This window comes from Heloderma suspectum, chromosome 6 (genome assembly GCF_057233095.1).
Source record: "Heloderma suspectum isolate Gila_16-S chromosome 6, 16-S_ref, whole genome shotgun sequence".
In the NCBI taxonomy this organism is placed as follows: domain Eukaryota; kingdom Metazoa; phylum Chordata; class Lepidosauria; order Squamata; family Helodermatidae; genus Heloderma; species Heloderma suspectum.
The window spans coordinates 125,878,763-126,362,102 of NC_139463.1; the positions used below are offsets into that span (position 1 = coordinate 125,878,763).

Here is a 483,340-nt window from a genome sequence, read left to right on the forward strand (position 1 = left end):
TACATCACTGGCCTGACACGTGGCAGGATATACCCTGGGCCTGCTGCTGGGGGGATGATCTGGTTGGGGGTGGTGGTCAACAACCCCGTTGTCATGGTCAGATCATTTCCTTGTGAAGTTTGGTTTGGTGGTAGCAGGTCCTCCCTGCAGGGGTGGGGGACCGATTACGATGGTCCACCCCCAGAGGTTTATGGAAGCTGACGGATTCCCGAATGCTCTGGGGGATTTTCCGGCTGACAGGGCTGGCGGTTTGGTCGAGTCCTTGGCCTCACTATGGAATGGTGAGATTGGAAAAGCCATTGATACAATCGCTCCCAAGCACCCACTCCAGTGCTATGAAACCCGTAATTCACCTTGGTTTACAGAAGATCTACAGGCAATGAAACAGGCCAGACGACAGCTGGAGTGCAGGTGTCTGCTGCCTTGAAAGAGGCCGTAGTGCGCCCTCTCCTGAAGAAGACAATATATTGCTCAAAGTCGGGGCAGCTGGCAGGCAGTCAGAACGGAAGGCTGAGCGGAGCAAAGCTTGTCAAACTCCCCACCCCCTTCCCAAAGCCGGAATCCTCCAACATCCCTACGTATCCCTGCTTGAATAAAAGCTGTAGGAGAACAGGAGAGAGGGAGCCAATGTAGCCTCCCTTGGTAGGAAGTTCCAAAGCCTCGGAGCAGCCTCCGAGCCCCGCTTACTTCCCCAACACACATGCCTCCGATGGCAGCAGGGCTGAGAAAAGCCTCCACCACGCCCACCCCCAAGATCTTAAACCCCAGGTAGGCTCATCTGGGAGAAGCTGTACTTCCAGGTAGTCTTCTTGTTAGCAGAGAGGGTGGAACCACTGCGAAATACTTCACTGGGCACCATCCCACGAGGCGTCTATCGTGCACTTGTGGTATCCCTGCCATGCTCGATGTCTCCAATATATGCTCAAGGACTGGCGCTGTTAAAAAGTACTGTGCAAGGGCCCTGTAAATGTCCACTTCCCCTCTCATCAGGATGGCTTTCCGTAGTAATTTAGCAGCCTGATAAAGCACCTTCCGATTTGAATTTATGTTGGAACTTACTTCTGCTTGTGAAAGCACAGCATCATTAACTGATTTCAGAGAAATATGCTGTAATTGCTTCTTGGAGACAGGGTTGCTGAATACTATGTCCATGTCAAAAAGTTCATTTTCAGTAAGTGTTTTCAGGGATTCTCTCGGTATCATGTCTTCCTCTGTAATACCTTTTGAGTAACAGGTTTCCTGTAGTGTCTCTCAGCATCTGCCATTGTGACAACCTCACCTTCCAAAAGGGCCTCTAATAAAAGTCCATAAATTCTTCCTGACTTGCACATTATGGCACATCAGGTGATGTTTCAGGTTTTTCTGCACTTCACAAACCACTGTATACATTTTTCGCATAGCACTCTTTGTGATATACTATGTCACATGCATGAACATCTTTTTGATCAATGTTAATGCCATCTAGTGGCTATTTAATAGTGCATAGACAAATTTGCACAGTAGGGAAAATCCAGGATATTTAATTATGTCTGGATCTTTTTAACATGGAACCACCAGCAAATACCACTGAACGTGCCCTAGAGGTGGATGACATTGTGAAAAGGGCCTGCAAACTTCTGTGAGTGACACACCACGAGCGCATGATAAAAGTTTCATGTGATGGCGCCCAGTTAAGTATTTAAATATCCCAGATTTTCCCTACTGTGTAAATTCGCCATTGCGCTATTAAACAGCCACTAGATAGCACTGTTTCTTTGAGAACTTATGGAGCATGGAAAATTGAAACCTTCCCCTCTGGTCACCATCTGGGAGCCTGAACACAGAAAGGCTCCACAACGAAGAAAGCCTGGTAGGACTGCAGTTTTTTTCTTTAATGTAGAGAAGCCCAGGGTCTTACAATCCACCAGCTGAGCCAGGGGGCAATCCATCCTTTTGCACACCTTTGAAGGGACCAAGAAATGGGCCCGCCCAAGCAGCTGCAGGGTGGTAAGGGCCAGGCTGAGGAGAGGGTTTGGCCTTCTCGGCCTCTCTCTCTCTCTCTCCCCCTCTCCCTGCCCCTCCCCAGTGAGGGGACTCTGTGCATGCTCAGAGGCTCCCTCAGCACTCTCTTGTTTAGAGAGGCATTTTGATGGCAGGAAAGAGGGAGCAGAGAGGTGACTCCCCCTCCCCCAGTGGCTCAAAGTCTTGTTGGCTCTCCCACAGTGCCCTCAGTCCATGCTCAGAGGCTCCCTTTTTCTCCTTCCAAGTCTGAGGGAGGGGCTTCCCCAGCTTCCAAAAACTGCAGCCCCTCTTCCTCCTCCTCCCCCCCCACCCCAAAGGTGGGTCTTTTGAATGCAGGGGGGCAGCTTGCTTCCTGCCTGCCTGCTCCTCAGGGGCACTACCTTTCCCGCCTCCCAAGAGCTCCATTTGCAAGCCGGTACTGCTTTGCCCAGGATTCATGGCTCTGCAACGAAGGAAAAGGCCAGGGCAGCTGCATGCAATTTGCAGAACAGTCATGGGGTGGGGCTTAGGGGGCAGGGAGGAAAGGAGAGCAGTGACATTGGGGTTGGAAAGCTCTGTCTTGTTCAGGCAGCAGTGATCCTGTGTCCACGTGCCTCTGAGAAAGTGCTTCTCAAAGGGGTGGGGGGCTTTGCCCAAGCTGCCTGAAATTTGGCAACGGGTGGGGCAGATAATCAACTGCCCATGAATTGCATGTGGTTTGGATGGAAAGCATGGAAGCTGCAGGTAGCAGAAATTTGCATCTTCTCCCCCACGCAACTCGAAAATATAACTCAGAGAAGATCCTACTAACATAGGCATGCGAAATTAGTACCATTCATGCCTCAGTCACTCAAGCAAGAACACTCGAGAACAAGAATTTCTCTACACTTTATTAGTGCACGCTTGACAACTGGTAGCCAAATACATGAACCCGCTTCAGGGTGTTTGAGGCAATATGGGGCTATGTGGAAGCTCAATCTTTGGCAATGTGGCATTCGCACATCAAAATCATCACTTGAGTTACAATCAGCAAGGGATAAATGCATATATGAGACAGTATCTAAAAGTGCTTAGCTTTGTGTCGGACAAGCATTGCGCAGTGAATACAATTAAGAATTTCCAGAGGGGTAGCAGTTGCAGCCAAAAACAAGAAAACATTCTTATGACTCCACTGAAGTCCAGTGTAATAAATGTGTTCAGATTTAAGGTGCTACAAGACTGTTTTTACTTAAGAATCTGTCTCTTGCAACTGTAACCCATCTGGGAATGGACATTTTGCTCTTCATTCTACAGATCTGGGTAAAAAGCCCCATTTTGTGTCTATTCTCTGCTGGTAGCTGATCATAGTTTGGATTTTATTTGGACATACTGCCCTGAATACCTTGAACTGCCTCAGCACATGCAACTGGAACAATCGCATATTTCGCCTCTGCTTCCCTTCCCCCCATGTCAAATTTGGGAAGTGCCATGTGCAGATAGCTCAATAGCAATACCTATCCTGTTCATATTCATAGCATCACGGATGCAATGAATATGAACTTGAGCACGCTCCGGGAGAGAGCGCAGGACAGGAAGGCCTGGCGTGCTATGGTCCATGGGGTCACGAAGAGTCGGACACGACTGAACGACTGAACAACAATCCTGTCCCAAGGGCTCAGGATGGGTTGTAACCCATGTTAACTCCACTTAGAGTAGAGCCATTGAAATGAATGGGACTCAAGAGTAACAACAGATACAACCCACTGTCCTAATCATTCTACCTATCTTTGGCCATGAAGTCAACAGGAATAAACATGTTCTGCAGTATTCCCTGGAAAATGCACAGGCTGTTTGGCAGAGCCGTAGGAAAGAGTGGGTTATATCAAAGCAAAAACGTTAAAAATCCCACCTTGGGGTGAGAGGTTAAGCCATCCAGTGTAAGGTAAAATCTCTTATTAGAGTATATTGGTTCCAGATATTATGTATTTATTCATTACATTTCTATACTGCCCAGCAGCGGAGGCTCTCTGGCCAGTTCACAATTAAAAACCATGAAAACGCACACACAAAAATAAGATTTTACAAAGTAAGACGTAAAACCAAGCAAAAGCCAACAGCAGCTACAACCCAGGGAAAGCCTGGGTGAAAAGATGCATGTTTAGGAGGCGCTTGAAAGATGCCACTTTCTCCCTCCCGCACTGTGCGGGGGAAGGTTTCCCAGAGGGCAGGTGCCGCTACAGACCAGCAAGGGCTGTTCTGATTATCTTAAAGGTCGTCTTCTGCCAGGTATCCTGGTCCCAAGTCTAGGGCTTTGTGCAACAGCATAACCTTGTGCGTGGCTTGGTAGCCAATAGGCAGCCAGCGCAGACCTCCTAACATTGGTGTTACGCAGGCATAGCTGGGTGTCCCAGTGAGCGCCCTGGCTGCTGCATTCTGCGCCAGCTGCAGCTTCCGAACCAGGCACGAGGGCAGCCCCACACAGAGTGCATTGCAGTAGTCTATTCATGAGGTTACCACGATACTGGGCAAGGTGTACCAGGTCAACCCAGGAAGGCCTTAACTTGGATCCCAAGTGGTTTCGCCATCAGTTTGCACAGACTGCCTCAAGTGATTTTGCACTTGCAGCCAGAATTGTACTTGTAAGGCACTGTAAATCGCACACTATAAATTGCAGCGATGAACAAACGGACTTGTTCCAAAGGAGAAATGGTTGGTCCTTTTACCTATGGGCTCCTCTGATAACTTACTGGAATAACTGCTGTAAGCTTGTATTACTACACAGTATTTCTTTTGAAGTAATAGGTTGAATCCAAACTTATTCCTATTTAGAATAGACCCATTAAAATGATAACCAAATTAAGTCCCACTGATTTCAATGAGTCTACTCCCAAATATGACTAAGCCTGGATTCTCCCCTATATTAGTGTCTTAGTTTTAACTGAGGGTATCATTTCATTTATACACCATATTTTAATGTAACGTTCCAAACCACAAACCCGGGGGGGGGGGGGGGAGAGAGAATCCCTGTCAACTTTTTTTTTTCCTTTTCTCTTAAAATAAAGCTATAAAAAGCATTGTTTAAAATTTTAGCTTTTTCTCACAAAATGGTTTCTATGATCTATGTAAACCAATCTACAATATTAGTAAACTATAATTCCAGTGTATACCGCATTTTCTTTTCCTAAATAACGCTGACTGTAGAGGCTGTTTCCACACCCAAATATTTATTTATTTACAATATTTGCATACCACTCCATATCTAGAACAGATTTCAGAGCCATGAACGCAAGAAATAAAACAATAAAAGGATAAAAAGATTAAAACACCAGAATAAAATTGTACTATTTTAAAAAACAGAATACCAATAAACCTGTGACTGGTCAATTAAGGAATGCCTCCTGGAACAGTGCTGTTTTCAGGAGGCACCGGAAACAGCAGGGTGTTGGTGCCTGCCTGACCCCCCGGGGGCAGGGAATTCCAAAGGAAGGGGGCCACCACACTGAAGGCTCTTCTCACCTGATGAACTCCAATCAGGCCATAGGTCCATGTGGAACCACCAGGAGTAAGTCCTCCAATGACCTCAGTGACCAGGCAGGTTGGTAAAGAGAAAAAAACTCTTTTGTGTACCACAATACTGATGGTTTGTGTTTAAAACTTTTCTTCTTCCTTTATTTTCCCAAAATCCAAAAGGTATTTGGTACCCTAAGGCACCCTTTCCCAACCTTGTTGGCTGGGATTCTGGGATTTGTAATCAAACACATCTGGAGGGCATGAGGCTGGGGGAAAGATGATGATCTATCTCTAATACTGGGTACTTCATACATTAAAATTGAATATAGAAAACAGTACAATTATATGTGCTAGTTATACATAATGTATTCTAAACTTACTACTTAAAGAACATAAGAATGGAAAAGAAAATGGTTGTGTAGATTTCAACTTTCCCCCCAAATTTCCATTTTTATCTGGAGAAACAGGTTGGGGGAGGATCCTTTTGGAAATTGTATTTCTCTTCCCACGTTAGGCAATTTGTTGTGCCAATGCCTAACGTCCTGTTAGTGATTAATCTTTGCATCCCATTCCAAATGCACAAACTTGGCTCCGAGCAGCTATTTCATGTCTGGGACCTGAAGGACAGAAGGGGCATTCTGTTTAGGAGAATTCAGAATGCTCTTCTTTAATTGATCTGTAGGCCGCTCTCTGGAAGCCTGTCTCAAGGGTGGGATATACATGCTTAAAACGAGTAATGAATAATTTGGCAGAAGCAAGCTCGACTTGTAAGACACACAAGCAAGACAAAAAGTTGGGCTTTCTCCACGGACATTTATTGAACTTTTTTTTTCCTCTTCCAAATGTATTTTTTTCACAGCATAGTCACATCAAATTCTGTCCATACTGGGTCCCACCCCTCCTGCATAACCCAGGTCTGCTGAGGAAGAGGGAGAAGGAAAAGGAGGCAGGAGATGCAAAGCAGAAGAGCCTTCGTCACCCCCTAATCTATCAGATCTGCTTTCAGGGAACACAGGCCTGTCCTTCTGGGGCAAACCCTGCCGTTTTAAACATCTTTATTTCCTTCTTTCCTGGACTAGAGGAACTGTGTCCAACAGCTGGAGAGCAGCAGTGACACCTGCTGTCCAGCTAGAGAATTGCAGCCCCTTCTCTCCCCACCCCACGACACACACCCTTCTCCACCATACATGGAAGACGATGTGTCAAGTCCCTCCACTGACACCATAGCTACTTGTTACTCAAGATGCTACCTCAAGCTTCCCCACCCCACCCCACTGCCACCACCACAATCAGCAGCACCCCCACCTTGATCCTCTTCCCCAGCAGTTCACAATCCAAAGTACCAAACAAAGAGTGCATCCATGTTCTTGGCAAGGGGACGGAAGAGCGGTAGCCATCTAATCTCCTGGCTCGCTTGTCCCTCCGTAGCGGGAGCTAGGACGTCATCAGGCTTCCGGCCTCCTCCCCACTCCAGCCCCGAGTACTGGCCCCAACACCCGTTTTTGCCAATGAGACACCCTACGCCAAGTTTTCCCTCCAAATTGGCAAGGGCGCCCCACCCTTCCTTGTCACGACGCCAACGAAAGATCACTCCCCTCCTTGTTCCTCTTGCAATTCCTTGGCCTCAGAGAGCAATCGGTACATGGAGAGTTGATAGGGAGAATCCGTTTCCCCTCCTTGGGAGAAGGGGGGAGAGGAGAGATGGGGGGAAGATGTACCAAAAAATTAAAAAAAGTCACACCAACATTATAAACAGGCCAAGAAAGATGGCAGTTTGTGCTAAACAGGGACTTGGAGAGAGGTCACTCGCCACGATATCACAATTACGTTTGCAAAGCTGAACTGGTTGATCTTGGACAACGATGGAGAAGTGGGGACAGAGAGGAGGGTTCCCCCCTCCCCCCAAACAGCCAGTATTCATACTGGTCTCCCCCTCTACTCAGTTTCCCCATCCACAAAGACACAAACCTCCCTTCCCCTTATCTGCAGTTCCATTCAGAAGTTAGAGAGAGGGCATCCACAGGCGTCACTATTTCAATATATGGCAACGACACAAGGATATAATGTGCCGACCTTAATTTAATTCCCAGGACTGGGGGATGAGATCTTTTTTAGCCCTGTGGATTGAACAGCAATTAAAACACAATTTTAAAACCCTCCCTCACCCAATTTCTGTATTACTTTACATCAAATCCACTAAAGTTAACCATAATTGCAACACAACCTCCCTGTCACTTCTGAAAGGAACTGAAGCCTCAATCCCCCTCTGCTGTCACTCCGACACACATTCACACACACGGCAGTGATTGCAAGAAGAGAAGGTACTGGGAGTTATTCTAGGAAGTGTAGGCAACGGCCCCTCCTCTCATCCTTCAATAACCTTGCCTCCTTTATGAAAGAGGTGTGGAATGTACATATTATTACCTTGTCATTTATTTTTTAAAAAAACAAGAGGCAGATTCCATACAGGGTATTTATGGCAGGAAGTCAGCTGCCTCTCCCTTGTTCAGGGGATGAGGCAAGGTGAGGCAAGGAGTGGGCTGTTGCAGGATTTTCATACAGCGCTGCCCATCCGCCCGCCCCGCCCCAATCTGAGGGGTTATAAGGTGTAGTGTTGATTACTTTCAAGACACAGCACACAGCACAACTCCAGGAATGTTACAGAAGATCACAAAGGGTGAAGATTTTTTTCCTCCCGCAGGAGGAAGGGGCAGTGATAAAGGTAGTGGGCAAAGAAATTTGTAACACCCAACACTATAGTCCAGTCAGTGTCACATCAGTCACGGGCAGCAAGGATCCTGCCCGGATTCCAGGAAGGTGCGTGCTCAATCCACCCCACTCCCTGCGAGGCGTCATGACATTTCGGAGTTATGGAGAAGAAGAATAAAAGGGATTTACAATTCAAGACAGGGCACTGTTCACCATTAGTATCCAGATGACAATTTGGAAAGGGTGGAGGTGTTTAAGAGCCAACCTAATTGGGAGAAGGGGAAAGGAACTTGTGATCGTGGGGAATTATTGGTCCTCAAAGGTTTATTTAAAAATCAAGACACTGAAAAAACACTGTCAGAGAGAGAGAGAGAGAGAGAGAGAGAAGTTAAGGGTTGGCAGGAGTAAGGAAGATTCCATGACACATGGAAAATCTAGTAATAAATCTACAAACAGACAAAATATAATATTATATTATATATATATATATATGTATAAATAACAAATCAGGCTATTTACAAGACACCCACACGCAATGCACACCCACACACACACACACAGGAGGGGAATTGGGGGGAGAGGGCATAAGGGGTGTATGGAGGGGGAGGTGGGGCTGGAAGATATGGCTGAGATCTAGAGGAGGGAGGGGAATGCTTCACCCCTCACACCTCTCCCGGCCGCTGCTCCTGGATGGGAAATGGCTCCGTAAATTCTACTAGGTGCTGAAGTAAACTGCAATCCAAGGTTGGGGGGTTGGAGGAGGGGGGAAGAGAGAAAAACAAAAAGATTATTAATCATCTCAGAGGGATTCAACCCCCCCCCCCCCCTTGAGGTGCAACATCAATTCAAAGCAACAATTATGACAAGTGCCTGCCCGAGGAAACGGGTCCACAGTTGCCGAGGAAACGCAGTCTGTTCCCCAACTCTCCCTGGGGGATGGCAAATGCTTCCCCATCAGCTTCCCAGGGTGCATCTTGACTTATCATGCCTCGCGGAACAGTGGCATTGGCTATGGGGGGTTGCAGAGCCTTGAACCAGAAAGGACTTTTGACAGCACGATCCTATGAATGGCCACTCAGAAGTCCTACTGAGCTCAATGGGATGAACTCTCAGGTTGGGTGTGTATTGAACTTTAGGACCGCAGGTCTAATCGGGCCCACTTGGGGGCCAAATTCAGTCCTCCAGGGTTCCCCAGAAGGCCATGCCCCCTTCCCCTGGCCCCACACCTTTCCCCCAACCACCAATAATTTGGTGGTTTCCCAGCTTTTGTGCAATTTATTCCCATTCAAAAAGGCTGACATTCCTCTCCAAAGGCTTAGTTCCGGGCACAAAGAGCTTTGAGCTGAAATATGCTGGGGGGGGGGGGGGGGGTATTTTGGCCCTGCCCACTTTTGCCTTCAGTCCCACCCATCACTGGAAAGCAGCCCCCAAGAGCTTAAACAGAATTGGCCCTCAAGCTGAAAGAGGTTCAACACCCCTGGTGTATAGTACAGGATTCCAGCTTGAATGGACCTGAAGGCCGTCTAAAGAAAGGCCCTGCTGGATCATACCAAGGGCCCCACCCAGTCCAGAATCTGGATTCCTACACTAGCCAGCAGAACGTCTCTGAGGAAAACAAGTCTTCCCCAGCTGCTACCACCCCCAAAGTAGTCTGATCCCAGGAATTCATCAACAGGCACACAAATACGCACACAGTCCACACACAAACCCTTCTACAGATCGTAACATCATCTCTTCCAGATGTATGGGGCACGCCCACAAGGATGAACAAAATGTCCTTGCCCCGAAGGAACACAGCGGCTGCGCTGCTAAGGGGCTGGGCAAAGTGTGTGTGCCGCCTCCCCCCAGTGGAAACCTTTCCAGGGTTAAGCCTAACCACCTAATCTCAGCATTTGCAGCTGTTCCTTGTCCCAAGGGAGCTGCTAATGGCCACAGTGACTGGGAATGATGGGGCTTGCAGTCCTACACATCTGGAGGGCACCAAGTTGGGGAAGGGTGGTCTATAGAAAACCCTAGATGCAACAATTTGCGGCCATGGGGATTTTAAAATGGAAAGGTAGAATATCAATGTTTTAAAGTAAGTAAATTTGCCACGACTGTGTAGCTGGGTCTGCAGCAGAAATGGGACTTGAACCCAGATTGAGCCCAGCCAAGGATAGGGCAGGGCAGGGCAGACAGCCTCCCCACCCCCATGCGCCTCACTACAACAGAGGGAACTCACCAATGATAACGATCAAGATAATGGCGCATATCACCCCCAGAATTATCATCATCTGCAATTAAAGGAAAGAAAGGGTGGGGGGAAACAGCGAGAGCATGAACTCAGGAAGACAACGGCGAGGTGTGACTAGTCTCTGGGAACAAGCAAGGATAGGATGGACTGAATACCAGATAAAACATGTGTGAGAGAGATACCTGCACCTTAGCCCTGCTCAGAAGCTATGCCCTGGTCAACTGAAACCAGTTCCTCACCCTGTTTCCCTTTCCCAGTTTCATGCATGTGGGCCCAGCAATGAGGCATCTGCACTCTGCACATGCTCAGAGGCCCTCCCCTCACTATTCAGCTTATGTTTCCCAAGGATAAGCTTGAGTTCCAGGTCTGAGCATTTCTCAACCTCTCATCCCAATTAAACCCCAGGTGACCATTTTGACAAGGCAGGGAGGTAATGGGATGCAAGGACTTTTAACGGCACATTAAAAGGATGCTGTTTCCCCAGTTAAGTGTTAAATGTGTGTGTGGGGGGGGGGGTCCCCCTATTTTACGTTACCTTTAGATTCTTCCACCAGTACTTGCGTTTGAGCTTGGCTGCACTGGTTTCAAACTGGGATGCTCCGGCCTGCAGGGCGTCGGCGCGGTCGTCCAGCTCTGAGAGTTTCTGGTCCCTCTCAAGCACTTTGTCCACATTCACTCGCATGATATCCACTACCTGAGCAGGGAGGAGGAAGAGAAGCAGAGAAAAGGGCTCTACACAGGGGCCCACAAGTGCAGTTGCCAGTGGTGACGTAACGCTGACTTCGGGCCCCCATCTCCTGCCCCTAGCTCCCCACGCACCAGAGAACTCCGCAGCGGGGACCCCTGTACCAGTAGAGAATCCAACCTCAGTCTAACCCCAAGCACTGGAGAAAGGCTGAAAGTGTGGCAAAGGGAATTCCCACCCTGCCCCCCACCCCAGGTTTTTGCTTAACTGGCTTTTAACTTTAACAACTTCTCCCTAATCCCGCTGCTGTCATTTCTGATTTTGTTGCACTTGTTTAAAACAGCTTATGCCAGTACTGTTTCATACTCTCATATTGTAAGCCGTCTTGAAGATATATGTTGAAAAGGGTGGGGGGGGGTGGAGAGTTTATTAATGAAGAGAGACCGGCATAGTTTCTGACCTCCTCCGAAGTCTGTGCAAAATGAGGGACCTATCTTGACCCTCTTCCAAGCTGCCAGAGAAATCGGGAATGGGCATGTTCAGCAGTGACTGCCAATAATGGATGGATAATATATGCAGCCAAATTGTGCAATATAACCAAGTAGCCACAAAATACATACTAGCGTATGAATTGTACAGTACTTTTAACATGCAAAGTGTCTTTATTATGTTTGCTTGTACACAAGCCCTACAGGGTAGGCCATTATTATTCCCAGGGAAACCTTCACTCAGCCCTGAAGCTCACTGGGTAACTTTAGTCACATCACTGTCCCTCCAAGGCGCAAGGCCTCAACTTTATCTTTGCTCCTCTCTCTTCTTTCTTGCCTGTATTCAACCCACTCTCAAGTCTTCCCATGTCCCCTTTTGTAACACTGCAAGCATACAGTCCTTTCCTTCTGTCCCCTGGGCAAAAAGGTTCACACCCTGCCATCTCTCGCCTTGATTACTGTAACTGTGTCCTGTCCAATTTTTCATTGCTTCTCCTCATTCCCTTCATAATTTAACATTCTACTACCAAAATTCTCTACCTCTCTTCCCACTCCTTAGATCACCCTCATGGCTTCCTGCCCGCTCCCAGAATCATCACACACTCCTCATAGAATCAAAGAATAGTAGGGTTGGAAGGGGTCTACAAGACCATTGAGTCCAACCCCCTGCTCACAGCAGGAATCCAAGTCAGAGCATCCCTGACAGATGGCTGTCCAGCCTCATCTTGAATGCCTCCAGTGTGGGAGAGCTCCCTAGGTCGTTGGTTCCATTGTCATCTTGCTCTGACAGTCAGGAAGTTTTTCCTGATGTTCAGCCGGAATCTGGCTTCCTGTCACTTGAGCCCACGATTCCGTGTCCTGAACTCTGGGATGGTGGAGAAGAGATCCTGGCCTTCCTCTCTGTGACAACCTTTCAAGGACTTGAAGAGTGCTATCATATCTCCCCCCAGTCTTCTCTTCTCAAGGCTAAACATGCCCAGTTCTTTCAGTCTCTCCTCACAGGGCTTTGTTTCCAGTCCCTGATCATCCCTGTTGCCCTCCTCTGAACCCTCTCCAGCTTGTCTGCATCCTTCTTAAAGTGTGGTGCCCAGAACTGGACACAGTACTCCAGATGAGGCCTAACCAGTGCTGAGTAGAGGGGAACTAGTACTTCCCGAGATTTGGAAGCCATGCTTCTATGAATGCAACCCAAAAGAGCATTGGCCTTTTTTGCAGCCACATCACATTGTAGGCTCATATTCAGCTTGTGATTGACAACAATGCCAAGATCCTTCTCGCTTGTAGTGTTGTTGAGCCACGTATCCCCCATCTTGTAACTGTGCATTTGGTTTCTTTTTCCTAGGTGCAGAACTTGGCATTTATCCCTATTAAATTTCATTCTGTTATTTCCTGCCCAGAGCTCCAGTCTGTCAAGATCACTTTGAATTTTGTTTCTGTCTTCCAAAGTATTAGGTATCCCACCCAATTTTGTGTCATCTGCAAATCTGATCAGCATTCCCTGCACCTCCTCCTCCACGTCATTCATAAAAATGTTGAAGAGCACTGGGCCCGGTGGTTCCCCGCTCGTTACCTCTCCCCAGTTTGAGAAGATCCCATTGATAAGAACTCTTTGAGTCCGATTCTGTAGCCCACTGTGGATCCACCGGATCACTTGTTCATCTAGCCCACTTTGGGCTAGTTTGCTCATCAGGATATCATAGGGCGTTTTGTCAAACACTTTGCTGAAGTTGAGGTATATTATGTACATAGCATTCCCACAGTCCACAAGGGAGGTTACCTGATCAAAAAATGAGATCAGATTCGTCCGGCAGGATTTGTTCTTGACAAATCCATCTTGGCTTCGAGTAATCACTGTGCTGTTTTCAAGGTGCTGACAGATAGATTGCTTTATTACCTGCTCCAGAATTTTCCCAGGGATTGATAGACATTGATTGACTGACTGGTCTGTAGTTACCAGGTTCCTCCTTTTTACCCTTTTTTGAAGATAGGGACAACATTAGCCCTCCTCCAGTCATCTGGCACTTCACCCGTCCTCCATGATTTCTCAAAGAGAATAGACAGCGGTTCTGAGAATTCTTCTGCCAGTTCTTTTATTACTCTAGGATGCAGTTCATCTGGCCCTGGAGGTTTGAACTCATTCAAAGTAATTAGGTGTTCCTTGACCATATGCCTATCGATCTCAAGCTGCAATCCTGCCCCTTCAGCCTGGACTTCGCCTTTGCCAGGGGGCTAATAGACCCTCTTTTGGGAGAAGACTGAGCCAAAGTAGGAATTGAGCACCTCTGCCTTTTCTTTGTCATCTGTTATCATTTTGCCATCCTTATTTAACAGCTGAACCACCATTTCTTTCCTCAGTCTTTTACTATGCACGTAGCTGAAGAAAGCCTTTTTGTTGCTTTTAGCATCCCTCACTAACCTCAGCTCGTTCTCAGCTTTAGCCTTCCTGATGCCATCCCTGCAATTCTGTGCTACCTGCCTGTACTCTTCCATTGTTGCTTGGCCTTCCTTCCACTTCCCATATGTGTCCTTTTTTGTTTTCAGGTCATCTCTAAGCTTTTTGTGAAGCCACATTGGGTTCTTCTGTTGTCTTCCACCTTTTCTTCTTGTTGGAATTATTTGTAATTGTGCCTTGAGAATTTCCTTTTTTCAAAGCTCCCACCCATCTTGGACTCCTTTTCTCGTTAAGAGTCGCTTGCCATGGGACCTTCCTGATCATTGTTCTGAGTTTATTAAAATCAGCTTTCCTCAAATCCAGGGTACAGGTTTGGCTACACTCGGCTTTTGCTTCCTTTAGAACCAAGAACTCAAGTATAACATGGTTGCTTTCCCCCAGAGTTCCTGTAACTGCTACTTGATCCACCAAGTCATCTCTCTTGGTAAGGATCAAGTAAAGGATAGCCGATCCTCTAGTTCCTTCCTCTACTTTCTGTAGGAGGAAGTTAACTGCCAAGCAAGTCAGGAATTTCTTGGAGAAGCCATGTTTTGCAGAATTTGTCTCCCAACAAATATCGGGGAAATTGAAGTTCCCCATTACTACATCATGCTTCCTTAAAACATTGGCTATTTGCTTTTCCAAAGTTTCATCCTCGTCTTCTCCATGGTTGGGTGGCTGGTAGTAGACGCTGACCACCAGGTTCCTTTTATTCTTTGCTCCATTTCTTTTAACCCAGATGCTCTCGATGGGGCTACCAAGCTCATCCTCCTGTATTTCTGTGCAGAGATATGTATTTTTAACATATAGTGCAACCCCACCTCCCTTTCTGTTCCTCCTGTTCTTTTTGAACAAGTTATACCCTTCAATTGCTGTATACCAGTCATGACAGTCATCCCACCAAGTCTCAGTTATACCTATCAAGTCATAATTTACCTCTTGTATTAAGAGTTCAAGTTTGTTCTGTTTGTTTCCCATGCTCTGGGCATTAGTATATAGACATCGAAGACCATGTGCTTCGTGGTCTGGCTTTCTTCCTACATGTTTGTGAAGACTGTTATTGGGCGCTATTAGAACTGTTCTCTCCGTTGCAGTGCATCAGCCTTTGTCCATTGTTACCCCGAACTTTATGTCTCCCTCCCACGTAGGATTCAGTTTAAAGCCCTCCTGAAGAAGTTCTTCATGCTGTGGCCAAACACATCCTCCCCAGCCTTTGTGAGGTGCAACCCATCCCTTGCCAACAGCCCATCTTCCAGGAAGTATAGCCCGTGGTCCCAGAATCCAAATCTCTCTCGTCGGCACCACCTTTGTAGCCAGTCATTCACCCAGAGTATTTTTCTTTCCTTTTCTATCCCTCTTCTAACTACTGGAAGGATGGATGAGAAAATACTCTGGGCCCCAAAGTGCTTGAGTTTCCTTCCCAAAGCTTCAAAGTCTGACGTGATTTCTTCGTAGCTCTGCTTGGTGGTATCATTTGTTCCCACATGGATGAGAAGAAAGGGATCCCTGTCAGTGGGCTTTATGGGTGCAGGCAACCCTTCAGTCATGTCTCTAATCCATCCTCCCGGGAGACAGCACACCTGGCGAGTCCACGGATCTTCGCTACATACTTGGGCTTCAATCCCACATGGCAACAAGTCTCCCACTACCACTATTCTTCTCTTCCTGTTGTTGTAGGCCTTGGTTTCATCGCCTCTGCTTGGCTGACCTTCAGCTTCTTGCTTGCTCTCATGCAGGTTCCCCTGTAATTCTTCCTCTGCAGGCTGTCCTCCAGTCTCATCCTCAAGTACCTGCAAACGGTTCCCTAGTTCCACTGCCTCTACTGGTGCCAAGTGGTGTCTAGTTCTTCTTCTCCTAACTGTCACCCTTTTCCAAGGAGTATCCTCTACTTCATTTTTCCTCACCTCAGCAGTTTCCTCTTCTGCCTCAGCTTGCTGTTGCTCTTCTAACTCCTGTACTTCGCTTTGCTGCTGTAGTTCCACCATTCTGTCCAAGAACTCTTCGTGTTCTCTTATTCCCCGGAGGGTAGAACTTGCCTTCAAAATCCTCCATGGCCTTCCGTGCCCCACCAAGCCCCGCCACCACCTCTTTGCTCTTCATCCTGGATACATCCTTGCCTGTGATCTTTACTCTTCCAGTTCCACCACCCAAAAGCCCCATGTATCTTCAAAAGATGGCCTTTTCTCCCTTGCTGCTCCTTACGCCTTGAATTGCCTCTCAGAAGACCTCCATGAGGCTCTCTCCTTTCAAATCCCTACGCCCAACACACACCTCTTGGGCATAAGCCCTTAGCCCTCACCTTGCATGAATGGCTGGTCATGCAGAAGATGAGGCAGCCTTGTTCTGTTCCTCCAGAAGGCAGGATTAAAACCAAGGGGTGGAAATTACAGGGAAGCGGATTCCAGCTACACATTAGGAAAACTTCCTAAAGGCAAGAACTGCTTGACCGGGGAACAGATGGCCTCAGAAGGTGGTAGGTTTTCCTTTGCTGGACGGATTTAAGCAGAGGCTGGATGACCATCAGTGGGGGATCCTACAGCTGAAGACCTCTGCCTTGCAGATCCTGCACTGAGCGGGGGACGACTAGATGACCTCAAAGACTCTTTCCCACTCTAAGATTCTATGGTTCTATGTATAACCGAGACAAGAAGAGAGAGGGCAGGGAGAGAGAGGATATTTATCCCATGTTTTTGCACCCCACATCATTGGAAAGTTCCTGGGAGACCATCTTACAACCCACCCACCCAGAAAGGGGAGAAGGGTTTTCACCCCCAAATGCCCCAGTTGTACACGGGTAATTGCATACACCACTTCTCACCTCATCGACTTGGGCCTGTGTTTGCTGGAGCCGTCTGTTGCTGGTGAGGTTGGGTGGTGGGGGAGGAGGTCCGCCCCCCTCTCCTCCAGCAGGGGGGGCAGTGGCAGGAGCCGGAGCCGACCTGAAAGCAAGAGAGAAAAGCAGGATTATTACCCCCGCCTTCTTCTTCTACTACTACTTCTTCTTAAAACAGTTTCCCCACATTATGTTTTACAGCTTTTTCAAAACAACCTGCATGCCAAAGAAAAACGCAGCACGACAGTAAAGAACCCATTAAGCTTCCATTATTCGGTCTAATCAAGCACAACCGCCAGATGGTGAAAACAACCTCAGGCACAGGTGGGACAGGGGAGCGTGGGGATTCGGCACATGATCATGCCTCATTTTGTCCTTACAACAATGCTGCGAGGCAAGTTTGTTGGAGGGGAAAGAGAGCAGGGGAGTCGTATCCACCCAAGGAACCTCACGGCTCGGTGGAGATTTCAGCCTCCCCCCACTCCCCCAATCTCTCTCTCAACTCAGCCAACACACTGCACAGAACTGGCAGTGGGTGTAAGGAGAAAGAAAACAGACACCCAGCCCCAAAGCTATCTATCACCGAAACTGCAGGCATGTCAAATGTATTTCTTTATTGTGAACAGAGCAGGCCTCCACAATCTGGTGCCCTCTAGACATGTTGGACTGCAACATGCTGGCTGGGGATGATGGGAGTTGCAGTCCAACACATCTGGGGAAGGTTGGAATGCAGTGTTGAATTTGATCCAGGAAGACCTGAGTTCAAATCCCTTGTCAGCCACAAGCTACCTTGGCCTAGTCATTATAAGCTACCTCACAGGGTTGTTGGGAGAGTAAAATGGGATAAACCTCCATGAAATAAAGCGTTGGATAATAACGGAACAAGCAAGGCTGTAACAGTTAGCCAAATGATTTAGATTTAAACTATTTATTTATTCAATTTCTATCCCACTTTTCCACCAAAAATGGTATTCAAGGTGGCTAAGAGTAATAAAATACTGATTAAAAACCAAATCTTAATTAAAATACAACATAAAAACAAATCAATTAAAAATGCAATAAAAGAAACAAACAGCACCCAACCCATTAAAAACCCTTTAGCAGCAGACCAGCTTATAAGCCAAAGGCCTGCCTGAATAACAAGATCTTTGCCTGTCAGTGGAAGGACAGTAAGGAGAGAGACAGCCTCACTTCCCTTGGCAGGCAGTTCCAGACCCTGGGAGCAGCCAGCAAAAACAGCCTCTCCCCAATCCCCCCAAAACATGCCTCTGACAGCGGTGGGACTGAGAAGGTATTGTAAAAGGTTCCCCTGACTGAGTTGTCCCTGACAATTCTCTTTTCAAATTACTTTTAAATGTAAGAACTTACAAAAACTGCAGGAGGTCTCTTAGAAGAGGCTTTCCTCCCCATCTCTGAAATGCAGGTGGGAACACCTTTTGCAAAGATGGCTCCTGCTACCACACAACAGACGCTCTCACTCGACTTTTAAGGACAATGAAAGCCTCAAGAAGGCTGCTTTAAATCTGCCGCAAGGGCCCCACTCTCTGCAGCTGCATTCTCTGACAAGTAAGCCCGACAAGCGCTGCCTTCTCCAGGGTGGTGCTGTGGCTCTGGAATACAAAGTCCTTCCCCTGGAGATTCATCAGGGCTCCCTTCTTTGTTTTCAGTTTCTGACTAAAAGAGAGCATTCTTATTCTGACAGGCTTTTGAAACGTATGATACTGCTGGTTGAAACTGATGTAATTTGATTGCTGCTGTGTATTATACTGATACGAGTTTCTGGTTTTTGAATTGCATTGTATTTTCTAACCGACTTAAGCCACTCTTGGTGCCCTATGAGCAGAAAAGCAGGTTAATATTAAAATATTATTATCGGCGTGTACTTAAGTTCCCAAAAGAAGGCCATCTTCAAATATAACAACTGTGTTCTGTCCGTTAGTACACTGACAGCCTGAAAGAAAAAGAAAGCCAATGCTTTTGACATGCAGAAGTTCATAACTGCCACAGGAAACTAGGAAAGCATCCTGATTTATACACAGTGTTGCTGTTGTCTTCTCCTTAGCCATTGAAGTACGTTATTCCTTCATTCAGGTTACTGCATCTGCCAGGCTCCATGGTTACCTTTCCAACCAACATGGTGGCCGTATTACTGGTAAAGCACAGGAGTGGCCATGGCTCAGTGGTAGAGCCCCTTCTTTGCATACAGAAAGTCCCTGGTTCGATCCCTGGCATCTCCAGTAGGGCTGGGAAGACTCCTGCCTGAAACCCTGGAGAGCCGCTGCTGCCAGTCAGTGTCGACAATACCAGGCTAGATGGACCAAGGCTCTGACTCAGCATAAGGCAGCTTCCTCTGTTCCTAGGAGGGTCGTTCCAAGCAAGCCAGAGCATGGAGGCTTCCGGTGCGACTAACAAAAGCAGAGTTATACTTAATTTGCAACACACACGCATACAGCGAACACCAGATTCAGCTTCTCTTGGTATGGAATTTAGTTTACATTGCTACAGAAATGTTAAAATCAGTCCCAAGGTTTGGTCTGATGCAGCCACCTCGCTAAGCCACGCTGGATCTATCCAGTGCCCAAGTGAGAAATGCACCCGAAAGGCTTCCACCATGGAGGAAAGGATGCAAATGGAATAAATGAATACTTTAAGCACAGGGCATTTACAATCCCATCCATAGCTTCCCAGTACCCGTCACTAAGATACCTTTCCTATCCGCAGCTGCATCCTGCCAATTTTATTTAAAAGTAACAAAACCTGAACAAGTGTTGTGCTTAGAATAAAATATACTTTGTGGGTTAACTGCAACCTCCCTCCAAAAGAAACGCAACTCTCCTTACATGAGTTATTTTTAAGAGTCAAATTTGATTTCTCTCTTTTTTGTTTTAAGGGCCAAACGTGAGAGGCCCAGCCGTCGTTCAGGCCGAGCTGGGTGTAGGGGGCTGTGCCATAAATACTCCAGTGGGGTAAAATAGGGGGCTGAGTAATTAGAGGGGGGATTAAGAGCAAGGGCTCTATATTTAATCCATGGCAAGGGAGACCGGGACAGCATCACACAAACCAAGATTAGCCCCAAAATTCCAAGGAACAAACTTTGCACATTTCAGATGGCTTTACAGGGTGCAACGAAGCAGCTCTAGCCAGCTGAGATGGACAGAATTCCAGGATCCTACAACCCACAGGATCCGAATTTTCAACCTAGAACTGAGCTATTATGCACATTGGTCTTGTCTGCAGATTACAAATGCTTAAATGTTCTATGTGTGAGAGTGAGAGACAGATTTAGGAAGAAAACTCCAGAGGTACACCCACCCAGTCCAAGGTTAAATGGACTGGCAAAACAGGCCAGGGTTAAGCAAAACATTTCAAATTACTAAATTGCAGCATCCATTTCCTAGGTGCCCAGAACTTTCCAGGGCTGGGCTGTCGAATCTTGGTTTGCACCAACTGATTCTCCTTTACTACCAAAAAGGGGAGAGAGAGAAAGAGAGGAAGAAGCAAGCAATAGAAGATGGATGGATTCAATGTTCAGAAACGAGACTAGGAAGTCACTCCGCCAAAGGCCACATCCCCAATAGCCTCCTATTTTCAGACAGTGACATCACCCACTGCCCTGATGGGACCATCACGCTCTACAGGGAGGGAGGTCAAGTGACTCCAAGCAAAGTGCGGGGATCATCTGTCAGAAAGAAAAAACGCTACAGAAACAGGACAAGCTTCAGAGGACAGCACAGAATGAACAAATCACCAGATTTTTATTTTTAAAGAGGAAAGTCCAGGCCAATGGAGACCACAGATTGTGGTTCGGAAGTTAAGAAAAAGGTGGAAACGGATCACAGCCTCCCTCGGGAAGGAGCAATTCCAGTCGGCAATGGAGGCGATTGTTCTTTCCTGAGCCTTCGTTTCCCTACCCCTGAGCGTGTGCTGAAACGTTTTCAAACGTATTACCCTGAGGGAAAGAAACATGGTTGTTGTTTTTAAGGGAATTCTTGAGATTCAATCAAAAGCCACCTGCCACATCTGTAATATCATTATAACATAATTAATGCTAGGCTTGGACAACGTTATCACCACTGTGCAAAAAGGAGAGGGACTCGGAAGGTGTATTGGACCACAGAAATCCTGAGCCTAACTCTGTGAAGGTCAGCTTCTAAAGCAGGAGTGCAGAACTTCTTTCAGCACAAGGGCTGGATTCCACCTCAGAGAAGCTGGGGGGGCACATTCCAGTGACGGGCGGGGCAAAAAGAGGCATGGCCAAAATGCAAAATAAGAATACCAGCATGCTGCAGCTTAAAGCTGTTCCTGCCAGTAACTACGCCTTAGGGGAGGCATTTCAACCTCTTAGAATGGAGGAAAAAACAGTGCAACACCCAGGAGCCAGGACACCAACAAATGATCGGCAACTGGGGGAAATGGGGCGGGCCAAGGGAAGAGGGTGTGCCCATCTGGGAAACACCAGAGAGCTGGGTTGGGATGCCAGGCGGACCAGAGGTTCTGCAACCCTGTTGTAAGGCTTCATTCCCATTAAGAGGGTAGACTCGTAGCCACTTGGCACTGTAAATGGAGCTCACGTGATGGAATTCTCCTCCATTCCTCCCGCCCACCCACAATACCCTACGGATGGAGATCTAGCATGTCAAGCTGATCACACTGGAATACTTCTTCCTGACCTGCTCTATGACCAGGGAATTTATTTTTCCTACGCAGAAGCATTCAACCATGTGAGCCCCTGCCCCCACCCCGAATGGGAAAAAGGCCCATGAGTCTGACATTCAGAAAGGGGAGAAAGGTATGTTCTTCGTAAACTCAGTTATTCTTATTGTTTAAACCAGCTTTCCCCAACCTGGTGCCCTTGAGATGCATTGGACTACAACTCCCATTATCCCCCAGCCAGCATTGGGAGTTGTAGTCCAACACATCTGGAGGGCACCAGGGTGGGGAAAGCTGGTTTTAAATTAAGCTGCAATGAAGAGGCAGGACTTTCAACAAATACAGAAACTGGCTTAATAACATCTTCACGATACAAGAACTAGGGAATGCACCATGAACCAAACCAGATGCAAACCGAGTTTCCTGCAGGACATTCTGATGAAGTTGCCGGGTACCAACTGGGTGACCTCTGACCAGGAGAACATCTTGTACTTCTGGAAGCACAAAAACGAATGACAGGATAGCACGACGCCTGCAACTTTGAGAAAAATGCCCTTTGAGAAAACTGGCCAATACACAAAAGAAAAAATAACCAGTGGAATTTTAGCAGATCTTCTCAATTCGATGCAGCCACCTCCCTCCCTCTATGGATAAGGCAGAAATGTCGCAGAAACACCTATCACAAAGGCAGGCTATTCCGTATCTCCCTAGGAGCTTGTTTGAACAAGTATCTCAAAAAATAAGGGCTTGGATTCAGACTTAAGCATGCCTAGAGTAGACCCACTGAAATCAATGGGGCAGGTCCGCCATGACTACCTCAATTCCCATTGATTCCAATGGCTCTATTCTAAGAATGACTAAGTCTGGATGCAACCCATTTGTGTAAGATGTTGCCACCGAACTAGACATGACTGTGCAAATTTTTACACTGATGCATTGTGAGCAGACTGCGTAACACCAACCGGTACAAAAAGCTCAGAATCTGACCAGTCGCAGCCTAAAGTTGGGAAGGAGGGTAGCACTTGCTAACGAGTCCAGGGAGTGGGAGGTGCTTTCCATGTTAGCATGCAAATCTGGCTTGCTTTCTTGGGCTCAAGTTACCAGTCCTCACAATCAAGAAGAAAACACAGGAAGCAGAGCTGGATAGCTCAAAATCCACCAGCATCCATCTCTTGCAAAAGCAGTTATCTTGAAGGTTGTCACAATCACCAGAGACCACCATGGCTTATTATCCACAGCTGGTTGCAACGCCCGTGGGCTACAACTTGCCAATCCATGCCCCCACTGCTTCTCACGTCATCCAAACTCTGTTTCAGTGGCTTATGGGAGTGGTTAATAAACCATGGGTTCTGGGTGGTTTGTTAACCACCCCAAGCCACCCTTGCCAGGTTCGGATGATAGAAGAAGCCGTGCCTGGCAAGGGTAATTCTGGAAATCAGCTGGCACGCTCAGGGTGGTTAACAAGCCTGTGATTGTGCGAACCAGGCCAGGGGGTTATATCCAGTATTAGTCCTACTTAGAGTAGACCCGCCGAAACAAATGGGACTTAAGTCCAAATCAGTTCACCTGGTCTACTCTAAGTAGGACTAACACCGGATATAATCCTACCTCTACATTTTGGAAATGGATGAAGCATTCCACACATTTAAGTTTTAAATGTAATTGGAAAAAAGCCCCTAAAACTTCACATCCTAAAGAGCCATGAGACAATGCACATCTCCTACTGGTCTCTTTGCATTCCAGTCATTATTTTATGGGGTACAAGAAGACCAAATGTGTTCCCCTCACCACCTAGCTCAGGCACAGAATGAGAAGAGGAGCCATGGCTCGGTGGCAGATCCCCTGCTCTGCATCCAGACGTTCCCAGGTTCGATCCCCAGCAGTATCTCCAGTTAAAAAGGATCAGGTAGCAGGTTATGGGGAAGAATCCTGCCCTGCTGGGCTAGATGGAAAATAGTCTGACCTGATAAGAAGGCACAAGACACAAAGAGATCCTCAGCAGCCACTTTGCCAAGCAATGTGTTCTAACAGGCGTGGCACTGGCAAGATCCTCTAAAAAAAAAAAAAGACTGGTGATCAAGGAATTCATTCCCCAACAGAGAAATTCATACTGACTTAATCAAAACTACCTGATGTAAACATCAGCTAAGTAACAGGCTGATTCTGTCAAGGCTGGGGGTGATGGGCATGTTGGCAGGGGAGGATAAGAGTTGTAGTAGAGCACATCTGAAGGGCACAGGTTGGGGAAGGCTGCACTAGCAAATTCAGTAAAGATGGGAATGGGGGTTTAAGGATGGCAAGCTAAGAGTAATCCAGAGCTGTAAATAAAGGCTCTCCTAGGGCAAACAATAATCTCCTGCAGGCGAGCAAGTTTATCTATGAGCTATTAACTCTTCTGGAGGTTTATCTGCAAGGCTGAAGTGATTAGCTTTCCAAACACGACATCACACCACTAAGAGTATGATTTGTGTCATCTTCTAACTATCCTTTTGTTTAAAATGCAACAAGGTCACATAAGGGAGTGGGAGACGGAAAAGACAATGAGGCTGGTGCTCTGCTTGTTTACCAGTTGCTTAGAACAATGGGCTTTGTTTGTTCCACATTTTGCTGGGCCTGGCCTTCCTTTTCTTCTTTTTGATCACGTAATCTGCTGATGTTCCATTCTGTTTAAGGCACATTCTTGGGGCCTTGGGAACTGCCACTGATGATTGCCACCAGGTAAGCAAGCAGGGAAGAATCACTGAAATTTGGGCCTCCCCACCTTAGGCAACCAATGACACAGGAAAGGCAGTAAACATTCTTGTGGCCTCCTCACTTTTGTCAGGCTTCTTTTGTAAGGCTGTTAAGGGGTGGGGGGTTGGCGCATGAAGAAAGAGAATAACCCTGCAATCTATACTCCGTACTTTACATCTCCTAGAACACAGCACCCTGCTCCTAAACCGCCCATTGCCAGAAGAACCCAAAGACTGATTCAACCAAATTGGGTTGGTAGAAGGAATCCTCCTCTTTAATTTAACCTCTAAAGGAGACACCCAGGATAATTCACAAGACTACTCCTTCTAAGATTTGGAAAGACCCCTGAAGGGGTGTGTGTGTGTGTGTGTTGTTTTTTAAAACCCTGATATTAGTTCTGGTGCAAGAGCAAAGCAGCCATTTTAGTCCTAAAATATATTTTAGAGAAGTAGCCAGGAGGCTCATTGTATCCCCCACCTCTTTTAAAGGAGAGAAATACAATCAAAGCAAAGGTAGAGGGCTATGAACACTTGAGTGGGAGGGAGACAAGGAAAGAATTATTGATGCATACCATGTCCAGCGCAGTGAGTAGTCCAAGGGAGGACCACAGCTTCAGAAAAGGGGCAGGGAGTAAAATCAGCAAAGAAAGCAACAGAAAGCACATTTTGGAAGGAGCAAATATTAAATCCTGCATTTTAGTTGTGTTCTCTTCCTCTGACTATGTACAGGAGAGGGAGCAGATGTGGAGCAGCAAGGGATGGAAATATGGTGATTTAATTGCTGGGGATGGGCACCTGTGTGCCCCCAAAATTGTTATATAGATTTTCAGCAGATGCCATTTGCCTTTAGTGCTTAAACATGTGGTGAAGGTAACTGATTTCATTTATATGTGAATTTTATATCTTCAAGTCCACATGCTAGACCAGCCTTCCCCAACCTGGCTCCCTCCAGATGTGTTGGACTACAACTCCCAGCACCCCCAGCCATCATGCCCAAGGGCTGTGCAGGTTGGGAATGACAGAAGTTGTAGTTCAACACACCCAGAGGGTGGCAGGTTGGAAGGTTGGTCTGGACATACAATGTTATTAAGCAATCATTTAGTTAAGAATGCAAGTCAGGTCAGTAGTAAGCTTAACCAAAACAAAACAAAGCAAAACTCTGTGGATCATTACTGTTTAAGCAATGGACACTGGTGGATTTTTATGGATAAAATATCACTACACATCTTGTGTATCAGCTTTATTAACACTCATATGAAAAATCATGCAGAGTCAAACATGACCGTGAAATAAATTATACAAGTTTATAATTGTTATACTTGCTGATTTCAGCCCGTCCCCATCTTCACTACAAAATTATCATAATTTAGCAGCCATTTTCTGTTTTCTGTGCCTGAGGTCACAATATTCTCTGCAATGGGGGGGGGGGGGATGGCACACATAAGCGACTTCTCCTCAAGGCACCAGAGACAGCTGGATTCTTAGATTGCTCCACCCCAAGACTAGCCAACCTTCACAAGCAAAATCCCAACTTCAGGAGCAAAATACCAATTCTCCCACTGATCTCCTTTTACATCTTTCACCCTTAAAATAACTCTAAGAAAGCTAACACCACTGAGCACATGCAGAATGCATGCCGCTTGTCACCAAGCATAGCACAGCATCCCTGCAGTTCAGGGGGGGGCAAAGCCAGCACCCCACTCTCGCTTTCTCCTTCTCAGCAATGTAGCCAACAAAACCTTTCCAATGTAGCCTCTCTGAGTACACATCCACCTGTGTGCTATTTTTCCCCATTCACATCTTAAAACGGGGTAGGCAGTCTGGCGCTCTCCAAGTGTTTCGGACTACAACTCCCATCAGCCCCATCCAGCATATCCAATGGCCAGGGATTTGGGGAATTATAATCCAAAGCACCTGGAGAGCAATGGATTGCCTATCCCTGTCTTTAAAGGATTTGCCACCCAATTCAACCCCCAGTATTTCTCAGCCATACAAGCCACAGTAGCCCCCAAACGGTGCTCACTCCATTCCATGTTGCTTCACATATGCAGGTCCAAAATCCTGTTTTTCAATCCCTCTGTACCCTGTTCTCCCTCAGCGACCTGCCTATCTGTTTTTTCTCTGTTACCCACATAACCTCCCAGTCCACAACCCCAGTCCCAAACCCTTCCCCATCACAACACCTTTTCCCACCCTCCTTAATTCCAACTTATACGTGTGTGTTTTTCCTACAGAAGCTCCAAAAAGTATACCGCAAAATGGAAGGGGTGGGGAGGAAATCTCTATAACCATTTTTATTTTTTTTTTTGGTGGCACACAAGGGGTGTCATCACACAAGCACCAGCCATGGTAGCTTAGGTATGGAAAAAAACAGGGTGCATTCCACCATCACCCCCCCCCCAAGGGAGCTACAAAAGGTTGAATGGACATCAAGACAAGTGTCACTGCTTGAAGAAAAAAAGGGAGTATTTTTAGCATCATCCATCTGCCTGCCTGCGTTTGCAAAATCTAAAAATACTGAAAGGGGTAAACGGGGGAGGGGTGCATCTGCCTTAAAGATGCCCCCAGATTCATCCAAATCTTCTCATTTCAGACACAGCAGGGTTGTTTCTAATTCCTACTAAAGAAAAAGAAAAACCGGGAGGGGGTGCTTTCAAAGCACCTCTGTTGCTTTAGTCAGTTTCAACTGTCAGAACATTTGACATTCATAGGCGGAGGGGTGACATTTCACCCCCCCCCCAATACACCCACTTCCACCTGTACACACAGTAGGGTGGGGAAGATTCTGACCCCAAGAAAATGTTTCTATCCTTGGTCTTTTGGTACTGGTTTCTTACACAGGTACTGGAATCAGTTAATCGCCCACAGGTATTTTCATGGAGGGGAGCCCCCCCCCCCCCGCAAAGGGAAGGGAATTTGGGGGTGGGGGGGGCAGAGATGCTGACACTCCCATACAAAAAAGAATTATTATTAGATTGCACATTTTCAAATGTATTCATTGCTAGCTTTACTGACCGAAGCTGATTTTCTCTTAAAACAAACGAAGAAGAGACCATATCGCCCTCCTTCGAAGCTGGAAGCCCCCCCCCCCCCATGATTGGGGAGTGTGGATCCTCACATACACACAGGGGGGATCACACAGGATGACCTCATTTATTCCTGGCAACGTTAAGGAACGCGGAACATCGCAAGCCGCTTGCTTCTCTCCCTGTTTGCTTCGCCAGCGGGTGGCGGCCCTCAATTTTCTGGGCGGGGGGAGGAAGCGGCGGGAGAAGAGACGCAGCGTGACACCTGAGGGGGACGACCGGATGCTTGCAGATTTGCCTGCACGGATTTATGTGATTCGGCCAGAAAATGGCGATGGGGTGCGGGGGAGTTTAAGGGAATGCCCCCGCCGCCTCGTTTTTCAGGGCGGAGGACGGAGCCGAGGGCTCGCCGCCTCCCGTCGATCTCCTCCAGCCGCCTCCCGTCCTTGCCCCGATCCGCCACCCCCCGCCCCGAACGAGATCGCCTTAGGCTGATGTGTGGGTGGGGGGGAAGTGAAGCATGAAGGAAAAGGAAAAGACACACAGAAGTAAAGGATAAACTGCGCGGTGGGGGTGGGGGGGAAGAGCGGAAAAAGGCAAATGCGTTGGCCATTTCGCCGCCCTCGCTAAGCCTAAATCTGTTTTGGCAAAACCGGGCACCCACGCCCCTCGCCTCCCTCGCGCAGACGGGGCGCGGAGAGCCCAACCCCATATGCACGAGAACTAATGCAACCCGGGGGTCATTGCACGCTATCGATCTCCTTGCAATAAGCCTCCCTTCCTACTCCCCCACCCCCCCCCAAAAAAACCCCAAACCGCTGCCGGCTCCATTGCGTGGGTGGCTAAGCCCTTCTCCCCGCAAGGCAGCCCTAAGGTCTCGCATGCACCCGTCTTCCTGCACCCGGAGGACCGTTGCACGCCGCCCGGCGCTTTGCAGCGAGCGCTACTTACATCTCGGGGGGTGGGGATGCTGTCTGAGGCGGAAGGGGACTGGCGGTCGGCGCTGCTGCAGCTGCTGCCGGGCTCGCGCTCGCAGAACGGTGCGGCTCCCTTCGGCTGAGGCGCGAAGATGGCGGCCGCGCAGCTCGCATCCGGGCACTTGGGAAAGGGAGCGGGGCTAGGCAGGAGGAGGAGGGAAGGGCGGGGCCGCGGCTGGGGAAAGAGGCTCCTGCGGCCGCCATGTTGGCTTGCCTCTCCCCCCGCCTGTCATGGCTCCAGGTGACTTTTCATGAGGAGCAGGCAGGGAGAAAAAAACTAGAGAACCCAGCAGGGAAGGCGGGGGGGAGAGTGTGCAATACACAGGAAAAAAGAACCCACACAAAACACATGATGTATGTAGCTGTGGGTAGCCTCTGAACCTGAGGTAAAATAGTTCTCTGCCCTGCGTCTCTCCTCTTCCTCCGTGACCGAGCCTAATCCCCCCTCCAAAGCCTTCTGAACGAGTGGCGCCTATAAACTAGCCATCCTTTGATAGCTCCTTTAATAAGGATTGAACCCAGCCATGGCCTCTTACTGGTTGTCAGCCATGACAGAATTTCTATGTGCGGAGACCTGAGTACCAAATACTGAGGATAAGCCGGAGAAAAGGCAGAGCTGCTGCTGCTGCCTTCACATTCTTGTGAGGCTTTCCAGAAACATCTGGCTGGCCAATGAGGGAAACAAGATGGTGGCATCGATTGGTCCTTGCTCTGAACTAGCTTGGCTCTTCTTTAAAAGGATGACAGATTCTATGATAGCTAAATAGAACCTCCATCTCCAGAGGCACTATACCTCCAAATTGATTGATCAGTCAATTGATGGATTGATTAATCCTCTTATCAATTGAGGAGCGAGAACCCTAGATGTGGCCTGAAGCAGTACAGCCAAGTTTACCACCTCAGTAATAACTAACCAACATGGGCATGGGACTTTCTCCTGCTTTTATTTTATAGCTGACAAGTTGGAAGTGATATTTCACTGTTTAATAGTGGCCGTTTCACACAAGACCTCATGCCTCCCTCAGCATACTGTAAAGTTCCTGAAAGTTTTGAATATCTACCTATAATTTTGTGTGGCCTAAAGTTCTTTTTGTATCTCTACCTCTTTCTACCCAAACAGGACTTGGAGCTTCTACTGGTCAACTTGCCGGCTGTTAATGCCCTGTGAGATCATTTTTCTCCAGCTATGTTCTTGGCATCCCTACTTCCCATCTCCTAATGTGGCCTTTATTCCTCGATTTTTTACTTATTTGCAACTTGTGGTCCTCCAGATGTTTTGACCTACAACTCCCAGCAGCCTTAGCCAGCATAGCCAATGGTGAAGGATGATGGGAGTTATACACCAAAATATCTGGAGAACAACAAAGTGCCCACCCTTGATCACAAGGAAACACTTGCATTAGCTATGCTGGCCGTTTGGGCACATGGCTGGGCAATATACCGCACTGGTTCTACAGCCTCTGTTCCTCACAGTCAGGACAAAAACATCTGTGGGATTCTGGCCCCATGGTCTAAGGACATATTAAGGCCACAATCCTCTGCATTCATATTAGTCAGAAAAAGTCCTATAACTCATAGCATCCCTCAGCCAGCCATGCTGGTTGGGGAATGCTGGGAGTTATAAGACTTTTTCTGTCTAAACATATGTAGGATTGTGGCTTTAAATGGCTTAAAAACATAGAAAGCTCTCTAGGATCAGAGACAAGGTCTTTCTCATTCAACATCCTCTTTCTTGCAGAAGGGCCAGCCAGGTGTTTCTGGGAAAGGCACCTGCAGGACTTCAAGGCAATTGTCTTCCCCACTACATGACCCCTACCCACTAAATTACAAGTACACTGCTCTCGAGCATGGAGTCTCCTGTATTAATTGACCCCAGCAACTGGAGGTATAGTGCCTCTGCAGATGGAGGTTGTTTAGCTATCATAGAAGCTACCTTAAGACAATTTACTACTTCCAAGACCAGCTGTGTGATTTATGTCATCCAATACCCCTGTAATAAATTCTATGTCAGCTCTCAAAATACATATAGGACATATTTGTAATATTAGGAACAAAATGCAGGGCACCTCCTTGGTTAGTCATTGTTTAGACAATGTCTAAATGTAAAAGACATCAGGTTTGAGATACTACAGAAACTCCCCACAGATAAATGAAAAAAACCAACCCTGCTAAAGGAGGAACTAGAGTGGATTTAAAGCAGAAAACATTGACTCCTGCAGGCCTAAACAAAAACCTGGATTTTCTTCCCTAAGTACAGTTTTCTAGGCACTCTCTAAGAGTGTGGTGCACATTCAGAAACGAAAGACCTTGAATTTAATCAGTGTAATTATGAGTACATCTGAGATGAGTTAAGAGAATGTATATAAAGTGCTGTTTGCTAATCATGTCACTAGTCACAGGATTTAATCTTGGAGACAAAAAAATTCAGAGATCTCTGCAGGCTACATTTAAAAATGTTAAGTACACATAGGCACAGTTGCAGTTATATATACGATGTTTATTAAGAAATTTAAACATATTTTGTATCTAAATGTAAACTAATGTGTTGTATTGCCCACTTTTTAAATACAGCCCCTGAAGAATGCCCAGAAATTCATGGTACAGTGCTGAAACACATTAGGGTTACTCTGAGGAATAAAACATCATCTTTTACATCCTGGGCCTTTATCTCTCCTTTTCACCCTGTAACTAGCTTGGATACCCATAATGGTGGTATATAATTTAGTAAAACAAATTCAGTCCTGCAAGCCCATACATGAAATGGTACAGCACCGACAGACTGAAATGGTTTCCCCACCTACTTCTTAAAACATAGTATAGCTTTCAAGCTACAGTTTGATGGAGGGGGGGCTCCTTTAAGCTATTCTCATGCTTTTTGAGAAGTGCTGAACACCCACCCACCCCCAGCAGGAGCTGGGGCCTTCCCCTTCCCCCCTAAGTGGGAGGGGGTGCAGAACTGGTATCAAGGGTGATCCAGCACCTGCTGAGGGCCCACACCCCAGCAAGGCCCCAGTAACACGGCCCCTCCTCTTCCCCATTGCAACCTGCTTCTTCCTGTGCCTCTCGCTCTGGCCCAGACAACGCTGGTGGAGAGAAAGAGGAGCAGTAGACGCCACTGCCTCCTTGATCACTGGCTCCCTGCCTGTCAAGCAAGCAAGTGGTGCCAATGATGAGGAAGAGGATGAGAAGCAATAGCAGCGGGTGACAATGGGAATGAGAATGTAGACTCACTGAGGGAGGGAGCCCATTCAGGCAGCCTTGCCCAAGGGCCCTCCAAATTGCACACACACCAGGCACTGGGGGGGGGGGGGGCTGATTTTCAACATTACAATGGCCTGTGGGGAACAAAGCTTCCCCGCTGTTCCTCTGCTTCAAACTGCAGCCTTGGTGTCTTTATTTTAGACAATTGGGGCACTACAACCAAAAGAAGCGTTGCCCTCAGTAAGAATTAGGTCTTGACTTTTCTACCCTGAGACAGACACTGAAGCACCTCCAGAAAAAGCAGAAAATACCCCTCCCCACCCCAACCCCTTCTAGCCAATTGTCCAGAGCTGTTTTAGAAAGCAGGAGCTCGTGGTGAGGTGGGGTGTCTGTGCAGAATGTACACTGCACCTCACACACATGCAGCCAGGCCAGCCAAGAGGTAGCGGCTGCCCCCGGTATTCCTGTATTAACCATTTGTGCTCTGCGCCAAGGGCTGAAGACAAGCATCTGCCTCTGCCGCTCCATGAATTCCAGAACAAAGTATATTAAAACAGAGGAGCAGGAGGTACAGCCAATCGACATCACAGACAAAGTTTATTAAAAATCACAGAAGTCACAGTAGGAAATATTTAGATACAAAGATTATACCAAGACCAACAGTTTCAGCAACTGCTGAACAAAAGGCGTTTCTAGGAGTGTGGCCTCAAGGCCTGCAAGTCCAACTGAAGTTGCCCCTGTCGTTTTCAATACGGACATTGAAAAGCACGTCATCGAGTACAGTGAGAGGCATTATTAGGGCCAAGGCACTCTACGAAGACACCTCTCCAGAGACTACTACAAGGAACGAGCGCAACATATCCCTGGCAGGTGGAAATAAATGACAGGCCCGCATCAGCTCTTCCAGCAAGGGCCTTTGGGAGCGACTAAGATCCTGCAGGGGAAACCGCCTACTTCACCCCATTTAAAATGCACGAAACTACGCCAAAATTCCAGCTGGGCCATTGTTGAGCTGCGCCCAATGTCTCCTCATGTATCTCTGTGCAGAGTTAGTTCATGGGCGCAGGGTTAAAGACTGGGGGCAGCACACGCTTTGAGTTGGCTTTTACCCAGGGGTGGTCCATCACAGCCTGCAGTGGTAGCCGGTCAGACGGGTTATGGCACAGCAGCTTTGTAATCAAGTCCCGGGCACCTTCTGTCACAAATGGGGGGAACTTGAGATCTACCTGTTGGGGGAAGAGGGGGCAGAATCAAGGTCAGACCACAACTGGAACTTAGAGACTGGCAGGCCAGGAGGATCTCGTAGTTTGAACAAGGAACAAAGACCTCCTCACCTTCTGAAAGCAGATGTCTCTCTGCACCCCTCCCTCTCCCTCACACAAACAAATACTTCTCTGGGTCCTGCATTGTTAACATTTCTGGGCAGGAATCAAGTAGTTTCCGCATGACACTTACAAGTTTATGCAGGCCCAGTACTCCCATGAGCCACACTGGGACCTTTGACTCAGGTGGTGGATCAGGACCACACACACACACACAAACACACACACACCCTGCAGACTACTGCTGTTTTGCTCACTGCCGCTGGGCATTGCCCCACTGTTGGCCAAGCTGCATGCACCCAGGGAGCAGGAGGGGCAGAGTGGGTAGCAACCCCCAGCCTGCACCTCCCCGCCCTTTCACATCAGAGATAAAGCATGTACAGAGCTTGGCAGCAGCATTGACTAGTGGAGCTCTCTGCATGGAGAGCAGCCTGTACTTCCTTCCCATTTCCCCTCCCCTTTCTCAACTGTTTAAGAGCTCCAAGGGGAAGAAAATGGCCTCCCCAAGGTGAAGGAGAGGTTGTCCCAGCTTCCCACACCAACCTTGCCCCTCTAACCCTGGGCTAGATATTCCTTCCATGTAGTTTAAGCATCCCACACACACACTCATCAGCCACACTTTCCCCAGTTGCTTCTGCCACTGCTCTCATCTGCTCACCAACTTAGGCCCAGCCTTTCCTACCTGGCCTCTCTCTAAGCACCTGCTGGAGATCCCCCCACCCTTTACCACTATTCCTCCTATCTGGCTTCTCCCCGTCTTAAGTAAACTTGCTCCCCCAAGCTCCTGACTCTCTCTCTCTCTCTCTCTCTCTCTCACACACACACACACACACACACTTACTTGCTTCCCCCATCTCTTGTCTCTTCCCACATCCCACTTGGGGGCATGAGCTGCATTCACATATGCCCCTCTCCAATCCTAAATTTTTTCAGCTCCACTGGAATCAATGGGGCTTACTTCCATGTAAGTTTGCAGCCTGGCAGTTGAAACCTGACCAAGTATGCCCCACTGACAGCACAAACCTATGCTTATTTACTCAGAAGCCAGTTCCATAGTATTCAATGGAGCTTACTCACATGTAGGTGTGCATAGGAGTGCAGCTTCAGAGACACTGAAGGAGGGGCAGAATTTTGAAGAATAAAAACAACAGAAAAGGGACTGGTGGAAAAAAGAAACAAAGAACAAGAAAGCAAGAGTGCAGAGGGGTGAGTGAGAGCGACAGAGATCTCAGGAAGAGGAGTCAAGGGAGGGGGACTTGCTGAGAGACAAAGCAATAGACCCTATAAGAGCAACGAGGGATAGGCTGGAGAGAAACAACTCCGCCTGGCTTGGGCAAGTGTTGGAGCTGAAATTCTCTGAAGAGTTGTTCTGTTTTACAGCATAATCCTATACATTCCTATTCAAAAGTCCCACTGAATTCACTCCCAGGTAAGTGGATCTAGGATTGACTGGGTAACATGACATTGTCACATTTCCTACGTCTGCCTTCCCCAACCCGATGCCCTCTAGATGTGCTGGGCTACAACTCCCAGAGTCCACAAGTCCTCATGCTTTTTCATACCCTCTTTGTTGGGATACAATTCCCTTTGGGGCTTGAACCCACAGTGCCATCTTCTTGAGGCAAGCAAAGCCCAGCCCAACCACAATCCAGCAACCCTACACTGGGATGGCACACACGAAAGTCACTGGGTGAAGGGCAAAGCTGAGAGGACAGCTCCCCTCTACCAGCACATGCTGGGAACAAGCAAGCTTACTGATACAATGCGGCGGTACGTCTCCGAGTGGGAGGCGCTCTCAAAGGGCGGGTGCCCCACCAGGAACTCGTAGCACAATATCCCGATGCACCAGAGGTCAACTTTCTCATTGTGCGCTTTGCCTTCGATCATCTCAGGGGGCAAGTAGTCCAGAGTTCCACACATTGTCTTTCTCCTGGGGCAGGGGAGAGGAATGGGAGTGAAAGCTGGAAGGATCCAATGGAACATAGTAGTCCCAGAAGGCCAGACTGGGGCCTTATGTGTCCCAAACCCATCCTACTTTCAGGTAACAACCACACCAAGGTTGCCACTCACCTGAGCGAGGGGGCATGCACAGACCAGCCAAAGTCAGCAATCTTCAGCTCCCCTTTGAGCCCCATAAGCAAATTCTCAGGCTTGATGTCACGGTGGATCACCTTCTTACTGTGACAGTAGATGAGGGCATCAGCCAACTCTTCCATGTACTGTAGAGGTGAGGTAAAGAGGGGATGATTTAGAATCCTGGGATACCAACACCTTGCTACCCAAGAGAGACCTAAACCACCCACACTGGTCTTTTGGTGCACCAAGGAATGGGAGAGACCTGTCCCCAAACCACATCCTAGACCTGAAAGCCAAGTACATCAGGCACTAAAAAGGAAGAGCTTCCCATGCATCAGCTCAACCACAGCCTCACAAGGCAGGAAGGAGGAAGTGGAGACCATAGCCTCCTGCCTTGTCAATCAGAAGACAAGCTATTGTATGATTTCAAAGTCTCCAACTGTGGGGTGAGGCTCACCGTGGCACTCCTACGCTCATCAAAACGCTGATACTTCTGCAGTTCCTTGTAGAGCTCCCCACGAGGGGCATACTCCAGGATCAGGTACACACGCTTCCGGTCGTGGAAGTAGTTGTAGAGGCGCAGGATATTGGGGTGACTGGAGAAAAAGGGAGACATATTGGGATCCACCACCAGGGGGCAGCAGAAAGACACAGACATCCTTTATGGAGAAGATGGTTGGTAATATTGGGCAAAAATACAGTAGAAAGCCAGGAAAGGGGGGAGGTTTTTTTGTTAAGGCTACAAATTCAGAGTTGTGCAATTGCTATGTGTTTGAGAGTGCTTGGGGATTTCGTTTGGCCCACTAACGTGAAGATCAGAATATAGTTAACCTTCGGATATCACACTTCTCCACATTTTATGATACAGTTCTCAGCTCAAAAAACGCACCAAAAAACGCACCACTCAGCTCAAAAAACGCACCAAAATAAGAAGGCATATTTTAGGATAAAATACATTCAGAAAAGGATATTGTGAGAAAATATGTTCAAAAATGTACAGTTAAATATGAGATCTTTTTAAATCGAAGATTAGTGCGGAAACAGGACAAACGGGCTTATGAATGAACACGTGCAAAACTGACATGGACTGGAAAGGACTGATCCTTCCATCTCCGTGAGTTAGTGTGGCTGCTTGCAAGGACAACAGTCCAAAACTGCTGGGATTTTAAGACACAACAGCTTCTGCTCCCAAATGGATTCCCTTCCAGACCTGTCCTTTCTTGGTCTCTTGTGAAAGAAGCTTGTAGGAAAAGGGGAAAGCAGACCGAAGACAACATCCCAAGTTTAAAACACTGTGAGCAATCTTTTAAGAACGTAAGAAGAGCCATGCCGCATCAGACAAAGGGTCCATCCAGTCCCACATTCTGTTCATAGTGGCCAACCACAGGAAACCCACAAGCAGGACACAAGTGCAACAGCACTCTCCTGCCCATGGTCCCCAGCAACTGGTGTACATGGGCTTACTGTCTCTGATACTGGAGGTAGCACACAGCCATCATTAGTAGTCATGGATAGCCTTCTCCTCCATGAATTTTTCCAATTCCACTTTAAAGCTATCCAAATTGGTGGCTATCACTACATCTTGTAACAAATTCCCTAGTTTTACTATGCCCTGCATGAAGAACTACTTCCTTTTATCTGTCCTGAATTCCCACCAATCAGCTTCATGGAATGACCCTGAATCCTTGTATTAAAGGAGGGAGAAAAAAACTCCGACCACTTTCTCCACACCATGCATAGTTTTGTACACTTCTGTCACGTCTCCCCTCACGCATCCTTTTTTCCAAACTAAACAATCCCAGCTGTTGTACCCTTCCCTCATAAGGGAGTTGCTCCAGCCCCTTGATCATTCTTGTTTCCCTTTTCTGCATTTTCTCCAACTCTACAATACCCTTTTTTAGATGCAGCAACCAGAACTGTACACAGTATTCCAAATATGGTCACATCATAGATTTGTATAAAGTATGATATTGGCAGTTTTGTTTTCGATTCCTTTCCTAATTATGCCCAATTTTCAACTAGGGCCATCTACCAAGGGGTTCATCAGGCCCCTTCTGTGCAGGTCTTCAGGAAAATTCCGAAGATGCACCTATTTCACTGGCCTCCCCTTAAGTCAGGGTCATCAGTTTTAACTGGTAAGTTTCGTTTTTTAATGATTTTAATTGATAATCTATTGTTATCAATTTTTAAAAACGTATTTTTACACTTTGTAGGTTTTTATCTTGTACACCACACCGAGAGGCTTCCACACTTAAATGTGGCCTAGAAATAATTTTAGATTTCTAAACTGATGAATTATCTAGCTTTAGCCAATGACATTTCAGTATTCTAGAACATCAGAAAAGGTGCCTTTTTGAGATTCCTGAAAAGTAGAGGACAAGTTCTCTGAACTGGGAACTGACTCAGAATATTAAACAAAAGACATGCTATTTAATTGCTAGGTGGAAAAAGCCATCTTTAATGGTCGCCTTTCCACAAGCCCCAGGACAATAAAAGTATATCTTATTGTGGGCACAGACGCATACTACAGACAAAAATGCCTCAAGAAACCATTTCAAGGGCCATCGTTGTTGTAGAAGATCTAGGTTTTATGCATTCACATTGGGATTAACTATGGGGGGAGAAAAAAAATCTCCCCAACCACTTTCAGTAGCATGTGGCTCTAGTTGTTAAGGGTCAGGTGGCAAAACTAGTATCTGCTGCCTTTGGATACAAAGCCATCTTTTAAGATCTTTTCCAGATTAGGTGCAGAAATGCAGCACATCTGTGTAGCCTGCGCTCCATTAAACCCAAACAGGATTCCAGCAGTCATGGCTTGCCTTTATTTATTTATTTATTTATTACATTTCTATCCCGCCTTTTTTCCTCCAAGGAACTCAAGGCAGCGTACATAATCCTCCTCCTCCTCCATTTTATCCTCACAACAACAACCCTGTGAGGTAGGTTGGGCTGAGAATGTGTGGCTGGCCCAAAGTCACCCAGTGAGCTTCCATGGCCGAGTGGGGACTAGAACCCAGATCTCCCGACTCCCAGTCCAGCACTCTCGCCACTACACCATGCTGGCTCTCTTATCCACTGCCAGAGAAGATGGTGTGTGTGTGTGTTAAACTGTGAATTAAGGAAAGTGTTACCCAGTTATACTCAGGAACCCGCAATCCCCCTCTAAACCTTGTGGCCCAGCCCTCGATCTCCACAATACCTGAGATGACACTGGATCTCAATCTCGCGCCGCAGCTGATGCTCCACGCCCTCCTTCTCCATGTGAGATTTGAAGAGCACCTTGAGAGCCACGATGAATTTGGACTCTTTCAACCGGGCCAGGTAGACATTTCCAAACTTCCCTTTGCCCAGAGGCCGCCCGATCTCAAAGTCATCAATGGTGAATACTCGCCTTGGCCTGAATTCCAGAATAATTTGACACATTGCAAAACAGGATGGGTGCACTGAACATCCCATTGGTACCCGGAACATGCAGAGACTGTTCAAGACCCCTGAACACCCATTCCACCCATCCACCAACACACAATCGTTTCTGAAACCACTAAAAGGAAACTCACTCAGGGCCTTCCTGCACTGGTGGGGCGATGGAACTAGACTCCACAGGTACCCTGCCTGGGATAGCTGTAGAGACAGAAGACAAAGTCAGGGTACCCCCAGCACAGCAAGAACACGACCCCAAACCCAAAAAAGACTAGAAGGGCCCATAAGGCCTAGCATCCCTTGCCATTAGTACTCCAACAACCCCTGCTGCGATGGGATACGTTTGAGGCCATTTCGCCATTACAAATACAAGATCGAGCACACTTTTGAAAAACCCCATACCCCATCAAGCAGACAAGGTCTTCTTACCTGGGTTTTGGGCTGAACAAGAAGCCTTCAGACCATTCCTCGCACTGTTGGTGATCGCTCTTTGCACCAAAAGCGATCCAGAAGGCGTGCTAGAGGGGGTGCTGCTATCCTTATAGGGAACCCGTTGAGGGCCTGTCTGGCTGTTAACCCGGTACTGAGGGAAAGGGACAAAATAAACAGGAGGCTGTTTCTGTTTCTAAAATGAAGTGTCTTCCCCCAATGGCTTCAAGGAACATTGACAGGTACAGGCAGTATCTGGGTAAAACCTCAGAAGTTGGGGGAGAGAAAAGAGGCATGATTTCCAGTAGGCAGAAGATAGGGCTTCAGTCTCTGCAACGCACCACCCGCACCCACCCCAGTCTAGCAGAAACCAAATTAAGCAAATGGTATATGGAGGGGCCGCAGCTCAGTGGTAGAGCCTCTGTCTTGCATGAAAACAGCCCCAGGTTTAATTTTCAGCACCTCCAGGTAGGGCAGGAAAAACTCCTGCCCGAGAGCCTGAAAAGCCACTGCTGCCAGTCCGTGACCACAACACTGGACTACATGAACCAAGGCTCTGACTCAGTATAAGGCATCTTCCTATGTGTGCATAAAATGCCAACACTATGCAATCTACCTTCCAGGTAACCTCGGCATAGTGTGTATACAATCCTAGCTCTGACCATTTCAAAAAGGGAGAAAGCCGAGTGCACAATTTTAGTTGGTGCATTGTTTTAGTGTTGGTTTCCACTCTTTGAGCAGCCCTACAAAGATCCCTTCATGGATCACTGCCTTGTTGTGGCGAAGGGGCTTGCGTAACTCAGTGAAGCCATAAGCTATGCCGTGCAGGGCCACCCAAGACGGACAGGTCAGGGCGGAGAGTTCTGACAAAATGTGGTCCACTGGAGAAGGAAATGGCAACCCACTCCAGTATTCTTGCCAAGAAAACCCCATGGAACGTAGCACAAGGCTAAAAGAGATGACGCCGGAAGATGAGTCCCTCAGGTCGGAAGGTGTCCAATATACTACTGGGGAAGAGCAGAGGGTATTTCCAAGTAGCACCAGAAAGAGTGAAGCGGCTGGGCCAAAGCCGAAAGGACACTCAGCCGTGGATGTCTCTGGTGGTGAAAAGAAAATCCAATGCTGTAAAGAACAATATTGTTTAGGAACCTGGAATGTCAGATCAATGAATCAAGGTAAGCTGGAGGTGGACAAACATGAGATGGCAAGATGGAACATCGACATCTTCGGAATCAGTGAACTAAAATGGACAAGCATGGGCGAATTTAATTCAAGTGACCATTATATCTACTACTGTGGACAAGAATCCCTTAGAAGAAATGGAATAGCACTCATAGTCAACAAAAGGGTGGGAAAAGCAGTACTGGGGTACAATCTCAAAAACGATAGAATGATCTCAGTACGAATCCAAGGCAAACCATTCAACATCACAGTAATTCAAGTCTATGCCCCAACCACTGATGCCGAAGAAGCTGAGGTTGATCGGTTCTATGAAGACCTCCAACACCTTCTAGAACTAACACCAAAAAAAGAGGTCCTCTTCATCATAGGGGATTGGAATGCAAAAGTAGGAAGTCAAGAAATCTCCGCGATAACAGGCAGGCATGGCCTTGGTGTACAAAATGAAGCAGGACAAAGGCTAATAGGGTTTTGCCAAGAGAACATGCTGATCATAGCAAACACTCTTTTCCAACAGCACAAGAGGCGACTCTACACATGGACATCACCAGATGGTCAATATCGAAATCAGATTATGTACTTTGCAGCCAAAGATGGAGAAGCTCTATACAGTCAGTAAAAACAAGACCTGGAGCTGACTGTGGCTCAGATCAGGAGCTTCTTGTTGCAAAATTTCGGCTTAAATTGAAGAACGTCGGGAAAACCACTAAACCGTTCAGGTATGACCTCAATCATATCCCTGATGAATATACAGTGGAGGTGAGGAATAGATTTCAGGGATTAGACCTGATAGGCAGAGTGCCTGAGGAACTATGGACAGAAGTCCGTAACATTGTTCAGGAGGCAGCAAGTCAATCCATCCCAAAGAAAAAGAAATGCAAGAAAGCCAAGTGGCTGTCTGATGAGGCTTTACAAGTAGCTGACGAAAGAAGGGAAGCGAAATGCAAGGGAGAAAGGGGAAGATATACCCAACTGAATGAAGATTTCCAGAGAATGGCAAGGAGAGACAAGAAGACCTTCTTAAATGAACAATGCAAAGAAACCAAGGAAAACTATAGAATGGGAAAGACTAGATGTCTTTTCAAGAAAATTGGAGATATCGAGGGAACATTTTGTGCAAAGACGGGCATGATAAAGGACCAAGAAGGCAGGGACCTAACAGAAGCAGATGAGATTAAGAAGAGGTGGAAAGAATACACAGAAGAACTATACAGGAAAGATCTGAATGTCCCTGATAGCCATGATAGTGCTGTCACTGAACTTGAGCCGGACATCCTCGAGAGTGAAGTCAAGTGGGCCTTAGGAAGCATTACTAACAACAAAGCTAGCGGAGATGACAGTATTCCAGCTGAGCTATTTAAAATCCTAAAAGATGATGCTGTTAAAGTGCTGCATTCAATATGCCAACACATTTGGAACGCTCAACAGTAGACACAAGACTGGAAAAGGTCAGTTTACACTCCAATTCCAAAGAAGGGCAATGCCAAAGAGTGTTCAAACTACCGTACAATTGCGCTCATTTCACATGCCAGCAAGGTGATGCTCAAAATCCTACAAGCTAGGCTTCAGCAGTATGTGAACCGAGAACTACCGGAAGTACAAGCTGGGTTCCGAAGAGGCAGAGGAACTAGAGATCAAATCGCCAACGTTCGCTGGATCATGGAGAAAGCAAGAGAATTCCAGAAAAACGTCTATTTCTGCTTCATTGACTACGCTAAAGCCTTTGATTGTGTGGATCACAACAAACTGTGGCAAATTCTTAAAGAGATGGGAGTACCAGACCACCTTACCTGTCTCCTGAGAAACCTGTACGAGGGTCAAGAAGCAACAGTAAGAACCAGACATGGAACAACCGATTGGTTCAAAATTGTGAAAGGAGTATGACAAGGCTGCATATTGTCGCCCTGCTTATTTAACTTATATGCAGAGTACATCATGAGAAACGCCGGGTTGGATGAATCACAGGTTTACACATATACATTCATAGGAAAATATGCAAGTGTCTGCTGAGGAAACATCGAATGAAATGGGGGACAATATGCTAAATATTACTACGTACTAAGGTAAATTATGTAAACACTTAAGTAAATACTTACATAATTTCTTTCCCACTTGACAAAAAAATATATATTCGCATCCCTCTGTGGGCGGACAACGGAACAAAAGGCACCTGACAATTCGCGAAACACAGACGGAGCAGAATTTACACAGTCCGTACATCCCTAGCTCTAATTACATGAATAAAGGTTGTTGTTTTTTTTACCTGGGTCATTATTTTTCCAGAAACCAACACATTAGCTGCCTTTGTTTGAGTCCACACTGAGAGATGTGATAGCGGTAAAAGCCACAATTCAGAGCTCCACATAAAAACAGATTTCCATTGGTAGTGACCCAGAGATGGGCCTTCACGGCAATGGCGCCCATCCTGTGGAATGCTCTCCCCTCTGAGTATGCTGGGCCTCAACGCTTGCATGTTTTAAGCTTTGACTGAAAACATAGCTCTTTAGCTTTACGCCAGCTGTGGGTGATCTCTGTACCAGCCACATAATACTAGTGGGGCGGGGGGAGATTTGTTTCTGTTTTTTGTAAAATGCTTTGGGATTTGTTTCAAATGGGAAGCGGAATATAAATATTGCAGATAGATAGAGACTTTAGAGCAGAAATCAGTCTTCTGTCTTGTCAGCCCGTTCTTGTCTACTGCATGTGCTCCATTTGAAGCACCAGCCATCTAAAAGCCCACTCTAAATAAAGAGCCCCTCATCACCACCCATCAGCCCCTGCCCCACACACGCTCCCACCTCACAGACTGTTCCCTGCAGTGGCAGATGCAGAGTGCAACTTACTTTGGAAAGGCTGCTGTAGATACTGCTCATGTTTTCCTTATTTGCCATCCCGGATAATGACGCTGATGATGGGCCTCTTTCTTCCTGACACACTCAGGAGAGGCGTCCAGCACCAAGCCAGAAAGACTGCTCCCGAGATTACTGCAGCTCCAATATCAGAGTCCGGAAAGCCACTCTACCACTGGGCAATGGGGGCTGAACTTGAAATCTGTGGACCGAGCAAAAAATCTGTTCCCACCAGATATTCCAGCAACAGGCAAAACAAACAGCAGCACTTCAATCCGAAGACGCTCTGAAAAAGCTCCATCTTAGCTTTACACCTGATGGGCCAGGAAAGAGGGGACAAGTTAGCACCACCACCACCCCACTTGGCTGAGTTTTTTAACCTTGGTGCTGCTCGAAAAGGTCGTATCTCGCAGCGCCACCCCACTGCATTTCAGACGGTGGGCATGAAAGTGGAGAAGGGCCTCCGAAGGTACTCATATGGGAGAAGTCTGCGTAGGCTCATATGGGAGAAGTGGCCCTAAAGGTAGCCATTAGAGATTGTGACAGTCTCCTGTACAATCATTCCAAGGGACTGAGAAGTATGTGAAGCACTTTGATCATATAAATACTGCATAAATTATAAACACTGCAGACTAGTGCCTACAAATATTTAGGTATTTATAAATCCCTGTAAAGAATCCTTGCATCCAAAAGCACTATAAAGTGGCTGTCTGCCTTGCAAACACCTTTCCTTGTCGCCACTACCACCGTGCTTTTATTTAATTCTTGTTCTCAGGGTGCAGGGAACTCCCACAGCCTTGTTGTTTATTCGGTCAGTCACTTCCGACTCTTTGTGACTTCATGGACCAGCCCATGCCAGAGCTTCCTGTCGGCCGTCGCCACCCCCAGCTCCCCAAGGTCGAGTCCATCACCTTCAGAATATGTTTGCGTATTTGTTGTTGTTGTTGTTTATTCGTTCAGTTGCTTCCGACTCTTCGTGACTTCATGGACCAGCCCACGCCAGAGCTTCCTGTCGGCCGTCGCCACCCCCAGCTCCCCCAAGGTCGAGTCCATCACCTCCAGAATATCATCCATCCACCTTGCCCTTGGTCGTCCCCTCTTCCTTTGGCCTTCCACTTTCCCTAGCATCAGCATCTTCTCCAGGGTGTCCTGTCTTCTCATTATGTGGCCAAAGGACTTCAGTTTTGCCTTTTATATCACAGCCTACCAGTTATTTAATTTGGGAGTAAGACATGATCAGGTGAACCCCAGTCACCACTGGGAAAGTTTCACCTCTTTTCCCCGCTTACTCCATTCCAACGCAAGGCAAGTACTACAAAACCAAGCACTTTGGGGCATATAAGATAAGCAGCCATCCGGAGTAGCCAAATATATAAACAAAATTTTATTAAATTCTAGGCAAAGGGTAACAGAAAGACATACAGGAGGAAAACAAAAAAAATTAGCAATCTGTTCCACCTAACCTACAAACATTAGTATGAAGCTAGGTAAATTCCATGACCAATAGCATGGGTCTCCTCAGGTGCAGAGTGGAACACAAAATATCTTAAAAGATAATACCCTCTTTTTATCCTTTGGGAGAGGGAATGATCAATGGAATTCTACCAATCAGGGCTAGCCAAGGATCTCAGGTAGGCAGGGAACAGGCGCTGATACCTTCTAAGCCGAGGCTGCCAGAGGCAGGGTGCTGGAGTGTGTTTGGGGTGGGGCCTCCTATTCAAGCCAGCTTGCTGAGGCCTCTCCCACTGACTACCATCAACAGCTGACCAGCCGCTCTTCTACCCTGCAGGCATTTAAGAGCCGAGGCTGCCAAAGACAGCGCCTCTGCGCCAACCACAGCATCACACAAAGTGCGCCCCTGGAGACGCACTGAGGACCACACGCAAGACCCGCCCTGCTGCCTTCCCAGAGACCTGCAACCAGCCAGTAGAGGCAAATAGCAGCGGCAGAGGGCAGCAGCTTCAAAGAACAAGAAGGCAAATGCGGATCTTCATTCGCTCCTTCTTAGCTGTTGCTCTCTTTTATATTGTTTTGTATTTTATATTTTAACATTTTTAATATGTGTCTGGGAAATATATTGAGTAACTCAGGGGGTTGGGGGGATGCCACCATAACTGTGGTCACGAGTAGGGGGAGGTATGGCGTTGGGGGATTAACAGGCCAGCTGAGGAGAAGAGGGGCTAGACACCTTACAGCTGTCCCCTCTTCTGGTTCTTCCCCCAACCTGATGGTTCCTGGCAGCCTTACCAGTCTGCCCTTGGGTCTGGTGGTGCTGCTGCTGAATGCCAGGTCGGTCCAAAATAAAATCTCCCTCATCCATGATTTGATTGTGGATGAAGGGGCCAACCTGGTATGTATTACTGAGACCAGGGTGGGGGAACTGGGAGGGGTCACTCTCTCCCAGCTGTGCCCTTCTGGGTACTAGGTGCAGCACCAACACAGACTTTGGGGTTGCGGAGGGAGGGTGGCCATGGTATAAAGGAATTCGATCTCCCTCTCTAGGCTTCCTGTTCATTCGAGTGTGAATCTTGAGCGTTTGTACCTTGTGTTGGGTACCCAGGACAGATTAGGGATTCTGCTGGTGTACCGCCCACCCTGCTGCCCATCAGACTCCCTGCCTGAGCTGACAGAGGTGGTCTCAGATTTGGTGTTGAGGACCTAGGATGATGGTTCTGGGGGATCTCAACTTCTACACCAAGGCCGCTGTATCCAGGGCAGCTCAGGACTTCGTGGCCGCCATGACAACCATGGGGCTGTCCCAACATGTCATCAACCCAATACATGTAAAAGGTCACACACTAGATGTGGTTTTCTCGACTGAGCAGGAGGATGGTGATCTGAAAGTGGGGGAATTAACATCTGTCCCCTTGTCATGGTCAGATCACTTCCCACTGAGGCTTAGACTCTCAGCAGCCTTTCCCCTCTGCAAGGTTGGCAACCTATTAAAATGGCCCACCCCCAGACGCTAATGGATTCCGATGGATTCCAGAGGGCTCTGGAGGATTTTCCTGCTGGTATGGCTGGTGCTCCTGTCAAAGCCCAGGGCACTCTGTGGAATGCAGAGATGACTCGGGCACTTGACACAATCATGCCCAAGCGCCCCCTCGCCCTGAGCATGGCCCAGCCAGCTCCTTGGTATACACCCGAGCTGAGGGCAATGAAGCAAGAGGGGAGACAGCTACAATGAGGGAGGAAAACTCATGCAGAGTCTGACCGAACACAGGTTAGAGCTCATTATCGAGCCTACTCTGTGGCAGTGAGGGTGGTAAAGAGACAGTTTAAAACCATGCATTAAAAACGTGGTGGTTCAGGCAGGCATTTGGGATGGGTTAAGGTATTTTAGAAAATGTTTTTACTGTAGAATTTTATTGTTTTAAACTGTTTTATTACATACTTTGTACATCGCCCAGAGTGGCTGGGTAACCAGCCAGATGGGCGATTAATAAATTAAAAAAAAAAAGTTCTTCTCCACCAGCATTGCATCTTCTCAGTGTCATCCAGTGGAGCTTTTCCAAGTTGTTCGCAGCGTGTTACATTCTGGGCCAAGAACAGAGACTATGAAACCCTTGGTAGCACGCTGTGACAACTTTGCATGGCACTTTGAAGATAAAGTCGCTCAGATTCGTCATGAATTGGACACCACAGTTAATGCAGTTCCATTAGTAGAGGTGTCCAAAGCACCATCTGGTCCAGTTTTATTGGATGAGTTTCATTTATTGAGGCCCGAGGATGCGGACAAGGTACCACTTGTGTGCAAGACCGTTGCCCTTCATGGCTTATTACATCAAACAAGGAGGGGATGTCTGGCTGGGTCCAGGAGGTTGTAAATTCCTCCTTGAGAGAGGGCGTGGTGCCGGCCGCTTTAAAAGAGGTGGTAATCAGACCACTCCTGAAAAAGCCTAACCTGGACCAGGAGGATGTTAACAACTATAGGCTGGTGGCCAACATCCCCTTCTTGGGCAAGGTGCTTGAGCGGGTGGGTGCAGAACAAGGAAGTAAATTTGTAGTAATGGAAGTGAAAAAGAGCAACAGATTTTCACAGGAGAATAAAGCCTGTTGTAAAAAAAAGTTTTTCTGTAAAATAAGGTGATATGAGGACTTTAATTTGTTTGACTATGTTAGGAAATGGTGGCATAATATAAGGGGAGTATAGTTTAGGGTTTTTTTATAATAAATTCCTTCTTTTAAGAGTAAGCTTTAGGGATGCCACTTCTGAGAGCTATTTACAAATGGTACACTTCCAATACTACAAATTTACCTCATGAAGCCCATCCTGTTATAAAGATAGTTTAATACAATCTATACAGTTTGCTGTTAATATGTTTATAAAAAAGGTGTTGGCCAGTTTCAAGTGTGCAATATAAGATAGACAAGTCATTGGTCTGGTCTTATGTGAGGAAGGTTTTTTAATATTATAAACAAGTATTGAAGTTTTATTTTTTAACATAATTAATGCGGTTCAAGTAATCCTGATGTTCTCATTTGAAGTTTTTCATTTATACAGACAATAACAAATCTTCGCACTTTGTCATTCCCATTTTCTGCCTTGTTGATTTTAATATGTTCAAAAGTAACAGTTTCTTGATTATTATATGAATGTTAGAAGTATTAATTGTGCATAGGTTGAAATGGTTTGTGAAATTTATACAATTTTATAGTAATTAAGTGTTTGAGATGTTTTTATGTGTCCTGGAGTAACATGAAATAACTAAGATGATGTATCTATATATTTTTATTGTATTGTAGGAAATCAATATTTCCGAAACGCATCGGGCCAATATAAAAAAAGAACTATAATAAACCTTTTTCTATAGTCACTTGGGATTTCTCCATTTTCTTTTTAAATTTTTGTGAACTGCCCAGAGTGCTTTGGCTATTGGGCAGTAATGAAATGAAATAAATAAATAAAGCAAAAAACTCGGGTGGGGTGAAGAAATGTGACCTGGGGGATATTGCCCTGTCTACTGATGTTAGATAAATTTAAAGGGCCTTTTCCTATGTACTCAGGAGAACAGGCTGGCAGCCTACCTACTACAGAAAAGTCTTTTGTGCAGAACTGCAAGCCTGTTGTGTCTTAGGCTGTCCATCACAATGTCCATCACAATCACTCCTACCAGAGTTCAGAGCAATAAACAAAAAGTTCAAACTGACAGCCCTGCAAAAAGTAACATTTTCACTTGAACAGCCCCACACAACACAGTTACCAATTAACCCACTGGCCATGTTCACATGGAACAATAAAACAGAATCCTGATTTATTGTGAAGTAGCTGCATGCAGCTGTTCATTCCCAATTTGGACCTTTCCCTATCATGGCTGCAAAACAAACCAGGAATGGTTTCTTTAGCATGTCATCTGAGCTGGGGATCCTACCTTGCTGCATTTATTTATTTATTCATTCATTCATTTCATTTCTATACTGCCCAATAGCCAAAGCTCTCTGGGTAGTTCACAAGGGTTTGTTCCTGGCTTACAATTCCTGGCTTGTAAGGGTTGCAACAAGCCAGGATCCCCGGTTCAGGCAAAGCAGTCCAGAGCTAGATTATTACATTGATATCACACCTTTCCTCCATGGATCCCAAAGCAGAGTACATGATCCTCCTCCTCCCCATTTTATCTTCACAACTACCCTGTGAGGTAGAGTTTAGGCTGAGTCAGTGACTGGCCCAAAGTCACCCAGTGAGTTCATGGCAGTGTGGGGGCTTGAACCCAGATCTCTCCTGACAGCTGTCCAGCCTTTGCTTGAAGACCTCCAGCAAGGAAGAGCCATTCCCAGGTAACTGAGGTACTGATGTTGTTGCTGTTAGCAACGAACAGCAACCTGATGTAACAGTGGCTAAATGACAGAGCTACAAATCAGGAAATCCACACTTTGAATATCACCTATGCCATGAACTCCCTAGGTGTCCCAAGGCAATCTATCTGCCTCATGGGGATAATACTGACTGACTTTACAGGGGCGTGGCTAAGAATTACAACTGGACAATGCACATGATGCACTTTGAACAATTCAAAGCACTGTACAACCATTAACTATTATTGTTTATACATTTTTATCAATATCAGCTAAAACACCTACATTAACTAGATTGCTCTGAAGGTTGTTTCATGCTTAGTGGGGTTGCATTTCTGGTCATTTTATTTATCCCTAGCATTTTATGGTTTGCTGTTGTGTTTTTGAAACCTTGTTGGAGAGATCATAGCTCAGTGTTTGAGCATCTGCTTGACAAGCAGGTCTCAAAGAGGATCTCAGACAGCTGCGGTTGATGTGAAAAGCCTTGCTATGTCTCTCTGGCAGGGGCCCTAGAGAGCCTCTGCCAGTCAAAAGCAGACCAGGGGAAGGGAACCAGGTGCCCTCTATGTGTGGGACTACAGCTCCCATAACCCTCAACCACTGGCCACGCTGGCTGGAGGTTATGGACGCTGTACTCCAAAACAACTGGAACGTACCAGGTTGCATACCCCAAGACTGGACAATCCTAGGAGACATGGGCAAAGGGCCTGGGGCTCAATCGAAGGCCCCTTGCTGTGCCTTGAACACTGTGAACCCAAAGATAGGCCTTAACAAGCTTAATCAATTGAATAAGCTTAATCAATGGATCAAAGCAAGGCATATGGGCGCTGTATCTCAGGCTTCCCCAACCAGGGGCCTGACAGATGCGTGGGGCTGCAGCTCCCATCATCCCCAGCCAGCATGGCCATGGGGTCCCGAAGGGCGACGGGGTGGTGAAGGCTGCGCTGGCTGGGGATGATGGGAGCTGCAGTCCCACGCGCCTGGAGGACGCCCTGCCGGGGAACGCTGCACTGGCTGGGGTGCCCGCCCGTCTCTCGGGGGAGCGCAACGGCGGCAACGGGGAGGACGCGAGCTCCCTCCCGCCTCTGAGCCGCCCCGCGCTTTACCTGCAGGCCGCTGCTCCCCGCCAGCGTCGCCTCACAGCCGCGTCGCCTTCGCCTTTCAAATCTGCCCTCCCGAAGCCCTATTGGCTGCCGCGATGTTCCGGGCGCTCACCGGCAAACATGCCTCCCGATTGGTGGCAGGGGGCGCCCTCCCCCGCCCCTCGCGCCGGTCTTTCCTTTTCTCATTGGCTGGCTGTGGACCGAGTCGCCCACCCTCCTACTTCTGCCACACGCCCCGCCCCTTGCGAGACGGTGCTGCTCTCCTATTGGCCAACCGTTTTCGTCTATCAAGGGGCTCAATCGTTGTCTTAATGGAAGCTGAGGGGAGAGAAGCGGAAAGAAGGGGAAGGGCGGGATATAGAGGGGGTGCTACCGATTGGCTGATTCTCTGAGCTGTAAACGAAGCTCGATCCCTATTGGCTAAGTGTTAGACGGCCGCGCGCAAGTTTGTTGTTGGTTGTTTAAAAGCGGCGCATTGTCAGTCTCCTTAAGATCAGCCAATCAGAAGGGAGAAAATGCCAATGTTGGCGAGTATGGCGGCCATTTTGTGAGATGCCAAGTGAGGCATTGGAGAATGCGTATAGAAGGAAAGGAGATGGTCAGGCCGGGAGGCAAACAGCGAACAAAGGTAGGGAGAGTACCCTAGGAACGAGACGGGAAGGGGCGGGATCTGAAGGGAATAAGCCAGTTAAAGCGTAGAAAGGGCACCCAATCGCAACAAACCGACGTCTCCTGACAGGCGATAGGCAGCCAGTCAAACAAGCGGACGTTGGTCGCCTAACTAACCGCTCAACCACAATGCTTATTGGCCTACCTCACAGGGTTGTGGTGAAAAAGAACCACGAACGCCGCCCCTCGTTCTTTGGAATAGCTGCAGAGTAATCACCAAACCCAGAGCCTCGTGTGGCGCAGAGTGGTAGGCGGCAGTACTGCAACCGAAACGCTCCCCACGACTTGAGTTCGAGCCCAGCGGAAGCCGGGTCAGGTCGACTCAGCCTTCCATCTTTCCGAGGTCGGTAAAAGGAGTACCCAGATTGCTGGGGGAAAGGTAGTCACGACTGGGGAAGGCCGTGGCAAACCGCCCCGCTATAGTCTGCCATGAAAGCGCCAGCGAAAGCGGCGTCCCTCTAGGGGCCAGTAACGATGACTCGGTGCTTGCACAAGATCACCAAGCCCATAGTTAGAATAGGCTCCAGGCAGAGAACGTAGCGCTTTGAAGACAGGGAAATTGGGTCGAACTGCCCAAGTTGTTGGTTGTAGAGAAAAAAGACGCAACAGCGGTTGAGTTTCTGCTCTATTTTTTTTTCTTTAAGAAAAGAGATCGCCAGCGGAATCAGAAAGGAGCAGGCCGGGGCGTTGCAGTTCCCCGGCCAGCGGAGACTCTAATCACGTCTCATGCGCTCTCCGTTCATCATGTGCTGCTCTCCCGGAGGAGGAACAGGTAAGGATATACCTCACTGACGATGCAGCAGGTTGCGCGGCGCCGGCGCCGCCATTTTGGGCACAGTCACCCAGGTCACAGTGGCGCAAAACGAAGCCGCTCCTCCGAAGACCCTCCCTGTCTCCTCAACGGCTCCTTTCTTTCTGCTACATCGTTTCCAATGCCAGCTATCGCCCGGACTTCTTGCAGGAACTGCACATCAACAGCCCAGGCAGAGGATCTTCTGCTTTCCCAGGGAACCACGCGCCGTGTCATTTGCATAAAGCTGCCGTATTGCTCAAGAACAAGCGGAAAAGGGCGGTGAAACCGTATTTACTACGAAGTCAGGGCAGAATTATTTGCGGCTGGGTTTTGCAGGCTGTGTCAAGGAGCCGCAGAGGAGGATAATATAAAGGGGGCAGAGGAGGATCAGCAAACATGTATTGTGCAATCATAACTCAAACGTTCCAGAAGAGACATTTTTGTGGGGAGGGGAATTCCAGGAAACACAAATACATCTACAGAAAGGTAGCCTTGTTAATCTGCCTGTTACAGCAAAAAGAATGGATTCTTATGCCACCTTAAAGACCATCGAACGCATTATGGCATAAGCTTTGATGGACACTGTCCACTTCATCAGATGGCATGTGCACAAGACTACCGTTTTTACAGAGTTAAAAGCATTTTCTTTCGCAGAGGCTCAGAAATCCAATTAAATACTGAAGGAACTCCCTGGTCTTATTTGCCAGATATTCCCAGGTTAGATGCTGTCTAACCTGGGAATATCTGGGAATATTGACCTGTCTTTGTCAAGTGCTTAATTTCTACAAGGACATAGAGAATCCACATCTGCCTGGACCACATGTGCTGTTCAGTACATGGAACCGTTGCCTCCTAACCCGCTATGTCTGGCTTCACTTACTCCCTTGGTAAGAAAAAAAAATTGGTAAAACTATTTTCCTTCAAAAGATGTCTAAATTTTCATGTAGAGTTTGGTGATAGATCCATATGCATTGTGCTGGGGAAGGCCTGAAACAAGCTGTAACAAGAGGACTTCGGGAAAGCAGTATCACTACCTTCCCCAACTAGGTGCCTTCCAGGTATGTTGGGCTACAACTCCCACTATCCCCATGTTGGCTGGGAATGATGGGAGCTATAGTCCAACATATCTGGAGCATGCCCGGTTGGGGAAGACTGCATTTCATGAGCTTGGGCAGGTCACCTTTTTGTGGCCTATAATGATGGGATTGCAGCATTTCTTCCAATTTTATTTTTTTTTTAATATGGGGTTGGGTTTTCTAATCTGATTTAAGACAGGACATGTGGGAGGAGTTTAACTGGCTGACAGGGAATAGAAGTAGATCACTACTCCGCAGGAGTCTCCTGCTGCTCCTGAATCCAAAAGCCCCTCTGGGAATTCAATTTGTGATGGAGAAAACTTTGTAAAAGGAGCAGAATTTGAGTGGGAGCTCACTTTTAAAATCTCAGCTGCTAATACATCAAACTTAACGCCAGGACAGGGGGCTACTTCCTTTATAGGTTAATCCACACAAGCTCATCCAAGTTACAGCAAGGTTAGTCATGTCCAGCAGCCTTCTTTGTTCTCTCCATATATTTATTTATTTGCATCCGACCCTCCTTCCAAGGACCACAAATTATAAGATGTGGGGATTATCCTCTTATATCCCCTCAACAATGCTGTGAGGCACATTATTAGGCTGAGAAGTCCTGACCAGCCCAGGATCACCTAGTGAGATTCATGGCTGGGCAGAAATCTGAGCTCAAGTCTCCTCGATCCAGCCCAGCATGTTAGCCACTATGTTTGCTTTCTCATATGCCCTGGAGATAAGAGACTGACCAGTAGCAGAATAGGGCCAAAGGAAGTATCGCAGAACATGGGGAGAAGTAGTTCCCTACATCGAACTGCATTTATTTAGTTATTTACAACATTTGTATACTTCTCCACATCTAAACAGATTTTGGAGCAGTGAACAAGAAGAGATAAAATGAACAAAAGGAATGAGACATGATATTAAAATTATTCTTTAAAAAACAGAGTGCCAACAAAACCAAGGCTGGTTAACCAAGGAAGGCTTCCTGGAAAAGAGCTGTTTTCAGGAGGCGCCAAAAACAACCCGATATTGGCATTTGCCATTTTAATGCCCATTCCGTATTTGGAAAGATCCTTTTGGAACACATCACAACCCCCTTTTAACCACCTGAAATAATTTGGTGTTGTCAGCAAACCTGGCCACCTCACTGCTCGCCCCAACTCCAGATCATTAATGAACAACTTGAAAAACACCAGTTCCAACACAGATTGTTGGGGGACCCCCACTGTAAACATCCCTCTCTTGCAAGAGCTGACCATTTATTCCTACCCCTTGCTTTCTGGATGGCACTGTTGGTCTGCCTTAGAATACAGGGGCTTGTCCCATGAAGAGAGGCTGTAGAGGAGCTCTTACAGCTCAGATACAGGAACAGATGAAATGTGGTCCATTAGGTTATCTGGAGGCACCAATACTGAATTTCACATTGATTTAAATGATTCAGCCAGCTCATCAAGAAAAGAGCTCTGGTTTCATATACTTTTTTAACTTGCCCAGGCCAACAGCAATAAATGCAAGGAGGGGAAGGCTATGAATCTATACAAACCAAAATAATGTATCATCTCTGCTTTAACAGCGGCTATCCAAACAGCAACACTCCTTGAATAGAGGTATGGTTACTGGGTTACTTGATTTTAAATCAATATAAAAATAAATTGAAGATTTAGAAGAAGGGTGCCATTTTATTTAAGGTTTTTTAAAAAGTGAGTTTATTCTCAAACACCATCTACTGTCACCTGTCCAGAATAAAATATACACACAAGCATGAACTGCTTTTTCTCCCAGAAAAGAGTTATGCATTCTTGTTCTTTTGCAGAGTGACTCAGACTACAAGCCACAACCTCTCAGTCTCCTCCAAGGGGAGACTTTGGCACTGCAAATGTCCAACTGGAGACTGAAAATTGCGTGGGTTAAGTGTGCAGGCATGTGACAGGATGCAATACCACAAGGTTCCCACTGGAAGGAGTCAGCCATGGCAGGAGACCCCTGCTCGGCTGGCGCTGCACGTAACACTGGTGGAGACAAAAGAGCAAGGCAGAAGATGAAAATCAGGGGGGGCCAGAGGTCACACAGCTTTGCTCCCTAAAAAGGCATGTTCCTTGTACTCCCTTCTCTCCGACTGCAGTCAGCCTCGGTTATCTGTTAAAGAACACTTTGGCGACCCTCTTACAGTTTATCAGGAACTTCCCTCTGTGGAGCGATCCCAAGGAACGTCTCTTCTGGGGGGCAGGGGTGCTCCCCACTCTTGTGCTTAGCTCTTCACAGAGGCTTCTTCAATCCAAAGACTGAGATGAAAAGTAAGACCTCAACAGCAGCAGGCAAGGCACTGGGGGCGGGGGAGAGAGACAGAAGGGGGGAGACAGAGAAGGGAGGGGGGATGAGTACTGAGAAGGGCTTCCCCCTCTCTTGGAGAAAAAACACAAGCCTCAGCTGTGGAGTACCCCACTCATACACTCACACACACAGGCACGCAGAGCTGAGAATCTACCTGCAGAAACCCATGATGTGCCAGTAAGTCACCGTCTCCCAGCGCTCAAAGACGAAAAAGGAGAGGCAGATGGAGGCGCTGCAGTGAGCAGCCAAGGCTAGCAGGGAGCAGTCAGGGAAACGGTCATGCCAGAAGTGATGCCTGCACATGCAGCAGCTCCGTGGGACCCCTAGCCACTCGGACCACCCGTGTTTCCAGCCATTTTGAGCTGGGGTGGGGAGAACCGTCCCCAGCACCAAAGACGGAGAAGGGTCACTCTCTGCCCATTCACTGTATCAGGGTACAATCCGGCGCATGTTTAGACAGAGAAAAGGCCTACAGCTCCCAGCATGCCCTGACCAGCATGGCTGGGGAATGCTGGGAGTTGTAGGCCTTTTCTCTGTCTAAACATGCACAGGATTGCACCCTAAGTTTTATTTAGGCCACAAATAAAACTATAGTATTTATTTATGCCACCCTAGCTGTGGCATTTCAGGATATTGGATAGGGCTTTATGATGGTCATTAGACACCTTGAGAGTCCCTTTTGCAGGATGAAAAGGTGTGCTACAACTTACTTTAATAAATAAGTGCAGGGGGGGAGCCAAGGTCCTACTGGAGGAGGGCACAAGTTTTCATGGGCCCAAAAGGCAGAACAATTATTCTGAGAAATGGTTCTATATTTTGGCCTCGGCGACTTTCTTCCCACAGCTTATAAATGTTCCCGCTTCCCAGCCAGCAGAGCCTCAACATCCACGTTTCCTCTACTGCCACAGCAGGTGACTGGTGAAGCAGTCCCACACCTTGCGAGGCTCTGCCTCCAGAGGTCACGGCCTGCATCGCAACTGACCTGCAAAAGGCAAAGATCCACCAGTACAGGCTGCCGTCCCACTGTTCAAAGAGGAAGAAGAGCAACGTGACAGCAGCTGAAGCATGAGCCCCGATGGCTGGAATAGGGAGGATGCTCAGTCAGGGAGCAACAACAGCGGAAGGGCTGCAACCACCCAAGCCCTGGCGGAGCAGCTCTGAGACTTCAGGGCTCGCCTGCACAGCAACTTCTGTGTGTCCAGCGGTCAGCTGTTAAAACAGTCATCGTCTTACAGAATAGGGACTGAGACATAAATGCTTTGCTAAGGCTACTAGGAGAGTACGTCCAGGTGAAAGGAAGTGAGGAAGCCGCAGAGCCTCACCGCCTCATAATGTTCACCTGCACATGTAGCCGATCACATGACCAGCTCAGTTTTGATCTCCTTCCGTGCACCAGGGGGCGAAGGAACAATCATCTAAAAGTTGCTTTAATCCTGTTTCAGTGGCTCATCAAATCACCTGCAAGTGATTTGATGAGCCCACCTCAATTGCTCAATTGATTGGTTCTCCCTCATAACCGACATTTAGCCTTTGCCTATTCCTCTTGTGCTTGTAAAGGATACAGAGGAGGCTTTGCACACTGTTGAACATGGACACTCCAGAGAGGAAGCCAACCAGCTCCACAGCAAAAAGTCCAAGAGTTACCGACAGTGCCACCACCAACCTGGAGAAAGACACAGGAAGGAAGATGTCTAGTGTCTCTTAGACAAACCTGAAATTCCTTCCTGGCCCCAATTATAGCAATCAGTCTCTATCTGTTGCTCTCATCCTCCCTTGCATTCATACGTGCACACATACACACACAGCATGAGCAAAAGTGGTCCACTAAGGGTGCAATCCTATGCATGTTTAGACTGAAAAAACATCCTACAACACCCAGCATGCCCCAACTAGCATGGCTGGCTGGGGAATACTGGGAATTGCAGGACATTTTTCTGTCTAAACATACATAGGATGCACCCTAAGTTTCTGTGCAAAAAGAAAGTTTAATCTGACATGCTCCATGCTATGCAACATTTATAGTGTGTAATTATGCATGTACCCCACCCTCTAAAGAAATGAATGTATGCTTTAAGCTTCTCACATCCACAATAGACTCAAAATCACAAACAAGAGTATTGTAGAAATGGAGGAGGTGAAGGAAGAGCAATCAAAATTATCCGGGGGCTGAAGTAACTCCCCTAAAAGGGAAGTTTATCTCACTTGGGGCAAATAAAAAAAAAAAAACATGAGGAAGGGGAGGAATGATAGAGGTACATAAAATTATGCATGGTTTGGAGAAAGCAAATAGACTTTTTCTCCCTCTCATTATACGAGAACTGGGATCATCCAAAGAAGCTGAATGACTGGAGATCTGGGACACAGGACAGGAAGGACTTCTTCATATGGCTCATAGTTCAACTATGGAATTCATTGCCACACTATGTAGGGATGGTCACTGAACTAGATAGCTTTACAAGGGGCTAACCAAATTCATGGCGAATAAGGTTATCAATGGCATCTAGTCATGGTGGCTATATATTATCTCCAGTATCAGAAGCAGGATGCCTCTTAATACTAGTTCCTGGGAAACATCTGCAGGAGAAGGCTCTTGCCCTCATGTCCTGCTTGTGAGCTTCCCAGAGGCATTTCGTTGGTTGCTGTGGGAAACAGGATGCTGGACTACAGAGCCCTTTGGTCTGATCCAGCAGGGCTGTTCTGATGCTCTCATGAAAAAGAAGTGACAGCTTTTAGAGTAATTGCACCACCACTTATCCCAAGGCAGTAATTCCTTATTGTAAATTCAATTTGGCCTCCAATTTATATACTATTAGAGATGGGCCACAGTTCAGTGACAGAGGTCATGTCTAGTTTTAAAAAGAAAAGAAAGAAGGATCCCATAGCAGGTGAATAGGGAGGCCTTTCTCTAGCCCAGACCCTGGAGAGTCACTGCCAGACAGAATACTGAACTAGGTGGACAAATAGGCCCGATTCACACGTACTGACAACCCATTGGTTATTTAAAACATTAGTTGTCGGGGCCACAGGCGAAAGAACCAGCACGCTACCTCCTGCACGCTCATCACTTCCACTTTCAGTCAACATCCCAGGAACATGTGATGTTCAAATCTGGAACTCTGGGTTAAACCACTGCAACAACAAACCATGGGTCATTGTTCAGTTAACTCTGGGCTGAATGAACAATGAAGTTCTCGGGCAGGCTTAAATGGGGAAGAGGCGATTCTAGAGACACTCTGGCCTTAACGAAGTTACAGAAATGCTGCAGAGACAGCTGTAGCAGGGACGGTCCCAGGCAGAGTACTTACTCTGTGTCCTGGCTCTCATACTCTTCCTGGGTGCACTGGAGAGGTAGGGAAGCTCGGACATTGCTCTCCTGGAAGAAAGAGGGATCAGCCTATTGGCAATGCATTAACCCAGAAGTCCCCAACTTCTTTGGGTCAGTGGACACATTTGGAATTTTGAGAGAGTATTTTGGGCACTCTCACAAAATGGCTGCCATGAGAGAGCTTGCTCATTCAGAAAATAGCTACCACAGTGGGCATGGTCAGTCACAAAACATTCATTTCCCAGAAGGCAAACTTTGGAGACTAAAAGAAAACTCGCTCAGGAACCTAAATGCAAAAAAGAGGTGAGGTCTCAGCGCCAAAACACAAAACCACTCTTTTGAACCCAAATAACGATGATGTTGAAGGGCAGCTTTTGCTTTGAAGCGTGGCAACCTCTCAGTTAAAAAAAAAAATTAAAAAACCTTAAGGAATACAATAAAAATCAGGAAGGGTATGGAGCCTGTTGGGCAGCAAGAGAGGCATCTACAGGCACAACACCGGAGACCCCAGCATTAAGTGATTACAAGGGGCAAAGTAATAGTAGCCACATCATCCCTTTCGTGCTGCACTACTCCATTATGCTCTGTTTTCACCCCATTCTTTCTCAGCAAAACTCCCCTGAAAGACATGAAGCAATACCTGCAGAGGCACAAGCATTTAGGGGTGTAAAAAAAAAAAAAAGCAAAAAAGAGGAAAGCAGAGTCTGGCAGAAATACTCTGCGAGAAAAATCCTCTTCCAATTGCTAGGCTGTTCTGTACAATTTGTCACATGCTGACTGTGCTGCATGAACATTCAGAACATGTGACAACAGCTGGCAACTCCATTCCCTCTCCGTACCTGGGAACAGATCCAGCTTTCTTGCTTCCCTTGCTCTTACTGTCTCTCGTCTAGAGCAATGGTTCTCCAACTGTGAAGTGGCCTCCACTTGGGAAGTGTCAAGGGTGGCCAGGGGGAAAATAAACTCTTCTCTGACCCCTTCCACCTCAGTGTGCATCTCAACTGGACCAGCACAAAAACACTGGGTACCCTACCTCTCCTGCCAATGGCCAATGATGCAATCCTCTATCGTATCCCCCAAGTCTTAAATACACATCCCTCCCCCAATTTTGCTCTCCGTGGACCAAGTCAGAGGGCAACATTCAACGGTAAACATTCAAACTGCCTGTCCTTGGGGGAACAGAGTCTTATTTTTGTTGGAGGTCTCTTGTGAAAGGTGCAAACTCTTCTGCGCAAGGCATTAAGAAGCATCCCTTTAAAAACACAGTAATAAACATTGGAAGCACATTTGGAAAGCTTAAGCTGGGGAGGCGGAGGGGGGCATTTTGAAGGTGAAAATACATCTCTCACCCTCGACCAGAAGATGGTGATGACGATGACCAAATGGGCCGTGAGAGTCAGGAATCGCGAGGGAACCAATCCCGTGACCAAAGGCATTCTCTCCCAGCATCCAAAACGTGATGAAATCCTGGCAGCAAGGACAAGAAAGACGAGCAAATAACCAGAAAGATTTCGCATGTGCAGAAAGATGGAGAAAGGCATCTCTTGCCACTTGACCTCCACCATTTAGTAATTCAAGATGTCAATTCATGAAGAATCACAAGCAAATATTCAGTGTTAACACTGCAGATCACAATGGCACAAAGTAAAATTCAAAAAATGACAACTGCAGTAAGTATACATCCAGGGGCCGACAGGGTGCTCGCTCTTTGAACAAACAACTTCGGGCCAATCCTATGCATATTTAGACAGGAAAAAGTCCTACAACTCCCAGCATTCCAAATGCTGGGAGTTACAGGGCCTTTTTTTCCTGTCTAAACATGCATAGGATTGCACCCCCAATAAAATAAGGGTTGGTTATGCTCCTGTGTAAAACCATTTTTTCCCATTATGTATGATACAAAAGTAGTTCCTCCACTGACTCCATTTTGCTAAGATCAAGACGTCTTTTATAAAGTCCCTGAAATAGCATCTAGTCTAAAAATATAAGAGAGGTATGAGTGCAGGGAAGGATTTATTTATTATAAAACTGTAATAAAAACTGCACATTTTACACACAATTCGAAGTCTCCTAAAGATAAATGGGGGGGGAGGGGGGAGGGGGAGCTGTTTGTACTAGGTGATGGCCACGCTGACCACATAAATAACATATTTTGCACCCCTCTTGAATTGATAGCACACGAAAAAGTTGCAAAGAGGTTACATACCCTCTCCCCCCACCCCCACGCCCCACACATTGCTCTCCCCGCCCCCATACACATTTCCCCTTCAAGCGCAGCCCCCTTATTCAAAAAGCTGATCTACCAAGCGGCCGGACAGAGCTGCCCCCCAGCCCCCTCACTTTCCCCCACATGGCTAATTGGAGATACATGACGGGTGGAAAGACGACTCTCGCTCAAATCCCATCAATGTTTAGGTACCCTCAACTTAATAATAATATCCACCACCTTCAGCGACCTAACTGCCTGCCCCATTATACTCCTCTCGCCCCTACACTTGCGGGTTGATATGCGCTTCCCTCTTACCGCTCAGGCAAAAGGCCTCGCCGTTGCCCGTGACAACCGCCTCGGCGGCCTAGCCCGCTTCTCTAAGGCGACGCTTCCATGCATGCAGCATCGCGAGATTTTGAAAGGGTGAGACTTAGTCAGCCATCTTGGCTGTGGGCAAGCGCCCATCGCCTTAACCTCTACGTTGCCGTGATGTTATTCTCGTGAGCCTTTTCTCCTCTCCACCACCGCGAATATCTGGGAGGGATTCCGTCAGGGTATTAAAAGCCCACGCAGATATCCATCTCTGGGACAAAAAGGGGATGAAATAGGGTTGCACTGCAATTCCCCCCCCCTCCTCTCATTTGGATGTGCGCTGCCCTCAGTGGCCCAAGGAGAAAATAACAACAAAACGGCAACATGTGAACATGTTTTCAAAAATGATAATTATTATCATTTCTATTTGCAGAGGGCTTTTTTTTTCTATTCAAGCATTTTGAAAGCCAAGGCTATTTATATTTGACTATTTGACCCAAAGAAGGCAAGGGGGAGATTTTACTTCCCAGACAGGTAAGATTATCTACTTTTGCAAATGGTAAAACACCTGGTCGTATAGAGCTGTGATGGCCGAGTGGTTAAGGCGTTGGACTTGAAATCCAATGGGGACTCCCTGCGTAGGTTCGAATCCTGCTCACAGCGTATCTATTTTGCGCGCATTTCCCCCAGTAAATTCCTGCTCTCTCCAACTTGCATCGCTTTAGCAGACGAATGACATCTGATACTTTCCTAGGCATGCCAACACAATGCGAGTTACCCCTGTAAAAAGTGCAATAACCACAATTTCGCTCTTACTTTCACGGGTGGCTGGAAAGGGTGAATTCCCCCTTCCCACCCCACCCCACCCCATTTTTTATTGCACGTTGTTGATTTGTAATAGAAGGACCACAGTGCCCAAAGATTTTGCAAAATGCCTTGGCAGAGAAACCTGCACATGCTGTGAAACAAAGAAAGAAAAGGGGAATTTTTTTTTAGAAACAAAGCTAATGCTGCCATTCGCCCTCCGGTTGCCAGATCCATCAGACCCAACTAGTTTGTTGCTAAATTTCTAACTAGCAATTTCAGATGATTGCTTTGGCTTATGCAGGCCGCCACCACACAGGGAGATAGGTGAGTTTCCGGCGGCTTCCCAAATGCTGCTCGTTAAGGGAAAGAAATTAAAATGAACGTTTTGCGGAGAGAAGCTTAGTTTGGGAAATGCAACGACGGGGGACCAAAAGCTCCTGGAGATGCCGGGGATTGAACCCGGGGCCTCATACATGCGAAGCATGCGCTCTACCGCTGAGCTACATCCCCCTCTCGGGAACAGGGGTCTCTTACGCGCCTATTTATTTCAGCGCACCTCCGACTGTGCGTCCATTTCAGTTTTCACGTTGCAGCATGGCCACTGCACAGAAGCGGCACGCGAGGTGCCTCCAGTCAGGGAAGTGGTCGATCCCTGGCGTTCAGAAAGCGTTTATTTCACGGGCTGCTTTTAATTCCCCAGTTCGGCCGCGGAACACACGGCGCAGCAGTGCAGAGGCAGCCCCGGAGGAAGTGCGGAGTGCCTATATGGAATTATAAAGTATGCGCCAACCTGGGCAAAGTGCAGAGGCTGCTCTATATTGGGGGCAAACGGAGCGGCGACCCTCTGCCTCCCCACCCACCCACGCGTGGCAGAGAAGCCCCCCCACAACCGGGCGCGTTTGCTCCAATGCACGGCATGCAGCTGCCGACTGTAACTCATGGTCTTCTCCTGCGGTCCTCTGATAATCTCAGCGGAATAGCGAGTATCTCGCCAGCCGTCCGCCCCACCAGGCCCGAGGATCAGCAGCCGCCACTGGCACAATGGCATGACCATTTATTTGCACAGACACGTTATTTGCACCTTGGCCGCTACTTCCGTGCACGGCTGTAGTCCTTTACCTTCACGGGATAGTTGTCCTTTTCTCCCCCGCCCCGCTTTTAAGGGTTTCCGGCCGCGCACCAGGGACGCGCGGCCGGAACAATAGAAGGGAAGAACAGCAGCTGGGGCGTTGTTTGGTTTTTTGCATGTATACATACTGAGATCACAAAACGGGGGAGCTCTTCGCCAAGTGGCGCCGTGGCTTAGTTGGTTAAAGCGCCTGTCTAGTAAACAGGAGATCCTGGGTTCGAATCCCAGCGGTGCCTTCTTTTCCCCCCCCTTCTGCCACCTTCCCATCAAAAAGATCCCAAATTAGCCTATAATTTTGCCTTCAACCTGCAAACTTTAAAAAAACGTCTTGTTAACTGTACACCAAGATCCCACTATTTGCTCTCTAACTTTCTTCACGCTGCTTTCTATATGCAGCTTAATTGTATCTCACCTCTACACGCTACGCAGCTTGCCAAAGGCTGCTTTGAGGATCGCTTGAGGGAAGAGGAGAATTTAAGGGCGGCAAGCAGAAGCCCATTTCTTTCTCTGGCACAGATACATCATCAGCTACCATTAGGATGCTTCCTACAGGCGAACTCTCTCTCACACACACAGCATCGTATTTCTGCCAGGCCCCTGCCATAAGCCTGCATCCGTCCAGGCAGCTGTTGCCTAGGCATGGAATTTCATCCAGGATTTAATTCCAAGACCAGGAGGAAGAGGAGGAGGCTGGGAATAAAGTGCTTGCGATACATGCCTTGTCTGGTGTTACTCAGTGAGGGAAAGAATATAACATTGGGGTTGGGGTGCTGGAAAGTATCTTAGGAAAAGGGAAAGGGGCAGGGGGGAAGGAGAAAAAGAGGCAAGAAATCAAGGCTTGCATTGGCCGGGAATCGAACCCGGGCCTCCCGCGTGGCAGGCGAGAATTCTACCACTGAACCACCAATGCCATCTTAACGTTTGCTGTGCTCGAAGGATCCAAAAGATACCTACTCTAGTCCACGATGGTTTCACAATTTATCCAACGTTTTTAGCAATATTAATATACCAAAGGTAATAGTTTCCAAAAATGAAGAATCCATAGTTCCTTTTTTTCCCGGAATGCATCTTCTTTCTCTCTTACCTTGTACGCTATTTTGTGGCATTTTGCTTGGCCCTAATAAAGGTATTGCCCACCCAACTGTGGATTTTAGGGAGGGGGGTGTGTGTGTTTTCCCTCATGGACCAGCACAGCTATCTCTGTTTTTTTTAATTGCCCCAGGACTCTTTTGCAACAGGAAACTAAGCTGGCTTCCCTATCCCTCCCCTTTGGAACTGCCACCCAGTCTCTGGCCAAGTCCAAAAGGGGCTGTTGTATTTGGAAAATAAAATAATTTAAAAATAAATTTTAAGTGTATTTTGCACTGGTGAAACATCATTAGTTATTCTGTGTCCTCCCAGTTCAGCAAAATAATAATAACCCCCAAAGGGCTGGATGGATGTGCCTGACCTCGTCTGATTTTGGAAGCTAAGCAGGGTCAGCCCTGGTTAGTACTTGGGTGGGAGACCGCCTGGGAATCAAGCGCCCTGCATTGAGCAGGGTCATGGACTTGATGATCTTGTAGGCCCCTTCCAACCCTGTGATTCTATGACCACCACCACCACCTGGATGATGGTGCAACTAGAACATATGTTCTAGAACAACAAGAAGAGCCATGCTGGATCAGACCAAGGTCCATCTGGTCCAGCCTTCTGATTACACAGTGGCCAACCAGCCTCCTAGAGGAAATCCACAAGCAGGACAGGAGTGCAACAGCACCCTCTTGCCCATGTTCCCCAGCAACTGGGGTACTCAGGCATACTGCCTCTGATTCTGGAGGTAGGATATAGCCATCAGGACTAGTAGCCATTGATAGCCTACTCCTCCATGAATGTGCCCAATCTCCTTTTAAAGCCATCCTTACTGGTGCCCATCACTACATCTTATGGAACTGAATTCCATAGTTTTAACTAGGTGCTGCAGAGGTTAACATTAAGCAGCAAGGTGAGATGGGCTGGAGAAGCCACAACGTTAATTAAGTGCAATCCAATATGGCAGCCTTCCTCAATATGGTGCTTTCCAGCTGTTTTGGACTATAACTCCCAGCATTCTTAACCATTGGCCATGTGGACTGGGGCTGATGGGAGTTGAAGTCCCAAACATCTGGAGAGCACCAGATTAAGGAAAGCTGCAGTATGGGTAAGAAGACACACACACACACACACACACACACACACACAACCTGGCATGAGAGATGTATATTATACATCTCCCATGATAAAGAGGATAATTAACACCAAAACATGAACATAAAATATGAATTTCTTTGCCACGGATCTTTTGCCATGGATCTTTTTGCCACTAGTCAACACCCAGCCTCTTCAAGGCATATCACTTGATTTCTGCATCCTTAATGACTGGTGGCTGGATGTGTGAGCCGAGTCCTTCAAAAAGCATTTTGCATGAGATGATACAAAAGGTCTGCTTGGGATGCCATAATCTGTGGTTGGACCATTTGCAAGTCTCGATGAATGTAGCCCATAGTGCTACATTCCAGTTTTAAAACACATACACACCAAATGAGGCTACTGTTTTGCACACTTTTGTGTGTGTTAAACCATTAATCATTTATTTCAAATCTAACCAGGATCCAGAAGCATTCTGCCATGGGTTTCTTTTTTGAAAAAAGTCCTCCATCCTAGGAAATATACGTACATTCAGAGGGAAAGAAAATCACAATGAAATCAAAACATGCACACATGTCCGTTTTCCCCACCGCACATCCCATTGCTGGGTTAGGCTTCTTCACGGTTAATGGTCCCATATTTATAGTCTAGGGTCACTTGATTAGGCCTAATTACAAAGGGAGATTTTTTTAAAAAAAGAAAAAAGAAAATCAGTCTTTTTGCCAAGAAGTACAGGGGAAAAAAAATAAATTCCACCACCACCCCAGAGAAGAGACCCCAAATCTGTAGCAACATAAAAACCCATAATATACACTATATAGAGAATTTAATACACATTTACAAGGGAGCTGCAGGGGGGGAAGGGGGGCCCTTCAAGGCCACGGTCTCCAGACGTTCAGTGCCTGTGGAGATTGTGCTGTGGAGTTCCGTGTTTCCGAGAGTTTGCTCTGTTGCGGTCTGTTGCAGCCGTCTGGCTGGGCTGAGCTGGTGAGGTGGGCTGGCAGTCCTGGCCTGGAGGGGTAACTGGGAGGAGGCGGGTGCAGGACATACGCAGCACCCCCAAGAGGCGGGCTGCACCCAGCAAACACCTCCGGGCTGCAGCGCTGTGGCAGGTCGTACCTGGGGTTGGAGGGTGCCGGAGGAGGGCGGTGGTGGAGCTGCCCCCGGGGGCTTGCCGTTATTTTCTCCATGCAGTGGCAGATGTGCTCCATCAGGTAGGCCTTTTTGCCTGTGCAAATGCCCGGGCTGGCTCGGAGGAAGTGGGTCGCTTGGGTGAGACACTCCCGGTAGCCATTGTGGTACCTTTGCAGAAGGGCGTCTTCTTTGTGCTTAGTCTCTGTGGTGCATTCAACAAAGACGACCCAAAAACAAAACACAAAAAACAGAGAGAGAAAACAGCAGTTTAGAGTTCCAGTTGGCAACTTGGAAACATACCTCTCTCTGGATCTTGGATCGGCAGGGCCAGACCAGACTGGAGCCTGGTTTTCAAAGCAATGTTTGCTATTCCACCCGCCCTGGAAACTGGTGTCAAAGGGAGGTTCAGAAATCCATTAATACACAATCACATACTTTTTGCTGTGGTTTCCAATGGTTTTTTCCTATTGGTGGCATTGTGTGTGTACGTTTTATTTGTTTTTTTTCCTGGCAGGGCATCTGTGTCTTTAACAGCAGCTATGGGAAGAAGCAGAAATTCAGCAGGGACCACCAGTGCATTGCTATGCCAGGAAAAAAATCCCCCACTGTATTCCTGCTCATCACAGTGTGGTTAAAGGCCTAGGAACCTGCCAGCAGGGGGGACAAAACAGTTAGCAACCAACTGTACTTCTGAATTTTTTCAGCCTTCCCCAATCCAGCACCCTCCAGATGGCTGGCTAGGGCATGCTGGGAGTTGTAGTCCAACACAGCTGGAGGTCACCAGGTTGGGGAAGGTTTACCTAACCCATCTGTTTAGCAGGTTCCAGCTCTCTGGGAATTCAGTCACACAAAATTAAAGGGAACACCACCACCACCACCCCCAAAACACCCCCAAATGCACACACACCCCAGCTCTAATTTCACTTACCCTGCAATGCAAAACATTTGAGGTGACATTTAAGGAAACCTGGTTTGTTGGAGGAAAAGGGTTGGGTTCAACAGGGAGCGGGGAGAGGAGAAAGAAAATAAAACACACAGATAAGCACTTGCTGGTGAATGTAATGCTACACTGAAGCAAGGGAGGGAGAGGGAGAAATATTTATTGGAGAGGATTTCTGTCCTTTTTTCCTAGGAAGGCTCCCCTGCATGTTACTAACTGCTGCATGACAAGGAAGAGTTCAAAAGGTATTGGTTTCCCCATTATTACATCTCCAGGCCAGGAGGGAAAAAAGTTGTCGAATTTCTATCTGTTGTGCCACTATTAAAGAAAATGGCGGCCCGAACTAGAAACAAAAAAGGAAACCTTTTTCTAGAAATCCATGCAAAGGGCATTTAAAACAAATTGAATCGCGCAAGGAAGTCACTTTTCACTTCTGCATTGAAAGCAAGAATAAGTCCAAACAGGAAAAAGGTAAGTGGGAGTTGTTGTTTTAATAAAAGGAGCAATGAAGGGTTGGGAGGGTGTTGTTTGCACACTCTCTCTCTCTCACACATGCACGCGCACACACACACACACACACACACACAAACGTGTACAGAATCAGATCAACATCCCATTTGTACACTGACGAATATATATAGTGTTGGATCCAGGCTAAGTTAGTTGCACTTAGGCCCCATTGAAAGCAATGGAACTTTAGTCATGAGTAATGTATCCCATTAATTTCAATGAGACCTAAGTGCAACTAACATTCAGCACAATCCTATTATGTGTCTGCTCAGAAGTTGAGGACTGAATGGGGTTTACTTTCAGGTAAGTATATATATAAGCCTTCCCCAACTCGGCGCCCTTCAGATGTGTTGGATTACAATGCCCATCATCCCCCAGCCAGCATGTTGGCTGGCAGATGGTGGAAGTTACAGTTATCAGTCTGGATCCAACCCATCCCTCTGAGCTGTTAAGGGTTTCTCCACTCATTGCAAAGAAGAGGGCATTATCCCTGCTCTTCACAGCTGCACAACAGGGAGATAAATTCAACAGGTGAAGCATTCATCCATCTTCACCTGTTGATTTCTACTAAAGAGGGCAAGCTGCGATTTCACACAACAGGGGGCTTCGTGTGTGTTTTGCACCCATCTGCTGGCAAGGAAGAATGGGATCAAGGGAATGGAAGTATCGAGCAACACAAATGGGGGAATGGAAATGATTTGGGGGTGTGGCACCTGCTACCCCATGATGCCAGCACAAGAAACGTCCCATTGGATCAGACCTAAGGGCACAAGGGAAATAGTCATGATTGTTTGTGCCCTGGACTCAGAGATATAGTGCCCTTGAACATGGAGGTTCATTTGAGATGTCATGACTAACCACCATCAATAGACCCCTCCTCTGTGAAAGTGCCTAATCCATTTTTTTAAACAGCCTGGTGGCTGTCTCAACTTTTTACAGAAATGTATTTCAGAAGTTATTGAAGAACTGCATGGAGAAATAACTTCCTTTTGCTTTCCTGAACCAGCAGCAATATTTATATGCCGCTTCTCATTGAACAAATCCGGAAGCAGCTCGCAATAGATAAGACCACTGTACGTAAAAAAAAAAAATTAAATTAAAAGGCCCAGAATATTTGCTTGCAATAACAGAAAAGAGACTTTGCCCAGTGGTATCAGAATTGGCTGAGGACAGCAGGACTAGCCGGTGTGCTGCATGAATGACACGTGTTCCGCAACACTTCCCAGAATCCTCTGCATGCGCAGGGATGCCACACCAGACGTGCAGGGCTCTGTCCCAGCAAATCCATGCGGGGCCGCGAAACGAGCGCAGAGAGCTTGCCAGGCCCCGGTAAACCCACGATCAGGAACCTGGGGCAGCCGCAAAGCCGCGGGGCGACCAGGCCTCCGCGGCTGGTGCCTGCACACACCCCCCCCCGAAGGCCTTTGCTTCTCTTTGAGGGTGTTTTGTGTGTGTTTACAGAAAGAGAAAGAGAAAGAAGAGGACACAAAAAACGTGTACCTGATAAAGGCTGCGTCTTCAGAAACTGAACTGTTTTTTGTAAAATTTCTGCCTTTTCAACCTTGGGGTTTTTAAGTCTCTGCGGAGAAAAAACAAGACAAAAGAAGAGGGGGAGAGAAGAAAAAGGGGGGAAGGAGGAATGAAAATAAAACATCCTTTGTGTGATCCGCTTTCGGGGGGGGGTTGGGGCCCCAGGCGCGGGCGGCGGGGGCTCCCTTACCTCGTCCCGCGTGGCTTCGACGAGCAAGGCGCGCAGGCGGTCCAGGCTTCGGTTCATCCGCTCCCTCCGCCGCTTCTCCATCAAGGGCTTCAGCAGCTGGGGGGAGACGGGGCGGGGGCGCTCTTGAAACCGAGAGCCGGCTCCCGCGCGGGCGCAGGCCGGGTCCGCTCCGAGCTCCGCGGCCCGGGGACCGCGGGGCCGGGCCGCCCCCTCCGCGGTGGAGTCGCGGGCAGGATCCGCGCAGCGCAGCGCAGCCCGCGCGCGGCGGGTACCTTCTTGTCCTCTTTGCTCTCCCGTGCCGGGCTGGCCATCTCCATCGCGGGGCGGCCGGCGCAGGGGCGGAGGGGCGCCGGGGCCTCGCGCGCGCGCCGCTCCTCTGGTCCGGGGACAAGTTTCTCCGGCTCCTCGCCCGAGGCGCCGGGGCCCTTTTATACCCCGGCCCGCCGGGCCCCCCGCCGCCCCCGCGCCGGCCGCCCCGGGCAGCGCGTCACGCCCCGCCCGCCCCGCTTCGCTCTCCTCCTCCGCCCCGGGCGACGGAGCGTGCCGCGCGCACGTGGGGCTCCGCCGGGGGGCCGAAGGGGAGCGGGAATTCCCCTCGGCGCCCCCGCCTCCTCGCCGCCCGAGCCCCGCCGCGGACGCCGCGCTGCCCGCGGATCGCGCCATTTCGCGCTGTTTTGCTGCCCCCCTTCCTGGGGGATGCGCGGCATGCTACCGTCATCGCCTTGGTGTGGCCCCCACGGGTGCGGGACTCCAGCTCCCATCGCCCCCAGCTCTTGGCCATGCTGCCTGGGGATGATGGGAGTTGCGGTCCTGCGCCTGTGGAGGGCGCCAGGCTGGGGAAGGCCGCATTAATGCACCCAGGGGGTGAGACAGGAACAGAATTAGGACCGTTCTGACTGCTCTACCAATAGCCGCCAGGCTATCCACAAATCTTCCTCCTGTTCCTCTGAACCGTCTTGCATCTTTGTGTTGCTTACATCAACAAGCATTGTGTATTCTAACAACATATACATTCATTCATTCATTTATTTATTATTATTATTATTATTGCATTTATACCCCGCCTTTTTCCCTCTTGCAAGGAACCCAAGGCGGCTTACATTATCCTCCTCCTCGCCGTTGTATCCTCACAACAACAACCCTGTGAGGTGGGTTGGGCTGAGAGTCTGTATCTGGTGCCCTCCAGATGTGTGGGACAGCAACTCCCATCATCCCCAGTCAGCATTAGCATTGTGCTGCCTGGGGGTGATGGTAATCTACCATAGCTGGAGGGTGCCAAGTCAGAAAAGCCTGCATTACACAACCACAGAGTCATAGAGCTGGCAGGTCCCTCCAAGGCCGTCTAGTCCTCCCCTTGCTCAGCTCAGGAAACCCAAAGTGGGAGCATCCCCAAGAGGTCACTCGGCTTGAAAACCTCCAGTGAGGTAGAGCCCACCACACCTCCAGGTCATTGGCTGGTTCCTTTGTCATGCTGCTCTCACCATCAAGAAGTTTCTCCTAATGTTCAACCAAAATCTACCCTCCTTTACCCATGAGATCTAGTCCTGCCCTTTGGGACAGCAAAGAACAGGACTTTGCCCTCTTCTGTGTGACAGCCCTTCAGGTATTTGAAGAGTGCTAGCATGTCTTCTTCATCCCAAAGAAAAAGAAATGCAAGAAAGCAAAGTGGCTGTCTGATTAGGCTTTACAAGTAGCTGAGGAAAGAAGGGAAGCAAAAAGCAAGGGAGAAAGGGGAAGATATATCCAACTGAATGCAGAGTTCCAGAGAATAGCAAGGAGAGACAAGAAGGCCTTCTTAAATGAACAATGCAAAGAAATTGAGGAAAACAATAGAATGGGAAAGACTAGAGATCTCTTCAAGAAAATCGGAGATCTCAAGGGAACGTTTTGTGCAAAGACGGGCATGATAAAGGACAAAGAAGGCAGGGACCTAACAGAAGCAGATGAGATTAAGAAGAGGTGGCAAGAATACACAGAAGAACTATACGGGAAAGATCTGAATGTCCCTGATAGCCATGAGAGTGCGGTCACTGAACTTGAGCCGGACATCCTAGAGAGTGAAGTCAAGTGGGCCTTAGGAAGCATTAGTAACAACAAAGCTAGCGGAGATGACAGTATTCCAGCTGAGCTATTTAAAATCCTAAAAGATGATGCTGTTAAAGTGCTGCACTCAATATGCCAACAAATTTGGAACACTCAGCAGTGGCCACAAGACTGGAAAAGGTCAGTTTACATTACAATTCCAAAGAAGGGCAGCACCAAAGAGTGTTCAAACTACCGCACAATTGCGCTCATTTCACATGCCAGCAAGGTGATGCTCAAAATCCTACAAGCTAGGCTTCAGCAGTATGCGAACCGAGAACTACCGGAAGTACAAGCTGGGTTTCGAAGAGGCAGAGGAACTAGAGATCAAATCGCCAACATTCGCTGGATCATGGAGAAAGCAAGAGAATTCCAGAAAAACATCTATTTCTGCTTCATTGACTACACTAAAACCTTTGATTGTGTGGATCACAACAAACTGTGGCAAATTCTTAAAGAGATGGGGGTACCAGACCACCTTACCTGTCTCCTGAGAAACCTGTACGAGGGTCAAGAAGCAACAGTAAGAACCAGACATGGAACAACCGATTGGTTCAAAATTGGGAAAGGAGTACGACAAGGCTGCATATTGTCGCCCTGCTTATTTAACTTATATGCAGAGTACATCATGAGAAACGCTGGGTTGGATGAATCACAGGTTGGAATTAAGATTGCTGGGAGAATTATCAACAACCTCAGATACGCAGACGATACCACCCTAACGGCAGAAAGCGAAGAGGATCTAAAGAGCCTCTTGTTGAGGGTGAAAGTGGAGAGTGCAAAAGCTGGTTTGAAACTCAACATTAAAAAAACGAAGATCATGGCATCTGGCCTCATCACTTCCTGGCATATAGAAGGGGAAGAAATGGAAGCAGTGACAGATGTTATTTTCTTGGGCTCCAAGATCACCGCAGACGGTGATTGTAGCCATGACATTAAAAGACGCTTGCTCCTTGGGAGGAAAGCTATGACCAACCTAGACAGCATAGTAAGAAGCAGAGACATCACCTTGCCGACAAAGGTCCGTCTAATCAAAGCTATGTTTTTCCCAGTAGTAACGTATGGCTGTGAGAGCTGGACTATAAGGAAGGCTGAGCGCCGAAGAATTGATGCTTTCGAAGTGTGGTGCTGGAGAAGACTCTTACGAGTCCCCTGGACTGCATGGAGGTCAAATCAGTCAATCCTAAAGGAAATCAGCCCTGAGTGCTCATTGGAAGGACAGATACTGAAGCTGAAGCTGAAATATTTTGGCCGCCTAATGCGAAGAGAAAACTCTCTGGAAAAGACCCTGATGCTGGGAAAGACTGAAGGCAAAAGGAGAAGGGGGTGGCAGAGGATGAGATGGCTAGATAGCATCACCGATGCAATGCATATGGACTTGAGCACGCTCCGGGAGAGAACGCAGGACAAGAAGGCCTGGCGTGCTATGGTCCATGGGGTCACGAAGAGTCGGACACGACTGAACAAGCATGTCTTCCCCTCCCCCAAAAGACTTCTTTTCTCCAAGCTATACATAGGGAGGTGGTGGGCTCTCCCACACTGGAGGCATTCAAGACAAGGCTGGACAGCCATCTGCCAGGGATGCTCTAACTTGGATTCCCGCATTGAGCAGGGGGTTGGACTCGATGGCCTTGTAGGCCCCTTTCAACCCTACGAGTCTATGATTCTGTGACATACTCAGTTCCCCATAGAATTCATTTTCTATACAGCTGACCACTTTCGTTGCCCTCCTCTGAACATGTTCTAATTTGTCTAGATCCTTCTTTAAAGTGCAGTGCCCAGAACTGGCCCCTGAACTTCAGATGAGGTCTCTGACTAGAGCAGAATAAAGTGGAGCAATGGCTTCCTGTGACTTGGGAATGATGGCTTTATTCATTCAAGCCACAATGACATTAGCCTTGTTTGCAGCCGCATCACACTGCTGACTCATAGAGCTTCTGAGTGACTGCAGTCCAGGAATCCTTTCCACTTGTACTAGTTTTGATATAAAGACAACTGCAGAGGGGGTGGGGGGACATGCATACCAGATGCCAGAGGTTTATAAAATGCTGCCTGATGGGAGAAAGTGGACAGAGATAACATTTTCTCCCTCTCTCATAATACTGGAATTCGGGGTCATCCGATGAAACTAAGTCTTCAGCACAGGCCAAAGAGAGTCCTGCTTCACACGCCACATATTAAAATGTATAGAATTCACTGCCACAAGACGTAGCTGCAAGGTCAGATGGCTTTAAAGGGGGATCAGATGAGTTTATGGAAGAGTAATGGTCAATAGCCATGATGGCTAAATGGAGCCACCATGTCCAACTGCAGCCTATCTTGTAATACCAGTTGCTGGGGAACAACAGTGGGAGAAGTCTCTTTTCCCTCATGTCCTGCTTGTGGGCTTCTCAGAGGAATCTGGTTGGCCACTGAGTGAAACAGGATGCCAGACTAGAGCCTTAGGTCTGATCCACCAGGGATCTTCTGATGTTCTTACGCTGTGCTATTTTAGTTCCATTTTGCCAAGCTAACTCGCACAGTCCCATAGCAAAGCATTTACTCACCTCTTTTAAGACTATGCAATCCATGATGCAGCCTGGTGCCTTTAACAGAAGAGCGCAATTGACAGTATTGAAGGAATGGTGCTGATGCAGACCAGCCCCCGAGGTACAGAGATTTTTCAGATAGGAACACACAAATGGACCCAGAATTGCACCCACAAGATTTTGACAGCCAAAGTTTAGCATTTTTGCATTTGTTATGCTTGAAAATGTTATTTAACTCAATTATAATTACTTCTGTGTGTGTGTGCTGGGATGTTTTTAATATTTGCATTTCTTTTGTAATTGTATAGCTAGCTTCTAGTTCTTCTGACCCTTTTTGGATAGGGTGGGCTGAAATCCGTGGCACTTGCTTCAAAGTGAACAGGCTGAGAAAAGTTTGCCAATTTTTTACCCTGCTTCTGCCTGAAACAGTCATTTGACCTACCAATGTCTCCAGATGATAATGCTTATCGCCATGCCATGAAAAATGTTCACCTGCTGATATCCGCAGAAAGGCACAAGAGTGGGCTAGGATAGGATCCACCCCCTCTCAGTCAGTTGGCAATCTTCAATTAGAACAAAGAATTTCCAAAATTGGGATGAGATCACAATGCCCTTTCCTGGAGCCAAAAGGTTCTTTTGCAACAACTTAACTTAAGCCCACCCTGGACAATGCAACAGGCATTCAAAGGGCATGAATCAGTTTAGATCAATGAAGCAATTCCACCCTCCCACCAGCTTTTAAAAATTTAGTTAACCTCTAGGGGAAAGTTCATTCACTTACTAATGTCCAGCCCTCAATTACTGAAGGGATTATGCAAGCATAGTATCTAATTTCTAGAGGCTTCCTTACCCTCATTTGGGAAACAAAGAAACCAACAAATCCCCCACGTTCTTGCATATTTTATTCTTTCACCCCAACCCAGCATCAAAGGAATGAGTGGTGGGGTGGGGTGGGGCGCTGACAGGCAGGGGGAGGCTCTGAATCCAACTGATCTTGGTCAACAAACAGCCTTTCTCAAGCTGGCCCAGGTTTTGGCTAGGCTGGCTATGGAAGTTGTACTCCAGGCCATCTGGAGGACACCAGATTGGGGAAGACCATAGATCACTACCCACATGATCAGGTTGACCAATATGGAACTCGTTATCACGGGAACTTGTCAAGCATCCTTAATATTGTCCTTTTTCTTTGGGAGGTTCTTGTGCTGTTTAATTGTGCTTTATTTATTTATTTATTTATTTATTTGAAACATTTCTTGGCCACCTTCAGGGCAGATGCCCTCCCAAGGCAGCTTACAGCAATAAAATACACAAAATTGAAAATGACAAAACAGCAGACACTTTTTTTAATTATTCCTGTATGGCAGGCATGGGAACATATGTCCCCACAGATGTTGTTGGACTGCAGTTCCCATCAGCCCAAGCTGGTGTAACCAGTGGTGAGGGATGATGGGAATTGCAGTCCAACATCTGGACTGCCACGTGTTCCATATCCTTGCTGTATGGAATCCTGCCTGACACACGGTCACTAGCACGGGTGGCAACTTGTGGACCTCCAGATATTTTGGCCTACAACTCCCATCATGCCTCACCATTGGCCACACTGGCTAGTGCTGATGGGAGTTGTAGGCCAGAACATCTGGAGGGCCACAAGTTGCCCACCCCTGTGTTAAAGGCACAAGGATCTTGCCAGGATTTTTAGAAAAGAAAAAGAGGGAAGTCCTAATTGTGAATATGGATGGAACCAGTCAGAAGGGAATTATTCCGGATTAACTGATGTCATGAGCAGGTGTCATGGTTTTATATGCTGGCAGCAAGGCTCTCCATGGCTACTAGTCCTGATGGCTATGAGCTGCCTCCAGTACCTGAGGCAGTATGCTTATACCAGTCGCTGGGGAACATGAGCGGGAGGGTGCTGTTGCACTCATGCCCTGCTCGGGGGTTTTCCATGGGCAGCTGGTTGGCCACTGTGTGAACAGAATGCTGGACTAGATGGACCCTTGGTCTGATCCAGCTTTGGGCCTCATGTTCTTAACTTAAGCCTAGGACAAATCCCAAAAATGAGATGGTGCTGCCAAATATTGCCAGGCAGTAGATTTGCTTCTAGTTGGGTGAACAGGAGAATGGACACCAATGCGGTGCTGGAGAGTGCACAGACCCACCTGAATATAGCCAGATGTGCCATGAACTCCAACCACCACTTGACATCCACCCTAGCAGGGTGGCCAGCTATGCTCTTCTATAGATATGGCACTGGAGGAGCAGCTAAAATTGAGAGAGTGAGCCAGTTCGGATTTCACAGTGGCAGTTCCTGTGTTGTTTAACAACCCAAGAATTGTGGCAATGAGCAGATCATGCAAGCTGCGTGCTCATCATTTCTGCTTTTAATCAACAACCCTGAAATGCCCCGTTCCTAGGTTGTTAAATCCAGAAACTCTGGGATGTTAAATCTGGAAACTCTGGGTTGTTTATGGGTTAAACAACCCAGCGTTAACCCAACAACAAACCATGGGCAATTGTTGGGTTAACTCTTGAGTTGTTTAACTTATAAGCAACCCAGAGTTTCTTCACTTCAGAAAACAACCCAGGGTTAAAAGCAGAAACAATAAGCATGTGGCTCATGCACTCCACTCATCCTCACAATTCCTGGGTTAAACAATCCAGGAATTGCCACAGGGATGTCTTAATCCATTCAGAGACAGAGATAGTACTTGAACTCAAGACTCTGAAAAGTGTGAAACCATCCCATAGTGCAGAATTCAGAACTGGCCCTTTTATTTTATTTTATTGGTTGCACTTTGACTGCTTTCAAAATTCGGTTTTAGTAAAATTCAGCTTAAAGAAATCGCATTCCAAGCTTTGTTGATGGTTTTTAAAAGCAACGTTTAAAATTGTCTTGTCAAGATTCACACTTTTACATATTCCCTCCTAAAACCACTAATTCAAAACAGCATCTGTACATATGTATTTAGGATTGGTAGTTGTACGCGTGCCGCTGTGCCACTAATCCTAAATACACGTAACTGGAATAAATACATATTCTTCCCTTGCTTGCCCCTTTCATTTCTCTCCCCTTCCTCTGTGGTTCCCCCACGTCAAATTTTATACTGCAAGCTCTGTGGGGCAGGGACCTATCCTCTTATTCCTCTGTAGAAAGCATCATGCTCTCTATGAACAGCAGTAAGAACAACAACAACCATTTTCATTCTTGCGAGGCTATTCAGATGAGGACTATTCTTTGTTTTTGAGGCTCCTACACATACATTCAAACGGCAGATCTGACGGTCTCCAGTGTAAGTGCTCCAGCCTGACTCTTTAATGCATCCAGAGGAAATGTTAAGGGCCTGGCAGAACATCAGGCATTTTATGGGCTTTTATTGTGGCCCTAACATGGTCAGCAGCTTGTGGGAAACTGCAGCCAACGATGATTCTCACTGCCATAAAAGTGGAGGTGTCAGAACTGGCCGACGTCCTGTTCCCCCCACGCACACACTCCCCATAAGCCAGAGGAAGAACCAGAAGTTGAAAACACATCCTGGAATCAAAAGACGAGAACTTTCCCACAAGTAAAGAAGATCAGGGGGCCCCTCCCAGGTCGTGAATTTGGAGGTGAGAGAGGGCCATGACAGAGTGTTACAAAAATGATGAATGGTGGAGACAGAGAGAAAGAAATGTTTCGCCCCCTTTCATAAATACCAGACTTCAGGGACCCTGGATGAACTTGAAGGGTAATGAATTCAGGACAGACAGAAGAAAGCAATTCTGGAATTTGCTGTCACAAGAGGTAGAGATGGCTGCTAGGTTAGATGGCTGTGGGGAGATGGGGGGGTACAATTAGATAAATAAATCAAGGTTTTATTTGATGATAGCTCCTTGGAGAGCTCCTTTAGAGTTCTGACTGGTTCTGATTGAAACCCGGAGTGGATTCGCCGCCCCACCAGCATTGGAGCCAGCAGTCTCCCCTGGGTGCAGGGCTGCAGTCTTTAAGCATTGCGTCTTGGAGGTGCCTGGTTTGGCTGCTGTTGGAAACAGATCGCTGGACTAGATGTCCCTTTGGTCTGATCCCGCCAGTTCTTACGCTGGGGACAGGTGGGTAATGAGTGGCATCCAGGGAAGCAGCAGGTCCCGCAGAATTCCTCCTGTCCCACCCATCTGACGACTGAACGTCTGAACATCAGAGCCAAACGTCTGTTATTACTTTCCAAGCAGATTAAAACTATACTTGTCTTCTTTTTGTTCTGCTGTCCATTTTCAGAGAGGTTATATGTACAACCCGTGCCAGCTCCAGGCTTCTGAGGGCCCTTGGGCAAGACACCTTTAGCAGCCCCTCCCTCAAGGAGCCTCCCTTCTCTGGGCCATTGTCACAGCTGCTATTGCAGCCATCCCCTTGCATGAGAGGCAGAGAGCCACTGGACAAGTAGGCCGTGGCACCTCCTGTTCCTCCTTCTCACCACCACAGTTGTCTGGGCCAGAGCGAGAGGCAAGGGAACAAGCAGGCTGCAATGGTGAAGAGGAGGAGCAAGTCCGGGGGCTCTTGCCAGTGGGCCCCCGCTGGGGTGTGGGCCCTCAGCAGCTGCCCTACCAGGCCCACTCTTGACCCTGGCCCTGTGTGGGACCTGCAAGAAAATGTTGGGGTGTGGGGTCCTGTTTAAGAGATTCTGTTCCATTCCCCCTCTCACCTGGTTTCCCATTTACACAGACCACAATCGATCAGCACTGAGCACGCTCAATTCTCATCAGGCTGCTTTTGAGTTGTCTCCCACCCCTGCCTTGGGGGGGGGGTCCCCCTAAATATTTTTTGTACTCCTGCCAGCCTTGTGTTCCCCCTGAGTCTGGAGAGACTTCTCTGTTACATGTAGATGGTGCTGTTTTGGCTAAATAACCAACTGCACTCGCCTCTGAACATCAGAAATAGAGGGAATGATAACATCTGGTTCTGTATCCACCCCCCCCCCTCAACTCCAAGGTTTAATGTGAGCCTCACCCGTCCTGGAACCTGTTTCATTGTAAGGGCCCAGGAAGGAATAACAAAGAAGACAATATTTCTGAGCATGGTTACTGCTCAGTAACTTCTCTCGCCCCAGTTGCACCCCCCCACCTCCCCCCACACACACACACACACATCCTTCTGTGAATGGATCAGAGTTCACATTTATGTTCCATTCCTGAATCCCTCTTTTCCATGAAAATTGGCTCATGGGGGGTGGGGATGGGGTACCCTGTTGGGAATACAGCTTGGGATATAGTGCAGGGGGCTAACAATGGAGGGGGAAGTTGGCAGAAATCCCCCCCTCTATCACGTGAATTGAGGAGCAATTTGGGATCCAGGCCATACAGATGCAGCAGTAATAGCAAAAGCATCACCTGTTGAATTTCTGCCTGTCAAGCTACTATTAAAAGCCACAGAACTATTTTTGTTTTGTTTTTTTACGCAGTTCTAGGTCAGAGACCCAGTAAGTATTGTGATTGTAGTGCAGTATTCACCAACCTCGTGTCTTCCCGATCTGTAGAGCTAAAACTCCAATCATCCCCTGGGGATGATTGGAAGTGTAGTCCAGCACATCAGGAGGGCACCAGATTAGGGACAGCAGTCGTGGAGCTGGCAGCAGGAGGGGGCTGCTGCACTCATGTCCTGCTTGCAGGCTTCCCACTGGCAGCTGTTGGCCAGTGTGGAAAGCTGGATGCTGGATGAGATGGGCCTTTGGTCTGATCCAGCAGGGTGCTTCTGACCTCCTGGCATTAGCACCTCTCCCTGTAGAAGTGACCTGCTGGGCCCCTTCCTCCTTTTGGTGGCCTTTTGTCTAAAGGGTTGAGCATCTGTCTTGGCAGCTCCTCCATCCAAACCCAATCTTGCCTCTAGCAGAAGACGTGGTAAAATCAAAGACAGATGGGGCAGAGAGGTGTGGGGGGGGGTTAACTCACAGGTCCTTCCAAAGAGGGAAAGTGAGGAAGGAAATGCCCTGGGGATGTGTCGCTCCCACACAGCCAGCGCATTAAGAAAATAACAACATAAGAAGAGCCTTGCTGGATCAGACCAAGGGTTCATCTGGTCCAGCATTCTGTTCCCACACAGAAACCCACAAGCAGGACAGGAGCACAACAGCACCCTCCCACCCATGTTCCCCAGCAACTGGGGTACACAGGCTCACTGCCTCTGCTCCTGGAGGCAGCACAGAGCCATCAGGACTGGTAGCCACTGACAGCCTTCTCCTCCAGGAATTTGTCCAACCCTCCTTTAAGGCCATCCAAATTGGTGACTATCACTATGTCTTGTGCTGGTGAACTCCAAAGTTTAACTATGCGCTGTGCCCATTCCTGGCCAGACATCTTTCCCCACGACTTTCTCTCTACCTTTTGTGACCTTTCTTGTGGGGACTGAGATTCAATCATTTTGACAGATGCGCAACAGGTAAAATTATGAGTCCAAGCGGGGTGAGGGGGATGATTTCTCAGTGGATGTCTACCTGTGACAAGGCTGTACAAGACATGGGACCTGGCAGGGGAGGGCAGAGCAGGGAAGGTCATGGCCCAAAGTGCTTCTCCCCTTGACAGCATCTGTGTAACCCAGCCTTCGCCATCCCGTGCCCTCCTGATGTGTTGGGCCTACAACTCCCCGTATGTGTGTGTGTGTATTTAGGATTAGTAACAGTGTGCGTGCTACTAATCCTAAATACAGGTAACTGAATTAAGCATATATTCTTCCCATGCTGGCCCCCTGCCTCCGTTTCTCTCCGCCTTCCTCTGCTGTTTCCCCCATGTTGAATATTATATTGTAAGGCCTGCGGGGCAGGGACCTGTCCTCTTACTGCATGTGGATGTTGGGATTGGGATCTGTATAACGGCACATCTGGAGGGCACCAGGTTGGGGGAAGTGGCGCTGGATGAACAGCAGTAAGAACAGCAATGAACACTTCCATTCTCACAAGGCTATTCAGATGAGGAGCAATTTATTCATTTGTGGGGAGGATCCTGCACACCCACGTTCAAAGAGCAGCTCTGACAGTCCGCAGTGTAAGTGCTCCAGCACGTTCTTGACTGCATCCAGGGGAAATGTTAAAGGGGGCAGGCAAGGAGTTGGCGGGCACCAGATTGGCGAGGACTGGCATGACTCATCACACGTCCCCTGGCCAAGCAAGCAGAGCTCAGGCCATGCATGCCAGCGGGCGCCACGCAAGCGCACGCATTTGTTCCGAGCAGGGACCGAGCGGGCTCAGGTGCAGCAAGGAGCAGGTGTCAGCGGAGGAGGGGTGGAGGACGTTACTCTGTGAGCCACGCGGCGCGGCCGCCCCGGGCCTCCTACGCCAGCCAGCTGCCCTTGGGCGCATTCGGCAATGTTGACGAAAGATCAGAGAGCAGTGTGGTGTTGCGGTCCAAGCGCTGGACTGGGAGTCGGGAGATCCGGGTTCTAGTCCTCACTCGGCCATGAAGCTCACTGCGTGACTCTGGGCCAGGCCCTGACTCTCAGCCTAACTCACCGCACAGGGTTGTTGTGGAGATAAGACAGAGAGGAGGCGGACTATGGAAGTTGCCTTGGGTTTCTTGCAAGAGGCAGTTGATGGGATATAATTGTTATAATAACAACAACAGCAAATGTCAGTCGAATAGGCTTCTGCATGTGGGGCGGTGGGCACCATCTCGCCCTTTGCCTCAGGCACAACTGCTCCTGGTGATGGAAAGACTCTGCGTTCGCGTCAAGCAGGAATGGGGAACCTGAGGCCTGCAGGCCAAATCTGGCCTGTTTGGGGTCTGATCCAGGGCTCCCCAAGTGGCCACGCTTCCTTTCCCCAGATCACCGACCGCTGGGTGGTTTCCCGGATTTTGTGCAGTTTTTCCCCATTCTGAAAAGTTGAAATGCCTCTCCTAAGGCTGACTCAGAGGGAGGAAGAGTTTTAAGCTAAAATATACTGGTATTGTTGGTTCTGCCCTTTGGCCTTAAGTCCCTCCCCGTTTTGCTTTCAGCTCTGCCCACCAGAATGTGCCCCCAGCGAGTGTCACTGAAATAATTTGGCCCCCGGACTGAAAGAAGTTCAACACCTCTGGCTTAAAGGCACTCTCTTTTTGGTTCTTTCTTCGCCTGCTAGGGATGAGTGAGCCCAGACATTCAAAAGAGGTTCTGGGGCTCAGCCCTAGCTCAAATTAACTCCAGATTTATTTTTTCCCCACCCCATGTAATGCATGAAAAATATAGGAAGCAAAACAGGCTGAATTCTCAGTAATGGTATTAGGGTTACAAGATGCAAAAGAGGACAGAACTCCTGTGCCTTAAATAGTTGTGTAGAAGAGAAACTTTCAGCAGGGGTAGCTCCTCATGCAAGCTACACTTGCGAAAAGCCTGTCTTCTACACAACTATTAAACATGCAGGAAACTTCTCCAGTTTTGCATCTGGCCACCCTAAATGGTTTTGGTACCCCCACCCTGCCCAGTCAAGAAATGCAGGGTAGATGAGACAACTTTTTAAATATTTTTATTTTTTTGGAGCAACTAGGATTTAAAAGCCAAGGTGCAAGCTTTTGAATTCTTTGTCTTCTTCAAACAATGGTGCAACAGGCTGTTACAGCTATAGAACATGTTGGTAGGGTGGCCACCTTTCTTTTCCTGGCCCTGCTCCTGTGCTATTAACAGCAGCGTGGCATGTTAGAAATCCAGCAGGGGACGCTTCCCTGTCACCTGCCCAATGTTTATTAGGGTGGCACTCAAAAGCACAGGAGCGGGGCCAGTTTAAAAAACAACAACAACTGGTAATCTTACATGTTGTTGAGGAGGAGTTCTAGAAACCATACATTTCCAGACAGTACCTTTTCTTGTATGTGCAAAGGGATGCAGCACAGGATCCTGGCATCTCCCCCCGCCCCGGCCCCCAAACACACACACACCTCTCCACCAGCCCTTAGAAGTAAATCTGAGCTGCTGTTTGCTTCGCTTTGTTGAGCATGCTGAAGATAAAGGAGGCAGTGGAATGAACTATTTAATTTAGCACTAATCGGATAATCCCCCTCCCCCCAAAAGTCCAACATCCGCAAGAGCCACTAAAGGAACAATCCACCTAGAGATTGGCCCTCCAAGTGTCTTTTCTAATCCAGTTCTTAAAGCCCCCCCCCCCCCAGCGCTTCTATTCAGTGGTGGGTTTAAGCCTCCTTCCATGATCTTCCAACCCTGTCTCCGAGGGGATGGCCAGCCCCCAAATATAATTCGAAACACATTGTGTGTGTTTGCACAGCAGCAACGGGGAGAGTGGAAGAGTGGCTCCCACAGGAGTCCTGGGCCTGCATCAACAGGCAGAAATTCAGGCAGCAAATTTCTCCACAACTCCATGTCAAGGAAAGCTGCATCTATTGAATGTCTGCCTGCTGTGCAGAGGGTAAAAGGGATATAGGGCTTCAACCAAACAGTTGCTTTGAAAACACAAAAGCCTACCTGCATTTCAGGCCTTTGGGTTGCTTTGAAATTCACCAAGAAGGGATGGGCATCCCCCTCTGCCCCCCTCCTCCTGCCAGGTACCCCTGTAGTCGCGTGGACAGCAGAAGGTGAGGAGGGAGGGGGACCTCAATTTGTAAACACACTGCCAGGCGCTAAAAGCCTAGATCAAAGGCTTATTTTGCAATTCCACCATAAAAAGGGGGCGGAGGCGGAATTTTTCCCAAGGGAAAAAAGTCACCTCCGCCTCGCTTTTTCCAGGGAACAGCATGGACTGCAGAGAGCCCATGAACCAGGGAACAAATCCCCAAATTCTCGTGGCCCAATTTGCAGCTCTCCACCTCCCCTTATCCTAGATCCTCCTCCCTCCCCCCCCTCCCCACACTTTCATTTCAAAGAAGTGACATTAGCAGTAGCACAAGGCTTCCTCAGCGGGGCTCCAATCCTGGACTCCGTGCTCAGTTCTAGGCCACAAGAAACTGTGAAGTCAAAGGCAGCGATTCGGACCAGAGAGCTATTTTCCTTACACCAGAGTCACCGTTGCGGGTTCTCACGTATCTGGGATTGCTGGAGGGGAACACTTCGCTGTACATTAATAAGAGAAAGTGAGAGGTGTCAGGGCTCATGTATGCCTGTAAACCAAAACATCTGGAAGGCACCAGGTTGGAGAAGGGTCTGCACACACCGTTCCAGATGTGTGTGGAGAGATTAACTGGTGATCCTTGGGGGTGAGGGCAAAGACACCCTGCACACAATCCCACCTCCCACCCCCACACATACAAAATCAGAGGCGTGCTCTTACATCTTCCAACGTTTAGCCCTGGTCTTCATCTTTGGTGAACCAAGCTCAAACAGTGACTTAAGTCCCCACACCATTCCCAACTGCCCCACAAAATTCCAGGAGAGATGGGTGCCTCTGAGAATGTGCAGAGTGCATTTCTCTCACCACCAAATAGCCACAAGCAGCCCACACATTCTGAAGCGAAGGAGCTTCCTGATCAAGATGGTGAGTGTTGCTCTTGTTAAAATGATTTTTTACCTTTTTAATCGCAGTTTTATTTGTGGAAGATTGAAAACAGCCAAAAAGTCCATTGGTTTCTGCTGGGAGGATCCATCTCCCCTTGAAATCAAATCATGTTTAGGTGCATACATTGCAACAGACTTGTGGATGCTTGTTTCTAACATCTGGAATAGAATGGGGTTTTTGTAATGATGAAACAAATAATTCAGCTTGGCTCAAGCTGGCAGCATGAGCAGGTTTCATCCAACATCCTTCTCCTCAGAAGCTAAAGCAGTATTTTGACAAAGGTGCGCCTTCCGCATAGGGGTGTGAGAGCGATGCATAGCATGCTGAAAGCCTAAGTAAGGCTGGAAGCATCCGCTGGAGACACAAAACAAAGCTTACTGGGAAAAGACTGGCCTTGCGCTGTGAGCAGGATTCGAACCTGCGCAGGGAAACCCTATTGGATTTCGAGTCCAACGCCTTAACCACTCGGCCATCACAGCTACCTGCAAAACTGGCTCGAGCACACGTCTTTTCTCCTTAGACAAACGAATCCTTTCAGAAGTGCACAACTTCTGCCTGGGCTGTATCACTTCAGACTGCAGTTCAAGCTCATCTGATTGAACGCTCCTCTACACGTGCACACACATTTCACCGCTCATAGAAAAATAGCAAGTCCGGGGGAGAACCCCTGGCCTGGAACCCTTCTCACAGGTAGATTTCTGCATACAAGGATTTCTTTATTTTGCTATGGAAGAGCATTCAGTTATGCGAGCCCGCACACCAGCAGACACAGGTTTACCTCTTGAATGAGAACTAGACCCCTGTTGCTCGACTCTTCGTCCTATCCCAAATCATTCTGAGTTATGTTATGTTATGTTATTTAATTAATTAAAACATTTCTATCCCACCCTCTATCATTAAGATCTCAGGGCAGCGTACAGATAAAATCAATGTAAACATTATAAAACAATAAACAATTTAAGCAGCTACAAACACATTAAATATTAAACAAGCTAATACCAATTAAAATCTAAAGCAATAAAACAGTTAAAACAGTGTGCTACTTTGGGGAATGCATTTAGCCCTCAAAGACTTTGGTAAAAACCCATATTTTTACTTGGTGACAAAATGAAACCAATGTCTGCATCAGTCGGGTCTCCAAGAGGAGGGCATTCCACAACCGGGGTGCCACAGCAGAGAAGGCCCTCTCCCATGTCCCACCATAGTGTATGTCTCACACTGGTGGGACACATAGGAGGGTTATGTAATTCCATCCAAACTACAAGGATATACAAAACCACCTATATTCCACTACTGTATGTTTTCATATAAACAACGTACATACATATTTGAGACAGAACATATATATAGAATATTGGATTATACTATATGGAATATTGAAGTATATTAAAAGTTTATTAAAAATCAACATGTTTGAGGTGCCATATTAAGCTGACAATTATTAATAATATGCACAGAGAGAATTCTCACATTCATTGTAGTTTTAAAAATCTAGATTTCAGACACACCACCTGGAATGCCATTTTCTTTGTGGAATGGCAAGGTACAAATCAAATCAATCAATATAAATCAATAAATAATCAATAAATAAAACAAATAAATAATCTAAATAAAATATTATTTAAATAAATATTAAATATTATTTAAAATAAATAAACCAATAAATACAATAAATCAATAAATGATGTGTCATAAGAACTAGATGCTTTGAAGGTCTGCCTAACTTTTAAAATGGGCGTTGGCCATGCCAGGACTTAAGCCTTTCTGGTAAGGACACCTTGGGAAACTCTTACCTAATAATCCAGATACATGGGGCTGATCAATCCTGTGCTGCAGTTATTCTTGGAGAGGGAGATACGCCACTGCTACGCTGACTGACACAGGAGTTGCATCAGCGGGGTGTTCCACTGGTGCATCGGAGGAGTTGTGCTGGTGTATCCTTCATGACAGAGGCTATCAGCTGGCAAAGGAGGGCTTCCACCATATCCCATAACTCCTCAATCAGTATATCTCAAGTGTAGAATGGCGCCCTAAGTTACCCAGTGCTGACAGAAAGGCACTTTGTGTATGTGTAGGGGCACCCTGCCCTTTAGTCGGCACAACCTACCAAAGAAAGAATGCAAGCAATGCCCAGTATTAGCACTCTCACCTAATAAAAAATCCAAGACGATGATTGAGTCTGACTTGATTAATGAATCAATTGCATTTGCATAAATTGTGCATGAGTAAAAACAATCATTCTGAAGCAAAAGAGCAGACTTCCTTTGTTATGTTTTAGACAAGGCACGTATATGTGATCCTAACAGAGCCATTCCCTGCATTGCTAGAGAGGAAGCGGGAAATGCCTCTCAAGGTGGCACTGGCCATCTGCAATTTTTGTAAAATGCTGGCATTAAAAATAATAAATGTTGTGGAGTAAAACAGCTGCTGCCTGATTAACCAGAGCATCTTTTTAGTCAATCTAGGTTTTCAATTGATTAATCTAACCCAGTGGTACCCTCCAGATGCATAGCTGGCTGGGGGATATGGGAGTTGTAGTCCAGTATATCTGGAGGGCACCCATTTGCAAAGGCTGATCTAGCGGATCAAGCAAGCATTGCAGCCCTATATCTATATTGCATGTGCACAAGAACCAGTGGAGGCCGGTGGCTCCGATGTCAGTGCAGCTGTGAATCTGCTCCGAGTTTCAGTCAGAACTCTGAAGGAGCTCTCCAGCCTACCTTGGATAGCTACTTTAGGGTTCTGACTGAAACCTGGAGAGGATTCACTGCCCCTCTGACATTGGAGCTACCAGCCTCCACTGATAAGAACCTAAGAAGAGCCCTGCTGGACCAAAGGCCCCTCTAGGCCAGCATTCTGTTCCCACAATGGACAGCCAGATGCCCCAGTGGGAAGTCTCTGAACAAAACGTCAGGGCAACTGATGCTTGAAGCTGCCTGGAGACCTGGAATAGTGGAGTTGGGGGGGGGCAGGGGGATGTTGCATCTAGATAGCCAGTTCCACGTGAGGTCCACAGCTCTGCTTCTGCTCGACAACAAAGGCCTCTCTGCTAGGGAACTCGGCCAAGAGTGACGAGTCGAGATGAGTCTGTGTTCTGCGAAGATTAGTGCCCCCACTGAGACCCCTGGAGAGGGCCTCTTAATAGGGCTGCTCCGTCCCTTTAATTAATCCCCCTGATGGTCCTTGAACACAGGGCAGGCTTCACTGCCAGCGCCTAGGAGGTGCATGCTCTTGGTCCGTGCCATTACCAACAGGTCTTTTGTTCAGGGCCCTGGCAATATTGCAGGTGGGGGGAGGCTGTCTCAGGGGCCTTTGTCCCAAGCAGTTGACCCTGTCTGGGCCGAGGCCCACCCCCACCCCACATCCTCCTCATTTTCATTAGCCACATGCAGCTGACCCCCTAATCCTCCGACTTCTCCTCCCCCTGATGCTTTCTGCACATGGACACCCCTGAAAACCCACACTTCTCCTGGATAGCAAGAAGACCTCAGGGTGTCATTCCCCAAACCCACACACAGTTTTGAAACAGAAAACCAAAATCACACTGACACCGATTGGTCTCGTGCATAACAATCTCCCACATCTTGGTCACAGGAACCTAGGAGGCTGGCCTTTATAAAGCCTCAGTCCATTTAACCCAGTATTGTCAACAATGACTGGCAGGAGCTCCCCAAGGTTTCAGGCGGGAGCTTCTCCAACCCTATCTGGAGATGCCTGGGATCGAACCTGGGACTTTCTGCATGCAAAACAGGGGCTCTACCACTGAGCACCAGCCCCTCCCCACACCATCATCACACACAATCCTGCATTGTGTTGAATAATACAACCCATGCACACACTTCAACACTCCTTCTCAGGACTTTTCATCCTTCCGATGCGTCTTTCTACACTATCATTTCAACTTGCTTGTACATGGCTCATGTTTCCTTCCAAAGGATTCTGGGAAATGCTGTGATGGCACTCAGAGCTCCCAGGATCCTTTGGAAGTCTGGGAGGTAGCCAAGACAGTCAAACCAGATCAGGTTATGTGGCATGAGGATTGCCATGTGATCCCCCTATGCCACTTCTGGTTGTGTCCTAAGAAGGGATACATCCTGATCCCTGAATTAATAACAGACAGGTCAACAAGAGGTGTAGATGGAGCTGGGAGGGGGAGGGGGGATGGATAGCAGGCCATTCAAAGGAGGCTCCTTCTAAGTCTCCAGCTCCCCACACTCTGCACCAGGAGTGGGGGGGAAGTAGATCAAGATCTACTAGTTAATCTCTGGATGGCTTGCAGTAGATCAGCTATTGTTTAACAATAGCAACAACAATGATTCCCCCACCCCATTAAATCATACTCCTGAAATTAAGCAATTTCCTGAATGTAACCAAGAGTGGGATTTTGTATTGGAAAGACTGTGCCCTCCCCGTCCAGCTCTGGTACTCAAAACAAATCCCTGGGTTTGGAATTGTTTAATTATAAGTGTATGGCTTTTGCCCCTGGCTCCAGTTGGTGGATCTCGGGATACTAAAAAAAACAAACAAACCCCAAAGCAGATCCCACAAGCCTGAAATCTGCCCACCCTTGCTTAAATTGACGTCACTGAAATAAATGCATATGCTTCCCCAGTCTGCTCCTTTCTCCATTTCCCTCCCTCTTCTGTGTTGTTTCCTCTGCATCAGATTATAGACTGCAAGCTCTCTGGGGCAGGGGCCTGTCCATTTATACTTTGTAAAACGTCATGCACATTGCTAACAATAATAACAATAACAGTAATAAAGCTATTATTCTAATCATAATAACCAATGTACATGATACTTCACAACAGAGGTCCCCAATGTGACGCCCATGGAGACCTCCAACAGTGCCCACAAATCTCTCTACATCCTGCCCCTTTCGAAGAAATATTTTTAAATAAAACCCTTGGAAAATGTTATGGTAGTCTTTTTCTTCCCCCCTTGTAGCCCCCCGCCTTGTCTTTGTCTTTGTCTTTCTCTCCTCCTCCTCCTCCACCACCACCACCACCTCTTTAGCTCTCTTCTCACTAGCCTGGCCCCCAGAGCGGCTGTTATAGGGCTAGCCACATCCAATGTGGGAGCCACTTTGTGGTGCGCCCACAGTGGCTTCTCAGCTTCCCAAATGTGCCCACAGGCCCAAAAAGGTTGGGGACTCCTTGCTTTACTTGCTCTAAGTAGAAAGGAACAGGTCCCTGCCCCAAGGAGTTTGCAGTCTAAAATGTACCTGTGGATGGTGTTGACCTTAGCGAATCAAGGGGGATGTGGTCGGCTGGCATATGTGCTACTAAATTCCCCCTCCCGTGAGATGTCCTCAGGAAAGCACAAGGTCTCCCCAAAATATGGGAATCAGCCCATTTTCTTCCATCAAGCCCTACGAGAGAACATAACAGGCTTTGCAGTTGTTAGGGAGGAAGGTCGAGGACGGCTTGGCCGTCCCCCCAAAGAGTCCAGGTCCTGCAGGAGGATGGTTGGGGGGCATCCAAGGGGAACCCGCCCCGCCCCGCGGCGTCCACCTGGTCTCCGCGCCCCCCGCGCACTCCTGAGCGGGCGGAGCTCCCCGCGCCCTCCAGCAGGCCCTCGGCGCGCTGCTGCGGCCCCAGTACGCCCATTTGCTGAGCTGCGCCAAGGGGTCGCGGGGAGGACGGCGCATTTGTGCCTTCGGGGCTGTGAATCGTCCCCCGCCTCCCCTCCCCGCAAAAAGGTGCGACCAGGAACAGTCCGGCCTTTGAAGCTAATCTGGTTCCCACGGCATAGCAAGGGAGCACGCCGTGCAAATGACGGCCTAGAGCAGCCTTCCCCAACCCGGCGCCCTCCGCTTGGGCTGGACTACAACTCCCATCACCCCCAGCTGGAACGGTCCGTGGGAGTTGTAGTCCGACACCCACCATGCCCCTGCAACCACCAGCACTCCTCAGTCGCCTTGCATCGAAAGGTGAAGGGAGCTTTCGCAAAGCGTAACTGCTTTGCAAAACCCACCTTACGCTTCTTTGAAAAGCGACGTGTTTGCTGGCGGGGATCCTGCGGCTGGCTCTTGCCTGCCACGTGGCAGCCTGGATGTGACCATTTCCCCGCCGCCCAACTCTCCTGCCCTTCCCTGATTTCTTGGAAGTGAACGTTTACAGCACAAGCCTATGCATGTCTACTCAGAAGTAAGCCCCATTGCATTCAATGGGGCCTACTCTCGAGTAAGCGCGCATAAAAGTGCAGAGAGCGCGCGAGAGAGTTTGTCTAATTTCGCTGTAAGACTTGGCACAAAAATATCCTTGCAGAGGAAATCTCGTGCTTAAAAAGCGAGACTGGATACAAGTTCCCAAAGTCTTTAACAGTACAATCCTACACAGGTCTGCTCAGAAGTAAGCCCCATTCGGTTCAATGGGGCTTACTTCCAGGAAAGTGGGTACAGGATTGCGCTGTAAACGCTGCTTTAGGTCAGAAGAAGAAGAAGAAGAAATCATGACATAGGAGTTTTAATTTGAAGAAGGAACCAAACCAAAAAAGCAACCTTTCCGCACACAATTAAAAAAAAACTCCGCTGCATTGGCCGGGAATCGAACCCGGGCCTCCCGCGTGGCAGGCGAGAATTCTACCACTGAACCACCAATGCTGCGAAAAACATCTGTATTTCCCCCCTTGAGATGCTATGCAGTGGTGGGGTAAGCCAGACTAGATGATCAAATTAATCACGGGTGTCCTTTCTTTTTCCTCGTGGATCTGAGATTATAACGCGCCGGGTACCGCACAAAGCGCCCCGGCACATCTCAAAGCCGGGAGGCTGAGCGTGCGCTCTGCGCAGCGTGTGGAGAGAACAAACGCTGCCCGTAAGGTTTTAAAATACATAGATCATTCTGCTCTCTTCCTCTCCAGACCCTCCGTCCCGCCCCGGGGGTCGCTGGCAGGTGCCTGGGGGTGTGAAGGCTCGTGGGCCGAGCAGCTCAGCCAAAGATGCTGTTTGTTGTCTCTCGGGAGGCGCTGAAACGGCATTTAGGAGGCGGATCAAAGGGCAGGCGAGGCTCCCGGGAGGCAATTGACACCTCGGCGTGCGGAAGGTTTTCCCAGGCTTGTAAAAGGGGGGCGGCGGGGAGAGGCGAAGGCCTCCTGCGGATCGGCAGAAGGCGGCCGAAGGGTGTCGGAGAGACGGAAGGACAACATCGGAACGATGGAAGCGCGATGCAACCCTCGCCCACAACGGGGTTAGATTCGGGAAAGATGAACTCCGGGAAAGCTGTGCCAGGGCGCAACCCTATGCCTGTTTAGGCAGAGGAAGTCCTGCAACTCCCAGCATTCCCCAGCCAGCGTAGGATTGCGCCTTAAGACATCCAAAGCTTTTCCTTGCTTTGCTTAAAAGGGCTTTAAAAAATAAAATAAAATAAAATAAAATAAAATGGAAATCACCCACACACCTTCCCCCCACCCCGAAACTTCTAGATCCGCAAAACATGCCACCCGCACCAACACCCACGCATCCCCTTGTTAAGGTCATCCCATCAATGGTACAGATCATGAGCTGCTTCTTGCAAAATTTCGGCTTAAATTGAAGAACGTCGGGAAAACCACTAAACCGTTCAGGTATGACCTAAATCATATCCCTGATGAATATACAGTGGAGGTGAGGAATAGATTTCAGGGATTAGACCTGATAGACAGAGTGCCTGAGGAACTATGGACGGAGGTCCGTAACATTGTTCAGGAGGCAGCAACGAAATCCATCCCAAAGAAAAAGAAATGCAAGAAAGCCAAGTGGCTGTCTGATGAGGCTTTACAAGTGGCTCACGAAAGAAGGGAAGCGAAAAGCAAGGGAGAAAGGGGAAGATATACACAACTGAATGCAGAGTTCCAGAGAATAGCAAGGAGAGACAAGAAGGCCTTCTTAAGTGAACAATGCAAAGAAATCGAGGAAAACAATAGAATGGGAAAGACGAGAGATCTCTTCAAGAAAATTGGAGATCTCAAGGGAACGTTTTGTGCAAAGACGAGCATGATAAAGGACAAAGAAGGCAGGGACCTAACAGAAGCAGATGAGATTAAGAAGAGGTGGCAAGAATACACAGAAGAACTCTACAGGAAAGATCTGAATGTCCCTGATAGCCATGATAGTGCGGTCACTGAGCTTGAGCCGGACATCCTAGAGAGTGAAGTCAAGTGGGCCTTAGGAAGCATTAGTAACAATAAAGCTAGCGGAGATGACAGTATTCCAGCCGAGCTATTTAAAATCCTAAAAGATGATGCTGTTAAAGTGCTGCATTCAATATGCCAACAAATCTGGAACACTCAACAGTGGCCACAAGACTGGAAAAGGTCAGTTTACATTCCAATTCCAAAGAAGGGCAACGCCAGAGAGTGTTCAAACTACCGCACAATTGCGCTCATTTCACATGCCAGCAAGGTGATGCTCAAAATCCTACAAGCTAGGCTTCAGCAGTATGCGAACCGAGAACTACCGGAAGTACAAGCTGGGTTTAGAAGAGGCAGAGGAACTAGAGATCAAATCGCCAACATTCGCTGGATCATGGAGAAAGCAAGAGAATTCCAGAAAAATGTCTATTTCTGCTTCATTGACTACGCTAAAGCCTTTGATTGTGTGGATCACAACAAACTGTGGCAAATTCTTAAAGTGATGGGAGTACCAGACCACCTTACCTGTCTCCTGAGAAACCTGTACGAGGGTCAAGAAGCAACAGTAAGAACCAGACATGGAACAACCGATTGGTTCAAAATTGGGAAAGGAGTACGACAAGGCTGCATATTGTCACCCTGCTTATTTAACTTATATGCAGAGTACATCATGAGAAATGCCGGGTTGGATGAATCACAGGTCGGAATTAAGATTGCTGGGAGAATTATCAACAACCTCCGATATGCAGACGATACCACCCTAATGGCAGAAAGCGAAGAGGATCTCAAGAGCCTCTTGTTGAGGGTGAAAGAGGAGAGTGCAAAAGCTGGTTTGAAACTCAACATTAAAAAAACGAAGATCATGGCATCTGGCCCCATCACTTCCTGGCATATAGAAGGGGAAGAAATGGAAGCAGTGACAGATTTTACTTTCTTGGGCTCCAAGATCATCGCAGACGGTGACTGTAGCCATGAAATTAAAAGACGCTTGCTCCTTGGGAGGAAAGCTATGGCCAACCTAGACAGCATAGTCAGAAGCAGAGACATCACCTTGCCGACAAAGGTCCGTCTAATCAAAGCTATGGTTTTCCCAGTAGTAATGTATGGCTGTGAGAGCTGGACTATAAGGAAGGCTGAGCGCCGAAGAATTGATGCTTTCGAAGTGTGGTGCTGGAGAAGACTCTTACGAGTCCCCTGGACTGCAAGGAGGGCAAATCAGTCCATCCTAAAGGAAATCAACCCTGAGTGCTCATTGGAAGGACAGATAATGAAGCTGAAGCTCCAATATTTTGGCCACCTAATGCGAAGAGAAAACTCCCTGGAAAAGACCCTGATGCTGGGAAAGACTGAAGGCAAAAGGAGAAGGGGACGGCAGAGGATGAGATGGCTAGATAGCATCACCGATGCAATGAATATGAACTTGAGCATGCTCCGGGAGAGAGCGCAGGACAGGAAGGCCTGGCGTGCCATGGGGTCACGAAGAGTCGGACACGACTGAACGACTGAACAACAACAACAACCCAACGAATGCCTTGACTCCTGCAATATGCGGGTGCGACGAAGGCCATTCTGATTATTAAATTGGTGCCACCAGCCTCTACTGCTGAAGAGCTATTGCCAGTCAAAGTAATATTGCCCAGCTGCATGGCTCAGTAGAAGGACACAACAGGGATTGTCTGCCACTGTGTGCCCACCCTGGGAGTGGCATAGACACCGAATCAACACAATCAACACCTTAATTGGATTAAGGCTGCAATGTTATACACACTTCCCTGAGAGTGAGGCTTATTGCCTTTAATAGGACGGAATGCATGAGATTGCACCGTAAATCCCTCATGCCAAACATAGGAGCATTAAAAAAAGACGCACGTTGCATTGGCCGGGAATCGAACCCGGGCCTCCCGCGTGGCAGGCGAGAATTCTACCACTGAACCACCAATGCAGCTGTCCAGCGCTCTCTCTAAGTGTCTCTATATTCACACGTGCCTCGCAGCAGTTGGCCGCGTTTGCAGCCTTTTGGTCGGCGCTCGCCGGCTTCCGAAACAAAAGATGCGCACGCGGGTCTCGAGGTCATGCCTCCCCGCACCCCGCCCCAGAAAACCGTTAATCCTTCAGAAGCTACTCAATGAGAAGGAAGAGGCGCTTTGCATACGCTCAGAGAACCCCTCGTCCGGCTCGTAGCATTTCCGCTTGCTCGCCCTGCAGGCAAGCCCCGCGCGCTGGAAGCGTCAGGTGTCGTTCTTTTAAGCAGCGTGCGGGCGCGTCTGCTTGATTCACGCATGAGCCTAAGACTTATGGTCCCGGCGGGGGGAGATCCGCGGCTTTCCTTCCCCCATCCGAGCACGCGCGACCGGAGGTCTTGGCATCCAGCGAAGGTCGGCGGCTCGGATTGCTGTGGGGCGGTGCATCTATTCTGGGTTTCAGCCAGGGCCAGCCAGGACGCGAGAGGGACTGCCCAAGGTGCCGGGCCCGGATTGGGGCTGGGGTTCAGCACCTTGGATAGCTCCTGCGGCGTTCTGGGTGGTTCTGGCGAACCCAGAATGGAGGCGGAGCCCCGCCGCGATCGGAGCCACCAGCCTCCACCGTTTGGCATCCAGTCCACACCTCTTCACGGCCTTTCTTTCCCCCCTCTGCGGGGGATCCTCAGACAAGCCCACTTCCTTCCCCCGACACACCACCCCCCAAAAAACCCCGTGGGAAAACCTACCACGCGCCCCAGTGGCAATTGCCTCCCGCGGGGCGCCGGGGCTTTGATGCGCCCCTCCTTCCTTGCGCCTGGCTACAGGCATCTCTCGCCAGGCGAGAAGCTCACACGAGCCTTCACACCCCGTGCGCCCGCCAGAGCCCCCCTGGGGCGGCGCAGCTACCTGACGGATACAGCTTCACATCAAGCAGGCGAGGCTGGCGGCTCCCCTTTCAGCGGGGCCGTGGATCCGCTCTGGGTTCCAGTCGGAACCAGTCAGAACTCTAAGGGAGCTATCCAAGGTGCCTAACCGGCACCTTGGATAGCTCCCTTAGAGTTCTGGCTGGTTCCGACTGGAACCCAGAGCGGATCCACGGCCCCGCTGAAAGGGGAGCCGCCAGCCTTCGCTGCCATCACATCCAAGCAATGCGACATAAAGACCAAGTGTCAACCGCCCCTCTCTGTTCCCCCCCTAGATGCGCGCGGATGAGCTGTAGTTGTGGGGAAGGAGTGTACTCTGCTCATGTGCAGAGGCACGCTGCTCTTCACTCTTGCTTCTTCTGTTCTGGGTGGGAACCTGGCCTTCTGAATAGCTTACGGGATGGAGAAGACTGAATACCAGTGAGCTGTGGATCGAATCAACCACAGCGTATATAATTCAGAGTGGAGGGTTTTGTTTTGTTTCGTTTTGTTTCTTTTAGAGCATCCTTTCGCTTTTATCTTTATTTTAACTGGAAACAGGAATTGCCATATTTCTATTCTAAGAAACAGCCCTTCTCACAAGGAACCCTTCCATTTCTTATAGTTTCTTTATAGAGAGAAAATATTTTTTATTGTAGTGAAAGAATAACTTCACACACTACTACCGCCGAATGCAAAAATGTTAATTTCATCAAAGGAACCATCCAGCTGTTTGCGCGGAGGCATTGGTGGTTCAGTGGTAGAATTCTCGCCTGCCACGCGGGAGGCCCGGGTTCGATTCCCGGCCAATGCAATATTCTTCCCCCCCATTCTTTTAAAATGATTTATTTTGCTTCCGTTCGTCCTAGCCACTTTTAATACGCACTAACACGATCGTTTTCCTTTGCTCCCATCTATGTTTTATTATGCGGCCTAATTTATCATTCAGGCCATGCGCACTGCATGTGTGCAGAAGTGAAAAGTGTTGGGGAGAAAAACATTCCTCTTTTTAAACGTCCTGTTGTGATGATCTATATTTCCTCTTCTTGCAAATCAACAAAAATGAGGAATGAGTCTGAGGCGAGGGAGCGTCAAAAGCCAAGTTGCATTGGCCGGGAATCGAACCCGGGCCTCCCGCGTGGCAGGCGAGAATTCTACCACTGAACCACCAATGCTCCCTGGAAACCTAAGGTCTCCCTATTGGCCCTACTACTACATTTCTCTAGTGTTCCTTTAATTCCTATTCCATTCATAAGAGTTGTTAGTCTTTAAGGTCCCACAAGATTCTTCTTTGTTTTTCTTATAATCCACTTTTCTGTTTTTACTTCAGTCCTGCAAAGGAGATGGGTGGGAAGACAATGGGAAAAGAAATAAAACAAAAAACTGTTGGAACTACAGAGCTCCTGAGATTTCAATACAGATTTTTAAAGGTGGAAGAGAAAAAGGCAGGAGCATAAACTCATAAAAGTAAAATAAAATGCAAAATAACTCGCCTGCAGCCACAAAAAGTGCCATCCTTAACACCAGCTTTTCCCAACCTGGTGCCTTCTTGATGGGTTGGACAGCAACTCCCATGATCCTCAGCCATCAAAGGACATGCGGGCTGAGGATGATGGGAGCTGCAGTGCAACACATTTGACCAGGCTGGCTGAGGATGATGGGAGCTGCAATGCAACACATTGTCCATGCTGGCTGAGGATGATGGGAGCTGCAATGCAACACATTGTCCATGCTGGCTGAGGATAATGGGAGCTGCAGCGCAACACATTTGACCAGGCTGGCTGAGGATGATGGGAACTGCAATGCAACACATTGTCCATGCTGGCTGAGGATAATGGGAGCTGCAGCGCAACACATTTGACCAGGCTGGCTGAGGATGATGGGAGCTGCAATGCAACACATTGTCCATGCTGGCTGAGGATGATGGGAGCTGCAGCGCAACACATTTGACCAGGCTGGCTGAGGATGATGGGAGCTGCAGTGCAACACATTGTCCATGCTGGCTGAGGATGATGGGAGCTGCAGTGCAACACATTTGACCAGGCTGGCTGAGGATGATGGGAACTGCAATGCAACACATTGTCCAGGCTGGCTGAGGATGATGGGAGCTGCAGTGCAACACATTGTCCATGCTGGCTGAGGATGATGGGAGCTGCAGTGCAACACATTGTCCATGCTGGCTGAGGATAATGGGAGCTGCAGCGCAACACATTTGACCAGGCTGGCTGAGGATGATGGGAGCTGCAGCGCAACACATTTGACCAGGCTGGCTGAGGATGATGGGAGCTGCAGTGCAACACATTTGACCAGGCTGGCTGAGGATGATGGGAGCTGCAGCGCAATACATCTGGCCATGATGACTGAGGATGATGGGAGCTGCCGTGCAATACCTCTGACCATGCTGGCCAGGATGATGGGAGCTGCAGTGCAATACATCTGGCCGTGATGACCGAGGATGATGGGAGCTGCAGTCCAACGCATCCGGAAGGCACCGGGTTGGGAGAAGGCTGCCGGACACCCTTCCGTCATGTACGGGAGCGCTCCATTTCCATCTGCAGGTCTTCTCCAGATGCTCTCGAGAGCCCAATAAAACAAGGGCCCAAATGGGATCCTTCGGGCATTCGTAGCGGAGAGGTGAGAACCGCCTGCTGCCCGCCTGCTCCCCCCCCGCCTGGAGGCGCAGCCATAAGCCCCCCACCGAGCCCCCCGCCCCCCTCCCGCCCCGCGAGGGGGGCCCGCTTCCCCGGCCGCCCCGCGCTCCGCCTTCCCCGGGCTTGGGAAGGAGCGCGGAGCCGCCTCTCGCCGCCCCCGCCTCGGCTCTGCGGCCGCGCGCAGACGACGAGCGTCGCGCCCCGCTCCGGTCCGCAAATCCCGGCCGATCTCCTTTGCATGTCGGCTGCAGCCCCCCCCCCCGAGGGAGGACGCGGTCCTTATTCTCCCACAGTTGCGGGGGGGTGGCAAGAAGAGCTGGCGATTCTCCAGCGACTCTGAGCAAACCCCCTCCCGACCCTGGCTGGCTGGGAGGGGGCCGTTATTTCCGTAGCTTCAGTTCGTCGTCAGTTCACACTCACACTCACACACACACACTCACGTAACCGCCACCCTCGCTGGGTCGTTGTGAAGTGGGGGAAATAAGCCCCTGCGGGAATGTCATCTACCTGACGCAAGGAGCGTTTCTTCCAGAACATCCGAGGAGGGGGAACATCTCCCCTTGGAAAATGAACTTAGCAGCTCCTCCCACCTCAGCTCCCCTGCCCCTTTCCACCCGGGGCCCCCCATGGCACACACCTCTCTTCCTGCCTCTGCCTCCGCATCACACTTTCGGGGCTCCTTCCTCTCTGCCCTGTTTAGCAGATTTCCACAGTTCTTAGTGTTTGCGTGCGTGCGTATGGGGGGGGGACTGTCCACTCTTCCCCACAGCTGGCTTTGCCCCCGCCGTTCTCCTCGCCTCCGCGCCCCCAGCCTTGTACATTCCCTAATCTCCGCACTGCCCTGACTTATTCGCATGGTCCAGAGCTTCCGCGGGAAGGCAAAGCCATGGCCACCGCTCAGTTTTCAGTCCTGTTTCCTATGGTTGCGAACTGTGGGGTTGTTGTATCTAATGTTACTTCTACTAAGAGCAGGTCCATTGAAATGAATGGGACTTAAGACAGAGTAACGTTGGATACAACCCATTGAGTTGAGTGATAGGAAGAAAATCCAGCAGCATAATCTTTTCTCAAGCATGGAGAGATGAAGCAACAGAGAAAACTTCTCTTGCTGGCTTTTAAAAAATTGTTATACAGTCGTCCTAAAAGGGGGGGGGGGTTGGTTATCCTTCCATTTCATACACGCACTTATTTTGGCACTTTTCATTTCAGAAATTCAGCTCTGGAATTCAGCAAATGTTTCACTTTGCCTTATACCAGCCTTCCTCAGCCTGATGCCGTCCAGATGTGTTGGCCTACAACTCTGAAATGGCCCACTGGCTGGGGATAATGGAAGTTGTAATGCAACACATCTGGAGGTCACTAGGTTGGGAAGGCTGCCGTACGCTATCATGACAATAACTGAACTGTCAGCTTGAGACATGAATCAAAGCTGCGCACAAATGTGAAATCTGACAACATTCGAGAATTCAAACTCTTACTTTGAAAATAATCACTTTTGAAGTTCATTGGATTTTTTTTCACCTTAACTTTTTTTAAAAAATGTAATCTTAACTCTCTTGCAAATGAATCAAAGGGCCAAAATGTTCAATAAAAAACAAAGTCATCCATGTTGGCCTTAAGGAAAAAAATCTGTATAGCGTAATACCTTTATTACACCAACTCAAAGATCACCAAAAATATGCCGGCATTTAACTTGCCCACTTAAATTGCACGTTTAACTTGCACATTCCTTGGTGACCTTTGAGTTGGCCTAAGACAGGCAAGACACTATCTGGATTTGAAAACATTCAGTGTTACTTTTGCAAAATTCACCAGACCCAGTTGAGCAGGGAATCTGTTGCTTTCTCACTGCCTTGTGTGGGCTCAAATTCTTCAAATCCAAGATCATCTGTAATTATTGGAAATATAATCAAAGAGAAAACTGAATGCTTGCAAGCCAGTCTGATCTAAGCGAAAATGGTTTGATTTTTCCAACGTGTGTGTGTGAGAGGGGGGGGAAGGGGGGTTAGTAGAGCTTGTATGGCCTTGTAGCACACACCTTCTGCCGGGTTTGCTCTTCACACCTCTGGCAGGCGGGTGAGCAACAGAGGGCGGCCCGAAGTGTGGGATGCGCCTGGAGGGACATTAAAGGGGGCCGCAGGGGGTCCAGGGGGGCTGGCTCACTTGGCCATCCTCTGGGGGGAAAGGAAGGGAAAGAAAAGGAAAGATTCCAGGGGCTTCGGAGGCGATGGTGACCACCACGGAGAGCTCTGAGCCAGGAGGGGTGAGAAAGGTATCTGGGTCCCAGAAGGGGAGCTGCGTTAGGGGACCGGGAAGAGGGGCTGGATGGAGAAGAGGGTGCAAGAAGCCGGAGATTCGGGGAAAGGGGAGGATGGAGGGACTGATGTGGATCAGGGCCACGGGGGGGGGGAGACATTGGAAGGAGCAGGGGAAAGAGACTGGAACAGTCCTCCCTTCCTCGCAAAGAAGTGAAAGAGGGAGGTGCGGAGAGCTGCTGGAGCCAGACATGCGGTGCCTGAGCCTCACCACTTCCCGGAAAGGAACAAAAGACGATTCCTTTTCCTGGGATCAGCAAAGCGCTGGGCATTCCTGGCCCGTGGGGGGCTGCAGCCTCCGACCTGGGGGGACCGTCTCTGGTGCAAGCGCACCCCTACTCCGCATTCCATTCTGGGGGGAGGCCCGGGAGGGAATAATGCCCTGGTTGTTTCTGTTTTCTTTTAAGTGGGGCAATCAGTTTCACGCACAACATTAATAAAGTTCTCTAAGGGCACAATCTTATACAGGTTTAGGATTGCGCCCTAGAAGTATCAGGAGGCCTGGAAGGTTTCCCACTGGTTCTCCTCCAGGATGAAACCGGGAGCTGGTCAAAGCCCAAGGATGGTGAGGCGGAGGTAGAGGGGCGGGTTGGGTGATGGGGGCGCGGAGGATGGAAGGGGGGAGCCAGGACAGGCTTTGCAATCAGCAAGGCTACAGATGTCCAGGCAGAAACGATCCCCAGCTGGGTACGGACAAATCAACAGGCGGGGGAAGCACTGCTACCCTTCATCCAGGATTTGGGAAGGGACGGGTGGATTTGGGAGATGCTGAGCATGTCTGTTGAGTTGAGGGGGGTAGGAAGCATTCCGTAGGAGAGAATTCTGTAGTGGGGGAGCGCTCAAGCCACCTTGAGCGCCTTTTTTTTCATAGAAAGGTGGGGTACAAATAAAATAAATAATGAAATAAATACGCTAATAGGTTTTGCAGAAGGTGTGAGTGGTGGGGAGGGGTCTTCTGCAGTGGGACAAAGAAGGAACAAAGCGTATTTCTGGAGAGGAGGGATGAGCTTTGTCCCACGTATTAGCTTGTTGCAAGAGAAAGAAGACCGTGCTTCACCTTCCCATTTTTCTCTGGAGTCAGCCTCCCGCAAACTGGCGCCCTCCAGATGTTTCAGACAACTCCCATCATTCCCAGCCAGTGTGGCCCTCCTCCCCAACCCAAGCCAGGGGTGTGTCAGACTGCAATTCCCATCATCCCCAGCCAACATGGCCAATGGGTTGATGGGAGTTGTAGTCCAAGACTTCTGGAAGGCGCCAGGATCGGAAAGGCTGCCCTACTGAGACTGAAGATGTTACCTTTCAAATAATCCTTTGAGGTCCCCATCTGGAATGCAGCCAGCCCCCCCAGCCCTTCTCCGAAAATGGAAGAAGAGGGTCAATACCCCTGGGTGCGTGTACCCATGTGTATCAGGGTAGCTGCCCACCCCATCAAGGGGTCAACCCCCGGATTGTTTGTCTGTTCAGATGCTGAAGCCCCTGGTGGAGAAACGCCGTCGTGACCGCATCAACAGGAGCCTGGAGGAATTGCGCCTGCTCCTCCTACAGAGAACCCACTGCCAGGTCAGTGAGCAGTGCCCCCTGCAACTGTCCCCATCCCCCATCCCCTGCAAGTCCCATGTAGGACTTCTCCACACGATCATAAGAGCTGTTATTTTGGATCCTGTCTGACCTGTGGTCCAGATAACTGTATCGTCTTTAGATTTTCTAGGAAGCATTAGAATTAAGTGAACCCCCTTCAAGTGCCTTGAAGTGGATTGTGTGTTTATTTCTTTAACTGCCAGCAGGTGGAGCTATTGCTCTACGTGACTCTGTTCTAAAAGGAATGATTAAAGGAATGGCAAGCCCAGGTGGCGTTCTTAAAATGGCAGACAAATAGGTGGCCCTGGACACTTGATCAGGTATTCTCTACGGTTATTCCTGTCTTGTCAGTCCCATCCACAACTTTTGGCTGTGATTCTCCCAATAGGAAGTCAGTCCTTCACAGTGATGTGTGCAACACACATGGCTGGCTAATAACAGTAGATGCTGGGAGGGGTGTCAAGGCACAAGTAGGGCCAAACACTTTGGGCAAGGGATAGGGGCATTTATGGCCAATTCCAAAGTTGGCTCATAAATGAATGCCTTTATTTGGTTAAGCTGGTGTTCACAAGACAGGTGCAAGTTTTTGAGTTACACAGCACCCTCTCTCAAGGTAGATCAGTCTTCCCCAAGCTGGTCTCCTCCAGATGTGTTGGACTGCAACTCCCATAATTCCCAGCCAGCATGACCATGGGGTCCCCAAGGACAGCAGGTTGAGGAAGGCTATGTTAGATGTTAAAGCCAGAAGGGGAGAGAATTAGTGGAATCCACTGGATAAAATCCAACATAAGTCCTACTTAGAGTAGACCCATTGAAGTGAATGGGATTTTAGTCTTGACCAACTTAAATTCCATTCATTTCAATGAGTCTACTCTAAGTAGGGCTTACATTGCATTTTATCTTTTGCTTGAACCTGCCCAGTGCTTTCAGCAGTATTTGGTACTTTCTGAACTCAAGCGCTGTTAAGAGACTCTGGTGTCCCTGCTCAGCTACACGCCCCCCTCCCCAGCACTCAATAACCTCAGATATTTGAGGATTCATGTTGTTGTTTTGATGGCGAGGGAACAGTTCATGTCATAACTATCTGCACATATGCATACTTGGGGTTGGCTGGGCCTGCACATACGTAGAAATAATTCTCTTGTTTGACCCAGCAGTGCCTAAACTCAAGCTTAGCTGTTCCAGTCCTGCTAGACTGGCCCATCCAGTCAAATATTCCCTTTCCAACAGCAGCTAGTCACAGGGTCCTAGGAAGCCCACGAGCAGGGCATCAAGGCAGCAATCTCCCCCTGCTGCTTGTCCCCCCAGAAAATGGTGTTCAGAAAGATACACTGCTAACAAACATGGAGGTTCTATCTAGCTCACAGGACTGCTAGCTCTGTGTGCATTCCTGCCCCCTACCCAGCAAAATTTTCCCTTCAGCCACCTTCTCGGACCTCTTTCTTTTACAGACTCTGAAGAATCCGAAAGTGGAGAAGGCAGAGATACTGGAGCTTGCCGTAGGATACCTGCGGGAGATGAACTCTGCTAAACCTCAGGGTACAATTGAAGAGCATGGTGGGGGTGGGGGTGGGGAGGTACATGTGTGTGTATCAGGACCTGGGCTGGTAGTGCCATGAGCCAGGAGTGAATCCTGGCAACACCATAAAAAGCAATGGAGGCTGGTGGCACCGATGTCAGTGGGGCAGTGAAACTGCTCTGGGTTTCAGTCAGAACCAGTCAGAACTCTAAAGGAGCTCTCCAAGGTGTGGACCTTAGATAGCTCCTTAGCCTTCTGACTGAAACCCGGAGTGGATTCACTGCCCCACTGACATCAGAGCCACCAGCCTCCACTGGTAGAAAGGGAAGTTAAACCCCACAGACCGACTGTGTTCCTGATCCCAACAGGTGGGGTCAGTTTCATTTGGAGCTCCAGTGGTTCATACTGTCTTCCAGAAAGTGTGTTTCTTTAACAGTGTACAGCTGCGGTGCAGAACTTCTGGCCCCCTTTCTCTGGCCCTATTTCCTGGCTTTGGTGGAGTTTTCCCCCCATCCCTCACATGGAACACCTGTTGCAAAGGCTGGGCTTGCAGGGGTGCTGGGTCCCCAACTTTGCCCATTTAGATCAGGGGTGGGAGATTCAGGACAGATCAAAGGCAGGACTTCTTCACACGGCACAGAGTCAAATGACGGGATTTGCCACCACAAGACATAGTGATGGCCACCCATTTGGATGGCTTTAAAAGGGGGTCGCACAAATTCCTGGAGAAGGCTCTCCATGGCTGCTAATCCTGGTGGCTCTGTGCTGCCTCCAGCATCAGAGGCAGTATGTCTATGCACATCAGTTGCTGGGGAACATGGGTGGGAGGGTGCTGCTGCACTCGTGTCCTGCTTGTGGGCTCCTGGTCGACAGCTGGTTGGCCACTGTGCGAACAGGATGCTGGACTGGATGGACCCCGGATCTGATCCAGCAGGGCTCTTCAGATATTCTTATGTTGGGAACCTGAGGCCGAAATCCAGCCTTCCTGGGGTTCCTACATGACCCCACTCCACTCCCTTTCCCACAGTCACCTATTGTTTGGTGGGTTCCTGGTTTTTGTGCAGTTCTCCCCCCCCCCCTAGCCTAAGTCTTAGTTCCTGCCAGAAAGAGTTTTAAGCTAAAATATGCTGGTTTTTCTGGCCCTGGCCCCTTCTTGCCTTCGGCTCTGCCTACCACTGGAATGCGGCCCTGAGAGCTTCTCCAAAATGGAATTTGGACCTCCAGCTGAAAGAGGTGCGGCACCCCTGGTATACATGGCAAGAAGGAGATCCAGGGGTCTCAGCAGGGCTGCCTCTAGAGCACAATCACTGCATGCCCCAGAACCTTGCAGGCTCTGATCACGCCCAGTTGCTTCTGCTGGGCCACCCATCTAAGGGACAATCCACACCCAGGTGTACCTCTCATGCTGACTGATCCCTCAACTGGCCGTGTGAACCACATCCTTGAAAAGTGTTTGTGCTTAAGGTGATACCCAAGCTTTGTCCAAGGCTCTTCTTACTCCATAATAGTGCTGCACTGAAAATTTCTCCCACATTTTTTTCAACCATTCTCATTCAATTTGGTAGAAGAGAAATTGCTTTCGAAAAGAAATTCAGTGGTGAAGAAGTAGTGGAGAAATTCTCATGGGTTGGCTTTGGGTTTCTTGGGCTTACCTTACTTAGGAAGTGGCTGAGGAGTGAGCACAAGCACCCTGTTTTTCATTGTACAATCATCTCTCCCGCAGCCTGTAGCCTCCTCGGCTTCCTACACGTAAAGCCCAGTTTAAGGCACCATGAGTAATTCCTCCCATAGGGCTTTTCAGATCAGGACCTGCAGGCAGCCTGGGAGGCTGGCTGTGATTAGGTAAGCTCAAAAACACCACAAATATTTACAAAAATAAATTACAAAACATCCTGAATGGGGCAGAACAATGGAAGCCTCTTTCATGGAGGGAGAAAATTTCAGGAAATTGGAGGACAGATTTTGGCAGAGCCCTAACTCCACACATCCCTGGGGCTAGACACACCACTGCCCCCATCTGCACTGCGGTGGATGCAAACTCGTGGCCGGCCTGCCAAGACAGTTGATGCTCTTGCAGCATGAAGCCCCCCAAATCCCTCAGGAAAAAAAAAACAAAGCAGCTGTGCTACAAGCCCTGCTGGTGGGGAGCCCTACCTGGGAGAAATTGTTGAGAATTTCTCCTCCCCCTGGAGACATTCGGTGAAACTGCCTCCCAAACTTCTCTGCCACAAGTAAGGTGGAGAATTTCAAGAGGCCATTTGCACACAGCTCTGCTCCATAATGGTGGTGGTGGTTGTTTCATTTATGCAAGCCATCTTATCATTATTATTTGAAACAGGACTGCCAAACCCCTTTCAGCCAGAGCTGAATTCCATTTCAGAGAAGCTCCCAGGGGCTGGGCTGCAGTGGTAGCTGGGACCAAACCCCAGCATATTTTAGCTCAAAGCTGTCACTGCCACTTAAGAATCCTTCAGAGAGGCATTTCACCTTTTACAATGGGGAAAAAACTGCACAAACACTGGAAAGCTAACAAACCATTGGCGATCAGGGGAAAGGGGACGGGACATCGGAAGGGGGTATGGCTTTCTGGGGTGCCCTGGGAGGCCATATTGCGACCTCAGATGTCTGGATTTGGCCCCTGGGCCTGAGCTTCTGTACCGTTGATTTAAAATGTGTAAAAATATATATTTAAGCATTAAAATGCAACGACCAGTCTCTATAACTGGGGTGTGCAACTTGTGGCCCTCCAAATGTTGTTGGACTGCAGCTCCCATCAGCCCTAGCCAGCAATGGTAAAGGATGATGGGAGTTGCAGCCCATCAACTTCTGGAGGACCACATGTTCCCCAGCCCTATCAGTGGAGGCTGGTGGCTCCGGTGTCTGTGGGATGGTGAATCCGCTCCAGGTTTCAGTCAGAACTCTAAAGGAGCTATCCAAGGTAAGCACCTCAGATAGCTCCTTTAGAGTTCTGACTGAAACCCAGAGCGGATTCACCATCCCACAGACACCGGAGCCACCAGCCTCCACTGATCCCTGCTCTATAGGTTGGGATGCAGCTGCGGTCTATTTTCATAGTGTCTGAATGACCAGCCTGCTCCCTGGTCCTCCAATTTTCACTCCGCCAGGAGGAGCTGAGCTCTCCGAAGACCAAACCCTGCAGACCTGTTACATGATGGGATTTCGGGAATGCCTCCTTGGCCTGGCGGCCTTCATCCAACAAGCTCATCCTTCTGTCCAGCGCCACCTGCTGGATACCTTGCATCTCTACCTCGCTTCCAAGCCGGAGCCCCGCAACCAAGACTGGAGCCTGGCCGCCTTCTCTCCGAGTCCTTCCTTGGAGGAGTCGCCTCCGAGGACTCCCGAGGGCTTCTGCTCGCCCCTGAAGACGTTGAGCGAACCGTTACGGAGTCCGAACCCTCCTTGCTCCAGCACGGGACAACTCGGGAGCCAGCAGAGAGACACCCACGAGAGCGCCGCCTCGGCCAAAAGGGTTGCCCCGCCGGCAGCTTTCTGGCGGCCTTGGCCCTAGGCCCACGGGCAGAAACACTCGTGCCCCACCTCAACTTTGCCCAACCCTTTTTGTACATAACAAATAAAACCCTTATATCTGCATTGGGATGACCAGTAGGTGCTCTCCAACGTCAAATTTTATAGGAATGTATCCCTTACCATCTAAAATGCGATACTCTCCCCAAAACATAGCTGATTTCTTAGGAACTAGTAACTTGGGCCTTCACCTAGTGATTCAGTACTACTAGGTTGGGGTTTGTGTGTGTGTGTGTGTGTTTTTTTTAAAGGTCAGGTTAACCCCAAAAGATCCCAAACAAAAATGAATGGCTTGTAAATGTGCATTTTGGACATCTGAGAGGGCTTTGCAGGTAAGTAAAAGGTAGTTGCTCGGAAGCAGGGTTGCCAATTCATTTCTCTATGAACTGAGAGTTTGTTTCTTTATGAATTTCCGCTGCCAGCCGAGTCGCATCCCTGCTGTTATCTCCCATCTGAGATCAGCAATAACAGTGGGGATTCCCCAGGGGGGAGGGGTGTTCCTGCAGGGGGTGGGGCTTAGAGTCTAAGCCCCACCTTCTGGAGGAACCCCACGAGGCTCGTGGGCCAGACTGAGGATCCCAGCAGGCCGGATCAGGCCCCACAGCCTGGGGGTTCTACACCCCTGCTCTAGTGAGATGCCCATGCCTCTCTTCAAGAGGGGGAGGGCAGGGAGAAATCCAGAGGCTGCATTTTCTCCCAGCACTGATGCTCTATGACAGGAAAAGCTGGACTCATTTAAGTTTCCCCAAACCCTGCAGCTGCTAAAGCTCTGGAGCCTGTCTAAAAAAAAGTTGTAACCTCTAGGGTGGGAGACGAAGGAGCATAACGATTGCTTTGCTTCATTTTCAATATCCTGGTAAGCTGGCAACTTTTTTGTCCCATATAAATAAGATGCCCTTTTTTAATATAATTGCCCCCATGAATGTGTTCGTATAGGGACGCGGAAGGGAAGATTGGAACAGAACCCATTAAAAACTCTGAAGCAGAAGGGGCTCCCTATGCACAGTGTGGAAGAAATCTGACTTCCATACATCTGCAGATCCATTGTATCTCCTGCAAAATTAAGGTTGTTTGCCTTTGAATGCATGATGAATGATTGTGTGCCCGAATTTCCATATCTGCACATTTGCAAATATATATATTGAGTGTTTGAAATCAAAACAAGTACCTTTTTTTACTTTTGTTCTTAAAAAATAAGTTTTCAATTCCATTTTTTTGGTCCAAACTTTCAGATATAATTATTACATTTTAGTGATGGCTTGTATTTGGGCTTTTCCCTATTTTTGGTTGATTGCTTTTTAAATAGTGCTTGTAGACAGTATCTTCCTTTGAAATCTGTGGGTTGGATACTTCCAGATTAAGTTAACCATACTTTAGTCCCATTGGAACAAGTTAGGCTTTACTTAGGTCCATTGATTTCAATGGGACTAAAGCATGACTTAGGCTGCAATCCTATGCACTTAGCCATTGAACACGATGTGGCTTACATCTGAGTAGATATGCATACGATTGCACTGTTAGTCTGAATCCAACCCTATGTGCACAATGTAATAAACATGTATATAATATATATCCATTGAAAACTGGTGTATGTATTCATTTCTTGTATCCTCCAGAAACATTTTCTGAGGAAGAAACCTGCTTTTCTCATGAGAAAAAAAACCTGCAGCATAGTTAGCACCATGGACCATGTATCACAAAGTGCATCAGTCTCTCTTTAATATGCATTTACCTGGGGGGTCTGGGAGAGGTTATCTTTAGCACAATGGGGCAACCATCTCCACATCACACAGGACCCAAGATTGTGAATCTCAAGGATCTCAAAATATGAGTTACCAGGCCCTCTCCTGTCTAATATATCCAAGAATCCAAGGGCGTACAATTATGCATGACGTAGTAAAAGGAGTGGATAGAATTTTGCTCTCCCTATCCCATAATACCAGGACTTGGGGTCACCCAGTGAAACTGGTCCACAGAAGATTCATGACAGATGACAGGAAGTACTTCTCTGGACACAACATGTACTTACAAAATTCATGCTAGATGTGGATTGTACCACATCTGGAATGTATCCCAGATGTGGCAATAACCACTGGCTTAGGTGACCTTGAAAGGGGATTTAGACAAATGCATAGAAGAGGACAGGATGCTCCAGGGCAGTAAGGCAGAATAGCTCAATGGAACCTCCCAAGTTCAGAGGCAGTATATCAGGTAAGCCAAACCTCTTTCAGCCCAAACTGAATTCTGAGAAAGCTCTTAGGGGCGCCTTCCAGTGGTGAGTAGAGCCAAAGGCAAAATGGGTGGGCCCAAAATTCCAAAAGTACCAGCATATTTTAGCTTAAAGCGCTTACTGCTAGTGACCAAACCTCAGGAGAGGCACTTCAGCCATTTAGAGTGGGAAAAAGCTGTGCAAAGCCCAAGAAACAGAAAGGGGCGTGGTCCTGGTCCAGTAGGGCTCTTCTCATGAAAGGGCTCAAGGAGAGGGAACAGAGGGCCCTTCCCTTGCCTCTCCCTTTTTTGGCCAGCTCTGCAAGTAGCTTTTATAAATACTGCCATTGTCCCCCTGGGCCCAAGAAGTTAAAAAGCAGAACAGTCATTCCTTTGTCTGAGCTGCTCACGCCCCCCTGGTCATCGCCATCATGTTCCACTCACCTTGGATCGAGATCACTGATAGGTAACCAAGGCCAGCTACCTCACCACCAACAGCAGGTCTGGAGCCAGAAGAAAAACCCCGCAGCACAACTTCATTAGCATGGTATTTTATTAATAACTCGCAGAACGTGTGCACAAACATGGGAACAAAGTTGTTTGCAGAAAGCCAGGAGGTTCGCACTTGAGGGGATCTTCTCTGAACAAATTCCAGAAGGGTAACCTGTTCATTTCTCACTACCATAAAGCAACCTTCTCCAACCTGGGGCTCCCCAGATGTGTTGGACTACAACTCCCATAATCCCCCAGCCAGCTACGCTCAGGACCCATGGGGAACTGGGTCCCCACAGCGCACATGTCTACCACGTGGTCTCTGAATCTTTGCAAACACACATCTCCACATCACACTCTACAATCCTTTGCACACCCTTGCCGCATGATATGTGTGAATCAAGGAAGAGTAGATACTATGCTTCTTCCCATCGTGGGGCAAAGGAAGAAGAGAGGAACTGGAGCAGCTTCATCCCAATTGGAAAGGCCATGCAAACAACACAGAAGTGGAGCGAAGTGGACTTCATTGCCAAAACCCATGCCATGTAAACTGCAGCAGGCATATGCATGGCCTACAAATCTTACATCTCTAAATCTAATGGGTTTGTTAAAGTTTCTTATCCATTGACTTGGAAGGAGGGAGGCTCAGGAGGGCTGGGGAGGGGAGGGGAGAAGACGAGACACCAACGATCTCCAGCTTGTTCTCTGTAAAGTGGGAACCTTCTCCCCTACGACTCCTGCGAGGATGCATCGGGAAGGAGAAGAAAACCCACAAGGCATTTCTCATCTTTAAAATGTCATATAGGGAATATAACAGGAACTACCCACAAAGATATCTAAAGAATAAAAGTTCCTAGACGGGCTGCTATTCTGATGAACTATCAGTCTAACACAGGGGTGGGCAACAGGCAACTTCCTGGGGTAAGGGGGCCGCTTTCCCCACTGGGAGCTGCACCCCACCTGCCCTGCTGCCAAAATTGCCAGCACCGCAGCAAAGACAGCGCTTCTGCAAGCAAGCGGGGAGTGTGTGCCTTGTTTTGCAAGTAGAATCAGAGCACGATTCTGCTTCCGATTTTACTCCCCATGTGTCTTATTTGCTTGCACAATAACCATGTGCTTTTTCATGCTGCCACTGCAGCAGCAAATTTGATGGTAGCAAGGGGAAGTGCAAAACGGCCATGGGAGGCCATGTGTGTTGCCCCCTCCTTATCTAACAGGTCCCTAGAAAAGTAAGGCGGAGGGGGGACCACACCCGAGCGACCCCTATCTCAGGAAACATCGCACATGTGATTCCAATGACATGGAATTTCCCCACACATACACACACGGGCCTGAAAGTTGAACTCCTGAAAGCCAAAAGCACACAACTGCCACTCACCCCTTTCTTCTGCCCCAGGTTGGCCGATTCTATTCATGAACCCCCTGAGGCTTGGCAAGGACCAGTTCACACAGCCATCTGGGAGGTGAAGGAGTTGCCACAGTTTCCACAGGGAAAATTAGGGCCCTGTAAAACATGTCCTCCCTTGGGAACTGTATCACTGGAAAACTCCACAGAGCAAGCGCATTTTTCAGGAGGTGGCAAACCGCGCATTCATCCCAGGGCGGGTGGGGGGTACGCTTTCACAAAGCTACTTCTTTCCACACAGACTTTTCTCCTCAGTATCTACTCCCCACCCTGCTTTCCCACCATTGATGCTTCCGTGGCAAGCTCAGTTGTGAGAACAGGCTCTCACAACCCTATACATGTCTACTCCCCAGAAGTAAGTCCCATTGAGTTCAGTGGGGCCTAACCCCAATTGAGGGGGTGTGGGATGGAAGCTTTACTAGGCCTCAGGCCTGAAAGTTCAGTTAGCCTATACCAGCCTCCCCTCCGCCTGGAGCTAGAATTTTCCAACTCCACCAGGGCTGCCACATCTCTCATGCCACCCTGGCGATGTACGCACAGAGGGCCTCACGGACCCTCTCAGATCGGGCCGCAGGCTTAATGCGGGTGTCGGGCCGCTGGAGGGGCTGTTCGAAGGTGGCAGCCAGCTGCTTGGCCTCAGCTTCCCATGTTTCTTCATAGGCCTCCCCTTTGTCCTCACAGATGTTGTGCAAGACGCAGCATGCCGAGATGAGTCGGGGAAGGTTCTCTACAGCGCAATCGTTGCGGCCTGTCAGGCACCTCCACCTGCCCTTCAGCCTGCTGAAGGCCTCCTCCAGGGGCTCCTGGCACCGGCTCAAGGTGGCGTTGAACAATTCCTTGGCACCATCTAGATCCTCCGCGTAAGGGACCATCAGCCACGGGAGAAGCGGGTAGGCCGGGCCGCCTAGGATGACTCGGGGTACAGATACCCCGTTGATATCTACTGGGCTCGGGGCAAAGAGGGTGCCTTCCTGCCCCTTGGTGAACAAGGTGGATTTGTTGAAGATCTTCGCTTCGTGGGTTTTCCCTGGCCAACCAGCACTCAGGTGAGTGAATTTCCCTTGGTGGTCCACCAAAGCTTGCAAAGCCATGGAGTAATACCCTTTCGTGTTGACGTACTCAGCCGCCTGGTGAGGGGGGCACAGAATAGGCATGTGGGTGGTGCCCACCACGCCGGCACAGTTGGGGAATCCCATCACCTGGAAGCCCTGGATGATTTCTGGCAGGTTGTTGCCCATGGTGACCGTGGTGCGCATCAGCACTCTCTGGATGGCCCGGCAGACCTCCAGTACCACGGAGCCAGCGGTGGACCTGCCAACCCCAAACTGGTTGCCCACGTCACGGTAGCAAACGGACGTGGCCAGCTTCCAGAGGGCGATGGCCACGCGCTTCTCCACGCTGAGGGGGATCCTCATCCGCGTCTTCTGGCGCTGCAGAGCAGGAGAGAGCCGGGCGCAAAGCTCCAGGAAAGTTGACTTGCGCATCCGAAAATTCTGCAGCCATTGGCTGTCATCCCAGGTCTCCAACACCGTGCGATCCCACCACTCAGTGCTCCTGGGGCGCGCCCAGAAGCGCCGCTCCACTGAACGGAGACGGCCGCCACGCCGAAATCCAGCACTGGAAGTCTGCCGAGTGAGCAAGACCTCCTCCTCCTCCTCTTCCTCCTCCTCTGATTCGTCTTCCTCCTCCTCTTCTTCCTCATACGCTCTCTGCCCCAGAGAGTGCAAAAAGGCCCACCGACGTCGGGATGCCGCTGCCGATGACGCCTCACCACTGGCTCTCAGGTACTCCATCATTAGCGTCCCTGACTGCACTACGCATAAGATGGCAGCTTCTTTCTGGGCGGCATCCATGCTTAAAATTCGGAGGGAGAGATGCTTGAATTTTGCAATGAAACCCAGCCGACGTCTGGCAGCAATAGGGCAGGAAGAAATCCCCACCGTCGTAAAGATAATTTAAGTTCTTCCTTCGTACAGCAGCCCTGGCCTGTACAAGGTACCCCACAATCCTCAGCAACAAAACGCCCCCAGAATGCAGCTGGTCTCTAGGGAGGAAGAAGGACAACAGAGGATGATTCCGCTGAGAACCAGAAGTGATGTCATGGCGCCCTCGTGTGGTTGCTGGCTGGATGCAGAGCTAGTCAAGGGACAACTCAACGTTCAATTTGAAAAAGCATTTTAAAATGTATAGCTAGTTTTAAAGATTATTATCATCATCATCATTAAGATCAGCAGCACAGGCCCTTCTGAAGACACCCTGACTCGCAGAGGGCCCATGTATCGGGCATGTGGAAAGCACTTTCTCCAGTGTTGCTACTGTCTTCTCCAACCCAGCACCCTCCAAATGTGTTGGACTATAACTCTGAGCATGCTGACTGGGGATGCTGGGAGTTGCAGTCCAACACATTTGGAGGGCCCCAGGTTAAGGAAAGCTGCCCTGTAGAACTACACCTGTCCTCACTCTCTCTGTATTTAGGAAGGCGGTCAAGTGCATCTTTTTAATGTGTTTTTTTTAATTGTTGTTATGGTTTTTAAGGTTGACTCTACTGTTTTTATACATTTTTATATGATTATAGCTTTTATGTTCTAGTCTTTTGGTAAATCGCCTTGCTTGGTGTCCGAAAGGCGGTATGGAAATGCAGTAAATAACAATAAATACAAATAGTAATATTTTTGCCAGCCAATGTATAATGTGACAGAAAACTGACATCTTTGCCTTCTTGCCTTTTACGGAGGGTTCCTCCTTCCCCTGAAGTATCGGAGACTGACAAAGGGGCAAAAGATGAGAGGGATCCTGTACCTTTAACCTGTCTGTGGAAGAGGGGATGGCAAGGCGCCCCTTCCAAAATGCTGTTCTTTAAAGGGACAGTCTTCCTCAACCTGGTGCCCTCCAGACGTGTCAACTACAACTCCCATCATCCCATGATGGTTGGGAATGATGGGAATACTCCAACACATCTGGAGGGCACTCAGCTAGGTTTAGCAAGGGCTCTTGAGATATAAGTGGTTGCTGTATTCAGAGCTCGAAAGAGCACTTCTGTTTATTTTTATTACATTTATATCCTGTCTTTCCACTAAAATAGCACTCAAGGCAGCTAACCCCCAGATCAGATTGGCTAATAACCCCCAGGGTTGTTTTTTTCCTGCCTTCTGTAGTGCATGTGCTTGAAGCTTGGCTCACTTATATGAGCAATCTAGAGACAATTGTAGAGATTGCTATTTGTTTGTGGCACACGTGCGCTCTGGGTTCAGGCCCAACATTACCACTTGGCATGATCAGGCCTCTGTTGCGACAGGGCATCTGCTCCGGGGCCACGGTAGGTTCGTTTACCGCAAGTGTAATGCCCTCGAAGTTCCATTGCTCTGGGGCATTGTGGGTAAAAACTGGCTGGCGCCACAAAAACCTGGAGGCCACCATATTTTTGGTGGGGTTTTTTTTTTTTACAGAAAATGACAGAACTACTGAGCACTGGACACTGGGAAAATTAAGAGGGTGTCCAGAACTCCAGGGTCCCATCTGACAGTTCTCTGCCAAGCATCCTGCTAGTCCAGGATGCTGGACTAAATGGACCCCTGGTCTAATCCAGCATGGCATTTCTTAATCCAGTGGTGGGCGACTTGTGGCCCTCCAGATGTTTGGCCTACAAGTCCCATCATCCTTCGCCGTTGGCTATGCTCACTGGGGCTTCTGGGAGTTGTAGGCCAAACATCTGGAGGGCCACAGGTCACCCACACCTGTCTTAGGTTCTGCTTATTCCTCTCTCAGCGCTGGTGTGAATCCTGTTTGGACCACAGGGGTTGGCTGTTCTTCTCCTGGCCGCCACCCCCACCCACAACTGCACTGACAGTGATAATCATGCTGGCCTTCTTTACAGGGGTGTTGTGACGTGTCTTGAACACCATCAATCCCTATATTTAACGCTTTAAAAATTAGTACCCTGTCATCGTGTTTTTTACAAAGGGGGGGGAAAAAAACCTGCATCTTTTGAAGATCTGGTACCTCTGAGGCTCCCAGCACCCTCCGCCCGCCTCTTCCGCCACTGCTTTTCCATCCCCCGACTTTCAGCAGAGCGCGCGTGGCTTCAACAAACCTCTCTCCGGCTCCGCCGTGGAGATCGCCTTCCTGGGGTGGCGGGGCGCGCGAGAGGGGGACACCGTAGAAGCAGCAAGATGAAGGCGGCGGGGGGGGCGAGAGCTGGGAGCGACAGGCTTAACGTGGCCTCCCTGTTAACGCCTGGAAACAAAACGGAAGGAAAGGGGGAGATCGCGTCCAGAGGGCCGGAGGGGGCACCTGCCCCGCGCAGCCAGCTGCGCCTTTCCGCCGGCGCCACGCGTGGGGCGCGCGCGAGGCGCCCCTTTTGTTCCGCGGATCGGCTGCAAGCGCTGCAACCCGCCGGCCGAAGGCGCGGCCGGGAGGGACGGGAAATGCGAAGCAGGAGCAGGATGCCCGGCGCCCGTTGGCTGCCGGGACCCCCGCCCTTTCCCCTCCCCGAGCAGGGGGCGAGTGGGGCTCGCTCTGCCCCAGCCGGGCTTCCGCGGTGTAATGGTTAGCACTCTGGACTCCGAATCCAGCGATCCGAGTTCGGATGTCGGTGGGGCCTGGCCCCCTTTTTCTGCCTCCCCGTCTCGCCTGGCGGTTAAAATCAGGAGCTCCGCGCGTGAAGCCGCGACCAAGGGGCTCAGAAGGCGAGGCCGTAGGAGGCCTTCGTTCGGCGAGCCGGAAGATCACGAAAACGCGCCTGATGAAGAAATCTCAGGAACAACTCTGCAAGCTTTCGAGATCTCGAGAGCTCTTCATCAGGCAAGCTCGCACGTTCCTTGTGATCTCTGGGTTGGCCTAATAAAGGTATCGCACTAATCCGGGTTTTGGAAATTTAGTCAACACCATTTGCTTTTTGCGTATAGCAGCGGCCAAACAAATTGACTGATGGGATATATTTAATTTTCCTCTCGTAAGTCCCAAAGGCTCTATAGCCTTCTCTCAAGTTGCAAAGGGCTCCTAGGGCAGCTAGCAATTACAACAATCAATCACAACAACAATCACCCTTATTAAAAACATTAAAAACACTAGAATATTAACAGCTAAAGACAGATGTTAAAAAGCACGGGGGACAGAAGCAAAAGGGAACAGGGATTTTTGCATCTAGTTAAAAGTGCTTTATTATTTTATTTTGAAGTTGTATTTTACTATTTTAATTTATTTGTATGCCATCCAGAGAGCTACGGTTATTTGGGCTGTTTAAAAATGCAAGAAAGAAGAAAAAGTCACATCAGATGCAGAATAAAAACACATTGACCTCCAATAAGAGGAGGTCATGCTGGCTGAGGATAATGGGACTTGAAGTCCAAAACGACCAGAGGGCACTAGGTCAGGAAAGGCTGCAGTAGGGCATAGATGGCAGATGCTGGCATATTGGAAGATGAGCAAGTGAACAAACCCCTGATATTGCGGATGACAATATTAGTCTGGTAATAGTGTGCCCAGCCCCTTCATGGATCACTGCCTTGTTGTGACAAAGGGGCTTGCGTAACTCATTGAAGCCATAAGCTATGCCGTGCAGGGCCACCCAAGACGGACAGGTCAGGGCAGAGAGTTCTGACAAAATGTGGTCCACTGGAGAAGGAAATGGCAACCTACTCCAGTATTCTTGCCAAGAAAACCCCATGGAACGTATCACAAGGCTAAAAGAGATGACGCCGGAAGATGAGCCCCTCAGGTCGGAAGGTGTCCAATATACTACTGGGGAAGAACAGAGGGAATTTCCAAGTAGCGCCAGAAGGAGTGAAGCGGCTGGGCCAAAGCCGAAAGGACACTCAGCTGTGGATGTGTCTGGTGGTGAAAAGAAAGTCCGATGCTGTAAAGAACAATATTGTTTAGGAACCTGGAATGTAAGATCAAGGAATCAAGGTAAGCTGGAGGTGGTCAAACATGAGATGGCAAGATTGAACATCGACATCTTGGGAATCAGCGAACTAAAATGGACAAGCACGGGCGGATTTAATTCAGGTGACCATTATATCTACCACTGTGGGCAAGAATCCCTTAGAAGAAATGGAGTAGCACTCATAGTCAACAAAAGGGTGGGAAAAGCAGTACTGGGGTACAATCTTAAAAACGACAATGATCTCAGTACGAATCCAAGGCAAACCATTCAACATCACAGTAATTCAAGTCTATGCCCCATCCACTGAGGCCGAAGAAGCTGAGGTTGATCGGTTCTATGGAGACCTACAACATCTTCTACAACTAACACCAAAAAAAGATGTCCTCTTCATCATAGGGGATTGGAATGCTAAACTAGGAAGTCAAGAAATCACCGGGACAACAGGCAAGCACGGCCTTGGTGTACAAAATGAAGCAGGACAAAGGCTAATAGAGTTAGCAAACACTCTTTTCCAACAGCACAAGAGGCGACTCTACACATGGACATCACCAGATGGTCAATATCAAAACCAGATTCATTATGTACTTTGCAGCCAAAGATGGAGAAGCTCTATACAGTCAGTAAAAACAAGACCTGGAGCTGACTGTGGCTCAGATCAGGAGCTTCTTGTTGCAAAATTTCAGCTTAAATTGAAAAACGTAGGGAAAACCACTAAACCATTCAGGTATGACCTCAATCATATCCATTATGAATATGCAGTGGAGGTGAGGAATAGATTTAAGGGATTAGACCTGATAGACAGAGTGCCTGAGGAACTATGGACGGAGGTCCGTAACATTGTTCAGGAGGCAGCAACGAAATCCATCCCAAAGAAAAAGAAATGCAAGAAAGAGCAAAGTGGCTGTCTGATTAGGCTTTACAAGTAGCTGAAGAAAGAAGGGAAGCGAAAAGCAAGGGAGAAAGGGGAAGATATATCCAACTGAATGCAGAGTTCCAGAGAATAGCAAGGAGAGACAAGAAGGCCTTTTTAAATGAACAATGCAAAGAAATCGAGGAAAACAATAGAATGGGAAAGACTAGAGATCTCTTCAAGAAAATCGGAGATATTCTCAAAAAGGGAACGTTTTGTGCAAAGACGGGCATGATAAAGGACAAAGAAGGCAGGGACCTAACAGAAGCAGATGAGATTAAGAAGAGGTGGCAAGAATACACAGAAGAACTATACAGGAAAGATCTGAATGTCCCTGATAGCCATGATAGTGCAGTCACTGAACTTGAGCCGGACATCCTAGAGAGTGAAGTCTAGTGGGCCTTAGGAAGCATTACTAACAACAAAGCTAGCGGAGATGACAGTATTCCAGCTGAGCTATTTAAGATCCTAAAAGATGATGCTGTTAAAGTGCTGCACTCAATATGCCAACAAATTTGGAACACTCAGCAATGGCCACAAGACTGGAAAAGGTCAGTTTACATTCCAATTCCAAAGAAGGGCAATGCCAAAGAGTGTTCAAACTACTGTACAATTGCGCTCATTTCACATGCCAGCAAGGTGATGCTCAAAATCCTACAAGCTAGGCTTCAGCAGTATGCAAACCGAGAACTACCGGAAGTACAAGCTGGGTTTCAAAGAGGCAGAGGAACTAAAGATCAAGTCGCCAACATTCGCTGGATCATGGAGAAAGCAAGAGAATTCCAGAAAAATGTCTATTTCTGCTTCATTGACTACGCTAAAGCCTTTGATTGTGTGGATCACAACAAACTGTGGCAAATTCTTAAAGAGATGGGCGTACCAGACCACCTTACCTGTCTCCTGAGAAACCTGTCTCAAGAAGCAACAGTAAAAACCGGACATGGAACAACCGATTGGTTCAAAATTGGGAAAGGAGTACGACAAGGCTGTATATTGTCGCCCTGCTTATATGCAGAGTACATCATGAGAAACTCCGGGTTGGATGAATCACAGGTCGGAATTAAGATTGCTGGGAGAATTATCAACAACCTCAGATACGCAGATGATACCACCCTAATGGCAGAAAGCGAAGAGGATCTAAAGAGCCTCTTGTGGAGGGTGAAAGTGGAGAGTGCAAAAGCTGGTTTGAAACTCAACATTAAAAAAACGAAGATCATGGCATCTGGCCCCATCACTTCCTGGCATATAGAAGGGGAAGAAATGGAAGCAGGGACAGATTTTATTTTCTTGGGCTCCAAGATCACTGCAGACGGTGACTGTAGCCATGAAATTAAAAGACGCTTGCTCCTTGGGAGGAAAGCTATGGCACACCTAGACAGCATAGTAAGAAGCAGAGACATCACCTTGCCAACAAAGGTCCGCATAATCAAAGCTATGGTTTTCCCAGTAGTAATATATGGCTGTGAGAGCTGGACTATAAGGAAGGCTGAGCGCCGAAGAATTGATGCTTTCGAACTGTGGTGCTGGAGAAGACTCTTACGAGTCCCCTGGACTGCGAGGAGGTCAAATCAGTCCATCCTGAAGGAAATCAACCCTGAGTGCTCATTGGAAGGATAGATACTGAAGCTGAAGCTCAAATATTTTGGCCACCTAATGCGAAGAGAAAACTCCCTGGAAAAGGATGAGATGGCTAGATAGCATCACCGATGCAATGAATATGAACCTGAGCACACTCCGGGAGAGTGCTCAGGACAGGAAGGCCTGGCGTGCTATGCTCCATGGGGCCACGAAGAGTCGGACACGACTGAACGACTGAACAGCAAGTGTGCCCAGAGTAGTTATGGGAACCAAGCTGACAGCTGGGTTGTCTCCTTGTTGTGGCCTGTTGTTGCTAGTGACTAGCTGTCGGGGGTGGGGGGGCTGTCCATAAGCAAGTACAGGCCTGTGAGAGGACTGTCATTGCCCAGGCTGCAGATCACTGAAGGCACGTTTGAGTGCTTTTCACTGGAAGCTACAGGTAGCAACAAGTGTTCTTTCATTTTCTCTTCTAGGGTTGTCCTGTAGAAGTGAATTATTTCTGGGTACCAGTCTGACATAAGATCAGAAGAAGAGCCCTGCTGGACCAGACCATGGGTCCATCTAATCCAGCTTTCTGTTCACACAGTGGCCAGCCACCTGCCCACGGGAAGCCCACAAGCAGAACATGAGTGCAACAGCACCCTGCTGCCCATGTTCCCCAGAAACAGGTGTACCTCGGCATACTGCCTCTGATACTGGAGGTAGCACACAGCCATCAGGACTAGCAGCCATTGATAGCCTTCTCCAGGAACCCCCCTTTTAAAGCCATCCAAATTGGTGGCCATCGCTACATCCTGTGGTAGCGAGTTCCATAGTTTAAATGTGTGCTGTGTGAAGAAGCCCTTCCTTGGAGCTGTCCTGAATCTCCTTGTCAGTCTGTAATTTTCTCTTCATTGGGTGCATATTGTCATTTGAGAAATGCCTGTTATAAAGCCTCATGCTGAGAGTCTCTGTCTGACAAGTCTGAACAGATACAACCGTATCTCAGGGCTTGGCTGTGGACAATGGATTTTGTGGGTGGAAGCAAGACGTTTGCTTCTGCTGCCTGGATGCCACTCACCTGCCACTCTCTGGGCGGTCATTTGTGAGAGGGGGCTGCGCGGTGGGGCTCTGAACATCGGCCTCAAGCACCACTGCTACCCTTGTAGCAGCCATATCGGGGGTCAGACTAAGTAGCCTCATGCAGTCTCATGCTTCATGTTCTTGCTGAGCTCTTTCTCCCTTGAATATATTGTTGTAAGCTGACGAGACACAGGAATTCCTTATCTTGTCAAAGGTCATACAATCGTATATCTTGTTCTCTTCTGTTCTCTCCTTATCATGGCTACCCTATAACCCAGTTCTTGTATTATAAACAATGGTGCTGGGAAAAGAAATGTTGAGGACTGCAACCCCACATGGGAGGGGGAGGAGGAGCCGTTTCATATGTGTCACAATGTCTATAAAACCAATGTGCTGATGTATTTCAGGGCTTCTGGCTCTTTGGAAATGATTCCAGCCTTAAGCCTGCGCGTTAAATAAAGAATTTCTTTTTCCTTCACTCCGTGGTCTCTCTGACTCTGGGTTCTGCAACATAAATGGTGCCGTGACTCGGATGTGGCAGGCTCTGAGCCAGACAGGTGGCAGTTGCCTGCTCTTGATCGCCGCACCGGGAAGACGAGCTCGGCGCATGCCTCCCTTTCTTGGCGCCACCGACCTTTTTGTCGAGTGAATGGGAGAAAGCCTGCACCGGGATCGCCCAAACAGCAGCGAGCAGCAAGAGAACCTTGGGAAGCGGAGGAAGGAACTTGAGCCCTGCCTGTATCGCAGCTGCAATTGAGCTGAAACCCACATTGGAAGCCTTCAGGAGAAAGGCAAGTATATGGGAAAAAGAGGGCCCCGCCTTTAGGGAGAAAGGCCACTGGGCAGAAAAAAAGAGGGCCCCACCTTATGAAGAAGGTCAGTGTTGGTGGTATACGTATACAAAAAGAACCTACTCCTTGCGGGTAGAAGGGGGGCCTGATCACACCCCCGAGTGGGCGCCAGTACCCAGCACGCCAGTACTCAGTAGGAAGCTGGAGAAGCTGCTTTCCGCTCTGGTAAAAAGTGGGAAAAGTGGGTGGCAGGGACATATGGATGCAGTGGAGAGATTGATGATTGTGTGAGTGGCTACTGCGGTTTCTGACGCATACCGTTGACTGTCCTGGTGCCCAGGCCAGTAGCAAAGTGCGTGGTGTATAAAATCCTCTTGTGTCGGCCAGTGAGAGCCCTTACTCACTGACCAATTCCCATTCCCTAATTGTGTCTGTCTTCAGTTTAGGAGGGAGGCTATGGGTGGTGGGGGAAGCAAACCTTGCACCCCCTTGAGATGTATGTCAAACAAAGAAGGAAATGGGTTTGTTTTTTTTTAAAAAAAGATTCAGAATAGAGAGAGAAAACAGCAAAAAGCTCAAGGTCGAGCTGAGAGGAAAAAAAGAACAAGATCTGAGGCTGTTAATTAGAAAAATGTTGCAGGACAGTCTGGCTTTTAACAAAGTGTGGGAGCGTGGGAGTGTAAGGCCGAAGAAGTTGCTGTTAGCCTAGCAAGCCGGGGGGGGGGGGGGAGGAAAATTGCCCACAATGTTCTGAGTTGTGCAACATCATCACCTCGCCTAATTGAGATGAAATCCCTAAGAAATGGAAACTGAAAATGAAGACCCAAAAGATGAAGGCAAAATAGAAAATAAAGGTGAAGAATCAGCCCCCAGAGCACAGGCTAGACCCCTCTTCGAGTGAAAAGTGTGCCATAAGACTGTCCCAAAGCAGAATGAAGCGGAGAGACCATGTTGAAGATCTCTGTCAAGGTAACCGTGTTTAGCTTTGAACTGTGTTAGAATTGCATAGAGCCTGTAGCTACTGACCATCGGCTATATGATTTCTAAAGAGCGTAACCATTAAGCTTTTGCCGTGGGATTCCCTGCAATGAAGAAATCTCACTTATTTGAGTGTCCAGTGTTACACTGCCTAAGTGTGTGTGCTGAAGAGACCGAGAAACCAGACAGCATGTTCCTGGCCAAGCCAAAATCACGCTCCTGAAAGCTGCAATAAACTGTGTAAGCTGGGAGACCCAACCTGATTGAGAAGAAAAGAAGATATTGGAGCAACTGTCTTAAAAAACAATGAGATCTGTGTAGCTGGCTGGCTGACGCTGTCAGTGATGTTACAACTTTAAATTAAGACTGTTTTCCTGTTTGAGACCCCAGCGAAGAAAGCTGACCCGAGTTATTTGTTGCCCGTGCCAAAGCAAGAATTTGGCTGCCCTGTACCTCATCATGTCCTGTTTTAAGCTTGGAATTTACAAATACAAACAAACTGAGAAGCTTGCCTTTGAAGTCCTGCAAATCACCCCACCGCCTTCCCAAAGATTAATGGCTGCCTGAAAAATGCAAGTATAAGGCGATGCCCATCACCCCCCACCGTCCTGAGTTTTGGCACTCAGTGTTTCAGTGCTTTCATGTACCAGGTTAGAAGAGAAAAAAAAAAGAGTAAGTTTTTAAAATGTCTGTGAGAGAACCTGACAGAAGTAAAATAGAATTTACAGAGGAGTTGCCCAGGTTAAAGCATCACGGCTAGAGAGCTAAGCTGTGCTGCTCTGTTTAGACAGAGGCCTGGCTAAAAAGTTGAAGGCCCTTGTCTGTCAGAAGGGGTGTAGGGCCACACTTTCCCTTTTTAAACTGATGCAAAAGTGGAGAGCCTTTGCTGGAAACATCGCATCTTCATTGCCCAGAGCCTTCTCTGTTTGCCTCCATCATTGTCTGGGCTTTTTAGAGACACTCTGCACATGAACTAAAATTTTAAATTGTCAAAGACTTGCCATGGACAGTGCTGTGAAGCTTTTGATAAACTTGAACTCTCATTGCTGTGGACCGTGTGTCTGTGTTTGTAGTCAGCTCAGTGTACAACAAGCTAAGTTTGATCTATGACTTTTAGATTTCCTTCTGCTAAAACTCATGCAGCATAGAGTTGCCGATGCAAAAATGGTGACCTAGAACTCTTTGCGTGTGTGGGTATGCCCGTCCCTTGATTTTGATGAGCCCTGAGCTTTCAGCCAGAAGAGCAGTATAATTGCTGGATCTGCTCCATCATGCCTTACCGTGCTAAAAGTGCTTTCCATTCATTGTATTAAATTGCAGAAAAAGTTTGTTGTGTATATTTTATGATTTCTTAGATATCATAAAATATATGTGATATTTGCAGATTAGTGCTAGTTGCAACTCCAAATGATACTAAGTGTGGTTCCCGATGGATGACAAGGAGAAAAGACAAAAGCAAGTAGAAAAGAAGAAATAGAGAAAGTAGCAGACAGATAGAGAAGGGAGAAAAAAAAAGAAGGAAAAAAAGGCAAGAGGCAAAGAAAAGACATTTGTAGAAAAGAAGCGTGGCCATAGTTGCCCCCAGGGTAAATTAAAAGCAGCTGATTGTGCCTGGAGCTTATTACCTGGGGTAAAGTAGCCACAATAATGTAATAGTTCTTTAAGATGAAGAAAATGTAACTAGAAGGAGAAGAAGAGCCTATCCCAAATGTGTGTCATTGGGACTAGTGTAAGGCAGAAAGGTTTAAGTAAGTGAGTTTAACTTGAAAAAGACAAATAAAGAGACAAGGCTGGTGCATGGAGCAGAAAGTTTTATATAAAAAGTTTGAAACATGATCTGCAATACAGGCAGATCAGCAAAAAAAAAAAAAGAAAGCAAAAGAAAGAGAAAAATTTTGTGTTCCCATACTAATGAATAAAAGTGTTATCAAGCACTTTGGGAAGCGAAGTTGTTTACAGGAAGCTGTGCCTGAGAACCAAACACTTCTAGCCTATGCTGAAAATGCTTGCTAGTGTTGTGCTGCCTCATGGGTAACATGTATGGTATAAAACCCATTTAGCCCAATAGCTTGTGGTTCAGAGAAGCTGTCTGATCCAACCATTAGGTACGCCTGTGTGTTGTAAGTTACCCAATAAAGTCTCCTTGTAAGTAACCCCCCCCCCCGCTAGAATCCCAAAACACAAGTGGGGCTAGAGCGCCTCACCCAGTATCAAACCCTGCTGTTAAAAGCCATAAAGGCAGGTATAAAGAAGTCAATTAATATGACCAAACTGTCTAAAGTGCTGCAAGGTGCCACCGAGGCCCCAGAGCGTACTTGGAGTGTCTTTCAAATGCCTATCGCCAGTATACCCCCCTCCCTCAACCCAGAGGCCCAAGAAGACGTGGACGAAAGAAAAAAAGAAGACCCGGCAGAGGCAGAAGATTCTTAAAAAAGAACCAGTGTGGACAAGATGGACATTAGTGGCATGAATGCCCAAATAAAATAAATCAAATACAAAAGAGAAAACCAAAGGGGCCAGAATGGGCGAAGGGAGAGGCAGCTTGAGAGGGGCCGTGACATTGACTTCATGATTGACACTGGAGTGGCATCAAGAGCAAGCAAACGTTAGCCTTAAACAAGAAGTCCAAACACTGGGCAAAGTTCTTCAAGCCCAGCGTGGCTTTGTCTTAGAAAATAAGCCATTCCCATCACAAAAGTTCATCCTTTCCAACCAAGAGTTAAAGTATGAGTTAAAGAGGGAAAAATAACCCTTTGACTCCCAGATGGAAAAGACTGAGAACTGTCATACTTTCCACCCCCGCAGCTATGAAAGCAGCTAGAGTTAAACCCTAGATACATTAGACACGAGTCAAGAGAGCGAGAGGGGGAGAGTAGACTGTAAACAGAAATCCTGAAAATCCTTTAAAAATCATTCTAAAAAAGCAGTAAGAAGACTCAGGCTAGACCTTACTGTGGACACACCGGGAGACTGTCCCCCTGCGTACGGTCAGACCTGCAACTGGAGAATTGAAGAAGGAGACTAGACCCTACTGCAGCTTGCCAGGTGAATAGCTTCCCGGCGTACGGTCAGATCCCAAAGAAGATCAAACATGTGTGTTGTAGTGTTAGTAGTGTTGCATTGTGTTTCCTTAATAAGGTGCAAAAGGGGGGGTCTGCCCCTAGAAAGAAAAGTTTGTCCCAGCGATTTGCTGATAATTACTGGCTTCACCTAGCTAACATCACGAGAGTAAAACATTTTTGTTTGCCAAGAGATATACCTGCAAACAGGCTTATTAGCTCTTGCCTAATACCTGTCTGTAGACATCCTGGGAAAATTCAAAAAGATACCATGTTAAGAGTTTATGGTGTAAGTTTAACTTATTCCCAAAATGCTAATTGGGGCGTGGTTGCAAAGATCCTACCCCCTACAGAGTTCACTCTACGCACCCCCATCATTGCTGAAACAAATGCTACGTGTGCACGAATGCTTAACTGTCAAAAAATTTTCCAGAAAATATAAAGCTATCCCTGGCCCCCTTCCACTGTAATAAAATTCAAAACATATCTTTTAATGATGCCCACATACTTTTGCCTCATGGATGGTTTTAGACATGTAGTTCCCGCACTTGGTCATTCATTCCTGCCAACTTGTCTAATAACCACCCATGTTGCCTCAGCCGCCAATTAAACTGGTGCCAATTCTTCCCCTGTGGCCTGAGAAAATCCGTCGACGGCAGCCTCGAGCACTCCAACTAACTAAAAATTGTAATAGTCATGTGCAGTTATATTCTGACTCAGAAAAATTGGCCTTAGCAATGTCACTGGTTGGGGTTCCAGGTTTAGCCTTGGCTAATGGTCTGGAGATCAACCGGTTAGCTTGCAGCTTAGCCAAAAGCATAAATGCCACCTCACGAGCATTGTCATTGTTAAATAAAGAGTTGCGTGATCTAAGAGGTGCAGTTCTAAAAAATAGAGCTGGTATAGATTACCTCTTCCTTCTTCATCATTTAAGTTGTGAGACACACCAAAAGCAATGTTGTTTTAACTTAACTGATAATGGCAATGCTGTAGATGAACAGATCAACAAGCTGCACAATATAGTAGCTAACAAAACAATAAGACAAAACAATTAGCTCAATTAGTTAACCCCTTGGCTTCCAGATCTTAGCTGGTTTAAAGCATTGTTCATCCTAATTCTACGAGTGTTGTTCATAGAGATACTGTTATGTCTCTGCGTTCCTTGTCTTATGCGCTGTTTAACCAATCTGTTTTATGTCTCAGCTAGTAAAACTGCTGCCCTCTACGCTCTAATAGCCCAACAAGAGGCTAAGTAATATGTATGTCACGAAAAGCTTTGTATAGTTATCAGAAATGCTATAATTGTAATGAAATTATGCATTTAAGGGGGGAATGTAGCAGCCATATCGGGGGTCAGACTAAGTAGCCTCATGCAGTCTCATGCTTCATGTTCTTGCTGAGCTCTTTCTCCCTTGAATATATTGTTGTAAGCTGACGAGACACAGGAATTCCTTATCTTGTCAAAGGTCATACAATCGTATATCTTGTTCTCTTCTGTTCTCTCCTTATCATGGCTACCCTATAACCCAGTTCTTGTATTATAAACAATGGTGCTGGGAAAAGAAATGTTGAGGACTGCAACCCCACATGGGAGGGGGAGGAGGAGCCGTTTCATATGTGTCACAATGTCTATAAAACCAATGTGCTGATGTATTTCGGGGCTTCTGGCTCTTTGGAAATGATTCCAGCCTTAAGCCCGCGCGTTAAATAAAGAATCTCTTTTTCCTTCACTCCGTGGTCTCTCTGACTCTGGGTTCTGCAACACCCTCTGCAGAGGAAGAGTTTCACGAGAGACCACTTTGCCCAAGGTGGCCCCTCAAACCTTGAGCCACCCCTTTATGGAATGGCAAACATCTCCAAGACACAGAGCCTGTCCCAACCTGGCAAATCTTCCCCGTCCCTTGGCCAGTTTGCATGTTCAGGACAGCTTAAAACAGAGATCCCAGCTACGTGTTGAAAGCTGCCACCCGAAGCAGTGGCCTAGAGGTACTTCTCCGTATCCTTCTTTTTTTCTAATCCTTTTTATTCTACTTTTATCTTTATAAATGAAATAAAGAACACCAACAACATAATCATCTTCTACAGTTTCCAACATTACAGTATTCTTAAGAGGACCTGTCAGTAATGAAATAGAGAAAAAAAGAGAGAAGGAAAGGAGAGAATATAAAAAGAAAGGACAAAGGGGAAAGAAACAGAAAGAAGAAACACAAAACAGAGGAAAACAACGCAAAATATAAACAAAAGCTTACATAACAAACTTAAATTTAAACTACATTGCACATAAATTTCAAATATCACTCTACTTGAAAATTATACCTATAATATTTCCCATCTTACAAATCAATACAGCATAAGTAATCCATTTCAGTATTGTATCTTCAGGCTTATAACAAGGAAGCAAGCTTACAATTCTTTCCATTGGCTATATAATGCCTTTTAGCTACTATATAATAATAAAGCTTAAGATCAACCAGCCAGAAATATTCACTAATCCTAGTATCACAATATTGATAATATTAATAATAATAATCGAAAAGAAAAGAAAGATTATAAAGGATAAAAATCCGTATCTTTCCTTGAGCCACTAATCTCCCTTGCTCTTCCTCCTCCTCACCCCTAATGAAATCTAGTCATTAAGGGAGAAGTAAACAAGGGATTATGTCCCTGAGATGAACATTCCACTTCATATAGACCCACACCCACACCCACAGAGCTCATTCACACAGACAGACACACATACACGCACGCACACACCCTTTTGATCCATGCAGGTTTTAACCTCCTCAACCAACACACCATGATGGAGGATAGACTAGGGTTTCTCCGCAGCTTAGTTGGTCTGCAGAGATGTCACAGTCTTGATCCCTATTGTAGAGCGATGGGAATTAAGTTTGGGACCTCTCTGCAACGCAGATGAGGACTCAAGACATCCTGATCTCCATCACCAGCATGACATGATCAGTGGTAAAGGGACAGGGTCACAGGAAGGGGGTGTTTCTGGCTGGGAGTGGGCTGAACTGGGGTACCTCATGGGCTGGAGGTTCCCCCTGGCTGCTATAATGCACCAGTGATGCACAGTTGGCATGCATGATTTATCTCTGCCATATAAGAGGATACATTTGTGCACTTTGATCTCATCACAATCTCTCATTTGTTGAATGGGTACCACTGATGTTGCAAATTTCCCCATGGCTGAAAAACAACAGCAAGGTTAATGCAACCAGCAGTAAGAAGCTGTCGTTGTTTCAGCGGTTGAGCGAACAGTTGAGTAGGCACCCTGTGATAGGCACTCCTCAAGTCAGACATTCCAACCAACCTAAATCCAGCCCTGCACAAGGCTGAGTGAAAATGGTCTCCCCGAATTTCCCACCAGATGATTTATTTATTTAAAACATTTGTATCCCATCGTATATCGTTAAGATCTTAGGACGGCATACAGATAAAATCAATTTAAGCAGTATAAAACAAATAATTTAAACAGATAAAACATAGTAAACCAGTAAACAAGCTAATACTAATTAAAATCTAAAACAAAACAAAGGATTATTCAGGGTGGTGTGGACAGTGGCCCAAATCCCTGATTCCAGGCCTTTCTGCTGATTCATAATTTGTTCTCTGTATTCCAAGCTGATGAGTCATGCAACTTCTCCATTGTGCAGGGTGTTCACATTATTAGCCTTTCCTCTCTGTCAATCTGCAGGGATGCATAATTGGGTTAATGCTCATTAGAGGCAGGTGGGGAGTGAGGCAATGCCAGAAGGTGGCCGTGTTTCACGTGTCAGTGTGGACAGCTCTTTGATTCTCCATGGCAGAGAAGGAATTTAGCAAGAGACCGTACGTGCCTCCAGGTCTGCATCTAATGGGAGACAACCATATTGCCGCATTGAGACAGACTCCATTGTTAAGGTTTTAAATCTCTGTATTGCTGCTAGGTTTTATTCTGGTTGATTCTGGTTCTGTGTATTGTGGTTTTAAGCATTCATATTTTATATTGTTTTATGCTGCACTCTGTGGGTTTAATTCTTGTGAACCGCCCAGAGAGCTTCGGCTATTATAATAAATAAATAAAAGTCAAATATCCCCTACAATAAACTCCATGAACCGAAGGGGATATCGTAATCTTGGACACAATCTTCTTCCCTTCCGGAAGCTTCTGAAAGTAAGAACCATCCAGTATAGGTGGGCAGAGAAGCAGAGGGCAAACATGTCATTCTCACTTGCTGCTTATATCATATCAGTTGTGTTGTTGTTGTTCAGTCATTCAGTGGTGTCCGACTCTTCGTGACCCCTTGGACCATAGCACACCATATCAGTACCATGAATCTAAAACACCCTTCCCCCAATGTAGTGCCCTTCAGAGGTTTTGGACTACAGTTCCCATAATCCCCGACCATTGGCCATGCTGGCTGGGGCTGATGGGGGTTGTAGTCAAAAACATTGAGGGGGTGCCATGTCGAGGAATGCTGATTTAAAACATGGTAAACCTGGTTAAACTGTCATGGCTTCTCCTAAGGAATCTTGGAAACTATAAGTTTTTTTTTTTTTTAGGAAGGTGAGAATTTACAAGTAGAGATTCTACTGCCCCACTCCCAGAAAAGCATCCCTGGGGGAAGCCATGGTTGTTGAATCTGGGTGTTCTTTGCGATGTAGAGGTAACTTTAATGCCACAAAGGGCCCACTTATTTCTGTCACCAGCCAGGAAACCAGGAAAATACTTTCTTAATTTCCTAATATTAGTTTTACAAAACGAGTTCTGATAATTTTATGGAAATGTTAGTTTCAACCCAAAAAAAAAAAAAAGTTGACAACTGAGCCCCAAAGACTTTTTAACCAATAGTTTAGTGTTGTATAATAACACATCAGGGCACAGAAACGTGAATCCTCATTTCCATGAATATAAAATCACTAGTTTTGGTAGGAATCTCTCTGCTGTGGTTATTTCCTCCTCTTGTGGGAAAAAATGTCTTTTAACCCTTTCAAAAAATATGCTCAACTGAGTTCTTGAGCATGGGGGCACATCGATGTGCATGTGAGTCTCCCTCATGAGCAAGGGATTCCCTGTTAACTGCAGCAACAGAGGCAGCTCTGTGCAGGTACCAGCAATGACACGCACAAAGCTGTTATTAACAATGAGAGAGCAACTCCAGTTTGTGCAATGGATCCATAGATTGGAGCCTTGGCTTAGTACGGGGCAGGGACCTTTTCTTTCTTTCTTTCTTTCTTTCTTTCTTTCTTTCTTTCTTTCTTTCTAAACTGAGAACCGCATCCCCTTGGGAGTCACCTTCCAAGGGCCACGTGGGCAGGGCCCCTACACTCTTTTTCTCGCTCTTTCTCACAAACACTTCCTTTTCCTCCCCTTATCTGCTAGTAGCTCAGGCCTCCACTACAAACAAATGGAGAGCTAGAGCCAAAGTGGTGTAGTGGTTAGAGTGTTGGACTGGGGCTCAGGAGATCTGGATTCTAGTCCCCAATTGGCCATGAAGTACACTGGGTGACGTGGACACTCACCTTAACCTACTTGGTGGGGTTGCTGTGAGGATAAAATGGAGAGAGGGTGGATCATGAATGTCACCTTGGGATCTTTGGAGGAAAAGACGGGCTAATTTTTTTTTTTTTTAAATGAAAAGATGCTCCTGTAGCTTTCCCTCCATGCCTTTCCTGACAGAAGGGCGAGGGGTGGAGGAAATGTGTTCCATCCAGAGCCACCATTTTGAAGGCTTTGGTGCTCCTTGATGCTCCTGACAGAGCTTGCTTCCCTACCCTTCCCTCTTCCATCAGGAAAAGAGGAGCGGACGACTTTGGAAGCCGCTGGGCAGCCAGGGCTGGTTGGTGGTGGGGAGAAGCCACAGCAGGTCCGAGGAGGAGGAAAGCCAAGGAAAAGAGGCCACAGGCTGGATGGGAATGTGCTGCGAGTTGGATCTGACCCGTGGGCCACTGGTTCTCCACTCCAGGCAATTCTGTGTAGCAAAACTGATCTCCCTCCCCAACCCACCCTCCATGGAGACTGTGTGTTGAATTAAGAACCCATAGATGGGAATTCGAGGTGTATTGAATGGAGATGTGGGGAGGGGGAAGTTTGCTCCCAAGATGTCCAGTGGTGCTTTGGGATAACCTGAAATGTGGGCCATTCACTGAGCAACATTACCACAATATCATACATCACTAGGAGTCCCAGGAATTTTCAGTGACCAACACAAGCCAGTGTAATAGAGTCAGGGCCGGCATCAAGGGTAGACGTGGCTGGGCACCTGCCAAGGGCCACATCCCGGCAGGGGCCCCACTGCCGGAGCCCCCTGGCCTTGCTCCTCCTCTTCACCACTGCAGTCTGCTTGTTCACCTGCCTCTCACTCTGGCCCAGACAACGCTGGTGGTGACAAGTAGCGCCAGCAGATGCCACAGCCTGCTTGCTCCCTGGCTCCCTGCCTGTCAAGCAAGCAAGTGGGAGCCATGATGAGGAAGAGGAAGACAAGCAAGAGCAGCTGGTGACAATGGTGATGAGAAGGGGGACTCACTGAGGGAGGCGGCCTATCGAGGGTGTCTCACCCAAGGGCCCTCAAGAACAGCACAGTGAGTTGGTCCTTCGATGTTGATAAATTCTTTATTTCTGTTTATTGATTTGATTTGCACCCCACCTTTCTACCAAAAATGGCACCCAGGTCAGCTATAGTTCTAGTTGTGTCTTGGCTACAAAGCATTTTTTCCTGGTCTACAACCTCCCAGCAGGGTGTGAAAGTCATATGATACGGGAGCCCCCTTCTTGAGGGAGTGTGAAAATCTAATTCAGTTCAAAGGAGTTTGTATTTTGTACCTCACAGAACATGGGGAAGAAACCATGAGGAGAAGGAGAGTCAGGAGGGGGAAACGCATTAATTAACACTCCCGCTGGAAACTAGGTGAGATGCAAACACCAGCCCATGCTGCCTTAGCATGATACTCCTGCGATGGTCCTATGGGATGTGGAAAATAACTAAGACAAGGCCATGATGTCTTGGCTTCTTCACGCCTATGTAGCAGGTTCCTCAAAAGTTCATAACTGTTGACTTTGTTTCTTCCATACTGAAGGAGAAACTGCTAGGACAGTAGAGATAAGTTATCTTGTTTCCACAGCAACTCACCCCAGGCCTATGTATCGTCATTTATTTATTTATTTATTTATTTATTTATTAAATTTATTAATCGCCCATCTGACTGGTCACCCAGCCACTCTGGGCGATGTACAACCCACCATAAAACAATTTAAAACAATAAAATTTTACCATAATTTTTTTTTTTTAAATACCCCAGCCCACCCCAAATGCCTGCCTGAACAACCACGTTTTTAATGCACGACGGAAGCTCATTAAAGAGGGGGCATGACGGAGTTCCCTAGGGAGGGAGTTCCACAGAGTGGGGGCCACCACAGAGAAGGCCCTCTCCCTCGTCCCCACCAGTCTAGCTGTCCTGGCTGATGGGACAGAGAGAAGGCCATCCGAGGCTGATCTTGTTAAGCGGCCTGTCTGGTGTTGCTGGAGGCGCTCCTTAAGATAGGCTGGGCCGGAACCATATAGGGTTTTAAAGGTCAAAACCAACACCTTGAATTTGGCCCAGAAAAGAACTGGTAACCAGTGCAACTCCTTCAGCACTGGAGTGATGTGATCTCGCCGGCGGCTGCCTTTAATCAGGCGAGCCGCTGCGTTCTGCACCAGCTGCAGCTTCCGAACCGTCTTCAAGGGTAACCCCACGTAGAGCGCATTACAGTAGTCTAAACGAGAGGAGACCAGGGCATGTACTACCGATGGGAGCAGATGGTCGGGAAGGAAGGGGCGCAGCCGCCGTATCAGATGGAGTTGATACAGCGCTGTCTGGCTCACAGCTGACACCTGAGCCTCCATGGACAGCTGGGAGTCCAAAATGACCCCCAGGCTGCGGACCTGGTCTTTCAAGGGTAGCCGTACCCCATTCAACACCAGGTCAACATCCCCCAGCCTCCTCTTGTCTCCCACCAAAAGTACCTCGGTCTTGTCAGGGTTCAGCTTCAACTTATTCCTCCCCATCCAGCCACTCACCGTCTCCAGACATTTGGACAGGGATTCTACGGCCAACCTTGGTGAAGATTTGAATGAGAGGTAGAGCTGCGTGTCATCCGCATATTGATGACACTGCACCCCAAACCTCCTGATGATAGCCCCCAGCGGCTTCACATAGATGTTAAATAGCATCGGGGAGAGGATGGAACCCTGTGGCACCCCACAAGTAAGTGGCCACGGGTCCGAAACCTCCTCTCCCAGTGCTACCCTCTGGTACCTGCCGGAGAGGAAGGACTGGAACCACCGCAATACAGTGTCTCCAGTGCCCAACCCCTCCAGGCGGTCCAGGAGGATACCGTGGTCAACGGTATCAAAAGCCGCTGAGAGGTCGAGGAGAACAAGGAAGGAGCATTCACCCCTATCCAGAGCCCTCCTCATATCATCCACCAAGGCGACCAAGGCCGTTTCTGTCCCATGCCCAGGCCTGAAGCCCGACTGAAATGGGTCTAGATAATCAGTTTCTTCCAAGTGTGCCTTCAACTGCACCGCCACCACCCGCTCAATCACCTTGCCCAAAAATGGCAGATTTGAGACTGGGCGAAAGTTATTCAGAAGTTGAGGATCCCAGGAGGGCTTCTTTAAGAGCGGTCTTACCACTGCCTCCTTGAGGGCTGATGGCATCACTCCCTCCTCAAGGGAGGCGTTCACCACCGCCTTGATCCCCTCACCCAGTCTCTCTCTGCAGCTCATAATGAGCCAAGATGGGCAAGGATCAAGCAAGCAGGTGGTCGGCCTTACAGATGAAAGCACCTTGTCCACTTCATCGGGAGGAAGAAGCTGGAACCGATCCCACAAAACCGGTTTGCCACAGGCCGCCTCTTGCTCACTAACTGTATCCACAGTGTGCAGAGTAACACACCTAATCTGATCATTTTATCTGCAAAGTGCCTTGCCAAAGCCTCACAGGAGGCCTTAGAATGCTCCAGTGGTTCCGGAGCCACAGGACCGACCAGGCTCCGGACCACTTGGAACAGCCTCCTGGGGCAGCACTCTGCAGACGCGATGGAGGCAGCATAATATTCCTTTTTTGCTGTCTTCACCGCCACGTGATAGGCTGAAGATATAGCTCTAGCCCGTGTCTGATCGTCTTTGGAGCGAGACTTCCGCCACCGGCGCTCTAGCCGTCTCACCTCCTGTTTCAGAGCTCGTAACCGCGGATTGAACCATGGTGCAGTCCGAGCCCTGTTCAGGGGGAGAGGGCGTTTCGGAGCCACCCGATCTAATGCCCCAGTGATTGCGGCATTCCAGCCACCCACCAGGGTCTCGACCGAGTGGCCGTTGGCATGCCCCAGAGAATCCCCAAGCGCGTTCAGGAATCCATTTGGATCCATAAGACGCCTGGGGCGGACCATTTTAATGGGTCCTCCACCCCTGCGGAGGGGTTGTGGAACCGAGAAGTCCAACATCACCAGATAGTGATCTGACCATGACAAGGGGGTGGTGGATATACCCCCGACTTCCAGATCACTCCCCGCTTCTCCAGAAACAAACACAAGGTCTAGTGCATGACCGGCTGCATGGGTGGGCCCAGTTAGAATATGGTGCAGCTCCCAGGAGGCCATGGTCTCCATGAAGTCCCGAGGTGCTCCTGTGAGGATGGCCTCCGAATGTACGTTGAAGTCCCCCAACACCAGTAAGTTAGGGGACTGTACACGCACATCGGAGACCACCTCAAGCACCTCGGCCAGGGAGTCAGTCGTGCAGCGGGGTGGACGGCACACGAGCAGAATCCCCAGACTGCCCTTCGGGCCCAACCTCCAGTACATGCACTCAACAACCTTGGTCTCCCGGAGAGGGGGTCTGGTGAAGACCAAGGACTCTCGCTGGATAACAGCCACTCCCCCTCCCCGATCCCCAGCCCTCGGCTGCTGTGCATACGAAAATCCAGCTGGACACATGGCTGCAAGGGTTGGAGCAGCAGCCTCGGCCAGCCAGGTCTCCGTAATACATGCCAGGTCTGCGCCCTCATCCAGGATCATGTCATGGATGAGGGAGGTTTTCTGGGTAACATACCTGGCATTGCAGAGCAGCAAACGAAGGCCAGAAGATGGGGTCACGCCTCCCCAGCCATCCTTTGGCTCTGGACAGGCCCGGAGCAGGGGACAGATACTACACATCTCTCCCTTGTTCCCCTTACCTGGCATGGCCTGCCCCTAGCGCTCCGCCAGCGCCTGCCGCCCAGCCTCGGTATGTTCTGGCCCCCAACACTCCCCCCACTGCCTCCATCAGGTGGACACATGCCCCCTCGCTCCCGCCTATCAGGCAGGCTACCCACCCCTAAAAACACAACAAAATCCCCCCCAACAAAATAAAACAAACAAACAAAACAATTTAAATCCCCTTAAAAATGCCAGGCAGGAGTCCACAGGGAAGGCCTGGTGGCGGTGACGGCGGCAGCAGGCCCAGCAGCGGAAAGCACGCCTCTTCCCTGGTGGTGGTGGTGGTGGCAGCTTCTCCTGCAGGCCCTGGCTCTCCCAGGCCACCTCAGCCAGCCAGCTTATGTAGCCCCTCCAGGGAGGGGCAGATGGAGCAGCACAGCTGGCTCGGTACCTGGGGGCCTGGTCCTGCAGGGACTGGCGGTCTGCCAGGCAGAAGTCCACAAGGAAGGCCTGGTGGTGGTGGCAGCGGCGGCGGCAGCAGGCCCAGCAGCGGCAAGCACGCCTCTTCCCCCGTGGTGGTGGTGGTGGCTTCTCCTGCAGGCCCTGGCTCTCAAAAAGTTACAAGGCGCTGAGAGAAGAGGCTGGGAGTGATGGTCCAGTAAAAGTTTAGTAGATAATGACCAGACATGCACGTTAGGCTTGGCTGATGTCACTTATTTAGCCACATTATGATTATAAATGTAACTGGTGAGTGTTGATCTGGGCTGCCTCTAGGTTGACAGAGCTGCCTTCGTTGTACACAAATAAACTCGAGTTGAATCTTACCCGCACGTCCAGAGCTTAATTGGAGGGCAGCGGGGCACAGACCTCCAAGTCCAGTTTGGACTTTTACCACAATCTGGCGAGCCAGCCTGGAGGGCCCAGCTTTGCAGCGCAATCACGCCTCGCCCGATGCCTGAACAACCCAGCTGGCACTAGGTGAGTTCACCTTGGGGTCTTCTTGAACAGGAGGGACGGGTATGCTTGAAAACCAAGGCCAAGTCCAAGTAGGGCAAGATTCACTGGTAAAAAAAGGTGAGACCCCCTGGTTGGTTTCCTTTGTTTAAGGTGATGTCCATTAAGTATTGAAAGGTATATAGAGGACAGCCTTCAAGACAATATGGGTGGGGGTCGGAGTGTCCCGACGGGGTCATCTCTAGATGTTATGTTTAAGCAATGGGAAACTCTGCCAGGCATGGCTCGTTTGAGTAAAAAGCGCTTGGTTCTGTTGTGCACAGAAAAATGGCCAGTTCTTAGTCACTCATGGCCACCCAAAGGATCCTTCAACCAAAACATCTTAAGAGATCTGTGCCTTGTTCTAGAGGACAGGGTGTCCGAAAACATGGATTATTGGTTTCTCTGGGCCGACGTGGCTGAGAAGAGGCAGGCAAGACGTAAAGCAGTGTCCTTCATGAGCGTACCATCCGTGCCGCCTCCGCCTCCTTGTCCACCGCCCCCCTACCCAGAGAACCAAGATCTGGCACCATCCCAAGGGATATATCCAGTTATAAACCAAATTCAAAGTGCGTGCACACAAATGGGACAACCTGGTGAAGGGGGGAACCAGGGAGTACATTCTCCAGCATTTGGTCCAAAAAATCCATACTCCCTTTAAACCAAAGGATCTGGTGCTGTGGGCAAAAAATAATGCAAAACTGCACAAAGATCCAGAAGAATTTTTGGCTCAATTCAATTCTATCGTGCATATTTACCATCCCACTCCCACTGCCTTGCATCAATTGTGTGGGACATGGTTAACAGAGGCCCAAATGGCTGAATTAAAAAGGCACCTGACAGAAAGTCTGGCAGCCGAAGGGGGTCAAATAGGGGTTTTAAACGCCTACCCTGACCCCTGTCCCCCGCTAAGTCTGAATGATGCAGCTGATTGGACAGTCATAACTCAGTACCAAGAATGGATTCACACCGTTCTACAACGAATGGGTCAGAAAACTGTAAACTGGTCTAAGTTGCGGGCTGTGACTCAAGAAAAATCAGAATCCCCCGCTGATTTCCTGGTTCGTTTGACTCGCGCTCTGTGCATGTATGGGGGCATTGACCCTGATGAGGCAAGGGTGGCATGAAAATACTATCATGCTGCCCTGATAGTAGGTATGATTGTGGAGCAAGCCGCTCCCGATATTCAAAAGTATTTCAGGGAACACCAGCCAGGGTGGCAGGAAAATAGTGTGGAGATGTTGGCAATAGCAAGGTAAGTGTTTGATAGAAGGGAGGAGAAGGCGCAGAAGCAACAGAAGAAGGAGAAAGAGTTAGAGGCAAAGTTGTTGGCGGCAGCCATTATGGGAACAAGGTTCCCGGGGTGTGGCCGAGGGAGAAGATGAGAGTTTGGTCGTGGATGTGGTCAGAGAGGACATGGTAGAGGAGCAAGTGCAGGGGCAAATGAGGGAGGACAGGGAAGTGGTTATGACCGGGATGTGTGCCATTATTGCAAGCAACCTGGTCATTGGAAAAATGAGTGTCCCCAAAAGGGGAATCAAAGGCAAGAAGGTCAGTGGACTGGGCAGTGGCAGGGGCAAGGGTCCTCCACTTACCAGGGAGCAGAAAGCATTGGTACGTCAGAATGATGGGTAGAAGGAGGTCTAGAGCTGGTTGGTAGCGAGAGTGAGAGTCAAACCCCAAACAGCTGGAAATTGAAACTGGCAAAACCTTCTCTGACCCTTAACATAAATGGGAAACCTTATGACTGTCTTCTTGACACTGGCGCTGCAAAAAGCATGCTGAATAAAATCACCTTACCCCTTTCTGATTCTGGAAAAAGTGTCATAGGAATTGATAGAAAAATATCCACTGTTCCCCTTGAGTCAACCAGTTATGGTTAAAATTGGCCTTTTGCAGCAGATGATTCCTTCCTGATGATGTCAAAAAGCCCAGTAAACCTCTTAGGAAGAGACCTGCTAGCAAAGTTAAATGCTTCTATCAGTTGCAGCTGAGATGGGCTGTATGTCACCCTGCCTACCTCCAATGTTATGGCTTTTTTAGAGGAGGCCAGTCCCCCGACAGACGCAGATCTGCCAGAGGGGCTCAGGGGGCTGCTATCTGAGTACTGGGCAGAAGATTCGGGTGAAGTTGGTCTGCTAAAACCTGCAGCTCCTGTAAAAATTACTGTCCGTACTGACATGGCCTCCCCACTACAGGTGAAGCAATATCCCATGTCATTGAAAACCAGAAAATGCATTGGGAAACTAATTGAAAAACTCTTAAAACAAGGTGTCTTAGTACAATGTTTTTCGCCATGTAACACCCCAATTCCGTCTGTTAAAAAGTCAGGGTTGGATGCACCTAAATGGTACCTTCGTGGTAGGATTTCCTGACATCTATGTGCCACAGAACAAGAGGATTGAGTCAAAATACATTTCCTGTGAGGATACTGATTCTGTAACACTGACTAAAAAATGTTCCGGTGGGTCAAAACCTTTAAAATGCATATTTCCACCAATGGAGGGATATTGTGGTGATGGTGGCCCAGTACCCCTTGCTCATGAAGCCTCATGGCCAGGTCCCTTTGTGAATGGAAAGGACGCTAAGGCTGGCCATTATTTCATATGTGGGGACCGAGCTTATCCAGCTCTCCCCCCTAAGTGGTCTGGGATCTGTTATGCTGGAATCACATATCCACCATTTCAACTTTTACCTGGGAACAGCCATGTCTGTCATCCCACTTACACAGAGTTGGAAAGAACGAAGAGAGATGCCAGAAAAGGCATGCTCGATGCAACTCAGAAGTGGGGGAATGACCTGTGGCCGGCTAAAAGAATGATTGATTATTATGGTCCTGCTACCTGGGAACCTAATATAGTAGCACGAGATTTGACATATCTCACCAGTAGACTTGTCAGGCTACATGCAGTAGTTGAAGTATTTGCCAGTCATACTGCAGATGCCTTAGGCCTGGTTGCTACTCAGATGACTCAAATGCGGGAAGCCATCATCCAGAACAGAATGGGTTTAGACTATCTGCTGGCAGCTGAAGGTGGCCTGTGTGGAAAATTTAATTGGTCTGACTGTTGTCTAAAGATCAATGACGATGGCACAATTGTAAAACAATTGGCAGAAGATATTAGGGAAGTAGCGCTTGTACCTGTACAAGCCTGGAAAGGATGGAATCCTATAGATTGGCTAACCGGGTGGCTCCCAAACCTGGCCTGGTTGAGGCAAGGCTTTCCCATTGTGTTGGGTATTCTGTTTGTGGTATTGTTCTTACCCTGTATCTTTGCATGCTTTACGTCTTGTATAAAAAGACAAGTTAGCCAGCAATTTCTTGCTATGTATCAAGGCTTGCCACAGGAAGAGGTAGAAAATCGGAAAGAACTGCTGAAGCAGTGAGCTGACGGCACTCTCTAGGTGATCCAATATGAAGAATTCAGCTCGTATTGGATCAGATGAGGGAATGTGGAAAATAACTAAGGCAAGGCCATGATGTCTTGGCTTCTTCATGCCTTCATAGCAGATTCCTCAAAAGTTCATAACTGTTGTCTTTGATTCTTCCATACTGAAGGAGAAACTGCTAGGACAGTAGAGATAAGTTATCTTGCAAGAAGGGGCTGGGAATGATGGTCCAGTAAAAGTTTAGTAGATAATGACCAGACATGCACTCTAGGCTTGGCTGATGTCACTTATTTAGCCATTATGAGTATAAATGTACCTGGTGAGTGTTGATCTGGGCTGCCTCTGGGTTGACAGAGCTGCCTTTGTTGTACATGAATAAACTCAAATTGAATCTTACCCGCATGTCCCAGAGCTTAATTGGAGGGCAGCTGGGCACGGACCTCCAAGTCCAGTTTGGACTTTTACCACAGGGGTTTGGCCATACCCGCCTCCACATAATAAAGGGGGGAGGGATGGAGCTACCTCTGAGAAGGGTGGGAGGCGTGCAAGGTTAGAATTCACGTACAGGCAGATGGAACCATGCGCAGAGGCAGAGAGGGCCTCAGACACTTCGATGACAGGGGGCACCCCGCAGTGGGGAAAACATAACAGGAACACAGGAAGCTGCCTTACACGGACTCAGACCCTTGGTCCTTTGTCGACACTGGCTGGTGGCAGCTCTCTGAGTTTTCTAGCCCTACCTGGAGACGCCGGGGATAGAACCTGGGGCCTTTTGCAAAGCAGGCACTCTGTTGCTGAGCTACAGCCTCTGCTCACTTACTAATGGTGTGGTCAGTGGCAAAGATGCCAGGCACATCTCCTAGTAGGTAACTTACGGGAAAACAGCCTGAGAAATAAAAAAGCTCAAAAGTGGTTGGAGAATATGCCTCATCCTTCTTCTCCCTTCCTCTCTCTCTCTCTCTCTGCCCCCCCCCCCCCCCGCAGTCCCCTGGTGTGAGTAGAAAAACAATAAGCATGTTTTGGGAGACAGAGTTCAGTTTATGGAGAGAGACACTGAGAGAAAGGCAGGGGCAGAGAGCCATTGAAAAGAGCCTTTTGAGTCAGAGTTTCAGTCTCTCTCTCTCTTTCTCTGGAGATCTGATATGACAGTATTGGATTTGACTATCTGTTGGAGTATGTTAAGCTGTCTGCCTCCATCTATGCTTAGAGCAGCTAAAGAAGATAAACAAGGACACAGCTTTGCATAACATTTCCATGTGCTAATTTATATGTATGGATGCACATTTGGAATAATATCATTTAACTAAAAAGACAGTATATCTCACCGCAGCAGGAAAGGCCATGACCCAGTGACCTGTGTGCTCCGTCTGCTGTCTCAACCGCTATTTTTGTAAATAAACTCAAATATTACAGATGCCATCAAGCCTCCAGTGACCTCCTTTAAACCCAGGGAAGCCCCACACCCCTTGAACTTATCACCACTCAGGGCTAAACTACACACTATGCTAAATGCGTAGCGTGTAGCTGATCCTAACTTTTTTTTACTTTAGTGTAAGCACACAGGGCCATGATCCAGATTAGAGTTACCATGCACAGGTAGGGGGCTTAAACATTTCTGCAAACTCAATCCCCCCACCCACCCACACACACATACACACACCATGCAGGGGCTAAAGAAAAAAACACTCCATTGGTGCTAATGGAGTTTTTCTTTCTTTAGCCCCTCCATGGGGTGGGGGGTGGATTTAGGGAGGACGTGGCTGGGTGGGAAAGTTTGAACCCCACACACATCCCTGTACACAATGGATCAAAGTTTACACTATAGTAAAAAAAACAAAAAAAGTTAGGATCTGCTACACCAGAGGTGCAGAATTTCAGACTTGTGGGCCAAATCTGGCCTGCTTGGGGTCCCAATCTGGCCATCTGGAGTTCCCCCATAGGTCCATCCTTTCCACTGGCCCCATGCCCACTTTCTCCCAATCACCAGTCGTTCATGGTTTTATGGCTTTGTGTATAGTTTTTTCCCCATTCTAAAAGGTTGAAATGCCTCTCCTAGGCCTTAGTGACTGGCAGGAAAAGCTTGAACCTACAATAGGCTGGTATTTTGGCCACGTCCCCTTTGTCTTTGGCCCTGCTCTGTTTTGGATTCAACCCTGCCCACCACTGGAATGCAGTCCCAGAGGGGCTCTCCAAAACTGAATTCAGCACTTGGGCTGAAAGAAGTTCCTCACCCCTGAGCTACATGCCAGCCATTCAAAGTAGTGTGCAGTTTGGCCCTCAGAGACATGGGGCTCAACTAAATGCTGCTTGAAGGTACCCTAAGGTCGGCCGCCTGGGATAGGCTGCCTTCTCCTGCTCCGCAGAAACGCAGGGCAGGCCATGGCAAAACGCCAGCCATGGCAAAAAGAAATACAAAGACCAAAAGGTTGGTAGGGACTGGCCAGCCATTTTGTCTGGCTTGCTACTATGAGACGACAGAACCATTCGGCCCCTCGGAGATCAACCTATGCCATCCAAGCCACAGTGAGGAGATTGCCCGCAGCAGAAAATTTTAATTAATTAATTTTATTTCTATACCACCCAATAGCTGAAGCTGGCTGGGCGGTCCACAAAAATTAAAACCACAGAGTGCAGCATAAAATAATATAAAATATGAAAGCAGAACAGAGCGCACAGAGCAAATAACTTGACACAATTCCCACAAGAAAGTCAAGCCACATGCTTCAGGGGAAGCGACAATTTCAACAAGACAAGAAGAAGAACCCAAGTACGTAGAGTGATTGGCCAGTCTGGTGACAAGGGGAAATGCCTTCTCTGTTCTAAATATGCCAGCCACTTAGAATCCCTCCTGAACGTGAGCAGAACTAATCCACTGAGTCATCCTGAATCTTCACCACTGCACCACATCCTGTGTGACAGTTCCTGGTATCCCAAAGAAAGCCTGGAGCAGGTGGTTGAAGCACAGATCCACATGACCCAGGAAGTTAGTTACAGTTTTACCCGTGTTGATTTATTATAGATTAGTAGAATGATTATTTATTGTTGTGTTTTATTGTTATATTTGAGTGTTGAAGTTGTTATTATTTTCGCCGCTTTGATAATTTTATTGGGAAATGGGATATAAATGTGTGAAATGAATAATAAATGAAGAAATGAGATGGATATGCATAGAAAATGGTGATTGGATGGATGGAAGAGAATCATAGAATTACAGAATCATAGAATCATAGAATAGTAGGCTTGGAAGGGTCCTATAAGACCATCAAGTCCAACCCCCTGCTCAGCTTGGAAGGGCCCTATAAGACCATCGAGTCCAACCCCCTGCTCAGCTTGGAAGGGCCCTATAAGACCATCAAGTCCAACCCCCTGCTCATTGCAGGAATCTAAGTCAGAGCCTCCCTGACAGATGGCTGTCCAGCCTCGTCTTGAACGCCTCCAGTGTGGGAGAGCCCACCTCCCTAGGTAATTGGTTCCATTGTCATATTGCTCTAACAGTCAGGAAGTTTTTCCTGATGTTCAGCCGGAATCTGGCTTCCTGTCACTTGAGCCCATTATTCCGTGTCCTGCACTCTGGGATGGTGGAGAAGAGATCCCGGCCTTCCTCTCTGTGACAACCTTTCAAGTACTTGAAGAGCGCTATCCCATCTCCCCTCAGTCTTCTCTTCTCAAGGCTAAACATGCCCAGTTCTTTCAGTCTCTCTTCACAGGGCTTTGTTTCCAATCCCCTGATCATCCCTGTTGCCCTCCTCTGAACCCTCTCCGGTTTGTCTGCATCCTTCTTAAAGTGTGTTGCCCAGAACTGGACACAGTACTCCAGATGAAGCCTAACCAGTGCTGAGTAGAGGGGAACTAGTACTTCCCAGGATTTGGAAGCTGAATAGCATTTGCCTTTTTTGCCGCCACATCACATTGTTGGCTCATATTCAGCTTGTGATCTACCACAATTCCAAGATCCTTCTCGCTTGTAGTGTTGTTGAGCCACATATCCCCCATCTTCTAACTGTGCATTTGGTTTCTTTTTCCTAGGTGCAGAAGGTGGGTGGATGGATGAGTAGATGGAAAGTGCTGAAATAAATGTTAAGGAACGGGGTAGTTACTCTCCGGCAGCCTTCTCCAAACTGGCTCGATGTTCTGGATTATACCCCATCATCATCCCTGATCATTGGCCATGCTGGCTGGGGCTGATGGGAATTGAAGTCAAAACATTTGGAGGGCACCAGATTGAGGAAGTCTGGTCTAAAGAGACTCATTGACATAATTGATAACAGACTTTTTCAGTTTAAGTTAGGATTTTATTGGATGGGGTGAAATACATTTTTACACACAATTATTAAGGCAGAAAGAGGGTTCTGCATGGTAGATTTTAATGTCACTTTTCTAAGGGACATTTTATATGGGGCATCTGGAAGTTTCAAAGGCCAAGGGTGAGTACAAGAAAGTTGCTGTTGAGGAGGAGGAGGATGGCCAAATCTGATAGTGTGCTGATGTGATTGACACATTTCCAGTGTCAGCCTTCCCCACCTTTGCTGGATTACAACTTCACCACCCCCAGCCAGAATGGCCAATTAGAGTCCAGCAGGTGTGGAGGACCCCAGGTTGGGAAGGCTGCATGAAATCCTGGGCTGCATAGAATTGCTTCCAGAAATGGCCCAGCTGGTGGTGGTGGTGTTTTTTTTTAATGCTGCAAAACCTGCACACTGGGAGAAAGAAACATCTGCAAACAGTTAAGTGGGGGATGTTTTGGTTCATAACACCATTTGCTGCCCTGAAGTCCCCTCAAATTTTCATAGGTGAAAGTAACCACCACCCCTTTCTCTTAATTAGCCATCTATTTCATCTTTATTCAATCAATCAGTCTATTTTTAGTAGATCTCTCCATCCCAGCACCATTATCTCCATTATCTCAATGTGTGGTCGCCACCCATGGTGGAGAGCTGGGTGGCAGATTTGGGGCCACGTGTCCTTTCCTGCAGCCTTTTCTGCTGTTTTGTGTGTAGGCCGGAGGAAGGCGTGTGTATAAATAATAGACCATGCTGCAGGAGACATGCGTGAGATGTGGCAGAGAGAGTAGGTGTGGCTTTGACTTAACATCTTGCTCTGTTGCTTGGAGGCACCTGGGCGTAGCTAACCAGAAGGGAGAAGAGCAGGTTCCTAAAGCAGATGTTTGCCTCGCTGGTGCATCATTCACAAGTCTAAGGAAGCCTCTCCAGATCTACTTGCAGCCCTTTCTGGCCTCTATATATCCGGATCTCCTGGGAGCCCAAACGTGGGCAGAATGGAGCAATCAGGGATCTTCTCCAGCAAGCTGAACCAACCAGTGATCTACAAGGTCCAAGTGACCACTGGAAAAGGGCTATTAACAGGGACCTTTGACACTGTCTCCATCACTTTGGTGGGAACCAACGGAGAAAGCCCCAAGCACCTTCTGAATCGGGTCGGAACTAGCTGCTCTCGGGGATCGGTAAGTCTTGGGTTTGGGGGGTCACAGAGAAGGAAGGGGACATTGAGAGGATGGGTTGTCAGCTCCTCATAGCAGGAAAACTGCACAGAGCAGTTACTTTTACAAAATGTTAGTATTTTATGATGATGGTGATGGATTGGATCCAGATTTAATCATACTTAGAGCAGACCCACTGGAATCAATGGGACTTAAGTCAGTTGTTTCAGTGGGTTTACTCTAAGTATATCTAAATCTGGATATAACCCATTAACAGCAACAATATCATATTACTACTGTGTTTATAAGTACTAGCAGAAGTAAATGATGGCTTTGGAGGTAAAATTAATTTGTAACAAAACCTCAAAATAATCACTGTGCATTGTTTTGATTCCATACTTCACATTTGACTTCTGAAACTGGATTTGAACCAAACTCACTGACTTTGCACTGCACGCGACCTGAAACATATATATCGAATGTCGAGTTTCGGAGGTGAAAAGTGGGGTGTGGGGGAACAATCTCAGTAGGCCTGTTTGATTTTGCTATTTCAAATGCCAGAAATCTGCCAAAATGTGGGCTTTGGGGCTAACTTGATTCCACCTTGATTTTGGCTACCAAGGCTCCAAGCCAAAGCCTTTCAGACATGACTGCACAAAACAACAGAAGTGTTTTTCATGCTCTCTCACACCATGCACCGGTGTGAATATTGTTAAAGAGAGAGATGGTTTGACATCGATGTACATTCTACCCAATACAGGGAAACATTCACAAGAGGAACTGCAAACCCAGCAGCCACTCTCTCACCCTGCCACCAATAAAATATTTTGTGTTGAAAAATACTTGCATATTTACCAAACAGTAGGTCCCGCTGTGTTCAATAGGGCTTGCTCAGCCTTAGGACTGAAGGCAGAATCAGGCTTTCCTGAACTGTGGAACGTAAGGGTAAGAGGTGTTCAGCAGCGGGACAGGCGGCCTTGGGAAGTGGCAGGCACTCCTTCGCTGGAGCTGTTTTAGGCAGAGGCCAGATGGCCATCCATCGGGGATGCTGTGACTGCATCCTGCACAGCGGATCCCTTTGTTCAGAACTGAATTTGTAATGGGAAGGAGATATCTCTGAAAACAGAATTAAAGTCCTCATTGATAACTAATGCTTATATTTTGGACAACACAACAACTGAAGTGCTTTTGTAGGGCTGTCAACCATTTAGCTTTTAACCAATTAAGGGCACAATTCTATGCATGCTGTTTAGAAATAAAAAAGTCCTATAACTCCCAGCGTGCCCCAGCCAGCATGACTGGATGGGGCATATTGGGAACTGCAGGACTTTTTTCTGCCTAAATATGCGTAGAATTGCACCCTAACTCAGTCTTCCTCAGCCTGGTACTCTCCAGATGTTTTAGATCACACCTCCCCGAACTACTGCCTGTGGGCCATGCTGGTTGTTACTGATGGGAGTTCAAGTCCAAAACCTCTTCAGGGCACCAGGTTGGGGAAGGCTAAATTGGTGAGTGTGTCTTTATTTTTTAAATGACATATTTCAAAGGACTGTTTGTCTTTATTCCAGTCCAGTCTTCCCTAACCTGGTACCCTCCAGGTGTTTTGTACTACAACCACCATTATCCCCAGCCACCTTGGCCATCAGCCATGCAGGCTGGGGGTGATGGGAGTTGTAGTACAGCACATCAGGAAGGTCACCAGATTGTGGGGGAAGGGAGGTTGCTTTATTCAAATTGAATCAAGACAACTTACTGCTCATTCCCAGAACGTCAGACCACCTTTAATACTTCCTTAAGTTTTAAAAGCACACACACACACCCCCCAGCTTTGATCATTAAAAGAGTGGGGAAATCAGTGCTGCACTTGGATCACTGTATATTGAAGCATTTGCAATTAACATTACAAGGTTTGAGGCTGGACAGCCACCTGCCAGGGATGCTCTGACTTGGATTCCTGCACTGAGCAGGGGGTTGGACTCAATGGTCTTGTAGGCCCCTTCCAACCCTACTATTCTATGATTACAGCAAATGAAAAGTTTCTGCAGAGCCTCACCGGGATGCATACAATTGTTTTAAAGCATTGGTGTGTGTCGTGGATCTTGGTTTTGATTCTGTCAGGTCCCAGTCATCAGTCAGATTCTTTTGATTACCAAGATGAAACAAGCTATTTGTGCAAAAGATTACAGTTTATTGATAGAGAATGGATGCAGAATATAAAGATGGTTCACACCTCCCCTTAGTTGACAAAGTAAGCACCCTTGTCACAAGCTGATATGTCCATCTGGGTCCCCAAGACAGATGGGGAAGCCGTTCCTCAGGACCACGCGTTTCTCTAATCCAGTAGCATGCATATTCCTCCTTAGAGCGAGACCAAATGGTGGGCCAGCAAGCTGGGTCTTATAAGCTTCTCTGCTAGGTTCCTCCTTCTAGCCCATGAGCAACACCTCTCCCTCTCCTCTCTCACACCCACAGGCTGACGCACACACATTTAGGAGAAGGGGGGTGCGCTGATCTCAGAGGCTTCTCTGGCAAGAAGCGCCTCTTCCACCTCCCAGCACCAACGGGGGGGGGGGGGCGGGGGCTTCCCTCCCAGCCTGAGAACTTAATTGGCTTCCCGGAGCCAAGGAACAAAGGGAGGACTTCTCAGTGCAGGAGCGATATGAGATACTACCCCCTACCTCAGACTGGTGAGCTAACTGGGCATCTCGCTCAATACCAATTAAAAGTATGTGAGAGGCTGAATCTAGAAGCCCCCCACCCCCGCCATCAAGGGGCCTACTTTTGTTAGCTAACACTTTTTGTTGCTAAACTCTGCTGTGTTAAATGACAAAGGTCTCTCTGCATTTAGGAGCTCTGTGAAGTCCGCATTTTCTGCTCACCAACCCACCCACCACAGTGTGGAACCTCTTTCAACCCATGCTCCATTTCTGAGAAGGTCTCGGGGGTCACATTCCAGCGGTGGGCAGGGCGAAGGCAAAAGGAGGAGGGACCAAGGTGCCGGCATATTTCGCGTGAAGCTCTTACTGATGCCAACAAAGCCTTGGGAGCGGCATCTTGCGCGTTTCCAGTGGGGGGAAAGCTGCCCGAGCACCAGGAAACCACCAAATGTTCGATGGTTAAGGGAAGGGGGCATGGCCAAATGGGGACCCTCAAGTGGCTGGATTTGGCCCCCAGGAGGGCCAGTTTTAGCTCTTGAGCCTGAGTTCCTGCACTTGCTTTAAAGTGTGTATATCCGTGTGTCGAGAGAAAGAGTAGTTACAGTGGAGCTAAAGATGAACAAGCCAAGGAATTAATAGGGTGTCACCTTTGCATGGCACATGTCATCACCACTGAAGGAAGCACAAGTAGCTCTCACACACCAGGGAATGCAGGTACAGGCTCCCCGGACAATGGATTTGCAAAGGAGTAGTGTCTATTCAACCTGTACCCCTCGACAGGGCCGACATCCAGGGTAGGCCTGGTTGGGCACCTGCCGAGGGCCCACACCCCAGCAGGGGCCCACTGGCAGGAGCCCCCTGGACTTCCTCCTTCTCTTCGCTGCTGCAGCCTGCTTGTTCCCCTGCCTCTGGCTCTGGCCCAGACAACTGTGGTGGTGAAAAGGAGGAGCAGGAGAGGCCACTGCATGTTTTCTCCCTGGCTCCCTGCCTCTCAAGCTAGCGAGTGGGAGCAATGAGGAGGAAGAGGATGAGAAGCAAGAGCAGCTGGGGACCATGGTGGTGGGAAGGTAGACTTATTGAGGAGGGTGGGCATGGAGGGTGCCTTGCCCAAGGGCCCTCCGAAACCTGCCACTGGCACTACGGGCATCTCTACACCAGCCTAAAATCCTGCATTTAAAACTGGGCTTTCTGCTTCCGATTTAAATGCAGGATCACAACGACTCCCTTTTTCACCTGCTTCCTTCCCCCCCTTTCCTCTCCCCCTCCATCTCCCCGTATCTGAGTCTTCCATTGTCTTGATCTCATTCCTCTTCTTGCGCTTTTCCTCTTTTCAGGGAGGGCACTGAAGTGGAACACAGTGGGGGTAATTTGATAGCTCATTATCTGCGATCTATTTAGAAATGGAACAAAGGGCATTTAGTGCAGGAGACGCCATGGAGGCGTCATGTAAAGAGCCCGCAAACTTCCGTGAAGGATCCATCTCAGTCACGGGATAAAAGCTCTGTGTGAAGAAAGCCTACATCTCACTTTAGCAGTTGAGCTGCGCTGATGTGACTGCTGTGCTTCTTCCAACTATGCAAAGAAAGTTCAGGCCCTTCCCAGTAAGCTTTACATCTGACACATTTACAATTTCTGCATGTCCCTGAGAGGAGGCCACTGGATCTCACTTGCCCTGATGACCCCTGTAGCAAAAGCAAGCTGGTGTCTCTGTGCTGGCAGAAATCAGCAGTGTGCCAACGCAGATTGAAGCCAATTTGGCACCATGTGGCCTCATGGGACTGATGATCAGAGATTACCCATGAGCCTGTCCTTTGCTGAATTTGGCCCATGAGTCACTGTTGCTTCTGTGTCTCATGCATCATTGGGAACTGGCTATGCAGGTGCAATAAAGATGCACACTCATGGACTAGCTATATGAATTTGGAGATCTTTTGTCACTTTCCCTGCAGTGCAAACAGCCTAATTGGGAGGAAAGCCAATCCACGTGTATACAAGTGATGTTGAGCAAATGTAGCATCCTGTGGACACTAGCCAATGCATGTGTGTGGTGGCGGCAGCTATAAGATGAGCAACGGTGGTACCATGGAATGTTCACAGACATTCCAGCTGCTGACAAATTGCAGCTGCTGTAAAGGAAGTGAATGTCCATTTGAGAAGCATTTCACAGAATAGCAGAAAGAATATCATGCTGTGGACATGCAAGGGAGGTTTACATGAAGGGGGGACTGCAGACCAGGGAGCAAATTGAGCAGGATTCTGTTGGAGCAGCAATAGTGGGGTCTGACTTTCACATATCAATTTGAACCAACTGTCCATATCTTTGCCTGAGTGTCTTATTTCCTATTTTCTGTACTAGGTTTTTAAAAAAATCTCTCAGACACACCCAAGAAGGTGCAGGGTAGCATTTATGGCTCCATTTTGTAATCACAACAACCCTGTGAGTAGGTTACACTGAGGTTACACTTAGTCTCTTGTGTCATGTCTTTGTTGGGGGCCAGTTTGCCACATCCTCCCCAGTGGGGAAAGGTGCAGTGCAGGCAAAGCACCTATTTGTGGGGGTGGGCAGCAGCAAGATCCCCCTTGTTATCTCTGATCAAGTGTCCAGGGGGCTTGGGTAGGGGGAGGGGAATCACCCTGTTATCTTCAACCAATGATTGGAGATAACAAGGGGATTCCTGCCTCCTTTCCAACCCCTAGTAGACTCATAGAATCATAGAATAGTAGGGCTGGAAGGGGCCTACAAGGCCATCGAGTCCAACCCCCTGCTCAATGCAGGAATCCAAGTCAGAGCATCCCTGACAGATGGCTGTCCAGCCTCGTCTTGAACGCCTCCAGTGTGGGAGAGCCCACCACCTCTCTAGGTAATTGGTTCCATTGTCATATTGCTCTGACAGTCAGGAAGTTTTTCCTGATGTTCAGCCAGAATCTGGCTTCCTGTAACTTGAGCCCATTATTCCGTGTCCTGCACTCTGGGATGATGGAGAAGAGATCCTGGCCTTCCTCTCTGTGACAACCTTTCAAGTTTTATTTATTTATTTATTTATTTCATTTCTATACCGCCCAATAGCCGAAGCTCTCTGGGCGGTTCACAAAAATTAAATCCAAACAACACACAATAAAACAATTTAAAATATACAGAACATTAAAACCACAATATAACAATACAACCACAATAAAACCTAGCAGCAGTGCAGGTGTTTAAAATACAGATTTAAAACAGCAAAGATAAAAATTTAGAAGGCTAAAATGCTAAAATGCCTGGGAAAATAAAAAGGTCTTCACCTGGCGCCGAAAGGAATACAATGTAGGCGCCAGGCGAACCTCACTAGGGAGCTCATTCCAGAGCCAGGGTGCCACAGCAGAAAAAGCCCTCCTCCTAGTAGCCACCCGCCTCACTTCCTTTGGCAGGGGCTCACGGAGAAGGGCTGCTGATGATGATCTTAAGGTCTGGGCAGGCACATATGGGAGGAGGCGATCCTTCAGGTAACCTGGCCCCAAGCCGTTAAGGGCTTTGAATGTTAACACCAGCACTTTGAATAGGGCCCGGAAATGGACTGGCAGCCAGTGCAGCTGGAAAAGTACTGGAAAAGTACTCTTCAAGTACTTGAAGAGTGCTATCATATATCCCCTCAGTCTTCTCTTCTCGAGGCTAAACATGCCCAGTTCTTTCAGTCTCTCTTCATAGGGCTTTGTTTCCAGTCCCCAGATCATCTTTGTTGCCCTCCTCTGAACCCTCTCCAGTTTGTCTGCATCCTTCTTCAAGTGTGTTGCCCAGAACTGGACACGGTACTCCAGATGAGGCCTAACCAGTGCTGAGTAGAGGGGAACTAGTACTTCCCGAGATTTGGAAGCTATGCTTCTATTAATGCAGCCCCAAATAGCATTTGCCTTTTTTGCAGCCACATCACATTGTTGGCTCATATTCAGCTTGTGATCGACAACAATGCCAAGATCCTTCTCGCTTGTAGTGTTGTTGAGCCACATATCCCCCATCTTATAACTGTGCCTTTGGTTTCTTTTTCCTAGGTGCAGAACTTGGCATTTATCCCTATTAAATGTCATTCTGTTGTTTTCTGCCCAGCCCTCCAGTCTATCCAGATCACTTTGAATTTTGTTTCAGTCTTCCAAAGTATTAGCTATCCCACCCAATTTTGTATCACCTCCAAATCTGATCAGCATTCCCTGCACCTCCTCCTCCAAGTCATTAATCAAAATGTTGAAGAGCACTGGGCCCAGGACTGAGCCCTGCGGTACCCCACTCGTTACCTCTCCCCAGTTTGAGAAGGTCCCATTGATAAGCACTCTTTGAGTCCGATTCTGTAGCCAACTGTGGATCCACCGGATCGTTGTTTCATCTAGCCCACTTTGAGCTAGTTTGCTCATCAGGATATCATGGGGCACTTTGTCGAAAGCTTTGATGAAGTCGAGGTATATGATGTCTACAGCATTCCCACAGTCCACAAGGGAGGTTACTTGATGAAAAAATGAGATCAGATTTGTCTGGCAGGACTTGTTTTTGACAAATCCATGTTGGCTTCGAGTAATCACGGCATTGTTGTCAAGGTGCTGACAGATGGATTGCTTTATGATCTGCTCCAGAATTTTCCCAGGGATTGATGTCAGACTGACTGGTCTGTAGTTCCCAGGTTCCTCCTTTTTACCCTTTTTGAAGATAGGGACAACATTAGCCATCCTCCAATTATCTGGCACTTCCCCCGTCCTCCATGATTGCTCAAAGAGAATAGACAGCGGTTCTGAGAGTTCTTCTGCCAGTTCCTTTATTACTCTAGGATGCAGTTCATCTGGCCCTGGAGATTTGAACTCATTCAAAGTAATCAGGTGTTCCTTGACAATATGACTATCGATCTCAAGCTGCAATCCTGCCCCTTTAGCCTGTACTTCGCCTTTGCTAGGGGGGCCATAGACCCTCTTTTGGGAGAAGACTGAGCCAAAGTAGGAATTGAGCACCTTTGCCTTTTCTTTGTCATCTGTTATCGTTTTGTCATCCTTATTTAATAGCTGAACCACCATTTCTTTCCTCTGCCTTTTACTATGCACGTAGCTGAAGAAAGCCTTTTTGTTGTTTTTAGCATCCCTCGCTAACCTCAGCTCATTCTCAGCTTTAGCCTTCCTGACAGCATCCCTGCAATTCTGTGCTACTTGCCTGTACTCTTCCTTTGTTACTTGGCCTTCTTTCCACTTCCTATATGTGTCCCTTTTTGTTTTCAGATCATCCCTAAGCTTTTTGTGAAGCCACATTGGCTTCTTCTGTTGTCTTCCACCTTTTCTTCTTGTTGGAATTGTTTGTAATTGTGCCTTGAGAATTTCCTTTTTTCAAAGCTCCCACCCATCTTGAACTCCTTTTCTCATTAGCATCGCTTGCCATGGGACCTTACTGATCATTGTTCTGAGTTTATTAAAATCAGCTTTCCTAAAATCCAAGGTACGCATTTGAATACACTCGGCTTTTGCTTCCCTTAGAACCAAGAACTCAAGTACAACATGGTCGCTTTCCCCCAGAGTTCCTGTAACTGCTACTTGATCCACTAAGTCATCTCTGTTGGTTAGGATCAAGTCAAGGATAGCCGATCCTCTAGTTCCTTCTTCTACTTTCTGTAGGAGGAAGTTATCCGCCACACAAGTCAGGAATTTCCTGGAGGGGCCATGTTTTGCAGAATTTGTCTCCCAACAAATATTGGGGAAATTGAAGTCCCCCATTACTACTACATCATGCTTCCTTAAAACATTGGCCATTTGCTTTTCAAAAGTTTCATCCTCTTCTTCTCCTTGATTGGGTGGCCGGTAGTAGACTCCAACCACCAGGTTCCTTTTATTCTTTGCTCCATTTATTTTGATTCAGATGCTCTCAATGGGGCTACCAAGCTCCTCCTCCTGTCTTTCTGTGCAGAGATATGTATTTTTTACATACAGTGTAACCCCACCTCCCTTTCTGTTCCTCCTGTTCTTTTTGAACAAGTTATATCCTTCAATTGCTGTATTCCAGTCATGAGAGTCATCCCACCAAGTCTCAGTTATACCTATCAAGTCATAATTTCCCTCCTGACTCCTGGAGACAGGTCTGGTGCAGAGGGCGGGGCCTGTGGAGGCTGCCAAGCTTCTGTCGGTCAGATGGGGAATTTCCATAAGCCGGATTTGACCCATGGGCCAGAGGTTCCCCTCCACTGCTTTATTTTTTACCATGAAATGTTATTTTATTTCAAAATAAGGTTAACAAAACAAAGGCAACAAAAAGAAGAAAGTTCATAATAATAAATCAAAATCACTAAAGAAACAAATTCACTTATTATAAATCTTAATCTATAACAGATATATGTACAATAAAACGACCTAAGTAGGAGCGCACTATCTAATGAAAGTAAAAATACAAGTTCTACAACATATAAAAGGAGCATGTGTGAGTGTATGTCTTTTTGTGTGTTTGTGCGTCTCAATCAGAAAAAATTACAGGTAACTGTGCCTTGTTGGAACTTTATCAAAAGTGTGAAGTGCCTCAACATAGGAACTGAATGGAAACCATGGCGCCATGATATCGTTCTCCCGGTTCGGATTCCTTGCTCGCTTCACTTGCTGCGCAAGTTTACACATACTCATAGTCTCCCAGATTCTATCAATCCACTGCTCTTTAGTTGGTTGCTTTGGGGACTTCCAGTTACATGCTATACATAGCTTTGTAGCTGTATACAATTGCTTAAGAAGGTCTTCATGCAGGAATCCAGGTTCATTAGGTTAAAAAGGATGAGGTAGCATGGCTTTAGAAGTTTCCAGTGGTCTAACATGAAGAAATTCCTGACAGTAATCAGCAACCATGTTCCACAACTCCAGCACTGTAGAACATCCCCACCAAAGATGAAAGTATGAACCACCGTGACCGCACCCCTTCCAGCAATATTGACTATAATTTGGATGTATTAGGTGAAGCCTTGCAGGAGTAATGTATCACCTACTCAAAACTTCATATTGTGCTTCTTTGATATCAGTGTTGATTGATAAAGAAGCAAAAGAAGTCCAAATAGCCTGCCAATTATCTTCTTCCAAAGACTCACCTAAGTCAGTCTCCCATGCCCACACATTCATCAGACCCATTCTTCATTCCGGGAAAACAGGAACTTTTGGGTTTCTGCCTCTTCTGCAATTGTTAAAGTCAAAGGAGCATTGGCAGGTGTGTGTGTGTGTGTGTGTGTGTGTGTTTAAAAGTGGCTATTCTAACTTCGGCTTAAATTGAAGAATGTAGGGAAAACCACTAAACCATTCAGGTATGACCTAAAACATATCCCTTATGAATATACAGTGGAGGTGAGGAATAGATTTCAGGGATTAGACCTGATAGACAGAGTGCCTGAGGAACTATGGACGGAGGTCCGTAACATTGTTCAGGAGGCAGCAACTCAATCCATCCCAAAGAAAAAGAAATGCAAGAAAGCAAAGTGGCTATCTGATGAGGCTTTACAAGTAGCTCACGAAAGAAGGGAAGCAAAAAGCAAGGGAGAAAGGGGAAGATATATCCAACTGAATGCAGAGTTCCAGAGAATAGCAAGGAGAGACAAGAAGGCTTCTTAAATGAACAATGCAAAGAAATCGAGGAAAACAACAGAATGGGAAAGACTAGAGATCTCTTCAAGAAAATCGGAGATATTCTCAAAAAGGGAACATTTTGTGCAAAGATGGGCATGATAAAGGACAAAGAAGGCAGGGACCTCACAGAAGCAGATGAGATTAAGAAGAGGTGGCAAGAATACACAGAAGAACTATACAGGAAAGATCTGAATGTCCCTGATAGCCATGATAGTGCGGTCACTGAACTTGAGCCGGACATCCTAGAGAGTGAAGTCCAGTGGGCCTTAGGAAGCATTACTAACAACAAAGCTAGCGGAGATGACAGTATTCCAGCTGAGCTATTTAAGATCCTAAAAGATGATGCTGTTAAAGTGCTGCACTCAATATGCTAACAAATTTGGAACACTCAACAATGGCCACAAGACTGGAAAAGGTCAGTTTACATTCCAATTCCAAAGAAGGGCAATGTCAGGAGCGCCCTAGCTGCCTCTTGCAGTCCCCACCAATAGCCAACTCAGGACACAGACGAGGAGGAATTATTTCCGAGACTTTATTCCTTTATTACTTTATGACTCTTTCAGATACTAATCACTAGCGACAAAGCAAGGAACAGCACTGGGGAAAGATAGCAGAGTAGCCTAAGCTCCAGGTAAAGCAGTTGGTCCCCGTTTGAAGGGGAACCACGGGAAGACCCTGAACTTAGGGGCTAGGGAGAGATCCTCCCTCTTTCCCTTGGGTCCTCGGGATGCGACCATTGTTTGCGTGCCAAGCAAGCGCTACGCCTCCTTTCTATGCCCTCCATCTGTCGTTGCTCCCTGCGTCTGTGCCGAGGGTCCAGCAAGCCCCCCTCCAGCGCTCTCTCAGTGCCAGGGTCACCATCTATCCCAGGAATGCTGGCAGGAGGAATCTCTGCCAGCTGCTGTGCTTGTGAGAGATAAGCGAGCTCCTCTCCCACGGATTGCTGTTCCTCCTCAGAATCAGAACTGCTCTGGGGCTCTATTGGCTCACTTTCCACCCTGACAGGCAATGCCAAAGAATGTTCAAACTACCATACAATTGCGCTCATTTCACATGCCAGCAAGGTGATGCTCAAAATCCTACCAAGCTAGGCTTCAGCAGCATGTGAACCGAGAACTACTAGAAGTACAAGCTGGGTTTCAAAGAGGCAGAGGAACTAGAGATCAAATCGCCAACATTCGCTGGATCATGGAGAAAGCAAGAGAATTCCAGAAAAATGTCTATTTCTGCTTCATTAACTACGCTAAAGCCTTTGATTGTGTGGATCACAACAAACTCTGGCAAATTCTTAAAGAGATGGGAGTACCAGACCACCTTACCTGCCTCCTGAGAAACCTGTACGAGGGTCAAGAAGCAACAGTAAGAACCAGACATGGAACAACTGATTGGTTCAAAATTGGGAAAGGAGTAGGACAAGGCTGTATATTGTCGCCCTGCTTATATGCAGAGTACATCATGAGAAACGCCGGGTTGGATGAATCACAGGTTGAATTCAGATTGCCGGGAGAATTATCAACAACCTCAGATACGCAGATGATACCACCCTAATGGCAGAAAGCGAAGAGGATCTAAAGAGCCTCTTGTTGAGGGTGAAAGTGGAGAGTGCAAAAGCTGGTTTGAAACTCAACATTAAAAAAATGAAGATCATGGCATCTGGCCCCATCACTTCCTGGCATATGGAAGGGGAAGAAATGGAAGCAGTGACAGATTTTATTTTCTTGGGCTCCAAGATCACCGGAGACGGTGACTGTAGCCATGACATTCAAAGACGCTTGCTCCTTGGGAGGAAAGCTATGGCAAACCTAGACAGCACAGTAAGAAGCAGAGACATCACCTTGCCAACAAAGGTCCGCATAATCAAAGCTATGGTTTTCCCAGTAGTAATGTATGTCTGTGAGAGCTGGACTATAAGGAAGGCTGAGCGCCGAAGAATTGATGCTTTCGAACTGTGGTGCTGGAGAAGACTCTTATGAGTCCCCTGGACTGCAAGGAGGTCAAATCAGTCCATCCTGAAGGAAATCAACCCTGAGTGCTCATTGGAAGGACAGATACTGAAGCTGAAGCTGAAATATTTTGGCCACCTAATGCGAAGAGAAAACTCCCTGGAAAAGACCCTGATGCTGGGAAAGACTGAAAGCAAAAGGAGAAGGGGACGGCAGAGGATGAGATGGCTAGATAGCATCACCGATGCAATGAATATGGACTTGAGCACACTCCGGGAGAGAGTGGAGGACAAGAAGGCCTGGCGTGCTATGGTCCATGGGGTCACGAAGAGTCAGACATGACTGAACGACTGAACGACAACAACAACAATGTTCTAACTTGAGGAAGCATTATTCAGTTACCTTTTTTGGTTTACCTGAGATGTGTTAGACTACATCAGGGGGGCACCCGGGTAGGGAAGATGGTTTACCCCATTGCTTCTGTGACAGGAAATCAAAGGTGGTTGTACCCGAGTCTCTTGCCATAACTACCTGTCATTTCTAATGGCATGTATCGTCTGACCCAGAGTGTATGGAATGTGCTGGGAAGATAAGCCAGCCACAAAGTGGCAGTGGGAGAGCATTCCAAACACCTCCTTATGTTTGACTCATAGGCTGTACTCAAATGCCTGTCCTTCCCTGAGGTTTGCTAATGTACACGCAAGGGTGGTTTAGTTATAGTGTAACAACACCATGGGACTTGATCCTGTGATATTTAATCCTAGGAGGAGTGCTTCATTTTGATCTTGAGCAGAACTGGTTCATATTGCTTAGCTGGACCAGATTTGTATCTCTGGTACAAACACACCTTCCAGTACCTCCCTCTTTAAAAGCTCACGGAGTAGGGTTACGCTGCAAGTCAAAGGAGTTGCTGGGAGGGGCAGCATGGAAACGTTAAACATACAACTTGATGCGGAAAGTGAGTTGCGCAGGATGTGTCTGCAAACGTTGCGGTCGAGCTGGGAATCACTAGGCACAAGTGCCCAGGGTGGCTGTAATGTGTTCTAGCTGTTGTTGTTGTTCATAAAAAAGCGTCATTGTATCGCCATGTGACTCCCATGGGCCAGCTGAATGTGGCTTGGTTCATCATGCCTGATTGTCGGTGGTTAAAACGTCCAATTTCCAGGCTGTCCTAGGAAATGGAGTGTCTTGGGTCAGGTGTGGACCAGACTTCATCTTTCTAGGTTGTGAGGGTGTGGCTTGAGCATTTGGGAGTACACTTCATGTTCCACATTTTAAGGGGAAGATGTACAGATGCTGGCTGGCAATGATGGGATTTGTAGCGTAACACATCTGGTGGACTCCAGGTTATGGGGGTGAGGATGATGAAGAAGAAGAAGAAGAGGAGGGGGAGGAGGAGGAGGAGGAGGAGGAGGAGGAGGAGGAGCTTCTAATCAGGTCACAAAAAATCACAGCATAAAATGATCCTTAATAAAACATTATACAAACTGCAGTAAAATCATCATTATCATCATCATCATCATCAGTTAATTAAAAAACTGGTTTTGTCTTTGAAGGCAGAACAGGACATAATAAATTAATATAAATAAAAGTTAGGATAGCACTTTAATTTGCTAGTGCCCTTGCCTCAGTGTCTGTTCTGAACAGAGCTGTAACTGGGTATACTGTGGAATACTGTGTACAGTTCTGGTCACCACACCTAATATATATATATATATATATTGTAGAGTTGGAAAAAGTGCAGAAAAGGGCAACTAAAATGATCAATGTGCTGGAGCATCTCCCCTATGAGGGAAGGTTACAACAGCTGGGATGGTTTAGCTTAGGGAAAAGGGTGAGTAAGGGGAGACATGATAAAGATGTACAGAATTATGCATAGAATGGAGAAAGTGGATAGGGAGACATTTTTCTCCCTCTCTCATAATACTAGAACCTAACAGAGTCATCCCATGAAACTGATTGGTGGGAGATTCAGGACAGATAAAAGGCAGGACTTCTTCACTCAGCGCAGAGTTCAACCTCAGAGGTCATTACCACAAGACATAGTGATACCCATCCATTTGGATGGCTTTAAATGGGGGTTAGACAACTTCATGGAGGCTCAGGCTATCAGTGGCTACTAGTCCTGATGGCTCTACGCTACTTTCAGTATCAGAGGCAATATGCATATGTACACCAGTTCCTGGGGAACATGGGCAGGAGGGCTGTTGCACTTACGTCCTATTTGGGGGTTTCCCAGGGTTCTTCTGTTCTTATGTCCTTATGGTATTGAGCTCTCTTTCCCCTTCCATTTCGTGCAAGGAATGAACCCAATATTTTTCTTGTTGCCTCCCAACAGGTAGATGAGCATGAAGTTCCCTGTGATCATGAGCTGGGCCCAATCCTGCTGATTCGTTTGCATAAGGACCCCTACTCTTTTTTCCCTGAGAGCAGCTGGTTCTGCGATGCTGTCCGGGTGACATCCCCGCAGGGAGAGGTCTATCAGTTCCCCTGTTACACCTGGATTGAGGGTTATTGCACCGTCTCCTTCAGGGAAGGCGCAGGTGAGGACCCAGGGATCCAAACTCTTTTTGTTCAGTTTTATTAATTTATTATATTTTTATTGTGGGCTTCCTCTAGGAACAGCATCACACTGGCCTGCATTTTACCCTCAAAACAACCCTGTGCGTGCGCGCGCGCGTGCGCGTGAGAGAGAGAGTCAGTCTTATGGGGGGGGGGATTAAGGCAGTTATATTAAATAGTAACTTGCTGAATTCTATTTCATATCAAATTAAAAAATAACCTACCCCCCACCTCACACACACACACAGGAAAAAAATATCTAAAGAGAAGGAAAAGACTATCAGTTGGAATTATTGACTCAAGTGAATGCAGTGAGAAGTATCCTTCTGGATCAGACCAAAAGCCCAACTAGTCCAGCTTTCTCTTCCCACAGTGCCAGCCAGATGCCCCAATGGGAAGCCCACAAGGAGGACATGAGGGCACCCCCCCGGCCCCCACTCATGTTCTAAGCAACTGCTATTCAGAGAAATACTGCCTCCAATATTGGAGATAATAACTAACCACCACGTCAAGTAGCCACTGATGGCCTTATCCTCCATGAATTTGTCTAATCTAATCCCTTTTAAGGCTATCTGAGTTGGTGGCCGCCACTGCATCATGTGCTAGCTAATTCCATAGTTTAGCTGTGCACTGCGCTAAGAACTACTTTTTAATCTGTCCTGAATCTCCCATCATGTAGCTTCATTGAGTGATGTCATTGGGTTCTATTATGAGAGAGGGAGAAAAACATCTCCCTGTCCACTTCCTCCACACCATGCAAAGTTTTGTACACCTTTGTCATGTCTCCCCTCACTTTCCTTTTTTCTAGGCTAAACAGCCCCAGATGTGGTAGCCTTTCTTCACTGGGGAGTTGCTCCAGCTCCTTGATCAGTTTAGTTGCCCTTTTCTGCACTTTTCCAAAATCCTTTGGAGTTGCAGGGACCAGAGCTGAACACAGCATTCCATAGATTTGTACAAGGGTCTTATGAGATTGGCAGTTTTATTTTTGATTGCTTTCCGAATGATCCCCGACGTGGAATTTGCCTTTTTTGCAGCCACCACACATGAGGCCAATGTTTTCACCAAACTCTCTGCCACAACCCCAGTGATCACTCAGTACATGGTCCATGTGCACTAAACATGCATGCTCAGTCCACATTGGGCTGTTAGCTGCACTAAATGGGCTCTGGACTGACGATTCCACAAGACATGTCCTCCGTTCTTAAGCCAAGAGTGACAAGTAGAGAAATGGTAAAGGGGAGAGGCAGGGAGAGTATACAAACTTTTCATTTATTCCCATTTTCTTCCATTCATCGAAAGCCAAAATTCCTTCGGACGATGCTCACTATCTGCAGCACAGGCACCGCCAAGAGGAGCTCAAGTTGAGGCATACCAAATACGGGTGAGTAGGGAACAAATGTGCAGACGTGGGTGGGGCGGGTGTGGTGTTTGTTGTTTTGTTTTTATCTAGCTGGGAAGGATAGGTGTTCCAGTCCAACAGTTCTGGAGTGCACCAGTTTGGAGAAGATTGGTATATAAGATTTCTCAACTGCTTCCTTCCCTCTTCTTCCCTCTCAATTTCTCTGCACAGGTGGAAGGAATATATCCCAGGAACTCCCTGGTGCGCTGATATTGACACACCCGAATCCATCGAGTACAACATCCAGTACTCTTTCCCCAAATCCTCCGCCTTTTTCGGGCGAGGGACTGCTGCGTAAGTGTTGGGCATTGTACGACCACTTCTTCAAGCGGAAATAATTCCTGGGGAGGAAAGTGTTTGCAACGAGGGAGGTAGAAATTTACATTGCTCCTCAGTCACCAAGGAAACCTCCTTCTTATCCCTGTCCAGAAAATCCTGCACACTTTTTATTTTTTATTCTGCCTTCCTGCCATGATAGTATTCAATGCAGCAAATGTATAGGGTTGCCAGGTGGTCTCCCATCCAGGTACTGACCAGACCCTAACCTGCTTAGCTTCAGTAAAGCTGCTGGGAACATGTAATGGTCAGTGAAACATGTTGGTTCATTCTGAATGGCTATTCAAGTGGAGCCAATGTATTTGAATGGCCATCCTGTGCCCTTTGTTTTCATAGAATCATAGAGTTGTAAGGGACCTCAGAGATCATCTAGTCCAACCCCTTGTTCAATGCAGGCTCTGAACTCCAGGGTGCAGCTACAGCATCCCTGACAGATGGCCGCCCAGCCACTGCTTAAATATCTGTGATGAAGGAAAGCCCTTCACCACCCAACACAGTCTATTCCATTGCCAAACAGCCCTCCTGTTAGGGAGATTCTCCTAGTGTTTAGCCAAAATCTGCTTCCCTGCAATTTCCACCCACTGGTTCCAGTCCTGCCCTCTGGAGCAACAGAGAACATGTCTGCTCTGTCTTCTGTGTGAGAACCCTTCAGATATTTGTGACGGAAGCAAATTCCCCACAACCACTGTCATCAGCTTTCTACACAAAGCTGTTAATCACTATATTTACTTTCAGTTTCATCGCAGAATCGAGATCCGAGCTCCACACAAAGAGCTTTTCCTTTCCTGCATTTCTGCTACATAGCCACTAGATGGTGCTGTGCTATGGTGGAATAGTGCAAATGCACAAATAGGAAAAGACCTTTTATTTCACTTTCAGAAATAATAGCCTATTTTCTCCACTCTAAAAAAAGAAACAGGAAAGTGATTTTAAAAATCAGAAGCGAAACTGGAGGATAATGATTTTGTCTGAAGAAGCTGTAAACAACTGTGAGAAAGGAATCATGAGTATGCAGTATATGCCTCATGTAGGGAAGCTCCATGTCTCCCTGTAGTCTTCTCTTCTCCAGGCTAAACATACCCAGCTCATTCAACCATTCCTCCAGACCCCACACCATCCTTGTTGCTCTTCTCTGGACATGCTCCAATTTGTCAATGTCTTTAAAATGTGGTGCCCAGAACTGAACACAGTACTGCAAATGTAGCCTGACTAACACAGAATAGGCTGGGACCAATACTTCCTGTGACCTGGGCACTCTGTTTCCGTTAATGCTGCCCAAGATTGCATTAGCCTTTTTAGCCACATACTTTGTGCGCCAGAGGTCAGCAGTTCAATCCCTGGCGTCTTCAGCTAGCCAGGCTGGGAAAGACCCCTCTCTGCCCAAGACCCCTGAGAGCTGCCTTCCTTGTCTATAGTTCCCATCAGCCTTGGCCAGCTTGGCCCATGGCCTGGGATGATGGGAGTTGTAGTCCAAAACATCTGGAGGGCACCAGGCTAGGGAAGGCTGGTCTAGATGGACCTACAGTCTCTTAAGGAAACTTTGTACATTTTCATATTTAGGATATGCATGCAAGAGCAGATCCAGCTACTTGATGGTGTCCTTCCATTAAAAGGATCTCTCTCTGTCTCTCTCTCTGTCTCTCTCTCTGTCTCTCTGTCAGGCTCTTTGAAGCCAAAATGAAAGGCTTTCTGGACAAGCCTTATTCATGGGCGAAGCTAGAGGACATCCGCAAGATCTTTTGGTTCTATCACACACCCGTGTCAGGTCAGTGACGATGGTCCAGGATATTGTTTCTCTCCAAGACAAGCCCTCTCACACACGTGCCATTCCTCCTAGGAAGAGGTGCATGGGGTGCAACAACTCCCCTGTCTCTAAGAGGAGGCATGGAGAAAAAGAACGGGGCATGTGTGGGCGTTCTCCCATAGCTGGCTTAGTGGCCTAGCACCTCCACGTCACTTGCTTGCACCACTTCGCATAAAATAACTGGGCCTCTTGACATCATTTGAGAGAACATTCCTATTTGAGAAATGCATGCTCCAAATAATCCTTAGCCTCAACTCTGCCCTCTTGGAGCTGGTACAATTCCCCCTAATAACAAACTCAGGTGGTTGCATGCCGATAGCACTGGAACCAAAACTGGGCCACTGAGAAATAAGAGCATGGCATCAGCATGCTTGGGTGAAGCCGGACGTATGCAGGAAGACAAAAGCCAGGAAGCCACCAAATGATTGGTGGTCAGGGGAAACAGGGTGGTGCCAGGGGATGGGGGTGTGGCCACCTAGGGAACCATGGAGGGCCTAATTGGGATCCCAGAAGGGATGGATTTGGCCCCTGGGCCTGTGGTTCTGGATTCCTGGTTTACAGTATCCTGGAGAAGATCTTTCCTGACTTGAACTCCGAACAACAGCACTCCTATTAAGATACACTGCAACATATTGTTGCAGTGCCCCACGTGTGATTATTACAAAGCTCAGCATGATGGTCTCTCTTTCTTCACCTCTCCAGAGTATGTGTTTGAGCACTGGAAAGATGATGATTTCTTTGGCTATCAGTATCTGAATGGAATCAACCCGGTGGTGATCCGGAAATGCACCAAAATCCCAGAAAACTTCCCCGTGACCCAGGAGATGGTGGCCGGGCCTTTGGGGGAATCCACCACCCTCAAAGAAGAGCTGAAGGTTTTCATGACTCTCCTTGTCTTTGGCTCTCCTGCATCTCAGGGACAAAATTGGGTGGGAGGGTGCCCCTCAGCACATTTTTATATTTAAAATGTTGATACCCCACCTCTCCACCAAAATTATCCAAGGCAGCTAACGAAGGGTAGGATTCACTATGAGTCCTATGTAAAGTAGACCCATTGAAATGAATGAGGCTTAAGTTAGTCAAAAAGTCTCGTTCATTTCAATGGGTCTACTCTATGTAGGACTTACACTGAATACTACCCAAAAGTACCTTAACAATACAAATACAACCATCGAATGATTGAAAATTCAAATAAAGCAGGGGTTCACAACCATTTCAGCCCAAAGGCCCACATCCCATGTCTGCTGGTGGCTGTACGTGTGTGCACATGCACGTACACATACATTGCCTCCAGCAGGGTGTGTAGTTTTTCTGCAGGCACTTGTACTGTGGGGAAACTTTTCTATACAGAAGTAAGCAGGGCTGGTTCATTCAGCAGCACTTTCAGACAGCATCCCAAATACCAAGCCTCTGCATATCTACTCAGAAGTAAGCATGAGCAGCTTGTCTACTCAGAAGTAAGCAGGACACAAGCCTCTGCAGGACAAGACTCAGCAGTAAGCAGGACTGAATCACTCAGCAGCTCCCTCCCTAAGCCCCTCCCCGGCAGGGAAAGGCTCTTGTGTCCGATCAGCTGCTGATCAGAGATAAGAGCTTTTCCCTGCCGGGAGAAGGACTAGGGCCTGGGAAAGAAGCTGGAGGGCAGTTCAGCTGGGCTGTGGGCGAAGTGCTGCTGGCTTCAAGGGCTGCGCCAGGAGCAGCAAGAGCCAGATGCAGCCCACAGGCCATGGGTTGTGCGCCCCTGAAATAAAGCATTTAGAATGGAACAGCCATGAAGCAGTAACCTTATGGGTTTTATACTCCTGCCCCAAATGGTCAACCAAATAAAACTCTTTCAACTCACGACTGGAAAGAGAGAAGAAGCAGGATAGAGGAGAAATTTGTTTGATTTACATTTTTATATGAACTGACCCAATTTGCACCTGCCAAACGTATATGCGAATCTGCACTTTCAGAATTTTGCCATACAGTTTGCAACTCCAAAAATGGGCCTCAAACTGTACATATTAAGGAAAAACACAATAACGTGTGTATTTATGAGAGGCACGCACAACAATGCAGGACCGTGGGCTACCTCAAATGATCTTGGAAGCTAAGTAGGGTCAGCCCTCATTAGTACTTGGATGGGAGACCACCTGGGAATCAGGCATCCTATACGGAGCAGGGGGTTGGACTCGATGGTCTTGTAGGCCCCTTCCAACCTTCCAGACTATAATTCTATGATTCTATAAACCTGCCTGCTGGCTGAGTCTTCTTCATAGGTGGTCCTGCATTTGTGTGTGCAATTTCTGCAAATACACACATTTTACGCCCCGAAAACTAGATGCATCTCAAGGAACATGGACTATTTCTTCTGTAATCACCTGCACTAACCCAGGATGCTGTGTGATCTATTGGTCAGAGAGTTAGAGAGTTTGCTGGGTAGCCTTAGTGTGCATGCACACACACGGTCCTGTAAACATTTTCTGTCCACTGAGACCCAGGAGACCTCCACTATCCTCTTCTGCTGAACTCCCCCAACCCCTAACCTCTGTTTTGCAGAAAGGGACCATCTTCCTAGTGGATTACAAAATCCTAGAGGATATCCCAACCATCCTGGTGAATGGCAAAGAGCAATACCTATCTGCTCCTCTGTGTTTGCTGCACCAGAAACCCACTGGAGAAATCATCCCTATCGCCATCCAGGTAAATCCATTCAAATCACATCAAATCAAATTTTATTTGCATCAAGCCAATGGCCATTGCAGTTTGTAACGATATTCATACAGGTATACATAATCAAACGTGATGCAAGCAGTAATGCTGTCCAGTGCCCATAAAAATCTACCAAAGGTTCACCGAACAAATACAAACATTAAATACAATCAAAACTAGCATTATGCGATTTAAAACTCAGGATGCCTTTGTGGCCCTCACTTTAATAGCAATTGCTAAAAATGTTGCCATTTTTGCTGTGAGCAACCTATCGCATTCCTCAAGAAGAAAGTTCACATAATAATCCGCTGGGTGCCCTGGATAGGGCAGTAATAAAGGGGTAATTAACTCTTCATGGGAGTTTCTATACAAAGAGCAAAACAGCAGCCTGTGGGGCCACGATTTCGATATTTCCATCTCCACAAACACATACCTGATTTTAATGGAATTCTCCTGTAGCGGCCTTCAAGTACCTCAGAGGGAAGTATGTTAGAACGTGCACTTGAAAAGGCTTCTTTATATTTAGGGTATGAATGCTGCTGTAAATATAGTGATGACTTATCAAAGGGACTAAGTGAGGACTGCCTAAGATCAGGGCTCAATTTCCTCATTAGGGATAAACTATTTTGTTGCTCAGCGTTCAATAGACACTGCTTCAGTATTTCTTTAGTTTTGGGCAAATCTAAGCCTAATAATTGTTGGGGTGGAAAACCAGCTAGATTTAACTTCAGGTTAACCGCTTTCATCCAATTACTACTGTGTGAGTCTTTTTTGTATTAAGGAAAGCAAGCCTGTCGGAGTTGAGTACAGGGAAATCCATTGTTGGTGTGGCTGTTACATTTGATCAGAAGGAGTATTCGAAGCACTCCCCATCTAAACAAACTTGGAGCTTGCCTCATTTGAGGGAAGCCAAAGAAGTCTGATAAGACCGTGGTGACGGGGGTGGACAGCGCACCCTAAGTAATCTTGCCTGTAAATTATATACTGTTACCCAATGTGCCCATAAGGGAACATCTCTAAATTATAAACTGTTTCACCCCAACAGCCATGTTAACCTCTTTGCTTTCTATAACACCCCCCACCAGCTCAGCCAGCATCCAGGCCCCCAAAGCCCCATTTTCTTGCCCACCGACGAAGAGTGGATCTGGACTTTAGCCAAGACGTGGGTGCGCAATTCTGAGTTCCACATCCACGAGGTGATTGCCCACCTCCTCCGTGGCCACCTGATGGCCGAAATCTTCACGGTGGCCACACTGAGGCAGCTGCCACTGTGCCACCCATTATATAAGGTGAGAGTCAGAGGGTGGAGAGCACGACAGAGCTGAGCGTGGGGCCCCGGTCATCCTTTCATTCTGCGATCATGTGTAGGAAGCAGATGTACGTGGTGGGGAGAAGGAGAAATAATTAGCAAGCTGCTGTTGAGAGAGGCTGCAGATACAGGTCCTGCCTGCAAGTTGCACCCCAAGGAGACACAATGGGGGGTCAGTAGAGTCCTTCCCATGGCTTCAGAGCAAAACCATCTTTCTCCTGTTGAAGCATGGCATTGCAACCCACCTGAAGGCAGGAGTGTCCACCCCTGAGCGTTCCTGAACACATCTTGATATGTGTGGCTGGCAGATGGTCCTAGCTCTGCGGGTGCTGGGTGGCTGGCAGGTGTGCCAGGTTGCAGGGAGCAATGTGCCTGCCCAGATGTTCACAGTGGCAGGACTGAATGCAGCTGTTTGCAGCTGTGTGAGCATGGCCACATCTGCCCAGCTGAATGAACAGCGCCTCCCCAGCTCCACTTCCCAGTGGAATGTCCTCTGGTGCTCTCTGAATATGGAGGACAGATGTCCTCATCATGCAGCACACCTGACCTGGCTGTGTGGCTGTGTCTGCATTGGCACACTGACATTAAAAAGTTGTGTGTTGTGTGAATCAGGAAACTACTTTATACCATGTCAGGTTCTCTTTCTAAAACAGATACAGGAGAACAACACAGGGGGATGGAGGCAGAGGTAAACAGGGTAAGAATGTGTGGTTATTTCAATTTTTACATTGTCCTAATTACAGCAGCCTTTCCCAACCTGGTACCCTCCAGGTGTGTTGGCCATGTTGCCTGATAATTACGGGAATTGCCATCCAACACATCTGGACAGCAACAGATTGGGGAAGTGTACAATATACTTTGAAGCAACTCCAGCTTCATGTTTGTTTGTTCCCCTTTCCAGCTTCTGATTCCTCACCTCCGGTATTCAATCCATATCAACGTGTTGGCTAGAACCTACCTTATCAGCCAAGGAGGTACCTTTGATCGGGTAAGTGGGGCGCTCATGGATCATCCTCGGAGGGATGCTGCAAATCCATTCTGTATTGCCTTCTCTCCACCTGGCCCTAGTTAATTTTCAGGTGCCTCACATTCCTTCATCCTCCCCCTTTGCAATCAACACACTCCAGCAAACAGGGCTTCACTACTTTATTAATGACTAGCTTCTTTACAAGTGCAGATTCTAGCAAACTCTCAGACTGCAGTGAAACAGCTAATCCACACATCTATGAATATCAATACAGGAGACAAAGTGGAAGTTAGAGAAGTTGCCAGCAGTCTGGGCAAGAACTTATCGGCCAGACTAGCTTTGCGGGGATGCCCCTCCCTTATGGTGGCTCCCTCCTATGCTGGCTTCCACGAGTGGCCAACCTGACGGAGCGCCTGAGCCCTGCCCCTCACTTTTCCCGCTTCGCTCTGCGACGGACCCTAGCGTCCCTCAAGTCACGCCCCTCGCTCTCCTCCTCCTCACCCTGAGTTCTCATGGTGGAGGAATGGGGGAGCCATTCAGGCTGGGCCACCTGTGTGTCAAGGTCTTGGGAAGAAAGTCTTGCTGTATCTGGGCTCACTAGGGAGGGTGCCTCTCCCTGTTCTGGCTGTTCCCATTCAGATTCTGAATCTGAGCTGCCAGACATCTCCACACGCTCCGATTCATTCCTGACACCCTCAATGATCCATTCAACATTGGATGGCTGGCAGGCAAATATAAGAACTGCCACCACTGAAAAGAATTGTGATACAGAATGGCCTGCTGGATCTGCAGCAGCATCTTGGCACATGCATGTCATTGTTTGATGTGTCTCCAGTAGTCGTGATGATCATGCATGAAACAAAAGCACCCAGGCCTAGGAAAGAGAGGGGAACCTGGTTCCCCAGCAAAAATCTTTGCCACCTGTTACCTTTGCCCAGAGCTCCATTTGTGTCCAAACCCTGTGGGGTTTAACCTCAGAACTTATTCTCAGTCCTTACCCTGCATCACGTGAAGTGGCAAAAAAGGAGATACCCTCCAGTGATGTAGTGGGTAAATAATGAAATGCAGGCACTCATCATGACAGGCCCCACCCACCCCCACCCCAAAGGAGAGTCCAAAAATTCAGTCAGTGGTGTTGATCCATATCAACAAACCAGTCTTCATCTCCTCCCACAGCAGGTCTTTTGTAAAGCTAACAGGTCTGAATTGCCCATTCAAGATGGAACCCCCCAAAACACTTTGCATTGCAACAGGGCACAATATACTGTTGCTGGGGAAATTCATTCCCCCTGCCCCTCACACACGCTACTGCAAGGATTGCACCTAAGCTCAGAGGGGACAGGGAAGTCAGAGGAGAGGGGCAGGTGAGGTCAGCACCGCTGCTAATCAAAAAGTGTTGGCACTGTGTCCCTGAAAGCCCCGTCTGCACTCCACTGCACTCCACGATACCTGTACATTTTGTACCTGAATAGGTGGTAACATCTCAAAGGCTGTCTCCTCCAAGTGCCACCTGTGAACTTCTTAATAATTAATGTTTGTTTGTCTGTTTATTTAAAGTATTTTTTAATCCTGCTTCTTACGAAACAGGCTCCTGGAGTGGCATGCAATCAATTAGCAAAAAAGACAGTCCCTGTCCATGCACTAACAGTCTAAAAAGACATGGTACACAAGGGAAAAAGGGTTGGGGAGAAAAGAGGGACATTTGGCATCAACATCAACAACACATCTGACATGAGAATGTCCTGCATCGTTTTTTCTCCCCCTGCAGGCCATCGCAATTGGACGCAAAGGCCTAGCTGTGCTTCTGAGCAAAGCCCTCGACAACCTGACCTACACGGACCTTTGCCTCCCTGATGATGTCAAGGCCCGGGGAGTCGGCTCCCTTCTCAATTATTACTACAGGGATGATGGGCTGAAGATATGGGCTGCCATTGAAAGGTGAGGGAAATATTCATGTATTTAGTTACGGCATTTTTATCCTACTTTTCAGACAGTTATTTTCTCCTAAAACAGCTCACATCAATAGAAAGAGAGAAAGGAGTGGGGAGAGAGAGGGGCAGAGATCCTGTCATCAGGTTTACAAACTAAAATGACACGACATGCAAGGAAAAAGGCATAGGGAGGGAAGAGGAAGAGGGGGTTCTTCAAGACCAGAACAAGATGGAATAGCTGTGAGCAGGCATTTAAATGCCCATCCAGTTGGGCTGATCTCCCCTTGCTGGTGTTCTTGCTTGAATGAAGGTCTTGTTCCTTTGACTGATGGATGGGGACCAGAGATGTCTTCTTTCCCCTTATTTCTGGAGTCCCAGCCAGGCAACTGTCGGTTGGAGTGGAGTTTTCTTTCTGGGTAGTGAGGGGAAAACGAACCGCCTGCAACTGCTCCTTCTCTGCCTGATGGATGTGTCAGGTTGGTTGGCTCAATGGTAGGAGCAGGGGGTGCAACCTCCCTGTGGCCCAGGGCCCCCTGGATGATGGCAGAAGCCCAAGTGAGCTTCCCTTCTGCTCTCCAGTCCCAGGGCAGCTGTCAGCTAGAGCCAAGCATTCTTACTGGCAGAGAGGGATTTGTGAGAGACTATTGAATGGGATGGTCAGAGAGACACACTGAAGATGACCAGATATTGGCTGGAATCTTTTTTTAAAAGGCTACTTTAGGTGTACCTAAGGTAGGGCTGGTAGACCTGTGGCCCTACAGATGTTGTTGGATTCCAACTTCCATCATCCCTGAGCCATTCGCCATGCTGGGCTAAGGGCTTGTGCACTCCCAGTTTTATTCATTTATTTACAATATTTATATATGGACCAATAACCAAGGTTGTCTGGGTGGTTTACAGTAACCATTTAAAACCATAAAAGAGAAGTAAAATATAAAGGTGAAGTCCAAAACAGAATAAAACCAGCAACAGCATAAAACCAAAATAAAAACAGCAACAGGAGATAACAGTGCAAATGATGTAGAAAGCACTACAAGGTTTTAAGGTTGAAAACACTGGGTTGTGGTTGTTGTTGTTGTTGTTGTAAATGGTATTCCACTGGCACCAAAAAAGATCGCAACACAGATGCCAGGGGAGCCTCTTTGGGGAGAGCCAGGGCCGGCCCTACCGTGAGGCAGAGTGAGGTAGTCACATCAGGCAGCAAAGGCTAGGAGGTGGCAGCAAGGTGTTGGAGGAGAGAGCTGTATGCCACAGGGCCTGCCACACGCTCCCCACACTAGCTTGCTGCCTTCAGGTGCACTGGGGACACTGCCCCTTAGTCAGCGTTGAAGAAAGTTTCATCTGCCAGCTTTCGTACTTGGAATGGGATGGGATGCCATCTTGTTCTTTGCCTCGGGCAGCAAAACGTCTTTGGACGGCCCTGGAGAGGGCATTCGACGACTGGGGTGGTACCACCATTGAATCAGTCCTCAGTTTACTACACTAGATGGGGGGGGGGGGCAGCTGTTGCTCAAGAACAAAAAGTCTACATGGAGCCAGTCACATTGTTCATTGGATCTGGGCTATGTGAGTCAGAAGGGCTCTCTAAATCTTTTCCCACCCACATGCCCAGCTATCCCTGCAAATTCCCCTCAGGGAAGTCAGAGTTTGACAGATAGACTGGAGAGAAAGTACTTCCAGCTCAGATTGTAGAAAGGAACGTAGAGCCTTTCAACACATGACTTCTACTGTACGTTTGTGATTGCTCACTCGTGTTAGTCTGTGGGTCCTTTATGCAATGACATCATCCTCCAGGGCCTCTTTGCAACCATTTCCCCAGCTTTTTTTAAATCAAGGAAAGTGTGGTATTATTTAGAAGTGGTGGAATTAGACTCTCATCTATTTGCACAATTCCACTGCATCACCTAGTGGTTATGTAATGGAACATATAGAAAGGCAGAGAAAGAAAAACCTGGAAAAAACACATGTAAAGGAGTCAATCTTAATCCTGCAAAGAATCTGGAATCAGAAGCCTCAGTAAAGGTACAGGTTAAAAAGCTCATGTAGAAAAGCCCATAGCGGTCCCCAGCAGCTCATGGGAAGGAACATAACTGGTTTATTCTTTGGCAAAGAATTAGGTATAGGGAGATGCTCTTCCCGCAAGCCTTTTTTGTCTGAGCAGACCTGATTTCTTTCTCTCTCCCTGCAGCTTTGTCTCTGGCATTGTTGAACTCTACTACAAAAACAACGTATCTGTCCAGAAAGATTACGAGTTGCAGGCCTGGATTTCTGATATCTTCACAAAGGGTTTCCTGTCCAAGCAGACATCAGGTACTCTCCTACCCCAAGAAAGTAAACATTTTGTTCCAACTACCTACTACTTTAGGTTGCCTCACCTGCTGCTTTCCTTCTTCCAGGACTGTTTATATAATCCATCACTCTTCCGAAAGCCTTTTTAAAAGATCTCCTTCCCTCTGACCACAACTTGTGATCATGGTAGGAAAGACCTCCCCGCCTTCCCCAGAAAGTATGTCACATCTCAGAATACCTCCAGCATGTATTCCACTGTCATTCTCCTTTCCCCATTTTTGCATGAGTGCACTCCACTTCTGAGTGGTGAGAAGTTTCAGGGATTTCCGTGTTTACTCAGGGTTCGGTTTCCTTAGAACAGGGGTCCCCAGTGTGGTGCCCACAGGTGCCATGACATCCACAGGCATCTCCAATGGCACCCGCACAGCTCTTCACTCCCTATCTCCTTCAAAAGAATAATTTTTAATCAGAAATTGAAAAAAATTAGGGCACCAGGTTCTCCTTCCTGTTCCTGTTCCTGAACCTGCCACTGATCAGCTGTTCAGTGGGCAGGAGGAGAAAGCAAGGCAAAGGGGTAGAGGAGAGAGAAAGAGCAGGGCTAGAGGCTAGGAGTGGGGGTAGAAACAGCAAAATAAAAGGGTAAGTGGGAGAGAAAGAGCAAGGCTGGGGCAAGGAAGGGAGAGAAAGAAGAAGGCTACAAATGGGGAAGGAAGAGAAATAGCAAGGAAGGGGTTGAGGGAGAGAAATATTGAGGCTAGAGGCTGGGAGTGGAGTGAGAGTGAGCAAAGGGGAAAGGTCTGTGTGGATGGAAGAAGACTGGGTGGACCAGGAAGCAACTCCTTCCATTTTTCCCTCCCTCCTGGCTCTAGCCTCGCCCTTTCTCTTCCCATCCTGCCCCCACATAGACACACACCTCTTGACTAGCCAGACTTCCACAGCAGCCATTATGTGACTAGCTACATCCCCATGGGAGCCATTTTGTGGTGGTGCCCCCAGCAGTTTCTCAAATTCCTAAATGTGTCCATGGGCTCCAAAAGGCTGGGGACCCCTGCCTTAGAAGGAGGCCACTGGGACTTACACTGGGGACATATACGTATATTATTTACACATGTATACAGGCTGAGAATAAGATGAGGGCCTGCAACATTAGCACTCCACCACATTCCTCAGGGCAGCAAAGTCTACTCTCTGCCTCCTTTTTGGGTCCAGTTCCAACACAGCCCAACCTCCTTCTACACAGAGAGACCTTGCTCACCCCTTCTCCTTGTCTAATGGGGTGGGGAGAAAGAGGAGTCAGTGCAGCCCCTCATCCATGCCTTCTCAACCCATCCCAGCTCCCACAGAAAGACATCCCTCCCTCAGCTAAAGCCATGCTGGCTGAGGATGATGGGAGTTGCAGTCCAACACATCTGGAGGGCCCCAGGCTGGAGAACGGACTATCAACTATCTCTTGTCAAAGTTTAGAGTCAAGGAATCTTAGCAGTCAAGGTGGAATAGATCCTGAAACCCTGCAGTCAGAGGCCCTGAGCTGTAAGGGGTGCCCGGAAGGTCATTCAGACCAACCCCTAAACACATAACAGGACATTTCTTTGTTTTGTTATCATCTTCAACCAGATCAGGCTCCCAAAGCAACTTTTTAAAAACCCACAAAAAGCAACCATTATAATAGGTCTACGCAGAGGAGGGGTGTACATCGGAGGCTTCAGGTCCCTGGTAGTAGATGTCATTGTGCAGGTTCCAGGCTTCTCCAGGTGGCATAAATAGCCTCAAATGGACCTGTGTGTGCAAGGGAAGGGGAGTTCCAGGAAGAGCAAGGAAACAGACTCATTAGCCCTGGGTAATCACAGTGCATTGAAGCAAATGCATCATATGACATCACATTTCATCCGATAGCTCTTTCCTCCCATGTCGTAAATTATCACAACATTGCTACTTCCTTCTCTTTCCCTTCATCAGAACATAAGAAGAGCCCTGCTGGATCAGACCAAGGGTCCTTGTAGTCCAGTATTCATAGAATCATAGAATAGTAGGGTTGAAAGGGGCCTACAAGGCCATCGAGTCCAACCCCCTGCTCAATGCAGGAATCCAAGTCAGAGCATCCCTGACAGATGGCTGTCCAGCCTCGTCTTGAACGCCTCCAGTGTGGGAGAGCCCACCACCTCCCTAGGTCATGGGTTCCATTGTCGTATTGCTCTAACAGTCAGGAAGTTTTCCCTGATGTTCAGCCAGAATCTGGCTTCCTGTCACTTGAGCCCATTATTCCATGTCCTGCACTCTGGGATGATCCAGAAGAGGTCCTGGCCTTCCTCTCTGTGACAGCCTTTCAAGTACATGAAAGTCCCTCAATTCACACAGTGGCCAACCAGCTGTCGACCAGAAACCCACAAGCAGGACATGAGTGCAACCGCACTCTCCCACCCATGTTCCCCAGCAACCAGAGGTAGCACAGAGCCATTGCTAGCCTTCTCCTCCAGGAATTTGTCTAACCCCCTTTTAAAGCCATACAAATTGGTGGCCATCACTATATCTTTTGGAAGTGAATTCCATAGTTCAGCTGTGTACTGTGTGAAGAAGTCCTTCCTGTTATCTGTCCTGAATCTCCACTCAGCTTCGTGGGATGAGCCCAGGTTCTAGTATTATGGGAAAAGGAGAAAATCTGCAACATACTTTATAACGGACATCTGCTCTTAAAGTAACTGCTACTTTAGTGGATAAAGTAGCAGTTACAGGAACTCTGGGGGAAAGCGACCATGTTGTACTTGAGTTCTTGGTTCTAAGGGAAGCAAAACCTGAGTGTAGTCAAACGCGTACCCTGGATTTTAGGAAAGCTGATTTTAATAAACTCAGAACAATGATCAGTAAGGTCCCATGGCAAGCGACGCTAACGAGAAAAGGAGTCCAAGATGGGTGGAAGCTTTTAAAAAAGGAAATTCTCAAGGCACAATCACAAACAATTCCAACAAGAAGAAAAGGTGGAAGACAACAGAAGAAGCCAATGTGGCTTCACAAAAAGCTTAGGGATGACCTGAAAACAAAGAAGGACACATATAGGAAGTGGAAAGAAGGCCAAGTAACAAAGGAAGAGTACAGGCAGGTAGCACAGAATTGCAGGGATGGCGTCAGGAAGGCTAAAGCTGAGAATGAGCTGAGGTTAGCAAGGGATGCTAAAAACAACAAAAAGGCTTTCTTCAGCTACGTGCATAGTAAAAGGCAGAGGAAAGAAATGGTGGTTCAGCTATTAAATAAGGATGGCAAAATGATAACAGATGACAAAGAAAAGGCAGAGGTGCTCAATTCCTACTTTGGCTCAGTCTTCTCCCAAAAGAGGGTCTATGACCCCCCTGGCGAAGGCGAAGTCCAGGCTGAAGGGGCAGGATTGCAGCTTGAGATAGATAGGCATATGGTCAAGGAACACCTAATTACTTTGAATGAGTTCAAATCTCCAGGGCCAGATGAACTGCATCCTAGAGTAATAAAGGAACTGGCAGAAGAACTCTCAGAACCGCTGTCTATTCTCTTTGAGAAATCATGGAGGACGGGGGAAGTGCCAGATGACTGGAGGAGGGCTAACGTTGTCCCTATCTTCAAAAAGGGTAAAAAGGAGGAACCTGAGAACTACAGACCAGTCAGTCTGACATCAATCCCTGGGAAAATTCTGGAGCAGATGATAAAGCAATCCATCTGTCAGCACCTTGACAACAATGCCGTGATTACTCGAAGCCAACATGGATTTGTCAAAAACAAGTCCTGCCAGACAAATCTGATCTCATTTTTTGATCAAGTAACCTCCCTTGTGGACTGTGGGAATGCTGTAGACATCATATACCTCGACTTCATCAAAGCTTTCGACAAAGTGCCCCATGATATCCTGATGAGCAAACTAGCTCAAAGTGGGCTAGATGAAACAACGATCCGGTGGATCCACAGTTGGCTACAGAATCGGATTCAACGAGTGCTTATCAATGGGACCTTCTCAAACTGGGGAGAGGTAACGAGTGGGGTACTGCAGGGCTCAGTTCTGGGCCCAGTGCTCTTCAACATTTGTATTAATGACTTGGACGAGGAGGTGCAGGGAATGCTGATCAAATTTGCAGATGACACAAAATTGGGTGGGATAGCTAATACTTTGGAAGACAGAAACAGAATTCAAAGTGATCTGGATAGACTGGAGCGCTGGGCAGAAAACAACAGAATGACATTTAATAGGGATAAATGCCAAGTTCTGCACCTAGGAAAAAGAGACCAAATGCACAGTTACAAGATGGGGGATATGTGGCTCAACAACACTACAAGCGAGAAGGATCTTGGCATTGTTGTCGATCACAAGCTGAATATGAGCCAACAATGTGATGTGGCTGCAAAAAAGGCCAATGCTCTTTTGGGCTGCATTAATAGAAGCATAGCTTCCAAATCCCGGGAAGTACTAGTTCCCCTCTACTCAGCACTGGTTAGGCCTCATCTGGAGTCCTGTGTCCAGTTCTGGGCACCACACTTTAAGAAGGATGCAGACAAACTGGAGAGGGTTCAGAGGAGGGCAACAAAGATGATCAGGGGACTGGAAACAAAGCCCTATGAAGAGAGACTGAAAGAACTGGGCATGTTTAGCCTTGAGAAGAGAAGACTGAGGGGAGACAGGATAGCGCTCTTCAAGTCCTTGAAAGGTTGTCACAGAGAAGAAGGCCAGGATCTCTTCTTGATCATCCCAGAGTGCAGGACACGGAATAACGGGCTCAAGTTACAGGAAGCCAGATTCCTGCTGAACATCAGGAAAAACTTCCTGACTGTAAGAGCAATACGACAATGGAACCAATTACCTGGGGAGGTGGTGGGCTCTCCCACACTGGAGGCGTTCAAGACGAGGCTGGACAGCCAACTGTCAGGGAGGCTCTGACTTAGATTCCTGCAATGAGCAGGGGGTTGGACTCGATGGCCTTGTAGGCTCCTTCCAACCCTACTATTCTATGATTCTATGATTCTATGCTCTTGTTTCCCTACAGGGATCCCTTCCTCCATCCATTCTGTCCCGGAACTCATCAAGTTTCTGACTATGGCGATCTTCACTTGTTCAGCCCACCATGCTTCAGTAAACAGTGGGCAGGTGAGTGAGGCTGTTCTCCATCTTTGCCTGAACGTGAGAGCTGCTGTGTGCTCTTCATCATCCCCCTTAAGCCCAGTGTTCTTCAGGCGCTTAGGAAGGGAAGCGTCTACACACTGAGCAGCGTGCAATTCAATTTGGCTTTTTCCTCTGAAGCAGGAGTAGATTCAATGGCAGCATTTCGACCAGAGTGGAACTAGAAATTCATTCAGTTCACATTTTAATGTGAACTTACCTAAATTTGCACATTCAAAACAATATACAAACTGAATCTCAGTTATCTTTCAAAATTCACACTTCTCCAAATTTTACAGTGTTCTCCAGTCAAAAAAATGCATATAAAATCTGCGACTTAGGAGAACGTTTACTAAAATATGCCTATATTTGTGAAAATAATGTTCGAAAGTGCACTATATTAAATTGCTTGAAAAAATCTGTATATTCAGCAAAATTGCCTACAAAAATGCACGTATTAGGAGAAATGCACACAAAAGTGCCTACAGTTTTCATGCAAATTTAACAAAAACATTCTCAAAGTTTGTTGTTGTTATTTATTCGGTCAGTCGCTTCCAACTCTTCGTGACTTCATGGACCAGCCCACGCCAGAGCTTCCTGTCAGCGGTCGCCACCCCCAGCTCCCCCAAGGTCGAGTCCGTCACCTCCAGAATATCATCCATCCACCTTGCCCTTGGTCGGCCCCTCTTCCTTTTACCTTCCACTTGCCCTAGCATCAGCATCTTCTCCAGGGTGTCCTGTCTTCTCATGATGTGGCCAAAGTACTTCAGTTTTGCCTTTAATATCCTTCCCTCAAGTGAGCAGTCTGGCTTTATTTCCTGGAGTATGGACTGGTTTGATCTTCTGGCAGTCCAAGGCACTCTCAGAATTTTCCTCCAGCACCACAGTTCAAAAGCATCTATCTTCCTTCGCTCAGCCTTCCTTATGGTCCAGCTCTCGCAGCCATAGGTTACTACGGGGAATACCATTGCTTTAACTATGCGGACCTTTGTTGTCAGTGTGATGTCTCTGCTCTTCACTATTTTATCAAGATTTGTCATTGCTCTCCTCCCAAGAAGTAAACGTCTTCTGTTTTCCTGGCTGCAGTCAGCGTCTGCAGTAATCTTTGCACCTAGAAAGACAAAGTCTGTCACTGCCTCCACGTTTTCTCCCTCTATTTGCCAGTTATCAATCAAGCTGGTTGCCATAATCTTGGTTTTTTTGAGGTTTAACTGCAACCCAGCTTTTGCACTTTCTTCTTTCACCTTTGTCATGAGGTTCCTCAGCTCCTCCTCGCTTTCAGCCATCAAAGTGGTATCATCTGCATATTGGAGATTGTTAATGTTTCTTCCAGCGATTTTAACTCCAGCCTTGGCTTCATCAAGCCCAGAACATCGCATGATGTGTTCTGCGTACAGGTTGAATAGGTAGGGTGAGAGTATACAACCCTGCCGTACTCCTTTCCCAATCTTAAACCAGTCCGTTGTTCCATGGTCTGTTCTTACCGTTGCTACTTGGTCGTTATACAGATTCCTCAGGAGGCAGACAAGATGACTTGGTATCCCCATAGCACCAAGAACTTGCCACAATTTGTTATGATCCACACAGTCAAAGGCTTTAGAATAGTCAATAAAACAGAAAGAGATGTTTTTCTGAAACTCCCTGGCTTTCTCCATTATCCAGCGGATATTGGCAATTTGGTCTCTAGTTCCTCTGCCTTTTCTAAACCCAGCTTGTACATCTGGCAATTCTCGTTCCATGAATTGCTGGAGTCTACCCTGCAAGATCTTGAGCATGACCTTACTGGCATGTGAAATAAGTGCCACTGTTCGATAGTTTGAACATTCTTTGGTGCTTCCCTTTTTTGGTATGGGGATATAAGTTGATTTTTTCCAATCTGTTGGCCATTCTTGTGTTTTCCAAATTTGCTGGCATATGGCATGCATCACCTTGACAGCATCATCTTGCAAGATTTTAAACAGTTCAGCTGGAATACCGTCATCTCCTGCTGCCTTGTTATTAGCAATGCTTCTTAAGGCCCATTCAACCTCACTCTTCAGGATGTCTGGCTCTAGCTCACTGACCACGCCGTCAAATCTATCCCCGATATTATTATCCTTCCTATACAGATCTTCCGTATATTCTTGCCACCTTTTCTTGATCTCTTCTGCTTCTGTTAGGTCCTTGCCATCTTTGTTTTTGATCATACCCATTTTTGCCTGGAATTTACCTCTGATGTTGCTAATTTTCTGGAAGAGGTCTCCAGAGGTTGTCCTTCCTATTCTATTATCTTCTTCCGCTTCTGCGCATTGCTTGTTTAAAAATAATTCCTTATCTCTTCTGGCTAACCTCTGGAATTTTGCATTTAATTGGCCATATCTCCCCCGATCACTGTTGCCTTTTGCTTTCCTTCTTTCTTGGGCTGCTTCCAGTGTCTCAGCAGACAGCCATCTTGCCTTCTTGGTTTTCTTTTTCTTTGGGATGTTTTTTGTTGCCGCCTCCTGAACAATGTTGTGAACTTCTGTCCATAGTTCTTCCGGGACCCTGTCTACTAAATCTAGTCCCTTAAATCTATTATTCACCTCCACTGCATATTCATGAGGAATACTAGTGAGCTCATATCTAACTGACCTGTGGGTCTTCCCTGTTCTCTTTAGTCTGATTCTAAATTGAGCAATAAGAAGTTCGTGATCTGAGCTACAATCAGCTCCAGGTCTTGTTTTTACCGACTGCATAGATGTCCGCCACCTTTGGCTACAAAGGATGTAGTCAATCTGATTTCGGTGTCGACCGTCTGGTGAAGTCCATGTATAAAGTCGTCTCTTAGGTTGTTGGAAGAGAGTGTTTGTTATGCGCAGTGAGTTGTCTTGGCAAAATTCTATCAGCCTATGTCCTGCTTCATTTTGTTCTCCCAGACCATGCTTGCCTGTAATTCCAGGTGTCGTTTGACTACCCACCTTAGCATTCCAGTCTCCTGTAATGAAAATAACATCTTTGTTTGGCATACTATCCAGTCGGTGCTGCAGATCCTCATAGAACTGATCTACTTCGGCTTCTTCAGCATCTGTGGTTGGGGCGTATATTGGGATCACTGTGATCTTAAATGGCTTACCCAGAATTCGAATTGAGATCATTCTGTCATTTTTTGCATTGTATCCAAGCTCTGCTTTAGCCACTTTATTATTAATTATGAAGGCTACTCCATTTCTTCTGTGGTCCTCTTGTCCACAGTAGTAGGTCTGGTGGTCATTTGATGTGAAGTGGCCCATTCCAGTCCATTTCAATTCACTGACACCCAAAATGTCTATATTTAATCTTGACATCTCCCCAATAACCACATCCAATTTGCCCTGGCTCATAGATCTTGCATTCCAGGTTCCTATGGCGTGTTGATCTTTAGAACATCGGATTCGTCGTTCACCACCAGCACCATCGGCTGCTAGCCGTCCTTTCGGCTTTGAGCTAGCTGCGTCATCACATCTGGGGCTAGTTGAACTTATCCTCTGTTCCTCCCCAGTAGCATTTTGACCATCTTCCGACCTGGGAGTCCCATCTTCCAATGGTATACCGACATATCTCTGGTTGTACTGATCCATTTAGTTTTCATGGCAAGAATACTGGGGTGGGTTGCCATTTCCTTCCCCAGGGATCGTATTTAGTCTGACCTCTCTGCCATGACCTTCCCATCTTGGGTGTCCCTTCACGGTTTAGCTCACGACGTCATTGAGGTGCTCAAGCTCCAGCACCACGACAAGGTAACGATCTCATTTGCTGAAGTCTCAAAGTTTGGGATGAACCAAATTTATGATTGGAAAAAGGAGAAACTGAGAGAAGCCAACATTGACAGATTTCTCCATCCCTAATTTAGACCTGTTATCAGCAACTAGATTTGTTGGTGGACCAGTTTGAGATGAAGCTGTTTGATTTAATTGGTTTGCAACTGATCCTCAGCTTTTGGAATATCGATGTGTATGCATTTATACAAGTGAATCGGAATAATAAATAAAAGGGCAGCCCATGACCTTCACTTTTAAGTATGCATATACATACCAGATTCCTAGATGGGTTCTGCTTAACATTATTTTGTCCTCTCTTCTCTGGTTGGCAGTTTGAAATGGGGGCATTCATGCCCAACTTGCCATCATCTATGAGGAAGCCTCCACCCCAGGTCAAAGCCCCGGTGACGCTGGAAGAGTTTCTGGACACCATTCCTGAGATGAACACCACTAGCCAGGTCCTTTCTGTCCTCTGGGTCTTGCGCAATGAGGACTTTGACATGGTGAGAACTGCCGCAATCCAACGCTGGAGGAGAGAAAACCTTCTTGGCATGTAAAGGGAGTAACATCAGCCCCATGTGCCCCTGGTCCCCGTAATTCTTAGTGCCCCTGGTCCCCGTAATTCTTAGTAATGTCTATGGCAAAAACTGGAGATTCGGCTGCTTAGTGTGAATCAAAATATGAAATTCTGCCTTTCTCATTCCTCTGCACATCTTCTGATAGCCGCAGTGCATAGCCCCATGTGTCCATGGTCCCTGTTTAAGGCTTTCCCCCATTTTGTCTTCTTCCTGAATCCTGATTTCCTCCTTCCACCTGTCAACTCCGTGCCCCTCAGCTACTCTGTCTTCCTAAAATCCTTTGTTTCCTCAGCACCCTGCAGCTCTTACTCTGAGGCTCTCTGTGAAATTGTTCTCTCTGTCGAACCAGCCTAGCAGTTCCTTTGGAGCTGCTATGATGATTTCTGGGGGCTGCAACCAACCTTTACCCCTCAGCCGTTAGAATGTTGTAAATATTTTGTGACATCACAGCAGCACAGCCAATGGGAGAGTGATGTTGATTCACAGACTGGCAATAAGTAGATTTTGGCCTTTAGGATATGAAGGATAGCAGCCACCACTATGGTAGTAATAGGAGAATTCCGCAGTTCCTCCAGGGTCTGGCCAGAGACAGAGCGGGAGCAACTCCACCTATTGCTTTCTCCTGTGGTTTGTTTCTGAAAATGTCGGTGGTAACAGAGACACGCTCTGTACTTAGGCAGACATGGAGACGTGCTCTGTAAATGGGTCAGAGACACACACCACAGTTTCCAGATTTGAATGCTGGCAAACCCAAGTCCAGCGTAAGCTTCCTCTGATTTTCTCTGCTCCCCTTTTGCAGAAACCGCTCGGGCAATACGACGAGGAGCATTTTGTTGAGGAAGAACCAAAGCAGCTCATAACAGCTTTTCAGAAGCGACTGGCTCACATTTCTGAGGAAATTAAGAAGAGGAATAAGTCAATCAAGCTGCCTTACACCTACCTGTATCCACCCAGCATAGAGAACAGCACAGCGATATAGACGCCTGGTTTTACGATGCTGCACATGTTTCCAGAACATATTGATCATGCTCTGAGCTTCTTGCTCTGCCTTTTTCCTTCTAAGAGGGAGATCCTTAGGAGTAGCCCCACCATTCAAATTCCTTTATAGAGCTATATCAAGAGCTACGTATGACCTGCGTTCAACACAAAACAACAGCAACATCTGCATCAAGACAACAGAAGCTGCCAGGTTGCAACCGGAAGGTTCACAGAACATTTTTAAAATCACCCAAAAACTAGGAGATGAGGTAGTTGCAGCTTCCCCCATATACACCTCCCCTCACCCTCCCTGGCCTAGTCATTTGGTCTGTTGCTCCTCCCACCTGCTGTAAAGGGAGTGGGAAGGGGTGGCAGGCAAAGTGAAACCAGAGAAGAGACAATTACAAATCTCCAGGTTACAACCTGGCAATGTGACTGTAAAGCCATATTTTATTTCAATTTATGGGGAGGGGAGGATGTGAGACTTTTAAACAACATGGTGAGGGCACTTCAAAAAAACCCTATTTCAAGAAATATGAAACGGAAATATTTCAATCCAAATGGCTTTTTTCACCTTTGAAGAATTTGCACATGAAAAGCTGAATTTCAAAGATACATTTTAAGCTACGCTCACATGTCCCTTAGGTTCCTGTGTGACTTGAGAATATGAGCCTATGTGTTGGAGTGGAGCCCTGTCATTATCTGGCCAAGGAGGCAGGTGTTGCTTTTATGCCTTTAAAATAAGTGGCAGCCATTTTGTGCCATCAATTGGCTAACATTTACCTGTTTGTTCCTAGAATTGGTGGGGGTGTAAGCACCCTGCTGGATTCTGCCCTTGGTCTTGATTTTTTTAATTATCACCTTGTTTCTCTTAGCCACTTCCTAATTTACAAGACAATAGAAATCAAATGGCTAGTCACACACCCTGTCCAGCTCTTACTGGCACTGTCACGCATGTGTTTAGAATCACCTGTTAGCAAGCGCATAGGACAAGAATATATGAAGCTGCCTTCCAGCAAGTCAGACCTCTGGTTCAGCAAGCTCAGTATTGTCGACAAAGGCGAGCAGCGGCTTTCCAGGATTTCATCTGGGGCCTTTCCTAGCCCTACCTGGAGTTCTCAAGGCTTGGACCTGCGACCTTCTGACCTCAGCTCAACTCTGTCTCCGGTGGCTTGAATAGGGACAATGGCTTGTTGTCACACTGAAAGCCTTTCAACACAAGGCTTTTATTGCGTGCTGATGATTCCTCACTCACGGTAGTTTGCAGATCCTTTACACAACATTGTCATCCTCCAGGGCCTCTCCCAGGCTTTGCAACCATTTCAGCGTTTTGTTTTTTCTAATGAGGAAAGTCGGGTATATTTCTGAATGGCGGCATGAAACCTAGTGTATTTGTGCAATTCCACTATACCACAATGCCACCTAGTGTTTGTGTAATGGAACATATAGAAAAGCAGAGAACGAAAGCCCAGGAAAAAACACGTGTAAAGGAGCCGATCTTAATCCCACAAAGAATCCAGAAGTAGTAGCCTCAATAAAGGTGCGGGTTAAAAGCCTCATGTAGAAAAGCACATTGTGTGTTTCAGCAATGCAAGGACATCTGTGTTGTCACCCAACAAGTATTTTGTGAATGGCCGCTGCTGAGGTCATTTAGGGGCCGCGGTGGCTTAGTGGTTAAGACGCTGAACTGCAGACTGGAAGGTCGGCAGGTCAACAGTTCGAGACCCGAGGTCATTATCACTATCTGTACTTTCTGCATTTCAATTCCATCTGATCACATTGTATACAGCCCCTCCCCTCCCCAGGCATGTGTATATAGACCTGCCAATAGAGGATAACACTTCAAGCATCTGATAAAGTGGATTGTAGTCCATGAAAGTTTATGCCATAATAAATTTGTTAGTCTTTCAGGTGCCATAAGATGCTTTGTTGTTATTTTTCTCGGCCAAATTTTAAAAGGAAGGGATTGGCCCTTGGGAATTAATTCTTCCAGGATCAAAGATGCATAATGCATTTCAGAGATCTCTCGTTGGTCCAGGAGCTGGAGCAATACACAGAGACAACTCTGGGCCAACCAGAATGTGACCAGTAATAGCTGTGGTTAATTGCCTTGATGGCATGGCACTTCCTTTACATCAACACTCTCATGTCTTTCTTTAAAAAAAAATCTGTTTGCAACACAGTGGTAGCAACAACAGACGAACATATTTGCATCTTTCCATATTGGATAGTTCGCACTCACTCACTGGCTGGGGGTGATGGGAGCCCAAGATGTCTGGAAGTCACCAGGTTGGAGAAGGTTGTTCTACCCAGACAAGCAATTTTTAGCTATAGCAATGCCTTGTTTTACTTCCTCTTTACTAGAAGACTGTATTCTTGAGGCCTTCTGTTCACATATACATCTGTGGTTGCCTGCCAGTGTGTGCGTGCGTATGTGTGTGTTTACATACGCTGTCTACAAAGAGACAGCCAGACCCATTTCATCTTCATCTTCAACTGTAAATTGTAACTTTGATTACAACCTAAATGTAACTTATTTTTTTCTTGCATTAGATTACAAAACTTTCATTCAAAATTCACATTCCATGCAGGCATCTTTTTAAAAAATCCAATTAATCTAAGGCAAATGAGTGATCAGTCAAATCTAAACTCGTGCAAGTTCTGGATGATGATGATGATAATTTGATTTTGGATGTGACAAAACTCAAAAATATTAATCTAAAAAGCCTGCAAACCTGAAAGAAAAGGCTGGATTTTGTGGCAGCAGGGAGAAACAGGGCCTGCAGAATAGAATACATAGGGTAGGTAAGATGCTGATTTAAACAATTTGCAGTACAATTTCCCTGCAGCAATATATGGCTCTGGGTAACCTTTTCTTGCGTAATGCAAAAAGGGATTATCCAGCCAGGCTGGTTCTTCTGCCACATGTCTCTGTGTTGAGTCAACCAATGACAGACGCTTCCTAGGATCTGCTGAGTTGACATGTGCTGCTCCACCTTTGATCTTCCTTTTAAAAGGGGAACAGGATCTTTTCTCTTGGCTTGCAAAACATAGAAAGCCACCTGACACCCTGGCTGCATCTTACAGTCACTATAGGGATGGCCTGCTTATAGCAGGAGCGGAGAACACTTTGGAGGTGGGGATGGGCTGAATGACTCCCCACACACCCTGCCCATCGCAGGCCAGATGGCATCACGGTGCATGGCCATGCCACTGACATCATTCAGGCCTTCTTCATATGAGGCTTTTATTGTGCACTCATGGATGGTCACTCACAGAGGTTTGTGGGTCCTTCTCACAACATCGTCCACCTCAAGTGCCTCTCCCATCCCTTTTAAGCTTTATTCCGCTTTTTAAAAATTACTGAAAATGCAGTAATAAATATAAACCGCCATCAAAGAGGTGGTGTATTACCAGAATCGCGCAATATTGCAGAGCCATCTGCTGGCTGTATAAATGAAACATATGGAACTTGCCCACAAAGGGGACGACCCAAAAAAGGGGGGCACGTGTATTGTGCCATTGTCATCCCTCAAAGAGTCCAAAAGACAAAGCCCCAGTAAGGGTGCGGGATATTTGCTGCAATGTAGAGAAGTCCTCAGACTTTGGCCAGTGCTCCAACTAGCACTTCAGCCAGGGATGTTTTGCTCTCTTCACATCCTCATCAAGAGGGGAAGGCATAGCACAGCCCAAACTGCTGCAACAGGGTCAGCAGCTGCCACCTCAGCTGGGGACATTTTGCTGCTTTGCCTGCACTGCATAATCCCCAATGGGGGAAGGCACACACTGGCTCAGCCGAATCTTTCTCTGCCTGCATCCCAGTAGATGCTGTTGGCTCCGATGTCAGTGGGGTGGTGAATACACTCCGGGTTTCAGTCAGAATTCTAAAGGAGCGATCCAAGGTGTTCTGACTGGTTCTGACTGAAACCCAGAGTGGATTCACCACCCAACTGACATCTGAGCCACCAGCCTCCACTGTTGCATCCCCACTGTTATCTCAGATTGGAGATTGCAGCGGGGATTCCACCAGACGTCCAAGCCCTGCCCTGTGGAGGAATCCAAGGATGTTCAGCAGGCCAGATGGGGAACCCCCGTGGGACAGATTAGGCTCATGGGCCGGAGGTTCCCCATCTCTGGCTTAAAGGGACACTTGGAACACTGCAGTCTTTTTCGTAGCTGGGCCAGAGACTCTGCAACTTTCATGAGAAAAGGCCAATATCAAGAAGGTCCCTTCTCAAAGGAAGAAAACAGGAAGTGGAATACAAAAATTAGCAGTGCCGCCAAATGTTGCAGACAGGCTCTGAGCATGGCTGTGACATACCCTCAAACTGCTCCCCATTTTAGGAACATAGGAAGCAGCCTTGTTCTGAGCCAGACCCTGGGTCCACCTAGCCCAGTATTGTCGACACTGACTGGCAGCCACAGCTCTCCAGTGTTTCAGGCAGGAATATTTCCAGCCCCAGCTGGAGATGCCAGGGATCGAACCCCAGAACTTCTGCATGCAAAGCAGGGGCTCTACCACCTGAGCTATCTCGCCTGAGAGCCACCCAGCTTTGAATCTGGGCCCACTCTCTTCCAGCATGTGTACCCTTCCCTGGACAGTTGCCCTGCCATGGGAGAATTCAGGCTGGGGTAAAAAGGCCCCCCAGCCCTGCATTCGGAAACATTGAGAGCTGGTGACCTCTCAAGTAAAGAAGATGTTCTGCAGCCTTGCCTGCCTTGCAGGGCAGGTGGTATGTTTCCCCACATGTATTTATTATTTAGATAGTGCCATCCATGTACATCGGGGTGCACAACTTTCTTGACCCCAAGGGCCACATTTTCTGTGGCTGGGGAGCCAGGGGCTGCACATGCTCACACACTCCCCACATGCTCACACACTCAGACTCCACACACACGCGTGCGCGCGCACGTGCGCACACACACACACACCTGCCTGCTGAGATCTAAGGATCATTGGGGTGTGGGTAAAAGCCTCTCCCATCCACCAGCAATCCATGCTGTGATTGCAGTTTCCCTGCCACAACTAGCAGCGGGAAAATAGTTAGGGAGCCACATTTTTCCCCCTGCAAGGGCTTCGAGGACCACACAGTGAGTGTCCAAGGACCGCTGGTTGTGCCCCCCTGATGTACATGGTGCTTTACAAAGAATGAGCAAACAAGTTCTTGCTCCAGTGAGTTTGCAATCTGAAAACAAATGCACAGGACACAGCTGAGTAAAGCGAGTGAACTGGAGGCAAACAGGATAAATTGGGGAAAGAATATACATTTATTTCAGTGACAGTCTCCCCAAGTAATAAATGGATCTGAGTTACAGCTCTTCAGTCAGAAGTACAGGCAGATCCATCCTGAGGTTAGATGCTCTCTTAAATATGCCGAAACTGTTCACAATCTGTTTGCTAACACGCCTTGTTTCAGAAGGACAGGCAGCACTGGCTGTTCAGAAGTCCACAGATAAACAGATCCTTTGAGTGAGAATCTGTGAAACAAACAAGGGAGAGAAGAAAACAAGGGTGAAAAGCCAAGGCCACTGGGAATGTTTCCAGCACTGCAGGGAAGGTGCTGCCCAGATGCTGCGAACCGAGTGATGTTCAACACTGGGGCCTGGTGGTGGGGTGGTGGGAAGAAGCAGCCCCGGAGACTAGAAGTGTTTTCTCTGCAGCCCATCAAAAAGGGGCCAAGTCCTTCTGGGTATGATGCAGAATTAATCTGTGAGTCTCATTGCTGCAAAATGTGGTGATGTCCATAAGTTTAGATGGCTTTAAAACAGGTGGGATATAGCTAGAAGGTGAGAAACTGCAGAATGTCTAACACTGAAATCTCAGTACATGGAGCTCTGGCTAATAGCCAAGGCAGAAAAATGTGTGTGTCAACTGAAATTAACTAAAGCCAAAGTTAGGAGATCTGATTTTTATACAATATGGCATGGTTTTACTTCATGTACAGATTGGGGTCATAAGCAGCCACATCTCTTAAAGCCTTTCTTCACATTATGGAAAAGAGGCAGGGAGAGCAAGCCTATAGCCCCTAGACAACGTCTGAGGGCGGTAGGATATTTCAGATTCCGGGGCAGCACTGACTTCCAAGCCAGGAACCAGAGCTCCCTGCCCCCTCCCCTCCCCCTTGCAGCTGGAGCAAAGAGAACCACATTGGCTGCCTCCCTGAGGTTACAAAAGCAACCTCAGAGAGAGGGCAAAGGGGGCATTCCGGTGGGCGGGGAGAGGACTGGAGAGGTCAGGTTATGCTGCATACCCCTTCCCTCCCGCTCCGCTGAGCCCCAGATAGATGGGTGAAAAAGCCCATCTAGCTAAAATGCAGAGCAGGAGGAACCGGGAGGTGAAGATTGCCTCCACTGCTCCTCCCACTTTGCATTCGATGGCCATAGGCCTCCGTGCCCTAAATATAATTTGCTGTGATGAAGAACGATAACCAGACAGCTCTGGCTATTGGGCAGTATAGAAATGTAGATGATGAAGATGAAGATGTCCAAGCAGCCAAAGGATTTTGTCCATAGTTTTGCTTGTAAAGTCAAGAGGGGAAATATGTGAAATATATCACCCTCTGTCAACAATTTAGACTTAAACTTGATGTAATTTTCTTCTGTTATTTGCTTTTTTCATTGTCTTTGCAGATTAATACAATTTTGACGGAAAAAAACAAACAGGGGGAGGGAACATACAGGGCATGGGCAAAATATGGCCCCCCAGACTCTCTCCAGACCACACCCCTTTCCCCAGGCCACGCCCCTTCGCTGGCTCTGCTCCAGGTTGCTGATACTATATTTACTCCATCCTGTTCTGTCCCCCAACTACAAAGCTGATGGAGTGAACCTTGCACAAACTGGGAAAAGAGAATGTCTGGATGCAAATGGCTTTTTTTCCTTCTCTGATACAGAACAAAGGTAACCCGCACATCAGTAACTTCTCCCCATCTTGACACTGGCCCCACCCCTTTTGGCTTTGGCCATGTTCCCCGCCTCTGCTTCAAAAGAAGGCTAGACAAATTCACAGACGATGGTGGGACTGGACTATCAACCACTGATAGCCACAATAGCTAAACCGAGGAAGTAGATCTCTGAGTACCTGCTGGGAATGTCAGCGGGGCAAGGGTTATCGCGTTCATCCCCTTTGTCAGCTTCCCAGAAGCATCCAGCTGGCCCATTTTAGAAACAGGACACTGAATTAGATGAGCCACTGGGTTGCTCCTGCACGGCCCTACTTATGCTCTCAGAAGATAACTTTCTTGCATCAGAACACCTTGTCATCTCTTCCATTGAACGAGGAATTATTGTAAAATGGTGCGCTGTTTGTTTTTTCAAACTACCCTTGAAAAGCACTGGGAAGCCAAAACTGAAAGAGATTGCTAAACTGATTATCACTTGCTTCTTGTCAGAGCAAGCCAAAATCAACAAGCACAGAAGCGGTCTGAGTGTTTGATGCTTCCCAAACCATTCTTTCTCCACCCCACCCCCCGCTGCTTTAATTTCTCTCCCCCTGCCCCCAGAGACATTCTGGGGAAATGGAGATGGGGGGAATGGAGTCACAGCCAGCACTTTGCCTCACAGTGTACCTGGCCACCCCATGAAAAAGGCTGTTTGTGTTTTGTTTGTTTTTTAAGGAAATGAAAGGAAGACATAGTGACTGCTATTGACCCCAGTGGGCGCTGGCATTTGCCGAATGGTGCCACGTCCTGACATCAGCCCTGTTCCCCATTGCTGCCCCTTCATCATCTGCTGCCCTCTCTGGCATTCGTTTGGGGGGTCCTGGGCTGCGAGGTCCTGGATGTCCAGCCTCAGAGTCTGTCTCTAATGGTGCTGCTGGATGCTCTCCTTGATCACCTGAGTAGTAAAGGAGGGGGGTTCGCATCAAACTCTAAACCACGCCCTGTTTGCGAAGGTGACAGTCGCGCCGCCCTGTCTGTTTTTCTGGGGGCAAGGCTGTCCCTATTGGTCAATGGGGTTGCATTGGTCAATGGCGTGACCTTACAGGGCTAGGCTCTAAGACCTCTTCCTATTGGGCCGCGGTGGCTTGGCGAGTTCGTAGAGGAGTCACATGACCCCTCCAGGCCAATCCGGGTGCGGCTTGGAAATGGCACTACGGGCCATCTCCGCACCCGTACCCACTAGGCCTCTACAACCAATTCCTATTGGGCTGCAGTGGCTTGGCGAGTTCGTAGAGAGGTCACACAACCCCCGTCAGGTGACCCTGAAGGTCATATGGCCAGGTCAGCTGATCGCATACGTGGGGCTTCCAGCTAGGGCGGGACTTCCCGTCTCAAGGGGGGGGCGCGACTGTCACCTTCGCAAACGGGGTGTGGTTTAGAGTTTGATGCGAACCCCCCTCCTTTACTACTCACCTGCTCTCTGAAACTAACTGTGACTCCCAGTCTTGGTGATCTGCTGTCTTTGAGACATGCCTACCCCAAGATGGTCTGAAGGGAATCATGGCCCCTGTGTGTGGCACTCCCTTCCCAAAATTCCCAGAGGGAGCCGTGTTGTCAGGAGCGCCCTTGCTGCCTTAGTGTAGTGGTGAGAGTGATGGACTGCGAGCCGGGAGATCCGGGTTCTAGTCCCCACTTGGCCAGGGAAGCTCACTGGGTGACTTCGGGCCAGTCACAGACTCTAAGCCCAACCCACCTCACAGGGTTGTTGTTGTGAGGATAAAACAGAGAGGAGGATAATGTAAGCCGCCTTGGGTTCCTTGCAAGAGGAAAAAAGGCGGGATATAAATGCAATAAATAAATAAATAAATAAATTCTCAAGTAGCCAGAATCAACACACAGACGATAGGGCTCTTTTCCAAGGCTTTATTTCCATTCAACCTAATGATGCTTATAGATGCTAATTGCCTGAGCCTAATGAGGAAAACTTAAGAGAGCTGCCTACCAGAGGTTTCTAGCCTTAGTGAATCAGTTGATCTCTATTTGGAGGGCAGAGGCGGGAAACCTCTGGACTTAAGGGCTAGGAGGCGAAAGTCCACCCCTTTCCCATGGGGCATCGGGGCGCAGCTGTTGATGTCGCGCCAAGCGGGCTGAGCGCCTCCTCTCGGTGCCCTCCATCTCCCACTTGTCCCTTCGCTGGCACCTAGTATCCCGAAGCTCCAGTTGTGTCCCCCCCACTGCCTGCCAGGGTCACTACCACCCTCAGGAATGTGAGCATGGAGGGACTCTCCCTCCGGCAGCACCTCTGAACAGCGCGCGGGTTCCTCTCCCACGGTTTCTATCTCTTCCTCAGAATCAGAACTGCTTTGGGGCTCTATGGGCTCCGATCCAACCCTGACATAAAGTCTTGCTGCATTTTAAAGACGAACACATTTAATATGGCCATAAGATTTCGTGGACTACAGTCGATTTCATTACATGCATGCAACATTATCCTGAGTTAAAAGTATATATACACATGGGGTGGGGGGCAAGGAGGTCAGAGGGAAATGAAATGCAGAAAGTGACAATCATATTATTGACAGTGGATGTTCACAAAACACTTGCCACAGATAACACGAACCTCCTGACATTGAGTAATGGGATAATGACATGTACTGGGATAAAAAAAACCTTGCCCTGATTCAAGCCACATAAGATAGAACTGAACGTCTTGATTAATTGTAACTCTTGTAGCTTCTTGTTCAAATCTCCCTGTGCAGTGTCTTTGCTCAATAATGGCCACAGTGACTGAGACACTGCCCTGGGCAGTGACACCTTTGAGTGGTTTCCGCTGGGAGTCCTAGGTGATGACAAGTGGTGTTCTTTCATTTTCTCATCTAGGGCTGTCCTGTAGTGAGTCATTCCTGGGTACCAGTCTGGCCTTGTCAATCAGTTTTTTTTCTCTTCTTTGGGTGGGTACTGTAGTTTGAGAAACGCCCATTACAAATCCTTAAGTTTTGAGTCTCTGTCCAACGAGTCTAAACAGAACAGATATGATTGTGCTGTATGGCTTGGCTGTAGATACTGAATTTTGTGGTGCCCTTTGGCTGGAAGCTGGAAGCATGTAAGTATGTTTAGCAGTCAGCAGTCTTCTGATATAAGGTTCTGCTTATATGTCCATTATGTAGTTGCACCATCATGTCCAGAAAGTGATGCTGTTGTGTGGACAGTTCTAGGCTCAGGTTGATGGTGGGATGAGTGCAAATGAGAAAGATGTCATCAATGAACCTCAGGTAGAGAGAGGACAGTAGCTGAGAAAGCGCTGTTCTAAGCCAACCACGAAGATGTTGGCATATTGTGGGACCGTGCGAGTGCCCATGGCAGTGCCACTGATCTGAAAATACATTTCCTCACCAACGCTGACAAAATTGTGGCTAAGTCCAATGTGGAAGGGTTTGGTGGCTAGATATGCTGTAGCCCCATCATGAATGCTATTCCTGATGGCTTACAGTCCATCATTGTATGGGATGTTGGTGTAGAGGCCCTCAGCATCCATGGTAGCTTGGATGTTATTCTCTGGGCGAATGTCAATGGATTGTAGCTTCCTCAGGAAGTCAGCGGTGTATGTAGCTTGGAATATTGGTGGCATATGGTCTGGAATGGAGTCCACATAGCTCGACACCCAGCTGTGTTACTGCCAATGCCTGAAGCAATGGAGCCCCAAGGATTGCCTGGTTTGCGTATCTTGGGTACCTGACAGAAGATGCCTGGGTGAGGTTCATATAGGAAATTCCTTTATCAAGTTGTGTAGTTCCATCTGGTTTTCTTCATTGGAGCCTGAGCATAGGAGCCTGTAAAATGCAGTTTGGAGAGCTGCCACTCAGCTTCTTGGACAGGGGGATCTTGAAGTCCACTAGGACTTCAGTAACTTTCACCCCACCATCAACCTGAGCCTCGACCAGTCCATGTAACAGGTGCACTTTCTGGATATTAGTGCTCAACTCCATAATGGTCATATAAGCACCACTTTCTATCAGAAACCTCCCGACCCCTACACTTACAGTCTTCCAATTCCCACCCAGAGCACATCACTAAATCCATTGTCTACAGCCAAGTCCGACAATACAGTTGCATCCATTCCGACACGTTGGACAGGGACTCCCAACTTAAGGATTTATAACAAGCAATACTCACCCGACTACAGTACCCACCCAATGAACTGAAAAAAACAGATGGGCAAGGCTGTACTGGTACCAAGCAATAATTTACTACAGGACAATCTTACAAGAGAAAAAAAAAAGAGCATGACATGTTGCTTCCTATAGCTCCCAGAGAAAACCATTCAAACGTATGATCAATTAGCTACAGCCCATCCTGGACAATGTCACGCTTCTCTCACAGGCCTGAACTTGCTTACCCCAGCCAAAACAGCTACTCACTAGCAACAACAGGCCACATAACAAGGAGGCAAACATAGGGATCAGAGCCTACAATAGGCATTCAAGACAAAGCTGGACGAGGCTGGACAGCCATCTGTCAGGGATGCTCTGACTTGGATTCTTGCATTGAGCAGGGGGTTGGACTCGATGGCCTTGTAGGCCCCTTCCAACCCTACTATTCTATGATTCTATGAACAAATTCAGATACCAGCTCTCTCCGCATATTTGCTCTGGCAACAGTATTACAGGACCTAATAATGCCATCCACAATATCAGGGGTCCATTCACCTGTTCATCATCCAATGGCACATATACCACCATCTGTCAGCAATGGCCTTCTGCATTTTACATAGGACAAACAGATCAGTCTCCATGCAAAAGAATAAATGGACACAAATCAGACACAATAAAGGGAAATATTCAAAAACCAGTTGGAGAACAATTCAGCCTCCCGGGACACTCTTGTCACTGACCTTAAAGTGACCATTATTGAGCAAAGGAACTTCAATGGGAGATTTGAATGAGAAACTTGAATTACAATTTATCGAGAGGTTTAATTCTATCTCCTGTGGCTTGGATCAGGATAAAGGTTTTTATCTTGTCACATGTGTTATTTGGCTGACCCGATGCCAGGATGTTTGTGTTAGCAGCAACTATTTTGTGAATGGCCTGTGTTAGTAACATGATTGTCGCTGTTTGTACTTGCTGCATTTCATTTCCCTTTGACCTCGCTCTTTATAATCCTGCCTCCAACTCTACGTTTATGCACCTTTAACTCAGGATAACACTTCATGTATCTGATGAAGTGGACTGTAATCCATGAAACCTTCTGCCATAATAAACCTGTTAGCTTTGCAGGCGTCACAAGATCCTTCACCCCCTTTTAGAGTTACTATTTCTTTGTGCAGTGCTGTCAACACTGCAGTGGTGCAAAACGAATACCTGTGTCCCCATTTGTGTCAATGTGTTTCTCTGTTGTATGGAGAGAGGAGAACTGGGTCACATTGACATGGCGCTTAGCTCCCCCCCCCTTCTGCCCCACAATAAACCCTCTCTCTGTCACCCTCATATTTTTGTAAAGCAAAGTGCTTAAATTACTCAGGGGCAGAGGGGTCCTGAGGTCCTGATATTTTGTGATGGCCTCTGTTAGCTACTGATTTTCGAAGACTGCGGGGGGGGGGGGGGATCCAGGGTGAGCCTTGCGGATTTCATTTCCCCCTGTTCTCCCCCTCCACATAATCTGAGCAGTGGCGAAGTGTCATGCTGTGTTCCACCATGGAGTCTCCCAGGGCTGCACTTGTGGTCTACCTGAGTCTGCCCAGTTCGGGGCTGAGTGGGGTGTTAGCCCTGCACAGTCAAAACCACAGGACAGCAGCTGTACACGTGTCTTAATGTGCATTTCGCAAGTGTTTCCAAGGGCAAGAGTTGACCGACAAGGCAAGGATCTCGAGCGGATCTGGGCGGTTTGGCTTTCCCATCCGCTCTTCTGTAGATCAAGAGATTTGCACTCTTCGGAAAACCACACGCTGCAGCCCTCCGCGACTGCTCCGCGGTGAGGGTGCTCGCTGCTTCGCCGCCAGCCCGGCTGCTTTTGGCGTCTTGGCCCGTGGCCGCCCCGTGCGTTATCCTCTCCCTGCTGCCGCGGCAGCCCTCGCCTGCCATTGTAGGCCAGGGCACAGGAGCAGGTAAGCTGGCGACTTGACCGGGGGCGATCCCGGGGCCAGGAAGCCGCGACGCGGCCCCGTCGTCTTCAGCCCCCTTCCCCGCGGAGAGACGCCAGGCCGCCGGAGTCCCCGTCCTTTGGCTGCCCAGCCGGAAGAGGCCCCTTCCCGAGCCGGCGGCGGGGCCCCGGTGGCGCCGATTTCCTCCCCGCAGGAATGGAAGGGCGGGCGGGCGAGCCCTGCGCCGCGCCCGGAACCGCGGCAGCTCCTCCCGCAGAGGAAGCAGGTCGCGGCGGCCGCGCACGAGACGCGCGGCGCAGCGCCCAGCGCGGCGCAGGCTTCCCGCCCGCAGCTCCCGGCGGGCTGCCGGCGCCGCGCCGCGCCGAGGCCGCCGGAGCGCGGTGAGAGGCTCGCCCGGGCGGGGGCGCCCGCGCGGCCCCCGGCGAGGGCCACGCCGGGCGTCAGCGCCGCCGGAGGCGGCGCCCGGCGAGCCCGCGGCGCTCCGGGCAGGGGGCGCGCCGGCGGCGGGGCGGGCGGCGCACGGGCCGGGGCCGGGCCGGGCCGGGCCGGGCCGGGGGGGCGCCTTGGTCTGCGCCGGGGCTGCGCTCCTCCCGGGAAGACGGGCCAGCGCCGCGGTTCGGGGCTGCCCTCAAGCCGGACTGCGCCTCCCAGCATCCCCGGCTGGAACCCCTGGCGCGGGCGTCGTAGGCTGCCGGGCTGGGGAAGGCTGCCTCCGGGAGCCCCTGGTGGGAGCTGCGGCCCAGCACGCCCGCTGGGGAGGGCTGCGGCCGGATAGGGCGACGGGCCTGGACGGGCGCCCGCGCTTCCCCCGCGCAAGCCGCCTCTCGCGCTGGCCCGGCGGGGGCCGCCAGGGCCCGCGGCCCTCGCGGCTCTGCGCCTCCTTCAGCGCCCGAGGCAGCCTGCCGGTGCGCACCAGTGGCCGGGAGCAGGGGCGGGAGGGCGCGGTGTGCGCCCGTCCTGCTTGTGGGCTTCCCGCGGGCAGCTGGCCGGCCGCTGTGGAGCAGAGTGCTGGACGGGGAGGACCCGTGGCCTGATCCGGCGGGGCCCTGCTTGTGTTGTTAACCGGGGGGGGGGGGTGAGGAGCAGCGGCCGCCACGGCCGATTTGCTCCCGGGCTCTCTGCCTGTCGTGCGAGCGAGTGGAAGCGAAGAGGAGCAGCTGGGGACCATGGCCCTGAGAAGGTGCTGAGGGAGGGACCCCATTGTGGGCCTCTTGCCCAAGGGCCCCCCAAAACCTGAGCCAGCCAGGTTGGGGAAGGCTGCCGAAAAAAGGCAGCAAATTGGCCATTGTTTAGCTTATTCCGCCATTGCATGGACCACTCAGGCACCAAAATCTCTTCTTCAGCCATCTCTGGGGTAAGGGGAATATTCCCGGTTGCCACAGACCCTCCTTCCACCCCCTGGCCCAGGATTTGCCTCAGGAGCAGAGCTGCTTTCATTTCAAAAGGCGCACGATTCTAGTCCTCATCATGGTAGCAAAGGCCACTTACCAAACAACCTTCAGAGCACAGGAAGAAGCCAAAATAAAACTCTGCTGAGAGCCGCAGACTGATGTACATAAGCCATTTTCCAGACCAGCACCCAACCCATCAGTATTTGGTGGGACCAGTGATCTAGAGAGGACCCCCCCCCCATTAACCTAATAGGGCTTCCCACTCAAGCACATTGCAAGCCCCAGCTGCAGGGCTTTAGCAGTGTCAAGCAGGGCTCCGTCCTGTGAAGAGAGAAGATCAGCCCAAGTTTCAGAATCTCCATCCAGTGGTGGAGATTGGGCTGGACTTTGGGGCCAAAGGCTGCTGCCAGATGACCACCCCGAGCATGAAAAGTGACAAGGGCAGCAGAAGCCAACTCGCTTTTATTCTTGTAGCCACGATGGTGCTATGATATAAATGAATTTAAAATGCAAAACTGCACGTGTGTGTGTGTGTGTGTATATATATGTATATATATATATTCAGGCTTAGCAAATAGTTTTGTTGTTGTTAGTCTAACATATCAGGAATGTAGAAGGTTGGAGGAATGTGAAAATGTGACCTGTGTGCAAGAGGGCTTCCATAAAGCCCTTAAGTCCAGGGTCTAAAATTACTTAGCTGCACCACTGCCTCCGTCAAAAGCGGATTGAGCCCCATGGTGCATCAAGCGAGGCCAGAGCCAACACTTTTTCAGCAGACAGAAGCTCTGTGCATTTGCAGGACAGGCAGGAACTCAACAGGTGCAGCTTTCCCCCTCCCTGCATCGCAGTGTTGTATCTTTCCTGTTGGAACTCCAAAAGGCACAACAGAGGTTTATGGTACAATCCAACACATGTTTACTGAGAAGTAAGTCCCACTATGGACTGTGCTCCCTAGTAAGCATGTTTAGGATTGCAACAAAATGCTGGCTAAAATAGATCCAGTATGGCCCATCATTTTTTTCACAAGGCTCAGGACTGACTGGTTCGTAAGACATGCATTGCCTGTACGTCACATTCATGATTTTCCTGCACCTGAACACCTGCCAGCTGAGAGCACAAACTGACCTATCGTAAAAGCATCTTGTCTGGAGCGCCGTGAAGATTCTGTGTCTGTCATGGGCCCATCATACATGCTTGTCAACACTTTGCCACCACGGCTTCTTTATTCTGAAATCAGCATTTGAAAATGTTGACTTTTTTTACTAGCTGGGGAATGTGCGAAGGTTTTGCTTGAGCTCCTCGTTTCTCAAAATTATTCTCCCCCTTTTCTTTTCTAAAGGACCACAAACATGAAGATGAAGGCATTCTGGGGGCCGCAGGAGCATTGGAAGATCCTGGATGGTGCCTGTAAAGCTTTCTGCTTTGGCAGGGCTCCGGCAACAGGTGATGATGGTCCCTCATCACATCCAGGGGTGTAGTGGTAAATGCTGAGGCGCAGGCGCTGACCACGTCCATCCCCATAGCCATGCCCCCAAGGAGATTCCAAAAATGCAGGGAGCTGCATTGATCCATATCAGCAAACCAGTTCTAGCAGTTTTTCATCTCCATCAGGAGTAGCTCAAAACAGAATATTACTGCTGGGGAAATCCATTTCCTCCCCCAGCTCCTTGTGAGGACTACAGCTGAGCTCAGAGGGAACCTGGGGGGTGGGGGGAGATGACATCATCATCCCTGCTAATAAAAAGATCCTGGCCATTCAACCTGCAAGCTTTGTCTCCACCAATCACATCCTTGTGGGAAGAAGAAGAGGGACCCAAAGGAACCAGCAGTAAGCACAGACTTCCAGTGGAGGCTGGTGGCTCCTATGTCAGTGGGGCAGTAAATCCGCCCTGAGTTTCAGCCCTCTTGGCTAGCTCCTTCAGAGTTCTGACTGGCTCTGACTGAAACCCAGAGTGGATTTGCTACCCCATGGACATTGGAGCCACCAGCCTCCAATGTATACTTCTTCTGAACATTGACATACAGTTACCACCATGTATTTTTTTCTGACAGAGACTCTGTGCCTTTAACAGCTGTGTGGCAGGCAGCAATTCAACAGGGAAGCACCTTCCACCACCACGTTTCTGTGCTGGAGAAAAGCCACATCCGTCTGTCCCATGTGCACATACTCAGGGTGCTGCCAGACAGGGCCAGTAGGCACGGTGGAGCACCTCCCGAGGGTTCACACCCTGGCAAGAGCCTCCTAGAGTTGCTCCTCCTCTTCCCCATTTCAACCTGCTTGTTCCCCTGCCTCTCACTCTGGCCCAGACAATGGTGGTGGTGAGCAGGAGATGCCACGGCCGCCTTCCTCCCTGGCTCTCGGCCTGCCAAGAAAGCAAGTGGGAGCAATGATGAGGAAGAGGAGGAGGAACAAGAGTAGCTGATGACAATGGTGGTGAGAACTTCGAGTCACTGAGGGAGGGTCCCATGGAAAGTGTCTTGTCCAAGGGCCCCCAAAAACCTGGAGCCGGGACAGCTTCCGAAGGAGGCTTTTATCCTTTAATCACCCTGCCTCCAATACAGAACTTTACCGTGTGCGTGCGGGTGTGTTTCTAGTTATTGTTTATTAACATTTTATTTATTTAAAATACTTCTTGGCTGCGTTTCAGGACAGATGGCCTCCCAAGGCAGCATACAGCAATAAAAAACATAAAAGCGATACGTTATTAAGAGTGATAAAAACAGGAAGAACGCAATAAAACCAGCAACAGAAACAGCAACAGCAGCAATCGTATCAGGAGAAGGCCGGAGTAAAATAATGTTTTCAAGGCCTTCTTAAAAGCCTGCAGTGGTGGAGTGTGGCAGACCCTGATGGCTACTTATTCCAGCGGTTTGGGCGCAGCAGGGAAGGCCCTCTCACCTGTAGTCGCGTACCTAACTGCTCTCGCAGGTGGGCCGACAAGAAGGGCCTCTCTGCTGATCACAGGCAGGCGGATATGGGTGGCGTTGTTGTCTTCCATTCTAAACCTTCCACTTCTTCTGGGCTGGATCCAGAATCTGCCTTCTGTGGATGGAGGGCTTCACTCACAGAGGGTACCTCCGCCCGATTTGGGGGGATCCCTTCCCCGCACCACAGCTCACCCCATTCAGCAGGTACCCCAGCCCTCTGCCTAGCATTTCTAGGGGACCACAGGAATTGCTGTGGGGAGGAGGAACTGGAGATGTCCCCTTCAGCTAGCCCAGCTGCACACACCTGCATCTGGATCCAGCCTGCTGTCTTTTTTCTTACTTACTTGAGAAACTATGTTATGAGGAAAAGTTGGAACAGGTGCACAGTGCCTTTTGGCCGGTCATGCCCTTGGTCTGGAAGCACCAGACGTGGTCTTTGAGTTTCCAGCCTTTATCAATATGACTGAATTTGCCAAGCGTCGTGAAATAATTGATTGCGGATGTTTTGATCACTGCTAATAGTGTGGGCTAATCACTGGGGGAAAACCCCCAATCTCTGGCTGTTCAGGAATGCTTGGATTTGGCAGAGGCAGATAAATTAACAGAAAGAACTTGCAGGACAGAAAGGCTACCTCACCTCAGTAATGCTGCAGAAAAACAGATGGATTTTATAGCATGTTGGAAGTCACGTTATCAACTTAGGTTAGACAGAATGATGACTTTTTCCCCTCTTATATTTGTTTTCTATTTGTTTTGTGTTGTCGTATTTTTAAAATAACCATTCAAAACAGGCACGCTAAATGGAAATTAGAGGTGGGTTGGTGTCCCCTGTCTGAAATGCTTTGCTATTTCTTCACACACTTCAGAAGTTAGTTTTTTTTTAAAGTAAAACTCCTTCAGGCTGGAATAATCTGTAAAAAGCTGAATTATCTCCAACTGACATAAAAAGAGGCTAAATAAGTTATCAGTGACCCATTTCTGCCCCATAGAGCAGAGGGAGGGTGTAATTACAGATTTCCTCTCCCTTTATTTTTGGTTCTCGCTTTTTTAATCGTGAAATGGCATTAGTTCATTACTAAAAAATGAAAAGAAAAATAATGAGAGGAAGGCTGCAATGCTATGATCCTAGAGAGGTCATCCAAGGGTCTGTTGCATAAAACAGATCTCCCCTTCCAAGAGCAGAGAGAGAGACCCGCCCTCAAAGAGGGAGTTCTGATCTCAGATGCCTCCTTGAAGCTCCTGGGGAACCAGCTGGTGCCTTGCCTCTTGGACGTGGGAGGCAAGGTGGGAGGCAGGATCCAAAATCCTCCCTAGACACACACAATGCTTCTCCCTCCCTCCTACCCACCTTTCTGTCCTGAGTCCGACAGGGCTTTGGGTAAGGCAGTTCCTCTGCCTTTGGATCTTCCCACTGCCAAGGGTATGATTGTTCTACCCATGACTATCCTATTCTCCATGGGAAGAGAAACTGACATCCAGGCAATTCACAGAGGCTGTTCACAGGGCAATTAAGAAGCCATTCATCACAAATCCCCCAGCCACCATCAACAGGAAACAATAAATAAAACAGGCAGGAGGACCTGCCAAGTGGAAACTTTTAATTCATGTCAGAATGGACCTTTGTTGAATGGGACTTCCTTATGAGTTAATGTTATGGAAGAATCTTTGCCACGGATAAAGACATTGCTGAATAATCAAGCACAGCCTTCCCTAAACTGGCAGTCTCCAGATGGGTTCTATTACAACTCCCATCAGGATGGGATGACAGGTACTGTAGTCCAACACGTCTGGAGGCTGCCAAGTTGGGGAAAGCTGCAACAACAAAAGATAACATGCTGTGTGGGAACTGTGTTTCTTTCCACTTCCAAGCATTCCCGAAAAGCCTCAGGAAGCACCTAAGGGGCTCTGGTGTGGACGCAGCTGTAAAGTGCCTTCCACATATTTGCATCACACGGATCCAGAGTCAGAATATCAGGGCTCCACTGCAGGTTCCTGTCAAGTGATCGATCGCTTAAGTCAAGCCTGGGTTTCCTGCCACGCAAGGTGTGGATAGGACAAAAGTGTCTGCCCCTTCCAGTCTTGAATCAATACACTCAGTGTTCTCTTGAAACAGGAAATGCTTTCCAAGCTGAAGAGGGTTTTTCTGAAAAAGAAAATGTTTCCACAGTGTTGGTTGGCCAGCACTGGAAAAAGGGATTTTTCTTTGGGAGCTGGTGCCCGAACCAAGTCAACCCCACGATGAGTCGCAAATACTCTACAATTGCAGCCAGTTTCCCAGGGCTCCCGGGACGGGGGACCCCTTTTCTGAGAAAATCCACCCATCTCCAGGATGAGCTGCAGGTAACTCTTCTGGTTTTCCTGAATGGGAGGGGGGCTCAATTAGAATTAGGAGCTTAAAGATAGATCCAGCGGAAGGGTTGGATGAGCTGGCAGCCCAGCCCTGAACTCCTTCAGCAGTTCCTTCTTCCCCCTTGATCTGGATGGAAAAGCTCAGAACCTGGATTCAGAGATCAACTGCCAGGGACCAAAAGACTGCAGGTATTTAAGCATTGCAGACCTTGCACTGAACAGGGGGCTGGACTTCGAGATGACCCCTAAGACCCCTCCCAGGTCTATATTTCTGGATTCTGCTATCCCTATTATAATTGTACCTTTGTGTGCATTGTAAGTTGCTAATGTCAAAGCTAGAGTCCTGGCTTCATGAAGCTCAGATACAGGAATAGTAAGTGCCTTCGCCTCCAGATCTTCTGGCACCATTGATTGATCGATCGATTGCATTTTACTTGTCTCTTCGGCCAAAAGGTTCTGGGAGCCTTACCCAACTACCCTCAGGTTCACAATCTAAAAAAGGCATGACATAAAAGGGAGGGGGAGGGAAGAGGAATACAAGAAACTCTGGCACCAGTTCTTAAAATAACTGAGTTCTTATGACAACCGGCTGGGATGGGAACAGTTCAGGAGGGAGTCAAATGAAGCTGGTGGAATGGCCCTGCTTCCCATCTCATTTCCCTCTGCTGAAGGCTGTGGCAACCATGTCTCTCTGAAACATAATGCATGCAACTTTTGCAAGAGCTGACTAAATGTCACAACCCTCTTGCATTGTACAAGAGAACTTCCCGCCAGTGGATTTTGCCCCCTACTAATCAGCGTGCAAAAGCCATTTGGATTTTCCACCCTAGGCACCTCACATGTCTTTTGCCTAGCCCTGCATCTTTCGACTCTCTGCCCTTTGGTGTTATTCTCTGGGTCACGTCTGACACACAGCCCCAAGGACAAATCCTCCAGCACATCAATATTAGGGGCTTTTTGCTGCCTCTCGGTTTCGAGTGAAAACATCCCGTTGGGCAAGTTTCTCCTGCCTCACTTGGAACGTCCCTCTGGTCTCATCTTTAGCATCTGAAGAATCCAGCAAAGGGCTTCTGGAGAAGCCAGCAAGCCAGATCCAGTGGTGTAGCAACTCCAGCAGTTTCTTACAAAGTCCGAGTGGCGACCGGGAAGTCTTGGGCCTCAGGAACCTTTGATGCAATCTCCATCACCCTGGTGGGCTCAAGGGGTGAGACCCCCAAGCAGCAGTTGAACAACATGGGGAAAGACTTCATCCCAGGAGCGGTGAGAGGATCTGCAGGGTTTGGGGCGGGGGGAAGAGAAAGGTGGTCCTGTTGCCTGAGGAGCAGGTCTCCGACATAAATCTGCTCCTTCGCTTCCAGTGTGGTCAAGCCCACATCTGCCACCACATGGTCACATTTCATGATTAAGCAAAGAAGGAAAAGCCGTGGGGCAGCCACAGACCAAAGTTGGATTTGCTGATTTATTTTTAGTGTTTTTATTCCACCCTTCAATTATATTCCCAGGCGGTTTCCAAAAAAGGAACAAAACAATTGAAATATAAATGCAAAAACAGCAACAACACACCCAAGAACATAATAAACGAAAAGCCATAAAACCATAACGGCAACATAAGCCAGTCAGAAGGATTAAAACTATCTAAATTGTAGTCAGTTATTGATCAGAGCCTCCACCCAATTAATAAAATAATTGGGACTAGCATCCGATTGTTGTAAGCTCTGAGATGCGCGCTTGTCCCGGATTTTACAGTGCAAACCTATCCATGTCTCCTCAGGAGGAAATCCCACCATATTCAGTGGTGCTTACGCTCCATGATCACACGGGCTGCTTTCTGCCAGCACAGCAATGCAATGAGATGATCTTTTTTTTTTCTCCAGGTAGATGAGTACAAGGTGTCCAGCGACCGAGAGCTGGGCCCGGTCTTGTTGATCCGTCTCCACAAGGAACCCTACCAGTTCTTCCCAGAGGACAGCTGGTACTGTAACTATGTCCAGTTGACAACACCGCAAGGAGAGACCTACCACTTCCCCTGCTACCAGTGGATTGAGGGCTACCGAACCCTGGAGCTGAGGGAGGGGACAGGTGAGATGCCCACATCCCCACCGCCAGCACGGCTGGCCAGTGTCGAGCCAGGCCTGGTCGGGCACCTGCCGAGGGCCCGCACCCCAGCAGGGGCCCACTGCCGGAGCCCCCTGGCCTTGCTCCTCCTCTTCACCACTGCAGTCTGCTTGTTCACCTGCCTCTCACTCTGGCCCAGACAACGCTGGTGGTGACAAGTAGCGCCAGCAGATGCCACAGCCTGCTTGCTCCCTGGCTCCCTGCCTGTCAAGCAAGCAAGTGGGAGCCATGATGAGGAAGAGGAAGCCAAGCAAGAGCAGCTGGTGACAATGGTGATGAGAAGGGGGACTCACCGGGGGGGGGGCACTGAGGGTGTCCTGTCCAAGGGCCCTCCAAACCTGGAGCTGGCACAGAGTACCGTGAGCGGTGTTGGTCGTTTGATGTTGATACATTACTTATTTCTGATTATTTCTTTGATTTGTACCCCACCTTTCTACCAAAAATGCCACAGAAGTCGGCTCTACTTTGGCGGCGGGGGGGCGGGGGCGCCTTGACAGGGTCTTGAAAACCCTGGAGGCGGCACTGACCTCCAGTCTCCCCACAGAGATAGCGGTACAGGACAAACATTTCCAAGGGACCAAATTTCTTTTGCCTGTAAGCCTTTTGCTTGTGCGTATGGGTGGGGGGGGGGTTGAGGGGGTGTCTTGATGGGCGGGTCAATACCAAGTATCCTTGGGCGGTAGCCAGGGGACCGGTGCCCCAATAGGGATCCACTGATGCCTGCCCTGCCCTCCCTTTTACATTGTTTGTTGGACCAGCGCCTCGAGCAGTGCCAAGTGTCAGGGTGGACACTGAGCCCATAGAATCCCAGAGTAGTTCTGATTCTGAGGAAGAGCAGTCGCTCCTGGGAGAGGAGCGCGCTCCTCTTTCCCAGGGCCCACAGCTGACGGAGATTCCTCCCACCAGCATTCCTAGATTAGAAAGCAGTCCAGGGAGTGACCGAGCAGAGATAGCAGACTTGGTGGATGCGCAACACAGACGCAGAGAGCGGCGCCAGATGGAGGGCGCGGAAAGGAGGCGCAGTGCCCGGTTGGCGTGCAAACAAAGGCTGCGCCCCGAGGATCCAAGGGAAAAGGGGAGGGACTGTCCCTAGTCCTTAAGTTCAGGGGTCTGCCAGTAATTCCCTTTCAAACGGGGACCAACTGTTTCAACTTCGGGCATAGGTACTCTGCTGCTCAGATCTAGTTGCTACCTGTAGAGTTGTTAAGTTGTAAAAGAAGAATAAAGCTTTGAAAGGAATCCCTTTGTCTGTGTCTGGACTTGGCTACTGGATTAGACTGAGAGAGGCCTCCAAGGAGTCCTTGACACCAAGTGGCTGGATCTAGGTACCATTTAATTTCCCACAATGCTCCAGAGCAATGCTATGTAGGGGGTATTATGGGAAATTAAAATGGTGGCTTGATCCAGCCACCTGGCTCTGCTCAGAGCACTACAGCTATGCCGCCACTGCCCACCGCAAACGCGTAAGCCCAGCAGAGACAACCAGTGGATGAGGGAGTCCACCAGAGAGCATTTGCCCCTCAGACCTGAAGCTAGCCCTGTTGGGCAGAATGATTTTATTTGCAGGGGTGCAGTGAGGTAATTTTAGACTCCAGACTTAATGGAGGTGGGGGAAGGGGGCTCTTTAAATCAGGGGTGTTGAACCTCTCTCAGCCCGAGGGCCTAATTCCATGCTGGAGAAACCTTCGGGGGCTGCAGTCCAGTGTTGTGCGGGGCCAAGGGCAAAAGGGGTGGGGCCAAAGATGCCAGCACATTTTAGCTTCAAGCTCTTACCGCCTGCAACTCAGCCTCAGGAGAGGCATTTCAATGTTTTAAAATGGGGAAGGGGAAAACTGCACAAAAGCCAGGAAGCCACCAAACAATCGGTAGTTGAGGAAGAGGGACCCCAGGAGGGCCAAATTTGGCCCCAGATTTGAGGCTCTGCACCCCAGCTTTAACATGTATTATTTCACTTCCTTCAAAACGTGGTAAGCCGACCCTGCTGTGTTTGCCCCATAGTCCTGCCCTGATGGTACCACTGGACATTTTGAATACAAACTTGAAAAGCCACCAACCATTTTCTCTCACCTCTCTCCTTCCAGGCAAGCTGGCCTGTGATGATGCCAATACTCCATTGCTTCTGCATCACCGGAAGGAGGAGGTGAAGGTGAGGCAGGACGCTTACAGGTGAGGGACTCTAATCGGAAGTATTCACACACCCTTGCCTTCCTCCAGCTTTCTTTCCTTGCCTTCTGACGCAAGAGTCTTCTTTTTTGGCAGGTTTTCAAATGAGCTGCATACTTTGTCCTGAGTAAATATTCTCTAGCGAACACGGCCAAGTTAAATCTGCTTGCCAAATTCCATTTAATTTTAATTTTTTAATTCTTTAAAAAAAATCTTACATAGGAAATATAAAATGCTTAACATAAATATATAACATATATTACAAATATACGTAGCGTATACTCAGATCATGCTAAATAAAGAATATGGAAGTACATTTTCCTTTGCCTGATCATTTCAGAACATGATAAATAACATTCCATTTTATAGGCTTCCAGTTTCACTTCTCTTTGACAGCATTTGGAATGGCAGATGTGGTAAGATTTAAGGGGTTTCAAAAACAAAACCAAGAGTGAATTTTGTAAGGGTAATAATACTTTAAAGGTGCAATCCTATGCATGTTTAGACAGAAAAACATCCTATGCTGGGAATTGTACAACTTTTTTCCATCTAAACATGCATAGGATTGCTCCCTAAACATATTACCTTAACACTGGTCAGCAACTAGTTCTCACCCCCAGAGAGACGCCCTCTCTGTGTCTGGGCTGTATTACTTCCAGCTGCAAGTAAGAGCTTTCATGATTCAACGTGAGAAAGAAATATTTTCACATGGAACACTTCCACTACAGGGCATAGGGGAAATCCTGCACATATAAAACTAGCGTGTCAAGCAGAAGGTTCTAGCCTGGCCTCTTTCTTTTTCCTGACATGCTAGTTCTCTGTGTGCAGGGATTATCATTGGGCGGTGACTGCCTTTGCTTATGTAGCCACAAGAGTATCACCCATGCACAAGAGGGAGATATACCCCAGAGTTTGCAGAAGTAGAAAAAATAATTAGGGGGAAATAACCTAAGTGGGGGAGGAAAGCCTCCCCAAAACCTCACTGAGGATTGAGCCTGCTTAATTGTCATGGAATGCTGAGTGTCTGTTGGTGAGGGAATGGGAAAGGGGAGAAAGGAAAGGGAATGGAGTTTCCCAGAAGAGGGCATGGGTGGCTGACCAGAACACTGAGCAGAAGTGTGCAGGACCACAATGTTTTGTTGCAGCTGTCCCAGTTGCTATTATTATCATTATTTGTATGGAGGGACATTTACTCGTTCAGTTCATGAGTTGTATCCAATGTTAGTCTAACTCAAGCCCCATTCATTTCGAGGGGTCCACTAACATCTGATACAACCCCGTGAGTCCCCTTATGGCTGAAGCTCTCAGGGACAGGGCAGCAGTCAGAGTAAAAGCAAATACAGTAAAACCAGTGATAAAAAACAAAGCAGACAAAATTAAAAGAATGTAAAGCAGCAAGAACAGTAATCTGAAATAATTTTAAAAGGGAGACACATCATGGGAGCCAGAAGCAGCACAACGCAGGCGCAGGTTCACCCCTCAGTGAGGACGAGTGAGTTCTGTTGGGGGTTGATAATAGGAAAGCGTCCAGCACCGTCTAATTTCTCAAACCAGGTGGGTTGTATTTGCTCCGGGAATGCCTCGGTGCCTGGCTGTGGAAAGCCCTGAGGAGATGGACACCAACATTAAGTTCTCCTTCACCAAGCTCAGCAACTTCGTGCTGCGTTCAAACCTCACGTGAGTTCTGAAGACTTCAGAGGACCATAAGGAGAACCATCATGTGGCTGCAAAGATCTTCTTTCTTCTGTCTGTCTGTCTGTCCGTCTTCTCCAGTGTTCCCCAACCTGTTGCCCTCCAGATGTGTCGGACTCCCGGCATCCCCCAGCCAAAGCCAAATTGCCACTTTTCTGCCACCACTGCCACAGCACATTCAACAGCAGTGGCAGGAGGCAGTGGAGGCCTCTAAAAAGGCCAGGGTGGAGTGCAAGGTGTCCACCCCTGATCTATAAGGACGTTTCCAGTTCAGCCAGCAAAACAGTGTGGGAATTAGCAATCCAAAGCCAAATTGGATTGCTACAATATATGATATAGAATTGCAGTGATAGAGGCAAATCACATTCCTAGGAAGCAGCTACCCGCCCTGGCTCAGTTATAACCTGAATCAGCCTTAGATAGGGATGTATGGATTTCATTAAAACCATTCCATCTGTGTTTTGTGAATTGTCAAGCACCTCTCATTACGGCATCTGCTCGTTGACGGAACCGGGCGTGGGGGGTAGGGATGTACAACAGTTTCGTTCCACTTGCACAAGTGCACATTAGCACAAGTGTGGACTTGCGCTAATATGCACTGATGCAAATGCACATCGACACTAATGCACATTAGTCCAAGTGTGAATTTGTGCACATCCCCTGCCCCCCAAGTAAAGAACTGGTCCACAAGACCGCAGAATCCATGCGACTTGGAAAAAGCGGGCCCGTTGTGGAATCCACAGATCCGATTCATAGAAATCCAAACTCATTTGAATTTTTAAGGACCCCTCCCCCGGCATCCCCCGCAGTTCACATCCTGGGCTGACACTGATTTTCTCACCCAGTTTCCTTTTTGTCCTTAGGGCGCTGGAGCTGAAGTTAAAGGGATTCATGAAGTGCCAACATTCCTGGAAGAACCTAGAAGACATCCGCAAAATTTTCTGGTTCAATAAGACGCCTGTTTCGGGTGGGCGCCCCTTCTCATGTGCATGATGAAAATAGAAAATACAGAATAATCATGTCAAAAAACAAAACACTTAAGCGTGCAATCCTATGCATGTTTAGATAGAAAAAAGGCCTACAACTCCCAGCATTCCCCAGGCAGCTATGCTGGCTGGGGATTGCTGGGAGTTGTAGGCCTTTTTTCTGTCTAAACATGCATAGGACCGTGCCCTTGGTCCAGGATAGAGATGCTACATTTTGTTTTATTTTATGGCCAGGCAGTTGTGGCTTTTAACAGTGCAGTGACAGGCACAAATTCAACCAATGTGGCTTTCCCTGACATGGAGAAAAGCTTCAGCTCTCACATTTCCGCCTGTCATATCACTGGAAAAGATAGAGGAGCCTTGCAAAATGGACAGAGCAGCCAGACCATTCCTCAGAAGGCTTCTGGGCAGAACTGAGGAGATGACTGGGTTCTGCCAAATACCGGGGGGGCCAACCATTTTGGGTCGGTGGGCGCATTTGGAAATTTGAGACAGTGTCGCGGATGCTCTCACAAATGTCTGCGAGTGTCCTAGTTAAAAGAATAATTCATTTTTAAAAATCTGAAGAAACAAAAAAAAATCAGGAGGGGCAGGGAGCCTTGCGGGCACGAAGAGAGGTGCCTGTCGGGCACATGGGTGTCCATGGTGATCATGTTGGGGACCCTAGAGAGTTTGCTGCTTCCCAGGGCCCCAGTTCTGTAGCCAGGCCTTCGACCCCAGTAGCTGACCACCAGACCTCTCATCCCTACCCAAACTCCGAATTGAACCCAGGAGTCCTGGGTCCATAATTCTGCCAGACCACACTCTGGTCCAAAGAGGAGTAGTTTGGACCCAAGAGTCTGGGACCCTGGCTTTCTCTGTTACTGGTCTTTTCCCTCCTCTAAGACAGACACACACACACACCCCATCCCTCGCATCTCCAGGTTTCCAAAACTGACCATGACCATTTCTACATCTCTAGAATATGTTGCTGACCACTGGCAAGAAGATGCTTTCTTCGGCTACCAGTATCTAAATGGTGTCAACCCCATGGTGATCGAGAAATGTACTGAGATCCCGTCCAACTTCCCCGTGACCCAGGAGATGGTAGCTGGATCCCTTGGGAAATCTGCCACGCTCCAGGAGGAAGTGCAGGTGACTTGGAGAGGGGTGGGTTGCCCCTTACTTTCCCCAATGGCATATCTCCACGGGATAAGGGAGCCTTCCTAAACATCCCACCCCGGAGGTAGCTACATCTCAGCAGCTGGAGAAACCTCCCCTATCCAAGGTACAGACTATATCCACATACTCCAGGGTGACTCCTTTTCCCATCACGGCCCTAATTCTTTCTTTCTGGTGCTTAAAGGATGGGAACATCTTCATTGTGGACTATAAGATCCTACAGGACATCCCAACCAACACGATCAATGGACAGCCCCAGTACATGACAGCCCCCCTCTGCCTCCTCTACCAGACACCTACCGGGGATCTTGTTCCCATAGCGATCCAGGTAAACAAGAAGATAAGTCAACATCCATCCAATCTGGTCTATTGGAAATGGTCAGTTCCTTGAATCTTGAGAAATGTGGGGACCGATGTTGCAAACCACCAGTCTCTCTCTTTACGTAGGAAGCTGCCTTATACTGAGTCAGACCCTGGGTCTATCTAGCCCAGTATTACCGGCACGGACTTGCAGCAGCTCTCTGTGGTTTCAGGCAGGATTCTTTTCTAGCCCTACCTGGAGAAGCCGGGGATCGAACCCGGGACCTTCTGCATGCAGAGCAGGGGCTCGACCATGGAGCTACGGCCCCTCCCTAAAAGCTATCAGTGTCGCTAGCGTGAGGGTCTCTTCTGGCTTCTAAGCCTCGAAAGAGCCTGTCCACATGTATTATTCCATTACTTCTCTTCAGTCGTTTTATGTTAGACGTTGGCGACCGGCATCCTCAGGCCAAACTGGCTCCCCCTGCTGCCAATCTTGCAGCACAAGTAAGAGGGAGGGAGGAAGACATTCACGAGGAGGGGGAGCACATGTCTCCCAACCGCCCTTCTTTCTCCTTCAGGGTTGATCCAGTGATGTCATTCCGCCAACGGAAGGGAGCCACTGGCGGAATGGATTTCCCTTTCTCCCCGTGCACCCCCCGCCCCTCCCCCACACATCTGCTACTGAGAATTTGGGACTCTCCAGAGCAGATTTGGGGTGCAGATAGGGACTCCAGTGGGGAGGAGGGGACAGGGAAGTCCCACTGTACAGGCGGACGCCCCATAGGCAAGCGGACTTCCGCTCGTGCAAGGGTTGGATCCAGCCCTCAATCTCCTCCATATGTGAGGCTATGGGCAGTGGAGAGACTTGGCCCACCACCACAGATGACCCCCGGCAAAGCAATTAGTAGCCCCAAAGGACTATATAACAAATCCATTCGGTTGCCAGCCTGCTCAGCTAACGCCCCTTGGGCATTTCAACCTGCCTCCTGGTGTTCTGTTCCCAGGCCAGCCCTACCATTAGGCTGAGTGAAGCAGTTGCCTCAGGCAGTATATACTGGGAGGCAGTAGCAGGATGCGAGAGGAGAGAACAATGGGCCATGTGGCCTGCCGTGCACCCCCTGCAAGGCTTTGTGCCTTCGGTGTGGTGGAGGATGCTGGTTCCATTGTCAATGTTGAAGAAAGATTCCATTGCCCGTCCAGTCGGCTTTTGTACATGGAACAGGAGGGACTGCTACCTTGTTCTTTGCCTCAGGCAGTGAAATGTCTTGGGCCAGCCCTGTCTGTCCCCTTCCCCCCACCGGCCCACCCCTTCCAGCCATAAGCATCTCTCCTTCCTCTCAGCTCAGCCAAACCCCAGGCCCCGAGAGCCCCATCTTCCTTCCCAGCGACCCCGTGTGGGACTGGACCCTGGCTAAAATGTGGGTGCGGAACGCCGACTTCCAGGTCCACCAGAACATCTCCCACCTCCTCCGGACACACCTGATGGCTGAGGTCTTTGCCATGGCCACTCTGCGGCATCTGCCCATGTGCCACCCGCTCTTCAAGGTACAGCAACCACAGGGAGGGTGGCGGGGGCGAGAACATCCTGTCTGGGGCCTCAACTGACTGGGAAGGGTCATACTCCGGTACTCAGCCACTATTACTGATTTTACTGATTGAACCTATTTATATTGCTGCCCAAGAACACAAGTTCTCTGGGCGGCTCACAAAACAAATGCAACGTTAAAATACAATATAAAACAATAAACACGATCGAAAAGAAAGCAAAAGTAAAGTCTGGGAGAGCCAGCAAGAGAAATCGCTGAGGGGGCAAGCAAAGTGGGGCTTAATGGCTTGGCTGGTGCTGTTTATTTCTTTTATTGTTGTGGTTTCAGTTTTTTTTTTATGTTACATTTTAATCAAGATCTTGTTTTTTAATCTGGATTTTATTGTTAGTTGCCTTGAGCACCATTTTTTGGTGGAAGGGGGAGGGAGGGGGGAGGGAAGGAAGTAAATAAGAAAAGGGCAGGATAAATTTATAGATTCCCCCTCCTGCCATTCCTGGATGCATCCAAAGGCAAACATGAGTACCTCCATCTTGGAAAGTGCTACATGGGTGGGGAGGGAGATGCCACACAGGCACAGTTCCATTCAAGAGGGCTGAACCCACCATGCCACCATGTTTGTTGACAGCCTTTCAGAATTAAAGAGAGTAAGCCTTGGGGTGGGGGCAGTTCAGGGAAAAAAAGCAGAGGACGCCTGTCCTGCCAAAGGATCTCGGATGCTATAGAACATGGGTGGGCAACTTCCAGCCCATGAGCCTAATCCGGCCTGGGAAGGTTGCCCATGCGGTCTGCAGAGGCTTGGTGAATTAAGCACAGCCCACCCATTCATGTTTCGTGGCCTGTCAGATGCCTCGCAGTCATCCCTGATTTGCTGCCTGCCTTGGGACTGAAAAAGCAGGGTTTACTGGGCACCTGGCAGACCACGATCTGTCCCTGGTCAGCCATGTCCAGCTGTGCAGGCAGGCCTGGAATGGGCTGTAAGAATCACTGGATCTCCAGAGTCTGGGTTGGAGATTGAGCTGAGTGACACTTGACTCTCCTCCACACCAAGGGTTTAAGGATTTAATGGACTTTCTCCCCACTCTGCAGCTCCTGATTCCTCACTTGCGATACACCCTCCAGATCAACACTTTAGCCAGGGTGAGGCTCATCAGGGAAGGTGGTATGATGGATCAGGTAGGAATGGCACTTTTCCTTGTTAAATTTGACTGTCCAATGCATTTTCTCACCTGCACCTCCCCTTTCCTTCCATGTTGGATTCCAAGACCAAAACAGAAGATACATCCAAAGTAGGGGGGCAGAGACTCAGGCCCAGGGACCAAATTCAGCCCTCCTGGGGTACCAATCCAGCCCTCCAACTATCCGGTTCCCCAGATAGCCATGCTCCTTCCCTGGCCCCACCCACTTTCCCCCAGGCACCAACTGTTTAGTGGCTTCTTCGCTTTTGTACAGTTTTTTCCCCATTCTAAAAGGTTGAAATGCCTCTCCTAAGGCTTAGTGACTGGGAGGAACAGCTTTAAGATAAAATATGCTAGAGTATTTTGGCTCTGCCCTTTGCCTTTGGCCACACCCCTATTGCCCTTGGCCCCACCCACCCCTGGAATGAGGTCCCCGAGAATTTCTCTGAAATGGAATTTAAGCCCTTGGGCAGAAAGAGGGTCCCCGATTCAACGGATGTTGAGCTATTTTCTCCAAGGCACATGTTTCCTTGCCAAATTGGCAGTCTCTCTGGGTTGAACAAACAAGCAAGGAGGAACAGGAAGGATACACAGTAAGATAGCCAAGCACAACAATGTCAGTCAAAGTCAGTAGATTTTTCAAAAGCTGAAGCGTGAAATTTGGAAACATAAAAACTTTAAAAACATTTCTGAAAGCTGGATCCTAAATCTTGTGCATTCAAAATGTTACATCAGTAACATTTAAGCAACTTGTCAAATCCAGGACTAAAATGGAGAATGTTGATATATGTCCATTTGTAAATTATTGTAAACTGAAAAGTAAATTTTAATTTTTGCAAGCCAATTTGCTTGAAGCCTGACCTCACTTATCACCTTGCCTGCCATCATTGTCACCACCCTGATGGTTTCAGCTCTTACTGGGTCTGTCTTCCTAGGGAATTTCTGACAAGCTGATACAAAAATTAGCACAAATTTTGAAATCTGGCAAAATCTCATTGAAATTGTATTTGGCTTTTTTGGCAAAAATGTTCAAATGCCACTTTTGATGAGATTATTTGGTATTGCTGCATCTTGTCAGAAAGGCAGCAGAGAAAAACAAAAGACAGAACAGAATAGGCATTTACCAGTCCCACATGCACACAGGCTAACTTTGATTAACAAACAGAGACCACATTCTTCTTCAGTAAAGGAAAGAAAACAGCTTCACTCACAAGTATTTTTGCATGCCTATGCAGGTACAGCGCAGGGTTTCAAGCAAAGTTTGTTCGGATCATTTTATGTTGTATAACACCATCAGGAGAGAGACAGTGCATGAGAGCAGGCCATATGCTTCCAGCAATGGAAGAAGGTCAGAAGGAAGGAAGGAAGGAAGGAAGGAAGGAAGGAAGGAAGAGGAGGGGCAGGAAACTGTAGATTATAGAGACCCTAAGGCTAGCTATGCCCATGCATTAACTAACTAACTGCCCCCTTCCTGTAACTTGCAGACAAAACCACGATATTCCTAACAACCTTTGACCTAAGATTCCCAAGGATACATTAAAAAAACCCAAACCAAACCTTTTACTTGCAGTATAAGGCAATTTTTTTTTTTTTAAGTATTAACATGGGAAATTAATTGTTTTCATGATCCAGGGATCCAAAAGAGGATTTGTAAAAAAGTAAATATTAGTGTACCAAGCTCAGTATTTTTACACCTTGGCTTTCCACCCACCTGCCCCCCCCCCCAGCATCTAAATAAGGGATGGGCCCTGGGCATCTAAATCAGGGATGGGGAACAGATGTTATTGGACTACAATTCCCATCATCTCTCACCCTTGACTATGCTGGCTAGGGCTGATGGGAGTTGCAGTCCACCAACATGTTCCCTACCCCTGATCTAAATCTATCAGCATCCATAATTGGGAATATACCTTTGAATATACATCCCACTCTTTTTTCTTCTCTTGTCAGATTAGAAAATGTTGTTGTTGTTCAGTCGTTCAGTCGTGTCTGACTCTTCGTGACCCCATGGACCATAGCACGCCAGGCCTTCCTGTCCTGCGCTCTCTCCCGGAGCGTGCTCAAGTTCATATTCATTGCATCCGTGATGCTATCTAGCCATCTCATCCTCTGCCGACCCCTTCTCCTTTTGCCTTCAGTCTTTCCCAGCATCAGGGTCTTTTCCAGAGAGTTTTCTCTTCGCATTAGGTGGCCAAAATATTTGAGCTTCAGCTTCAGTATCTGTCCTTCCAATGAGCACTCAGGGTTGATTTCCTTTAGGATGGACTGATTTGCCCTCCTTGCAGTCCAGGGGACTCGTAAGAGTGTTCTCCAGCACCACACTTCGAAAGCATCAATTCTTCGGCGCTCAGCCTTCCTTATAGTCCAGCTCTCACAGACATACATTACTACTGGGAAAACCATAGCTTTGATTAGACGGACCTTTGTCGGCAAGGTGATGTCTCTGCTTCTTACTGTGCTGTCTAGGTTTGCCATAGCTTTCCTCCCAAGGAGCAAGCGTCTTTTAATGTCATGGCTACAGTCACCGTCTGCGGTGATCTTGGAGCCCAAGAAAGTAAAATCTGTCACTGCTTCCATTTCTTCCCCTTCTATATGCCAGGAAGTGATGGGGCCAGATGCCATGATCTTAGTTTTTTTAATGTTGCGTTTCAAACCAGCTTTTGCACTCTCCTTTTTCACCCTCAACAAGAGGCTCTTTAGATCCCCTTCGCTTTCTGCCATTAGGGTGGTATCGTCTGCATATCGGAGGTTGTTGATAATTCTCCCGGCAATCTTAATTCCGACCTGTGATTCATCCAACCCGGCATTTCTCATGATGTACTCTGCATATAAGTTAAATAAGCAGGGTGACAATATTCAGCCTTGTCATATTCCTTTCCCAATTTTGAACTACTCGGTTGTTCCATGTCAATGAAGCAGAAATGGACGTTTTTCTGGAATTCTCTTGCTTTCTCCATGATCCAGCGAACGTTGGCGATTTGTTCTCTAGTTCCTCTGCCTCTTCGAAACCCAGCTTGTTCTTCCGGTAGTTCTCGGTTCGCATACTGCTGAAGCCTAGCTTGTAGGATTTTGAGCATCACCTTGCTGGCATGTGAAATGAGCGCAATTGTGCGGTACTTTGAACACTCTTTGGCGCTGCCCTTCTTTGGAATTGGAATGTAAACTGACCTTTTCCAGTCTTGTGGCCACTGTTGAGTGTTCCAGATTTGTTGGCATATTGAGCGCAGCACTTTAACAGCATCATCTTTTAGGATTTTAAATAGCTCGGCTGGAATACTGTCATCTCCGCTAGCTTTGTTGTTACTAATGCTTCCTAAGGCCCACTAGACTTCACTCTCTAGGATGTCCGGCTCAAGTTCAGTGACTGCACTATCATGGCTATCAGGGACATTCAGATCTTTCCTGTATAGTTCTTCTGTGTATTCTTGCCACCTCTTCTTAATCTCATCTGCTTCTGTTAGGTCCCTGCCTTCTTTGTCCTTTATCATGCCCATCTTTGCACAAAACGTTCCCTTGAGATCTCCAATTTTCTTGAAGAGATCTCTAGTCTTTCCCATTCTGTTGTTTTCCTCGATTTCTTTGCATTGTTCATTTAAGAAGGCCTTCTTGTCTCTCCTTGCTATTCTCTGGAACTCTGCATTCAGTTGGATATATCTTCCCCTTTCTCCCTTGCTTTTTGCTTCCCTTCTTTCCTCAGCTACTTGTAAAGCCTCATCAGACAGCCACTTGGCTTTCTTGCATTTCTTTTTCTTTGGGATGGATTTCGTTGCTGCCTCCTGAACAATGTTACGGACCTCCGTCCATAGTTCCTCAGGCACTCTGTCTATCAGGTCTAATCCCTGAAATCTATTCCTCACCTCCACTGTATATTCATCAGGGATATGATTGAGGTCATACCTGAACGGTTTAGTGGTTTTCCCGACGTTCTTCAATTTAAGCCGAAATTTTGCAACAAGAAGCTCCTGATCTGAACCACAGTCAGCTCCAGGTCTTGTTTTTACTGACTGTATAGAGCTTCTCCATCTTTGGCTGCAAAGGACATCATCAATCTGATTTCGATATTGACCATCTGGTGATGTCCATGTGTAGAGTCGCCTCTTGTGCTGTTGGAAAAGAGTGTTTGCTATGATCAGCGTGTTCTCTTGGCAAAACTCTATTAGCTTTTGTCCTGCTTCATTTTGTACACCAAGGCCATGCCTGCCTGTTATCCCAGTGATTTCTTGTCTTCCTACTTTAGCATTCCAATCCCCTATGATGAAGAGGACATCTTTTTTTGGTGTTAGTTCTAGAAGGTGTTGTAGGTCTTCATAGAACCCATCAACCTCAGCTTCTTCGGCATCAGTGGTTGGGGCATAGACCTGAATTACTGTGATGTTGAATGGTTTGCCTTGGATTCGTACTGAGATCATTCTGTCGTTTTTAAGATTGTACCCCAGTACTGCTTTTCCCACCCTTTTGTTGACTATGAGTGCTACTCCATTTCTTCTAAGGGATTCTTACCCACAGTAGTAGATATGATGGTCACCTGAATTAAATTCGCCCGTGCCTGTCCATTTTAGTTCGCTGATTCCCAGGATGTCGATGTTCAATCTTGCCATCTCATGTTTGACCACCTCCAGCTTACCTTGATTCATTGATCTGACATTCCAGGTTCCTAAACAATATTGTTCTTTACAGCATCGGATTTTCTTTTCACCACCAGACACATCCACAGCTGAGTGTCCTTTCGGCTTTGGCCCAGCCGCTTCACTCTTTCTGGCGCTACTTGGAAATACCCTCTGCTCTTCCCCAGTAGCATACTGGACACCTTCCGACCTGAGGGGCTCATCTTCCGGCGTCATCTCTTTTAGCCTTGTGCTACGTTCCATGGGGTTTTCTTGGCAAGAATACTGGAGTGGGTTGCCATTTCCTTCTCCAGTGGACCACATTTTGTCAGAACTCTCTGCCATGACCTGTCCGTCTTGGGTGGCCCTGCACGGCATAGCTTATGGCTTCACTGAGTCACGCAAGCCCCTTCGCCACAACAAGGCAGTGATCCATGAAGGGGCTAGGAAATGTTAGTTACGCATTTATTTATTTTGCTGCAAAACTTATGTCAGGTGCCATCTAGGACTGAATCCAGCCACATTTCTCCAGTCAGGCTCCTCTAACTTTAGGTGAGCTTTTCCTCTCACCTCTGTAGAGTGATATGCTCGGTAGCTTGTGAAAGACAAACTGGACATACACGCACACGCACACGCACACACACAGCATTTCTCATGATGCTTGAGAGACTGTGATTCTCTCAATCCTACCCAGCGGTCTAGTAGATCAGTGGAGCCTAGTTGCTCCGATGTCAGTGGGGCAGTGAATCCACTCCGGGTTTCAGTCAGAACTCTAAAGCAGCCATCCAAGGTGCAGAGCACCTTGGATGGCTGCTTTAGAGTTCTGACTGAAACCCAGAGCGGATTCACTGCCCCACTGACATTGGAGCCTGGTCTCACAGGGATGCAGCCCCTGCACTTTTTATTTGCAAGGCTGCTGGCATCATCAGCCGCCCCCTCAGAATTCCCTCTCCCCTCTGAGCTTAGCCATAATCCTCAGAGTAGCTGGCAGGAAATTAATTTTCCCAGCAACAATATATGGTTCCCTGTTGTAATGCAAAGTGGGCGGCTTAGAGCTTCTTCACACAGAGCTTTTATCCTGCTCTTGAGATTGCTCACTCAGGAAGTTTGTTGGAGATGATGCCTCCAGGGCGTCTCCTGCACTAAATGACCTGTATTCCGTTTTCAAACTGATAGATAATGAGCTATTAAATTACCCCCTCCCTCGTGTTGTGCTTGAGCTCCCTCTGTGAAAAAGGAAACGCTGCAAGAAGAGGAGTGAGATCAAGGGAACATCTGGAAGACTCGGAGAAGGAGGGGGAAAGGGGAGGGGGAAAGGAAGCGTCTGTTGAGGGAGTCCGCCATGATCCTGCATTTAAAACGGAAGCAGAAAGCCCCTTTTAAATGCGGGATTTAGGCTGGTGTAGAGATGCTCTTCGTCTAGAATGGGCAATTAAGACCCATTAGATTTGCGAAACACTTGCTCCTGGTGGAGGTGAAAACAGCTAGCGCTGGTTTGTTGATACAGATCCATACAGCAGCCTGCCATTTGGGGACCCTTTTGGGGGGCGTGGCGATGGGGACAGTCGTGGTGCGCAGCTGCGCTGCAGCACTGACACTACGCCACTGCCCCCGCCCCATGTGCACTCACTCCACGGAAGTGTTGACAGACCGCGTGCTTCCACCCACCTCTTGAGCTTTCTTTCAGGCCACCTCGGCAGGTTTTGAAGGGATCGTGCCCATAGTGGGGAAAGGCACGTGCCGTCTGACCTACGCCTCCCTCTGCCTCCCGGATGACATAGAGGCTCGTGGAGTTGCCTCCATCGCCAACTACTACTACCGGGACGATGCAGCAAAGATATGGGCGGCCACAGAGAGGTGAAGCCAGCTGTGGGGTTTGGGGGAGGGGTGCGGGGTAGAGCTGTAGTCAGGAGGCTGAGACCAAGGGGACAGAGTCCCTGGTATTTCCAGCCAGAAGGACCACAGGTAGCAAAGGTGAGACCTGAGATCCTGGGAAGCAGTGGCCAATCAGGGCAGATAATACTGGGCTTGATGGACCAGTGGCTTGATTCAGCATAAGACAGCTTCCCGTCTTCTTCTATCAAGGCACGGGAGGGAGGAAGGAGATGCCTGAGTCCAGTTCACACATTAGGCAGAGGTAAACCTGGGTCTGCCACCATGTGTACGCTGAACAGAGAGCTGAAGCCAATCACCATGCTGTAATGAGCATACCTGTATATTACAGGTGTGCCCCATTCACGTGTTGCATGTTTAGGTGTCATGCCGCAAAGACCTTGAGGTCCTACTCGAGGGGTGCAGAACCGTAGGTCCATGGGCAAAATCCGGCCATCCCAATTGGGCCCTCCAGGGTTCCCCAGATGGCCACGCCCCTTTCCCTGGCCCCACCCCCTTTGAGCCAACCACCAATCATTTAGTGGCTTCTTGGCTATTGTGCAGTTCCCCACCACCACCATTCTAAAAGGTCAAATGCCTCTCCTAAGGCTGAGTTACTGGCAGTAAGCACATTAAGCTAAAATAAGCTGGTATTTGGGATGTTCCCGCCCCCCCCCCCCGCACATTCTGTTCTCCATTGTGGGTCAAGCTGCCCCAACCCCAAATGATTCTGAAAATTTCAAGAGCAAAGTGATCCAGTTCAGCTTCTTTTGACCCTATCTGTTCACTGCTCCGTCCATGAAGCTCAGATCAACTCCCAATCCCGGTCAGTACGACGAAACCACTAGCATTTACCGACAGCCAAGGGAACAGCTACAGGGAGGAACCACTGTAGCACAGCCACAGAGCTCCTGCTCTGCACACAGAAGATCACAGAGTTGGTCTCTGGTACCTCCAGTTAAAAGGATCAGGTAGCAGTTGGTGGGAAAAGACCCTGGGAGAGACCCTAAAGAGCCGCTTCTGGTTGATGAGAACAATATCAAGTAGATCAGGGATCTCCAATGCAGCACCCATGAAGGAGTGTCCAACATGGCGACTGCAGGCACCCACAAAACTTTTTGTCTGTCTGTCTGTCTCCCTTTTTTAATATACATACATGGATTTGTATCTATCCATAGCAATAAATACATATGAATTGCATCCAACACTCTAACAATTATACATAGGCTTCAACAAAAGCAGACCAAATATCCAAATAAGTATCCACTTGAAGGTGGCGTCTCTGTGCCACTCATTCAAATGTTGAAAGTGCTGTGAGGTCCTTAATCCCTTGCATTACAGGAGGTGAGTGTTTATCCTTCCAGTGCTGTAATATCAGTCTTTTAGCTTTCAAAAGGGCGCAGAGAATCCATTTACAGTGACCGTTTGTTAATTTCCATGAAGCAGGTAAATAATTCAAAAGAGTGTGTACATCAGTGAGTATTAAAGACTGTTGCAGTACAAAATTTATCTGTGCAATAACTTTCTTCCAAAAAGAAGCAACTACTGGGCACTGCCAAAACATATGTCTAAAAGAAGCATTAGCTGTATTGCACCACCAGCAATTTGCTGAATTAAACAATCCCTTATTAAAGAGAGATTGTGGTGTCCGATAGACATGAATCAAAAGTTTTTGCAGAATAAACACAGCATAGACATGACAGGTAGATGCCAAAGTGGTGATCCGCAGATTAGGCATTTTGTGGTGGTGAGAAAACAGAAGGAGGTGAGCATCCAAAGTAGATCACAAAGAAGAGAAACAGATCTCAGGATGCAAAATTGAATTTATTGTAAGAAGCCCAACACGTTTCGGCCTTTTTTCGTATTTTTAGGCCTTCTTCAGGGGGTAGAGAAAAAAGTCTGCGGAATTTTTTCACAGCAGAAGATTGTCTCCCATGTCAATTGACTGGCGATTGCCAGTAGAAAACAGAACCTTACAAGTAGAATATAAGGAGAACAGAACCTTACCAGGGAGCAATCCTGTGGCCACTAGACACTGTCTAGAGGGCCATAGGATATGCTCTTTTCCGGGAACCGACCTCGGAATTTTCGGTTCCCAAAAAACCGACCTCCCCCCGTCCTCTGTGCTTGGTAGAGGGGCGCAGAGTGACTGAAAGGGGGCGGGGCTGGAGATGTTCCGGGGCGGGGAGAGTGAAGCCGTGTGTACGACACATCCAATGTGTCGTATGGCAGCTTCCTCTCCCGGTCACCCCCCCCCCCCGAAATGGCTGTGTAGCGGAAAATGGCAGGGCAGGAAAGGCACAGAGGGAACAATCAACCCCGTGCCTCTCCTGCCTTGCTTTGGATAGGCGGTTGCCTCTGAGGTCGGAGGCAGCTGCCTATCTTGATAGGATTGCGCCCTAAGTAAATGAATTTGGCATGGCTGCAAAAGATTGTCTCCTGTGTCACTGTACTGGTGAGTGGTGACTGGCCAGGAGGGGGCCGCATTCCAGTGGTGGGCGGGGCTGAGGCAAAGGGGGCAGGACCAAAAACCCGCAAGTACCAGCATCTTTGGGCTTCGAGCTCTTCCTGCCAGCAACTAAACCTTAGGAAGGGCACTTCAACCTTTTAGAAGGGGGGGAAACACAGCAAAGCACTGCTCTAGCAGTCCAAGGCAAGGGAGATCTTCCATCAAGTGGGGTTTTGTGTTCCAGCTTCGTGGCAGGCCTCGTCAGATCCTACTATCAGAATGATGACCGTGTCCAAAGCGACCCAGAGCTCCAGGCCTGGGTTCAGGAGATCTTCACAGAAGCCTTCCAAAACAGGAAAAACTCAGGCGCTCCCTCGTCTCTGGAGACAATGGATGAGCTCACAAAGTTCCTGACGATGGTGATTTTCACCTGCTCAGCTCAACATGCTGCTGTCAACAGCGGACAGGTGAGAGTGAGCGCCTCACGAACGAACACACACACAGTAATTCTCCAGCCCATCAGCAAACATAGAAACTGCCTCCTGTTTGCCACATGTGGAAGTTAAAGAAATGACTTTAGGGCACAATCCTATGCATGTTTAGACAGAAAAAAGCCCTACACCTGGCTGGGGCATGCTGGGAATTGCAGGACCTTTGTCTATCTAAACAAACAAAGGTTTGAATCCTTAAGTTCTTGAAATATCCTCCCATCTCAGCTCAACTCCCTGGCTAATTTTTCGCCTGGTCTTGGCTGCAAACATCACTTGTTGTGGCCTGGGGTGAAGGGATTATTTTTCGTGCCTGGAGCAGAAAATCCAAATGACATTCCCTTTCCTCTACTAACCAACATTGGGTTGGATCCTGCCTCAGTCATACTTAGAGTAGACCCACTGAAATCAATGGGACTTAGCCATTTCCAGAGGGTAGCCGTGTTAGTCTATTGCAACAAAAACAATGAAGAATCTTGTGGCACCTTAAAGACTAACAAATTTAATGGATTTATTTTATTTATTTATTTCATTTCTATACCGCCCAGTAGCCGAAGCTCTCTGGTATGACAAAGTTATCTTCTAGGTATGACTAAGTCAGGATCCAACTCCTGGAAAATATGAAGCTTACTTCTCTACATTGGGTCTTGCACAGGAGAGCTTCTTGGCGGACCATGCCCATGGCCACACCTCACGGGTGGGTATCTTTCCCATTTGAAGGATCGGCTTAACCTGATGCTGTTTCCCTTGTCCACAGTTTGACTATGGGGCATGGATCCCCAACATCCCACCCACCATGAGAAGACCCCCACCCACCGTGAAGGGCACAGCGACCTTGGAGAGCATCCTTGAGACCATTCCTCAGGTCAATATCACCTGCATTGCCCTGTGTTCCCTGTGGCTGCTCAGCACCGAGCTGGGAGACAGGGTAAGCATTTGGGGGGAAGGCAAGACTTGATTTGGTAATGGAAGTCACGTGGAGGGGCGGGGATGCGCCATGTTTCTCTGTCAAAGACAATTGAGTTTAAGAGTGACCAGACCTATTAAAATGTTGAATTTTAGTCTCAAAATGAAGATTTCGCAAATTGCACATCTTGATTTTGCTTTGAATGTGGGAAAGGAGGGTAATTTAGTCCACTCTTCCCCCATTATTTCAACACAGAACAGTCTTCCTCACCCTGATGCCCTCCAGATGTGTTGGACTATGGCCTCCATCATCCCCCATGGCTGGTTGGGGTTTTCTGGGAGTTGTAATCCAACACATCTGGAGGGCACCAGGTTGGGGAAGGCTGAAAGAGAAGGTATCCATGCAGTTCAAAATTAGGGTTTTAGGACAGAAGTGGGCAACATGTGGCCCTCCAGATGTTTTGGCCTAGAACTCCCATCAGCCCTAGCCAGAAGAACCAATGGTGAGGGATCCTGGGAGCTGTAGGCCAAAACATCTGGTGGGGCACAAGTTGCCCGCCCCTGTCTTAGGACTCTGAGTGTGTGAAACGTCTGTAATTTAAGATGTGAACTCAACCCGGCCTCCTCATCAAAGCTTCTCCCAAATCCTTTCCAGAGACCCCTGGGATCCTTTCCAGACCAACACTTCATTGAGGAGGAGCCCAGACGGCTTATTGGGGCCTTCCAGAATCGTCTGGCTGAGATTTCAAAGGGGATTGACGAGAGGAACAAAACACTTCCCCTCCCGTACACCTACGTCAGCCCCCCACATGTCGAGAACAGCATCTCAATCTAGGTCTCGGGCAGTTGTCGGCCCCCTCTCGAAACTCCATCCTGTGCCTGGCTTGGAGGATGGATTTGCCCACCTTGTCATGTGCAGCTCTGCAGTGACGCGGGCCCTGTTCTTCTCAAACGTTCTTCTCCAGCTCAGGATGTCAAAGAAGATGTTTGGAGATCCTGCGCAGCTGCGTTCAGCGCTGAGTAGACCAGGCATGGAGGGATAGGTGCTGGTGTTCCTTAACGTTTAATTCTCCCTAACAGCTGTGAAACTCTGTGAATGAAAAGCTGCCTGCTTTATAGACTGGCAAAGTTCTCCAATGTTTAACCCTCGCCCTTTCTTGCTGAAAGTCTTGTCGCTTCTGTGAACTCAGTGTCCAGAGAGCCTTCCCTGTTTGGGCCCGTTCTCTCCACTGTGTCTTGTTTTAGGTGCTTACTGTCTCTCACCGCATCTAACAATCCTTATATCCGGTGCCCGGGTATGTTTATTTGCGTAAGAGGGGCAGCTGGCTCTTCAAGCAGCTCTGTGCCATGGCTGATGCTGGGGACTACAATTCCCAATGTGACAAGGCGCATATGTGCTTCTCCACCAGCACACATGCACCACGACCTCTTCCTGAGAATTCCCTGCAGAAGCATGTACATGCTGAGCGGATTCCAAATTAAGCTGAGAGTTCATCCATCACTACCTGTGGTGTCTCGACTGTGAATTTTTAAAACCACTGCCGGGAGAGTGCCCATCCGCCTCACACACACTGCCACTGCTGGGCATCACCAAATTTTGGTGGCAGCAGCAGCAAAACAATCAGCATTTAAAGTGACACGTGGCCTGTCACAACTGCCGATAGCTGGGCCGCCACCGCCACAGGAACAAGTTCAGGGGTGGAGGCAGGATGCTCAGGAGGCCACACGTGGCCTGCGTGTTTCCCATCCCTGTTTTAGACAGCGCACACCACTGCCCGCTCACCCGTTTCTTCATGTGACCTGTGGTGCTGCCCTGCGCCTTTCACAGTCCTCCTTGTGGTTGGGGTAGGAATAAAAGGTCATGGTCACATGCCTCCATGTATGGAATCCAAGTTAAAAATAAGGGGCATCGTTGCAGATTGTGGTGAGATCTTTTAGAGGGATGGAGCTAGGCTTCTCATTGCAATTTCAAGGCCCACTTGGATAGAGTCAGGCTTACATGGCAAGCCACAACCACCACAACAAAAACGTGCCTTTTAAGAGCATTTGTTGGGGTTAGTTCTCAAAGCCTCCTCATCCTCATAACGAACAGTCTACCTTTGGCATGCGTATGCAGTACATAGACCATTTGGGCGCAATACTATGCATGTTTAGACAGAAAAAAGTCCTACAACTCCCAGCATTCCCCAGCCAGCATAGCAATAATTGTAACTCCCATCACTCCCAGCATAGCAATGCTGGCTGGGGAATGCTGGGAATTGTAGGACTTTTTTCTGTCTAAACATGCATAGGATTGCACCCTTCGTCACCCAGCGTGATGATCCAGTGAGTGGCCAGAAACAGGGGAGCTGCTAAGGACCAGTCCCATGTGGGCTATTTAGAAATCAGGTTCAGTGCCATGTAAAGAACAGGAGCAATCAAGGTGGAATCATGTTATGAGTGGCAACAGAACAGGTGAAGTACATTAAGAGTGCCAGGGCAACAGCAGCCTTCCCAGCCTGTCACCCACTAGATGTTTAGTACTACAACTCCTATCACCCCTGATTATTGGTCATGCAGGCTAGGGCCAATGGGAGTTGCGGTACAGGCCACCTAGAGGGCACCAGGTTGGGGAAGGCTATACTATAGAGACCAACAACAACAAAAAATTTAATGGTCAGGGGCAACCTGCAAAGAAATGATGCTGATCACTGAGATGAGGAGAAGTCCACTCAGGGCTGTGCTACTTGAGAAAGCAGCAGGGATGGGAATGCATGTTCAAAAGTTTTGCAATGTCCAGTTACATACATGTGGAAAGTGAGCATTTCTGCGAGAGAGCTGGGCTACCTTGATATGCTAGCTTTCCTCAGGCAGGGATTTTTTTGAAATGGGGAAGTATTGCAATATGTGACACACCTCCATACACACACCGTCTGTGATCTGTCTGCCTATATGCTTCTGAGCTCAATTCAAGGTGGTGGTTTTAACCTATAAAGCCCTACACGGCTTGGGACCGCAATACCTGACGGCACGCCTCTCCCGAAATGAACCTACTCATACTCTGCATTCAGCATCTAAGGTCCTCCTCTGGGTGCCTCCTCCAAGGGAAGCTCGGTCGGCAGCAATGAGGGAGAGGGCCTTCTCAGCCGTGACCCCCCATCTGTGGACCGAGCTCCCTGATGATGTCCACCTGGCACCAACATTGTTATCTTTTTGGCACCAGGTTAAGACCTCTCTCTTTTCCTAGGCATTTGGCAGCACCTGGTGAGTTTTAATCGGTCCTGGGTGTGTCTTTAGTTATGACTGACTGATCAAAGTTGTTTTTAGTTATATGTTGTTTGTGTATATTGTCTGAGTGCATTCATGTAAATGGCTTTTAAACTTTGTATATTGTATGTTAATGTTTTAACTTCTGTAAACCACCCAGAGAGCTTTGCCTATGGGGCAGTATAGAAATGCAATAAATACTAATACTAATAATGGTCATCAAAGTGGCACAGTCACTGAAGGAGTGTATCATGTGCTTTTTTGAACATTTGAATATGCCTTTAAATCCTGAGCAGAAGCCAAAATCCATCCTCCATGTATCCCTCACCCCACCCTGCAAAAATATTACAGGAACTTTGTCATGCCTACGCCAGCCAAAAGCCATGAGTAGAATTCCGTCATCATTCCAGAAGGATGCAGCCATTACTGGCCTCAGGATCTGGCCCCAACTGAGGCTTTCACACTGATATCCTATGTCTACTCAGAAGTAAGCCACACTAAGTTCAATAGGGCTTACTCCCAGGTAAGAGTGGACAGGATTGCAGACTACACCAGTTAATTTTTTTTAACAAATTATGTAATATGTCTTAAAATAATGAAATTATGGAATATATTATGATTTAAAATAATGTAATATACATTTTGCACAACATTTTGAGATGGGGCATTTGATGCAAATAGCATTTGAATCCAGATGTGTTGGACTACAACTCCCATCATCTCTCACTAACAGCAATAACTAACTCCCATCACTCCTAGCATCGCAATGCTGGCTGGGAATGGTGGGAGTTGTAGTCCATCACATCTGGACAGGACCAGGTTGGGGGAGGCTGTCTTAGACAGATCAAAGATAAGAAGGATTGACGATCAATTATTATGAATGTTTAGGATGGTTTTATTGTTTAACTTTATTGTTTAATTGTTTTGGTGGTGGTGTTTGCAAAAACTTGAGGATTTTTTATAAATGGAAAAGCCGGGCATATACGTTTTTAAAAAAATACATAACGTTGCCAAATCCAAAACATACACCTGCCCAGACCTTAAGATCAGCTTCAGTGGTGCTTCTCTGGGAGGCCCTGCGAAAGGAAGTGGGGTGGGTGGCTACTAAGAAGAGGGCCTTTTCTGCTGTGGCACCCTTGTTGAGGAATGAGCATCCCAGAGAGGTTCACCTGGCTGTGCTCATTGCAGCACCAGTTGGAGACCTTTTTATTCTCCCAGATAATTTAGTTTTATATCTGGTGTATTTTAAATGTTGCACTGCTGCTAGCTTTTTTGGGGTCATTTTTATTTTTATACTGTAGTTTTGAACTTTTATACTGTATTTTATCATCTGTATTTTATTGTCTTGCATTTTATGGTTTTAATTGTTGTGATCCACCTGGAGAGCCTCAGCTAATGTGAGTATAAAAATGCAATAGATAGATGATAGATGGACAGACACAGATTTAACCCTGCACTCGTCCCTCCCCCTAAATCCAATAGCATCTCTAATTAGAAAATGCTGTAGACAAAAAAACTGAATGATGGAGATATACATCTGAATTTTTGCAAGCTGATTCCACTTAAAAGTATCCTGTTTCCACTACATTAACACCTCTACCTTTAAGGGCACCCAAATCCATGGGTTTTCCATCACTTGTGCTTGTCTTAGTAATAAATTTCTTCAGTCATCTTGGTCTTGAAGCCACCATATCTGTTCCAAGAAGAAGCCCCCCCCCCCTCCACACACACACACTTCCTCCCTGCCTTGTGGGCCTGATCCAACCCTTTTCCCAGTTCCCACCCTTGTCTTTTCCTAAACTTGAGTGCTTCCTGGCAGAGAGTTCCTAGCACCACCATTCAAAAGACATTGTGCAGCATTTCTGTCTTACCTTTCTTAACGGATTTTTTGTGGTAAGAAAAAAGACAGGAGAAACAGTGGAAAGAGAGACAACAGTTACAAATCGAGGACAATGTCTGGATCCCCCATACAATTATGTGAATGAGGAAGAACAATGGGGCGATGAAAGCCTCATTTGGAAGCGCCCCTGGTTTAGGGTGGCCACTTAGGCATTCCCAGAACAGAGGAAACACATTGCCAAAAGAGAGGGCATCAGTTTACATAACACTTGCATATACAAATGTATAGCCGCAAATTTAGGAATAACTATCATTTAAATAGAAATACAGTGCATCTAGTGTAGAAGACTGACCAAATGAACAGTGTGCTCAACATCTAAGGCCCTCATCTGGCAGCCTGCACTGAGGGAAGCTCAGAAGACAGTGACAAGGGAGAGGGCCTTTTCAGTGGTGGCTCCCAAATTATGGAGTGATCTCCCTGACGAGGCCCGCCTAGCAGCAACACTGTTATCTTTTTGGTGCAAGGTTAAGACCTTTCTCTTTTCCCAGGCATTCAGCAGTATATAGTGTTTAATCCCCCTTCATGGATCACTGCCTTGTTGTGGTGAAGGGGCTTGCGTAACTCAGTGAAGCCATAAGCTATGCCGTGCAGGGCCACCCAAGACGGACAGGTCATGGCAGAGAGTTCTGACAAAATGTGGTCCACTGGAGAAGGAAATGGCAACCCACTCCAGTATTCTTGCCAAGAAAACCCCATGGAACGTATCACAAGGCTAAAAGAGATGACGCCGGAAGATGAGCCCCTCAGGTCGGAAGGTGTCCAATATACTACTGGGGAAGAGCAGAGGGTATTTCCAAGTAGCGCCAGAAAGAGTGAAGCGGCTGGGCCAAAGCCGAAAGGACACTCAGCTGTGGATGTATCTGGTGGTGAAAAGAAAATCCGATGCTGTAAAGAACAATATTGTTTAGGAACCTGGAATGTCAGATCAATGAATCAAGGTAAGCTGGAGGTGGTCAAACATGAGATGGCAAGATTGAACATCGACATCTTGGGAATCAGCGAACTAAAATGGACAGGCATGGGCGAATTTAATTCAGGTGACCATCATATCTACTACTGTGGGCAAGAATCCCTTAGAAGAAATGGAGTAGCACTCATAGTCAACAAAAGGGTGGGAAAAGCAGTACTGGGGTACAATCTTAAAAACGACAGAATGATCTCAGTACGAATCCAAGGCAAACCATTCAACATCACAGTAATTCAGGTCTATGCCCCAACCGCTGATGCCGAAGAAGCTGAGGTTGATGGGTTCTATGAAGACCTACAACACCTTCTAGAACTAACACCAAAAAAAGATGTCCTCTTCATCATAGGGGATTGGAATGCTAAAGTAGGAAGACAAGAAATCACTGGGATAACAGGCAAGCATGGCCTTGGTGTACAAAATGAAGCAGGACAAAAGCTAATAGAGTTTTGCCAAGAGAACACGCTGATCATAGCAAACACTCTTTTCCAACAGCACAAAAGGCGACTCTACACATGGACATCACCAGGTGGTCAATATCGAAACCAGATTGATTATGTCCTTTGCAGCCAAAGATGGAGAAGCTCCATACAGTCAGTAAAAACAAGACCTGGAGCTGACTGTGGCTCAGATCAGGAGCTTCTTGTTGCAAAATTTCGGCTTAAATTGAAGAACGTAGGGAAAACCACTAAACCATTCAGGTATGACCTCAATCATATCCCTGATGAATATACAGTGGAGGTGAGGAATAGATTTCAGGGATTAGACCTGATAGACAGAGTGCCTGAGGAACTATGGACGGAGGTCCGTAACATTGTTCAGGAGGCAGCAACGAAATCCATCCCAAAGAAAAAGAAATGCAAGAAAGCAAAGTGGCTGTCTGATGAGGCTTTACAAGTAGCTCACGAAAGAAGGGAAGCGAAAAGCAAGGGAGAAAGGGGAAGATATACCCAACTGAATGCAGAGTTCCAGAGAATAGCAAGGAGAGACAAGAAGGCCTTCTTAAATGGACAATGCAAAGAAATCGAGGAAAACAACAGAATGGGAAAGACTAGAGATCTTTTCCAGAAAATCGGAGATCTCAAGGGAACGTGTTGTGCAAAGACGGGCATGATAAAGGACAAAGAAGGCAGGGACCTCACAGAAGCAGATGAGATTAAGAAGAGGTGGAAAGAATATACAGAAGAACTATACGGGAAAGATCTTAATGCCCTGATAGCCATGAGAGTGCGGTCACTGAACTGGAGCCGGACATCCTTGAGAGTGAAGTCAAATGGGCCTTAGGAAGCATTAGTAACAACAAAGCTAGCGGAGATGACAGTATTCCAGCTGAGCTATTTAAAATCCTAAAAGATGATGCTGTTAAAGTGCTGCACTCAATATGCCAACAAATTTGGAACACTCAATAGTGGCCACAAGACTGGAAAAGGTCAGTTTACATTCCAATTCCAAAGAAGGCAACGCCAAAGAGTGTTCAAACTACCGCACAATTGCGCTCATTTCACATGCCAGCAAGGTGATGCTCAAAATCCTACAAGCTAGGCTTCAGCAGTATGCGAACCGAGAACTACTGGAAGTACAAGCTGGGTTTCGAAGAGGCAGAGGAACTAGAGATCAAATCGCCAACGTTCGCTGGATCATGGAGAAAGCAAGAGAATTCCAGAAAAATGTCTATTTCTGCTTCATTGACTACGCTAAAGCCTTTGATTGTGTGGATCACAACAAACTGTGGCAAATTCTTAAAGTGATGGGAGTACCAGACCATCTTACCTGTCTCCTGAGAAACCTGTACGAGGGTCAAGAAGCAACAGTAAGAACCGGACATGGAACAACCAAGTGGTTCAAAATTGGGAAAGGAGTATGGCAAGGCTGCATATTGTCACCCTGCTTATTTAACTTATATGCAGAGTACATCATAAGAAACGCCGGGTTGGATGAATCACAGGTCAGAATTAAGATTGCCAGGAGAATTATCAACAACCTCAGATATGCAGACGATACCACCCTAATGGCAGAAAGCGAAGAGGATCTAAAGAGCCTCTTGTTGAGGGTGAAAGAGGAGAGTGCAAAAGCTGGTTTGAAACTCAACATTAAAAAAACGAAGATCATGGCATCTGGCCCCATCACTTCCTGGCATATAGAAGGGGAAGAAATGGAAGCAGTGACAGATGTTATTTTCTTGGGCTCCAAGATCACCGCAGATGGTGACTGTAGCCATGAAATTAAAAGACGCTTGCTCCTTGGGAGGAAAGCTATGGCAAACCTAGACAGCATAGTAAGAAGCAGAGACATCACCTTGCCGACAAAGGTCCGTCTAATCAAAGCTATGGTTTTCCCAGTAGTAATGTATGGCTGTGAAAGCTGGACTGTAAGGAAGGCTGAGCGCCGAAGAATTGATGCCTTCGAACTGTGGTGCTGGAGAAGACTCTTACGAGTCCCCTGGACTGCAAGGAGGTCCAATCAGTCAATCCTAAAGGAAATCAGCCCTGAGTGCTCATTGGAAGGACAGATAATGAAGCTGAAGCTCCAATATTTTGGCCACCTAATGCGAAGAGAAAACTCCCTGGAAAAGACCCTGATGCTGGGAAAGACTGAAGGCAAAAGGAGAAGGGGACGGCAGAGGATGAGATGGCTAGATAGCATCACTGATGCAATGAATATGGAGTTGAGCACGCTCCAGGAGAGAGCGCAGGACAGGAAGGCCTGGCGTGCTATGGTTCATGGGGTCACGAAGAGTCGGACACGACTGAACTGAACGACTGAACAACAACAACAACAACAAAGTATTTAATCAATCCTGTAATGTCTTATGGTTATGGTTGTTTGCTTTTGAGAGTGTTTGTTTGAAGTTGTTTTAGATACATGTTTCTTTTGTGTATATTGTCTGTTCGTGTGTTTTTTATGTAAATGGTTTTTACTCTCTGTATATTGTATTTTTAACGTTTTTAATCTTGTAAACTGCCCAGAGAGCTCCAGCTATTGGGTGGTATAGAAATGTAATTAATAACAACAACAACAACAACAACAACAACAACTGATGGGCAATTTCAAGGCACCTGAACTCTCTCCTTATGGTTCTTTGACTTTAAATCAGACTTAGACTGCATAGAAGACACCTTCAAATAGAGGACTGTCCTTTATAAAGTTCAATACGTGGGCAGACGTCCACCTGCCACCTCTATCCTCCAGAATTCCCTTTAAGGTTAGATGCAATCCTCCCAGTAGCCGGTGGGAAATGGAATTTCCCAGCATCAATATGTTGTTCCACGTTGTAATCCAAAGTATTTTGGGTTGGCATGGTCTTGAACGGGTAATGAAGACCCTTTCACTGCACAAAAGACCTGCTCTGGTGGACTCTGGTAGCATGAGAACTGCTAGAAGTGGTTTGTTGATATGAACCAACACAGCTTCCCTCCTTCTCTTCCGGGATGTGGTTCTGGGGACTGCCAGGATGAGTGTCTGCACTTCCAATCCACCGCTACATCACTGGACGGAGGGCTTCTAGCGCTGCCGTTCAAATGACACTGTGCAGCTCTTCTGAATTTTTCTCCTTAAGAGATACTTTTGCAGTAAGAAAAAAGACGGACGATGAGGTGGGAAAACATGCAAGGGTTACAAATGGATGATGGCATCTGCCCAACAAGCATCCCTTGTTTCCTGCCTCTTCTCTCCGCTGCCTCCTGCACACCTCGTCTTCCCAGATGCAGCAGGGAGAACGAAGGCAGCTGCAGACATGCCTCCCTAGTCCAGAGACCCACGTGACTCCTTTTGCACAACTTTGTGCGTCCGTGGGCACAACCGGTTGTCTTCTGAAAGTTTATGCATTTGGCAATCAAAAATTGCGGCATACAATTCTGTCTCACCATTTTGAGGTCAGTGAAGAGGGGTTCTTTATCCTTGATGAAAAATGAAATGATTACATTTTCAGGCGACAGAGAAAAATGCATTTTGCTTCATTGCCAAATAAACCTTAAAAACAAAAAAGAATCTTTCTGATGGGGATGTAATAATTCAGCCTTCCTCAACCCGGTGCCCTCCAGATGCTGTCTGGGAATAATGGGAGTTGCAGTCCAACACATCTGGAGAGCACCTGGTTGGGGAACGCTGAGATAACTGAAGCAACCTGCTGTATTATTCGCCATGGCCTCTAGATGGTGCCATTGCACTACCCTCTGTGGGTGGTGGTGCCGTGGTGGTGTTTGGGGTGGGGGGGTTGGAACTTTCTAGAAGTTTGGGTTGAGAGGGAAATTATATTTCTCTTTCCAGGCAAATGAGCAGTCAGGGGCATCATGTTAGAACTAGGGGTCGGGGGCCTGTAGTGGTAAATCTGTGTTGTGTGTGTTGTTTTTAAACAAGTATAATTTCAAAGTGGTATTTTAATCTTTTTTTCTTTTAACTGTTTTATTTTTTACGTTCACCACTCCGAAATCTGTTCTAGATATGGGGCGGTATATAAATATTGTAAATAAATAATTTTTGTCTTATTATGATGTAAGCTGCCCAGAGAGCTTCAGCTATGGGGTGGCATAGAGATGATTATGATTATGATGATGATAATAATGGTAATTTTGGAAGGGTGGGCGTTCACGGTAGCTACACCCCAAACAACAGTCCAAAAATAAGGCAGCTGCATTGATCCATATCAACAAACCAGTTCTAGCAGTTCTCACCTCCACAAGGACAGGTCTTTTGTACAGTTAATGGAACTTAATTAGCCATTCAAGATCAAGCCACCCACCAAATTCTTTGCATTAGGTCTACAACAAGATATTCACAGAGATATCTTGTTGATGGAAAAATCCATTTCTCTCCCACTGCTGTGAGGACTGCAGCTATGCTCAGAGAGAACAGGGCACCCTGAGGGGTGGTGGGGTGGCAGATGACGTCACCATCCCTGCTAATCAAGAAGTCCAGGTGCCTGGACCTTGTGAGCCAGCACCTCTGGTGTCCAGCACCTCTCTTGCAGGACTGCGGCTAGTGGCACGCTGCCCTCTACTGGGTGGGTTGCCATTTGTGTGTGTGTGTGTGTGTTTTTCCTGCTAGGAGCCTGTTATAAATGGTGGTTTGTAAAGGGAAAATCAGAAAGGGGGGGGAGATGGGGGATAGAGATATTAAAATGAGGCAATGAAGCTGAGTGGCCAAGAGCTAGGGAGGTATGGATTTTGTTAAATCCTTTTCATCTACGTTTCATGGATTGTCAGGCGTCTTTCATTCCGTTGTCTGCCCATTGATAGAATCAGATTATTTTAAAACCAGGATTTCATTCTACTTGCACTAATTCTACTAATTCGGTTCTACATTAGTGCTAATTCGCAATAGCACAAGTGCACATTAGTTTATGCGAATTTGCACTGATCTCCCAAACAGAATTTGGGTAACTCAGAAAAAGTTGATCCACAGCAGAATCCATACGGTGGATTCACAGAAATCCGAACGCGTTTGAATCCATTGCAGATTTCTCCAACATCCCTACCAAGAGCTGCTGCAAAGATTAGTGGAGAGGAAAGGAAAAGAATTTAGGCTGAGGAAGAGGAGGAGGAGGGCCTGGTTTGATGGATAGAGGACGGCATCCTGTGCCATGTCATGTCAGGCCGTTTATGCAACGAATGATGAGCGAGTGCGACAGAGAAAGAAGGCTGTGATGCGCAAGGAACTTCTATCTCCCCACAGCCAGCAAGTACGGAACAGTCGCGCAAGACTCTGATACGTTCGCCAGTGTGGTTTCTGCGCTGGCGGCCTGCATAAGGTGCACTGTTGGGGGCAAAAGTGGCTCGTCACTTAGCCCAAAGTGGCTGATGCAGAACTTGCATAGCTACGTCCCATTTCGCAGCAGCAGCCTCCAGGCCAAGACACGCAGCACAGGAGGCCAAATTGGCTGGGGTTGGTGGTGCGAGCAACCACCCTTTGGGGAGGAGCAGCGGAGGCTGCCCTAACCTGCCTTGAAACCAGCAACACAACACAAACCCTGCCTCCTTCCCGGCAATCTGAGCTCTCGTTCTCTTTCGTTCTGTCTCTCTCTTTCTCCTTTTCCCAAATGGCCCCTTACAAGGTTCAGGTGGCCACCGGCGACATCCTTCTGGCAGGGACCTACAGCAGTGTATCCATCACCCTGATCGGGACTCGAGGGGAGAGCTCCAAACAACGCCTGGATCACTTGGGAAGGGATTTTATTCGTGGGGCTGTGAGTATGAAATCGAGTCGCCATGGACTAGGCTAGACATTTTCACGGGGTTAAGAGAACAAATTGCAGCCTTCCCTAACTTGGCAGCACCCTCCAGATGTGTTGGACTGCAACTCCCATAATCCCACAGCCAGCTATGCTGGCTGTGGGATTATGGGAGTTGTAGTCCAACACATCCGGAGGGCATGAGGTTGGGGAAGGCTGCTTTACTGGGTTTATTATTTCTTGACATGTCTGAAAAGTTGACAAACTTATTTGGCCGTGGGAATATCTCAGGCAAAGGCTCCTAGCTGCTCCAGAAAAAAACCCCTGCAATTATTTTCTTCTCCTCTGGGCTTACGAGGCGTTCACTTTTATGTATGTCGTTATGGGTTGAGAGCTTGCAGGAAAGAAACAGTATCTCATGGCCTGACACTGTGTCTGCAAGACTGAAACGGCACCCGTTCCCCTCAGTTTCAAATGTTAACAACCCAGGATTCAACTTTTGAAAATCTGAACAGGTTTCAAAGATGTGTATGGCAATATTGTACTTTGGCGCACGTTCCTTAGGACCCTGAGTGGTGCGAATTACCGGAAGTGGGGGAGCAATTCCCTTTGGATAAGAGAGAGCACTGGAGACTGACATAATCATTTTATGTACAAATATGCAAGCAGAGCAAAAAAGTCTCCTAAAAACAGGCAATAAAGTCCACAGCGAGCAACTCCTTTGGCTGCCCCCCACTTTCCACTGAATCTGGCTAGAAACTTTCCACCCCCTCGTTCTCTCTCTCCCCATTCCAATGGCAAAAACAGCTGTTTCCCATTCATTATTCAACTGCCTCTGGCCAACCCCTCCAGGTGAATTGTCCATTCAGGGGCAATTCCATAGTCCATAGTTGACTACTGGACTGTCCTAGCCGATAGGCTGTGAAATTGCTCTGGAAGATGCACAGATCTAGATGCACAAGTGCATTTTCTAGATGCACTAGAAAAGGAATTGAAAATAAAGCTGCCAAGATTAGTAAAGGAACTGAAAACTGAAAATAAAGCTGCCAAGATCATACACCCCTCATTCAAATTTATGGTGCGACCACACTTGGAATACTGTGTACAGTTCTGGTCACCGCACCTAATAAAGGATGTTGTAGAGTTGGGAAAAGTGCAGAAAAGAGCAACTAAAATGATCAAGGGGCTGGAGCATCTCCTCCATGAGGGAAGGTTACAACAGCTGGGGTTGTTTAGCTTTGAAAAAGGAGGGTCAGGGGAGACAGGCTAAAGGGCTACAAAATTATGCCTGGTGTGGAGAATGTGGATAGGGAGACATTTTTCTCCCTCTCTCAAAATACTAGAACCTAGTGAGGTCATCCCATGAAGCTGATTGGTGGAAGATTCAGGACAGATCAAAGGAAGGACTCAGAGCTAAACTATGGAATGCACAGCTCAGAGTTAAACTATGGAATTCACTACCGCAGCATGTAGCAATGGCCACCAATTTGGATGGCTTTAAAAGGGGTTTAGACAAATTCCTGGAGGAAAAGGCTATCAATGGCTACTAGTCTTGATGGCTATGTGCCATGTCCGGTACCAGAGGCAGTGAGCCTATGTACACCAGTTGCTGGGGAACATGGGCAGGAGGGTGCTGTTGCACTCCTGTCCTTGTGGGCTTCCCGTGGGCAGGTGGTTGGCCACTGTGTGAACAGGATGCTGGACTAGATGGACCCAGGGTCTGATCCAACAAGGCTGTTCTTATGTTCTTAAGTCTAAGGTGAACATCCCCAAGTCAGAGATATTTGGACTGCCTTGGGTTAGAATGCTGGGCTACCAAGGCCTTTGGTCTGGTCCAGCATAGCGCTTCTCACATTCTCATGTGGCCACTACATGGTGAGGTCTGGGTAGAGGCAGGCAGGGGGCCTTGAAGGAGAGAAGCAGACTGACCCCCAATTCATTATATTCACTGTGGGTCAATGGGCCTTGATACAAAAAAGAGCGGGGGACCTGTTTTAGAAGAACCTCAAATGTTAAAGGCACCTATCGCATAAAGCCAATTTGTCTGAGGTTTGGCAGGCTTCATCCCCGCTGAGGCTTCGGAAGGAGAGTTGAAGGACAATGCCAGTGCGAGCCTCCAAGCTGAGGTAGCCCTCTTTCCCCGACCACGAGGCACAGCCCTAACCCACAGCCATCAAGAAACATTTGCTGTATGCTGCATTTCGGTCTCCCCAAAAACAAACTGTCCCTATCTCAGCTGCTGCTCCTGCTGTCAGGCACACACCTGCCAAGCCACCTCCCTATCCTCCTTCAAGCCCCTTCCCAAAATCCACTCCCATTTCAGGCCAATCTTTCCCATCCCTCCACTGCTACCAGATTCAACCCTCTCCCATATCCAGGGCTCCGCTCCAGTCCCTCAGTTCCCCCCAGAGCTCCTCTCTTGGCTGTCTGGTGCAGATGATGTACTCAAGGGGAAGGGGTCAGTATCGTGGTTGCCTTCCAGACAGCACCAGGTGGGCGAGCTCTGGAACGCCAACCCGTTGGACTTGCACTAGGCCCACTCTCCCTGCATTCAGGAATGGGGTCAAGACCCAACTTTTAAACTTTTTAGAACTTGACTTTTGGTATGATCGGTATAACTTTCAAAGGTAGTTTGTAATGTTTTTATTTGATTATGGGTACTACATTCTGAATGCTTTGTAAGCCATCTTGGTTGGCTTCAGAAAGTCAGCACTGAAATGCAATAAACAACAACAACAACTCGAATGATTTGCTCACAAAACCGCACACACCAAGGCCGTTTCTGGGGTTATCTCTTGCTGGGATCTTGGTGCCTCTCCTCCAAAACCTGTAATGATCATCTTTCAGACTGATCAAGACTGAAGCAAAGAACATTCCTATGGACATTAGGAAGGATTAGACTAACATGTGGGTGGTAGGTTGGTCAATAGCTGTTCAACCCGAGATGTGGATTAACCTTGCAAAGAAGGCTGGCAAAGCTCCTAGTTCACCTGCCTACACACCCAAAAAGGGGGTTAGTCACCTAGAAGAGATGATGCAGTAAACGGGATTCCTATTGAGCATGGGATTGGCCTCAATGGCCTCTTCCGAATCTATGATTCTAAGAACCACCATATTTAAAAATTAGGTGTTGTTGTTTTGCAATGCCCTCCCAAGCAGGTCACCTGAAGGCAATTTTTATGGACCCAGCCCTTGCACACAGACCATTGGACATGAAGAGGGAGGGTGGGGCTTGCAAAAGGAGCACCCAAAAGGGAGGAGGAGACACTTCCCCTCGGAAGGAGCACCAGGTCTGGGATTTAGGGGAATTTTCCTGGGAGAAGCAGTCGGTGATGTGACACATAATGGGTAAGCTTGGGTGTAATTTCTTTATTTATGTAGCACCATCGATGTGTGCGGCACTTTACAAATAGCAAGAGGAGAAGCCCCTGCCCCCAAAGAGCCTGCAAACTGGCATTCAACTTGAGGGAGATAACAGCAGAAGGGGAGAGAGTTGGAGGTGGGCATAAACGGGGAAAGTATGTGAGTTCATCAATAAGTGACCCTAGCTTAGGGTCAGTCGCAGTAAGGCAGCCTTCCCCAACCTGGTACCCTCCAGATGTGTTGAATGTCTAACTCCGAGCATCCCCAGTCAGCATGGCCAGTGGCAGGTACAGATGAAGAAGGACATGGAGGGCTTTGAAGACAAGGGCAAGAAGGCTGCGCTGGATCTGGGAAAGGCAAGGAAGCCAGTGTAGCTGGAATCAAAGGAGGAGCGTCGTCATGCGATCAGAGAAAAAGGCACATGAATGATTAGGGCAGCATAATTCTGGAGAGGGGCGAGGGGCCCCAGTGCAACAGTGGAGGACCGGGCAAGAGAAGGTTGCAGGAATCGAGAGACGGCGAGGGTGCAGGGATGATGATGATTACATTGATATCCCACCTGTCTTCCATCATGGAACTCAAGGTGGCTACAGGTGGTTCCCAGCTGGTCTCCCCTCCAAGCACTGACCAGACCCAAACCTGCTTAGCTTCAGCAAGGTGGCTATTTCAAGTGCCTTCAGACTATGCCCTGGCTTCAGTGATTGGTGGGGTGCTCCTAATGAAATCCATGCATATCCCCCAGGATACAAGGGATGTATTAATTCATTAAAGGAAAGCACAGTCCTGCCTTCTAACAAACAGTAGCTAAGAGACCTCCGGGAAAGATAATTACCTCCCGCTGGTAACCCAAGCACTGGAGGACCGTGGATCCCAGGGAGGCAGTGAGGAAGGGCCATATCTTGTACCTTATGTACCATGGGGCCCTGTGGGGGTTCCTCCTCGAGACAGGTTCTCCTTTGTGTGTCCAGGTGGACGAGTATGAGGTGTCATGTGAGCAAGATCTGGGGCCCATCCTGATGATCCGACTACACAAGGAGCCCTACCTGTACTTCCCCACGGACAGCTGGTTCTGCAGTTTTGTCAGGGTGAAGACCCCGCAGGGCGAGATGTACCACTTCCCCTCGTACCAGTGGCTAGAGGGCTACGGCACCCTGACCCTGCGGGAGGGGACAGGTACAGTTCCCCTCTCCTTTCCTGGGATCTGGTCTGTGAGCCAGAGGGGCCCAAATCTTTGTGGGATGGCCTGCTACGAGGTTGCCATGGAGAGATGCAACTGCAGCTTGGGGAAGGAAGTTTCATTTGCTTGTATCAGTGCTGGTTTGGGATGATAGAGAGTAGACAAGGGATTAGCTAGAGCAGGGCCAAATCCAGACTACCTAGGGTCCCAACCCGCAACACTTGGGGCCAGCTTCGGCTGCTCTGACAGCTATGGCCTTTCCTGGACAGGGATAACCTAGCCACAGTAGTACATTCACTGGCAACTTCCCAATTAGACTACCGCAATGCACTTTAAATGGGGCTGCCTTTGGAGACAACTGTTGCAGCTAGTGCAAAATGCAGCAGCTAGAATGTTGACCAGAACACCTCATAAAGATCATACAACACCAGTTTTAAAGGAATTGCACTGGCTGCCAATATGCTTCCATTCAGAACTCAAGGTCTGACTGTCAGGTCTTTTGGCTCTCTCCGTTCTGCAGTCACACACTCCAAAGCACGAGGCTTCAGGCTCACTACTGTATTAGCTAGCTACCAGGTTCCTTGCAAATGCAAATTCTTGGAGACTCTCAGACTGCAAAGGAAAACAGCTACTCCACTTAATTACGAATATCAGTAGAGGAGCCAAGTGGGAGTCAGAGACGTTGCCGGCAGTTTGAACAAGAACTTGCCGGCCAGAATAACTTAGGGGGGGATGCCCCTCCGTTAAAGTTGTGCCCCCGTACTTAGGCTATCGTGCATAGCCAACCAGGTGGAACGTCTGAGCTCCGCCTCTAACTTCTCCCGCTTTGCTCTGCGCCGACTCTAGCATCCCTCGGGTCGCACCCCACGCTCTCCTCCTCCTCTGAGACCTGGGTTCTCACGGGGGAGGAAAGCCGGGGCCTTCAGGTCGAGCCATCTGTGAGCCAAGTTCCTGAGAAGAATGCCTATCCATATCTGAGCTCACTAGGGAGGAAACTTCCCCCAGTTCTGGCTGTTCCCACTCTGAATCTGAGCTGCTAACTATCTCCACAAGCTCAGAATCATTCCTGACACTGACATTTAAAGCCCTAAGTGGCTTGGGACCTCGATATTTGAGGGGGCATGTCTCCCTATATATGCCTGCCTGAGGACTGTTGGAGGGGCCCTCCTCTGCATCTCACCAGTGCGAGACATACATTATGGTGGGACGTGGGAGAGGGCTTTTTCTGCTGTGGCATTGTGGAATGCCCTCCCCTTGGAGGCCCGATTGGCATGTACATTGGTTTCATTTCAGCGTCAGGTTAAAACATGGCTTTTTACCAAAGCCTTTGAAGGCTAAATGCATCCCCTAAAGTTGCACACTGTTTTAACTGCTGTATTGTTTTAGATATTTAATTGGTATTAGCTTGTTTAAGGGTTTAATATGCTTTTAGCTGTTTAAATTATTTATTTTGTATAATGTTTAAATTGATGTTATCTGTACGCCACCCTGAGATCTTAATGATATAGGGCAGGATACAGATGTTTTAAATAAACAACCAAACAAACAGTCACTCCCGCCCCCTTTCCCCTTGCCAATCGTTCAGTGGTTTTTTGCCTTTTGCACATTTTTCCCATTCCAAAAGATTACAGTATCTCTTCTAAGGCTTGGTTACTGGCACCAACAGCATTAAGCTACAGTATGCTGGTATTTTTGGCTCTGCCCCTTCTGCCTTTGGCCCCACCCACCAGTGGAATGTCCCGCCCACCAGAGCTTCTCTGAAATAGAATTCAGCCCTAGGGAGGAAAGAGGTTCTACACCCCTGGACTAGAGGCACTTCCCCCCCCCCCCAGCTCTCTCTCTCGCACACACACGGACTCAGCCTAGTGGAAACAGTTCCCAAGGACAGCAGGATGGAATGGAGAGGTTACCTCTGGGCATGCATATCATTCAAGTGCAAGGACAGCCCAGTTGGGAGGGGCAGGGCTTTGATATCAAACGACTGCATGCCACCTCCCACCCCCCTTCCCATTGGTAGTAATTCAGTTTCTTAACAGCTACCTTCAGGCTCTCCTGTTCTCCCCTTCTCTCTCTAGCCAAAAAGGTTGGGGAGGACGCTGGAAACCCCCTCCTTTTGGAACATCGCACAGAAGAACTGAAAAAGCGACGGGAATGCTATGGGTGAGCAGGATGTAAATCCCATCCTGTTAGTGTCTGGGAATAGCACTGGGTGGGGGGCAGCTGATCGTAAGAATAACTAGAATGGATGCAACACTTCTCCCTACAACACCATTTCCTCTGCATAGAAAACTAGCCCCTCAGGGAAAATGCAACTGCCCAGCCTTCTCCTTGGAAGCTAGTCTTCTAAGTGCAGGGAATTTTTGCTTTTGGTGGAGGAGGGTTCCATCTTGTGTCCCCTCACCCACCTCATCCTGCCACCTTGCAGGCTGAAGTGGTATAGCCCAGAGACCAGTTTACCTCTTCAATGAGAAGGATGTAGCTTGTGGTCTTAAAAAGTTTTGTCCCAGATGATAGCCCGAGCAGAATACAAAGATGTGATCTTCAGCAGATGTGATCTTGAGACTGGGGAGCATGGGAGGGGAGAACCCTGTTTCTGGTCACTCTAGAATGAAGTTACAACTTCTGTTGAACCCGGTGGAGGCTGGTGGCTCTGATGTCAAAGGGGTGCTGAATCCGCTCTGGGTTTCAGTCAGAACCAGTCAGAACTCTAAAGGAGCTGTCCAAGGTGTGGAGCTTTAGAGTTCTGACTGGTTCTGACTGAAACCTGGAGTGAAGTCACCGCCCCACTGACATCGAAGCCACCAGCCTCCACTGGTTGAACCACAGGAAGTTGGAAGATGACACTGGAAAATGAAATACAGACTATTTATTTATTTATTTATTTATTTATTTATTACATTTATATCCCACCTTTTTTCCTCTTTGAGGAACCCAAGGTGGCATACATAATCCTCCTCCTCTCCATTTTAGCCTCACAACAACAACCCTGTGAGGTAGGCTGGGCTGAGAGTCTGTGACTGGCCCAAAGTCACCCAGTGAGCTTCCATGACCGAGTGCGGACTAGAACCCAGATCTCCTGGCTCCCAGTCCAACACTCTAGCCACTACACCACACTGGCTTGCCTGTGTCATCTGGTTGGTGTGGGGCCCATGCCTTGCCTGGGGGCTGGAGGGGCAGAATGCTGTCGCGAGCCCTGCCAGCTGTCCGTCTGGACCAGCATTCTGTCTCCCAACAGAAACAAGCCACACACAAGAAACTGACTCACAGGCAGGGAGATCCATCCTCTGTTGTGCCCCAGAGAAAGATGCTCATCAGGAGACACTCTCTTGCTCACTAGAAGGGTTGCACACCTGGCGATCAGGGCTCATGGAAGCCCCCAATCCACCTCTGTGTGTTTATCGCATGTTGAGATAAACACACAGCAGCCGATTAGTGACTTGGTGTGTTTTCCAAACCAGGGCTGCAGAAGAGATTGGGGGTCCAAATCTGGCCCACCTGGGAGCCCCCAAACCAGCCTCTGGGGTTCCCCAAATGGCCACACCCCCTTTTCCCCAACCTTTGACCGTTTGGTGGCTTCCCAGCATTTGTGTAGGCTTTCCCCCGGTTCTAAAAGGTTGAAATGATTCTCCTAAGGGTTAGTTACTGCAGGAAGAGCTTGAAGCGACAATAGGCTTGTGTTTGGGGAGCCCTGACCCCTTTCGCCTTCAGCCCCACCTGCCACCGGTATATGGCCCCTGAGAGCCTCTGTCGACCCTCGGGCTGAAAAAGGTTCCACACCCCTGACCTGAACGATGTTCTCTTTTTAATGAAAAGCCATTTGGGATAGCAGCCATCACAACCTCCTGCAGCAAGGAGTTCCCTACCTCACAGCCGTGGTTTCCCAAGATGGACTTGCTTTGGGGTGAGCCCTCGCTGTTCTTTCTTGCCACAGTTGGAAGGAGTACGCCCCAGGCTGGCCAAGATGCCTCGATGTGGACACCGCCGCCGAACTGAATTCCAACTCAAAGTACTTGTTCACCATGACCACCGTCTTTGCCATGCGCACCGTCAAGTCGTGAGTTGCTTTGGCCGTGGGGCTTGCTGGGGCTGGGATTTGGGGTAGGGGATTCGCAAATATGGCAGAAACATGTCTGTTTGCTCCTACTGGGAAAAGGGACACCCGCCATCAAGGAGAGACCACAGATCCGTAGTAGAGCTCAGTGGTAGAGCACGTGCTTTGCACACAGAAGGTCCCAGGTTCGATCCCCAGCTTCTCCAGGTAGGGCTAGGAAAGATCCTTGCCTGGAGAGCCATTGCTGCCAGTCAGGGTTGACAATACTGGGCAGATGGACCCAGGGTCTGAATCAAGTAAGGCAGCTTCCTCTGATTTCACTCCCAGATTGCCAGCTGATTTGGCAGGCCTTTGCCAGGCCATTTTGTATGATGTGTGTGTTTCTTAGACTTATATCCCACCTTTCCACCCAATGGCGCTCAAGGCAGCTAACAAACAATACAAATACTATTCAATAAAATACAAGAGTACAATATTCAAGAATAAAACACAATGTACAATAATAAAATCCGATGAACAGCAATAAAGTACCAAGGAAAAAAGGATTAAAAAAACAAGGCAGGTAAAAACAGAAATAAAACCAGAAAAAACAACCAAGGGGGGGGGGGGGGAACGATTACCACATATTTACAACTCAATATATGGGCCAAATTAAAATGTTTTTTTCTCGCTGGTGGGAGGTTATCAGAGACAGGGTTGCTAGTCAGGGCTCCCTTGGCAAGGGGTTCCAAAGCCAGAAGGCCGCTGCCGGGAAACATTCTAAAACTTACAGATGGCAGTCTCTACTCCAGGTTTCTGCCCATCTACACCAGTCTTCTCCAACTTGGTGCCTTCCAGATGTTTTGGACTTCGACTCCCCTCAGCCCCAGCCAGCATGGCCAATGGTCAGGAATTCTGGGAGTTGCAGCCAGAAGACATCTGGAAGGCAACAGGTTGGGGAAGGCTGATCTACAACGAGCAGCGGGGAAATAATGCTGTTGGGGAGGCACATGAGTTGTGGCAATGAGGTGGGGAGATATAAGAAGCTGTCTTAGGGCCAATCTACACCGCTAATTTAATGCAGTGCAGAGCAGTTTGGGGTCGTTTGTGACACAAGATGTCGTTGCCAATCCACAGCAACCCTGCAGATTTCCTCCGACAATGGCACATTTTCACAGAGTAATTTTAATCCTTTCTTTCTTTCCTTAATGAGGCTCCCATGTGGTTCAGCTGTCGTGTGCCTCATTCCTCCAGATTAAATGTGGCATGATGGGTGTGCCCAGGGGTGTGTCTTTCACCTGGCTGTGACCTCAGATAAGGGGTGCGGTCTTCCCTGTTCCCCCCATGCATTGTTGTGCTTTTCCACCATTTTGTGGTAGCCTGCAGGTCAGGTTTCTGTGCTTTGCCACTCACTGTAATTCATTTGCTTTCCTTCTTTACCCCTCCAAAGTAAACGATCTGGGTTTAGCTGCCTAATTTTCTTAAATTGCTAAATCTCTAAGAGCGCAATCCTATCTGGATAGGTGGCTGCCTCCAAACATGGAGGCAACCACCTATCCAAAGCAGGGCAAGAGAAGCAAGGAGAAGATCGTTCCCTCCGCGCTTCTCCTGCCCTGCTTTTTCGGCTAGACAGTCGATTGTGGCTGTCTAGCTGCAGGAGCACGGAGCGGGGAGGGAAGCTGCTGTATGACACATTGGATGTGTCATACAGGCAGCTACACTCTCCCCACCCCAGAACGCCCCCAGCCACGCCCCTTTCTGGCCACTCCGCGCTCCTCTTGCGAGCGCGGAGGATGGGGCTGTTCCGCACTGCCTTGGAGGCAGCGCGGAAGTGGGGGGAGGTTGGTTCCCCGGGAACCGACCTCGGAGCGCGGGCTCCAAGGTCGGTTCCCAGAAAATGGCATATCCTTGCTCCCCAAATCGCTAAGCCTCCCAAATCCCAAAATCATTAAATCGCTAAGTTGCTAATTTGCTATCGTGCTAAATCGCTATACCGCTAAGTTGCCATATAGCTAAATCACTATAGCACTAAATCGCTATACTGCTTTAACGATACGGCAATATACCGTGGCTCAATATGCATGAGATTTCTATGGTTCCATCTCGCAGGAGGGACATGGGAGTCTCATTTCTGTGGCAACTGGCAGGTGGCAGACTGTGGAGACTAGCAAGTATGCTTGTTGTTGGGATGTAGGGAAACTATCAGAGAAAGGCTCTGCTCCTTTTCTCTGGATGCCTGATATCCCTTAGAATACATTTCCTTTCCCTGAGCAGGGGAAAGAAGGGGGCGAGACCAAGCCTCTCATATGTGGTTGATGGCATTCATTTTGACTGGCAGGACTCCGCCCACCCCACCCCAAAGTAAAGCAGATTAGAGTGCAGTGTGACCTGTGAAAGCGGTTGGTTTGGGAGGGGTATCGTCTGCTTTTTTTAGCTTAGTGTGCCACTGACCAACCAAAGCCGATTTCAGGAAAAAGCTGAGAACAGCTGAAAGCGATTCTCAGTGCGTTTCCATGAAGATGGCCCCCTCGACTAGGCTGGACCATTGGTCCATCTAGCTCAGTATTGTCTATGCAGCCTTCTCCAACCTGGTGCCCTCAGACTACAACTCCCAACATGCCCCAGCCAGGATGGAGAAGGCAGATCTATTTTGCCCCCTGCCCCTTTTAACTGGAGGTGCCAGGGAGTGAACGCATGACTCCCCCTGCCAAGCATGGCCTCTTCCACCAAGCTGTGTGGAAGGGCATGTCAAGTGAAGGAGGGAGAGATGGATCTCACGCCATGACAATAGCAAGTAAACTCGTGTGCAACGGAGGGGGAGAGAAGTGGCATAAAGGGCGCTAACAAGGGAGGGAGTATACAAAGACTATCAATGAGGGACAGGACCTTGAAACTGGTTTGGAGCATGAGTATAGGGAACTAAGGCCAGAGGGGAGGGGAGCTGAGGACAGGATGGGCACTTCCATTTGAGCTCTGAAGTCAGATCTTGTCCTCATGGGCAAAAGGACTGGTGTGAAAGTGGCCAAAGTTACCTTCCTGCCGAGACACTGCAGCGGAAGCAAACGAAGCATCCGCGCCCCAGGGGCGCCCCTTGCGCAACCCCTGGCCATCGCCGTCACCACTGCGCGTGCGCGCACGCACGCACGCACACGGCTTATCATTTTATCACCGCCGGAAAGGCTTTCCACGGTGTGGTGCAAGTTTAACCTGTCCATCTAGACTGGAGATGGGAGCAGTAAGCCACTTCGCATGGCTTTCCCACACCTGGAAAGTGTGGGAAATCCCTGCCACAGAGTGCCTAGGGAGGTCTGGAAATCCCTGCCACAGAGTGCCTAGGGAGGTCTGGAAATCCCTGCCACAGAGTGCCTAGGGAGGTCTGGAAATCCCTGCCACAGAGTGCCTAGGGAGGTCTGGAAATCCCTGCCACAGAGTGCCTAGGGAGGTCTGGAAATCCCTGCCACAGAGTGCCTAGGGAGGTCTGGAAATCCCTGCCACAGAGTGCCTAGGGAGGTCTGGAAATCCCTGCCACAGAGTGCCTAGGGAGACCCCCCCTCCACGTCCCCTGAGCTGCCTCATCATTTCCAGCCTCCTGACAGTGCACGATGAACGCCTGAACCAGGGCTGGCGTGAAAGAGGCGTGGTGGGGCGCCTGCCGAGTGCCGGCTCCAGGTGGTGGAGGGCCCTTGGGCAAGACCCCCTTAATAAAAGTAAAATAAGGAATTCAAAGGTGGTGGTGGTGGTTTGTTTGTTTTTTAAATTGGTCCCAATCTTGCTGCAGCCACCAGATCAATAAAGTAAGGACTAGAAACTTGAAAATTAGTTAGTCATGCTGGTAACATGTCTTTCCAGGGAGAAAGCCAGGCTGACTTTCTCCACTGAGATTCCGTCTCTGGTTGAAAGATGCTGAGGCATTTTTCTAGGAAGCAAACTAGCCTCTTGCTTTTCCTGTGCATGGCTTAGGGCTAATGGTCCTACTCTGCATGCAGAGGATCCCAGGTTAGGTCTTCACTTAGAGAGATCTTACATAGCAGGGCTGAGGAAAACTGGAGAGCCTCTCCCGGTCTGAATAGACGGTTCTGGTCTAGTTGGGACAAGGGTATAGATCAGCCTTCCTTGGATCACACCTCCCAACATCCTCAGCCAGCATGGCCATTGACCATGCTGGCTGTGGATGATGGGATTTATAGCCCCAGACATTTCAAGGGCACAAGGTTGGCAAAGGCTAATACAGATGACCACAAAGCCCATTATTCCTGGGTCCATTTTTCTTCCTCATCAGCAGAAAATGCCTGGCTGAAGCAAGCGATGGATGTGTGTGTCCCTCTCGCTGCAGAAATGGATATTTCTGCATTGTGTGCATGAACGTATTAATACTACTATTTTAAACATTAGCTATGTGCAATAAAATAGCTTGCTATCCAAACCACAAGAGTTCTACATTTCAGATGATTCAAAGGCATGTGGATTATTTGTGTGAACGTGTACACCCACTGGTGTCTATTGATGCCTTCTGTTTCCTCAGGTATTTAATTACCCAACCATTTATTAATCGTCTCAGGTTCTGACCCATTAGATTCATGTTTGTGCCCTGCAGGCTGCATTCAGCAGCAGCACATACTGGCTTCTTTTGGAATAGGAGCTAAACAGTACATGGTACAAGTTGTGGTTGACCGGTGCAATTAGCTGGTTTTCTAAGCTGTTCCCACATCCAGTGTGGTCCTTGTCCTCAGGGAATTCGAGCTGAGGCTGAAAGGCTTCTCCAACCTCAGGGAATCATGGCAAAGCCTGGACGACATCCGTAAAGTCTTCTGGTTCAACAAAACCCCAGTCACAGGTAGGTTTCCCTCTCTCGAGCAGATGGCAGCTGGGATGCCCCACAATGGACAGTTAACAAGCGTATCCACTTTTCTAACCCACCATCGGCTCTCATGGTGAACCCGATGTCCCAGTGGGAAGCCCACAAGCAGGACATGGGGGGAATAGCTCTTGCCAGCTGGTATTGAGAAGCATCCTGGAGGTAGTGTGTAGCCACCATGACTGGTAGCCATTGACAGCCGTGTCCTCCGTGAATTTGAATCCCCTTTCAAAACCATCTAAATTAGTGGCCATCCCTGCATCTTGTGGAAGTGAATTCCATAGTTCAAGGAGAAATACCTTTCCCGATCCTCTATATCTACACCATGCATAATTTAAAGTGCTTCTGTCATATCCTCCACCTGTTTTTCTGAATGGACAAGGCCTGAAATCTTTCCTTAAAGGATCCAACCCACTGATCAATTTGGTTGGCCTTTTCTGCATCTTTTCCAGTTCTCCAGTACCTGATTTGAGATGAAAGAATGTGAGGTGTCCCTATGAGAGAGACAGACATTCAGGCAGACAGACAGATCAGTCATCGGGATGCCTCACGTATTGGCAGGATTGAGCCCAGACTCCCTGGAGTCAGGACTGAGCCCAGAGAATGTGGAACATGATTCAGAGTCAGAAGATGAACTGGGCCAGGCGGCAGGGAGGGAAAACCTCAAGGAGCTCAAGGCACTCAAAACAGCGAAGAGTCTTCCCAAGGGCAGGACAGTCAGTTGGATCAATGCCCAAACATGACTTCTTCTGTGGGCATTGCAACTTCTCAGCAACTCCCTGAGGGGGAGGAGGGGAGCGTGGCAGATGCGTGGATCAGATGTAGAGTCAAAAGGGAGGAGCAGTGTAAAGAAGTAAGGTGGTCTACCAAGTTAGCCCAGCACAGCAGGTCTCTAGGGGAAGATCCTCCCTGAGGGCAGGACTGAGAAAGCCTTTCAAGTTCTGTGCTGTAGAGGAGGATATGATGCTGTGGTTGTTTTTTCAACTGCAGAATATGTCACAGATCATTGGATGGACGATGATTTCTTTGGCTACCAATATCTGAATGGAGTCAACCCTGTGATAATACAAAAATGCACCAAGATCCCAGACAACTTCCCCGTGACCCAGGAGATGGTGGCTGGTAGCTTGGGGAAATCCACCAACCTCCAGGAAGAGCTGAAGGTAAAGTACACTAATGTCGGATGGACTCTGATGGCAGCCTAGAAACTTAAAACAAAATGTGTAGAAAGTAGATTTGCTTACTGGTTGGCATGCCAGTTTGACCCTTCAGGCTGCAAGCGGAGGCACCTGGAAATCTCAGAACTACGTTTCCTCACAAGCATGTGCTCCCCTTGCCCGTGTGGCACAGTGGGTGGAAACATGGACTGGGATTTGGGACCTGTATTCAAGTCCTACTTTTGCCATGAATGCATTGTCCAGTAAAATCTTTCAGCCTCACTTTCCCCCACTCGTAAGACAGGAATAACAGTAAACATGCCACATCAGGTCATCGCAAGGACAAACTGTTAAGCTCTTTTTAAAATTAAAAGTGTGATGTGAATTATCTAACACTAACAGATACTACCACCACTGTATACCCAACCCACTGCCTGTGTTTCACTTGGCCGAATTTTTCTCTGTCTCCTCCCATCCCCAGAAAGGCAACATCTTTATTGTAGATTACAAGATCCTTGAGGATATCCCCACCTGCGAATTGGATGGGAAACTCCAGTACATTGAAGCCCCCCTCTGTCTGCTGCACCTTAATCCGAAAGGGCAAATGATGCCAGTGGCTATCCAGGTAGCGTGTGTGTGGTTTCTCATCCCTTCTCCCAGATGCTTTTTATGCACAACCCACCCTGGGCAGCTGCTCACGCCTCCAAGTAGCTGCTGTCCTTGTGCACCAGAGAAGCACGGGAAATTTGCGTGGGAAAGACCAGTTCCCCACTTCCTGATCATCTCTGTATGTCCGCTCCCAAAGTTGGAAGCTAACCCATCAGGGAGCTCAGAGACTGGTTCTGAGGACACAAGGTGCAATTACATCCTTCAGGCTGGGCAGGCATAAGGTCTATGCAACCTTTGTGAAAAAGCCTTGATTGGCTAGAGAACAGTGCCAGCAACCATCTGCAAGGAGCCGCAGCAAATATTATCCAGAGCAACTGGAGGGTAGTCACTCAGAGACAGAGCAGTGAAAACGGAAGTTCTGGGCTCAAATTTCTCATTGCCCATGGATTGTCGAGGTCAGCCTTCCCCAAATGGTTGACTGGGGATGATGGGACATCTAGTTCAACATATCGGGAGGGCTCCTGGTTGGGGAAGGCTGCTTTAGAGTCTTCAGTGAAGGTGAGTTGTTGTTCCAGCCTGTTCTCATGTTTCTCAGTCATTTTCACAGCTAGGGCCACAGAGGAACAAGCTTTTTAGGACAGGGGCGGGGTACTTTTGGCCCTCCAGATGTGGTTGCACTGCAGCTCCCAGCAGCCATGGCCAGTGTAGCCAATGGTGAGGGACAAGCCACACTTTCCCCATCCTGTTTTTGGGTCTTTGCTTCAGCAGGACTTACATAAGGCTGGGGAATCTGTCCAAATAAAATAAGGACTAGGAACTTGAAGACCAAGTGAGTCAATAGTAATAACAGAGGAATATAGGAAGTCGCCTTAGCCCAGATCCGACTAATTTTCTATTTTGCCCAGTATGGTCTGCTTTGATCAGTGGAGACTGGTGGCTTTGATGTCAGTGGGGCAGTGAGTTTGCTCCGGGTTTCGGTCAGAACCAGTCAGAACTCTAAAGGAGCTATCCAAGGTGCAGAAGTTCCTTTAGAGTTCTGACTGGTTCTGACCGAAACCCGGAGCAGATTCACCACCCCACTGACATTGGAGCCACCAGCCTCCACTGATTGAGCCTGGGGCCTTCGCCTTCTGCGTGCGATCCATGGGCTCTACCACTAGGCTATGGTCCCAAGGGTGTGGGTAGCTCCTTCCTCCCACACAGAGGCCTTGGTATCTACTGCCAGTCTGCTGGTCCCCTCTCCTGCCAGCTTCCGCCCTTGCAGGTATAAAGCAGGACAAACCAGCTGAGTTTCTTGTTACCTCTTCCTTCCTCGCAGATCAGCCAGACCCCAGGCCCTGAGAATCCCATTTTTCTGCCCTCTGACTCCAAGTGGGACTGGACCCTTGCCAAGATCTGGGTGAGGCTGGCCAACTTCCACGTCCACGAGGTCAACACCCACCTCCTTGAGGCTCACTTCCTGGGGGAGGTCTACACCATGGCCACCCTCCGCCAGCTACCCATGTGCCACCCCATCTACAAGGTAAGGGTCTTGCAGATGACATTCCCAGAGAGTGCTCAGCCTTGCTGGTCCCCTCAGCAAGTATTACTGAGTATTACTGTGCAAGCAAACCACCTACCAGCTCATTGGGACAATGTGGTCTGAGCTGCAGATTTTTCTTAGGTGCTTGTGAAATACCAGCATTTTTCTTTGCTTCTTTAAACAAGCAGGAGCTTAGACCTCATTGCCCTTAAAATGAGCCCCCAAACACGACATCAGTGTCCTAGAAAGCCACAGAAACAGCGGAGCACTCCTATCTTCATTGCATTTTTAAAACCCCATTGTTTCCTAATGCTACCTTATGATTCTGAACGTTTGTGTGTCAGAAGCAAAGTATAGCACAAAATGCAGAAATTTTGCCAAAAGGTTAGACTCCAAAAAGTTTGCATTCGGTATTTCTCGGGGTGTGAGGAAGAAGGTAGGAGAAAGTGTACTTTGAAGGCAAAGTCCATTCTTAGCCTGGTGTGATTCCCCCCCCCCCGCTTCTCTTTCCCACAGCTCCTGATACCCCACACCCGTTACATATTCCACATCAACACTCTTGCTCGCACCAGTCTTCTCCAAGCTGGAGGATTGTTGGATAAGGTAAGACGTGTTCACAAAAGGAAGACAGTTCGAGAATGAGGATTCCTGGCTTCTAAGAGTAGCCAGCAAACAAAAACCCACATAGACAGGGCCTGTGCTGAGATAGGTGGCTTGCGCTGGGTTGAGAACCATTTACATGCCATGGAGTGTATGTGCAAAACAACAATCTATAGGCCAAAGAAAATGAGTGACAGTTCTGCATATGAGAGGCATTCACAGGCGTGGAAATAGTCAAGAACAGGTGAGTTCTCGTGGACAGGAAGTGCCGCCATGCTGGCAGGAAGTCAGTGGAATGTTCAAGCCTTCAGAGATGGGAGCCTTATCTGAGGCTCACAGCCAGGCGGGAAGCCTATCGTAGCCAAGCAGGAATGAGCAGCGAAGAGCTAGCAGCATATCCTGCTTGGGCCCAGGTCTGCCAACAATGGGTGAGTGCCTTGGGTTTCCATCACAGGAACAGAGCTTTAGCTCCCTGCATTCCAGCAGCACTGGGTCCAGCGTGGGGCAGTGGCGAGAGTGCTGGACTGGGAGCCGGGAGATCCGGGTTCTAGTCCCCACTCGGCCATGGAAGCTCACCGGGTGACTTTGGGCCAGTCACAGACTCTCAGCCCAACCCACCTCACAGAGAGAGGAGGAGGATAATGTAAGCTGACTTGGGTTCCTTGCAAGAGGAAAAAAGGCGGGGTATAAATGCAATAAATACATAAAACATAAAAACATAAGAAGAGCTTTTCTGGATCAGAGTAAAGGCCTAGCTAGTCCATCACCCTGTTCTCACAGTAGCCAACCAGATGCCCCAATGGGAAGCCCACAAGCAGGGCATGAGCACAACAGCAGCCTGCCACTCTTGTTCCCAGCAACTGGTACTGGGGAAAATATATTTAGCCACCATGGGGAGTGGGATCCAGTAAGGTTATAGCAAAGTGAACTGGCTCTGTTGATTCCGGCGGAACCATTGCCTACAGCCCCCTTGGTCTGTGAACTGTTGTCTCTCTCTCTGCAGGCTACTTCAACAGGCCGTGATGGGATGTTGAAACTGCTAGCAAGAGGCACGCAAGCCACCAGCTATACCTCCCTTTGCCTCCCAGATGACCTCAAAGCCCGAGGAGTCGCTTCATTGCCCAATTATTACTACAGGGATGATGGGATGAAGATCTGGACTGCCATCGAGAAGTGAGCTTCTGAGAGCCGGGCCTTGGGATTCGTATTCCGAAGCACCTCGCTGGGTGACTCTGGGGTGCAGAAGAAAATACCCTTGCACTCTCCTGAAAACAGAAGCATCCGCTGTGCCAGGGTTGTTACCATTTCTGTATGCACAAAGCTTCGTGCATCTGGAGAAAGAATGGTGGCTTTGCTGTCCTCCCCCACTCTGGTTTTCTGCACACAGTGATCTATAGATTGTCAGATTCAAGGCCAAAGAACATTCAAGGCTAAACTACACACTACGTTAAATGCACAGCATGTAGCTGATCCTAACATATATCATAGAATCATAGAATAGTAGGGTTGGAAGGGGCCTATAAGACCGTCAAGTCCAACCCCCTGCTCAGTGCAGGAATCTAAAGCATCCCTGACAGATGGCTGTCCAGCCTCGTCTTGAACGCCTCCAGTGTGGGAGAGCCCACTGCCTCCCCAGGTCATTGGTTCCATTGTCATATTGCTCTGACAGTCAGGAAGCTTTTCCTGATGTTCAGCAAGGAATCTGGCTTCCTGTAACTTGAGCCCACGATTCCGTGTCCTGCACTCTGGGATGGTGGAGAAGAGATCCCGGCCTTCCTCTCTGTGACAACCTTTCAAGTACTTGAAGAGCGCTATCCCATCTCCCCTCAGTCTTCTCTTCTCAAGGCTAAACATGCCCAGTTCTTTCAGTCTCTCTTCACAGGGCTTTGTTTCCAGTCCCCTGATCATCTTTGTTGCCCTCCTCTGAACCCTCTCCAGCTTGTCTGCAGACTGCATCCTTCTTAAAGTGTGGTGCCCAGAACTGGACACAGTACTCCAGATAAGGCCTAACCATATATATACGTAGATATAGATATAGATACACACACACACACAGTGCCAATCAGTGCCCCCATCAGTGCCAATGGAGGGTTTTTTTTCTCTTAAGCCTCTTTGTAATGATGGGTGTGAATTTAGTGGGGAAAGAAGCTGGATGGGAAGATTTAACACCATCCTACCCATGCACGGTGGTCTTACATGGTGGTCTTACATTGTGCACTTACACTAAAGTAAAACAAAGGTTAGGATGAAATTCTTGAGAAGTTAGTTCACTAGTTTGGTTCCCTGAATAAAGCTGAAGCAGGGAAAATTTGCAGTCATTCTCTGAGCTTTTGGAAGGGACAGAGTTAATTGTGAAAGCCAAACTGTTTTAAGAGCAGGTCCATCCAGTCTCCCCCCACCCCTTCTAGATATGTTTCCACTAGCTCAGCTTAAGCGATCGCCTTGAGGCAAAGCTGGAAATTAAATCCCCTCTTTCTTAATTAGCAAGGGTGGTATTTAAGAATTGAACAGCATCTGTTAGGGTAAACAAAACAAAAAATCTGAAACTTCAAACCAGTTTTAAAGGACTTTCTGGTATAGCTTTTCTCCCAATGTTCCCTAGCTTACTGAGAAGATGCTCTGGATGTCCTCTGAAGGTCTCTCTGCCAATGTTGCCTGCTTTCTCCCAGAGCAAGGCTCCTGTGCCTTTACAGACTGCATGAAGGCAAAACATCAAGAGCTGAAGCTGTTCTCACCCCTGAGGTGTAATCAAATTTCTGTGCATGATGCAGCCATTAGACACTTCCCCAATCTGGAGACCTCCCGATGTGTTGGACTGCAACTCCCAGCATGCCCCAGCCAGCCTGGCTGGCTGGGGCATGCTGGGAGTTGCAGTCCAACACATCGGGAGGTCTCCAGATTGGGGAAGTCTGCATTAGATTTACAGGAACCCCCTGTGGATTTCTCTCCATGACTAGGATCAGGAACAACTCCACTTCTCCTTTTCGTTTCCTCGACATTCAGGTACGTCTCTGGCATTGTCGGGTTCTACTACAAATCTGATACAGCTGTGAAGGATGACCCCGAAATACAAGCTTGGATTCACGAGATCTTCACAGAAGCTTTCTTGAGCAGAAAGTCATCTGGTAACACTCCCACCCTCTCTAATTTACCTCTCTATTTAGTTTGCTCCAAGACTGGGGCCTTTGTTGGGACAGAGGTGCTCCCGGTGAGTCAAGAGGCGGATCACGGAATAAGGATTCACCCTTTGCTGGATGGGGTTACGCTCCCCTTGAAGACTCAGGTTTGCATTAGGGACGTCGGAGAAATCTGCAACGGATTCGAACGAGTTCATTCTGCAGCAGACAGGCTTTTTCCAAGTCACATGGATTCCATGGACTAGCAGACTGGTTTCCCACTTGGGGGTGGGGTGGGGTGGGGGGGTTGGCATTAATGCAAGTTGAACTAATGCAAATTAGTGCAAGCAGAATGAAATGCTGTTTTAAACAATTCAGTTCCATCAATGAGCGGACAATGGAACAAAAGACGGCCGGCAATCCGTGAAACGCAGACAGAATGGACTGAACACAATCCATACATCCCTAGTTCACAGTTTGGGTGTACTCCTGGATTCAGCCCCGAACTTGGAATCTGGGGTGTTGGCAGTGGCCAGGAGTGCGTTTGCGCAGCGGAGGCTGGTGTGCCAACTGTGCCCCTTCCTGGAGATGTCAGATCTGGCCAGGGTGACACGTGCCTCAGTTCAGCCTTCCCCAACCTGGTGCCTTCCAGATCTTTTTGACTTCAACTCCCATAAGCCTCAGCCAGCATGGCCAATGGTCAGGTATCCTGGGAGTTTTAGTCCAAAGCATCTAGACTGAGATAACCAGAACGCTGCTGCTTTCTTGTGCTTGTGTGTTAATAGAGGCAGTGAGATATGAGCTTATCCCTTTTCAAATCATTGCCTGGCTGCCAAGGAGTTGGCAGTTGGACTGGTTGAACCAAATTGAACCAAGGAGTTGAACTGGGACCCAGTTCAGGGGTTTAGTACTAGTGTACAAATTCCTAAATGGCTCAGGACATAGCCTTCCCCAGTACTGATCATCCCTGGATGTGAGATCAGCCAGGGAGGCTTTGGTTGTGGTGCCCTTGAGGAATGTGGCCTGTGGGGCTACCACACATGGCAGGGCCTTTTAGGTGCTGGCACCCAAGCTGTGAGACCTCTCTGTTCTGATAAAGGCTGAGCCATCCCCCACGCTGTTGTCATTTAGGCACCAGTTAAAGGCCTATTTATTTGTGCAGGCTGTTGGGGTATAGGCAAGCACTCTATTTGTTTTGTGTTTTATTAATTGTGTTGATGGTTGATTGTATTTTAATGTATGTGATTTTAGAGTAACGATTTTAATGTGGTTTATGTGGTGCACTGTGTTTTATATAGGTTGCTAGCCACTCTGGGGTCCTAGTGAGGTAGGGTGGGATATACATCAAATAAATAAATACCCTTCCTGTAAAACCCCAACAGGTGCCCCTTCCTCCCTGGAAACCTCATCTGAGCTCATCAAGTTCCTCACCATGATCATTTTCTGCTGTTCAGCACGGCACGCAGCTCTCAATAGCGGGCAGGTACGTGGAGAACCCATTTGAGAGGAGGTTCTCTTTCCCTAGTCTGTACTGTTCCATGCCCATTCCCAATGCTGGTAGGCACCGCAGGGGTGAGAGGGCGGCGTCTGTGGATCAAGGACACCGGTAGCCCATAACTGGCAATTCCAAGACTAACACAACGTGCTGCGCTATTTAATATTCTGGCAAAACAATGCAAACATAAAATCAGGCTGTGATAAAACACACGCGCACACAAGCAACACAACCAATCGTCGAACTCTTTGCCAGAAGGCAACATTTCACATGCATTGTATCAAATGGGGGATCACACCTTTTATGTTGTGTTTCTCCCCTCCTCTTGTCTAGACTCCAGCTGGTTCTTCCTTCCCACTCCCTCTTTTTATGTTTAGACTACTGCAATGCGCTCTGTGTGGGGCTACCCCTGAAGAATATCCCAAAGCTCTAACTGCTGCAAAATGCAGCCTCCAGGGGACCACGTCACACCTGTCCTAAAAGACCCGCACTCATTGCCAATTGCTTTCCAGGCTCAACGCAAGGTGTTGGTTTTAGCCTTAGAACCAGGGCATCTCAGGGACCGCTTGTCTCGTTACAAACCTGCCCAGCTTTTAAGATCTGCAGGAGAGGCCCTTTGAGGGCACCGCAGAGGCCTGTTGGTTGGGTATGCATCAAAGGGTTTTCTCCTGTGTTACCTCCAAACTATGGAATGCGCTCCTTCAGCAGCTAGGTGTCTTAAACTGGGGCCTGGTCCAGTCAGGACCCACATTAAACGGATTCGAGGATACCAATACAACTGAAGTCCACTTGTGTGAAAGAATGATAGAGTTTATTGATGGAAAATGGGTGCAGAGAATAAAAGCAAAGAAAGCTTACACATCCTTCACTTTCAGTTCAGTCACCCCAGTTCCCAGGGAGGTGATGGCCGCCATCCAATGGGGCTGGTTATCTGAGCAGGTGGTACAGCTTTCCCCACTCAGACGAGAACAGGTAACAGGCCAATTTGCTCAGGATTTTATAGAGCAAGTCTCGCTGAGTTAGAAAACTGTCAGGAAGCACACCCGCGCTGCCCCTACCCCCCCCCCCTTACCAAGGCCTTTCCCTCTTGGAACAGAGAAAGGAGTGTCCTTATCAGTTCAGAAAATTCAGACGTGCAGAGCCATGCAAAGCAACTACTGTGCATTGTCAGTTCGTTTCTGTTAGCAGCAAAAAGTATGGCCTTCACTGTACGTGAATACACCTATGAGAACCCACTCTAAAATGATTAATATTGCCAACTGCTCTAGCAAATTACTGTACTTATGCTGCTATAAACTGCATATGACTCTGGGTAAATTCACACCTGACTGCCCGCCATTCTCCCGAATCAAATCCAATAACTAGGAATGTACAAGAATTTCATTTCAGTTTGCAATTCATGACAGCATGTCAGGTAAGCATGTCCTGTTGACAACCCTGAAAGCGAACATGACAAGAGCACATTTTCCCGGAAACGTTCACACATTCCCAAACTTATACACTTGAATGTTTGAAAAATGCATATTTTGAAAAATGCACCCAATAAAATAAAATAAAACTTAAAAGGAAAGGAAAATGTGCACTTTTAAGTGCAGATTTGGAGCGGGGGGGATGTGCATTTTCATGCTTTAGTCAATGGGGAGAAAGTACACATTTTTCCGTTCAAAATGCACCATTCGAATGGGCTGAAAAATAGGTCAAAAACGAAAATGGGAGTGAGTTGAAATGAGCTTCGAAGTGAATTTTTGGAGAATTTAGGCGAGCTCAAACATCGCTGGCTCTTTCATCGCTAGCAAGAACTCCAATTGGCCCCCACTCTCTTGGCCTTTAGAAACAGTGGACTGATAACATCTTTTGAATTCAGCTTTCTAAAGTAGTTTTAGGGTGCAATCCTATACATGTTTAGACAGAAAAAAAGTCCTACAGCTCCCAGCATTCCCCAGCCAGCTGTCTGGCGAATGCTGGGAGTTGTAGGACTTTTTTCTGTCTAAACATGCATAGGATTGCACCCTTAATGTTTTAATATTTTTTACTGGTTTTAATGTTCTTGTTTTTATTGTGTTAAGGTTTTATTGTCTTTTAAATTGTTGTACACAGCCTGGGTGGCTTTTTAGCAGAGAAGGAGGTATATAAGCGTTACTGATGATGATGAAGACGTTGTTTTGTGTGTTGTGACAGTTCGATTTCGCCGCCTGGATGCCCAACACGCCATCTACTTTGAGGCAGCCCCCTCCCAAAGTCAAAGGCACCACCTCCTTGGAAAGCATCTTGAACACACTCCCAGACGTCAGCTCCACCTGTGCTCTTTTGGTGGTCCTCTCCGTGGTGAGCTGTGAGCTGGGTGACCTGGTGAGTGCATATGGAGTCCAGGAGAAGGCAGCATCAAAGGGAAGGGTTAAATGGGAAGCAGCCAAGATATAGAGCACAATGATGAATCGTTTATTAGAGGGGCCATGTTCTTCAGGCTTAAACAAGAAATCAAAATACAGCATCTGAAAAGCTATATTCTGTGACCTCTGTAAATTAATTATGTGCAAAATGCTGCTTCCAAATTAGGACCTGTTACCATTGCTGAGACATTGCTTTTCTGCAGTCAGATGGAAGATGAATTAAAATGGTGGTTCCATATAGCACTTAAGATAGCAATACATTATCCAGCACTGTTCAACCCCCACGGCCAAGAACTTTCTATAATGTTTTCTTGCAAGTAAGACCTGTTTAACAAAGGTCTCCTGCAATGTTAATTGTAAGCTTTCTCCTTGTAGTTTCTGCCCCTATGATTGCTTCCTGTTAAATTACTTTACTGCACCTTAATTATTCAGTTCCTGATCCCTACTGGAGGGAGCTTTAATTACTGATTCCCTCTCATTTTTCTTTTTTTTTTCTAATTAACTGCCAGTTAAGGGAGAATTCATCAGTAATGCCACAACTGCACTGAGCAGGAAGCAATTAGAACAGCTTTCCCCAAGCCAGTACCTTCCGGATGTGTTGGAGTACATCCTCAGCAGCATGAGCTGCAAAAAGGAAGCTTCTAATGAAAGGCACAGTAGCCTTGAAAAGCCTTGTTAGTGTTTTGCCAATTCCTACTGGACAGGATGGCACTGCAATGGCATTTTGAGTGAAAATATTTGCCACAGAGAGGGCTGTGAAAGGACAGAACAGCACAGAAAACACTGGAATGCAATGGACATGCAGCAATATCCAGATTCTCCATAAAGCATGATTGAATAAACGATGGCATTCCAGATTAAACTGCTAGTGAGCAAACAATCTTAGCTGAGTTGATACTTGGCATTTAAAAAAAATATATACCCCAGCTATGCTACAGGCCAAAATATTTTCAAACACTTCGTTTGTATACTCATAATTGTTTCAATTAGATACCGCAGTTCACTTATAATGGGGGCGGGCTACATGTGGCCCTCACTGCCCCCAGACTGTCGCCACGCCATCAAAATTGCAGCCGAAATTCAGCAGCTCAGCAGCAAAAAAAGTGGCAATTTTCCTTTCAATAAGGTGCAGAAGGAGCTAAATTTGAAAAGTGAGATGTGAACATTTTCAAAATTTAAAAAATATATCAGCCTCTGAAATGTTGTCAAATGTTGAAAATGTGCACTGTAGACACACGGGGTGCTTCCAGATGAGCCTTTGTCATTCAGTTGGCCTCCCTCATTCACGGCAGGGAGTAGAGGAGGTGACATCGTCTTCCTCCATCATGTTTTCCGACTGCTTCTTCCATCTTTTTTCTTTCCATGCACACAAACGTTCATCCATTCGTTCATTATATTTCTACACCATCCCATAGCCGAAGCTCTCTGAGCGGTTCACAAAAATTAAAAACCATTAAAATTCATTATATAAAATATAAAACTATTCACGTAATAACATAGAACAAATAACACATACAACAGCAACATATATTTAAAACAAAAACAATCAGCCAGAGACAATCAAGAGACTCATAATACGCTGCCGAATGCCTGAGAGAAGAGGGCAGTTTTAATCTGGCACCGAAAATATGACAATGTTGGCACCAGGCAAGCATCGTCAGGGAGATTAGGGAGCCACCACCAAGAAGGCCCTCTCCCTTGTTGCCGCCCTCCAAGCCTCCCATTAAGGAGGAAAAGCCAGTGCTTTTTGTTTTGGAGCTCTAGGAGCCATTCGTCTGGAAGCACCTTCTCTCTGTTCACATCGCTATGTGACATGCGCCTTTCCCCCCTGCTCTCTCTTCTAGAGACGCCTGGGCAATTACCCAGATGAGCACTTCACAGAAGAGGAGCCCAAAAGACACATTGCTGCCTTCCAGGCACGCATGGCTGAAATCTCTAAGGAAATTGAGGAAAGGAACCAGGCTCTGCCTCTCGGCTACCTGTATATGAATCCATCTGAAGTTGAGAACAGCATCACCGTATAGCCTCAAAGAAGGCTGCTCTTTCTGCAACCCTTTCAGTGAAACAACCTCCCACAGCTCCTGCACAAGACTGGAGAGTGTTTCTCTTATGACTGTGGACCTGGAATGAATATTTTCTGAATATTTACTTTAATTAATGCTTCAATATTTTCAAGCTTTATTTCATGAGGGCTAGGCACTTACTTTTTTTTGTAAATGTAAAGGTCCTATGTGCCATCACTTACAACATAACATTCCACGTTGCACAAGCTGAATTATGGGATGACATCTAGGCTCTCTGCTACACCCTAGCTTTAAAATTTAGTATGCTTCATCCTTTGGGTAACATTTTGTATCCTTTGGGCTGAACTTAATTCAAAGCTACTACCAAGGTATCCCAGAGGAACAGGAAACAGAAACAGGAAAAAGCAATTTTTTTGATGGAAGTCTTTAACGCTTTATTTCAAACAAAATCTCAGGCTTACTCATCTTTTTTCACCCCTTCTCTTTGTTTGCTCATTTAATTGTGAGAATTAACAGTGCAATGCTGGTGCTATTAAACCGCTTAATGTGTTGTGTGCCTTTTCAAGTGGTGTCTTTGAAACAGGCTTTTTCTGGCCTGGGATCCTTTTTGTGTGTGAAATACCCTCAGTCCTCCTAGAACCTCCAAGTTACAGCATCTCTTGACAGAACAATGCCAAGTCAGGGTGCATTCCATTAGTGGGCGGGGCCAAAGGCAAAAGGGGTGTGGCCAAAAATGCAAAAAAACAACATATTGTAGCTTAAAACTCTTACTACCAGTAGCTAAATGAGCTTCCTCACACGGGGCTTATATCATGAAATCAAAATCGGTTACCCACAGAAGTTGGAGGGTCCTTTACATGACGTCATCAACCTCCAGGGCCCCTCCCGCAGTTTCTGACCATTATCCTGCTTTTTAAAAGATCAGAGATAACGCAGTCTTTTAAAAACACGATCTATTGGCTGTATGTAATGATGACATTGCGCTTTAATTACAGTGCTGTGTAGTGGCTGTAAAATGAAACGTATAGAAACATATACAACTTGCAGAGAAAGGAAGTCCTTGATTCAAAGCAGGTGTCCACCCGTGTAAAGGAGCCGATCTTAATCCTGCGAAGAATCCAAAAGCAGAAAGCCCTGATAAGGATGTGGGATTTCAGCCTCATGTGATTAATCCCTAAGCGTTTTGTGGGTCCCTGGCTTTGGGGGAGTTTTTCCCCCAGTGCCTCTCCTAAGGCTTAGTTACCAGCAACAACAGCTTGAAGCTACAATATGCTGGTACTTTTACTATTTTGGCCCCACGCACCACTAGAATGCAGCTCCTGAGAGCGTCTCTGAAACTACCCTCAGTTGAAAGAGGTTCAACCCCCCTGACTTAAACCATTCACTGGGCCCAAAATGGATGGGAAAATGCATTTTGCTTCCGCATTCAAACCAGATGGTAGGAAGATTATTCCAGAAGGCCTGGGAAATAGCCAGGAGAGATTTTGTTGCAGCTTTCCTCTTTCAGCCTGTCATTAAAAGCCCTGCCCAGATGTGGGGCAGTAGCACTCCCATGGCATCACCAGGGGGTTCAGTCGGTTGCTCAGCTGGGCTACATGGCAAACATACGATAAGTCTCAGGGCAATTTCCCACACAGTACACTTAGCTATGCTTGCACTGCCTGTTTTCAGAGTGTATCTAATTTGGATTGGCACTGCCAGCCTGGAAGCTTTGTTGTCTGGATTGATGCCAATACGTTTACAAGCCAGTTGCTCCTGTAAGGCAACCACTAAGGCACCTCCCTCTGGAATTATGATCCCATATATTGTGTGCACTGGGCGTGTTTACCACTGCACCGTCCATGCAAGCGTACATGTTGGCAAAGAGGACAAAATTCTGAATTCTGAGAATCTCTGGACTCTTTGCTGCTGCTATGATTATGGTTGCTGTTAATATAAACTTTTTTAAAAAATCAGTGTGCAAAAGAGGAGAGGGAGCTGGTTCATTCTTGTTGAAAATTCAGATTAGGAAAAAGCAAAAATAGCCATGTTGGCGCTAAGAATAATGCCAAAACCCATATTAGGGTAATACCTTTATTAGGCCAACTCAGTAAATAGTGTGCAAGCTTTGGAGTTCTCCGGAACTCTTCATCAGGCAGCATAAAGAAAGGAAAAAGAGGGTGGGGCAAGGAAAAATGTGGCTGATGTTCAAGTCATAGAGACCTGTTGGGTCTGCTTTGTTTTTAACTAGAACCTGAAGATCCCCAAGCCAGATGCAAAAGAGACATATGTACCCTTAGAATGAAAGAACAGAATTGAGTATATGCTGAGCCCAGGAATTTGTTTCCAGTACCAGAACTGAACTGAACTCACAATCATTTCATATGAAAGTCCACCCCGGGTCATCCCAAGTTTTCTTCATGTCAGCAGCCTAATTTAGGTGGGAAAAGCCATTTGTTGTTTCTGTTGTTAAACAAACAGGAACTGAAAACTCCTTGATCTATTTCAAACCACCAGAGATCTAGTAGCAGACCTTGATCGACCTTCTGACTACCTCTGATGTAGCCCACACACACTCACATCAAGGCATGTGGAGATTGTTTTCATGAATGAAAAACTGGGGTGAATAAGTGGTTTGGAAAAGACAGAATGAAGGAGATACAAGAAAGATATGGAAGGATGCAAAAGAAATAGGGCCCCCAAACAAATCCTCATGCTAGCAGCCTAATCTTGCCATTCCAAAGCAATGGTTATGAAAAGCCAAAGGAAGGTGCAAAAAAGGGTCGGGGAGGGGAGAGAAAAGGAAATTGGAACATTGTGAGAAGGATGGCATGCTATAATTATGTCACATGAAATCAGATTACTTCCCTCCTGCCCAGCTCTAGCTTGTTTCAACAGCTTTCTAAAGTCTGTGAGAATTTGTTGTATCAGGATTGCAGCATCAAACAACTAAGCCTGTCAATCTAGTTGAGGAATTCTCCAGTGCTGAAGCTGTAATAATGTGTCAGGAGATGGGGTGGATCCACAGCTGGTTGAGCACTCAAAGAGGACTCATTAACGGCTCTGCGTCACCTGGAGGGAGGTCCTGAGTGGAGCGCTGCAGGGCTCTGTCCTAGGCCTTGTGCTGCTCAACATTTAAAAAAATGACTTGGATGAGGGTGTAGAGGGGATGCTTATCAAATTTTCAGATGACGCAAAGGAGGGGGGGATAGCTAACCCCATAGAAGACAGAATCAAGATTCAAAATATTCTGGAAAGCATGGGACACTTGGCCAGAATCAACAAGAGATAAATTCAACAGAGATAAATGTAAAGTCCTGCATTTAGATACAAAAAGCCCAAAGGCACAAGTATAGGACAGGGGAGTCCTGGCTTGGCAGCAGCACATGTGAGAATGATGTGGGTGTGTCAGTGGATCACAAGCTACGCATGAGCAAGCAGTGTGGTGCTGTGGCAGATCAAGCAAAGCTTTCCTATTTGCATGACCTTACCCCTGCTGCTTGATTTGGCAAGTCTATAATTAAATGCCTCCATTGCCTAGTATCACCCAGTATGGGCTTTTGACCCAAGAGTAATTAAAACATCTTAGTTCTGAGGTTTGCCAGATGAGAGACAGTTGTGCCAGGCAATTAGAAATAGATCCTTTTATTGTTTAGAAAGGAATCTGGATAAGAAGGTGTCAGTGTTAAACATAGGTTTGCGACTTCCAATTAGTAGAGTCTTGTAAAGTCAACAGGTCAGATGGGCCATCAGATAAGTGACCAAGAGGCCTTACCGGAGACCGTAAATATGTAAGAAAAACAAGCTCACAAGGCAGGATGATATCAAGTGAATAGGTTTGTGTCAAAAACATACCTGTAACATGTCAAAGAAAGTTAAGATGTTTAGATAAGTATAACGACTGAACAACAACAACAATGCACAATCTCAATAAGAAACTTCAAACTTCGATACTCTTATTTAGACGTATGAAGATTTAGCGTAGAAAGGTTATCTTTGGAATTCTTGGATAAGAAATATAAGCTATAGTAAAAATAGTTTGGACATATTTTATAGCATCCAAAGAAATATATAAAGGAGACTCAGAACATGCAACAGTGGAAGCTATCCTTTAGGATCAGCGTTCCCCAACGTGTTGCCTGTAGAATCAACCTGGTAAACTTGATATTGATTTATCGTTGAGAACTAGCAAATGTACTTAGCTCTGCTTAGAAGCCTTGTTAAAGAATGATGTTAGATGTTTTCATGTGTTTGACTTTATGCATGCATAAGCTCTTGTATTTAGTACTGTTATGCTAATACTTTGGAGTAAAAGACAAAAAGACAAAACTTTGTCTGAGAGATTGTTTCTTAAGAACTAGAATTCTGTATTACCTGTATCAGAATGAGGTATTGAACTAGCTCTAGATGGTATCTGGTTTTAAGAGAGATCTGACTGTATACACTGTAGATAGGTGATCAGTGGTTGCCAACGTCCTGACAATAGAATTTGAGAGGATCTCTGAACCAGGGCATATGCCACAGTGCAACTGCAAAAAAGGCGAATGCAGTTTTAGGCTGCATTAACACAGTAATGGTGTTCAGATCACGAGAAGTAATCTTTCCATTCTATTCTGGGCTGAGAACTATGTCCATTTCTGGGCACCATACTTTAAGAAGAACATTGGCAAACTGGTTTATGTCCAGAGAAAGGAGAGCAGGATGGTGAGGGGTCTGGCAAACAAGTACTATGATGAATGGTTGAAAGAGCTGAGTATTTTTAGTTTTGAGAAGAGACAGTTAAGAACATAAGAAGAGCCCTGCTAGATCAGCAGGTCCATCTAGTCCAGCATCCTGTTCACACAGCGGCCAACCAACTGTCGACCAGGAACCCACAAGCACGACATGAGCGCAACAGCACCCTCACACCCATGTTCCCCAGCCACTGGTGTACATAGGCTCACTGCCTCTGGTACTGGAGGTAGCACATAGCCATCAAGACTAGTAGCCACTGGTAGATAGCCTTTTCCTCCAGGAATGCCCAACCTCCCTTTAAAGCCATCCCAATTGGTGGCCATCACTATATCCTGTGGTAGTGAATTCCATAGTCTAACTATGCGCTGTGTGAAGTACTCCCTTTTATCTGTCCTGAATCTCCCTCCAATCAACTTCATAGGATGACCCCATTGGGTTCTAGTATTTTGAGGGAGGGAGAAAAATGTCTCCCCATCCACATTCTCCACACCAGGCATAATTCTGTAGACCTCTCTCATGTCTCCCCTCACCTTCCTTTTTTCCAGGCTAAACAATCCCAGCTGTTGTAACCTTCCTTCTATGAAGGTAGGCCTGATTAGGCCTTAAAAGTAGTCTGGTTCAGGGGAGGTGCCTGATAGGATGGAGAGAATTTGTATGTGTCTGACCATGAAAAGGTAATTGTCACTTGCTCATTATAAGCAGGAAACTCCTATCCACCAAAGTAGCTCATCCCTGAAGATAAGCAGGCAGCTGTGCTGATAAGACTGTCGCTAAATTAGCTCTTGGGCATTGTTGTTTATTCGGTCAGTCGCTTCCGACTCTTCGTGACTTCATGGACCAGCCCACGCCAGAGCCTCCTGTCGGCCGTCGCCACCCCCAGCTCCCCCAAGGTCGAGTCCGTCACCTCCAGAATATCATCCATCCATCTTGCCCTTGATCGGCCCCTCTTCCTTTTGCCTTCCACTTTCCCTAGCATCAGCATCTTCTCCAGGGTATCCTGTCTTCTCATTATGTGGCCAAAGTACTTCAGTTTTGCCTTTAATATCATTCCCTCAAGTGAGCAGTCTGGTTTTCTTTCCTGGAGTATGGGCTAGTTTGATCTTCTTGCAGTCCAAGGCACTCTCAGAATTTTCCTCCAGCACCACAGTTCAGAAGCATCTATCTTCCTTTGCTCAGCCTTGTATTTTTTTTGTTCTCCACGTTCAGTCTGTATAAAGGCATCCTTTCACTTTTTTTGGTGAGACACAGTTCCGTCTGTCTCTCCCACAGCTGTGATGTGCTTTAATGACTTTCTTACTGTTCAATCTAACCTGCCTTGGATATTTCCTTAACACCTCATAGCAGAGTTGCTGCATCCCCTTGATCATTTTAGTGGCCCTCTTCTGCACTTTTTACAGCTCTACAGTATCTTTTTTTAGGTTTGATGACCAGAACTGTGCACAGTATTCCAAGTGTGGCAGCACCATAGATTTGTAAGGAGAGAGATGACAATAGCCTTCAACAGGAATAGATGAGGATCTTGTTCAGTTCATTTTTTTTAGAAGAACTTGCCAAAATTCTCAAATTACTTCATAATTGGGTCAGAAAGAACTTGAGATTAAAAACCACCACCACCACCACCACCAATATGGGAGAAACTGAAACAGACAGATTTGTCCATTCAGGCTGAGAGCTTTGAATGTTTAGCTCCTAAAACTCTGGATTTGAATCCCTGTGTATTCGGCCATGTTTGTGGCGCTTAATTTGAGTCGCCACCTCTTTTTTCTGAAAGGTTCCTCATCTTTAACAGCTACGTGACAGGCAGGTACAACGTGGTCCCCTCCCTGCTGGGAATTGCTGCGCCTATTGAATTTGGCCAGTGCAGATAGGTGACAATTTCATTTCAGTTAGCTCTCAATAATAATTTACCAACATTCACAAATTTCTTCACGTAGAGGCTAGAAATAACTTAAGATTTTTTTTTAATTGCATGTGGGAGAAAGCAAAAGTGGCAGATTATCCTTCTCTAGTTCAACTATCTGAAGAGCTCTCACACAGATGAACCAGGGCTAGAGGGCAGGGCTAGAACCAACGGTTGGAAATTGCAGGGAAATAGATTTTGGCTAAACATTAGGAGAAACTGCCTGACAGTGAAGGCTGGTCAGTGTCAGGGATGAGTCCAAGCCCCTTGAGATGTCTGGCGGCTCCGATTCTGAATCAGAGTTGGAGCAGCTAGATCAGAAGCCAGGGGAGGGACCTTCCCTCATGAACCAAGACGCTGGGAGAGATTCCTGCAAAGACCTTGACAAACAGATGGCCCAGGCTAAGTCCCTGCCCGCTCCCTCCACCGTTGGAACTCAAGTTTCCTAGGAGGAGGAGGAAGAGGGGCGTGACTTGAGAGATACTAGGCTAGGGCGTGTCGCAAAGCAAAGGGGGAAAAGTTAGGGACAGGGCTTAGATGCTCTGTCTGGATGGCCACTCTTGGGAGCCAATGTAGGAGGGAGCCACCCTAAGGGAAGGGCATTCACTACGAAGCCAGTCTGGCCATGAGGTTCACGCCCAAACTGGCGGCAACTTCACTACCCTCCAGTTCGTCTCCTCTAATTAGGGGCCCGAGGCAGTCTGAGAGTTTCCTGGAATCTGCATTTGTAAAGAAGCTAGTCTCGAGCAAAATAAGGTCGTATTAGCCTGACGCTTTGTCTCCTTGTGATGTTGACTGTGAAGGGGCAAGAAGGATGATCCATTTCTGACAGTGGCGGTGGAAAAGAACTGCCTCGGGAGGTGGTGGGCGCTCCTTCCCTGCAGGTATTGAATCAGAGGCTGGACAGCCATCTGTCAGGGACGCTGCAGTGGCATCCTGCATTGCAGAGGCTGCGCTGGACAGGGGGTGACAGTGGAGGCTGTTGGCTCCAGGGTCAGTGGGGTGGTGAATCCGCTCCAGGTTTCGTTCATAACCAGTCAGAACTCTTGCACCTTGGAGAGCTCCTTTGGAGCTCTGACTGGTTCTCAGTGAAACCCAGAACAGATTCACTGCCTCACTGACCTTGGAGCCTCCGCTGCTCTACAATTCTAGATCGTAGGAATTTCTTATCTTCCCCACAGTGAAGCAGGCTCCCAACAAAACTCCTGGCCGGGCTTTTTCTGTCATCCAGTACATTCTCTGTGAAGTTATGTGTCTGTCCACCTGCCTAGCTTTGCACCTGCTGCCGCTTGACTGACGTGTGCATGCGCGCGTGCGCGTGTGGGAGTTGGGAGGGGCGATTTCTGCCTGAATCTATCATTAGCCTCAGCTCTCTGAGGCACAGCAGTGAGCGAACTGTCCAGGCCTCTCCTCTTCATATAGCCAGATTCCAGGAGGCAGAGGCAGGCAAAACACTCTGAAGGCTGGAACCACCATGGCAGCTGCCGCCGCCACCTACACCTACAAAATCCGAGTGGCCACAGGCAACTACCTTTGCGGGGGGGACCATGGATTCCATCTCCGTCACGTTGGTGGGATCTCGAGGGGAGAGTCCGAAGTTCCAGCTGGATAAATTTAGTAAAGATTTTTCACCAGGAGAGGTAGGTGCTTTTAGAATGTAGAAACATATGTTAGACCGCTGGAAACTCCTAAAGCCTCATCTTTTTGAACCTAATGGTCCTGGATTCCTGCATGAAGAGCTTCGTAAGCAATTGCATACAGCTGAAAAGCTATGTATAGCATGGAACTGGAAGTCCCCAGAGCAACCAGCTACAGAGCAGTGGATTGATAGAATCTGGGAGACTATGAGTATGTGTAAACTTACGCAGCAAGTGAAGCGAGCAAGGAATCCGAACCGGGAGAATGATATCATGGCGCCATGGTTTCCATTCAGTTCCTATGCTGAGGCACTTCAAACTTTTGATGAAGTTCCAACAAAGTACAGCTGCCTGTAATTTTTTTCTGATTAAGATGCGCAAACACACAAAATGACATACACTCACACATGCTCCCTTTATATGTTGTAGAACTTGTATTTTTACTTTCATTAGATAGCGCGCTCCTACTTAGGTTGTTCTATTGTAGATGTTCCATAAGCATATCTGTTATAGACCAAGTTTTATTTCAGAATAAAATAAAATTTCATGAGCAAAAAAAAGAAACACAAGAAGCTGCCTTATTCTGAGTCAGATAAACCTATAGCTATCCAGATGTTGTTGGACTACAACTCCCATCATCATTGGTCATGCTGGCTGGTGCTGATGGGAGCTGGAGTCCAACATCTGAAAGATGACAGGTTCCACACCCTGGTCTATACTGACTGGTAATGGCTCTCCAGGGTTTTGGACAGCAGCCTTTCCCAACCCTGCTGTGGATACTGGGGACTGAATTGGGGACTATTTGCATGCAAAGCAGCTGTTCTACCATGCGGTTAGAAATCCCCAATTTCTGGGCAGGGGTTATGTAATTCATATCCTCCAGTTGTCCCTGTTTACCAAGGCTACTATTTCTTATTTTTAGAGCCCTGGTAAATCACTGCCCCTTTCTGAGAATGTCTTGTTAAATTACGTTAATGTGAGTTGCTAGCATTGCCTTTCTACAACAGTCTCCCCACAACCTGGTGTGCTCCAGATGTGTTAGACTACAACTCCTATCATCCCCAGTCAAGCTGGAGCACACCAGGTTGGGGGAGGCTGTTCTACAGGGTCCAGCTCCCACGTCAAGTCAATGTTTGCCTCTAGTGTGCATCAGGCCTGAGCCAAAATTCTTTATTTCAGCTCAAATTTTGTGTGCTGGGGGGAGGTGGGGGGAGGATAAAGGTGACCCCCAGGAAATTTTGGGGGTAGGTGAAAAACTAATTGGGGGGGAAGAACTCATTGTCCTTTATGTAATGCCTCCTGATGGTGGCCATTTTGTTCTCCTCGAAGCCCCCCAAGATTAAAGCTACATTATCATGCAGCATCATTCCTGGGGTGGTGCATAGGGGAGGAAAAATATGGCAAGCACCAGCGCCATAAAAAGCAGTGATGTTTTCCCCCTCCCCCAAATGTTGGGCCCTCCCCTCAAATTGGTTGAAATGGGGGGGGGCATTTCACCTTGGATGTGATGGCAGCAAATCACTTGTGTAAGACACAAAGAGTCAAGGAGCCTTTCTACATGAGGTGTTTTTTTGTGCCCTTGTGATTGCTAACTCACAGTAGCTCATGGGTCCATTACATAACGTTGTCATCCTCCAGGGCCTCTCCCACTCTTTTCAACCATTTCCCTGGGGTTTTTTTTTAGATTGAGTAAAGTGTGGTATTATTTAGAAATGGTGGAATGAGACTCTTGTGTATTTGCACAATTCTGCTATACCACAGCACCATCTAGTGTTTGTGCAATGAAACATATAGAAAGGCAGAGACCACCCCCAACCTGGAAAAGAACACGTATAAAGGAGCCAATCTTAATTCTGCAAAGAATCCAGAAGCAGAAGCTTTGATAAAGGTGTGGGTTAAAAACCTCATGTAGAAAAGCCCAAGGCTGACTCAGATGGGAATCTAGACAATCTGGGGGTAATGGTGATGGGGGGTTGGAGGTGAACAATGCCCTGCCTGCCCCAAAGGCAAACCACTTCTGCTTTGCCCTAACTGCTGGTATTCTATTGCTGTTTATATGACGACTTTCCCCCCAGTATATTTTTACCAAAGTGCCTTACTGGCTTTTAAATAAATGGAGGAGAAGCTATTGAAGTGTAAATGGATTCCACATGTGGCAGGTGGAGTAAAGACTTCTGCAAAGTGTATCAGCAGAGGGGGCCAGGGTCTCGCAAAGGAATCTTTGGTACGAGGTTAGGCTTATATTATAAGCACATTCCTGTGTTCACCCCTCATGTGATGGAGGGCATGATAACAGGCCAAGGCATTGTCCTGTTTGTTAGATCCATTGTACTGAAGCACCTTGTATGGGGCAGCCAGAAACAGTAACCAAAATCACAATCCAATGAATGCAGCTCCCATGAAATTGCAAAAATATGATCTTGGATTAAAAATTAACCCAATGCCTCCTGAACCCTTGGAAGTAAAAACAGCCTAGAATATGGAGGGCTGCAACAGATGCTGTGACTCTTGTACCGCAGAAGGGAGAATTCTGGAAGATTTTCTTTCAAAAATGTACATTTATGTATTACATTTACATCCCACATTTCCTCTGAGGAGCTTACATGCCTCCCCCCCAACCACCCATTTTAACCTCACAACAACCCTGTGAGGTAGCTTAGGCTGAGGGATAGTGACTAGCCCAAAGTCACCCAGAGAGCTTCATGGCCGACTGTGGATTTGAACCCTGGTGTCTCCAATCCTAGTCCAAAACTCTAGCCATTATGCCACACTGGATCGTCAACTTGCCTCCTTGCGTTAAACTTCTATTTCTGTGTTACAGTGGTTCCGGACCTACCTCCAGGGCCGATTTCAGAGAATAACATTGGGTGACTATTCCTCAGCCCCTTGGCAATTGAGCTATGGGGTGCCACAGGGTACCATCTTGTCCCCAGTGTTGTTTAACATCTATATGAAGCCGCTGGGAGCGGTCATTGGGGGATTTGGAGCTAAATGCCATCAGTATGCTGATGACATGCAGCTCTGTCTCCCTGTGACATCTGAATCAGGAGAGGCTGTGCAAGTCCTGAATCAGTGCCTAGACTCAGTAATGGGCTGGATGAGGGCCAGTAAACTGAAGCTGAATCCTGGCAAGACTGAAGCCCTGTGGGTGAGTGGTTCCCGGGTCTGGGAGATAGGCTCATTGCCTGTTCTGGATGGGGTTGCACTCCCTCTGAAAGATCAGGTTTCTGGGGCTACTCCTTGATCCATCACTGTCGCTGAAGACCGAAGTGGTCATGGTGGCTCGGAGTGCCTTTTACCGGCTTCAGCTGGTTCACTAGCTACGGCCTGTCCTGGACAGGGATAGCTTGGCCCCAGTGCTACAAGCATTAGTAACCTCAAGGCTGGATTACTGCAGTATGTTCTATGTGGGGCTGCCCTTAAGGCTGCTCCGGAAGCTGGAGCTAGTGCAGAACGCAGCAGCTCGGTTCTTGTCGGGAGCTGCCCCTTTTCAGCGTGCAACTCCTTTGCTGAGGGAACTACACTGGCTGCCTATTCGCTACCAGTCCAGGTTTAAGGTTTTGGTACTCGTGTGCAAAGCCCTAAACAACTTGGGACCAGTAAACCTGAGAGAGCGCCTTCTTCTTTACCAACCTGCCCGGGCACTAAGGTCTTCAGAGGGCACATCCCTGGTGGTTCCGCATGGACCCATGGCCCGGCTGGAGTCCACCAGCAAAAGAGCCTTCAGTGTGGTGGCCTCCTTCCTGTGGAACTCCCTGCCTTCGATGGTCAGACAGGCACCAATGTTGTGTTGCTTTTGGAGCCTCCTGAAGACATTGTTATTTCGGGAGGCCTTCCTTGAGTGACTAGCCGCATCTTATTAAATTCAGAATTTCTTTCTTTTAAAATGTTTTAATTGTTTTAACATGGTGTTTTATTCTTTTATCTTTGTTGTTCACTGCTCTGAAATCTTTTGATGTGCAGCAGTATATAAATATTGTAAATAAATAAATAAATAAATCTTCTACTTCCCAGGTGGATGAATTTGTGGTTCAAAGCCAGCAAGACTTGGGACCCATCCTGCTGCTCCGGCTGCACAAGGAGCGCTACGGCATCTTTCCCCAGACCAACTGGAACTGCAGCTTTGTAGAAGTGATGACTCCCCAAGGGAAGGCGTGCCGTTTCCCTTGCTACCAGTGGCTCCTGGATACCAGACTCTTGAGCTAAGAGTAGGGGCAGGTAAGATCTTATCCCCTTCCACATTCCTCAGAGGAAATAGGGGGTCACGTCGATGTTCTCAGGCCATAGATCAATTGCCCAAGGCCTCCACACTGCCATCTTCATTACTCATTGCTGAATGCTCTATTCCAGTGGCTTTCTAACTTCTATTTTCATTGCCCACTTGAAAATTCTCAGCACACTACTTAGGGATCTCTAGACAGAGACTGGGGAGCCATAGAATAATTCAGATTCCTGGATCCGAGGTCAGAGACAGCGCTCCAACCACGGATCCAGGAATCTGCACTCCCCTGCCCCTCGCAGCTGGCACGGATAGAACTGCACCAGCCACCTCTCCAAGGTCACAAACCTTGGAGAGGGAGTAAAGGAGGTGTGCCAGTGGGCGAGGAGGGGACTGGGGAAGTCGGGAGATGACGTTTCCCAGGCCTACCCAGCCTCTTTCTCTCCGGCTCTGCAGAGTGTCAGGGTGGAAAATGAGCCCAGAGAGCCCCAGAGCAGTTCTGATTCTGAGGAGGAACAGCCATCCGTGGGAATGGAGCCAGCTCATCCTTCACAGGCTCAGCACCTGGCAGAGATTCCTCCTGCCAGCATTCCAGAGATAGTTAGTGACCCCGGTAGTGAGGGAGTGCAGGAGGGGGGCTTCTTAGATGCTCGACGCAGACGCAAAGAGCGACGAGTGCTGGAGGGTGTGGAAAGGAGGCGTAGCGCCCGTTTGGCGCGCAAGCAATGGCCGCCTTCCATGGACCCAAGGGAAAGAGTGGTTTTCATAGTGAAATCACTTCACATAGTGGTTTGAAAGTTCGACATTCTGTAAGTTCTCATTGAAATGCAAACTGAACTAATTTCTTCCCCATCCCTAGATTCAAGTGAACTCAACTTCTTTCAACATGGTGGGGAATGAAACCAATATGAGGTTGTTCCATAACGTGTTATCAATCATTCTACAACTCCAACTTTCTCTCTCTCTCTCTCTCTCTCTGCACCCCACCCTCTACCCCCACTTTGCAGCCAAAACTATTTGCATGGATGCTGATAACCAGATGCTCTTACAACATCGGAAAGATGAACTGCAAGCAAAGCAGGGTGCCTATAGGTAATCGAATATGTCTGTAACAGTAAGACCATCAGTGGGTACTTAAAAGGATGTGATTAGTTTCCCATAGCCCTAAAATACACGATTCAGAGTCTGTAAAACCGCACTGCACACCATATCTTTACTTAGGATGCGCACAATTGTACTCAAGCCCCCCACAGAGCTACAAATGCCTAGATCTGAAATTAATGCTGCAATTAAATATAGACGGGGGCAGGTGGGGGGGAGGAGAACCTGGAATCTGAGCTGGGCATTTGAATTAACTTGCCAAATTTAGTAATGTATAACCTGTTCCACCCCACCCCCAATATTCCTAAACTGGCACCCTCCAGATGTGTTTAGACTATAACACATGATGGCTGGGGGTGATGGGAGTTGTAGTCCAACACAACTGGAGGGTGCTATGTTGGGGAAGCCTGCCCTAAAGCCAACAGTTGTGGTCCTTAGAGGAATACAGGTACGATACAGACGTTTGAGATATAAAACAAAAAATTGGTGGGGAGGATTTACATTTTTGCATGCAAATCTGAGCTAAGGAAATTATTTGAGCCAAGGGAACTACTTCTACCAGAACACCACCAGCTGTTCACAAAATTGGAAGGCAAAAGCAACATCTCATTTCCCAACCCCCTGCCCCTCAATTGGAAAACAACTCGATGCTGGTGGAAGTTGATTCCAGAGATGTGGGGCCACCATTGAGAAGGCCCCCTCCCTTGTACTCACCAGCCTAACATCCTTGGTGACAGGCAAGTGAGAATGTCCCTTAGGGTGCAATTCTATGCAATGTAGACAGAAAAATGTCCTACCAGCACTTCCCAGCCAGCACTGCTACAAGCTAAACCTGAATCTGGAGGGATCTGTGCTCAGCTCATAATGTGGTATTCCAAACCAGGGGAATTTGCAGACCAATTCTGCCCAATTCCATCCAATTCCTAATTCTTTCCAGACATCTTTCCAGACAGGATGCATCAAAAAGTGCAAAAGAAATGTAGGCATCACGGTCAGTTTATGAGACTTTTCTGTGTTCTTGATGCAGATATAAAGAATACCAGCCAGGCTGGCCCCAGCGCCTGGATGCTGACGCTGCTGACCGCTTGCATCTGAATGATCGATACTCCGCCATCAAGCACCATGACTTCCAGGTGCAAATGGCGACCGCGCGAGTACCGCTGGGATGCGGTGTGGGTGTTTGCGACCCGTTCAGCCAATTTGTCAGTGGTGGTTTCGTTGACCTTTTGTACGTTCTAAAAGGGTCTTGAACTAAAGAAGGAGCCACTGTGTGTTGGGATTAGACAACTCTGGATGAAATAAGTGGTGACAGTATAAATGCCCCTCTCCCTTTTCATGATTAAGGCTGTCCTCTTTTGTCTGGCTTCATGGCAGGCAGTAACTCAGCAGAAGACGTTCTCTTCCATCATGCGTCTCTGAGCTGACAAAGTCCCTCACCAAAGACTCCTGAGCAAACTTAGCAGTCATGGAATAAGAGGAGAGGTCCTCTTACGGATCAGTAGCTGCTTAAAGAACAGAAAGCAGAGAGTAGGAATAAATGGTACATTCTCCCAATGGATAGTGGGGTCCCACAGGGATCTGTATTAGGACCAATCCTTTTCAGCCTGTTCATAAATGATCTGGAATTAGGAGCGAGCAGCGAAGTGGCCAAGTTTGCGGATGACACAAAATTACTTAGGGTGGATAAAACAAAAAGGGATTGTGAAGAGCTCCAGAAGGATCTCTCCAGACTGGGAGAATGGGCATCGAAATGGTGAATGTGGTTCAGTGTCAGCAAGTGCAAAGTGATGCACGTTGGGGCAAAAAATCCCAACTTCAGGTATAGCCTGGTGGGACCTGAGCTAGCAGTGGCCGACCAGGAAAGAGATCTTGGGGTTGTGGTGGACAGTTCAGTGGAGATGTCAGCCCAGTGTGCAGCTGCTGTAAGAAAGGCAAACTCCATGCTAGACATAATTAGAAAAGGAATTGAGAATAAAACTGCCCCCACACAAATCTATGGTGCCGCCACACTTGGAATACTGTGTACAGTTCTGGTCACCACACCTAAAAAAAGATATTGTAGAGCTGGAAAAAGTGCAGGCAAGGGCAATGATCAAGGGGCTGGAGCAACTCCCATATGGGGGAAGGTTACAACAGCTGGGATTGTTTAGCCTGGAAAAAAGGAGGGTCAGGGGAGACAGGTACAAAATTATGCCTGGTGTGGAGAATGTGGATAGGGAGACATTTTTCTCTCTCTCTTAAAATACTAGAACCCAAAGGGGTCATCCTATGAAGCTGATTAGTGGGAGATTCAGGACAAATAAAAGTGAGTACTTCTTCACAGAGCACATAGTTAAACTATGGAATTCACTACCACAGGATATGGTGATGGCCACCAATTTGGATGGCTTTAAAAGGGGGTTGGACAAATTCCTGGAGAAGGCTGCCCATGGCTACTAGTCTTGATGACTATGTGCTACTTCTAGTACCAGAGGCAGTGAGCCTATGTTCACCAGTTGCTGGGGAACATGGGTGGGAGGGTGCTGTTGCGCTCAAGCCCTGCTTGTGGGTTCCTGGTTGACAGCTGGTTGGCCACTGTGCAAACTAAATGCTGGACTAGATGGGCCCTTGGCCTGATCCAGCAGGGTTCTTCTTATGTTCTTATGAGGTAGAGAAAAGTTGTACCTGTTGAAATTCTGCCATCTCTTAAAAGCAAGGGAGCACTATCCGGGAAGAAAAAAAAAAAACTTTGACAATCCCACTTTTTCACATTCCATATGTATTTTTATTTTCCTTTTTTGACGTCAGTGAAGCAGAGTTGAAACTGAAGGGTTTGCTGGACTGCAAAAATTCTTGGGGAAAACTTGACGACATATGGAGGGCCTTTTGGTTTTACCGATCCCCTGTCTCGGGTCAGCATCTTTGTGCAGCCTTACTTCCCATCTCTGCTTGTTTTAGCCTGCTAGAACAGGTGTGCTTGGAAGACATTCACTGACTGAGTGAGGACTAATACTATTATTTTTCCCCTCTGGATTGGTTAATCCAGAATTATTCCCCCGCTCCTACTTTCTGCATTCACAATGATCTTCAGTGTGGATTAGAAGAAGCCACGCTCCACTGTTAACAGGGCAATCATGTTCTTTGAGAAGTTAGCCCCACTGATTTCGATGGGGCTTTAATCTCTAACTCCCCAGAAAGTGTGCAGAGACTTCACAGCCTTAAGTACAGGGCTGGTGTCAAGGGTCGGCCTGGCTGGGCATCTGCCAAGGGCCCACACCCCAGCAGGGGCCCACCGACTAGAGCCTCTGGACTTGCTCCTCCCCTTCGCCGTTGCAACCAGCTTGCTCACCTGCCTACCGCTCTGGCCCAGGCAGCGGAGGAGATGAGAAGGCAGAGCAGGAGATGCCATGGCCTGCCCGCTCCCTGGCTGTCTGCCTGTCAAGCTAGCGAGTGGGAGCCTCGTGTTCACCTTTACAACAGTCCTTCAAAGTAGGTCACTATTCGTAGAGCCACATGTACGCGATACGTACAAGTCTTCTCTAAGCAGGCAACCCAACTTCTGCATCCAGAAAAGCAGAATCCTGTGGTCTGTTTGAACACTGTGTGGAGAGGGGAGATTGAATACATTTGCATAATTTTCCTGAATTCGTATAATTTATTGAGGCCTCACCCCCAATGACTGAACATTCTTATTCAGCTCCTGAGATTTCAGCCAGCATTGTCCATACAATTCCAGGCATGTTTTCCCAGCCATAAGGACTAGAAACCTGCTTTAAAAAAGAAAAGAAAAGCAGAGATTCTCATGCACCCCTGACCATGTTCTAAGCTTTTCCTGTGGCTCAAAGAATCCTGCCATATGTGCAGACGTACAATTAGCTCCAATTTACAGAGGGGAGGAACTGAGAATTAGTGATACCACCTTCTTCAAGTCCCATCCCACCCCCCTGCCTGGAATGAGTCTACCAGGCAAGTCTCTCTCTCTACCACCCCCAGGGGCAAAACATTACCCTCGCCGTTACCTTTCAAGGACATCTCTGTGTCTCCAGAATACGTCGCCAAGCACTGGGCTGAAGGCACTTTCTTTGGGTACCAGTATCTCAACGGAGTGAACCCAGTGGTCATCCGGCAGTGTGTGGACATTCCAGCCAAATTCCCTGTCACACATGAGATGGTGGCTGAATTCCTGCAGCAGGACACAACCCTTGACAAAGAGCTGAAGGTCAGGTGACAAATGTGCACCAGTAACTGCGGCCCCACAAAGCATGGTCACTGAGTGTTGTGATGAGGTCTTTGGGGCTGGCATTTGATCGAGGGCCCGTTCGTTTAATCCTTGTCCATTTCCTCTGGCGCCCCTGGAACAAGCAATTCCTGTGGCGAAGAGACTTTGGATCCTGAGCCAGGAAATCCAAAATAGCACCTCTCTCATTCACACAGGGTCCAATCCATTTTGCCTCTTGTCCATGTCAATGCATGGGAGAACTTTCCAGAAGATTCAGCCCCATACATCAGATCTGCCTGTGTCCTTCCCTCCATGGTGCCCAACTTTGGCCACCTCAGGACCTTTGAGGCCATATTTGCAGCGTAGGACAGAATAGCGGGTGGGATCAAGGTGCCTCCAGTTAAATTTCTTCACAAGCAAATTGGTGGTTTGCTTATGGTTGGTTGTGGATGATAGGAATTGTAGTCTCACGCATATGAGAACAATCATAATATTTGGTTCTGAAATCATGGATGGGGAGGAAATTAGAAAGTTTTTAAAAATTCAAATGCATATTTTGAAAACACGCACACACACACACACACACACACTGCCTTTCATTTGGGGGCGTAATATTGTTGTGCCTTAGTCCCCACACCCTCCATATTAACGCACACTCCTCTTGTGATTTATAGAAAGGCACCATCTTCCTTATAGATTGCCAGATTCTGGAAGGCATTCCAGCCACTGAACTCAATGGATCCCTCCAACACATCTGCGCCCCTCTCTGCCTCCTGCACCTTACTCGCGTGGGTGACATGATCCCCATAGCCATCCAGGTAATGTCTTTCTCTAGGTTAGTGAACTCCAAACTCATCCCATCCAAGCCAGAATACGTATTTCTCTTCTCTGCCCTTTCTGGGTATCTCCTCCCCTTTGTGGTTCACAGATAGGCATAAAAACAAACTCTAATAGAAAAAAAAAATAGTATCTTGGAATTGTTGTAGATCACAAGCCAACAATGTGATGTGGCTGCAAAAAAGGCAAATGCTATTTGGGGCTTCATTAATAGAAGCATAGCTTCTGAATCACATGAAGTACTAGTTCCCCTCTACTCAGCACAGGCTAGGCCTCACCTGGAGTACTGTGTCCAGTTCTAGGCACCACACTTTAAGAAGGATGCAGACAAACTGGAGAGGGTTCAGAGGAGGGCAACAGGGATGATCGGGGGACTGGAAACAAAGCCCTGTGAAGAGAGACTGAAAAAACTGGGCACGTTTAGCCTTGAGAAGAGAAGACTGAGGGGAGATAGGATAGAGCTCTTCAAGTACTTGAAAGGCTGTCACAGAAAGGAAGGCCAGGATCTCTTCTCCATCATCCCAGAGTGCAGGACACGGAATAATGGGCTCAAGTGAGAGGAAGCCAGATTCCGGCTGAATATCAGGAGAAACTTCCTGACTGTTGGAGCAATACGACAATGGAACCAATTCCCTAGGGAGGTGGTGGGCTCTCCCACGCTGGAGGCATTCAAGACGAGGCTGGACAGCCATCTGTCAGGGATGCTTTGACTTGGATTCCTGCATTGAGCAGGGGGGATGGACCCTATGGTCTTATAGGCCCCTTCCAACCCTACTATTCTATGATTCTATGAAATTCATTTGGGACCCTCTCCACTTCCACCTCTTGGCTTGGTTGATGTTGATTTATTGGGTTGATATTACCACCAGCAAATAGTCTCTGGACGGCTTACAGGTGAAGACAAATGAAATAAATTGTTAAAAATTTACAAAACGCCATAATGAAAAATAACAAACAAAATTAAAAAGCAGCATTACAGAACTTCCTCCTAATAAAGACAGCATAAAACAATTAGCTCAGATTAAAAGCCATACTAAAAACAGCGAGAGCCCAAAGAATGACTCAAAGGCCTGGGTGAATTAAAAGGTCTACACTGGTTGCCGAAAACAGCATAAAGATGGTGCCATCTTCTCTCTGAGGAAGCTATTCCACAGCCATGTACCCACCAGTGAGAAGGCACCGAGAAGGCACCATGAAGGCACCACAATATCTGCACATGTGTCATTATGTCTTTTCTAGCAACTGTTAACTATTTATCTGCAGCATCTCATTAGCCAATCACTCAAGTTTTGTCCAAAGTGTAGTAGAGATAACTGAACAGCATTGCAGTGCCCTGAAGTACATTGTCTGCTTCCTTAATCATCAACAGGTTTGTTTGTTTGTTTGCAATATTTATATTCTAGTGCTCATTAGAAAGAAATCATTTTGCTTTACATAACTTACATAACTTTGCCAACAGGAATAGTCTGGTTTAGAAGGTAAAGAATCCTGGTGTGGTATCATTGCCTGAGGAAGGAGGACTGGCTAGGTGAATAGTCCTGTGCAACTTAAATGCTTGTACACTCCTACAGCAACCAAAGTGTGATCCAACGAGCAATATGGTTTCAGTGGGTTTATATGTGCTTTACTCAGTGCTGGTCACTGCACACCCTTTTTACATATTTTGTATCTCCTCCAGAGGGACTAGTAACTTGGTCTTAAAAAAAAAAAAGAAAACAGGAGAGTCTCAAGAATGTGTTTTCCTATTTCCAGCTTACTCAGCAACCTGGACCAGGGAGCCCCATTTTCTTACCCACGGATTCAGAGTGGGACTGGGTGCTAGCGAAGGTTTGGGTACGAAATAGCACCTTCTACATCCACGAGGTCCTCACCCACCTGCTTTATACACACTTGGTGGTGGAAGTCCTCATGCTGGCCACCCTCCGGCAGCTACCTATGTGCCACCCAGTGTACAAGGTGCGTGTGGGATGCTGGTGGTGGTAGTGGTGGCGGCGGAAGGGGTAAGTTGGAGAGAAATCAAGCTTCAACCGCAAGAGGGAGCTAGGAGTTCTGAAACTGCAGGGGACCGATAGCAGGGGTGGAACCAAAAACCTGCCCCCTGCCTACTGAATGCACATGAATGGCAAAAATGTCAGCCTCTCCTACTACAGCAGGGGGTGCACAGCCTTTTTGGTCCCAGGGGCCACATGAAATGTTGGCTGAAGGATTGGGAGGTGTTTTTCTGTTTTTCTCATTTATTATTCACTGCTCTGCAATCTGTTTAGATGTTGTGCGGTATATAAATGTTGTAAATAAATGAATGAGCACATACCTAGGGAAGTATGGATTTTGTAAAATCCGTTCCATCTGCATTTCACAGATTGTCAGGTGCCTTCCATTCTACCATCCGCTCATTGGCAGAATCAATTTTTTTCCAATTGCCTGAATTTGCGCAAATTCGCATTTGCAGAAATGCGGAAATCCCCCCTCCCAATGTACAAATCCTCCCTAAATGAGAAATGCACGTTTTGGTGTGGTGCTTTTTTATTTTACATATTTTTCTATGACTAAATTTGCATAAAACTCCAGAAAGTAAAAAAAAACAACAGTCTGCAAGTCTGTGGAATCCGTGTGACTCAGGAAAAGCCGGTCCACTGTGGAATCCACGTGTCAGATTAATAGAAATTCGAACTCATTTGATTCCATTGCAGATTTCTCCAGCATCCCTACACACACCTCCCCACAGCTACACACACATAGCCCAGTGGTCCTGATACACACCAGGCTTTCCTAACTGCTAGCTAGCAGCAGCATGGAAAGAGTGCTCCGTATGAGGAAAGCTGGGGAAAGGAATCTGATGGCAGCGTGGTGTCGGGGGTCCCATGGGCCCTGGGCTCTAGGCTGTGCTCCTCTGTCTCATGAGAAGCTTGGGATTTTGTTCAGCCACCAGAATCATCTGTCACAGGTGCTCAAGGCTCCCCAGAATTACTTGTTTTCCAATCTCCAAGATGTTTGGGCAGTCAGGACAAAGAGCCAGGGCACCCCCCCCCCCCCGACTGTCTTCTCCCTGTGAGCAGATATATTTGGCCTGATCAGGCTTTGGAGAAGGCTGGAGGGGAGGTGTGGCTTTCCCATCTCTGCCTTGCACTCAGCAACTTCCTTCCTGCTCTGACATCACCTCCTTGTTTTCTTTCTTGCACCCACACAGCTCTTAATCCCACACTTCCGAAATACACTGCACATCAACATCCTTGGCAGGTCAAACCTCTTTTCCCCCAGGTGGGCTCATAGATCAGGTAAGCACTGGTGTCCTTTGTACTTCGCGCACACTCCATGGTCCAAATATGAGGGGCATTTGCCCATAACGAGGAGCTGCGCCATGCGTGGGGAAGAAACCCCGCGTGCAGGTAAGGCTGACATCAGATATGAATAAACCTTCACGCCATGCGAGAGAGGCAAATGGAGAAGTGGATGTTCACGTCATACGGGCACGCAAAGGGCCATGTGCGTACAGCTTTTCTTAAAAGGAGTTGTCCGATGAGTTTGGCATGCCTTTTTTGGTTCACTGAAAAGATTTTTTAATCAGTTTATCCAAACAACAAATTGATGGAAGATTGCAAGTCCTAATGAAAATACTTGGCATTTGTGTAATGCCTTAGGACAGCCCAACCTCTAGGTGTGTTGGAATACAACCCCCATGCTGGCTGGAGGATGATGGGAGTTGAAACCCAGCACACCAGGAGGGCACCAGGTTGGGGAAGCTTCCTCAGTCTCATGCCCTCTGAGGTATTGAATACATTCACAGCAATCCCATAAAATAAGCCAGCAGGATTATCCCCATATCACAGACAGAGGGGTGAGAATGAGAGAACAGGCTTCCTTCAAACCACCCATGAGCCCACAGCAGAGGGACTTCCTGTTGAACCAAGGACTTCCTGTTTCAGAGGTCAGCGGCTGACCCCTGTGCCAAATTCACTCTACTGTCTCGTTACCATTGCTGTGCTGTCCTGCTCCAGACATGGCGTTTCTTCTTTCCAGTCCATGGGCACCGGCTTCCACGGTCTGTCGCACTTGCTGGCCAAGAGTCTTTCCATGCTGACCTATTCCACCCTCTGCCTCCCCGATGACCTCCGGGACAGAGGGGTTGAATCGCTCCCAAACTATTATTACAAGGAGGATGGCATGAAGCTCTGGGAAGCTATTGAGAGGTGTGCTGTCTTGGGGGATCCTGGGGTTGTAGTCCAAAATGATGAGTTGGATCCAGATTTAGTTGTGTGAAACTGGGCTGGCAGAAGTGGACTTCTCACCCCCCTCCTCCCCACAGCAGCCCCTCCAGCCCCCTGAAAATGATACACAGAGAGTCAGAGGGCCCTGCTGAATGGGCCGAGCCGGGGGTGGGGGATCCCTGAAAATCAGGCAGAGGCACTGTCTGTGTGCAGAGCTTTTGCATCAACAGAAGGCAGATCCTGGATCCAACCCAATCTTGTTTTCTGTCTCTCCACCTTTCTGTCATGGTTATTTGCTCATGAATTCACTGTGCTCTTCCTCCCCTGAAGAAAGTCGGGATACAACTATGGAGGAATACACTGCATTTCCCACAATTCTTTGTACCTCTGTTTCCCCCAATGGGGCACATATATAAGAACCAATCACTACAGAAGAATTATGGGGAAAGGGTGCCTTCTGATAACATTTCCCCATAAAAAGGGAGATAGAAATTGACAAATCTGTCAATTTCATTTTGTCTAGGTTTCTAATTTTTCCAGTATTCACCTCAAACTTTTGGAATTTCTCTAGTCATAAATTTGGTTCAACTCAAACTTTGCGATTTCTTTTTTAAGTTCTCAAGAAAATTCATAAGCATCTTTGTGCACATTTTTCCTAATGCATGCATTTTTGCCTAATACATATTTTTTTGCAAGCACCTTTCCCACTATAATGCATTTTGAGTACTATTTTCCCCAATATATGCATTTTCGTATGCATGTTGTGACTGGAGAAGTCCATTGCAAAATTTGGAGAAGTGCAAATTTTGACGAATAACAGATTTGAGTTGCATAGTAGTTCGAAAGTGTGAAATTTGGTAAGTTCTCATTAAAATGCAGACTAAACAAATTTCTCCGCCTGCCTAGAGGGGGAATGGATAAATTTATCCTACGGTGAGCAGGGATCAGTTCCTGCCCCATTCATGGCGGTCGACCTTTGCTTCTATTTTCCCCCTTTGCCTGTCATCCCTGTAGTTTTGTGTCTGGAATCATCAGTCTCTACTATGGGAGCGACCATTCTGTGAAGGAAGACCCTGAGCTCCAGGCTTGGGTGGCCGAAATTTTTGACAAATGCTTCTTTCAGTGCGAGTCATCTGGTAATGTTCGCTTCCCTCCAGCCTGCCCACCCTCTGCTACAAAACGGTTGTGAGATCCAGAAACAACTTAATCCTGTGTGTGTGTGCGTGTGTATGTGGAAGGGGGTGGGGGTGGGGGAAGAGAGAGAGAGAGAGAGAGATTGTGAGCCCAAATGAATGGAGTGACTTCTTTATCCCCTTGTTTCTGATTTTTACATCCTCCCAGGCTTCCCTGGATGTCTTCAAACCATCGCTGAGCTCACCAAGTACCTGACCATGGTAATATTCACCAGCTCCATCCGCCACGCCAGCGTTAACAACGGGCAGGTTTGAAGCCTCCTCTTTCCCTCACTCTCCATTCTTTAAATCTATGGAGGTCACTCCCCCCTCAAAGCGCAACAGCGGGGTGGATGGAGGATAGGCTTGGAGCCTACGGTCACCATCTTTGTTTCTGGCAGGAGGCTTCAGGCCTTCGGAAAAATTACACAGCATGAACCAAGCATAGAGACGTAGAGATGGGGAAAGCTTTGCAGGCTGAATTACGGCCTTGCAGTGGTGTAGTGGAGCCAGGACTCACAGGGACGCAGCTCCAGAACTTTTTTTCTTAGCAGTGATGCTGATGTCCTCAGCCACGACACTCAGGATTCCCTGTTCTTAGCTGCAATTCTTACAGTTGCTGGGGGGGAAACACATTTTCCCAGCAACAGTATATTGTTCCCAGTTGTAATGCAAAGTATTTTGGTCTTGAATGAGCAATGAAGACTCATTAGCTTTACAAAAGACCTGCTCCTGGGGATGAGAACTGCTAGAACAGCTTTGTTGATCTGGATCAACAGAGCTGCCTGAATTTTTGGATTCTCCCTGGGGGGCGGGGCTATGGGGACTGTCATGATGAGTGCCTGCCCTTCCGAATTTACCACCACCCCACTGCCTGTCTGTCATGCAACTGTTAAAAACACAGAACCTCTGCCAGAGGAAAGAGAGACAGAGAGACAGAGAAGAAACTGGCAACCACACTGCCCTCCCCCTGCCCTCCCCCTGCTGCAGTGGATGGCTGTGCCATTGAGGTGGATTTGGGGTCACCTTCTCTTTTGCCTCTCCACAAAGTTTCTGATATCATTTGGGACCATGCCAGCTGGGAACAATGGGGCTTGCAGTCCAACACACCTGCAGGGCACCCAGCTAGGGAAGGCCCTCTAGCATCCTGCCTCTGTTCTTCCCCAGTTTGACTTTGGGGCCTGGATGCCCAACTCCCCTTCCTCCATGCAAAAGCTGCCACCCAAATCCAAGGGCAGCGTGACTTTCAGAGACGTCCTGGAGACCTTGCCAGACATCAGCACAACCTGCAGCACTTTGCTGATCCTGTGGCTACTGAGCAGGGAACCAGGAGACAAGGTAAGAAGAACTCAAATCTTCATTCCCCTTTTTATCCAACACACAGTGAACCAGCCAGATTAATAGCCCGAGCAAATTAACACATCTTGATTTGTTCTCTCCCTTGTTACAAAGCAAACTAAGAGCCAAAGTACACAAGTCAACACGGTGTGGTGACTAGAGTTCTGGACTTGAGACTGGGGAGACCCAGATTCAGATCCCTACTCAGCCATGCAGCTCTCTGGGTGACCTTGGGCCAGTCACTATCTTTCATCCTCATGGGGTTGTTGTGAGGATAAATGGAGGGTGGGGGAGTACCAGGTCTGCCACCTCAAGCTGCTCAGAGAATGGTGGACTATAAATGTAGTAATATAACTATAATGTGAAATGTGCAATTTCATTTCACGTAGGCATGTGTGTTTCCATTTCAAGCAGCTGCAGAAAAGCCTGCTCACAACTGAGCACAGCTGAGCATGGGGAGGAGGGTTAACTCTTTTTCCCCGTGCCACGGTCCCAGTGAAAATCACCCCGGTCAAGTTGCTATTTGCCCCCAAAGTGCATGTGGTGCTTCAAGAGGGCTGACCCATCCATCCTGGGACATCTCTCCCCAGGAGGGCTGTTCCACAGATCCCAGTGCCTGTCCTGGCTACCATCATGAGGGGCCATCTCTATACCTTCTCCTCATCTGCTTCCAGAGGCCCCTGGGTCGCTACCCGGATGAACATTTCACTGAGGAGGGACCAAAGCAGCTCATTGCAGCTTTCCAGAACCGCCTGGCCCAGATCTCCAAGGAAATTGAGGAGCGGAACCAGTCCCTGCCCCTGCCGTACAATTACCTCAACCCCACTGAAGTAGAGAACAGTACCTCCATCTAAGCACACTGTCTCCCAGCCTGCTCTGGTAAGGGGCTCCTTGAAGCCTGGAGTTCCTCAAAGGACAGAACCAGAGGCGGCAGCAAGTTCATATCTTGCCTCTGCCACACAATCTCTCTCGGTGGCCTGAGGCGACTCTCTCTGGCTCAGCCCCTCAGTCTGAGACTCAGCTTGTCAATCTGCAAAATGAGGATAATAATATTCACTTACCTTACAGGGTTGTTGTCAGAGTGGCCATGAGTCCTCTTTTACAGAGGACAGTTCTCCATTTGAAGGGCTGCCAAAGGACGTCCTCTGTGTCCTCTGTTTCAAGGGCTGTCTTGTCCAATTCTGATTTAGAGATAAAGAACCATAAGAACAGTTGGCCACCCGCTAATATGAGGTGTACTCTGTTTATGTTAAGTTATAATATTCTTACATTCACACACACACACACACACACACACACTAGCATGTGCATGTTTTATGCAGATTGGTGTCCTTTTTCGTCCTCTCTTTTGGTGACGCATTTTCACTTTTTGGAAGATTCGTAACTGGCCGCCCAAAAGGCATCTCAAAAGCTTTGAACATTCAAAAGCACCACACAAAAACAGTAGGTAATCGGGTTAGCCCATCAGAAAGATCCCAACCCACATATCACAATGCTCTGAGCAAACTTTTGAGGTCTCCAGAACTCTTCATACGCCCAGCTGTTGAACAAAAAGGCGAGGGGGAGAGAAAATGTTGGGCATGATGTTGCTGCCCCAAAGCCTGCAGTTTGTAACAGCCCTAAAATGGAGTGCGGAAGGAACTGTGCAGATGTCATTGGAGGACCTCTCTAAGGGCTGAAATAATTGCAGTCCCCCGAAATCTACTAGGACAAAGAATGGCTGATTCCCCATTTCTGAAAAAAATACATACAATGGACTGGTTACCCAGTTCTGCTTTACTCTAAAGAGGAACACGCAGGTTCCTTGGGAGGCAGAAAACAGACCCACAGATGCCAACTTTTATTACTGACACGGTGTTCTTCCATCCATACTCCCCGGGACAGCCTCCACTTCCACCAGGACTGACCTGGGCCAGACACAGTAAAAAAAAGGAGCTGTGTGCCTTCACAGTTGGACTGAAAATGTCCCGTAACCTCCAAATTGGGTCCTCTTGGCTCTGTGGGGGAGTTGGTGGGACTCAGAGGGTCACATCTCACAGGAGGGAGGGGGGGTGTATATGGAGGCAAGCTAGCCTTTCGGCCCACTCCAGCTCTATGGTTTTGCATGTGTCATCATGGTACAGCTTGCATACATCTTCTGTGTAAGGATCTGCAGATGTGCAGTAAGATTTGGCAGGTCCCATCTCAGATCATTGCCAAAAGCAACCTGTCACCACCTGATAAGGGGCCGATCTACACTGCGCCCGCCATCACAACAAATTCAGTGTCCTGTCGGGTTAAACGCTCTCGCATTAAAACGTGATTATCCACACTCACCCATTTTCCCCGTTGCAGTGCTTCATCAAATGCATGAGCTCGGTTCACACTCGAGCGCTGTGCTGTTTTCCTGCTCTTAAAGATGGAGGCTCTCTTTGGAGGATCAGAAACTCTTGCTGTTTCTGCTGATTCCACACCCACCACGCTCACAGCTCTCAACGGCCCCATGTCATCTTCCGGCTATTGATCGCATAGCTTCCTGAGCACTCAATGTTTCCTCAGCAACAAGCAAAGGGCTGAATGTGCACGCGCTTGTCTGATCTCGGAAGCTAAGCAGGGTCAGCCCCAGTCAGTAGTTGGATGGGTGACTGCCTAGGAATCAAGGTTCCTACACTGAGCAGGGGGTTGTTCTATCCCTTCTAATGCGACTAAGTTTTACCCCCTTCTATCCCCCACTTCAGCTTTAAAAAAAAAATTAAGGCATTATCTTCGAAGAATCGTGGCTTCTCCACAATTTTTTTTTTCTAATTCAGGCATGATCTTCGAAGATTCGAAAATTTGAAGATTCAAAGATTCAAACAGAAGGCACATGGGACAGATGGCGGCAGCAGGGTTTGGCCTGTTTTACCCCACAGTGTATCTGAGAGATGCTGATCATATATCAGTAGCACCTTTGATGCTCAGCATTTGCTTACAAGCAGAAGACAAGGAAAAATGAAAAATTGCAATGGAGGGAAGAGCTGCAGAGGTTAGAGCAGGAGTGTGGAACCTCTTTCAGCCCAAGTGCCAAATTCAATTTCGGAGAAGCTCTCGGGGGCCTCATTCCAGTGATGGGTAGAGATGAAGGCACAAAGGGAGGGGCCAAAAAGTACCTGCATATTGCAGCGAAAAGGTTCCGCACCTCTGGGTTAGAGGATGGGGAATCACTCCGCACTTTGTCCTCTGACATAGCTCCTCCCAGTCTCATCAACAAGCCCCAACCATCTCATGTGACTGGATGGAATGTAGAAAGCTGCCTTGTATTGAGTCATGCCATTGGTCCAACTAGCTCCGTAGTGTTGACAGCGGCAGGGGCTCTACCACTGAGCTATGCCAGGGTGCATGCCACCTTTCATCATCTTGGCACCTGTCCAAGGCACACTGCATACCATCCAAGCACTCACCATGTCTCCCAGATCAGTGCTGATCAGCCACAGGGTACTCAGGATGGAGCAAGTGGTATTGATCTCTGGGACAGTGTCTTTGTAGTTCTCCAGGGTCAGAGTGCCCAACTTGAGCATGCTCCGGGAGAGAGCGCAGGACAGGAAGGCCTGGCGTGCTATGGTCCATGGGGTCACGAAGAGTCGGACACGACTGAACGACTGAACAACAACAACAACAGGGTCAGAGTGCCCTTGGTCCTAGACAGGGGCTTCCTCGTGGACAAGGAAAAGTTGGACATCCAGGCACCAATATCAAACTGCAATCAAAAACCCCAAATATTAAAAACATAAGAAGACCAAAGGTCCATTTAGTTTAGCATCCTGTTCCTCAAAGTTAAAAATAACACATCCCACACATTCCCTCTCTCTTTTTCTCTCTCCATACAAACACTATGGAGAGAAACACTCCTTCTTGCAACATGGCAACATTTATTATCGGAAGAATGATTCTCCACTTCCCCATTTCATATGGTTACACTCATTAACCTGTATCCCATCCAGACTCATTGCCTGGTGGCCTTTGGCCTTCCCTTGTGTTTCCTAGGCCACTGGTGGTTGCTAGGCGACACTCAAAACAGGCCAGGCTCCTCCATCCCTGCCTTATGCTGGTTGCCAGGCAACAGCAGCCCTGTTACTCTGTCCTTCCTATGATGCTGCTTCGGCTTAGTAGGCCACACACGTGCTATTATTCCCTTTTCCCACAACAACAATAGGGAGAAGCCCATGACTGATAACCCCATGGAGGCTGTGAAGGTTTCAGGCCTACAGAGGCAAGGAAAAAGGTCAGGCCTAGAGGCCTGGAGTTTTTTGTTGGGAAGGGGTATCCATAAGAGAAGTAGTTTCATTTCCCCAGTGAAGTTTCAGTTTCATTTCCCCAGTTAAGTGTAATTTCTTCAGATCTGAAACAGTACTTTCGGTTTTGAGGAAGGAGGGCATAAAAAGAGAGCGACAGAGACAGAGGAGAGGTGGGGAGACCAGAGCCTGAAGAGGGAGCAGGAAGAACCAGCCTGGAGAAGTCTAAGTACAGCTAGGGTAAAGGAACTTACATTTTGCAAGTTTTATTTTCTCTTAACGCCTTTTGTATCACTCAGCCCTATTGAGTAAATACCTTTAGGGCACAATCCTATGGCCACCAGACAGTGGCTAGATGGCCATAGGATTGTTCAGTTCCCAGAAAAGTGTCTCCACACACCCTCCCCCGCTGCCTTGTAGGCGGCCCAGGACATTCCCGGGCTCCCGGCTCACATGAGCAGTGTGGAGCAGGACAAAAGGGGGGCGTCCCTGGGGGCAGAGAGGGGCAGGGAGTGCAGAAGTGCCAGTACCATGCTTCCTATGTGTCGTCCGGCCTCCCCACTCCCCCAGTCTGAAGTCCTGCGGCTAGACAGCCAAAATCTGCCATCTAGCCAGGAGTGTAGGGTGGCCAGAGAGCAGAGGAGAAGATCCCCTCCACGCTCCACCCACCCTGTGGTCACCTCTGCATTCAGAGATGGCTGCCTGTCCACATAGGATTGCTCCTTTAGTTGTAAATTGCTTGCTTTAAATTTACCAGTAAACTGTTGCGGCTAAACCCTGTGTCTAGAGTGTCAGTCACCCCACATCTACAGCCTAAGGCCCACATTACTGGGAAGGGAAAGGCAAAAGAAGGAAGACGGGACTCTTAAGGAGATAAGGGATCCTTAAGGAGTTGCTGAGGGGCTCCAGGTCATAAGGTGGAACCCTGACAGAGGCCATCTTGAAGTGGCCTCCACGTGACGTTAGAATTACCATGGGTCGGCCTGAACTGCGGCCACCCAGAAATCCGGGGTGGGGGAGCGTAACACAGGGCTTACCACGTGACATAGGGAGGTCTACCACATGATAATGTTTAAGCCCCCTCTTTCATCTGCTTCTAGGCTTCCCATAAGCCACGGCTGTACCCCACACAGACAGTTAGAACTGCTATTAGGGCCTGTTTATATCAAAACTCTAACCCGGTTTAAACAGTAGTTTTCTCTCCTCAGGCAACCCTGAGGGCATTTCAGGGGGTTACAGGGAACTGTAATTTGGGGTGACGGGGGATGTCTAGCAATCTTTTTCGAGACTTCTCAGTATGTTCACCAAATTAGAACCCCCAAGACTCTTTGGAGGAAGCCATGACAGTTCAAACTATTATAAAGCTAACATAGGTTTATGGTGCAACTATTAGTGATGCTGTTGAAATTTTGTAATTAGTTGGCTCATCAGTTGGAACTCGTGCATTCATAACACTTGCCTTTGTAGCCAGCTTGGGTCATTGCCTTACGAACTCATTATTAATTTTGGAAAAGATTGTGAGCTTCAGAGCATGTGCAGTCTGCATCTAAACTATGGCATTTCTGAGTTGGCTGTTTTAACTCTTTTCTTTCAGGAGGAAATGCGATCACTTCACTTTAACTTTTTAGGGAGAGGTTAGCGTTTGAACTCTTTCCACAAACCAATCACATCCAAAGAAACAGCCACCCACTTTGAATACACCTCCATAGATCAACTATGCCGACAGTGGGTAAACATTACATAGGAAGGCCACATGAAAACATCCAGTCAGGATATGGTACATGACATGGTGACGCAAGACGTCATGACGCACTAAATGATTACCAACTACAGCTCCCAAGATGCAGTTTAATACTGTGCGTGGGCAAAAACCAGGATTCACAGAACAAGGTCTTGAATTAAAGGAGAGCTCTTGTCTGAAGCAATGAAAGAATGCACCAACGTATTTGTTACTTTACAAGGAAATAATGAATCCACTTGGGGTAAGTTTGCCCATCACTAGTAAATATGCTCTAATTGGTTTGCATGAAGGGAACTTTGAAATGAGGGAGCACTTGCCTGCTATTGACTGCAGCGTACTGGCCAAACTGGTAGAAACCACCGTAGTCAGGAACCTTTTGAGCTCCTTCGCAGTGATGATTGAAGAAGGGGTAAGGGGAAGAGAAGAGCTGAATTCACAACACATATTAATCAGGAGCGAGTCTATAGTGTATCAGGAAGACTGCAGTACATAGTCATTTTATCATATGCCTGCAACAATTCAATATTCATTGCAATCATCAGATTTCCAATATTTGCCTCTCTTTTTTCAAGTATCTAGCCCTCATGGTCAAAAAGATCAGTTCTAAACAGTGAAGGAGATATCTGTTAATGGCTTTGGACCCTCCAAGCATTGACGGGCAGATGTTCTCACTGTTCACAGCTTCCTCTCTATGGGACCTGATCCTCACTGGCTTGTCCTTACCTATTGACCACATATATCCCATTCCCTTGTGGTTTAGAGTTCATTAAACAGCATTAACGTGCACTGAAGAGCATTGTGTAGTTACTTCTATAACCACTGGCAGGTTCTTAGTCCCCACCTCCCCCATTGCTGTAAGCAATTATGACTGCCTAGGGGACTGGAACGTACCAAAAGACTTTCATTCCAGGAAGCCTTTGGAGAAAACCTCCTTTATCCCCCACTTCAGCTCAGAATCTCCCTGTACAGTGTGATCGGTTTTATAATACAAATCAACAATGCCAGAGACAAAGCTAAAGGGAATTGTGAAAGGGAAAAGAAGACAGTCAGCTCACAGGGTGAGGTCCACAGGAAAAACTTAGTCTACCACCTCACAGAAAAAGGAGAGTGAGGGGTGCTAAGTCTCACCCATGTGGGCACATACACAAATTTGGGGAAATAAAATGGAAATAGAGAAGAAAACTGGCTTAATTGCAGCCTTCCCCCACCTGGTGCTTTCCAGATCTGTTGGAGTAGAACTCCAGGTTGGGAAGGCTGGATTAAGGCCATTACGACCCAGAACCAGAGATGTAGGACTCCACCTTGGGAAACGCCATGTCATTTATCAGGATTATTTGGGCGTCTCAACATTTCTAGAGAGGTCCCACCCCCGGAGCCACCCACCAAATCTAGCCTCATTAAAATCCCACCCACTCACCCCACCAGACCTCTCGATCAGAGCTGCCCAGATCTCATGACCGTCAGCTCTGTAGTAATAATTGGGCAACGAGGACACCCTGCACACCTCAAGATCCTCTGGGAGGCAGAGGGAGGAATAAGTCATTGTATCCGTGCCCTCCTGCAACAGCTTCACCAAGCCCTGGAAACTGAGGCTTGTTGCTGGAAGGGGGCAGAAAACAGGAGTCCCAATTATCAAGGAGAACCTTGGCTCTAAGTTATCAAGCTGAACCAGGGGAGTGGGTGAAATTCTGGGTCAGCTTACCCTGTCAAAGACGCCACCCTCTGTTGAGAGGAGGATCCAAGCCACTGTGTTGATGTGAAGGGTGTAGCGCACGAGGGGGATCTGGAGCTAAAGAAACAAAAGACCAGAAACCAAGACACTTCATTCCATGGCTCTGTCTAGTGGAGGCCTCTGTCCTAAAGTGGAATTGCCCTGTACCCGTGGTCTCTGATGTGCTGCCCATAGACAACTCCCTTGATACCTGATTTTTTTTAGATTTATTTACTTCTTTTAACTGGGAGGCTGACATGCTGCAAGGCGAAGCACTGGTCTCCAGCGCCATCGTTATTTCCCAGAATGGGAAATTTCTCTGGGCCCCACATGGCTTTTGTGGCCAAGTCTCTTGTTTCTGAGCCTCACCAGTTTGTGCAGAAAACTAGGGGTACAACAGAGTGGTTTTGTGTTTGGCAGCTCAGACCCCAGGCTTCACCACACCGAGTTTTCTATCCCACAACATTACTGAGGCGTCTACTTCTGGATTCTTTGTGGGATTATGACTGGCTGTTTTATGCCAGCAGACACGTGGTTTGAATCAAGGAAAGTCTTTCCTCAGCAAGTTCTATATGTTTCTATACGTTTCATTTTACAGCCACTAGATGGCGCCGAGATAATAGTGCTTTGCCATTGTTATATTATATAGATAGGGATGTAGGAAAGGCACTTACCTTTCGCGGATTATGTTTATGGTTGGGCCCTCCGTTCCTCCCCCCCCCCCCCGGAATCCTGGCCGGCCGGCTGCGCTCCACAGGGATTCTGCGGAGCCGCCGCCCGGCTCCGCCAGCAGCCGGACATACCCGCTGCCGTTTGCGTCCCTGCAGTCAGCCGTGATAGGCTACGTAAATGTTTACGTAGCCTATCACAGCTGACTTAAAGACAACAAAAAACGCACGTACGCAAATGGCGGCGGCCACGGCCGCCGCCATTTGTGTTCCTTATTTTGGCAAGTCTTAGTCTACGTAAACATTTACGTAGACTAAGACGGTGAAAATAAGGGGAACGCAAATAGCGTAGCGGGCGCTATTTGCGTGCGTCCCCTTTTGATTCACCGTTTTAGCCTATGTAAAGATTTACGTAGGCTAAAACGATGAATGAAAAAGGGACGCAAATAGCGCCCACTACACTATTTGCGTTCCCCTTTATTTTCGCCGTCATAGTCTATGTAAATATTTACGTAGATTAAGACAGTCAAAAAGAAGGAACGCAAATGGCGGCGGCCGTAGCCGCCGCCATTTGCGTATGCGGTTTTGTTTTGTTTTTGTTTTTTTACCCAGAGCCCTCTGCGGCCGGAAATCCGGCTGCGGACAGCTCTGGCCTGGCCGGGCCGGGCCGGCTGCTCCGCAGAGCTGCCGTGGAGCACAGCCGGCCGTTCGAGGATTCCGGAGGGAGGAAAAGAGCGCCTCCCCCCTGGCCAGGATTCCGGGGGGAGGGACAGAACGCCTCCCCCCCACCATCAACATAATCCGCGAAAGGTAAGTCACTTTCGTACATCCCTAATTATATACACAGGTGATAGAACAGATTAACGTCCCTTGCCACTTTATCTCCAATCTTTTGGAAAGTGGGATAAAGGAGGGAAAGAGTGAGAGATGTCCTGGAGGTTGACAACATCCTGTAAAGCAGGGGTCCCCAACCCCCAGGCCACGGACCGGTACCGGCCCGTGGCCTGTCAGCAACCGGGCCGCAGGGGTGTGCGAACCCCCTCACCTTGGGTCCGTGGGGGGTCCGCAGGGGAGGGGAGGCGATCCGTCCCTCCCCCCCACCTCGGAATCCTCACCGGCCCCGGCCGGCTCTGCTCCGCGGCGAGTCCACGGAGCTGCCAATTGGCTCTGGCTGCTGGCGGACTTCCAGCCGCTGTTCTACAAGTAATAGGCTACATAAATCTTTACGTAGCAGATTACTGCAAAGAATAGGGACGCAAATAGCTATGCGGACACTATTTGCATCCCAGCGGCTGGAAGTCTTCCAGTGGAAACCCCCTGCCCCCCGGTCCGTGGAAAAAATGGACCAGTCCCTGGTGCCAAAAAGGTTGGGGGCCGCTGCTGTAAAGGACCCACAAACTTCTATAAGTGGCTAATCACAAGCATGCAATAAATCACTCATGTAGAAATCCTCTCCATCTCTGCCTTGAACTTCTTCTTGCCTAACTTACTTTTATTTTAGCCTCACCAGTTTGTCGTCTAGGAAATGGCTGTTCTGTGACTGGCCACACCCACCATGGCAGCCATTTTATAAATGGACAACTGCTGTGGCAGCCATTTTGTGAAAGCACCCATGACTCTTTCAAAATTCGAAATGTTCCCACTGGCTCAAAAAGGTTGGGGTTCTAGGTATGCTTGCATTTAATCTAAATTCCGCACCAAGAAAAGATGAAAAATTGCACCACCTGAATTTTTCATGCAGCATGATTTCTGCAAGTTATCTTCATTTACATATTTATGCCTGTTCTGAATGTTTTGTGGTGCTTCTACTAGTCACAGAGAGAGGCAAAGAAACTACAATGCTAAAAGCACCAGTCACTGACCACTGGCAATCCTGCTCAACCCGTCCCCCGCTTCTGAGCTTTTATTAGGAATTGTCCACATATGTTGCAGCCTTAAGGACTAGAAACTTACTGTTGAAAAACAAAAGCTGAGATTCCCAGGCTTACATTGGAGCAGAAGGCCAAAATAGAAACAACCCTATCCAAAGAATCCCCCAAGAAAAAATGCATGCTGTTTAGTCAATCTGAAAGCCCTTCTTCAGCAATCCCAATTTATTTCTTTACAGTGATTTTAGTCCGCTTTTCTTCTGAGGATAGCATTTGAAGCAGCTTGCAAAAAATATTCAAAAACAATAATATGCCATAAAACAAAACAAGCAGCAAACAATTAAAAATAACTATTATATATAAGAACAGAAAGGGATGGGTGGAGAGAAAACCCAGATAAAATCAATATAGCAGCAATATGTAAGATCACAGGAACCACTAAAACTACTAAAAGCCATTAACATCCTAGAAAACAAAAAGGTCTTAAGTTAACTCATCTTCTGAACAATCAGAAGTGTTGATACCTTCCTTCCTGACCTGTTGAGGAATATCATTCCCCAGCCAAGGGGCCACTACAGAAAAGGCCCTCTCTCATCATGAGCTGCCTCACCCGTGACACCTGAAGGAGGGCTTTCATTGTCATTCTCAACATTTGGGCAGGTTCATTCAGGAGAAGGTTGTCCTTCAGGGAGCCCTGGTCCCAAGCCATGTGGGTGTCAGGGTGGAGACTGAGCCCATAGAGCCCCAGAGCAGTTCTGATTCTGAGGAGGAACAGCAATCCGTGGGAGAGGAGCCAGCTCATCCCTCACAGGCACAGCAGCTGGCAGAGATTCCTCCCGCCGGCATTCCTGAGATAGTGATCCTAGCAGTGAGAAAGTGCGGGAACGGGGCTTGCTGGATGCTCGACGCAGACGCAGGGAGCGACGAGTGATGGAGGGTGCCGAAAGGAGGCGCTCTGCTCGTTTGGCGCTAAAACAACGGTCGCGTCCTGAGGACCCAAGGGAAAGAGGGAGGATCTCTCCATAGCCCATAAGTTCAGAGTCTTCTTGCGGTTCTCCTTCAAACGAGGACCAACTGCTTTACCTGGAGCTTAGGCTACTCTGCCATCTCCCCAGTGCAGTTCCTTGCTTAGTCGCTACTGATTAGTTTCTGTAAGAGTCACTAAGTAATAAAGGAATAAAGCCTTGGAAAGAATCCTCGTCGTCTGTGTCCTGAGTTGGCTATTGGAGGGGACTGCAAGAGGCAGCTAGGGCGCTCCTGACAGCGGGCCTTTAAAAGGTAAAAACTACAGCTTTACCTTGAAGAGAGGGTGGCTCATGGGCAGGTGGTAGAGGGCAGCCATGGTGAACACCTCTCCTATCAGGTGTGTCCAGAGCAGATGAGTGATAGCCTGGTAAACGTGGAAGTCAGAGTTGCACACCCAGGTCTTGGCCAGGATCCAGTCCCATTCGGGGTCCCTCGGCAGGAAGGTGGGGGCCTCAGGGCCTGGGGTCTGGCTAAGCTATGGGGAGTCGGAGAAAACTGTATTAAACATGACCTGGGCAGCCTGGCATACTAAAAGCTCCCAGTAGGGGACAGCAATAAACGAAAAGCAATAAACCAAAATTCAGCCCTGCTTAAAAGCAAGCAGTGTGCTTGCCTGATAAAGTTGCTACCTTTTGGGTGCGGCAGGCAGAAGTTCACGTTCCTTTAAGAAGTACATGGCAGGCAGAAGTGTGACTGTTGCAGAACCCAGAGTCAGAGAGACCACGGAGTGAAGGAAAAAGAGATTCTTTATTTAACGCGCGGGCTTAAGGCTGGAATAATTTCCAAAGAGCCAGAAGCCCCGAAATACATCAGCACATTGGTTTTATAGACATTGTGACACATAGGAAACGGCTCCTCCTCCCCCTCCCGCGTGGGGTTGCAGTCCTCAACATTTCTTCTCCTAGCACCATTGTTTATAATACAAGAACTGGGTTATAGGGTAGCCATGATAAGGAGAGAACAGAAGAGAACAGCAGAGAATAAGATATACAATCGTATGACCTTTGACAAGATAAGGAATTCTTGTGTCTCGTCAGCTTACAACAATATATTCAAGGGAGAAAGAGCTCAGCAAGAACATGAAGCATGAGACTGCATGAGGCTACTTAGTTTGACCCCCGATATGGCTGCTACATGACCAGTGTTTATCTGGTGGCCTTTGGGCACCGATCCAATTTCCAGTCAATAGACCATTTTGCCTTACCTGCGGCATGGGACAGGCCGCAGCACTACTACCAACCACTAGAGGCCTCCACGGCAGCACGGCAGCCCTTCCTTCTCCCTCCTCTTCCTCCCCATCCCATCGCCAAGATAGCTTGAGAGGCGGGTCTGCAGCACCTTCCTAAAATCCCACCCACCGCACCTGGCGAGGAGCGTGAGATACCCTTCAGCTGAGAGGCACAGCGGGTACAATGGGTCTGCTATGTACAGCTGGCATCCGTTATTCAGCCCTGCAGGGATCCCTTCCAGGCTGTGGTAGCTGACTCGGACAACAGTCCCCTTCTGTGGAGGCAAAGAGCACAAACTGTGGACAAAGGGGACAGCCAAAGAGTGCGGGCGTCAGACAAAGGGAAGAGCCAAAAATGGGATGGGAATGGGTTGCAGCAGTGCCTACCTGCTCTGGCACTATGGGGTCCCCCTAAAAAGCGCTCTATGGCAAATGACAACACCCGCTTTCCTACCTCCAGCTCTTCAACATGCTGGAATTCCCAAGGGACCCAGCCACCATCTCCTGGGTCACGGTGAACTTAGATGGGAGCTTGGTGCACTTCCGGATCATGTTTGGGTTCACTCCATTCAGGAACTGGTACCCAAAGAACATGTCTTCCTTCCAATGCTCTGTGATGAACAAGGAACACCAAGAGAAGGGATTAACTGGGCAGAATCTATTTACAGAGGAGAACGGATGTCCCAATGACTTGGAACCCAGTTCTATGTTGCTCTCTCCAGGATCAAAGAAGGTTCATGTAGGTTACACCAGAGGAAATCACATCCAGGACTCACAGGTCCCATTTAGAATGGGTCCCACTATGTTATTAAAACAAGGAAAAGCTGGGGACCAGATTTCTGGAGACTACCCCATCTCTAGAATTTTCCATAGGGAATTGAAATTAGCAGTATGGGACCTACCAGTTGCTGCTTCCAGGGAGGTTTTAGCAGGGCCGTCCTCTTACCTGAGATATCCGTCTTGTTGAACCAGAAAATGTTCTTGATATCATCTAGACATTCACCCCAGAACTCCTGGCTATCAGAATATCCTTTCGGCTTCAGTTCTACTTGCCTAAGGGTGGTAGAAAAGGGCAGGATGTGGGATGGCAGGGAATGAGCATGCCACATTCTCCCTATATTTTTAGATGTTGCACATGAAGAGAACAGGACATTTTATCTGTGCCTAGCACAAAACCTACTGAGCCAAACAGTCTGAGATTTGGCAGGTGGGATGGGAGGTCCCTACAGTTCATGCACTTCTGTGGAAACAATGAAAAGTTATAGCCCTTTGCTTTGAAAGTTTTTGTTGAAGAAATCAAAATTCACCTACACCTAGAACAAAAACTACTGGGCCAAACTGTCTGAAATTTCGGCTATTGGGCAGTATAGAAATGAAAATACATACATACATACATACATTTGGCACGTGGGATGCCCTCCATGGTGGCTGACAGGTCTCCAAATTTCATGCATTTCTCATGAAAACTGAAAAATTATAGCTTTTTCTGTTTTCCAATGCAGGTCGATGGGAAAAGTCAAATCCAAATAATTTGGATGTCCAAATCTCACTTCAGATCCAAATCTGAAGCAAAGTGGATGGGGTGTGATTCAGTCCAAAGTATAGCAGAGCTGGTTCGGAAGGTCTGATTCGGCATCCAAAGTGAAGTGGAGGGTCTGTGCACAGCCCTAGTTTACGTTGCTCTTTATATAGGCAGAGGGATTTGTGCTCAAGGCTTGATAACTTATTTGCAAATGAAAAATGTAATACTTCTCTGTCAACACCTCAAGCTCATGGATATCAAGGGGGGGGGGGTTTCACAATACAGTTTGGTAATGCTCTGTGTTTCCTATCGCAAATAGGAAGAGCAAAATCACAGGCAAAAAGGAGTTAGATAGCAGCATGAATCCATTTCAGACAGCTTACTGGTGGTGCACAGGGCAGTCCTACGTTCAGAAGTAAGCCCCATTGAGTTTGGTGGGAGTAACTTACAGGTAAGTGTGCATAGGGCTGCAATCTAAGGGCCTCATTGGATGTATGACCTGCTGCACTTCAGAGTCCTTCAGAAGGCTTGAAGACCTCCAAGGAGACAAAACACTCCTCTTGCTCTGGAACACACCCCAATTCTGGTGCAGCGAAAGCTGTCTCTGTTGCTGTAGGACAGAGGTGTTGAACCTCTTCCAGCTGGAAGGCCAAATTCTATTTCAGAGAAGGTTTCAGGGACCACATTCCAGTGGTGGCTGGGACTGAAGGCAAAGGGGGGCAGAGCTTAATGTCAAGTTCCTCCATCCTCTTCCATTGCAATCAACACACTCCAGGAAACAAAGCTCCGGGCTAACACTACTTTATTGGTTGAGGTAAGGACTAGCTTCATTACAAATGCAAAGTCTAGGAAACTCTCAGACTGCAATGAACCAGCTAATCCACACATCTCTGAATATCAATAGATGAGATGAAGTGGAAGTTGGAGAAGTTGCCAGCAGTGTGGGCAAGAACTTCTCGCCAGACTAGCTTTGCAGGGATGCCCCTGTGTTAGGGTGGCTCCCTCCTACATTGGCTTCCATGAGTGGCCAACCTGATGGAGTGTCTGAGCCCTGCCCCTAACTTTTCCCACTTTGCTCTGCAATGGACTTTTGCATCCCACAAGTCACGCCCTTGACCCCCCCCCTCCAAAACTTGCATTCTCATGGTGGAGGAATGGGGGAGACATTCAGCCTGTGCCATCTGTGTGTCAAGGTCCCAGGAAGAAAGTCTCACTGTATCTGGGCTCACTGGGGAGGGTGCCTCCCCCTGTTCTGTCTGTTCCCATTCCGATTCTGAATCTGAGCTGCCAAACATCTCCACACGCTCAGATTCATTCCTGACACTTAAAGCATTTCCTGCCCTTAACTAAGCCTTTGGAGAGGCATTTCAACCTATTAGAACAGGAAAAAAACTGCCTGTTATCTGCCAGGTTATCTGAAAGATCGCCTCCTCCCATATGTGCCTGCCCAGACCTTAAGATCATCCTCGGGGTCCTTCTCCGTGAGCCCCTGCCAAAGGAAGTGAGGCAGGTGGCTACTAGGAGGAGGCCTTTTTCTGCTGTGGCACCCCGGCTGTGGAATGTGCTCCCTAGTGAGGTTTGCCTGGCACCTACATTGTATTCTTTTTGGTGCCAGGTGAAGGCCTTTTTATTTTCCCAGGCATTTTAGCTTTCTAGACTTTTAGCTTTGCTGTTTTAAATCTGTATTTTAAATTCCTGCACTGCTGCTAGGTTTTATTGTGGTTGTATTGTTATATTGTGGTTTTAAAGTTCTATATATTTTAAATTGTTTTATTGTGTGCTGTTTGGTTTTAATTTTTTGTGAACCGCCCAGAGAGCTTCGGCTATTGGGTGGTATAGAAATGAAATGGAATGGAATGAATGAATGAATGAATAAATAAATTCTGCACAAAACCTAGGAAACCACCAAACAGTTGGCAGTTGGGGGGAAGGGGGCAGGACCACAGGAAGGGCGTAGCCATCTAGGGAAACCCAGAGGACTGGAACCCAGCAGAACCAAATTTGACCCATGGGCCTAAAGAAAAATATCCCTGGACCTGGAAAGTATCCTTCAATGCCCAGTGTAGTTTAGTTGTGTGATATGCATGATGTTATTTCCACCCCTAACAGAATAGGAGTGAGGGCAGGGAACGAGGGCCCTTGCACCACGGATCCAAATCCCAGGTGTACCTTTGCCTCCAGAATTTCTTCCCGTAAACATAATTAAAGAATACCTCTGCAGATTAAAGGTAAATCCAGAGGTATGCTCCGTAGCTTGCAGAAGTGCTCATGTGCATGCACGGACACGCATGCACAAACCTGGGCATGTATTCCATAAGCATAGCTTCATGGCCTGTGGCAAAATGTGAACATGCCGAAGATCAATGTGGCGCAGGATTTGGTGAAGGAGGAGTCACCTCCACCCCCAAAACGTTGGGTTTGGGGGTATGTGGGAAGTCTGTAATAAGCCCCTGCTACCTGTGCACAAATCTTGTCCTGTCCTATATAGAAGCATCCAACAGATTCAGAGCCTTTCTTTCCCTCAGGGAACTTTCACTGACCATTTATGATCATTCGGTGTCCACAGCCTAAGAAGCGGTCTTGCTTCTCGGCTTGCAAGGCATCCTCCTTTGCGTCTTGACATGCTGTCTCTCGTCAAAACGATGCCAGCAGGCTTCTCACGTTGCAGATGGTGCCCTGCCAAGCTTGCTGGGCTCCAGAAAGCAGGGCCCCAGAAAGTGGCGGGTGCCGGTTGCATCTGGATGAGCACCAGAGCATGCATGAGCACAGGCATGCTCAGAGGCGTCTGGAAGCAGTTTTTCACAGTTGCGTGTCATTAATCCTGCGCTGGCGTGTCTTGAAAAGGCAGCAAAGTGTTAGACATTTCACTGATTAGGGTTACATTTTTACTGCCAGGGAGAGGCACGTGTGGGATACCTTCACTGACAGCATCCGGAGGGTGGGGAAAGGTGGTGGATTTGTTGCTTTGCCTCAGACAGCAGAATGTCTTGAGCTGTCCCTGCCTCGATGGTCCTCTAAGAGCTGGAGGCAGAATCCAGGAATCTCTCTCTCACACACGCACACACAGCGCCTCAGCGGCTAGAACCAGCGATATCGGGAGCTGCACTCACTCACAGGAAGACTGCCTCTTCAGACGTTCCTTCTTCCTCTGGTTTTGGAGTAACTGGAGAGAATCCACAGCAGGTGTTTTCGCTGGTGGGGCAGACACAGAGATGATGTTTCTACCAATGATGGGGCCAAAAATACCATCATCCTGTAGCTTCAAGGTCTTTTTGCCCGTAACTAAGCCTTAGGAGAGGCGTTTCAACCTTTTAGAGTGGGGCAGGGGAAAACTGCACAAAAGCCAGAAACCACCAAACAATCGCTGGTCCGCAAAAAGGGGGCATCATCTTGGGAGCCTGCTGGATTATGATATTCCTCCAAGACCCTTCTCTGAATGCTGCCACCATTGGGGGCTTGGCTCAGTGGAGGCCAGTGGCAGCAGTGGAGGCCGTGTTTCCGTCAGAGCCAGTCAGAACTGTAAGGGAGCTCTCCAAGGTGCAGAAGCACCTTGGAGAGCTCCTTTAGAGTTCTGACAGAAACCCGGAGCAGATTCACCACCCCACTGACACTGTCGCCACCGGCCTCCACTGGTCTGGCTCATGCTAATCGGGGAGCACATATCAGAAGAGACGTGCTGGATCAGGCCAAAGCCCCATCTAGTCCCACTTCCTTTTACTCACGTTGGCCAAGCAGATGCCCCCATGGGAAGGCCCCAGGCAGGACACAAGTGCACAAGAGCACCCCCTGTCCGTGTTGCTGAGCAAACTGGCATTCAGAGGCAAGGTAGTCCATAGCCATCATGACTAGCAGCCATTGATGGCCTTATCCTCAAGTGCTGGGCCCCGATAGTAGGGGTGTCACAACTTCGGAACGGACTCCCAAGGGATATTTGCAAGGTTCCCGTTTCGACTAGCTTCAGGTGCCAGATGAACTGCTTTTCCATTTGCAAAGGCTTTTAGCACGCAGTAACTTTGCTGTTTTATTGCCACTGCTTTTCTTCCTCCTGGTCTTAATAGTTTCATTGCTTCTGCTATTGTCGCTGTTCAATGTTTGTTGTGAGTGTGCAACATTGGTTGCAATGTTCGCTTTTTTAAATCATTATTTTAATGGTTTTTAAACATTCAAATAAATAAATAAAATGCAATTCAAGCCCATCTGGCACAATGGCTAAGAGGATAAACTGTGAGCCAGGGAGCCGCTGGTTCTGATCTTTCTGAACTCACCATAGTCAACAAGACAGAACTATCTTACCTTACAAGGCTCTTGTAAGGATTGCAGATATCTCGGTATCTGAATCGAAATTGAAATGTGCTAAGAGTTGAAATGTGCTATGTATCTGCTCATTATCTTGCGGAAGGGGAAATGTCAGAACATCTACAGTGGGCAATCCGAAAGCCAGGATTCATTGTTTTTTTTAGAGCTTTCTAATAGGTTGCACCCAGCAGTCACTGACAGTCTGGTTCAGTAGTTACAGGATCTCGGGCCTGAATCTATGAGGCCTGGGAAATAGCGGGGGGGGGGGAATCAAAACAATTTTCTGATGCAGCAATGCCTGGCATTCACCACACCAAACGTTTTCCTCTGAGCAGTAAATGCCAGTTGCCACTGCGTGGGGCACATTAAAACATGGTGTCTAGAAAATAAACACTGTAAAAATGACCAGCATTTCTTGATTCTGACGTTTTGGAATTGGGGACTTAGCCTCTTCTTCTCTCTTTCATTGAGCAGGCCTACTTACCCGTCCCTTCCCTGAGATCTAGGATCTGGTGGCTTTCAAGCTACTGGTAGCATGGCAAATCGTAGGTTCTCCCTTTGGGGGCCATCTCCATGATAAAATTACAGTACCAGCTAGCTGAGAAGGTTTCGAACAAATATTCTTTGTGGAGACGGAGGAGCAAAATTTCTCCCAGGTCATGTTTGCAAGTGATTTCATATTCACTCTCCTGCAACAGAAAAGTTGGAGGATCTAGATGCATCCGCAGAGAATAGAAGAATGGATAAAGAGCTAAATTTCAGCCCCAGTTGAAGATCCTCCACCTATCCCACAGATTCCTTGGGAACCATCAAAAGAAGCCCTCAGCCACCCTGCCTGACACTGTGGCCTCTTGGGCCTCAGGGAACCTCCATCCTAACAGCCAAACAGACCACCCCTCCCCAGTATCTTGGAATTTGGGTTGTGGTTAATCAGTAGGGGGAAATGTACCCCGTGTACTATGGTGTTTCCATGAACTTGGTTTTCTTCAGAACCCCAACAATAAATACTAGCAAAAATGCCAGTTGTAACAGAAACCTCAAAGCAAAGGAGAGTTAAGGAAAAAAAGTTTTGTAACCCAAGTTGTTCCATGTACGATCCAGTGACAGGAATCAGGGTTTCAGCAATAGCCAAAGAAAGAAAGAATGCCAGAAAACAAAACCCAGAAAACATTATTCTATGGGAAATGCACCTGGTAGACACCCATCTGGGTTGGGGGCCAGCAGCTATGGAAAAGTACTTTGGAGTGGAAAAACAGATGGTGAGGGAACAGTCAAACACCACCTCCCTGCTATAATTCCTCCACTCGAAATCTCAGCCTCCTGGGACTGCTTTTCATTTACAACTACATGCATTTGCCGTAGAAACTGACCTGGAACCATCCTGTGCAATTTTGGGGTGGGGGTGGCTTGAGGGAAAGCAGCACCCCTGGCATTTTCTCTCCACGTCTGAGCATTGACATGAGTGTGCTCGAGCGCCCAGTTTCATCCCCCTCCCGCTCCATTCAGAGACTTAGGGCGCAATCCTAGGCATGTTTAGACAGAAAAAAGTCCTACAACTCCCACCATTCCCCAGGCAGCCATTGCTGTAATGTATCATGAATGTAGAAGTGGTTGTAAAGCATGGAATGGAACTGGAGGGGGCAGGGGAGAATCATAGAATAGTAGGGTTGGAAGGGGCCTACAAGGCCATCGAGTCCAACCCCCTGCTCAATGCAGGAATCCAAGTCAAAGCATCCCTGACAGATGGCTGTCCAGCCTCATCTTGAACGCCTCCAGTGTGGGAGAGCCCACCACCTCCCTAGGGAATGGGTTCCATTGTCGTATTGCTCGAACAGTCAGGAGGTTTTTCCTGATGTTCAGCCGGAATCTGGCTTCCTGTCACTTGAGCCCATTATTCCGTGTCCTGCACTCTGGGATGATGGAGAAGAGATCCTGGCCTTCCTCTCTGTGACAACCTTTCAAGTACTTGAAGAGCGCTATCATATCTCCCCTCAGTCTTCTCTTCTCAAGGCTAAACATGCCCAGTTCTTTCAGTCTCTCTTCATAGGGCTTTGTTTCCAGTCCCCTGATCATCTTCATTGCCTTCCTCTGAACCCTCTCCAGTTTGTCTACATCCTTCTTAAACTGTGGTGCCCAGAACTGGACACAGTACTCCAGATGAGGCCTAACCAGTGCTGAGTAGAGGGGAACTAGTACTTCCCGGGATTTGGAAGCTATGCTTCTATTAATGCAGCCCAAAATACCATTTGCCTTTTTTGCAGCCACATCACATTGTTGGCTCATATTCAGCTTGTGATCAACAACAATTCCAAGATCCTTCTCGCTTGTAGTGTTGTTGAGCCACGTATCCCCCATCTTGTAACTATGCATTTGGTTTCTTTTTCCTAGGTGCAGAACTTGGCATTTATCCCTGTTAAATGTCATTCTGTTGTTTTCTGCCCAGCGCTCCAGTCTATCCAGATCACTTTAATTCTGTTTCTGTCTTCCAAAGTATTTGCTATCCCGCCCAATTTTGTGTCATCTGCAAATTTGATCAGCATTCCCTGCACCTCCTCCTCCAAATCATTAATAAAAATGTTGAAGAGCGCTGGGCCCAGGACTGAGCCCTGCGGTACCCCACTCATTACCTCTCCCCAGTTTGAGAAGATCCCATGGATAAGCACTCTTTGAGTCCGATTCTGTAGCCAACTGTGGATCCACCGGATCGTTGTTTCATCTAGCCCACTTCGAGCTAGTTTGCTCATCAGGATATCATGGGGCACTTTGTCGAAAGCTTTGCTGAAGTCGAGGTATATGATGTCTACAGCATTCCCATGGCCTACAAGGGAGGTTACTTGATCAAAAAATGAGATCAGATTCGTCTTGCAGGACTTGTTTTTGACAAATCCATGTTGGCGTCGAGTAATCACGGCATTGTTTTCAAGGTGCTTACAGATGGATTGCTTTATGATCTGCTCCAGAATTTTCCCAGGGATTGATGTCAGACTGACTGGTCTGTAGTTCCCAGGTTCCTCCTTTTTACCCTTTTTGAAGATAGGGACAACGTTAGCCCTCCTCCAGTCATCTGGCACTTCCCCCGTCCTCCATGATTGCTCAAAGAGAATAGACAGCGGTTCTGAGAGTTCTTCTGCCAGTTCCTTTATTACTCTAGGATGCAGTTCATCTGGCCCTGGAGATTTGATCTCATTCAAAGTAATGAGGTGTTCCTTGACCATATGCCTATCGATCTCAAGCTGCAATCCTGCCCCTTCAGCCTGTACTTCACCTTTGCCAGGGGGCTGATAGACCCTCTTTTGGGAGAAGACTGAGCCAAAGTAGGAATTGAGCACCTTTGCCTTTTCTTTGTCATCTGTTATCGTTTTGCCATCCTTATTTAATAGCTGAACCACCATTTCTTTCCTCTGCCTTTTACTCTGCACGTAGCTGAAGAAAACCTTTTTGTTGTTTTTAGCATCCCGCGCTAACCTCAGCTCGCTCTCAGCTTTAGCCTTCCTGACACCATCCCTGTAATTCTGTGCTATCTGCCTGTACTCTTCCTTTGTTACTTGGCCTTCTTTCCACTTCCTATAGGTGTCCTTTTTTGTTTTCAGGTCATCCCTAAGCTTTTTGTGAAGCCACATTGGCTTCTTCTGTTGTCTTCCACCTTTTCTTCTTGTTGGAATTGTTTGTGATTGTGCCTTGAGAATTTCCTTTTTTCAAAGCTCCCACCCATCTTGGACTCCTTTTCTCGTTAGCATCGCTTGCCATGGGACCTTACTGATCATTGTTCTGAGTTTATTAAAATCAGCTTTCCTCAAATCCAGGGTACGCGTTTGACTAAACTCGGCTTTTGCTTCCCTTAGAACCAAGAACTCAAGTACAACATGGTCGCTTTCCCCCAGAGTTCCTGTAACTGCTACTTGATCCACTAAGTCATCTGTGTTGGTTAGGATCAAGTCAAGGATAGCCGATCCTCTAGTTCCTTCCTCTACTTTCTGTAGGAGGAAGTTATCTGCCTCACAAGTCAGGAATTTCCTGGAGGGGCCATGTTTTGCAGAATTTGTCTCCCAACAAATATTGGGGAAATTGAAGTCCCTCATTACTACTACATCATGCTTCCTTAAAACATTGGCTATTTGCTTTTCAAAACTTTCATCCTTGTCTTCTCCTTGGTTGGGTGGCTGGTAGTAGACTCCAACCACCAGGTTCTTTTTATTCTTTGCTCCATTTATTTTGATCCATATGCTCTCGATGGGGCTACCAAGCTCATCCTCCTGTATTTCTGTGCAGAGATATGTCTTTTTCACATACAGTGCAACCCCACCTCCCTGTCTGTTCCTCCTGTTCTTTTTGAACAAGTTATATCCTTCAATTGCTGTATGCCAGTCATGAGAGTCATCCCACAAAGTCTCAATTATACCTATCAGGTTATAATTTCCCTCTTGTATTAAGAGTTCAAGTTCGTTCTGTTTGTTTCCCATACTCTGGGCATTAGTATATAGACATCGAAGACCACGTGCTTCATGGTCTGGCTTTCTTCCTACATGTGTCTGAAGACTATTATTCGGTGCTATTCGAGCTGTTCTCTCTGTTGCGGTGCATGAGCCTTCGTCCATTGTTACCCCCAACTTTACGTCTCCCTTCCCCGTAGGATTCAGTTTAAAGCCCTCCTGATGAAGTTCTTCATGCTGTGGCCAAACACATTCTTCCCATCCTTTGTGAGGTGCAACCCATCCCTTGCCAACAGCCCATCTTCCAGGAAGTATAGGCCGTGGTCCCAGAATCCAAATGTCTCTTGTCGGCACCACCTTCGTAGCCAGTCATTCACCCAGAGTATTTTTCATTCCCTTTCTATCCCTCTTCTAACTACTGGAAGGATGGATGAGAAAACTATCTGGGCCCCCAAGTGCTTGAGTTTCCTTCCCAAAGCTTCAAAGTCTGACGTGATCTCTTCGTAGCTCCGCTTGGCGGTATCATTTGTTCCCATATGGATGAGAAGAAAGGGATACCTGTCAGTGGGCTTTGAGAAACAGTGAGAAGAGAAAAATTAGTTGTGAGCTACACAACTGAAATAATGCACATCAAAAAAGGTCCCTCCATAAGGTCATTTGGCCCAGGGTCTAAAATTACCTAGCTGCACAACTGCTGCCAAGGCGTATGCCTACCTGGAAATCTACCAAGCAGCCTCTCTGGCCCCAATCCCAAATGTATGTGCCCTGGTAGTGATTTTTCCTAATTTGTTCCCTCCCACCCATTTCTGCAATTTCTTGTTTTTTTCCCATTAGTAACCTTCTTCCTGTTCTAAGACTTATCTTTTTGGGTAATTTATATCTGTCAGTCACTGCTTATATTTCATTTCTTTTTTAAAAAATGAAGAATTTTCACCCCTGAGATTTTTTTTAGCTCTCCCCATTTTCCCCTGCCATAATTTTATGTTCATGACACTATCAAATGAGAGAAGCCTGTGAACAAAAGAGTGTGAAAAAAAAATTCTAAAATGTACAGGGATGACAGCCTCGAGTTAATTTTGATATAATGGTCTATTCCAGGCTTCTGCAACCTGGGACCTGCCAGATGTGTTTGGTGGAGGCTGGTGGCTCTGATGTTAGTGGGGTGGTGAATCCACTCTGGGTTTCAGTCAGAACCAGTCAGAAATCTAAAGGACAGCTGGCACCCAGAGGGCTTCATGGGCAGGGCCTGTCCAAGGTGTTTTGCTACCTGAGGTGAAGGTCAAGATGGCACCCCCCTCCCCCCCCTCACCACATTCCACACACAGAAGACAACTGGACTGGCAGTTTAATGTCACTGAGACACTGGTGACAGAACAGTGTCTTCTATTCAGGGCAGCAGCATTGCTTATAGATGCAGGGCAAGCTGTCTGGGTGAGGTCAGGAGGTTGGCTGTTTCTCCCCCCCCCCCCCCCACGCACACAAACACACACACACAGCCATACATGTAGGGCTTCTCCACACGAGCTTTTATCCTGCTATTGAGATTGGTGACTCATGAAAGTTTGCTGGTCCTTTAGACAACGTCGTGAACCTCCAGGGCGTTTCCCACACTAAAGGACCATTATTGCATTTTTAAAAAGAGCGGAGATAATGAGCTATCAAATTACAGCGCTTGAGTTCTGCTTGAGTTCCGTCTGAGAAAAGAGGAAAACCCACAATAAGGGCGCAATCCTATGGCCACTTTGTTGTTGTTTATTCGGTCAGTCACTTCCGACTCTTCGTGACTTCGTGGACCAGCCCACGCCAGAGCTTCCTGTCGGCCGTCACCACCCCCAGCTCCCCCACGGTCGAGTCCGTCACCTCCAGAATATCATCCATCCGCCTTGCCCTTGGTCGGCCCCTCTTCCTTTGGCCTTCCACTTTCCCTAGCATCAGCATCTTCTCCAGGGTGTCCTGTCTTCTCATTATGTGGCCAAAGGACTTCAGTTTTGCCTTTAATCCTATGGCCACTAGACAGTGGCTGAACCGCCATAGGATTTTTCATTTTCTGGGAACTGACCTCAGAGCCAGCGCTCCGAGGTCAGTTCCCAGAAAACTGCCTCTCTGCCCCTTCCCCTGCCACTTCGTAGGCGGCACGGTTCGTCACTGGCTTGTAACAGCAGGATGGAGCAGAGGAAAAGGGGGCGTTCCTGGGGGCAGGTCGGGGAGGGGATGGCAGAAGCACCATTACGATGCTTCATATGCATCATCTGGCTTCCCCTCACCCCACTCAGCCGAAATCTGTCACCTAGATGCAAATGCAGGGTGGCTGGAGTGCGGAGGAGAGGATCCTCTTGGCACTCCGCCTGCCCTGCATTGGATAGTCTGGCCGGAGGCAGCCAACTATCCCTGTAGGATTATGCCCTCCGAGGAGCTAGACCACAGCGCCATCTAGTGGCTGTATAATAAAACATATGGAAGACTCAGATAAAGGGGGAAAGGACGGGGGAAAGGTGGGGAAGGAAGCATGTGTAAAGGGAGTCTGATGTGATCCTGCATTTAAAATGGAAGCAGAAAGCCCTGTTTTAAATGCAGGATTTTAGGCTGGTGTAGAGATGCTCATAGCATTTGCCAGCTGAGGCAATTGCCTCACTTTGCCCAATGGTAGGGCCGGCTCTATCCATGAGCACAAAATGCAGGAAGGAGATGGCAGGCATAAGAACATAAGAAGAGCCATGCTGAGTCAGACCATGGGTCCATGTAGTCCCACAAGCAGGACATAAGTGCAACAGCACCCTCCCACTCATGTTCCCCAACAACTGGTGCACACAGCCATACTGCCTCTGACACGGAAGGTAGTACATAGCCATCAGGACTAGTAGCCACTGATCGCCTTTTCCTCCATGAATTTCTCCAATCCCCCTTTAAAGCCATCCAAATTGGTGGCCATCACCACATCTTGTGGCAGCGAATTCCAGTTTAGCTCTGCACTATGAAGAAGTCCTTCCTGTTATCTGTCCTGAATCTCCCACCAATCAGCTTCATGGGCTCTGATATTATGGGAGAGGGAGAAAAATGACACTTGTGGAAATGACTTTACAAGCAACTCGTGCCTGAAGTTGCCGCATTTTCACATGAACACACATGTGAGATACCAGTACGGCCAGAGAGAAGGAAAGTTCCAGAGGTGAAACTTCCCCATCATGGCTGGAACGGCTTTTGTAACTACCCAGAGAGCTTCGGCTGTTGGGCAGAACAGAAATGCAGTAATAAAATAAAATACAATTACTTTTATTGTTGATATTATAAAACACAGAGCAAGTGAAGGGGGGGAGCAGATTTGGGGGGACAGCAAGGAGAGGTGATGTTAGCCAGGACAAGTTAAAGGGAAAAAGAAGAGAGGAAGGTGGATGTGGAGCCACAGGAGACCTGAAAGGACAAGGGCTGCCATCAGCTAGCTAGAGAGAACTAATGTCGTTGTCGCATAACATAGAAAGCTGCATTTGTGGCTTCGTTTATTCATTGTCATAATTGTGAATTACGAGCTGCGTTAACCATTTTTAATCTGTAAGATAAAGTAATATTGTTCATATCCATTAGACCAAAGAGCAATGGCCAACCCGCCTCACCTCATCTGTAACTGAGAAACGTGTACATTTTTAACTGTTGAATTCCTGCTTGCCACACCGCTGCTGAAGAGGCAGAAATTCAACCAGGGATGTTTTCCGAGCATGGAAATTCAGCAGTGGCAAAAACAACAACACAGTCACCGTTTATTTCTTGTTGCCATGTGGCAAGGATAGCGGTTGCCAGCTTCTTCTCCCTGCCATGGCTCCTGTGCAAGCCATGCAGCTCTTAAAGACACAGGAGCCATGGCAGGGAGAAAAAGTTGGCGACCGCTATCCTTTGCACATGGTGACAAGAAATAAACTAAGTTGCCACCTTTTTGTGTGGCTGGGCTCTTTTGTCTTTAATAGCTGCATGGCAGGCATGGAGGAACTCAACGGGCTCACTGCTGAACTCTTCAGTGCCTGTTGAATTTCTACCTGTCACACAGCTGTTAGAGGCATAGGAGCCTTTCCAAAAAAGAAAGGTGGCAACTTTATTTCCCTAGGCTTCTCCTTTTCCTTTTGTGCCCACACCAGCTTTCCTTCTTCTGCTGCTCCTTGTGGCTAGACCAGGGGTAGGCAGACTTCAGGCTCGCAGGATCGACTTTGGGTTTTATTGTTTTTTTAATTAGAACCCCAAGATTCACCAACTGGATCCCACTGCAGAAGACATTCACTTAGAATTAAAGAGTCCTGAGCCCAGTTTGGGGGGAATTGTGGAGGAAAAGGGCTGGCTTACCTTACTGCAGATGTGATCCCCTAAACAATTTTTATTTTTTAAACACTTTTTTTAAAAGCCTTGCCACCGCTCTTAGTGGCACTACACTTCTCTGCAGCCTCTTGGCCACATTTCACAGGCCAGGGAATGTCCCAGGAAGTGATGCTACATGATGACATAGTGTCATTCCAAGGGGCATTCATGGGTTAAAAAAAAAAAAAAAGATGGCCACACCCACGAGCAGCCGATGGCAGCAGCCATGGCTTTTACCCAAGCATGCCCCTGGGATCGATGCTACAACACAGTATAAAAATGTAATAAACAATAGTGGCATTCCCATGGGCATTCTGGCCTAGATAATACAGCCAAGAAGTTGCGGAGAGCCACACTATTGTGTCAGAAGCTTTTTGTGGACTTTTGTGGAATCTGAAGTGCCTTGCAGGACTTTTTGCCATTTTTATAAAAAGTGGATGTTCCTAGGGGTGCACGAAAGCCACTTACCTGGTCTCGCAGCTTGCTTCGCGGTGGGGGGGGAGGCGCTTCGCTGCTCCCCCTGAAGTTCAGGCCGGGGAGGGAGGCTTCCTGCCTCGCCCAGCCGAAATTCAGGCCAGGGGGGAGGCTTCCCGCCTCACCCGGCTGAAATTCAGGCCGGGGAGGAGGCGCCTTGCCTCACCCGGCCGCAAAATAAAAAGTTAAAAAAAAAAAAGCCCCCGTGATAGGCTACGTGACGATTTACGTAGCCTATCATGGCTAGATCTGCAAAGTCAGCCGTGATAGGCTACGTTAATCGTCATGTAGCCTATCACGGGTGACTTAAAAAAAAAAAAGCGCGTACGCAAATGGCAGCCCCCATAGGGAGCCGCCATTCGCGTTCCTTATTTGGTCGCTGTAGTCTACGTAAATCTTTACTTAGACTACAGTGACCAAATAAGGAACGCAAATGGTGGCTCCCTATGGGGGCCGCCATTAGCCGTACGCGCTTTTTTTTTTTTTTTTAAGTCACCCGTGATAGGCTATGTGACGATTTACGTAGCCTATCACGGCTGACTTTGCAAATCTAGCCGTGATAGGCTGCGTTAATCGTCATGTAGCCTATCACGGGAGCGTTTTTTTTTTTACTTTTATTGGAATGGCGGCGGCGGCAGCCGGTCAAAAGACCGGCTGCCGCCCCCGCCCCTGACGAAGACCTGCCAAACTGCCGCCAGGACCCGCCGCCGGAAGGGACATTCGGGAAAGGTAAGTCCCATCCCGGGGAGGGGCGGGGGGCGGGGGGCGGAGAATTTCTCCCCGAAACTACTTCGGGGGGCTGAATACGTTGGCACTCAGCCCCCCGAAGTTTCAGGGAGAAATTCTCCCCCATCCCTAGGTGTTCCCTCCTAAATTAGTGAGGTGACATTTCTAAATTATTGGTGTGTAACTTACATCAGAATTTCATTTGGAAGGATGTGGGTGGTTCATTTCCACACCTACCTGGCAGCCATGTCTTCTGATTCCATACATGAGCTTCTGGTGCTGTCTTACACCAAGTCGGACCACTGGCCTGTTTGACCTTGTATCATTTGCTCTGACTACTGGCATCTCTCCAGTGCCTCTGGCCAGAGTCTTTCTGAGCCCTGCTGCCCAAGATCTTGCAGATGTCAGGGACTGAACCTGGCACTTTTTGCACACAAAACAGGTACTCTACCACTGAGCAGCAGCCCCTCTGAGGGCCAAAGTAGATGTGACATTAAATGCATCAGTATTTACCTGTGCATGCTTCCCCTTCATACATGATTCTTGGATTTGCCAACCAAGATCTGTGCTCTTGTAGTCATTCTGCCAGTTTATTTCATATTCCTTGGCAAGTGTCCAGTCATGCATCTGTTCTACCCAAACCCCCTTTTGGGAACCGTGGCTACATTTATTAAGTGATGAAGGGAAACCACATAGCATATTCCTCCCCCAGCAGTTTCAGGGACTCCCACAACTAGAGGCATGGATGTTGGTAAGAGGGTGTTGCCCCTCACAAAACTTCCTTTAGGGATGCCTTGTTCCCAGGGAGTGCTTGAATTATTGTGTGTGTGTGTGTGTGGGGGGGGTTGAATAAAGAGCCTTTAATGGAATCCTCCAAGCCCCACATTTGGGCTCCCTCTAGTTCTAGCCAAACCACGGTCTCCACATAGCCTTCTAAAAAGTTGCTGAGGCAGGGGGCTTGTCTCAAAAGGGGAGGGAGAAAGGCCTCTTCTGGGGACCCTGTAATTCAAACACTGTCCTTCAACTCTAATTTGGGGTCATGAAGGAATTCCAAGGGAAAGGTTGCAACTCAATTTGTTCCTTGTCGTACTATGGCAGGGATAGAGTTGCCAACTGAAGGTGTCTTGCCCAAGGGCCCTCCAAGACCTGGAGCTGACAATGCCCACTGGCTTCAGGTGCCCAAACAACAGCTGCAAAGGAATCTGTCGGTGCTGTCACAGTGGTGGCATGCACTTCTGGCATGCACAGGGCTAATCCAAGATATCGGGGGGGGTCCTTAATGGCTGCCCTGCACAACCTGGGGGATGTGCCATCAGATCTCTTGTGGTGCTGAGGGTGGTACGAATCTTGGGCCAGCTGCTCCACAAGCCCAGAAAGGACTCTAACATGCACACCTCCCAGACTGTGCAGAGTGCTTCACTTCATCAGCACCCCTAATAAAATTCCCCTCCCAAAGTGACCACCTTCCCATAGCCCAGAGTTCAGGTGGTACTTAAGCTCCAAACTCAATAGAAGCCCTGCTTGGTCAGAAAGGACACTCAACACACACACCGCAGAGTCTCTAGCCTGGTCCTTTAATTACACAGTCACAAGCAGTTGTTTATGGACCAGCGGCAAAGGGCCTCACGGGATCCCCATACAGTACAGAGTATAAGATCGACGCAGCCCAGCAATGTCACAATGATGCACATATATATACACGCACATTTGCCCCTCCCCTATCCCGTTCCTACCCAGAGGTGCTACGGCTGCCTTGCCTTCCTTCCCGAAGGTCTGCAAAAACAGCATTGCAACATATATATGTATGTATGTAAATAAAATAGCCTGATGCTGTTAATAATAAAGAAAAAGTACAATTTGTACACAGTCTATGAAAATGATAGACAAATTCCGATGGCAGTCAATCTATGCCCAACGGGGGAAATAGTGGGTGATTACCACTGTCTGCCCCTTTAAGGAAAATATTTTTGTCTGGTGACAAATAGCAACCATCCTGTTAAAGAAATTTACACTTATATACATATGTCTTAATTAAATGTGCCATGCCATCTCAGCTCTGTAGAAGAACCACCTGGTATGTCTTTTAATTATTTTAATTATTTATGTTAACTGCAGATAAATGTTGGACAAGTGTTTTATTGTACATATTTAGCAAACTTTTGAAATTCAGACCAAAGATAGATCAGTGCCAACCATCTCTTTGAAAGCATTAGTTGAACCTGAAGACTCAAGTTAGCCAGATTTATCAAGCACTATTTGAAGAGAATATCAATACAGCTCATTATAGCCCGTACCTTTTAAAAGATTCACTCCAAACACACTTATCCAAACAGTAGATAGTACACATATTTTAAGAAAATAGTTTTTGTCATCTGTAGAAATAAATTAACCAGGTATAATAGGCTTTTATATTTATAGACAGACCTTGGTGACCTCAACCCATCCCAAAACCTCCCCGAGATGCTTCCCCATCTGCAAAATATCCAGAAGTCTACATCCTCACCTGTACCTCCACTTTGAATATAAAATGGGGTCACAGAGAGGACTGCTGTTTTGTCTGGGAGATTCAGGGCCTCTGTCGAGAGAGCTCAGGGGCATGCCCCCTCTCTTCCTGCTTCTCCACCCTAAAATGTCCCAAAGCAGCTTTTTGGTGGTGGAGTTTTAAAAGGCATTGGACTCATGGGTTTGGAATGGATAGTTAGCCCCTTAAGAAGGAAGCCAACTTTTTGTCAGCCATACAAATATTTCCATGAGGCAACACTGCCATCTAGTGGTTAGCCATATGAGCTGAATTCTTAAAGGGGTGCTCGAAAGGTCATTAAGCGGTCTAGACATGGGGCCATTATGCACTATTCCATTCATATCCTTCTCAGCCCTCAAGTTTAATCTCCATGTGGAATCTGTCCCTGTTCTCCAAAAAGAGAAGGAGCAGTAGATGTGTCCTGCTCTGAGACTCAACCATGTGCAGGTTTCCCCTAGAATCAAATTCTCTCCATTAGGCCATTCCCATGTCTGCGGACACAGATGCTTCCATGTGGGACAGACCCAGAGGCTGCTCCTGCTGGCACCAGCTAGATCATCACTGCTGATGGCATAATTTCATTTAGTCAGCTCCTCACTGTCCCCCATGGGGATCACGGCCTTCAGGCATTGTCCATGTGCCACAAAAACAATGGCAGAATCACCACTGGACTTCCCTGAAGAAAGCCACTTTGAGATACCGGATTAGATCTCCTCCTACATCTTAGCAATATTATCGTCTAAGCACTGATCCTTGTGCGAAGAGAGCAAAGTCTCTGATGAGAGAGGAGCATCAACAGCCATTCTTAGGTTGGCCAAAGTCCCATCATGCACTTGGCTCTTTAGAGAAGAGGCAAGGGCATTACAAAGGGCAAATTCCAGGTTGGCCAACATCCCAGTATGCACCTGGCCACTTTTCTTTTTGGTTGGCGAATGAATAACAAATCTTAGGTTGGATGAAGTTCCATCATGCACCAGAACCAACAAGAGTAGAAGAGGAAGATACTGTATATAGTGGGGCGGGGGGCGGTGTGGACAGGGAAGGATGTGTCCATTTTGATTGATGCAAGATGGCTGCAGACTAAAGAAGCTGTGAGCTTCTCAAGCTCAAACTGCTGATTCATCCTCCTTTCGCCGGGTCGCTCCTGCCTCCGTGCCTCCCATGTATGCGAAAGGCCTCATCAAAGTTGGTCAGAAAGCGCCAGCCAGGTACAGGCCACAGATCTCGGTTGCCGTTTGAGCTGTTTAAACAGTAGCAATGATTGACTGACTGATTACATTTCTCATCTGCCCAATAACCAAAGTTCTCTAGGCAAATTACAAATGGATTACAAACAAAGTTTGCTCGTATCAAAGGCTTGTCATTCCTCAGGCCTCTCCACCTTAGTTTGGGATGCCCTAGGAGAGCCTTCCCCAACCTGCTACCCTTCAGATGTGCTGGACCACAACTCCCATCTTCCCAGCCAATGGCCATGGTGGCTGGAAATGATGGGAATTGCAGTCCAACACATCTGGAGGGCACCAGGTTGGGGAAGGATGCTTTCAGCCGTATCTCTACGACCTGAAGCACTGAGTGGTCCTTAGGAAGTCGTATTATAAACTATCTCATGCTACGTAAAGCATAAGGAAGCCCAGATGTTTCCATGGGGCTTTGAACCCAAAATTAGGCGGAGCAAAAGGAAAGTGTTTGTTTAAGCTACATGTAAAACCCTCCATGATTTGGAGGACTGGGGAAGATGGAAGCCGCAATCATCCTTCTTCCACATCCCTGAAGGAAGGGCTTGTGGAATAATAGGTTTTATTTAATGGGAAGGAGCTCCAAATTAACCCCACCTCTTGTTGGCAGGGATAAGAGATGCAGCCAACACACTTAGGAACATCAAAAGCTGCCTCATGCTGAGTCAGACCATCGGCCCATCTAGCCCAGTATTGTCAACACTGACTGGCAGCGGCTCTCCGAGATTTTACTCAAGATTCTTTCCCAGCCCCTCTTCCTGGAGATGTAGGGGATCGAACCTGGGACCTTCCGCATGCACAGCAGGGGCTCTACCAGTGAACGACAGTCCCTCGCTCCCCCATCCCAGCCTCACCTCCGTCATAGCCGCCTCGCCTTACACGGCTACGCTCTGGCTATATCATCCCTGGACGTGCTTTCTGTAGTTTCTTCTTCCGGTCTTCAGGAATCTCATCCAGGCTTATACCGTGGCTGCTTGCACTGGAAGCAAAGAGAGGAAATTGGAGAGGCATGAGGAAGGTCTTGCTCCCAATCACCCAGCACCCCCTACTCGCTGCTGTCTCCCCATTCCGCTCCAAACGGGGTGTTCTGGTCCCAGTCCTCTTACCCTGGCTGCAGGTCAGGGGGCGTGGGGATGGGCTTGTTGAAGCCCTGACAGCCTGTGAGCCAATATGTGTCTTCAATGCCTTTTCCCTGCCGAGAAAAGAAAGAGGTGCTGACAGGGGCGGCGGGGTGACGTTTCCCATGGACATGATCACGTTTCCCATGGACATGAATAGCAGCCACCCAGAAGGCTCCCCTGCAGGTGACAGCCGAGGCTCTGCTGACTTCATCCATGTTTCTGAAGTGCACACTGAGCTCTGGGCACACACCAGGCCTGCCCTGTTTTTCCATCATCGGGGACGTGCATGTGAATGGGGCATGTGAATCTGAGCCCTGCCAGCATTGGGGTCATGCTCAGCACCGTCTGGGTGAAACTTTGGACAGAGATAGAAGAGAGAACTGTAGAGTCTGGGAAGTTGAAAGGAGCCCCCCACCTCATACTGGTGGGGCTTGGGACCACAGTACCTAATGGAGTGCCTCTCCCGACACAAACCTACTCGTATACTACACTCAACATCTAAGGCCCTCCTCTGGCTGCCTACACTGAGGGAAGCTTGGAAGACAGCAACAAGGGAGAGGGCCTTCTCAGTGGTGGCCCCCAAATTATGGAATGATCTCCCCGACGAGGCCCGCCTGGCACTAACATTGTTATCTTTTCGGCACCAGGTTAAGACCTTTCTCTTCTCCCAGGCGTTCGGCAGCATATGATAAGTTTTAATCCATCCTGGAATGTCTTATGGTTATGGTTGTTTGATTCTGAGATTGTTTGAAGTTGTTTTAGATATATGTTTCTTTTGTGTAGATTGTCTGTTTATGTGTTTTATGTAAATGGTTTTTAATCTCTGTATATTGCATTTTTGATTTTTTGATTTTTGTAAACCGCCCAGAAAGCTTAGGCTATGGGGCGGTATAGAAATGTAAATAATAATAATAATAATAATACCTTGAGCTCCGTTTTGCCCCGGAGATCCAGCTGGTAGCCCTCTTTGAGTGAATGCAGGATCTCCACTGTGCGCATGTTGACATGGATTCGATAAGCTGCAGAGGCCACAGAAGGGGAGGGTGAGATGGGGGCACCTCAGAGATGGAGATGCACAGTTTGCAACAGTGAAGGACCAGTCCACGTTGGTTGGGGGCTCCAATACCAAAACTGGTGGTAACAGGGAGGGAGAGAATCCATAGGATATGATGGCCTACAGCTCTTGGCTGAAAAACATGCTGTGATGTAGCGGCTAGAGCCGAGATGCGGACCCTCTTTCAGTCAAAGGGATGAACTCAATTTCGAGAAGCTCTTGGGGTAGTATCCAATTTTAATCCTCTGCAGAATAGACCCATTGAAATGAATGAGACAAGTTAGTCAAGACTTACTTGTACCATTTATTTCAATAGATCTACTCTACATAGGAGTAACATTGGATGCTACCCTTGGGGGCCACATTCCAGTGGTGAGTGGGGACAAACATACCAGCATATTTTAGCTTCAAGATCTTCCTGCCAGTCACTCAGCCTTCAGAGAGGCATTTCAGCCTTTTGGGATGGGGAAAATCCTGCACAAAAGCCAGGAAACCACAAGCAATCAGGGAAAAGCAGTCAGTGCCAGGGGGATCCTGGAGGGCCAGATGGGGACCCCCAGAGGGCTAGATTTGGCCCCCAGGCCTGGGGTTCTGCTCCCCTGGACTAGAGTGTTGGGTTTGGATGTGGGAAACATGCTGAGCCAGGTTTTCATCAGGTGGCCTTCTTGGGGAGGTCACCATTTGTAGCCTAACCCACTGCACTGGATTGTGGTGAGGATTAAGGGAACGCTTTGCATGCTGCCCCACAGAATCACAGAATCATAGAATAGTAGGCTTGGAAGGGGCCTACAAGACCATCGAGTCCAACCCCCTGCTCAACGCAGGAATCCAGGTCAAACCATCCCTGACAGATGGCTGTCCAGCTTCATCTTGAATGAGAACCCCAACTGAATCCCTTAGGAGGGAGACAGAGATATAAACGTGGGGGGAATGTGATAAAATGGCCAAAATCCAAATTAATTTCTGGGTTCTGATCGTTAGGCCGGTAAGTGCCTGGTCCACAGTGCAAGCAGGCTTGTTGGCTAAAAGCCATTTCAACTTTCTACCTGCCATGTTGCCACCAGCTCTACCTGGGCCCTCCCTAGGGATGTCAAAGAACTCCACAACAGATTCAAATGAGTTCGGATCTCTATGAATCCAACCTGCAGATTCCACAGACGACTGGCTTTTCCCAAGTCCCATGGATTTCGCAGTGTGGACCATTTTTTTTACTTGGGGTGGGCGGGAATTCGCACTTAATGTGCCATTGCACTAGTGGAACGAAATTCTTGTGCATCCCTAAAATAAGTCTGATCCCAACAATGAGCAGAAGATGAAACGAAAGATGGCTGACAAACCGCAGAACACAGTCGGAACACGTTCAAGAAAATCCACCACGCCACTAACACTGCCCTCCCCAGCGGCTTCCCCAAGTGGCTGGCCAAGTTCCGTCTCGTTTGAGGCAAACTGTGTTCCGCCCGCCAAACGTGGACGCCCCCCCAGTCAGGGCCAGGGCTACTCACGCAGGCCTGTGGACTCCATCCGTGAGGCAGTGTTGACCGTGTCCCCAAAGAGGCAATACCGTGGCATCGTTAGCCCCACCACGCCAGCCACACAAGGCCCTGCCAGGGAAAAAGGCCGCATTCATTCTTATTCCCAGGAACGCTCCCTTGAGCCTAAGCAGCTCTTCCCACCACCCCTTTCCTCTGCCCTGCTGTGCCTTCTGCCCTGAAGGAGGGCCGGGCAATGGCCAAGAGGGCCATGTGGGCCAGGTGTGTCTGAAGGCCTGGAGCACTGCCCTGCAGCAGCTGAGCCTTCGCACCGACCTACCTGAGTGCAGGCCGATGCGGATCCGTACAGGCACGTCTGGCATGTGGCGCATCCTGAAGGTGCCGACAGCGCTGAGGATATCCAGCGCCATATTGGCGATCTCACCCGCGTGCCGGTTCCCGTTGCGCTTGGGCAGTCCCGAAGCGACCATGTAGGCATCTCCGATGGTCTCCACCTGCCATCCAAAACAGCAGCTGTCAAGGCCGACTGGGTGTCTTCGAAGGGGAAAAGTCAGCTGGAGTTGGGAGCCCAACACCAGAAGGGAGGTAGGAGGCTAGCAGAGGAGCGGGCTCCCAAGTTGCCAGAGGACCAAGGAGGCCCGGGAGTTGGGCCCAGGAGAACGGCCCCCTCCTTTTGGACATCTGCAGGAAACGACATTGGAGGTTCCCCTGGGGACCTAGCTCTCTTGTCCTCCATGGCAAAGTTCATCAGATAGCTCAAAAGCAAGGTCCAGCCACTTTGCTGACAGTAAAATCCTTGCTTGGTAACCCCGAGCATCCGTGTCATCCTGTTGCTTTCCCTTGCATCGCTGCCTCCCCTGAGCCCCTCCCTTCCTCTGTCTTCTGCCCACAGTATAGATGGCCAACAGGGCTGATTTGTCTCCACCTTATAGACATCATGGGAGCCAATGATGGCGTCAAAGAGGGTGTACAGGTCGTTGAGAAGGTCGACCACCTCAATGGGCTCACTCATGGCCGAGATGGTGGTGAAGCCCACAATGTCACTGAAGTACAAGGTCACCTCTTCAAAGTATTCTGGCTCTACCGGTGCTCCCGTCTTCAGGGCCTCAGCCACGGAACTGAAGGGATTACACAGAGAAATGTCAGGCTTAGGTGTGCAGAATCCTGCTCAGCTCAGAAATGACTGAAGCTTTCACAATGCTGTGTTCTTGTATGGTACCTCCATAGGAGCTGAAATACCATGGAAGAAACCTCCAAATCCGTGTGGTCAACAGAAACGGCTCAGATTTCACAGATAAATGAAATGTCATGACATTGTGAAATTAGTAACCCTTCTTTTTTACCGAACATTTCAAAAATAAATTGAAATAATTTTCTCTGGCTGGTAAATGTTGGAGGCACTAAAATGTTAAACATTAACTGTGCATATCAATGATTTCTATTCCATCACCACCCCAGCTATAACTTCTAAATCCCACAGCATCTGTAACTTAAATTAAAAAAAAATTCTGGGAAAATACAAATGCAACAAATTTTGCGATTTAGGGCAGGGAAGAATTTGCTTGAGATTCCCCCTGCCCCCTTTCATTTCCGTGATATGCCACTTTGACCAGATGTGTTGGGTTTAGATGTGTGGAAGGGCCAAGTTCAAAAGAACATACCAAGGTCCATCTAGTCCAACTTTCTGTTCACACAGCAGCCAACCAGCTGTCGACCAGGAACCCACAAGCAGGGCATGAGCACAACAGCACCCTCCCACCCATGTTCCCCAGCAACTGGAGTACATAGGCTCACTGCCTCTGGTACTGGAGGCAGCACATAGCCATCAGGACTAGTAGCCATTGATAGCCTTTTCCTCCAGGAATTTGTCTAACCCCTTTGAAAGCCATCCAAATTGGTGGCCATCATTACATCTTGTGGTAACAAATTCTACAGTTTGACTCTGTGCTATGTGAAGAATCCTTCCTTTTATCTGTCCTGAATGTCCCACCATTTAGCTTCATGGGATGACCCTGGGTTCTAGTATTAGGAGAGAGGGAGAAAAATGTCTCCCTATCCACTTTCTTCCCATCAGGCATCACTTTGTACACCTCTATCATGTCTTCCCTTACCCTCCTTTTTTTCCAAGCTGAACAATCCCAGCAGTCATAACCTTCTCTCATAGGGAGATGCTCCAGCCCCTTGATCATTTTAATTGCCCTTTTCTGCACCTTTTCCAGCTCTACAATATTTTTTTTTAGGTGTGGTGACCAGAACTGGACACAGTATTCCAAGTGTGGTTGCACCGTAGATTGGTATAGGGGCAACATGATATTGGCAGTTTTATTCTCAATTCCTTTTCTAATTATGCCTAACATGGAGTTTGCCTTTTTTATAGCAGCCACACACTGGGTTGATGTCTTCACGGAGGTGTCCACCAAGTTCTGTTTCCTGGTTGGTCACCGCTAGCTCAGATCCTGGAGAGGGTTCAGAGGAGGGCAACAAAGATGATCAGGGGACTGGAAACAAAGCCCTATGAAGAGAGACTGAAAGAACTGGGCATGTTTTGCCTGGAGAAGAGAAGACTGAGGGGAGATAGGATAGAGCTCTTCAAGTACTTGAAAGGCTGTCACAGAGAGGAAGGCCAGGATCTCTTCTCGATCATCCCAGAGTGCAGGACACGGAATAATGGGCTCAAGTGACAGGAAGCCAGATTCCGGCTGAACATCAGGAAAAACTTCCTGACTGTTAGAGCAATACGACAATGGAACCCATTCCCTAGGGAGGCGGTGGGCTCTCCCACACTGGAGGCCTTTAAGACGAGGTTGGACAGCCATCTGTCAGGGATGCTCTGACTTGGATTCCTGTATTGAGCAGGGGGTTGGACTCGATGGCCTTGTAGGCCCCTTCCAACCCTACTATTCTATGATTCTGTGATTCTCAACACATTGTTGGAAGTGACTGGCCACAATATGGCTCAGACCTGGGCTATCTGTTACATTTTACCCAGTGAAAAGAGACCGGCACTGAGTCAGAACCTGAATGCTCTCTCCCTTCAAGCAAAAGAAATCTGTAGGACAACTCACAGGGAAGGGAGAGCCACCACCTGGGCTTTTTTCTTCTATTGTTATCTCTCTCACACCACTAAACTTCCCTGATCCTCCCCTCCCAACTGACAAGGAAGATTAGCCACTAAAGATGAAGAGAGATGAGCAAAAGGAGTAAGCCCAGCCAGCAGCTCCTCCTTACTGCCAATAGGACTGCAAACGCCTCTGGTTTCCCTTGCTTGAAGTGAGGGAACCTTAAGGCTTCTGCACAGGTAGAGGCAGGGTGTGGACACTATCATGTGTATCCCAACCTAAGTTGCTTCACAAAGCTGTTGTAAAGATAAAATTAGAAGAGAATTGAAAAGCACTTACTGAACAGTGCCTGTAGATATAATCAACAATATTTAAGAACAGTTTCTCTAGAACAGGTATCCAGGGTTCAACCCAAGCCTAGCAATCCCCACAACTGATGGTAATCAAATACATTAATAACAGTAAAGCAATAAACAGACATACAATTAATGAAGACATAATCCCTGTTAATAAGCATCACATAGTTGAGTCACAGCAAAGCAGAGGCAAAACCATCTTGGTAGGGAACCTCCCCCTTCTCTCACCCTCATGTGATTCTTTGCATGGTGAATCACTCCTTAAAACTGGGGGTGCTGCTGTTTTCACCCACTGAAACCCTCCATGCCCAGTTCAGGTGGAGCCAAGGGCCTCCTAGGTTTTTTCTTAATACCCATGCAATCAAACATCAGAAGGGGCTACCAAAAGCCGGCGAGTGCACTCCCCTCATTCCTGTGACTGTGAAGGACAATCAGCCATCAGGACCTACTTCCCAGACTCCCCACTTAAGCTCCCCTGCCACTCCCACAGACTCACGGGGGCAGCATCTGTGTTAGCAACTTGTCTGTCTTCTGCTTCTCAACCTCCAACTCTTCCGTTCGCTCCCGGATCAAGTCCTCCAAATTGCTGGAATACTGCTCCAACATGCGTAGCATGGAGTCAATGATGTTTGTCTTCCGACCTTTGTTGATGCTCTTAAACTACAGGAGAGGGGCAGAAAGAGCATTAGAGGAAGACGTCCTCCCCTCTGGGATCCTGATGTCCAGCTCCCAGGTACCATTCCTAAGGCCCGCTCACTCACCTGGTCAAAAATCTGATCGATGTTTGGCCTCCTTTCAGGCTGTTCACTCCAGCACTGTTTCATCAGCTGAATACACTCCATCGGAGCTTGATCTACAGAAACGGAGGGCCGGCACAGTGGTGGTGGCTTCTCCACTTTCTTGATTATCTCTGTTGGACAAGCACAACATTCAGGGTTGGCCCAAGACATGTTGCTGCCTGCGTGGAGCAGTAAATAATGCCTCTTACCTACCCATGTCAAGAGGCATAGTACCCAAAGCAAGGCAAGCTATTTTGGCACATGAGGCAGAAAATCCCATAAGCACCTCTCCCCATCCTTGGCAGTAAAAATACAGCGGTAAATAATTAAATAACTAACCATTTGCCTTTTCTGACACCCAAAATCTGTCACCTGAGACAGCTGCCTCACTCTGCCTAATAGTAGGGCTGGCCCAGACAAAGTCTCAGTTCTGTTTGGACCCCTCTCCACCCAGCTCTGTACTGTTCACTCTGCTGTCACTCAGCAAACTTTATCATTGCCTTGTTTCACATATCACCCAATGCAAAAAGCATCACTCATCCTAAGAGTTCTGGATAGCCAAGCCCTCCGCAACATCCATCCGCGGTGTACAATTAAGGCCAATCCTGGTCAAGGAAGAGGAGCAACAAGTGACAAAGCCCAGTCGAAATCCACGCCTGCGTCTTCAACTCCCACCATGTTTCAGTCCCAGTCGAGCCAACCCAGGGAGTTAACTCACTTGCCGCCAAAGCAACCCCAAAGAAGCCTGATCAGCTCCCTAATCAGCCCAACCTTCCGGTATTCAGGCCCACTCCAGCCTGACTCAACGCGACTATATCGTCAAGGGAAATGACATATGTTCTAACACAGTTTTGGTCAAAGGCCACAGATGTGTCTTGTAGACAGCTTTACTCGAGGTCTGTGTATGGTTGAGGGTTGGACACAAGGCTGACTCAGGCCCTCTTCTCACAATTGTGTCCATTTGGCATGGTTACCATCCCTTTGAAAACTGCCCCCTGTGTGAGATGTGGAATATATCACATCAGCCTTTAGGAGGCTTCCCTCACGCGGCAAAATGTTTGACATGGAAAACTGATGCAGACATGCCACATTACGTGGGGAGGGCCACAGTTCAGTTGTAGGACACATGCTTTGCTTGCAGAACATCCCAAGTTCAGTCCCCCTGAAACTCCAGGGAGGGCAGGCAAAGACTCCTGTTTGAGGCCCTGCAAAGCGGCTTCTAGTCAGCGCACATAATACTGGGCGAGGCGGTCTCATGGAATAAGGCAGCTTCTGATGTGCGTGTTGGGTTGGGTTTCCCACATCCTAGAATGTGTTAAATGGACTGCGAGTGAACATTCTACTGTTCATGCCCCAGGCCGTCTTCCCAGTCAAGGTGGGAAAGGAGAAAAGGGGTGTAAAGGTAGAGAGCCTGTGAAAGGAAGCCGGTGTGCATCGCCACCATTCATTCCTGCCCTCGACATACCTTCGGGGCTCATATCCAGCATGCAGTAGGGGGCAGCGCGGCAGATGACTTCCTGCATAATTATGGAGATGCTGTAGATATCTCCCCGGAAGGTGCCTTTTCGTTCCAGCACTGGATCCCGCAACAGCTCTGGTGCCGTCCAGAACCGGTCTGGAAGGGGAAATGCCAAACAAAAATCCAGCAGCTTCCTCCATCCCACACCCCTCCCTTTAACTCCTCAAGTGGCACCACTGATCGCTCTCCTTGGTCTGGATTCCTTGTCCTGTGACAAGACCTAAACAGGAGCAGGATGGGCTGAATTTAAGCGCAGGGATGGGGTCGTTCATGTTTTGCTCTTATTCAACCATGGGCAACATACCCTTATTTCCTTCTGCAACATGGCTGTGATCAGCCTTCTTCATATCGCTACCCCCAGGAACATTCTGCATCACCCAAGAAAGATGCAGGTGCAATCAAAGAGATTGTCTCTTACATTGTCTATAGTTCTGGTACAACTTTTGTCTACACTGTCTACATTCCAGCAACTACATTGGCTGTCTGTGGCCAGATTTGGCCAGCAGGCTGTTTGTTGCTGATCCATATTGGATGACTTCGTCTTCATGGAAAAGCAGCACCATCCAGTAGGCAAATGCAGCATTACCTAACAATTCCCATCAGAAGCAGCTATGGAACTTTCCGATCTACCACTGACAGCCACTTGTCTCAGACGTTTTATTTGACCCTCTCTCTTCCCAGTTCCCAGCTTTCCCTACTAACCCTCGGGCTTCAGTGGTTCTCGTGGGATCTTCTGGGCCTCTAGCAGTTCATTGTAGCCATGATCTGTGACCTTGAGGACAAAGCGGCCATCAACCACACAATTCCGAGACTTCAACCGCCCATGTGGAAATTCATGATGGTGCAGATATTTCATCCCCTGGAGAGGAAAATTGAGGATCAGGGTCTTCTCACAGCCCCACTTTCTTCCTCTGACCTCCCATCCACCTGCCATGACCATACCACCCCTTCTTCTGCCTCTGCCTCTTGGGCATGGCCTAAGCCAACCCAGATGTTTTAACAAATAGACATTTGTGGACAACAGATCTTGCTGTAATCAAATGTCCAGCCTGCTGGATTGTGTAAGTGGAACAACCTATAAAATGGTGGAGGCTGGTGGCTCCAATGTCAGTGGGTGGTGGATCCGCTCCAGGTTTCGGTCAGAACCAGTCAAAACTCTAAAGGAGCTTTGCACCTTAGATAGATCCTGTACAGTTCTGACTGGAACCCAGAGCAGATTCACCACCCCACTGACATTGGAGCCACTAGCCTCTACTGATGAGATACTTACAATTTGACAAGGCAGTCAGCTGGTCTTTCCATTTTTTTCTTAACATTAAAGAAAGGCAAGCTGCTTTTAAAATCTCTGAGGGATGGCAGCCATCTTTTTTCGGTACAGTGTCATCATGTAGCAACTTTCCTGGTACCATTCCTAGGAGATGTTCAAAGTAACCAGCAGCTGCTTCTGAGTGTGGCGGCTTGCATTTCATTAACATAAAAAAAAAAGATGGAAAGACCACCTGGCCACCTTGTAAAATTGTAAGTGCCCCCCTCCAGCAAAAGTTGTCCAAATATCCACCTCCCTCTCCTTCTCTTCGGGTGGGTTTTTGTCCTTCTGATAATTCAACCCAAAGACCAAGAAATTCTTCAGAACTAGACATTCGGTTCAGACCTAAAGATGAATACTCTTCACTGAAGAAGGATCTTTCTAGGAGCCCTCCCCACTCAATATCACATCACCTCATGTCTCCATAGCAAATATTCATGGAGGACAGATCTACGAATCGTTATACGGGACTTCCAGGTTGAGATACTTACTGTGTCAGTTGTGCTACTGAATGCCAGCAACTGGCTACCACTGTCAGGAGAGGTGTCAAGCCCAGCTTGTAGGCTTGCCAGAGACATCTGGCTGGCCACAGCAGGGAGAAGAATCCTGGACTAGACGGACCTCTAGCCTGGTCCAGCAGAACTGCTAAGTGTCTTCTCTTCCTTTGTGTTCCCATCAGAGGTGCTCTGCTCCTCTCCCAACATGAGTAAATCACCTTGATCCCAACCTGACATTAGTCCCCACCCCACCCCCAGATCCCCAAAACAATCACTACATCCTTCTCCCCCCCCCCGCCCCCAGCACCTTAATAAGGTCCAGCAGCAATGATGACTTGAACATCCAATCCAACTTCATATCCCCATTGCTGATAAGATCTTCAAGGCTCCCACGTGTGCAGTGCTCAGAGACAATGGCAAAGATTCCGCAGTCGTGGAAGAACCCCAGGAAAAGGTTCACGTTTTCATGGCGCAGATCCCGGAGCTGAAGACAAGGCAAAGCAACGGGAATGGGGGGATGAGGGCAGAAAGGATCCAGACAAGTGGCTGCTGTTGGAGGATGCTCCAGCAGAGGGCGCTGTGCTTGGTCCTAGTGGCTGTCTTCACGAGCAATTTGGTGCAAAGTTAGAGCGGTCTGAGCTCATTCATGACAGATGGCATCATCAGAAATCCGCTGCCAACCAGCCGCTTCCCTCTTGAAAAGCTGCATTTTCTGAAACTCCTTTTACTCCAACTTTTTTTTACTGAAAGCGGCTCCCTGGAGATTTTGCCACAGTGTGCCATGTCCCCCCTCCCCCGCATTAAATCCTCTGTGACCTGGCAGTGAGTTGGTCAAGGGGGTGGGACACCCCATTCTCTCTTGTTTCCCCAATGGAACTAGTTGTTCCCATTGAGAAAAAAACCAGGAGCGCAACAGCGACCCCTCACATTACAGCAGTAGTGGGGATACTCATTCACCTTAGGTAGCCCACTTTTATTCTTTAATGTATCCCTCGTTTCTGTGAATGTTTACTCCGAAGTAAGATTAAATCTTGCTCTCCTGCAGTGAATCTTTAACACATCTCCATGCATTCGGAGCCATGGTATTTTGCTAAAGCATTAAAGGGTTAAAGAATAACTTCGGTAACTTGCCCTAAAGTGTGCTTTTGCTTTTCAGATGCTCTCTTAAATTGCTATTGCTATGCTGTGCTTCATTGATGTTCTGTAGTTTCTCTGATGTAAAGTCGTTTCTCTGTTGTTATGTAAAGTCCCTTCTCTGCTTAATCACAGTAACTATCTTTCAGGTTTAAGGGAGCATCTCATTGCAAGCAGAGAGAAGGAGAAAGGGGGGTTGGAAGGAATAACTCCATGGCAGAGTGCTGGAATTGGGCAAAATTGGGGGGCTGGGCTGTTCTCAGGGGGAGCCTTCAGATGCTGCACTCAAGAATCAGGGATTTTGGCTTCTCAAGGCAAAAGTGCACACATTGGGGAAAAGGGGGGAGATAATGTAGTATCAGGAGGGAGCTTTCAGAATTGTGAATTAATTGCTCTCCATTCATAATAATGTAGTGGCAGGGGGGAGCCTGGACAGGGGTGGGAAACAAGCCTCTCTCATTGGTTGAGCAGCCCCTGCCAGGTTGATGACATTCAGTTCTACTCCCCCCACTCCACCTGGAAGTAAGTTCCTTTCAAGCATTGTGTGACCTGTAAAAAATGGATTTTAAAGGTACAGTACACGCTGCTTATCTTGCTTCATGTGTCCCTGACAGACCAAGGCTGACTCCATGAAAATCCAGGTAATACTCCAACGCACTTCTCATTCCGTTGTTGTGAAGATTCCCCCCACACACCCCAACCCAGTGGCAAGTTTGGTATTGGAGAGGAGTTACTACTACTCCACTCCGGGAGCAGTACTGATACCCACTGGCCTCTGAATGCAATGACAGAGACAGAGCTCACCTTGCAAAAAGCTGTTTTGGTGGCAGGTTTGATTTCAATGTGCTTTTCTCCTGGGAATTTCTTCAGCCATACCCAGTCACCCTAGGAAGAATGACAAAGGAGGGCATAAATGATTACCCACTATCCTCTAAGATAAAGCGTAAGAAACAAGGAAACAAGATACACACACACACACCCTGCCCACACCCTGAGAGATTGACACAAAGAAGGAAAGGGGGTAAAGCTGATTTTTAAAAAGAAGCAAAAGGACTTGAAAGTGAAGCAGGAAATTAACAACATGAAACTCCAGAGGCCAGAAACGGACCAGACCAAATTGGCAAAGCAGAGCTGGCAGGAAGTTCTTAACCCACAAGAGGAAAGCAGGAAGGCTGGGGGACGTGCAACCTATGCGAAAAAGGGAAGAAGCTTTCTTATGGTCTCAAAGCTTTCATAGCTTGGGACCAGGGTACCTGAAGGACCACCTCTCTCCATATGTACCTATCCAGACTTTAAGGTATTCTTCAGAGGTCATTCTCCAAGTGCTCAAACTGAGGTGTGTGTGGGGGGGGGGGGGCAGATAGCTAGAGGAAGCAGGATGCTTTCAAGAATGGTGTCAAGCCTACAGAATGCCCACCCCTGGCACCTATTCTGGCATTATTCTTAGCCCTGGAGAAGACTTTTTCATTTTCCCAAGCTTTTTAGGGTGCAATCCTATACTGGTGTTATGCTGGCTGGGGGGCTCTAAGATTTGGCAGAAGTCCTGCTCTACCGGCAGAATGCTAGAGATGCCGATGCCTTGACCAAACTTCCCCAAGATGCCAGCCAGACGCTGTGCTGGTGGAGCCATTCTGCCAGCAAAGCTATGCTGGTGAAACAGCTGGAATGGGAACAGGAATGGAAAGTCGTGGGTGGGATGTGGGCGGCATGGGGGAGGAGCATATATCCAACACCCCTTCGATCCACAACCATGCCCCCGTCAATGGCAGAAATTGACACCAACCCCGGACCTGGCACAAAGAATGTCCATCCCAAGGGGGGGGGGGGCGGATAAGAAATGGCCGCCTGCCCACATCTCCATGTGCCCATTGCAGGGGGCATAGTGCCATCATGGCCACAACCTCAGAGCTGCCGGCACAGGCTGCCTGCCTCCATTTTTTAGCGGTGTGGGGGCATCTATGTCCTGGAATTGTTAGCAGTGGTACTGTTGCCAAGTCACTGGGGGCTCCACAGGTGTTTTATTATTTATGTATTTACAGCATTTGTATACTGCTCCACACCTAAACAGATCCGTTCTACTGTGTTTCCCATATCTGCCATGGACTGAGCACATATTGGATACAGCAGCCGTGTGGCATGGCAGCAGCATCTCTCCAGTCCTGGCATGATGGGAACGAGCAGGAGAGCCTATCTGTCTTAGCTGTAATCTGTTTTTCTACTTTCCTCCAACTTTTGTTTTTCTGCTTGATTTATACTTTTATTGTATAATTGGCTTCTGGGCCCAATTCAAAGTGCTGGTTTTAACCTTCAAAGCCCTAAAGAGCTTGGGATGAGATTACCTGTAAGAGTGCTTTCTTCCATATGTACCTACCTGAATTTTAAAATCCCCTTCAGAGGTCCTGGTATGACTGCCCCTGCCAAATGACGTGAGGCCGGTGACCACCAGGGAGAGGGGTAGTGACACCCCATTATGGAATAGCTTCCCCAGAGAGGTTCACCAGGCAACCATCTTTATGGTCTTTTCAGCATCAGCTGAAGACCTTTTGATTCATCCTGGCCTTTTAAATAACCTGCATTTTACAGTCTGGGCCTCTCAGTACTAACATCTGCATTTTCGTTGTGACGTCGTCTTTTAATCTCTATAATTTATTATTGTTTTTATTGTTTTATGTTGTATTTTAATATTGTATTTTTAACTACTTTGTGAGGTGACTTGCGTTATGGGGTGATTTTTATAAATGTAATAAATCCATTTTAAAAAATTATAGTTACTGTATTCCAAATGGTTTTATTTCTTGTCATGAGCTACCCTGAGAACTTTGTTATAGGGTTGCCTATTGATACTATAAATAAGTAAGTCCTACAGCACCAGAACATGGTAACTGATGTGCCATCTTTATAAGCTGGACCCAATCGAGTAGATGCCCTCTCAGGAATTCTGCCTCCCACCCTTTTTCTGCTCTCGCTCCCGCCTTGCACATCCATCTCCAAGTGACAGGTAGAGTTCCTGAAGTCCCAGCTTTCTAGACAGGTAACCTGGCCATATGGTGGGGAGGCAGGGGTGGGGCGCTAAAAAAGAAAAAAAAGCATTACAATCCCACCACATGGGATGGTGCAGTGGACTGTTTTGAGACATGGGAGACCCAGGGGCTGTCTACATCAGTTCCGAGTGACAGCAGTTTGAGGTCCTTTGCAACACATGTCATTGTTGCCAATCTGCTGCCAGCCAGCAGCTTTCATCTTGAAAAGCAGCATTCTCAGAAAGGCCTTTTACTCCTTTTTTAAAATTATTTTTTTTAGTTAAAGCGTCTCCAGGGCAGTTCCATTGCAATGTGCCCCGTTCCTCCACATTAAATCCTGGGCATACATCTGTGACCTGGCTATGCTCTGGAAGTGATATGGTCAAGGGGTGGGGCTGCCCCTTCCCCCCCTTCCCCCATTTTTCCCTGTTGGCACTACTGTCCCCAGGAACAGTAACTAGAGTAACTACCCTGGCTTTCTGACTCATCAAAGCACTAAAGCGCTCTTTCGAGCCTTCAGAATCACTCTGTACTTCCTTTGCACCAGTGGGAGTAACTAGCCTCCATTTCCCAGCCCGTTACCATTGAGAGCCATGATTCTCTGATGCTTACATTACTTTGGCACTTCTCTGATGCTTGCATAATGCACTGCCTGCGCTTTCCTTTAGTGTTTTATCACAGTAGCAATCTGCCATGGTATCGGGACCACGGGAGGCCGTCATTGCCAGCAGAGAAGCCAGTCATTGCCAGCAGGGAGAAGTAGCCAGAAAAGGAGAAAGGGGGGGTGAGATGTAACTCCCTGACTGGAATGGGGTGAAATTGCGCTGGTGGGGTGCTCTCAAGGGGAGCCTTCAGATGTTGTACTGGAGAATTGGGGATTTCATCTTCTTCATGGAAAAGTACGCACATTTGGAAAAAGGGAGTGGGAGCCTTAATTTCCCAGCTGCTTGATGGAATGGGGCAAAATTGCACTGGTGGGGTGCTCCCAGGGGGAGTCTTCAGATGCTTTACTGGAGAACTGGGGATTTTAGTTTCTTCAGTGCAAAGTGCACATAACACTTCAGAATTGTGAAGTAGTTGTTATTATTATTATTATTATTATTATTATTATATTATTATTATTATATTTATTTATATCCCACCTTTTTCCCAATACTGAGACTCAAGGCGGCCTTACAACGTTAAAACTGCTACAATTAAAACCTATAAATAGAAATATAAATATAACTGTATAAAAGTTAAAAATATAATTAAATCATCAATATTAAAATTATAAAGATATTAAAACATTAAAAGACAACCAGAACAATAAAAATGGTATCCATACGTCGCATTTTCCCAGGTCCAGACTAGTTATCCCCAAAGGCCTGCTGAAACAAAAAGGGTTTTGCATGCCTGCGAAAACATATCAAGGAGGGTGCCACTCTTGCCTCCCTGGGAAGGGAGTTCCAGAGCCTTGGGGCAGCCACCGAGAAGGCCCTCTCCTGCGTTCCCACCAGGCATGCCTGCGATGATGGCGGGATGGTGAGAAGGGCTTCCTCTGACGATCTCAGGGCACGAGTAGACTCATAGGGGAGAATACAGTCTTTCAGATAACCTTTCCCATTCATAACAACATAGTAGTAGGGGGGAGCCTAGACAAGGGTGGGACACAAGCCTCTCTCGTTGGTTGAGCAGCACCTGCTGGGTTGATGACATTCAGTTCTACTCCCCTAGACCCAACCTGGAACTATGCTGATTTCAAGCGCTGTGCGACCTGTGAAAAGCAGGGTTTTAGGTACAGTATACTCCGCTTTTCTTGCTTTGTGTGTCCCTGATGGACCAAAGCCATTTCTGTGAAAATGCGGATAATACCTGAAGCACTTTTCCCTTCCATTGTCATGTAGATGGTCCCCCAGATTCCGATCTCTCCTTATTCAGCCCCAGAGTCAATTTGGCTGTGGCAACGTCACAGTCTCTAAGCCCAGCCTCCATCACAGGATGGGAGGGGAGAGGGGTTGCAAACCCACCCTTGGAGGAGGGGATCAGGTGAAAAAGTATAGCCCAGACACCATGCTAATCAGTGATCAAGTTTGCAATCTACTATATTTGCATGAATCAGCCAATGAAAACACACAGTAGCACCTCTTCCTCTCTCTCCCCCTGCCTCTTTCTTTAGTTTTTTTCCCTCCTCAATGGGAGAGGTGGTACCCTGTGAAGAAACTGAGGTGAAACTGAGGTAAAAAATTAACAGTTATGTTTTATTTCAGTGACTGAAGCGGTTAATAGTACAAGAGGGAAAAAAATGTATGTCTTTTAAGGGAGGCTTGAGCCGGAGGAGGGATACGTTGTAGATGTGGTGTGCTGGTGAAATGTAGTTATTGCTACTCGGTTGAGAAGGGAATGTGAGGTGAGATTTCTGTCTTATATATGGGAAGGTAGGATCGAAACTGGACCCATCTGATTGGAGAAAAGCTGAAGGTGCCTGTTGGTCCTGTGATGGAATGTTAGCCACACCAAAGCTAACTGGCTGGAGAGTTCGGACTGGAGCTCTTGAGAAACCTCTGAGGGGAGCTTGCCTTGTGAGAGTCTGTCCGGAGAGGCTGGGGAGCCTGAGGAAGGTATCAGCCAGAAGAGCAGCCACAAGATGGGAAAGCCAGTTTGAGACCGCATGAGGCAGAAGCCAAAAGAGGTCCAAAAGTGAGGAGAGGAAGGCTCCTGGAGCAGCCTTTGGAGGAACGAGCTGACCCCTGGGTGTCAGCGCATGGCTGTGGTCTGAAAACAAAGTAGCTGTTGGACCAAACTGAAGACTTGGGGAAGCCTGGTGAAAAGCCCTAACGATTCCTGTCTATAGTCAAACCCTACCAGAGGGAAGACTGATTTTCTAGACCTGTGAGAATCTTGATAGGGGTCTTGATAGCGGAATTGGCTTAAGTTTGGTTAGGGTTAGGAATTGGGGCTTCTAACTCCTAGCCCTACTTTTGAAGTACTAACATAGAAATCTTGTTCTTAAAGCAATAGCATTCGTAAATAATAAGCTTTCTTGTTCTATTCCTTTTTAATAAAATATTATTTATCTTTGGTTATTATACCTTCACCTCTGATCTATTTGCCTCATGCCTAATGACCAGCTACCTTAGAAATCAGGGGTATATTAAATAAAGGTAAAGTTTTATGGTAGCAGTGGAAGTGAAGGGAGCAATTGCCCAGTGGTGAGGGGTGATTCTCCACAATTGGTGGCTACAGCAGTAGGAATGCCCCAGTGAGAAGCAGCATTTCTCCACATCTGTGTGAGGTGGGTGGCAGGCTAATTCTTTAGTCTAATGAAGTATCTCATGCCTTCAAACAGGAATGACCAGAGAAGGCACCTCGTGATGCTCTGAAGCTGAGAAGATCTTGGTGTGGCCAGTACCTGGATGGGAAACCATCTGGGAGCTCCTACCCCAACCCCACGCATATGAGTCCTTTTGAAAAAGGAAACAATATACATATACACTGGAGTCAAACTCAGAGGCATCTTCTCTTCCCCCTGTTACACACCAACACACACACACACACACACACACACACACACAGGGAAAGCACTCAAGGAAGCCCTGGTTCTTGGCTACCTCATCAGTCCCGCAATCCATTCCTTGGGGAGCACCTGGTCTACTCTATGAACAATGTCTAGGGAGACACTTGAGCATGGAGCCTGTGCATTTAGCACACCAGCCCCTTCCCTCCCCTTGCTCACCCCAGGGGACAAAGAAAGGGAGGTAAGAGACACAGCACTTCTAAGGTTGCTATGGCATATGTTTTGGTGTTCATTAAATTGCCTACTCTCAACCCCTCAGAGTACAAAAGATTTACCAAGCCAACAGGCATGCCGATATATTTAGTTTCCCACCACCACACCTTTAAGCCCAGGAGGAAAGAAATCAGAACTGAATTCCATCTGGAGTGACAGCCAAGGGCGATCATCTTCCTGAGGTAATTTTCTCTCTCTGGAGCTACAACCTGTGGCCCTCCGGATGGACTACAGTCCCCAGTGGCCATGCTGGCTGAGGATGATGGGGGTTGTAGTCCAATACATCTGGAGGGCCCCAGGCTGGGAAGGCTGCTCTAGGGTCTTCCAATGTTCAATAATATTCTTGCCCTGAGCAGGGGGATGGAGTTGATGGCCTACATGGCTCCTTCCAACTCTACGATTCTTTGATTTATCAGAATTTTAGTTGCAAATTCTTTCCGCTTTTTAAAAAAAAACACACCTCTACAGTACTCTGAGTAGACTGTGAAGAAATCCTAAGCAAACCTCAAAAATCACACTCGATGGGTGTACAGCTTTACAAGAACCCATTACATTGCTGCAATGAGGCATGCAGCAAGTTTGCTTTAAAAAGGAAGGGGGAGCGTTTTGAGGGACCTGGGCAACCAGAAGCCATCCTGCAAAGTCAGAAACAAAGAAAGAAACTGCTTGTTTAGGGCCAAATGATTCAAGATCTCTGTGTATCCACACATCTTACCCATTGATTTATTTTGTGGAGATGCAGGTGGTCTGATTTTTACATCACAAGGGATATGTGGAAGAGCTGAAACCTCTCCTCCCCCCTCTCTTACTTGTCTGCAATCCCTCCCTTCAGGCATTTTCCTCAGCCCAGCTCACTTCCAGTATCAGACCTGGGTGGAGAAGGAATTTGGGTAATGGACCACAGGGAGGTAAGACAGGGATGGAGGAGGGTTAGCTCCCATCACCCATATACTCCTTTTTTTGTTGAAATGAAACCTGTCTTTGATGATGAAAGAGGAAAGGCAGTATAACAGCTAAAGTGAGGGACTTTGCAAAAAGTTTGCCCATATAAGCATAAGAAACGTCCTAGAAAGCTTACTACATGTTTTTGTCAGCTAGATCAAGAAGGTCATCTTGCACAAAATGGTTTTCCTACAGGGATATCAGTCTTGTGCAGGAAAACCTAGCACACATTATGTCAGGAGCACACAGGTGTCTATGCCAGAAGTGATACTTGTGTAGAAAAAAAAACCTTTTGTATGAAACAGAGACCATTGTAACTGCTGTCTTTCATAAGTGAGGGCAGGGGGTTGCCAAGCTGATGCAATGGGCTGCAGCCCACAGCAGCTCATTGTGCCACAACGTGTGGTTTACTTTCGCAGGTGCTACTGGTCTCTGTTATTCAGACTAAGAAAGTAAGATGTTGATAGCCTTGTCAGGATAAGACAGACAATAGAAAGGTTCTTATACATCATCATCTCCATAGAAAGCTGCTTATACACCATCATCTCTTACCCATCAAGAAGCTAAAGCAGTCGGAAGCCCTGATAGGCTGCCTTGTGCATTTCAGCTCTGAGCCAGGGGAGTGTTTACCAGAGGAAATTCCATTCTGCCCAAGCTTAGCATCCCTAAACCATAGGCTGCCTTGTGCATTTCAGCTCTGAGCCAGGGAAGTGTTTACCAGAGGAAATTCCATTCTGCCCAAGCTTAGCATCCCTAAACCACAGAAGAGATGTCAGCTTCGATTTAAAATGGGAGACAGAAAACACGTTCAGATTGGTCATTTGCTGGGGAAAGTTTTCTTGGGATGATTGCATGATGAGTGCTTGATTTGTAAAAGAAAGATACAGTGGCTTAAATCCACCTAAAGGAGTTGTTTTAGTCATATGCAAATTTATGTATATTTAACCATTTAATTTATTGATTCAAATACATTTGATTAACCAACTAAGATTTCTTCAACTGGGGAAATAGCACTAATAAGAATGCACTCATTTACACAGATCGTAGGGAAGAATTGTGACTTTGGCATGTACTCTTGAGTCTCCCCAAAACACAGACATAAAAGGCAGGGTAGACAAAAAGGGCTCCCAGGTCAGAAGATATGTGTTTAGGTGGGCTTAAGCCCCAGTACCTCTGTTTTTATAAATTAGGGTGCAATCCTATGCAAGTTTAGACAGAAAAAAGTCCTACAACTCCCAGCATTCCCCAGCTGGCTGGGGAATGCTGGGAGTTGTAGGACTTTTTTCTGTCTAAGCTTGCATAGGATTGCACCCTTAAGCACTCATTCTACAATCATCCACAAAAGACTTTTCTAGCAAGTGACCAATCCAAACCTGTTCTGTGCCTCCCATTTTAAATCCTGGCTGACATCTCCTATACAGTGGAGGGATTGTGGCCTGGAAGTAGGAAAAGGAAAACTACAAGTGCCATAGCCATTTTTTTCCTTCTTTCATTTTGAGAGGAGCAAAAAACAAACAAAACCCCTAATACAGCAAAATGCATGAGAGCTAAAAAGGTCAAGTGAAGGAGAAGCATGAGATCCTTTGGGGAGGAGGAGGGAGAAGAAACCAAAACGAAAGACAGAATGTAGTAGCCATATCGGGGGTCAGACTAAATAGCCTCATGTTCTTGCTGAGCTATTGTTTAGCAAAATAAGAAATGTAGAAGTTTCCTGACTTGTCAGCAAGGCTAAGGTTAAGTCAAATTGCATATCACATTCCTGTTCTTCGCTTATCGTGTCCTATGACCCATTTCCTGTATCATAAACAACTGAGCTAACTGAAAAACTGCAAGAGAAGGGGCGGGGGAGAAATTCGTCTGTGTGTAACTATATCTATAAAAGCAATGTGTTAATGTGCCTCGGGGCTTTTGGCTCTTTGGAAGTGATTCCAGCCATAAAGCCCGCGCGTTAATAAAGAGAAACTCTTTTTTAGAAAGAATGAACTGAACTATCAAAACCCATTTAGCCAAGCTGTGTCAAGAAACCAAGCAGAAATGGACAGAAATGTTGCCCTTAGCTCTGTTCAGAATCCGATGTACCCCCCACAAAACTACTGGTTTGTCCCCATTTGAACTGATGTACGGTAGGCCTCCTCAAATTTTGGTCAGATTAAAAGGAAACCTACAAGAACTAGCGAACGTTAGCTTAAGACAAGAGGTCCAGGCGCTGGGCAAAGTTCTTCAAGCCCAGCGTCACTTTGTCTTAGAAAATAAGCCCCCAATTCCCATTACAGAGATTCATCCTTTCCAACCAGGAGATGAAGTATGGGTCAAAGAGTGGAAAAATGACCCTTTGACTCCCAGATGGAGAGGACCAAAAACTGTTATACTTTCCACCCCCACAGCTATGAAAGTAGCTGGAGTTAAATCCTGGATACAGAGAACACGAGTCAAGAGAGCGAGGGGGGGGGAGTGGACTGTGAACAGAAATCCTGAAAATCCCTTAAAAATTATTCTGAAAAAGCAGTAAGAAGACTCAGGCTAGACCTTACTGTGGGCACACCGGGAGACTGTCCACCCTGCGTATGGTCAGACCTGCCACTGGAGAAAATTGAAAAAGGGGACTAGACCCTACTGCAGCTAGCCAGGTGAATAGCTGCCCGGCGTACGGTCAGATCCCAAAGAAGATCAAACATGTGTGTTGTAGTGTTAGTAGTGTTGCATTGTGTTTCCTTAATAAGGTACGCAAAAGGGGGGTCTGCCCCTAGAGAGGGAAATCTTATCTGTCCCAGCGATTTGCTGATAATTACTGTCTTCACCTAGCTAACATCACTGGAGTAAAGCATTTTTGTTTACCAAGAGATATACCTGCAAACAGGCTTATTAGCTCTTGTCTAATACCTGTCTGTAAGCATCCTGAAAGAATTCAAAACAATACTATGTTAAGCAATTTTAATATAAACTTGACTTATTCCCAAAATTCTGACTGGGGCACAGTTACGAAAATCTTACCCCCTACAGAGTTTACTGTATGTACTCCCATCGTAGCTGGAACAAATGCCACTTGTGCACGAATGATTAATTGTCAAAAATCTTCTGGGAAGTGTAAAGCTATCCCTGCCCCCCCCCTTCCACTGTAATAAAATTCAAAACATATCTTTTAATTATGCACATATACTTCTGCCTCATGGATGGTTTTGGACCTGTGGTTCCCGTACCTGGTCATTCATTCCAGCTAATTTGTCTGATAACTACCCATGTTGCCTTAGCCGCCTGGGGCCAATTCTTCCCCTGTGGCCAGAGAAAATCCGTCGACGGCAGCCTAGAGCACTCCAACTAACTGAAAATTGCAATAGCCACCTACAGCTATACTCTGACTCAGAAAAATTGGCACTGGCAGTATCGTTAGTTGGAGTTCCAGGTCTAGCCTTGGCTGATGGTCTGGAAATCAACCGGTTAGCTTGCAGCTTGGCCAAGAGCATAAATGCCACCTCACGAGCATTGTCACTATTAAATAAAGAGTTGCGTGATCTAAGAGGTGCTGTTCTAGAAAACAGAGCTGGTATAGATTACCTCTTCCTTCTTCATCATCTGGGTTGTGAGACACACCAAAAGCTTTGCTGTTTTAATTTAACTGATAATAGTAATGCTGTAGATGTACAGATCAACAATCTGCACCATATAGTGGCTGATATAAAAATAGGACAACATGATTGGCTCGATTGGTTGACCTCTTGGCTTCCAAATCTCAGCTGGCTCAAGGCATTGTTTATTCTGATCTTACCAGTGATATTAATGGGGGTACTGTTATGCTTTTGCACTCCTTGGCTTATGTGTTGCTTAAACAATTTGTTTACTGCCTTGGCCACAAAAACGGCCGCCCTCTACGCTCTAATAGCTCAGCAGGACATTAAGTAAGAGAGTTGCCATAAGAGTCCTGTATCATGCTTTGCAAACTATAATGACTATTTGCTTAGTAAAAATGCTATAATTATAGTAAAATTATGCATTTAAGGGGGGAATGTAGTAGCCATATTGGGGATCAGACTAAATAGCCTCATGTTCTTGCTGAGCTATTGTTTAGCAAAATAAGAAATGTAGAAGTTTCCTGACTTGTCAGCAAGGCTAAGGTTAAGTCAAATTGCATATCATGTTCCTGTTCTTCGCTTATCGTGTCCTATGACCCATTTCCTGTATCATAAACAACTGAGCTAACTGAAAAACTGCAAGAGAAGGGGCGGAGGAAAAATTCGTCTGTGTGTAACTATATCTATAAAAGCAATGTGTTAATGTGCCTCGGGGCTTTTGGCTCTTGGAAGTGATTCCAGCCATAAAGGCCGCACGTTAATAAAGAGAAACTCTTTTTCCTTCACTCCGTGGTCTCTCTGACTCTGATTTCTGCAACAAGAATAGACTGGGGAAATTCACAAGGTGGACTGGGACTTACCTGGATTGCTGCTATTATGCCTTGGGTGTTGAACAAAAGGAGAAGCAAGGGGACTTGGCTGCAGGCCTTTTGCTTGTCATCGCCCTAAGGATAGCAGGAAGCAGGCAGTCAAAGTATGCTGATGGAGGATGGAAGAGGAGGGGGGGGCAGAGAGGAACTGCAGAACGTAGAGCAAGAGGGGTGTGAATTGTGGGGTGGGGGAGTACAAAAGCTCCCACACCTCTGTCTCAGCCAGGGCTCACCAAAGCATAGCCTTGGAGCCTATCCCAGAAATACGTGCAATAATAAAATCAGAGTGCCTGCGAACATGTGCAAAGTGCATTTCCCTCACAACCGCCCCCCGCCCCGGCAACATACACATTCAGGCAAAATTAGGGGCTTCTTGGGTAGGCTTGAGCCCCAGCATGTCTCTGTTTAGAAATTAAACACTGAAATTTTATAGAATCATAGAACAGTAGGGTTGGAAGGGGCCTACAAGACCATCGAGTCCAACTCTCTGCTCAATGAAGGAATCCAAGCCAGAGCATCCCTGACAGATGGCTGGACCATTTCCCAGCATCTGCTGGACCATTTCCCAGCAATCATTCTGTGAAGATGCATCAAGTGGGTTTTAGAGCTGTGGGATCAAGGAAGGCAGCGGTGAGCAGGAGAGGGCGGGCGCCTTGGCAGCACTGAGAGTGCTGGGACGAAGCTGTGCGTAGGCCCACAAGGATCTTAAGAGATGCCTCAACGTTTTGCACAAAAAAACATCTGGGAAATAGAACAGGCTTCAGATGCCTTTCGCGAGCTGGTGAAAGCACTGGCGGCGGGCTGTGGAGCAGCAGCCCAGCCTCTGTTGAGCTTGCTGAGTAATCGGAACTGGAGACGGGGCAGAGCACTGCAGCTCCCATGGCGGAAAGTCACCCATAGAGGAGGAGGGCGAAGCCCGAGCGCCTGCCTGCCTCGCGCCTTCTGGAGGAGGAGCACTGGGCACAGCTCCCTAGTGACAGCCAGGAGGGGCAGGCTGGACCACAGCTAGGGATGGCGGAGAATTCCGCCACGGATTTCAGTGAGGCCAAATGCACTGGCATTCGGCCCCCCGAAATCTGTGGCGGAACGGCCTCCCACCCCCCGCTACCCCGCAGAATCCTCCTGGAACGAAACTTACCTGGGGCTCTGGCGCCGGCAGTGGCTCCAGCAGTGGCGGCTGGTCTTTCGGCCGGCTGCTTTGGCCGCCATTTGCGTCCTGCCAAGCTGCCGTGATAGGCTACGTAAGTATTTACGTAGCCTATGACAGCAAAGAGCAGGGACGCAAACGGCAGCCGCTACGCCATTTGCATCCCTGCTCTTTGCTGTGATACGCTACGTAAATACTTACGTAGCCTATCACGGCAGCCTGGCTGGACGCAAATGGCGGCCACTATGCGGCCGCCATTTGCATCCGCGGCAGCCTGTCCGCAGCCAGAACTCCGGCTGCGGATGTCCCTGGCCGGCTGCTCCACAGAGCTGCCGCGGAGCAGAGCCGGCCAGGGGGATTCCGGGGGGAGGGACGGAGCACCTCCCCGCCACCGCAGAAGCCCCACAACGGAACAAGGTAAGGGATTCGTACATCCCTAGCCACAGTCTCCATGCAGGCAAGCCTGCCACTGCGGGAGAGGCCACTGCCGTAGCCCCTGTATCTCACATGTCAAAGAAAGGGAGGCTCTGTGGCTCAGTGGTATAGAGCCCCTGCTGTTCACGCAGAAGTCCCCGGTTCGATCCCCAGCTTCTCCAAGTAGGGCTGGAAAAACTCCTGCCTGAAGCCCTGGAGTGCCTTTGCTGCCAGTCAGTGTGGACAATACTGGGTTGGACAGGCCAATGGTCTGACAGCTTCCTATGTGGCTGAACCAGTTGTTCAGGCTTGCAGCAGGGTGGCAGTGGCAGAGGGACAGGGTGCCCAGTCACATCACTTCCTAACGGATACAGCGCAGGAAGGTGTGCGGAAGTGGGGAAAGGGAGCAGGCCTCTTGGGAGCAGCCAGCTGTGCTGACAAGCAGAGCCACACTGAGTACAAGTGACAGGGGCCGGGGGGTCACTGAGAGCCCCCTCGCGGCGAATAGGCCTGGGCACACTCCCTGAACGTCTGGGCCTCTCTCCCCACAACTGAGCCAATGGCAACCAGCTGCCACTCAAAACAGCACCCATCGTGACAGCCAGGAAGTACTGCCCAGAAGCAGATGAAGGCTGTAGAATGTAAAAAGCTGGGAACATGGGAGGGTAAGTTTTAAATAAAGACACCAGTAGATAACGATGAAGGCAGTAGATACGGAAGTGGCAGTGTGAGGACATGAGCCCAGTGGGGAAGGTTTTGTCTACGACAAACCAGGAGGAGTGGGGAGGAGATGGCTTGGCTTTGGCCTCAGACCCTGCCACTTCGATAGTTGCGCCTCCTTCCCAGCTTCTCCCTGACCCCCCAATGTTTATAGCACTGCTGGCTCTGCTCCAAGAAGGAGGGCTGCCTAAGAACGTTGCCAGTGCTTGAGGAGAGGCTGGAAATGGTGCTGAGCCAGACATTGGAGGCTCCGCGCCTTGGAGAGCTCCTTCAGAGTTTTGCCTGGTTCTGACTGAAACCTGGAGCAGATTCGCCGCCCCACTGACATCGGTGCCACCAGCCTCCACTGGCTCCAGAGGATTCTTCTGGCCCGCTCCCCCCAACTAGTGCCTGGGAAAGAAGAAGGATGTGGGGCCACACATGGTGCAGGGACAGATATGTCATTACCTCTGCCACAGTGACGTTGGTGTTTTCCGCATTCACGGCCACACTCTTGATGCTTCTCATGTCCGACGTGCTTCTTCCCACAAGACTAGGGCGGCTGTCGTCCATTTTCTGGGGGACGAAGTGGGGAGATTGCCATGAACTCAAAAACAACTTTCTTATACTTAACAAAGGGAACTACTTTAACCTTTGACATTCAGTTATGACCCTCTACAATATACCAGGAGTGAGCAGAAGGTGGATTTCCAGATGTTTTGGACCTCAACTCCCAGAAGCCCCTGCCTTCATGGCCAATGGTCAGGAAAGCTGGGTACTGAAGTCCAAAACATCTGGAGATCTACTTTCTGCCCACCCCTGCTTTACAGGCAACCCCCTGCGGAAATAGTTCTGATCGGGCCATCAGCTCCATCCAGAAATGTCTGATGGCCAGAATTTGTTCTTATATATCCATAATATTGTTCCTCTATTTCACCGATATGTACCAATCTTCTTTTGGACCTTGAATTGTACCATTACTTGCACTGCCCGCCCTCTCTCTCTCTCTCTCTCTCTCTCTCTCTCTGACGTTGGGACACTCCATCTTGCAAGCCTCTCCTTTAGCCCCATAATTAACTGCAACCTGTCTCCAAATACCTCTTTACTCCTCAAAGGTCCACTCATAGAAGCCCCTACTCCCCCCCCCTCACCTTCTTGCTGTTCTGGGTATTAATGAAGGTCAAGTCATCCATGGTGAGAACTATCTTGTTGGGTCCCTTCATGAGTTGGGCGTGCTGAAACCTGCGCCTGTGGGAATCAATACAAATGGAGCAGAAAGTTCAGAAACTGAAAGTGGCCACCCATAATCATAAACGTGCAGGAGAATGTTCCAAAATGGCTGCCTGCAGACATGAGGGTGTTGGCGTAACTCACCTGAGATGGAAAGCAAGGGCAGCTCCACCCACGATCAAGCCAATAATTGCAAGAAATAGGAAGAGGATAGAACCAGCATCCACCCCTAAAGGAGAAGGAGAAGAGTGTGACCACCAGGAATTTCACTTCACTGAGGCAGGTGGAGATAAGTTAGGTTTCCAATTCCATTCCCAGGAACAGACTCCCATTGCCCTGTATAGGTCTTAAAAAACATAAGAAGCTGTATAAACTAAACTATAGCACCCTCTGGCTCATGTCCCCCAGCAAGTGGTATATAGAGACATACTCTGACTTTCTTCTGATAGAAACCCACCCAGCCATTCTAGTTCTGTATATCCTGGCAAAGAGGCCTGTTGCTCTCCCTGAGGCTTCCCTTGTCTTCGATTTCCTGCATGACTTTATCACCACAATACACCTAAGGTTATAAAATCCACACTCCTTTCTCTAACAGACCTTCCTAATCTAACTGTCTGTTACAAATTCTGCACCATCCAACAATTTCTACTTTCCATACCTGAGGATATTCTCCCCAGCCAGCAAAAGACACTTTTTGTGCCACTTCACTTCGTGGATCCAAGAGGAAGGACTTTCAAAGTACCCCCGCCCCCATCTCACATTGCCACTTTGTCAGTCCATTTCATGTGTCTGATGGAGCAGGTGACTGCTCGTAAAGCAGGTAACAAGTCCCGGTGCTTCCTAACACTGACAAATCACTGCTCTTCTGCTGTAAGCTACAAGTGGAATCGCAACTGACTTTCCATGCCATCAGGGGATGGTGTGTCTTTTCTGTGTGTACTATGTTTTGCAAACATCAGTACTCTTAGTGCTACTATTCCATAGTTTGGGCATGGCTTTGACAAGGGTTATGATGACTTATAGGCAGCTGAATCTATCACAGTTCAGCACACATTCACAATACCTTTTGCAGCAGGTGCCATTTTTATCACACTTCTTCTTCACTACATGAGGCTTTTATCCTGTGATCAAGATTGGGTACTCACAGAAGTTTGCAGGTCCTTTACACGACATCGTCAAGCTCCAGTGCCTCTCCCATGCTTTCTGAACTTTATCCCATTTTTTTTAAAAGATCAGGGATAATGAGCTATTTAAAAATCACAAGTTGAATTTCTCTGTGAAAAGAGGAAGTTGTGCTGGAACAGCACCTATACCACAGCGCCTTCTAGTGGCTGCATAGTGAAACACATAGAACTTTCAGATAAAGGAACTCCCCAGGGAAAAAAGCAGAAGTGCATGTAAAGGGCCGATCTTAATCCCGCAAAGAATCCGGAAGCAGAAGCCCCAGTAAAGTTATGGGATAAAAAGCCTCTGTGTAGAGAAGCCCTCAGTCTTTAAGTAGTGCTAAAACATTTTCCACTTATCATTCTTTTTAGAATATTAAAATAGTAAAATACCACTTAAATAAAGGTTATAGCACTATACCTCCAGAATGCAATATATCGGGGGGGGGGGGGATTTTCGCAAGGTGGTGATGAGAAAGTTGTTCTTTAAAAAAAAGATCAGCATAAATACCCCTATATCAATATGTAGAATTATAGCAATGTAACTGTATTGTTTAATAAATAAATAGTGCTATTCCACTATAATGCTATATTGAGCAGTCTCTCATTCTCTCTCTCCCTCTCCCATATATATATCTATGTGTATGTATGTGTATATATATATACATATATGTGTGTGTGTGTGTGTGTGTGTGTGTGTATATATATATATATATATATATATATATATATATGATGACAGGAAACTCTTTCCAATCATTACCATTTTAGCAAGGCAGTTAACAGTAGTCAATGGAAAGGTCTTTTTCTAAAGAGGATTTTTTTAAAATTATCATTATAGGGTATAGCACTATACCCCTTTAAATGCCAATGAAAACATTTTAAAAATGTTTCTGGCCACCACCATTAACCACCTTGCTCAAATGGCAGTGACTGTGAAGGGTCCCCCCCACCCTTTAAAAAACACATATCTGATACATATAATTCAAAGTAAGGAGTTTATTTATGTCCATAAAGCGCTTTTTTTTTAAGAATTAGGCTATCTTCTATAACAATGTACTATAACGTTTTATTTTTGATATCAGAAAAATGTCAAGTATAATTAAACAAACATAATTAATTGCAAACTGAAGCAAAATGAAATATGAACACAAAAGACGTCTCTGTATGCCTTCATAACCAGAGGTGCAGGCCAAAGTACAATGATATGCCAGTAACATACGGCCTGTAATCAAATCATGAAGGGATTAAGGGCGCAATCATGTGCATTGTATAGACAGAAAAAACACCTACAGCTGGCTGGGGCATGCTGGGAGTTGTAAGCCGTTTTTCATGTCTAAACATGCATATGATTGCACCCTAAGAGACACCTCCGCTTAAAAGTAACCCAGTCAAAATTTGTTGTTGTTGTCATTCAGTCGTTCAGTCGTGTCCGACTCTTCGTGACCCCATGGACCAGAGCACGCCAGGCCTTCCTGTCCTCCGCTCTCTCCCGGAGTGTGCTCAAGTTCATATTTATTGCATCGGTGATGCTATCTAGCCATCTCATCCTCTGCCACCCCCTTCTCCTTTTGCCTTCAGTCTTTCCCAGCATCAGGGTCTTTTCCAGGGAGTTTTCTCTTCGCATTAGGTGGCCAAAATATTGGAGCTTCAGCTTCAGTATCTGTTCTTCCAATGAGCACTCAGGGTTGATTTCCTTTAGGATGGACTGATTTGCCCTCCTTGCAGTCCAGGGGACTCGTAAGAGTCTTCTCCAGCACCACAGTTCGAAGGCATCAATTCTTCGGCGCTCAGCCTTCCTTACAGTCCAGCTTTCACAGCCATACGTTGCTACTGGGAAAACCATAGCTTTGATTATGCGGACCTTTGTCGGCAAGGTGATGTCTCTGCTTCTTACTATGCTGTCTAGGTTTGCCATAGCTTTCCTCCCAAGGAGCAAGCGTCTTTTAATGTCATGGCTACAGTCACCGTCTGCGGTGATCTTGGAGCCCAAGAAAATAAAATCTGTCACAGCTTCCATTTCTTCCCCTTCTATATGCCAGGAAGTGATGAGGCCAGATGCCATGATCTTTTTTTTTTTAATGTTCAGTTTCAAAACAGCTTTTGCACTCTCCACTTTCACCCTCAACAAGAGGCTCTTTAGATCCTCTTCGCTTTCTGCCATTAGGGTGGTATCATCTGCATATCTGAGGTTGTTGATAGTTCTCCCGGCAATCTTAATTCCGACCTGTGATTCATCCAACCCGGCGTTTCTCATGATGTACTCTGCATATAAGTTAAATAAGCAGGGCGACAATATGCAGCCTTGTCGTACTCCTTTCCAAATTTTGAACCAATCGGTTGTTCCATGTCTGGTTCTTACTGTTGCTTCTTGTCCCTCATACAGGTTTCTCAGGAGAGAGGTAAGGTGGTCTGGTCCTCCCAACTCTTTAAGAATTTGCCAGCATTTTGTTGTGATCCACACAATCAAAGGCTTTAGCATAGTCAATGAAGCAGAAATAGATGTTTTTCTGGAATTCTCTTGCTTTCTCCATGATGCAGCGAATGTTGGCGATTTGATCTCTAGTTCCTCTGCCTCTTCGAAACCCAGCTTGTACTTCTGGTAGTTCTCGGTTCACATGCTGCTGAAGCCTAGCTTGTAGGATTTTGAGCATAACCTTGCTGGCATGTGAAATGAGCGCAATTGTATGGTAGTTTGAACACTCCTTGGCATTGCCCTTCTTTGGAATTGGAATGTAAACTGACCTTTTCCAGTCTTGTGGCCACGGTTGAGTGTTCCAAATTTGTTGGCATATTGAGTGCAGCACTTTAACAGCATCATCTTTTAGGATCTTAAATAGCTCAGCTGGAATACTGTCATCTCCACTAGCTTTGTTGTTACTAATGCTTCCTAAGGCCCATTTGATTTCACTCTCTAGGATGTCCAGCTCAAATTCAGTAACTGCACTATCATGGCTATGAGGGACAGTCAGATCTTTCCTGTATAGTTCTTCTGTGTATTCTTTCCACCTCTTCTTAATCTCATCTGCTTCTGTTAGGTCCCTGCCTTCTTTGTCCTTTATCATGCCCGTCTTTGCACAAAACGTTCCCTTGATATCTCCGATTTTCTGGAAAAGATCTCTAGTCTTTCCCATTGTATTGCTTTCCTCGATTTCTCTGCATTGTTCATTTAAGAAGGCCTTCTTGTCTCTCCTTGCTATTCTCTGGAACTCTGCATTCAGTTGGATATATCTTCCCCTTTCTCCCTTGCTTCTCGCTTCCCTTCTTTCCTCAGCTACTTGAAAAGCCCCATCAGACAGCCACTTTGCTTTCTTGCATTTTTTTTTTTCTTTGGGATGGATTGAGTTGCTGCCTCCTGAACAATGTTACGGACCTCCGTCCATAGTTCCTTAGGCACTCTGTCTATCAGGTCTAATCCCTTAAATCTCTTCCTCACCTCCACTGTATATTCATAAGAGATATGATTTAGGTCATACCTGAATGGCTTAGTGGTTTTCCCTACGTTCTTCAATTTAAGCCGAAATTTTGCAAGAAGCAGCTCCTGATCTGAGCCACAGTCAGCTCCAGGTCTTGTTTTGACTGACTGTATGGAGCTTCTCCATCTTTGGCTGCAAAGGACATAATCAATCTGGTTTCGATATTGACCATCTGGTGATGTCCATGTGCAGAGTCGCCTCTTGTGCTGTTGGAAAAGAGTGTTTGCTATGATCAGCATGTTCTCTTGGCAAAACTCTATTAGCCTTTGTCCTGCTTCATTTTGTACACCAAGGCCATGCTTGCCTGTTATTGCAGTGATTTATTGACTTTCTACTTTAGCATTCCAATCCCGTATGATGAAGAGGACATCTTTTTTTGGTGTTAGTTCTAGAAGGTGTTGTAGGTCTTCATAGAACCGATCAACCTCAGCTTCTTCAGTATCAATGGTTAAGGCACAGACTTGAATTACTGTGATGTTGAATGGTTTGCCTTGGATTCGTACTGAGATCATTCTATCATTTTTGAGATTGTACCCCAGTACTGTTTTTCCCACCCTTTTGTTGACTATGAGTGCTACTCCATTTCTTCTAAGGTATTCTTCTTGCCCACAGTAGTAGATATGATGGTCACCTGAATTAAATTCACCCATGCTTGTCCATTTTAGTTCGCTGATTCCCAAGATGTTGATGTTCAGTCTTGCCATCTCATGTTTGACCACCTCCAGCTTACCTTGATTAATTGATCTTACATTTTGTTCAGTCGTTAAGTCGTGTCCGACTCTTTGTAACCCCATGGACCAGAGCACGCCAGGCCTTCCTGTCCTCCGCTCTCTCCCGGAGCATGCTCAAGTTCATATTCATTGCATCGGTGATGCTACTAGTCCAGGTTCCTAAACAATATTGTTCTTTACAGCATCGGACTTCCTTTTCACCACCAGACACATCCACAGCTGAGTGTCCTTTCGGCTTTGGCCCAGCTGCTTCACTCTTTCTGGCGCTACTTGGAAATTCCCTCTGCTCTTCCCCAGTAGTATATTGGACACATTCCAACCTGAGGGGCTCATCTTCCGGCATCATATCTTTTAGCCTTGTGATACGTTCCATGGGGTTTTCTTGGCAGGAATACTGGAGTGGGTTGCCATTTCCTTCTCCAGTGGACCACATTTTGTCAGAACTCTCCGCCATGACCTGTCCGTCTTGGGTGGCCCTGCACGGCATAGCTTATGGCTTCACTGAGTTACGCAAGCCCCTTCGCCACAACAAGGCAGTGATCCATGAAGGGGAGTCAAAGTTTAGTTAATACCAAAACCATTGAATTTAAGGAAGGTTTTTAAAAATAAAAGATGAACACTTTGAACATTTCAATAAACGCAGTTAGTTAAGTTAAACCTTTTGTTAGATTTTATTTTTCTCCACGAACTGTGTTCATGGATAACTAACTGCTTGTATTTTATTATAGCATTTACATGGTATTTGGGTGTGATCTATCTATCTATCTATCTATCTATCTATCTATCTATCTATCTATCTTCTATATATATAAAAGTCAAAAATTGTGTGTGGGTTTGTGGCTGGCTGCAGGGCCATCTGTAACGCAGGGAATAAGGGGGAGCTGCCCTGGGTGTAATCACACTGTAGGGGCCCCCGAGCCTGCCATTTGGGCCCTACAGTTGCTGCCCCTTTTACTTCACATTCCCACTTGCAAGAGTGAATGACAGGAGTCGCTGGGTTACATTATTACTTTGTTTATACTTCCCCTTACTAAGAAATACACACTCTCAATCATGGTACAGGCCAGGTTTCTGATTTCAGCTACCAGTCATCCTATTGGCCATCTTTCATTCTATTGGTCTCTCTCCCAATCACTCTGATTTCCTTCACCTTGGAATGGCTGGCTGCCGTTTGTTCCCTCCCCTTTACTCATGGTTTCTTTTCTGACTGTGGAGAGCATTTAGTTTCTCTCCCCTGTTCCTAGAATCATAGAACCATAGAATAGTAGGGTTGGAAGGGGCCTACAAGGCCATCGAGTCCAACCCCCTGCTCAATGCAGGAATCCAAGTCAGAGCATCCCTGACAGATGGCTGTCCAGCCTCGTCTTGAACGCCTCCAGTGTGCGAGAGCCCACCACCTCCCTGGGGAATGGGTTCCATTGTCGTATTGCTCTAACAGTCAGGAGGTTTTTCCTGATGTTCAGCCGGAATCTGGCTTCCTGTCACTTGAGCCCATTATTCCGTGTCCTGCACTCTGGGATGATCAAGAAGAGATCCTGGCCTTCTTTTCTGTGACAACCTTTCAAGTACTTGAAGAGTGCTATCATATCTCCCCTCAGTCTTCTCTTCTCAAGGCTAAACATGCCCAGTTCTTTCAGTCTCTCTTCATAGGGCTTTGTTTCCAGTCCTCTGATCATCTTTGTTGCCCTCCTCTGAACCCTCTCCAGTTCGACTGCATCCTTCTTAAACTGTGGTGCCCAGAACTGGACACAGTACTCCAGATGAGGCCTAACCAGTGCTGAGTAGAGGGGAACTAGTACTTCCCAGGATTTGGAAGCGATGCTTCTATGAATGCAGCCCAAAATACCATTTGCCTTTTTTGCAGCCACATCACATTGTTGGCTCATATTCAGCTTGTGATCAACAACAATTCCAAGATCTTTCTCGCTTGTAGTGTGGTTGAGCCACGTATCCCCCATCTTGTAACTGTGCATTTGGTTTCTTTTTCCTAGGTGCAGAACTTGGCATTTATCCCTATTAAATGTCATTCTGTTGTTTTCTGCCCAGAGCTCCAGTCTATCCAGATCACTTAGAATTTTGTTTCTGTCTTCCAAAGCATTAGCTATTCCGCCCAATTTTGTGTCATCTGCAAATTTGATCAGCATTCCCTGCACCTCCTCCTCCAAGTCATTAATAAAAATGTTGAAGAGCACTGGGCCCAGGACTGAGCCCTGCGGTACCCCATTCGTTACCTCTCCCCAGTTTGAGAAGGTCCCATTGATAAGCATTCTTTGAGTCCGATTTTGTAGCCAATTGTGGATCCACCGGATCGTTGTTTCATCTAGCCCACTTTGAGCTAATTTGGTCATCAGGATATCATGGGGCACTTTGTCGAAAGCTTTGCTGAAGTTGAGGTATATGATGTCTACAGCATTCCCACGGTCTACAAGGGAGGTTACTTGATCAAAAAGTGAAATCAGATTTGTCTGGCAGGACTTGTTTTTGACAAATCCATGTTGGCTTCGAGTAATCACGGCATTGTTTTCAAGGTGCTTCCAGATGGATTGCTTTATGATCTGCTCCAGAATTTTCCCAGGGATTGATGTCAGACTGACTGGTCTGTAGTTCCCAGGTTCCTCCTTTTTACCCTTTGTGAAGATAGGGACAACATTAGCCCTCCTCCAGTCATCTGGCACTTCACCCGTCCTCCATGATTTCTCAAAGAGAATAGACAGCTGTTCTGAGAGTTCCTATGCCAGTTCCTTTATTACTCTAGGATGCAGTTCATCTGGCCCTGGAGATTTGAACTCATTCAAAGTAATGAGGTGTTCCTTGACCGTATGCCTATCGATCTCAAGCTGCAATCCTGCCCCTTCAGCCTGTACTTCGCCTTTGCCAGGGGGGTCATAGACCCTCTTTTGGGAGAAGACTGAGCCAAAATAGGAATTGAGCACCTCTGCCTTTTCTTTGTCATCTGTTATCGTTTTGCCATCCTTATTTAATAGCTGAACAACCATTTCTTTCCTCTGCCTTTTACTCTGCACGTAGCTGAAGAAAGCGTTTTTGTTGTTTTTAGCATCCCGCGCTAACCTCCGCTCGTTCTCAGCTTTAGCCTTCCTGACGCCATCCCTGCAATTCTGTGCTCCCTGCCTGTACTCTTCCTTTGTTACTTGGCCTTCTTTCCACTTCCTATATGTGTCCTTCTTTGTTTTCAGGTCATCCCTAAGCTTTTTGTGAAGCCACATTGGCTTCTTCTGTTGTCTTCCACCTTTTCTTCTTGTTGGAATTGTTTGTGATTGTGCCTTGAGAATTTCCTTTTTAAAAAGCTCCCACCCATCTTGGACTCCTTTTCTCGTTAGCATCGCTTGCCATGGGACCTTACTGATCATTGTTCTGAGTTTATTAAAATCAGCTTTCCTCAAATCCAGGGTACACGTTTGACTAAACTCGGCTTTTGCTTCCCTTAGAACCAAGAACTCAAGTACAACATGGTCGCTTTCCCCCAGAGTTCCTGTAACTGCTACTTTATCCACTAAGTCATCTCTGTTGGTTAGGATCAAGTCAAGGATAGCCGATCCTCTAGTTCCTTCCTCTACTTTCTGTAGGAGGAAGTTATCTGCCTCACAAGTCAGGAATTTCCTGGAGGGGCCATGTTTTGCAGAATTTGTCTCCCAACAAATATTGGGGAAATTGAAGTCCCCCATTACTACTACATCATGCTTCCTTAAAACATTGGCTATTTGCTTTTCAAAAGTTTCCTGCAATATGGTATGAGATTCAGTGTGGATTATATTGTAGTAGTGCTTAGAGATTCAGTCTCTTGCATTTTTAGTAGTGCTTTTTATTCAATCTGCTCATTATAACTGTTGTGCTTTTTTAATCAAGTCTGGTGGATTCAAATTTTCACCTTTCTTATAGGGACTTTCCAAGAAGCGTAAACCTACCTTAATGTGTTTCTAACAAATAGTGCCTATGACAAAGTTACATCCCAGGCAACGCCGGGTATATCAGCTAGTATATATATATATATATATATATCCCCAGGAAAGTGTTTTAGCACTACTTAAAAGATCAATTAAAGGGACAGGTCTAGGGTGCTTCCAGACAGAGGACTCCTAGTGCTACCAATTCAAAGGCACTGCATACTTATTCTGTTTTTTCCTCCTTAACGGGGATTTTTCTGGTAAGTGAAAAGATGGAAGAAGCATTGGTAAGCATGGGAGGGTTACAAATACAGGATGATGACATCTGGATCCTCCATAAAATTCTGTGTTTGAGGCAGAGCGATTGTGGAATATTAGTCTCATCTGGAAATACTCATAGGACTTCTCCACAAGGGGCTTTTATCCTTCTATTGAGATTGGTTACTCACAGAGGTTTGTGGGTCATTTATCTGACGTCATCACCCTCCAGGGCATCTCCCGCGCTAAATGCCCTTTATCCCTTTTTTTAAAAGATCGGAGATAATGAGCTATCAAATTACAGCGTGTTGCGTTTCCTCGAGAAAAGAGGAAGCTAAACAATAAGGCGAGCTAGACCACAGCACCATCTAGTGGCTGTATAATGAAACACAGGGAACAAGCAGGTAAGCGGAGGAAAGGAGAGGGGAAAGGAAGCTCATGTAAAGGGAGCCCGTTGTGATCCTGCATTTAAAACAGAAGCAGAAAGCCCCAGTAAAGTTGCAGAATTTTAGCCTGGTGCAGAATGCTCATAGTCTCTAAGGTCTGAGTGTTCAACCTTAGGCCCAGGAGCCAAAAACAGCTTGCCTGAGATCCCAGTGTAGCCCTGCAAGGTTGCCCAGACAGCCACGCCCCCTTCCCCATGTCACCAGGTGGTTGCTGCTTCCCCACCACCACCACTGTCGCTTGGTGGTTTCCCGGCTGTTGCACAGTTTTCTCCCCCATAGTAAAAGGTTGAAACGCCTCTCCTAAGGCTTGGCGACTGGCAGGAAGTGCTTTAACCTAAGGTATTTTGACGCTGCCTCCTTTCGCCTTTGGCCCTGCCCACCACTGGAATGCGGCCCCAAGAACGCCTCCACAGTTGAATTTGGTTCGACACCCCTGCTCTAAGGTACCCACAGCCCTTTTGATCTTGACATGCTTAAAAATGCATTTGTTGTTGCTTTATTCCAACATGGCAGACAGGACAGATCAGGCTGCAAGATGGCCACCCACAGAACAAATTCTACAGAACAAGAAAAGTGGGATGGCCAGCAAAGAATGCAGCCAACTGTAAGGAGCATATTGCTGGTTGAGTGAACTGATGCGTCGCGCACATGGGGTTGGTTGAACAGATGGATGTGGTATTTGTAGTTAGAGATGTTCATGGGGATATAAAGAGAGGTGAACGGAGAACAATGGGGTGGGTTCAAGCGTGGGCTTCCTGATAGCTATCACACACACACACACACGGCTGCCACACTTCTGCGCTCACCCCCAGTGCAGATGCTGACAGAGTCAAACCAGCAGCTGGAGTCTGAGTCTGGGCTGGAACTGTGAGGCCAGTGAACTGTGTGTGCAACGTGGCGGAGGGTTCCAGCAGCCACGTCCACACTGTGGGTGGGCCAGAGGCGGCTGCCCTTGCCGTCCGTGTCCAGGATGACATAGGGGAGTACCGCGCCTCCATATTCATCAGCTGACACTGTCTGGCTCAAGCCCTCCAGCTCAAAGTCCTTGGCGTGTTCGGCAATGCTGGTGCCCATGACCCACTTGCCGGACTTGCGTGTGCTCTCCACCGCCTTGGCCAGGAAGTAGATGGAGTTGAAAATGGTACCAAAGAGGGGATGTGCCTGTATAAACAGAAGGAAAGAGGAGTTAAGGCCAAATTCAGCTGCTTGGATAAATTGTGCAAATGGAGAACATTTGCTTCTGAAAACTACTGACACGTTTTCAAAATCATCTTCACAATATTAAAGGCTAGAAACTTGCCTCTGTTGTTGTTGTATGTCTTAAACTTGAAGAGTAAAACCCTAACAAGTCACATTCATTTGAATGGATCTACTCGAAGTAGAACTCTAAGTAGGATTGGGTTTTACCCAAAATCTTCAGTATTATGCGTGCTGAATTCTGTGCCACGTTCACAACTAAGAATGTAGTTTTGAGCACACACAGCATGCACAGCAATGAGCACAGAGATCCTCATAAAATTCAGCCTCTCTGCCTCCAACAACCTTACCCCTTATTCCCACCCAATCCTCTCCATTGCCTCTTTCTCTTCATGCACCTGGTCTGCATCAAGGTGCCTGGGGATCTCCCTCTTCTCCTGAGCCTCCCGGAAGGCCTGCCGGAAGGAGCGTTCTGGTGAGTCGATGGTGACGGTGAGCACAGCGTCATATGCCATGCTCAGTTTGATGTTGTTGTCTAGCACAGCGTAGGACTCCTTCTGGTAGGGCATGCTGTAAGTCAGGGCATCGTAGGGGATGAAAACATAGGTCCCATCTGTCATGTCCAAGTCCTCGGCCTTCTCCAGCAGGAGGCGCTGCTCCTCCCCACCCAACAAGACAGAGTGCATACACATGACGACCACTGGATGAGAAAGGGCCAAAGGGGAGGATAAAAAGGAACAGGAATTGGGAAGGGGAGCAGGTAGGAGAAGGAGGGAAGGGTAAGAGGGTTAAGAGAAAAATGAATGTCAAGTCCAGAGCTCATCAAGGCTTCATCTCAACCTGTGGGGCTATAATAAGGACAATAGGGCCTCTGTGCATGTGCAGGGTGCCTTTTGTAACTGCAGACATACCCCTGACATCTCCGTTTATGCAAAATGTCAGAGAATGTTGCTTCCATGTAGACTCAAGAAGCCTCAGCAGCTCTGTTTCAAGCTCTGGGACTGAACAGGGCTTATCACTGGGGCACAAGTGAAGTTCTGACTGACAAAGAGGGTGCATCTGCTCATATACCAAGTGCCTCTCCCTCACCACATCCTGCTCTCACCATCTTGGTGGAGGGAGAAAGCCTATAAAATCAGGAGCTGGTTTAATCTCTCTCTCTTTCTCTCTCGTGCTTTCAATGTTTATTTTTAAAAAGTAGGTCTTGGTGACTGCCTGGAGAAAGGAGCATCTCTGAGTCAGCCACAGCCCCCATCCTGTGGAGGGATTTCTACGGCTGCCAACACTGCTCAAAATACTCTGGCCAGGATAAGAGAGGCAGATCTTCTAGCAGGAAGTAGAGGCAGTGATGTCCAACCACCAAGACCACCCCACAAAATCATACTCAAAAGCCAGGGCCAGGCCTCCTCTATCATTGTGAGGCATCCCACCTCCAGCGGCAGATTTGGGGAGGGGGGGTACCAGAGGGCGGGCAAATGGTCAGTTATTTAGTCACCACATGGGTGGGCTGGCACCATCTGGATTTTAGTCACGTGAATGAAATACGTTTTTTGGAGGAGTGGGAGGGTTGCAGTGTGAATGTGAGGAGGAGAGAGAAAAAGAGTCCAAGATGTAAACACATCATTAGGGGGCATGCCAGGAATTTAAAAAAAGGAAGAAAAAGCAGGCATTTGGGGGGCAGGGAGATATTTTGACTGGGATTGCAGTGCATGGGCAGGGAAAGTTAACCCTTCCTCCCCAGCCGTAAACTGGACAACTCTCCCCACTCCCCCATGCTATTTTAGCCTTAGGAATAAACCTCTCATTGGCATTGTAGCACAATGCCATTTTGGGCTGCATTAATAGAAGCATAGCTTCCAAATCCTGGGAAGTACTAGTTCCCCTCTACTCAGCACTGGTTAGGCCTCATCTGGAGTACTGTGTCCAGTTCTGGGCACCGCACTTTAAGAAGGATGCAGACAAGCTGGAGAGGGTTCAGAGGAGGGCAACGAAGATGATCAGGGGCCTGGAAACAAAGCCCTATGAAGAGAGACTGAAAGAACTGGGCATGTTTAGCCTTGAGAAGAGAAGACTGGGGGGAGATATGATAGCGTTCTTCAAGTACTTGAAAGGTTGTCACAGAGAAGAAGGCCAGGACATCTTCTGGATCATCCCAGAGTGCAGGACACAGAATAATGGGCTCAAGAGACAGGAAGCCAGATTCCGGCTGAACATCAGGAAAAATGTCCTGACTGTTAGAGCAATATGACAATGGAACCAATGACCTAGGGAGGTGTTGGGCTCTGCCACCCTGGAGGCATTCAAGATGAAGCTGGACAGCCATCTGCCGGGGATGCTCTGACTTGGATTCCTGCACTGAGCAGGGGGTTGGACCCGATGGTCTTATAGGCCCCTTCCAACCCTACTATTCTATGATTCTGTGATTAGTAAGAGCTTTAGTAAGGGGATGATTTTCCTCAGGAACATGGCTGGGGAGAGAAGAGCTAAGCCTCCTCTCCTCATACACTGCCTAACCAATAAAAATCAACCCACCTGCCCACACCCCGCGCCTGCTATTAATGGGTACACTTCCTACTTCTGTGCCTAGTGTCACATCTACCCTAGCGCTGAGGCTACCATCCTATGCAAACTCTGTTGGGAGCAAGAGCACAGAGAGTCCCCTATGAGGTAAGGTTGCAAAATCTGGGACTGTTTAGCTTAGAGAAAAGGCGAGGGCGGGGAGACATGATAGAGGTGCACAAAAGGATGCATGGTGTGGAGAAAGTGGACAGGGAGATGTTTTCCTCCCTCTCCCATGATACTAGAACCCATCCCATGAAGCTGAGTGGTGGGAGATTCAGGACAGAGAAAAGGACTTCTTCACACAGCACATAGTTAAACTATGGAATTTGCTACCACAAGATGTAGCTATGGCCACCAGTTTGGATGGCTATAAAAGGGGATTGGACAAATTCATGGAGGAGAAGGCTATCAATGGCTACTAATCGTGATGGCTACATGCTACCTCCAGTATCAGTGTGCCTATGTACACCAGTTGCTGGAGAACATGGATGGGAGGGTGCTGTTGCAACTCATGTCCCTCGTGTGGGTTTCCCACAGGCAGCTGGTTGGCCCCTGTGTCAACCAAATACTGGAATAGATGGACCCTTGTTCTGATCCAGCACAGCTCTTCTTATGTTCTTATGGTCTTTTCTTCTGACTAAACATGCACAGGGCTGGACTGCAGGATTTTGATCTGGCTGCTATGGAGCAGCTTTGGAGAGCTGTAAGTGTGATGCTGTTTTAACAATAGAATTGTTTGTTTATTTATAATTATTTGTTTCTTGGATTATTTATACCCTGCATATTAGCCAAAGTTCTTGAGGCAGCATACAGTGCATTTAAAATAGAACAAAATGTACAAGAGTTATTAGTGAGGGGGGCAAAGGTGTATTCGGGTTTTCCTCCAGACATCAGATGTTCCAGCTGCTATTCATCTTCTGAGGGGGGTTCCAAACAGACGGCTCCTAAGTGATACCAGTTGAAAAGCCACATGTAGCAGCTATCCCATCTTCCCCTCCTCAACGGATTTGTTGTGGTAAGAGAAAAGATGGGAGAAGCAGGAGGGAAACACCAGAGGTTTACAAATGGAGGCAAACATTGTCTGGACTCCCTATAAAATTCTGTGAATGAGGCTGAGTACAACAAAAGTTGCGCCTGGAACCTCTGGGCCATGGCAGATCTCAGAGGAACTAGCACCGCAGCAGGCCAGATATTCAGGGGACAGGCCATGGCTCAGCGGTGGAGTCCCTGCTTTGCATGCAGAAGCAGAAGGTTCAATCCCCGGCAACATCTCCAGATACGGCTAGGAAAGTTTCCTGCCTGAAACCCTGGAGAGCCACCGCTAATCAGTGACTGGGTCACACATAACACTATCCAGTGTTGGTTTATTTTCCAGAACAACCCATGATCAGCTAGTGTGTTGTCTGAGGGATGCCCCCCCACCCCGCCCCAGTGGGTTATTTCCCCTAAATAAGCCACCCTGAGAACCCATGGTCTGCAGTAAGGGTTATTTTACCTATGGCGGGTTAGCATGTTGTCTGTCATGCCAGTGTGGTTTACAAAGATCGCCTACAGAGCTGCTCAGCAACAGTGGCCAAAAATGCTGCAGCTGCTCTGCTCCTCTCAAGCAATCCCTATTCCCACCACAAAGGAAGCTGGGATACCTGCCCGGCTGGGTGGGAGAACTACAGGAAGAGAAGGGGTGAGGGGAGGGGGTGAAATAAACTACTCTGTGTAGCTTCTTTGCCTGATCGTCTGACAGAAGCACAAGGGGTTGTTTGCATAACCACCTAGCCAACGTAGCTTGCCACTCACCACGGATTAGTGTGATATATGAATGCAACCAGTGTGACTACAGTACTGAGCTACAGAGACCAAGGGTCTGACTCAGTGACCTGGTTCACACGATCGCCGCAGCTCGTTGCAAAATTTCGGCTGAAATTGAAGAACGTCGGGAAAACCACTAAACCCTTCCGGTATGACCAAAATCATATCACTTATGAATATACAGTGGAGGTGAGGAATAGATTTCAGGGATTAGACCTGACAGACAGAGTGCCTGAGGAACTAGGGACGGAGGTCCGTAACAGTGTTCGGGAGGCAGCAACGAAATCCGTCCCAAAGAAAAAGAAATGCAAGAAGGCAAAGTGGCTGTCTGAGGAGGCTTTACAAGTAGCTCACGAAAGAAGGGAAGCGAAAAGCAAGGGAGAAAGGGGAAGATATACCCAACTGAACGCAGAGTTCCAGAGAATAGCAAGGAGAGACAAGAAGGCCTTCTTAAATGAACAATGCAAAGAAATCGAGGAAAACAACAGAATGGGAAAGACGAGAGATCTCTTCAAGAAAATCGGAGATGTCAGGGGAACGTTTTGTGCAAAGATGGGCATGATAAAGGACCAAGAAGGCAGGGACCTAACAGAAGCAGATGAGATTAAGAAGAGGTGGAAAGAATACACAGAAGAACTATACAGGAAAGATCTGAATGTCCCTGATAGCCATGATAGTGCGGTCACTGAACTTGAGCTGGACATCCTAGAGAGAGAAGTCAAGTGGGCCTTAGGAAGCATTAGTAACAACAAAGCTAGCGGAGATGACAGTCTTCCAGCTGAGCTATTTAAAATCCTAAAAGATGCTGCTGCTAAGGTGTTGCACTCAATATGGCAACAAATTTGGAACACTCAACAGTGGCCACAAGGCTGGAAAAGGTCAGTTTACATTCCAATTCCAAAGAAGGGCAATGCCAAAGAGTGTTCAAACTACCATACAATTGCACTCATTTCACATGCCAGCAAGGTGATGCTCAAAATCCTACAAGCTAGGCTTCAGCAGTATGCGAACCGAGAACTACTGAAAGTACAAGCTGGGTTTCGAAGAGGCAGAGGAACTAGAGATCAAATCGCCAACTTTCGCTGGATCATGGAGAAAGAAAGAGAGTTCCAGAAAAACGTCCATTTCTGCTTCATTGACTACGCTAAAGCCTTTAATTGTGTGGATTACAACAAACTGTGGCAAATTCTTAAAGAGATGGGGGTACCAGACCACCTTACCTCTCTCGTGTGAAACCTGTACGAGGGTCAAGAAGCAACAGTAAGAACCAGACATGGAACAACCGATTGGTTCAAAATTGGGAAAGGAGTACGACAAGGCTGCATATTGTCGCCCTGCTTATTTAACTTATATGCAGAGTACATCATGAGAAATGCCGGGTTGAATGAATCACAGGTCGGAATTAAGATTGCCGGGAGAATTATCGACAACCTCAGATACGCAGATGATACCACCCTAATGGCAGAAAGCAAAGAGGATCTAAAGAGCCTCTTGTTGAGGGTGAAAGTGGAGAGTGCAAAAGCTGGTTTGAAACTCAACATTAAAAAAACTAAGATCATGCCATCTGGCCCCATCACTTTCTGGCATATGGAAGGGGAAGAAATGGAAGCAGTGACAGATTTTATTTTCTTGGGCTCCAAGATCACCGCAGACGGTGACTGTAGCCATGACATTAAAAGACGCTTGCTCCTTGGGAGGAAAGCTATGGCAAACCTAGACAGTACAGTAAGAAGCAGAGACATCACCTTGCCGACAAAGGTCCGTCTAATCAAAGCTATGGTTTTCCAAGTAGCAACGTATGGCTGTGAGAGCAGGACTATAAGGAAAGCTGAGCGCCGAAGAATTGATGCTTTCGAAGTGTGGTGCTGGAGAAGACTCTTACGAGTCCCCTGGACTGCAAGGAGGACAAATCAATCAGTCCTAAAGGAAATCAACCCTGAGTGCTCATTGGAAGGACAGATACTGAAGCTGAAGCTCAAATATTTTGGCCACCTATTGCAAAGAGAAAACTCCCTGGAAAAGCCCCTGATGCTGGGAAAGACTGAAGGCAAAAGGAGAAGGGGACGGCAGAGGATGAGATGGCTAGATAGCATCACTGATGCAATGAATATGGACTTGAGCACGCTTCGGGAGAGAGCGCAGGACAGGAAGGCCTGGCGCGCTATGGTCCATGGGGTCACGAAGAGTCGGACACAACTGAACGACTGAACAACAACAAAGGGCTGCAGCTCTTGCTGACAGACTTTGGCATATTCAAGCCACAGCCACAGTTTGTCATGTCATGCGAAACTGGCATGAGTGGGTTGGTGGCGTGGTTAACCGTGCCAGTAACCCACTCTCACTGGGTTCGGATGATGCAACACGACAAGCTGTAGTCATGGCTTGAATATGCAAAATTGCTGCATGCACCAGTAAGCCCCGGGAGTTAAGTAACCCATCATGGCTTAGCGTGATGTGTGAACTGGCCCAGTATAAGCCAGCTTTCTGTGTTCCTATGTTGTTGGTCCTGCTGATGTCTCTCACAGTTTTGGCTTCTGATGGCAGATGCAAGAAGCACAGGGATGTGGCGGCGGGGGGCGGGGAGCAATAGTGCCTACAAGCCTCTTCCAGTCCTCAGATGTTTAAGTGCTGGCTTGTGCTTTGCCTCCCCCGGCCTTTGCTCCACCAGCAGACTGGCAAACAAGTATTACAAAAACTTCCACAAGTATCCAGTATTTCCACTAGGGAACTGTACATCTGTCTCTGGATATAGACAGATATATCCAGACAGACAGACAGACACATATCCAGTTTGCATGATCACAGGGTGGTTAGCAAGCCACGGTGATGGAGTAACCACCCTGCGCATGCCAGTTGCATGCTGGCTAATTTGCGTAATGACCCTTGCCAGGCACGGCTTCTCATATCGTCCGAACCCGGCAAGGGTGGCTTGCTGGGGAGGTTAACAAACCACCCGGAATCCATGGCCTGTTGTAGGGTTGTGAGGTGGTTTTTTAAGCACCCCAACAAGCCACCCTCGCTGGGTTCGGCTGATACAAGAAGCTGCAGCGGTGGGGCTTGGATTGGCAATCTGGCGCTCACAGGCACCACAAGCAACCATAGCTGAGAAGCCATGGGCTGTGGTGATCATGCAGACCAGGTCGTTCTCTCCCTCTGGGCATCCAGTCGTCTTCTTTCCTGCACCTCACTAAGGCTGAGCTGATCAGGCCATCTGATTTCAACACCGCCGCAGACCCATTTCCAAACGTGCCCTTGTGATTTAATAGGGCGGAAGCCCCAAGTTATGATGAGTTAAGCGAGGAGGCGGCTCCTTTGCTGGAGGGCCTTTGTGTGTGCTTTGCATGCAGATGGTCCCCAGCAGGGCTCCTGCCTGAAACCTGAGGAGTTGCTGCCAATCACTGCAAACCAGCCTCCCCACCCTGGTGCTGTCCAGTTGTGTTGGACGACAACTCCTAGCATCCAGGTGTGTTGGACTACAACTCCCAGCATCCTTAAACTCCAGATGTCTTCAGCCTTTTGAGAACCTCCTCAAACCATGCATCCCCTGTGCTACATGACTAATGCCAAGCAATCACCAGTAGAAAGCTTCCAAAACAAGAAGGAACAAAAACCAAGATCATATCAAAGAAGGGCACGAGGGTGAGGAACTGTTTACAAGCAAAGCTCAACAGATATATAATTTGATTTGACATTTATCCAACAGCTTTCGGGGGACCGCTACAGAGGTCGATCAGATGGACCTGCAGTCACAGAGCTTTTCTGCACACGGCTGTTAATCAGCTGTATCTACTTCCAATTTCATCTCAAAACTGAGATCCGAGTACTACATGAGGAGTGTTTCCTTTCCTGCTTTTCCACTACATAACCTCTAGGAGGCACTGTGGTATAGCAGAATACAACAAATACACAAAAGGAAATCACACTTTCTTTCGCTTTCACAATTGAATGCCACATTTTCTCTGCTCTAAAAAAACTCGCCGAAAGTCCTAGTTACACACAGAAGCAAAACTGGATGGTTCACGATGTCATCTAAAAAAACCCTTGTCATTTGTGCATATGGCATGACGAGCACACAATCAATGCCTCATGTGGAAAAGCCCACAGTCAGTAAAACAGAGGGACAGAGCAAATTATGTGCAGAACTTGGTCATGGGGGCCTCTGTTTGGCAGAGAAGACCCCACAATAGTTTCCTCTTTCTAAAATGTTCTGTATCTTTAATATGTTCTATTAAAAACTGAGAATTCTGGACCTTCTTCCTCCTGTTTTGTACACTTTTTCTCTCCACTCTGGCTTTAGCCCACTAGACTCCCAACCCCCTTCTAGAGAGCCACATTCACACAAATACTTCAGCTTAATTAGTTGACTGATAGATACCATTTTAACTTCTGTTATACTCTTACAGTGGACTGAACCACTGCCTGGCAATCTATCATGTGGTGACACAAACCTTACTTTGTGTGTGGACGTGTGCCGTGCAGTATGCCTCTTGCCACATGAGCTACTTTCTAACCACAGGAGTCAAGCTGGGAGGTGAGAAGCCAGTCGTATGTTGGCTCTTGCATTTCATGCGATGGCTTCCACTTAAACTGAATATGTAAACTGAGACCTTTATCTATCTTACCCACTCACAATAAGGACTCCACGTCTCGTCCCCTGCCAAAAGAACCTAGGTCTTCTAACTATTGTCCCCCAAATATTAGATCCTCTCCCTTTGAGAGGAGCAGCTGCCTATATTGCCCACTCCCCAGCCGTACCTCGTACATCATGGGTCTTCTGTATCCTGCGGAGGGCATCCTGTGCCCCGTTGGGCTCATCCTCCATGGTGGTCACTACCCTGACAGGGAGGCCAAAGTTACGCAATGAGTCAGCCAGGCCTTGACCAACTTCCACCCAGAAGTCCTGCTCAGAGGTTACCACGGCAACATGAGCCCACCGGAAGTACTTGAGCACAGTATAGAGCACAGCGGAGGCCTGCGGCAACGGTCGGACAAAGGTGCCAAAACGCTCCACCTCGGCAGCATCAGTCAAGCAAGCCCAGGAGAAGATGGGCTTGTTCCAAGCTTTGCCCAGCAACCCGGCCGCCTCACAGGTCGCTGGGTTGACCGGGCCTACAAAGCCAGAGGCGTAACGTTCCGAGTTGACAAACCCCACCAGGGCCTTTGACGTCTGGCACTCTTCACTGAGGAGGACATAATCAAACCAATAACCCTGGTTTAGAGTTGGGTCCTTGTTGATGCGGGCAACGGCCAACTTGGCTGCCGCATCAGGGTAGGCTCTGGCGTAGATGGAGTCACAGTTCCAGGGTCCCATCACACCCACCTTGAAGGTAGTTGGCTGGATACAGCAGGGCAAACAAAGGAACAAGAGCCAGAAGAGGAGGACCTGCCAGCGTGGGCCCTGATAGCAGGCCCACCTGTGATGGTTGGAAAGGAGGAGCAAGAAACTGTGGATGCCAAAGCCAACTAGGATCATGTTGCTGTGCAGCCACAGAATGGTGCAGTAGGGGAAGGGACAGGGAGGGGGAAAGGGGGAGAAGGCACAGCTCACAGAGCCTTAGTCCCTCAGGGGCCAGGCCCAAAAGTCTTTTGTTGGTGTGGGTCCATTTGCCGCCATCAACACAGTTAGGGTTTACCACACACGGTCATAAGGAAAGGAAGACTAAAGCTGGAAAAGAAAGAAAGAGAAACATCAGCCTAGGCTAGGGAATGGGATACTTGGGGTCTGAGCTTGGCTGAGAACAGTGCACATAACACCACAAATATTCCCAATTATGTCTTGTTTATCATCACATTTTTTCGATGTTTAGGCTGTTTCACTACTTTGGTAAAGAGTATGCTGCCCATAGAAAGCTGGCTAGACAGAATATGGCCACAGATTTGTCTTTCTTTGACTACCATCTTGTTACTGAAGAAAGTGTTGTCGCCCATAGCAACCACCTTGGCTTCATAAGTAGCCATCTTCATTTTGGTCAAACTCCTCTTGCCCTCAGGGACAGCCATTTTGTTGTCAGACTTTCTAGGATCTGTACAGCTATATATCCTTTCAGCTTTCTCTGGGGGTGGCAAGCAGAGTACTTCATCCCTCTCTTAGCAAACCCATAACATACGCTTAGTAATCACTACACTTCCTACAACGGCATGTAACAAGAAGAAACATCCCACCCACTCCAAACACACACATAGGTCATGGCAGGGGAGGACAACTGCTTCGGCCAGGCTCAATCCTATCCCATCAGCCTTGCCTGGTATTAATCAAACCAGCGCTCTGCTCACTCTCCAGAACCTCCATAAACCTGCCCCATTCCTCAACTCCTAATCTTGCAGCTGAACTAAAACAGGATTAACCTTTTGGCCCCAGCTGCCTGAACATATTAGGTGTGACTCGCCATGACAGCCCTCATGCTGCCATGTGTGGTGACCAGGTCACCTCTACCGACAGGGAATGGGATTTCACCTTTACTACAGGGATACTATGAGACCCAGCCCCACAACAACCTCACCCGTTAATAATTTGGCAAGGTTCCAGAGGGGAAAATTTGAAATTTCAGCAGGGTTTGTCTTGATTTCACATGCAGGGTTCAGAGTTTGAAAAATGGGAAACTGAGGGAAAGCGGAGAACTACAAACATTAATTATACCTTGCAGTTACACAATAATGAAAAGGAAGCCCTATTTCAATGTGTGTTTTTTTAAACCAGCCAAGGTAACAATATTTGTTACTGACAGTCTAGGAGACTGAGTAAATTCAATCATTTTGTGTTGGGTATTTTATTGTAAAAATGGGGCTGTTTTCATCCCTTTAAAACTTAGATTTTTACACTTTGGTTCACTAGGCTCTGCCTTTCCTGCACCTTCCAAATGTACCCATTTTGTGGGGCGAAATACCTATTTTCTGCCATGTGTACTAGATTTTTACTTCAGATTTATTTATTGATTTATTTAAAATGTATTTATTTAAAAACCCTGTTCCTAGCTGGCTGTTAGGACATCAGCATTGTCCCACCAATGTCAATTCTAACACATTTTGAAATCCTGAAAAATAAAGGGGGGCGAGGGGAGGACATGCTGAAAGGTCTACAGTGATGTGATATCAAAATGTGGTTTTTTACAGTGTTTTTTAGATGGAAATAGAATTTGTCTTTTGAAATTCAGGTTTCCAAAATCTTTAGCGTGGTATATCAGCCACACCCCTTCATGGATCACTGCCTTGTTGTGGCGAAGGGACGGACAGGTCATGGCAGAGGGTTCTGACAAAATGTGGTCCACTGGAGAAGGAAATGGCAACCCACTCCAGTATTCTTGCCAAGAAAACCCCATGGAACGTATCACAAGGCTAAAAAGGTCCGTCTAATCAAAGCTATGGTTTTCCCAGTAGTAATGTATGGCTGTGAGAGCTGGACTATAAGGAAGGCTGAGCGCCGAAGAATTGATGCTTTCGAACTGTGGTGCTGGAGAAGACTCTTACGAGTCCCCTGGACTGCAAGGAGGTCAAATCAGTCCATCCTAAAGGAAATCAACCCTGAGTGCTCATTGGAAGGACAGATAATGAAGCTGAAGCTCCAATATTTTGGCCACCTAATGCGAAGAGAAAACTCCCTGGAAAAGACCCTGATGCTGGGAAAGACTGAAGGCAAAAGGAGAAGGGGACGGCAGAGGATGAGATGGCTAGATAGCATCACTGATGCAATGAATATGAACTTGAGCACGCTCCGGGAGAGAGCGCAGGACAGGAAGGCCTGGCGTGCTATGGTCCATGGGGTCACGAAGAGTCGGACACGACTGAACGACTGAACAACAACAACAACAACAATCAGCCACACAGAATGTGTTTATGCCATGCTCATTAACCCACCATGAGCAGAGTGAGACAAGTATACTGGTTTGCCTTTCCACACCAAACAAAGGACATTTACAATTTGGTGGAGCGTTACGAGCTCAATTCAAAACTACCTGGGAGGTGTCTCTATGGGGAATTTACTGCAAGTTGGCTGTGTCTGGAGGTTGTTTGGGGCGCACGATGTCATAACCATCCCGCAGCCATCCTGGCGATTTTCACAGAAAAAGCGTTTTTTCTTAGACTACTTTTAGTCCGATTCTTTTCCTTAACTCGGCTTGTCTGCACTTCTGTTGTCTGCACTTCTGTACCAACCCTCTGCATGTACTTCGGCAAGATAGCCCTGCCCATGACCTCACTGAACTTGGTGAAGGGGTGTTCCCACGCTTCCCCTCCGTTTGCCTGATGTTTCTGCCATTTTGCAGCTGGTGTTTAAGGAGTTCTGAGCTACCTCATGGTATTTACTTCACTTGCCCACCACTGGCCATCCCCCCCCCCCACCTACCCCAAGTATTAGGTGTGCTGTGCTCCGGAGCCTCTACCTTAAAAAAAAATTCCTTTCAATCGATACCACGCTAAAGCACAACATCAAGATAATGCATTAGTGCTTAAGAAAAAAAGTTTGCTATTTCACTGACTAAATCTTATTGAGTGAGGACATCCATATTGCTTTTGGAATGAATTAGTGTACTGTTTCATGCATAAATAATGTGTAAATTTATTTATTAATTAATTTATTAAATGTATTAATCGCCCATCTGGCTGGTCACCCAGCCACTCTGGGCGATGTACAAAGTATATAATAAAACAGTTTAAAACAATAAAATTCTAAAGTAAAAACATTTCCTAAAATACCCCAGCCCACCCCAAATGCCTGCCTGAACAACCATGTTTTTAATGCATGGCGGAAGCTCACTAAAGAGGGGGCATGATGGAGTTCCCTAGGGAGGGAGTTCCACAGAGTGGGGGCCACCACAGAAAAGGCCCTCTCTCTCGTCCCCACCAGTCTAGCTGTCCTGGCTGATGGGACAGAGAGAAGGCCATCCGAGGCTGATCTTGTTAAGCAGCCTGTCTGGCGTTGCTGGAGGTGCTCCTTAAGATAGGGATCCTTAAATACTTTGTGGATAAATAAAATAATAAAATAAATAAAATAAAGAATACATTGCCTTTGACCACGAACAGAGCATTTTTCCCTGACCACAAAAGAGCCTTTAAATATTTGGGATTGTGGGTGGGCCTTTCCAAGCAGAGGAAGAAATTTATAGAAAGGCTTCAACCCTGGCAGCTCTTGTTTTAAAAATACATCACAAGTTACAGTTTTGGTGTGTCCCTGTGCTTCCTCCATTGTCTTTGCTTCAGTAGGAAGAACTTAATTCAAACAAGTCCTGATGACTCAGTTGTGGAAGAAGTGAACATGCACAAATTGCCACTCTATCCCCCCACGGTGAGCAATTAGATGCCCCTACGAGAGCTACCAAGGAGGCTTACAGTGCAATCCTATGCATGTTTAGACAGGAAAAAAGGCCTATAACTCCCAGCTGGGAAATGCTGGGAGTTGTAGGCCTTTTTGCCTGTCTAAACATGCATCCTTAAGCTATGGTATATTTTGCTTTAGAAAAGAAATACGGATACCAGTACTACTCATCATCCCAATGAACGTTAGATGGATGTAAAGAGCCTGTCACAACTCCACAGCCGAGACTCTCAATGCCATATTATAAACAAGCCATTAACCTTGCACAGAAGATTAATTTCCCTTGGATTTATGGGGGTTGGGGTGGAGAGGTTGTACTCCAGAGTCTGGTTGATCCTATTTAGGGCAGGGAAGGAATCCACACACACACCCGGCCCAACACTGGCCAGTAAACCTGGGACTGCTGATTTATAGGATTTATATCCCACTTTTCATTTGCTATATATAGTGTTTATTACTTAGTGGCGGTAGCAGCAGCAGTGATAGTACCAGTAGTATTCATTGCCTTTCTCCATAGCATGTGCTTTGGCTAGTTGCGCATTTTGCTCTGAAATGTTTTCACAGCGTATTTTACTGGCTCACACCATACCCCTTTTGCTGAGGGTGAAATGCCTCGCCTAGGCTTAGCTGCAGGCACTAAGAGTTTTAAGCTACAATATGCTGGTGTATTTGGCATTTGGGGCCCCACCCCTTTTGCCTTTGGCCTGCCCCCTTTGTTTTCAGCCCACTACAGCTGGTATGCGGCCCCCGAGAGCTTCTTTGAAACTGAATTTGGCCCTTGGGCTGCAAGAGTTTCCCCATTCCTGGTAAAAATCCTCCTCCCCCTTCCCCTCACATGAGAAACCAGATTTCTGCCTGGCTCGCTGAGAGAGACATGCCTGCGAACTAATCAGGAAGCCCACCCTTCAAGGCCCAGCCTCCATGTTCTGAGGAGAAAATATTGAGAGAGAAACCAATTTCTGTCCCTTCACAGTCTCAAAAGAGTTGACCACAGGCTTTCTGACAGAAGATGTGAACAAGGCCCTGTTTGAGCATAAAGTGACATCAGGGGGCAGAGAGGGGAAAGCAGTCGCATTGCTGTTTTAGACCAGGAAGAGTCGGGGGGGACCCATCCCACATTCCCCCAATCTGTTGTGCTGGCCCTTTCATAACGATCTCCCAGGGGTTCCTCCACCATCCATGGTGGCTGCTGTTCCTCCGTAGCAGTTGGTCAGGAGGTCTCCATCACTGGGTCCTCCAAAGACAGCGCCAACCTCTGATGTGCCCCTCTGACATGTTTCAATTAACTGGGCAGCAACATATATACACACACACATTAGTCTGAATACAAGTACTACTATAAAATGCAGATGGCAATGCTATCTGAACGTGTGCATTCCTCCTCTTCTCAGATGAGACTTGTTACATCACATGTGTGCATTGCCTAAAAACAAAGAATGCTTCAGAACTACTGTTTGTTCAAATGTAAATGTAATTAATTAACCAATCAACCAAATAAGAGGTCTTTAAATCAGGTGATCCCACTCAAAATAGTAATGATCCCACTCAAAATAGTAATGATCTATATAAGAATGCATTAGTCTAACACTTGTTACTAGAGATCTATCAGACCGAATCAGCTCATTTTTTAAAATCTGAAGCTTGAGTAGTGTAAATGTGCAGAAAATTTTGAAAGTTCAAAGAAGTTCAAAGCTCGAGCTTTAATAGCCAAATAGTATGTTTCCCTGCCCTGGCCAGGAGCCGGAGGCAGCTGGGGAAAAACAGTTCCCATAGTTCATTAGAATGACAGATGATGCTGTGGTCACAATAAGCTCCTTGATGGCCTACCAGTTTTGCCCCACTGATGCAGTGAATGACTGGACAGTCCCTAATTTGACAGGTTAAAAACTTAGTGACCCCTAACATGGTATGAGAAAAGGTATGTTTTATGCTGAGACCAGTTCACGTGCACAGCCATCACGCTTCGATCGTAGCATCAAATGGCGACTTGCCTGCCTGACTTAACCACCACAAATTAATCATCACAGGTATATCACCTGCAATATCCCCCCACCCCACCCACCCCCAGAGACAGTTCACACATTTGGCTGAGTCATCAAGCAAATGAATAAGCTTGTGTGATTCAGGGTGCTTCCAGACTAGGCTTTAATTAAATTTAACGGTGTGGATGGTCCAAACATCATTATAAAGTTCCTTGTTTTCCCACCACTTCTTCCATATTTTTTCTTAATGCAGAAAATCCGTGAAGGAAGAAAAGATGGAATAACTGCATAAGAAAAGATGGAATAGTCAAACCATTGGTCTATCTAGCTCACTATGGTTAACACTGACTGGCAGTGGCTCTCCAGGGATGCAGGCAGGAATTTTTTCCAGCCCTACCAAGAGATGCCAGGAATTGAAATTGGGACCTCCTGCATGCCAAGCATGTGGTCTGCCACTGAGCCACAGCCTTTCAACAATGCTTTTGGATGGTTCGTGCTAGGACCCCTCCACCTGGGAGCACCCTCAGGTCTTAGGCAGAAAGGTGAATACTGTGGGGAAAACATTGTGGCAGTCAATTTTCAGAGATCTCAAGGACGAAGGAAAATGAGGGGCAGAGATAATAGATTCTAGCTCCAGCAAAAAAGGGATAAGTACGCTAGTGGGAAATGCTTCCCAACCCTCAGACTTGGGCAATGAAATGAGGATTGGCTCACCCATGCAAACCCCACCTCTGTCTTTTCCAGACCGAGTGCTGTGGATTCTGGAGAAAAGCTTGAATGAAGTCGTACTAAACAGCCACAACTTTTTGCAGCAGCTGCCACTGTGTACCGTTCCGTTCACAAATTTGCCAAGCAGCTGTGAACTCCTATACGTAACTCGTGTGGAAAGAATAAGTAGGGTGGACATATGCAACGTGTGCCTGAATTCACTGGAGTCTGGTGGTCCGATGTCAGTGGGGTGATGAATCCACTCCGGGTTTCAGTCAGAACCAGTCAGAACTCTAAAGGAGCTCTCCAAGGTGGATAGCTCCTCTAGAGTTCTGACTGAAACCTGGAGCGGACTCACCGCCCCACTGACATTGGAGCCGCCAGCCTCCACTTCCCAAGCCCCAAGAGATAACAAAATATCCTTGCCTCAAGAAAGCCTTATGAGCATACGCTGGAGATGGACCAGATACACAGGATCCTATTATTATGGGCCTACATATCATTTAAAATATATTTGCTGTCCATTACTTCAAATCAAAAGCTATTGCAAGATGAGAAATTAAAATTCCCTTCTTCTCCCAAGACCTTTTGTAGATAGAATAGAATCATAGAATCATAGAATAGTAGGGTTGGAAGGGACCTACAAGGCCATCGAGTCCAACCCCCTGCTCAAGGCAGCAATCCAAGTCAGAGCATCCCTGGCAGGTGGCTGTCCAGCCTCGTCTTGAATGCCTCCAGTGTGGGAGAGCCCACCGCCTCCCTAGGGAATGGGTTCCATTGTCGTATTGCTCTAACAGTCAGGAAGTTTCTCCTGATGTTCAGCTGGAATCTGGCTTCCTGTCCCTTGAGCCCATTATTCCGTGTCCTGCACTCTGGGATGATCCAGAAGAGGTCCTGGCCTTCCTCTCTGTGACAACCTTTCAAGCAGGATATTCTGCTTCCCACACAGCAGTAGCTATTGTGATATGCGTGGCATGAATTTTTATTGTGCCAGTACTGTGGGTAACAATGGGATGGTGGTAGCTGTGATATTACTGCCACAAGAACCACAAGTCCCTCCACACCACGTGGAAGGCCATGTCCTTTAACCTAACCTTACAAAGATAGTAGGTGGCAAGAGGGGAAGGAGTTTACTTCCTCACTTCACTATTGGAGGGAACATTTCTCCAGTCTCTAAAAAGGACAAGCTCACAAGAGAGCAACGCTCCTTCTTTTCTATGAGTATACAGAGCCACTAATAAATAGACCAGGGGTTAGTGCAATGTCTGTTTTGGAGAGTCATCTGAAAGGGCCAAACAAAATTCAAATCCACCTGTTTGTTCTCTGCTGCAATTCTCTGGCACATGTGGCACAAAGTGCCTTGGTCCCTTTTGCTCTCTAAAAATGTAACCTGACTAGTAAGGATCCATTTTACTGTAAGAGATGGGCACTTCAACCCAGGAGTACACTTACTTACACACACACACACACACACACACACACGTGTATTAATGTTAACAGAGCAGGGCCTCCTGAAAATCCTTCCGCTACTTCCAGAATGAGAAAATTCAGGGCCAGTTTACACAGAGTTGGTTCATGTGTGAATAATTCCATACCTTACAAAAGCCCTCTTTACACATACAAAGCTGTTATGTCAATCAGAAGAATTTAGACTAACTGTCATCGTAGCATACAGTTTTCCTGTCGGAAGGGAAGTGTTTAGACAACATCGTGACTCTCCAGTTTCACTTCTGTTTGTAAACAGCACTTTCTACAAGTTTTTTTAGAGCAGAGAAAATGCAGTATTTAATTCTAAAAGTGAAAGAAAATACTTTTTTCATGGTGTATTTGCGCTATCTGCTATACCACAATGCTACCTAGAGGTTATGTAGTGGAAAAGCAAGAAAGGAAACCCTCCTTGTGTACTGCTCAGAGCTCAATTCTGCAACAAACTGAAAGTAGATGCAGTGGCTTAACAGCCTCATGTATAAAAGCCCAGAGAGTCGCAAAGTGTGCCTTCGCCCAGACAGAGGAATATAAATGTGATTTGTACAACGCAGAACTGTGCAGAGATGACAGACAGCCTTCTCTACTCTGGCAGAGAGACAAATATGAAATCCAGGCACATCTGATTCTTTAAAAACAAATCTGAACATAGATAGAAGAATGTTATGTTGTTGTTGTTCAGTCGTTCAGTCGTGTCCGACTCTTCGTGACCCCATGGACCATAGCACGCCAGGCCTTCCTGTCCTGCGCTCTCTCCCGGAGCGTGCTCAAGTTCATATTCATTGCATCCGTGATGCTATCTAGCCATCTCATCCTCTGCCGACCCCTTCTCCTTTTGCCTTCAGTCTTTCCCAGCATCAGGGTCTTTTCCAGGGAGTTTTCTCTTCGCATTAGGTGGCCAAAATATTGGAGCTTCAGCTTCAGTATCTGTCCTTCCAATGAGCACTCAGGGTTGATTTCCTTTAGGATGGACTGATTTGACCTCCTTGCAGTCCAGGGGACTCGTAAGAGTCTTCTCCAGCACCACACTTCGAAAGCATCAATTCTTCGGCGCTCAGCCTTCCTTATAGTCCATCTCTCACAGCCATACATTACTACTGGGAAAACCATAGCTTTGATTAGACAGACCTTTGTCGGCAAGGTGATGTCTCTGCTTCTTACTATGCTGTCTAGGTTGGCCATAGCTTTCCTCCCAAGGAGCAAGCGTCTTTTAATGTCATGGCTACAGTCACCGTCTGCGGTGATCTTGGAGCCCAAGAAAGTAAAATCTGTCACTGCTTCCATTTCTTCCCCTTCTATATCCAAGGAAGTGATGGGGCCAGATGCCATGATCTTAGTTTTTTTAATGTTGAGTTTCAAACCAGCTTTTGCACTCTCCTCTTTCACCCTCAACAAGAGGCTCTTTAGATCCTCTTCGCTTTCTGCCATTAGGGTGGTATCGTCTGCATATCGGAGGTTGTTGATAATTCTCCCAGCAATCTTAATTCCGACCTCTGATTCATCCAACCCGGCATTTCTCATGATGTACTCTGCATATAAGTTAAATAAGCAGGGTGACAATATGCAGCCTTGTCGTACTCCTTTCCCAATTTTGAACCAATCGGTTGTTCCATGTCTGGTTCTTACTGTTGCTTCTTGACCCTCGTACAGGTTTCTCAGGAGACAGGTAAGGTGGTCTGGTACTCCCATCACTTTAAGAATTTGCCACAGTTTGTTGTGATCCACACAATCAAAGGCTTTAGCGTAGTCAATGAAGCAGAAATAGACGTTTTTCTGGAATTCTCTTGCTTTCTCCATGATGCAGCGAATGTTGGCGATTTGATCTCTAGTTCCTCTGCCTCTTCTAAACCCAGCTTGTACTTCCGGTAGTTCTCGGTTCGCATACTGCTGAAGCCTAGCTTGTAGGATTTTGAGCATCACCTTGCTGGCATGTGAAATGAGCGCAATGGTGCGGTAGTTTGAACACTCTTTGGCATTGCCCTTCTTTGGAATTGGAATGTAAACTGACCTTTTCCAGTCTTGTGGCCACTGTTGAGTGTTCCAGATTTGTTGGCATATTGAATGCAGCACTTTAACAGCATCATCTTTTAGGATTTTAAATAGCTCGGCTGGAATACTGTCATCTCCGCTAGCTTTGTTGTTACTAATGCTTCCTAAGGCCCACTTGACTTCACTCTCTAGGATGTCCGGCTCAAGTTCAGTGACCGCACTATCATGGCTATCAGGGACATTCAGATCTTTCCTGTATAGTTCTTCTGTGTATTCTTGCCACCTCTTCTTAATCTCATCTGCTTCTGTTAGGTCCCTGCCTTCTTTGTCCTTTATCATGCCCGTCTTTGCACAAAACGTTCCCTTGAGATCTCCGATTTTCTTGAAGAGATCTCTCGTCTTTCCCATTCTGTTGTTTTCCTCGATTTCTTTGCATTGTTCATTTAAGAAGGCCTTCTTGTCTCTCCTTGCTATTCTATGGAACTCTGCATTCAGTTGGGTATATCTTCCCCTTTCTCCCTTGCTTTTCGCTTCCCTTCTTTCGTGAGCTACTTGTAAAGCCTCATCAGACAGCCACTTTGCTTTCTTGCATTTCTTTTTCTTTGGGATGGATTTCGTTGCTGCCTCCTGAACAATGTTACGGACCTCCGTCCATAGTTCCTCAGGCACTCTGTCTATCAGGTATAATCCCTGAAATCTATTCCTCACCTCCACTGTATATTCATAAGGGATATGATTTAGGTCATACCTGAACGGTTTAGTGGTTTTCCCGACGTTCTTCAATTTAAGCCGAAATTTTGCAAGAAGCAGCTCATGATCTGAGCCACAGTCAGCTCCAGGTCTTGTTTTGACTGACTGTATGGAGCTTCTCCATCTTTGGCTGCAAAGGACATAATCAATCTGATTTCGATATTGACCATCTGGTGACGTCCATGTGTAGAGTCGCCTCTTGTGCTGTTGGAAAAGAGTGTTTGCTATGATCAGCATGTTCTCTTGGCAAAACTCTATTAGCCTTTGTCCTGCTTCATTTTGTACACCAAGGCCATGCTGGCCTGTTATCCCAGTGATTTCTTGACTTCCTACTTTAGCATTCCAATCCCGTATGATGAAGAGGACATCTTTTTTTGGTGTTAGTTCTAGAAGGTGTTGGAGGTCTTCATAGAACCGATCAACCTCAGCTTCTTCGGCCTCAGTGGTTGGGGCATAGACTTGAATTACTGTGATGTTGAATGGTTTGCCTTGGATTCGTACTGAGTTCATTCTATCATTTTTAAGATTGTACCCCAGTACTGCTTTTCCCACCCTTTTGTTGACTATGAGTGCTACTCCATTTCTTCTAAGGGATTCTTGCCCACAATAGTAGATATGATGGTCACCTGAATTAAATTCACCCATGCCTGTCCATTTTAGTTCGCTGATTCCCAAGATGTCGATGTTCAATCTTGCCAACTCCTGTTTGACCACCTCCAGCTTACCTTGATTCATTGATCTGACATTCCAGGTTCCTAAACAATATTGTTCTTTACAGCATCGGATTTTCTTTTCACCACCAGACACATCCACAGCTGAGTGTCCTTTCGGGTTTGGCCCAGCCGCTTCACTCTTTCTGGCGCTACTTGGAAATACCCTCTGCTCTTCCCCAGTAGCATGTTGGACACCTTCCGACCTGAGGGGCTCATCTTCCGGCGTCATCTCTTTTAGCCTTGTGATACGTTCCATGGGGTTTTCTTGGCAAGAATACTGGAGTGGGTTGCCATTTCCTTCTCCAGTGGACCACATTTTGTCAGAACTCTCTGCCATGACCTGTCCGTCTTGGGTGGCCCTGCACGGCATAGCTTATGGCTTCACTGAGTTACGCAAGCCCCTTCGCCACAACAAGGCAGTGATCCATGAAGGGGAGAAGAATGTTATGCCAAGACATAAATGGTACAGTGCCCCTCTCCAAGGAGCAACTAGGAATCAATCCTGAATACACTACTCTTATCCAACCCGCCCTCATTTTAATAGCCATCCGGGATATCTGCTGGCTGTGGATTTGACCCTAAAAAATTGCAAAGCTATGGGGGAATCATTATATTACAATTTCTCTTACATTTGGGCCTGGTAATATTAGGGATGTCCTCTGGGTCCAGCTCACTGGTACCTGTTAGCCAAAGCCCGTTTTATATTTAAACAGACTGTCCTACCTTCTAAAAGTGCTTGAATAAAAGGGAATACTTTCAGGGATATTTAAAGAGTTAATCCCCTCCCTCTAGACTTTGTTTTACTCAGGCCATCATATTGGTGATACCAATGTAACTACTCCATCTATGCAAGAATTCCTCCACCCCAGTCCACATTGCTGGGCACGCTGTGGAGAATGTGATGTACAATTCCAGATCCTTGACCCCCAAACCAAGAATAGTACATTATTACTATTATAGAGTTTTGCATAGGGACTGAAAATATATAGCTTTTCCCTACATTTCTACACTTGGAGAATAAGGGCACAATCCTATGAATGTTTAGACAGAAAATGGACTTACAGCTCCCAGCTTTCCCCAACCAGCCATGCTGGGCGTTGTAGGACTTTATTCTGCCTAAACATGCATAGGATTGCGCTCTAAGAAACCCACCGTGTTTTTTGATGCTAGATCACCAGAATTACAGACACAGAAAGGCTTATGCTCATGGAGAAATTGATCCTCACAAATGCATCGTTTTCCAGTTGGACCCTCTCTGCACTATGCAGGGAATGTGAACCAAATACTAGCATTTATTTGACAAATTCTGCCTATTTGCCTGTCAAAATGCTTGGGCACTACCTCTCACAATTCTCTCCCTCCCTCTTTGTATACTGAGTTCTGAAATGCAGTTGTGATATAAAAATTTAGAGTACGGCATCTAAAAGTGAGAACATTCTTTCTGGATTGTAGGGAAATGTTTTTCTTATTATTTCCAAAACACACATTTCAAACATACTTTGACTATTATTGTTGTTATTATTTTATAGGCACGCTCAGCACCCCACATGGACGCAGATGGCTTTGTGTGACTTGTTCACTGTCATATCATGAATCCCTTGCACATGTTTTCCTCTGTCAGCTATATGGGAGAGGAGACCTTTGGGAATAAGGCACACACCAGAGACATGCCATCACACCCTCCGCTCCTTCCATGCCTCTTCCAGCTCTCCCTTTCTCTGCTTCAGGATCTACAGGGTGGGTGGGGGAATAGATTCATTGGTTCCCATTAAGAAGGCACTGGGCAGGCAGGAATTTCTCCCCTCCTGAATAAACTGCTAGGTAGAGAAGTTGCCCATTATTGCAGGACCACCAAAAGGCAAGTCCCAGGTATCTGCTCTGCCTTCCCTGGTCTCTCAAGGTTTCTGGGTGAATGAGTGCTAAGTGTGACATTATTTTGTAATATTACAACAGTTGGTCCCTGCCCATTAAAACCTTCTGCAAGACATCAGTGCTGGTGTTGTGGACAGTGAATGGTAATACTGATGTTTGGAAGGCTGCCAGAGGAGGAAAGAGGGAGGTAGGGAGGGCGGGTGAGCAAAAGGAACACACTGCGTTTATATTCTGCTTTGCAGTGAGAATTAACTACAAACATAAGATCAGAGAAACTGGCTGGTTCGAAAGTAGGATTTGATTACCAGACATGGATCAATGCTACTAATTCTAAGATCATCCCATTTACTCAGAAACTCATGGCTTGATTGGTGGTCTAATACATGGACGTCAGAAGCCAATATGTCCAACAGAACAGCTGGGATGAGATAAACTTTGTAGAAGAACAGATACGTACAAGAAACAGGAGGACTGGGAACTCAGGAGACCAACCTTCTTTCAAGAACTGAAATAGGCTGCAGGGTGCCTATGATGGAGATTGCTTCCCTGGTGGGCTTCCAGTTAGGCCATGTGGACACAATTATGTCTACTGAGTTCAGGGCTTCACGACACCAGGTTTTTTGTTTTGCAATTTACCGGGGCATCTGCTTCCGGATTCTATGCAGGATTAAAGATTGGCTCCTTACACAGACTCCTTACACAGACATGTGCTGCAAGTTTTTCGCAGCCTCTGGGGTGAGCTGTGAATCAATGGGTCTCCTGACTGATCCAAGTCTCTCTCTCTCTTTCTCTCTCTCTCTCTCTGAGATGCAAAAGCAATAACAGAAAAGGAGGCAAACAGCATAGGAAACAGAGGAGGAAATGAGAATTGATATATAAGTATAGTATCTGATCTTATGTATTGGTTTTATGGTTTTATGATGTGTACACTGCTTTGAAATCTGTGAATGCAAGCAGTTTAGAAATACTCATCTATAAATAAATATATAGGACATTAGAAGAGGCTTACTTTTGTGCAGAATGAGGTAGACATTGGCCTTGGAGTTGGGTAGGTTGGTGGACTGGTGGGATAGACGGCAAACAAGGAACAGATGGAAGAGTATGTGCAGACACTTAACATGGACAAGGAGAGCAGATGTAGGATGTTCAGTAGACTGGGATTGCCACATCGCTCCCAAAGAATGGGAGATACAGGCAGAACAACACATGAGCTTTTGTTGTTTCCGCATGGGTTGGAGTAGGAGGAGGTAAGCTCTTGAATGGAAGGAGACATCTGACATGGAGAAGAAGGAGGTAGAGAGAAAGACTCCAGAAAGACATGGAGGGGATTTATGGATGGTTAACAGTAGGTCATCCAACATGAAGGGAGATGGAGACATCCAACAGGTGGGTGAGAATTAGAGGAAGTGAGAGGGACATGAACACGAAAAGAAGGACACTGATGGATTTGATTACTTAGATTACTGTCTTAGGGTTTTCTACACGAGGCTGTTAATCCGCTGCATCTACTTTTGGTTTCATCACAGAACTGAGATCCGAGCTTTACACAAGGAGGGTTTTCTTTCCTACTTTTCTGTTATATAATGTCTAGGTGGCACTGTGGTATAGTGCAAATGCACAAGTAAAATTTTTTTTTTCATTTTTAGAATAAAATACTGTATTTTCCCTGCTCTAAAAAGCTTCATGGAAAGTGCTGTTTACAAACAGAAGCAAAACTGGAGGGTCACAATGTCGTCTAAATAACCTGTAAACAACCATGAGTAGGGATTGATGAGTGCACAACAAATGCCTCGTGTAAAAAAGCTCTTAGAGTAGTCAGGGTTGGAATGACTAGGTATGGGACGAATCATCTTGGGTAAAGGATTAATGAATGGACAGTGAATGACATTCAGTTATGTCAAGGGGGAAAGCAGACTTCCCTAAGCTGGGGCCTCCAGATGTGTTGCATTATGACTCCAGCAATCTCCGAGCCTGCATGAACCATAGCCGGCTGGGGGATTCTGGGAGTGCAGTCCAACACATCTGGAGGTACTAGGTTGGGGAAGGCTGGGGTAGATAATTATTTATGGAAGACTAGAAGGACGCCTTCCAACAGCATGGACAAATGGATGGTTTGGCTAGCAGAGAGGGACTGTCAAGATGGATGGGATAAATGGAGCTTTCCAATAGGGAGTTAAGGCTACAGAGGCAGAACCCCCAACAACCACTCTTCTTTCATCCCCCCCACTCAATACAAAAGTCTTTCTTAGCATCAGAACTCAGTGAATGAAGGGAAGGCTACACAGCTGGAGGCACATCTTCCAGCTTAGGGCTTATATCACTTCAGTGGTCCTATTTCTAGGGTAAGGGGGTGGAATGCTCCTGGCCTCCCATCTTCTTTTTTTAATGATCCACCTATTGCAAGGCTGGAAAACACACACATTAACCCACCCTGCTACTTCTCTCTGTTGCCTGAGGGGAAAAATAGATTATTGCATTGGGCCTCCTCCCCTCTTAGATGCAGATGGGGTAGTGCGGGGGATGTATGAAAAACGGTCATCGATGTTTGCATGTTCCTCAAAACCCCTCATTTTTAGGGAACCATCTGCAACCACAGAAGGTTTAGGCATGGTCTCACAGAGGTGGTCAACCTGTGCCTGGACTGTACCACTTCCAGTCTCAAGTGGGGATGGACCACAAGTGTGTCCCTTGTGCCAAATGAGCGCCTAACAGCCAATGCCCATCTCCTTCACCATCCACGCTAATTCTCCCCCAGGCGCCTCCCTCCTTCCATGGAGCAGGGGAGGCAGGGAGGAGGAAATGGCACCATTGGTGTTTAACCCTTTGCTTCCCAGACCTGAAGAGCTGTCACTCTCTTGCTGCCCCACCTCCTCCCCAGAAGAGCTTCTTACATGACACCCTGACAGATGCGAGGGATGGCTTAATCCCCACTTCCCCCACCATGTCAGCTACAAGGTGATGCAGGGAAGAGAGAAAGAGAAGCAAGCAGGAGGATTAAAATGTACTGCCTGCATTTGTTGGGGGGAGTCAAATTATGCACGTCTTCCTCCAATCCTGAGACAAAAATGACCACCAGAGAGATTATTTCCCCTTTCCCAAATTCCTAAAGATATAGTGCCAGGACATGCTAGGTGCTGTATGCAATACTTCCTCCCCACCCCCTTGTCCATCTCCTTTCTGCTATTACCAGCTCTTTCAGCCCTCCTCACTGGGCCAAACATTCCTGCAGGATCCATAAATACTTTCTTCACTCTTTTCCTCCTCTCAAGTCCACATCTCCAATTACTGCTCCATCTTGTTCCTCTTGTCCAGTCTCTCCACAACACGCAACTACCAAGGTTTTAAACCCCACTCCCCCCCCCCTCTCTCTCACACACACACACACACAATTTCTCTCACGACACCCAAATTAGAACATTGGATGCATGGAGCTGCAAGAAAGAGGCAAAGCCTGGGGAAAGGATTAAGACCACTCATGAGGAAGAGGAGGCAGGTGCCCCAACTCCTGGTCCCCCTTGGCCAAACTCTTGCCCCAGTCATGGTGGAAGAACCCTACAACCAATTTTGTCTGCCCAGATCCTTTTGGTTTGATTAACCCACTAGGCCAGGGTTGGCTGGGGGCAGAACTACAGAAACTGTTGGGTTCGCCGTTCCTTCGTGGCCACAGTCGAGACACACAATCGCACCCACTATGCTACACAGACCCCACACTCTTACCAAGATCTGTTCCACGAGCAACTTTCAGCGCTTCCCAGAAAGAAAGAAAAAATAGTCCAGTTGCTAAATCCAGGGGAATGATTGCTGTGAAACAAAACTGGAAACCTAACAAGAGACAAAGATGAAGCAACTCCCAACAAGAGGCGAAGACCAAAAATCAAGCCCAGCATCTATCTGCCATTTCAGGGGATCTGGCTTGAAGAAATGGGGATTTGCCTAGCACCACAGAGCTCCTTCCCTCCCCCAGATCTTCCCTGTGGGATACAGGGAATATGGGGCACTGGTGGCCACTGGGTACAGGGTCCCCCCTCGGGTCCAAGAGCGCCCCGCTGGAGCCCTGGGTGTTTGCGAACTCTCAGGCTGGTGCTGATGGGGGAGGGGGCTCAGGAGGGGGGAGGGGTATTGTTTTTTTAAACCTATAATCCATGTTCGCTGTCTCTTAACAGCTAATCAGATTAGGCCCTCGTGGAAGGGGAAGGTGGAGTGGAGTGCCTGGGTGGCAAGGGAGATATACAATAGTCACGTGTCTAGGGTATTGCGGGGGGGGGGGGGGGGCTATGTGGTCCACAGCCTAGACAGTTCAGATGTGGTGAGGACAGGCAGATGAGAAGGTGTGTGGGTGCACGGAACTTGGGATGTTTGGAGGTTGCAAAGCAGCAAAAAGCAAGGGCGATGGATACCGAGTGTAAAGTGTGCCAAGTTAAATGTGTGAGTGCCAAGGGATGGGGTGCTGATGTGCAAGGGGGTGAATTTGGGAAGGCAGAAAGGGAGGGAGGTGAGGGCTGACAGAACTGTGCGACGGGGGGTGGGGTGGAGCCACAAAGTAGGAAAGAATCTCTGACAAGCAGGAAACTGGGGGAAAAGAGGATGCATTCAGCAGAATGCTTCTTGTTTTGTGTTTTGCCGCTGAGGGCACAGTAAGCAGAGGAGGGAGAAGGGTGCAAGTATGCTGTAGCCAGCTCAGGATTAGAGGAGATTCAAGTTGTCCATGATAAAATGACAATGTGAAGTTTCATGCAAAGATTCCCAAGTAAAGAGAAGGTTGCACTCCTGCGAAAATTACATTGAGCGGGTCAGTGGAGTCAAGCAGCATGGACAGGTACAAGCAGAGGTGGCGGTTCTGGGATCTAGAGCGGCCTGTTCTGCAGGAACCTTGGAAGGGTGGCTCTTCCTTGGCTCAGCTTACATAAGGTTGATATATGTGGCAGGGGGTGGCGGGGGGATACATGAAGGGACCTATTGTTGGAGGTGGCAGGTTCACAAAGAAATCTTGTGAGGACTGTATTAGGGGGCCCTTAGCAGCTATATTTGAAAGAAGAGTTGTGAAAGGTGTTCAGTACAGGAAATTACAAGGTTTCAGGTATGTGGCATTTGCACTAGGAATATCTACGGTAGCGAAAGCACAGGTGATGGGTGTTATGTACCTGGCTATCGGAGAGAGACTCTGGAAATCCCAAGATTCTCATCATCACAGACCAAAGCAAAGCAGAAGTAGGAAACTTGAATGCCCCCTCCAAAGTTACCAAGCAGCTGCTGCACAACTAGGAACATAGACCTATTCCCACTCCAATGTCCAAGCAGAGTTTAACTCCCAGAGCTCCAAAAAGACTAATGCAGCACATCAGGAAGTGGGAGGAAAGACATTTATGGGGCTGTTCCCACATAACGGCGGCAAATCAGGGAGTTGCCAATTGGGGGTTGCTAAATGACATCCAAACCTGGACACCATAGTTAATGGTGGGTTAAACAACCCACAGTTACCCTAACTACTAATAGTAGGTTAACTATGGGTTGTTGTTTAACCCACAATTAACCTATTGTGTCTGAGTTCAGACAACATGGAGTAACCCATGATTGGGGTTGAATATTCAAAGTGGACACGGAATGCATCCAGCATGCACCATGGCAAGTCGTGGGTTAATAAATCCACGATTTGCCGCCATTATGTGTGAAATGGGTTCGAGAGAGAACTGCAGGGCAGCCAGCTATAAAGCCAAGAACAGATCACAGGGAAGCCCACTCCCATCGCAGGGCACCTGCCACATGCCTTCTAGGGAGGGCTCGGTTTTCTGTTCTTGGAAATACTGATTGTTGCATTAAAGTCTTCTGCAATTTCAACTGTCCAGTCTGGAGGAAAGTGTGTATTTTACCCTGGCAAAAGTGGACACACTTTTAAGAATTGTGCATGCTTGTTCACATGGAGAATGGGTAGGGTAAGGTTTTTATTCGGTGGGGAGTCTACATGACCATGATAGCAGTGTGTTCTCAATGTACTGGTGCGTGTGCAATCTTGCACCAATTTGAAGTGTGTGAGGAGGGGAGCACAAGTGTGTAAGTAACCTGCTGTACTATAAGGGTGTGCGTGTATATTCCACAACTGCTGGCGGCTGAATTTCTCATATAGCCTCAGAGTTCTGCACCCCATATCTGGGGAAAGAAACCTGAAGGATTCCAACTTGAACTGTGTGTCCAAGGGAAGGGGGGGGGGGTTGTTTACTTTAAGACCAACACCTCTGACAGACCATTTTTCCCAAGTCGTATTGTAGAGGGGCGTCAACACACTGGAAGAACAGAGGGAGGGGGAGATAATTTTACGTGTTTCAAGGATGGCAGCGAGCAGAGCAGAGGAAAGGGAAGAGAGATGGCCAACGACAAGGGGGATGGAGAACCCGCTGCTTAAAAATAACTCAACATTCATTTATTTAGAAAATAATGATACAAAAATAACTGTGCAAAAAACAGCAAACTTGTACAGCAAATCCAGGTGCGTCTAAAACAGCACACCCAGAATAAAGCACTCACAAACATCCGGATGCAGAGTATGGGGGGTGGGGGAGGCACAGCCTGTTTTGGCAAAACAGCAGGAGGCGTCTCACAATCCCACCCTCAAAAATACCCCCCACGCGCACCCTTGCAGCCAAGCGTAAAAACAAAAATTAAAAAAACCTGCCAGCACATTCTCGATCCTTCCTTTCTTAAAAAGGCAGAATGTTGGACTCCACACTGGAGGAAATGGTTGAGGGTGACGCTGGAGGTGAATGAGGTGCTTTCATCCCTGCAAGTGGCTCACAGACAGACAGACAGAGGCCCAGAAAGAAACAGACTGATAGGAAGAGGCTAACTGGGTAAGGGGGAAAGACTCCAAGTGCACAAAGGTCATCTCCACACACCTCCTCCTCGGCTGGTGCGAGGGTTGGAGGCCGGCACGCCAGACAGCTTCTTCCCGGCTTTGGCAGGGGCATGGGGCTTCTCACGTCCAAACCCTGAAGTGCCCATGCGGCGGGTGGGGGCCACCTAAGGAGGGAGGCGAGGGGGAATAAACAAACAAAGGGCAGTCATTTTCGACTGACACCCTTTTCCCAAACCTTCCTATAAATGCCACACATACAGATCTTAATCTGTTTCCCCCCCCCCCCGTTCCCCCACCCCCATGCTGCTCTGGAAAAATTGAGACCAGCCCTTACCCTCAGGACTTCTCCCCCAACCCAACAGGATGACCAACATACCTCCTTCCTCATTGCTTCTGTCAACTTGGGGTCGAGGTTCCGACGTGCTTGCAAGTTTCCATCGCCTTTTGTTTCTGTCCTGAAGGTGAAAGTCCCAAAAGGAAGAAGATGGGAACATTGCCTCAAAACAGAACTCAGGTGTCCTGGCCCCCCAAACCCTCTCCACTGATCTCCAAGCTCTGCTCTCCTCCAAAAAGGTTTTTTAAAAAAACCCAGGAAAGCCTACATCCGTGTCTTTCTCCTGCCCCACATAGCAGATGGCAACATTTCTCTAGGAGTCTTGCCCAAAACAGGCTGCGTCTGGGCCCAGGAAATCCCCGCATGTCAGCTTTACCCGTTCTGGCCTATCCCACGCAAATATTTGTACAGCTCCTCGGTCGATGGCACAGGCCTCCCTTTGGCCTGGTATTGCTTCAGTAGGCGCGAAACTTCAGCCACCTGCTTGGGGGACAGGATTCCCCCCTCATGGGCTGTGGAGGAAAAGAGAAATAGGTAAGGCTGGACTCAAATCAAGCCAGGCCCTGTTTGCACCAGAGGTCTTAGCTGCTGCTTGTGGGCTTGCCACACACCTGGGTTCTGCCTGGGGGGGCTGGTTGCTCCTGGGTTCAAGCAGGGCGGCCCAGGTCTGGGCAAAGGGACTTTGGTTTTGTGGACGGCAGAGTTGCTGTGCGGCTGGATGCGGATGGTGTTGATGGGCGGCTGTGCTGGATCCCAGACAGCTGTGGACCGTTCATGGTAAGACGTGCCTGGGAAGGAAGCCAGGAAACATTAAAGGTGCAGGGGGACTGCAGGCTCCGGTGTCCAAAGCAGTCCCAGTGCACCCATCACTTGCAGTGGGTCTATGAAAGCCTCCTCCGACTTTACACAGTTCCAGTGGTGCAGTGGGGGCCAATGTCAGGAGGCCCCCAAATGACCCCCACCCCCTAGACTGGCAGGTGATCGGGGCAATGGCAAACAGGCCCAGTGCCAGCACCTGGGTTGGCCTCAGCATTTTTAAAAGCCTTCTATAGTGAGGGAGGGGCTGGCTGGGCCCGTGCATGATTACAGGTGCTCCTTTTATTATTTTTACTTCAAGATATATATTATGCTTTTCTACAACAAAATGGGTGCTTATTCCTAAATAAATGTGTTTTGCATCACGGCAGCAGAAGCAAAGCCCATTTTATTCCTGTTGTCATGACCGTGCTACGATTTAAGTGAGTTGAAAATGCAAAACCGCACATGCTCAGAGCATTTTTTTTTAAATAAAAAAAATCAGGGCTGGCAAAGAGATTTTGATTTGTTTTTTTCTTCTAAGGTGTCAGGAATATAGAACCAGTTGTGAAGCATGGAATGGCGGTGGGGTGTGTGTGGAGAAGGGTTAGCTCTGTGCTTCATAGCTGAAGTAATACACATGGTTATCTAAAGGTACCCCCAAAGACCATTAAGTTCAGGGTCTAAAATTGCCTAGTTGCAGCACTACCCAGTTTTAAACATGTCAAGAACCACCATCCATACAGAGGGGCACATACAAGGCCCTACCCCCACATATAGCGGGGGGTGGGGGGAGATAGCCAGGAGCCATTCTGAGAGGACAGGCAAGAGAAAGGGGTTGGGCCGACACTTACCAAACTGCGTCTGGTTGAGGGCGTGTGGTGGGCTGTCCGTGGAAACCTCTTCCTGCTTCTGAGCACAGCTTTCATAGACAGAGCGGTCCCAAAGCTAGGAGTCATGGATGGACAGGAGTCATGGGTGGACAGGAGTTAGATTTGCAGCCCACCCTCACCCTCTCAATATCTGGCAGCAGTTTCTGGACTACCTGCACCACCAGCATCAATAAGGAGGAACAGCAGAAGATCTGGAGTTCCCCTCCTAAGAGGATTGTGCTAAAGAAAAAACAAACAGCCAAGAATCTAGGGTGGATAAATATTGAAGGTTTTTTTTAATAGTTTGTTTTCAAATCAGCTATAGTAAATTTTCTTTTTTAAAGCAACCTAGTTTAAAACAAAATCAGAATTTAACACAAACATGTTACAACCTACACTTACAGTCTTTTGAAACTGGATTATGATCCATTTATGATCCAAGCGCTTTGAGTTAAAGGCTGCTATGCTATATGAAAAAGAACCACAGAAGATGGGGAAAGAATATCTGGATTTTGAGATAAAGCATTAAAAAAAAAGACACTATAAGGGTGCAATCCTTTGCACGTTTAAACAGAAAAAAAGACCTAAAACTCTCAGCACATCCCAACCATCTATACCGACTGGGGACTGCTGGGAGTTGTAGGACTTTTTTCTAGCTAAACATGCATAGGATTGTGCCCTAAGTCATGCACTGTATTTACTGTGGGCTCGCTACTGGGCCCTACGGACTAGCAAGTCACCACGGGTACTAGGGCCCCAGAGACACTATCCTCTGTCACCAGGATCACCCACAGAGCCCATCGACGTCAGAGCAAAGGGAGAAAAGAGACGCAGGGCAATGCCATCGCCTACATTAGGAGAACAGCTTCCTTTGGTCCCCCCCAACTGTAACCTAGCAGCAGCCCTTCCATCCGGTTATCTGAACTGTTTGCCTCCCAGCTGGTCATCATGAAGGCTGCAACAGTAAGAACTGGTGCCTGGGTTGCATTTTTCCTTCTACCCCCACCCCCATTTTTCCTTGTGTGTCATGTCTTTCAGATTGTCAGCCTAACGGCAGGGACTGTCTTACTGCTGATCTTTGCAAGCCACTTGGGGGAGCCTTTTTGGCTAAAGAGCTGGATGAAAATGCTTTAAATAAATCATCAAAGAAATAAATAATCTTGTAATCCCATTTTAAGCCCTCCAACTACCTGAGCTCCACAATGTGTTCAATGGACAAATTGACATTGACTTTCCATCACATTGCATTTGTGATTTTAATTTTTGTGAACTGTCCAGAGAGTTTTGGCTATTGGGCAGTATAGAAATGAAAAATAAATTAAAAAAATAACTGTTCCCACCACATTCTGCAGTGTATGTGAGCTGCATAACTCCCCCCCTCCACACACACACACACACACACACACACACACACACCCCTCCCCTCTTGCATGCTAGAAAAAGGGACAGAGACGAGCATTACGACACATACCAGGCGCATATAGTAATTTAAGTCAGGCTGGGGCACTTGAACTTCATTCTCCAAGCTGTGCTGTTGGGGGGGCTCCCCCTCATTACCAACCCCCTCAGTGATGTCCGTCTCATCTGTGAATGGGTGCTCTGCAAGGTTCTCAGGGTGGAAAGTCAGGCCTAAAAGGAAGGAAGGGAGAGAGGGAGGGAGAAATGTGGGAGGCCCACATTTACATATCTGATCTTTTAGTGGTTTCCCCAATCACTGATCGCTTGGTGGTTTCCTGCTTTTTGTACAGTTTTCCCCCCCTTCTAAAAGGTTGGCATCACTCTACACAAGCTTCGTTCCTGGCAGCATGAGCTTGAAGCTAAAGTGTGCTGGTATTTTTGGCCCTGTCCCTTTGGCTTTGTGCTCCACCCACCACAGGAATGTGGCCCCCAAGAACTTCTTCAGAATGGAATTCAGTCCTCAGGATGAAAGAATTCCTGCGCCCCAGCCACAATGACATTAACAAGCTGGCTACCATTTGTGCAATGACATATTTGACTGCTATCTAGTAATAGGAGGTCAACTGACAACATTTGACCAGTCAGTTGATGAGCAGGGCAACCCTGCATCCACATTGATAAGACTGCAGCTTTCCCCGAAGAAATACAATGAACCATTTTCATTCAGGAGTGCTGTTAACAGTTATCCGTGGTTTTGAGGAGAGCAAGGAATCAGTGTGGCTGGCAGACAGACACACACACACACACCTGAACCAGCTACTGTGGTGTCCGCTTGAGGTTCCAGCTGCTGGAAGCCCTGCTGGCTGAGGAGGCTGTAGTTGAGAACACGGCTGAATTCTGAGGAGACACGCCCCATGTCGGGCAGCAGAGGTAGAAAGTGCCGGTAAGGATCCTGCATGGACGTTTCGAGGGCTTTGGAAGGCCCCTGCAATGTGCTGCACTGAGCAAGAGGCTGGAGGGGGACTGCCTGGGTCCATGCAGGCCCCTCGCAGTCTCCGGCACCCTGGCTGCTCCCAAGAGATTCCACCTTCTGAGACTTGGTCACAGATTCTGAGGGCTGTAGAGACTCCGGGTCAGAGGCGAGGTCTGGGTCAGAAGGAGCATCCTAGGGGAGCAGGGTAAGGGGTTAAAGAAAGCCCCCGCCCCTGTAAGCAACACATAGACCTGGTTTGTATGTAACGACAACCCAGAGTATGGGTTAAGTACGGGTTGTCGTTGAATTGTGGGTTGTGGTTATGTGCAAACCCTGCACCTCCAGATGCATTGGACTTGTCGAGTTGTGGGTTGTCGTTGAATTGTGGGCTGTCGTTGAATTGTGGGTTGTCGTTATGTGTGAACCCTGCATTATGGTGTAACTATGGGTTGTTAATCATGAACAACCCAGGAAGTTGTTAATGATTAACAACATAACATAATTAACATTAACATGATGTGTTAACATAACACATTGACATAACACATTGACATAATTTGTTGTTGGGTTGCGAACTCTGGGCTGTCCATGGTTAACAACCCATAGTTAAACTACAGTTCGCACGTAACGACAACCCTCGATTGTCATACGAGTTGTAGTCCAACACATCTGGAGGGCACCAGGTGGGGAAGGCTGTTCTGCACTGTTTTACTACCCATTGAGTTTTACAATGGATCCACTTGAAGGCAAAATAATACTTCACATTTACAACACTGACTTTGTGTATTCTGCCGTCCATATCGCAGATAGGTGGGAGGGCACCTAGTCTTTTCAAGGAACAGGAAAGATTTAAAGCTGGAATGTCCCAACTCTAACTCCTTCTCTCAGCTTCTGTCCTGCACCAGCAACCCCCCAAGCCCTCCAGTCCCTTGTTAGGCTTAGAGGAGCAGGGCACGCCGGGAGAGAGGACAGCTCTCTTCAGAACGCAAGGAAGACTGGGTAGCAAGGGCGGGAGGCACTCACTTGCTCTTGAGCCTTGTTGCAGATGCTGCTGCTGCCGCCAGCGAAGAGGCGCAGGGCCTCATTCCAGTGCGCCTGCATCATGGCCTGGAACTGGCTCAGCATCTCAGCTCGCTGGGCCTCCAGCCGCCGATACCTGGCCTGCAGCTCCCGCATCTCTTCCTCCTGCTTGGAGATCCTGGATGGGGTTAAGGAAAAGGCACCATGGCTGTAAGGCAAGAAGGGTGGGGGGAGCCTGGAATCCTGGGACTACCCCCACCCCCCCCACACCCCTCTCCCCTGCCAGCCAGCACAGAAGTGATGGGAAAGAAGGAGAAGCAGCTGGCTAGATGGGGAGGAGGCGAAGCGAGGGGGCACTGTAGCAGATGCATCTCCTCGTCTCAACCCAGCCCAGAAAGAAAGTTTGAGCCAGAACAGTCCCCCCAAGGTGACTGATATAACAAGGTACACCTAAAACTGTCCAGAACCACCAAACCCACAAGTAAAATTAAGTGTTTATTTCCTCCCCCCCCCATTTTTTTTTCAGAAAAGATCCTTCCTTTTCAATGCCTTCAAGCGGCTCCCTCTTCACTCACCACCCCTGCGCATCAGCCGTCCCCAGCCCAGTGCCCTCCAGATGTGTTGGACTACAACTCCCATCATTCCCAGCCCACATGGGCAATCGGGAGGGCACCAGGTTGGAGAAGGCTGTTAGGAGGTTCACCTGTTCTGGAGGGGGCTGCATTCCCCCTAAAGGATCAGGTTCATAGTTTGGGGCTGCTCTTGGATGCAGCATTGTCACAGGTGGACTCGGTGGCATGGAGCACCTTTTATCAGCTTAGGCTGATGTACTTGGATCAGCTGAATATGAGCCAACAATGTGATGTGGCTGCAAAAAAGGCAAATGCTATTTGGGGCTGCATTAATAGAAGCATAGCTTCCAAATCCCGGGAAGTCCTAGTTCCCCTCTACTCAGCACTGGTTAGGCCTCATCTGGAGTACTGTGTCCAGTTCTGGGCGTCGCACTTTAAGAAGGATGCATACAAGCTGGAAAGGGTTCAGAGGAGGGCAACTAAGATGACTGGGGGACTGGAAACAAAGCCCTATGAAGACAGACTGAAAGAACTGGGTGTGTTTAGCCTTGAGAAGAGAAGACCAAGGGGAGATATGATAGTGCTCTTCAACTACTTGAAAGGTTGTCACAGAGAGGAAGGCCAGGATCTCTTCTCCATTATCCCAGAATGCAGGACACGGAATCATGGGCTCAAGTTACCGGAAGCCAGATTCCGGCTGAACATCAGGAGAAACTTCCTGACTGTCAGAGCAATACGACAATGGAACCAATTACCTAAGGAGATGGTGGGCTCTCCCACACTGGAGGCATTCAAGACGAGGCTGGACAGCCATCTGTCGGGGATGCTCCGAGTTGGATTCCGGCATTAAGTAGGGGGCTGGACTCGACAGTCTTGTAGGCCCCTTCCAACCCTACTATTCTATGATTCTACCAACTATGTCTTTACAGAGACAGCCTGGCTACAGGTATCCATGCTCTGGTAACCTCTCGTCTGGATTACTGCAATCCAGTAATTACATGAGGCTGCCTTTGAAAACGTCCTGGAAACTTCAGCTGGTCATAAAAAAAGGCAGCGAGAAGATTGTTAAGAGGGACTGGTCAATGCGATCATATTATGCCAGTCCATGTCCGGGCCTGATTCAAAGTGCTTGTATGAACATTAAAAAACCTGAACGGTTTGGGGCCAGGTTACCTGAAGGATCAACTCCTCCCTTATATACCTGCCCAGACCCTAAGATCGTCTTCAGCAGTCCTTCTCTGGGAACCCCTGCCAAAGAAAGTGAGGGTGGCTACTGAGAAGAGGGCCTTTTCTGTTGTAGCACCCCGGTTGTGGAATGAGCTTCCAAGAGAGGCTCACATGGTGCCTATGTTGTGCTCTTTCTGGTGCCAGGGGAAGCTTTATTTTCCCAGCCCTTTTACTCTTCCAGTTTCTGTTATTTTAAATCTGTATTTTAAATTTTTGCATTCCTGCTAGATTTTATTTTGGTTTTTAGTTTTATTTTATACTGTAGTTGTAAACTTTTATATTGTACCATGCTGCATTTTATGGTTTTAACTGTTGTGAACTGTCCAGAGAGCTTCGGCTATTGGATGGTACAGAAATGTAATAAATACGTACATACAGACAGACTCTTCCTTTCCCCGCCCACCCGCTCATCATCCCCTCTGACTCAATACACCCCAGACAGAGGCAGCTGCCCCCTGAAGGTAGATACCTGCGCTCGTAGTCCTCAGTGAGGTGCCGCTGCCGCTCCTCTCTCTCAGCCAGGTCAGACTTGAACTGGGCTAGCTGGCCAGCCAACTCCTTCTCGTGGTGGCTGCTGAGCTCCAACAGCTGCTTCCTGCCAAGAGAAAAAATGGGCTGTCCACAAAGCAAACCTCCAGTGTAGCATTTGCCAACTTGGTGCCCTCCAGTGGTTTTGGACTACAATTCCCAGGACTGCTGACCGCTGGCTGTGCTGGCTGGGGCTGATGAGAGTTGAAGTCCCAAATGACTGGAGGGCCCCGGGTCAGAGAAAGGTGCTCTAGTGTGTCCCAAGATCGTTTGCCAGAAGGTTTTGCCAGATTAAGTAGCAAGGCAGGCGTTAGTTCAAGAGGAGCCATCTTGAATCTTGAGCTCAGTTTTCCAGTCAGTTGTTAACTAAAAAGTGTGCTAATTTAAGCAACATAAAAGTGGCACTCAGGATTACAAATACATAGGTGGCCTGAAACATCAAGATCTGTGTGGATGTTCCCCTCAAGTACCTGGATAAGGGACCAGTCAGCCTAAAAACAGAACGTCCAACCCAAGGGACTGGGAAATATTTAAGATAGCTTAATTTGTAAGAGCGTAGGGAATAAGTCAATGAAGGTTCTGTTTTCTTCGGCTCCTAGGTATGCTGGATAAAATCCAACCTAAGTTCTACTTAGAGACGACCTATTGAAATGAATGGGACTTAAGTTAGTCGTCACTAACTTAAATCCCATTCTTTTCAGTGGGTCTACTCTAAGTAGAACATATGTTAGATTTTACCCATAGCGCCTCAGCTAATGTTTTAGACAAAATAGAAGGGTTTACACACCTGCAGCTCTCGGAGTAACACTAGACAGTTGCCTGGATCAGAAGGGGGGGAGAGGGAAAGAGTGAGAGTGGTGCGTGAGAGGGAGAGAGAATGACTGACTGATCAGTCAGTCTCTAAAATCATCAAAGGGCTGGAGCAGTGGTTACAACATCTGGGATTGTTTAGCTTAGAGAAAAGGCAAAGGAGGGAAGACATGAGAGAGGTGTACAAAATGATGTATGGTGTGGAGAAAGTGGACAGGAAGGCATTTTTCTCCCTCTCTTATAATACTAGAACCTGGGGCCATCCATGAAGCTGATTGGTGGGAGATTCGGGATAAAAGGAAGGACTCCTTCACACAGCGCAGAGTTAAACTATGGAAATTGCTGCCACAGAATGTGGTGATGGCCACCACTTTGGATGGCTTTAGAAGGGGGTTGGATAAATTCTAGAGGAGAAGACTATCAATGGCTACTGGTCTTGATGGCAATACCTCTGTATCAGAGGCAGGATGCCTATGTTGCTGGGGAACATGGGTGGGAGGGTGCTGTTGCACTCCTGTCCTGCTTGTGGATTTCCAGCGGGCAGCTAGTTGGCCACTGTGTGAACAGAAGGCTGGACTACATGGACCCTTTTTTGTGTTCTTATGCACCAGAAGACAATCACGGGAGGGGAAGCCTTTCACCCCCAGGGTCCCTACTTTGCCCACAGTTTTACAGCACACAGTTTGTTTCTGCTATTCTGTAGCTGCAACAGATGTAAGCCACAGGAAGGACAGTGGGCAGCAAAAGAAGACTGGAGGCCAAAGGGCAGAAAATATATGCTCATGGCTATGCGTGTTTCATGTTTCTGCATGTGCACGCGCACACACAAGCATGAGAGCACCTTGCTACTGAGAGCCTGGGCTTTTCAAAAGGGAACAAACAGGTTTCTGGTCCTTATAGTTGCAGAACAGCCCCCATGAGTGTGTTACAAATTCCTAATGAAAACACAGAAGCTGGGGTGGGAGTCAGAGCAAGACTTCTGGGGGCAGGGGGAGTGGGGAAGGATGTGACTGAGGGAGGAAGAAGATGCTTGACAGCCCACAAGACAGGCAGGGATAACAGCCAAGGCAGCTGAACGGAAACAGAGAACCAGGTGGGGTGGCGCCACGGAACAAAGGGGCCATCTCCAGGAAGCACAGTTCACTGTTGGGGGTGGCACCTAAGGGCGAGGGCTGCCCCTGGCCAGAGGCAAAGACAGACAGGCCCCCGCCCACCTGTGCTGATCCCGCACGGCACTCATCTGGCGTAAGCTGTCCTCGTGAATCTCAGCCAGGCGTTCTGTCACCCGCTGTTCTAATGCCACCTTCAACTCCGACTCCAGCTTTACCTTCTGTGCTTCATAACGCGCCTAGGAAGAGAAGGGGAGCAGGGTGGGGTGGGGTGGGGTGGGGGGAGTATGTTTACTTCACGCTTCCAATGCTGTGGTTAGAGCTTGGCATGCTCCTAGTGCTCAAGGAGTTCACACGCGCCAAGTTCAAAGCTTCTCACTGAAGTTGAAAGTCCTTGAATTAAAGAGAAATATGCTCCAGCCCAGGTCACTGGGTTCCATTCAGGATGGCACCTTCAATAATTACAGTCAAAAAATATGTTTGGGGTAAGGCTCCCCGCCCCTTAAGTCACGGGTCTGCAGCACAGGGAGGAGCTGCACAACCAGAATGCCCTCTTCCCTACCATACACTGGGAATGGGGCAACGATCACGACTTTTATTTGCTCTTCCCCCACCCCAGAAGTAGCCTCTGAGTGCGGAGGGCCCCCATCTGCTCTACCTTAACCAAGCTCATCTCCATCTTCAGATTGTCCCTCTCCCGGCGCACGGCCTCCAGCTCGCCCTCGAGGCCTTGCACTTCCGACTGCACGGAGGCCAGGACGCGCTGGGCATCTGCAGCCTTCTGAGCTTCCCGCTGGGTCGCTGCCTAGACAGGGGTGGGGAGAAGCAGAGGACACATTGTGAGCAGCCGCTGGGCACCCAGCCACAAGGAGGGCGCCCCTCAAGGGCACCTTCCATCCCATGCCAGCTTCTCCTTCCAAATATAGGAAGGAGCCTGCTCAGCTCATGGCTCACAGCTCCAGTGCCAAGCCAACACAGCACGAATATGCTGGGAGTATGCATGTTTGCTCCACTGAGAACTTGCTTTTCTTTCCCAAGGCAGACGCAAAGCAACTAAGAGGGGGAAAAGGTGAATTATGACCCAACACCCATTAGGACAAATAAAAGAGCACAACAAAACGTTACTAAAGCAAACATCCCACCTCATAAAAACCATATAAGAACCACCTCATAAAAACCAGTTTTAAAGGAATCGCCCTGGCTGCCAATATGCTTCCAGTCGGAATTCAAGGTTTTGGTGATGACATTTAAAGCCCTAAGTGGCTTGGGACCTTGATATTTGAGGGAGCACCTCTCCCTATATATGCCTGCCCAAGAACTGAGATCTGTTGGAGGGGCCCTCCTCTGCATCCCACCAGTACAAGACATACACTATGGTGGGATGTGGGAGAGGGCCTTCTCTGCTGTGGCTCTCCGCTTGTGGAATGCCCTCCTGCTGGAGGCCGTTGGCACAGGCATTGGTCTCATTTCAACACCAAGTAAAAATGTGGCTTTTTACCAAAGCCTTTGAGGGCTAAATGCACACCCTAGCATATTGTTTTAACTGTTGTACTGTTTTAGATTTTAACTGGTTTTAGCTTGTTTAATAGTTTAATATGTCTTTTGGTGTATAAATTATTTATTGTTTTATACTGTTTACATTGATTTTATCTGTATGCCACCCTGAGATCTTAATGATATAGGGCGGGATAGAAATTTTTAAATAAATAAATAAACTCAGATTAAACTTTGCCCCTGGCCAGAGCCCAAAACCACAGCGAGTTGTTGTGCATGTACCAATTAAGTGCCACTGAAATTATTTGGATTTACAGAAGGCTTTGTTGGCAGAGGCAAAGCCCCACACTGAAAAGGCCAAGCATCAGTTGTTTCCCTCCCAGAGACGGATGACTTAACAACTGGGCAGTTCTCACCCACCCACCCCCATCTACGTGAGACAAGCTTCATGAGAAGCTAGAATTAACTTGCTTCAGGATAATTCAATTGGGCACTGGACAGATTCAGTGAATCATTTCACAGCACTCAAACAGAAGCTTTCCATATGGTAAAATCCAGCCTTCCCCCATCCTGGTGCAGTCCAGACGTCTTGGAGTGCAACTCCCATCATCCCCAGCCAGCATGGGCACTGGCCATTAAAACCTTTACAGTTCCTTTTCTAACAGAGTAGTCTGTGCTTTTCACAGCTGCACGATGGCAGGAAATTCAACTGATGCAACATTTCCCTCATTGCTGCACCAATTGATGGTTGTATCCAGGGAACATGCTTAAAGACAGGAGCCTTAGTTAGGAGAGGAGGCGGACATCCCATTTACAGAATCCCTTCATCGGTCTGCACTACAAGCACCACTGAGTGTCATGTCCAAACCATTCCAAATTTTCAGGAGCTCCTCTACTTTTGATCGAGATGGGAGAAGAAGCATTTCTGGCTGGGGGAGGGGGTGGACACCTTTTCCTTCTGCTGCCCCACCCTCCAAAAGTGAAGGTTTCATGGCAACCAACTCAAATACAGCACACAGAATAACAATGGAAAACAGTGCTGATTGGATCGATTTACAATTAATCTCAAAAGCAGGGAGGGGAGGAGGAGGAGAGAAAATGAGATTTTGTTTTTCGGTCTGTTCCCACCTGGGACCAGCCACCTGGAGGGGGATACTAGTGGGAAGGCTTGCCAAAGGGTGGAGACCCAGGCGGAGGCTTAGCAGCAACTGGGGATTACTCTATCAAAGCAGGGTAAGGTCAGGCAGTTGCTACTGTCTTCTGCGGCAGCACTTCACAAACGGAATGCTTACACTATGATAATCGCTAAAAAATCTGAATCCAAACCAACACAGCTGGGTAGGTTGCAAGAACAGCAGGAAAGCGATGCAGACAGAAATGGGCAGAAGACTGGATTTGCAATTATTCTTTAAAAACAGGTTGCTAAGCTGTTTTTCTATTTGAAGATCTACAATTGCTCCCTCCATTTTCTTTTCTGGCAGGGACTCTGGACTTTTCACTGCTGCCTGACCGAGAGGCAGAAATGCAGCAAGTGACATGGCGACTGCAAAAGCTTCCGCTGGTGAACCGCTTACCTGTTATGTGGCTTACGAAGCACACAGGAGCCACGTAAGGAAAAGAAACGGCATTCCCGAGTGGGGCCAAACTGGTCTCCCCCCGCCCCGCCCCGCCCCGCCCCCAGCCACTGCAGTTCCCTTTCAGGTTTGAAGACGGAGAAGGAGGCTTTCAGTGGCTACTGAGTCATGATGGCTATATCCCATTTCCATCAGAGGGAGCATGCCTCTCAATACCACTCACTGGAGAACAGATGAACAGCAGGTGACCACTTGTGGCCCTCTAGATGTTGTGGCCAACAACTCCCATCAGCCCTAGCCAGCATAGCAAATGGTGAGGGATCATGGGAGTTGTAGGCCAACAACATCTGCAGGGCCACATGAGGAGAACCCAGCTGAATCAACATGTTCTTAAGATGGCGAGGAAGTCGTTCTCTAGGGAGCACACCATACACACACCCCACACACACCCCTTGGGGTCACTTTCACACATACCTCATGCGGATCATAAGACTCGCTATTAACATGCACGGGTCTCTTTAAGCACCTTCTTAAGCCTTCCAGGAACAGGAAGCCATTTGAAACTACACTGAAGAGAAGCAGTAAGCCACAGGGTCAGACAAACAACTTGGCTGAAGTTCCACCCCTGACCAGGAGACAATTCTAATAGGGACAAGCTCAACCATACTTTAAGCTCCTCTCTAACCCACTGAGGACTAGAAACTTTAAAATGGAAGCTGAAGCAGGAAATGCTAAAACAGGAAAGGGGGAAAGGGCACATGGGAAACTGCCCCAATATGTGTGCTTAATCCAGAGCTGGATTTCCACAGAGGTCTTCCCTACTCTCATTATCTAAGATCAGACTGGAATCCCACAGAGAACAGTTGGTTGGCTGGCTCGTCAGCTGTGACCTCCCTCCCCTCTGGCTGGAGCTGAATCTACTCTTGGCCCTGGGATGAGGCATCTCCACCTCACAACTCACTGATTGGGAGGGCTTCTTTTTCTTCATACCGGGGGGCTGAATCAACTGCAGCTCTTCCCAGCCCTGGGACTCCATGGCAAACAAGCCCTTCTCTGCTTCCATGCTGCAGAGTAAGAAGCTCCAGCTCCAGGGCGGAGCCCAGGTCAGCCCTGCCCCCTAGACAGGAAAGGCCACGCCCCTTGAAATGTTGGAGTGCATTTGGCAAGAGCTGGGGGCCCCAACATGATGCCCCTGGGCAGCTCCCTTGGTGACCGCCAGGCTCCCTGCCCCACCTGACTTCTTAAAAGGAGTTTCTGTTTTTATTTAGTGCCTTTGTTTCCAGGAACACCTCTGGACCGCAGATGCATTCTTAGAAAATAAAACCGGTGGGTGGCTGCAGCCCAGTGCTTTGATTTGTGGTGTGTCCAGCTACCAAGAAAGAAGTTGGCTGCGTGTGTGTGACAGAAAGCATCCTGGAGGGCAAGAGAGGTGGCGGAGAGCAACGGAGGCTTTTGCCTGTGCTGTATTTGTTTTGCCTGGTTTTTTTAATGTAGAGCATGCACCTGTCTGAGTGTGTGTGTGTTCTGCTTGGGGTTGTGTGCACGCGTGTGTATTTTGCCTGGAGTGGTGGTGGTTTGTGGATGTTTCACCTGGGTTTTGCGGGGTGAGGGGGTAGTCTGCGTGTGTGTTTCTCTAAGCATTGCTAGTTTGTCTTCTGTGTAATGGGTATTTTGTTGTGCATTGTGGGTGCAAATATTTGAGCTGGCATTTGGGGCTCCGCCTCCACCTCTGGTTTGTATCTTGGCCAAAAAGCTTGAGTTCTTCTCTCTGAGCCTCATCAGTTTGCCTTCTGTGAAACAGATGTTGGAGCAGAAAACTGTGGGTTCAAAAGAGTGGTTTTGTGCTTTGGAACATCTGCCTTGTACTTGGGTTCTTGAGCAAGTTATTCTTCTTTAAGCTTCACCCGTTTGCCTTCTGGGAACTGGTTTTTTTGTGACTGGCCATGCCCACCCTGGGCAGCCATTTTGTGACAGTGTCCATGACACACTCTCAAAACCCCAAAGTGCCCACCAGCCCAAAAGAGTTGGGGGACCCCTGTTACAGGGGGACTGTGAGTCTTCTCTGTTCTTTGCTGGGATGCTTTGGCTAAACAGCCAAGTAAGAAATCAAATAGTGAAGAACCCTTCCCTCACTGCCAAAATCCCCAATGCAGCCCCCACTCATATTTCTCATTCCACCTATCCTCAGTCACAGAACCTGGCCACGGCTCTCATCCTTGAATCCACCGGCCTCCAGCACCAGTGGAAATGAAGGTGAGAGGCTGGGCCGAGAATGGATGGAGCTGGGTTATTCCACTGAGAGACCATTCTGAAAGAGAGCCAGGAGAACTGGAGCAGACGTAGAAGAGGATCTTGGCAGGTCTGTGTTTTATAAGTGCCTCGTCTGGGTCTCCAGAGCTGCCTCCCCATTCATCTGCCCAGCCCCTTGCCCTGCTGCACCTCCTGGCTTCAATTCAGCAAAGCTGCAGCCACAAAGGCCTTGACGGCCCTGTTTCTCTCTGCCTCCCCTTCCCCTGGTGTCTCCCTTGGCCTGGCTTTTAGACTGTAAGCTCCTCGAGGCAGGGAAGCTGTCCCCACCCATCCACGGCATCACATTAAGAATGACACGATCAGAAGAAAGAAGAGCATCCTGTGGGATGTGATGGGATTTCCTCCCAAGTAAGCCAGCTTAGGATTGCAGCTGCCTGATGCCCTGCTTGTTTCTTTGAAGAGCCTGAGCTCAATGGGGCTACTTGCAAGGAAGTGGGATTGGGGCCTTCACTGTAGTCCGTGCATCTGGATCAGCCTTCCCCAGCCTGGTGCCCTCCAGATGTGCAGCACCGCAAATCCTATAACCCCCAGCCAACATGGCCACTGGCCGGCTAGGGATGATGGGATCTGTAACCCAACACATCTGGGGGGTGCCAGTTTGGGGAAGGCTGGTTCAGAAGGGACAGGAAAAGCCCTGCTCTCCCACCTTCTCCTTGTCAAGCTGGGCCCGACTCTCCTCCTCCAGCGCCTGGTGCTGTTGCTCCAGCTGCCTCTCGCGCTGGGCCCAGCCCCTCTGCTGCTCCTCCAGCGTGGCCCGCAGCGCCTCCTGCTGGCGGTGCTCCAGGTCCCACTCGGTCTCCAGGCTGTGCACGCGACGATGCTCTGCCTGCAGGCTGCACGACAGCGAGGCCTTCTCCTCCTCCTAGCAGGGGGAGAGAGAGGGAACAGGGCAGTCCTTCTCGGCTCCGCCATGAGCACGGCCCCACTGGATCCGGCTCGGTGCAGTGCTCCACGAAGCGCCCAAGTGGGCGCCATGGGAGAGGGCCAGGCCCCGATGCTTGCCCTCAGCGTTTGGCAGTCAGAAGGACCCTGCCCCTGAGCAGGAATGCCCGTGTTTTGCTCTCAGGGCAAAGAGCCGCAGGCAGGGCTCTCCTGATCCTGCAAAGCTTGCAGTGCAAACCAAAGCATGTTTACGCAGAAGTAAGTCCCATTCAGCTCATTGGGGCTCACTGCCTGGTAAGGACTGCAGCCTTAGGACTTTGGATTGGGGTGGGGAAACGCTTTCAGCCCGGGGGCCGAATTAAATTTCAGAGAAGCAATTGGGGGCTGCATTCCAGTGGTGGGTGGGGCCGAAGGCAAAATGGGTGGAGCCCAAAATACTGGTGCACTGAAGCTTCAAGCTCTTTTGCCAGTAAGTCAGCCTTAGGAGAGGCGTTTCAATGTTTTAGAAGGGGGAAAACTGCACAAAAGCCCAGAAACCACCAAATGACCAGTGGTCAGGGAAAAGGGGGCTGGGCCACGGGAAAGGGGGAGTGGCCATCTGGGGAACCTCAGAGGCCAAACTGGGACCCCAGCAGGGCAGGATTTGAGGTGCCCCACACTGCCCCAGGAGCTCGAAGGCTGAGAAGGTGTCAGGGGAGATGGTTTCTTACCAGCGCCTCCTTCTCCTTGCAGTACTGGCTGGCTGCTTGCTGCTCTCGGTCGAGGGCAGACAAGGCTTCTTCGAGGCGCCCTTTGGTCTCTGACGTTTTCTAAGGCAGAAGAAGAAAAGAGTCAGATGCTTTCTCAAGGAGACGTGGAACTGGCTCCACGCTGCCTCCAAAGCAGACAGATCACTGGTTTGATCCAGCGCAGGTGCAAGGAGCAGGACGCCTCCAAGGCCATGGCTGGTGAGAGAAGAGAGAATCCAGTCCTGCTGGCCCACCGAGGCACCCGGCCCAAGCCCCACCTGCTTCTGCCTGCCCAGCGCCTGCTCCGCCGCCTCCTTCTCAGCCTGCAGCCTGCGTAGCGCCGCTGTCCGCTCAGCCTCGTGGTGGTTCCAGCCCTCCACCACTTTGGCCAGGGTCTGTGGAGGGGAGAACAGGAGGCTCCACCAGAGGTCCAATGCAGGGGCTGATGGGGTGAGAGAGACCCCTTGCTCGGGGGAGAGGAACCTCAAGCCCATGGGCCAAATCCAACCCACCTGAGGCCCCAGTCTGGCCCACTGGGCTTCCCCAGGGGGCCATGCCTCCATCTCCTGGCCCCACCGCTTTCCCCCCAACCACCAATTGTTGCTGGTTTCCTGGCTTTTGTGCAGTTTCCCAATCACATCCTGCATCAGTTTCACAATCCAACCCCCTCTCCCCCTCGCCGACCCATAGACTCTGGCCCATTCCGCTCTGTTCCTTTCCCCCCAACTCCAGGCTCACCTTATCCAGCTGCTCAATCATGCTGTCTTTCTTCTTGTCGGCCGAGATGGCGATGGCCAGCTGCTGCTGCAGCTCCAAGATTCGGTGCTGCAAGGTCTGGATGTGTCGTTCACAGTGCTGGGGGGAGGGGGCAGGGAGCAATTGGGCATGTCTTTATTTGTAGCATTTTAATCCCACTCTCCAGCCAAAAAGGCTCCCAGACTGGCTCACAAAGAGAAAAATGAATAAAACAGTGCCTGCCCTCAGGCTTCCAATCTAAAAGACGCAACACAAAAGGAAAACAGATTTGGAGGGAAGAGGAAAAAAGCAAATTCAGGTACTAGTTTCTTAGCTGCAAAGTTCAGCAGGTCAAGAAAGGATAAGCACACGCTGCCTATCATTCAGTGGGCTGAAGATCGTACTGCTCTTGCTACATATATCCTACAAGTATGAGAAAACTGGGAAGCATCCAAACTAGATCCAAAAAGAGAGAACTAGTCTCAAGATGCTGGAAAAATAGTTTAATATTTAAGACGCCCAAAACTTAATGGGCTTCAGAGGGCACAATCCTAACAGGATAGGCAGCTGCCTCCAAACTCGGAGGCAACCGCCTACCCAATGCAGGGCAGGAGAAGCATGGAGAGGATCATCCCCTCCACGCTTCAGCCACCCTGCACTTGTGGCTAGACAGCATTTCGGCTGTCCAGCTGTGGGAAGGAGAAGCATGGGAAGCTGCTGCCAGATGACACATAGGCTGTGTCGTACCAGCATTTCCGCCTTCCTTGCCACAGAACGCCCCACTTTTGCTGCTCCACAGTCCTCTTCCAAGCGCAAGGCACGGGGCTGTTCCGAGTTGCCTGTGAGGCAGCACAGGAGCGGGAGGAAGGTCGGTTCTCAGGGGAGTGTGGGCTCCGAGGTTGGTTCCCGGAAACCGAAGTATCTTATAGCTGTCTAGCCACTGACTAGAGGCCATAGGATTGCTCCCTTAAAGAATAAACTATTTTTCCAGCATCTTGAGACTAGTTCTCTCTATTTGGACATATATCCTACTGCCATCAATTTCATTTGGATGCTTATTTAGCTAAATGGACTGCTTATATTAATATATAAAATTGAAATAGAAGTGTCAAATCTTTCTCTTTTTTTCTTTTTATTAATGATGTTGTGAATGATTATTGTGATTGGATATGCTTTTATGTCATCTTTCTTTCTTTCTTTCTTTCTTTCTTTCTTTCTTTCTTTCTTTCCAATCTTTTGTTCCTATTACCCCCCTTTTTATTTTTGTTATATTTGCAATAAAAAAGTAGTCCAGCAGGTCATGGAGCTGGATCTAAACAGGGTGGAAGAGCTGCTGCGTCGTCTTCCTCCGATGGCCCCAGCAGTTGGTAGCAGGAGATGGGTAAATGCAGGCATGATGGAGGGTCCCTGATTGCTATGTATGCAGTTGCTGTGAAAGGATATCGCAGGCGGGGACAGGTGGGGAGGTAGGTGAGCTAGCAGAAAAGAATACCCGTGGGAGAGGCAAATGTGCAGGGCATAGAATAGAATCATAGAATAGTAGGGTTGGAAGGGGCCTACAAGGCCATCGAGTCCAACCCCCTGCTCAATGCAGGAATCCAAGTAAGAGCATCCCTGACAAATGGCTGTCCAGCCTCGTCTTGAAGGCCTCCAGTGTAGGAGAGCCCACCACCTCCCCAGGTAATTCGTTCCATTGTCGTATTGCTCTGACACTCAGGAAGTTTTTCCTGATGTTCAGCCGGAATCTGGCTTCCTGTCACTTGAGCCCATTATTCCGTGTCCTGCACTCTGGGATAATCGAGAAGAGATCCTGGCCTTCCTCTCTGTGACAACCTTTCAAGTACTTGAAGAGTGCTATCATATCTCCCCTCAGTCTTCTCTTCTCAAGGCTAAACATGCCCAGTTCTTTCAGTCTCTCTTCATAGGGCTTTGTTTCCAGTCCCCTGATCATCTTTGTTGCCCTCCTCTGAACCCTCTCCAGTTTGTCTGCATCCTTCTTAAAGTGTGGTGCCCAAAACTGGACACAGTACTCCAGATGAGGCCTAACCAGTGCTGAGTAGAGGGGAACTAGTACTTCCCGGGATTTGGAAGCGATGCTTCTATGAATGCAGCCCAAAAGAGCATTTGCCTTTTTTGCAGCCACATCACATTGTTGGCTCATATTCAGCTTGTGATCGACAACAATTCCAAGATCCTTCTCGCTCGTAGTGTGGATGAGCCACGTATCCCCCATCTTGTAACTGTGCATTTGGTTTCTTTTTCCTAGGTGCAGAACTTGGCATTTGTCCCTATTAAATGCCATTCTGTTGTTTTCTGCCCAGAGCTCCAGTCTATCCAGATCACTTTGAATTTTGTTTCTGTCTGCCAAAGTATTAGCTATCCCTCCCAATTTTGTGTCATCTGCACATTTGATCAGCATTCCCTGCACCTCCTCCTCCAAGTCATTAATAAAAATGTTGAAGAGCACTGGGCCCAGGACTGAGCCCTGCGGTACCCCACTCGTTACCTCTCCCCAGCTTGAGAAGGTCCCATTGATAAGCACTCTTTGAGTCCGATTCTGTAGCCAACTGTGGATCCACCGGATCGTTGTTTCATCTAGCCCACTTCGAGCTAGTTTGCTCATCAGGATATCATGGGGCACTTTGTCAAAAGCTTTGCTGAAGTCGAGGTATATGATGTCTACAGCATTCCCACGGTCTACAAGGGAGGTGACTTGATCAAAAAATGAGATCAGATTTGTCTGGCAGGACTTGTTTTTGACAAATCCATGTTGGCTTCGAGTAATCACGGCATTGTTGTCAAGGTGCTTCCAGATGGATTGCTTTACGATCTGCTCCAGAATTTTCCCAGGGATTGATGTCAGACTGACTGGTCTGTAGTTCCCAGGTTCCTCCTTTTTACCCTTTTTGAAGATAGGGACAACGTTAGCCCTCCTCCAGTCATCTGGCACTTCCCCCGTCCTCCATGATTTCTCAAAGAGAATAGACAGCGGTTCTGAGAGTTCTTCTGCCAGTTCCTTTATGACTCTAGGATGCAGTTCATCTGGCCCTGGAGATTTGAACTCATTCAAAGTAATGAGGTGTTCCTTGACCATATGCCTGTCGATCTCAAGCTGCAATCCTGCCCCTTCAGCCTGTACTTCGCCTTTGCCAGGGGGGTCATAGACCCTCTTTTGGGAGAAGACTGAGCCAAAATAGGAATTGAGCACCTCTGCCTTTTCTTTGTCATCTGTGATCATTTTGCCATCCTTATTTAATAGCTGAACCACCATTTCTTTCCTCTGCCTTTTACTATGCACGTAGCTGAAGAAAGCCTTTTTGTTGTTTTTAACATCCCTTGCTAACCTCAGCTCATTCTCAGCTTTAGCCTTCCTGACGCCATCCCTGCAATTCTGTGCTATCTGCCTGTACTCTTCCTTTGTTACTTGGCCTTCTTTCCACTTCCTATATGTGTCCTTTTTTGTTTTCAGGTCATCCCTAAGCTTTTTGTGAAGCCACACTGGCTTCTTCTGTTGTCTTCCACCTTTTCTTCTTGTTAGAATTGCTTGTGATTGTGCCTTGAGCATTTCCTTTTTTAAAAGCTCCCACCCATCTTGGACTCCTTTTCTCACTAGCATCGCTTGCCATGGGACCTTACTGATCATTGTTCTGAGTTTATGAAAATCAGCTTTCCTAAAATCCAGGGTACGTGTTTGACTACACTCAGCTTTTGCTTCCCTTAGAACCAAGAACTCAAGTACAACATGGTCGCTTTCCCTCAGAGTTCCTGTAACTGCTGCTTTATCCACTAAGTCATCTCTGTTGGTTAGGATCAAGTCAAGGATAGCCGATCCTCTAGTTCCTTCCTCTACTTTCTGTAGGAAGAAGTTATCCGCCACACAAGTCAGGAATTTCCATAGCCTCTTTTCCCTTTTTGTGTCTAGCTTTGTGATTGTTCTAGACTAGCCTGTGCCTGCTCCTCTACTCAGTAGAGGTTAAAAGCAGAGTCCCACTGGTGTGGAAGTGTGTGTTACAAGACAAATAAATGAAAAAAAGTTAGTAAAAAAATAAAAAAAAATAAATAAAAATGTTAGGGGCCTCCCCCTTGACCTCCCCTGCCGAACTCCCCTGGCCAACTCCTGTTTGCTCCCCCTGTTCGGTTGCTCTGGTCGCTCGCTCTCTGGGAGCTTGCTTGCTTCTGTAGTCCCTGGACCAGCTGAAGCAGCTTGCTCTGCTCTGCTCTGCTCTGCTCAGCTGGGAGGCGGGCACACAAACCCCAGCCCCTGGAAACCCTGCCCAACACCCCTTGAAAGTCCGTTTTTCCCATTTTGTTTTCCCAATGCAGCCATGAGGGATAGACACTTGGATTTAAAAAACAAAACAAAACCCAAACCTAAAATGAAAGCTGGAGATTCTCAGGATGTCAGGTTCTGAGCCAGATTCCTGTTTTTACTGCCATAATCCATGTGGATTATCCAGGATGATGTGCCTCCTGTTCACACTCTCTTTTAAACAGAGGAGCATGTTCCTCACTTTTCCCGTGACATGGAGGATCCTGTTCAGTGAAACCAGGGTCCTCATCTGTGTCTAGGGTGGAAGACATCCTCCTTTCGATGGCAGATAGAAGTAGGCCTGATCCTGCCTGGTTCACATGAACAAAACCATTCAGGTGTCGATGTTCACCTCCGTCCAGATTTTCGCCTCTTGGGAATGAGTTCACTCCAGAGTTACCTTAGAATTCCGCCTCTACGCCAGCCTTCCCCAAGCCGGTAGTCTCCAGATGTGTTGGACTGCAACACCCATCATTCTCAGCTGTCTGAGAACAATGGGAGCTGCAGTCCAACAGATCTGGAGAATGTTGGCTTGGGGAAGGCTGGCCTGAGAAAAAGGTGGAGGAGACTGGCTCAGTTAGCTTAAGGGAAAAGTCGCCCAGGGGTGGAAAGCTTCATGGGCTCCCAGCCCTTTTCTGAACACAATTCAAAAGCCTGGTAAGTGGAGGCCTGTGGTTCTGATGTCAGTGGGGTGATGAATTTGCTCCGGGTTTCAGTCAGAACTCTAAAGGAGTTCTGCTTCCGTACCTTGGAGAGCTCCTTTAGAGTTCTGATTGGTCCTGACTGAAACCCGGTGTGGATTCAGCGCCCCACTGACACCGGAGCCACTGGCCTCCAATGCAGCTGGTGTTTACCTTTGAACCCCTCCACAGCTCAGGGCTTGGGAACAGTGCAGAGGATCCGCTGAATGTGACATGGAGGCTTGTCTTGTCTTTTCAGCCCCTGGCAAAGACCTCCCCTGCTGGACCCTTTAAAACACTTGAGCTTCTCTTAGCTCCATGGTCGATCCCGGCTTTGCATGCAGATCCCAGGTTCAATCCTGGCATCTCCGGGTTGGTGTTTTTTAAACGGATTAGGTAGCAGGTGATGTGAAAGATCTCTGCTGGCCACCCTGAAGGGCTGCTGCCTGCCAGGGCAGACAGTATTGGGCTAAACAGACAAGTCGCCTGGTATCAGGCACTTTTTCGATTTTCCTGCTACCCTGAGAATGCTGACAGGAAAGATCATTTGTGGTGCATCTTCCATCAAAATATACCTGTGCGAATCAGCCTTGGCTATCAAAGGAATGGGTGTTCCAAATGTATGCAGTTGTGGGGCTGGGGGTGCTCAGGCCCACATGCCTCTTTTCAGTGCTGAGATACAAGCCTGAGACACTAGCAGTGCCTTTCGGGAACCCTATTCCTGCATCTCTGGGACTAGGCAGGAGGAAAGAGTCCCATGTCGGAAAACTTAACGTCCAAGGAGGATCAAGCCAAGGGGAATCTTCAAAACAGAGGTATTGAACCTCTTTCAGCCTGAGGGCCAAATTCCATTTTGGAGAAGCTCTCGGAGACCCCATTCCAGTGTGGGTGGGGCCAAAGGGGCAGGGCCCCAGATACCTGCATATTTTAGCTGCAAGCTCTGCCTGCCAGTAATGAAACCTTAGGAGAGGCATTTCAAACTTTTTCAGATGGGGGAAAAGTCAGGAAATGGTTGGTGGTTGTGGGAAAAGGACGTGGCCATTTGGGGAACCCTAGAGGGTCACCAAGAAGGCACATGTTGTCCCCTGTGGTCCTACACCCCTACTTTAAAAATCAAGCCCTGATGTTCTGGGCTTGCTTAACTTGCATGGGGAATGCTGTGGGCCACAGAACAGGAGCCAACTCCCATCTGCCTCCCCAAAGAGCAGAGCTTTGTGTCAGGAGATCCCCCGAAAATTTCATCCAGGAGTGAAGAGGATGTTCTAGAAGAGCAACCAGGAAAGCTGACTTTGGTTTCCCAGCAGCACGGGGGGGGGGGGGGGGCAGGCTGCGTTCTAAGAGGCTTAGAGGGCTAAACTGAGCCTTGGAGGAGGCTGACCAGCCCTCCGCCCACCCAGCAAGCGGCTTAAAGCTGTGCAAGAAGCTGGGCAGCAGCTCCTGCAAGGTCAGGCTCATTTCAACAGCACGTGGGCTGGGTCTGTGGCCTGCCAGTGCCTCCTCCCCGCAAGATCAAACTTTCTCTGTGCATCGCCACCACCAGCACCTGTCACCACCCCTCTGGAAGAGGATTGGAACAGAAGGGAGGAGCGAGCTGGGAGCCAGGAGCTCTGTCTACAGATGTGAGGACAGACTGGAGTTTGCGGGAAACTGAACACAAGCCAGGCCAGGGGGCTCAACTGAGGTCACTTCATGGGAATTTGCCACCCACCCCCCACTGTTAACTGTCCTCACCATCAGAGGGGCTTAAAGGTGGGCACAAGCAATCTGCTTGTGGTCACTGGCCAATTTCTTGGACAGCATAGTAGCTAGACGAGGCAGGCTTTGGTCTGGTCCAGGAAGGCACTTCACACGTGATTAGGAGTTTCTTAAAGCTTTAAAATGAAATCTGAGAAGACACTCTTGCTTTTGTAAAAAACAACAACACGGTACTCTAGAGTTGGGAAAAGTGCAGAAAAGGGCAACTAAAATGATCAAGGGGCTGGAGCAACTCCCCTATGAGGAAAGGTTACAACATCTGGGACTGTCTAGCTTAGAAAAAGGGTGACTAAGGCGAGTCATGATAGAGGGGTACAAAATGATGCATGGTGTGGAGAAAGTGGATAGGGATATGTTTTTCTCCCTCTCCCATAATACTAGAACCCAGTGGGGTCCTCCCATAAAGCAGAATGATGGGAGATTCGGGAGAGATAAAAGGAAGGACTTCTTCACACAGCGCAGAGTTAAACTATGACATTCACTTCCACAAGATGCAGTGATGGCCACCAACTGAGATGGCTTTAAAAGGGGGTTAGACAAATTCCTGGAGGAGAAGGCTATCAATGGCTACTAGTCCTGGTGGCTATATGCTACTTCCAGCATCAGAGGCAGCATGCCTATGTACACCAGTTGCTGAGGAACAGGACTGGGAGGGTGCTCATGTCCTGCTTGTAGGTTTCCCACAGACAGCTGGTTGGCAATTCTGTGTGAACAAAATGCTGGATGAGATGGACCCTTGGTCTGATCCAGCACAGCATTTCTTATGTTCTTAAATTTAAAATGAATTTGTAAGTCACAGGAATCAAGAAAGAAAAAAGTCGTAGACCATGCAAAGACTGTAGCCAGCCCACTTCTGGCTTAAAGAGTAGGAAAAGGATAGAACTTGCCTACCTCTTCAGTGCATGTTTGTGAAGACAGCAGAGACCCAACTCTATACTAGTCAAGCTGGAATAAATCTTTTCCATGTTAATTATTACGGTGCCATGTTGTCTTGTGCTGGGTTATATACACTTTGAGCAGCTAAACAAATCCAAATTCCACCCCAAAAAGATCCATGTTCAGCAACCTAGATTATGCAAATCAAGCACATTTTCATTCACAGTTGTAGATTTTCCACAAAATATTCTGACTTAGCAAGCCTTTCGGGGAGTGAGGACTGGAAAGGAACTATGTAGAACACCAGGGATCTCTGGAAGTCCTGCTTAGCTTCTTTTTGACTCGAATTCACTACTTGTGCATTTTCAAACATGTTTCTGCAGCTTCTATGGACTAGAAACTTGTGATTGTTTTTAAATTAAAGTTGCAGTTTTTGAATGCCAGGTTCCATGTGAGATCCTGAGTTCTATGTTTGTAGGTACATGAAATACAGTCTTCATTTTGCATGAGAGAGGAAGGCGGCACTGAGAAACAGATCTGCTGGATTTTAGCCACTTCTCTTGGAAGAGAAGTCAGGACTCCTGGGGTCTTTGGGGAAGAACATGAGGTCCATCAACAACAACAGCTGGCAGCCCTGATTCCTGAACCCTCTTCTTAACAGCTATTAGTGGCTCAAGCAGTTTTTGCAAACTCTCTCATTCTCCCCTTATCAGGCACGTAAGAGGTTAGGAGGCAGAGAGCAAGATGACAGCAGAAGCCGCTACCAGAGAGTATGTTCTGGCTGGCGGGGATATGTTGTGAGCAGAGAAGGGACTCTGCCCATGCTGAGGGTAAAGGGGGCCACATGGCTAGGAGGACAAAAAGCTAATTACGGGCCATGATACTGGCTAAGCTGAGTAGCTTTGCTTTATGTATTTATTTAATTAATGTCTGTACCGCCCAATAGCTGAAGCTCTATTGACGTCGCAGATCACATGACCACTTCCTCCTCCTTCCTCTGATCCATATTGGGCCGTCCTTCAAGAAGCTTTGGCGGCCTAATGCAAAGCAGTAATCCTGGCAATTTGGAGGGGCTCAGGTGAGAATGAGGGAAGGGCAGGGCTGCAGGGGCGGATTTATTAGGCTCCATTTGAGGTAGGCACTTGTGGAACATTATCGCAGTAATCACCCAACAGCAGGGCCTTTTTGGTTCAGGACAGGTGTGTAAAACCAGTGGAGGCTGGTGGCTCCGATGTCAATGGGGTGGTGAATCCACTCGGGTTTCAGTGAGAACCTGGTGCAAAGCACCTTGGAGAACTCCTTTAAAGTTCTGACTGAAACCCGGAGTGGATTCATCGCCCCACTGACATCAGAGCCACCAGCCTCCACCAGCCTCAGGCCCAAAGGCAAAATGCAGCCCTTCTGGGGTCCCAATCCAGCCTTCTGAGGTTCCCGAGATGGTCCTGCCCCCTTTCCCCAAGAACTGATCATTCGGCCCTGGCCACCCCTCAAACGCAGCCCCTGAGAGCTTCTCTGAAACAGAATTCAGCCCTCAGGCCGAAAGAGGTTCAACAGCCCTGGTGTTGGAGGAATATGCCTTTAAAAGAGCTTTGGCCTCTATTTAAGTGAGTTGGGGGAGAGGAAACTCCCGTCTGGGGATTTCCAGGCCTGGTGGCCACCTGCTTCCTCGTTCGCCCACAATCCTTTGCAAAGCCTTGAGAACACACAGCTTGCCTGGGATCACTCACCTTCCGCCGGGCCTGCTCCTTGTCCAAAGAGTCTTTCAGCAGGTGTGAATTGCCGTACAGAGGATGTTCGTGGAGGTGGCCCAGTCGCAGGCTGGTGTAGCGAGGAAAGAGCTCCTCGAAGCCCATCAAGGAGCCAGGTGGAGAGGCCTCTTGCAGGGGTCGGGCACTGAGGCAAAACAGTGAAGGGGACGTTAACAGAGCAGGGGCTCCCTTGAAATCAACCACAATTCCTCCAACCTCCTGCTGCTCCCATTCTTCCACAACACTGAGAAAAGCAGGATGAGCACCCAGGAGATCTGGCTCCCGGTCTATCCCTCCCTCCCAAATTAGACTGCTAGATAGGCATTACATTGGCTGAACCACTCCCTCCCTGGCCACCCCAAGGGCTGTCCCCTTGTCCAGTGATTCTCCTGGCACCCCGATCCTAGCCCCTCTCCTTAGGATACTGCTCATACATTGTGTCCCTGTATGTCTCTATGGAACTGTGAACTCCACCCATCACAGTCTTCCCCAACCTGGTGTTCTCCAGATGTGTGGGAATGATGGGAGTTGCAGTCCAACACACCTGGAGATCACCAGTTTGGGGAACGCTGACCCCTCAGTTGGACCTGCTATTTTTCATGTGATCACCTCTCCAGGCCAAAAGAAGGTGTCTCCATTAATCCTTCAACTGTGTGAGCAAACAGGGAACAGAGACCAGGGTAACCCATTGTGTCCACAGGTCCCCAATAAAAACAACGACAAGGAGACATGGCAGTCCCTCAGCAGGCCATGAAATTCCCCTGACAGTTTCAGCAGGAAAACCTTTATCTGGTCCTAGAGACGCAGCCGCCTCCGCAATTGGGAGCAGCCACGTAACACTTGGCTACAACACTGACTGATCCCAGGTATAGGAAGCCTGTGAAGGACCCGAGATACTCTTACTTGAGCAGAGCAGCCGTGCTGTCACTCTCGAAGGAGTCGTCGTCTTTCCGCTCAAAGGTCCCCAGCGCCATGACATCCCCTGCGGGGTGAGAGAGGGAAATTGCATCTGCAGGTCAGGAGTAGCTGGGAGGCCCAAGGGAAACGGAACCAGCTCCCTCCCCTGCTACTGTCGCTGGAACAGGACAGCCGGCGGTGTAAAGTCAAGTACTGATTTCCCTGCAGTGCTCAAGGGGCCCCCTACAATAAGCAGTACCGAGAGCCACAGACACACCACCGTGGGAAGAACTGCTCCCCCCTGTTTTTGTCATGGAGCAAGGCCTTGCTGAGAGCACACCAATCTGTGTAAGGCCTCAAGAGCCTCTCTCTGTTTTTTCACAATCCCAAGGGCAAGAGCTCAACGCTGATGGCAAATTTTCTTGTTTAGCACCGTGAAGAGCTCAAGCAGAAGGAAAACATGTTCCCACTGCAGGGCCCAACCTGCAGGAACTCGGATTCATGAAGTGCGCTGCAAATGCAGCTAGCAATGCTGCAGCACCGCCCTGCAGACTACACTTGGGAGAGCCAGGTGATGATCTTTTTATTAACTTGGGCATTTTAAACAATCTTGTGTTTTAAATAAATCTTGGGCTATTGACAATTTAGTGCGGGTTTTAATCTGAGCAAATTGTTTTCTCCCTGCTAGAAGAACATCTTTATCCTGTATTTTATAAAACATTTTAATTGTTTTCTGTTTTTAGCTATTGTATTTTTGACATTTTTTAAATTACTTTTTGCTCTGTAAGCCACCAAGAGAATATCTGTTGATGGATAGCCATATTAATTAAATAAATAAAATAGCACAAGCTCGCAAATCTCTTAGAGATGATGTGTAGGTTGACAATGCACTGAAAGAGAGCAGCAGCCGCCCCTGGGTACAGCAACATAGACACAAAACCGCTACTTCAGTTGAAAAATCCCTTTTCTAAGGCAGCGGACTGCAATGAAAATCACAGACGAAAATGCCGAATGAATGGCATTTTTTCACCACATGCTGAAGAGGCTAGCCACAAGTTTAAACTGGAAAGCAGCTTGCCTCTTCAGCAGTAGAAGCTGCTGTAGAGCAAACTAAGAGCCCCCACCCCCACCCCACACATCATGGTTGTGTGTCTGGCTCTGCCCCATGCATATACTGGTACACAAGCACAAAGTGGCAGCTGAGTGTTAATTCAGAAGATTTTCAAGTACCCTCCAACATGGCAGCCATAAGGTTAAGAAAATGTGATGCTCCACAAAAATCAAACAAATTAAGACTAGTTTTACAACAAGCTTTGAGTATCCACTGCCATGCCTAGGGAAGGAGGAGAGGCTGTGTCACAGACATGCACTGAACGGCTGGAGAATCAGCCACTCAGGGTGTTGGACTCGCCTCTCCATTGTTCAATGCGCCCAGAACCGGAAGTAAAGTTGCTTGAGCGGCTGATTGAGGGAGCTTGCTACGGCAAAGCCCTTAGGAAGGAGGCAAGACATCAAGGAAAGGGTGGCAGTTAATGGATGCCACAAAGTGGATATAACGCAGGGGTGTTGAACCTTCTTCAGCCTGAGGGCCAAATTCCATTTTGGAGAAGCTCTTGAGGGCTGCATTCCAAAAGTGGGTGGGGCTGAAGGCAAAAGGGGCGGGCCAAGACCAAAATTAACAGCATATTTGAGCTTAAAGTTCTTATTGCCAGTATCTAAGCCTCAGAGGAAGCATTTCAATCTTTTAGAATGGGCAATAACGAAGAAACCACCAAATCATCAGCAGTCAGGGAAAGGGGCATTGCTATCGAGGGAACCCCAGAGGGCCCAATTTGGCTGCAGGTCTGAGGTTCTGCACCCCTGATACAAGACCTGGCATTGGGGTCTTGCCAGTTCCCTTCTGTTATGGAATGCCTGGTTGCTCCATCTTCTTCACAACTGGCAACCAAATCCCACCCTGCCCTGCCCTGCCCCACCCTCACCATGGGCTGGATCCCTTGACCGGAGCATGCTCTGTAGGTGACAGCGCACATTCTCCATCTCCGTGATGTGGCGGGACTCGACAGCAGCACCCTGGAAGAGGGAAGGAGACCTGAATGTTTATCTTGCGTCTCCCTGCGCCTTGACTCTCCCCTCCTCAGCCGCCTTCCTGTAGGGCCTCCCCTCCCTTCCTCACCTTCCTGTATGCACTGGCCTCCACGCTGGTTGAAAGCCTGTGGTTCAACTCTTCAGCCAGAGTATCCAGGTCTACCTCGGCAGCCTCGGCTTCCCTGGCCAGGGCCAAGCTGTGCTGGTTCTCCAGGTGGGCACGGGCCTCAGCCTCAGCCTGCCGGCTCTGACGGAGGGATGTGTAGAGCTGCGCCGTCACCTTGGAGTTATACGGGGTGGCCAACTGAGAAGAAGGAACCTGCTGCACTGGGGTTGTGGGGTCTGAGCCTGGCAGAAACTCCATGTCGCTCAAGAGATCTTCGCTGTGGATGGAGGAGGCCAAAGTCCGAAGGGTGCTCTTCTCCGCCATGGCCGGGGTGTGAGGGTGGCGTTCCAAAGCGTTTTCCCCAGCCAGCTGGGCCGCAGGAGTTCTGCGTTCAGAAGCCCAGAGTCTTTGTCATAATGGAACATCCCATGACAACAGGTTTCCAATAAGAGGAAGGCCCACTCACATGTGTTGATCTGTCCAGAGTGCTGGAGAAAAATTGCTGGAAGGAGATGCCTCGTTTAGGGCCACAGGAAAAGACTGGGCAGGCACTGCTTCCTAACTGGACCCTAGAAGAGGAAATGGCACCCAGAGGGACACAGAAATTAACAGAGCACCAACGGGAAGAACACAGGTAACATTAGGTGTGGGGGGAGCCCAGCTGAAGCTGGGTCCCACTGCCCCCTTTCCTAATTTTGTTCTTGTGCTCTGCCCCATGTGAGGATGCTGTTCTCCACATCCCAGTCCTGGGTGGGTGTGTAGGGCTTAATTCTCACCGCTTAAGCCCTGTCCACCCAGATACCCTTAGATCCCTCCTCCAGTCCACCACAGAAAAGGCCCTCCCCCCAACTGGTGCAGGCTCCAGGTTTCTGAGGGCTCTCAGTGAGCCCCTCCCTCAATGAGTCTGCCTTCCCCGTGCCATTGTCACCAGCTGCGACTTCTCCTCTTCCTCTTTCTGATAGCTTGCTTGCTTGCTAGGCTGAGAGGCAGTGCATCTGCTGCTGCTCCTCTCACCACCTCTGTTGTCTGGGCCAGAGCGAGAAACAGGTGGACAAGCAGGCTGCAATGGAGAAGAGGAGGCGCAGCTCCAGGGGATTCTTGTCGGTGGGGCCCCACTGGAGTGCCGGCCCCCAGCAAGTGCCCAACCATGCCTACCCTTGGCGCCGCCCTGCCCCAGCTGCCGTCAGATGTAGCAACGGGACAAGCGGGAGCCCTTATTCTGACAGCCTTTGCCAAGCGGGTTCCTTCCAGATGGGCTCGACTGCAACTCCCATCATGCTGGCGGGGAATGATGGGAGTTGCAGTCCAGCTAATCCAGAAGGCACCCGCTTGTGGAAGGCTGATCTGAGTAAACCAGCAAGTTGATATGGGAGAAGGCACCTCAGGTAATCTACCTGAGATGCCCCCTCAGGTAGATCACCTTGTCCCAGCCTCACCCCCGCCTGCTCAGTCCTTATGCCCCACCCACAATTCCCTGCTCCTGCCTGTCAACCACCCGGGCCGCACCCACCTTGTACAGGCCCCTCCCCAATCCTTGAGGTAAATCCCAGCCCCTCCCCCACGTTTAGACCTCCCCCTCCCCCTCCCCCTCCCCCTCCCCCTCCCCCTCCCCTCAGGCTTGCCCAGCTTCTTCTTTCCCTCTTCCCCGCCCAGCCGCCGTTTGAATCACCCACGCGCTCCCTTGTCCTCCTCCTCCTCCTCTCACCCACCTCTAGGCCGCACGACCAGTCTTCACAGTGCACCCAACATTTCCCCCTTGGGCCCGCGCAACTCCTGGCATCCATTGGGCGGGACGAGTTGAGGCCGGCGCCGCCATCTTGCTCGAGGGCAGCGGCGCCCCGGTCGCGGTGAGATGGGCGGGACTGAGTCAGACAGAAGAGCGCGCGAGCGGATGATCAAGACAGGAGTGGGCGGGGACAGCTGAAAAGACACGCTCGCGCCGAAGAGCCGACCAATCGGCGAGCGCGTGTGTCGCGTCACTCCCCCGGAAGTAGAAGGGTTTACGAAGCGGCTGGGGCAGGGTGCGGTTGCCATAGAGACGAAGGAGAAGACGGTGAGACTGCCTCAGTAAGGAAAGGGGAGTGGGCTGGGGGCGGCTGTCTGTATGGGGGGAAGGGGTTATCTTCCCCCCACCTATATTTCTACTTTCCAAGACAAAGGCATTTTCCCTGAGCAGGTTTACTCAGAACAGAGCCCGCTTGGTTCCACGGGACTTGCTTCCTAGTCAGCGTGCTTAGTCCTGCGTTGCCTGGCCTACAAGCGATCCCGCCAGAGCGGGCGTGTGGCAGGTGGCTCAAGTCAGGGACCCAAGCTGCAGGCCCAGGATGGGCGGGGGCTCGCAAGTCCTGAGCACAAGCCAACCACAGGCAGCATCCTAAAGGAAACCTGACTCTGCATAGCTTGTTGTTGCTCTTCAGTCGTGTCCGACTCTTTGTGATGCCATGGACCATAGCACGCCAGGCCTTCCCGTCCTGCGTTCTCTCCCGGGGTGTGCTCAAGTCCATATTCATTGCATCGGTGATGCTATCTAGCCATCCTCTGCCGTCCCCTTCTCCTTTTGCCTTCAGTCTTTCCCAGCATCAGGGTCTTTTCCAGAGAGTTTTCTCTTCGTATTAGGTGGCCAAAATATTTGAGCTTCAGCATCTGTCCTTCCAATGAGCAGTCGGTGGATTTCCTTTAGGATTGACTGATTTGACCTCCTTGCAGCCCAGGGAACTCTTAAGAGACTTCTTCAGCACCACAGTTCGAAAGCATCAATTCTTCGGCGCTCAGCCTTCCTTATAGTCCAGCTCTCACAGCCATACGTTGCTACTGGGTAAACCATAGCTTTGATTATACGAACCTTTGTCGGCAAGGTGATGTCTCTGCTTCTTACTATGCTGTCTAGGTTTGCCATAGCTTTCCTCCCAAGGAGCAAGCGTCTTTTAATTTCATGGCTACAGTCACCGTCTCCGGTGATCTTGGAGCCCAAGAAAATAAAATCTGTCACTGCTTCCATTTCTTCCCCTTCTATATGCCAGGAAGTGATGGGGCCAGATGCCATGATCTTAGTTTTTTTAATGTTGAGTTTCAAACCAGCTTTTGCACTCTCCACTTTCACCCTCAACAAGAGGCTCTTTAGATCCTCTTCGCTTTCTGCCATTAGGGTGGTATCGTGTGCGTATCTGAGGTTGTTGATAATTCTCCCGGCAATCTTAATTCCGACCTGTGATTCGTCCAACCTGGCATTTCTCATGATGTACTCTGCATATAAATTAAATAAGCAGGGTGACAATATAGAGCCTTGTCGTACTCCTTTCCCAATTTTGAACCAAACAGTTGTTCCATGTCCGGTTCTTACTGTCGCTTCTTGACCCTCATACAGGTTTCTCAGGAGACAGGTAAGGTGGTCTGGTACTCCCATCTCTTTAAGAATTTGTCACAGTTTGTTGTGATCCACACAATCAAAGGCTTTAGCGTAGTCAATGAAGCAGAAATAGATGTTTTTCTGGAATTCTCTTGCTTTCTCCATGATGCAGCGAATGTTGGCGATTTGATCTCTAGTTCCTCTGCCTCTTCGAAACCCAGCTTGTACTTCTGGTAGTTCTCGGTTCACATGCTGCTGAAGCCTAGCTTGTAGGATTTTGAGCATAACCTTGCTGGCATGTGAAATGAGCGCAATTATATGGTAGTTTGAAAACTCTTTGGCGTTGCCCTTCTTTGGAATTGGAATGTAAACTGACCTTTTCCAGTCTTGTGGCCATTGTTGAGTGTTCCAAATTTGTTGGCATATTGAGTGCAGCACTTTAACAGCATCATATTTTAGGATCTTAAATAGCTCAGCTGGAATACTGTCATCTCCGCTAGCTTTGTTGTTAGTAATGCTTCCTAAGGCCCACTTGATTTCACTCTCTAGGATGTCTGGCTCAAGTTCAGTGACAGCACTATCATGGCTATCAGGGACATTCAGATCTTTCCTGTATAGTTCTTCTGTGTATTCTTTCCTCCTCTTCTTAATCTCATCTGCTTCTGTTAGGTCCCTGCCTTCTTTGTCCTTCATCATGCCCGTCTTTGCACAAAACGTTCCCTTGAGATCTCCAATTTTCTTGAAGAGATCTCTGGTCTTTCCCATTCTGTTGTTTTCCTCCATTTCTTTGCATTGTTCATTTAAGAAGGCCTTCTTGTCTCTCCTTGCTATTCTCTGGAACTCTGCATTCAGTTGGATATATCTTCCCCTTTCTCCCTTGCTTTTTGCTTCCCTTCTTTCCTCAGCTACTTGTAAAGCCTCATCAGACAGCCACTTTGCCTTCTTGCATTTCTTTTTCCTTGGGATGGATTTTGTTGCTGCCTCCTGAACAATGTTACGGACCTCCGTCCATAGTTCCTCAGGCACTCTGTCTATCAGGTCTAATCCCTTAAATCTATTCCTCACCTTCACTGTATATTCATAAGGGATATGATTTAGGTCATACCTGAATGGTTTAGTGGTTTTCCCTACGTTCTTCAGTTTAAGCTGAAATTTTGCAACAAGAAGCTCCTGATCTGAGCCACAGTCAGCTCCAGGTCTTGTTTTTACTGACCGTATAGAGCTTCTCCATCTTTGGCTGCAAAGGACATAATCAATCTGGTTTCGATATTGACCATCTGGTGATGTCCATGTGTAGAGTCGCCTCTTGTGCTGTTGGAAAAGAGTGTTTGCCATGATCAGCATGTTCTTTTGGCAAAACTCTATTAGCCTTTGTCCTGCTTCATTTTGTACACCAAGGCCATGCTTGCCTGTTATCCTGGTGATTTCTTGACTTCCTACTTTAGCATTCCAATCCCCTATGATGAAGAGGACATCTTTTTTAGGTGTTAGCTACCTGCTGCCAAGCATCATGCCTTCAGTTGTGGTGTCCTGGAGGAAGGTGTGGAGGGGAATGACTGCGGGGGGAGTCTTGCATGACCCCCCCCCCCGAGCTATTAGGATGGGGTGCCTCTTCTCTGTATATTATTATTTTAAATAGTAGTAGTTATTTAGCAGCGCCCTTGGTTGTATTTAATAAAATGTATTATTTTCAGAGGTTTTTTTTAGCAATATATGGATTATGTTTTGATTAGATTTACTCATTTTGATTATATATGGATTATTTTTTAACTATATATGTAGCTGATTGTGATTTTTTTCAGAACTGTATGCTTATTTGGAATTCAGTTAAAACAGTAAAGCCAAAAGAGTGTGTGTGTGTGTATAATGTATGGAGAGATGCATACAAACAAACTAAGTGTGCACACTAGAGCCCCTGCTTTTCTTCCAGATGACAGTGCATAACTTGTATATCTTCGACCGCAATGGCATCTGCCTACACTATAGCGAGTGGAACCGGAAGAAGCAAGCTGGCATCTCCAAAGAGGAGGTGAGGCTCTGGCTTTCAATATGTCGAGGGGCTCAGGCCTGACCTCTTTGCTAGAAACTGTGTGGGGTGATCCTGTTTGGTGATAAGGGAATTGCACTTTGTACGTGGTCAGAGGCCGTTGCTGGTCTTATTTTGTGTGTTTAGTTTTGTTAAAGCTATGCATGTTCTGGAGATTGGCATTTTGGTGATGAAAGGTGGTTTGTGGGTTGAGCATTGAGGAAAGCATTGCAGATGCCTCTCCAGATGTATTGGACTACAACTCCTGTTGATGGTCATGCTGGGTGGGGATGATGGGAGTTGTGGTTCAACACATCTGGAGGATGCCAATCTGAGAAAGGTTACATTAGTATGAGATGTCCCCCTCCTGGAAGTTAAAAGCTGGCTTAAGTTTCATCACATTGGACTGTTTTCTTTATTAATTTAACTTGGCTTTAGGGTATGCTACAAGTTGCTTGGTTTCATCTCTCTTAATCTTGTCTGATACAAAGCTTTCAAAACTTGGTTCCATTCCAAGTGAACATGACTAAGCTGTCAATTGATTTAAAAAATGTTAAGCTGATTAAGTGTGATGCTTTAGAATGATAAAAGATTTTTAAAAATCAGTTCAGTTAAGTGTACTTCAGCAGCTGCCGTTGTATGATGCTATCCTGACCACTTTTCCTGGCCCTTTAAATGGGCAGAAGCTGCCCATTTAGCTCTGTTGTGCTCCTTCCAGCCAGGGATAGCACCACCTCTGCATTGGCTGTCTTTTTTCTTGACTTTAATGGCCAAAAAGGGAGAGAGCAGGAGCAGGTACAACACTGCTACTCAGTGCTCTTTCCCTTGAATTGAAAGAGTACCCCAGGAATATCCTGGTCAGGCAGTTGGAATAGTGCTGCAGTGCCACCTACAGTTGGAAAAGGGTCATCGTGGGGTGGGGTGGGGTGGGGAGGGGTGGATGTGGGTGCAATTTGTCACTTCTCTTTCTGCCTGGGAGGAATGTCTGTCTCAAGTAAGCAAGCAAACAAGCTGCGCTCTGAACCTTTTGGCCACAGTATGACAACATGTGACTAGGGAAGGAGTGGAGTGACTTTGACCAAATTTCATAAGCCTGTTCTAAGAATTTTTAAGTGCCCGTTGCAGCTAGGCACTGCCTAGAACCTGGAAGTGGGAGGCTGTAAGTCTTCCTGGGAAGGTGGTTGTGTCACAACATCGTGCCTCTGACTCCTGCATGAAACAGGGAAGCAAAACAAGGTCAGGAGAAGTATAAAACAGGGTTTGAAGGAAAAGTTAACCACCACCATAACTTGATTGTTGCATTGAGTGACCTGATGCAACTGGCCACGGTGTGACGCTAGAGCATTGCGAGTGAGTGTGACTGTCTGTAGTTGACCAGTGTTCTTGCCATGGATTTTCATCCCTTCTCCCTGTGCATGTGCAGACTCTCTCTTTCCCCCTCTGCAGGAGTTCAAGCTGATGTACGGCATGCTCTTCTCCATCCGCTCCTTCGTTAGCAAGATGAGCCCTGTGGATATGTATCCTTTCCACCCAGGGGGCAGCGGAGATGTCAGTCTTGTGATGGGGAGGGCGGGTTCGACACCACGCTTCTTTGTTCATGCTATAAAAAGCAGTGCTTTCAAGACTGCGGGAACTTTGGAAGGCAGGCAGGGATGGGGGAGAGCAGGGGCTTTGCAGGTTACCTGTCTGACCTCTCTTTCCTTCAGTTCTCCTTAATCTCTGCCCCCCAGGAAGGATGGCTTCCTTTCCTTTCAGACCAGCAAGTACAAGCTGCACTACTATGAGACACCCACAGGGCTCAAGGTGGTGATGAATACAGACTTGGGGGTGGGCAACATCCGGGACGTGCTGCACCAGATCTACAGCTGTGTGAGTGCAGTGTGCGCCCACTTAATTTCCCCCTCATCCCACAATAATCCCTAGTGTTAATGTCTTGTGTTTAGCTACTTGTCAAAAGAGAGAGGTTAGAGGCAGCTTTTCCCAACCTGGCCCTCTCCAGATATGTTGGATTACAACTCACATAATCCCCTAGCCAGCTGGCTGGGGATCATGGGAGTTGTAGTCCAACACATCCGGAGAATGCCAGGTTGAGGATGACTAGGTTGGGGGTTTGAGGTGCACGTGGGGATGGGAGGTAGAACTGTACCCAAATGCCATGCCTGCTGTGTACTTGCTAGGTGATTTTGAGCCAACATAAAGCTGGGTTCTAATGAACAAAGGCAGGCAGCATTCGGTGATTCTAAAGGGTGTATTCTGGGGAGTGTGCCTTCCTACCATTCCTTCCAACACATAATCAAGATGCAAGTTGGCTTGTGAGGATAAAAATTATATCCAATATCGTAATAAAATGGTAAATAAGATACAGCTGAGAGGGCCATAATGAATAGCACATCATCTACCTGGTCCTGGAAGAATTGACTAATGGAAAATAACTGGGGGGTGGGTTATAGTGCAAGTTGCACCACAGTGTTGTTATGGATACTGAGAAGGCCCTGTCTCTTGTCGCCACCAGCTGTGCTTCCCCCCTAGGTGGGACTCTTCACCTGATCTTAGGGAGCATACATGTTGATTCAGAAGTAGAAATGGTTTATGATCAATCCTTAGTATTGTTACAGACTTTTTTTTTCTTCAGCACCAGTCCTATCTCTAAAATTATTTCTTGGCTGCCTTTAAAGGTGGAGCCTTCTCTATATATAGTTACCTGGGAGTAAGCCCCATTCAATTAAGTAGGGCTTACTTCTAAGTAGGCATGCATAGGATTGCACTGTCACACTCTTTTGGTGTGTTTGGAAAGTGTTTATAATAGAATTAGGAGGGTAGAAGGCCTATAAAATTTGTTCAGATTTAGTTAATATAAAATGTGTTACTTTGTTTTTATATGTATATTTGTGTGTGTGTTTGTATTATGTGTATTGTAGTAGGTAAAAAATGAGCTGTTCCATGGCAGGTGGTGTATACTAAAATAATTTATTGGAGATAAGTGCATGAATAATAATAATGAATGTTTCAATTTATTAGCACCTTTTTCAGTGCTGATTTGCTACTGAAATACCATATTTCTATTGGTGTACTTCTTATATTTTATGAACAAACTAAAGACTAGAAGGTGAGGTGTGGGGAGAACAGCAGCAATGAGTAAAACAGATCAGCTTGACCTTTGTATATAAAAAGGTATTTACCTGATGTTGGAAGACCGCTAGTTCAGGACTGAGGTGCAGCTGTTTTTTTGGAAAGGGATTCAAACTCCTGCTTCCTCAGGGCTTTAATTCACCTCCTGGGATATATTCACATCTACCCTCAAACAGCAGCAATTTACTTCAGCAGTAATGTCAGCGATCACTTCAACGGTGGCGGCTATAACGTGGAAGCATGCAGGAGTAGTTCATCCCATGCTGTTGTTGGCATTGTGTATTGTATCTACTGCTGGAGTATCCGACTGCTCTTGAATGAAGGAAGGTGCAAATTGCACCCGAAGAAAGAACAAAGTGGAAGTTACAGCATAACCAGGGTTAGTCGAAATGGAAATATTTGTTTGGGAGGCAGGACTCCAGTGTTCAGTTTCCATCTCTCCAAGGGCAATTTGGAGTGGGCTTCGAGCAGGGGGGTCTCACAGCTTGTTCTTTCATCTCCCCCTTAGATCTATGTGGACTATGTGGTCAAAAATCCCCTGTGCAACTTGAATGAGACCATCCAGAGCGAGCTCTTTCGGAACAAGCTGGACAGCTTCGTCCGTGGCCTGCCCTTCTTCTCAGCTCGCGCAGGCTAATTTTTTTCCCCTTCCACACCTTAAGAACTACATTTTCTATGATGTCCATGGACTATCATCACGCACTGAGCTTGACCATTTCTCTGCTGGGTGTGCTACCTTCAGAATGGCTTCCCTCCTAATGTACTTGCTGCCCCAACCCAGACACCGAGCTTGGATAGCTTTGGGCAGGAGTACTTTCGACTGTGCTTCTCCACCTCCCTTGGCTCTTGAACCCATCACACGGCTGAACATCTATCTATTGTGTTGTTGTACATTTCTCTCTGTTCTTTTGTGTGTGTGAGGGACCCTAGTAGCCAGACGATGTCTTTTTGACCATTTCCCCCTTACCCACAGTCCTTTGCCAGTCCAGACCTGTTCCTTTCTATTTATAGTGCCTACTCTCTTCTTTGCCTCATCTCTCCTCCCACCTCCTGCAAACTCCCTATTTATAGCCAGTCTCTCCTGCTTGTCTAGTTCAGTGCTTTCCCAGCCTGGGCATGACATCAAGTGCCCCAGGGGCTGCTTGGACGCACAGGGATGCAGTAGCAGCAGCACTTCCTTCCCAAATGCATCTTGCAAAAGGATGGGTTAGTGATAGAGCATCTCATTTCCACTGCCAGGAAGAGCAGCTGATGACCACCAAAGGTCGAGAAACAATCCATACCTTTTTACGGGCTCTGACTCTCATGAATTAAACAGTGGGTGGGTGTTGAGTTCAAAAGTGATTTTGCTGACAGCCCTGGTTCTATGGGTGGCTTGAGGGTCTCTACAGGCTTTCTCAAGCTTTGCCTGCTAGCTTTGTAGGCCAGCTGCTGTCATTACCCCTGGACCTTTTCTGTTTGTGATGGTGGTACCTCAAGTCACTTCAGCCGCAATTCTTTTGCAGGATTTTCATTAAAACTTGTATGGTAAACCGCCATCTTCACCGCATTGATCCCAAAAAGCAAGATACCAAAAGCCAGTGAGGCATGTTGACCCGTTGGGCTGATGTTTTACATTGCACAGGGCTTTTTACTTCCTCGGGCTTAGATGTTCAGAGAACAAAAAGAATCAAAGCATTCAGCAGCTATACCTCCAGGCCAAAAATTAAGTGCTTGGGTTAACTGCCGCCTTGTTTCTTTTCTCTGAAAGGCCATCAGCACAGCTGGTTGAACCCTTAATGTATTTTTGTTGTTCCAAATGTCTTCAACCCTGGGAGGTCTGTATGATTTAGGCTTGTTTCCAGCTTCTTAAAAACAACTTGATCAAGAGTAAAGGTATGGTCTCTCTTGTCCTCTGTGTCGTGATATGTTCTGCGTCACTTCAAAGCTTGTGCTAGTGGATCTTGGTATATTAAATGGCCTTAGCATGGAGATGAGCCCAATTAAATTTTCCTGAAGATGACCTAGCTGATGACTTGGGCTGCAAATATCTTTGGAATACACTCCCCTTCCAAAGTTCAGATTGGCAGTGACCTGGGAAGAGTTTGAGAAGGGGTTATGCATCGGTTGGCATTTCCTTGCAGCGTGTGCCTTAGTTCGCGAGATGTAAGCTATCCAGAGTTACTCCTCTTTTTGCGGCACCATGCAGCACCTTAATATCATTCTGCCATCTTCCCCTCAAATGGATCATTGGCTGGTGACGTCTTCGGGTACAGGACCCGGACTCAGTTGTGGGGAGTGTGCTGTGCGAGCTGAGGATCTCTGATTCAGTTTCTGGCATCTCTGTATAAAAGGGGCAGGACTGGAGAAGGGGACTTAGCCTGAGGCTGTGGCGGTACTGTGGTAGACTGGTCCCTTGTTGCAGCCTTGATCTCTGACATGATAACCTCAGGTCTTGGTGTCCTTCCCCTCAGTGCTGATGTGTTGGGGGCAGAAGGCAGCTCATCTATCTCAGCCTCCCACAACCTGGTGCCCTCCAGAGGAGACAACTCCCAGCATCCCCCAGCCAGCATAGCTGGGAGTTGTAGTCCAGCTCCTCTGGAGGGCATCAGGTTGGGTAAGGCTGCTCTACCTATAAGATGGGCACCTGGGCTCTATCCATCCTCTCCCTCCTAAAGAGAAGGTGCATGTATTTATTATATCTTGCTTTTGTGTCCTAAGAGGTGCTCAAAGGAGCTTACAAAAGATTCTCAAAACTCAAATCAGGTCCCGGGCCAATAATTACATGATGTCTGTACAGAACCAGGATGATTCAGGCAGCACTTATTGCTCTCATCCTCAGCTTTGCATGGTGTCATTCCAGGCCTCAACTCCCCCCTCCCCAAGGACCTTTGAGTGCTGAAGCACCTTGACAACGGAGACCAGGGCTTTAGACTTGCATTCAAGCCAGCTGCCAGGCAGCTAATGCTAAGAGGCAGAGCGCCTGTCCTCCATGCTGGGTTTTAGTGTTTGATTGGGGATTATAATCACTTAATCCTCCAGGACAGTGAGGACAAGCAGGTAGCTGCTCATAGGTGGAGGAGACATTGTGGGGAAGGGGAAGGAGAGGATAAACCTGTGTGCTGAGAACCCAGGAGCCCTGACTGGATCTGGGGCAGGGACCCTGTTTTTCGCCCTTCTACTGAGATGAGGATCTCCCTGAAGAACTGGACCCCAAACCCCTGTTTCCCTCCCACTCACCCTTTTAATGTAACTACCTAAAACCTAACAAAATCCCGTCTGAAGTCCTGCCAGTAAAGTGAGCCTAAATCCGCTTGCTTATAGGATCCAGAAGACTCTGCCTTGGGGATCAGCATCCACCAGATGTTTGGTTGTAAGTCCCAAGACAGGGATGGGATGATCTGTGGCCCTCCAAGCATTCTCACATAGGCTGTTCTTGGCTCCATTGTAACTTTTAAAAGATGCACATCACCCATTTTGGCAACATGTTTGCATTGTCACCAGCCAGTTTTGTTTTAAAAAAATTTTTTTCCAGACGCCTTAGGCTCTCTAAGCAAGTGTGTAACAATGAAGAGAGTCCCCTATTTCATAATTTCCCATTCCCTTTGAATCTCTAGCTTCCTGAAACTCTTTATAATACAGACCCTTTGACTCTTGAGCCCTCCTTAATTCCCCACCCCACCCCATTCTTGCAGGGGTGCCTCATATCTCATGCACAGCTCTCTGCCAAGGATTTGAGAAAACATTTGCCTGTTCTTCCAGGCTGGCTCTTCACACCTTATAGTGGTTTAGAGTTTGGGCTAGAGGTATTTTGCAAGTGGCAGGGGTGAGGGAGAAGGGAGCTGGGATTCCCAGGTAGATTAGGATTTGGCTGCTCTTCTTTGCCAGGAGGAGGAATCCAACATTTTGCTCTTCCTTCCTGGCCGTAGCCAGGCCACGCACAGATTTGTTCCCTTTCTGTCTTCTTCCCCCACCTAGGCTTCCGGCTAATCCCAGCAAGCGGACCAGGTGGCATTAGGCTGGTGGCTCTGGATGCTTTGGGTCCGTTGAGAAGCTTTAATTTTTGCACAATTCACAAGCTTTAATTTCTGTAAAGCCCCAAATGGAAACAGCATCTGTGGGCCCTGCCAAAAGTCAGTCCCACGGATTTGTTTTATTAACCTTTTAAAATCTTTGCAGTTTAGCTTCTGACCATTGTGTTCAAGGGCGGGGGACTCCCTTAGACTCCCTTAGACTCCCTAAGTTTGGCAGTCCCTTTATCTGGTTGTCATGTCTCCAGGAACGGTACTTGGGTCTAATGGGTTAGCGCTGGAGCCTCACTTCCTCAGCAGCGTATTGCTCACATGACCCTGGTCAACCTGCTCATCTCTTAAGTCTCTATCATATTGTTTGTCTCCTAACTGCCCCACGTGGCTCCTCTTGTTACAGAAAATATTGTCCCGCTGCCCGCCCACCCGGCTTACACTGGTTTTTCCTTTTAAACCAGTTTGTAATGTGAACATAAAGCCTACATGGCTGAGAACACAAATTGGACATATTTTCCCTCTTTCTATCGTACATTGACCAGACTGGTACACCACAAGCACATAGCACAAGAGAAAGCCCAAAGGTGGATTTTAGCATTGCATATGGATTAGCCTCCGATGAATTGCAAAGCAGTTTGCACTTTAGCCTTGCTGAAATTCCTTGGCCTGCAGAGTTTATGGTCTCCAGTAATGACTCCAAGACCAGTGAGTTCTCCAATCACATTGCCGGCCCTTTGTGGATTCCCCGTTTTTCTAGTTTTGGAGAGAAGTGGGTAGGTGAGCTCTTGACTTCAGCGTCCACAAAGCTGCACCCCAGAAAGGAAGGGAAAATGGAAGTCCTTCAAGGGAGGCGAGTCAGGAGTGTTGCGTCCCGAAGACCAGGCTTCCTGCACTCTGGTGTGCTGGAAGTGTGCACGCTTCCCTGTGCAAACGCATTGCCATGTCATCCTCTGATGAGCTTGGTGGCAAATCAGATCAGAACTGCATCTGTGTGGAAGGACGGACGGATGGAAGAGCTTCCAGAAAGGAGTGGTGCTGAGCGCTATCTGGTGATTTAGGAGGCAGGAAAAGGAAAGGGCAGGGGGAGCAGGGAGTCCACAGAAAAGGCTGGGCCAGAGGCCACGCTTTGCCAGCTGCCAGGCCTGCAAATCCCCATGCGTTCCCTCCCCTGCAGCAGGGCGGGGGAATGAGTGAGGAATCTCTGGGCATTAAATGCGGTGACTCCAGCTAAGCTGCTGCCCTTATCTGTGGTGCAGCAGGCACCGCTGGCATCTCTGCCAGGCCCTCTGCAAAACACCCCAGCGTGCATCATGTTTCCCAGCTCTTCCCGGGGAAGCCCGGCCCCCCTGGGCCGAGGGGCAGTCGGAGGGGGTGGGGGCAAGTACAGCATGGATGAACTCTATGGGCTGCCCAAGAAGAGCAGAGGGTCAAGAGGGGAGAGTGTCCGGCAGCGAAGCCAGGCAGGCCCGGTGGGGCAAGATGGGCAGGCTCTGTCTCCTGCACAGGTCCTGGAGGCGGCCAGGTGCCTGATGGAGAAACGGCGGCTCGAGAGCTATCTCCTGGAGGCTGGAATAGGAATGGAGGAGCTGGAGAGTAATCGTACCAGCATGAGATACAGGTATATGGGGTGTGGGGGTACTGACTAGTTAGAGGGGCAGGATGGAGGTGCAATGAGTATGTGAGGGCAGACGGGTGCTGCATGTGTCTCATGTGCCAAAGTCCAGAACCTGCCACGTAATTGGATAAATTTCGCCATTTTAGAAGACAAGTTCCTAGTCCTCATGATGGCTTGGAAAAGCTTCTAAAATGTGTATGTAGGATTCTGCTGGAAAGGGTTCAAAGGGTCAAGGGAGAGGTATTTTGTCCTTTTGTGGCAGTTTCTTTTCCCCTTGGCCCAGAATACCCAACCTGGTGCCTTGTCTCTAATCACTACCAATTTATTCCACATATAAGACATGCAAACAATTTGTGCAGTAAATGCAAAGTAGCTCCCAGCCTCTCTTCTCCACTTCGAAACTGCATTCTTGGAATACACTGAACTGTTGGGTTGGGGGGAGGTACAAATGGATCAGCCGAAGAGTAGAGCAAAACTAGAAGCAGGCAGGGAAGGGCCACAGCTGTGGCCCAGAGGTCTTGTGAGATGTTGTGATATGTTGGTGGGAGATTCAGGACAGATCAAAGGCAAGACGTCTTCACACAGCACATAGTTAGTCTATGGAGGTCACTTCTACAAGACGTAGCGATGGCCACCAATCTGGATGGTTTTAAAAGGCGGTTAGACAAATTCCTGGAGGAGAAGGCTATCAATGGCTACTAGTCCTGATGTCTATGTGCCACCCCCAGGATCAGAGGTGGTACGCCAGTTGCTGGGGAACGTGGGTGGGAGGGTGCTGTTGCACTGCTGTCCTGCTTGTGGGCTTCTCGTGGGCAGCTGGTTGGCCACGGTGTGACTGGAATGCCAGGCTACATGGACCTTGTTCTGATCCAGCCTCAGGGCTCTTCTGAGGTTCTTAGGATGTTGCTGTGGCACCACAGGGAGGTATAAATGGAGTGCCATTCATGGGGCTTTAGTGGGGCAGGGAGTCCTGCTGGAGGCACTGGCTGGGTTCACACAACACAGCAACCCGTAGTGTGGCTTATTTTTCTCAGCCATGCCACCTGGAGAACCTATGGTTTGTTGTTGGGTTGTTCAGGATGATTAACAAGTCACCCTGCGGAAAATGTGCCGTGTCCAGACAACAGGATAAGTCACGGTTCAACCAGTCGAAGCTGGTGGCTCTGGTTTTGGTGGGGCTACGAATCCATTCTGGGTTGCAGCCAGAACTCTAAAGGAGCTATACCAGGTGCTGACCCCGCCCCCAAAATAGGTTCAGCACCTTGGATAGCTCCGTTAGCCTTCTGGCTGGTTCTGACTGAAACCCAGAGTGGATTTGGAGTGTGGGTTAGCATGTTGTTAACCCAGCAACTGTGCAAAAGATGCTGGGGAACACGTGCGGGGAGAAGAGCAAGCAAGGGGTTCCTCTGCTCCCAGGGCCCCTTGGGGAGGAGGAGCTGCTTGGTGGGAATGAAGGCCAAATCATTTTCTCAATTGCCTCTGAAAAGCTTGGGGAAATTAGTGTGGCTGATTTAACAAATGATGGGAGTTTAGCCTGGAGGGATGAGGTGGGGGTGAGGAAGGAGGAATAGATAGCTCAGTAGCAGTTCCCCACCCCCACCTCCTGCTTTGCATATAGAAGGTGCCGGGTTGGGTTCACAGCATCTCTGGTTAAATGGGTTGCAGGACTGGGAGGTGAAAACTCTCTCTGAGACTCTGGAGAGCCCCTGCCGGTCACAGGAGGCAATACTGGGCTAGAAGGAACAAGCGTTCGGCTCGGTATAAGGCTGTTTATACATTCAAGAAATTGGTTTCTCCCACAATCCATCTCTCCACCTGTGTTTCAGTAGCTGAGTGTAAAACAGCCTTGGCCAACCCAGGGCCCCCCTGGACATGTTGGACTACAACTCCCATAAACGGGAGTTATAGTCCAACATGTCCAGGGGGGCCCAGGTTGGCCAAGGCCAGTGTGAAGGTTTGCACGATGAAGCCCCAGATTTGACACTCATGGAATCCATCTTGGGTGAGACGAGTTGGGAACAGCGCTGCTCGTCACATGTGTCGTGCTGCAGAGGACAGCAGGGGCCTGGCTGTTCTGGTGGAGATCAATCAGCTGGTGGGGCTTCTTAAAAACAATGTCTTGTGCCACCTTTAGAGTGCGTTGTGCATCCTGGTAGCGCTGCTCCCACTCTTGGGTTGCCAGCTCTGTACCGCGGGGCCTTATTGTGCCCAGCAGAAGGAGCTTCTTCATGACCTTCTTCGCCTCGAATTCCCACACAGTCCATTTTTAGGTTATGAAACGGGAAAATCAGCACACAGCAGTATAAGGGATGACCCTCTGGGCAAGCGATTTACAGAGCTTGGTCTGTTTAGCATCTTCAAAAGAAGGTCAAGAGGGGAACTTGATGATGGTGCATTCCTGGGGGAGCTGGTGCAAAAGAGCCGTTGAATCAAGAACAGAAAAGTGGGACAAACCAGTAGTGCAAGGTTAAAGCTGTGCCAATGGCACTGTGTGTGTTTTTTCCTCTTTGCCTCCTTGACTCATTAGCGAGCTGCGCATCAAAGGCAGATAGTTTAGAAAACTGCATCACCCTATATTGTTGGAATATGCTTCAGAGATCATGTCCTGCTTCCTCCTCTCCTTTTATTCTTTTTTGAGAAGCAAGTTTCTATCCCTTAGTGTTCCAGGGCCAGGGGGATGGGACTTCAGCATATGCTGCATACATGTCTTTAAAAGAGTCGTGCATTTTTTTTCTTTCACATCATGGAACTAGGCTAGGGAGTACAATGTGGGCTGCCGAAACGTAACAAGGTTACACCTCGTTACAGCCTGGTTTCAGTCCACTTCTGTGAGAAAGGCCTTTGAATGTTGCTCTTTTATAGATTTGCTGGAACTTGAACACAACAGAAATCTAATAAGAGTCATGTTCCTGGGCAGAGTAGATAAAAGTATTTCCTAGCTAAATTTTGCTGAATATGTTTTTGTTTTGGCCGAGCTTCTTACCCTAATGTAGTCTTCCAGAACAGCTACATCAGCTTACGGAATCTGAGAAATGCAGACACATGACATATTCACAACTCTCTCAAGTCAATAAGATAATATGGATAAGAAGCATCCTTCCCCACAATTTTATAAGCCTGTTTGATCCCTGAGGAAGCTGCATGTCAGAGTGATTTCCATCTTGTTGCTAAAGATGGTTCATTCATCCCACCAAGAGAGCCGACCAATCTCCCCCCCACACGCACACACACACCATGTGCGTCTCCTCCGACCTTTGATGTGCTCTGAGGAAATGCAGTTTTCTTTGGGGGGTTTAATTTTATTCAAATTGGTTTTTCTGACTCATTGGCAAGCAAGCCATTAAAATCACTGCAGTGTATGAGATGGTGGCCAGAAGTGGGTCAAGGCATTTGGGTGCCCTGAGGTGGAAAATGGCCTTCCACATGCTCATAAAAACAAGTGAACAGTGGGCTCAATCCACTGGGATGTTCTCCTAGGCAAGCGCCAATGAAATGAACAGGAGCTGCGCAAGCATAGAAGAACAAGTCTTGCTGATGATAAGTAACGCAGTGCCTTCCTCACCAACCTATTGGAGTCCTTTGAGACTTCAATAAGCATGTGGATAGGGGTGATGATCCAGTTGACATTGTTTCCTTGGACTTTCACAAAAGACTCTTAAGTAAAATTAACAGTCTTGGGCTAAGAGGACAAGTCCTTTATGGATCAGTAAGGGGTTTTAGCTTAGAAGAAAAGGTGCATGAGGGTGAATAGAATAGATAGAGGTGTACAAAATTGTGCACAGTGTGGAGAAAGTAGATATGGAGGAGTTCTTCCTCAATAATACTAGAAACCAGGGTCATCCTGTGAAACTGAGTGGTGGGAGATTCAGGACAGAGAAAAGTCCTTCATACAACACAGAGTAAACTGTGGAATTCTCTACCACAAGACATAGTGATGGCCACCAATTTGGATGGCTTTAAAAGGGGGATTGGACACATTCCTGGACGATAAAGTTATCAGTGACTACTAGCCCTGATATCTCTATGTTACCTCCAGTATCAGAGGCAGTATGCAGTATCAGAGGCAGTTGCTGGGGAACATGGGTGGGAGGTTGCTGTTGCACTCCTGTCCTACTTGGGGGTTTCCCACAGGCAGCTGGTTCATCGTGTGAACAGCATGCTGGACAAAATAGACCCTTGATCTCATCTAGCATGACTTTTCTTATGGAAGGAAAATGTTCCAGTGGATTGGGCCCAACACAATAGCTTTGCAAGCAAGAGGGTCCTGCCCCCAGCCAGAAATGTCTTATGGTTTCCCTCCACTAGGATTTGAATTCTGTTTCATCTGTTCAAAATGTCGAGTGTTTGTTATGTCAGCATTCTTGCAACATGGCTCAGGCAGCTACCCTCAAACTTAACAAGCGCACAATGTCCTCACCCTTGCACGCACACAGCGAGCATGGCTGATGCCGCTCGGCATGCACCAGCATCCACCCACACGGTGGTATTCCACTTCTCCTGCACGGAGAAGGCGTGAAGCAACGTGCAGATTCCCGCCTACATGTGACAATTGCACGGGCGTCTTATTTTACCATGTGTGAATGTGCTGCAAAGCTACAATGAGTGTACACTTTGCGAAATATATGTGTGCAGTCATCCTGTGAGCCAGCCGTAAGGCGGGTTTCCTTGGGTTCCCGCTCACTCTCACACACCCCTACATAGATGTGCCAGCTCATTATCTGAGTTTTGTCATTCTCTTGGTGCCAATAGAAGAGGGCAGCATGTCAGGCTGAAAACATGCCCACTGCTTCAGGCTTTGGTGTCAGCTTGGCTAAGGTCTCTCCATGATTATGTCATCTCCCATCTCCCAGGATCTGCTCAAGCCAGCTAGGAGCTCAGAGAAACACCACACGTCCCCACCTGTCAACTCTGCCCTCGATAATAGCAAACTGCCTTGCAACACCCCTTCCTTACTTGTATCCCAATCCCACAAGAGAGACCCTACTACAGTCTCCCCCAATCTGGCCCCCTCCAGAAGTGTTGGCCTGCAATTCCCATAGTTCCCAGCCAGCGTGGCCATGGGAATTATGGGAGCTGCAGTCCAACACATCTGGAAGGGGGCAGGGCTCCCGAGAGAGCAGAAATAACTGCTGTGCGCTGAAGTCTGCTCCCACCCACCTTAGCGTCTCATCCATTCCTCACCCTGCCGGCCTGCTCAGCCGCCACCTCGCATCTCTGGAAGTGAGAGGGGATGAAGGCTCGGGGGGGCGGGGGGGTTGCTCGCCTCCACATGGCTTTGTTTGTTCCTCTGAACACATCGGAAGGCGGGTGTCAGGCTTCTTTGTCATCTACAGCGATGGGGGCATCCTTCTGCCACAGCTGCATTCTTCTGTTGGCTGCTCTTCCCTTCAAACCGCCTGTCCCTTTGGCCTCTCCCTTGCGATGTTCCTTTCTTAGAACTTTCTTAGAATACGCACCCCCACCATGTACCCCTACAAGCCTCATGGCACTTTTGGGACCCCGCTACGGCGCACTCCTCCATGAGCTGGAACAGGTGGCCTGAAGAGGAAGAACACGGCCCTTCTGCAGACCCAAAGCCGCAGGCCCGGGAACAGACGGGATGAGTTCCTGATGAGCCACAGCATTGGCTGCCTCCCCGACCCCTTTGTGAGATGCAGGTAAAAAGAAATGGGAAATCAAGAATGCAGCTGTATCCAGGGGGAAGGGAAGAACAGGAGAGCAAAGGACTACCCCGACCCTTGGTTCTTCTCCCCCAGTTCTGGGAAAGGAACATCGGAACATTGGCCCATCTAACTCAGTTTTGTCTACTCTAGTTTCCCCCAACCTGGTGATCTCCAGATGTGTTGGGCTACAACTCCCATCATTCCCAGCTGGAGGGCACCAGCTTGGGGGAGGCTGCTCTATCCTGGTGGCAGTGCTTCAGTTTCTGGGAGGGGTCTTTTCCAGCCCTGCCTGGAGGCATTGAGGTTTGGGCCTTCTGCATCATCTTCCACTGAGCTCCGGTCCTTCACCCATAAACGTCCTGTTGTGTCGGCCAGGAATCAAAGCTAAGTCTGCATGGTGACGTAGAACTCTGCCACTGAACCACTCGTGCAGCTATTCAAAAGCAGGCAGCCATCCAGGAAGAGGCTGGGGGAGCAGGACTCCTGGGTTCTTGGGTTTCCATTCCAAATCTCAACTGAAGCGGCAAGCTTTAATGTGCAATCCTATGCATATTTAAACCAAAACAAAGCCCTACAATTCCCAGCATTCCCCAGCCAGCATGCTGACTGAGGAATGCTGGGAGTTGTAGGACTTTTTCCAGTCTAAACATGCATGGGATTGTGCTTTTAATGGGATGAGCAGAGCAATTATTAACCTGGATTCCTGTTTATCCATCCCATCACCATTACTGCAGCCTCTAAAACAACAACCATTTAAAGCAGACTTTGCCATCTACAGATCCACCAAGGACTTCTTGTGAATTTGTTTTCTCCTCAATTTTTTTTTTAAATGGCCCTACTCTTTAAGCTGAGCTAATTTTTAATTAGGACTACAGATGATGACTGCTTTCATCATGAGGCAAGCTCACTACCTCCACTGGGCGAGTGGAGGCAGCTGCGTGGTTTGTCCAGGTTTATCTTTCACTTTTTAAAAGCAGCAGTGTGGAGCACCTCCAAAATGGCACCAGGCCTGAGTGACTGTGAACAAGAAGCCAAAGGTCCTGGGTTCAGTGCTCAGCATCTCCAGGTACGGCTGGGAAAGACTCCTGCCTGAAGCCCTGAGCAGCTGCTGCCAGTCAGCACTGTAAACCAGGGGTGGGAAACTTTTTTTCACCCCGAGGGGATGATTTCCAATCCGGGAAAGTCTCCAGGCTCCCATTCCATCTGTGGGTGGGGCCAAAGGCAGAATAGGGGGAACAATATGTAATCATTGACCATTCTTAAGCCTAATCAGAAGTAAGCAGGACAAGGCTGCTGCACATCTACTCAGAAGTAAGCAAGGACAAGGCCTCTGCATGTCTACTCAGAAGCAGGCAGGACAAGACATGTTTCCTCAGAAGTAAACATGAGCAGCATGTTTGCTCACAAGCAGGGCAAGAAAGTAGAACCAAATCACTCAGCAGCTTCCTCCAATCAGCTGCTAAGCTCTTATCTCCAAGCTGCTCATTGGAGATAAGAGCTTTCCCCTGCTGGGAGAGGGGGTGGGGCCTAGGGAAGAAGCTGGCAGTCTGGATGGGGAACCACCTCCCACCCCTGCATGCAGGCTGTATTTGGCCCACGGGCCAAAGGGTCCCTATCCCTGTAGTAAGCAATATTGGGCTAGATGAAACAATGGTCTGACTCGGTGTGAGGCAACTCCCTGTATTTCTGAAGTTTTCGGAGTCAGCAGTGCCACCCTAGAACAAACAGCTTTAGTGCAATACCTCACTAAGTGGGGATTTTCCAGACTATTTTTGGCCATATCTGGCTGGCAGCGTCCTGGAAGCACTACCTTGCCATTGTCTCCAGTGGAGGCCTCAAAGGGAAGAAGAAATCTCAGGTGGCACAGGGATCAGGTTGCTTCCATGGTAACATTTCACTCTGGAACTGCCGTCCAGTGTTCTCATCCTTTACAGAAAATCCAGATAATGTTACTCCCTGGCCATTGCATTCCAGCATCTTCTATGCTGTCCTCCCCATGTTTCACCAGACGTGCTTTATAGAGTGTTCTTTAAAAAAAAAAAAAAATCAAACACAATTGCAGCACCTGCCTGCCCAACGTGGATTGGTAAATGCTACTGAGGGCTTTTCAGGGGCCCCTGTACCTTTCATTAAAACTTTCCTCCCTGCATTTCCTGCCCATTTTATTGTTTCCTGTTCACTGTGGCAGCAGGATTTCTGATCTATATATAGACTGTTACTTGCCCATTGAAGTCCATTCTTGTTCCCACAAAATGGGGGAGGTTTTAATAATGGATCATCTCTCCTCCTTGTCCTCCTAATTATGATGATGATTTTGTTTTGTTCTTTAATTACTCAGTAGCACTATTTGCAGTGGGCATGGTTGGATAATACAGTGCTGTGTTAATGACGTTTGGAGCCATTTTAGTTCCTCTTCCAATTAACTGAGGACAAGCAATGCCTCCACATACCCCTGAGGGACCCTGTGCAGAAGCAGGAAATTTCTTATGGCCCAACACATTTTGAGTCGCGAGAGACTCTTCTTCCTCTTGAGTGGCTGCTAACTGAAGCCAGTTTCTTCAGAGAAACTACTTAAGCCATTGCCTTAGTTGGCCGCAAGGAAGCATTTCTTCATTTGAAATGCACTGGGCCTTAAGAAATGTAGCTGATTGCTTCCGAGCTTTCATCATGCGTTTGGTCCCTCCTCCTTTTGGGGGCCCGGAGGTGGCTAGAGGAGGAGGCTGAGCGATTTAGCCTTTTCACTGGACAAGAAAATAAAAGACTAAGGGTGCAATCCTATGCATGTTTAGACAGAAAAAAAGCATAGCTGGCTGGGGCGTGGTAAGAGCTGTAGGACTTTTTCTGTCTAAACATGCATAAGATTGCATCCTAAAGCTAGGCCTGACTTTATTGGCCCCCTCTCCTCTTCAAAGGAAATAGTTCTCCATCTCCGGCCATCTTTATAATTTCTCTGATAGATTGCAAGATACAGAAACCAATGGTCTGCTTTGGTTTGTTGATGTGGCATTTTATTTACTTGTTTTTATTTAGAATCCACCCACCCCAACACACACACGCCCGTGCGTGTTAGGGGCTCAGGATGGTTAAGGCTGAACAAAATTCTTTGCCAAAGTTAGTCAGATCCTGCAACAAGAAAAGCTTCATTCTGCTGCCTGAATAAACAATGCAAATGAAGGACACTTGCCTGAAGCTGGCCTGCTTTTGCATAACTTATTCTGCTTCCATGCTAGCTGGAGGGAGAGGCACAGACATTTGTGGCAGTCCACCTAATGACTGAAACCCTTGCTCTGTCTGTCTCTGGCTTCTGAGGTTTCACCAGGTACTGTCTACCCACAGGCATTTTGAAGCAGATCTTAGCAATCCTAAGTGATAGAAACTTACTATTAAAAAACACACACTAAAATTACCTGGGTGCTGAAAAATGAACAAATATAAGCATGGATGCAGAAAGGGAGGTGGGGTTGCACTATATGTTAAAAATACATATCTCTGCACAGAAATACAGGCGGATGAGCTTGGTAGCCCCATCGAGAGCATCTGGGTTAAAATAAATGGAGCAAAGAATAAAAGGAACCTGGTGGTTGGAGTCTACTACCGGCCACCCAATCAAGGAGAAGATGAGGATGAAACTTGTGAAAACTAAATTGCCATTGTTTCAAGGAAGCATGATGTAGTAGTAATGGGAGACTTCAATTTCCCCAATATTTGTTGGGAGACAAATTCTGCAAAACATGGCCCCTCCAGGAAATTCCTGACTTGCATGGTAGATAACTTCCTCCTACAGAAAGTAGAGGAAGGAACTAGAGGATCTGCTATCCTTGACTTGATCCTAACCAACAGAGATGACTTAGTGGATCAACTAGCAGTTACAGGAACTCTGGGGGAAAGGGACCATGTTATACTTCAGTTCTTGGTTATAACAGAAGTAAAAGCCAAGTGTAGCCAAACACGTACCCTGGATTTTAGGAAAGCTGATTTTAATAAACGCAGAACAATTATAAGTAAGGTCCCATGGCAAGCAACTCTAATGAGAAAAGGAGTCCAAGATGGGTGGGAGTTTTTAAAAAAGGAAATTCTCAAGGCACAATTACAAACAATTCCAACAAGAAGAAAAGGTGGAAGACAACAGAAGAAGCCAATGTGGCTTCACAAAAAGCTTAGAAATGACCTGAAAACAAAAAAGCACACGTATAGGAAGTGGAAGGAAGGCCAAGCAACAAAGGAAGAGTACAGGCAGGTAGCACAGAATTTCAGGGATGACATCAGGAAGGCTAAAGCTGAGAATGAGCTGAGGTTAGCGAGGGATGCTAAAAGCAACAAAAAAGCTTTCTTCAGCTACATGCATAGTAAAAGGCAGAGGAAAAATGGTTGTTCAGCTATTAAATAAGGATGGCAAAACGATAACAGATGACAAAGAAAAGGCAGAGGTGCTCAATTCCTACTTTGGCTCAGTCTTCTCCCAAAAAAGGTTCTATGAGCCCCCTGGCAAAGGTGAAGTACAGGCTGAAGGGGCAGGATTGCAGCTTGAGATCGATAGGCATATGGTCAAGGAACACCTCATTACTTTGAGTTCAAATCTCCAGGGCAAGATGAACTGCACCCTAGAGTAATAAAGGAACTGGCAGAAGAGCTCTCAGAACCACTGTCTATTATCTTTGAGAAATCATGGAGGATGGGTGCCAGATGACTGGAGCAGGGCTAATGTTGTCCCTATCTTCACAAAGGGTAAAAAGGAGGAACCTGGGAACTACAGACCAGTCAGAGTGACATCAATCCCTGGGAAAATTCTGGAGCAGATGATAAAGCAATCCATCTGTCAGCACCTTGACAACAATGCAGTGATTACTTGAAGCCAACATGGATTTGTCAAGAACAAATCCTGCCAGACGAATCTGATCTCATTTTTTGATCAACTAACCTCTCTTCTGGACTGTGGGAATGCTGTGGATATCATATACCTCGACTTCAGCAAAGCTTTCAACAAAGTGCCCCATGATATCCTGATGACCAAACTAGCTCAAAGTGGGCTAGATGAAACAACGATCCGGTGCATCCACAGTTGGCTACAGAACTGGACTCAAAGAGTGCTTATCCATGGGATCTTCTCAAACTGGGGAGAGGTAACGAGCGGGGTACTGCAGGGCTCAGTCCTGGGCCCAGTGCTCTTCAACATTTTTATGAATGACTTGGAGGGAATGCTGATCAAATGTGATGACACAAAATTGGGTGGGATAGCTAATACTTTGGAAGACAGAAACAAAATTCAAAGTGATCTTGACAGACGGGAGTGCTGGGCAGAAAATAACAGAACGAAATTTAATAGGGATAAATGCCAAGTTCTGCACCTAGGAAAAAGAAACCAAATGCACAGTTACAAAATGGGGGATACGTGGCTCAACAACACTACAAGCGAGAAGGATCTTGGAATTGTGGTCGATCACAATGTGATGTGGCTGCAAAAAAGGCAAATGCTATTTTGGGCCGCATTAATAGAAGCATAGCTTCCAATTCCCGGGAAGTTCTAGTTCCCCTCTACTCAGCACTGGTTAGGCCTCATCTGGAGTACCATGTCCAGTTCTGGACACCGCACTTTAAGAAGGATGCAGACAATCTGGAGTGTGTTCAAAGGAGGGCATCAGGGATAATCAGGGGACTGGAAACAACGCCCTATGAAGAGAGACTGAAAGAACTGGGCATGTTTAGCCTTGAGAAGAGAAGACTGAGGGGAGATATGATAGCACTCTTCAAGTACTTGAAGGTTGTCACAGAGAAGAAGGCCAGGATCTCTTCTGGATCATCCCAGAATGCAGGACACGGAATAATGGGCTCAAGTGACAGGAAGCCAGGTTCCAGCTGAACATCAGGAAAAAATTCCTGACTGTTAGAGCAGTACAACAATGGAAGTCATTCGCTAGGGAGGCAGTGGGCTCTCCCACACTGGAGGCATTCAAGATGAGGCTGGACAGCCATCTGTCAGGGATGCTCTGACTTGGATTCCTGCATTGAGCAGGGGGTTGGATTCAATAGTCCCTTCGAACCCTACTATTCTATGATTCTATGATGCAGCCCTGAAACGTTAAAATGCACATAAAACCTACAGTTGTTTCTCCCCCCACCCCATCTGGCTCCTGTGCCTTTAAGCAACAGTGTTAAGCGGCAGAAACTGAACAAGGGAAGCTTTCCTATTATTTCATGTCTATGCTAGGAAAAGCTACAGTTTAACTTCTGCTCGTCATGCAGCTGTTTAACTGGGAACAGATTTCTCCACACTTTGCTTTGAGACTAATCAGTTGAGGCTCCCAGATGAGCCCGTTCTGGAGAATGACTCAGGTGCGGAGCAGCGAGAGGGGTAATGGGGGTTGTGCGGTTCGTGGTTCCAGATATCACCACCATGATCCAGCAGGTACATATGAGTCTGTGACGTGCACATAATCACCTGCCTTACAGCACCGCAAAGAAAGCACGGGAAATATATATTTGTATATCCCCAGCATTAATATTTTGTGGTTTGAGTACTTGGGGTGGGGGATGTGATATTTTGGGCTTGGAAACCTTCTCTTAGAATCATAGAATAGTAGGGTTGGAAGGGGCCTACAAGGCCATCGAGTCCAACCCCCTGCTCAATGCAGGAATGAGGGAAGGCATTTGGATTCCATGCAACAAAAAAGCAGTTGAGCATTTCCTGCGCTACGAATTGATTGTCTGGAAATAAAAGGACAGAACAGAACCTTGGCTCAGCCTTTCCCACGCTGGGGCCCTCCAGATGTCTTGGATGGCAACTCTCAGCATTCCCTCAATGCTGGCTGGGAATGATGGGAGTTGCCGTCCAAGACATCTGGAGGGCAGCAGGTTGGGACAGCTGCTTTAGATGATCCCAGTATTGTCCTGATGGGGGAGATTAGGTGCCCTACCCAGCTGCCTCCAGAAGGGAGCAGTGCACGACTGCCGATTTCCCCCACATGATCTGTGAGATTATTCATCCTGCACTCGCATCTTCCCCCGTTCAGTGTACCACCGGTCCTGCCCTCCATCCATGTGTAGATGCCGTCCATCTGGCTATCTCTCTCTCCCCACATCCCCCCACCGCACGGCTAAGAGGGCACCGCACCCTCTTTGCTAAACGGCTAATACCCCAAATCCCCCCCCACACACACACACGTCTCTTTCTTTTCTCCTCCCCAGCCCTTACGGATGCTCTTAACTTCACATCATTCTTCTTTGGTAGGATTATTTGAGCCATCAGAAATCAGAAAACAGGGAGAGTGCAGGGAGGGGGGAGAAGGGGACGGGGCGGGATGTGTCCCCTGTAATAGCTTTCTGCAGCTCCCCACCCCCACCCACCCCTTTTCACAAGAGCAGAGCTGGTGGCGGCGGTCCAGCCCTATTCTTCCCATCACCATCTCTGCCGGCATCTCTGCCTGCATCCTCAGCATCCATCCTCGCGCAGTGGTCCCCTCGCCTTCCCCCAAAAGGCCGGGTGGGCGGGGCCTGGCATGCAAATGAGGCCCAGCTAAACTGAGAAGTGGGGCGACCGGCATTCAATAGCAAGGCTTCTTAGGACGCTTTCCCTTCCCTCTTCTTAACCCCCCTCCATTGCAGCCTGGCAAGCCCCCCTCCCCAAACCTTAGCCCTGCCATCCCGCCCGTCAAGGACACCCTTAGATCCTGTATGCAACTCTTGCAGAGCTTCCGAGGGAGAGGAAGCCTGCCTGCCCGCCTAAGCCGGGGGCCTTTGGGGTCTCTTCCCCCCCCCCCCGCCCCAGTAAGCCATGCAAGTTTCGATCGCTTGCACGGAGCAAAATCTCCGGAGTCGCAGCAGTGATGACCGGCTGTGTGGCGGGGGGTCCCGGGGCCAAGGGGCCGGGGGTCAGGGCAACGGCGGGTACCAGCCCCCCGGCAAGGGACCCCGGCTAGGCATGGGGCTTCGGGCCCCCGGGCAGAACCTGCCACACATCGCTTTCCTCCTGAGGGAGTCCACAGGCCGAGCCACCGGCATGAACTACAGGTATGGGACCGGGGGGAGGGGGCGGGAGGAAGGGGGGCTAGCGAGCAGTAGGGCGGGGGCTGCAGCATGGGGCGAGGGCTTTTTGGGTGGGACGTTGCTTGGCGCGGGGGGAGGCTTGTTTGGCTGGAGCGGGGGCGTTGCAGGTAGCTGGAGGTCTTGGAGCAAGGCGCCTTTGAGGCAGGACAGCGGAGCTGGGGGAAGGTGACAAGTCGAAGCTGCTGCTCGTTGGTCGGGCAGTTATGGGGCCCGGGTGAAAATCTGTAACTGTGGCTATGGGGAGATGTTGGGGAAAGAGGCAGACTCCAGAGTGGGGGCGGGGTTTGGGGGGAGATGCAGATGGGTCTGTGTGGGTGTGAAGTGAAAGAATTTGGGGTGTAGAAAGCAGGTCGCCCCCCTTGTTGGCGTGAAGGCACTTCTGCTTCGTAGGGAAGGCAAGGGAAGAGTGTTGGGGGTCACCACATCTGCTGGGGGGGTCTTGTTAAAGATAGTTTTGAACGGGGGGGAACTCGGGGGGTTGGTGATGTGGGAGCTGAGACTGTGGCTTGTTACTGTGCTTTGGGATGCTGGGAGGGGTACTTAATTTGGGGTTTCCTTTCTTGGGGTGCAACGTGCTGAGGATGTGACCCAGACAGGGGGAGACACGCTTGGGGTGGGGGAAATCCCATAGCTAGATGTGAGGGAGCAGAGGGAAAAGGCTGTGAAACTGGTCCCTCTAAATATTTCCAGCGTTCTCTCTCAAATGCTGGGGGCTGTAGGGCAAGAACTAGTGGGGTACTGCAGGGAGGTGCAGGCTGAGGGAAATCAAATGTCTATAATATAACTCTGGGGTAGTCCCTCATGCTCTGCTGTACTCATGGGCTCTTTTTTGGTTGGATGGGGGCAAGTACATAGAGGGTCCCAAGCGGTGCATGTAACCTCCCCCCCACACACACACACAGTCACCTCACTTTCCCCCACCCCTGGCTTTTGAGATAATGTAATCCTCCAACTTCACATTTGGCATTTTAATTAAACTTAGATCAGTTCTTGGCTAACCCAAAGTTAATCCGTTTGCTCACAAGGGAAGGGAGGGGAGCAAGAGTGGGTCGGTGGGGCAGAGAAGGGTGGACCAAGGCAGCCGGGTGTGTTGTGTGTGTGAGCGAGCGAGCGAGCGAGCTGGGACTCCGAGGTCCTCTGAAATAGGGGTGTGGGGTCTATTGGGTTGGACTGAGTGCATATTTGGAGGGTTCCTGGGTTCCTTGCGAGGGAGGTGTGAACAGAGGCAGAGACTGAGGAGTTAAGAGGAGACAGGATTCCTCCAAGGGAAATTGGAGGGAGATGGCTTTTAGCCTGTGCGGTGGGGTAGAAGTAATTGGAATCCAGAGCCTCTGGGTGTGCGCAGTGGCTTCAAACTGTATGGGGAAGTGAGCCAGGACTCCTCGGTTTCATGGAGAGGGATTGGAGGGGGAGGATGTTGGACCCCCAAAAGTACCGCCGGCTCTTCCCTGCCCATGATTTGCGCAGTGCTTTGGGTATTGCAGTGCGAGTGTTGCAGTAACGCCAAGCACAGCCTCCAAGAGGAGAGTCCATCTCTAAAGAGAGCTTAGGATGTTCACATTCACATTCTGGCCCAACTGAGGCTTCCTGGGTGGAAATGACCCCCCCCCCGGGGGGGGCATAGGAAGGGCAGTAGGCCCTAGGAGGGGGTTAATTCAAGGGGGGTTGCGGTGGGCTCTGGATTCTTGGTTCTCTGCAGGGTGTGCGGAGGGGTCTGACTGTAAAACTGGGGTGGGTGGAGGGACTGGCTCTCCAGCCAAGAGGAGCCTGGGGTTTCCTGGTTTGGGAGGGAGGGATGCCAACCCAGAGAGAGGTGGGGGGAGGGGGCACGGAGCCAGCACACAGGGCCTAGTGGAATAGGGCCTAGTGGGTTCTGAGCAATGTTGGCTGGGCGAGCAGCCAGGACTCCTGGATCCAATTCCCTTGGTGCGCTTGAGCAGGATTGTTGTTGGGCCTGGCAGGCCTCCAAACCGCCTCGCGGATCCCATAATTGCTGCTCTGCATCTCCTCGCGGCTCAGGTTCCCCTGGGCCCCGCCAGCACCGCTGCCTGCAGAACAGATTAAAAGCAGAAGGTGTTAAACTTTCTGCAGGGAGGTCGGCTCAGATTCTTGGGGAGCCTGCAGAGGGGAGACAGGAGCCACCTGGGGTGGGGGCAGCAGGCCTGGCGATGGGGAGCCTGGTGGGCAGGTGAAGGTCACCGAGCCCAGTAGCAGCAGCAGGATGCTAAACATGTAATAATGGATCCAACAATGGTGTGTGTGTGTGTGTGTGTGGCTACAAAATGTTTTCCAGTTCTGATCTCATTTGTCTTAAAGATGTAGATGAAAACATTGTTTAATATTTATGATTTGTGTTCAATATTTATATCCGGCCTTTCTATCTAAAGCAGTTGTCTAAGAAAGTTTTTTTTTTAAGGTGGGGGGTGCGGGGGGAGAATAGGAAATACAGAGAATCAGTACATCATAAAATGACAGTCTCCACAATTCCAAACCAGCGTACACACACAGCAGCAACCCTTGAATATCAGAAAATGAAATTGCCAGTGGAGTTCCTGTGCCCCTGAAGTGCGCTGGGCGGGGGGTGTATCCGCTATTAGAACAGGGTGCTGTGGGGTGGAGCTCAAAATCTGCTTTCAACTGGTGTCCCCTGAGCATGTGCAGAGTGTTTCGAACCATCACAAGCAGCCTTTGCCTATGTGGGCTTCCCAGGAATTAGGGCCATTCCCAGCACTCAATAAGTGACCACTGGCAATGTGTGGAATTTCAGCCCCATAACATTACCCACTGGGATATTTTAGCAGAGTTTATTAACTCAGTTACGTTAGTAGGTGAGGGCGGGGCGAGGGGGGAGGAGGGTTAGGAAGTAATCTTCCCATTAGTCTAATGGGCTAAGGAACCTACAGGGTTGTTGTTCCCATATATTTTTCTTGTAGCTTGGCTTGCTTGCTTGAGTCATCTGGAGCCATCGCTTTCCATCCAGGCCCGGTGGATTTGGACATTGGAGTCCAAAAATAACAGCATATTTTTTCCTCTTCCTAATTAAATAGGAGCACGATACCAGCGGGATGATCTCTTGCACAAGACCCTTGAGTTCACCAGGCCTTGCAGTGTGGTGTAGTGGCTAGAGTGCTGGACTGGGAGCCGGGAGATCCGGGTTCTAGTCCCCACTCGGCCATGGAAGCTCACTGGGTGACTTTGGGCCAGCCACACACTCTCAGCCCAACCTACCTCACAGGGTTGTTGTTGTGAGGATAAAATGGAGAGGAGGAGGATAATGCAAGCCGCCTTGGGTTCCTTGCAAGAGGAAAAAAGGCGGGATATAAACGCAATAAGTGAATGAATGAATGAATGAATGCCCTGTGGCCAGACCTGTCTGCCTGCCACTCCACCACCCTCAATGGCACCCCCAAATTCACTGCTTCCACTTGCTCCTTCTGCAGCCGAGTTCCTCCTCTGTGTTTGGACTGCTTAGGTCGATTGGGTCAGCGCTGGGCTGGGCTGGATTATCAGTGGGCAGCCCTGCTTTGCACCAGAGGGCTGCCTTGAGGGAGGGCGTCATTTGGCGAGGGGTCCTCTCCCTTTATGGCTTTATGATTTGTGAGTTCAGCGGTGGGAAGAGGATCCCTGTTCTGTAACATCCAGTTGGGGATTCCTGCTGAGTGGGTGAGATAGTTCTGGTCCGCTGGGGCAAGGTTGGAATCAGGGGGTGGGGAGATTGTGTTTCTGGCCCCTGTCCTATCACCGTCTGTTTTCCACATATCCCTTATGGTTTAATTATGAGGCCAAGTCATGAACCGTATCAACACAGCAGCTGGTGCTTGGGAGACGGTGACACTTATCCGACGGTGGCATGGACAGCGGAGGAGGGAATGGAGTTGGTATAACTACCCCACCCCTGCCCCATCTCTCTCTCTTACTCATATCCACACCAAGATTGCCAACTTTTAAAATTTCTCCCTGCTCCTTTGCTTTCAAAAGTAATTGGATGCACAGAAATTAAGCAGGTGTGAATTTTTCTTGGCATGGAGCTTTGCAACAGAAGCTCTTCTCAGAGTAGACTTAAAGAGTTGCTCAGGGTAGGATGATGGGTAAGGACTAACCTAACAGCATTTTGCAGCTGTTCAAGGCACAGGAGCAAAGCCACTAAAAAAAAGTTGGCAATTTTAACAGACACACAGAATGTATTTATTAAGCCATTGATTGCATTTTGAACCTGCACTTCCACCGGGGAGTTAAGAGCAGTGAATGTGGTCCTGTCTCTTCCACCCACCCCAGTTTTATCTTCACAACAAATCTGTGAGGTAGATTATATTGAGACAGGAGTGACTCGCCCAAGTTCACCCAGTGAATGCTTCCTGGCTGAGTAAAGTTTTGGACCTGTGTCTTTGCAGTCCTAATCTGATATTTGGTCCAGTAATTTTGCCCTGAGAGGTCAGTTGGGCAGTGGGGAGAGAAAAGCTAAGGAAGGAGACGGAAAGGAACCAGGATTCTGAAGTCCAGTTTTGTGGGAAGACTGAGGCTTGGTGGGTTTAGTTGTATTTCATTTAAAGCATGAGTGACGCTGCAGAAACTCTTCCCTTTCCCATTCCTTAATATGTGGCAACGAAGCGTGCGATGGGTTGCTCAGTGGTGACGAAATGCACTTTGCACATGCTCAGTGGCACCACCATTATAATTCGTTCACGTGTTCCAGGATGGAGCACTGGTGTTCCGAAGCTCGCATTTTCCACTGGTACCAATATTTGAGCAAGGAACTGATGACAGGTCTTTGTATAAGCCCCCACCCCCCACCAGCTCCATCTCAGAACCACCCGCAGTGGCTGCTGAAAGACGGCTGTTTAAAAAAACCCATCCTCATCCTTCTTTCTCCACACTCCCATTCCCCCCACTCTGCTTTTCTCTGAAGCCCCCCCATCCCCCCCACCCCATTATCCCAGCAGCAGAAATTCCAGCCATCAGCGGCAGTGACCCTGTTTCAAAGCCCCGAGCTCTGCCTCCCATCTATTTTTATCTCTGAGACTGCTCACAGCAGTGGCTCCGCTCGCTAATGAAACTGCAAGAGTTGCACTGGGCGGATGGCAGCGCTAAGGACCCAGAGGGGGGAAAGTGAGGCACAAGGGGGGAGACGGACACCTCTGAGGGTGCTCCAGTTACTTGGGAAGAGCGAGTGTTCATGAGAGGACCCAGGAGTCCTGGCTCTGCGTACTTCCTGGGACATTCAGCTGAGACGCATAAGGCCCACTGAACCAGTTAAGAGGGATTAATTCCCCCAAACATGTTTGATGTTGCATATGTGATAGCAGTTAATCCAGACAATGTTACCGCATTTAACCACCCTTTCATACTGAGTTGCTGCGGTCAAAGTGTTGATTTACTCTGCTTTTTCAGTGCAGGCTCACCAGTGGCACGAGCACGCCGGCTCAGACAAAAAAAGTGCCCCTGGTTGTGGGAAAATATATGCTGTGGGGTCCTCGGAAAAGCTCTCCGTTGTTCAGTTTCCTCAATGCCACACCTCGTGTTTCCTTAATGTAAAATTAAATGAAGCCATTTTCCTTTGTGGAGTGGTGGAGATCCCAATCCAGCACTCCGGGGTTCTCCAGAAGGCCACCCCCCTCTCCCCCCACCCCGACGTCTGATCATCTGGTGGTTTCCTGGCTTTGGTTCAGCTTTTCCCCATTCTAAAAGGCTGAAATGCCTCTCCTAAGGCTTTGTTAACGGGCAGCAAGAGCTTTCACTAAAATAAGCTGATATTTTGGGGGCCCACCCCTTTTGCCTCCCCCCCCACCACAGGAATGCGGCCCCCGAGAGCTTCCCCAAGATGGAATTTGGCCTTCAGGCGGAAAGAGGTTCGACACCCTTGCTGGATTGTCTGTTAGGTGTAAATTGTACAGCCTTTGTTTGTCATACTCAGTAGCATGCAGTTAGATGAAATCTCAAACTTAAACAGTTGTGCCACTGACGTCCTCGTGGTTGTACGATTCCAAGGGACTCTGAAATGCCAAACGCTGAACTCCGAATTTTGCCCAAGTGCCACCTTTTGCTTTTTCTCCCCCTGCAGGAACCTTGGCAAATCAGGGCTCCGTGTTTCATGTCTCGGCCTTGGTGAGTCTCCAGGAGAAAGGCAATTGGGGTGAGGGGGAGGAAGACCTGGCAAGGGGGGTTCATCTTATTGCCGTAATGCAGGAAGAACACTTTGTATGTGCTCAGGTCTGCTCTTTTCCAACCCACCTGTTGGGCCTGTGAGCGCTCCACTTCAGATTATGCCCTCTGTGGCTCCGCCAGTTGGGACAGAGCCCATCACAGTGGCGTCTGGGCAGCGCAGGGAGTGCGGCCTAATTGAGCACATCGCTGTGGCCCCGTCTCAGGGTCTTGATTTCCCCCCTGCAGGTACCTGGGTGACTTTTGGGTCCCAGATCTCCGATGAGGTAAGTGGCAGCCATCGCTGTTCTCCCCTCCTCGGTCAGGCCTTGTCTGCTCTTCAGACTTTGCCTCAGCATCCCTGCCCGGACTCTCCACCCCACTCCCCACCAATCTTGCCCCCTAGAATGCGGGTAGTGGGGGCTGAGGCAATTTTTGAGCTCCCTAGTCCCCCCTCCTGGCATGCTTTGAGAGGGTACCACAGCCCACTCAAGCAGTTTCAATCTGCCCCAGGGGCTAAACGGGGCCTTAAAGTTCTCTTCATGACATTAACAATTGTTTTTCTGTTCTTTTTAAAAAAACTGCATGGAGTGTGCCATGCCATGAGTGAATGAGAGAGCCAGTGTGGCATAGTGGTCAGAGTGCCAGACAGACTGGGAAGACCTGGGTTCTGGTCCCCACTTGGCTATGACTCACACTGGGTGACTCTGGGCCAGTTACTGACACTCAGCCTCACCTACCTCGCAGGGTTGTTGGGAGGATAAAATGCAGAGGAGGACCACCATGCAAGCCACCTTGAGAAGTTGCAAGAGGAAAAAAATGGGATATAAATGTAATCATAATAAATGTTGCCAGTACAGGTTGGAAGGATTGCTAATGGAGGCTTTTCTTTTTCATTATAGACTAGCCTTCCCCAACCTGGTGCCCTCTGGATGTTTTGGGCTACGACTCCCAGTATTCCTGACCACTGCCCATGCTGGCTGGGGCTGATGGGAGTTGAAGTCCAAAATAGCTGTATTACATTGTTCTCCTTCCGGCCCCAGATGAAGACCTTTCTATTCTCCCAATATTTTAGCATTTTAGCTTCCTAATCTTTTAGCTCTGGTGTTTTAAATCTGTATTTTAGCTCTCTGCATTGCTGCTATGTTTTATTCTGGTTGTACTGTTATATTGTGGTTTTAAGCTTTCATATTTTACATTGTTTTATGCTGCACTCTGTGGTTTTAATTTTTGTGAACCGCCCAGAGAGCTTCGGCTATTGGGCAATATAGAAAATAAATAAATAAATAAATAAATAAATAAATAAATATTACAGCCAGAGGGCAACTTAAAAGGGGGGGGGGAGCAACCCTATTGGAGATGTTTGTGGCAACTTCCCCATCGCGTGACCCTCTCCATCTCTCTTTTTGTATTTACAGATGGCAGAGAACGTGCTCACCATCGCTTACGAGAATGGGGTCAACCTCTTCGACACGGCCGAGGTCTACGCTTCTGGCAAGTATGTCTGGCCATTACACCCTCAATTCACTTCTGAGAAAAGGATGCAGGACCCCAGAGAGAACTTGAAGGATGGCTGCTGCCTAGGCCCATGATGAGGAGAAATTCAACAGGTGGAGCTTCTCTCCTCACTGCATCTCTGTGCTGATGGGGACTGCACCTTTTGAATTTCTGCCTGCTGTGCAGCTGGCAACCCTAGACACCGGTCACATTTCTTCTGGGCTGAATGACATGGGGTACAAGAGTATGGGTCTCTCTGGCTTATGCAGGAGACTTCCCCTTCCCCCTGCTCTCCTGGTACACTGGGGGGGGGGGCACCTCAGGCCGGGGGCCAAATCTGGGATTCCCCAGAAGGCCACATCACCTTCTCCTGCCCCCCCCCTTTCCCCCAACCACTGATAGTTTGGTGACTTTACGGCTTTTGCGCAATTTTTTCCCTCCTTTAGAGCTTTACACGAAAACATGTTCATGTGTTTTGTAGTTTTGGCCCCACCCCTTTTGCCTGTGGTCCTGCCCTCCACTGGACTGTGGCCCCTGAGAGCTTCTCTGAACTTGAATTCGGCCCTCAAGTTCAGAGGGGTTTATTTATTTATTATTAAATTTATCAATCGCCCATCTGGCTGGTCACCCAGCCACTCTGGGCGATGTACAACACACAATAAAACAGTTTAAAACAAAATTCTACCATAAAAACATTTTCTAAAATACCCTAACCCACCCCAAATGCCTGCCTGAACAACCACGTTTTTAATGCACGACGGAAGCTCATTAAAGAGGGGGCATGACGGAGTTCCCTAGGGAGGGAGTTCCACAGAGTGGGGGCCACCACAGAAAAGGCTCTCTCCCTCGTCCCCACCAGTCTAGCTGTCCTGGCTGATGGGACAGAGAGAAGGCCATCCGAGGCCGATCTTGTTAAGCGGCCTGTCTGGTGTTGCTGGAGGCGCTCCTTAAGATAGGCTGGGCCGGAACCATATAGGGTTTTAAAGGTCAAAACCAACACCTTGAATTTGGCCCGGAAAACAACTGGTAACCAGTGCAACTCCTTCAGCACTGGAGTGATGTGATCTCACCGGCGGCTGCCTTTAATCAGGCGAGCCGCTGCGTTCTGCACCAGCTGCAGCTTCCGAACCGTCTTCAAGGGTAACCCCACATAGAGCGCATTACAGTAGTCTAAACGAGAGGAGACCAGGGCATGTACTACCGATGGGAGCAGATGGTTGGGAAGGAAGGGGCGCAGCTGCCGTATCAGATGGAGTTGATACAGCGCTGTCCGGCTCACAGCTGACACCTGAGACTCCATGGACAGCTGGGAGTCCAAAATGACCCCCAGGCTGCGGACCTGGTCTTTCAAGGGTAGCCGTACCCCATTCAACACCAGGTCAACATCCCCCAGCCTCCTCTTGTCTCCCACCAAAAGTACCTCGGTCTTGTCAGGGTTCAGCTTATTCCTCCCCATCCAGCCACTCACCGTCTCCAGACATTTGGACAGGGATTCTACGGCCAACCTTGGTGAAGATTTGAATGAGAGGTAGAGCTGCGTGTCATCCGCATATTGATGACACTGCACCCCAAACCTCCTGATGATAGCCCCCAGCGGCTTCACATAGATGTTAAATAGCATCGGGGAGAGGATGGAACCCTGTGGCACCCCACAAGTAAGTGGCCACGGGTCCGAAACCTCCTCTCCCAGTGCTACCGTCTGGTACCTGCCGGAGAGGAAGGACTGGAACCACCGCAATACAGTGTCTCCAGTGCCCAACCCCTCCAGGCGGTCCAGGAGGATACCGTGGTCAACGGTATCAAAAGCCGCTGAGAGGTCGAGGAGAACAAGGAAGGAGCATTCACCCCTATCTAGAGCCCTCCTCATATCATCCACCAAGGTGACCAAGGCCATTTCTGTCCCATGCCCAGGCCTAAAGCCCGATTGAAATGGGTCTAGATAATCAGTTTCTTCCAAGTGTGCCTTCAACTGCACCGCCACCACCCGCTCAATCACCTTGCCCCAAAATGGCAGATTTGAGACTGGGCGAAAGTTGTTCAGAACTTGAGGATCCAAGGAGGGCTTCTTTAAGAGCGGTCTTATCACTGCCTCCTTGAGGGCTGATGGCATCACTCCCTCCTCAAGGGAGGCGTTCACCACCGCCTTGATCCCCTCACCCAGTCTCTCTCTGCAGCTCATAATGAGCCAAGATGGGCAAGGATCAAGCAAGCAGGTGGTCGGCCTTACAGATGAAAGCACCTTGTCCACTTCCTCAGGAGGAAGAAGCTGGAACCGATCCCACAAAACCGGTTTGCCACAGGCCGCCTCTTGCTCACTAACTGTATCCACAGTGTGCAGAGTAACACACCTAATCTGATCAATTTTATCTGCAAAGTGCCTTGCCAAAGCCTCACAGGAGGCCTTAGAATGCTCCAGTGGTTCCGGAGCCACAGGACCGACCAGGCTCCGGACCACTTGGAACAGCCTCCTGGGACAGCACTCTGCAGACGCGATGGAGGCAGCATAATATTCCTTTTTTGCTGCCTTCCCCGCCATGTGATAGGCTGAAGATACAGCTCTAGCCTGTGTCTGATCGTCTTTGGAGCGAGACTTCCGCCACCAGCACTCTAGCTGTCTCACCTCCTGCTTCAGAGCTCGTAACCGCGGATTGAACCATGGTGCAGTCCGAGCCCTGTTCAGGGGGAGAGGGCGTTTCGGAGCCACCTGATCTAATGCCCCAGTAATTGCGGCATTCCAGCCACCCACCAGGGTCTCGACCGAGTGGCCATTGGCATGCCCCAGAGAATCCCCAAGCGCGTTCAGGAATCCATTTGGATCCATAAGACGCCTGGGGCGGACCATTTTAATGGGTCCTCCACCCCTGCGGAGGGGTTGTGGAACCGAGAAGTCCAGCGTCACCAGATAGTGATCTGACCATGACAAGGGGGTGGTGGATATACCCCCGACTTCCAGATCACTCCCCGCTTCTCCAGAAACAAACACAAGGTCTAGCGCATGACCGGCTACATGGGTGGGCCCAGTTAGAATATGGTGCAGCTCCCAGGAGGCCATGGTCTCCATGAAGTCCCGAGGTGCTCCTGTGAGGATGGCCTCCGAATGTACGTTGAAGTCCCCCAACACCAGTAAGTTAGGGGACTGTACACGCACATCAGAGACCACCTCAAGCACCTCGGCCAGGGAGTCAGTCGTGCAGCGGGGTGGACAGTACACGAGCAGAATCCCCAGACTGCCCTTCGGGCCCAACCTCCAGTACATGCACTCAGCAACCTTGGTCTCCCGGAGAGGGGGTCTGGTGAAGACCAAGGACTCTCGCTGGATAACAGCCACTCCCCCTCCCCGATCCCCAGCCCTCGGCTGCTGTGCATACGAAAATCCAGCTGGACACATGGCTGCAAGGGTTGGAGCAGCAGCCTCGGCCAGCCAGGTCTCCGTAATACATGCCAGGTCTGCGCCCTCATCCAGGATCATGTCATGGATGAGGGAGGTTTTCTGGGTAACATACCTGGCATTGCAGAGCAGCAAACGAAGGCCAGAAGATGGGGTCACGCCTCCCCAGCCATCCTTTGGCTCTGGACAGGCCCGGAGCAGGGGACAGATACTACACATCTCTCCCTTGTTCGCCTTACCTGGCATGGCCTGCCCCTAGCACTCCGCCAGCGCCTGCTGCCCAGCCTCGGTATGTTCTGGCCCCCAATGCTCCCCCCACTGCCTCCATCAGGTGGACATGCCCCCTCACTCCCACCTATCAGGGAGGCTACCCACCCCTAAAAACACAACGGAATCCCCCAGAAATTAAACAACAACAACAACTAAAAAATCCCCTTAAAAATAATGCCAGGCAGAAGTCCGCTGGGAAGGTCTGGCGGCAGCGGCAGCAGCAGCAGGCCCAGCAGCAGCAAGCATGCCTCTTCCCCGGTGGTGGTGGTGGTGGTGGTGGTGGTGGTGGTGGCTTCTCCTGCAGGCCCGGGCTCTCCCAGGCTACCTCAGCCAGCCAGCTTATGTAGCCCCTCCAGGGAGGGGCAGGTGGAGCAGCACAGCTGGCTCGGTACCTGGGGGCCTGGTCCTGCAGGGACTGGCGGTCTGCGAGGCAGAAGTCCACAGGGAAGGCCTGGTGGTGGTGGCAGTGGCGGCAGCAGCAGCAGGCCCAGTGGCGGCAAGCACGCCTCTTCCCCGGTGGTGGTGGTGGTGGTTTCTCCCGCAGGCCCTGGCTCTCCCCTTACCCCTGTGTTACGCCTGGCCCACCAATCCACCCTTGTCAGTTGTTGATTTCTACCAAGAGGTGTTGGCAGAAACTTCACGTATAACTTGATGAGACCCAAGCTGGTGGTGACTGACCAGGAAAGAGAGCTGGGGGTTGTGGTGGACAGCTTGATGAAAATGTCAACCCAATATGCGGCCGCTGTGAAAAAGGCAAACTCCGTGGTAGGCATAACTAGAAAAGGGACTGAGAATAAAACTGCCAACATCATACTGCCCCTATACAAGTCTATGGTGCGACCACACTTGGAATGTTGTGTACACTTCTGGTCACTGTACCTAAAAAGGGTATTGTGGAGCTGGAAAAAGTGTAGAAAGGGGCAATTAAAATGATAAAGGCTGGAGCATCTCCCCTATGAGAAGGTTACAATAGCTGGGATTGTTTGGCTTGGAAAAAAAGAGGGTAAGGGGAGACATGATAGAGATCTACAAAGTGATACCTGATGTGGAGAAAGTGGATAGGGAGACATTTTTCTCCCTCTCTCCTAATACCAGGGCCATCCCATGAAGCTAAACGGTGGGAGATTCAGGACAGATAAAGGAAGGACATAGCGCAAAGTCAGACTATAGAATTTGCTACTGCAATATGTAGTGATGGCCACCAATTTGGATGGCTTTAAAAGGGGGTTAGACAAATTCCTGGAGGAAGAGAAGGCTATCAATGGCTACTAGCCCTGATGGCTATGTGCTGCCTCCAAGATCAGAGGCAGTATGCCTGTGTACACTAGTTGCTGGGGAACATGGGCAGGAGCGTCCTGAAGCACTCCTGTCCTGCTTGTGGGTTTCCTGTGGGCAGCTGGTTGGCCACCGTGTGAACAAAATGCAGGACTAGATGGACCCTGGGTCTGATCCAGCTTTAGGGCCCCTCATGTTCTTATACTGTGAAGCTCCACTCTGCCTGGGAACCAAACAATGTGACCTGCCCACCCTGCCTGTCTTGGATATCTGCAGGTGCTCCGCAGTGAAGGCAAGACACGTTTCTCATGCACAAAGGCTCTCTCATCTTTGCTACTCTGTGTGATCTGTTCTGGGTTTTGAGCCCTGGATGGGGATAATATACCCCAGGAGTCCTTTCCTGGCTCTGAAATCTTCTTCTCTCTCCATTATTTTCTTCTCTCCTGATTCTAACACTCTCGGTTCCCGCTGCCCCGTGTTACATCTGCCCGCCAGCCACTTTCGAGGCGAAGAGCCTGTCTCAGGCCTCTTCAGAATGCAGTAATTAAAACCCCATGACATGATTCTGTCAGGCCAGATTTGGGGGCTTGTTGGGTCTGAAGGAAGGTGGAGGGGAAAGAAAATTGAGATGCAATCTGTCACAGCGTGATGTGAGGTGACCGGGTGAGTGAGGGAACTTGGACAGATGATGCAGAGAGAGCTCATCTGCAAGAAGGGATGGCTTCTCCCTGCACCAGGGCTGGCTAATGTACATATCTGTGAGCATGCTAAATATAGAGCTTCAATAGATCAGGAATATGGTGTGATTACTGTTCTAAAACTGTGACCGAGAGCCCTCCCTAGGGTGCCCAGAGATGACTGCAAGGAGTTGTGAAAAATATTATAATTGCTGCGGGGACTGTATGTCACCTTCATCGAAACTGAAATGTAGAGTTATTTCATATAACAGTTCCAGGGCAGTAGCAGTGTTTGTCTGTTGCAGCAAAAACAAAGAGTCTTGTGGCACCTTAAAGATGAGCAGATTTATTGTGGGATCAGCTTGTGTGGAACAGAGGCTGCTTCATCAGATGCATAATGTGTTATCCTCACTTGGCAGATGTATACAGGTATCGGAGGCAGAGGGTGGGATCTAAACAGTGGGGCCAAATAGTCAGGAAATGTGAGAAATGTGCCATTTCTATGCAAAGCTCAGATATATACAAGATAAACACAGTGATCATTCAGTAACACCAGAAGCTGGTGACAATTAGCTTCCTAGCTTTGCTGTGCTAATTCAATACCTGTCGTAGGAGAGAAAACCTTGCTCTCAATTGAGTCCTAAACAAATAGAATCAAACTTGCAGGTACATTCTCAGTCAGCAATTTCACACAGGTGCCAGCCTCTCAAGTTCTTCTGTTGGAGAATGGTAACTTTTCAGGTCAGCAGCAGAGCGTCCGGGGGACTGAAATGTTCTCCCAGTAAAACACAGAAGAGTGAAAACGGCAGTAAAATCAAACAAGATCAAGGCCCATCAGTATTGAGAGCCAGGTCAAAAAGCTATGTTTGACGCTGATTGCAACTGAACGCTGTCCCCTTTCAGTTGCTTGTGGTCTTTATTGCTAGAAGAGAAAGCAACATCCTTGCACCCTGCAAGGCAAAAACCATCTGCTAGTTTCAGGTACATGTTGAAAGCTATTTTTCAGTCGTGGTTTTCATCCCATTTGACGTTTTCTTGTTCAGAGGCCCACAATTGATTGGAGTAGAAATTAAAAGCCTTGATCTGAGTAGTCGCTAATGAATCAATCAGAGTTGACTTCTTTTTAAAAAATTATTTCTTGTTTTTATTCTTCAGAGCAGAAAAAACCTTGGGGAATATTCTGAAGAGCAAAGGATGGAGGTAACGACCACCCGACACACACAGATCCCTGTGTCGACTCCCTAGCTTTGTGCCCTTCTTCCAGATTTGGTAGGGGATGCCTGGCCTAAATCTTCTTCCGCCACATGACTTTCCATGCTAATCTCTCCTCTGCCTCTGCTCCTCAGGCGTTCCAGCTACGTTGTGACCACAAAAATTTATTGGGGAGGCCAGTAAGTATTCCGAGGACCAGGGAATTGATGGGGAGGCAAAGGGAGGAGCCTCCTTGAGAGGGTGTGTGTGTGTGTGTGTGTGTGTGTGTGTGTGTTGGACTGTGCATGTTGGGAGGTGGGGGTGCGCGGAAGGCAATCGGTGACTTCCTGAGAAGGCAGGCGGCGCGGCGCTGGCCTGTTCCTTTAACCCAAGCTGCATGGAGACTTAGTTTGTTAGTAGTGGGTGGCGAGGAGAATGCCGTCTGCATGGGAACAGGGGTACTCTTGTCTCTGATTATGACATTGCACTTTCAAGTGCTGAGCCCCAGAGTTTGGAAACAGATTTCAGAACAGGCCTGGTCCGATCACGCCCCTCCCCCCCAGTACCTCCAGCTAGAATGTGCAACCCGTTTTGTGAGCTTGTTTGGATGCAGCAGTACACAGACAGAAGAAAAGGCTGACCATCACACAAATAATGAATTGATTTATGGAATTCACTGCCACACGTTGTCGCAATGACCATCCTGTGGCTCAGGTGGCTTTAAATGGGGATTAAGCCATTGGGAGGGGAATAGGTGTATCTGTGGCTATGAAACATGATTTAATTATCTTCTTTATTTGTTCTTTTTTAATTATATGCCACCTGTTATTACAGTGATTTCATGGCAGTTTAGGAGTTAGCTAAGGGAGCGCTCGATGTTTAGATATAGTCTGCCTCGCAATATCAAATGCTGGGGACAAGAACAGAGGGGCTATTGCAGGGCGAGGTGGACCTGTAGGGTCTCATCCAGCAGGGCTCTTCTGATGTTCTTATGACTCAGCCCTATTTTGGGGTTCAGTGATCACCCATTGCGGGGGAGTTAGAGAGCGCATGGAACTTCAGAAATCCAATTGAAATGTTTTTTCCAGACACATGGTGCCGGAATGTTTCCCTGCAGGATGGGGGAGTCACGGGAGGACGGGAGGTGGAAATGTCCCAGCCTCATAATGCCCCTGTTTCTCTTCTTCCTTTTTCTTCAAAGGGCTGAGACCGAGAGAGGCTTATCCCGGAAACACATAATTGAAGGTAAGCACCAGTGGAGGCTGGTGGCTCCGATGTCAGTGGGGCGGGGAATCCGCTCTGGGTTTCAGCCAGCCAGTTAATTTCACATCCAAATAAAGTAAATTCTTCAATTCCTTTGCACCCTGCCCCCAATCACCCCAAACCGATGGGGAAAGGGCTTTCTGAGCTTCATTGCCACTCAGGGAAAGACGTTGGGGATGGGGGACATAGCAGCGGGTGGGGAAGGAAGAGTTAACCCTTCTCTTCCCAGCTGCAATCCCCCTTGAAAACTGCATAGCAATTAAAGGCACATGGCTGCCTGGGGCATGCTGGGAGTTGGGGGTCTTTTTTCTGTCTAAGCATGCATAGGATTGTGCTTCATGTTGAGGGGAAAACACTTCAGTTGGCACCAACGGATGCCCAGGGCTCTGTGGAATAGATCTGGGATTGGGGCCCAGGCCTGGCAACACCCCTCTTTGGGGTGGCTGAGGTTTGGGGGAAATGGGAGGTGAGGATCTGGAGGGTCAGGTTTCTAGAGGGTCCTGTGAGCAGAGGAGGTTACAGATGACGGGGAATGGTTGGTGAGCTTGAGATCTGGAAAGGCTTCACTGGGTGGTGGGTGGCGGTGGCGCTCCCTCTAAGCTGGCTGGGGATTATGGGACTTGCAGCGCACCACATCTGGAGGGCACCAATACACCTCTGTGCTTTGCCGAACTTGCGCAGCTGCTCATAATAATCCTTTCTCCTCCGCTCCCGTTTTTCTTTTTTCCTTTTAGGGCTAAAGGGATCCCTGCAGCGGCTGCAGCTGGAGTATGTCGACATCGTGTTTGCTAACCGGATGGATGCCAACAGCCCCATGGAAGGTGAGTTACTCCTTCCAGCCCCCCACTCTGCACCCCCACACAAGCATCAGTGGGCTCAGGACAAGCCACTGCTGCCCCCGCCCCCGGCAACTTCTCCCTAGCAGCTTTGGGAGAAGCCAACCCTCTCCCCTCCCCCATAGTCTTTTTAGCAAATGTCCCATTACCTGTAGCCCTCTTGCTCTGCTTGACAAAAATAAACCCTTTAGCGCCCCCCTACCACAGTTCAGGGCCTCCCCCTCCTCTTCCATTACCCTCACTGTCTCCTATGTATCTGCCATGCTTTATCTGCACAAAGCTTTTTATTGTAGCATTTGCCCTCACAGCAACCACAATCCGTTGAGGAAGGCTGCTGTTAACCCCATTTTTCAGGTTCCAGGAGTGGGGTGGGGGACCGAGGCCGAGGGAGGGCATGACTTGCCTAAGGGGGGGTCTGCGGTCAGATTTCAATCACCCCAAATCTGAAGTCCAACGCTCTTCCCCCAAATTCCCACCTTGACTCACTGGTTCTCTCCTTCCCCTCCTGCAGAGTGTGACCCGAACTTCCGATTGCTCTTGCTGGAAGGTACTGCAGACTGCCCCCCTCCATCTACCGAACCCACAATCCTATTTGCTGCCCCTCCCTCCAGATCCTGTCCCTGAGAGACCCAGAGACCCATACCTCTCAAGCCATTATAACTGAGGGGCAAGAGACAGCCAGGAGTTGTTATTCACGTTATTATTTATTATTACTATTATTATTTGACGCTGCTTTGTGGAGAGGGGTTCTCTTTGGAAGAACCAGAAGTGGGGGGGGGGGTTCCATGGAGGGCTTTATGGAGGAGATTTTCCTGGCATGAAGATTTAACATAAGGGAAATTTACCTATTGGATTTCTGCCTGCTGTGCTGCTCTTATGGGCAAAAGGGGTCCTGCTGGTAAGAAAGGTGGCAACCCAGCTCATCTTTAGATTGTGCCTGCTTTAGATCGTGCCTGCTTTTTGGCCGTTCAAAACGGCCTAGAGGGGATGGGATTCGGTGTGGGGTCTGAAGGGGTTATGGATGCCTTCCCCAACCCGGTGCCTTCCAGATATGTTGGTCTGCAACTCCCAGCATTCTTGACCCTTGGCCGTGCTGGCTGGGGCTGAGGGGAGTTCAAGTCCTTAACATCTGGAGGGCACCAGGTTGGGGGACACTGGATTAAAGCTTTTCAGCAGAAAAATATACTTTTTTTTCTTTCCCCCAAAGTAATGTAGCTCTGTAGCTCCTGGGGGGACTGTAGCAGAGTGGTAGAGCCCTTGTTTTGCACTCAGAAGGTCCCAGGTTCAGTCCCCGGTATCTCTATTTCAAAAAGATCGGGTCCCAGATGATGGGGAAAGATCTTCGTTGACCTAAGAGACACTCTGCATCAACGTAGGCCAGCCTTCCCTGACCTGGTGCCCTCTGAGTGTGTTGGACTACAACTCCCATTGCCCTCAGCCACTGGGGATGTCTCAAATAGATAATAATGGGGCTAGATGGATCAATACCCGGACCTCATCTGAGGCAGCTTCCCGTGTTCCAAACTTTGCAAATAAAGCTGTCTGGGGGACGGAATATGTTGAGGTCTGTTTGAGATACACACACAGATTGGTAAGACTTTAGCTTAGTCTAGCCTTTCCCAACCTGGTGCCCTCTGGGGGTGATGGAAGTTGTAGTCCAACCCATCTAGGGAGTGCCAGGTTGGGGAAGGCTAGGTTAGGGACTTGCAGTGGCCTCCAGAAGTCATAGGAGGAAGAATCCACAGTGAAAAGCAAAGCCTGTTGCAAGACAAACACTTCAAAAATATATATCCAAGTCTGGCTCTTGAGAGGTATGCTGAGCGCCAGCCCCTTGAATCTCAGCACTCCTTTCTGCACCCCATAATGTCCCTCCCGCTGCAAAGGCCCTATGCAGCAGATCCTTGCAAATCCTTACCCATCCCATAATGCCCTCCTCCCACAATATTAACTGTGCAATCCCATACATGTGTACTCAGAAGTAAATCCCATTGTGTTTAGTGGGGCTTACTCCCAGGTAAGTGAATATAGGATTGTGTCCTTGCCCCCTAAATTACCCCCCCCCCGCAAAATATCCCTCCATGAATATCCCAGATTCTTTCCTGTAGAGACCCCAGCATAGCTCCTGCAACGATGGGCGGGGTGGGGTGGGGTGGGGGCCACATAGAACATCAGCCTGTGCATTTGCACACTTTTGTGTCCTGTTGTATAAATTTGTGTGTGTTTAGTGTTGCCACCTGACCAGAATAAACCAGTGTGGCTGCTCTTATGCCTTTAACAGCAACTTGAAGTGTGCAGAAATCTAAGTAAAACAGCAGGAGAGGAACATTCTTGCCTACTAATATCTGCAAGTCACACAGCAGTTAAAGGCACGGGAGTAGAGTCCAGAAAAGAAGCTGCAATCCCACTATGCTCAGGTGGGGTGGTCCTGAGTTTCCAATAAATGCATGAACTCTGATGCCTGTGTGTTTCCTAAAGTCATGTAAGCCACAGTTGAACATGTTTTGCAATTTGAGGGAGGAGAGGGAAGGCAAGATGCTTTAAATTTTCACACTTTATCAAGTTCTTTTGTAAAAGAGCTTTCTTTAAAGTCATTTTGTCCTGACTAGGTCCATTTCTTTGCTTTTAATGAAGGAGACCTAAATAACACAAAGTGAACACTATTTCTAGTGGGAAAAAGGGTGAAAGTTTCTAGCCAGGATTAGACTAGCAAGTTTCATACTGAAAATATGATGATGAGTGGGAAGACACCGTGTTTCAGCAATGGAACCAGTGACCTGGAAGGAGGGCAGCTCTCCCCTGACGGAGGTCTCCAAGCAGAGGCTGGGCGGCCATCTTGGGGGCGCTTCACCCCTTGGTTTCCTGCATTCAAGGGGTTTGACCAGTGGAGGCCGGGGGCTCCGATGTCAGTGGGGCAGTGGATCTGCTCCAGGTTTCAGTCAGAACTCTAAAGGAGCTTCACACCTTGGACAGCTTCTTTAGAGTTCTGACTGGTTCTGACGGAAACCCGGAGCAGATTCACTGCCCCACTGACATCAGAGCCCCCGGCCTCCACTGGGTTTGACTAGAAGGCCTTCCAGCTTCCTCCAGCTCTGATTCTGTCATTCTTAAGACTGATCATTCTTAAAATTAATTGTTTTTATCTGTTTTAAATTGTTTTAACTCTTTCTATGTTTTAACCCCTGCTGTAAAACACCTTGAGTCTTTTTTAGAGAAAGCCATTTAATAAATTTAAATAATATTTATTGTTATTATTAGTAGCAGTAGTAGTGTTCTATGCTGCTCCTCAGCCAAAAAAGGCTCCCAGAGTAGCTTAGATATAATCGACTAAAGAAGACAGTCCCTGCTCCTGCACGCTTACAATCTAAAAAGGCACAACACACAAAGAAAAGAATGGGGAGGGAAGGGGGATTATTCTTTCAGCAGGCCTTGGGGGAATGACCCTGCTCTCCCTCTCATCTCCTCCCATACAGCCTGCTGGAATGGCTGCTGCTGTTCATAACAACAACAACAGCAACAGCAATAATATTGTGGTCTTATGTACATGGTGCAGTTTTTGGAGCCATCGCTTGAATACATCCGAGAGGTCTCTCTTCGTGGGGACTCAGTTCCCATTCGAAAGTCTCAGGGGTTAAAATGAACACTTGTCTCAGTGATGTCGCCCTCTCTGCCTGCCAGTTGCTCTCCCTTGCAATTTCTCCCAAGATAACGGGAGGGCTACAGATATGTAAATGAGAGGCCAGGGTCTAGAAGATGGGGAAATATCTCAACAATTCCCTCTGTCACCGTTCCTTTCTCACCCGCAGAGATCGTACGAGCCATGACGTATGTGATCAACCAGGGCATGGCCATGTACTGGGGCACTTCTCGCTGGAGCGCAATGGAGATTATGGTAAATGTTGCGTTGGGGGTGGCTCAGCCAGCAGCCCAACCCTCTTCATGTTGACGCCAAGGAGAGTCCCCTGCTGTGAAATGTCCCTTGGCCTGATTTCCTTTTTTTTGCCTCCCTCAACTAGGAGGCGTATTCGGTGGCACGGCAGTTCAACCTCATCCCACCTGTGTGCGAACAAGCGGAATATCACATGTTCCAGCGGGAGAAGGTGGAGACGCAGCTTCCTGAACTGTACCACAAGATTGGTACGAGTGGAGGTGGACGGCTCCCAGGGATCGGGGCCACCCATGTGGGTAGCTGAGGATGAGAAGATAGAAAGCAGCCTTCCCCAACCTGGTGCCCGCCAGATGTCTTGGGAGTTGTAATCCTAAGACCTCTGGTGGGCACCAGGTTGGGGAAGGATGATACGGAGCACTCTACAGTTCAGCTATAGCATCTGAGAGCTATGTGGCCCAAGGTGGAAGAGACAGTAAGCATAGATTCAAAGTTGAGTTTTGCTTTGGGCATATAGGGAGCCTATGGAGAGAAACCTGTGGGGCAGATGAAATCATTATTATTCATGGTTATGCTTCTGTGCTGCCCTTCTTCGACAGAGCAGGGGTTGGCTTTACAAGGCTCTTTCTCTTCCTCTCCCTCCCCCACTGCCCATTTTATTATCACTCCAAAACAAAACAAATGACCACCAGTAGCACATCCAGTTTATAAATTTATAGATTTAAAAATGTCTAAATTTATTTATATTGATATAAAAATAGGTTTTAAAATGTGAAATGCTTTGGTATAAAACACCAGCTTCAGTCACAGATAAGAGTATGCTACAATACCACTTCCCCTTCATGGATCACTGCCTTGTTGTGGCGAAGGGGCTTGCGTAACTCAGTGAAGCCATAAGCTATGCCATGCAGGGCCACCCAAGACGGACAGGTCAGGGCGGAGAGTTCTGACAAAATGTGGTCCACTGGAGAAGGAAATGGCAACCCACTCCAGTATTCTTGCCAAGAAAACCCCATGGAATGTATCACAAGGCTAAGAGATATGATGCCAGAAGATGAGCCCCTCAGGTCAGAAGGTGTCCAATATACTACTGGGGAAGAGCAGAGGGTATTTCCAAGTAGTGCCAGAAAGAGTGAAGCGGCTAGGCCAAAGCCGAAAGGACACTCAGCTGTGGATGTGTCTGGTGGTGAAAAGAAAGTCCGATGCTGTAAAGAACAATACCGTTTAGGAACCTGGAATGTCAGATCAATGAATCAAGGTAAGCTGGAGGTGGTCAAACATGAGATGGCAAGATTGAACATCGACATCTTGGGAATCAGCAAACTAAAATGGACAAGCATGGGTGAATTTAATTCAGGTGACCATCATATCTACTACTGTGGGCAAGAATCCCATAGAAGAAATGGAGTAGCACTCATAGTCAACAAAAGGGTGGGAAGAGCATTACTGGGGTACAATCTCAAAAACAATAGAATGATCTCAGTACGAATCCAAGGCAAACCATTCAACATCACAGTAATTCAAGTCTATGCCCCAACCACTGATGCCGAAGAAGCTGAGGTTGATCGGTTCTATGAAAACCTACAACATCTTCTACAACTAACACCAAAAAAAGATGTCCTTTTCATCATAGGGGATTGGAATGCTAAAGTAGGAAGTCAAGAAATCACTGGGATAACAGGCCAGCATGGCCTTGGTGTACAAAATGAAGCAGGACAAAGGCTAATAGAGTTTTGCCAAGAGAACATGCTGATCATAGCAAACACTCTTTTCCAACAGCACAAGAGGCGACTCTACACATGGACATCATCAGATGGTCAATATCGGAATCAGATTGATTATGTCCTTTGCAGCCAAAGATGGAGAAGCTCCATACAGTCAGTCAAAACAAGACCTGGAGCTGACTGTGGCTCAGATCAGGAGCTGCTTCTTGCAAAATTTCGGCTGAAATTGAAGAACGTAGGGAAAACCACTAAACCATTCAGGTATGACCTCAATCATATCCCTTATGAATATACAGTGGAGGTGAGGAATAGATTATTTATTATTAAATGTATTTATTATTAAATTTATTAATCGCCCATCTGGCTGGGATTAGACCTGATAGAGTGCCTGAGGAGCTATGGACGGAGGTCTGTAACGTTGTTCAGGAGGCAGCAACTAAATCCATCCCAAAGAAAAAGAAATGCAAGAAAGCAAAGTGGCTGTCTGATGAGGCTTTACAAGTAGCTGAGGAAAGAAGGGAAGCGAAAAGCAAGGGAGAAAGGGGAAGAGATATCCAACTGAATGCAGAGTTCCAGAGAATAGCAAGGAGAGACAAGAAGGCCTTCTTAAATGAACAATGCAAAGAAATCGAGGAAAACAATAGAATGGGAAAGACCAGAGATCTCTTCAAGAAAATCGGAGATATCAAGGGAACGTTTTGTGCAAAGACGGGCATGATAAAGGACAAAGAAGGCAGGGACCTAACAGAAGCAGATGAGATTAAGAAGAGGTGGAAAGAATACACAGAAGAACTATACAGGAAAGATCTTAATGTCCCTGATAGCCATGATAGTGCGGTCACTGAACTTGAGCCGGGCATCCTAGAGAGTGAAGTCAAATGGGCCTTAGGAAGCATTAGTAACAACAAAGCTAGCGGAGATGACAGTATTCCAGCTGAGCTATTTAAAATCCTAAAAGATGATGCTGTTAAAGTGCTGCACTCAATATGCCAACAAATTTGGAACACTCAACAGTGGCCACAAGACTGGAAAAGGTCAGTTTATATTCCAGTTCTAAAGAAGGGTAATGCCAAAGAGTGTTCAAACTACCGTACAAGTGTGCTCATTTCACATGCCAGCAAGGTTATGCTCAAAATCCTACAAGCTAAGCTTCAGCAGCATGTGAACCGAGAACTACCAGAAGTAAAAGCTGGGTTCCGAAGAGGCAGAGGAACTAGAGATCAAATCGCCAACATTTGCTGGATTGTGGAGAAGGCAAGAGAATTCCAGAAAAACATCTATGTCTGCTTCATTGACTACACTAAAGCCTTTGATTGTGTGGATCACAACAAACTGTGCCAAATTCTTAAAGAGATGGGCGTACCAGACCACCTTACCTGTCTCCTGAGAAACCTGTACGAGGGTCAAGAAGCAACAGTAAGAACCGGACATGGAACAACCGATTGGTTCAAAATTGGGAAAGGAGTACGACAAGGCTGCATATTGTCGCCCTGCTTATTTAACTTATATACAGAGGACATCATGAGAAATGCCAGGTTGGATGAATCGCAGGTCGGAATTAAGATTGCCGGGAGAATTATCAACCACCTCAGATACGCAGACGATACCACCCTAATGGCAGAAAGCAAAGGGGATCTCAAGAGCCTCTTGTTGAGGGTGAAAGTGGAGAATGCAAAAGCTGGTTTGAAACTCAACATTAAAAAAACTAAGATCGTGGCATCTGGCCCCATCACTTCCTGGCATATAGAAGGGGAAGAAATGGAAGCATTGACAGATTTTACTTTCTTGGGCTCCAAGATCACCGCAGACGGTGACTGTAGCCATGAAATTGAAAGACGCTTGCTCCTTGGGAGGAAAGCTATGGCAAACCTAGACAGCATAGTAAGAAGCAGAGACATCACCTTGCCGACAAAGATTCGTATAATCAAAGCTATGTGTCAAGGGCTCCTTGGAGGCCTCTCTCAGTCTAATCCAGTAGCCAAGTCCAGACACAGACAAAGGGATTCCTTTCAAAGCTTTATTCTTCTTTTACAACTTAACAACTCTACAGGTAGCAACTAGATCTGAACAGCAGAGTACCTATGCCCTAAGTTGAAACAGTTGGTCCCCATTTGAAAGGGAATTACTGGCAGACCCCTGAACTTAAGGACTAGGGACAGTCCCTCCCCTTTTCCCTTGGATCCTCTGGGCACAGCTTTTGTTTGCGCGCCAACCGGGCACTACGCCTCCTTTCCGCGCCCTCCATCTGGCGCCGCTCTCTGCGTCTGTGTCGCGCATCCACCAAGTCTGCTATCTGTGCTCGATCACTCCCTGGACTGCTTTCTAATCTAGGAATGCTGGTGGGAGGAATCTCCGTCAGCTGTGGGCCCTGGGAAAGAGGAGCGCTCTCCTCTCCCAGGAGCGACTGCTCTTCCTCAGAATCAGAACTACTCTGGGATTCTATGGGCTCAGTGTCCACCCTGACATCATGGTTTTCCCAGTAGCAACATATGGTTGTGAGAGCTGGACTATAAGGAAGGCTGAGTGCCGAAGAATTGATGCTTTCGAACTGTGGTGCTGGAGAAGACTCTTACGAGTCCCCTGGACTGCAAGGAGGTCAAATCAGTCCATCCTAAAGGAAATCAACCCTGAGTGCTCATTGGAAGGACAGATCCTGAAGCTGAAGCTCAAATATTTTGGCCACCAAACGCGAAAACTCCCTGGAAAAGACCCTGATGCTGGGAAAGACTGAAGGCAAAAGGAGAAGGGGACGGCAGGGATGAGATGGCTAGATAGCATCACCGATGCAATGAATATGAACTTGAGCACACTCCGGGAGGGAGCGGAGGACAGGAAGGCCTGGTGTGCTATGGTCCATGGGGTCACGAAGAATTGGACACGACTTAACATCTGAACAAGAACAACAAAAATGCCACTTATAAGCTGAGCCAGAACCAATCAGGAACAGGCCAAACCTCAGCAGGGGAACATTTTATTGTCACAACAACCCTGTGAGGGAGGGTAAGTCAGTTGAGAGTGACAGGCCCAAGATCCCCTGATGAGTTTCACAGTTGAACAAGGGATTTCAGCCTGCAGCTCCTACTCATCTCACCATTAAACTGCCATGCCATACTGGCTTTCCAAAAAACCAGGATGAAAACTAAACCTGGAAGGGCTGTGAGCTAGAATGGCCTGGGGGTAATATATATTGGTCAGTCTGTATATGGCAGTTTCCCTAGCCTGGTGCCCTCCAGATTTTTAGACTACAGCTCCCATCATCCCCAGCCAGCATGGCCATTGTAGCCCAACACATCTGGAGGGCACCAGTTTGGAGAAGACTGGTGTAGGGTGATGAAAGGGGGACGAGGAGACAGCTTCTTTTTTCTCCTCACCCACCCGCCTCGTCTGTTTGTCCTGTTAGGGGTCGGAGCCATAACCTGGTCCCCCTTGGCCTGTGGACTTATCACAGGGAAATACGAGGAGCGAGTGCCTGAAAATTGCCGTGCTGCCATGAAGGTATGGTTCCCCCCTGTCTTTTGCCATAGCCCTTTGCCCCATCTGACTTCAGCTGCTGCTGAGATGGAAACGTCACGCTCATGCCTTACATTGGCCTTCACCAAGCTAGCACCCTCCAGATGTGTTGGACTGGCAGTGGCAGTCCAACACATCTGGGGAAATACGAGGAACAGCTTGACAAAGGCTGCCTTAAATGAACAAATATGCTGCCGCCACCAACGGGTTGTATTTCTTGCCTTCTGCTTGCAGATGTCCCCCTGAACCTTTTACTTAATCCCAAGTGGTTCCTACCTTGAAGAAGAGGTGCCCAGACCTGTGTGGAAGTGAAGACCCTCGCCATCCCATAAACATGGCTGGTTGCTGGATGCGCTTAGTTGGTGGCGAGTGAAAGGCTCACTGCTCACGCTTAGGGCTCTCTTTTCATGGTTACCGCTTCACATGTTCCAGGACTGGGACCCCAGAGTTGGAAATAAATTCTGGGGCTCAGATTATGCCGCGCCAATCCTTCAAGGAAGCAGTCGTCTCCCTTTTTCATCCCAAACATAAGTCCCCTTTCTCCATCCTCTGAAATCCCTGCTCCCCAAAAACCATTTCACTTTCTCAGCCGATGCACAGTTGCATCCCTGGGCACCATTACTTGTCCCACACCCCATCCCTGCATGCCAAGGGCGTCCCCACACCACAGCCCTCCTCTTTGCTCCCCACCTCTAGGGCTACCAGTGGCTGAAGGAGAAGTTGCAGAGCGAAGATGGAAAAAAGCAGCAGGCAAAAGTCAAAGAGCTCCATCCTATCGCTGAGCGCCTGGGATGCACTGTGGCTCAGCTGGCCATTGGTAAGGGGAAACGAGATGTGGTGCCTGTGTGCTTGTATCGACAAGGACAGGTCTGAAGTGCCCCCGAAGCAGCTGCATGTCTGGGCCAGGTTGCACCCCATATTTCACTTCAGAGGTGGGCAGGTTATATGCTATATAGTAGTAGGGGTCAAGGGCAGTGGAGGCCAGGGGCTCTGATGTCAGTGGGGCAGTGAATCTGCTCCGGGTTTTAGTCAGAATGAGTCAGAACTCTAAAGGCGCTCTCCAGCCTCCACTGGTCAAGAGTGACAAGTTGTTTGGGCCAAAGATAATGATATGGGTTCAAGAATCAGCAGCTACAAACTTTTTGTTGTTTATTCATTCAGTCGCTTCCGACTCTTAGTGACTTCATGGACCAGCCCACGCCAGAGCTTCCTGTCGGCCGTCGCCACCCCCAGCTCCCCCAAGGTCGAGTCTGTCACCTCCAGAATATCATCCATCCAACTTGCCCTTGGTCGGCCCCTCTTCCTTTTACCTTCCACTTTCCCTAGCATCAGCATCTTCTCCAGGGTATCCTGTCTTCTCATGATGTGGCCAAAGTACTTCAGTTTTGCCTTTAATATCCTTCCCTCAAGTGAGCAGTCTGGCTTTATTTCCTGGAGTATGGACTGGTTTGATCTTCTGGCAGTCCAAGGCACTCTCAGAATTTTCCTCCAACACCACAGTTCAAAAGCATCTATCTTCCTTTGCTCAGCCTTCCTTACAGTCCAGCTCTCGCAGCCATAGGTTACTATGGGGAATACCATTGCTTTAACTATGCGGACCGTTGTTGTCAGTGTGATGTCTCTGCCCTTAACTATTTTATCAAGATTTGTCATTGCTCTCCTCCCAAGAAGTAAACGTCTTCTGATTTCCTGGCTGCAGTCAGCGTCTGCAGTAATCTTTGCGCCTAGAAAGACAAAGTCTGTCACTGCCTCCACATTTTCTCCCTCTTTTTGCCAGTTATCAATCAAACTGGTTGCCATAATCTTGATTTTTGAGGTTTAACTGCAACCCAGCTTTTGCACTTTCTTCTTTCACCTTCGTCATAAGGTTCCTCAGCTTCTCCTCGCTTTCAGCCATCAAAGTGGTATCATCTGCATATCGAAGATCGTTAATGTTTCTTCCAGCAATTTTAACTCCAGCCTTGGATTCATCAAGCCCAGCATGTCACATGATGTGTTCTGCGTACAGGTTGAATAGGTTGGGTGAGAGTATACAACCCTGCTGTACTCCTTTCCCAATCTTAAACCAGTCCGTTGTTCCATGGTCTGTTCTTACCGTCGCTACTTGGTCGTTATACAGATTCCTCAGGAGGCAGACAAGATGACTTGGTATTCCCATACCACCAAGAACTTGCCACAATTTGTTATGATCCACACAGTCAAAGGCTTTAGAATAGTCAATAAAACAGAAATAGATGTTTTTTCTGAAACTCCCTGGCTTTCTCCATTATCCAGCAGATATTGGCAATTTGGTCTCTAGTTCCTCTGCCTTTTCTAAACCCAGCTTGTACATCTGGCAATTCTCGTTCCATGAATTGCTGGAGTCTTCCTTGCAAGATCTTGAGCATTACCTTACTAGCATGTGAAATAAGTGCCATGGTTCGATAGTTTGAACATTCTTCAGTGTTTCCCTTTTTTGGTATAGGGATATAAGGTGATTTTTTTCCAGTCTGGTGGCCATTCTTGTGTTTTCCAAATTTGCTGGCATATGGCATGCATCACCCTGACGGCATCATCTTGCAAGATTTTAAACAGTTCAGCTGGAATACCGTCATCTCCTGCTGCCTTGTTATTAGCAATGCTTCTTAAGGCCCATTCAACCTCACTCTTCAGGATGTCTGGCTCTAACTCACTGACCACACCGTCAAATCTAATCCCGATATTATTATCCTTCCTATAGAGGACATTAATAAATGTAGGTTAGAAGTCGGAAGGAGGGTTCTCATGGCGTGTGACTTCTAGAATATTCTCCTTTGAAGAATTATGAGAGCAAAGAACCCATCTATCCCCAAGACAGGTTTAGATATGTTGATGAGGCCTACGTGCTACACAGTTTGTTTCCTGATACTCTGGCCTCGGCCCACTTGAGTTGGAAAGGTTTCATTGTCTTACCCTATTTCCCTCCCCTCCTGATGTCCTCTGTGGCCCCCAATGGAACTGCCACAACCAGGGCGGTGCATGTGAAAAATGTGCCCAATTTGGGTTTTCCCGGGGCTGTTTTAGTAGCTGGGTTGTGCTCAAGCTCTCAGGCTCCAACTGGCTGCCACCACTGGCTTGGGAAGGAATTTCCCTCCAGTCCTTGGCTGCCTTCTGTGGGCCATCCCCAGCTGTTTTTTCAGCAGTGTTTTTCTCTGCTTGTGGCGCCCTGGTTGCAGGTTGGTGGGGCAGGGGGAGCAGAGGGGGCTAGTGAACAGATGGCCTGGCCTTTGGGCCGTGAGTGGGATGGCTCTTGTCGGCCTTCAACTTGCCTTGAACTCTACGACTCCTTTGTGGCCGCTAGCAGGTAGGCAAGGGGTTCATCGCATAGCACCCGCCTCTTCCCTGCCCTTCTTGATAACATTCATTTTGTTCAGGGTTACAAGGTTGTATCCTCAAACCATCTAGAAGACGATTCTCTAATGCTTGTGCAACAAGAAACTTCTAGTCTTGATTCAGAGATTCTGTGATATTGGAAGACAGGAGCTGTACTCCCCGGCCAAGAGAACGTGTTCCATTATAGCCTGTGGCATTCTCTTAAGAAAATACAAGCCTGGGGAGCTTCCATTCTTGTAAGACAGAGGAGCAATCCTATGGCCGCTAGATGGCGTCCGAGGGGCCATCGGAGAGTTTGGATTCCCCTTCATGTTTTACCAGCAGCAATACTTCAGGGCAGATTTTTGGAAATCCCCATTCCAAAGCAGATTGAGTCCATGGAAGGCAGAAGTCCCTGAAACTCTGAAATATACCCTTATGTTATAATTTTCATTCTAATTTGAGATGTCATTTCATTAACCCTCTTCTGTCTCACTTCCCAAGGCATTCAGATGAAAGACTGGTAATTCACTGTCTATCTGATAAGGTCCCATATATCACTAAACAGGGGTTTCAAAGAAGCAGAGGAACTAGAGATCAAATCGCCAACATTCGCTGGATCATGGAGAAAGCAAGAGAATTCCAGAAAAACGTCTATTTCTGCTTCATTGACTACGTTAAAGCCTTTGATTGTGTGGATTACAACAAACTCTGGCAAATTCTTAAAGAGATGGGAGTACCAGACCACCTTACCTGTCTCCTGAGAAACTTGTATGAGGGTCAAGAAGCAACAGTAAGAACCGGACATGGAACAACTGATTGGTTCAAAATTGGGAAAGGAGTACGACAAGGCTGCATATTGTCACCCTGCTCATTTAATTTATATGCAGAGTACATCATGAGGAACGCCGGGTTGGATGAATCACAGGTCGGAATTAAGATTGCCGGGAGAATTATCAACAGCCTCCTATATGCAGACGATACCACCCTAATGGCAGAAAGTGAAGAGGATCTAAAGAGCCTCTTGTTGAGGGTGAAAGTGGAGAGTGCAAAAGCTGGTTTGAAACTCAACATTAAAAAAACAAAGATCATGGCATCTGGCCCCATCACTTCCTGGCATATAGAAGGGGAAGAAATGGAAGCAGTAACAGATTTTACTTTCTTGGGCTCCAAGATCACCGCAGACGGTGACTGTAGCCATGAAATTAAAAGACGCTTGCTCCTTGGGAGGAAAGTTATGGCAAACCTAGACAGCATAGTAAGAAGCAGAGACATCACCTTGCCAACAAAGGTTCATATAATCAAAGCTATGGTTTTCCCAGTAGTAAAGTATGGCTGTGAGAGCTGGACTATAAGGAAGGCTGAGCGCCGAAGAATTGATGCTTTTGAGCTGTGGTGCTGGAGAAGACTCTTACGAGTCCCCTGGACTGCAAGGAGGTCAAATCCGTCCATCCTAAAGGAAATCAACCCTGACTGCTCATTGGAAGGACAGATACTGAAGCTGAAGCTCAAATATTTTGGCCACCTAATGCGAAGAGAAAAATCCCTGGAAAAGACCCTGATGCTGGGAAAGACTGAAGGCAAAAGGAGAAGGGGACGGCAGGGGATGAGATGGCTAGATAGCATCACCGATGCAATGAATATGAACTTGAGCACGCTCCGGGAGAGAGCGGAGGACAGGAAGGCCTGGCGTGCTTTGGTCCATGGGGTCACAAGGAGTCGGACACGACTTAACGACTGAACAACAACAAATTATTTTCTAATCACCATGCGTATAAGAGCTCAGCTGATTGATTGTATTAGCTAAACTGAAGAAATTATATCTCTGTGAATATTGTGTCTTGTATTTTAATCTGAATGGGTCTAAAAGCGGTAATGCATCCCCCCCACACACATATATATATGCATAGAAGAAGATTCTAGAGTGCCTTTCCCCAACATGGTGCCCTCCAGATGGGTTGGACTACAGCTCCCATAATCCCCCAGCTGAGGGGTTAAAGGAACTGTAGTCTAACACATCTGGGGGACACCATTTTGGGGAAGGCTGTTCTAGAATAATAACCATCCTGTTTCAAAATCCATATTAATGTAATACCATTATTGTTCCAACTCAGAGATCACAAGAAATGATTGCAAGGTTTCGAGATCTCCAAATCTCTTTATCAAGCAAGATCTCTCTTCATCAAACAAAACTCTCCTTTTCCATATCATCTTAAGACTATACAGACATACTGGCTACAACACCCAGTCCACCTTTCCCCCTTCCTATCTCCCCACCCCCACCAACTTGCTTTTTGTAACATCTTAGCTGATGAAGAGATCTGGAGATCTCAAAAACTTGCACATTTTAGAGGGATCTTTGAGTTTGCTCAATAAAGCTATTACACTATATGAGTTTTGGAATTTTTCTTATGGTCAACACAATTCTCCTGTTTCAATTCTCCTGTTTCATATATCTTTCTTCTCTCTCCACCCACCCCTGCCCTCCCACCCCCAAAGCCTGGTGTCTCCGCTCTGAAGGTGTCAGCTCAGTCCTCCTTGGGGTCTCCAGCACGGAACAGCTCATTGAGAACTTGGGATCCATTCAGGTGAGGAGGAAGGTTATGACTGACTTGGAGGAAGAGGTGGAGGGAGTGCTTATCACATTTGCAGAAGACACAAAATTGGGTGGGATAGTGAATACTTTAGAAGTCAGAAACAACATTCAAAATGCTCTTGATAGGTCAAGAAACTGGGCAGAAAACAACAGAATGAAATGCAACAGAGAAGTGCAAAGTTCTTCATTCAGGAAAAAGAAATCAAATGCACAAATGTTTAAGATGGGGATACCTGGCTTGGCAACAGTATGTGTGAAAATGGAGGTTCAGTAGATCACAAGCTGAATATGAATCAGCAATGTGATGTGGCTGCAAAAAAGGCAAATGCAGTTTTAGGTTGCATCAATAGAAGCAGAGTTTCTAAATCACGGGAAGTAATAGTTTCACTCTACTCTGCGCTGGTCAAACCTCACCTTGAATACTGTGTCCAGTTCTGGACGCTGCACTTTAAGAAGGATTCAGATAAATTGGAACAAGTTCAGAGAAGGGCAACAGAGATGATCAGGGGACTAGAAACGAAGTCCTACTAGGAAAGATGGAAGGAATGGGGTAAGTTCAGCCTTGGGAAGAGAAGGCTGAGGGGAGATATGATAGCACTTTTCAACTACCTCAAGAAGAGGTAGTTGAAAAGCACACAGAAGAGGGCTGCAACCTGTTCTCTCTCCTCCAAGTCTGTAGGACACAAAATAACGGGCTTAAGTTACGGGAAGGCAGATTTTGATTGAACATTAGGAAAAAACTTCCAAGCAGTCAGAGCATGGAACCAGCTGCCGGGGGGGGGGGGGGGGCTCTCCGTCACTGGAGGTATTCAGGCAGAGCCTGGACAGCCATTGCTCAGTGATGCTTTAAACTGGATTTCTGCACTGAGCAGGGGGTTGGACTCGATGGCCTCAGTGGCCCCTTCCAGCTCTAGGATGCTGTGTTCCTAAGAGGGTCTGCATAGTCTCTAGGAGAGGGGGATGCCAAACCTTTTGCTTTATCTGTGTATATATTTATATCCCCTCCAATCCCAAAGGAACATAAGAACTGTAAAAGATCCAGTCAGTCTGGGATGCGGCTCCCCACCGTGGACAACCTGAAGGCTCTGAGAAGCCGACAAGTAGCCTCCCCAGCAAACTAGTATTCTTCAGCCACAGACTACCTTTGGACATGGGGGCTCTACAGAGCCATCATGACTAAGACCCATTCCTGGATTGGCTAATCTCCTTTTTAATTCAGATCTCTTGCCTGTCTTGAATTGCTGCCCCATCAGATTTGTGAGGTCACCCTGAGGTTCCTTGTCATTTGGAGAGGGACCGTGGCTCAGTGCATGAGCCCCTGCTTTGCCTGCAGAGGGGCCTGGGTTCAATCCCCCGTTTCTCCAGGTAGGGCTGGGGAAGGGCCTGCCTGAAATGCTGGAGGGAGGGCCGCTGCGTCCAGGCAGTGCCAACAATACTGGGCTAGATGGAGCAAGCGTCTGATATGGTATAAGGCTGCTCTGGATGTATTTGCAAAAGACAGACATAAGCGTCTCTCTCCCCACTGTCTCCACGTACCGTGCACATCTGGGCAGTGGTCTTCCACTCACAATTTCACATTTTAAAAGGAAGTACAAGTGGCAGGCAGGGCAAGAGCTAAGCAACGCCTGCCTGTTCTTCTCATTCGCGCTGTTCCTCTCTCCCTTCGCAGGTTCTAACCCAACTGACGCCCCAAGTCGTCCAGGAAATGGATGCACTGCTCGGGAACAAACCCAACACAAAAAAAGAGTCCCGGGCGTAGGGACACGTTGGCGTCCGGGACTGTGCACGCTCTTGTCCCCAGTGGACCGCATCTTGTCCTGCTCCTCCGTGGGGCTCCGTTCCCCACCTTCCTGCCCCCTCCGCATATGCTCTCCCACCAGCTGCTGCCTCTTAATTCGGGGGGGGGGCAAGGAGGAGCCGCTTTGCGCATGAACCAAATATCCGTATACTTCCATGGTGGATGAAGTGCGGGTGGGGGGATTGGCCCATGGCAGCTGCTTAGATTACAATACCAATATATGGCATGAGCAACTCCGCTGCGGGATTGGCGGGTGAGAGGCACCGCCACCAGCTAGGGCCGGGACCAAGGCCTGCTTTGCCTCTCTTTCCATATCAACACGGCTGGGGGTTTTAAACAGGCAGGCACACTCTCACGAGGAAAGCGAGGTAGTTGGGAAATGAGCACACAATTGGTGTATGATAACAACCAGCCATAATTCATCTTGTGCTCCACTGATGTCGCCCCATCTTTATTTATTTCATTTCTGTACCGCCCAATAGTCGAAGCTCTCTGGGCGGTTCACACCTTGTGTCTGCTGAGCTACTCCATCGACTCTTTCCTTGATTCCTCATCGTTTTGTGTTTTCCCTCTGTTGCTGGTTCTGTGGTGGTCTTGAGGAACCACAGAGGAGCCTGGGCACCATCCCATGGGAAGGCCTCCAGCGTAAGGGGGCGGTGCCCTCTGTCAACGAGCGGGAGAGGCACCATTTTGGATTTCCTGCTGCAGGCACCAAATGTCAGGACGTGACTGGGGAATTTCCTACAAACTGGTAAGGAAATAGGAGGACCCCCCCCCGTGTTCCTGATTCTAATGGCGACAACAGGCAGTCCTGCCTAAATTTGACCTTCCTAAAATCCATATTAGCGTAATAGTTTTACTAGGCCACCTCAAAGTATTTCACTAATATGGATTTTTTTTTCTTATGGCCAATATGGCTACCTTTGCTTTTGATTAACCTTTCTGGAATCCTCTTTGGCTCAGATTGGCTTCCTTCCCTATCTCTTCCACCAGCCTCCTATCCCGCCCCCCGCCCCACACACACACACACACACACACACACACACACACACAAATGATAATCGCCTCTTCAAAACAACTTCTTCCCCTCCCCTTTCCATTCCTATCTCTCAAGCAAAAAAATGTAATAAAAATTACAACCCACATTTCTGCAAGAGAGGGGTTGAATTGGCAAATTTGCCTAATCCGTTCAAGGAACCGGGGGGGGGGGGGGCTTCCCCACCCAAATCTGCACTTGGCTTTGCCAGCACCCCTTCCTGTGGTGGAGAGGCCAGTCTCCATGACGGGACTATGCCCCTCATTTTGGGATCAGAGGCCAGGGCAATTTTATGGCGCTCCTCGGTAGCCAAGGGAGGAGGTGGGTTGCCCACATTTCACAGGCTCTACATGTTTCTCACAGCTGAGAGCAGCCGTTCCCCACCTGGTGCCCTCTAGATGGGTTGGACTACAACCCCTATCATCCCCAGCAAGCATGGCCATTGGCTGTGCTGCGTGGAGCTAATGGGACCTGTAGTCCAGCACATTGAGAGGGCGCCCATTTGTAGAAGGCAGGCTGAGAGGGAGGGAGGCACCTTAGGTTTGCCTTTTCCTAAAACCTTTGTTTGCTTTTGCCTAATAGTGCATCTAATGTACAGCGGTGCTTCTCCTCGCAGATCGGCCTTTCTCCCCTCCTGCTAGCATTGGCAGGAAAGCCAAACTGGCAGCAGCAGCAACTCCTCCGCAGATGGCTGAGAAAAAGAGACTTTTCTCTCTCCTCTCAATTCCCTCTGCGGTCTGCTTCCACCATCAATTTCCTCCACAGACACCGATGCCGCCCACCATGGTGGCCTTGTTTCCTCCACCATCTCGGTTCTGGTTTCGTTCTTCGTTTTTACATGGCACCTTGACAACACCTCCATCCTCTTCCTTTAGGGAAAGAGCCGTCTCTTCTTAAAGCAATAATACGATGCCCTCAGGGTCAAGGGAAACCTTGGGGCAGTGGGGAGAGTGGAAAAGGTAGCCAGCGAGTCCCCGGCCCCTGCTCCTCGGGGCCTGACGTCCCTTGGGCACAATTCCTCGCTTTGGATCTGCTGCGCTTCCAGGACAGGCCGCGATCGCGCCTGCCCCCCTCGCACTGGCTGCAAAAATTGCTCAAGGCTGGCTGGCTGGCTGGCTTTCTTTCTTTCTTTCTTTCGTCGACAATGAGTCTGCTTATTCTTATTCGGTTTACTCTAGCATAGCACTTCTGTCGCTTTCAGGGGTATCTGCAGGAGGTAACCCATCTTTGGGAAAGGGGTGGATGGGGGTCTGCAGGTCAGAACTGAGGCAGTTGGAAGTTCTCAAGAAGACACACACACACACACACACACCTTCTAGTTATTTATTTGCAGCATTTTTACCCCGCTCTTTGACCAAAAAACGGTTCCCGGAGCAGCTTACAAGGATTAATAATAAGGCAGTCCCTGCGCTTAGGCTTATCATCTAAAAGACATGACACAAAAGGAAAAGGCATGTGGAGGGAGGAGGAAAAAAGCAAACCGTAGGCGTTAGTTCTTCATTTCAAAACATTCATCCAAGCTCACCTCCAAGCAGAGCTGTAACTTCAGATCTCCTTATAATCTACAACAGCCTCCCACAACCTGGGGCCCTCCAGATGTACTGGACTGCAACTCCCAGCATGCCTGTCAGCCATATTGGCTGTGGCATGCTGGGAATTGTAGTTCAACAGTCTGGAGGGCACCAGGTTGGGGACAGCTGTTCTGTACCCATACTAAACAGTCCATCCTAAATGGCAGTGGGATGTCATCCCATTAAAGCCCCTGGCTTACATGTTTCCTGCATTCAAGGAGGGTTCATATTTATTAATACATTTGTATAATGCCCACTAGCTGAAGCTCTGTGGAAGATTCACAAAAGTTAAAACCATAAAATACAGCTACATGGTAAAACATAATATAGACCTGTTAAAAGTTTAAAACTACACTATGAAACCGAAATAAAAGCCAGTGGCACCATAAAGATCTAGAAATACAGTAACATATTTCAAACAAACAAATGGATATTCCCTATAATTCCGTCGGGTGCTCTGTGTGTGTGGCTGTCAAACAGCCTTCTGGCACTAGAGGCAGCTGCATTTTTATTCATTTCAAAGATGTTAGCGTGACAAAATATGCCAAACTATATGCTATGCGAGGAAAGAAAAAAGGCGCTGATTAAGCCAAGTATGCACAGGACTGACTCAAAGTCCCTGATGAGCTGTTGAGGCAGCTACATTCTAGCCTGTTCGGGTGCAAATCACTCAGGCGCATCAACTGCCCGTCCCACGTTAGGGTGGCTGGCCGCCACCAGCCAAGGAGAGCGGCCACCTTTTTTTTTGTAGCCTAGTTGGACAGAAATCCAACAGGTGCAGATTTGTCCCTGCACTGAGCCACCCGTGACTTTGAAAGCTGCTCCTCTGGAATTTCTACCTGTTAAAGGCATGGGGACCCAGCC

General features: G+C 48.0%; 13 protein-coding genes, 1 long non-coding RNA gene, 10 other non-coding genes and 2 pseudogenes across 52 annotated transcripts; 11 read left to right on the top strand and 15 right to left on the bottom strand.

The window, feature by feature from the left end:
- Positions 1 to 8,484: 8,484 nt before the first annotated feature.
- Positions 8,485 to 28,452, bottom strand: VAMP2 (vesicle associated membrane protein 2). Of its 2 annotated transcripts, XM_084806641.1 has the most exons (5): positions 28,208 to 28,452; positions 16,834 to 16,954; positions 10,947 to 11,105; positions 10,400 to 10,451; positions 8,485 to 8,910 (listed from the first exon to the last, which is right to left on the bottom strand). In XM_084806641.1, the coding sequence occupies exons 1-5, from the start codon at positions 28,435 to 28,437 to the stop codon at positions 8,894 to 8,896; spliced, it is 579 nt and encodes a 192-aa protein (XP_084662767.1). In that variant the 5' UTR covers positions 28,438 to 28,452; the 3' UTR covers positions 8,485 to 8,893. The 2 variants fall into 2 exon arrangements, with proteins under 2 accessions (XP_084662767.1, XP_084662766.1); XM_084806640.1 differs by lacking the exon at positions 8,485 to 8,910 and having other exon boundaries at positions 9,532 to 10,451.
- A 2,259-nt stretch (positions 28,453 to 30,711) lies between these two features.
- On the bottom strand, positions 30,712 to 51,279 carry LOC146343087 (aurora kinase C-like). Of its 4 annotated transcripts, none has more exons than XM_084806645.1 (9): positions 50,420 to 51,279; positions 42,704 to 42,911; positions 38,682 to 38,835; positions 38,390 to 38,453; positions 38,032 to 38,229; positions 35,290 to 35,428; positions 34,827 to 34,975; positions 34,512 to 34,686; positions 30,712 to 32,660 (listed from the first exon to the last, which is right to left on the bottom strand). In XM_084806645.1, exons 2-9 carry the CDS (start codon positions 42,749 to 42,751, stop codon positions 32,484 to 32,486), a joined length of 1,104 nt encoding a protein of 367 aa, XP_084662771.1. In that variant the 5' UTR covers positions 42,752 to 42,911; positions 50,420 to 51,279; the 3' UTR covers positions 30,712 to 32,483. The 4 variants fall into 4 exon arrangements, with proteins under 4 accessions (XP_084662771.1, XP_084662768.1, XP_084662769.1 ...); XM_084806642.1 differs by lacking the exon at positions 50,420 to 51,279 and adding an exon at positions 49,609 to 49,677; XM_084806643.1 differs by lacking the exon at positions 50,420 to 51,279 and adding an exon at positions 49,609 to 49,677 and having other exon boundaries at positions 42,704 to 43,023.
- On the top strand, positions 49,897 to 56,731 carry LOC146343088 (uncharacterized). 2 transcript variants are annotated; one of them, XR_014783988.1, is made up of 5 exons: positions 49,897 to 50,233; positions 50,427 to 50,617; positions 50,919 to 51,954; positions 53,951 to 54,431; positions 55,312 to 56,731. It is a non-coding gene; the product is annotated as an uncharacterized LOC146343088 (long non-coding RNA). The 2 variants fall into 2 exon arrangements; XR_014783989.1 differs by lacking the exon at positions 50,427 to 50,617 and having other exon boundaries at positions 50,007 to 50,233.
- Positions 50,938 to 51,069, bottom strand: LOC146343089 (U8 small nucleolar RNA). The gene has a single exon (XR_014784169.1). It is a non-coding gene; the product is annotated as a U8 small nucleolar RNA (small nucleolar RNA).
- TMEM107 (transmembrane protein 107) lies at positions 52,705 to 62,347 on the bottom strand. Of its 15 annotated transcripts, none has more exons than XM_084806655.1 (6): positions 60,318 to 60,401; positions 59,143 to 59,260; positions 57,774 to 57,841; positions 56,031 to 56,131; positions 55,451 to 55,547; positions 52,705 to 54,460 (listed from the first exon to the last, which is right to left on the bottom strand). In XM_084806655.1, exons 2-6 carry the CDS (start codon positions 59,227 to 59,229, stop codon positions 54,394 to 54,396), a joined length of 420 nt encoding a protein of 139 aa, XP_084662781.1. In that variant the 5' UTR covers positions 59,230 to 59,260; positions 60,318 to 60,401; the 3' UTR covers positions 52,705 to 54,393. The 15 variants fall into 15 exon arrangements, with proteins under 15 accessions (XP_084662781.1, XP_084662780.1, XP_084662782.1 ...); XM_084806654.1 differs by lacking the exon at positions 55,451 to 55,547 and adding an exon at positions 54,623 to 54,719 and having other exon boundaries at positions 52,899 to 54,460; XM_084806656.1 differs by lacking the exon at positions 55,451 to 55,547 and adding an exon at positions 54,623 to 54,719 and having other exon boundaries at positions 52,926 to 54,460; positions 60,240 to 60,334.
- Positions 60,896 to 60,977, top strand: TRNAS-UGA (transfer RNA serine (anticodon UGA)). The gene has a single exon. It is a non-coding gene; the product is annotated as a tRNA-Ser (tRNA).
- Positions 61,560 to 61,631, bottom strand: TRNAA-CGC (transfer RNA alanine (anticodon CGC)). The gene has a single exon. It is a non-coding gene; the product is annotated as a tRNA-Ala (tRNA).
- Positions 62,348 to 62,412: 65 nt separating the features above from the next.
- On the top strand, positions 62,413 to 62,486 carry TRNAT-AGU (transfer RNA threonine (anticodon AGU)). The gene has a single exon. It is a non-coding gene; the product is annotated as a tRNA-Thr (tRNA).
- A 603-nt stretch (positions 62,487 to 63,089) lies between these two features.
- Positions 63,090 to 63,160, bottom strand: TRNAG-GCC (transfer RNA glycine (anticodon GCC)). The gene has a single exon. It is a non-coding gene; the product is annotated as a tRNA-Gly (tRNA).
- Positions 63,161 to 65,207: 2,047 nt separating this feature from the next.
- LOC146343095 (transcription factor HES-7.1-like) lies at positions 65,208 to 69,185 on the bottom strand. Of its 2 annotated transcripts, XM_084808695.1 has the most exons (4): positions 68,993 to 69,185; positions 68,721 to 68,816; positions 68,501 to 68,579; positions 65,208 to 65,752 (listed from the first exon to the last, which is right to left on the bottom strand). In XM_084808695.1, the coding sequence occupies exons 1-4, from the start codon at positions 69,035 to 69,037 to the stop codon at positions 65,289 to 65,291; spliced, it is 684 nt and encodes a 227-aa protein (XP_084664821.1). In that variant the 5' UTR covers positions 69,038 to 69,185; the 3' UTR covers positions 65,208 to 65,288. The 2 variants fall into 2 exon arrangements, with proteins under 2 accessions (XP_084664821.1, XP_084664822.1); XM_084808696.1 differs by lacking the exons at positions 68,721 to 68,816; positions 68,993 to 69,185 and adding an exon at positions 66,479 to 66,517 and having other exon boundaries at positions 68,501 to 68,680.
- Positions 69,186 to 84,166: 14,981 nt separating this feature from the next.
- TRNAS-CGA (transfer RNA serine (anticodon CGA)) lies at positions 84,167 to 84,248 on the bottom strand. Its single transcript has one exon. It is a non-coding gene; the product is annotated as a tRNA-Ser (tRNA).
- A 6,054-nt stretch (positions 84,249 to 90,302) lies between these two features.
- On the bottom strand, positions 90,303 to 90,373 carry TRNAG-GCC (transfer RNA glycine (anticodon GCC)). The gene has a single exon. It is a non-coding gene; the product is annotated as a tRNA-Gly (tRNA).
- Positions 90,374 to 93,752: 3,379 nt separating this feature from the next.
- On the bottom strand, positions 93,753 to 93,823 carry TRNAG-GCC (transfer RNA glycine (anticodon GCC)). Its single transcript has one exon. It is a non-coding gene; the product is annotated as a tRNA-Gly (tRNA).
- Positions 93,824 to 95,487: 1,664 nt separating this feature from the next.
- On the top strand, positions 95,488 to 95,558 carry TRNAG-GCC (transfer RNA glycine (anticodon GCC)). The gene has a single exon. It is a non-coding gene; the product is annotated as a tRNA-Gly (tRNA).
- A 290-nt stretch (positions 95,559 to 95,848) lies between these two features.
- On the bottom strand, positions 95,849 to 95,919 carry TRNAG-GCC (transfer RNA glycine (anticodon GCC)). The gene has a single exon. It is a non-coding gene; the product is annotated as a tRNA-Gly (tRNA).
- Positions 95,920 to 101,174: 5,255 nt separating this feature from the next.
- On the top strand, positions 101,175 to 106,358 carry HES7 (hes family bHLH transcription factor 7). The gene is made up of 3 exons (XM_084808697.1): positions 101,175 to 101,270; positions 102,740 to 102,827; positions 105,936 to 106,358. Exons 1-3 carry the CDS (start codon positions 101,175 to 101,177, stop codon positions 106,334 to 106,336), a joined length of 585 nt encoding a protein of 194 aa, XP_084664823.1. The 3' UTR covers positions 106,337 to 106,358.
- Positions 106,359 to 109,098: 2,740 nt separating this feature from the next.
- LOC146343102 (uncharacterized) lies at positions 109,099 to 114,862 on the bottom strand. The gene is made up of 2 exons (XM_084806787.1): positions 114,549 to 114,862; positions 109,099 to 112,502 (listed from the first exon to the last, which is right to left on the bottom strand). The coding sequence occupies exon 2, from the start codon at positions 112,309 to 112,311 to the stop codon at positions 110,971 to 110,973; it is 1,341 nt and encodes a 446-aa protein (XP_084662913.1). The 5' UTR covers positions 112,312 to 112,502; positions 114,549 to 114,862; the 3' UTR covers positions 109,099 to 110,970.
- A 29,516-nt stretch (positions 114,863 to 144,378) lies between these two features.
- On the top strand, positions 144,379 to 184,528 carry LOC146343103 (hydroperoxide isomerase ALOXE3-like). Its single transcript, XM_084806786.1, has 14 exons — positions 144,379 to 144,729; positions 159,237 to 159,441; positions 160,760 to 160,841; positions 161,031 to 161,153; positions 162,857 to 162,960; positions 163,702 to 163,874; positions 165,541 to 165,684; positions 166,779 to 166,982; positions 167,904 to 167,990; positions 169,738 to 169,907; positions 172,089 to 172,210; positions 177,187 to 177,287; positions 181,387 to 181,557; positions 182,432 to 184,528. The coding sequence occupies exons 1-14, from the start codon at positions 144,544 to 144,546 to the stop codon at positions 182,609 to 182,611; spliced, it is 2,052 nt and encodes a 683-aa protein (XP_084662912.1). The 5' UTR covers positions 144,379 to 144,543; the 3' UTR covers positions 182,612 to 184,528.
- Positions 184,529 to 195,670: 11,142 nt separating this feature from the next.
- LOC146343104 (polyunsaturated fatty acid lipoxygenase ALOX15B-like) lies at positions 195,671 to 227,198 on the top strand. Its single transcript, XM_084806662.1, has 16 exons — positions 195,671 to 195,971; positions 198,322 to 198,425; positions 202,024 to 202,250; positions 203,304 to 203,519; positions 204,134 to 204,338; positions 206,456 to 206,540; positions 208,092 to 208,214; positions 209,093 to 209,196; positions 210,177 to 210,349; positions 210,561 to 210,704; positions 212,018 to 212,221; positions 213,310 to 213,396; positions 219,690 to 219,859; positions 222,568 to 222,790; positions 223,569 to 223,739; positions 224,373 to 227,198. The coding sequence occupies exons 1-16, from the start codon at positions 195,787 to 195,789 to the stop codon at positions 224,550 to 224,552; spliced, it is 2,601 nt and encodes an 866-aa protein (XP_084662788.1). The 5' UTR covers positions 195,671 to 195,786; the 3' UTR covers positions 224,553 to 227,198.
- An 8,663-nt stretch (positions 227,199 to 235,861) lies between these two features.
- LOC146343105 (hydroperoxide isomerase ALOXE3-like) lies at positions 235,862 to 262,881 on the top strand. The gene is made up of 14 exons (XM_084808699.1): positions 235,862 to 236,008; positions 240,325 to 240,529; positions 242,609 to 242,693; positions 244,465 to 244,587; positions 249,294 to 249,397; positions 250,409 to 250,581; positions 251,057 to 251,200; positions 252,503 to 252,706; positions 253,223 to 253,309; positions 254,310 to 254,479; positions 256,310 to 256,431; positions 257,805 to 257,905; positions 260,096 to 260,266; positions 262,152 to 262,881. The coding sequence occupies exons 1-14, from the start codon at positions 235,862 to 235,864 to the stop codon at positions 262,329 to 262,331; spliced, it is 2,016 nt and encodes a 671-aa protein (XP_084664825.1). The 3' UTR covers positions 262,332 to 262,881.
- Positions 262,882 to 270,418: 7,537 nt separating this feature from the next.
- LOC146343106 (arachidonate 12-lipoxygenase, 12R-type-like) lies at positions 270,419 to 288,876 on the top strand (annotated as a pseudogene). The gene is made up of 14 exons (XR_014784071.1): positions 270,419 to 270,584; positions 274,596 to 274,799; positions 275,808 to 275,892; positions 276,929 to 277,051; positions 278,689 to 278,792; positions 279,927 to 280,099; positions 280,774 to 280,917; positions 282,689 to 282,892; positions 284,124 to 284,211; positions 284,954 to 285,123; positions 286,156 to 286,277; positions 286,483 to 286,583; positions 287,481 to 287,651; positions 288,326 to 288,876. The product of XR_014784071.1 is annotated as an arachidonate 12-lipoxygenase, 12R-type-like (transcript).
- Positions 288,877 to 289,115: 239 nt separating this feature from the next.
- On the bottom strand, positions 289,116 to 307,341 carry LOC146343107 (hydroperoxide isomerase ALOXE3-like; annotated as a pseudogene).
- Positions 307,342 to 317,483: 10,142 nt separating this feature from the next.
- Positions 317,484 to 368,729, bottom strand: GUCY2D (guanylate cyclase 2D, retinal). Its single transcript, XM_084806663.1, has 20 exons — positions 367,953 to 368,729; positions 359,228 to 359,529; positions 358,439 to 358,793; positions 347,801 to 347,885; positions 347,578 to 347,674; positions 346,895 to 347,002; positions 344,158 to 344,241; positions 332,805 to 332,885; positions 331,174 to 331,350; positions 329,766 to 329,922; positions 329,010 to 329,159; positions 327,527 to 327,675; positions 327,262 to 327,425; positions 324,276 to 324,468; positions 323,670 to 323,844; positions 323,363 to 323,461; positions 321,731 to 321,825; positions 320,792 to 320,877; positions 320,540 to 320,664; positions 317,484 to 319,690 (listed from the first exon to the last, which is right to left on the bottom strand). Exons 1-19 carry the CDS (start codon positions 368,668 to 368,670, stop codon positions 320,580 to 320,582), a joined length of 3,360 nt encoding a protein of 1,119 aa, XP_084662789.1. The 5' UTR covers positions 368,671 to 368,729; the 3' UTR covers positions 317,484 to 319,690; positions 320,540 to 320,579.
- CNTROB (centrobin, centriole duplication and spindle assembly protein) lies at positions 368,650 to 420,582 on the bottom strand. Of its 5 annotated transcripts, XM_084806664.1 has the most exons (21): positions 420,380 to 420,467; positions 418,653 to 419,239; positions 418,459 to 418,549; positions 416,483 to 416,561; positions 415,559 to 415,724; positions 406,215 to 406,331; positions 405,755 to 405,871; positions 405,459 to 405,557; positions 404,513 to 404,728; positions 399,147 to 399,293; positions 398,594 to 398,727; positions 396,511 to 396,636; positions 394,246 to 394,420; positions 393,057 to 393,414; positions 392,323 to 392,480; positions 390,834 to 390,927; positions 389,796 to 389,972; positions 389,561 to 389,696; positions 389,227 to 389,305; positions 388,891 to 389,014; positions 368,650 to 368,862 (listed from the first exon to the last, which is right to left on the bottom strand). In XM_084806664.1, exons 2-21 carry the CDS (start codon positions 418,992 to 418,994, stop codon positions 368,840 to 368,842), a joined length of 2,958 nt encoding a protein of 985 aa, XP_084662790.1. In that variant the 5' UTR covers positions 418,995 to 419,239; positions 420,380 to 420,467; the 3' UTR covers positions 368,650 to 368,839. The 5 variants fall into 5 exon arrangements, with proteins under 5 accessions (XP_084662790.1, XP_084662792.1, XP_084662795.1 ...); XM_084806666.1 differs by lacking the exon at positions 405,755 to 405,871; XM_084806665.1 differs by lacking the exon at positions 368,650 to 368,862 and having other exon boundaries at positions 388,383 to 389,014; positions 420,380 to 420,582.
- Positions 420,583 to 420,674: 92 nt separating this feature from the next.
- Positions 420,675 to 429,178, top strand: TRAPPC1 (trafficking protein particle complex subunit 1). 4 transcript variants are annotated; one of them, XR_014783991.1, is made up of 6 exons: positions 420,675 to 420,723; positions 423,947 to 424,045; positions 425,489 to 425,559; positions 425,773 to 425,911; positions 427,348 to 427,550; positions 427,680 to 429,064. XR_014783991.1 is itself a non-coding variant. In XM_084806671.1 (5 exons), the coding sequence occupies exons 2-5, from the start codon at positions 423,947 to 423,949 to the stop codon at positions 427,806 to 427,808; spliced, it is 438 nt and encodes a 145-aa protein (XP_084662797.1). In that variant the 5' UTR covers positions 420,675 to 420,723; the 3' UTR covers positions 427,809 to 429,176. The 4 variants fall into 4 exon arrangements, 2 of the variants coding, with proteins under 2 accessions (XP_084662797.1, XP_084662796.1); XR_014783990.1 differs by having other exon boundaries at positions 420,703 to 420,737; XM_084806671.1 differs by lacking the exon at positions 427,348 to 427,550 and having other exon boundaries at positions 427,680 to 429,176.
- A 3,207-nt stretch (positions 429,179 to 432,385) lies between these two features.
- On the top strand, positions 432,386 to 482,871 carry KCNAB3 (potassium voltage-gated channel subfamily A regulatory beta subunit 3). The gene is made up of 14 exons (XM_084806672.1): positions 432,386 to 432,793; positions 452,552 to 452,595; positions 452,881 to 452,918; positions 454,050 to 454,129; positions 460,894 to 460,938; positions 461,085 to 461,129; positions 462,131 to 462,174; positions 462,927 to 463,013; positions 466,832 to 466,917; positions 467,042 to 467,162; positions 472,036 to 472,130; positions 472,842 to 472,962; positions 477,975 to 478,063; positions 479,741 to 482,871. The coding sequence occupies exons 1-14, from the start codon at positions 432,486 to 432,488 to the stop codon at positions 479,828 to 479,830; spliced, it is 1,293 nt and encodes a 430-aa protein (XP_084662798.1). The 5' UTR covers positions 432,386 to 432,485; the 3' UTR covers positions 479,831 to 482,871.
- Positions 482,872 to 483,340: the final 469 nt, after the last annotated feature.

What these genes read in the sequence shown, in the direction of transcription:
- VAMP2 (XM_084806640.1), bottom strand. Translation starts at nt 28,437, where the DNA reads ATGGCGGCCGCAGGAGCCTCTTTCCCCAGCCGCGGCCCCGCCCTTCCC. An exon ending in CACAGGCCCAAGTCGATGAG is followed by an intron (nt 11,106 to 16,833) that starts GTGAGAAGTGGT and finishes CTCCCTGCTCAG; the next exon opens with GTAGTGGATATCATGCGAGT. An exon ending in ACTGGTGGAAGAATCTAAAG is followed by an intron (nt 10,452 to 10,946) that starts GTAACGTAAAAT and finishes CTTTAATTGCAG; the next exon opens with ATGATGATAATTCTGGGGGT.
- LOC146343087 (XM_084806645.1), bottom strand. Translation starts at nt 42,751, where the DNA reads ATGGCAAATAAGGAAAACATGAGCAGTATCTACAGCAGCCTTTCCAAA. An exon ending in GAGATCCAGTGTCATCTCAG is followed by an intron (nt 35,429 to 38,031) that starts GTATTGTGGAGA and finishes CTTTTTCTCCAG; the next exon opens with TCACCCCAATATCCTGCGCC. An exon ending in ATGAGCGTAGGAGTGCCACG is followed by an intron (nt 34,976 to 35,289) that starts GTGAGCCTCACC and finishes TCACCTCTACAG; the next exon opens with TACATGGAAGAGTTGGCTGA.
- TMEM107 (XM_084806647.1), bottom strand. Translation starts at nt 59,358, where the DNA reads ATGGTGGAGGTCAAGTGGCAAGAGATGCCTTTCTCCATCTTTCTGCAC. An exon ending in TATGAGAGCCAGGACACAGA is followed by an intron (nt 56,132 to 57,773) that starts GTAAGTACTCTG and finishes GTCTTTCTCCAG; the next exon opens with GTTGGTGGTGGCACTGTCGG. An exon ending in CAGTGTGCAAAGCCTCCTCT is followed by an intron (nt 55,548 to 56,030) that starts GTATCCTTTACA and finishes TCCCTATTCCAG; the next exon opens with CCATCGGGGCTCATGCTTCA.
- LOC146343095 (XM_084808695.1), bottom strand. Translation starts at nt 69,037, where the DNA reads ATGGAGATGGCCAGCCCGGCACGGGAGAGCAAAGAGGACAAGAAG. An exon ending in TCGAAGCCACGCGGGACGAG is followed by an intron (nt 68,580 to 68,720) that starts GTAAGGGAGCCC and finishes TTTTCTCCGCAG; the next exon opens with AGACTTAAAAACCCCAAGGT. An exon ending in GAAGACGCAGCCTTTATCAG is followed by an intron (nt 65,753 to 68,500) that starts GTACACGTTTTT and finishes AATGCACCACAG; the next exon opens with AGACTAAGCACAAAGAAGAC.
- HES7 (XM_084808697.1), top strand. Translation starts at nt 101,175, where the DNA reads ATGCTGAAGCCCCTGGTGGAGAAACGCCGTCGTGACCGCATCAACAGG. An exon ending in TACAGAGAACCCACTGCCAG is followed by an intron (nt 101,271 to 102,739) that starts GTCAGTGAGCAG and finishes TTTCTTTTACAG; the next exon opens with ACTCTGAAGAATCCGAAAGT. An exon ending in GAACTCTGCTAAACCTCAGG is followed by an intron (nt 102,828 to 105,935) that starts GTACAATTGAAG and finishes CTCCGCCAGGAG; the next exon opens with GAGCTGAGCTCTCCGAAGAC.
- LOC146343102 (XM_084806787.1), bottom strand. Translation starts at nt 112,311, where the DNA reads ATGGATGCCGCCCAGAAAGAAGCTGCCATCTTATGCGTAGTGCAGTCA.
- LOC146343103 (XM_084806786.1), top strand. Translation starts at nt 144,544, where the DNA reads ATGGAGCAATCAGGGATCTTCTCCAGCAAGCTGAACCAACCAGTGATC. An exon ending in TTGAGGCATACCAAATACGG is followed by an intron (nt 160,842 to 161,030) that starts GTGAGTAGGGAA and finishes TTCTCTGCACAG; the next exon opens with GTGGAAGGAATATATCCCAG. An exon ending in CCCTCAAAGAAGAGCTGAAG is followed by an intron (nt 163,875 to 165,540) that starts GTTTTCATGACT and finishes TCTGTTTTGCAG; the next exon opens with AAAGGGACCATCTTCCTAGT.
- LOC146343104 (XM_084806662.1), top strand. Translation starts at nt 195,787, where the DNA reads ATGGAAGGGCGGGCGGGCGAGCCCTGCGCCGCGCCCGGAACCGCGGCA. An exon ending in AAGACTTCATCCCAGGAGCG is followed by an intron (nt 203,520 to 204,133) that starts GTGAGAGGATCT and finishes TTTTTTCTCCAG; the next exon opens with GTAGATGAGTACAAGGTGTC. An exon ending in CAATAAGACGCCTGTTTCGG is followed by an intron (nt 209,197 to 210,176) that starts GTGGGCGCCCCT and finishes CTACATCTCTAG; the next exon opens with AATATGTTGCTGACCACTGG.
- LOC146343105 (XM_084808699.1), top strand. Translation starts at nt 235,862, where the DNA reads ATGGCCCCTTACAAGGTTCAGGTGGCCACCGGCGACATCCTTCTGGCA. An exon ending in GGGATTTTATTCGTGGGGCT is followed by an intron (nt 236,009 to 240,324) that starts GTGAGTATGAAA and finishes TTGTGTGTCCAG; the next exon opens with GTGGACGAGTATGAGGTGTC. An exon ending in GCTGTGAGCTGGGTGACCTG is followed by an intron (nt 260,267 to 262,151) that starts GTGAGTGCATAT and finishes TCTCTCTTCTAG; the next exon opens with AGACGCCTGGGCAATTACCC.
- GUCY2D (XM_084806663.1), bottom strand. Translation starts at nt 368,670, where the DNA reads ATGATCCTAGTTGGCTTTGGCATCCACAGTTTCTTGCTCCTCCTTTCC. An exon ending in ATACCCAGAACAGCAAGAAG is followed by an intron (nt 347,003 to 347,577) that starts GTGAGGGGGGGG and finishes TTCGTCCCCCAG; the next exon opens with AAAATGGACGACAGCCGCCC. An exon ending in GCTGGATATGAGCCCCGAAG is followed by an intron (nt 327,676 to 329,009) that starts GTATGTCGAGGG and finishes CTTGTCCAACAG; the next exon opens with AGATAATCAAGAAAGTGGAG.
- CNTROB (XM_084806664.1), bottom strand. Translation starts at nt 418,994, where the DNA reads ATGGCGGAGAAGAGCACCCTTCGGACTTTGGCCTCCTCCATCCACAGC. An exon ending in CACCACAGTAGCTGGTTCAG is followed by an intron (nt 392,481 to 393,056) that starts GTGTGTGTGTGT and finishes CCTTCCTTTTAG; the next exon opens with GCCTGACTTTCCACCCTGAG. An exon ending in CCTCAACCAGACGCAGTTTG is followed by an intron (nt 389,973 to 390,833) that starts GTAAGTGTCGGC and finishes CTTCCTTCCCAG; the next exon opens with GCACGTCTTACCATGAACGG.
- TRAPPC1 (XM_084806671.1), top strand. Translation starts at nt 423,947, where the DNA reads ATGACAGTGCATAACTTGTATATCTTCGACCGCAATGGCATCTGCCTA. An exon ending in CTGGCATCTCCAAAGAGGAG is followed by an intron (nt 424,046 to 425,488) that starts GTGAGGCTCTGG and finishes CCCCCTCTGCAG; the next exon opens with GAGTTCAAGCTGATGTACGG. An exon ending in TGCACCAGATCTACAGCTGT is followed by an intron (nt 425,912 to 427,679) that starts GTGAGTGCAGTG and finishes TCTCCCCCTTAG; the next exon opens with ATCTATGTGGACTATGTGGT.
- KCNAB3 (XM_084806672.1), top strand. Translation starts at nt 432,486, where the DNA reads ATGTTTCCCAGCTCTTCCCGGGGAAGCCCGGCCCCCCTGGGCCGAGGG. An exon ending in TGCCAACAGCCCCATGGAAG is followed by an intron (nt 463,014 to 466,831) that starts GTGAGTTACTCC and finishes TCTCACCCGCAG; the next exon opens with AGATCGTACGAGCCATGACG. An exon ending in ATTGCCGTGCTGCCATGAAG is followed by an intron (nt 472,131 to 472,841) that starts GTATGGTTCCCC and finishes CCCCACCTCTAG; the next exon opens with GGCTACCAGTGGCTGAAGGA.